At 38.9% G+C, this 437155-nt stretch overlaps 10 protein-coding genes across 20 annotated transcripts; 5 read left to right on the top strand and 5 right to left on the bottom strand.

Moving 5' to 3' along the window:
* The first annotated feature begins 1264 nt into the window (after positions 1–1264).
* Positions 1265–215603, top strand: LOC121641066 (proprotein convertase subtilisin/kexin type 4-like). The gene is made up of 20 exons (XM_041986940.1): positions 1265–1387; positions 2086–2261; positions 20723–20815; positions 34051–34132; positions 40062–40165; positions 44320–44425; positions 112424–112461; positions 113156–113235; positions 114020–114108; positions 118802–118974; positions 119476–119691; positions 120445–120548; positions 138370–138483; positions 177776–177886; positions 180485–180578; positions 184327–184512; positions 200224–200347; positions 206829–206998; positions 212181–212255; positions 212722–215603. The coding sequence occupies exons 2-20, from the start codon at positions 2091–2093 to the stop codon at positions 212857–212859; spliced, it is 2268 nt and encodes a 755-aa protein (XP_041842874.1). The 5' UTR covers positions 1265–1387; positions 2086–2090; the 3' UTR covers positions 212860–215603.
* On the bottom strand, positions 206866–250504 carry fbxl4 (F-box and leucine-rich repeat protein 4). Of its 6 annotated transcripts, XR_006010644.1 has the most exons (13): positions 250389–250504; positions 248049–248684; positions 247204–247540; positions 244608–244852; positions 244215–244428; positions 238012–238083; positions 236291–236415; positions 235863–236050; positions 232954–233264; positions 218971–219217; positions 212840–212929; positions 208063–208200; positions 206866–206934 (listed from the first exon to the last, which is right to left on the bottom strand). XR_006010644.1 is itself a non-coding variant. In XM_041986941.1 (9 exons), exons 2-9 carry the CDS (start codon positions 248543–248545, stop codon positions 233101–233103), a joined length of 1842 nt encoding a protein of 613 aa, XP_041842875.1. In that variant the 5' UTR covers positions 248546–248684; positions 250389–250504; the 3' UTR covers positions 227804–233100. The 6 variants fall into 6 exon arrangements, 1 of the variants encoding a protein (XP_041842875.1); XR_006010646.1 differs by lacking the exon at positions 208063–208200 and having other exon boundaries at positions 206868–206934; XR_006010642.1 differs by lacking the exon at positions 206866–206934 and having other exon boundaries at positions 207079–208200.
* pou3f2b (POU class 3 homeobox 2b) lies at positions 219228–221798 on the top strand. The gene has a single exon (XM_041986942.1). It carries the CDS (start codon positions 219289–219291, stop codon positions 220426–220428), a length of 1140 nt encoding a protein of 379 aa, XP_041842876.1. The 5' UTR covers positions 219228–219288; the 3' UTR covers positions 220429–221798.
* A 24919-nt stretch (positions 250505–275423) lies between the features above and the next one.
* Positions 275424–295552, bottom strand: faxcb (failed axon connections homolog, metaxin like GST domain containing b). Its single transcript, XM_041986795.1, has 6 exons — positions 294982–295552; positions 291152–291287; positions 288253–288449; positions 279261–279478; positions 277618–277734; positions 275424–276906 (listed from the first exon to the last, which is right to left on the bottom strand). The coding sequence occupies exons 1-6, from the start codon at positions 295239–295241 to the stop codon at positions 276584–276586; spliced, it is 1251 nt and encodes a 416-aa protein (XP_041842729.1). The 5' UTR covers positions 295242–295552; the 3' UTR covers positions 275424–276583.
* Positions 295553–297752: 2200 nt separating this feature from the next.
* coq3 (coenzyme Q3 methyltransferase) lies at positions 297753–301837 on the bottom strand. 2 transcript variants are annotated; one of them, XM_041989041.1, is made up of 6 exons: positions 301657–301837; positions 300817–300954; positions 300039–300138; positions 299044–299301; positions 298345–298504; positions 297753–298104 (listed from the first exon to the last, which is right to left on the bottom strand). In XM_041989041.1, exons 1-6 carry the CDS (start codon positions 301773–301775, stop codon positions 297932–297934), a joined length of 948 nt encoding a protein of 315 aa, XP_041844975.1. In that variant the 5' UTR covers positions 301776–301837; the 3' UTR covers positions 297753–297931. The 2 variants fall into 2 exon arrangements, with proteins under 2 accessions (XP_041844975.1, XP_041844974.1); XM_041989040.1 differs by having other exon boundaries at positions 301577–301836.
* Positions 301838–303653: 1816 nt separating this feature from the next.
* pnisr (PNN-interacting serine/arginine-rich protein) lies at positions 303654–314883 on the bottom strand. Of its 3 annotated transcripts, none has more exons than XM_041989034.1 (12): positions 314802–314883; positions 314186–314303; positions 313876–314052; positions 312522–312760; positions 311946–312108; positions 308507–308697; positions 308276–308416; positions 308073–308172; positions 307465–307518; positions 306906–307100; positions 304479–305577; positions 303654–303992 (listed from the first exon to the last, which is right to left on the bottom strand). In XM_041989034.1, the coding sequence occupies exons 2-12, from the start codon at positions 314271–314273 to the stop codon at positions 303959–303961; spliced, it is 2481 nt and encodes an 826-aa protein (XP_041844968.1). In that variant the 5' UTR covers positions 314274–314303; positions 314802–314883; the 3' UTR covers positions 303654–303958. The 3 variants fall into 3 exon arrangements, with proteins under 3 accessions (XP_041844968.1, XP_041844969.1, XP_041844970.1); XM_041989035.1 differs by having other exon boundaries at positions 314186–314294; positions 314802–314870; XM_041989036.1 differs by lacking the exons at positions 303654–303992; positions 304479–305577; positions 306906–307100; ... (1 more) ...; positions 308073–308172; positions 308276–308416 and having other exon boundaries at positions 308558–308697; positions 312586–312760.
* A 5037-nt stretch (positions 314884–319920) lies between these two features.
* Positions 319921–357843, bottom strand: usp45 (ubiquitin specific peptidase 45). Of its 2 annotated transcripts, none has more exons than XM_041989038.1 (18): positions 357558–357843; positions 355840–355950; positions 354824–354993; positions 354034–354134; positions 353590–353690; positions 343899–344050; positions 342666–342761; positions 342189–342319; positions 330891–330978; positions 328323–328404; positions 327852–327943; positions 327442–327498; positions 327198–327329; positions 325890–326550; positions 324917–325014; positions 324683–324769; positions 324265–324409; positions 319921–322232 (listed from the first exon to the last, which is right to left on the bottom strand). In XM_041989038.1, exons 2-18 carry the CDS (start codon positions 355940–355942, stop codon positions 322102–322104), a joined length of 2427 nt encoding a protein of 808 aa, XP_041844972.1. In that variant the 5' UTR covers positions 355943–355950; positions 357558–357843; the 3' UTR covers positions 319921–322101. The 2 variants fall into 2 exon arrangements, with proteins under 2 accessions (XP_041844972.1, XP_041844973.1); XM_041989039.1 differs by having other exon boundaries at positions 343899–344047.
* Positions 357844–358390: 547 nt separating this feature from the next.
* On the top strand, positions 358391–362249 carry tstd3 (thiosulfate sulfurtransferase like domain containing 3). 2 transcript variants are annotated; one of them, XM_041988624.1, is made up of 4 exons: positions 358391–358635; positions 358721–358888; positions 359299–359458; positions 359874–362249. In XM_041988624.1, exons 1-4 carry the CDS (start codon positions 358506–358508, stop codon positions 359929–359931), a joined length of 516 nt encoding a protein of 171 aa, XP_041844558.1. In that variant the 5' UTR covers positions 358391–358505; the 3' UTR covers positions 359932–362249. The 2 variants fall into 2 exon arrangements, with proteins under 2 accessions (XP_041844558.1, XP_041844557.1); XM_041988623.1 differs by having other exon boundaries at positions 358391–358644.
* Positions 362250–365771: 3522 nt separating this feature from the next.
* zgc:172323 (uncharacterized protein LOC564165 homolog) lies at positions 365772–370612 on the top strand. The gene is made up of 13 exons (XM_041988463.1): positions 365772–365995; positions 366125–366284; positions 366389–366538; positions 366943–367062; positions 367148–367243; positions 367328–367462; positions 367583–367693; positions 367781–367891; positions 368014–368138; positions 368224–368573; positions 368892–369233; positions 369432–369684; positions 370376–370612. Exons 1-13 carry the CDS (start codon positions 365772–365774, stop codon positions 370467–370469), a joined length of 2271 nt encoding a protein of 756 aa, XP_041844397.1. The 3' UTR covers positions 370470–370612.
* Positions 370613–376289: 5677 nt separating this feature from the next.
* On the top strand, positions 376290–382034 carry prdm13 (PR domain containing 13). Its single transcript, XM_041988496.1, has 4 exons — positions 376290–376457; positions 377764–377895; positions 378072–378192; positions 380107–382034. The coding sequence occupies exons 1-4, from the start codon at positions 376290–376292 to the stop codon at positions 381588–381590; spliced, it is 1905 nt and encodes a 634-aa protein (XP_041844430.1). The 3' UTR covers positions 381591–382034.
* The last annotated feature ends 55121 nt before the right edge of the window (positions 382035–437155 follow it).

Genomic DNA, 437155 nt, shown 5'->3' with positions numbered 1-437155 from the left:
CTTTGCATAATGAGTTAAATCCTTTTTTTCCGTTGACTATGCTTTCTGAAAGATCTCTGTATTGTGTAGAGAAGAGTGCTAGTCGCTTTTATCTGTAGAAAAAAAAAATCCTCTTGTGGCTATAGTTTGATCAATTAAACTCCTGAAAGAACCCCCTCCCTTTCATTCCTCTGCCTGAGAGGAATATAAAGTTATCAGTCTTCCCAAGCGATAGGAGGACGGAAATAAGTAGTTTGTCTATAAAAATGTCCAGGTACTTTATCAGCGTCCCAGTAGGCCCAGAGGCCCTGACACTGTTCAATGTGGCTCTCCTGTACTGCAGTTTGATGCGCTCCTTCTTTCCCCCTCCCTCTCTGCCTGTCTGCTCCGTCTCTGCCAGAGGCTCAGGACCAGCTGGGTGGGGTGTACGCTGCCGGTCCCCCGCATCTCCACGGGATTGACTGGGGCTTGAGCCCCGAGTGATGTTATTGATTTCAATCAGTGCCTGTGGAGATAGAAGCCTTGTGATGCTTTAGACTTTAAAACAGTGGTTAGCTGCATTGCTTGTTGTTTGGGGTGGTGGGGAATGCTGCAGGAGGAGGCATTTTGCTTTTGACCAGAAATCAGATAAAGATACAAACTGAATTAGAGGGTGATATCTTCATCTCCTGGTTTGGAGTTTAACTGTATTTTAGTAGGTGTGCTTGGATGTAAGAAGACATCAAAAACTTTCTGGATGGCATGCCAGGTTTGTAGCAGGGAGTGAAAAAGCAACATGCACTGAAGTAAAAAAAAAATGTTGAATTTCTTCATATGAGGAAGGACCACAGTTGTTGCTTATAGATAAGATTTAGAGAACTGCTCTTAATATCATTTTTTTTTTAAGAATTTGTGCTTAGCACATATGACAATACTACACATGTCCATCCAACTTTGCGATGGGACAAATCAAAACATTGCTAATTCTTACTTTTTGGCTTCTGACATCCCTGAGAAAGAACAAAAAAACAAATAGTTTCCACATCTGACTGTTTTTGATGATTATATGAATTAAAAAAAGACTTCATTTGCTTCATCTTTGGGTTCTTGTAACAGTCCATTGTGCGCTCTACTACCAGAAGTCATTTTTGTTCCATCATTGTTCACAGGAAAGTAGAACCATAAAGACAGACCGATAAAGTTCCTGTTTTGCTTAAAGAGGGAAGTTGGTTCACAAATTGTGAGCACTGCAGTTTTTCAGCTCTATGAAGCATTTGCATCAAGGCCAGGAGATTAAACGTGTGGGTTGGGAACTGGAGAGTGTGTGTTGTCTCGCTTAGGGGTCCCCACCCCTCGATACCAGAGATCCAGCTTTTCATCGCACAGGGTGAAAGATTTCTGCTGGACGTTTCGGTCTGTGTGGCTACAGGTGGGTGGTTCGCATGCTGGAGGTGGCAGCCACAGCGGATTTCATGCAAAAGTACAGAGGAGGTGGCTGTGGGCAAATTGTTTCACAATTGCCAATGTTCACTGCTCTGCTGAATCCCACACTATATTAACTCATTTGTCCACTTAGATGGCCACTTTAATGCGGTATGGTAATGGTAGGTGTTTGCATTATTCTCTTACAGGTTAAAGTAATCTTGGTGTTTATATTATGACTAGAGTCAATGAAGTGGGGGGGATATTTCTCTTTTAGGGGTGTTTGGTACAGCTGCATGTCAGTTTGTGTCTAATGACATGCATTATTTTATTTTTTTTATAAATGTGTGTCCTTTAAAGCAGTTTTTCATGCAGCAATTGTTAGCTCTGCTTCTCAGATGTTTTTTTTTTCTGTCTGGAATATAAAATCTTTTTTATTGTTAAACAAAATAAAAAAAAATAGATATGAATTTGTGTATGTTTGCTAACATTTATTTGTATACAAATCAGTTATTTGCGCAGATAAACAGCAGTAATAATTAGATCTATACTATTTATGTGTTTTATGAAACACTGTCTCACTTTCTTCTTAAAATGTCATAAAGTAAAGCAGCACCTCTGTCAGCTCTGACAATATATCCTAAACAGGAATAATTTACATCAATAAATTCATTTGTTAAACACCATTTTCACTTCTTGTTAAAGGCTTTATGTTCAGTACATTTGTGCTGGTGTGTGGCTGCCTGCTGCAGAGGAAACTGGTGACCACAGAGGGGCATCGTGGGACCAACCGCCATGTCTTCTATGCCGTTCACATGGACGGAGGCACAAGAGCAGCTGAAGATCTGGCCGCGCAGCATGGGCTGGAGTTCATACAGCGGGTCAGTGCATGTTTAAAACTACTATTACTGCCTCCATTTATACTCCCGCAGTTGCAAAATCCTTTCAGTGAGGGCTTTGTTTTTCCTTTCAAGAGCTGCCAAAAGAGCTGACTTCTATTTCCTACTTGAAGGAAATCTGACTTTCATCAAATTACAGCAGCATTTCTGAATATTTCATATCTGATCAAAGACGCTCGGAGAACGGCGTCCTCAAAGAGTAACACAGACTCCCACACATGAGAAAACGCATGTAGCGCTCCCAGGAAGGACAAACAAACACAAACACACCTATATATATATATATATATATATATATATATATATATATATATATATATATATATATATATATATATATTTCAACTTATCTGCCCTCTGAGAAGTTCTAAGTGTTATTTGCTCCAACTCCATCCCTGACATCTGAGTCTTTAACCATTTACCTTAGTTTTAATCTGTCACGCCGAAATCTTTTCACAAGACTAGATGTGGTTTATCCACATCGATACTCTAAAGGTTACTTTTGCTGTTGATTGGAAAGTGTGTCAGCTCCCCTTTAAAAAGTGTTCTTAGTTTCAGTAAAGATAAATAAATATAAGGGCGTGAAGCTGGTGTTGGTTAGGTGGAGTAAAAGAGATTCCTCTGTAAACGAAAGCTCAAAGAAGGAGTTGAGGAGAACGGGAGATTTTAAAATGAACTTTGTCTGATTCACTTGAATGAGAATCATCTTGAGAAATTTAAAAGAAAAGAGACAACATGATTTTCCGCCCTTTTCTTCTGTGCTCTCTTATATTCAGAAATTCACAAAGGAGTCATTTATTTATTGTATTCCTTTTAAATGAAAAGTACTACAATTACAGATGGTAAAATAACAAGACGCCTGATGTAAAAACAGTGATTGGACTCCATAAAACAGATCAGTTAAGCTTCAAATGGTTTTCATAAATTTTAAAAACCTGAATTCTTAGATTTTATCTTTTTTTTTGTACTGATCCTCCATGTAAATGACTTTTAAGTGGATTTAATGCAGGTTAGAAATCAGAAAAATCTTAAATCACATATTTTAGTTAATTAATTAGTTGGTTAATTAGACTTTATGCTTTCAGGATATAAAGCACATTGTTGTTTATGCAGTCCTCCGATCACTTTTAGATCTGAGCTATTGATATGTGGCACTGGTAGGTGTGTGTGCATTTTGACAGCATTGATGAGTTATTGGGAGGGTCTGCTGGCCTGATACGAGGCTGTGTGCAGCCTTTTCTCTGGGGAGAGGGGACGTAAGCTCATTGCAACCTTGGCCTGCTGCCTCCGCTGTTGCCGCCTGGATCATGAAAAAAACATGTCTTTGACCTTTTATGAGGAGTGTATTGGACAGTCTACCCCGTCTCTGTCTTCCTCTCTTTCTCTCTCTCTCTCTCTCTCTTGTTGTCTCTTAGGTATGACCACAAATGCTTTTTCCACTGTTTTCTCCTACTTGACTTCCCTTTGTCCAGTTATTGTAATAACTAGAACAGCGGGGAGAGTCTTTTCCAATTTTCATAAACTGCACAGTATTTCTGCTTTAAGTTCATATTCTGCTTATCGATATGTTCAGCAACAATGTAGGATTTCATACATGAATGATAGGATGGGGTGGTGTAATCCTCTACTAGCCCATTGTCAAGGATTTGCATTTTACACTAAGTGTGTGTCTGTGTTGTGCTAAGGTGTCCACCCTGGTAATATCATACCCATAGATGAGCCTCACAGCCCCCATTTTCATGATCCCCCAGGTCCAATCTGCTGACTGGCTTCTCTTACCTGCCTGTCGCCAGAGGCTGAAGCTAAATGTCACTGACACTAAATCGCCTTTGTGAAGTCAAACCCATTTTAATTGTGTCACGTGCGATTTGTGCCTTGCATGCTGCAAATATTGTCCATCAAGAAGATACAGAGGCTGCACACTTTGCTGTGATGTATTCTGTAGTTTTGAAAACACTGAAGTGGAATGAAAAGCCTGACAAGCCTGATGCCAGCTTGAGAGGATTGTGATGTCTGCTGGCATTCCTGTGCTAATGCCGCATGAGAGGAATGGGAATCAAATGTCTCCATGCTGGCACTCAACATATTGTTGGTCTCTTTGATTTAGTGTAAAGCATCCAGGAAAATGTCACTGCGTGCCTCCATTGTGCAGACTTGACATATCCATTTTGTTACTGTAAAATACAGAGAAAAAAAAAATGAAGCAAAATACCTGAATTGATGTTTCATGCCACACGGACAGATTTACTATGTCGCTTTGCTGCTGTGTTTTTTGTAGGTGCCTCTTTCTTGTTGATCTTTGTCATTTTAATGGAAATTTTTAAGAAGGGCTTCTAGTTTGTCCTTTAAATTAAATAGTAAATAAACTCATTTCTGATATGATTAAATCCAGTAAAATGTAGTAAAATAGTGTCATCGTGTTGGTGAGCTGCAGACTATGACAGGTGCAGGGTTTCACATACAAAAAAAACCCTGATCATGATCTAAACTGGAGGATTTTCTATTTCGCTTTGTGTCAGCACAGAACAACAGCAGAGCGACTTGATATTAGGTACTTATAAAGCTCGCAGGCATTCACACAATGCAGCCGACCCAGTTTTAAGTTGCATCACACGAAGCCGCATTGTTTACAGGTATTATTTCTTGCTTAGTTAAGAGTTTGCAAATCCGATTAAAGGCAGATTAGGTCTATGTTTTTCTTTGCTTTTATTTCAGATGAAATCACTGTTTCATGAGAATTAAGTTCTCGTGTGTGTGTGTGTGTGCGTGTGTGTGTGTGAGAGAGAGACAGAGAGAGAGAGAGATCTTTGTCTTAACCTCTGACTTCAGGAAGTCCCTGGTCTCCAACCAATGGTGAAAGGCCTCCCCTTCTCTCCAGTGAGGTGGAATACTGCTGGCGGATTACCATAACATTACCATATCATTAGCATGACATTACTGCAGCACAGCTTGGCTCACTGTCTGCGGACGTGCTATCAGCTCATCGAGAGATTCAAACCTCAATCCGCTCCATGCTTCCACCCTCCCCTCTCCTCCCTTCCTATCCCCTCCCCTCCCCTCCCCGCCTCCGTACACTTGAGGTGTGTATTCCATCTGAGTAAAGAAGATGTAATTGAGGTAGAGCACTGGATTTACCAGCTAAATGAAATCACCGAAACGCTTCACGATCAGCCAGGGCTGCTGTCGTACACACTCGGAGGGCCCCTTTTTGAAACCTTGTAGCTTTGCACCTGATTCAGAATTTTTAATGGAGCCTCAGTCAGATGCTAAGCTATGTCAAGCCTTCCTCTGGCTGGATTACTTCAGGCTGTTACATTATGACCAGGTGTGGGTGTGTATTTGTGTGTGTGTGAGCATGTGTTGGGCAAAAGAAAAAAAGGCTGACCTGCCACCATCTTCTCTTTTGCCCCTTCTTCGTTTATTTCTGTACTGTAGGGCAGTCAGGGCTGCCAAAAGGGACACCAATCCTCTAATGGTCGGGATCCAGGGCCCATTCCATTAGTCAGGGGGCCCAGAGTTCATCGCTGCTCCTCAGTGCGAGGAGGGCGAAGGAAGCGAAATGGAAGCAGGTGTTGGCCGGGGGCAAGACAGAGGGCAACGCTGCACCAGCTGCATGCTGGGAAATGCAGCACTTTTTTTTCCCCCTCCCTCATCTCCACTTCTCCTCTGCCTGTTTCCATTTCCTCATGCAAGCAAAGACACACACCTTGTGCACACAGCTTGCACAGCGCACACTCACACACACACACAACTGCCTCCCTATCACCTGCTTTTGTCCCCAATTTCATTCATTCCAGTAAGCTTTTCTCCATTTTCCTTATCTCTTTCTTTCTCTCTTTCAGCCTCAAATGCTCATTCATTCACTCATTCACTCACATATCTCCATCTCTTTCATTTTTCCTCTCCCACCCTTTACTTACTAACCCAGCCCACCCCCCCGACCCACCTCTTGCATCCCCTCGCTCTGTCTTTGCATGTACCTCACTTTCATCCGTAAATGGAGAGAGAGGACTTGATTGTGGAATATGTGGGGAAGATGTGGTTTCCTTCCCAGGTGGTAAACTCTGGTGGGACGTGAAGGTAGAGAGGAAGAAGTAGAGAAGGGTGGTGGGGGTGGGGGGCAGAAATTATACTACCTCTCCCTCTCTCTCTGTGGGCTTAGATGATGTATGGCTGCAAAGGCCACATGTTGGCCGTGTGATGGATTAAAGCACTTTGTAGGAAAATTACTGAGAGCGCCTCAGCACATCCGAGTCTAGCCCTTAATAAAACTCTCTTCAATATTGAAATGGAGAGAGAGGGGGGAATGCAGAGAGATAAAGAAGATAAAGGACAATGGTGGACAAGAGAAGGGACCAGCTTTAAGTGCACAAACACACTTGGACACAATGAGTTTTTATTTAATCTTTAAAAAATTGCAAAATGACTTAAAATCACATGTCACTTTTCTGTACCATAGTTTTGCTTTGAATTGGTTCATTAAAGTAGTCCAGATAATCGGTTTAGTGTTTAGTGTCGGCCAATCCTCAACAAATGAACTTGGTCCTCATCATGTTTTGTTACAAATTAAACTAATTTGACCAAATTGCAAAAAAAAAAAAAAAAAAACAGAACTGAATACATTTTTCATTAAAACTTGACTAAATCTTCAGTAAAAACCCTTAGATTGCTATATTTCCCAGCAAATGATGGACGCTAAAACCCCCTCACACCCCTCCCATTTCCATCATTACATTTCCTGCCAATACTGTAACCAACAAGGCTTAACTACTCACCCCCATTTAGCCCTTAGCACACCCCTCCACAGCCCAGCCCCCTTTCCCTTCTCTGTTTTCTGCTTATCCATACTCGAGCCTGTGGAGTCTGCAGCCCCTGTAGGGCTGTTAGTGAACACACCAGCTGCTGTTTTCTCCATAGGGTGGACTGCCTCATGCAGCTCTCACACACTGCCTCAATGACTCTTGATGTCTGTGTTTGTTTTTGTTTATCCTTCATGCCTTTTCCATCCATCCCTCCCTCCATGCGTGGTTTTCTGTTTGTCCATCGGAGGCCGTCAGCAGCAGCTTGCAGCGCCTGTGTGTGCTTCATTGACAAAGCCCAAAACAAGTTTAAATAAAAAGTTATTTAAGACGGACAGAAAAACTAGTCATATGATAGTTGCTAATTAACACCTATGCTTCAGTAGTCTGCTACTTTTACTCCTTTTACATGTTGTTTTTGTCTCCATCGCAAAATGCTCCTCTGACTTTGTGTCTGTGCTGGGCAGGTGCACAGTTTTGAGTTTATCACAGCTTCTTGCAGAAAACACTGGTATGCTGCTAGCAATGTGAGTCATGCAACTGAACCAAAGCAGTCAAGCTGTAGGATCTAAAATCAAATAAATGTGCTTTAAGAGGCTCTGTTGAGCTGAGGGAACTGGCACACTGGAGTCTTATAGTGTAAACGATGCTGCTTTAGTCATTTAACCATTTGATTGTTTGAAAATATTGACAATAGCTTTACTCTTGTATGTCATTCTCATGATGATGGATAAAAAACAAACACAAAAAAAACACAGTTTGATTTAGATATGCATCTGCATTATACACATATCTGCTCTTTTGCTGCTGTTGTGACTGAAACTTGTTGTGAGCATCATTCCCCAGCTCAGACTAACTCTTCTAAATCTGGTCATGTTTGGCTGTAGATTGATGCACATGAAAACAGATGAAAGCCAAAATCGAGGTGTTAAATTGCATTTGGAAAATAGAACCAAGTGGTAACTAAACCTTTCACCATCAACAATTTATTTTCAATTGTTTGAGATGTTACTGGTCATGTCTGCATAATCGTCTTCGTTCACTTGTGTGTAAACATCAGGGTGAAACTAACAGGACTGGCCTATTTATATAGTAATTATTTTTATTATAATAAATCAACTAAAATTTTATAGTGGTGACCGCCCTGTGGGTGATGTCACGGTGGCTACTTTAACTTCTTGTCCACAGTGTGTACCACAACCTTAGTGCATCAATGCTACGTACAGTGTTGTATGATAATTTAGTTTAGTTTCAGTTTAGTTTATTAAGATCCTCATTAGCTGCCACAGAAAGCTGCAGCTATTCTTGGTCTGAAGCTTGAAGAGAAAAAGCAGGCTTAACTTGGTCAAACAAACTGATTAATAACTGCTCCAGTATCCAAGCAAAAACTTGAAGTGAAGAGAAATCACTGCTTTATTGGGAAACCAGATATGTTATTAAACTCCTGTAAAAATCAATTATTATATTGCATTATATACAATTGAAAAGCCTGATTAGCCACCTTTACATTGAGGTATAACTTGTATGGCTTATGCTTTGGTAGAATGAACAACACAACTAAACGTGTGGGCAGGGCTGGGCGATTTGGCCTAAAAATAAAATCTCAGATTTTTTTCAAACCAAATCGGATTTCTGATTATAATCATGTTTCCTTTTCTTTCTTAAAAACATATTAAACTAAAAAAAACAATATTATACTTAAAGCATTTGCATGCAAAATGTGGTTTTTATTTATATGAATGAATGACAGCAAAAAGAATAAATAACACTTTTTCACTGTATAAACGGTTTCATATCTTACATAGAGATATGCAACATAACTACATCCTTGATCTCTTTCCGTCTGGATCTTTATCATACGGGATCCACTGCGGAAATAATTCCCTGATGTTGCTTGTCCCTTAACGAGAGTTTGTGGGCTGACGTTGTCTTCCTCATCTCAAAGAGAGCAGCATTTCTCACTGCAGTTATATGCACAGCTAAATTCCAGGTGTGAGTGACATCTGCAAGTGCTTTCAAACAAACACCGTTCTGTACGGAGGGATGGCTGAGTCCCCTGCTAACTATGAAAGCCCAAGGATAGCTGTTGCAATGATTATTAAAGAGGGAAAAAAATCTTATTTTTATAAATATAAATCATCACAAACGGAAATTTTGATTTATAAATTTTATTGATTAATCGCCCAGCCCTAGGTGTGGCTAATGACCCATAAAATGTGCCAAAATCCACGGCAGTATTCTGTTGGTAGTATCCACTCTTGTTTTGAACTTTAAGTTGCAAAAGTATGCCTACATCACAAGCTCATAACTGCGATGAAGGGCAGAAAATGGGCTGCTCAGTGAAGTAGGTTTATTGAGTTTGTCTTTACTGAGTAACTTAGAGTGATGCCGGACAGTTGTTGTGTATTCCACTGTTCCAATCAAATTTAATTCATTAATTGAATTTGATTAATCAAACAAATTCATACAATTGAATGAATCAGATAGATAGCATATTTGTCCATTTAAATGTAGCTAATGTTCGCTAATTTGTTCAGCTGTAGAGTTAGTGCATTTATAAGCAGGTCAGTGATGTTTCCACTGAAATGCAGTAAACATGGTGGGTGCCGGTGTATACCTGCGATCGACTTATGCTGACTCCCACTCTGTCTCTCCACTTCCTCTTAATGTCCACAGATAATAGTTCACGTCTTTGGTGTCATCAGACAGACATCTGAAGTGGAAGTATGTCTCTGCTGTATACTTAGTACCAGAGCATCACCTTCTAGTTTGTCCAGACAATCACACAAATCCAGGCTGCTCGCTGGTGTTTCTTCAAAGTTTTGCCTGTTTGCATACCTTCTCACCTAGAGGATCTGTCAAATATACAACAACTGTCTGAAATCTTGATAACTTGATATTTTTATTGTAAAAATGTGAAACGTATCACGTTATAACGTGATAGGTTTATTGTAAAAACGTAATAAGTTTATTGTAAAAACACAAAACATATCACATTATAACGTGATAGTATTTTAGAAAAATTTTAAACGTATCACGTTAACGTGATAAGTTTATTGTAAAAATGTGAAATGTATCACATTATAACGTGACATGTTTATTGTAAAAACACAAAATGTATCACGTTATAGCGTTATAAGTTTATTGTAAAAACACAAAACATATCACATTATAACGTGACAAGTTTATTGTAAAAACACAAAATGTATCACGTTATAACGTTCTAAGTTTATTGTAAAAATATGAAATGTATCACGTTATAAAGTGATAAATTTATTGTAAAAACACAAAACGTATCAGATTATAACGTGATAAGTTTATAATAAAAAACACAAAACGTATCACGTTAATGTGATAAGTTTATTGTAAAAATATGAAACTTATTATTTTATAATGTGATAAGTTTATTGTAAAAACGTGAAACGTATCACATTATAATGTGACAAGTTTATTGTAAAAACGTAATAAGTTTATTGAAAAAGTATTAAATGTATCACGTTATAAAGTGATAAATTTATTGTAAAAACACAAAATGTATCTCATTGTAACGTGATACGTTGTAAAAACGTGAAACGTATCACTTTATAACTTGATAAGTTTATAATAAAAACACAAAATGTATCACTTAACATGATAAGTTTATTGTAAAAACATGAAATGTATTGCATTATAACTTGATAGTATTTTAGAAAAATTTTAAACGTATCATGTTAATGTGATAAGTTTATTGTAAAAACATGAAAATTATTATTTTATAACGTGATAAGTTTATTGTAAAAACATGAAACGTATTGCATTATAACTTGATAGTATTTTAGAAAAATTTTAAACGTATCACGTTAATGTGATAAGTTTATTGTAAAAACACAAAATGTATGACGTTATAACATGATAAGTTTATTGTAAAAACTTGAAAATTATTATTTTATAACGTGATAAGTTTATTGTAAAAACATGAAACGTATCACATTATAATGTGACAAGTTTATTGTAAAAACGTAATAAGTTTATTAAAAAAGTATTAAATGTATCACGTTATAAAGTGATAAATTTATTGTAAAAACACAAAATGTATCTCATTATAACGTGATACGTTGTAAAAACGTGAAACGTATCACTTTATAATGTGATAAGTTTATAATAAAAACACAAAATGTATCACATAACATAAGTTTATTGTAAAAACATGAAATGTATTGCATTATAACTTGATAGTATTTTAGAAAAATTTTAAACGTATCATGTTAATGTGATAAGTTTATTGTAAAAACATGAAAATTATTATTTTATAGCGTGATAAGTTTATTGTAAAAACAGGAAACGTATTGCATTATAACTTGATAGTATTTTAGAAAAATTTTAAACGTATCATGTTAATGTGATAAGTTTATTGTAAAAACATGAAACGTATTGCATTATAACTTGATAGTATTTTAGAAAAATTTTAAACTTATCACGTTAATATGATAAGTTTATTGTAAAAACACAAAATGTATCACGTTATAACGTGATAAGTTTATTGTAAAAACATGAAACTTATTATTTTATAACGTGATAGTATTTTAGAAATATTTTAAACGTATCGCGTTAACGTGATAAGTTTATTGTAAAAACGTGAAACGTATCACATTATAACGTGACAAGTTTATTGTATAAACATGAAACTTAATATGTTATAACGTGATAAGTTTATTGTGAAAACGTGAAACGTATCATGTTATAACGTGATACTTTTATTGTAACAATGTGAAACATATCACGTTAACGTGATAAGGTTATTGTTAAAACACAAAACATATTTCATTTTAACGTGATAAGTTTATTGTAAAAACACAAAACATATTACGCTATAACGTGATAAGTTTGTGAAAACACAAAACTTATCACGTTATAATGTGATAAGTTTATTGTAAAAACGTATCCCATAACGTGATAAGTTTATTGTAAAAACACAAAACATATTTCATTTTAACGTGATAAGTTTATTGTAAAAACACAAAACATATTACGCTATAACGTGATAAGTTTGTGAAAACACAAAACTTATCACGTTATAATGTGATAAGTTTATTGTAAAAACATGGACCATATTTGTCCTTGTAAACTCTGTGCTACGCTCAGAGATATGCCTAATTTTCCAAATGGGATTAAGTTGCACTTCATCGGAGAGACTTGGTGAAGCTTGGAGGACACTGTGATATTGTTGACGTTTAAAGCAGACAGGACTACGTCTTTTTGTCTGCAACTTATTTTTCCCAGTCCCAGCCGTGCATGTAGCCTTTGTAATTTTCAATTTTATTTTCAGAAGACCATCATAGGTGTTATCACTGGTACGTATTGTTAACTAAAAGCAGCGCACACACTCTATGGCAATTCACACACACGCACGCACTGTCTGAGTGTATGCAGGCAGGTGACGTACCGTGTTGCTCATAACTGTCTCACATTTCTGTGTCTACAACAATAAACCAGAGTAGAAAAATTAATCATTTACAAAAATCACCGAAATGTTTCTGCTTGATGAGTATATTTTCCATCAAATGTATTTTGCTCCACTATGGGTCACAACATCTGCGTACAGTACAGGCTACTTTAATTCATGTTCCTACAATAAAATTTTTCACGTTATAACTTGATACATTTCACATTTTTACAATAAAACCATCACGTTACGATTTTTTTTGTGTGTGTGTGACAGTTAAATAAATTGTTGGATAGTTAAAACATTTTATTTATAGACTTACAGTTACAAGTTATAATTTAAACGTATGAGTGTTATGCATTTTTAAGTTGCTATATTTTGTAGCATATTTGTAATATCTTGTATTTCTGTTTCTTGGCACAAGAATAAATGTATATTTTTGAAGAGTAGTTTGATGCTATTTGATTATTCTCGACCGTATTTCCTTTATAGTTTTGGAACTTATTTTGAGTTTCAATTTCTTGTAAAGCTACTTTGATGGACTATAGTGGAAATTAGTGCAGGGAGCAAAGAAGTTCTGTTAGATGGGGTCATAAAGGTGCATCATTATTATTTATTGTCATTTAATATTAACCTTTATTTATACAGACAGTTCCACTGAGACACACAATCTCATTTATAAGAGAGAGCTGTTTACCTAACCTAACATGCATGTCTTTGGATGCCACCTTCTGCCTAATACATTGTTGACATTGCTGGTTGAACATAGAAAAATCTGTAAACAAAATATAGAATATGGACTAATACAGAACAATGCTAGAATTACTATCTTTAGTTTTAATAACATTATTTAACATGGTGAAGGCTCAACCCAGTTGTCATTTTATTAAAGATTTACAGCAGAGAATTTTATATGTTTTGTTTGCATGCGAACCTGTACTTCTTTTTAAACTATGATTCATACATGCACACATAAATTTATAATATAATTAATGCATGGAAAATCTTTTTTAAGGGCAAGACAAACAGAAAAACGACAGATTTATGTCTTCCCGTGTGTTGGTGATGAGCTTAGATTTTGTTATAGTGCCCTGAAACTGGAAACAGAAATAATCTCATTTTCCTGCTGCAGATCACAGGCTGAAATGTTCCTGTGGTGTCTATATGACAGTGTATAAAATTTTCAGCAGATCACTGCAGAGGTTCAGTTAGGCTTAAAGTAAGCTTCCTGTGTGGGTGTTGGATTGGATGATCAAGTCATTTTTTTCTTTACGGTTTTAGCTTACGGGTATTTTACTGATATATTCCGTCTCTGTGGCCATATATTATTGGAAGTTTAATCAGTTGGTAATTGTAGTTTCTTATATCTATAAAGAAAAGAAAATTGTAGGTGAAAAAAAATTATTTCACGTGACATTAAATGTATAGTCTTCTAAGAATAACCATCTATCAATGGCCTTGTCTTTCATTCCCAGAATCAACACAAGCTCAGGTATTATTATTCTTTGAGGGCTTTATAGTCCACTTCATAGAGCCGCGGTGCTGTCAAGCTAATGTCTGCGTCAGAGAGATTCAGTACATTGAAGGAAAACTTGAGAAGAGCTTGTTGAATAGCCCTGCCTGTCAGCGTATACCTTTGTCTAGAGCCTGAAGATCTGGCTGAATGGTGAAGCTGTCCTCAGGGCACGAAGAAGGCAAAATGTTAATGTGATGATTTCTGACAACGATTCGACCTTCCTATGACACTTTACAAAAATCACCAAGAGTTGAATTAAATCATGTTTGTCAGAGTTTGGATTATTGCAGTTTGGCCATTAACAAACATTTAAATAGTAGTAGCTTGTAATTTAAGACAATAACTTAAAGTCTAGAAACAGACTTATCTTTGTTTTTTTAAGAAACAAAAGGAAAAAAAAAAAAAACTAAACACCCGTTTTACTCAACTGTATTAGTCTGTCATTCATTGTTGTGCATCTAGCTAAAAATTAGAAAGTATCTACAAAACCTATAACCCTCACAACAGCTTTTCTTCTAATTTTCAACCCTTCATCTGATGCTTTAAAACCCCATCCTGCCCTTCATTAAGAAAAGAAAACATATGACAGATTTATGTGACATATAAAGTCACCGGCCACTTTATCAGGTCCACCTTGCTAGTACCAGGTCGGAGCCCTTTTGCCTTCTGAACTGTCTTAATTCTTGGTGTCATAGATCTAACAAGGTGTTGGAAACCTTCCTCAGAGGTTTTGCTCCATATTGACATGACAGCATCACACAGTTGCTGCAGGTCTGTTGGATTGAGATCTGGTGGCTGTGGAGGCCGTTGGAGTCCAGTGAACTCATCGTCATGTTCTAGAAAGCAGGTGGAGATGATCTGAGCTTTGTGACATGGTGCATTATCCTGTTGGAAGTAGCATCAGAAGATGCTACACTGTGGTCATGAAGGGATGGACATGGTCAGCAATAATGCTCAGGTAGGTTGTGGTGGTTAAACCAGGCCATGTTGGTACTAAGAGGCCTAAAGTATCCCAAGAAATTATCCCTCTCATCATTACACCTCACCAGCACCAAAAGTCTGAACTGTTGATACAAGGCAGAATGGATTCTAGAAAATCTTGGAAATACACTTAGACCAGCATGCGAAGAGCGAAGTGTGCTTGTGGAATGATGGAGAACAAATAAGGTCTTTTAGATTGGCCGGAACCTGGCCTTTGAGGGCTTTGTGTGAGATTAAAAGGATTTCATAATCCAGTTTGGAGAGGCCAAAACTGGAAACCTTTGAAACACCTAAAGGGATCTCCAGGGAATAGCAACAAAAACTAAAAAAAGTAAAAATGACAAACATAATTTTAAGGGTCGCATATGCTAAATTCCCCCCAATAATTGGTCCAGTTAAAGTTCTGAAAAAGAATCACAGGTGACATTGTGGTATTTTCCTGCCTTCTGCTAATTATGTGCTGCCAAGGTGTCACTGTGACCCCACACAGAAACGTAAAATGGTGAAAGGAATGGAGTAAAAGCAGTCTTGCAACTAAATGCAGAAAAGGCTCATTAAGCCCTTCAGTCCTTTTTAGAAGCATGCTGGTCCCACTGGGGGAGAAAAAAAAGAAAAAAGAAATCAAGGACATATTTGGTTCTAACATCACTAGTCTTTGTCCTGAATTGTATTATGGACGTATCAGATGGCGACATTTTGGCACATTTTCCTCTCCTACAACAGCAGTCTACATTGTCCAGCTAGCAATGATATCCCAATTTATGCCAAGCTTACTTAGTTCATTGTGCAACGATTCAAGCATACAGTGTCTGTGCGTGTGAGGGTGTGTTTGTGTGCGTTTGAACACTCATGATTAGTGTTCTCAGTGACTGGCTGGCTGATCGGGTTGATTTGTCCAACAGTGCTGTGTGTCAGGCGGGCTCAGCGTTCGCACTGGAGAACATGAGTGAAGGAGCAGATAATTGATAGTGACAAGGCGCTCCCAGCCTTAATTGCTGCTGGTGAATTAGATTACCTTTTCAAAGTGCCTTCATTAGCAGAGGGAGAGCCATACCAATGGTCCCCTGATTGGCCTCATATTGTTTTGCTGTGAACCTGTGCTGGCAGGGCACAAGAAACATTTCTCTGTGTGTGTGAGTGTGTTTGTTTTTGGTTGGTTTGAAATTGCTCTCTAATTTTCATCTACAGCTGTATTTTGTCTTTGGATGTGCAGATATTATGCAGATCTAATGTCGATAATTTCAGGTTGACGTGTGACACATTGGCAACCCTTTCCTCAGGAAGTGTCTTGCTGTTTTTATGGCTGGTGGGTTTTTTAAAAGGGTTAGTTTTTCTTTCTACCTATCTTCAACACAGAGGATTTTATTATACCTCTAGCCTTGGCTCGGAAGCGTTACATGCATACATTCATCCGTTCCATTCTGGCAAACAATGGCACTTGTTTCAACTTGGAGTCAAGTATTAAATTATTAGAATTCCATGGTAAACAATGAAGCTTACTTTGATTTTACAAAACACGTTTTTTTGTTTTTTTTGTTTGTTTGTTTTTTTTAAATAAAAGTTACAAATTAATTTACTGATATAAAGATTTTACAGTTATTTTGATCATTAATTGATGAGAGACATGTCAGAGGAAGATGCCCCATCGCCTCACAGCAAGACAGCTGAGGCTTCACTGTGTTGAGATTTTTCTTTTTAATTTGACCTTTATTTAACCAGGAAGGACAATCAGTTCTCATTTTCAATGATGACCTGGGCCAGAAGCAACAGTTAAAACATACACTGGTACAAACATATAGCAGTGACACAAGTTTATATATAATTTAATTAAAGTAAAACATAATTTAAAGTGCAATAAAATAATGATTTCAAAAAGTCTATGAAGCAGTTAATATCAGGAGCAGCAAAATAATAATAATAAAAAAAGACAATTTTTTACAAGTTTGAAAAAAGGAATAAGTTTTAGGCTGTTTTGTAACTGGTTCCTGTAATGTGAAGCTGCATATTGTAATTAGAAATGCCCAAAGGATGTGCCGACTTTTGGGATGAATAGGTTAATGTAGCCAGTGGAGCAAGTTATGGCCACTGTTATGGATAATAAGTAAAGAGCTGAGGTAGGCAGTGGGTTTCACTAGTTAAGGTTTTATAAATACACTGATACCACAGGATCATGTAACAGGAATGAAGCGATGGCAGGTTGACAAGACAAGACAAGAAAGATCTCTGTGATGGGTGTGGAAAGGAGATGTGTTCTTTCTGTGCTTGTTTGGGATTTCTCCAACAGTTCCTAGCTTTTGTCACACTGCTAACCCAAACAGACTATAGACATTTTAGTAAAACAAGAGGGAAGAGTATACATGTCTTTCAGACCAAACACGACTGAGCTCAGCTCCTGTCTCCACATTTGATAACCAAACCCAACTTGTAGTGCTGGGTGGTATGACCAAAATTATATATGGGGCTATAAAAAACAAACAAACAACAATATCATATTACTTTACAATATTACTATTTTTTCCATGCATGACCGGGTGTTAACCACATTTTCCACTGATGGAGAGAAGAAGTCCTGCAGTAGATTGGCTAAGAACAGACTATTCTAGTGTCATGGGAATTGTACATTGCACAAAACAAACCAACAACATTTTAATTTCCACCATGTTTGATCATAGCCTTTAATCCATCTTCCTCTGCAGAACTGTATGCATTGCGATGGGTTGGTTCTCTCAGTCCATCCCCCCAGTATAGGTTCTGGTAGATCCCATGGTAATTTACAGGGCTGAAAATGTGATTAACTATTTCTTAGAACTTTCTGATGACAGCCTTCCCACATGTATGTACAGGAAACCTGCCAGAATGTTTCCATCTCTCCTCAAGCTCAGAGGATCAGCACCATGGAGAGCGCCACAGATCTCAGTCCAGACATTCTGAAGAAAATAATGCTCAGCTTCTCTTCACATTCAGTGCCTCAGTGCTTTTGTAATTGCACTCCTGAAGTGCAATTAACTTCTGCTGAATGCAGAAATCTCTACTGAGGTCAGTTCAGTCCATACAAATGAATAAGTACTGAAAATACAGAAAAACACAACATACGTATCTGCATGGATGAAATAACAAGAATCTAGTAAGACTTTTTATTTTATACCAGTTGCTTATTTATTTATTTATTTATTTATTTATTTTATACAATTTTGGTGTATCTAAACTTTTGAAAAAAAATTATCCATTCATCCATCCATCCATTTTTTTTTTGTACCGGTTAGTCCAATTCAGGGTAGCAGGGAAGCTGGAGACTATCCAGGAATTAGCAGGCGAGAGGCAGGTAACACCCTGGACAGGTCTATCGGAAAGTCTATCGCAGGGCCAACACACAGAAACAAGCAACCATTCACCCTCACACTCACTCCAAAGGAGAATTTAGACCAGTTAACCTAACATGCATGTCTTTGAATGGTGGGAGGAAGCCAGAGTACCCAGAGAGAACCCACACATACGGGGAGACTCCATACAGAAAGGCCACTGTAGGAACCTCCCCCCAGCCGAGGTTCAAACGAGTGACCTACTTGTTGTGAGGCTGCAGTGCTAGCCACCACACCACCGTGCAGCAAAATAAAAATCATTTAAAACTCAAACTTTAGCCTTAATTACTGAGTAAAACTGAAAAAAATCTTGAAATGTCGTTTTAACAGTTTTTTTTTAAATGTGTCATTAAGGTTTCAGTATTATTGTCCAGAATAATTTTTTTCTAAGGGAGACTTTTCAGACTCATATAAAATAATCCTGCACAGTCATCTTATCAGTTGCCAGGAGAGAGATGAGACACTGCCTGTGTCTCCCTAGCTTCTTGTTATTCTTTGTAAGGTAGATTAATCCACCACTCAGACCTGTTCTTTAATTTAAAACTATTGTAGCTGCTTTGTCACACGTTTATGTAAATGTTAAATATAATTGTTGCTAGTAACTACAAAAATAGTAAGACTACATTCTGTCATGTTCGCCCCTCTACAGTAACATTAAAGATCAGTCTTTACTGCTAGAAAGTTGATGTTGTTTTTGATGATTGCATCACCCTGCAGACGCTTAAAAATAAACATGCTAAAGCTAAATTAAACAGATCGAAGGGAGTGTGACTGAGAGGAAACATAGAGAGTGAAAAAGAGTTTTACTCCACGCTGTAATGGTGAACATCTTCCAAAATTTAGTTTTTTGGCAAAACTCCAGAACCTAACCTGCTATTCATCCCCTCCAGCACCAGTTTCAGCTTCAACCGTCCTCCTTCATCCTATTTCCATATCTGTCTTCAGTCACTGCTCCAGCATAAGCCCCCGAAGAACCCCTGTTCCCAAAAAACACACACAGGCATCCTCATCTCCGTCTCATGCTTCATTCCCACCCCAGCCAGCCTAAAGCCCCCCTGCTGAGTTAAATGGAGTGTGCTGGCGTCAGGGGAGTTGTGTGTGCTCAGTTCAGCTCAGCTCAGCTGGGCTGCCTGTGTTATAAACTTGGTGTGTGATTATTGTCAGAGCCAGACTCCTCCACCCAGGATGTCTGCGTGATGGGTACTGTGTCACTGGGTACAGTCAGCCATGGAGGGAGGGATGAGAGAAAGCAAAGGGAGGAATGAAACTAAGGCGAGAGAAGGGCGGGGAGAAGGAAGAGAATTGTTGTTGGTAGGGGAGAAGAATGAAGGTAACAGAGATTGAGGAAGGAAGGAGGGTAAAAAGATAGAGGAAGGAAAGCAAGCTGGAGAAGAGCGAATCATCAAAGGAAAGAAAAAGCCTAGCTGAGCTAGGAAAGACGGATGTACATCTATCGCAGCAGACAACGACAAGGGAAGACGCAGAGGGAGTGATAGAAAGAAATAGAGACAGAAGAATAATATGCTGGGAGTAGAAAGAAAGACAGCAGGGAAATCAGCACTGGAGAGAAAAAGAAAGCGAGACGGGGAAGGTGGATAGTAAGAAAGCAAAGGAAAGAAATTAGAGAGAAATTTTTCAAGCGAGTGATGTGTGCTGTGATTGTTTTCTTTCTCTCTCTCTCTGCCTCGCTCTAAACGGTCGGGATGTGGCCTGTATCTGCCGGCAAGAAGGAACTCAATTTGGGACAATTTACTCGGCAGTCTCAGCCCTGATGCACCTCAGGGACAGAGAATAGAGAGAATGAAAGTGAAGGAAGATAGAATCAGCAAGCCACACACACGCATACACACACACACACACACACACACACACACACACACAACATGTGCCTGGCACACAATTGCTGCCGAGTAGATTTCACTTAGTTAGTTCTAACTCTCCCAGGCGGTCAATACGATTGAGTTTATAAGGCTTGGAAATGAAAAGCCTGGGATAAGGTTAGATAAACTCTGTGCTATTTGATTTTGGCCCACCTCTCTTAGAAAAACCCACACAAGACAGATGGCCAAAGGGGATACGATAAAATCGGGTAGTGCAAAGGGTCATAAGGGTGATTAAGACTGAATACGTTAGGTGTTTTGACCATCTCTCGGAACCTGCAGTAGCATCTCTGTGTTGATGAATGCTAATGCCTCTTCTTGCATTTTTATCATAACCTGAAATAGAGAGGACATATTTTTTCAACAATTTATTTTAAATAAAAAGCAGTCATCTAAGAAACTTTTAGTCAAAGCTTTGTAGCTCTTCGTGCCCTGAGAGTTTGAGGTTTCATAACCTGACAACATATTCTGTTTCCATTCTGGCAGGTTGGCTGTCTGGAGGGTCTGTACACCTTGAGAGACAGCAGGGGGCGCCATGACAGAGCCACCTTTGAGCACAGACTTGCGACTGCATCAGGGGTAAGTGTGCTACTGGTCCAAAAAAAAAAAGAATAAAATAATACAGTAAACACTTTGCAGAAAGGAATAATTCTTCAAATATGAGGATGTGGGGAGGTGGGTCTGATGTGCGCTGTCTGTGAAACGCAGCGGGAAATAGATTTGGAACTACAGCAAATCAGAGTGTTCAGCTACTTAGACGTGACTGTGTGATGCATTTAGCGTGGCCATGTCAAGGAGAATTCATACTCTGGCATCAATTCTGATTTTACCCAGTGTGTATATGCAAATGGAAGTTCATTTGGCGGCGTTGCTGTTTTAATCAGGATTTAGTGTTGATTAATGAGAAGGATGCAAGAATTAAAATAATAATAATAAAAAATTGGAGTCATGTGGTGAGCGATGGCTAAAAGTTGTTCACATTTATTTTGTCCCTCGTGTACCTTTTGTGCCCTCTCCCTTGCCACTTTTAAGCAAACCGTTCTGCATCACCCACTGAGCACACAATGGCGCTTTCTGACCGGGCTTCAGTTGCCAGGGAAACCGTCACCCTCAGAGACATCCCATGACAGCACAGGGTGAAGGAGGCGGGATAAGAGGAAGGCTTTGGAGATGTGGCTTTGGCCCTGTCCATTCTCCAGGGTGCACGGGACCTCTGGCCCTTCCCCAGCACGTCCTCTTCACACACAAAACACACAAAGCAACAGTCCACTTGCACACACACTTAAACACACATGGAAGAAAAATAATAAATGCAGAAAAAAGAAAAGAAAAGAAAAAAGAGCATTCCAGTCTCTGATTTAGAGGTATCACTGAAATCAGTGTGCATGTGATTAATTGAAGTAATTTATTCAGTCTCCAGTGACTCCATGTATGGTTCATGATTTCATTAAACTGTAACTTTAATTACTTTTCTACTTTCGTAACTTTAGCTGGAAATAAATCTACATATTTGAAATGTCTCACATTTGGTAATGAATTGTTCATTTGGTGGGTTGCACAAATAATCTTTGGGGAAAATGAACATTTGAACATTTATGCTGCTGTTACATCCTGAAGCCTCTTCCATTAAAAGCTTTTTGTCACATTTGTTTCATGTAAACGAACACTTTTTAGCTTCAAGGCAAGAACAAAATCATAAAAGCATCACTTACTGTACATCATTTTGGAGATTTTGTCTTAGCCCTTAAACTAATATAGCAAATATTTTTTGTTAAGCTCAAAGCAGTTGATGTTGTTGTAGGTGTATGGAAGACATTTATATTAGGTTATACTCTTTCTACCCACCTCTGACCGGGCTTTTTTCTTTACAAAAGAGTCTGTTCTGCCTCTTTAAATCACACACTGTACTGTGCATCTCATGGCGTGGTTCAGTTTAAATGCTCACCACTTAATGCCTAAATTGGTGGCACTTTGCTTTGTAGAAAAAATTACTCCTATTTATTTTCCTTTTCAAAATTCCATACTTTTTCCACTAAAATTTCCAAATTTAGTACAAATGTCTAAATGTTTATTAAATGGCTTTAAAGTACAAACATATTTATAAGAAACTGTAGCTGTAGGTACCGAAGTTCTTACAGATCAATTACATTAAACCAAACGCAACGTTATGCAACACACAATGCTGAGCGAATGAGCAGCACATGAACAACGAACTATTGGGCACTTTCTGTTCACTTGCTATTTTCACCTAACAAAGCAACGTGAAGACTAGTACCGTGTGAAAAGACATTCTGTGGGTTGAACCACAAACTTTACTATAAGTAAACAGCTGGTTCTTCCACCTTAGCTACATCCAGCCATGGTGCCCATAAACATGAGTTCTTAGTGACTCAAAACAATCAAAAACTAAAACCCCTAACCCCGATGCTTTGAAACGTTAGATAAACGTAAACGTGACATCATGGCTACATCCATTTACATCCTACATCCATGTAGTTTTCACCATTTCTTGTTTGTTCTCTAACATTCGTAAAAATAAAGCTGTATCTTTTCAGTAATAGATGTCCAGGTAACATCCTTTTAAAGCCAGAAGTATTTAATGGGTTTGATTTTGACATTTTATACCAAATTACAAACATTTTCCAATACAAAGAGCATCTAATTTATACTAGATGTCCAACTTATGTGAATATAGAGTAATTTGCTTTACAGTAAATTTTCTTTTGTTTGGTACACAATTCTTATTGAATTACTATGATGCTGTGCTCAATAAAATATAGTCCACAACCCAGAACAATAATTCACTTTACTTTGCAGTAAAAAGGTAAATACTGTGTTAGAAATACTGATAAGAATCATCATTAATGCATCTTTAAAAAGAAAGCCAATTATCACAGTTCAAAAATTTGCTTGTGATTCCACTTGGATGAAAAATTGGAGAAAGACAAGTAGTGTACATCTTTTATAAATTAGCTGGTATAGCTCACAGGAAATGATTGACTAACAACAGTTCATAAAGTTGGACTGAAGTGCACATATTGAGAGCTGTACTATACCTACCAATGGCTTACAGCTTGGAGAAGCACACACACTCTCACAGAATGGAAACCTATTGGGGTTTCTCAGAGGAAGATGAGGAAGTTTTCCCACCTCTTAATCTCAGCTAATGCAGATCCTTTCCAGTAGGGCAGCAGCTGATTTAACCTCACTGCTAATGACATTATTAAGAAAAGCTAGGGTTAAAAGTTTAACATGTTCAGAGAAAATGGATAACATGAGATGCACATATGCACTTTCAAACCTCTGACAAAGTTGGAAACAGTGCAATAAGGTAGCGGTATAATATTGGTTACCATCATTCCTTACAGTTTCTTTCTCAAACACACAAACATGTCTCTGACTTAACTGTGCATTGACCTTTTACAAAATGTCTGAGGTACTAACCCCCTGCCAGCCTCTGACTTACACACATTGGTTCCTGCTGATATATTAGGCATTTAATACACACATGCAGTAAATCTCTGTTTGCAGTATCTGTGACTATTTTTTTATTTGTTTTCCCGTTCTTTTCTGAGGTTTAGTTATATATATATATATATATGTATATATATATATATATATATGTATATATATATATATATATATGTATATATATATATATATGTATGTGTGTATATATGTATATGTATATGTGTGTATATATGTATATGTGTGTATATATATATATGTATATGTATATATATATATATGTATGTATATATATATATATATATATATATGTATATATGTATATATATATATATATGTATATATATATATATATATATATATATATATATATATATATATATATATATATGTATGTATGTATGTATGTATATATATATATATATATGTATATATATATATATATATATATATATATGTATGTATATATATGTATATATATATATATATATATATATATATGTATGTATATATATGTATATATATGTATATATATATATATATATATATATGTATATATATGTATATATATATATATGTATATATATGTATATATATATATATGTATATATATGTATGTATATATATATATATATATATATATATATATATATGTATATATATGTATGTATATATATATATATATATATGTATGTATATGTATATATATATATATGTATGTATGTATGTATGTATGTATGTATGTATGTATGTATGTATGTATGTATGTATGTATGTACGTATGTACGTATGTACGTATGTATGTATGTATGTATGTATGTATGTATGTATGTATGTATGTACGTATGTACGTATGTACGTATGTACGTATGTACGTATGTACGTATGTATGTATGTATGTATGTATGTATGTACAGTTAACACGCCTGAACATTCCAGATTGGCACATTGACAGAAGTTTATCAAGGTGCTCACACTGATGATGATCTGATCAATTAAGTGTTTTTGATTAGCAGCACCTGTCTAATACTCTTCATTTCCATGGAGGCAGTAAGGGTGTACTTAATTTATCACACATTTCTTATGCATTCCATTTTACCCTCTCAGTTTTAAGATGTGGTGTGGACAAGATCATTTTTTATGGTCTAAAATGTCAGAAAGAAAGTGTATTTTCTGCTTTACATAAATGTATACATTATAGAGCATCTAAGTTGAACATATTTATCCTACAATCTACCGACAACTGCAAAGCTGATTTTATTCACATATTACTTTAAAATTACATTTAAATTGTAAAACTGTTGTACGACACCCCACTTCTAAGAAATTTTGCTATATGTTCTAAAGAAAGTTGTGTGGAGGCAAACTAATAAAATGATGAAATTGTACTCTAAATGCATTTCTTGGACGTCCTCTAAAAAGGACAAGAAAAACTGGAAAAACAATAAAACACTAGATTTAATTAATTTATCCCAAATATAAGAGGGCAATGACTCACTTTGGTCAGCCCCCTGAAGGTATTTGATTCAAAACTGTTATTTTACTGGTATATGTCACAGGCCTAGTTTTGATAAAACTTGTCTACTTTCTGTGAACTATCTAAACTAGGTCATCCTCCAATGCATATGTAAATTGAAGCCATCAAGTATATTTTTGTCAGCAGTTTAGTTGATTATCGTAGATAAAACAAGAGGATATTGTGTACCTATAAGCTGTGCCAGTAAGCCAGGCATCCAGCACCCTACAAACTGAAGGAACTAAATGGAATTAAGCCATTATTAAATGTATCATTTACCCGTGTTTATTCTGTTTTGACAAATCTGAATTAATTTAGTGAAAAAGATTGGATGTCACTTCTTAAGTATTTCCCTCAATAATATCCTAATCTACTAAGCTAGGAATCCTCAATCCTGGTCCTCCAACACACCTGATTCAGACTCAAAACTTGTGCAGAGCTTTATGTCTGCTAATCACACATTGATCTTAGTCAGGTGTGTTGCAGCAGGGAAACTTCTAAAACCTGCAGACCACTGGCCCTCAAGTACCAGGACTGAGGATCCCTGTACTGAGCAAAAAGAACCTCTAGCTTATATTTTTCATTAATAAATTTTAGTTAATAGTATAATTGAAGACAGGGGCCTTTATGTTCAATCAGAAAATGTCTGGATGATATGGAAAATACAAATAAAGAAATACTTGGTTAACAATAAAAGATAGGAAATACTGGTTTGTATTACCAGTGGTAAAGAAAATACACAGATTTCACTGTTTTTGTTGCACTGTGGTAATTTACCACAGTGCAACAAAAACATTAAATTCTCTGGCATGTATTTTCTCAGTGAGTCGGTCCACTTTCCTCCTAGCTAGCAACTCTGTGATGTTCCTTCCTAATGGCTTCGAGCCCAGAGATGTTGATGCCAGCTCTGATCAATGTAAACATGAACCTGATTTTTTGTACAGTAAAGTTTTAAGCAGTATTTGTGAATGTAATTACATATTGCAGTACTTGTCTAAAGTTTTCTTTCATAATATTAAAACACATTTGGTTACTTCAGATATTGATAAATGTCAGGAGGTTACTCAATGTAGTAAAAATATACTGCGCATCGTTGCTGTTTGTAAAGCTGAAATATCTCCTCTCATCACTGCGTGTCAGACTGATCTGTGAGCAGTGAGTTAACCACGCTGCTGCTGCAATGCGATTCGACGCTGCGCTTTTCCACACATGCCAGGACACCGGCCCGAAGGTAATGCGGCCCACTGAATATACTTCCGAACCTCTGGATTAGCCGGCATTGCTTTTGATGTGTATTTCAGCCAGAGAAATCGGAGGTTTAGCACGAGAGCATGAGAAGCCACTCAAATGCGCCAACAAATGAGTGTTGGCAGCCCTGTAAAATAAATGCGGCATACCGGCTTGCACAAGTGCTTCACCACGGTCTCGTGCTGCAACATGCTGCTGTCAAGTATGGCACGAGAGAGATCACTCCGCAAGAAACAAGAGCGTTCAGTCGAGAGACTCCACAGTAAAATCTGTTGTCATACACAATCTAAGGTAAAGTAAGATAGAAAGGGGGAAAACAAAAACAAAACCAAAATTATCGCTGCCGGCAAACTTATCGCGCTCATTTTTCCTTACCGTGCAATTAACTGACTTATTGCTTATCGCGACAGGCCTATCCCCACCACTGAGGCATATCTCGATATGCTGTCAGCAATACGATGCATTACTGATACAATGAAGCTTCTTGCCAATATGATGCAATACGATTCACTCCTAATGGTTTTTCAACAATTTGACTTGATACAATGCAGTTTGGTTCAATATGATTCATTATGCAAAACAATTCAAAACAATTCAACACAGTACAAAGAATTTACAAGCACACATCTGGTTTCTTAATAACATCACAATTATTTTCCCTGTGAAGGATGTATTTGACACTTGATCTTTTTCTATAAAGCAAACAAACAAATCCAACTTAAAAAGAAAATGCAATTCAGTTTGATACAGACTGATGATTGTTTTATTCCTTTTAAACACTATAATATAATTTATTTTTCATTACATTTGTTTTTAACTTCATTCTCTGCTTATGCAATACATTTATTTAGGAAATGTCTTTTTGGCCTCTTAATAAAAAATACATAAAAACACACACACACACGGACCATTTACAAACTGTCCTTTTCTCAGGTCCTTTTACAAATAGTGTTCTCAGTCTATAATTATTACCACTGCTGAGGTGGAGATCAGGTATTTGGCAACGTTGGTCTGTCTGTCTGTTAGCAACATAATTTAAAATGTTATGGACTGATTCTAATTCAATTTTCAGGAAATCTCAGAAATGGAATAAAGAGCACCTGATTAGAATTTGGGGGGGATCTGGATTATCTATGAATTTTTAAAAGTTTTATTTACTATGGGGAGATAGAAGCTCTAATGGTAAAATTATCCCTAAATCAAAAATAACCCACAATCATTGGCAAATAAATAAATAAATAAATAAATAAAATAATTTTTTTTTAAAAATTACAATGACTTGGCCGAGGTCTGCACTCTTTGAGTGCTTCTAGTTTCACAATGTTTTACAAAACACTTATAAAACTTAATGCTAAATGCTAAATATCTCCACCTGTTTTCTCGCTTCCCTTCATGTTTTCTGTTTACTATTTCCTGTATCTTTTAATAAAAAAAAAAAAAAATAAAGGCCAAGATAGTGATGATGTGTTCAAGGCCCCTTGAAAACATGCACGGCCAGTTGCACACGTCTAGGCTGGTTGCTGGTGTCTCTGCACAGGAAACCGGTAAAAACACATTCCCTGTTTGTGTGCCTTCTTGCCTTCATGATTTAGACAGTAAAATGCACAATAACTGTCCGGAATCACTCTAATTTTGATAAAGACAGACCCACTGCATATTTCCATGGGATGATTAGCTTTCTGACCGGCAGAAGCAGTTATGAGCATGCGCGAGTAATGTATGCATACGTTACAAAAAGGTGTCAAATGTCAACATGGTTAAAATCTTTCCTTTTTGCTGACATACAGAGATGCCTCTAGCAACTAGCGGCTAAGCTGGAGTGAGAAATTTCAATATTTGTGTTTTTAAACATGGGAGGACAGCATATAGTTTGCGTTTTTATATCTATAATTATATATGTTGGGTTAGCATATAACAGATTTTTTTTTCTTTTAGCTTGTTTTCTAGTTTGCTGGCAAGCTAACAAGCAAACTGGCTAGCAAACCAGAGACTAAGGCTCCAAACGTGCACCCTACTCCCTACATAGTGCCCTATATAGGTCACGCCATTTTGTCGAAGTGTTCGAATGTCCAGAGAGAAAAACAGTAGGGCACTTAAAATTACCCACAATACATCTTGAAAAGTAGTGAGCATTGATGGTCACTAGACGGGTCAATATAGACCACAATGCATTGCGGGCAGAAGCTCAACAAGGTGCAAGTAGGCGGAAAAATTGAGCTGCGCTAAATTACCTATAAGCAAACAAAGAATAAAATACAACATAAGGAATAAAAATATTTACACACAGCTTTGGATTGGATTTGGAATGACATCTTGACGTGGGTTGTGGTTGCCGTGGTGACGGCAGTAGTCATGTGGTTTGCGGCGAGGAAAAAAAAAAAGGCAGCTTCGTGTCCGAATTGTCAAGAGAATGAGTGCACTATGTAGTGCAGTGCTGAACGAGGGGTTAGGGAGTAGGGTGGACATTCAGACACAGCCTAAGACAGGGTTAGAAATACTGATATGAAACAACAGTTAAATGTTTTTTTACACCAATAATAATTTATATTTAGGCTTCATGGATAAGGCAGTTACGTTCATCAGCATGTATCAAATGTACAAGAAAAATAACTCTAGCTAGTTTTGTTATTTGCTAGCAAGCTATAAAGCAAACTGACTAGCAAGCTAGCAAACTGAAAACAAACAGGAAGTGAGAGATTCTTACATTTTTGTTTTTGAATATGTGTAAAGGCCAGAATATAATTTATTTCACTAGTTTTGGCGTCTATAATATTATATGTTGAGGCGCCATGGATGAGGCACTTACAATGATATATGAGATAGTGAGCTATAAGAAAAATTTTAGCTTGTTTTCTCTTGCTCAGTTTTCTTTCTTCCTCCCTCCTATTCCTCCATTTGTACAAGACAGAAAAAAATTTGAATTTCCCCTCAGTGCTTCCTCACTATTGAGGCGTTTGTGTCTTTTTATTTATTTATTTTTTTTTTTATCTTTTTTTTTATTTTTAAGACTCTAGTCACATCCGCAATCCTGCGGCCCTATAAGGAGCTTTCACGCCTTTTGGTTTGCTTTAGATGTTTAATACCCCCTCTCTTTTGTGTCAGGGAGCCGGAGAGGCGTTAAGAAGCGCTGATAAACCCCACTTAGATCCCTTCCTGGCCCGTCACCCTGGCCTGCCGGGCCGCTTTAGCTGGGAACTGATCTGTGACGGCCTGCCACTCAAACTGAGCACTTCTGAAGGCTGACACAATGGAGTGAGCAACACACCAGAGGGCCTGAGGGTGGGTGGGGAGGGAGAAGCAGGGAGGGTGAGGCAAAGGAGGGAGAGAAGGCCAAGAGGTGCCCTAAAAGAAGGCTAGAGGAGGGGCCAGAGTGTATCTGATTGTTATCTATTTCCACTTGCAGTTTATTCAGCTCCCCCCCTCCCTTCTCTTTAGTGCTGTTTACTGTAGAGCTTACATTTCTCTTTCACTGTCTGTTACTCAGCTGTAACACACATACACACACAAACCCTTGCCTCTGTAGTTTTTTTCTGTTTATGGTCAGGGAGGTGGTGGGTGGGAGGGATAAGAAATAGATAGGAATCAGCAGTGTGGTGCTGTATCTTGGTAATGATGGGTCATATTCAGTGCACAATGGGTCCAGCCAGGGCGGGTATCAGGTCTGATCCGACAGAGCGTCAGGATGCAAAGAGCTGAGATTGACAGGCAGAGGGTGGGGTTGGTGAGGAGGTGGTGACGGTGGGGCGAGGTGGCCATTGCCGGCGCCATTGCCATCACTTTCCCATGGGGCTGTGGGTGGGCAGTGAAGCCCAAAATGTCAGTGCCAATATCTGTGCAGCTCGACTCAGCTATCACACCACTGCAGCTGCCTGCCATCCACCGCATCCACTCATTCATACAGAGACACTGGTGTCTTACGTGCACACCCACACACACAGTTTTCTTTTTCTGTTTCCCTTCCACCCTCTTTTTTCATTCACATCAGCTCTATAAAGCCATATTTGTGCACACACATCTTTCACTGGATGTCTTAAAATACACACTCACACGGGCACTTTAACTCTTTCCATTGTTCTGTCTTTCTTCTCCTCCTCCACAAATTCACATTGTGCCTCTGTCAGTTCCACCTCAGCTGTTCAATCATGTAAGTCTTCCACTGCTCTTTTTATTTTCATACTCACCGTTTGAAAAGGCTTTTTCTGAACAATTTAAGCTTCTACAGTCATGGCTTTGTCTTTTCTAAGCCAATCTCAAACTTTGTTCTCTATTTGTTTTTCTCTCTTTCTGTTTTCTAGTTTTTCTGTTTGTTTGATTCGAAGGTTGCACTGACTTGCTTTGTATTGCGACACGTGTTGGGCAAACATTAAAAGAGAGTTCATTCTTTTCACTGATGTCATTTTGGTTACTCATTTATTTTACTTGCATTACATTGTGTGTAGTTTGTGTTGCATTTTTGATGTGTGTGTGTGTGTGTTTGTGTACTTATGTCTGACAGTTGGATGATGAATGCGCTGACAGTGGAGGGGTCGGTGTCACAGACAGTGTGGTCAATTGCACCTTCTCCGCTGAGTCTAACCTTGAGCAACACTCCCTAAAGAGAACTCAATCTGCCATTAAGGCAGACGCAGGCTCACACATACACACGCGCTTATACACACACATTCCCTGTTGAGCATGTGCCATTAGTAGCTGGCAGGGTCTGGTTTGACAGAGAGCGATTAGCTCCCTATCATGTGTATTGATCACCTTGTCCTAGCTGGTTCTCCAGAGGCGGGGCTGGAGGGGTTTTAACAAGACATTTGGGCCAAAATCCTTCAAAGATATATACACACATGCATAATTTACACCCGTATTTTTGTTTTTCTTGTATGTGGATTTCCATGGAAGCTTTATGTTTGTTACATTTTCTCATATGCACACATTAGAATAGATGTTTGGAGATCCAAATAATCCAAAGATGCAATCTAAGCTGGATACCGAGTACAAATGAATACTGATCCGACTCGTGTTATTTTATTAGGAGGTTTATTGAATTTATAAATTAAATAAATTATATTTATTATAGACTTTGATGAATGATATTGTTAGTATCATTCAATAGCATAACACGTTGATAAAAAAATGATAAAACATTAAAAGAGACACACATGCACACACACACATATATATGTGTGTGTATATATATGTATATATATATTAAGCCTGTCAAATTATTACATTTTTTAATCAGATTAATCACAGCTAAGAGTAAACGTCAGATGTCCAAGGATCAGTAAATGCAGCATGTAATGTACTTCTTTACATTGTTCTGCATCATCTCAACCATGTTCTAGATCATAATACAGAATTCATACAGCATCATCTCACCAACATGGTGATAATGTCTGTCATAAAACCACCAGATGTGATGACTGAAGATAAACAGTCAACATTGATGAAGAAACGCTGATAAAACTGATGATCTGGATAAAAACAGGTTTTTCCTTTTATCATTGAAGTGTGAGTGTTTGTAGAACAGTAGCATCACTCAAAGTAAACACCTGTTGATAAACTATATCTTGGCTGTTTGTTTTACAAGATTTTCTTCACTTTTTTTTTAATTACATGATCACTTTAGTTGTAATAATCAGTTCAATATCTCATAAAATACTTTGGGGTAAATATGTGACGATGTGAACCATGAACCGCTAGTTTTCTCCTCCTCGGCGGAACGATAAAAACAAACGCAACAAGAGAGACATGCCAATCAGCTGATCGCCAACAGCTGTCATGATTCACAGAACAACATGAGGGGATGAGGAGGAGAGGGAGGAAGCAGCTGTGCTGCATAAACACAGAGACCACCAGAGAGTCACTAGAGCAGACATGATGGTGCAAAACAGTGGATAAGTAAAAAAAAAAAAAAAAAAAAAAAATGGGAGAAGTGTAGGTGTAGAACCCTCTCACCTGGAAAAGAATGAGTTGTTAAAAACTCTTATTCTCCACGGAGGTGACGTGTATTGGTTGCCTTGTTAATGTTGTGTTTATTCTCAAATCCATCCATAGAGCCAGCCAGCTCTTCTTTTCCACCGTGCTTATCCACGTCCGCCATCGCAACAAATGAAGAACTTTGTCATGCCACACATGTGCTAAAAATATTAACACAGTTAATTACATAAATTTGTTATACATACATATATATATATATATATATATATATATATATATATATATATATATATGCTCACAAATAAAGCTTTAGTACAGGTCTAGTTGTCTTTTATGTAATTTATTATGCCGCAGCAGGAAAACGGGTTCAATAGCATCCAAAAGTTGCGTTTTATTCCACTCAAGGTCTCAGCCCCACATCCCTCTTAGCCAATCCCAGCTAGTGCTGAGCATATGGACAGTGCATGAAAACAATTCTGAGTTAACTAACTCTGATGATAACCTAAACTAACTAACCTGCTGGACTCAGACCAGGTTCTATGGTCTTCAAAAACATACAATATATCTGGTACGACTCTCAGATGAAACTTAACCATAGCATTAATAGGAAGATAAATGTATTTGAAAAATAATGAGATTGTAAATTTCCCTTACAGTAGTATTTGTTTTTGTTTGTTTTATTAAGAAAGTAAACATACTAAAATATAAATGAAAACTAATGACCAGGTTTATGCTGTTGTGTTTAAAGCCATTTAAATAAATGAAATCAGTTTGTGCAAAGTAAAATAAACTGATTTAATTACTTTTACAGATCTGTACACGTATCACTCTGTGTCCCTGTCTTCTACATTCAGTATATGTATGTGGCGTTCTACGCTTTAACAGCTGTCTTCTATGGGCAGTTAAGACCAGCTCCAAGCTTTTGTTAATTGAGTCTAATTGAAGAACATGAAGGGAGAATAAAGGGAGCAGGCTATTAGGACATAAAAGACTGCAGCCGCCTCTCAATAGTATTTATTTTCAACCTCTTCCACTCTGATTTAAGTGTAAAAGGACAATAGTGGCCTGACAGTGATATGTATGCTTGTGTGAGTGTGTGTGCACATGTGTGTCTGTGATCTGTCGTTTGATTTACTGCGCCCACCTTCACAAGGACCAGCCTCTTATCAGATCAAAGCTGCAAGCGGCGGCCTATGAAAGAAAGTGTGTGTGTGTGTGTTGTGTAGTGTAAAGGATAGAAGAGTTTTTGTTGCTTTTAACCTAGGACAATAGCGCTGCAAAGGAGAGAGCAAGCGAGTACTCTTTGAACTAATGAAGAGGAAACCCTTTACTCTTCTCCACAAATATGCCCAACTCCCCCACTGTTATGGATTTTGTCTGCTTTTGACAGTGGAATAAAACTAAAGAGAACAAAATACTTTATTTGCTCCATGCCTGTAACTTTTTCTTTTATCCTGTCAAATCCAATATCACTAACATAAAGCCATACAAGGCAAAGGTGAAACAGAAGTTTATCACAGCGCAGCTGCAGTCTGTGTCTTTTTATTAGAGTAAAATGTGAAATGGTTATAAGTACTTTTTATCATCATAATAAAAAAATGAAGTAATATGTAAATGTCATTTACCAAAGTCATTTATGTGTTGTGATTTCCAGGTTCACTGGGTGCAGAGGCAACACAGTTATTATAGAGAGAAGCGGGCGCCACCGAAGGGATGGGACCACAATATGACAAGCGGTAAGTTTTGACTAAAATAGTTGTGTGATGAATCGTTCTTTTTTTTAACTTAGAAACTTAGTACTTTACTGGCTAATGTGTCACATTGGATCCATTCAGGTTTTATGACCTCGGCATCACTTACGTCATGTTTCACTGGGTGTTCTCTTGTGAAAAAACAGGTTTTCCCCAATGATTTCGTAAATTTATCTGGAAAAATGGTTGGATTTTGGTTAAATGTCCAATTAAAAGTTCAAATAATAAAATATACATTTTCTTTCTATTTAGGTTTTTGAGGCTTTGAGGGGTTACTGCCATCTACAGATTTAGTTTTTGCTGATCTCCAGTGGTTCATTTTAAATTCTTATTATTTGCCGTTGACTTAAATATATAGTGTGACGTCCCAATGAAAGAGTCAGAGATTTCTGAGCAGAGATCCTGTAGTCCTTATTTAAAATACTAGTCCCTGATTGGGAAATGTATTTTTTCTAATCATAAATAATGAAAATGGATATATTTTTCCATGTTTTATGTATATACTCATCACTTAGACATAAACTGAGTTTTAAGCCTTTTCATCTTTGTACACTCCAGTTACAGACCTAATAAAGTTGAATTCCTATCAGCTTTTAATCATTTTAAGGTTCATTTGTGTAATGAGGGAGGCTGTGGCCTGGGCTGATAAATACCTTATATCATGATGTGCATAATTATAAGGCAGGTTTAGTCAAACAGTCAAATGCGTTTTTGAGAGGAGTCAGCAAGGTTGCCAAAAGTGGATTAAAATGAACTGCAGAAGAGAAAAATATACTCTGTAGTTGATGTGTCCAGAAGTAGACGTTTCAGTGTACACAGACATGCAGTCCTCCAAAACGCTAATAACGTATCGTTGAATGTAGCTGGTGGAAGGTGGAAGAAATAGGATAAAGTGCCAGTTATGATACATTGCAAAGAAACAGAGATGAAACCTCAGAAATCAGCTGTACTGGACAGTCGTCATTCTTTTGACACTTATTGGCAGTTTTGCTCCATCACCAGTCAGATCTTTGTCCATTTTAACTTCTTTCTTTTTCACGGGAGAGAAAAGCTAAAGCACCAACAACAGAACTAACACAAGTAAGAGCAGCGCACAGCTCAGATAGCGCCACACATTTCTAACACAAGTGACTGCCACACACTATAACATGTAGACACCCCATTTTTTGACCTGGCTATGTCTTTTAACCTTTTAAAACCATACTGTCCTGCTCACTCTTTACATTGTTCCTGCAGAGGTCTTACACATTTTATCAAAAGGTGATGAAACGTTCTCAGTCTTGGCTCCAAGGCTCTGGAATATCTGGTCAGCTGATCCACTTCTTGCTTTCAAATCTCTTTTTTTTAAAAACATATTTTTATTAGAGAGGATTTCCTGGTTTATTTAAGCTATTATTCACTTCATTATATATTGTCCTTGTTTTATTTTATGCTATTATTTATACACATTATGTTAGAACATAATCAAATGTAGTAGCGTTATGTTTTCAGTGGTTTTTATTTCCTTTTATGGTGCTGGTTTTATACCTTATATTTGTGCTTTATTAAACTTGGTACTGACACATTGTGGTTTTTATTCTGCAAGATTGTAAAATATTTTGTAATTTTTGTTTTGAAAAGTGCTACATAAATAAATATTTTTATTATTAATCAAAAGCCCAACACATAGTGCCTGCAAAATAAAAATAACACATATTCAAAGCTCTAAAACTACCTATGATAAATATTTTGTGATTTTCACAGGTTTTGGATAGCTGCAGACCAAGTGTCACATGAAATCGTGGTTTGCAGCCTTCGACGCAAACACACAAAAATTAGGAGCTTTTCAGCACTTTATATTAAACCTATTTTCATTAATCTTTGATATTTGTTATCTTATTCAAGCAGGAGTAATTTTAATATCATCATGTTAATACTGTACATCTGATAAGACCATACCGTAAGTTATTCTAATCTAGAAAAGGAATCCAGCACTAGAATCAAGTTAATTCTTAATTCATTCTAATTTTACTTTTAAATCAGTCCATCTTATTATCATTTCTGTTTGTTTCTGTAAACAGAAACTGTTTACAAAAAACTGAAATAAGCTAATTACAATAGCCCAACTGTCTGGTAGCAGGAGGGGATAAGAATTGATAAGATTTTATTAATATTGACCCCATTATTGATTCTGCTCATTAATAGAATTCTTAATCAGTTCCCTTATCAATTCTCAACTTTTATTTTTTGGGGAAAAAAGTACATCAACCGGTTTTCATCATCAACATAAAGCCGTTTTACCATTTTCGGAGTTATTAGCATGATGCTAATATATTTATTGAAGGTTAAAGATGTGCTGATCAGTTAGGAAGCAGCAGCATTTGCACTGCACACACACAGCTCTCTTTAAAGTTAATCCCGTGTAAAGTAACTAGATGTTTTAGCACAGTGACTTGTGGTGGGGTTCATGGTTTGTAAGGCACTGACTCCTTTAGAGTCCAATTTACAATTTTAAGAACTCAATATCTATTCAACTGACAGTATATTGACCATTGGAAATGTTTCATAGCTCATCAACATTCCTCTCTCTCATTCACTCACCAACACTAACACACACACAGAACATATCTGGTGTAGAAAGAACCTTTCTCTTATAGCAACAGGACGATGTATGGAGCCAATTTGCTCCCTACATGTGTTCTAAACATTTCATATACATATTAAACAAAGTGTAGAGAGGTGAACACAAATTCAATTTTGACCCTTAGTCAACTTCTTGTGTTTATTTCACATATTCCTTTGGGATCGGGTTGGTGTGTATTTACAGTTACTTAATGTGTGGGTCGCGGGTTATACATCAACGGGTTGGGTCCATATTTCACTGGGAGATATCTGCGGGGGACGGGTCGGGTTTGGTAATTCGAGTTCAGGCGGGTGCGGGTTGGTAAAATTGGACTCGTGCTGGACTGTTACAAAGTGTGTGTTCATTTCAGTACTACTATACAAGTGTTTCCTACTGTACACAGGCTTAAAGAAATGCCCTTGAGGCATTATTGTGACCTTTAAGATGGTAAACCTCTTTGATGGGACTGGTACAACAACTGCAGTGCTTGTTTAAAATTTACATCATACATGTATGTGTGTACCTGTAAGTCCACTCTTACACACGCATGCATAATGTGCAATGGTGCGTGGCATTGGGAAGTGGTGGCTGTGTTTGCAGTAGGATGCACTGGCTCACGTCCTGCTGCAGTATTCTCTGTCTGTTTCTTTGTGTGTAACCATCCTCACAGTGTTGCTCAGCCTCTGCTCTGACAGATGATACAAAAGCAACAGAGAGAGGCAGAAAGATGAAACAACAAGGAGATTGTGGATGAGCACTGCAGCTGGGTGTTTATTCTCATACAGGAAAGAGAGCTATTTAGATTTTGCCACATTTATTGTTTTTCTTAGCAGGATAGAAAATCCTGATTATATGATCTTTACCTCTATTAAAGCAGAGGAGACAAATAAAGATGACACCATTGTTACTGTTGTTGTAATGGTAAAATTGACAGTTTGGGAGGTTTATTATTTGTAATCTGTTATCTTAAAAATGCTAAATAGATGTACATCTATCATATTTATTTTTTCATTCATTAAAGACTGAGGTAGTACAAGGAATTATTTTTAAATAATGTTTTACTCTGTTATTTTTCACTTTGTTGTTTCACCTCACCTTTTAGTTCATATGCTCATTTCCTTGCTTTTGCCATATGACTGGCACACAGACATCCTGTTTAAATCATACCCAGTTTACCTAGTTTTTTATGGTATATTTGCTCTGTGTGTCAGTATGTTTATATCTGTTGTAATCCAGGTGTTTAACATAATCAGATCATATCATACAATACAATTTTATAGGAGGTAAAAGCAGATTTAAATGTAGTGAGAATATAATCTTCTAAATTGTGCATGTAGCAGCTTATTGTTTTATTCTTCATGCAGGAGGTTAGCATGACTTGGAATTTACACTGTCTATATTTTCATGTTTAGTCTTTGATGAATATAAAGAAATTAATCTTTGTTTTATAGACTCATATGGGAGCTGCTTAATGTTAATGTGACTCATCATGATGTTGATGGGACTTTCTGTTCATTTTTAATTCTTCTGTTCAGGATAAATAATCCTTAAATATATTTCATATGAGCCTTTTTATACCTTTAAACTTGTCAAGGTCTTTACATTTTAGCAGTACAAGTTATTACTTACACATTTTGTCATTGTTGCTTTGCTTTACTACAATGTTGTTACTCATACTGATGGCACTCTTATACATCCATGCTTTGATATTATCATTTATGTTTTACATGCTATTAAACATGATGCCTTTTCAGACTGTGACAAAAACGCATCTGTATTTATTTGTTTTAGAAAATAGCTGAACTTGATAATGGATTCTGACTAAATTATTTCTAGTTGCACAGGCTGGAAAACTGGGTTGGACTTTCTGGAGCGGTCCTTAACTGGTTCTGGTCCTATTTAGAAGGCCAGAGTTATTTTGTTACGATCGGCAGCTATGAATCCGAGCGAGTGGCCATGACCTCTGGAGTCCCCCAGGGGTCAGTCCTTGGACATCTTCTGTTCAACTTGTATATGCTCACTTTGGGTCAAATACAACAGAACTTTAGCATTAATTATCAAAGTTATGCAGGTGATACACAACTTTATGCGTCTTTGTCACCAGACAACTGCAGCCAAACAGACTTATTGTGTCAGTGTCTGAAGCAATTAAACACCTGGATGAGGGAGAATTTTCTACAATTAAATGAAGACAAAACTGAGATTATTCTGTTTGGTAACAAAGAGAAGAGGGTCAGCATTGGTAAACACCTGGAGACTCGGGCTCTTAAAATCACCAACCTACCAATCTACCAGAAAGACCAAGAGAAACTCACCTCCAGTAGACTGGATTACTGTAATGGTCTTTTAACAGGACTTCCTAAAAAGAGCATTAAACATCTGCAGCTCATCAAAAACGCTGCTGCTAGAGTTTAAACCAGGACTAAGAGATCTGAACACATCACACCAGTTTTGAAATCTGTACACTGGTTTCCAGTCAGTCACAGAATAGATTTTAAAACCCTTCCGATCGTTTACAAATCCCAGAATGGTTTAGGCCCAGAATACATCTGTGATGTGTTCAGAGAATATAAACCTAGCAGAGCTCTTAGATCCAAACACTCTGGCCAACTAGTCCAGACCAGAGTCTAGACTAAACATGGAGAAGCAGCATTTAGCTTTTTTGCTGCAAACAAGTGGAACAAACTGCTAGTGGAGAAACTTGTACATGCACCTATGCATGAAATCTGTTCGGTAACTTTTTAACTTATCATGCTTTTAATCATTTTAATGTAATTTATGGTTTTGTGAGTCTTGTGATTTGTTGCTGCCTTTTACTATTTCCTAATATCTACAATGCTTTTGTTTTATGTAAAGCAATTTGAATTGTCCTGTACATGAAATGTGCTATACAAATAAACTTCCTTGCCTAATTTTCTGTCTTTGAAATATATTCATTAATAGTTGTTTGAAAAGTTGAAGTTAGCTCAGAAAAGCTTTGAGACATATGGCATGCATGTTGTGAATGGAAGAAAAAATGGCAGTGAATGCAACATGAGGCAATGGTAAAAAGAGAAAGGTGCAGGCCTTGATGAGCTGAAGACACTTCCATCCTCACATGGTGAGCTAAGCTGTGCTACAGTAATGAGATGCTAACAATATGCTAATGATATTGTAATCTGCCAGCAGTATTCTACCTCAGTGGTGAGAAGGGGGATCCGGGACACCCTTTACCATTGGTTGGAGACCCTGGATGTCCTGAAATCAGAGTTGAAGACAAGGAAAGAAAAAACTACATGCACACATACACATGATAAATCTGTGTGCTTGCAGGTTCCCAGAAGATGGAGTCTGCAGCTGACAGCCCGACAGAGAAGAGAATGAGTGACCATTCCCTCACCTTCAACGACCCACTCTGGCCCATGCAGTGGGAACTGGTGGGTGTAATTATGTGTGTGCATGTGTGTGTTGGTGTCGTCATTGGTCTTATCTGGAAGCCTCCCCTCTCTCTTCTTGTCTTCATGTTGAAGGATGTTCCTCTGACAGGCATAAGTCAGGCAGGCTTTCGTGTGTGACTGAGAGAGAGACAGAAGATGAAGAGATAAGGACACCATGGAGAAAGGAGAGGCAGAGAGAGGAGGTGAAGGGGGTTGTCCATGTTGAACTGAGACAGATGTCTGGGATTGATGAGCCTCGGCATAAAACTGACGCACAACTGGGATGCAACAACATGACATGCTCATCCCCTCAGCTGTCTCGTTCACACTGTTTGGCCAAAGTGTGTTTGTGAGGACCAGCAACAGCAGAGCAGCAGTGTGTTTAGATGGTACAAAATTATTTCACTGTCACAAAACAACAGTTTAATCATAGACCGATCATTAGCTGTAAGCTTTTTATTTTCCACAATAATCAGAATTAAACCCAGCCAGGATAAATATGGTTCAATTAGCACTTTATTCCATTTATGTGCTTATGTTATCCAACAACTAAATTACTTAATGTTAATGTTGCTAAAGCCTTTTTGATCTTTACACACGTATTCTTAATTCATAGATCTTTCAGCCTTCAATTTTTTCACCCTCCACCACAAGTCTGAGTTGTACAAGACCTTTGGTTAGTTTCTGGGGTAGATAATAGTCCAGAGTCAGATTCTGGTTGCTAGTTCTCCTGATGAAACTGCTCAAACAAAATTCTTTTGAAAAGTTGAGTTCAAAGGCTCAGAAGAAAGACTGGGATTTACCAGAAACGGGACTTGAATTTAAGCACCAAACAAAACTTAATCTTTTTTTTTTTTTTTTCTTTTGTAATTAGGGGAACAAAATTTGAGTTCGTATATTTGCAATTCTCCTTTTCATATAATAAAAGGCCTCATGATGTGTATGAAGAAATGACAGCAAAGGAATATAATTTATCTTTTAACTGTAAAATAGATGTAGCATTTGGTAACAGAAAACTTTAAACTCTGACGATCACTTTTAAATGTGTTTGATAAAATGTGGTTTATCAAAAAAACACTTGTCAAAAAATTTTTGATCAGTAATTGTACAAAGCTATGTATGTACTTTTCTGGGATTTGGATCATATTTGATGAAGTTTAATATAATTTAGTCTGAAATTAGACAGGTCATGTCAAGTGAAGATGGGCTAAGCTAGTTAGCACCCTTACGGACATATTTTGGTAGGTGCAGAATAAATGTTTAATACACAACACCGAGGCGGCTGTAGCTCAGGACGAGGATCAGTCGCCTTCCAACTGGATTCTAAGCTTTCTGTCCCTACATGTCGAAGTGTCCTCTGGCAAGACACTTAACCCTACGTTGCCTCCGATGTGCCTATTGGGGTGTAAATGTGTGTATGTGAGTGAATGGGTGAATGTGACAGGTAGTGTAAAGCGCATTGAGGGGTCAAGCTGACTGGAAAAGTGCTATATAAGTCCATTTACCATCTAATATTAGTCTTATACTAATGAACCTCTTTTTGATTTTTACAATACTTGTGTCACATTACAGCCAATCTTCGTTAAAACACGAGTAACTATAATACTTTAGTGCCTTTTATATAATTTAAACATCATGTTTGTTTATCTTAAAAGGCTTCAATAATGAATTCTTCCTTATCTGGTTATTTAAGTTGTAATAAATCTCTGTCACAGAATTGCCAAGGATACAAGGGCAAGCAGAGCTCAGCCAATCGACACTGCGGATGTTCTTGACTGACGTGCGAGGGTGTAATCTGGCAGAGTGAGGGGGAGGAGAGGCGGGTTCAAAGATTCACCAAGGCAACTGGCAACAGATTGACTGACACCTCAGCTCTCGGGGCGAGATGGAGGGTTGAGAGTCAGGACGGGGGCGGAAGGTGGTAGAGACAGAAGAAAGGAAGTGAGAGGAGATGATGGGGGAATAATGATGCTGAGGTGGAAGAAAAATCTCTGAGCTTTTTTTTATGAGTCTGATTTGTTGCAAATAGTCAACTTCCCACTTTAGAAATTTTATTTACAAGATTATTTATAAAGTCCAGTATGATATATGTAGTATGCGTCTTTTGGCTGATTGCATAAACAAGACAATGGAAGATAATTATGAGTCGCACAATAATTATGAAAAATGTAAAGTGTTTTTAAGCTTTGGAGCTTTTTCTCTGTTGACCCCTCTCCTCCCCCTCCTGCTTTCACTGTGCTGTGTTTAATCAGCCTCTGGTGGACGTAGATATTGATTGGGGGTCCGTAATCTGCTCAGGGTTGGTAGCCTGCCAGGCCTAGACAACGCATGTGTGTATGTGTGTATGTTCCTTAAAAATAACGTATATGTGATGGTTGAGTAGTAAACACAAACAAGGCAAGTTTAGCCCATTGTACCCTCACTGAGGACAAGTTGAGCTCCTGCAGAGGGGCTCTGCTGAGAACTATAAAGCATCCTGAACACACTTGTGGATGGTGTGTGCTGTTATAAATGAGTTTGCCTGTGTTTTTCACTAAAGGACAGCGAATGCATTGATAAAGTAGGATTTTTGCAGTTGTATTTTTGTTTTGCTCACATTTGTGACTGCTTGCGCACAGATGTGTATGTGCTAGAGGGGAGATATTAAGTTGCAGTGCACCAGAGTGTTGTTATGATTTTCTGTTGTGTGTGAGAAGCTTTGTCATTGGCTTTATGGTGTAAAAAATGTAAAAAAAAAAAATGAATCAACGTTCAAGATTCTTCTTTGTGGACTTATATCCAAGTTGACAAAGGTGTGTGCCATTTTTTGTGAGCATGTGTGTGTTTGTTTTCCTCCCTAGGGCTGGTCCTAGTCCTCTTTGGTGGATGGCAGTCTGCTACTTGCTTCCATTCAGCACTAACAACAAAGCTTTGCTGCTCCCCAGATGCAACCCCTCAAACACACATGCACATTCACACACACCCACACACACATACTACCCCCCTACAGAGACATTTCTTCCATTGTGCTCTTTCTCCTTCGCTTTCTCTTTCTCTCTCTCTTCATAATGATAACAACAGTTGAAGCCTCTCCAAATGCTTGCGTTTTTATGTGTGGTTTTTGTGCTTTTGATGTATGTTTACATTAAAACACAACTTTAACCCATAAGAGCCCGACGTGACATATTTGTCACATACAGTTTCAGAGACATTTTGCTTCAATTTATGGGATAAACTTTTCTCAAAATCCTGTTGAACACAATATGATACTCTTCTTACCAGATACACAGAAGCAAAAAAACATATTTTTAATATATCTTATAGTAATAAATGGTAGACACCCCCTGTTCCTATTAGTATGTCATTGTTTTACCAAAAAAGAAAACTGTTATGATTTTGCTCCTGTAGAATGAGTCCTATAGGCCTATATCTGCTTTATCATAGGTCCACATACATGGCAGCTGTCATATTTGCCAGTTCATGACAAAGTCAGCTTAAGGCACTTTTACAGTCTAGGTCAATCAAATGTTTTCATTTAATTATAATCCAGTTCAAATAACTCAATTTTATGATCCAGATTAGCCAGTTTATAATATAATAAAAAACAACAGTGCATCAGATTATCTCTTCAATTCATTACCCCGTCCTGAGACTGGTTAGGGGTGGGCAGGACTGGAAAGAGGGCTCAACATCCACCATAACTCAAAGCCAGACATACCTGCTAAGACAAACATCTGGCACACATCATGTCAAAACTACCTACCTGACATTGTACAAGTTTCACAGGTGACACCAAAGTTTTAACCGGGTGGCGTATGGACACGGGACATCTGAGAAAGAAATTGGCAGGGATTCTTCAGGCTTAAGCAAAGTTAAAAGGCAGTAATGCAAACTGAGGATTTAACTGGAAACAGCTTTCCTCTGTCCATCCACCAGTTTGATCAACTAAATCCCAAACCCGAATTAAGAACATTTTTCTTCTGACTTATTTTTCCCTCTTTAAGAACAATAGTTTCAGCCTCGTAACCTGACTGTACATAACAACAACAGGTTCCTTGCAACGAACGACGGATGAGTGCACCTCAACAGTGGATGACGGCTACAATGTAAATAACGCAGCATTATTTTTGAAGCTGATGAAATAATGGCGTGTGCATGTGTTTTTGTGTGTTTAGTTTGCACAGGGTGAGTACAACTCCACTGGGTCCGACCTGAACGTGATGCCAGTTTGGAGGAACAACGTCACCGGCAATGGTGTCGTGGTCTGCATCATCGATGATGGTGAGTCTTAACTTCAGGCTAATGCACACAAACAGGAAGAAAAAGACCTAATGGGGAATCTGTGGCAGCTAAGACACTCCTCCCAAAAAAATGATGTTGTGAACCTCAACTCTAGCTTTGTGTGAAGCGGTTGAATGATCCCCCCCTTCCCCACCCCCACCTCCATGCCCCCAGCAGTGCCACCACCTTACCGCCATCATCTTCATCTCAGTCACGCCACAATGAGAATTCATTTCTCTCTGATTGCTGGGATATCTGGCAACAAGGGAAATGAGAGAGCGGCATCTTATGGGCTCATTCATCAAGAACTAATTGAAGCCTCACTAGTCTCAAGTGCTGATAGAGCTGGAGTAGTTGTTGGAGTTTGCTGTTTTGTATGTGTGTGTGTATGTGAGTGTGTGTTAAGGTGTTCACGGGGCACTTTCAGCACTTTCTTTTGGCAGACAAGTGTCTTTGATCTGTCTTGTGTTACTGAAAGTGACAGTGGTCTTGGAAACAAGTGCACTTCTTGTGTGTGTATGTGTGTGTTTTCTCCACGTGTTTTCATGCATGTTTATTGGTTTTCGATGAAAGATGCAGCTGTGGTGAAGATCTTCTCTCTGCTATGCATTTGTCTGCATACAGACAGAGTCTCTATATGTGCATTTTTGTGTGTGTGTGTGGGTGGGAAGGGGGTGTGTGCGTGGTAACGGGTGAAGGGTGGATACAGAATGAGCAAGTGAGAGAGAGAGAGGGAGAAAGGAATTAAACAGAGGAAGGATATAGAGGGAAATGTCAGAAGGCAGGAGCAAAAAGGATTCGAAGAGGGGTGGGTTGTGTATGTGTTAATGCATGTGTGTATGTGCATGTATGAGTGTGTGCATGAGAGAGTATTAGACTTGCACCACTGAATCTCCCCCTCCTCTGAGGCTATTGTACTCCGCTCCACCTCTCTGTATTGATTCCACTGAGCAAGAGCTCCCTCAGTCTTTCTCTTTTGCTTTCTCTCTTCCTTCTTTCTCTTTTCCTCTTCCTTCTTTACTCACTTCCTCTTTGTTAACTAGGAGGTGACTTTTTCCTTATTCCTAACCTTTTTAACCCCCCCCTCCTTTGCACAGTCTGCCCCTCACAACTGAAGGATTATGTCCGTTCTCACCTTTAGCCGCCTTTCAATCGATGCCTATTGATTTTAATATCACAATGAAATAAATTATTTCTCTTTGAGAAAGTGCCGGTGCCTCAGCCCTCTTTTGGTGTCTTTTTCTATGTTCATCTTTTAGCTCAATTCCTTTGTTTTAGATGTAATGCAATCGGCGTCTGAGACCTCTAAAACCATTCAGTCATATTCAGGGTGCCACTTTTACTTTACATTCTTGTCTTTGGGTTTCTGTTCGGTCACAGTTGCACTGTGAAATATCCTTGCATTAATTTTATTTCATTGCTGCAGCTCCTGACGGCTAAAAAAGTTCAAGCCTCAATAAAATCACATGCCTTGTTTATCAGCCCGATGCCAGAGTATCATGTCTAATCAATACCACGTGTCTTGTTTGTGAAACGCACATTAAGAGCTGTGTACAGTTTGATAAATGAGGCCCGCACGGACACTTTTACGGCTAGAATAAAAGACAGCTGTCACATACCATGCATGTCAACATAAGCAGTCCTCATTAGCCCCTCGTCTATGGATTATGACTGGTGAGTGGGTTATAGATTCATCAGAGAAATTGCTTCCACCGCTCACCTACCTGTCCTACCATTGTACTACCGTGTCCCTGTCACACAGCTATCCACACTGGCCTCTGTCCACCAAGACTCCCATTTCAATCTGCGCTCACACCATTGTCATTACATGTCACTGCTACACCAAGAGACAAAGACAAAGTCTTAAAATGGAATTAAAAGGAGGATGGTTGGCTGTATAGATGGGGAAATGAAAAAAAAATGGTGAGGATCTATAAAAAGAAGATGATATAAAAGATAATTTAGGGAGCTGTCGGTCGATGTAAGACTAATTCATATACACATGTACGTGTGTAAGTTATCAGTTTGAACAAATGCTGCACTCGTATCCCTTGTTTGTGTTCATATCTGGGGAATTATGGAGGCTACAGTGAGGCGAAGGTAGGATTTCATAGTAAAGCACCTTGAAGAGCAGCACACTGAGGGACAATGTAAGCCTTACATAAATGCAGAGTTGTATTTATGTTTTCATGATGTCTATCGGTTGTGGAAGGAGGGATGATGAAAGATTTTATGGCTGATTATGAAGGCTAAAGGAAAGATGAAAGAGCTTTCAGCTCTTACATCTGAAAGATGTAGAGCTGTGTTTTTTATATTCTTGCTGATTGGCTTAATGAGGTGTGTCCTTACAGTATGAAATGTATTTACTACAGTTTCGGCTTATGTTGTGTGTCAGTCATAGCAAGTTAGGAAGAATATGCCAGTTTTTGTTTTCAGGATGTAACTGTGCAGCTTAATTTTTCCCTTAGTTTTATTTGCTGGGTTCACTGTAAACCTGAATTTTGTTAGAATAGAAACTTTTTAATTGTGATGAATCATTATTTTATGATTTGAATAAAACAGTGGTTGCCAAACTATTTTTCTTGAAGACCCCCTTCATGCGAATACTAAAAAGTGGTGGACCCCCTGCCCCACACCATGCTGAAACCATGCTGGTTTCATCCTTTTAAAAGTGAGATTCTCACCATAAACAGTGTATTCTGGTTGAATCCTGTCTATACATAAAGCCAACGTTAAAATAATAACACATAGCCTTCCTTTTTTTTAAATAAAGACAATGTGTGGACATTAATCACAACGGTTCTGAATGTTTAAAGCCTCAGGGACCCCTTGTGTCCTAAGGGGACCCCCTCCTGGACCCCAGGTTGGGAACCACTGGTATAAACAGTGTCTGAGTACTAAACCACACAAGTTGTTTTTAATTGTTTTCAACATTGTGCCGTGTGGTAATAATCAGCAAAGATGTGAACATGTTATGTTTCTGTCACAAGGGGTGGGACTATTTTTAAAACTCAGCATATCTGGACCACAAAGGCTCATGGGAGATGCTTATTCAGCAGGATTTCAACCTTTTGTGACTGTTGTGCTAGAAATTTTAGTTGTGTGCTTTACTGCCAGTGTTCCAGTTCTGTACCCCTATTTTATGACATATATATGCAAAGATGCACCTATCAGTTATTATCATTTAAAGGTGTGTTACAAAGTTTAATTTAGATTGATCAAATATTTGTTATGGAACAAGTTGAGTCTTTAAGTTGACTTTTCATGAAACCGAGTCTGTGCTTCAGTCTTCTTGTGAACGAACTAAATAATTTGCATAAATCTGACTTAAGAGAGTTAGTTCAAACCACTAGGTGGTATGAAGAAAGAATAGTTAGGTGAACTGATGTTTTTAATAAAGACCAGTGGTTGCCCATGTTGATACAACTTAACATGTTTAGTTTTAGCATTTGTAAAAACTAAAGTGGTTTTGTGGATCTGGTTTCCTCTCAAATTTCCAGTAAGCTCAACTAATCTGAGATTACAGTGTTATTGAACAATATCTTAAAATTACTCACACAGAACCATACCTCACCACATTTTGTGGTGTCTTCTGAACAGCTGGAATTGATTGCATTTACAAACCAGAATCATCACATTTCTGTAGTTAAATGAAGAGATATAAATATTTTATATAAGTGCTACTTATATAAATAATAGCTATAAATACTTTGCTTGTCTGTGACAATATTTGTAATACTTCATTAGCACACTGTTAGTAATCTTTTCTGTAGTATATCAGTGCAGTGCTTTTATTTGTTGTATTCTGCAGTATCTGATCAAACTTGCGTTTTCCTTCTTAAATGTAAGTAAAACCTGCAATTATTGCCCATTTTTTTTTATTCTATGCTCATAAGCTGTTTGGCTGGTGTCTTTACATCAGTGACTGAAGATACTCACATTAAGGCAAGCTTTTGGCTTAAGGCCAGAAAGTGTCAGAGGCCTGTTTGTGTATGTGCGTATGGCGTGGGGGGGCTGTTTGGTAGAAATGACACTGGCCGGCCATGTAAAAGTGTCTCTGACAGAAAGAGCGACAGAGTCAGCGCTTTTTTCCTCCCTGCTCGCCCCCCGCTGTTCAATCCATCCAGCTGCTGTCACCACAGGGGAGCAGACAATCTATCAAGGCATCGGGATGCATTCTCCTCACCTGCGCCGCGCCTTTAATGAACAGCCAACATGATCCCGGCTGACAAGCAGGAAATGGATGTAATAAAGATTGTTTCTGCATGCTCTTTGCATCCCTGATAAATCACCTCGCTGTGCAACAGATACGGGAGCCACATGGAAATTTGATTTCACACAGCAAGGGGGAGGAAGAAGAGAGCAGTAGGGGGATAAGAGAGCTGCTAGTGGTGGGGTCATTCTATTTTATTCCTCTTTTTATCCAGCGGAGCAGTGAAGCTAAATGTGTGGGGGTTGAATGGATGGGCTCTTTTTATTTATTTTTTATTTATTAGTTTTTGTTTTATGGCTGCGCTTTTTCTTACCCCACCAACAAGTTGTTAAGCATCGAACATACCTCTGTGCCTTCAAGTCCATAAACAATAACAGGTGAAATGTGCAGATGTTCACCTACAGTAGGTGTCAGCCATCCTAAATGGATGTAACGCTAATGTTTGCATGAGGAGGCACCACATTCTAATTACTGAGTATGAAATGTTGATTTAAAACCTTATTTTCATTATTAAGAGAATAAGAGGCCATCTATCCTGGGAGCTGGAGTTTATCCCAGCTGTCAGTGACCAAGAGGCGCTGCTCCATCACAGTGCAAAACAAGTCATTCTGACACATCATCATTATCATCTGTGGGTTTCTTCTGAATATAAAGAAAGTTTGCTGCTGTTCACACTTAAATTTCGTAGCAGGAAATTCTCTGCTGGAGATTAATTCTCACAGCTGGAAATGTTAGAGTGATGTTCGGGGTTTGGGAGGGGGTATGCTTGGAGGCAGGGTATGGTGCAAAAGGTATATTGTGTAAAATACTGCTTTTTATTAACTGCACACAAGGAATGGTGGCTGGCTGCTTTTGTGTTAGTCTATATTAAATATATTCTAATGCACCAGCACAACTACTTGCTTGCCATACATGGATTATTAGCTGATGTATTTGGACATTGATACACCCACTGATGTTCCAGCCACTAACATGTCTGGAGTAGCTGGCAGGGTAATCTTCACAAAACCTCAGGAGCAAATGTTATGGATTCATACATACAGCCCAGTCACATCATTTTCACCTGAAAACTTTCCATTTTTCTAATGATGATTAGAAGCATCCTTTGCAAAAGATGCTTCTGGGCATCTTCCTGCTCTACCATTTTTCTGTTTTTATTATTATTCGATTACTTAATTTTTATTTAGAGTTTATTAGGTGTGTTGGTGCAGGGATACATGAAAAACTTGCTGGATTGCGGCCCTCGTAGGACCGAATTGAGTAGCCCTGGTCTACATGTTAATTTTGTTTCATGACAATTTATTATATTTAAATTTTATTTACCACACAAACAATTGCTTTATATGTGAAATAGGGTTTGGAGTTTTACCAATCCTATGAAAACTGAACTGTTGGTTTAGAGATGAGGCTTTCATGAGGCGTAGAGATTAAATTGAACTCAAAGATGTTTTTCTCTGTAATGTTTCAAAAATTTAAAAACATTTAACTTTGTAGAAGCTAAACATTTCCATTAACCATCATGAATGATAAAAAAAAGTTCAGTATATAATTAGAAAACCTTATTTTATTAAATATTTCCATACGCAATGAAAAAAATTATTATTAACACCCTGGTTAGCAGCCATAACTTTAGGACTACAAGCTGATCTGGTGCCGTGTAGGTGGAGAGCGGATGTCATAAGATCTGCAGTGTAAGCAGGAATTAATGTTTCTTACTCAAGGAAGTTTAGTTTTTATTTTCAGCTGGATTGACAGTTCACATAACATTAGAAAAATACAGAAATAAAGGAAAACAATAGGGCATCTCTTCTGCCATATACAAGAGGCAGACTTTATAAAAGTTGTTTATAAGTAATGTTTATAAAATTGCAGGAAAAGACTGTAAGACATATTTAAAGTTCAAACATGTGAAATTAGCAGTAATTCAAGCACATTTCCCAGAGTCCATACTGCAGCAGTCCTCTTTCAGAAAGGGCATTCATATTGCAGAGTACAGGCACAGTGAGAGGAATGAGGAGGGCAAAGAAAAGGAAATAATGATTAGAGCTGGGGAGAAATAATGGTGGGGGAACGGGAGAAATACATGGCCAATGGAATATAGGAGAATAAAGGGAGAGCGAGATTGAGATAGGGAGAGGGTGGTGGGGGAGAGTGTGATAGGGGTTGAGGAGGGAGGGGATGCAGATATAAGGGTGGGTGGGTAATTTATGATTTAATCTAATGCAGTCTGGACCTGCTGTAAGTCACACAGACCTCAGCTGGGAAAGCGAGGGAGGGAGAGGTGGAGAAACTGAGAGAGAGACATTAACCTTTCCTTGAAGCGAGTGTGGAGCCGTTTTATCTGACCACCATCCACCTCTGTAAAATTTTTCTTCCCAGTCTCCCACTTCCTGCTTCTTTTGATATTACCAGCTACTCTTCCAGGCCTGTTTACTGAAAAAGCTCCAGAGTTAGAGAATATAACACTGGTTTTATACTTTTTTATAACACCACGTGGTAAGAGATTCTAGTCAGTAGCCAACAGGAAGTGAAGCCTACATTTCCTCTGATGTATTTGGATTTAAAATCACAGAAAACATTTGTAAAAATTGTTGTGGAATTTTATTATCAAAGATCACACACTAAGTGAGAATCAAACAGAGTATTTTATTAAGAGCTGATCAGCAATGAGAGTCACACAGTCAAACAGTTTTGGCTGAGCAAATCCGCAGAAACACACATGGGCTTGGTTAATATAGACTCGCATGACGTGATGGCATCAAGGTCGTTGGTTGCAAATCTTCAGTACATTGTCTGCACCTGGTACAATGTTTTCTAAAGACTGTTATCAACATCTGTGATGGGGAGGAGAGCTCACTAAATATTATCTGGGTACAAGTCGCTCTCTTCCTCAGTGAAGCATAAGTCAAGGTTGTTAATAATACAAAAGGTAAATTATAGAGTATAAGGGCTATGTGTATAAATTTTCCATTACAAAATCAAAGAAGGATCAACCAAATAAAGAAAGTCCAAGAAATGTTTTTTCTCAAAAACCATCTTACACCACTCCGCTGGCAAAGGTGGCACAAAAATGGAGACAGAACGAGAAATTACGTATCTGCTGCTAATGCTGCTGGCATCTTAGGCAGGTTATAATACTTGAAACAACACGTGATTATGGTTTGATTATACCGGACCAACTATTGGTGTCACATTTTTTTTCTTAAGATTTTCTGGATTATAAAATGAGCTGGTGTAGCTATTGGTGGCAAGTAATGGTGGCTGATTGTAACTGTGCTCCCAGGGGTGCTTGTTTAATATGATTTTCTTGTATAAAATATCACATAATCATCATTATTAATTATCAGCTGCTTCCACTGACATTAGTGCTGGCATTGTAGATCTTGTGTTGAAGGGAAATCTCATTTCAGTTCTATCACACACACACACACACACAAACACACACACACACAGGGGTAAACAACTGTATGATGATGACTATGGTCATTTTACATAAATAAAATGATAGAAAAAGATCACACCTATTATTACTGCCACATTATGGCATGTTGTGTTATTGTATATGATTGTGCCTTAATTATACTCCACATGTTCTGATAAAGCAACGCTACTTCGGGTATGTTCTGCCTTTGCCTTTAAGCAGCTGCTGTTGTTCCTTCTCATTATTATAAATCTCACCCTGAAATTGTTGTGTTTATGTTCTTTCATAGAGCGAAAGCCAGCAGAAAGCTCTGCATGTAGCTACTGAAAGAGGAGGCTACTGAGTTTTTCTTCTCCTTTGTTCACATTATCTTCACCCTGAGTGACCCGACCATAAGAGATGTGTTGTTTTGTTTTTTTGTCTATAGCCACATTGATGCCTGACTACAGTTTTTTGAGGCATAACATTACAAGGGAGAGTTGTAAGCATAACTTTTCTTGATGGACTTTACCCTTACACAAAGGAATTTGGAAAGTAAACTGAAAATATTGCGATTAAATTTTACGGTAATTAAATTTATGTCAGACATTTTTAGTTGATTTGTCCACACTTCAGTCTGCTAGTTAACAGTAATGCACCTACAAAACTAAATATTTAAAGTTGTTGAAGAAAACGACCTCACAAGCTTTAGGGATGCTTGTAAAAAAAACAATGTTATACTAAATTGTTGTAGTTCTCAAACAAAAAATTTTCTACAATGATTTAAAGTTATAGAAATGAAAAATTCTCTTTTCTACTCCTAAATAAACTTGAAATGTGCAGATCAAACTCCTGTCTTTAAAAGTAAGAAATCAATTTCTCTAAAATTACCAGTAAATGTAGATGGAGAGGATTTATTACCACAACTGCTTGAAGCTACAAATAGAACAGTTACAACTCTGAACAGTGGGAAATAACTATATCAGCTACATCGACAGCCATTAATACAATAACTGCAGTGTTATCGTAGGTATTATCATATAAGTATTGTTACTACAATATCAATATTTATGTCAAATCCCAGTTATTGTCAGTTCTGGTAAACTGCACGAGTCTTAGTGGAGTGATGTGAGTTCACTGGAGGACACCAGGGTAAAACCCCATTTGAGGCACTCTGAGCAGATCTTCTACACAAGATAAAAGGCGATGCGATTTACTCTGGTTACAAACAAAGGAGCCAATCCCTGCTCTCCAAATGAAGCGAACCTGTGGAATCCGCTAATCAGATGCTATGTTCGGTGGCCAGACCAGCGTCTGCTACTGGAGTGCAACTCTTGTGTCTGCATCAATAATCTCTCTCCAGAGAACCATTTTCCTGGATAAATATTAGTTTTTGCGTTGGCCCCTGTAATGGCACCCTGTGCAGGCGACAGGGCCCATAAGTGACTAAGTGACGTTGTCTGTCACGGCGTTGGAAGGCTGGCGTGGGAGTCATTGGCACATTGTGGGGTCTCTCCAACACTCATTTGAATTTGCTAGTCCCCAATCATGCCTCTACACTCGGCAACTACACACTTCCACACTCCACTCACACACTACTCCCACTACCTGTTTGGGCGCTGGCACTCTCATTTGCATGAAATAAGATGGAAATGGAGCCCTTATTTATGCCAACAGAAATGGAGTGTGTTATTAAGGGCACTATTGTGCAAAAGAGACGGTGGCGGTAAGAATACATTACAGAGGCTATTTCTGGAGAGGCTCGAGTCACACAGAGGGTAATGCTTTACAGGTCTCTGATGACTTCTACAGCCTGGGCACCAGCATGGGAGCAATGTGTGTAAGTTTATGTGCACTTTGCATGTGAATATGTGTATGTTTGTTTATGTGTGTGAGCTAGTGTATAATGTCTGTGTTTGATTGTTTGTGGAAGTGTGCATTTATCAACAGTACCTACACCAGTGTGTATTGCTGCATACCTTCTCACACCTGGTGAATTTGGTTCTTGGAGATGATAATTTGTATATAGCCCAATGCAAAAGTTTCCAGTGATTGACAGGTCTCCATTCATACTGGCTTCATTGTAAGTCTGCCTGTGTTGTGTAGGCTGCGCAGGAGTGAGACAGATCTCCATTTCTGTCAGTCAGGCATTGAGACAGCACTTCAAAATGCTCGGGGGGTCATTTTTGTTTTCATAACAGGCTAAAGTGGAAAGAGGCTAAAGATCTGGAGGAAGCTGCAGCACATTAGTTTGTTTCACCTATTTGTACAGTGAAATAAAAGCGGTTGTCTTTGAAGTTTTAAGAAAACAATTTGTCACACAAAGGAAAAAGTAGGCTCATGAGCTGTGTGACATTTATTTTGGGTAATTACTGTGCTTTTTATTGCGTTAAATCTAAGGTTAGATACAAAAACAGATTCTAAACTAATTCTCCATTGAAAAAAAATCAGATTTACACACAGGCGGACACACACCCACACACACACACACACACACACACACAAACGTCTTCTGGGATTTGTTTGCTTCTATGTATTTATGAAGGTTTCCAAACACACCAACCTCTTAATCACTGCTACCCCACACATGCCGTGAATGGGACACAGTTACTATAATAAATAGTTACGGCTTTGGTGATCCCTTTACTTTCTCTTTGTCGAGCACATTGTTGGCCACCCTTTAAATTCAATTCATCTGCTTCAGATGCTCTTACCAAACTCAAACTTTGTGCTGGACTTTGTGTAGGTTATTCAGTGCTACATTTTGCACCACTTTTCAATTCTTATAAAAGTATTTAGTTCATATTAGAATATAGAACACATACCATATGTTGAAAGTAAAATATTTCACTATTTTAAGAAAAATATGAGCTCATCTTGAGTTTGAGGCTGATGGCTATGTCCTGTGATGGGGGTAACAAACTGCTGGAAAAGTAAGTGGTACTAAACAGACAGTTGGATGAATATTTTACAACTAATTAGGTTAATTCTGAACCAGTCAACAACATAATCAAGAACAAAAGAGCACCTTAGTGAGTCAGAGTCTCTCAGAAGTAAAGTCTAGTAGTCTGCAGAACATTTTAGAGTAAGAAAATGTTTAACAAATTTCCAAGTATAATCCACAATTCTAGGTATCATCACAAGATAATATACAATATATTAAAGATGAAAGAGAACATCTGGCTTATTATCTATTCTTAGTTAAAAAGCCTGGATCTCTGATGCTATGAGGGTGCTTTGGTGCCTCTGGAACTGGCAGCTTGTACATTTGGAAAGACACCATCAATATTAAGAGATATATTTCTTTCCTAGAAGTCCATCAGTTTTTCTCCTTAGTTCCCAGACACTTACGGTCTGTTGTTAAAAGAAGAGATGCTAAACTGGTCCTGATACAATGAGATAGAAAAATACCCCTATAACAGGATGATGAAAAAATAAAAGCTGCCCACAGATTGTTCCAAGACGGTTACACACTCACCTTATACACATGTAGGTAGATAATGAGGATAATATGGTTTGTGGTCACCAATAAGTTTAGTTTTACTATGCTTCTAATATCAATGCATAAGCAGTAATACATCGAAATTGTATTATTTACCACCTTACTTCTTTTGTTTTCTAACCCTTCATTAAGGTACAGCCTAATTTTCTTGTCGCATTTCATTAACTGCAGCAGACAGTTCATTCTTCCTCTGACCTGATGTGAACCGTGCTTGCCTTTTTACATCCAGCCCAAACCTAAACCTGCTCTACCACTAAGCCTTGATTAGCCCTGGGTGACCAGTGACCTTAACCTTCTCAGGTTTACCATTCCCAGGCTGTCGCAGTGTAACAAGACCACACTTCAGCCATGCAGCTGGGTGAACCCAGCAAGCTGACATGTCCACAGTTAAGACATGAGCCCTGACTATAAAATACAGTACCAGTCAAATGTTTGGACACCTTTTCCCATTAAATTTAATGGGAAAGTGTGTCCAAGCTTTTGACTGGTGCTGCATGTTATCATTAAGAAAACAGAATTATGGTTTTATTTTCTTTGTTGTTTTTGTTTGCACTGGATGCTTCGTTGCCATGTTTATTAGCATATAAATTTAGTATCTTATTTAGCCTTTTATAGCTAGACTGTCTGGGATGAAGGATTTCTGTCAAGCAGACCCGACTTTCTAATGGAGCGATACCATGCTTCTTTTTGTTGTTGTTGTTGTTTTTTATATGCTTTGTAATGAAGATTATTAGCATGTGAGTAGCAGCTTGGGAGTGTGTCTCATCTGTCCTCCTGAAGGGTGGCCATTTGAGAATGTTAAAATAAGAGAAGGAAAATAAAAAAAAAAACGTTGCCCATTAACTGGAAATCCCCCCTCTCCCAGGGCTAAATTGGTGTAAACAGTATTGTTCCCCTCTCTGTCAAAGATATATGGAATGTTGTTTCGCTGATGGCTTCAGTAAATGCGCCAGCCAGGCAGGCGTATAGATATAACAGATCTGCTCCAACACTGCATCTAACCACTGGGCTGTGTAACTACTGCATTTGTCATATGATATGTGTTTATGTGTGTGTTAGTGTGTGTGTGGACTTGTGAGTTTCTGTGCTTATTCATAAACATTTAGGAGATGAAAACAAAAGGAGAGCAAGCAGAAACGGAACAAAACAAGAAGGAGGGGGGGAGGGAGAAAGGAAGTTGAAATGGAATTAAGAGAGAAAAAAATACAGATGAAATAAGCTAATGTCAAGGCCAGTGTGGTCCCATAACTTCTTCTTCCAACCAGGGGCCAAACTGGGGTCAAGCTCTATTGATTTCCTTCCAGGCTTTAAAGCAGTATTTCTTCCTACTAATAGCAAGTGCAGGCCTTTAGCAGCTTCAGATGCCGTCTCTCTCTGTAACACTACAGTGCAGCACTATTTCTGGATATTAAAGCACAGCAAACATTCAGATAGCTGAAACAGTGTAATATACTAACTAAAAGATAACAGATAAAAATTCGAATGCATGATTTAGTTTGCATCTGTTTATCTCAGTGTATTTGTTGCACGCTCGCAGAGCCATGTGTGTTTTTGCTGCATGTTTGTACGTGTAAAAGCTTATCATTTTGCACTCTTGTTCTCTGCTTGGTGTGTGTGTATACGAGTGCGCGTGCGTGCACCTATATCAGTGCTTTCCTGGCGTGCAGTGATGGATCACAGCAGTTCCCTGTTTACCTAGCCTCATGATTTCCTGTGCGTGCATGTAACAAGTGGAGTTTGGCAGGATTAATGAGCACACAGCTTGCTGAATGGGTGTTTGGCTCGGCAAAGTACTCCATCATGGGCTGATGCTGCTACCATATCCCAACAAACACACACATACAAACACCATCATGCACTCTGCAACTCACCACTTACCCCTGCTCTTAATTACACATGCTTAGCCAAGTCCCATTAAGCAAGCCCCCCTCCCTCAATGCTAAACAGTGTTAAAGCGTCCACATTTCTCATAGTGTTGTGTTTAAATAGAGGCTCTTCTCTGCAATGTGTAGGAGGGAAATTCTTTCGGCTTGTTTGCTCCTGAGATGCAAAGAAGAATACAGTTTAACGTTGGAGTTCTGTGCCAAAAATTGTGTTTATTATTTTCATGTTTTAACAATGCTTATAAATATCTCTAAAGTTTTTAAATTGAGGGGTTTTTGGGGAGAATTTTGTGAAGTTGTGTAAAGTATTTATGAGTGCTAAGTGTGGACATTGATCGGAGTGCTCAGTCGCAGTCAGAGCACTTTAAAGCAACACTACATAACTTTCCAACCACAACACTCCAACAAAGTTATTCTGACTTGTTTTGATGGCACAGTGACATTTATTATGTACAATCCTGGACCCATAATTGACCTGCAGCTTGCCAAGGCTGAGAAACTGGACCTCACAACTTTTTTTCCCAGTGCGGGGCATCGCGTTATAGCAGATCCAGCACTGTGGACGGGACCCAGAAGGCAGGGACCACCCATTCATGAATCATGGCCCTCCCATCCAGGAACTAGCCTTTTATTTTAATTCATGTACTTTTAAATATAATTTTTGATTTATAATTATTTAACATTTATTTTTATACTGATGCTAAATCATCATCATTAGAGTCAGTTTCTGTTTGTGTTTTTTTTTTTTTTTTTTTTTTTTGGTGCTGAGAAAACATATTTTTCGAGATATTTGCAAGTTGTGTGTATGTGTGTGTCTGTATATTCAATCTTTAAGTGTACATAATTACCAAATCTCAAAAAAACTTAAAGAACATAATATCGTGTTTTCACTGTTCAGGTTATTTAATTAACTGATCTTGGCCTTTAGACAGGATGCTATTTAACCCTTTAATGCCTCTGTATCATATTTGATACATACATTCTGTGACCTTTTACATCACTTTATGGTTAAAAACGTGGCTCAAAACTCATTTGTTTTTCATAAATGAAAAGTTCTGTTTTCTGTTAAATCTGTCAGATCACAGCAGTGTCGGCAAGAGTTTTTTTTTTTTCTTTTTTATTATTATTCATTAGTACTACACTTAATCTGTATCCTCATTGACCAAATATTGAATTATTAAACTGGAATTGGTCTTCTGGTGCAGCAAAGAAACCCAAGAGGACATTATTGGAAGAAGAAAGGAAAAGAAAAAGAGAAAGTCACAGAGCAATAGATAAGACAAGAATCAACATCAGACTGACTTTTACTGGCTGGAGAGAGCTCAGAGTAGAGACAGGATGCAAGACGGATGCTGAATTAGGCTTTGTTATGATGCTCCATAGTGTGGAAATCTGACAAAATTCACCAGTGTTGTTTTAACATTCACTACATTGTGTTTTTTTTACCGTCTTCTTTTTTGAAAATCATGGCTGCCCAATGTATTCCCCCACCAATCAGCTGATTCGTTCAAGAATTGTGCCAGACTATTTAGATGTTAAGCCTCGAGTCATGATGACCAAAGCTGAGACACTTTGTTGAATCAATAAAGATGCTTCATACAGACAGAAAGGAGCTAAAAAAGCATTTAATGAAATATGACATGCAGCTCTGGAAACTTGCCACTGGTATGTGGGCTCACACAGAAGAGAGAAGCTGTGGGTGTTTTGCTACATATCATGCTCATTAGTGTGCTAACAGTCAGAATATGTTAGCCATCACTGCATGTTTTTTGACTGTTTTCCTTTCTTAATGGATCTGTTTCTGGCTCAAACTCTTTGGAAACAGGACACGGAAGCATCAACAGTGGTTTTTACTGAAGCTGTAGCTCTCAGTGTGGTGTGGTCCTTCAACACATCCTGACAAGACCTTTTCTAAATCACAGTCAGCTGCATTCACACACACTCATGATAGTTTAAGAGTTTATGGGTAATTATTTCTTGTCCTACTTGTCCTTTAAGTGTTGCAGGGTGTAATGATGTGTATGAGACATAAATGGTCACTGAAAGGCACAACCTGAAATTAAGTATTAAGGTTATCGACAGTACCTACACCAGTGTGTATTGCTGCATACCTTCTCACACCAGGTGAATTTGGTTCTTGGAGATGATAATTTGTATATAGCCCAATGCAAAGGTTTCCAATGACTGACAGGTCTCCATTTATACTGGCTTCATTGTTTTTTCGCTCATTGGGGTCAGTGACTGGCGCCACTGACTCGTTTCTTTATTACAATTCTTTAACGATGTCACTTTGCGGAAAAGTAGCCCCCAGCACTCCTTTTAACCCTTCGAACTTTAAGTGTGTTTTGGCCATTTTTGGCATTCCAATTTTTGTGTAATAAAATCAGATTTTTCAGTGTTTTATTCGCAATTTTCACAGCTACATGAAATGTTCCCTTCTCAAGCTTAATGTGCTCTTCACTGTTCACAGAATGCTGCGTGAATTGTTACACACTGGCTTAACAAGTCAAATGCAAGTGTTTTTGTAATACAAGTGTCTTTGTTTTTGCAACTAAACAACAAAAAGGATATATCTATTGCTATTTGTTTGACCTTTCCATGATGTATCTTTTAAAAAAATCCTGCAAATGCAAAAATGCAAGTTTCAAATGAGTACCTTCCCTTGTTTTGTGTGCAAGATGTCAAAACAAAGCAGAGGGCGGTTTGACAGATGATGACTTCACACAGACTAGTGCAATATTAAATATAAGCAAGTGTTTTCCCTATATAATAGCTTTCATGTTTCATCATTGTGCCATAAATCCATGCTGCTCAGGCTCGAAGGCTTTGAAAGAGGTTCTTAAATCTGAATGCATTGTGGTAAAATGTTTTATGCATGCTGAGGAGCTGCTTTTGGAGAACATTAGTGTAAAGGTTCTTGGTGTTTTACATATTTAATAATATTTGAGCACTGATTTGTAAAAATACAGCACTGATAGAACGTTTATTCCTAGAATGAGACATCTGCACAAAACCATCATTTCTACAGTTTAGTCAATACCCACTGCTACTCAGACAGTACTGTATATCTCTAACACACACACACACAAGCACACTCATGCGCTTTCTCTCATACCGTATACACACACAGGTACGCACTAATGTGCGTGCACTCACACACATGCAGAGGCTTTGATCACACACTTGGCAAAATAAACTTGCTCTGGCAGTGAGGTTGCCTCCCCATCGTCTCTCTATAAAGGAGTGTGTTGCACTCGGGCCTCACACACTGCGCTAAACATAGAGGGAGAGACAAGAGAGAGAAGATGAAACAAAAGCTAAGCCTCAGATGTCATGTCCGCTCATCACTTTGTTTGCTTGTTTGTGCGTTTGTTTGCATCCCTCACAGCGGTGGACAAAAGTGTGTTGGAGCAAACTGTGTGAAGAAATAACAGCAAACAGGGAAAGCGCATGAGTATTAGAAAATTCTGTCTTAATGTGTGTGTGTGTGTGTTTTATTTTATAAGTGAGCTGTGTATTGTGCCCTTTGCTATCTAGGAATGGCAAAGGGAGGGAGATGAGGGGAATTTGGAAAAAGTGATGTTCGTGATGTAAAGAATATCATGTTGTCTCTGACTAGTGATGTTTAAATAGATATGGATAAACCCATCTTTTTTTTCTGTGTGGGATTTATGAGGTACTTGGCTTGTCTACAGATGACAGAGTTCAAGTTGCTCTTAATTCAGAGAATCACGTTTCTTGATAGATGAGCTAAAGCTACTCAGTATTTTTCACCATCTAAAAATAACTTGAACCCCAAAATTGCATAGTGATTTAAGGATCGTCAATAATGCTGATATTTACATGACTATTCTTCAGCAAACACCTTGTGACAACGTAGACCATGTAACTGTCTGAGACAGAAGGAATGTGGTTAAAGCAACTACAACAAAGCTATCTCCGTAAACACCTTGAAACTTTTCGTGTTTGAGATGTTACAGATGGCAAACAGTTCACATTTCTGTAGCCATTTAAGAGTGGCTTTTAGGTGGTAGCTCGGTCCATGGAAAACTATGCTATTCTCTAAACAGAGCGCAATCTGACTGCTGTGTACTGCAGGTAAGGTCTAACTACTCATAATTACTACACAGAACTTTTAAAGAAGCAAATATCCCTCTAAGGTGTTTGCCAGCTGTGAAAAGAGAGCCATTTTAAACTATCTCAAAATTGCATTTTCAAGTCATTGTCATTAAGTCATTTGATGCAATGAATGGCAGCAGTGTGCATATGCTCTATTTCCATTTATTAGTGAAAAGATACAGGTAAAGTCGAAAGCATTGTCATACATGTAGTCTGAACAGATGAATACTGAAGATATACACATATACACAGCCAATCACATATCAGCAACTCAGTGCATTTAGTCATGTAGACATGGTGAAGATGACTTACTGAAGTTCAAACTGAGCATCCGAATGAGGGAGGAAGGATTAAAAAGCCTTTGAACATGGCTGTTGGTCTGAGTATTTACTGGGATTTTCACACACATCTAGCTCTAGGGTTTACAGAGAATGGTCCGAAGAAGAGAAAATATACAGTGAGCAGCAGTTGTCTGGACCAGAATGTCTGGTTGATGCAGAATGGGCAGACTGGTTGGAGATGATAGAAAGGTAACAGGAACTCAAACCACTTGTTCCAACCAAGATCTGCAGAACAGCATCTCTGAACACACATGTCCAACCTTGAAGCAGATGGGCTACAGCAGCAGAAGACCACACCGGGTTCCTCCTGTCAGCTAAGAACAGCAAACTGAGGCTACAATTCACACACACTCACCAACACTGAACAATAGAAGATGGAAAAATGTTTCCTGGTCTGATGAGTCTTCATTTCAGCTCCACACTCAGATGGTAGGCTCAGGATTTGGTGACAACAACATACATTCATCCTGCCTTGTATGAACCGTTGAGCCTGCTGGTGGTTTAAGGGTGCAGGGGATATTTTCTTGGCACACTTTGGCCCCCTTAGTGTGGCATAGTTTAAACTGCTCATGACACGATTTAGCAGTACAATAATACAACATGGTGAAATACATGGTTCTGTGCACTTAAAAGTCAAACAGGCTTGTTTTCATGCAGCATTGTTTCATCCAACATTGTAAAGACCGGCGCACCAGTTGCTAGAAAACCCCCCGCCATGTTGTGACGTCAGTGGGAGAGCTGCTTGCGGCGGGCTGACCATTCTACTAACTGATGGAAGCGGATGAAAACATGGATCAGAATCAGAAATACTTCATTAATTCCAGAGGAAATTTGCTGCATTGAAGTGATTCTTAAAACAGTGACATACATGAGAGAAATGCATGACGGTTCCAGAACGTGAAATCTGGTTTGTGCAGTGGAATCAGCAGCCAATTCCACTTCAGAAGAGTCTGGTGATGCTGAGGAATATAGTGGAGCACCGAACCGTACCGAGCGGACTTTCTGCCCAGCAAGTTAGACTTGGAGGGTGACGGAGGCGAGGCAAACATGCCCGCTGCAGCAGCAATGGCAAACAGACAGCAGGGGAGCACAGATTGGTATCCTGTCTATGAAACAAATTATTTGTTTGCAAATGTAATTTATTTCAACCTGATTTTCAAATAAAATCATAGCAGTGTATTTATATTAAAACTGAAATATTAGCCTACCTGATACTCTGACACGGAAATACTGTTTGAAAATGAAGGCTGACCAAAAAAGTTTGACTTTTACTAAAAAGAAAACTCTGTTTTACTGAAATGAAGGCTGACCAAAGATAGACCAGCCACTAAAATAATGAAATTTGAGATTACTGTAGCCTAATTGTTATAAAATAGACATTAGCTGAATGACTGTACATTTGTTAGTAATCTGACCAGAACTGTTTTCACTAGAACGACCAAGGCTGACATTTTGACAGTTTTGAAATTTGCATAGGCCTATTCAATAACTTGTCAAAGAAAAGCATGATGCGTTGCTAGTCCCTGACTTTTCCTAAAATTACATGACTTTTCATTGATTTTAATATTTAGTATGTATAGAACAGAGGAAATAGGATCATTTCTACCTGTCGGCCAAAGGCGATGATTTAGACACACAGGATTTTATGCTGTTCTATTTTTAGATTTCCGACGTTCTGGATCAGATCATGTGGAAGTATTCTGTAAAGGGTGGTATGCAGAGATGGATCCATGCTGTATATTACACTATACTACACCTTGTTATAATAAATGTCCACGTTATCTTCAAGAAGTGCACTGAAACCCAAACAGCTCACAGAGGTATCTGCAGCCGCTTTCTGTGGAAGAGAAGGCTACAATTGTTGCTTTACACTTCGTTTTGTAAAACATTATTTGAGTAGGATTATAAGCTATTATAATAAGCTACCTATTATTTTAGCTGTATAGTCAGCTATAAACTAAATTAAACTTTAAATGTAGGGGTCAAAATTACTGATGGTGGCCAGTTTAGTAGTCTAGTTATAAAATTTTGACTGTTCTAGTGTTAAAATTATAAGATAGCCTTCTATTTTTCATTTTTGTGGATGTCCGGATCTTCCACGGTGTGTGCGAAATGTGAAAGCATATCCATAACTGTTCATTGGTAAAACTAATAAAGAACTTCAAAACTGTCTGCTACTAAGATGCTGGGCTTACTGTCGACAGAGCTGGCAGGCGTTCTCTTACTGACACCACTTCATGAGCAGCACCACAGTCAGGAGTGACTTTTTGATTTATAAAACATGGCAAAAGAAATGTTAAAATTGCACCTGAATATTGTTGCTGACCATATCCATCCCTTTATGACCACAGTGTAGCATCTTCTGATGGCTGCTTCCAGCAGGATAATGTACCATGTCACAAAGCTAAGATCATCTCCAGATCTCAATCCAGTAGAGCAGCTTTGGGATGTGGTGGAATGAGAGATTCTCATCATGGATCTGCAGCAACTTTGTGATGCTGTTATGTCAATATGGAGCAAAATCTCTAAGGGATGTTTCCAAGACCTTGTTGAATCTATGACACCAAGAATTAAGGCATTTCTAAAGGCAGAAGGGTGTCCAACCTGGTACTAGCAAGGTGGACCTATTATTGTGGCCTGTGTATATAACTATGTATATAACTGTCTATATATTAAATAGGGAAGTTTAGGAAATTTAGATTAAATTAAATTTGGTTCCCTTGGCACTTTATATACCTGAACTTATTGTCATACCTCTATAACTGTTATTAACACACAGCTTCTCCATACATATAAGTAAGTGAGCTCCTATTCCACCAGTTAGTTTTGTCATGCATTGACAGAGCAAGTATCATTAATAAGTGTTTACTTTAAAAAGCTCCAAAGTACAAGTCAGCAGGAGCAACAAGGTGTAAATGGAGTCTTCTAAGTTGTTAAACTCTATTTTGAGGCCAAGATGCAGCAATTGCCTTTTCACTGATCTCTTTTCTTTTATTCATTATTTTTTTGTACCTGAAGGTGTAGCAGGTACACAGTGATCGATATAAATAGCCAGATTATGATCAAATAAGATACTGAACTAATAATAATTACATATTGGTAATGACAACAACAGGACCAGCTATTTATTCATAAAAAGAGTCTCTTTTTCTTTTTGTTACTCCTTTTTTAAGCCGGCAGTTTTAATTTTCTGGCAGCAGTAGATGCCTTTGGGAATTCACAAAGTCAGTGACTAAGTTTGTTAGATGGTAGTAGTTTAGTTGCAGTGAAGATACCAATTACTTTATTTATCTCTCTGCTCACACAATCATTTGTGGAGGCGAGGCAGAAAATGATTTCAGCAATGTTATCTGGGCCCTGGGCTGTAATTTATGACGTGTCTTGCATCTTGTCTCGACAATATCAGCTCTTTCGAATCCACTGTATGTCAACTTTTAGGGCCTATTCCAACCTGTCTATCGTCCCCCGAAGCCCAAGTCAGACCTCTTTAATGCTTTTGCTGATCCCCTGATCCACTTATCCACCGTGTCCCCTAATATAATACTGCTGGGTGATTTCAGTATACGTTTCTAACCATCCTCTTACCAAAAACTTTGCTTCCTGTCTTTATAGTTTTGCTTTCAAACAACTTATACACTTTCCCACGCATGCTAAAGTGTAGTAGTTTGCTGCTCTGGACTGACCCCCCTTTAACTTTAAAGCTGACCACCTGCCTTTCACTGATTACCTCTCTTTTACTGTCATAGTCATTCTCTTTATAACCAAGATTCCTCGCTCAATGTCTTTCCAAAATATTAAGAAAATTAACCCAGACACCATTTCCTCTGCATTTTCTACTCTTCTGAATGTCAACATTCTTTCCACCCCAGATAATCTTGTTTACTTTTAAAACACAACTCTTAATCGTCTTCTTTCCTTTCGACTTTTTCCCTTCAGGGGTCGACACAGGGAATCATCCGCTTCCATCTGACCCGGTATGGAAGTCGTAGGATGTATTTGCACGTTAATTTGGCACGTGCTTTTCGCCGGATGCCCTTCTTGACGCAACCCTCTGTATTTATCCGGGCTTGAGACGAGCCCTCAGAAAACACTGGCTCGTGCCCCCTTTGGGGCTGCAGATTGAACCCGGGATCACATACATTCAAAGCACGTCCTCCACCACTGAGCTACACCCCCCTGAGCCCAGGCTTCTTAAAGCAAAAGGTCGTCAACTTGATCGTCTCTATAGGAAAACCTCAGTTTCCTATAGAGATGATCAAGTTCATGAGGAACTTTCACAGTTCATAAGGAAATGTACAATAATCACATTCTATACTACAAAGAGTGTATTACTCACACCAAGTCCACCTACTACTCTGGTTTAATCTGCACTAACAAATGTAATACCAGGTCACGGTTTTCATTACTCAACTCTTTTGTCAGGCCCCAACTCTCTTCCACCCCACTTCTACTTGTCTCCCTTTAGTAACTCTTAATGTAAATTTTCGCTGAGAAAATGCACAAAATTCACCAGGGTCTGACCCCTGATGTCCCTCCAACACTTCCTCTGTAACCTCTCTGCCATCACATTGTTTCTCTGCCTTTCAGCCCCCCTCTGCCTCTGAAATATCAGATCTCATCTGTAAGTCAAAGCTTATAACTTGCCAGTTAGATCCCATTCCCACAGTATTGATTAAAGCCTGCCTACCCTCTCTACCACTCCTTTTCTCTGCCATTATCCAGTCTTCTCTTACCTCTGGAATTGTTGTCACACCCATAAGAAAAAAAAAAAAAAACTTGCTTTAGACCCTAATGACCAGAAATTATTCATTTGCTATTCCTCTCCAAAATAGTTGTAACACAAATCCATTCCCACGTACGCAATAATAATCTGTATGAACAATCCAGTCTGGTTTCCACCCCCTCCATAGCACTGAAATAGTCTTATAGAAATCAGAACCTAAGAACTAAGAACCTCCTAATGGCAGCTGACCGGTTTATTCACCGTTCTCATCCTCCTTGATCGGAGTGTGGCATTGATGCCATTTCTCACTCCATTCTCCTAAATAGATTAATCTCAACTGGCTTCACACATCCTCCATTAGATTGGTTTAAGTCTTACCTTTCTGGCCATACTCAGTTCATCCAGCTCAAATAATCCCCCCTTCCAGCCCTCCCGTTACCACCGGTGTGTCCCAGGGATCTGTCCTGGGGCCCCTTCTTTTCATCATCTACCTCCTCAGTAGAGTAATATCCTCAGTAAATATAATATTCATTTTCACTGTTATGTAAACATCCAGCTCTATTAGTCCACTAAACCAAATTTGACCTTGGTCCTTGGCACTTTTAAATAAAATGTATTATATAATATTATAAAAATTTTGTGATGATGTTCATGTTGTCGTCACCCTGTCAGCAACTCATCATTATTCTCCCCATCACTTCCAAAGGAGAGGGAAAATGCTGTACAACACACATGACCTCAAAGTAGCCAGAGCTTTTTCCGTCTCATCTATGTTTACTTTTAAAAATAGTTTGTTTGGTTTTAATTATCAGACCTTTTGCACTCTGTTTCACTTTAACATGTTTATGTGTTGATGTATTTGATTTTTTTCTCATTAATTTGCACACAATCTTCTACAATACTAAAACGTGTCAATTTATTGTATATGAAAGAATGGCGTGCCATAAATATTGGTTAAATATTAGCTTTGACGGTTTTAAATCTTCTCTGAAAAGATCGCATATGCTTTCATTTTTCCAAACCAGTGGGGAGGACGTTTCCTGCTGGTTGGATTGAGGAGACTCATAGCGTGTTCTTGTCTTTCCAGATAGACTGTTTTCCGTGTGTTTCATTTGGATAAGGGTCAAATCTCGGGATCCTGAGATGCTGAACTCTGAATATAGTTATTACTTTCAGCAAGCTTTCATATGCATCTCCACCCATGTAAACTCACTTATTTTACCTAAAAGTTTAATTAGAAACCAAAATTACTTCATGTAATAAGTCAGTTAGCAATGGTGGCTCATAAAGTGCAGTTTACATTTAGTAAAAAGCAAAATCCTAAAAGGGAAATAAATTTGCAAGTTACGTTTTTCTAAGTGACAAACCTTACAGGCTTACAGTTTACTCTGGAAGCACAAACAGCTCCTCAGATTTGATTGAAATGTATCTACTCTCAAATGCAGTCACATTTTTTTCTTACAATGTAAATGGAAAAAGCACAGGCAGCTTTACAAGTTTTCTTTGTCTTCATTGACTGCATTCTGTTTTTTATTCATGTAGACAACTTTTTCACTGATTTGATTACAAAGTGAGGAGCTTTCCTTGGCAATCCATTTTTATTCCACTGTTCAGAGAAGTAAATTCATGGAAAGGATATGAGATTGAGAAGTGTATTAAAATGTATAGAAACATAAAATATGCATTCATAAAAACAAAAGCTGTCGCATACATTTTACTGATCCAGGGTCTGCTTTTGGTGAAGAAAGTAATTTCAAGGAAACATAGCAATTAATTAGGGGCAAACTAAATTACTTTTAAAGTATTTTAAGTACTAAAATATTTTTAAATGAGCTAAGTAAACACATGGAAAAATAATTACATCCCTGAATCTCAAGCTGAGATTGAAGGTTGTAAAGCTGTGACAGCTTTGATAGTTTGTCAAACTCAATTAAAACCTGCTATGATGCACAAGGAGAAAAACTGTCAATTAAAAGACCTTCCTCACAAACAGCAAAAGACATCAAGTCTTCTGTTCTCCACGACTAGATTAAAAAAAAAAAAAAAAGGAGCAAACCGAACAGGACAGAAGGGCAAAATCAAATAATGTTAAGACAAAAATGTCACTCTTGATATTTTTATTTACTGTGTTTGTTCTTTGTCTTTGATGTAAAGCTGGATCCAGCATGAGTCGAGATGCATACCGTAAACTGGCTGTCAAATTATAAATGCAGAAGGTTGAAAAGGAAAAAAAAGAGTTTTTGAATATTTTGTTTGTTATTGCTCAACATTTTCTCCAACGTGTCCCACATTGCTTCTTCAATCCATTCATGAACAATATTACAATAAGTAAACTAAAACATTTAAAAACAACTGTATGCTTATATCTTATTCATCTATAACTTTTCTTGCACATATATGTACATATTCATGTTTATTTACACAATAATTATTTATTTAAAAAAGGCAACCTGACAGTCTGTTAATGAGGAAGACTTTAGTGCAGCAAGAGCTGCAGGATGCATGTTAACAGTGTGTGTGCATGTGCACGCCTGTGTTTGTGTGTAGACTGTAGCCAGCTTTTAAATATTAATCTCAAGGTCAAAAGGAGGGAGCTTTTTGATATTCATGCAGGGTGCTGTACCTTGTGCAGCGTGCTGAAGCCCGACCCTCGCTGCTGCCTCTCTCACTGCCTCGCTGGGTCATTATGTCCGCCACTGCCTCTTCTTTTCTTCTTCTGACGTGTTGACGCAATATTGAGTCTGAGTGTGAGCCTGTGTGTGTGCGTGAAGTTAGACACAGATATTTAAAGGTGCTGCTTGTACCATTATATATCATAACCACAGCTAATATTAGTAGTTTTGTGTCTGTATTTTAACAGCGAGAGAGTTATCCTGGGATATCTGATGAGGTTTGCTTTTAGGATTTCAGATTTCCTGCAGAGCAAAAGTAAAGATAAGTCAGTTATGCTTATGTTCATCCTCATGAGATCAGAAAAAAGAAACAAGCAAGGGTTGACCCAAGGGAGAGAGTAGTTATGTAAAGCATATATATCATGCTGAGTGTTGCAGTGCCAGGTGTGTGTTAATAAATACTCCATCTGCAAAGTTCAGCTTTCAGTAATGAAGTGGAAACAGAGAGAATCCAGCACCAGTTTTCTATGGTTACACAAACGAACACTTATAATATCACAATCTGAGAAAAATCTAAACTAACTGTTGATTAGATGATAAAACGTGTGTGACTTTTTAATCTGATTTTAATTTATATTTATTGCAGGGCCGAGGATGTGATGATTTTTATTGATTGATCAACTTTGTGTGTGTGTGTTTTTTTTTAAGGAAAATCCATTTTTTCTTCAACCATGAAATTTATTAAATGCATGTTTTCTTTAAAAACAATGACACATTTTTCACATACATTATTTTATTTCTGAAATAATATTCTATTTATATAATACAGCTATTTTATGAGAGTAAAGCTGTTTCATTTTATTTTCCTATTTATGACATTTATTAATTTGCAAATATACCATCCCACCCATGGATATACTAGAAAATAGCTCTTAAATACGTGTAGTGAACAGTAAGACTTCTCTACAGCTGAGGCAGTTTTTTTGTCTGATCAATGTTTGGTTTGATCAGAGGTAAAATGTATTTTTAAGTCCTAGGTCTCTGAGATCTCTTGAACAAAAATTAGAAATAAATAAAAACAAATTAATAGAATATCTCATCTTCGATTTGAGTTAGCATTTGTCTTGATGGATCAGTCTGATGGATCAGTCTGATGGATCAGTCTGACGGATCCTGGTGGTGAACTGAAATTTTTCTAAGTAGAGTTTTAAAATCTCTAATGTTCATAATGGCTGCCACAGAGACTTTCATCACAACTCATTATTTTGATTTGGTCAATTTTTTCTCTCCTTGGGTTTCAGTGCAGCACTGGTATCCATTCTCAACAAGCTTCTACATTATGGATGGTCTCTCACCTCCATCGAGACTGGTTATATTTGTCTACAGTAAACATACCTAGCCATAACAGCTAATGGTGTCTTGACTGTGTGATGTATACCCTTGAAACCATTTTGTGCTGCTGAACATAGAAAGATATCTGACAAGCATCTGACACTGATTACTGTGGTGCTGTGTTTTATCCATTTTTATGATGACATTCTGTGTATCTGCACACAGAGCTAAACAAATGTATGTTTTTGAGTAGATTGTAAGCTTATAAAACAGGCGATATGTGGGCTGACTTGTGCATCTGTCGAGATCACCGCAGCGGTCCTACGCTGTAGCTAAGTTGAGAGCTCCTGGAAGTCCTCAATATTTCAGCCGTTTATTAAACTGGCTGTTCTGCTCCCCTTGTAGTAGAAAATGCACACACATATGCACACTAAGGCCAGAGACTATGTAATAGTGAATAAGGAAAATGATGATTCAGGCTTCTTCCTTTAGATAAAAAGTCTTAAACCTTCAGTAAACTGAACAAAGAGAAGTAGAAGTGAGCAGTGGACGTTGCAGAAGTAAATCCGATTACTGCACCACCTCTGCACTCCTTCATTTTCCAGCTGCTGTACAGTCATGTTGTGTCATGTAAAGGTTGATAAGGTTCAGTGTGAACATGGCAGGCTATGGATTTAATGAGCTACATGCCTATTTCTTCTTGAGAGAAACTGCTGATACATACAGGACATGATGCTCTCCTCAAACTATGTACTGCTGTATGAATGGTAATTTGGTTAGAGGTTGGATGGTGCTATCATATACAAGCAACAAGCATTCTGTCTTATAATAATATTTTCATGTCTTTAGAAGAACTTTTTTGTTGTCCTGTGTTCCTTAATAGCTATTTGTATAGATTTCTCATCAGTCTAGCTTTTAAAATCATCCATAAAACTTTAAATGAGTTAAAATGTTTATTAGATATGTTTTAAGCAAAGGAAATCTGGGAAAGAGACATTATTCTGTGACTCTGGTACGTTCGTTCATGGGTAAGGTCTGAGAAAAGAAGGACCTTTAAGAGAAGAAGCTGCTGTAGCCATAATCTTTGTCCATTTACAGAAACATTGCAGGGGATTCAGTCAGGTCCTGAGGTAATGTTCTGAAGTATTGCAGTCTGTGGTGCTGTCAGCAAATAAAGATACTTCAGCTTGAATCCAAAACTTTGAAACTCTGCAGCTTTAACTATCACTGTCACATAAGTCTCCAAGTTCTCATTTATTAAGAATAACTAAAAAAAAACATCAAATCATTGACTTCTCTTTAAAGAAAATAAAAATAAAATAAAAAAAAAAAATAGGAAAACGCCATTTCCATTTATATAGATTGGCTCACCCTGTTTGTTTTACCCTGTTTATTGTTTTACTTGTTTATGAATTAACAGCTATCAGTGTGGAGCGAAGACTGAACTTTTATAAGCTTAAATTTTCGTGTGCACTGTTTTTTTGTTTATTCATTGCATGAAGTAAAAGATTAGATCTAGGAGGAAGTTAGCTGGTTTACCAGAAACAAGTAACCATCAGGTAATCTTGCATACTAAAGGACCATTCATGCTCCCTTATGTACATAAATTTTAATCATCATACGTTGTCGTCCTCATACTTCCATGCTTGTTTTCCATTGCCATGGTTGCTAAGTCAGTTCCACCATTAGCAGGCAGTGAAACGTTCAGAGCTCACTCCAGCGAGTCGACGTCAGTTTCAGGAACCGTTTGGAATCGGTAATGCATCGCTATAAAGTTGCCCTAAACATTCACACATAGTCTTTCTTCGAAGGCTTGCAGAATTTTTATATTTGTTGTGCTTCTCTTCATTCTTCTTCCTCTGTTGTTCCTTTCCTGATTCTCTTCTTCTTCTCTGGCTTGTTTTTTCCCTGATCGCAGCACTGCCCTGCGATTTCCGGTGGTATTGCTCCGTCTTCTGCGTCAAGCATCAGATAGCTAAGTATCCTAAAAACAGAGCAAATTATGAGCGTAACCGATGCAGAAGACGGACGAAACTGTCCGTCCATCTGCGTATCCGTCTCCTGCGTTGAGCATAAACAGGGAACATTTACACTCAGGTGTGTGGACCCATACACAGCGGTGTAGAGTGGCATCTATAGATAGGTTTCCAGCATGTGTTCACTGTCAGTAAAGTAAGGAAACAAAGAAAAAAGAATTAAAAAGACAAGTTGCATGAATTCAAACCGGAGTCTAATGCAGCCACAGACGAGCAAGGTTTATTTTTCTTGCAACACCAGCAAGTGTTAAGGAAATTTGAACTGAAAGCTCCAGGTTTGCTTTCTGGCAAGACACTAACGTAAGCTAAGCTAAGCTAATGCTTCAGCTCCCTGCAATATGTACAGTACGTCAAAAGTTTGGGCACGCTTTCCTATTAGATTTAATGGGAAAATGTGTCCACTTTAGGCTGGTACTGCCTAAAATCAAATATTTATGACAAAGAAGGATGAAATGTTCAGGATTTACTAACTAAAAGGTAAAAAGTCAGCAGGATGAATTTAAAGCTGTGAAGCTGCTTCCTTCTAAACACAGAAGGAACAATATGTGATGAATATCAGCATAAGGTGAACAGACAGAAAGCAGGATTAGAATCTCACAGCTTCTAGATGGTGAGGAGAGAGAAATATTCACAATATGCACAATAACTTCCATCCATACACCTTCAGTGTTTCATTATCCAGGTTTCTGGCCTATAATTTCTCTAAACTTTCATTTTCAGCCTCCGCTACCGGGAGTTAAGGGGTTAACATCTCGTTTCCAGGTGTAGCGTCAGGTCTGTAGATGTAACTATAAACATGTGTGGTATCCACAGAAAGTCCAGAATCTCAGCTACCAGCTCAGTAAAACCATTTCTATCACCAACAAACACAATTAAGACAACAAATAATTTAAAGAGCAGCTACACAAAGTCCGAAAAATATGTAAACACAAATGATGTCTCCCCGTGTCCACCCCACCGCATGAACACGAACAAACGACTCCTCTACTGAAAGCTCACATCTCACAGATTCCACAGCAGGAAGTTTCATCTCGCCATGACCAAGATTCCACGAACCAGAGGCAGAAGAAGACCCGATTTATGCTTCACGTTTGTAAAAGTCAGAAAGCATGTCTTACCTTTGCTGTCTTGCATAAATTAAAACCGCATTTATATATACATATATATATATATATATATATATATATATATATGTATAAAAAAAAAAAATGATAATAAAAAAGTTTTCCGTCCAAAAATTACGATGTTCTGTCCATCTGCATGTATTTTGACAAAGAGAAACGTCGGTCCTTTTTTTCTTCTTCCTGTTCCAGACAGAAAACATCTCTTTATTTTAATAAACCCGCTCTCTCCCGATCACGTCAGACGCACCGCTGCAGCAGGGAAATGGCTGGCCAGACCTGCCACAGTTACGCCACTAATCTGTCACGTTTCACCCAAAGAACGGCGAAAAAAACGCTGTTTTGTCTGGCCTGCCATAAAAGCCAGCGGCCAGCAAAAAGAAAAAAAAAAAAAAAAATTTAACGCACGATTAAAAAAATTAATGGCGTTAATTAAGTGTTGCGTTAACTCGCGATTAACGCGTTAACGTGCTCAGCACTAATATATATATATATATATATAAAAAACTAAGGATGCAAGTGGTTCCTTAAGGTGGGGAAAAGTAATAGTTTGATATTCCTTTGTTACAAACACCGACCTGAGAACACCATCTGTTAATCTTCAGTGGATGATCTAAATCGTTATTAACTAGGACATAAAGGGAAATTGTTTACCGAGGAAATACACTGAAAAGATAATTTTTTTATTTTTGTACGTCTGTTTCAAACATCCCTGTCCTCATACTGTCATCTGTCCCTAACATTGTCATGCCTGTGAGACCATACATCCACCAGAGGGCAGGTCAGAGTTCAACGCCAAGTTCCGACGTTAGTTTCAGGCAATAGCAAACACGGCGACCTTAGAGATCATGATAATATACATTCTCAGAATGAGACTTAAAAAGAGGCAATACAGTGGACGGTGGTGGTCTGTGAGGCCATTAAATACATTGCAGCTTCTTCTTTTTTGTTTCTGTTGTGGGTTGCACATCAACTACACTGCTCAACACTGTCTGCGATTTCCGGTGGTACCACTCCGTTTATCACTGAACGCATCTGCAAGGGCACCAAAAACAGACCAAATTAAACACGTAAATGATGCAGAAGACATATTAAATGTTCTGTATCTGTCTTTTGTATAGAGTATAAACTGGCCTTTAGATTTATGTAAAATCAGTCTTTTCAACCTGCTGTTTAGCCTCCTGCTGGTCATTAGGAAAATGCAGGTTAAAGGCAAGCTGTCTCTGTATTACTAGATTCCCTCTTTTAAAGTAAATGGGAGTGATAACATACACAACTGTGTTGGATGGAAGGTAAACATTTCTGCTGGAATTAGCAATTCATAATTTAATACAAAGATCTAGAGCTCAGGTTCACAACCACACTTCCTATGAAATACAGAAATGGCTAAAAGACTTCCTACAAGCTTATTAGATAATTCCCTCCATATGCATTTATACACTATCTGTTCTTATACATGCAAGGCACTGGTGTCACGCTCAGGCTACAGTTGTCTTTTTCCTTTTCTCTTCAAAACATTAGGTCTGTCTGCACGGCCGTGTCAGCAGATGCAGCTGTCTGTCATCACGCTTTAACAGACTAACTCCCAGCTTTCTCCATCAGTGTCAGAGTAACACCCAGCTCTGATCCGAGCTGCACTCAGGTGTGTAACTGACTGCTCTGTTTCCCCATAATTACATTGTGAGCTTGACGCAGTCTCCAATGCCTGAGTGTATGTGTGCACACACGTGTGTGTTTTCACCCCAGGCGGAAACATGTCATTTCCCCTGCTCCTGTCCTTCTGGTAGACAGATACAATATTAAGAGCCACAAATCTGAGTGTGAGTTGAGAGGAGACGTGGAGGTAGCTGTGGGAAGGGGGTGCAGTGTGGTGAGATGACAGTAATGATAGCATATAGACAATAGTCAGGGAAGGAGACAGCGATTGAGTGTATTCATACATGTCATGTCAAAAGAGAGGATGTGCAGACAAAAAAAGATACCAGATATAAATCAATGTTTGAGAAGAGAGAAGTTGAATGCAATCTTGTCACAGTGTCTTATCACAGTGGGAGCATGAATTATCCTGTTTGCTGTTTTTTTCTGCGTGCTCAGTAATCTTTCAAAAACCTGTTATGGTATTTAGGTTTATCCCTACATGATTTTCCATGGATTTCTCTTCAGTTTTCTCATCCTGTTGAACATCAGTGATAGTTTGAAACCAATAAGTCTGTGTTCCCTGCAACACTTCCACTATTATTATCTAAACCTCTATGGTCCATTATGTCATTATCAAATCAGCCGGAACAGTTATTTTAGCTTTATATTCAGGGTTTTATAGTGCATTTAGAAGTTATTGGATAATGTTGTAATAGAATTTCTGGATATTTTTGACTCCAGCTCTGTTTAGTGCCAATATAACTTGTCTTTTTATAACCACAGTGGGCCCACCATATCTGCCTTTTTTAAAGAATTTATCATTTTTCTTCTGTACAGTATCTCCTCATATCTCAAGTTCACAAAATTCAAATAAATTTATTGTAAGATTATTTTATAGAAATTGTGTACCACATTTAAATTACATAAGCTCTTTTACCATTTATACAACATGATACAGCATAGTAGTATAGTATGGTATAGTATATATAGAAGTATATAGTAGTATAATATAGTAGTATATACAGTATAGTTTAATGTCCTCTTGGTGAAATTTTTTTGATAGAGTTTGAAAACATGTTTTCAACATCAAACATATTTGACGTTAGTTAATGAGCGATAAATACACTTACCAGCCACTTTATAAGGTTCACCTTGCTAGTACCGGGATGGACCCCCTTCTGCCTTCAGAACTGCCTTAATTCTTGGTGTCATAGATCCAACAAAGTGTTGGAGACTTTTCTCAGAGACTTTGCTCCGTGTTGACATGATAGCATCACACAATTGCTGTAGATTTGTTGGCTGCATCCACAATGAGAATCTTCTGTTCTACCACATCCCAAAGCTGCTCTGTTCAAGAAAGCAGGTGGAGATTTGAGCTTTGTGACATGGTGCATTATCCTGCTGGAAGTTGCCATCAGAAGATGCTACACTGAAGGGACATAGTAACAATACTCAGGTACTGTTCAGGTATTTTTGAATAAGTTCACCTAGTAAAGTAGCCAGAGTGTATGACATGTAAAGAAATATCTAGCTGTTATTAGATAAATTGATCAAGGTTAGAAAATATTCCATTTTTTTTTTTTTTTTCTTTTGGTGATTCAAAAACATCAAAGCTCTTTTGATTACTACTTAGGATTTCCTATTATTAATACCGAGAAGAGCAGCAAGAGCACTGAAGTGGTGAAATTAAACTTACAAGTAAGTTTGGTGTAAAGAGTCCACATGGGTTAATATTCACAGCTTGGTGTCACACGCCATTTACTGGTGGCAACAACTCAGCTCATAGATTGATGTATCAAACTGTACATTCATTCAACCAATCCATATTTTTCTTTAATTTGTGTGTTTTACTCTTGAATGTTTCGGGTCCTGGAGAGCAGAAAAGAACAATGAAGACGGGTCAGTGACGGGTGCTGTACAGTTTGTTTTCTTCATGCTTCCATGTTGATGTGCTGCTTCAGCAGAACTGACAGTCACATTATAGTTATTCACAGCTGAGGTGTGAAATCCTCAGGATGTGACACCTCACTGTAATTGTATTTATGTTATTTATTTTATTTAGTGATATATGATAAATGTACAACTACAGGTGCAACAGAACTGAGGTTACATGAAGATAACTTTACCATGTCGAATAGGAGATGATGCCAAAGTTATCTTGATGTAACCACAGTTCTGTTGCAGCTGTAGTTGTATCCTGTCTCTTATGTCATGTCTCCTATTCTTAATGTATAAGATACATAAACAGCTTTATGCAACTTACCAGCCCTTGATACAGTATCTCCTCCCCATGGTCCTGACATGTGCTGCTAAATAGAATGATCCATCTGGTCATGGACATATTAAAAATTGGAAGGACTTTTGGAGAGCGACTCAGTCCACCTGTGCTACATCTGCAGAGCCAAAGTCTTGCAGCCCTCCTATCTCTTATACACACAAAGTACCCCTGGCCAACCCCCCCACTGAGCTCTGAGCCAGATTTCTGTTCCATAGGTCACATCAGATGGCTAGCATGCTTGAGCCCTGTTGACAGCTTGTTGTTTACAGTATGTGCAGTCAGCATGGTGCAACTTCTGCCGATCGGAGGCCCTGGTGGGAGGTGGATACACCTGTGTGTGTTTTTGTGTAGGTTCTGGGGGGGGTTGCTGGGAGGAGGCAGAGGTGGTGGAGGTGTGGTGACGTTAGGGGAGTTGGATGTTGGCAGGGGTCCTAGCGTAGGTTGCTTAGCAGGGAGCCCATGGCGTGAGGCCCAGCGGTCTTTGATGCTCTCTAGTTCTAAGAGAGAGGCTGTGCAGGGAGAGAGGGGTGGAGGAGGAAGGGTGGGGAGAGACAGGAAGACAGAGATGAGGAATGAAAGAGAGAAAGGTTACCTGTGGATCAGCCAGCGTTCAGCACAGAAGGGCCGGGGTGAAGGGGGTGCAGGGTTAAGGGGGGGAGTGGGCAACTTTGATCTAAGTCCAGGCTGGAGGAGAGCATTGATCGCTGAGGGAGGCAGCGAGGAGAGGGTGGTGTTGATGAGATGAGAATGGCCAGAACTCAGCTACAGCAACACTTCAACCTTTTTCTGAGGAGAAACCTTGAAGTACCAGCTGAGGATGTTGTAGCCATGATTTGGATCAGGGAAATGTGTGAGTGTGTTAACTGCACGCATGTTGATGGTGAAGCTGCAATTTACTGGATGAAGTTTAAGAGATCCATCTCTCACTGACTCTTGCTGAGGATGTGATAGTCTTTCATCTTCCTCCCTTGTGTTTGCAGCAGGAGCTTCGGGGAATTTTATTCCCTCTATGAGTGTGTGTAAATCTGTCTAGTATGTGTACCAGGATATGTTAATGAGTGGATGCATGCAGACATTGTTCAGAGTGAAATCTCTTTGTGTATTCCAAACCAAAAAAGGAGGGATCCTGCTGGGCTGCTATGTATCAATGGATCAAAGCTGTGTGTTTGTGTTTGTGTGTGAGTGTGTGTGCACCGCTGCCTCTGACACAGTCATCAGGACAACACACAGCCACTACACCCGCTGGTTGTAGCACTCCACACAATACACCCTGGGTTCCACAATGCATCAGTATTTCAAAGCTCTGCATCCCGGGAGACGTTGCTCTAACAGTGAGGTCTCTTCTACCAGGAAGTGACACGCCCTCCTGCTGAGACACAACTCCCACAATGCACTGAGGTGGCTCCCATAGAGATATGCACACAATGTGTTTGCTCATGTCGGAGGCTGCTGCCGAGCATCTGTCTGACAGCAGCTAACAGCGAAAATGTCTCTGTTTTCTTCGTGTCTCATTTACTCCGTTCTCGCCCTCCTCGACTGTAAAAGTGTGGTTTCATTCTTGATCCCACAGTTTAGGGTCAGCAGACTGTGTTCAAGGGGTGACAGCGGGAACAGGAATTCATCTAGTGGCCCTGTGTACATTGAAAAACATTTTTCAGTGACAGGGAATAACCCAAGGCGAAGTTGACACATCATTCAATTTCTTTTTTACAGAGATCTCTGATCCCGTGGCCAGTTTGCAGTGGTTGCAGAAGGGGTTTAAACTAAGTAGACAGCCTGCTGCAGATCCTTTCTGTACCACTCTAAAGAAAGAGGAATTCACAGGAATCTGTCAGCGATGAAGGGAACAAGTGGCTGGAAACTGATGTTAACCCTAATTTAGATGAGCTTTAATGTTCAATTGGTTTTTGCTTCGGCATGCCAACTATGTCAGTGGGTACTAATGAGACAAGCTGATATGCTCATTTCTTCTAAAAGATTTTAATAAGCTGGAATGGATCTGAGAGATGTGGTGGCTCATGTTTGGTTAAACACATATTGTAAAACTGGAAGTATGCTTTCTTTTTAACCTTGCATTTATGTAACCAGTGGGCTCTGTTGTTGGTGTGGTTGTTCACTTCCTTGCCTGTGTGCAACTCCTTTGTATTGGGTTGTTTTGCAGTTGCGGATGTGGATTATTTGGAATCAATGCACAAATATAAAAAAAAACTTTAACTGTTAATTAGTTCAGCACTCTGATAGTGATGACAGACATGATGGTTGAGCATGAAATCCAAATGGTTCAACACCGCCAACCACAGTACTGTTGAGCAATCGCAAAGTTTCCACCCAGCTCTGAAAAAACAAAACAAATCACAAATTCTATTGCATCTGTTTTTGCAAGGGACTTTCGTTCATATGCAGTCACTGAGACCCAGGGTGTCCTGCTCTAGTTTTTTAACTTTCGACCCAATATATTTTCCTGACTGGGTGATTTCCTATACTTTGCAACAAGACCAAAAACAAAGTCATTTAATCAGTAAAGAAAGTGGCTAGGATAGCTCTACCGTTTGATGCATGGACATCCATTGCTACAGAATCTTATGTTACCAATGTTGCACATTTTATCACTGATGAAGGGCAACTAGAGTCCCGTGTGCTCCAAACAAAAGCAGTTTATGAGAGAGACGCTTCAGTTTACTGGAAGAATTCTGCCACAGGCATATTTTCTCTGATGGGTCTTTGCAATGCTTTCATTTTGTTTTATTAATAATAGATATAGGAAGTAAATTCATTGTGGGTTATAAAAATACTTTGCTTGTTAAAGTATGAAGTTAAAAAGATGCATAAACATGCATTGATAATTTATATACATATATATATATATATATATAATTGCATCGCACCCATCTGAATTATAATTGAATTGAAATGCGCATAAAGATTTGCATCCCTTGCATATAGGCTCCCTGTCTGATCACATTTGGCCTCACTTTATCTTTGCCCTGTTTGCCTAACCATTCAAACAAATGCAAGATGCACGCGGCAGCAAATATTTTCTCATCCTAAAAGCTTTAATTATTATCGCTGCCTAAATTACAGCTGCTTTTGCAGCTGTGACAGAACGTGATATCACACCTGGCATTATTCGTGATTTCCCCTCATTTGCTCCATGTAGTCCAGCTTGTAATGTATCGCTGCTGCATTGATCATAGCTGTAAGAGCATATTTTCATAACTTACCTCTCTAGCCAAAAAAAAAAATAAATAAATAAATTAACATTTGAAGATTTTTTTCCTCAAAATGCTGCAAGAACTAAAGTTGTTTTAATCTTAGCATCAGGTATCCTGGCCTGGTCAAATATAGATAATATAGATTTTGCCCTTTTTGTCTACATCTAAACAAATGAGCTCACAAACAAACCCCAAACTTACACCAAAGTTTCCAAACCTCTAGTGCAGTAAATTAAAATAGCACTCTGTTGATTCAGAAAGAAAGAATCCTGTAAGTGTAATTAAAACAGTTCAGTTAGAGATGAATGTAATTTTTGGGATGTAAATGAAAACAGAAGACAGTTGAAATGCAAAGCTCTGGGGTCTGCATCACCTTTACACAAAGGTGGTAAGCCCAAAGTGTACTTTTATTTTTCATTTCTGAATATAAAACATGGCAAGAGTTTAACAACCATGTAACCTAACAGAGTGCATTGACCCTGTCACACATTCACATTGTTTGCTGTCACTGCCGCTGATACATGGTTATAAAAGCAATGTGGACACACGGCCCTCTCAACCAGCCACATTAGTAGTACATGACTCATATTTCTTAAAGACTAATTGATTCCTTATTGCAGAGCTGCCAAGTAAATCAGAAAATTGCATTCAAGGCGTTGAGGTATTTGCCTCGCAGAGTGTTTAAGATGTTTTCAGTGATCGCGCTTTGGCAGAGCTTTCTGCCCTGGAGTGGCTTGTATATAATGGACTGCCATGAAATCATAATTGCGTGTTTATGAACAAACCAGCTGGTAGAGGCAGAGGGTAATTATTTTCTCTGCGTTCTCCTTTCCGTTCACCGCACACTTGCGTCTGATAACGGGCCTGGTGGAAAATAAACGGTGGGGAGAATAGAGGAGCAGTAGTAAAAGGGAAAATAAAAGCTCTGTCATTTTTTTCTGTTGTTGCTGTGTTTACAAATAACAGTTTTTGCTGCTACTTTTTTTTTCTTTAAAATTTTTTTTACCTTCAGAATCCCTGAAATTGTTTCACTTTTTAAGTGAATGCTACAGTAAATTAGAGATTTACTCATTTACTCGCTCCTGGGAACTCCTGGCATCTATAAAAATCCAATTACTTCAGGTTTGTGATGTCTTCTTTATCTTCTGACCACACAGTTACATCTCATGCGTTATTTAGCTGCTGGTCTGTTCATGACATGTTGGCTAGATCAAAGTTTACATGCTTATACTCATTAGAAGATCTCCTTTTCCTGTTAATGTTTAGAGTGGCTTTTTAACTAAAGAAAGAACTTACACTGATTAAAACCCCCAGCTGCAAATAAGTTTATTTAAGAGAACAAAAGAAACTAAGATGACACGTTAAATTCAAAGATAGTAAAGATTTGATATATCTATAAAAAAAAACTTATCTGATACACCTAGAAATGGGGTTAACACCCAGCTGTGTGTGTGAAAAAATACAAAAAAAAAAAAAAAATACAAACCATCAAATTCAACAAAACGCAAATATCAGTCCAAAGTCCAGAAATGGGCTTTTTTCAGTCTAGAAGCTTATTTCATAGCATTTGTAGATATTTCTTTTCTCCATTTGTGTAATTAGATAAACATTTGCTCGCACATATGTTTGTATAGACAAATGATATGGTTTTTAAGTAAAATGCTTAGGGACGTACATGACTAATCGACTGATCGATTAGTCAAAATGGCGCGCAAAGTCAACGTTTTGTTTGAAGGCGTCAGGTCTTAGTTGTGCAGTGATATGATGCTGTTCACAGTGCTGTGTTAAAAGAACAGCATGGCCCCTTAAAGAGCTGGAAAGAAGAGACATACACTGCAGGGGAGTGGAGGGGGAACGTCGGAGCAGAGAAAGTCGCTGTGAGAAACTTCCTGTTTAGTGGCACATATTTTGCTAACAGCTTTATCAATAAACACCACAAAGCTCTTCTAGTTCCACCAGAGTCCTATGGTTGCTTCACCACTGCTCGGTAAAATGAAGAGAGCTAAGCATGAAGCTAGCTGCTGGGTAAAGTGAAGGAAGCTAAGCATGAAGCTAGCTGCTGGGTAAAATGAAGAGAGCTAAGCATGAAGCTAGCTGCTGGGTAAAGTGAAGGAAGCTAAGCATGAAGCTAGCTGCTGGGTAAAGTGAAGGAAGCTAAGCATGAAGCTAGCTGCTGGGTAAAATGAAGAGAGCTAAGCATGAAGCTAGCTGCTGGGTAAAGTGAAGGAAGCTAAGCATGAAGCTAGCTGCTAAGTAAAGTGAAGGAAGCTAACTCTGAAGCTAGCTGCTAAGTAAAGTGAAGGAAGCTAACTCTGAAGCTAGCTGCTGGGTAAAGTGAAGGAAGCTAAGCATGAAGCTAGCTGCTAAGTAAAGTGAAGGAAGCTAACTCTGAAGCTAGCTGCTGGGTAAAGTGAAGGAAGCTAAGCATGAAGCTAGCTGCTAAGTAAAGTGAAGGAAGCTAACTCTGAAGCTAGCTGCTGGGTAAAGGGAGCTAAGACTGAAGCTAGCTGCATCAGGAGCAAAAAGACCAGATGGAAAGACAAGGTAAATAACTGTTTTTGTTGTTGTTGAACACTCCTGTGAATGAGGTGTTTAGCTCACGGAGCATAGCAGGTGACCCTTAACTGTCTGAAGACTAGGGTATAAATTGGCCATTTTTGTATACTTTTAATTTTATGTTTATATTTCACCTTTTAAAAACATCTACCTTGTTTGGTATCATTTTCAGAATAATCTCACCTGTGTAAATTTACAGTTATTTAATTTTGACCTAATGTATTAAAACACTAAACCTAAAATCACACAAAAAACACAAAATCTGAGTGAAAAAAAGTTGGATTTATTAATGTCAAAGCAACAAACATATCTAACGAACCATTTTCATAACTTAAAATGTAAATATAAATGGTAAATAAAAATAGTAATGTACAATTTTGTCAAATATATTATAAACAATTATTTACGTTAAGATTCAGGCAATACCTCAGGCGTTTATTTGGTACAGCTATGTTCAACTATTCACATAGCAATAAAATGTCACTATAAGATGCCTCACAAATTATTTGTGTCAATTCAAAAAACAATTGATTATATATAGACAGTATCTCACAGAAGTAAATACACCCCTCACATTTTTGCACATATTTCATTATATCTTTTCACGGGACAACACTATAGAAATGAAACTTTGATATTCTGTATGTCAAAGTTTAATTTCTATAGTGTTGTCCCATGAAAAGATATATTGAAATATTAGCAAAAATTTTAAGGGGGTACTCATTTCTGTGAGATACTGTGTGTGTATATATATATATATATATATATAATATGTAACTATAACTTATACTTCAAACACTAAATGTGACAAATTTCTCAAAACTCACTACCACAATCGCTGTTTTTTGTTTCACCATCACTCCCACAACTTCCCTCATTCCCCCAGCAGTTAAATGACGTTTATTACCAAATGATTTTTTGATTGGTTGATGTGGTGCTTTTTTTCAGCCAATAGAGAACATTGCTGTTTATAGTACTTGCTAGTTTCTGCTTGCTAGCAAGTTCCTTAGAAAAGCCTGTTTTTACAGTGTCATTCTGCATCAAACGTGCATCAAACATGACGATAATATACATGAAAAATGTGCCATTAATTTTGATCATCACTCAGGTTTTACTTGGTCAAACAACACATTTTAAAACTGGTTTATAGTTTGAAGTCTGCACTGTTGACGGAAGTTGAAATGGATACTTTTTTTGGCTGCGTCTTGTTGCTGGGTCATCTTAAGTCTGATATGGGATTAGGACACACCAGTGTGTTCATCATCCCCAGAGGGTTAAAGCAGTCCCTGTCTTCCTGACCCACTTTCACATCTACATGCTGAACAATAAAGGACACTAGAGCCCACACGATGTTAAATATATAACAATGTAAAATGCACCTGTTTGTGGAACACACACAATATACAAATAACATGTCATACATGTTCTACAATTTCCATTTGAAGATAAAGTATTTTTTTATTTCATTATTGATGACATTACAACTAATCGTTTTTGAAAGGTCTGACTAGTCGACTTCAAAAATCACCTAAAATGCACATTCCCTATTTCTAGTCCTGTCTTTTACCATTAATTTTATTTAAGGTCCCACGGTCATAACAGAGAAATGACGGATGTATGCGGCTTTTCATGCCGCGCATGCATTAATTGGGTAGAATATAAAGTCAAAAGGAGACTCTGATCAAGTCCACTTCAAGTAAAAAATGAATGACCTGGCAACAGAACAAATGTACAGCCCACTACCAAACCCTGAAGGGTATCACCAGTTAGGGTACCAACAAGAATTAACCAAAACAAAGCCAATGCTTTTATGGCAAGGCAGCACAGGCACCCAGTTCAAACTCTTAAGTTTGTTCATTAAGACGTCTGAAGAAAAATTCATATGGTCTTAGAAAAGAACATCCATTCCCCGTCCAACTTCTAGGACGCAGCAGGAAATAAAGCATGATTTGAGTAAAAGAGAATTAAAAATAAATAAATGCACTTAGAAAATGAAAATTTAGAACATTAATGGTGAATTGCAGCAGTATTTTCACAGGTGTAGCCAGTTAAAGCACCAAAGCTCCTCACCAGCCAAAGACAATTTCACTGCCACTACGTGCTTAGCAGAGCTCCAAAAGTGTTAAAGGCTGCAACAGCTTTGGTGAAAAACTCATGCCTAATCCACACTTTCATGGCTGCTTTAACAAACAAAGCCTTTTCTTTGTGTCTGGGCTGCAGTTTTGGAAAATAAACGTTTAGGAAAACGCCCTGCAGTGTCAGACTGGTTCCCACCATCTGTGCATCTGTTATCTTCTTCGTTTGCATGGCAACGTGAATTCTAACCTTGTTAACAGGAGTCTTTACAAGTCTGTATATAAATGTGCCATTATTCAGAACCAACAGATTAATCAGGGGTCGCTACTTCATAATCCAATACAGAACCAGTTGCCCAGATAGCTTGTGTTGGATTGGACTCAAACGGATCTCTTGTTGCTGGGACAAATTTGAGAATAAAGATGTTGCTGTAGAAAAACAAGAGAATTGACTGTTATCTGTAAGAGACAACTATAATGAGCTCACCTGCCAGTGCTGTCAGAAAAGTTGCGTACTGAACTATTTAGCAGGGGAGGGCCAACATGCATTACTGCGAACACTTCTGGATTGTTAAAATGAGAGCTTTGGGAAATTGTACAGCAAGCATGAACCACTTGTTCTGCGTTCAGCTTGTGTTGTTCTGGTTGTGTTTCTGCAGGGTTGGAGATTTTTCTTTTAAATGTTGTGTGGACTATGAGAACAAAGTAGGGAAAAAACAGTCAAAGTACCCATGTATTACATATACTTTTTCATCGTAATTTACTTTGTAGCATAGAATGTAAAGCTGCTGCAAAGAATGGTGGGAATATATCTTTGTAGAGAATCCCTTCCTTTAGTAGAAGCTTTTCCTCTGCAGACACTGTGGACATCACTTTGAAGAACAAAGCAGCCCCAGATACGAGGAGAGTTTGCTGTGTTGGTGCAATGGTAGCCAACTGTTGCCATTTCAGAAACAAAAAGCATGTAATTCAACACAGAGCTAGTCTGACGTGGAACTGGAGGTGGAATATTATCATCAGGGCCAGTGAGAGCTGACCTGCTTAGGATGGAACACAGCACAGTTTTCCTGTCTCATTACCGAAGCCACTGCTCTCACATTTAGCCTCGTTAGCCGCTCTGAATGAACATCCAGCAGCCCGCTGAGGATTCAAGGGTTAATTGTGGCTTGTGTCAGAACTTGGACCTGGCCAGCTCAATAATGGGCTGCAGTTATTGGCTTGCTGGCTGTGTGTATGCGTGTGCGATTTTGGAGCTTGTGTATGCTTGCCTGTCTTTGGGTATTGGCTTTGGTGTTGACCTGGGGCCAGCTCTGCCTCTCCCTGCTGTCTATAATGACAGACGGTAGACTCAAGGGAGGACTTCAAGGTCCGGAGGCCTCCTCGCACAAGAAATACACACCTCCATTGCGTAGAGTGTCCACATCACTGAAGACAGAAACACACACACACACGATTTGCAAACAGTTTTTTTGAGGATGTGCATAAAAAAAGAGACTTACCTATACAATACTACACTGACACACACACTTCACCCCCACCCATCCATCCCCTCCATCGGCATTCATCACCATCAGCCCTTCATCATCAGACCTTTGGGGGGCATCCACCCACATGTGTGTTCTTCTTTCCATCCATCCATCTATTGACTTTGATTAAAGTGACCTAGGACCGATCCGACCTCTTGAGACCACCCATGTCAGCCCTGCCCCTTGTTAACCCCCACACCTCCTTTTTCAACAGCATTATCCGCAACTAGTAAACACCCCATCAACCCCCAACTCATCCATGGATGTTATGCCCAACACAGCTGCTCATACGTGACATGTTGGTGGATATCTGCTGGGCAACCATGTGTGACAGCAAGTCGATTGTTATTTATTTATTTATTTTTTTAATTTGGGAGTGTGCTCAAGGTTTCCTAAATCGGGCTGCAACAAGTCCTCCCACGCTTCACAACCAACATCAGTGCTGTTTGCACGAAATCGCTCATCATCACCTTTTTAAATGAATGTCTAGCCCACACACACAAGTAGTGTATACACATGTTAGCTTAAAGAAAGGTATTGATTAGTGGGAGGTTACGACTACATCCAATGTAAATAAAAATAGGACAAACTACACGATGTAGATACAGATAAACTCAACAACACACTGAGAGGATTTAGTGGATTTGCATTTGTTTACAGTGTAGTGTTACAGGCGATTGTCTCTGTTTTTTGTGGCTCTAATCCTCCACACCAACCTCTGTTGAATTAAAAAAATAATAAAATTACTTGCAGCTCATCACTGAGCTGGGGCTGACTTTTTGTTGCCTTCATGTATATTTACTAAGATATGACAGACCTAAACATTCAGCTACTATGGATTCGTCTTAGAATAAATTAAATTTATAACACATAGTACAATTTCTTTGGTGTTTATTGTCTGTATAACCACATTATCTTATAATATATTATAATATATATATAATATTCTAATTTCTCACTTGCTACATGTGTTAATCAGAAAGTACCATAGATCACTTTATTTGTAGTGTTTATTACTTTTTTTGTCTTGTGTTGTCCAAACTATTGTCTAAAATTAGAATATATCCTATTTATATACATAAGAACCAAAACATATTAGGAATAATATTTCTTTTTATGGCCTGGATCTCTGGAAAAATCTTCACAAAGACAAACAGTGAACAAACACAAGGCCTAACTTTTAACTGAACTTTAATAGTCTAAGTTTATTTATGTATTCATTTATTTTATAATCCATAAACATTTTTACTTTTTGGTAAAAGCAATAACAAAAATGTAAGAAACTTTCCCTTCTCTGTTGTATTTCACTTTTTGAAACTAGATTATTTTTTATGGATTAATTTCTTTACTGATTTAATTATGTTATGTCCTCTAGAAGTTTTAATATCTTATTCTATTACTATTTATCTGCCATCAATGTTTCCTCACATACATTTTTTGTTTTGTTTTTAACTTTTTTATTATTATTATTTGCTTATTTGTTTTCCCAAATGTAACTCTTTTTTTTTTTTTTTTTTTTTTTTTGTTTTTTTTTAAAATTATTTCTTTACCCTTAAATCCTATTTAACATATTAAGAGTTGGGTCAGGGTGGGTTTTGTTGTTTTTTATCTTTGTTTTCAATTGTTTCCTATAGTTTCTGTTTTGTATTTGCGTTTTGTAAAGCAGTTTTTACTGAGTGAAAAGTGTAAATAAAATCTCATTAATTAATTGATAGACCCATTTATTTTGGGCATTATAAAGTGAATTAACCCACCAATTTCACATTTCAGAGGTTTAAACAAGACATTTTTATTCAAAGCAATAATTGGGAGATAATAAGCAGTTGTCTATTCTTTTTTTCTTTTGTAGTTTTAATGATAGAGACATGGAGACAGTCAATAATTTTACTTGACCCACAAATTCCTGTGGTGCCAGAGATCTCTAAATTTTAGTACTGTTTGCTCCAGGTAATAGTTTGTGGTGGAGCATTAAAGTGTCATAGAGAGGAGCTAAATGTTTGTCTTAAACACTGACAACATTTAGCGTCCATCTTCTTTTCAGTCAGGTTTGGTTTCTTTTAATCAGAAAGATCTGAACATTATCTCTCCCTGAACAAAATAGTGTCTGGTGCCTAAACTTTCCACCTTGGCTAAAAGTTTGGTTAATAAAATGCTCTGTGGTGGACATTATGTTTAGTTTTCTTTTGAGTTATTTAAACTTAACCACAGAGATGTCTTTACGTATTTCAAACTAATAAAATGAGGAACTCTCAATTTTGACTAATTTGTTCAACCTCTCCAAGTTCATACTTTAAGATTAGACTATTCTTGAAGTCTCTGCATCACTGCTCTAAACCCTTTCCATACTAACTGTCCTTTTGAGGTTTTGCTTTCATCTAATTCTCACTTCTTGCTTTAGTTGGAGTCTTTTACAGACAAGTCTGTGCATTAGGGTGCAGTATGTGACTCTTGAGCTGTGTTTTGAACAATAGGCCAGGGAGCTGTGCTAGAGAACACAGAAGAGAGCTGCCTGTTTTTAGGACTCTGCTTAAAATACTCAGCAGGCTTTTTACTTTAATGAGAGCTGGGTGCTGCCACGGTGCACTGTAGTGTGTGCTGCATGACACCAGACATGTGTGTGTGTGTCTGTGTGGAGAAGATATGGCCTCATACTGCAGACATATATACAGTATGTGAACATGTGTGTGTTGGAATGAATGAATCACTGCATGTGTGTGTTTCTGGCTCTTTTGGAGTGTCTGTCTGTAGCTTTAAATGCTACTGGCTTCAGTTAAATAAGACGTCTTGGTTCATGTGTGAGACTGTCTATTTGAGTGGATCTGCGTGGGTGTAAAACCATTGTGCATTTTCTTTCCCTCGCTTTCTTACAATATGTTTTCTCAGAATTATCTCTTTTTCTTATCCCACATCCCACCCACACAGACCTACACACACATTCACGCACATACACACACACCACCACCATCTCTGTTGACAGGGTAAATTGTACGAAAAGCTTTTAAGGCAATTAGTGGATTGAGCTGGAGCCTTTCTTCCCATTCGCACTGTTCATTAGCAGCTCCTCCAGTCTGTGATATTACCATCACTCCAAGCTGGCATCAACACTACTCATTTCTTATATGTGTGTGTGCAGATGTGTTTCCTCATGTCTGTTATTTTACACGTCTCCTCGCCGAGGCTCAACTTCAAGGCGTGCAGTTGTCAGAACACGGATCCTCACAGCCCTGAAATTCTGACTATTTTAATCCATTTCAATAAATCCACAAATGAGGACAATCCAATAAAATACACACTCACATACACACTAAAGTCCACTAATGCTTTTCTTGCAAGATTGACTCTTAAACAGCCATTTATTTTTCCTAAAAAATAATGATGATTAAGTTTTCTGTAAGCCTCAATCTTCATCTACATTTTCTCTCAGAAATGAGCTGAGACATCTCTGAAAGGTTCAAATAATAACAAAGCAAAAGGCTGCAGAGTCATGCTTGCGATGCCATGACGCCTTGTCACTGTGTGTTATGCAAACTGTAAACGAGTCAGTCTTACATAACAAAACTTGTTCACATGATATCAGTTTGAGAAAAGTTTGGGGCTTTGTTAAAAGCCTAAATATAGGTTCCTGTTTAAATAAGATCAACACAGTTATTTCATATAGATTTAACATGATCAAAATGCCATGTACTGTGACCATGCATGGATGCATTTAAGGTTTAGACAACTATTGCACAAAGAGGCTCTAAACCTATAAAGTCAGCTTGGCTTAATAAAAAAGGCTCATCTCACTATGCAAAAGGTTGGTGACAGAATAGATTGGTAAACAAATTGTAATATAAATACCTGTGAGATCACTGTAGTGCCTGTAAAATAAAATATAAAAATGAATATTAACTTCATAAACTAAAGCAGTCATGAAAACTTTGTTCGTGATATTATTGCATTATCAAATAAATGAAAAAAATATAAAAGAAAGCATCAGACTAATTTATGACTAAGTTATATTTGTTTAGTTTTTTTGTGTTTTTTATCTCAAGCTAAGTGCTGATGTACTTCAGAAATTGTACAAAAAACATTTGTATTAAACAATGCTCTGATTTTATTAGCTGAGATAAGAGCAATACTCAGGTAAGCTGTGGTGTTTAAACAATCTTCAGTTGGTACTAAAGAACCCAAAATGTGACAAAAAATATCTCCCACACAATAATACCACCAGCAAAAGCCTGAAGTGTTGATACAAGACAGGATGGATCCATGCTTTCATGTTGATTCCTCCAACCCTACCAACTGAATGTGGAGCTGAAATGGAGACTTAGACCAGAGAACATTTCTCCAGCTTCTATTGTCCAGTGTCGGTGAGTGTGTGTGAATTGTAGCCTCATTTTCCTGTTCTTAGCTGACAGGAGGCACCCGGTGTGGTCTTCTGCTGCTGTAGTCCATCTGCTTCAAGGTTGGACTGTTGTGTGTTCAGAGATGCTGTTCTGCATTATTTGGTTGGAACCAGTGCTTATTTGACTTCCTGTTAGCGTTCCATTATCTCCAACCAGTCTGCCCATTCTCCTCTGACATCAACAAGACATTCTGGTCCAGACAACTGCTGCTCTCTGGATATTTTCACTTCTTCAGATCATTCTCTGTAAACCCTAGAGCTGGATGTGTGTGAAAATCCCAGTAGATCCACAGATTCTGAAACACTCAGACCAGCAACCATGCCACACTCAAAGTCACTTAAATCCCTTTTCTTCCTCATTCTGATGCTCAGATTCAACTTCAGTAAGTCGTCTTCAACACTGAGTTTCTGCCATGTGACTGGCTGATTAGCTGTTTATGTTAATAAGCGATTGAACAGGTGTACCTATTAAAGTTATTTTAAAGAATGGTATTAGTATATTACATTTTATAAAGGATCTTTGGTAAATATAATTTTGATTTTCTTTCTTTTGAAGAAGTTAAGCTTAATTTTATGAGCACAGTGTTATCTTTCTATTTGCTGTGCTTAGCAATGGCTGTGTGTGTGTGTGTGTGTGTGTGTGTGTGTGTGTGTGTGTGTGTGTGTGTGTGTGTGAGAGTTGTGTGCGTGTGGGTGGGTGGGTGTGCGCGCTTGATAGAGAGATAATTATGTGGAACACTGGAGCATCACCAGCTTTGAAGAGGGGTGAACCAAGCGCTGTACATTATTGATGAGTGACACACATTGCCAACGTAATCATAAACACAACACATGAGTGTATGTGTATGCTCACACACACATAGAACCCTAAAGTCTGAACATGCATGCATGTGCACACACATGCTTAAAGACATAAATACTGTATAGATCTGGCAGCAATCGTTCCACAGTGGTAAACAGTGCTTGCTGACACACTTACCGTACTGTACTTCTATATGTTAGGCTTCCATCAGCTCCCTCTTTGGTCCATACGGGACTGTCATCAACCCTGTGCACTACATTATTTAACAGACGGCGTATTTGATCCCACAACTAGCTGATCTCAGTCCATCATTAATGCTGGATTTGCCTTCGTTGCTGTATAACTCACACACAGAACTTACACACAGAACTTATGTCCTTATTGTGATCATCTATGTAAGAGTCCCTGCATTAAGTATATTTCACTCTTCAGTCTAGTTGTGCTGCTTTAGTTAGGTTGGGTGTGGCAATGACAGATTCCATTGTTAAAACATGTCATAGGGGACTTTCAGGAAAAGGTGGTGGACACTGTCATCATCGTAATGAAACATCTCTGGTGGAACGTGTCAGCGTTGGCCAATCGCAATCACAATGACAGCATTGCATGGTGGACACTGGTGTGTGTGATGCCAAACACTGGTCCCTGTTCAGATTTCACCAAACAGTAATCATGATTTTTATGCATGCCAGGGAAAAAACTGAAAATGCATTTGGCTTTTTTTTTTCCTCTTTCTTTTCTTTCTGTTTGCTAACTGCTTCTATCACCTGTTCTCATTACCATCTGACCAGAACATTGCTCGTTAGGTTTTAGACAAAGAAACACACAGATTTAGCAACTATTGTCCCCCAGCACTGTTGTACATCTATTGGTTGACAAATTTGAAGTTTTTCCATTACTTTGCTCTTTTCAGTTTTCATGATCTGGATCATTTTCTTTTTACATTCATCAGTTTTCTTTACCAAGGAGTAATGCTGCTGGCAGAAAGAGAACAAATAACTGTGTTTAGTGTGAATGGTGTCACTCAGTGACAAACCCAAAGAGAGTGCTTTTTTCCTCAGCCTGTGCTACACTTACTTTGAGTTCTAAAGGACAAAGCAAATCTCTTAAATTTGGTGGGTGGTCCAGATATGCAGTTATCCAGTAAGGAGCCATGACTCTATATAGTGGCAATGGTCAGTATTTACATTTACATGGACATATATTTTTATCTATTCGACTGAAATCAATCAAATCAGACATTCCAGCTGACACGTTTACACCTGATCAATAGATAAAAGTGATCCGAGCAGTTGTGCTAATACTGATTAAATACAATTGTTACTTTTTTGACATTTTTTTTTATTTTTCTTTTAAACTTTTTGACTGTTAAAATGCTCAATAATTATTTACTTATTGAATTTATAAAAGCTCCAAGTAAACAGACATTGTGTTTACAGCTTTTCTACTTCAAAAAGGGGGAAAAAGAGATTGTATAACACTGTGATTGTATAACATTTATGACATTTTTAAGCAATGACATTTAAAACCATTGATTAGTTAACTGTCCTTTGGTGGCTAACGTTTTGGTGCTACCATTGTCATGTACACATGCTGCTACCTTTCCATTTAGTCCCCACTGTTCAGTAACTGTAGAAACTGTGCTGCTCTGGCCCGGATTTTGTCTGCAGAACAGCTCTGTGCATTTTTCCAGTTGAGTACGTAATGACATGTGACTGTTATTAACGAGTCCATTGTAAGTGCTGTCTGAGTCTGTGGTGAGGGATGCTTGCAGAGTGTTTAGCTTCTTCAAACGGTGCCCGTCAAGAAAAACCATTGTGCTAATGGTTTTTCTTGACAAGCCTGTAAACTCAGACTCAAACTTAGCAAACCTTCAACAGAAGCGATCCGCTATTTGCTCATCACACCTGACACCAAACTTTATCTGGCTACAAGGCTGCCATTGACTGCTGATTTTTAGATGCAGCTTCTGTTGGATGCTTCCCTCTCAAACGGCTGTGCATAGTAGTAGCAGACTGATGATATGTTAGCTTTGCCAGGCAGAGGCTCAACTAGACCTGATTTTTGATTATTTTAAGGAAGGGATTTCACTCAGAACTTTTAGGCTGTGTTGATGTATTTGGCTCTGCATGTTTCTTATTTTTAACTCAATTAACACTGAATCGCACAAACTTTGTACCAGACCCTATCAATAATTGTTTTTCTATTGTTTTCTTTTTGCTGGTGGTTTGTAAACAGCTTCACAAATTGATGCCCCCTTGTGGTGGAAGTAATTTATTACAACCAGGTGCTGGTTAAATATGCCATTTATTGAAACCAAGCGGCAACCTCCGCCTGTAAAATGTGAAGCCTATGCGGAAGTGCAAAAAATTGCAGTTCACCCCTCATCCGCTAAGGGCTGGCTCCAAAACAGAGCAAATCCCCATAGACTCCCATGTTCTCCAATATCCGCGGAAAGAAGGGAGAGTGCAGCACAACCACGGTTTTTAGCCGGCTAACAGCGGGCATTAGCTTTAACCCGCCTATCTCCGTTAGCTGGTTAGCTACCGTTGCTCAGGGTTAGCTCAGTTAGCTCTTAGCTACAGACAGCTTGGAGTTTGATGGTTGTCAATCATCCACCCCCACACTTACAAACCCCTCTCAGCTCAGCTGCACCTTTTTGCCCAATTTTGGATTTTACGGGACTAACAACATGCATGACGCTACCAAGATGGCAACAGTGGGAACGCCCAACGAGCTTCACTTCAGAAACTTACGGGTCACGTCACGGAGGCTTCGTCCATCCTTTATGAACAGTCTATGATTGAGACAGCATTCTCACAAACTCTTCAATTTCTTACTTTTAAATGCCCATTGAAAATGCATGATCCTTAACCATCCCTAATGTGAATACAAGCCCGTTTTTACTGTTTGATTGTTTGTTTTATTGAATATTTTCTAATGCTAGAATCATATGCCTATTTAGTCCCTTATGGTGTTTACAGTATGGTGGAGGAAATTCACAATGCCTTGTTGTTGCACTTTGGGTATTGTTGACCCAGAAATAACACACATTTAAAAACTTGGCCTAGAATCTAAAAAAGGGACTGATTTGATTTCATTTGATGAATGTCACCATCTTATGAATGCCCTGTCTTATACTTTTCCCTTCTAATGTTAGCTTGATATTAGATTATACATTAATTGAATGTGAAATGGGTTTTAACATAGTTAAGTTCTCTGTAAATATTTTGGTGTGTCTTTGTTTTGATAACTATGGTTGCCAATATTCTGCACTGATGATTGAATAAAGTAATATTCATTTCAGTGTTGGAGGTGTTCCAGTTTATAGCTTTGTAAAGATGAACTCCCACCACAGCTCTGCTTAAAGAAAATCATTCTCAGTTTAAGTGTTATCACTTCAGTTTTATTAGTGTTTTATTTCCCAAAAAAGAAGTGATGAGATCACATTATTGCCTCTGTGATACAAAATTTACTGAAATGTTCAGATACCTGGAGATAATGAGCTTAGAAGCGGTAAACAGTCACTCTGTGACATGTTGGACTGTACTGGTGTAGCTTTCTTTTTCCAGTCCAGTAGCTGCTCAGCCACTCAGTGCAGGCAGAGGAACACATTGTTTATTATAGAGGGATTTAATGGTTCTGTTGAGGTCAAAAGTCAGGCACGTATACTCTAGGCTCTAGCTGCAGATCAATACAGTATAGAACAAACTGTGGAGCACAAATATTGATGACTGAATATAAATAAATCTTATGTCACACTACATTTCTCTCAAGCACATGCATGAATCTATTAAGAAAAAAAAATCACTTTCCACACCCACAGCTGTAGCTTGTAGCTGTGATACATGTTTGTCTGTGTGTGTTTATGTGTATCCTTGTATTTGTTGCACCATTTCCCAATTCATGTACAGACAGTTTGATGCTCGGGGATCATACCTGCACTATTGACCTTTTTTTTTTCCTGTAAAAGCCAAAAAGCACTTTACATCAATCCTGCTTCTTTATTATTGCTTCTAATGAAATTTTGAGAAAAACCTCCAAAATCCATAAAAAACAAAGATGTACATGTTGTTGGAAGAACTTTGGTTATTTAGTATTATTCAGTATGTGTTAATAAACCAATAATTTAATGCTGTAGATGCAGTGATGGAGTGCTCACATGAAGATCACAATGTAGGATTAAAAGTGTTAAATGTTAATATAGCCTTTATATTAATACCTTGATGTAATTGCTGTAAACAAGTGAGGCCACATAACAGTTGCTCATGTTCACTTTTTCCACTAGAAGAAATTTGTCAGACTAACTAGTGTTTTACTCTGCAATGCAAAAGATTTTAGTGAGAAAATGAGTGATAAAATCATGTTAATTGGAAACAAGCAGTCAAAGTAAAAAGATATTTCTTCTGGTAAGTGGGGACTTTGGCGTATTGAAGTCTCCATGAAAGAATAATTGCATTATTTTAGTCCAACTTCAGCTCTTACAGCTTTTCAAACCTTGATCATGTTTCATCATCAGAGACTGGACTGGCCTAATTTTGCTGGTTTATTATTCTCTTTAAATACCCAAAAGTTCACCAACTGTCATACGATGTTGCCAATCCTCACATGTTCAAGTGAACTGGAGAATCCAGCCGAGGCAGAGACGCTCTGCTCTGAGACACCCCTGGTGGGACAGGGTGCCACTGGAAAGCTCAGCATAGCTTCACTTTTGCAGCGCAGCGCCCCTTAACAAAAGCTAAATGAACTTCTGCCTTTGTTTTCCAGTCTTGCATCCTTTCTCTGCACTGCGCTCTCTCCAACCAGTGAAAGTCCCTTGATCTGTCCCTTTCTGTCTTTTCCTCCTTGCTTCCTCCAATAATGTCCTCTTGCATTTCTTTGCAGAAAAACAAAACAAAAAAAAAAAAATGGCAAGAGTGTTGATATCCAATTACTAGCATGTGACACCATGCCATAAAGAGAGATGTAGCTGTAAATTTATGCAATGGGATGGAAAAAATTTGTGAAGTTTGGTTTCTCAGCTCAGATATTGCAGGGCAAAGATGGCTCCAGGAATCTATATAATTAATGTCAGTGAGCCATCAAAATGAGTTGGAATCCCACTTTTAAAGTGGGAAAGTTGTGTAGTGCTACAGACATGGACAAAATTGTTGGTACCCTTCGGTTAATGAAAGAAAAACTCACAATGATCACAGAAAAAATTTGAATCTGACAAAAGTAATAATAAATAAAATTTCTATGAAATTTAACCAATGAAAGTCAAATATAGCTTTTTAACCATGTTTCAACAGAATTATGTAAAAAATAAACTCATGAAACAGTTATTTCTGTGACTATTGTGAGTTAATCTTTCATTAACGGAAGCGTACCAACAATTTTGTCCACGACTGTACTTTAAAACAACTTCTACTAAATATTTTATAGTACAATAACATAGATAAAATATATGCTTTTTAAAAAAGCATTTCTGTCATTTCTATCAAATTTCTATCTGTTCTAAATTAGTCTGAAAACAGGTTGCAGTAATGTAATTTTTATTTATGTTTGTAATTTTTACACACCTCTTTGATTTGATCTGATGAAGACTTTGATTTCTAAATAAAACAAAGGGTGACGGAGGTAAAAAGTAAAGCCCAATTCTCTCAGGGGTCTGACACAGATAACAGTGGGCGATAAAGGAAGCTCGCTAAGGCTTAAATGATCCTCTAATCCTTTATGCTGGGCTGTAACCTTTGCCCCTGAACAAGGACAAAAATCCTTCTACCTTATTCTACTCTTCCTCTACATCTGTGATGACATTGTATGTGTGTTTTTGTGTGTTACTTGGTGAGAAAGGAGACTTCTGAAGTCCTCTAAGCTGCTGACCTCTTCACATTGAAAGCTGCTCAGTGGTGGAGACGCCTCTGGATCTTCTCTGTCCATCTCTCTCTACCCTTTTGTTTCAAAAGATGACTGATATCAACACTGTGGAGGATATTTAATGCCCCTCACTCTCCATCTTTGTCTTTTGCTCTTTTTACCACTTCTCTATCTCTCACTCTCTCTGTCACCCATCTCACTAAACCACTGTGACATGACCAGTCCCAGGTTGCTATGGTGACAGTCTTGCTGGTATGGTGGCAGTGGCGCTGGCAATGTTGAACAGGTCTGTGTGTGTGCTCTCGTGGGTGTGAGTTCCCAATACAGTGTGTAGCTGTGTGCATTCAGCTAGTAGTGAACGTGTGCGTAGATACCCATTAGTGTGTATATTTCAGGTTTGTGTGTTCAGGTGAGTTGAGTTGCAGCCTTCTGCAGATGTTCTCAGGCCCCCGGTGCCTCCTGCCAGCTGCTCCGCCCCCAAGAACACACTTGTTCGCATACACTCCTCCTAATTAAGAGGACTGTGCCATGGTAGGCGACTCAACAGGAACACACATCAGACACTCAGCAGAAGTGCTGAGCACAGTGTCTATTAGCAGTTTTTCCTGTGTGGGCCGGCGGATGCAGGGAGATGATCCACTGGCGTTGCCCTTGAAGCCCCGTGGTTGTGATAGTAGTTATGGTGGTGGGTAAACATGCAGCTAATCAGGCCGATGTGTCTAATCCACACACTCCACCAGGCACCACAGGCAGGGATACTGACACCAACAGGCTTTCTCCTTGTGCTCAGTGGGGGATGGAGAGGCATGAAGAAGGAGGTGGAAGAGAAGCAGTCAGGATTTGGCTGAAGATTGGCATAGTAGATATTTTAGATCAGGGGTTTGATATAATCACTATGTGGTGAGCAACGAGGGAGCAATATGTGAGCTTTGGTGTGTAGTTGAGGGCTGCGTTTGATAGGATTTGATCAAATTCAACATTTCTATGCTTCAAGGCTAAGAATAAGCAGGTAAGGGACCAGATTATGGGGTTTGCTTTAAAATGAACATGAAAAAAAGCTGCCTTTTCACAACTTGCTGATGTAGTTACCAATAATTAATGATACGAAGCAACAGTCAGAATCACCTAGAAATCCAAAGCCTGCTAACACTCACAGCATGTTTTCACTTCTGGTTATGCTAATGAAAAATGAATTAAAGGTATAAAAGGTTCAATAAGCAATCTGTTAGCTACAGAGCTTATCAAGTCTGTGCATTTAGCCAGCCTACAGGTGTATCCAGAATTAAAAATCTATTATTCGTAACACTTTGTCTGAACAACTTTCAGCCCAATTTCTTTAAAATACTAATACTCTTTTCCACATTGTGTTTATGTTGCTATGGAGAAGCAATTTCCTTTTACTAAAACTTACTCTGAAGCACAAGCTCACAGTTCATTTACACAAGGCTTTCTATAGACATATCATGGGTCCATATGTCAATGCTAGTCTGATTTAATCTCACAGATTCAACATTAATCTTGAAATGTCGAGTTTATTCTCAGAATTTCTGCTTCAATCTTTAAACTGCATGCCAATTTCATTCTCTATCTTAGCTTATTCATAACATTTTACCAATATCCTCAACAGGTGCTCTTTATTCTTAATAATTTGACTTTATCCCTAAAATTAAAAAAGAAGAGAGAAAATAATCTTATTTTATTTTTTTGCTTTCATGCGGGTCTAATACTCCATCATATCATATGAAAAAGAAAGAAATGAATAAACTTACAGTGGTTGCCAGAAACATCCTGGAAGATGGAGTGAGGTCACAGATTCTGGAGATATGGGATCACCACCTGCTCCAGAATCTCATTCTCCTGTCGGTCTGGTAGCTGCCAGTCAGGTGCCGATCATCTATCACCTGTGTCTGACACACACCTGGCAGCATTTGAATGGCAAAACAAGAGTGGATACTAACAAATGTGTGATATTAACAAGTTATACCTCATAAATACAACTAACCAGGCTTTCTAACATTGTATAATACAGCACCAATTTGCATTATTAAAGATGCACCACAGAACTTTTGCAATTCTACCTGTGCTGTGAGCTCTCTCCAGCCAGCAATACAGTCTTATCTTAACTCTCATTCTGTCTTTTCCTCTTTCTTTTCATTTCTTCTTCCGATAATGTCTTCCTGCCTTTTTTTTTTTTTTTTTTTTTTTTTTTGCTGAATCAGTCACTGTTAGCCTTCAAAACAGCTGGTGTGTTTATATCCATGTTCTAGCATGGGAAGCAAAACTCGGCTGCAACGTAACTGATAAAAAGTTGTATAGTGCTGTTCCTCAGCTTTGAGACACTGCTGGGCAACGACTGCTCCAGATATGCACTGTGCCATCAAACAAGTCTGGAATGCAAAATTTTAAGGTTGGAAAGTTACATAATGCATTGTAAAAAATCCCTCAAATTTGTGCGTTTGTTAAGCCATTTTTCTTCTTGATGAATTTCTGTTCTGTCTCCCAGCATAATTTGGAAATTGTAACTAACTAAATTTCTCCTACACTCCACCTACACCTCCTACACTACGCTTGCTGTGATACATGTAAAAAGTGTGCTGCAGAGCCTGTTTGTATTTTCTTCCTGTGCTATTGTAAGCTTGAGCTTATCCCAGCAATTACAAGGCGAGAGGCAGGTACACCCTAGACAGGTCGCTCGTCCATCACAGGGACAACACAGAGTGACAAACAACCATTCACAAGTACACTCACCTCCAGCGAGAATTTAGAGTGATCAATTAACCTAACATACATGTCTTTAGATGGAGTACCTGGAGAAAACACACACATACTTGGGGACAACATGCAAACTCCACACAGAAAGACCACTGTTCGAACCTCCACCCAGCCGAGGCTTGAACCAGTGACCTTCTTCCAACATCTGTGGTCTGAACTTCCTCCTTTGGCCAGCTTATTATCCCAGCAGGGTATCAGATCACTGGCAGGACATAGCTATTTATTGCCCTTGTTCTAGCCATTGAGCTGACTTCTCAGGACTTGCCTTACTTGTTGCAGATACACACACACACACACACACACACACACACACACACACACACACACATATATATATATATATATATATATATATATATATATATATATATATATATATATATATATATATATATACACACACACACACACACACACAAAAAAAAATTTGCGGGGAAGCTGGAGCCTACCTACCTAACCCTACCCCGGCAATTGGCAGGCAAGAGGCAGGGTAAACCCTGGGCAGAACGTCAGTCAGATTGTAGTGATTAAATACATGTTTGTAAGTACAGATATATAGTAATCTCTGTTACTTACTAAATTTCCTAAACCTGCTGCATCTTCACATTGATATAAATGTCACGGATTCATGTCGATGAGAGAGCACAGCATTTTCTAAGAGGAATTTCTGTAATCCTGACTTCAAATAAATTCTTTGAAATATAAATATTATATATTTATATATTTGGCATCCAGTTTACCTTTGATAGGTTGTGTATTATCTCTCATATTAGGTTAAGAGGTGTGTGTAAATGTATTGCTAATAAATTCATCCTTGTTCTCTTTCCTCTGTTTTACATTGAACCTTTAGTCCCTTGTTTTTAGATTTTGTCTTTGCCTTAACTACATGTACAATCCCTCAGTCCTGCTATTCTTCTTGTTCCTTATTATCTCTTTCTGTTTCCCCCTCTGGTCTTCTTTAACTCATCCCTCTCTCCATTGTCTCTGTTCTTTTACTATTATTGCCCTGTGTGTTTTTTTTCTTCTCTCTCCCTCCACCCTCCACTGCTCTGTCATCTCTTCTCCTTTTCTTCCTAACACCCGGACACGACAGAGCACCACGGATAGTTAATAATTCTCTAATTTCCGCTCTTCACGGTGTGTAGAAGGTGTCGTAGATAACCTGATTTATCAGACGGCTATTAGAATGTGAATCAGGAGTATTAAAGCAATGGACATTAACGTGCACATTGTTTAAACAATGCCATGGGACTAATGGATTTCAAAATGAATTTGTCAACACCGTTCTCACTGAATATAATTAGTCAAATGAGAGCAAAGCAGTGAAGGAGACCAGAGGAGGAGTTGGGAAGCAGTGTAATGGGCAGAAAGGAAAGTTGTATATGCAAACACTGCAGCTATCAGGATGATAGATATGACATATACAGGGATGATAGGGATTACCTGTATGTCATATATTACAAAAATAAATAAATATATGAAGGTCATCCACCTGAATATATCCCTGCAACTGTGCGTTTTAGTTCTGGGTCTAATTTTTGTGGCCTGGTTATGGAGCGCTTTGAAGGTGAGGAGGATTTAAAACTGGATGTGTTGAGGGTTGGGGATATACTGGAGTTTGTTGGGTAGTTTGAAAGATGAACTGTAAAGGATGCTGTTACAATAATAAAGACAAGGTGGCAAATGTGTTGGTCAGGGTTTCTGCAGTGGAGGAGGAGAATGAAGGGGGAATACGAGCAATGTTTTGGGATGGAAGAAGGCGGTTGTGGAGATTTTTGCTAATGTGGTTCTCAAATGTGTAGGTGCACTGCCAAAAATTATTCCACCATTGCAGATGAGGCAGGAGTTTGTGATTCAGTGAGAGGACTCGGTCCAGTTATCAACATGTTGGAGTTCTTGTATTTGACTTGGAGAAAACTGACATGCATGATTTTGTTTGTAAAAGGCAGTTGGTTAGAGTGGAATCGGTTGTGAGGATTATGGATTTGGTCGAGATGCAGATTTAGATTTTTCAGCATAGTAGAGTCTGTGGCTTCAAATGATATGGCCAGAATGGAGAGTATAGAGGAAAGATGCCAGATAGCAGACACATTTGTGTCTAATAAGGGCTACTTTTGGCAGCTGTGGCTCAGTTATGGCACTGACAAGCGTTAAGTGGGCCAGAATTGGTCCAAATATGAGGAACTGGACTGGACATGGGCCATGTGTGGTGGTCATGCAGCTAAGTTTTGGCAGTTGTCTAAAATCTTTGCTATCTGTGGAGGAGATGACCAAACACAGAACACAAGAGAATGCCTTGAGACAAAGGAGCCAGGGAGGCTACATTAATCAACAGCTCACAGGAGCATTAAAATGATAAAAATGATGTCATAATACAAAAAAAGTAGAAGCCTTTACTCTCATGTCTATTGTGGAAGTCACTGTCACACAGTCATGGTATTATCATCCTCAATCCTCAAAAAGACTGAAACCAATAATCCAAACACTTTTTATTAATGTGTGCCATAAATCGGTGGCTCCCAACCCGGGTCCCTGAATCACACATCATCAAGGCAAAGTTGCTCTCCTGGAGGTGCTGGAGTACTCGAGATGTTTCACAGCAAGTTATGTCATTGACCTCTAAACAGAGCGTGCATCGTTATGCTTGGCACAACCATCAGCAATTCTCTGGAAAGAAAGTAAATTCAGTTTTCACAATGTTCATCAATGAAATATGGTGATCCACTCATGAATGTTAGGCCTCTACATTTCCAGCCGCGTAAACACGGAATACCTCACAAGTGATGATGTGCAAGTTCAAAGTCCCGAGGAAATATTTTCAGGAGGATGTGCCCAAAATGTTTTACTGTTTAAAAAAGTTTGATGCTCTCTCTCTGTATATATATATATATATATATATATATATATATATATATATGTATATATATATATATATATATATATGTATATATATATATATGTATGTATGTATGTGTGTGTGTACAGTGTTCACTAGGAACATATTTATTATGCAGCTTGCATTGCCCTGCTTAAAATCACTTTACAGCAAATGTGAAATGTGGAACGTATGTGTGCTTGGTTTTTAAGAGGGTCTTTAAAATGTTTAAATTTGAACTTTCAGGTAACATTTCATCAATAATCTGAATCATTATTATTTATTGAGTGTGTGTATTTCCCTTAATACAAAATCCAAAACAGAACAGAAAATTTGATAAAAAAAAACAAAAAAACAAAACAACTTTTACATTAAAAGTGGTAATAATTACGCCTCTAAATGAGGAAAAGTCAGGATGTTTTTACTTATTTTTATTACAAAATCACAAATATATTTCGTTCTGTTATATATTTAATAGTTTTTTCATTTAAATCCAATGAAACTTCACAGTTTTCATACAAAAGTAGCACAAAGTGCTTTACATAAAAAAAACATTTTTGAATATATTAAAAATAATATAAAAACAGAACCCTCCACACACTCAAGTATAAAAGTTCAAGAACACACATCAGACCGTACTTTCTCTCACACACATCATCGCACATCACACCCACACATCACATAGACAGCCTACAACCCCACCCCTCTCTACGCAAACATCAACTCTGACTTCTAGTTTTTGTTTATATTATTTATATATTTTATATTTCAAATTTTTATATAATTTTCATTCATTCATCCATTCATCCATTCATTCATTCATTTATTCATTCGTTCATTCATTCATTCATTCATTCATTCAATTTATTGTTTTTAAATTAGCTTAGTCAAGAGGAAAAAATGGATGATACTGCAGTAATAAATGCACCTAAAGTGTCATTTGCATAAGGTGGAGAGTCGTACAAGACACCTCTCAAAGCCATCATACATCAGTCTGTTTATGTGACCGGTCGTCCTCCAGCCCATCAGTTGTCATCAAGCATTTTCACTAAAGCAGAGTGTGTTTTTCCTATTTGAGCACAGGATGGCGTCTCGGAAACAGACGTAAGAGCAGATAAATAAAAACTGTGAATTGACACTTTACATCATAACAAGCAAATTTAAACCAAGCCAAAGTTGATTTTAGATTAATATACATGTTTTACCTTAACAGTGTTTGGTGTTTACAAACTTAAAACTCAACATCTGCAGTGGACAGTGCAGGTAAAACTGTTCAAACTTGCTTGTGCCAGCCTTTTATTTACATACCAAATCTGAGTAATGATACGCTCTTGCAGCATGACACATCCTCTTTTCCTTCCTTCACTTTCTTGCCATGGTTTTACACTACATCTACACTCCTGGATCACTGTTTGTGAGCGTGGGAGTGTGGCACTGTTCGGATCCACAGTCATTTGAATAACAAGAAATTTCAAGTTGTTCTCATACACTGATTGACAGATTGTGTTTAAACTTGCAGATAAAATTTACTTCTGAATTTATGGAAAAGAAAACACAGTAAAGAAGCTGAGAGCTGAAGCCCACATGCTCAGGAAAACAAAGATTTCTCTCTAAACAGCAGATCTCTACTGAAACAAGCGTTTCAGGCTTGAACTTAAAGCTGTGTTTTGAGAGCTGGTCGCTGGGCTGACAGGGCAGCTGGGTGAGGCGTGGGTGCGGTAAAAAGGCCGCCGCTTGAATACTAATATTCCACTTTAGAAGTCAACCCTTTTCTCCATCAACGCAGCCCTCTTTTACTCCATCCACACCTCCCTCTGCTTCTTTTTCATCTTTCTTTCCCTCACTCCTCCCAGCGGTCCTTCTTCTCTTTCCCCTCTTGTTTTGCAGCTTGCTTTCTATTCCTCCTCATATCCTCTCCTCCCATCTCTCACCAGCTCCAGGCTTTCCATCACCCACGCTGCCTCTTTCCTCATCTTTGTATCTAACTCTCCATCTTGTAGCCGTCATCAAACTATTCGTCTCCCCAAGATTTGTCTCATTGCCATTCACTTTTTAAAGCTCCACCGCACTCCTGCACACAAACACTTGACAAAGGCAGCTAATTACAAGCGAGTGTCCACTCCAGTCCTTCTTAAATACCGAGCTGATTAATGAGACAGAGGTGTAGGGCCAGAAAGTATCACCCTCGGTGGGCGGTGATACACACCCCTTTCTCGCACATATACTCACTTTTCTTCTCCTCACTCGCTTATGCAAATTACCATCTATATGCAGCCTCTTTACAGAAATATTGATATCAGTGTTACATGTCTTACATCCTCCCACTTCTCCTCCTCCTCCTTAACCTCTCTCTATCTTCACCTTCAAGTCTCTGTGGCAGCCTGTTGACTTGTGCCGCTTTGCTGTACAGTAACTTCCACAGAGGAGCGCTAAGCAGCAAGAGCCGGCCCAAAGGGGGGGGTAGGAGGCGGATCAGGTGTAGCGGGGGCCTCCTCTGATGTGATGTCGGCTCATTTTCTCTGCAGCGGCTTAGGCACGACTCACCGTCGGCTCAAAATGGCCTCCGACACATCTCCATGTCTGATTTGTGTGTGTGTGTTTGACCCTGAGGACCGACGTGAATGCTGCAGGAGCAAAGAGATAGAGTGCAGCTGCTGCCGCTGAACGCTGACACACATGCCGAAAACAAAATAGGCGCACACACACACAGGCGCACAATCACAGTCTCCACTGGGTCAGCCAGGTTCAAAGCATTTGTATTCATAGAAGGCTTTTGCATTGGCTCCACCACCTACAGTGTTCCATCTAACTGTGGGACGTAGCTTTTCACTCTCACACTCAGAAAGACCTTGGACTGTGTCTGAGTGTGTTTATAGCTGTACTTATGGCAGCATGGTGCTACCTGAGTAAACGCACTTGGCTGAATACATTTTCCTACTTGAATCATCCTTGAAAATACTTCAGGTTGTTGTGTTTTGACAACACAAATTGACGGAGTGACAAATCACCCCTCGCTAAGCTGCTGCTGGATGATCCAGCTCTTTGCTCATGTTATGTCATTTTAATCTTTTAATATGAATGTGACAAACAATATTGATATCACTTTGAATTGCCATTTGTAAACAGTTATTATCACCATACCACATCCCCTTCATGTAGATTCAACACACTTCCACTTGTAATAGTGACAGACTCTGGTGGGTTCATCTATAGTTCCACTCATCTTTTCCATCCCTCATTTTCCCACCTGATAAGCTTGAAGTTAATTGCCAAAGATGTCTTCATCACGTCAGCTTTTACATATTAATGTGATTACCTTTGTGCGATGGTTGGACACATGCATGAACAGACAACAAACTATTTCTTGTTTTTTGGCTCCAGTAGACCAGCACTTCCTTATATGTGCAACAACGTTATGCAAATGAAAGCTATTCATTTATAGAATCAAGGTTTATAGATTTTTACATGTTTATGACAGATATTGCAGTAAAATGTGTGAAGTTTAAAGATGCTTTGCTCAAGAGAAAGTTTTGAGGGATTAAGACAAAAATAAGCAGCGTGAGGGGAGATTTAGACATTTGATCGGTGTCTACACTGTAAACAGAATAGTTGAACCAGCTTAAATTAATTGTTTCAATTTGTAAGGATTGATTAAATTAAGTCAATCTAAGTTTAGTTTTTAACTTAGTTCAACTCCACAGTTTTTGAGACAAACTTACTCAAATCATGTAGTTTTTTCTAAATAAAGAATCTGAATCACTCCGACTCAATTTCATGTTAATTCAAGTGGAAAGATTCAAGTTGCTCCAAATGAAATATATGATTTTTCCTAAAGTTGCTTTATATTCACATTATACTTGATAATATTGAATGAAAAAAAAAGTATTTTAACTGCACATGTTTGTGGCTACATTAAATGTTAGCCAACAACTCTATTTCTGCTGCTGGAAAAACTCAGACATGCGAGGTGGTGGTTGGTGTTTCTTTCTGCACGGTCCACTACACTCATGCTTCCAGCTTTAACATTCAAACAGAACAGAACACGCCAACAACATTTTCCTAAAGTAAATATAACAGACAGTAAAACATTCCTCAAATTTGTATAGCTGTAAGTACATAACATTAAATTCCTGCTTAATATCTTCCCATGAGTCATTGCACAAGTGGTACTAAATTATATGAGTCTAACTTAAAGTGTAACTATGCCCCCTACTTTTTGCGTAACTCCACCAACTGCCGAATTTGGTAAATGCCTGAAACAGCCATGGTTAGAGGTGCGGGACGATCAGCGAGCGGAGAGTGGGCGGGTCTGGATGTACAGGCAGAAATGATTGACAGACAGCAGCTCAGCTCACTGGCAAAATGGAAAGTGAGATTCACAAAGCAGCTAGGCCACAGTGTCTTTGAGGTGGAAGACTTTCCCCCTCCTAAATCTCTTCAGCTACACATGAACAAGGCGGTTCCTGAACCGTATCAGTCTGAGCCGTTAGCGCTGCTACGCTGGCCTGTCAGCAGCTCCAGCAGCTCTGGAAAGCTGTGCAGACTCGTAGCAGGTTGTGGCAGCTGCAGGAAGTGCTGCTGGAAGTTGTCACTGCCTTAGATGAGCATCAGCAGGTAAAGAATAAAGTCCAGTGTTACTTTTACACCCCTCAAAACCATCCATCCCACTGCAGGAATATTTCACCAGAAACTAGCAAACCATATAAGTTCGCATCCCTTCATATGTGTTGTTGGGCATGGTTTTCTATGCCTGCTAGACAAGGACCCTTCTGTTTGCATGTGGAGGGAGGGGCTGTGGGGTTTTTAAAATTTTCTTCTGACATAGATAACCTCTCTGTCACGAAAAACATAACCTGGTTTTACCCTGTAGAGGGTGTTATGAGCCATTTTTTTTACCCACAAAATCCCTTTTTTAAAGTAAACTAAAAAATACTAATTTTATCAACAGTGGGTGGGATTTCCATTACAATTAAGTAATTCTGTGTTGTTTACAGCTCAAAAAACACATTTTTGGGTTTGCACTACCCCTTTAACAAATAGACTTGAAAGGGCTTAATTTGATCCCTTGTTACGAATGGAAACAATTTAAGTTAGTTGTATAATTATCTTGATTTTAAGTTAATTGAAACAACAAAGTAAGTGGTTATCACTAATCAAAACAAGTGTGATTAATATGAAATAGTGCTTAGATAATTTACAGCCAAAATACATTTTTAGAGTGTAATTCCATTTGAAGACAGTTGTGGCAATCACTTAAATACACCAAAAACTAGAAACCTGCTGAGCATCATCAGTTGGTTTTATGTTCATTATGGTGAATAATATTGGCTCATGAAAGACAAGTGAAATCTTTTTGTTGCTCCCTTGAGAAAAGCTAAATCTGAGAGAAAAAAACAAGAAAAAAAAACAGAAATAACAAAGAAACACTGTCAACTTGTGTTGTAATTTCTTATTTTTTGCACCCTTCCTACACAGTAGCAGCAGTAACAACAGACATAAATGCAATAGTTTCACAAAATAACCAGAACAATGAATTACAGTGAAGGACTTAAATGACTAATATTTTTTATTTTTTATACTCTTTTAATTGTTTGCATTTTTAATTGATACTCTTTGTTTTGTCTCAGGGACTTGGTCTGCAAATTAGCTGTTAGCAAGATGGCCTGTGGACATGGCATCGGTTGCATTTGAAACTGTAACAATGTTTTCTTGTCTTGTCCCTTTTAAATAAATACATTTAACATTTAGTAATTATTTTTTATTTAATATACCACAATATTTATATTTTTGATTAAATAATTTATTTTAGTTTTAATAACTTTGGTCATTGATCTAAACTTTAAAATGTGATTGAAAAGTTCCAAATTAGGAAACTTTAACACTTAAATTTGTGTTTCCTGTGCATTTAAGGGGTTCCCACCCATTCATCCATTCTCTATACCCATGTAATCCAGAGGGTTTCTAGGGGAGCTAGAGCCCATCCAACCTTCCACTGGGCGAGAGACAAGCTCCAGCATGAACAAATCACACACTCACACACTCCTAACCTCAATTTAGGGTCATCAGTTAATTAAGATGAATGTTTTGGTAGGAAGTCAGAGTACCAAAACAAAAACAAAAAAAAACCCTCACATGCAAACTCCTCACACACAACAAGAAAAAACCAAACAACACACACTCTACAAAGTTTTTGTTCTTTTTTTCATTCATTTAATTTTATTTTTACTGTCATACATTAAACCTTTGACTAAAACCCGCAGTACGTTCAAGCTTGCATCATAAACATTTCAGAAGTTTGACTCCACTTGTTCCCTTCAACATACACAACTGGATTTATAAGGCTTTTGTTTCAAAAGGGGGGAAAATCTATTCATGAAACCATTTATCATGAAAAGAGTAATTAAGAACAGCAGAGGTGTGAATTTGGCATTCAGAAGCAGGGTTAAAGTATGGATAGAAAAATCTGAATGGAAGAAAAAATACTGCCTCAACAAAAGAAACTCGTGAAGCCTAATTGTAAGTGAGAAAGTGTGTTTGAGGCAAACAGATCCAAAGGAAGGGATGGATGAGGAGAATAAAGCGCTAGTGCTCGGATGTAGCAGGATGACCTGGTGTGGCACGGCTCAGTGTGCCACAGTACTGCAGGCTCCAATGAGGCGTCACCCACCCAGGGCTCCATCCTGCCTGAGCTCTACACAATCAGGCCACGGCGGTGAAACCTTCTGCGGGTTACCATGGCAACCCAGAGGCAGTGCCTGCATGGGACAAAGGCAGGCAGGTCCTCGGTGTGTGTGTTTGTGTGTGTGTGATTGAAAGACAGAGAGTGAGTGATGTGCGGCAGAGCAGGCGCGGCCCTCCTGGGGCCCTCATTCGTTTGTCTCTCGCTGAGACCACAGGAGCCCTGCTGCAGCAGAGATGGAGGTGGTGGTTGGAGTTAGGAGGGAGGGGGAGATAGGGATGGTGGGGGGGCGAGGCAAGCCAAAGAAAGGCAACTGATGTGGAAAGAGAGGAGGATGAAAAGATGCCAGAAAGGTGTGGGGTGAAAGAAAAGAATAATAAGTGAAAAGAATGGCAGTACAAATAAAACCAAGGTTGGGGGAGGATTTGGATTATTTTGAACCCATTTGTTCATTCACTCATCTATCAGTCATATCATACCTCAGAGCAGAGCACCGATCTAGACTAAACTTCATTTTAAAAAAATGACTTTGCACTATACTCTGGCAAATTAATTGCACCAATTAGTAGGGCACTCAAAATTCAAAATTTTAATAACCTGTCTACCACACAGCAAGCTCAAATGGCTCAAAACGGCCCTATTTCCATTGCTTCATACAACATAATAACATGACAAGTGCACTTAGAAATTACTAAATGCACAAAACATTTCGAATAAGGCATGCTTTTTTATACATGGTTCTGAGTATCAAATATCCTTTGATTTATTTCTGCAAACACCTTCTCTAAACTATGGCCCTATGATCTTTAACACTTTCTTTTTATTATCACATTGATCATATTAACAGGACTGTCTCACTTGTTGCCCTGCAGGCTTTGAATAAACTGTTTTCCCTCCCGTATGCACACATCAGATTGTATCCTCTGCCCAGATATGCTTTTTATTTACAGGCTGAAATTCATGACATAACAAGGAATGGTTTAAATTTACAGATACAAAAGTGCATAATAGAAATGAATCATGTGAAGTCTTTCGTGTGAGTGTACTATGCAGCATTGGTTTTACTTTCTCATACCATGGTGGAAGGTCAAAAAGGCACATTTCTTATATGAATCCAGAAAACAGGTTTGTGCTCAGAGGTGCAATAAAAACGTATGCTAAACAGAACTGTGCAGAAATTTGAGCCACATTTAATTTCTCTGTTGTCAAGAAAATATTCAAACATAGGAATATAATTTATTCCTATATTTCATAGCCTGAACTCTCCTAGACAATCTTGCTTGGAAATAGTCTTCAGGAACAGTTCTCCCGGCCTCTTAAAGGACATTTCAAACTTTTTCTTTGGATGTTTTTTGCCTTTTGTTCCCAGCTGAAGGTCCACATGCACCTATCAGGTCTTGTGTCAGGTCTTTGTAGGGTTATTTTTATGTTTCCAAAGGACATCACACTTTCAGATACAGTTCATCTGCTGTAGATAGTTTTTCAGGCCCAACACTTCTTTGTCCCCCAATTTTCCAGTTTCCTCATTGTTTTCAAGGACACTCTGCCCACTATGCAGATATGCCACGTTTTCAGTTATTGGTACAAAAATATCATTTCATGGTTGTTAAACTTAACTTTGGCATTTTTATTAGATGGATTTATTTTTCAATTTTTAAATAATTGATGAAACAAGATTAATGCCTCAAAAAATTACCAGAAATGATCATGTCCAAGTACTAGACTGAAAGTGAGTGAAAAAGAAGCTACGGTCCAAGTTTTAAGCCTTTAAAAAGCTGGAGAACTGTTGTTCATACATCTTTAAATGATTACAAGGATGTCTAGTTGCTTAAAAAAAATCAGGCTTTCTTTTTCCAAGAATTTTGCCCAACACTTAATTTCTAATTTGAACAAAAAGTTATTGGCCATGTTTTACAGATCCATCAGCGATTTTGTCATCTCACAGATGTGTTGGTGTTTTAAAGATGAGAAGTTGTTATCCACTGGGTAACAAGGTGTGATCCTGTAAAGACAGGAAGTATAATCTGGATGGAATGACAGCCTTTTCTTTTCTTTTTCAGGTATAGATCACACAAACAAGGACCTGAAGAAAAACTTTGTGAGTAAACTTAAAATTAATTTATGAATTTTAGTGTTATCAGACAGTCGTGAACAGAATTTTGCCTTTTGTTTCACTGCAAAGTTGTTGCTGTTGCTGTTTGCATTACACAAATCCGGATTTTCATTCGCCTGAAATCCATGTATTGACTTACTTTACCTACTACCTCAAACTGAAGACAATAAAGTTTCATAGTGAAATAAAGCTGTTAAGCTGCTGTTATTCTGGCTAGCCATAAAGCATATGTGTAGTGGCAGTTTTGTTTGGTCCTCCCTTGTCATTTATAATCCTATAGGCAGCTGGAAGCTCACAGGCCAACTTGTACTTTGTCAGAGCAGATTGTCTGGCATGGATAAGCCTGGCTGCAGAGAGAGAGACACATAATTGCTCTTGTACAGTGTGCTGCCAAGACATCCTCCTCCTCCCGCCATGGCTATATGCACTGGCAAGTCATTCAAACATGTTCAGTTTTATGAGGCACACACATAAACCGCACAGACAGAGGCATCGCATCTGCGACAGTGATTGCCGTCAGTCAGAGGAAATATGTTGACAGACTAATTCAAGTGCTAGTATCAAGAGTTTTTCCTGGGAATCCTTCATTTCCTGTCATGTCATGTCTTGCTGATGATCTGTGTCGAGAGTTTTGTTGTCTACCAGCGTGCTTCATTTGCTTTCTGTCTGGCTTTCACAGGAGGCCCTCGCCAGTTTTGACCTGCGTGCCTCACACGGTCTGTCGCATGATCCCATGCCTGTCAGAGATGAGGAAAACAGGTAGTGGCTGTTGTCCTTTTGCTGTTCCTTCATGAGACACAGTTTAATCATAGACCATCCAGAACCCAGAATAAGAGTGGAAAAAGTAGATTAATCAGTACATCTGCTCTAATGTCCTCGAAGCAGCTGAACCAATTTATGCACCAAAAAGTGGTTTAGCTGGCTAACACAGGTAAAAGCTGCAATTTTAACTGGAACAGAAATCATTTAGAGAAAAGAAAAAGCTAATAATGAAGTAATAAAGGGCAAAAAAGGAAAAGGGGTGTAAATCACAAGTGTGATGATGATGATACGATATGTCAGTTCAGTGGATATCTGTTTAAATTTTTCCCAGTATCACAAGATCAGCCATGATATATTTTTAATTCAGGCATTATATACCACTATTGCTCCATCTATGTGTTACACCAAGAAATATCTTCTGATTAGGGAGGACTTTCCTAACAAGAAGCCTCAGATTTTCTTTAATCTGTAAAATTGTGAAATATGAATTTTGCTTCTTAAATTATATTAAGCTAATAAATGTGATTTTGCTTTTTTTGAGAGTGAAATCTTTTACAGACGGATTACCTAAGTCTGAGCTGCAGTTCCCAGTACCTTATGTTTTGTCGATGTGTACCAGTCAGGGTGTACCGTACCTAATTATTTGTCTTGGCAAAGTTATGATCTGTGTTAGGTCAAAACATCCAATAAAAAAAGAAAAGAAAGAGCACTCGCGTCCCTGCCTATTTAGTCTCAGTATGTGGCTAACATCCTCTAACGCCACCCCCCCCTCTGGTTTCAGTCATGGTACCCGTTGTGCAGGGGAAGTTGCCATGGAGGCCAACAACTCCTACTGTGGTGTGGGCATCGCCTTCAATGCCAGGATTGGAGGTGAGGAAAACAGTACAGCCTTATGAGACAGTGGGAGGCAGACGCATCAGCCAAGAATATGATATAGCAGAAGAAGCCTTTTCAGTAACACTTAACGTCCAACGGCACATTATTTTTGTTATCAAACTGTGCAGTGTATGTATGTGAAAAAAATACAAAAAGCATTTCATTTTATTTATAGTGTCATTAAGCAACTCTAATCTGGATAGAAAATGTCAAACTTGCACTCACTGGCCACTTTATCAGATCCACCTCGTTAGTACCCGTTTACCTTCAGAACTGCTTTTATTCTTGGCGTCGTAGATCCAACAAGGTGTTGGAAACATTTCTCAAACATTTAGCTCCATATTGACATATTGACACATGGTCAGCAACAATACTCAGGTAGGCTGTGGTAGTTAAACTATGCCACGTTGGTACGAAGAGACCCACACCATTACCTCACCAACATCATGAACTTTTGATACAAGGCAGGATGGATTCATGCTTTCATGATGTCTCCACTAAATCCTGACCCTACCATCTAAATGTGGAGCTGAATGGAGACTCATCAGACCAGGCAATGTTTTTCCATCTTCTGTTGTTTAATTCTGGTGAGTGTATGTGAATTGTAGCCTCAGTTTCTTGTTCTTAGCTGACAGGAGTGGCACCCGGTGTGGTCTTCTGCTGCTGTAGCCCATTAATTCCAAGCTGGACATGATGCGCATTCAGAGATGGTCTTCTGCATACCTTGGCTGGAACCAGCTGTTATTTTAGTTCCTGTGTTCTTTCTATCTGTTCATTCTTCACTGACCTCTGACATCAACAAGACATTTTAGTCTGGATATTTCTCTTCTTCAGACCATTCTCTGTACACCTAGAGATGGTTAAAATCCCAGTAGATCAGCAGTTTCTAAAACACTCAGACCAACAACCACACTACGTTCAAAGTCACTTTAATTCCCCGTCTTCCTCATTCTGATGCTCAGGTTGAACTTTAGCAAGTAGTCTTGACCATGTCTACATGACTAAAAGTATTGAATTGCTGACATGTGATTGGCTAATTAGCTATTTGTGTTAACACGAAGTTAAACTGTTCCTAATAAAGTGGCCAATGAATGTATAATTACCCAGTTTTAAAATAAACATGCATCAAACGCATGATTTAAAATTACAGGGCCTCATTTCTTAAAGTATGAATAAAAATAAATTTAACTAATGAAACAAAACGTTCAGATACAAGTTTACCAGCCTGTGTTCTGTTCTGATCGGTAGTCAGAAAATACAAAACTGCCATGTCCTCCACAGCAGCGACGTGCTCTAGTTGAGATGATTTAAGGAGGTGAAACTTGCATCTTACAGCTTGACTTGACTGTCATTGCATATGATGTCAAATTTGATGCCGTCTTCTGGTTGAATAGAAATTAAAATATAATTCCTTTTTTGTTGGTTTTTGTATTAAGCATCCTCAAGTTTGGAGAAAACAATAAAAGGTTGTGTCATTTTCCCAGTCTTCAAATCCTAACAGCAAATGATGTAAATAACAGCTCTATCCATGAGAAGCCATGTGTCTGTTACAGAATCCTTATTGGCAGAAATCAGAAATATGTCTTGAATAAGAAAGAAAGATTTGCAGATATGTGCGATATATGTGAGTGTATGTCAGGTTCGGTTCATGTGAATACAAAACAGTGACTGGCGGTTATTGAGCCATGCTGACCCCATTTAACAGCTCATCTTTTTTTAGTGGGAGCTTCAGTAATGGCTTTTTTAGTGTTGGTCATGACGTTATTATGGGATGAATGAACCGCATAGATAAGATTTTTACAGGATATACTAAAAGTGGCAAAAAAACAAAATGACAAAACACAGTGTATATGATGTTTGAATAAGATCCCCTGCAGCTATCACATCTTGATGTCTAATTTAATACCATCATGCCGTGAGCATGAAATATGGGAAATGTGAGGAATACCTTGGCTGAACTCTGACATTTGAACTCTGCTCTGTTGTCTTTCTTCCATGACCTTCAATCATTTGTCACAGGCTGATGAGAGCATGTTGCAGAACTGACAGAAAAAGAGAAACAAACAGTTCATGAGGCAAGACCTGGAATCTCTTTTTGCACTTAGTGTCAATTTTACCTTGTTAGGTCATAAACAGAGTGTGCTGCAGAGGAGATGAAGGGGTAAGACCCACATGAAAGATGCTTATTGAACTGCTGGGTGCTGATGACAGCAGCATATTTCCTGACATTCAGCCAAGTTTTTGCCGTCATTTTTCTATGGAAGGTCGTTTGAAATGTGTTATGTAGACTTTATTGTTTTAGATGACTTTTATAGATATGTTGCATTAATTGTAATCTATTTATTTTACTCAAAACATGTCATCTTTTTTTTTTTTTTAATAATTTTCTGGTTTTATTTGTATCCTAAAATAGTACCATGTAACATTCTGACCTTTAAAATCTTCCTGACTCATTTTGATGGCACAGTGACATTAATTATGATTACAGCACATTCCTGGAACCATTGTTGCCCAGTGGCACACTGAGGCTTTTTTTATTTTATCCTGAACGCTGCGTTACATGCCAGCAACTGCATATCAACACACTGGCCATTTTAAACACACACCCTGTGGCTCCTTAAAGAATTGTAAAAAGGACATTAATGGAGGAAGAGATGAAAAGAAAGAGAGAAAGTGACAGAGCAAGAGAAAAGAAAACAGTCAACATTGGACTGATTTTACTGGCTGGAGAGAGCTCAGAAAAGAGACAGGATGCAAAATGGATGCTGAATTAGTCATTGTTAGTGGGTGCCTTCCTTAAAAAATCAGCCAAAATTCAGTAATGCTCATTTGAAAGTATTGTTTATGTTTTTGTGAGCATACAGATTTTTTTAAACATTCTACATTAGATGATGTGCTGTTGAATTTATTTTTGCAGATACTTCTGGTTAACATCTGTAATGTTGCAAAATCATTTGCACTGAGCTTTTCAAAGCCAAAGTAAAGCCTAAAACAAGACCTCAAATCCAGACACATCAGAGAAGAGACACCAAGTTGTAGAGAGGAAGGAGGATGCTAAACCACTTCTCTCCTCTGATTGTTGAGAAGAATCAGTAGTTAAATCACCGACAGATAAAATTAACGAGGTTTAGTACTGACAAGCACACAGAAGGAAACATTTTCCAGATCCCGGCACCTCTGCAGGGCTTTCAGACGCCAAGGCAGAGAGTGAACGGCAAGCATGAAGGAGGAGGGAAAGCAGAGCTTGTTAATAACAGATGGTGTTATGCTGGACTTAATACTGAGAAGGAATATTTCTGCACCCTCTGCTGACAGCTAGTTTTCATTCATGCATGAGAAAGTTCATCAGCTAATGATAAACATGATGCAATCAAGTTAAACTGTTACCAAACTACAAACTCAAATCCACCAGCTGTGTTAGTGTGGCGATAGCATTGCAATGGTGAATTTGTACTATTTGACCTAAGAAGAAATAAACAAATTGAATCATGCTTAATCAGTTGCTGTGCTGTGTGTGCATGCCAACAAGTCAGCCCACAAAGCAGAAAAACTAGAACAAAAAACACCAAACAGTTATGGTGTGATACTATACTAGCTGATCACACTGAAACAACAGTTGTCTTGCAGTTGTGATATTAATGCCAATGAGGGAATTTAGAAAAACGAAAATTTCTTTACATGTTATTGATCTTATTTTGGCTAGCCCTCTCTATTGTGATAGCATGCTAACTTAGGCTGACACCCCACAGACAGGCTTTCTCAAGACACATTAAAGGTGAATCAATAAACAACTGATTCCTCTCTCTGTGTTACTGTAGTTTCTTTGTTGTCCACTGATTTAAAATTGCAACTCTGCATGCTTGCTCAGGCTGCTGATTCCAGGCTCTGCAGGTATTGCATGCAAGTGCTACAGCGTCACAGTAATTTCAAGGTTGTAAATTATGTAGGCCCCATTGAAATTTAACCATACTAATTAGGTTGGTCATTTTTCTTCTTTAAATTCTCTCAAAAATTAACCTGTTTCAGTGAACTTTTGATATTTTTACTCAGGTAACCAGCAGTAATGCAAAGGCAGAGGGATAAAAAATACATCAAGGACATGGAGAATAACTATAAAAGGAGTTTACAGAGGTTTTTTTTATTGATTTATTTTAACCTTTATTTATACAGGTAGTACCATTTTAGACATGCAGTGCCATTTACAAGAGAGACCTGTTTTGGACAGGCAAACCAACATTTAGTTACAATTAGAGACAGCTCTCACAATACAGTATATAACTTAGAGTTAATTTAAAAGGCAAAAAGCAGGTTATATCTAAAAAAAGAAAAAAAGAATAGTGAGTGAGATTGAGTGAGAATATAAATGTGTGTAAGAAGCCTTCAGAAACAGTCTGGGAGGATCAACGAGGAGACAGAGACTGATAAAATAGGACGAAATACCTGCCAACAACAGTGTAACACAGAGCAAGCAGCAGAGCCAGACAGAAGGCAGCAGGAACAGACTCCGCCACAGTCCAGCTGCAGAAGTCTGCTCACATTATGCTGTAACAATATTGCACTTCTGTGTTGCAACACTGTTTTTTTAAACAGAGTCTTTGTGTCTGCATAAATAAAACAAAGTTGTGATTTAGTATTTCCGTAAGTTACTTCCAAATCTAGATTTTTATGACCTTTTGGATCTGTCCAGGTATCCGCTTGTTGGATGGCTCTGTCACTGATGCCATGGAGGCCACAGCTCTGACCTATAACATCCACTTCATTGACATCTACGTCTGCAGTTGGGGCCCGCGGGACGATGGGGCAGAGATGGACGGGCCGCACAGGCTGACAGAGCAGGCCCTCCGGCTAGGAACTCACAAGGCAAAGCTTTCATCTCCACGTTGACGCTGCTGTCTGTCAGATGTGAAGCCGACAGTCACACTGTCAATAGAGCTGAGACAGGAAGGACAAAATGTGGAGGCTCAGATGTCACAGTCAGAGCTGGATTATTTATTTATTATCAGCTGAACTAAATATTTTTTCATAAAGCTAGGTCATTACAGGGAGCATTTAGCATCTATACTACCCCTTTTTTTTTTTTTAAAGAAATACAAATGTACCACTGGCAGAATGGATTTATATAAGAGACTTAAGGATGTTACTGAAATGCCAGTGCTACTTTTTCATAAAACCAACAAATCTTTTTAGGACAAAAATATGTTTTATTTTATTTTTAAGATAAGTTACCAGCAGTAACATTAGCAACCGACAATCACACAACAGCTGAAACATTAACTAATTAATAGAGAAACTGTTTTTAGTAGACTTTTAAAGAATTGTTACATATAATCTTTTCTTTTTCTCTCAATCTGTGTTTTTCAGGGCCGACATGGGAAGGGCAGCATCTTCGTGTGGGCGGCAGGTAATGGTGGAATGCAGCATGACCACTGTGGTGCAGATGGTTATGTCAACTCCATCTACAGCGTTGCTATTGGCGCCGTCACTCAGACTGGGAAGCCGGCCTTCTTTGGTGAGCCCTGCCCTGGAGTCATGGCAGTCACTCTGACAGGGGCCGGTGTGGGTGGCTCACTGCCTTTGGTTAGTATATGGATACCTTTACATATATATATATATATATATATATATATATATATATATATATATACACATTAGTGCTGGGCAATGATTCAAATTTTTAATCGCGATTAATCGCATGACATCCTGCAATTAATTGCATTGTTACGCGCAAAATGTCTAGAAGGATGGATGGATAGATAGATTGTAACATGATCATTTATATATATATATATATATATATACATACATGATACTGTATTTGTGTGTATATAATATGTGAGCCAGCAGCCTGACTCTTTCGCTCCTTAAAGCCGTGAGAAGCCTGTTAAAGAGCAGTCACTGGTGTGATATTTATCGAGGGCTGCCAAATGACCTAGGTGATTGCTGGGCACACACACGAAGACGTGCAGAAATGAGTGTTAATTGGAGGTAAAGCATGGCAGCAGTGGCTAAAAATGGAAGAGGAAGAAGCAGAAGTGTTGATGGTGAAAATAACACTGAAAAACCATGAAGAAACTCCTCTAAGGCTACAGAAACAGAAAGGCCAGTTTTGTACCTGTGATGTCACCCTTGTCTGCTTTAGGTGTCTGCCCAGAGATAGTTAGATCTCCTAATCGTTATTGTGAAATTGTTTTTACATGTACTTGGCATCAGCTGTTTCTGCTGCAACTATGTTGGTTTACTGGCTGAAAAGAAAAGTAATTTTATATATAAAAAGAAAAGAAATTTTTACCATATACTGTATTTTTATCATACATGCTTTTTTTCTTCCAGGTGACTGTAACCAACATTGGTGATGGGTGTGTCACACACTTTCCAGGAACATCTAGTGCTGCTCCAATCGCTGCAGGGATTCTGGCTCTTGCCTTAGAAGTAAAGTGAGTCTGTACCATATGCAGAAACAGGGGTTAATAAGACTGCGGCAGGTCTGCAGACTGCCCTTATTTAACATCCATTCTCTCATTTCATTAAGTCACTGAGTTTGATGAGAGTTATTGTGTCTTCGTTTATATTCACATTGTTTCGCCTGGTAGCTCATTGCTTATAATATTCAACAGGTCAGATTTAGTTTTTCAATACAATTCTTATTTTTCAAATCAAGCAGCACATCAACCCCATGCACTCACGGTGTCACACCTTCACTAATCTCCCAAACAAGGAAATCACATACTGTAACTGTAAACATAAACAGTAGAGAACAGCCCAATATGACAAAACATGCTTAACATTTTAGCTAACATTGCTCCTACAAGCCTGGATTTTCCCCAACAAGCTCACCTGGGAACCCTGGGTATCAGTACTGTCATGTGTCAGACAGGTGGCGCAGATGGCAGGGATATATGGATGTAAGCTAGAAAGAAAACTAAAGGTCAGAAACTGTTTAAATGTGAATCGATCTGCTATTCTGCTTACACAAGTATGCTCTGGCTTTCTTTCTTTTTTTCTTTCTTTTTTTTTGCGAGGGACAATTCACCGTTAGTATGGCAGCTTGTAAACTCACATAGTGTAATTATTAAAAACACTTATTCAAGCAGCATTTCAGTGCATATATATATATATATATATATATATATATATATACATAAAACATTACCTGCCTGTTAAGTCAAAGCCAGTAGATTTCAATATTAGCACATGTTGTGAATTAGCACATTAGAACACCAGCCACATTCATCCCCACCCTTTGCTTACTAAATGCTAGTTAACTAAGCTGGTAAACATGGTACCCATTAGAGAATGTCTCTTCAACATCACAGGTTAAATATTTTAAATAATTTCAGTAATCATAAACGTGTTTTCATGCTAACATTAGCAATAGCCACATGTAGCTTCCAAGTACCAGCATTCAATTCAGTCTAATTCAATATATAATTCACTGGTCCCATTATTGAACCCTCCAATTCCAGAGTATTCCAGAGTATGCATGGGGTTTGCCAACAGTAAAAAAAAAGCTTTAACAGGAAGGAAAAACCTCCAGCAGAGCCGAGCTTAGTAAAGGCAGCCATCTGCCTCGGCTGTAGAATAGCCACACACTGTAAGATCTAACAAGTTGGCTTTACTAAAAATAAATAAAAAAAATAAATATTCAAAGTCAATTCCTCAAAATAAACAAAAGTTTTTTATATTTGAGTGGCTGAGCACAATTAACTGGAACAGTTGGAGTTTGTTCATTTGTTTGAACTTAACTGACCCAAATAAATCTGAATATACTGTAAATACATGTAAGAAACCTGATGTGATCAAATCCATGTATATAAGAAGTGATGTTTCACACTTTTTTTCGTTTTCAACACACACAACGCTGTTAAGTTCATCTTACGTAAAGTCATAGATTTACTCAGATTGTTTTTGCTTTGCAGCAGGAACTTGGATGCTTAGCTAATTTAATGTTATGGTTGTTTTTAAACAAAGAAATACCCATAATGACCATGAAGAACATTTGTAATTAGTTGATGACTTGACGACATGAAGCTAGTAACTTTTAATCATCAAGCAACATTATAACAGGTAAACTTTATTTTTATATCTATAAGATGTCGTCTACACACTGAAACTGTGGTGAACAGCGGGTTATTGCTCATATAAGGTCAATATGGTGACCAAAAAATGTTTTTCTGTCAATTTTGCTGAGAACTGCTTTCAACACATGTGGAGCTTTGAAGATGAAGCTCATCAAGGATGGCATGAAATGGTTTTATTGCATTTTATTCTTTGTGATCTATTCTAACAATGAGAAACAATAAGAAAAACGGAGCAAGAGCTACTTTGAGACATTGTAGTTTATACAGTTGGACGGTAAACATGACATTGTTTTTTTTTACCTCTTACTGAAAGACTTTTTTCTGTTATATGAATTATTAATTAACAATTAAAATAATACTTTAAAAAGGTTTTAAAAATTCCATGTCATCACCAACATCACCATTTTCAGATACTCATCTTACTTAAATTAATTCAACTTAAGCACATTAATTTATTCAACCTTTTGTACTCCAGAGTATATATGACTTATTTAAGATGAGTATGAGTAACAACTCGATTAAAGTTAAGTTGTATTTAGAGGATATAACTTAACAAAAAAAAAAAAAAACTTCAACAGCTTCACATCTTTAAGACACCCTTTGTCCTTTTAAAAAAAAAAATCATAAGGACACATCATGACATGTCTGTGGAGTGTCCACCAAACGTTCTGCAGCCTACAGCCATCACGGTAATAATGGAAATAATGGGATGAATTACTAATAGAAAAATAATCTCTCAGATCGTTCTTATCTTTTATCTCTGAGGGAAAAGTGATGTCTGTGGTTCCAGATTAAAACTCTCTGTTTTCTCTGGACTCACCGTTGCTACATGTGTCTCCCAGTAATTTGTCTGTGTGGCTGCACACACTGACTTACCCAAGCCTGCTGTGACATTTTACTATTCATCGGTCAGTTGTCATCAGTTAAGCTCTGTGGTTGTTTCTTCCCCTAAACCTCCATTTAGATGACGATAGCATCAGTGTGCAGGATTATTCTTTAGCGTTAACTACTAACTGAATTCCGGTCGTAAAACTAATTCTGACTCGAACATATGACGCTGCTTTATCTTGGTATGCACCTGGTCACAACACGGCAACTCTTCTACTCAAACGTTTAATTTATTCTTCAATTTCAAGTGTATCCCTCCGCCTCCTCTCCACTAGCAGCCGCACAATATAGTCCCAACAAATGTGAAACTTATGTTTACCCAAAACAAAAATTAATCTCATCTTACAACAGTAACGTGCTGTCAGTAATGTTTTATCCTCAGTAACGGCGTAATGATAGAAAGAGTAATTAGTTAGATTACCCGTAAAAAAGTAATACTGTTAATTAACTGAGTAACTCCACTCTAAAGTTCCTTGAAACTCTATCTCTCCTTAGCATTTTTTTTTTATTTGTTTTGTTTTTGTTATAGTATAGCCCAGAGATTGGAACTTGACCTCTTTAGAAATGTTAAGGAAAAAAAAATAAAAACCACTGTGTTGAAAATTAAATAAATAAAAGCTGGGTGTGCACATGGCACATGCATTCACTCCTTTTGTTTCAAATCCCTAAATTAAGATCTGGTTGGGTCACTTCATTACCTTCAGTAGTTTAAATACTTTCTATTCTATTCTATTCCATTCTATTCTAGTCATAATTAAGTGGTAGTCAGACTGCTGAGTCCAGTTCCTTTATCAATGCGGAGATGTCAGCAAGGCATGCTGATATTCGCACTGAGACGGTTGTGTTGTCAGGTGAGAAGGAAAGGAAAAGCTGAGTGTTGTCTGCATTGCAGTGGTAGGAGAAGCCATGAGAGCTAATGACTGCACCAGATGAGGAAGTGTATAGTGAAAAGAGAAGAGAGCCAAGCACCGAGCCCTGAGGCACCCCTGTTGCCAGCCCACGTGATCCGGACACTCCTCCACGCCAAGATACCCTAAAGGATCTTCCTGTGAGGTAGGACATGAACCACGAGAGGACAGATCCTGAGATTCCAAGCTCTGAGAGTGTGGAGAGGAGGATTGAGGATTGACCAGCGGATCTGGCAAGCCGTAGGAATTCAGTAACTGACAGGAGAGCAGTTTCAGTAGAGTGGCCCTGCCTAAAGCCAGACTGATATGGATCGAACAGGTAAATATATACTGTTCAATCATAGTATTGCATGATCTAGGGAATCTAGAGTCTGCAACACCAACAAGAAAACGGCTCAACTAAGACCAAAGATTTTAACCAAGTTCTGAAAGACTAGATTTGTCTTGAGTAATGAAGATATTGAAAACTTTGGATATGCCATTAAACAGCCCACAGTGAAGCATGGTGGTGGTAGCATCATGCTGTCAACGTCTTCCTTTTCTTTGTTTTTTAATCATAAGGTTCTGAAAAAATTGGTCAATATTAAAGGATTGGTAAATGGTGGAAAATGTCAATTTTTAAAGAAAACCTCTTTCAGTCTTTCAGAGAATTAAGACCTTTTTACATGCACTCACTTATAATGAAAACCCAAAGTCTCTGGTTTCTTTAGTTGTTTTAAACTCTAGCTCTTTAAAAGTGTAGCTTTTGAAGTGTGAATGCTTGTGTTTTCTCAGTTTTTTTTCTTTCTTTTTGTCAGATTTTTTTTTCATTTGTTTCACATTTATAAATATATTGCACCTTCAAACTGGTAGATGTGCTGTGGTAATGAAATTAAAACCTCACAGACATCCCTTTTAGATGACAAAATCAGAATAATTCTCAATGAATGAATATTTACATGACAAAGTAAATCATAATGTTATACTGAGAGATTTCTGACATAATAATTTCACACCCTACACTTCTGAGTTTCTCCTTCCTTTTTCCCAACATGCACAATTTTCTCCTTCTCTTTCTTTGTCTATATCTGCAAATATGTCTCCTCGATCCCTTTTACTCCTCTCTCTCTCCTTTGTCTCGTCTCTCACTTCCTACTATTTCCTAAGCCTTTCCTTCATCGCTCTTAACACACCAGCTGTCGGTGTGGCCTCAGGCCTGGTGTTTTGTGGTGGAATCAGCAGCATCTACGCCCCCTTCATGTTATGGATAGTACTAAAGGCCAGCTTTACTGCTCCAGCTGTCATGCAGCAGCGTTCTCAGTCTCAGTTGCTTGGCTGTAAAATGGTGCACGGGTCCCCTTGGGTGAGGCGACTCCCAGGACATTACTGTTAAAGGCTTTGTCGTGACCCGCTGCCACTGACTAAACTATATATCAACTCTCTGGCTCAGACCAGCAGCATTCTGCTCACGTCTTTATGGAGCTGGGTTCTCTCACTCTATATCTATGTGGCTTTCAGCCTCTGTCGTTCTTTCCCTCACACTCTCTGTTTCACTTTTCCACACACACAAACACACACAATCATTTCTTCCACCATATCCTTTCACAGCAAACCTGGAGCCCATTCATCAGTAACTGTTTAGCTTGTGAGCAGCATCCACAACCATCTAAGCAGTAAAATACACTCACTGCCCACTTTTTTTAGGTGTTTAATTGTTCGTTAACATGAATACAGTTAATATAGCAGTCACATAGCAGCAGCTCTGTGCATTTAGTCATGTAGCGGTGAAGACAACTGGCTGAAGTTGAAAGTGAGCATCAGAATTAAGAAGAAAGGCCATTGAAGAGGCTTTGAACTTTGCATGGTTATTGTTGCCAGACGAGCTGGTCTGAATAGTGAGCAGCAGTTGTCTGGTTGGTCAGAGGAGTGTGGGCAGACTGGCTGGATATGACAAAAAAGTAAATCAGATAACAACTGGTTACAACCAAGATATGCAGAATACAATCTCTGGGGCACAAGAGTAACTCATCCATCCAAGCCAATGGGTTACAGCAGTAGAAGATCACACAGGTATCACTCCTCCAACACATTTCTAGAACATGACAATGAGTTCATTGGACTCCAATGGCCTCCACAGTCACCAGATCTCAAGATTCTCATCAAGAATGTGCAGCAGACAAATCTGCAGCAACTGTGTGATGCTGTCATGTCAATATGGAGCAAAATCTCTGAGGAATGTTTCCAACACCTTGTTGAATCTATGACACCAAGAAAAAAGCATTTCTTAAGATGAAACAGTGTTTAAGTCAAGAAGAAAACTTGTGATATGAAACCATAAGCTCTAGATATTAATTTTTTTTATGAGATTTTTGAATGAATTAAAGCCTTTTGCCAGTGAATATCGGTAATATCTGCTGACTGCAGACACAGATCTTTAGACTGGACATCCACAATGCTATTGTGATCAGATCGGCTTTTTGTCTCCAGACAGTGCAAAACTATCTGTACTAATGGCATCGGTGTTAGGAACAGTGTGAACTCAATAACAAAAGGTCCTGAGCAGCTTTGTTTACAGGACAGAAGCCTCCTCTCCAAGCGTGTGCCGCACCATTCATAGAGATCAGCATTGATTCTGCTCAGCACTGTAGCAGTGTATGCTGCAAGTGAGTAACACACCTTTAATTCTGTTTTAATTAGCCAGAACATCCAGACTGGGACACATCTGTAGAACTCTGAATTGAATCATATTTCCGAACCACCTTCAAATGCATTTCAGATTTGATTAGCTCGATCTGGACTCTGTATGTTTCTTTTTTATTCTATCTAAAACCAATCTGGATACTATCTGGATATGCCAAAAACTGATTTGAGTCTGCGGTGGGAGCATTGTGTTTTCAGAATAGCTTTCTGTGTGTTCCCACCCGCACAGTGTCAGTGTGTCATTGTCTGTCTCTCTTCTCTGTCCTACAAATTGCTGGCCTGTCTGTCTGTGTTTCCATCTGCCTGCATCCATCCGTCTTGATGTCTGTCCAACGAATCATCAGGGTGAATCAATCCCTCACTCATCCTGTTTGTCGCTCTTTCTCTGACTGTTTGTTTTGTTCACTTTATCACTGTGTCAGCCTCTCTGTCACTTTATCTCTGTTTCTCTTCATCCATTCATCAGTCTGTCTATCTGTTTGCTGGAAAGGAGACAAAACACTTGACTCCGCCGTTATTCCACCTGATGGTTTGCATCTGCAGAAAGTCACATTTCTGTCAGGTCTTTCTTTTATTTGTGAATTCTCTGCTGTTTAACCAAGTCTGTGCTACATTTTTTATAATAATTTCTGTAATAATTTCTCTGTTTCTGCGTGTGTCCATTGACTGAATAAGGAGGATGGTGACTGTAATGGGCTCTGTGGGAAGTTAAAGAGTGATCAGCCAGTATTCTCTTTGGGGCACTTACTGAACATGGAAAAGTGAATCTCCTTGCTCTAATTGCTCTTTACTCAACCACAACTCCACACTTACGCTCAGGGAGTTGTCCTGTGCTCCTCCTTGTCATGGAGGTTGACTGTTAAATATACTGTACATACATGAATACCTTGGGTGGTTTATGTGACTCATTTGCGATAATATAACTATTATATACAGTATGTATGAAAGAAGGTGCACCCTCTGTCAATGATTAGGTTTAATATATCAGCACATAAGCAAAAAAAAAAAAAAATCTAGTATACACCAGATCTTGAAATTCTAAAAATAATTTAACCAAATCATATGCTGTCTTAAACTATGTTATTAATTATTAAACATAAACTAAGCCAAAATGCAGAAGTGGTAATAAGTAAACCCCATGATTCAATAGCTTGTAGAAACCACCTTAATCAGCATGTTAACTTTTGTTTATTAAACATAAATGACTAAATTAAAACCTTGCTGTGAAGCATTATAAGAAACGATGATCTCAGTTCATCCTTGAAATTATGTAAATTATTCAAACACAGAAGTAGACAAGTCATTACAAACCCCTAAAACAAGCCTACCTATACTGTTGGAAAGCCTCCTTATTTCCCTTTAGTTTCCCCTTTGAATGTACATTTGTAAGAAAAATTCATCTATGGAATAGGCAGTGGGTTGTGTCCATGAAACACTTGCCAATGCTTATTCTTTTGTTCTCTTGTTTTGAGCTTCTGGTATCTTTGTTGCTGACAATCTGGTGCTTTATTAGCAGCACCTGTGAGCATGGATCCTGAAACAGAGGGCAGTTGGGACTGTAGGGTCAAAGTGTGGAGAGAACGTTATGCTGATTAATGCACCGATACGGTAACAGCTTTTGGTAGAGGCAGAGGGATTGTGTGGGGCAGCATCTTCCTCACTGATCAAACAAAGCTTGTTATTATTGGAGGCAATCTCACGGCAGAGAGATATCAAGATGAGACTCTGCAACCAGTGGTGATCCCAAATCTCTGTAGTCTGGGACCCAACTCTATCCTCCAAGATGTCCTCCAAGTTTACTCATGGTCACAACCAACATACTCAGCTCTGCTGCTCATCCTACAAATGTTGCTCCGGTTAAAAGGCTTTTCAACCATATTAGATTTATCAGCAAGAAACATTGTTACAATAAAAAGAAACCATTGAAAATGAAATTTGAAATTTGTGTCCTACAAACAAGAAATTTGCACACAAAAATAAGTAAACAAGCATTTTGAATGACAATAATCTCTGGACTCATGGTGTTAGCATAACTTAAGATGAGCAAAAAAAAAACATTATGCGAAATCTATTGGTAAGAAAAGGTTATTGCCACTAGATTTACATATTTACATTCATCCAATGCTTTCTTTACCGAAGGTCTGCATGTCCAATTTCCCTCTTGCTTCCTTCTTTTTTAACAGTAACTGAAGCAGAGACCACTAACAGTCCAGCTTGTTAGCCAGAAGAATATTATGTGCAGGTACAAGACAAGCAGCAGTTTAATCCCCACTGTCTCATCCCAGCTGCATCGCAGCCAAAGCTGAAATGCCTGGGAACTGAAGCACATATGGTACAACTACCTGTTTACTGAGAAGCACAGATCCACCTTTATACAGGAACAAAAATACACAACAGGTACAAAACTGCATGCTGCAATGTATATGTACATATAAACACAATAAGGATCAGCATCTTGATTTCATTACTACACAAAAACACATGTAGATACACACAAAAGGAAGCCTATATTTAAAAGCTGTGCACACAGACATACAGTGTCTCTACCCACTGCAGTACCACTGTCTTCAGTTTGTCTCCATCAATCTCACACTAGCAAGGCGTGGACTGGCAAGAAGCTCTACATTGCTCTGTAATCTTCTCTTAATGTGCTGCACTCTAAGCCTCAGTGAAGCCATTTGGAGTGACTGTGAGTAGACTGAGATTCCTCCCGTGTTATCTGAACAAGTGATACTAATGGGTCTATCAATTAGACAAAGTCCAATAACTGCATGCCTGCAATCAACTTAAAAAACACGGCACCAATGTGGCTGTGATTACTGTTGTTAATGACTACATGGGTGCACCTGCACACATACACGCGTATGCTTGAATGTTTATGTTTTGTAATAGGTGCAACTATGTGGTTCTCTATATGGTTTATGCATATGCTAATATCACAACAATAGATGAGTCCTGTGAGAGCTTAATACGTTATATGTGCTTTTTTTTCTTTTTTTTTCTTCTGAAAACAATTCTTGCACTTAATGACTATTTGCATGTAAATAAATCCAAACAGACAGAGGAAATTTGTGCAAAAAGGGCTGTAAAACATTGCATATTCTTGTATTGCACTATATATATTACATCTTATATTCTAAACAGTCTTTTGACAAAATGTATTGTACTTTTTTGTATATACAGTTAAAAAACATCTGTGTGTATTCATTTCATGGCCATCCTCCCTGATGTGGGTAAATGACGCAGTTTTTTTTGGCATTTTAGATTAATCTTTTAACAAAAATTTAATATTTTGTCATAAAACAGGACTTTGCATCTACCTTAACTGCTGCAAGGTGTTATCTTACAGCAGCTGCAACTTGAATGCGTACACTGTTCATTATTTTGAGTCATATTAGAGGTAAATTTTGCAGTAAAAGGCAGCAGACATTTTTGCTCCTCTGAAGCATTTAGGTGTGTGTTAACACAATGCAACGGAAGACACACATCAGAAACAATCTTAGAGAAACAAATAATGCTGGGACGTGATGTAATGCAAGGTAATTTCCAAACAGTTTTGTACAATTAGCATGTCAGGTTTTAAAGATCGCAACAAAACAAGAAGAAAAAGACTAAAACCACTTCTTTCTAAAAACCAACATGGCAGCAGAGTTTAGGCTTTAAAAGTTGCATCTGAACAAATCACTGGACAACATGAATAATTTTCTTTGGACAAATGAAACCAAAGTGGAAATAATAATAATGCTCAGGTCGTAATGTACAGCACCATATTCAGTAAAAACAAAATACAGCACAACTGCAAAGAAAACCTCATACTAACAGTAAAGCATGGTGGTGGAGGGATAATGATTTGGGCTTGTTTTGTAACACGGGATCTGTATACCTTGCATTAAGAAGTGTTTTAGAGTCAAGCTTGGTTGAAATTGGGTCAGTTAACAGGACACGATCTTTCAATGTAACAAAGTCCAGATGTCATCCCAGTTGAAATGCTGTGGTGGTGGTCATAAACAAATGTCTCAGTGAGCTGAAACTACATATAAAGAAGGCTGATTCATAAGAGAGTGGTAACGCTGTTTAGAATATGGTTTATTCAAGTTGTTGCTACCTAAATGATGTAGTACACTACTTATCTTGGGACTCATGTTGTAAATTGAAAATTTTAAAGCCATGAAATTACAAATACTTTTAAGTTGCCACAAACAGCACAAACAAAATTCAGTTCAACTTTGTCATTACATACAGCACAAGAACATACTTTTTATATTCAAAGGCAGAAAAATAGACAAACTCAACAAAGCAATTTGCATAACATTTAGTTGCTCATTATGAGTTAGTGTGTGTGAAACTCAATTCAGATATTCCTTTGAAACTGACTTGTATTAAAATCAAATTAAGTCATATTCTCACAGATGACTAGATTATATCCAATATTTTTAAAATCTCTTCATTCTTATGCCACATCTTCATTTGTCTTTACACATACAACTTTTAAACATACAATGTAGAAAAAGTAGAGTGAATTGTGTGGCTTGTGCTCCCTGCAGAATTTCATTTTCGATGGTTGTTTACGGGGTGTAATGTGGAGAGTGATACTTCTAAATGATGGAGAGCTGACAGTGTTTTCCTCAGGGTCCCGATCCCTCTGTTTTGTTCACCCCCTCCATCTATCTGTCTCCTTGATTGCCCGTCTTTGGGGTTTTCTCCCCGTGGGCTGGACACTTTGTCCTTATGCTCTCTGTCTCCTTCTCCTCATGCCAGTCCTCCTCCTCCTCCCTCGCCTCCTCTTCTCTGCCTCAACCCAGTGTGAGTGATAAATTATTCGTGGGCATGCTCTGAGGGCCCAGGGCTGCTCATTCCTGCACACAGAGGACTTGCATTGATCCAGCCTGTGGTTCAACTTAATTGGAAACCCAGTTACACCAGCTACCGACACACTCCCACACAGAAACACAAAGCACACACGCTAACACACGCACCAGCATGCACGTCCAGACATGCCATGCACAGTGAAATGGCATTAATACACACATGGTGTACCGCACCCCTGTACAGTATGATAATACGCCAGCGTAGATGAACTACTACAAATGTCAACATAACTACTGAACACACACATAAAATCCCCACATACATTCGTCCATTAAAGCGTTGCAGAATTAAAACCTGCTTATAAATACAAGCTGCACTATTAATTTTAACAGATAATGCATACATATATATACATGTACATGCACAAATTCATGAAAGTGGATTATCTGAAAATACACACATACACACGTCTGGTTAGTATTGATTATGTAGACTCTCCATTGACCCAATCCCTTCCCCAGCCCCTTACCCCAACATTAACCATCATAACAGAATGTCTTCACTAACCGTTACCCTAATCCCTATCTATAACCTAAGCTCCAGTGTTAACCCTAAAAAGATCTTTTTTGTACACAAGGGGAACAAAATTACTGTCCCTACACTCACAGGAAGTCCTTGTAAGCTGGTGTGCAGACACACACTGCAATCATAAGGCTGCATTCTTAGCAGCATTAAAGTGGAGTAACAGTTCACAGTGGAGGAATATGGCTGCCCAGGTTTATTGATCGGACTGAGACACTGACTATCATACAGCTAATAGATTACATCAGACACATCGGAGTGGCCCAGTCAATGAGGCCTGATCCTATTAACTGGGGATTTGTAAACAGTTGTGTGCACGCTGTGATGGTTGTTGTACTGCTTTGCAAGCCTTAGGGAGGCGATGATGGCTCTAAAGGTCTGAAGGATGCTCATATTTGTTTGCATTCATTAGATGCAGGTCACTTACCTGCCAACGTTCAGTTCTGTTCCTCATGTTTTTCCTTTATCTTTTTCCCACAGCAAGATTTAGTCTGTAATCATGACTGTACAGTAATGACAACATCTTCCACAGAAAGAACTAGTTCATGACAGAAAACAAGATTCCTTTGTAACAATTTGTCAGCATTTAAATTTCTTTATTTCATTTTGTGTGGTTTGTCTTTGGTTCATTATTCGTGACGCATGATGAAAGTCAGTCCAGCGTTATTTAATAGACGTTAAAGAGGGAGTGCACCCTAAAATGTGAGCTTTACACAACACAGTCTTATTTAATTTGGATGAAAATCACCTATACTGTTAATAAAATTTGTTATTTTTTTTATTTCTTTAAAAAAACTGAATTTTGTGGTTAAAAAAGGCTCATAACACCCTCTGCAGGGTTAAACCAGGTTTTGTTTTTTGTGATGAGGAGCCATCTCTACGTCTTGAGAAAATTTTAAAAACCTCGCAGCCCCCTCCATCCAGATGCAGATAGACGTGTCCTCGCCTAGCGAACATAGAAAACCACACCCATCAACGCATATGAAGGGATGTGAACATATCTGGTGTAGATTTGCTCGTTTTAGACTTCCATTTTCTTTCACAGTTTCTGATGAAATATTCTTGCAATGCAACGTATCTGTGCTTTTGAGGGGAGTAAAAATAACACTGGACTTTATTCTTTACCTGCTGATCCTCACCTAAGAAGAGACAGCAGCTCAAATCATAGCAGCAGCAACTTACAGCTGCACTTCCTGCAGCTGCCACAACCTGCTGCGAGTCTCCATAGCTTTTCAGAGCTGCTGACAGGCCAGCGTAACAACGCTAACGGCTCAGACTGATACGGTTCACGGACCACCTTGTTCATGTGTAGCTGAGGAGATCAGGAGGGGACAAGTCTTCCACCTCAAATACTGCTCTGTGATGTAGGTGCTTTGTGAACCTCACTTTCCATCTGTCTAGTGAGCTACTGTCTGTCAATTTTTTCTGCCTGTGTGTCTCAAACAAGCGGCAACCTCCGCCTGTAAAATGTGAAGCCTATGCGGAAGTGCAAAAACATTGCCGTTTACCCCTCATCCGCTAGGGGCTGGCTCCAAAACAGAGTCAATCCCCATAGACTCCCATGTTAAAAAGGCCAACTTCACAACAGAAATAAACATGTTTAAAGAATGGTACAAAAATCCATTTTATGATAATTAGGTCACGTTTACCTTCATGACAACTGTTTTTTCTGACTCATCCGTTTGGATGTCATTTGATCTTGAAATTTGGCATAATTAGGAGCGCGTCCTTTTGATTGACAGGTATCCAATATCCGCATAAAGAAGGTTTTTAGCCGGCTAACAGCGTGCCTTAGCTTTAGCCCGCCTACCTCCATTAGCTGGTTAGCTACTGTTGCTCGGGGTTAGCTCAGTTAGCTCTTAACTACAGGCAGCTCGGAATTTGATGGTTGTCAATCATCCACCTCCACCTTCACAGTCCCCCTCTCAGCTCCACCTCTTTGCCCATTTTTGGATGTTCCGGGACTAACGACACGCATCACGCTACCAAGATTTGTACCTATTGATTTGTTTTAATCTTGTGTTTTATCCTGTAAGGTGACCGTGAGTGTCAAGAAAGGCGCCCACAAATAAAATGTATTATTATTATTATTAAGATGGAGTCAGTGGGAATGCCCAACGAGCTTCACTTTTACTCTTCAGAAACCTACGGGTGATGTCACGGAGGCTCCGTCCATCTTTTATATACAGTCTATCGTCCCAACCCGCCCACTCTCCGCTCCTTGATCCCCCCGCACCTCCCACCCCAACCCTTGTAGTTACAGGCACTTTTCTAATTTGGCAGTGGGTGGAGTTATGCAAAAAGTAGGGGATGTAGTTACACTTTAAAGTGAATTCAAGCTTAAAGTCGGACCAGCTTTTTAAAAAAGAAAACACTTGAAATTTTGTTCATTTCAGGGAAATAAGGACATTGCTGTGCCAAAAAGTACCAGATATAGGTATCACATCAATACAATAATTTAATGTCTCTGATGATTGCAACAGTATCTAAACAGCATCTTGTTAACGTGTTTTGTTTATAGTAAAATGATAAGTGGTCAACCATCTAGCTTTTGATAACTTCTGATTTTTCCCTGTTTAGGACTTGTGATGTAATGGAGCAGTGAGGCTCTCCTGTTGGTTATCTCTGAATGAGGAATCTGGAGCTCACAGAGGAGCTCTGGTTGTTGTTCTAAATGTATAGCAGTGTGGGGAAGACTGTAAGGTGGAGTCACCTAGAGAAGATAAACTGCAAGCTAAGCATTGAGTTTATGAATTTAGATAGTCCAGAACAATCCAGTAAAAGGCATAACGCTGTCAGAGACATTGAGCTGGAGAGAAACAAGTGTAGGTTTTTCTACTTGAATGAGTGAGCTCACAGCCAATAATGAGCTGCTACATGCTAATGGTAGCATAAATTTAAGATTGTTCCTGATCAATATTAGCCCTTGTACTAAAAATTGAAATGATCGGTTTTTCAGGTTTGTTCCGTATGAAAGCCTGACTGCATGTCTGTAAGGCCGTCATCAGTGCAATTCATTTACAGGATGTAAATGCTAAATCATGGTGCTAACTTCTTGTTCACTCATCATATGCTGCATATAAACAAGTTCATATGTTGATTTTCGACAGAAGAGACGTTTAAACAAAAAGTGCAGGAAGTTCCCTGCTTATGATTGGAGTATTACCCTACCTTTCTGAGCTTCTGCAGACTTATTCGCCTTCTTGCTCCCTCAGGTCAGCTGATCAGCTGCTTCTGAGGATGCTTAAAACCAAGCGGAAGCTCAGAGAAGATCTGACCTTTCTCTGTTGCAGCACCTAAACCGCAGAATGATCTCCTGCTCCACATTAGCAGGGCCTCTACGTTGCCAGATTTGAAATCTTTTTAAAACCCATCTTTTCCATTTGGCTTTAACATATTGTTATTTATTATTGTTTTAGTTTTTGAATTGATTTAATGATGTTTTATTTTGTGATGTAGGTCTGTTTTAACATATTTTATCGTTTTTTTAATTTACTTATTCTATATCATATGTCTGCTCTTTTGACTTTTCTGTGTGGCTTTTATTTTGATTTTCTGGACAGTTCTGGTCTGCTGCAGATGTTTTATTGTGCTTTATAAATAAAGCTGGACTGGACTGGATATTATCATTAATGTCACTTGTGTTGTGCAACCAGTCTGTAGTAGGGCACACTGCTTCAGGTGCTATGATTTTTGACAGACAGCAGGTGCTGAACTGGCCCGCCAGATGTTTTGTTACCCAAAACTATTTTAGAGTATTTTCAAACAAATGCTTGTAACCAAGTTAAACCAAATTGTCTCTGTTTAAATAAGGCATATATATATATATATATATATATATATATATATATATATATATATGTATGTGCATACATATTTATTGATGATATCAGTCTTTCAATCATCTCTGCACTTTTTGTATGGAGGCACTCAACTATTAGAAGTTGTTGTAATTCCCAGTACAGATTTTGCCTTTTAAAAGTGCATGAATAAGAAAAAAAAACCAACCAAAAAAAAAAAAAAAAAAAACAATATTGCAGCAGCTTCAAACAGATGCACCTCACTTCCCGTCATATTGCATCATCTTAAAAGTTCAGAGCACTTTTCACTCAAATATCTGTCAAGGTACAACTCTGGCAGCTGATATAAAGCAAGGATTGCTCATAGTCACTTCTTAAATGCCTTAACATGTCTTTAAAAATAGATAAATGGTTTATTAAAAAGATATTGATTGCACTACATAACCAAATCATCTTGATGGTTTCTTTTTCTTTGACTTTTACTGTTCAGATAGATACAAAGAGCTTTTGTAGAAAAGAAGAAGCCCTGTGACAGTTAACTGTTTATCTCAATGAAAATGATAATGCTTATTCCAGAATAAGCATTACATCTGTTCAAGCAGCGCTATGGAGGATGCAGGTCGTAGGGTTTTCAGATTAATTTCCTGGTCTAAACCTATTCACATGTCCCTTCAGGGGTTGTGCACCAACGAGGAGTGAAACACTGAACAAAGGGGAGATATTCTCAGCCAACAGTCAGTTTTTAAGGGCAAAACGACTTTTCCAAAATAAATAGATCTGTGTCGCAGACTGCAAGGAGAGAGAAAAGCCCTCGGTTCAATAATTAATTCCCGAGTCGAGGGTTTTGGAGAGCCGCTGATTGGACTGATTTTTTATTTATTTATTTATTTTATTCTGTTATGATACAAAGGAGGCCGTTTGAAGTAATTTGTCCCAGAGAGAGCAGCTTGGAATACCATACATGCTTTGATTTAGCAAAGCAAATTTAATTTTGTTTGCTTTATGCAAACCAGCCGGGGCCGCGGGGCTTTCTCTGATTCCACCAGAGGGGTGATGGTGGTGCTGGTGCTGATGATAGAGGTGGGGGAGTGCACACAACAGCATCACGCTGCTGCTGCTAATATATAACACAGAACGCACACTCATACATCCAGACGCATGCAGTGAGCAGCAACAGTTAAAAACTACAAAGCTTATCCCCCCCCCCCATACACACACACACACACACACTCCAATTCCTTTGAAATCAAAGCTTAAAATAATTGTTTGTGTGTTGTTTTGTTTCTTTCTATCTGTTTATTATTAGTGTTGGTGGTGTTATTCCTATCATGTTGTTTTAGCTGCCTGGTCTCGCTGCTTGCCCCGGTTTTGTTTTATTCTGCTAATGAAAGCTTTTTCTCCTCACTTTTGTTTTGCTTCATTTTTCCTAAAACGTGAATGGAATACCTCTGTTTATATCTGAGTCTGATATTTCCTGAGACAACTAACACCCAACAGCACAATAACCAAGGGTCTGCTTTCTTTTAAATTATTTATTTCCAAAGGCTTTTCTTCGCATTTAAGCACAAACTTAAGCCACTGAGTAAAACTCCTAAAATGCACCTAAAGAAGAAGCTAGATATGATGCTTGATGTGTTGTAGTCGTGCCATTAATGGAGGAAGAATTTAACCTTAACCTTGTAGGATACACATAAAACCTCCATTGTGTTCGTCTGTGATAAAGTCTTAAATGTCTGTGTACAGATGCTGAGGTGGACAGTAGTTGCATTTCTTTTTAGAAACAGAAAAAAGTTGTGCAGAAAGGGTGGCCGTGCAGTTTTCCTGTCCACCACTCAAGTCATTTACTCAGGGAACAATAATGAGTGAATAAAGCAGAAAAAGCTAATTTCCTTTATGCTTTTTATATTCTGGTGAAAAAAACCCTCGCTGACGACCCTTTGGTCTTTTGTTATAGAAAACTGAGCTAATATCCTCCAGCTCTCGGCGTAGTTTAAAGGTCTTAATTGGATTCCATTAGTATATTGCTTGACATGACACTTGAGTCTGCTCTATTAGAATTCCCCTGCCTGGGATTAAAATGAGGTCTTTTTCCACATTTGGCTCGCTAGACTCTTTTGTTCAAATCTCAAATATTCTTTGTTGGATTCACAGTTTTCAGTGACACCATTATTAAAAATGTTGCTTGACTTATAAGGGTTCTTTTATGTGTAGAGGACCTGCTTTTAAAGGCATAACAGTGTCTCATTGGAGCGGTTTATGTATCAATAAAACTTTGCATTAGTACAATATAAGCTTTATGTATGAGTCTGATAAAAAGTCCTGTCAGCCCCATGGAGCGGTCCTCCATTGTCTTTTTACAGAAGACCAGAGCTTTTGCTGAGCTCTCTGCAGGCTTCTTTTTGGAGTATCCTGCAGAGTTGGAGTGTTTCCTCTGTAGTTGCAGTTGTTGTAGAGCACAGACTGGAGGAAGGATGTATTTGATGATATTCTGTTTTATGTCTCTCACCCCAGCCCTGAGCTGACGTGGAGGGATGTTCAGCATCTGATCACCAAGACAGCAAAGATCCCCGACCCCGAAGAGCCTGGCTGGAGCATCAACGCTGCAGGATACCATGTTCACCATAGGTATTGTTAACCGAGCTATTACTGGTTGGTGTTTCTTTATTTCGAACAAATATATCAGTAAATAAATTACACAAATTAACAGAATAGCAAAAAAACAAAAACAAAAAACAAAACAGTTCCTATAAAGTCTGAAGTCTGAGGATGAAGTAAAAGCTTATTTATTCCTGCCCCCTTCTTTATACCTACATTTAAACACATGTCCCCTTTCTATTCATAGTTTATTCTTTCTTACAGTTGTCACAGTAATCACTTAATTGTAAAAAAACAAACAAAAAAACTAAACTGAAACACAAACAAAATAATTTTAGAAGAATATACGCACATGCACATCTGCGTAAACACACACATCCATATATACTAAAACATATATGAAAAATAAACAACTAACGGCAACAGAATTACATCTACCTCTCTATGTAATCATATACCTATATTGTTATACTCATGTACATACCTGCATATGTACCTACATACAGCACACACACACACATATATGTATATATATATATATATATATATATATATATATATATATATATATATATGTATATATATATATGTATATATATATATATATATATATATATATATATATATATATATATGTATACGTGGAAAAAAGTGTTGGTACCCTTTGTTTAATGAAAGAAAAACTCACCCTTCAAACCTGAGACAACTGGAGCAGTTTGCTTATGAGGAGTGGGCCAAAATACCTGCTGAGAGGTGCAGAAGTCTCATTGACAGTTACAGGAATTGTTTGATTGCAGTAATTGCCTAAAAAGGTTAAGCAACAAAATATAAAAGTTGAGATTACCATCATTTTTGTCCGGGCCTGTTTCATGAGTTTATTTTTTAAAATAATTCTGTTTAAGCATGGTTGAAAACAGTGACGTACGGTGAAGTTTATGGTTGGTGAGGCACTGATTTACAATTGTAAGAACTGAAAAGAGCATCTTATTTCAATATTCATTCAACAGCATGCAACTGGTAATGCTTCATATCCTATCAGCGTTACCCTTTCAATTACACTCACACACCTACTGTTACTAACTCTTCAGTGAGAAAAGTAGCTACTGGCTGTCCTAAAAGTCGCTAGAAATCGCTAAATGACATCATCGCTAAATGACATCATCTAATGTGCATAATAGCCTGGTACATGAAGGCTAAAAAGACTAGTTAAAAATATTTAAAAAGGGAAAACTAATAAAAAAAAAAACTAATTATTTGGTTAATATTTTCTTTTATTCTAGTTTAATTTTATTAAGTGTAGGTTGTTTTGTAATTAGGAGGCTGAAACATTTCACAACGTATGTGTTCCTCCACACTCTTCATTAATAAACATTAATATCTGACAGTAAGCCAGCGCAAGATCATCCTGCAGCAGCTTTGAACGTTTCATTTTCAGCCTGGTCATGAAACAGGTGATCATCTCCTGCTCTGAAAGCAGCTGCTGCTGCTGCAAGAAGCCTCTTCTGGTTGCTTTTGGACAGAAGAGGGGCCTGTGCAGCAGCACACACTCCTCATTGAAAAGAATAAACTACTTTCATTTACGTCAGTCTACAGAAGTCTACAATACTGAAAAATTCGCTAGATTTGTCGCTTTTAAAAAAGAAAGAAACAAAAAAAAGGTCGCTAAGTTGGCAACACTCACACTCCGTGTTGGTGTGTGAGTGCGCCCCCTTGAGGTGAGGCAGAGTACTGTTTGCCTCACCTGCTGACTTTTCTCTGCACTTTATTGCACAATAAACGGGAATATTTCTCTCACAAATACATTAAATACATTACACAGACTGTGCACTGCCTCACCTGCCTCCCCTGACCGCACGTCACTGGTTGAAAACCAATGTCTTACTTTTATTGCTTAAATTTCATAGAACTTTTATTTATTATTACTTTTGTCAGATTCAAGTTATTTCTGTGACCATTGTAAGTTTTTTTTCACTAACTGAAGGGTACCAACAATTTTGTCCACGTCTGTATATATATATATATATATAGATATATATTTATACACACACATACATGTACCCATCAACATATGCCAACATTTACATTTACACCTCTACATACTCATACACAACATGCATACTCACACATACCAATATATACACGTCCATTCAAACATATATCTATAAATTCATAGCTCATTGAATGGGTTTATATTTGTTCTCTTTCCTCATACTGCTTGAATAACAGTTCTTTGAATTTTTTTCTTAAACTGAATGATGTTGACATTGTTTGAGTTTTTCCTGAAGATTATTCAATAAATTTACACCATATCCTGTAAGGCACATACTATTCATAGTAGTTCTTACTTTTAAAATCTTCTGAATTAATTTCCCCCTCAGATTATATCCCTCTTCACGATTAAAGAACATCTTTGCTATTTGGTTAGGTAGTAAATTATTTCTAGCTTTATATATTATTCGTGCTGTTTGTTACTCCACCAAATTACTGAATTTTAGTGTTTTTAACTTCCAAAATAGTAGATTTGTATGTTCTCGATATCCCACTTTGCAGAAAACCCTTATTGCTTTTTCCCGTTGTATGTATAATGGTTGCAGAGAACTCTTGTGTTTCCCCAGTGCTCAACACAACAGTTCAAATGTGGCAAAATCAGAGAACAGTAGAGAATATAATTGGGTTTTGAACACAGGAATGCTTATGTATCATTGTCAGGGTTAAATCTAGCTTGTCTGGCTTGTAAAATAAACTGATGTATTTATCAGCATAACTCACTGGGCCAGACGTGTCCTTCTGTCTTCAGTCTTTATGTTTAGCCAAATTACCTATCGGCTTGTGGAAGTCCTGTACATGCTTCCAGAGCAGTTTTCAACTGCAAGCGCATGAACATGGTATGTCACAAGATGCCCGGTGATGGCATATGGACTTTGACAGCAGACCCATTGGGTCCTGATGGTTGCAGGATGTGGCTCAGGTTTTGTCTGTGTTTGTCGTCGTTTGTGTTTTTGTGCATTCCTAATGGATCTTTTGGGATTAGGATGTGACCTGCGCCTGCTTATTGCCTAACTGTAGCTGGGATAGGCACCAGCCTTCTGTGACCCAGTCTTAGATAGCTTAGGGTGCGCTTAAGGTGATCCTCGAAAAAAGCTAATTTTTTGTTTTTTTAGTAGTAGGTAATAGTAAAATATCCATGAAATCAGTAATAAAACACAAAATATTATTAAGAATATTTAAGACTAAGAAAAGTAAAATAAAACACAAGATTGAGTGAAGTAAAACTTAAACTCTTTTTCAAAGAGAAACATTTTGAGCCAAGTCTTAAAGCAGAGACGACGTCAGCGTCAGACAAGAAGCAGCTTCCACACGAGAGAAACCTGACAACAGAAACCCTGCCTCCCATCTTGAACATGGAAATTCTGAGAACCACAAGTAAGCCTGCTGTCTTTTTTTGTTTTGTTTTTTTGCTGTTTCTGTGCCACCTGGTATTTCTTACTATACAGTAAAACCTCAATCCTTTTAAGCACAGTCAACATACAGACGTTATTTTTTCAGGACAGCCTCAGTTGTCAGATTATGAGGTTAAAATTATGTAAAATGAATGTCTCAATAAATGTAACACAATCAAAGCCATCCAAAACAATAAAAATAAATTTATTACCAACTGCACTTTGTGGCAACAACACACAGAACAACAGTGACCAAGCCTTTTCTCATCTGCATATCATTCTCTCAAGTCTTGGCTTTCAGGTGAAAAAAATATTGGCGTTTAAACAAACACACAAAAGAAACTATTTACATATTTAGACTTTTTCCTCCAGGTTTTTTTTTTTTTTATGTTTACAGTTGTTTAAGCAACTATTTAACTGCTACCTTCACAAAACCAACTTCAACTCAGCTTATTTTTGGTCTCATCATGCATCAAAAATGTCTTCTAAGCTTGATTCCAGCCATAAAGGACCATTATTTTTCTTCTTTTTAAATAGACATTTATAACTTTCTTGTACTTGATCTTTGGCTATTTCTGGTTGTATATTAATTTCAACTTAATCTATCTAATTGGTCAAAGTGGTGCCATCATAATTTCTGGGTCAAAATAGAGGTTTCTTAGCAACATAGTAGTGATAGCAAACTTTTTTACAATGTAAAAATGATAAATAATAGCGTGATCATTGATCACTCACTGTGGATTTGCCATATAGAGTTTCTGAAAAAACACTACATTTTGTGGCTGTATTGTAAACCTCCTGAATGAGATGTAAATGCCTGGAAAACTTAATCAGAATCAGAATAACAATGTAAATGTATTTCATGATACTGACCAGAGAAGATGTGTATAGAGTGAACAGAACTGGTCCAAGACCAGAACCCTGTAGAACACCTAAATGAACTGTAACTGCAACAGTAGAGGACATCAATGACATGTACAAAGTAGAATCAGATAAGACTTCAGACAACTTTATTAACCATGTTGGGAAGTTCCCTCTGGGAAATTGAAGCTCCATTACACCCAGCACTGTTATGCTATCAACTTGTTATACTTCAACCAGTACTCAGCAGTACCCACGATCCCAATGTTATTTTAAAATCTTTGTAATAATAATGATGCTTGGGTTGATGGTGTCGAACGCAACACTGAGCTCCAACAGGACGGATACAGAGACAAGATCGTTATCAGATACAACCAGGAGAACATTTCTAACTTTAATTACTGCTGTTTCAGATTCAGTACATTAACTAGTACTTAGGTTATGCTACTTTATCAGAAACAATAAAAATGATGTAAAACTACACCAGTGTTCAGAGGCATGCCAAAGCTCTTAGTTTTTATCTGTGTAAGAATTTCTACATGTGGGAAGTTTTATGGATAGATTAATTAAATGTATTATTACTTAAATTATCCCTCCATCATCTCTGACTTCAGTTTCAGGTACATTAAATTGTATTAACCTCATTTGCACCTGCTTAAACCAGTTTCCAGGTCTCTTGACCACAGCCTCGGAGCATTTTAATATAAAACTGCTAAATTTCTTTCTCAGTGTGGCACTCTGAAAGATTATCCGGTCACGTCTGTGGTGTGGTGGTAACAGCGAATCCAGTTTAATATCACAAGAGCAAAACAAAAAAATTATAGTTTCTTTTTTTAAAGTAGTCAATTAGTGATCGGTTATTTTTCATTGTACTCAGTGAAGCTAAGATCTGAATTCAGATTACATGTATCTCTAGTCTGTGAACAGCAGAGCAGGGCCACGGGGTGAGTTACCTTTGAGAAGTTGGATATGTGCAGTCCATCAGCTCATTATGGTTTTTTTTTCTTGCTTAGTATTATTTCCTATAATAGTCTAAATGGATATAGTGTCAAAAAATGCCAAAACTAACAGCTGTGTTGTTGTATAGACAATCATCAACGAATGATTTGAAATAAATTCTGACAAACACATTTCTGTCTCTAAATCATGATAATATCTAGCAGAGTTTCACTAGTTAAATATTTTTGATAGGTCGTTTTTACAAAAGAACATGTTAAGCTGACATTATCTGTGCCTCAATGCAGCATTATTTACTTGTATAATAGAGAATATGGTTCAGATTCCCATATTCCATATTAAATGGCATATTGTTGCATCATTTATTGTTAATTAATTATTTTTTGTTGACTGTTTATATGAGTCTTCTGTCTGTTTTCAACCCCTTTTAGTGGCTTTGCCAGTAGATGTATTGAATACTAGAAACTTAAACTCAAGGATTTCATCTGTTCACATAAATAAAAATTTTCGACTGGACACAAGAGCCAAAAATACTGTTTGGACTTAGCAAAGAAAAACAAAAAACAAGAACAGTAATACCATAATTAGCATGGACCGAAATACTATTGTTGTTTTTCTTCTTTAAAAGACTAACTGAAGAACTGACAAGCAGAAATCCATGAAGCATTTCTTTCCGAAGCCAAAATGAAGAATCGGATAACAGACCGGTTGGTGCATCATTAAATAAAGAAAAAAAAAAAAAAATGTTTTCCTCTATTCTATTTGAAATATAAAACATAAAAATTCAAATCAGACTGTTTTTGTACTTTTGTTTTGAAGTTAATATTTTGAATGAAGTGAAGTAGAAAAATGACCCATGGACAGAAAATTAAATGCAAGGCTGAAAGGCTTTCAGAATCTTTGTAAACAAGGAGGATATAGTGATTTTCGATTAATTCAGTTCACTGTTGTAACAAGGCACCTCAGTGCCTAAAATCAACTTCTCTCGCTGAGATAATGGCAACTAAAATTTTAATGTGGCACGAATAATAACTTTGTTGTTTATTTGTTAAAATAATGAATACATTAATCCTACAGATTAATCTCTTTGCATTAACACGTTAATTTTGACATCCCCAGTAAAAACCCATATTTTTTTTAAATCTATATATATATATATATATATATATATATATTTTTTACAATGATCTAGCAATCCTTTTAAATAATCTTGGGATCCCCAGTTTGAGAATGGTTAGAAGCTATATAGCTCCCTTGCTTCTCCCAAAACATGCACCTCTTTTGGGGGGGGTGTTGGTCCTTTAGGGAGACAGGTGGTGGGATGCAACGTGGTGAGCCTCCTGATGGAGGCTAGCTGGAAGAAAACGAGCGACCCCAACAACAAAGGCAACAGTGACGGTTTGCAGAAGGAGAATCTGCTGCATCTTTCAGGGTCACGGAAATCCGACAAGTCAAATATTGAAATCAGTTTCTGTCCGCGGGTCGTTTTTCTAGTTTAATTTCTTTTAATCTTAACTTGAAATCAAAAGTGTAACAACATCCTGTTTTCAGGTTAGTTTTGAATAAAGGAATAGTGGAAAACAAGCTAATTATTTATATTCTGATTTTCGATTTTGAGTTAAATATTTAGTGAACAAACGATACACAGACCAGAACGCAATGTTTGCTTTGTTTCACACGTTTTTCAAGAAAATTTATAATTAGTTTGTGTTTGAGATAATGATTTCTGTTCCCTGCAGCAGCCATACATATGGGTGAATTGATAGTTTGTTGGCCAACAAGTTACATCTATGTGTTCTCATTGCTCTTAAACATGAGTCAAAGTTTCAAAGAGTTTAGTTTTCAAAGAATGAAATTTAACTAAACATATGCAGGCGGAACCAGGTGGAACAACCACAGGTGTCTACTCAGTTCTTTGACTTTACATTTGGATTTTACGATAAAAATAAAACTTTTTAGGCTTTTTAGGTTTTACAAAAAGCAAAACCACTACAGTTTCAAAGAGATTTTGATAGAAAGAAATAACAGAACCTAACCATTTTATTTGGAGTTCAACAGATCTTCTAATGTATATTTTATATCAGTGGTACCATATTCAGCATGAGATGTGCTAATCTAGGCTCGCCATGGTTCCAGAGATAAAAACCCCAGTCATTTTTTTTTCCGTATGAATTACTCATTGAGTCACACCTCTGGATGACTTGGATTACTGGAGATCATGCTTGGATCAGCATGATATCTTATCATGAGCTTGAATATCGAACAAATATCTTGTTCTTATGGTGCTTTTCATGGCTGTGAATTACAGGTGGCACCTGAGATTCAACCTTAGTGATGATGCATACTTATTGGTTAAACAAGACTAAATTCTGGGGCTAAATGCATAAAACTGTGTATAGTTTCATGACACATTGTTTTCATGCATGCACAAAGTTGATTTCAATTGTTCTTTTTAGCATTGAGAGGATTTGATTGTTCCCATAAATTTGTCATTCCCATGCTAAGACATCACTTACAGTCCCACCAAGTTGTCCCGATGATAAATACAATGATTAAAAAAAGATGTTTAACTCGATATAAAAGTGAGACACCCAGTGAAACAGAGAAAAAGGAAATCTGTTTAATATAGTGCTATCAGTTGTATAACAATGAACAGCTCAAAACCTGTTGAATTTTAACAGTAATAAATGATCAGCACTGTGAGTTAAGAGCCAACAGCACTACAAAGTTAAAGAAAAAAATGCTTGATTATCAACCAATAGCTAAAACATCCAGCAGATGAACACACAGACTGTAAAGTAAGCAGCCTTGCTTGGAGATGATCAGCAGGGAGACAAAGATGTAAAGATGGATTAAGGTATATTTTCTTAAACAGCTCTACGGAAACCTGTAACTTGTTATTCTGTCAGATAAGAAGTTTCATTACTGATGTTTTCCAAGACTGTCACACAACACATGATGGCAGCAGTTTTTATCTTGAGAAAGCCCCGTGAAATTGTGTGTTTTGCTATATGGTAAATAATGTCACCTCTCTTTTTCGTTTCCACATCATGTCATTAATTTAAAAATGTGTGTATCCATGAGGTTCTCAACACACATTCTCATCACACATCATTTATTCTGCATACACATGGATTATGCATCCAACTCCTGAATTTCTGACTTACAGGAATATATTTTCATACACTCAACTCAAGTTTTGGGACTTTGACCAGGTCTAACCTAAATACACTGTTGGTCCAAAATAAAAAGTCACACACTTTAATGTTTTGTTTGACTGCCTTTAGCTTTGATTATGGCAGGACTCACTGTGGTATAATTTCAGTAAGCTTCTGCAGTGTCAGAACATTTATTTCTGTCCAGAGGTGTATTCATTTTTCGCCAAGATCTTGTATTGATGATGGTATATTTCGACCACTGCACAAAGCCTTCTCCAGCACATCCCAAAGATTCTCAGTGAGGTTCAGGTCTGGACTCTGTGGTTGCCAATCCATATGTGAAAATGATGTCTCCTGTCCCCTGAACAACTTTTTTTCGCAATCTGAGTACAGTGAGTCCTGCTATTGTCATCTTTGGATGTGGACATGTCATCAGGGAAGATGGAATAATATGAAGGTAAAAATGTGCCAAAATGAACAAACTTTCCCATGGTTCCCATGTATAAAATCTACATTCTGTACCATTTGCATTTAGTCATAATTTCACTAGTATACCATGTAAATATTGTATTGCTGTAACACTTGAATTTGCACAAAAGATATCATTACATATGATTATTCTTATTGTTTTGGAGTGCCTGTTGTGGTCTTTTTCACCAGTATAATCACAGCAGGCTGCAGTTGTTTCACTGTTCATATTTTCAAAAACTGTCTAAAGAAAGATCTACTTATGGATGCATTAATGTTCACTTGCGTTCATCTAACAAGCTCACTTGCCACGACCACTTTAGCAGACGCACTGACATAAAAAATAGAAAAGCCGCGTAGCACCACCTCTGGGAACGGGTAAACAGAATTTAAAAGGTTCATGTGAAAATGGACTCGACTGGCTGAATGTTGTAACCTCCCTCCCGCCTTAACGGAACTGAGTACCATTTCGAACGTGGTCTATTAAATCAGTTTGGGAACCATGCAGGGCTAGTTTTTGGTCATTTATAAGTTAGAACTGTTCAGATTTGTTCAGCTAGCCAGCAGTCACCTTTCATACACACCAAAGAGCGCATTCACTTGATCTTAATGTAATTTCTTATACATTTTGTTAGAGCATATGTTCGTTTTCTCCTAAAACACACAATGGGGTAGTCAAAATGATGGTTAATGAAGTAACTTACCCCAGGTTGGTGCGCCATAGCGATAGCTGCCAAGAGGTCCGACAAGAGAAACACTGATTGGCTCAACCATTGATGACCCACGTTGGGCTAACAACCATTCACTCTGATTGGTTAAGATTAAGATTGGTTAGCACTGCCTCCAAAGGCTTGTACAGTAGACACGAGGCATGATGGCTACATCATCTTATCTGTCTCTCTTCTTACCCTGTTGCTTCAATCATTCTGGAACATTGTAAATCTGGACTCATCAGACTACATGACCTTCTTCCATTGTTCCGGTTTCCAATCCTGATGCTCCCTAGCAAACTGAAAACCTTTTTCTCTGCTTAGCCTCACTGATTAGTGGTTTTCTTATGGCTATACAACTGTTCAGTCCCAATCCCAATCATCTCCCTTTATATTGTTGGTGTGGAAATGTTCTTACCTTCGCCAATAAACACAGCCCTGAGTTCTACTGTTGTTTTGATTTTATTAAATGTTTAAGTGATTGCAGATCACCATCATTTTTCCAACCACATTTCTTCTTATAAGACAATGGTTCCCCACTATCCTTCCAGTTTTTAATAATCATTTTGACAGTTTTTAAACCAGTTTTAGTAGTTTCTGCATCTCCTTAAATTCTTTTTTTAAATATAGGCTATTAATTTTACCCTTCTTAAACTGATATAACATCTTTCCATGACCACAGGATGTGTCTTCAGACATAGTTGCTTAAGAAATGAGACTCATTGCATCAGTTAGGGTTCAATAACTTGTTGCCAGCTCAAACATCATCTTCCACACAGTATTAACCCAATAGGAGGCTCTTACCTATGTGTTTAGTTAAATCATCTTTTTCTTCTTCTTCTTTTTTGGGACTAGCAGTGTATTTGTACATCACTGAATTAAAAAGTAAGAGAAAATCGTATTGAGCTCAGATGAACCTAAAATAATGGTTTCATATCTCTGACAATGGGATTTAGCTGTTGCATTAGACACATTTATTCAAGTATGCTAATAAGTTTGGAATAATAAGGCATCTTCCACCCTGCATTCAGTGACACACACCTCATTTAAAAGTGCACACACCTACACACTCCTCATATAAAACAGTTGGACCACAAAAGTCAGCAGTCTGTTTTATGACAGTTAAGACAGGTGATCTTGTTCGGGGAGGAGTGTCATTGTAATTTTCTAATGTTATTATCACACCCACAGCTTGCCTTAGTGTTCGTACCTGTAATGATTTATGCAGGCAGAGGCTGAGGGAACACAGCTTCTACCTCACCCTGTATGAAGTCAGAATCTGAGTGAGAGAGAGCATATGTGCAGTGAGTTAGGCCTGTAATCTTCCAGACGTCGTATAAATGCTTTTACAATGCTTTCACGGTGTCCGCCAGCAATGACACATCCGTAATCAGTCATAGTGTTTGTGATGTTATTTCTCTGCTCTCTGTCTCGCTCACCTAAAAACTCCCTCTTCTCACCTTGACTCTTAACAATCAGCTCTCCTTGTACTGTAGCTTCTTTTCTTAACCTTCTTCTTTCTAGCCTTTTTTCACTCCTGTTCTCTCCATTCCCGTTCATTTCCTCCATCCCCTCTTTCACAGCATGCCGTGTCATAAAATAGATTGTAATTACTGTGTTGCTGTGAGAAGAATGGATTAATTAAAATATAATGATGCCGATCACAGCAGCGGGCGTCTGCTGAAATCTGTCCATTTAGGGGGCTCTGGCAGAGGACTTGTAATGCCCTGATCATACTGCAACGGTCACACTAATTATAAAAAATGGTTTATTGCATGAGCAAGGATGGCTGGACTACAGTGCAATCAGCACCGGGTCACTTCAAGAGATTGTTGCAATATATTAAATCAAATATTGAGGGCTAAAGGATTCAAATGTAAAAAGATGGTGGTCCTGATTTATTTGGTTTTTATTTGTTTGTTTGTTTTTTGTTTTGTTTAGCTTTTTTGCAATCCTGAGTAAATGATGGTTTAAAAAGACTGGATGGAAATTAAGAAAGGGAATCTGTAAGCATAAATTCTTTGAGAGTTGTCTGATTTTTGTAAGTTTGTGGTTTGATCATAACTAGAATATCTACTGTCTCATTAGTTCTTTTTTAATGGGATTTTGGCTGGAAATATGGGGAGAAATACTGTAAATACTAAAATAGGGTTAAATTGCAAGCAGAAAATAGTTGTACAGTTAAAGTATTGAATCTGTAATGATGCAATTATACAGAATTAAGAACATAAAATAATCTAGAATTAATGACGGGGCATAAGTGGAGCAATTTCCTAGAAATAAACTGAAAATACTAAGCAAAGAGAGAGCAAAGGTTTCATAAAAGTTACATAACCAACTTCATTTACTATTATTATATGGTCTAAATTTTTTGTTATCTTTATGGCTAAAAAATTATAGAATATGATCAAAGGTGCTTTTTACATGTCAGACGTCAGATCTTCATCGTTCCTTTCACACCCATAAATATCTTGCATTTAAGCCAGCTTTCATAAAACATTACAGCATGTTTGTGTTTCTCTTTGTTGGTGTTTCTGCCCTAAACTCTACTATACATCCTTTAGCAGAAAATACTCAAACAGCCTGAATAATTGGGGTATTTTTAAATCTAGGTATTAATGATCCTCTAGTCTAACGATGGGAATTAATGGAAGCAGGACAGGGTTTGCAGGATGGACTCAAAAATTCAGAGGTTAAGATAAAAAATGTGTCTTTGAATGAAAAGAATTGAGCTGTAGGGTGTTTCATAGAGAATATATGTGCACTGGGGACAGATGGTTGCAGTGGAAGCAGCAACAGCATGGCTTTCTTAAAGCAGCAGGATAAATGGTTTCTTTAAAATGTTGGGTGACTTGGCATTGATGTCTCAGTGTATATATGTGTGTTTGGGGATTTAAACAGGGCTGCAGAATGGGAAGAAAGGCTTGCCCGCATCCCAAAGTTCCCATCTGTTTGACCTCCATATAGACTGAGAGCTTAAGAGAACTCTGATGTTAGGGAGCGACCTCCTGCCCTCCACCTCTATACCCTCCGTTCCCATTGCCAAGACGACAATAAACATGTCAGACGCCACACGCCAGAGCAATCTGCCATCAGATTTACTGTGCATGAAATATGGTGGTGCTTTTATTGGCCCAAAGACTTGTCACTCATAATTTATAGGCAGTTGCCGGGCCGGCTGTGATGTCAGCCGGCTCCCAGCACCCTCAGGAGAATCAAAAGAGAGAGAGAGAGGGGTGAAGAGATAGAGAAGAGGGGTGATGTTGGGTGGGGGGATTGAGATATAAGAGGACAGAAAAATATGCGTGTGAGTGAGGGAGAGGCGAGAGAAAGGGTGATGAAGAGGGATGGAAAGAGGGAAAAAATAACACACATTCATCCTGTTCCTTTAGTTTATCAGGTTGAAGGAGTGAAAGTGTCAGTTTCTTCCATGGCCTCCAGAAATAGATCTTCATCTACTTTCTGAATGTTGCTCTGTATTCTTTGAACACACCTATCGATCACATGGTCAGCGAAGGAAAGAAAAAAAGTAATCTGTGATTCATATCTCCACTTGAAGCCTCTCTAACCTAGAAATAGAAAGTGGAGAGTCTGGCGTTAGTGGCTTTGCACCAGAGGCATGAAGCGAGGAGAAGGAGCAGAACGTCCAAACAAGCTTAATTTCACTTAATCTCTTCTGATAGCACAGGTGAAACTACAGTAATTATCCTGTGGAAGATTTAGATAGAGAATAACAGTGGTAGAATAGATCAAAGACACACTGGCCTCGCTGCAAAAACAAAGTGAATATCAAGGAGAATGTATGATAGTAAAATGGTATCTTTGGGAGAAAAAAAACTGTTATGGCATTAAAAAATGAGATAAGATTCAATCCCTCTTTTGAAAAATGATACTCAACTCACGGAGAACTATTAGAATGTTTACATTTGCTGCATTTTGTTCCATATCAAAATAATTAATTGCCTCCATTTCCAAATTAAAAATACATTACAACACAATTAAGGATGCAAATGAGTCTGAGCCTGTCGCGAGGAGCCAGGAAAAGCGAAAGAGTGACTGCGTTGATGTATGAGGTTCGCCTGCCTTATTGTGTATTAGGTGGGTTGCACTGGATCATTGTGTTTGTGTATTTGTATTTTTAAATATATATTCAACAAAATGTGTGTTTCTGCCATTAAAGAAGAGGAAGACTCAGTGTTGAAAGTATATCAGTACAGGGACATAAGTCAGAATTCCACAGTTATAAACAACAGAGTAATTAGGTCACTTCAACGGATCGACCAGAGCAGCAGATGCTGTGTTATTCATGTTGTGTGTAAGACCTCTATAGTCAACTTAAACAAATTCACACTGTTATTGTGCATATTTCTTAATCTGTGCCTCCCTTCGGAGAGCTCCCGTCCTCAGCAAGCCTTTTCCCCGAAAGATGTCTACATCGGGCTAGAAACCAGGAACAGTAAAACATCATTTTGTCATAACCTTTCCTCTTTGGAGGGAAAACAGATATAAAAGTATATAGCCTATGGTTTACTGCGACTCCCCCTCGCCCAGCCTGGCAGCAGCACGCAGGGCTGATAGATGCCGGGCATCGGCCGCCTTTTAATTGCTCGTAAATTTTTGATCCAGGGAAAACTCCACGTTCTCCTTGTCCCCTGGCGACATGGGTGACAGAGCCGCTCAGGAGGGAATAAAAGAGCCAGCGTGAGGAAAACTGAGTGGATGTGAGGGAGGGAAATAAAAGACACGCTGACACAGTTTGAAATGTACAGACTCTCAGTGCCACGTGATCCAAATCACAAGATGGAAGGAAGCCCTATGTGAGTGTTGAAGACCTTTATGAAGCATCAGTATAATAATCTTTGATGCTGTAAAAATGTATCACTTATAATGTTCATATCTACAAGTTAACTGATGAATTGTTACTTTATGTTCTCTTTATTAATGATCATGATGCCTTCTCCCTCTACTAGAGTTTTAAATGCTCATAATCAACCTTATCTAACTGCCACTTTGCTAGTACTGGGTTGGCCCCCATTTTCCTTCAGAACTGCCTTAATTCTTGATGTCATAGTTTCAACAAGGTGTTGGACATATTCCTCAGAGGTTTTGCTCCATATTGACATGACAGCAGCACACAGTTGGTTTGGATTTGTCAACTGCACATCCAGGAAGAGAATCTCCCTTTCCACCACGTCCCAAAGCTGCTCTGTTGGATTGAGATCTGGTGGCTGTGGAGGTCGTTGAAGTTCAGTGGACTCATTGTCATGTTCAAGAAACCAGTTGGAGATGATCTGAGCTTTGTGACATGGTGCATTATCCTGCTGGAAGTAGCGATCAGAAGATGCTACTCTGTTGTCATAAAGGCATAGACATGGTGTAATAGGTAGGCTGTGGTGGTTAAACCATGTCATGTTGATACTAAGAGGCCCAAAGTGTGCCAAAAGACCCTGCCATCTGAATGTGGAGCTGAAATGGAGACCAGGCCACGTTTTTTCATCTTCTGTTGTCCAGTGTTGGTGAGTGTGTGTGAATTGTAGCTTCAGTGTCCTGTTCTTAGCTGACAGGAGGCACCCGGTGTGGTCTCTCTAACCTATCTGCTTCAAAGTTGGACGCGTTGTGTGTTCAGAGATGCTATTCTGCACACTTGGAACCAGTGTATATTTGACTTCCTGTTGTCTTTCTATGATCTCCAACCAGTCTTCTTATTCTCATCTGACCTCTGACATTAACAAGAAAGTTCATGTTCTCTTCTTCTTCAGACCATTCTCTGTAAACCCTAAAGATGGTTGTGTGTGAAAATCCCAGTAGATCACCAGTTTCAGAAATACTTAGACCAACAACCACGCCATGTTCAAAGCCACTTAAATCCCCTTTCCTCCTCATTCTGATGCTCAGTTTGAATTTCAGCAAGTTATCTTGACCAAACCTGATACTACAGTGGGAGGGCTGGACATTCACAAGTTCAACCCTCCCATCCAGCCTTTTCATTTTAATTTAGTAGCTTCAATATAATTTCCATTTATAATTATTTAACAGTTATTTTTATGGTGGTATTGAATTATCAAAAGTAGAATTATTTTGCATATGTGCTTTTTTGCATTGAGAAAACTTATCTCTCGACCTATTTGCAAGGTGTGTGTGTGTTTGTATATTTAATCTATGTATGTATGTAATCACCAAATCCCGTGATAACTGTAAACATAATGCATTGTCTGATATTTGTCGCAGACCATAGCCGACTGATACCTTTGGACAATGAACATAAGAAAGCGGTCCAATGATAACATAAAGAAAGGAACATGTCAGGTGTCACACAGCAAGAATCAGCTTCCAGCAGTTTGGATGATTCCAGCAATGTGACGAGAGTTAGCAAGATAGTAACCATAGCAACCACAGGTGCATGTGTCCCGTCTTTCCCTCTTCCTCTGGAGCATCGTCTGAAGCTGGATTAAACTCAGTCTGACTCTTCCTTACTAAGTGTAGTAATTCACAATCACATGTTTGGTATGTCCGGTTTTTCTCTGCTGCAGATGTTTCCTGATGTTTTACAGAGTTGAAGTTGCACAAAATGAACCAGGATTACTTTGGTTGAGCTCTAGTTGCCTTTCTCTAAGAAGAACTCATATAAACTTGATCAGGTTAAATGTTAAATCTATTAAATCTGTCCTGCAAATTGTCCGAATGTATATAACGCTTTATTGTATCTGGAATGATACTCAAAGCGCTTAACATTATACATCGCATTCACCTATACACACACACACAAACACACATTCACACACTGATTGCGGAAGCTGCCATGCAAGGTGCTAACCATGACCCATCAGGGGCAATTAGGGGTTTGGTGTCTTGCCCAAGGACACCTTGACATGAACTTGACTTGGCCGAGGTTCGAACCGGCAACCTTCGGGTTGCAAGACGATCACTCTGCCCCCCCCCATTTTTCTCATGATCTGTGGTCCAGTATTTTTGTTTAGATTCAATCTTTTGTTTTGTTTTATTATTATTATTATTATCATTGCCTCAATCTTTATCTCAGTTAACTTGTTTTTTTTCCTGTTTTTTCCTGTTTTTCCCCTGTATCTTACTATTGGAAGAGACGAAAATGGAACATATCTAAAGAGCTATTTTTGATGGGGGACACCAGAAGTATCACTATCAACATATACAGAGGAAACTCTTATTTTGTTTGTAGACTGGACAGTTAATGAGTGAATAATGTCAGGGTTTTAACAGTGTGCCAACATTTTTCAATAAGAGCAACTGCAGTTGCAAACATGTTTCTTGTCAGTTCAGTAGCCTACACTTGTATCATGATTTTAAATAAACAAGCACATTATAAATAGTGGCAGAAGTCCTGCAGCTTAACTAAGCTGAAGCTAATGAATATAAAAGCCTGAATTTCTCTTATTCTCAGCCAAGGTTGTACATAATAAAAAAGTCAATTTATGATGATTTCAGATATGGAGACCCTTCATTCCTTCAGAGGCACAGTAAGGTCAAAAATATAATTGCTTTTAATTATGCATATGAGTGTAAATCATGGCTGCCTCGTGTATTTAGCGCTGGTTTGAAGTGTTGTTTGTTCTCAAAAGTTGCTGAACACAAGCTGCAATATACAAGGCAAGGCAAGGCAAGGCAGTTTATTTGTATAGCACATTTCATGTACAGGACAATTCAAAGTGCTTTACATAAAACAAAGACATTACAGATATTTAGAATAGTAAAAGGCATCAACACATAATCAACACATAATCACAATAAAATAATAAATTACATTAAAATGATTAAAAGCAAGATAAGTTAAAAAAAAAAAAAAGTTACCGTGCAGATTTCATGCATAGGCGCATGAGAAAAGAAAAGTTTTTAACCTGGATTTAAAAATGTCTACATTTGGGGAAAGTTTAATCTCCACTGGCAGTTTGTTCCATTTGTTTGCAGCATAACAGCTAAATGCTGCTTCTCCATGTTTAGTCTGGACTCTGGCCTGGACTAGTTGACCAGAGTCTTTGGATCTAAGAGCTCTGCTAGGTTTATATTCTCTGAACATATCACAGATGTATTCTGGGCCTAAACCATTCTGGGATTTGTAAATGATCAGAAGGGTTTTAAAATCTATTCTGTGACTGACTGGAAACCAGTGTAAAGATTTTAAAACTGGTGTGATGTGTTCAGATCTCTTAGTCCTGGTTAAAACTCTAGCAGCAGCGTTCTGGATGAGCTGCAGATGTTTAATGCTCTTTTTAGGAAGTCCTGTTAAAAGACCATTACAGTAATCCAGTCTACTGGAGATGAATGCATGGATGAGTTTCTCTTGGTCTTTCTGGGAGACTAAACTTTTAATTCTGTTGATGTTTCTGAGCTGGTAAAAAGCTTCTTAGTGACAGCTTTGATATGGCTGCTGAAAGTCAGATCTGAGTCTATCAACACTCCCAGGTTACGAACTTGGTTGGTAATTTTAAGAGCCCGAGTCTCCAGGTGTTTGCCAATGCTGACCCTCTTCTCTTTGCTACCAAACAGAATAATCTCAGTTTTGTCTTCATTTAATTGTAGGAAATTCTCCCTCATCCAGGTGTTTATTTGCTCCAGACACTGACACATTAAGTCTATTGGACTGCAGTCATCTGGTGACAGAGACACATAAAGTTGTGTATCATCTGCATAACTTTGATAACTAATGCTGTAGTTTTGTAATATTTTACCCAAAGGGAGCATATACAAGTTGAACAGAAGAGGTCCAAGGACTGACCCCTGGGGGACTCCACAAGTCATGGCCACTCGCTCGGATTCATAGCTGCCGATCGTAACAAAATAACTCCGGCCTTCTAAATAGGACCTGAACCAGTTAAGGACCGCTCCAGAAAGTCCAACCCAGTTTTCCAGCCTGTGCAACAGGATTCTGTGATCTACAGTATCAAACGCAGCACTGAGATCCAACAGAACCAGGACTGATACAAGTAACCACTAGGGGCAGTGTAGGACCAGTTTGACCAGGGTCGAAAGCAATAAAAACAATAAAAAGTTTCAAAGACAAGACACAATGTGCTTAGTTCAGTGGCCTCACAAAGCAACTATCATATCACTGCTGTTGTTTTTTACTGCCATGATCTCAAAATTAACCAAATGCTAACCGCATCTATTGTTTACAGCCTAAAAACTTGATAAATCTAGTTCTCTAATGTGCCCCTTATTAAGTTAAGCCTTAAGTTCTCTGGTATCTTGCATAGTACATAAGCAATTCTGTGAATAGTTGTATCAGAACAAGGTTGCAAACACATGGTTAGCATTCGAATAGAACACGAGGGGATGATTTGATATAAATGAAATAATCTTATGGGTATTTTCTGTTTGTACATTTTCTTTCTGTATGTTCTGTAATTGTAAATACAGAACTTTTGACAGAGTCTTTCTAAGGTGAGGTATAGCCACATTTCCATCTTTCTTAGGCATGTTTCATGCTAGAAGTACTTAAATGTTGGTCATACCAACAGCTAACCTCTGTGTTTCTGCAAAGGTCCTTCACTAAGTGGTGGGTTTCATCACATAGAAGCACTTTTTACTACATTATTTCTCTTGAAGTATATTGTACAAATTTCCCATGTCCAGAACTTTTACAGCTGCAGAAATGAGAGAATTTCTTTTTAAATGAAACACTGGGATGAAGAAGTAAGGAGCACAGGTCTGCATGTACATACACTGCTCTTTTTCTCCCATTTTTATTGTGAAACAGTCCTTTATATTTTCTATTCTACAGTCATTTATATATATATATATATATATATATATATATATATATATATATATTATATATATATATATATATTATATATTTATATATATATTTCTGTGCTCTGTGGTGAAATTGAAAAATAGGGTTTTGGATCCATCTCTGCAGACTTGTAACTGTTGCCAAGCCTAACATATGCTCATCTGATCAATTTCTTACCCCGTTTGTCTTCCTCCTGAGATGAAAGTACCAGGAGATAAATGCAGGTTTATCCCACCATTTGCTTGTTCATTGCAGCGGGGTCCGACATCCTGGGGAGGATTTTGATTATTTCCTTCTTCTGTGTCAAGCCCGGCTTTGCATCAGATCTCTATCACTATTTTCTTCGCTTTTATTTTTTTCTGTCCTATTTTTCCTCTCTCATTTTTGTCTCTCCTCCATCCCCCTGCTGTTTGTGTTGTTCCAGGCTCATTTGTTGTATCTTTTCTCACCGGGTTTGGCCTGTTGTGATCTCTTTCCCACTTGCATCGATTCTGCCTGCTCTGGCCCCCCCAGTGGTGGGAAATCAAGACACATGCTGATCATCCATAGGTCACTCTCTGGGATAGAGGCCAGAGGGACCTACTCACCTGTGTCTGTTTCAGAAGCTGATAATAGATATTAGCAGACATGGCTTTTCTATTTCTTTTTATTATTGGGGTTTAACCAGAGTTTTTCTTAACCCGATTCTTTAAAAAATAAGTAAGTAAATAAATAACTAAATAAATATTGTATGTATAACAAATAGATATAATTTATAAATGTATTTAATAGGTTTTCACTTATATTGTTTTTATCTTTTTTAAAGAAATAAACATTTTAATATTCTGTGTTGGTGACACAAATATATAATAATAACTACTAAAACCTGAAGCAGTCTGGAAGTTTACATCATCTTCTCATGGGACCTTAACTTCCAGTACAAAGCTGTATATTTGCATTTTTCAGAGGATTAAAAAAAACAAAAGTATAGAGTCGATTTCCATTACACCTCTGCTGTTTATATTAAGTTTCACACGAACAGCCTGAGCTGGCACATTTAGCCACAATGGTTTCATACAAACCAAATGCCTCATATAAACATGAACCAGAAATTTGTGATCTTTATGAAATGAAGGGCAAAAAAATCCTAGCAATAACCAAAAAAGTCCCAAAGAAGGAGGAAGAATATTTGCCTTGCCACAGGAAAAGTCTTATTTTAGCATATGAAAGTAGTCATCGGGGCCCTCTGATATCACTGTTACAGGGTCTCACAGGCTAACGAAGTTAACTCACAGTTATGCTGCAGGCTGACCGACTCACAGACCCTGAGCTCTCTTCCAGTGGGCACAAAGGGAGAGAGATGGGTGAGCTTGATCAACCCCAGTAGTGTCAACCCAATTACTCATTCTCTTAAAGGGCTATTAAAACATAATTGCCCGGCGATTTACATCCAAGTTAACGTGGCCCCAAGATAATTTATTATTTTCCATAAGCCCTTTCCTTTGTGTGCCGACTGAAAGAGTGTGTGGGGGAGAAAGAGAGGGAGACTGTAATTTCCTGACTCATGAAGAAAAGCATGTTGGCAGTTCAGTGTAATTGTTTAAACCCCACTCTCAGACACCTTCCAGTCACCCCCTTTTAATCCTCGTTATCGCTCTCATTAGCCTGGGGTCAGAGGTCAGTCGGCTCCCTCTAGAAACATAAACACAGCGCTGGGGAGTGGAGGGCATGGATGGTGGGCTTGATGAGAGGCTGGAAGGATGAGGCTGAGGTGATTTTCGCCAGCACTGGACACCATGTCTATAGTTCCCTTGTGCATTTGTTTTTTTGTTTTTTTTAAAGTATGTGTCTGTATACCTGCAAACATGTGAATTAACTAAGTCGTGTGGTTCACTACATTTCCCCAACATACAGTATGTTTCTTTGCTTTATACAGTGTTTGAAAATGTTTGTGTCATGGTATAACATCCTCCTGTCCTCATTTAAACTGTCTGCAGGAATCACAACCTTGTTTTCATCCCCAGTGTCTGTTTCTAAGTGAAGCTAATAAAGATCAATTAAAGTCATTAAAGTGGCTGGCCACTAAATGCATTATCAGGCTTTCTGTCTTTCTCAGTATATACTATTTGTCTTTCTCTTGCCTTATTTCACATGCACAGGGGCTTGTTAGGATCTGTCGGGGTCAAAGCATTTCCAGGGTCACATCAATGAACAGTAGCCCGGCTGACATTTAACCAGTAAATCTGGAACCAACACCAACATGCTCTGTCTATAGATCCTATTCAGTATATTTTTTGGATTATTATGAAGTGAAACTCTAAAGGTTATAAGTGTTTGGATATTTTCTGACTTTTTCTAGATTGCTACCATCAGAGAAAATCTAAAATTCCTCTTATTTAAGTTTGTAGCAGAATACACTAGAAATGACCTCCAGCATTAGATGAGGTGTTTCTAAATTATGCAGATGTTATAGTATTAGGAAAACTTCCATGAAGCCTCAAATTCACTGTGTGACTGGTGTTATCTTGCTTTTTATAGAGTCCAAACAGATCATTTTTGGACAAGAGGTAGGGTGGCCCCGAGGGGTCAAAAGTCACAACACAAAAGTCACCTTAGAAGTTACGCCACAACTTAGTCTGGCACTGTTCAACAATGTTGGATATTTGGAACGTTTACTGGATATTATTTACACTGAATAAACAAATTAAATAACTGGCTGCATTTCCACCTTAAATATGCAATAATGTTTGATGTACAAACACCATGTCATCCAGTTGTACACTGGATTACATGATTAATAGTAACACAATGAGCGGCACTGCTCATTTCAAACAGCATGCACAGACATTAATAAACAATGTCTAGCATCAATGTTCCACTTACTTCTCTAACTTCTTTAACACCTGCTCTTCATCTCTCCATCCAACAAGGACCTGAACACCACTAGTCTCCATTGTATCTGTTATATTCGTGTTGTGACTTTTGTGTGTGCCCACATGCCCAAAGGACATGTGGGCAGCGTGACAGAGGTTTGTCAACATCAACAGATTCTGGATGAACCAGGTTCCTGGGTTAGTCAAAATGAAGAACACAGATCAAGCCGAACTGTTAGAAAAATACATCTGTCAACCTGTCACTTATCACCAGCTCATCTTCCACCATAACTGCAATACTTAAGGGACTGGACTACTGGACTGGACTGGTCTGGACCCAACTTGAAGTAGGATAAAGGAAATATCGACAATAAATGAATTAAATTCTGAATATTTAATCCAGCTCAATATGTGTATATAGACAGAATTTGATATAATATCTTTGTTTTTACTACACATCTGTCTCACAGCCACTGTATCCTATGTGGCCACAGCTGGGGGTCAAAGTGTTGCGGCTTCATCGAACCACTGTGGCACCTTTCTTAGCCCAGACTCAACAGGAAACAAGTGATATGACAGAGTGATAAGAGAAATGGAAAAGATGAAGTGACCCATTCGCGGGACAGCAGGAAGCCTGATGGTACCACCATGAGCTGACAGGACTGTTGTCAGACTTTGTACGTGTGTGTGATTTTGGTATGAGATTAGTGTGTTGGAGTGTGCTTGGTATGTGTGAGACTATGTGGATTGTGCCTGCATGTTATAAAGCCACACCTACTTATTAGATTACTAGTAAGTCTGTGTTTGATTACAGGGCTATCCTAAAACTAAACCTACAATAAATTGTTATACCTCCAGTGCTTATGTTTGATTTTAAGTATTTGTGGAATGAGTTTAGTCATCTCTCAGCTTCAGTACAGTAAGTCTATTGCAGAGAAGAGGCAGGAATACCATCATCATCCCACCCAGGCTCCGTCTTCCCCTCCATATGACCACAGGCAACCTGGGCTGTGGGCATAGACTGTATATAAAAGATGGACCGAGCCACCGTGACGTCACCTGTAGGTTTCTGAAGAGCTGAATTGAAGCTCATTAGGGGGTTCCCACCATCGCCATCTTGGCAGTGTCACACGTGTTGTGATTCCCGGAAAATCAAAAATTAGGCAAAGAGGTGGAGCTGAGAGGGGGGCTGTAAGCATGGGGGTGGATATTTGACACTCATCAAACTCTGAGCTGCCTGTAGCTAAGAGCTAACCAAGCTAACCCTGAGCTAACGGTAGCTAACCAGCTAACGGAAGTAAGCAGGTTAAAGCTAAGGCGCACTGTTAGCTGGCTAAAAACTGCGTTTGTGCTGAGCTCTCCCTTCTTGCCGTGGATATTGGATACCTGTCAATCAAAAGGGCACGCCCCCAATTTAAATAACATTCAAACAGCCCCCTCACAGTTGTCATGAAGGTAAACTTGACTATTAATCCTTTTTTCACACACACACACACACACACACACACACACACACACACACACACACACACACACACACACACACACACCTCACCCCCAGCCCTTCGCGAGTTTTAAATGCAACTGTCGCTTATGTGTAGGAATTAAATGTCCCACCGCTAGCACCAACATGCCATTAAAAGAGCTGCAGCCGTCACTGTAAATCATGTCACTAAAACTCAGCAAGGCTGATGGCTTTTCTTTATTTTTTCTTTTTTTGGTAGTTTTTCAGGGGTAAATAAAAGTAACAACATCATTCCTGTCTCACAAAAATGTGCAAACTTAATACTTTATCTGTTTTGTCATTTATTATAACACAGTTTCTGTATTTGAGTCAGTTTTCTTTTTTTCATCCATCCTTTGCCTTGAGTCATCTCTGAAATGATCTGCAATATAAAAGGCACTTCAGATCATAAAACAAATGGATTTTTGGCATCTACAGTGTTAATATGAGGTCTCATATAAAACTATAACTAAGTAAAGTTAAAACAATAGTAAGTGAGAGAACTGGTGAAAGTTACCAATGATCATGTCATGGCCTCATATAAAGGACTCCTGTCTGTACTTATCCTGTTAAGGTCTCGGTACTGCATTCAACACCATTGATCACAACATTCTGTTACAGACGCTTGAACATGTTATTGGGATTAAAGTAATTGCATTAAGCTGGTTTAGGTCATATTTATCTGATAGATTTCAGTTTGTTAATGTAAATCTTGATTCTTCCTCACACACCAGAGTGAGTAATGGAGTTCCTCAGGGTTTTGTACTTGGACCAATACCTTTCATGTTATACATGCTTCCCTAAGGTAATATCATTAATATCGATTTCTAAGAAGAAGGAGTCAGCTTTGGGAGGCTGGCTCTTGTGTCTGAGATTGTATCTTTACAAGAAAGGGATCCCTTGAAGGACAGTGAACAAATGGAAAAATAACACTCCCCAATAATTCAGTAATCATACAATTATTTATTAAGACAGATGTTTCAAAATGCTTTCAGACTGAGAACCTGTCCATTAATGTACATGTGCATGCACTTATCTTGGCATACATATCAGTGAATTTACAAGTTGTACATTAAAAACAAGACATGTGAATTGCAAGGGCGTTGACATTTAAAGAGAACAAAGACCCTCCAGTTTACATAAGGATGCAGACATCAACTACAGTGAATGAAATTCTAGTGATTTATTTTGATCTGGTGCTTTGCAATTAAATATGCTTTGCATTTTATTAAAACACCTCCTAATACTTAACAAGTTACCAGTTTAACAAGAGGCTTTACTGACATGGAGTCAGTTTTCTCAAGTGGCCATAATGGACACATCAACAAGCAGTATTTGATAATTTAACTTAGAATAAAATATATTAAATGAACAAATCTTTATACTATAAATGAATTCATATATAAAAATGACGGGACCACAATCCATCTGGAAGACTAAACTCTATGCAGTTTTTTTATTTTTTTTTTGCAGCTTTCTAGTAACCATATTGAAATACTTTATGTACACATGATTTGTGTAGTGTTCGTCTCTGTAGTATTTTCTGCAGTTTGCTTCTGTCTCTTCAGATAGCTCATATCAGTCTGTTCACGGAGCTAAGCTTGAGTGGGCTACAGTGTAAATATCCCAGACCTATTATTACTCCAGCAAAATGTTCCGAGCCGTTGTCAAGCCACTAAGTACAAAATGGTGAATTGCAGACACGGAGAAAGATAATTGCCACTCGCACTGGAAATTTGGCAAGCGCCTTCCCCACGAGACCCGGATGAAATGGTGCTTCAACCCCCGAAACTGTCATTCTTAATGAAATGGTAATTACAAACCCAGCGGAACAGCTGAGGGGCCTGCCGAGGCCCATGGAGCCCAACTACAAGAATAAACCTGCTACAACAACCTGCAGAGAAAAGGGAAAGGAGGAGTGGGGGCACAGCAAGACGATATAAAGCAGGAGGGGCATTCAGGTTGGTGCTACCAAAAGGAATCTGAGATTTATTTCAATTGTGAAATGTAATACACACTCCAGGTTGGAGTATGCAGTACATTGGGACCCTCATCAATAACACCAGCTGTGTGGAAGACAGGAGGGGAGGTTGGTTAAAAGCGCCCACACAGCCTAGGTAATTGATTGCTTTGTAAGTGAACGTGTCTTTAACCTTTGGGAGGTCAGGCCCAGTCGGACACCATCAGTCCTGCCTGGGGTTGAACCGCTTCCAGCCGTTTGTCTTCCGCTGCTCCCACATCTCAGGGCCTATTTGTCAAGCATGAGATGTTTGGAGTGTTTAGATTACAGGCGAGATGGGAAAACAAAGGCAAAATGCCACCCCAAACAAAAGGCCTGAGCCTGGATCTCCCACTGATCTGCAAGCTGGGCAGGAGGCCAGCTACCTGGGGTGCTGAAGCTGAGGAAAGAGGTGGTAGGTGGGTGGGGGCGTGGCCTGCTGAAACTGAACCACAGCGAAGCCCCTAAAAAACAACCACCGTGGAGCTGGAAGCAGAGCCAGAATGGAGGCTGAAGAGGAGCCAACGTAAGAATTGAACGACAGCCAGAACGGTGACATGCGATAGAGCCAGAATAGCACCTTGAGACGGAGCCAAAATGGCAGCCAAAAACTCTGGGAGATAGGAGGGAGCTGGAGGGGGGGGGTAACTGTTTTCTTAATGGCAATACTCCTCATCACTGGAGATTTTAAAGTGTCCCTTTGCCACCCTCCCAGGTACTTAGAGCTGTCTGTCTGTCAGGCTGCTGGAGAGTGACTAAAGATGATTTATCTCTGAGATTATCGGGGCCAGTAGGTATGCCATCGCTCATACCATACCTTAGAGGGACAGGTCAGAAACAGACAACATCAGTGAAGACCAACATTTTGACACCTCTTTCATGCTTACAAGAAAGAAAACCATCTATCGCTGACCTGCGCATTTTAACACAACTGCAGAAGAAACTCCCATCTTGTTGAGTGCATGTGTTTTACTTTCAGATGTGATATTTCATAACCGTAGGGTAAAAGCAGCTTGCTTTTGCATACACGTGACACAGTGTTTTTATAACATATGAACAAATATGCACATGTGCAATATAGTGTTGACTTGTATATGTGTGTTTGTGTCAAAGCAAACAGTGCTATGTGGGTCTGCCAGTTCCATCTGCTGCTCTATCACCATAGATGTGATGTACCTGCCACTTTCCTCCTCAGCTGAGGGAGTGTGTTTCTGTGTGTATTCATTCCATTGTTAGATCTGACAGCCACTAACTCAAGCTCGTGTTAAAAAAAAGAGTGTCAGGAAGGAAGGGGAGGCGGTCTCTCGAGTTCGAAATCCCACCCTGAATCTGACAGACAAACTGTCTAAGACTGTGGAAACGCTACTCTCTCCTCTTGCCTTCCACTCCTCACCTCACTCCTACGCCAAGATTCAACTTCTATTTTCAAACCACTCCCCGAAGTGGAGTAAAAACTCAGTATGCTGTCGTCCTCCTGCTTCTACAGAATGTCTTTATTCTGAGACTAACTTGTTTCAGCTTCTCTTCTCATACTAAACTTTTCCTTTACACTAGACTTGCTGTTTCCCTCATAGTTTTGTTCCTTCTCAGAGCACGAAGGTAGGGATAGGTAGGTAGTAGGTGAAGTGTGTGAAATCCCCTCTGCATCACTGATGAAGGCTTCTACATTCATTCAGTTCAGCCTCATTTATGTCTGCATGCCACATTAGGCATTTAGATGATTCTTTGCTCTCCTGCAGACTGATTTACAATGAATGCAAGAGAAACTCAATAAGTAAATCAACAATAATATTTTAGTTATTAGCTTATTCAGCATCTGTGTTGCATCCTTTCTCTTCTCTCCAGCCAGTAAAAGTCAGCCTGATGTCGACTCTTGTCTTATCTCTTGCTTTGTCACATTCTCTCTTTTTCCTCACTTCCTTTCAATAACGTCATCTAAGGTTTTTTTGATGGCTCGGCCATGGTGCTCGTCTAAAGCTACCACTGTGTTCATATCTAGTTGGTGGTGTGTGACAGTGCCATAAAGCAAAATGCTGCTGTAAGGTGACAGTCTGGGACAGAAAAAAAGTTGTGAAGTGTGGTCAGGTTGCTTCAGAATAATTGGCTCCATGATTGAACATAATGAATGTCAATGTGTCTTTGAAACGAGTCAGAAACAGATTTTTTAAGGTTTTGGAAGTTATATGTTGCTTTAAATTTAGAAAAGAGCAGTACCTTGTGTCCACATATGTGAATTCAGGTGCAAGGCCTGATAATATCTCTGGTCATGAATGGATTCCAGGTTATCATTTTATACCTGTGGATTTTGCCTAAAGTATGCTAAGATATTTTTGTTTATGTGAATTATGGGGGAGCTAAGGGGAGCTCCCCTAAAGACATTCAGCTGATACTTTGAGGGGGAGCCCTAAAAATAGTCCACTTTCACGTTACATTTAATTTTTCTAATGTCTTGAGAAGAATAGCATTAATTTGTCAGCTTTGTGTTTTATTTATTTATTTAATTTAATTATTTAAATCGTCCAAATGTGATCTGTGGTCTGTTTCCTTGGGCAGCAGTGTTGTTTGTTTGTAGCGTGCTGTGAGCGGCCATTCAAAAAACACTTGGTTGTTAAAAGAACTTTCTGTCCCTGTTTCTGGTTAAACAAGCTGCATACAGTAGCAGCAGAGTTTTTTTTTTTTTTTTTCGTTTGTACTAACCATATTTTTGACTGCGCTACATGCACTAATGTATATGCACGTGCACATGTTGTGCAAAGTCACGGTGCACGCCCAACAAAGGCTCCCCCAAAAGCTTTGCAGTTCGAGCCTTGAGAGAGACATTGACAGTTATCTGTATAAAAAAAGTAGGAAACAGGTTAGTAGACCACTACTTTGGCTAAACTGATCTCTATATTTTGAATACAATCAAATGAAAATTTCTGCACCATAATTAACTCACGCCAGTATTGAAGTGATGGAAAACTGCATGGAGTATATGTGTTGATGCATATTTGAACACTATCTTGCAGATATTGGTCTACAATGCAGATCAACCTCTTTAACTTACTCTTCCTGTCATGGTAATTTCATAAAAAGGAGCTTTTCCAAACGTTTATCCATCTTGAACACTGGGGAGCATAATGCATACAAGACATAATTATGGGCCAAACACGCATGTATGCAGAAAACAAGTATAATGCTATCTTTTTATAGATCGAGCACCGAGGAGCAACAAAAATTTACCCCCCATTGGTATGTTTCATATCTGAAGAGATAAAATGAGTTCAGGCAAACACTTGAACAGTAAATTTTAGAACAAAGGCATCATTTAAGATTTTATTTTCATATATGAAGAAAGAATAGAGTCAAACAGAGGGACTAAGGCACATTTATTATGACACATTTACCCCTGTAAATAAAAGCTGTTTATTCCTGTATGGAAATGAAAGCATGCTGTTTTACATTTATTTGGTCACTCTTTGAATTGATTGAAGATCAATAACCTCGCAACTCTGTCAGCTCTGTAATTCCAGATGAATGCAGCCAAGTGTGTGCGCGTGCATGTATTTATAGAAATTGTGTATGATGACCAGTATCAGGTTTGATATAACATCATTTTGGGACATTTTGAAACTATATCTCAAATAATATTTTAGGATTAAGATTTAGCCACAGCAGTGATTAAGATTAGTAGAGAATGTGTTAAATTAGTTATCATCATAGAACCACACACAGTTTTTATGTCTGTGGGTGCATGCATGTTAAAAGAGCTTGTGTTTTTATATCAGTGAGCACAAGTGTATGGCCCATGAGATATCCATGTGTGTGTTTGTGTGTGAAATAAGAGTGCACACCTAATGTACTCTAGCAAGTCATTTCCATTTCATGTGAGGCCATAGATCGTCAGAGGGCAGCAGGTCTTTCTCAGTTTGAGTCTAAGTCTCCCTGGTGGGGTTGTAAAACTGGCCTTGCATCTCTGCCCCAACCAGATAGATTAATTAATTATCCAGATTGCCTCTTTTTTCATGGCTGAGCCAATTACTCTGTGACTGAGCTTGTGGTCTATTTGTACCACTATTTAGAAAAAGAAATTATGTGTGTGTGTGTGTGTGTGTGTGTGTGTGTATGCAGGGTAATTAAAGAAATGGCTTAACCAGAGTCTAACAGTCCCACCACCACTTAATACTGAAGTAGCTATGCAGAGATATAGTTTCCTGTGAAAGGAGAGGAGATCTATGTACAGGTAATTGTTGGTTAATTGAGAGGAAGTGCAGGCTGTATGTGTGTGGATGGGTGGATGGGTGGGAAGGAAAGACACAAAGTCTTCATATTGATCAGTTTTGTTATAACCATACTGACAAAAACGGGCAGCCTGGATAAACGACACCTTCCTCAGACCTCTAACTTATTTGTTTATTTCTACATATTTTATTTGGACAAAATGAATGGTTTTATGTTGATAAATTCACTTTTCCTAATTAGATTTCCCTCCTTAAACTATGAAAAAATTTAACTTAGCTGGCAAAAAGTTTCCAAAAGTGTAGAGTCGATTTATCATGGAGCCTAAAGTCATTCTAGTTTTGTCAAAATTGCAACATATTTATGCTGATTGTGTGTGTTTGTATGTGTGCGTTTGATTGATGGGTCAGCAGATAAACTGGGCTGAATGTGCAGAGTGTGTGTTTGTGTGTGTGCCCCCGGGGGACAGGAGAAGCGGAGCGCTGCAACCTCCTGCAGGGGGTGCCGTGTCTCCCGGCAGGGGGATGCAGCAGGCAAACAGAGGGGTGCCTTTGCAGCCCTCCGCCCAAACCATTGCACACAGACACACACATCACCCCTCTGCACCCTACTGAGCTACAAGAAGTGTGGATGGGGGGTTTGGGGGACCCTGCTCTCTTCCAAGCCCCCAATGATGCATAATTCATGTGTAAGTAGCAATTTTGGTATTTTGCTAGAGGCAGCTTGAAGACAAAAAACAAAACAAAACAAAAAAAAAGAAAAGAAATCATAACAAAGTTCCATAACAGCCTCATCATCTCCAACCCAATATTTATTTTAACAACAGTTCTAAAGTGACAATGTAAGCATGTTAGTGTTGCTGATCAGCAGCACTTAGAAGCCGCTCATCGTTTGATTAATCTTAATATCGATGTTGTGGTCGGGGTCCTAATGACCTGAGGCAATTTAAACACAATTTTTAATAAATGATGCTTTAGAAATTTGAAACAGAAAATGATGCATTACTTGTATTTTATCTGTGCAGAGGTGCACATCCTTTAATTAGACATAAGTCGTTTTACCAGAAAGTAAAAAATACTCCAGCATGGATGGAAAGTTACAAATTAAAAGAGTTACATAAGTTTTTTTTAAGATTATGACTCATAATATCATTAGATTATGAAAATTGATTAGTTTTTAACTTTAAGTCTTACAGTTGGTTTAATCTGCATTACAAATGTCTTCACAAATTGCCTCTAAATAGCCAGTTGCTGCACTTGCATTTATATTCTTATGGGGGAATGTTTTGGGTGACCTAATCTCAATAAATAACTAAAGTAACTGTAGTAACCTAAAGCTGTCAGATGAGTGTATTGATGAAAAATGTTGTATTTCCATCCAGCATATTCTGAATTAGAACTGTCATTAAAATAAAAAAGAATCTGAAGGTGCAGTAAATATAAGTACCACCACTGGGTCTGTGTGGCAGTAAAGAGCAAAAGTTACTAAATAATCATTAATTGAATTGATTTATTGCATATTTGTTTTTATGATTTATATCGCTTGATCTGAACTGACTTTTTAACTAAACCAGTGCTGTCCAAGTCCGATGCTCTTTAACTAAAGATTTTATCATCATTTTATCATATGCATGTTGAATTCAGAACTTTTAAACTCCTATAATGAGCTCATACAGCTGCAGATAGTATTCTTTATACAAGGCTGACGAAAGCTCCATGTTGTCGTACTGGGCAGTTTGCTTTGTCCACTGTGACAGCATGGCACTGTGGACCAGGAGAGAATCACTTGCCAAGCATGAAGCACAGAGCTTACTCAGTGCTTTCCCCTCTCTTTGCTCACTCTCATTTCCCCACAAGGGCAGAGACATCCAAAAGGACTGTACCTTGGTGTGCGTCCAACAAAAAGCTCTCTGTCCAATTTCATCTTCCTTTGAATTTGTGTTTGAATAACACTGGAGCTACAAATCAAAACATGTTGGACACTTAGAGTGAGGTCATGGGGTGTAGATCACTGTGGCTTCCAAAGAATTCTCCTTGTGTAAAAAGACGGGGACGGGTGGCTGCTACTTTGACTGATGGCTTTGGAGACTGAGAAGGCCGTTCAGGGCCCTTTTTCCTGAGACTAAGTCCATGTCTGAGCCAAACCCCTCATTTTCCTCCCCGCAATATATTTCATTAAACTTTTAACTCTTCACAAGGTAATTCACTTGACATTTTCAGGCTGCACTGGTGAGTGTTTCTTTCTCTGTAATTTCAGCCCTGAGAAAATGCTCCAAAAACACACATTCAAAGCAGTTAAATGGATAAAATGGCATAAGATCCAAAGTAACAAAGCTGAGCTACGCAGCAAAGCTTTTCATGGTTACAGCAGTGCAGGTCCCAGTGGCGCAGATATAATTAAGACCTCTCCTTAATTACTTAATAAGCCTAATTAGTAACATATCTAAGCTGAAGATTTGGCTGCAAGAGCGATGTAAATCAGAGGAATATTAAGTCCATTTGTTATTTCATTTAAGTTCTAATGTTAATGAAATTAGTGCATTATGATATAATAGAAACAACCCACACTGGGATTGACCAAAGGGCTAATGCAGCCTTTTAAGCTCCTGATAAACTTCCAATTAAGTGGCACAAAAGGAGGAAGCAAAATAGGAGAAAACATAACAAAATCTTGTTTTTTTTTTTGTTTTGTTTTGTTTTGTTTTGCTTGCTGCAGTATTCATATGTCACCTTCTCTGGTGTTTTCTCCTCATTCATTTTTGCATCAGTAAAAGCCCAGATGTGAAGGAAAGGCATGTGAAGCTGACAAATCAGATTCGGCTGTGTTGTTGGAGCTGCTGCAACATTCCAGGCCGCTTAATTAGAAGTTGTTGGTACCACAGAAGGTGTCACCAACCTTTTCAGGCACTGAACAGATGGTGTCCCCCTTTTTTTTTTTTTTTTTTTTTTTTTTTTTTTTTGAGGTCCTGCCAATGCCCACTCTGTGGCTCCTGGGAAAATGACCTAACTCACAGGCAGCTGCTTAGTGCGGCTTGAGTGATTCTTTACAGCCGTTTGTATTGGGGGGGACTTAGCAGGACGTACCACTGCAAACAAGGGGTGAGACCGCCGTAGCTATAGGTCTCTGGGTGGCTACAAAAATCTGTTTTGGTTGCAGCATACCAGTTGTTAAAGCTGTGTTTTCAATGCCATGTGCAAAGACGAAGGAAAGACCTCGACCCCGGAGATCTCGATGCATCAGTTCTGGTTGCGTTTGTGTGCACCTTCCTCCGCGTTTGGCAGATGGTGTGAATATCAACTGAGAAAGGAGCTGGGAAGGCTCACAAAACAAAAAGAGAAAAGAGGTTCCTCAACTGTTACAAAGAGGCCCCATGGAGTGGTGGGGAGGTCTGGGGTGTGGGAGGGGGAGTGCGGGGGGGGGGGTGGCCTCCATCCTTGCAGATAAAAAGAAAGAGGGTGTAGGAGTTTGCAAGGGCATTTGCAGTCGAGGAGTGAAAGTGGATGGAGAAATTGCGAGGGCCACAGATTTGATATCCAAGGCGGGGGGTCGGGGGTTTAACATGTTTCGTGCTGCGTGGACAGAAGATCGGCTGTCACTCTGTAGTCAGCTTGGCTCAGCCTTCCTCCAACCACGCAGGAGGTGGAAAAGGAACAAGTTGAAAATTGGATGACTGTGTTTTCTGACTAATTACTTGATATCTATCACGTTGTGTGGGTTTCAGTCTGAAAGACACTTGCTATTATCACAATTCTTCACTTTCTTAAAAGATATTTTCCAAATTCCATAACTGACCCTGTCTCAAACCAGCTATGACTCTTGATCTTTTTGAAAAATGTCAAGTTTACTCAAAGTGTACTGCCTTCCTCATTTCCTGCCACTGATGATGACATGACTGAAAAGGCCGGGACATCAGCTCAGCTCAGTGATGCCGTTTCATTGACATAGCAGGGAACATAAAATCTGTCGTTTTTATCATGTTCTTTTCGAAGGTAAACCTGTTTCCTGCAGCTTTCACTATCAGATATATGTCTGTGTGGGTTTATGACCGTGGAGCTGGGGCAAGCCCGATCGATCAGCAGGAGCTATAGGATTTAATAGGTGTGCTGCGCTCGCTAGGGGGTACAAGTTGGGGAGAGTATATTCAATCACTAAAAGGACCAAGGTGGCAAGCATCAGCTGCCAGCAGTGGTGTATTGTTTCACTCAACATTTTCTCTAAATCTTCATAAAACAGTAATTCGTAGTAATCATGAGGAAATACTTCTGAAGCTTCCGTGGGCCCTACTTCTACAATTGGTGTGTCAGTTAATGTAACCAGACATATCTAATCTATGCATGCTGGATAGTACAACTCCAATTCCAAAAAAGTTGGGACACTGTTTATTTAATAAAATGCAACGACTAACCAATCTATTTAACAAATATCTTACACACAATAAAAAAAAATCTAAAGAGCAGGTACTTATCAGATGTTGAAGGTGAGACATTTTGCAATTTCATGACAAATATCACCTCATCTAGTCTCATTGTAACAACACATCTCTGCAAAGTTGGAATGGGGGCAACAAAAGGCTGGATAAGTAAGTAGTACTACAAAGAAACAGCTGGAGGAACATCTTGCTACCAGTTATGACAACTGGCAATGGGTCAGTTACATGGTTGGGTATAAAAAGAGGACATTAGAGAGGCAGAGTCTCTCAGAAGAAAAGATGGGCAGAGGTTAAAAAACACAAAAAAGTTTTTCACATCATCTACAGCACAGGACATCAAAATAATAAAATACTCACAATGACACAATGATGATGTGAACTTGAAATGGCACTTCATTAAAACAGATATGATTCTGTCATTAAAATCACTGTATGGGCTCAGGAGCACGTCCAGATATCATCATCAATCACCACACCTTTATAAAATGCAGGTTTGACCTCTGTCATGCAAAAGGAGCCATATGTGGACAAAAAAAACCCTGAACCTAGGTGAACCATCTGGGCCATAGCTCATTTAACGTGGATGGTGGGAACGTTTAGACATATTAAAATTTGAAATGTTTTTTTGGACACCATGTAAATTGTGTCCTCCAGAATAGAGAAGAGCTTCCAGTTTGCTATCATTGTTTAGTCCAAATGTTATGGGAGATATATCAGTGGAATTGGCAAATTACACACTTGGAAAGCCACCTTCAGTGCAGAAAAATACATATTTTAGAGCAACATGTGCTCCTATACAGACAGGGAAGACTGCAGTTCAGCAAGACAACATGTAGTAGAGGCCTCCTCTCCAGACCTTTCACCAAGTGCAAACATTTGATGATTATGAAAAACAAAATGTGATGAAGACCCAGGTGATCACGCATCAGACAAAAATTCTTCTACAGGTTCAGCAGCTTGTCTGCTCAGTACTCAGATATTTACTGTTAAAGTAGGAGGTGATGCTACACCAGTGATGAACACGAACAGGTTCCAACTTTTTAAGATTTTTTTTTTGCTGTCACCCAGTTTAAGATTAGCTAATGTTTTTTTGTTTTTAAGAAATTGTGAAATGTCTCATTTTTAAGATCCAATATGTTTTCTGTGTTCTAATTTACATAAAATATTGGTTAATGAGATTTGAAAATTATTGTATTCTGTATTTCTTATTCAATTATGGGGTGAAATAAAAGAAAGAAAGTAGATGTTAAAGTTTCTCAAGCTGACAGCATGAGTAGGCCACTGAGGCAGAAGCTATGTTTTCAGCTGCGTTGGTTTGTCTGTCTGTTAACAACATTACTCAAAAAGTTATAGATGGAATTCGAAAAATCTTCAGGAAATGTGAGAATTGAAATAAAGGAACAAGTGATTAGAGTTTGGGGTGATCCAGACACCGCCTGGATCCAGGAACTTTTTTAAGGATTCTTTACTACTGGGATAGAGGGATAATTTAGCCATTTCCACTTCTAACTCAACAGATAAAGACAAGATGATACCGTGGTTAAATAAACTAGCGGCTAACCCAGATTGCCCCCTTTAGAGAAAATGCTCATTTTTTCAATAACTTCAAGACTATTACGGCCATTTGTTTCATCTTGGTGTATAAGAGTATGACAGGGGATGTTTTCTGGGTCAAGGATTCTAAATAAGATGTGGCATCTATCTATCTATTACCTTCAAATATTCATAAGAGTGTTGGCATGGGGTTGGTAACTGGGTAGGCTGTTGGGCCTTTTGGGATGTTTCTCAGGCGAGTGACCCTGTGGCTTGGCAGTCTGTGCTGTGTGAGTGCTTCTAGTTTATGACTGTATTTGAACAAAGTGCTAACAGTGTTCGGACAGAACACGGCTGTCCTGGGGCCTCATTTATAAAACTGTGTGTAGCAAAGCAAACTGCAGGTGGCGTCTGCGGTGCAAAAAGCAAATGCTACACACATGTACTTTTAGATTTATAAAAGTGTGCCCATGCACGTCCTACGCCTGTTTCCGTTTAGAATTCAGAATCAACTCTAAAGCGGGCGCACGTGAGGGAACGCCTTCCCACGCCCACATGATGGCTATAAATGGTCAGGTGGACGCTTGTTACACATATTCATCAAATCATTTACATGATGGCTTGGGAGGAGAAAGGTGGAATTTTTCGGGGTGTGACACTGAGATCCTGATGAACCATAAAAATATTTAATTGGTGGGCATGGCGTGGGCATTACTTGTGTCAGAAAGGCAGAATAGTGACAGCAAGTGGCAGATGCTGTCATCACAGTGTCAGAACACAAGACACGCCAGAGGTATCGGAATATGTGGCTGGATATCTCAGTCGGTAGATCAACCGTCTGCCATGCGGGAGGCAGAAGTACGAACTCCACAGGGATGAATAGCTTTGGAGAAAATGACGGTACTGATGTTAGTAATTTAGTCATTTGTTTTATTTATAAAATAAATATGTACAGATACATCTGAGATTGACAGCAGTTCATTTAGTGTTAAATAATATTTCTTTCTAGTTGCTGGGTGCTCCAGCTGGGTGGGTGGTGCAGAGGGACAAAATCACCGCTATTAACCAGGTGGAAATAAAGACTGTCTGGACATAAACTGGGACAACAATTTAAAAACGCATTGTGCAAGAAGAAATAAATAAAAGGAAATCCACCTCTTGTTTTAGTAGCATTGCATCACTTCTAGACCTCCAGCTTCCAGTCTTCGTCTCGCTCTGCTGGAATAAAGGACCAAAGCTACTTTTCACACTGACTGCTACGTGCTGGCAGCAGACTGTCACCTTATTTAGCCGGATGTATTGTATAACATGTAAGTTTTGTTTCACAATGACAGAACATATTTTAGTGGTTGAGGTTCTTATTAATATCATCTCCCTTTTTCTTGAAAAATCCTGTCATAACTCTAACTCTAATCCTGTCTCTTAGGAGAATTAATATGAATGTGCGTCTTTATTCATCTCTGCAAACGGCTTTAATATCTACCATGTGGTGTGAAAGGTAATAATGGATTGTCCACAAGTATCTCACATTTCACATCTTTTCCTCAATTTTATTCTGTACTGTTGGTGTCGCAGTTTCCTGTTTTCCCTGATTTTGTGCGTACGCCTGGGTCAGAGTTGTCGGTGAGGTAGGAACATTTTCCCGGCAAGTTTGGTTTTTATAAATCCCAAAAGTTGACTATATTTGGTGTACGCCGGTTTTTGTTCCTACTCTAGTTTTATAAATAAGGCCCCTGGTCACTAAAATGTGTTTTATCCGTAACTTTGCAGACATAGACATAGACGTGTGACAAAACATGAGATTATTCATCTAAAATGTGGATAAACCCATTTATTTTACACCAATAGTTATATCCAAACCTTTTTCTGGCACAATGTCCCTATGTTAAACTTTGTTTTCTCTTTTATTCTGTGTTCAGTTTGTAATATTACTTGTGTTTTAATTGTGTTTGCTGCACTGAAAGATAAAATGATGTCTACAACTAAAGCTTCTCTGAACAGCTATAAAATACTGTGTTGTGTTTAGTCTCCTAATGATCCTTGAAACTCATTGATCTTGAAATTGAACAAGTCTTACAACATTCTACCATCTGAAATAAAACCTTTATTGAGTGCATAAGAGAGTCTAGAAGTTCCTTAATATCACATTTTGAGTACGTCTTCTGTGTGAACACTTCCCCAAAAAGCTTCTAAAATATGCCTAATTTGTTTCTACTACAAAAGCAACGACTCATAAATCTCTTCTAGTTGACTTCTTCACATACGTATTACTAAAGAAAAAGACTTCCTACTCTACAATTGCTGCCTGCTGTGCCTTGCTGTAGCTCTTCACGCTTTCACACGGCCCTAAACGTCCTTGAACTTCTACCGCTCACTTCCACCCCACATGCCCGTCTACCTAATGCTATTATGTTGGGCCCTACATGCTAAAAGTCATTGGTGGTGATAGTGGCTGATTAGATTGTGTCCATTGATTGCACAGTGTGCTGTTAGGACGGCGTTGGTGTGGGCTGCAGCTCCCACATCTCCTCCTCAGATGCTCTGACAGTCTTAGACAGAGGAGATAAAGCCCCACGCAGGGCAACAGATTGAGTTATTGATCAGTGCTCATCTTTCTCCTGTCTCTGTCTTCTGTCGGCTGCTCCAAAAGACCCCTTCATCAGGATAATGAATTTCACTTATTGCAGATTAACGCCATAAGGTCTGTGTGGTAATAATGGCAGAAATTAGCTGTTTGTTATCCTCTCTGAGTTTCTGAGAGGGAGGGGAAGTGAAGGTTGTTATGGCCCCATTACTCCGTTTGAGTACAGTGATATTAACTAAAGGGAGCTGAAGGAGAGAAAGGGCATGAAAGTGAGTGATTTGAGGGAAAATGAAAGAAACACTTCTAAGTATTGTGATTTCAGCATCACTGAGCTCCAGAGCAAAAATTTTAGTTTGATGAAGGAGAGTAAAGGATATCTTAGAGAGGAAAAGAACGCTGAATACCAAGGTATTTTTGTGGAAAAGATAGGCCAAAGATGGATGAGAGGGGTTGATTTAAAAGTGATGATCAGTGAAGAGGAAATGAGAACATGATAGAAGTGGTCATATGCCACTTAAAGGTCGAACATTGTGTCTCCAGCATCAAAATTAGGGTGGTATTGGGGTGGTAAAGAATGAATAATAAGGCTTGATTGCAGTCGGTGAAATGGAACGTTGTTGTGAATCAATCCCTCCAGACAATTACAGGCAGCATAAACAGCAGCCGAAAGCTGCAGCCCTGACAGCAGGAGGCGATTGCATCGTCTTCGTCAAAGGCTTGTTGCCTCCTTACGTTGGAGCCGTTAGCATTTGTTTGGTTCAAGTGTGGGAGGATAAAAATGCAAAATAATGTTATTTGTGTAAACAAACATATAACAGAGTGCATGTTTGTTTGTTGCAGGTATGGATTTGGATTGTTGGATGCGGGGCTGATGGTGCAGCAGGCTGCACTCTTCCAACATGTTGCTCCACAGAAAATATGCACACAAGAAATCACACTCCATCCAGCCAGGTAAAAATGAACAAAAATAACAAAAAACAACTCTCTGTGACCATGCGATCACCATAACTTTTATGTTTTTATTACTGCCACTCATTATTGTTGCATGTGATGGACTGTTTTTAAAAAACGAATGCTGATTTTTTTCTTTATAACATTTCAATTTGATATTGGAGTGTTGAGCCTACAGTTGGATGCTGGGCTGGTAGAGGGGTAGAAAACCAAGCAGCATATATAGTTTGAGCAGCAGTAGTAATAACTGCATGAAGGAAGCAGCTTATTGTGTCGTGAGGCAGCCGCAGCTGAAAGTATAAGGCAAGACAGGAAGTGTGAAGCTTAAATACACCACCTAGACTGGCTGGGTATGTTTGATATATGGCATGTAGAATATGAGGAAGATAAAGTGCAGCTGGAGCAGGAGTTGTCTTTCTGAGCTAGTTTGCAGGTGTCACTCCATTAATACTGATTTTGCCTAATTCCAGTTTAAAGTACCCCAAATGTGAACTACTGCAAAATCTGCACTATGTGCATCTATTGTTGTTTATATATTATAAATACTATTTGTTATTGCTTGTCATGTTGTTTTTAAATGTTTTAGGACTACGGATGGAAAGTATCTTCTAGCGTAATCTGACATGTTTACACAATGTCATGAAAGTGATCATTAATGTGCATTGTCCTCATCAAATAAACAAAATAAAATACCACATATCCAGGTGGATTCAGATTCAGATTGAAACAACTTTATTTATCCTAAAGGGCAATCCATTTGCAGCTCACCCACATCCACATAACATATCCAATCAGTCAAGAGACTAAAACAATGGAATCCAGCAGATAAAGAGATTATAAGACCAGAATTAAGTAAAAAAAAAAAAACTATAGAGAACTTATAAAATAACAACAATACAATGACAAATGCAAACATAGATGGGTAAAAATCCAAGTTAAAATATTACTTATTTAAAAGACTACTGTCAGTATTCAGTAGCCTGATGGATGAAGGAATAAAAGAATTTGTTTTACTGAAAAGAGCTCAGTAGCGGCAACTTGAAGGCATCATCTCAAACTCACCAGTCATAATGTGATGGGGTTGGCTGATGATAGTGATGACCTTCTTTTTTTACCTGAGTGTGCTGAGTGAATTTAAATCTCTCTGTTTGACTCCAATTATCTTTGAACTGATCCTGACAGTGTTATTCAGATAGTTCCCATCCTTAATAGAAAGTCCATAAAACCAAGAGATAAAGGAAAATGTTGAAAGCATTCAATAAATGAACAACAGAAATTACATCAAAGTGACTTAGGAACTTTAAAAGAGTCCAGCTTCCTCAGTAAATAAATACTCTGTTGACTTCTTTTGTACACAGACTCAGTGTTTACATCAAGTTTCAATTTAGAAACAAAAAGGGTATTTACATGACTCAACAACCTGGACGTCTTCAAAATGCACGAGGCATCTTTGTTTTTGTTGGAGTTGGAAAATCCTGACCAGTCTATGTTGCATCAAAATAAAAATATTTTATTGATTTATTTATCATTCTTTTTATTTTTATTATCATTGTATCCAAGCTGAAAAACTTACAACATCTGACAAATATTTGTGTGTGTGTGTGTTGTCTTTTATTTAAGTACTAGTTACTCTTTCCCTACGCCTTCAGGCAGGCGTCACCTTTCCCGATACATAAGTAAATACCAGTTTTACCACAGAGGTGCACACTTTCTTCTACAAGCATTAAGCTAGATCAATGCAGCAATGCCATCGTTTACTTACAGCAGGGATGTACAGTTCCAGTCCTGGAGGACAGCTGTTTCCTGCTTTAATCAAAATCCAGTCAAACTTTATTAATATATAACTTCAGACAAAAGTAACTGAAAGTGCTTAAAACAAAGCAACAAGATGCAAACGTATTAGAGCAGAGGTAAGAGCATGGCATGGTGCATAAAAGCAGCTTCTCCAGGCAACACAAAAATAAAAGATTAGTTAAACAGTAAAAACACAAGTTTTAAGAAGTGATTTTAAAGAAGCAAGTTCTGTAGGAGCCTATTCCAGATGGAAGCTGCATAAAAACTAAAAGCAGCTTCTCCATCCGATCATGTTCATACTCCAGTTATCAAGTCTCTATTTTCCTTTTTTGTCTGACAAAAGAAGAAAAGAAGATTCTTGTTTGGTCCTAACTCTGCGAATAGAAAGCAAGCCTGCACCCGATGCTTCTGCTACAGACTTGTGCAGAACTTGACAACAAGCTGTTGTGGAGATCCATTTAATTTAAATTAGGTGTGTTGGAGCAGGGAAACATGTAAAAACTGGACATACTGACTTACACTTTTCCTAATCTAAAAACTAGTTTCAAATGCTTTTAAATGAACCGCTTATAAGGTCACATATTACAAGTTAGTGACAAATGTGCATATTACATAGAAGAAGTAGTATGTAGTAGACGTTTTAAACGCATCCATAACCTAATTTACTTTTCCCTCTATCACTAACATCAACAGTTAACTTCTCTTCATCCATCCACGAACAGTTCCTTCATGTGCATTTTCACAATGTGTACAGAAATTCAGATGTTTATTTACATTTTGTTTGTTTATCTTGTAATTGGTTAGAATTTTCTCACCTGGACATGGTGTTAGCATGAACATCCAATCAGAGGCTTGCCAAGGGAGGGTTAACCAGATCAACAGTCTGGAGCATGTGCAGGTAAGGAGGCTGATTTTAAACAAAGTTGGCACAATCTTTTAGACCTTTCTTAGACTTTATTCTTCATTAGCAGCATGACAGGAATGTTTAGAGATTTTTGGGTAAGTACCATGATTGATTTTCATACAAAGCATTAGTTGAGTTGACTGATATCTTTACCCGCCCAATAAATCACAGCCTTAAACCAGAGCTGGAAACCTGCTGCCCTGCTCCAGTGGAGACTACAATAAGTAATGGCTCCTGGCTGTGAATGAGTTCAGGTTTTAGCTCAGATAAGACAAATATGATGTAAAAGGTGAGTCAGTGAACTTTAGAGGGGCAAACAGATGGATTTTGTTTCCTTGGGACAGAGACAGGCTAGTTGTTTTTTCCCCTTCATCTAGCCCCTAAGCTCAGATAAGCTAACCCACTGCTGCTCCGGTGGGCATGATGTGGTGGTAGATAAGATTAAAAAGGAATCCGTCTTTTCATCTAACTTTCAGCAAGAAATTGAATAAGTTTGTTTTCCAAAATGTTGAACTATTCCTCTTAAACACAGAAAAGTGTAAATATCCATCTTTAACTATGATTTTGAAAAGGCAAACTCTTAGATCTCTGTGTCGTTTTGTTGTACATCTGCTCTAACAGTTTTCCCATGTTTCTGTTGCCCTTGAAAACATAGAAATCAAGCAAAAGTGCTTTTAAAACTTAACTCCTGCCAACAGCAGGGGAAGCAAGAAGATGTGATACAAATTGTTTTTGAGTTTCCCTGTCATCTGCTTTATCTGAGAATAGAGGGGATAAAAAAGGATCTTACTGCTCTGTGTAATGTGTCGGCAGTGTCATTTGCAGAAAATGGCAAAGCTGTGTTTTCTTGAGTACAGCCACATAGATGTAAATGTGTTTCTGTTTGACTGTTTGTGCACATTTGAGTCTGAGCGAGTTATCAGTGTTTGTGAGTTTGTGTACTTGTGAAATAGCAGCCAGAGAGAGAGAGAGGGAGTGTGTCAGCATGTAAATTGAAAAGGCTTCATCTTTGCGGCTCTGCTCCCTGGCAGAAAGCGTGGGTCAGGCCATCGCTGCGAGGTGTGATTGATGGACGTGTTGCCGTGGTAACATGCCGTAAACAGGAGCAGGCTGTCAGTCTTTTTGCAGCTTGGCGGCTTTCTGTGCGATGCGCCATTGTCACACCAGATGTGCTGCTTGTGATGAACACGGACAGGGAGGGTGTTTACTGGGTGCTGCTTGTGTGGAGGGGGGGCGGGTATGAGCTATCTAAATCATCTAGCAGATAGTCCCTTCTGCTGCCCTTTTTTAAGTGTCTTCAAATTCTTCTGTTTTCTCTACCTGCTTTTCTTTGGGTGCATCTCTTGGTGCTTATGGAGAGGTCCATCTGTTTGGCATGTGTAGTATTTCCAACTAGACCGGGTAGATTTGGATTTAAATAAGACACACTGTGCAATACTGCACTACTTCACTGTGTTTCCAAATTACTCCAGTTGGCGTCGTCAGGAGTGAACTGAATTGTTGTTTTTCACTCATGTGTCACATGTAGCCCAGATAATCCCACAGATTACTATAGGACAGCAGACTATGGGTTGTAATTGTCCAGACATGTATTAAAAATATAAATTACAAGTTTGATTATGATACAATATTATATTAACTCAGTGGATAACGATTTGATATCACACATTCTGCCATGATTCCATTTCACTTCAATTCAATTCAGGATCCATTGATCATTTCATTCATGGCAAAACCAAAGAATCTTCTAAAATATTCAACTGTAATTTTGTTCCTGACCTGAGGCAGACATTTAAATGAAAAAAAAATTATGTAGATGTAGTTTTCACATCATGCAAAAGAAAAACTGAAAGAAAACATTTTTATTTGTAGAATTAAAAGCAGGATGTAGTGTAAACAGAAATTGCATACTGGATATCTGCATTTTCCTCATCCGTAAAAAAGACATTTTGTTTGTCAAAACAAAACAAATGGAAACAAATCCACATCTTCTTTCTTAAACACGTCCTTTATACAATACAATTATCATTGTATCAATTTTTAAATGATATTTTCAGTTTGAATTTAAAGTATTGGATTGTTAATCATTAAATCATTATTACACCCTGATGTGTGTTAGCTTTTACTTCTGTTCAATATGCAGCCAAGACATGATCAGCTGGGCTGAAGAAAAAGTAAAGTTCACTAATTTGTTTACATTAATCTGTATAAACTTAAATTCAGTTAGATTAAATAGTGAGTTAGTCCTTACACAGGAGCAGTAAGTTATGTTAATTAGGCATGTTTGTTAACAGAGCTAAGCTAGCTGCTTGTCTGAAGCTAACTGGTAATAATTTATAATAAGGGCACAAATCATAAGTAATCTTTTGTTAATGCATGAGTCATGATGATTAAATATAGGAATTCCTGCAGGATATACCAAATAAACAGGTTTCCATTTAAAAAAAAACAAAATAAAAAACATGATGTGTAACATCTAAACTATGACTTTTGGTGATCTTCATTCTTCTGCTCAGCAGGTTATATCGAAACAAGATTTGCCTCTGATGTTGGACTTCTTTCATTGAGAGTGGCTTCATTTTTTTGATAATATCTGATACTGTTTCTCAAAGAAGCTCATCAAATGCATGCAACTGGACATTTTGTGGAAACCAGTTAATTTAGTCCTGTATAATTTAATGTATGAAGTGACAGAGGGTTAAATGATGATCTATTAAATCTAAAGGAATCCTATTGGTCTACGGTGAGTTGATCATTACTTCAAGGTGAGCAACAGGAGTTTATGATTTATCCTATATAAATACATGCATTAAATCATCATGATTAATGTATTAAATAAGGATTACTTAAGTTTATTACTTGTATTTGTAAAGTGTTACCCTAACAGTGGATGAAAACCTCAGTAGCTGGCCGTGAAAAATCTATGTTCACTGTTGGAAATGAACAAAACTCTGGAAGAAGACAAGAGCATGTTCTGCTGTATCTGTGACTTAAAACTTCCAATTAGTCTCTTCTGTAATCGGATGCAGGTACACTGCACTGTGATCTAAAGTTTTCAGTCCCAGATTCAGTCCCATGCTGCCCCCTGTGCAGGGGACTCTATTGAACAAGAAGTTAAACTAAAAAACAAAACAAAAGAAAACAAATTATTATGCCAGTTCCTGTTCTTAGTTAGTCTTGTCACACTGATACACTGTATAGAAACGATGGATGTAGCCACTCAACACTCAGCAGTGTGTAGATTCTTGCCTTGGCTATCACTGTCTTGCTCTTTGAAACCAGACATTATAGCTCTGCATGCTGTGAATTCTCAATCAGATATTTCCCCTTCGCTGAACTAAACTCTGCTTTATTGTCCGTTTTGCTTTAAATTTATAAAATGAACGTAATTGTTTATTAAAGAATAAATAAAACTACTAACTAAGGCCATAAAATTCACTGAGACTTGGAGTCATTTAGTAAAAGCATTGTTGAATGTGAGTTTATTTTTATAATCACACAAGTTGTCTGGTTTTTGTGTATAACTCAGCTCTGAAACATATTTGCATTAACTTAATCTTTTTCATACAATTTATAAAAACACTTATCACAGATCAGGTGAAGGTGTTTATTCTCAATAAAAAAATGACATATTTATATGTCACTGTTTTTGTCTGCCCACTTTCTTCTTTCTCTCCCCCCTTTGCAAACTCTGTGTTCACACCTTTCCATGTTTTATTTTTTGCCACCTGTCTCTCACCAGGTGAGAGTGAGTATTAACGCAGTGTGTCGCGGTGACCTCTCCATAAGCCTGGAGTCTCCAGGTGGCACGGTGTCTCTGCTGTTGGATACGCGACCCAATGACGCCTCCACTGCAGGCCTGAAGAACTGGACCCTGATGACGGTGCACTGCTGGGGAGAGCATCCACAAGGCCTGTGGACCCTACAGGTGCTGCCTTACATGTGCACCAAGTCATTTACAGTGAGCAAGTGTTAGGTAGCTGAACTTAAATAGTGAAGCCTCACAGAGCCACTTCTACATGTATGAACTTTTAGGATATGAGAATTTAATAATAGTGTTATAACACACTTGAAACATTTTTTTTATTTTGCTTTATACTGTATTACTGCCTTTGATATGACTTTGAATTGAGTCAAGATGTTTCTGTGTCTTGTGACAAACTGACAATGGTCACAAAATGTGGTCAAAATTTTCTTGGCATAGCTTTTATACAAATTTTTACCACAGTTCCCTGGAAACCTTATTTCACATACGTTCCCTGATGATATAGAAATGATTTGCTCTGCTTCACATTGTCCTCTTCCAGTTGCTGTGGTGTATAGAAGTTTAAAAATAGCCCAGACCATCACAGCTCAGCTCAGCTTGGTTCAGTTCATTTTGCAATAGCAAAGTGAATCATCCTCTACTTTCATCTCCGAGCTTCAGCCAAGCATGGCAATCTTCATTTTCCTCCCCGCACTCTTCGTTTCCTTTTTTTCTGCTCTCATAGATGTGCTGATGTTTGATATGGAGGAAGGAGCTAAAATGGAAGGGAAATTAAGACTGGAAGGTTAAGTAACCTTGGCCGGGTTTGACAGACACAATGCTGCTGACATCTGATTAGAATCCATGCTCACAGACAGTAGCATGCTGAGGTCATTTAACTGTATATGTGTGGGTGGGTGTTAGCAGTAGAGGTGAGGGTGGAGGGGGTTGTCTTCTCTCTGTGTAGGTATGTGTGTTTGTGTGTGTGCAAATAGGCATCAGTCCTTGTAAACAGTTGGAGGTTTCTAGAGAAAAAGCTGTGAAGATGAAAGACATCCACCCTCTGTCCTCTATCACCTACCTCTTCCTGAAAACTCACAAGCTCGCGCACGCTTTCTCTCTGTCTCTCCCACGTCCTCGTTCAGATTTACTGTCCCCTCTGTGACCAATTACCAGGGCCCAGTGTGTCGCAGGGACGGGGAGGAGGCACAGTGAATCTGAGCCGCATAGCGGCGTCGCTGCTGCTCATTACCGGAGGGCCAAGACGAGTCGCCGTGATGCTCACAAAACGAATTAACGCTCAGATTTGACCTGCTGCATGCCTTAGTGTGGCTCTAATCAGCACATGCACATATGGAAGCACAATATCTTAACATGAACTTGCAGCAGGGTTCAATGAGCACCGCTCAGCTTTTGAATTACCGGCATCGACTTTCACTCTAAACTAAATAGTTACTGAAGATTAAACATAGCTTGATTTGCTAATTTAATGTTGTTTTATACATTTTTTTCTCTTGTTGCTATAAAAAGATTGTCTCTGACAAGCTTCAATGGCAATTAAATCCACTGTGATACAAAAAGAGAAATAGAGGACATGCAGGGCTAATGGAAAAGAGAGAGTGAAGGGTAAACTATAAAGTGGAGGCTCTGGAAATAGACTTTAACTGGACTATCTGCTGGATCAGTGCTTTAAAACTCAAGGGCAACACAGGATGCATGTGGATGGGTGTGTGTGTGTGTGTGGGTGTGTAGGGATGGCATCTGTTGAGAGTCAATATTGATTCGTCATGATGACAATTGTCAAAGAGTGGTGTGGTTCTGTTGGGATGAAAAGCAACTGAAGTGAAAAGGGAGCGAGTGTTGTGGCTCGAGGCTCAGCTGACCTTCCAGCGCTGTGAAGGAGATGGGACCGCAGGGCTGGAAACTCACTCTGCCTCTATTCTTATGTCTGCTTTCCCCCGTGCTGCTTCTACCGCCATCTGCAGCGCCTCAGCTCAGCTCAGAGCTTTTACTGTTGATCAGAGACAACACTGAAAGCAGTCATACAGAGAATAAACACCCAACGAACACACTGCAGGTTGCAGTATGCACTTAAACCAGGCTGATTTGGCAACATATTAAAAATGACAGTATATAATCATTGGTATCCATGACAGCTATAAAGATAGTCCCTCGTTCTCTTCCTTGGTTCTCACTCAGTCACCTGCTCTCACTACATTTTATTTGCCTTTTATTTGCCTTGTATAATGCAGGATGTTGATGTTTCATTTTATTTACAAAAAAAATTCAAAAGATCAAATATGGCCCAACAATCCTTTACTTTGTCATATTTGGAGTTAGGACTCAGTTAATAAGTGTGCTGTTGTGTTTTCTAAACACGACACCCCCATTCCTCTGGTAAAGCTTTAGATAACCAGCCTCGCCGTCCAGTCTGGGCCATATCCGTCTCCAACAAACTAATAGCACAAATTGGTGTTTTTTGTGAGAAGTGTTTATCTTATCAAATTATATCAAAGTTACTTCCTTAAAATTGTCATTGCAATCAGTGGTTACATCATTTATACGCACAACTCCAGATGGAAGCAGAAATAAGAGTAATGGGTGTCCTAACATCTTGGCAGATGTAAGAAAAACTAACTACATTAAAGAGAGGGAAATATGCCTCTTTATTGTTTAGGTAAACCAACCTTTTTTAGTGTGCATGTGTAATGCCCTAACAACTCCCATAATTGGTCACTACTTGCAGCATTTTCTTTGCTTCCTTTGCGCAACACAATAGGTTTTCAAAGAACAAGATGGAGGGCTGTTATTATTGTGCTCCACTTTCACAGAAACCTTGTCCCATATACACACAGAAAAACACACCAAAATTATAAATACACATATATTAGTCTCCCTTCCTTCCCACCAGGCTCCCATACTAACTCACCCACAGGGAGTGTGTGTGTGTGTGTGTGTGTGTGTCTGTGTGCGTGTGTGTGTGTGTGTGTGTGTGTGTGTGTGTGTGTGTGTGTGTGTGTGTGTGTGTGTGTGTGTGTGTGTGTGCATGTGCAGCAGTCTTTGAGCAGTAACGTCTCTGATTCCCAGAGGACTTTAAGACTGAAGCCGACAAGTGCTGCAGGAAAATAATGGCTCTATTTAGCCTGCAGCACTGTGGACACACACACAGACAAACACGTACATGCACAAACAACCATGCTGGCTGGCAGTGAGTGACAGATCATATATTTACCATCGTCATTCCAGGTGCATCCTCGGGAGTCGCTCCACTCTGTCTCGGCAACAGATTGCACAAACAAAACACACACAGTGATTAACTGATAACAGTACAACCTGGAGATGATTAATTATGCAGTTTGACCGATGCACATGGCCCCCAATATAAGTTATTAGCTGTTGTCTCCCACCGGTTTTGATTTGCTCTTTGCTTATTTGGAAAAAATAGCATTTTGGTCCTCTGTAGGAAGATGACAATTTACTGAATAATTCCTTACATGCCTCTTAATGCAAGAGTAAAACATTTATGCTCAAAGAGAAGAAGGTTATGTTGTGGATGTTTAGTCTAGAATGTGTAATAGACCTGATTAATTGCAAAAAAAATGCAAAGAGAAAACCTTAATATATCTTTCGATTCAAACTTTATAAAGACAGTAATGTATTCCTCTGTCATTAAAACAAAAAAAGTCATTTAAAATGAATTAAACGTCAACATGGCCAACAAACCTACAAACTAATGTCCATCACTTTACATTTTCAAATCATTAATTGTGTAAGTTGAGCTCTGTTGTACAGCTTTGTCCACTACTTCATATCAAAAGTGATGTTGGGGCAAAAAGAAATTTGGGAAATATAAAACTATCTGTCACAGGGGCAGATTTAATAATTTGTGACAAAAAAATGAAGGCCAGATCCAGAAAACTCAAAAAAAGATTTGACAAGAATAAAATGACATTGCAGTAATAAAGGATAGTTATATAGATAATGATAAAAAGATATATAAAAATATTTTTAAACAAGATAAAAAGATAGAAAAAGGAGAGATAAAACAATCTCAAAATTAGATTGTGATCAAACTTGCATCGATCTTTATGATAAGCATGAGACATCTACAGAACCAACTGGGTGTCCCTCAGCACACTCCAGTCCAGTAGCTGGTGGTAGCGCACCTCTGAGCTGGTTGCTAACCAGCACGGAAACCCAAAAGGGAGAGAAGAAGTAAATAAGAGAGACTGCAACTAAAATCATGTTTTCCTCTCTAAAGTGCCCAAGTGAAAAAAAAGTCCCACTATGTCAGTAAAATTGAAGATTTATCACAGACACTGCACTTGATTGGTTTTACTCTTATCTTTTAGATAGAATCTTTGCAGTCACCATAGGTAATTTTACGTCCTCCTCTGCCCCTATTGCCTGTGGTGTACCGCAAGGTTTTATTCTAGGTCCCATTTTGTTTTCTATTTATATGCTCCCCCTAGGACACGTTATAGCCCGCCATAACGTGTCCTTCCACTGTTATGCGGACGACACACAGATATACCTCCCGCTAAGACCAGGGGACACTGGAAGCCTAGCTGCTGTGTTAGAGTGTTTCAATGATGTGAACAGTTGGACGGCACAAATCTTTCTACAACTCAACAGTTCTAAATCTGAAATTATCTTAATTAACCCTCCTCACTCCACCTCCCATATTGAAGACAGTCTCGGTCCTCTCTCTTCTAACATCACCCCCTCTGCCAGAAACCTAGGTGTTATATTTGATTCCAATCTTAATTTTCATCTTCACATCAAAAAAGTCACCCAGTCCTGTTTCCTTCACCTCCGCACCATCAGTAAAATCAGACCTGTCCTCTCCAAGGCCCGATTTAGAAAAAGTTATCAATGCACTCATTTTCTCCAGACTCGACTACTGCAACTCCCTCCTCTCCATTCTTGACAACAAAGCCCTCTCTCGCCTCCAACTTGTTCAAAACGCAGCAGCTCAGCTTCTCACTGGTTTTAGCAAAAGACAACATATTACACCTGTTTTAGCCTCGCTGCACTGGCTCCCTGTACCTTTTAGAACTGATTTTAAAGTTTTACTGATTACTTTAAAAGCTCGTTTAAGTCTGGCACCCGGCTACATTACAGAGTTACTGACACCCTACGAGCCTCCCCGCAGCCTTAGATCCTCAGGCAGGTCCCTTTTAGCTGTGCCAGGGTCCAAACTCAAGACCTAAGGGGACTGAGCTTTTTCAGTCCGAGCCCCTCGACTCTGGAACGACCTGCCTGAGGAGATAAGGCTGGCACCATCAGTATCATCTTTTAAGTCACGTCTTAGAAAAATACTTTTATCAACTGGCTTTTTTATAACATTTTTATTTACTTTATTTATTTTCAAAATGTACTTGTGCATGTATCTTTTCATTGTTGATTTTATTACCTTACTTTGCTGTGTGCTGTTCAGCACTTAGTAAACCTTTTAAAAGTTTTTTAAAAGTGCTATACAAATAAAGATTTATTATTATTATTATTATTATTATTATTATTATTATTATTATTATTATTATTAAATGCGCAAACTTTGTCATCAGCTGGTGAACACAAAAATGAGAAATGCAACTAATTTATTTTATCATGTGAAAAGGTGTCATCCAAGAAACTATGCAGAAAGCTTTAAAACATGTGACTCTGTGCACAATCTGCACAAGCAAAAAGAGAAAAGCATCACTTCATCATGTAAAAAGGATTCAAACGAAGCAAAGAACTGATAACAGAAGTTACACCTTTGACAGAGAATAAAACGATGCCTATTGCAGTCATTATTAGGATAGTTTATTAAGTGACAATATTAACAAAATTTCTGTTGTAAGATTGAAATCGATCAATAACGGAAACGATAGTGTGATAATACGTTTTTACCATGACTCAGCCCTAGTGGCCACTTTTATGAGCGCTCTGATCTCGAACACAGTTGCAGGCAAATAATTTCAATAATGACCAAAGAAATCTACCAAGAGCAGAGAAACTTAGCATTCAGTTGCAAACCTTGTTCATGTGTAATTTGTCAATGACAGCCCTTACTTCTTGTACAAATATAATCTGCTTACAACCTGTCAAGGTGATCAAAATATTTAAACTGTGCTTTTTGCTTCTACCAACATACGAGAGTCCTCAAATTTCAGTCCTGTGATTTCTTATTGTTTTCATGGCATCATGTTCAGGACCATGGAGAGCGTGCAAGTGTAGCTTAATGTGCTGTACAGCAAGAATAAAGAAAAGATTTTTAACTGACCCGTAGTAATAACAAGCTATCGCTGCATACGTTTACCCTCTATTTGTGTAACACCTAAACGCTTCCTGTTTGTGGCTTTTTTTCTGCTGTAAATACTCACACAACCTGTTACTATAGGTCAGCTACCAGAAACCTTAATAAATCACACTGCATGATTCATTTAAATGCTCACCTCCTCAAATGTTGCTCTTTTTATGCTGTAAAACATATGCAACAGGGCCACACCTTTCATCCGCGCCCATCTTTAACACATCCTGACAGTACTGCACTTTTTTAAAACAGCAAAACACGGCTTGTGCCACAGAGACCGTGGGTAACTCTGACCCGCAGTCAGGTAATAAAAAGAGATGTCACTCTTCATTTTCAAATCCAGTTTTGTTATTTTGTCAGGTTTTGCTGTTAATTTGATGCACCACCACTAACCTTTTAAACATCTCCACTGCTTTCCACCACAGCAACTTGTGCAGATGCACTGTCAAAGCTTAAAGTGGAAACAGAATCCCTCTCACATTCAAGCAAACACACACAAACACTCTCTCATTCTCTCTGGCCCAAGGTGGATTTCTAGAGGTGCATATATTTGCATATATCTGCATGTTTAATGAGTTTTGGGAGATCAAGCGATCTGAGCGGCCCTTTGTGGGTATTTCTTTTTTTTTTTTTTTTTTTTTTTTTTTGAGCTTGTCTGTATTTATCAGTGTGTGTGTGGAAAGGAGGAGAGGGAGGGGCGCCTCCATGTAAATATCACCCACTGTGTGTTGGCACCCGTCACAGATGGTCGGGGGCGAGGGCACCCTGTGGGCACAAGATACCTATTTCTGTGTATCTGTGTGCTTTGTGTGAGACTGGGAGGCAAAAAGAGTGTGACTCCAAGTGCCTGAACACTTTGCACTGTATGTGTTTGTGTTCTTCGTTAACTGTGTGCGCTTGTGTGCGTGTTGGCTTTTTGCAGATTGTTCGTTCAGATAATCGCATTGCTGTGAGTGCGTGTTTGCAGTTCACTGCACAATTGTGTGTCTGTGTATGTGTAAATGTCAGTATTCATGCAGCCCTGTGTGTGTTTGTTCAGTTGTTTGTGTTTGGGCGTGCCGCAGAGTGCATGCACGCCTGTGCTTGTGTGTCTCCCAGCATGCAGTGGGGCTATGATGGCCCTGTTTTGGATGATTGATGTGTTGGAAGGAGCAGCGAGGAGCCCAGGTTGGGCCAAAGCCTCAGTCTGACACACTGCTGCTTCCCTGCTGCTTTACATATGTAGACACAGCAAGACTCCTCCTCCCCTCCCATCTGACACTGCCTCACTCTCACAACTCAGCCAAGACTCACAGGTTCTTTTTTGGAGGATTTCATTTTGAAGCTTATGTTTATTCCATAAGAACAAACTGAGTCCTCTGCTGCAGTCTACCAACTTCCTGCTTCCTGTTCGACACCAGATACAACCTGGTAACAACCGCAGATGTAACAGCCGTAATCCACTTTTTCTTTCTTACAGTTTTTACTACATATTATCTGGGCTCCAAATGAACTTATTCACCAACCATTGTTACCGGTAGGTTCCAAAAGTCCCCAACCAATCAAAATTTCCATTAGACACATATTTTTCAGGGAAAATAATCCAGTTAATAAATTAAATCTGTTTTTATTGACACTTTTGTCATGAAAATAACATTTTCTCAACGTTTTCTTTTCTATCTGTCTTGGTGGACTTGGTCTTCAGACTGATCAGGTGACTTTATTATTATTATTATTATTATCATTATTATTGTACAGATGTAGCTGTCCTCACAAAATGTTTTTTCTTGGTGAAACACCAGCGACTCACCACCAGAAAGCCATTTTCTATTAAACATTGTCTTTTTTTTCTTTGTCTCACCTCTTTCATCGTCAACATTCTCTTCTAGGTCTTTTCTTTTCTTGTGACCAGCCTTGTTCTTAACACCATCTACATGTTCTACACGTCACTTAGTTTATTTAAATGTTGCTCCTCTTTCAGCTGCACTTTGTTCTGGCAGTATTGTGTAAACAACACCACGTGGCCAATGGATGCATGATAGTGGATAATGTTCATAGGAAACGTAATGACTTTCATCACCTGCCAAATCAGTCAGTAACTTTTCATTAATACCTACAAAGAGGAATTTAAACCCACATGTGGTGGGTTGGCGGTGCATTTATTTAGAGTCCTGGTTGCCACACAGCCATTTTATTTAGTTTTTTTACTGAGTTTTTTTTCTGTTTGTTTGTTTGTTGTTTTAGTGCCACAGTCAATCATTTCGTATACTAGTACATCCGGCATTACCTCAGAAATCTTTAATTACACAGACAATTTAATATTTAGCTTTTAAAATCTAAACAACACAGTGAAGAAACAACGTAGTGTGTTCATATAGAGGCTTCTTCAGGTCCACTGTAACAATAAACGGTACTGGAAGTTATTCTGCCAACAGCTATGGCCCAGCTTACATAACTAGTATTATTTGATATAATGTTAATGAGCAGAAAAACACTTTACAGCATTACAATTTTCCTTCAGAGATAAATTAAATAGTTTTCATCTGAATTTTCGTTTGATTTTCTTTGACATATTATTATTATTATTATTATTGCTTATTTCTCTCTAGATATTGTAAAAAGCATAGCTTAACTATTTTGAGAAAGAATTTAAGATTATTTAGATTTAATTCTGACCTCTATAGAAGCTCTCATCCCCCACCTGCGAACACTGACAGCCCTGCAGAGCTCCTTCAGAGCCAGACTGCTGCATCCAAATCGTGAAGGAGAGCTTGGAGGAGGTCCGTGATTCTCACAGTAGACCACAAACACACTCAATATAATCCAATATAATTTAATAATGTACATACTTAATATATCAGTTTTTTTTTATCATTCTTATATATTAACAAGAAGTAGGTTTCTAAGGGGGGATATTTGTGGAGTTTGTAGGTTCTCTCCCGGCTTCCTCCCACAGTCCAAAGACGTGCATGTAAGGCTGATTTGAGTCTGTAAATTTTCTGTAGGAGTAGCTGCGAGTCTGATTGAATGTTTGCCTCTCTGTGTTGGACCTGGAGCAGCTAAAGCCTCCTCGCAACTCTGTATTTGAATAATCTGTTATGTTGAGAAACCACCGTTTTTTTTTTTTCTAGTCATTTTTTCAAACCTTTTTTTAACGGTGTTAAAAAAAAATACAAACAAACATGCGAGTCTGGCTGCTCTCGGCTTCCATAGACCTCAGATTTAAGTGTTTAAGATCTAGGAAAAATCTTTGAGTGTCCTTGATGTAACATATTAACCATTTTTGGAAGAATAGTCAGAGGTACAGTGCTCTGAAAAGTATTAATCCACCCAGTATTTCTTTATATTTTGTTTCCAAGTTAACAGACTTGTTATCCTATTCAGTAGTTTTCCAGCCTTTAAGTGTTGTAATGTTTTTGGACAATGGATGCTTTTTCATTCATTGCCAATCCTGTTCTTGTGCCTAATATTTTCAGAGTTCAGTTTATTACTTTTTTGTATGTTTCAGCCACTGATCAATGAATTGTTTATGAATTGTTTATGCAGTAAAAGGGCTCCCAGCCCAAAGGATGAGGCACTGCATTAACAAATACCACATGACCTAACAGAGGACGAAGTTTAAACTGCATCTTTGTTACAAGCAGACTATGGCAAGGACACATAATTTGTTTTAATTTCTTTAGTTACATCTATTTAAAAAATAATTTATTTAAAAAAAAAAGCTAATCATGACTGTTTTACAGACAGTAAATAGTATTTTTGCACCAACACAGCTTTTGCCAAAGAGACCAGTTCCTGGCATAGCTCAGCATCGTACTCAGTATGTCAAACAGTAACTAAAAATTATGTCTTTAAGAAAATCCAGACCTGATCCAGGACCCATGAGATGCATGTGGACATTGACTTGGTCCATCAACTGTTCACTGAAGCATCATCAGAAATGCTTTTATTGAAGGGAGAAAAGGCTGAGGTGTGCCAAATTACACAAAAACTGGCCTAAAAATCACTGTGAGATCATCAGAGAAGAGATCAAAAGGCAGCCAACATCCAACGAAGAGCTTTGGAAGGTCCCTCAGTAAGCCTGAAGAACTATTCCTGAAGATTACTTAAAGAAATTACAAGAAAGCTTGTAACTTTCCAATAAATCCCAGCAGATTTTCTTAGTTTTTTTGTTTTTTTTTCTGCAACATATAAAAAATGAGGGGTTGCTTATAAATTGTGCACAGTACCTTTTTACATTTAGGATTTGCAGAGAAAGGGGCAGTGGATGAACAAACATATCCGTAAACACGTGACATTGCCTTAAGTTACACACATGAGTTTATTCAATTAGAAGTATGAGAATGTATGGAAATGGATGGAAATCACAGATGAGTGATTTTAGAGGAAATGCTGTGACGTGTTGTCCCATATCAGCTGTAGTTGAGAGTAGTAGAAGGCTGAGATGACACACAGCAGCTTTCAGACTCGGCTGTAAAAAATGTGGATCAGGCTGACCTGGAACGGAGCCAATCCTTTTTGGGGAACAGCTTTATAAACATGAGGTTGTTTTTCTTTCTGGTCTCTCTCAGCAGTGTCTTTTCCTCTCTTGCTAAACTTATTTCCTCTCTCTGTTTTTGTTCTTTCCATTTTTCTTCTCCCTGTCTGTCTCTGTCCTGTCTTTTTTTTTATCTTTTGTTTGCCCACCTCAGTTTCACTATCTCTTTCTGAACTCCTCTCTCATCTCTGGCTCTTCCCCTATCACTGGGTCTCACTTTCCTCTCTCTGAGACTTGCTCGTTTCCATATCCTGCTATCTCTGCCGTCACTAATCCCCCCCCGCTTCTTTTCTTTCTGTCTCTGTAGATTCTCTCTTCCTTTGAAAATATTTCTTTCTGCCTTCTGTTCATCCGTTTCTGCTAATCCATCTATTTTCTTAGTCTCTCCTTTGTCTAAAAATCAGTCTCTTTTTTCTCTTTTTTTCCAAGCTTGGTTTGTCTCTTCCTGTGGATCTTAATTGCCGTAAAGGTAAATAAATTAATTGATCATGCCTGTGGTATCATAGCTGGTTTGGTTTTTTCTTAAATGTGTGTCATTGCTTTGTAGCCTGGAGCTGATCTTTTATGAAACATCACCACTAAAACATGTCAAAGTGATATTTTTCATTGGTCCTTAAGTCTGGAGAGTAACTTATGTATGAAATGAACTTCAGCTCAATTAAAAAAAAAATAAATAAATAAGCAAGCAATTTAAAATATTGGACTCGTGAGGTCTCCCAGCGACAGCGGGGTTACAGCTTGTCAGGCTGGTAGAGAGGCATGCTGGGAGGCATGCAGGCCTTATTGATCCACCTGTAGCATCCAGCTGTTTGTTTACCAACAACAAATCAATGCAGCTCTCAGCTGGGGGGGTGCCATGCCTGGCCTCTGATCTGCTCAGAGAACTCACACATAAACTCGCAAATAAAACACCTTATAGAAAACACACACACACAGATGATGCTATGGCATATCCTGAGAGCTTATATGGAGTGAAGTCTGTCTTTGAACAACTCTTTACTAAAGATTTAGTCTATTTTTAGATATAACATGATAGTTATGTAATGCTGATCTTTCAGAGTTAATTATTTGTGGGCAGATGTGAAATCTTCTTATCTTGTTTTACATCTTACTTTTTACAAGTTGAGGTACTTGATCCAAGTATTGGAGATCCTGGTTCAGAGTTACATTATTGATTTGATAGAAATAAGAGTAACTGGGAGTTTTACAGATGTCTCTTTACTGTTGAATCTGCTCACATGCAACAGTACATCAAACATCAGACGTTTTCTGAATGCGTTACACAAGCAGTGAGCTGGATTTTACTATTAATGCAGAGCTGACACAGATATGGTATTTGGTCAGGCCAGTGGAGCTGACCAATCAGAGCAGACTGTGACTTTTAGGAGCAACGTTCATTACTTGCATAAAAATAGTGGACTTGACTGACTAGACATTTAAAATCTGTTTATCTAAATTTAAGATATGGATTCAAAACTCCCCCTCTGGGTCGGCACTCCCCAACACAGTTTTTCAGACGTCTGCATGACTGGCTGCTGTCTGATTAAAGTCCATCTTGAAAAGGAAGATCTGTGTTTCTGCACACTATATGACACAATTCCTCATGAGGAACTGTTAAGAAAAGTTGTGTTAAAGAATTTTACAACTATTTTAGTGTAAAGTTTCAATTTGTGATTCAGTCCTGATTCATCTCAACCTCACATGACAGGACTCTCACCTCTGCTGCAACCTAAAGCTAGAATCAGACCACAACATGCATGTCTGTCAGACAGACAGGAGCAGAAATGAGCACCAAGCTTGACACTGTCTATTTTTAACCAGTGTAACTTGTCAGAGAAAGACAAACCATAGCATCTGGGACTTCTCATTCCCATCACAATACTGGAATGGCTCACTTTGTCATGAAGTTGGTGGATAACCCATCCTTTGTAGCTATAGTGATTGGTTTTATTAGGGCTAAGTGCATTATATATCATAGGCTAATCCCACACACGCAACATTTACAGGCTGAAGCAGTTAGCAGTTGCTGTCCTTTGATGGACCTTCAATAAAATTTATTAGACTCGAGAGAAAACAACAAAGCACAATGAAATTACCATTATGTCAGTAACCTTGCTAAACTTTGGTCAGGATCTGATTTATTCGTTATCATGACTCAAGTATCCCCCAAAATTACCCACTGTAACAAAATAATTGTGTATCCTAGTCTGGAAAGAACAATTGTGAGTATTTCTACATTGTAAATTAATGGACTTTTACTAACTCAAATATCAAATGATTTGAACCCATTAAAGAACTTTCCATTACATACTGCACAAACCTAAATATTTACACACAGATTTTTACCTCAATATCACAGATGTGACAACTGTAGAAGAGAACAATGCTTGAATCTGATTAAAGTAGCATGATATGACTTTCTAACTCATTTTCGTGACACAGTGACATTTGTTATGTACATTCCCAGACCCGTCATTGCACTTAACAACTTCTGTTTTTTGGGAAGCTGTGTCACTTTACCGCACCGTGTCACACAGAAACAACTGGATATGGACTGTGGCTGATTCATCAAACAAAAATGTAAAAGGGCCTTAATGGAGGAAGAGTGGTAAAGAAAGAAAGAAAAAGGCAGAGCAAGACATGAGAAGAATAAACACTGGACCAACTTTTACTGACTGGAGAGAGCTCAGGGTAAAGGCAGGATGCAAGATGGATGGATTAGCCGTCATTAGGAGGCGCCCAACTGAGAAAATCTGCCCAAGTTCAGTAGTGCGGCTTTTAAAGCCAAATGACCCAGCTTTTCACCAGTACTTAAACGCACCATGTATTTGTGAAAGTCATGTGTGAAATGAGTCTCAAAGTCCCTCATGCAGTGGCATCAAACTGGTGGGGTAAAGAGTACTATTAACCCAGGGCTCACTGCAGGATGGGGGCCCTTGGAAAGCCTGTAATGAATTTTTTTTTTTGGTGTGTTCTATTTTAAAATGTCTGATTAATTAATATCATGATCAAAGTCAGGTCGCCTGAATGAAGATGCAGAGAGAATGATGGATGTTCTGTGAGGGCCCTTTCACCCCTCTAAAAATGTGCAAAATGGTTTAGTCCACACCTGCACCAGTTTGTTCAACCAAGTTATACACAGAGTGCAGTAGGGCTGGTCAGTACTGCAAATTTTAGTATTGATCCAATACCAAGTAAATCCAAGGCAAGTACTGCCAATACCAATATGATACTGATACTTTTTGCAGGATTTAAAGGATTTTCCTTCAATTATTGACCATGATTATGATCATGTAAAAAAAAAAAAAAAAAAAACTGTAGAGAATTTTTTTTCTTTTTTCAAATAAACCATTTTTTAAATAATAAACTCAGTGGTAGAACTGAGGAATTTAAATTTAAGCTTTTTTTGTAAACAATAAAAAGTAACAAAATCCACAATGTAACAAAATAAAACAACTCTCTTATTCCCTTTTATCACACACAATTGTTTAAGAAAAATTAAGTCAACAGTGTAAATTAGCTAAACAAAAGCAAAAGCTACAATTGGTTGGCTCTCTTTAACATTCTATGGCTTTTTGCCCACAAAGCCCTCTGCAAGAAAAATATCTATCTCATCCGGCTGGTATTGAACAATAGTAATCCTAGTCTTGGTATCGATGCTATCAATATTTGGATCGATCCACCCAGCTATAGAGTAAAACCAGACAGCCAAAGGAGAAAGTCATGTATTTCCCAAAGAAAGTAAAGTCTGGATACCATAAAAGGGGGAGAAAAAACATAGAGTGGGAATATGAAGTGAGGGGCAGCAGCTTGTTTTTAATTTCTTAGAGAAAGAGGTGAGCATCACCTGAGCCGTTATCAGCAGCAGTTGTCCACAACACAGATTCAGTCAGTCACTACGTTTCCAACTCGAATTCATTTAGGGACAACACAGATTGATTACTATCAGGGAATTCATTGAAGTTGTTAGATCAAATCATTTGACTTTTACAGACGTCACGTCAGAGTAGAGTAGAAGAAGTTCATAGTCAGACAGGAAGTACAATACTAAACATGACTCACACATGTTTGTTGGTGTAGCCTAGCAAATGGTTTATTGCATAATAATCACAAATACTGAACCATTCCGTACTACTTCAACATTTTAATATCAGTGTTAGCTTAGATTAGCATCATGAAACACATGGTCCTCAGTTTCAGAAGCAGCAGTAGGTCCATCATGTCCAGATGATCACTGAGGATGTGAGACGAGGTGAAAAAAATTTTGTGCTAAGCCCCTGCCTGCATGCACAACATGCTAGCTTATCCGTGCACAAATGTTATCTGATCTGTGGCATCAGGTGATGCATGCACACACATTTAATAATCTGTATGCAGACAATCCTTTTTGACTCCGAAAATTGTCACATCCTTATGGCCAAAGGTAAAAATGTCCGTGTAAAATAGGAATATTTGTGTCATTTTTGATGCGTGCATATCAGAAGTCATATTACATGCTTAAATTAGTTTGATATTTATGTGTGCATTTGAAAATACAGTTGAAAGCATCCAAAGTCAAACACAAAGTGGTTCACACACGTGTAAATCATATATTATACATTTGTTAAAGTTATTGAGTCTATTTTTTCAACATAGTGTACAGCACAGAGCCAAAACAGAGACAAACATGACCAACTAATGTCAAACTAGACAAAAAAAAATTTTTAACAAGAGCGTGTTCACCTTTAACTCCTACCATGTTCAGCATTGTTTGGTCTTTGGCAAACAATGATCTCTGGAGCCTTTTTTTAATCTCTGGAGCCTTTGGAAATTTTTAATTATGCTGGGAAGTCTATTAAAATGCTATCCCATTTTTATTGTTTGTTTGTTTTATATTAAATTATTGACAAAAGATAACCTTAGTCCACTAAATTATTTTAGTTATTTGTGTAACGTCTCTGCAGTCAAGTGTCTCCAACAACAAAACAATATACTAAGTTTGTGCAACAGGTTAGTTTAGTGATAATAGGCTGATAGACGTTTATCTTCTAATTCTTTATTTAATGGTAAAATATGGCTTTGCTGCTGTGTTTATTTCCAGGTGACTGACCACAAAGGCACAGTGAGGAGCTGCACAAGGCCGAGTGAAGAGGAGGCTGCAGGAGCTTTGCTCAGCGCTACGCTCATCCTCTACGGCACCTTCCACCCACACAAGAACATGCACGGTATGTGAAAGTGTCAGCCAGTCAGCAAACTGAGGTGAGTGCATGCAGGCAAGGCTGTTATAGAAGTGTGACATATGTGCCGAGCGTACTTCAAAACACTGAGAGCCAAATAATCCACCCGAGTTAATTAAAAAGTGAGAAATAAACAAACTAATTGAGAAGTTGAAAGGATATATTTAAAATGTGCTACTCTCATCACATTTCATTTATCACAATTGTGCTAAAACCTCCAAATCCTTCACCCTCACCACCACCTGCCTGCCCCCTGCCATGATGTCTGAAGCTCTGTGGTCAGAGGAAGTCAGTCGACTGACCATAGGGACTGTGATGTGTAATTACAGCGTGACCCCTGGCTGGCCCTCCTCTATGCCACCACTTCCTCCCCAGGTGCACACGACCTCCACACATACCTCGTTAGCCACACAGGCACAAAGCCACAGCAATGTCCTCCATATCCCTGTTGGGGATTTTAGGGTTGTTAGAATTACTGAGGCATGCTGGGAGAGAGACATTTAGCCACATTCTGCTTGTTGATCTCTGTCAACAGGAGTTCCCAGCGGTCATGGAGGTCCTGGAATATCATGGACTCCTGATAGATAGTCAGAGAAAGTCAAAGACCTTAACAAATGTGCTGTTAAAGTTAAAAGATTTTTCACACTTTTTGTTTGTTTTGTTTTTACAATTGTTTTACTTCTACTCTGGTTTACACCCTAATATAAGCCAAACATTGGAAAATGGACATAAAGGAATATTTATTAACAACTCTGTTATTGCCTTTTATCACACACATTAAACATTAAACATATTTCCTGATATTTAATGTTTTCAATAATAAAAGTACTTGAGCTCACAAATGGAAACCTGAAAGTGATGGAAAAGTAATGGAATTTCACCCGAGGGCCACGGTGGGAACCTCCCCTCTGTGTGTGTGAGATTGTGAGAGTGTGTGTTCTGCTCAGTTGCTCCCTCTTCTCTTTCCGTCAAGTTGCTGATCTCTCTGTTGAGAAATCAATGGCTGCCCCCCCCCCCCTCTCCTTCTCTCTCCATCCATCCATGTATCCCTCCCCATGTGCCTGGATCTAACCCAAGTTCAAGCTGTTAGTCAATCTGCTGTCCACACACATACACACACGCACACACACACACACACATACACGCACACACACATACACACACACACACAAACACACACACACATACAACTCATTCATAGGTTCTTACTGCTTTTCCTCTGGTTTCTCCCAGGTGATATTATTCAGTAGTTTGCCACACTGTGTTCTGAACATCACCCACATACAAAACTTTGTAATTATAATTACTTGAAAAGTAGAAAATATATTTGAATGCGTTTTTAGATTATATATCATGACTGTAAAAGAAAGTGTGTGCTTGCTAAATGTATAGCTAAAGCTAGCAGGCTATTAGCTTAGTGTAGCTAAAGAAACAAAAAGATAAAAGGAAACTTTTTTTTAAAAAAACAATTAAAAACCATGCTAATATTTAAACTAGTATGATTTAGAGGTGCTGAATGTTTTTCCCTTTGGTTTTGCTAGTTCTTAAACTGCTCATTTTTTATATGCTATGCTAACTAGCAGCTTCATATGTTAGCATTCAGATAAGAATACTACATAAACGAACTTACCTGGATTTTACTCAGTATTAAATAATAATGTGCTATCTTCTATTATGAGATATGAGCATCCGTGTGTGTTAATAACAAAATAAATTAATGAAATAAAGTAATATTGTTATTATGCCATATAATTATACACAGCTAGTACATGGGCAACTAATATAAAACCTGATATAAATTTTTTTTACCTTATTTCATTGTGTAGCCTTAAGTATCTGTACAACTAAACAGAATATATGGACAGCAAAACAATTACCCTTTTTATTTTAACATCTTGCCTCCACAGCTGTTCATATGTGGCTACGACAACCTTCTTTAGCATGGTAAAGCTTTTGATATTTTAGTTTAATTATTTTATTTTATCGTAATGTTTAAGGTACATCATATGCTGTTTAGCAATTAATTGTTTTTATTTTAACGTGATTTTGCAGGTTCTAGCACTGTGGTCAGCTTTGTTGTTGTACATAAAGTGCATTATAAATAAAGCTGCAGGTTTTTTCAGGTTGATAAGGCCTAGTTCATGCTTTCATTTCAAATATCTTGCATTGGGGTTAAAGTCAGGGCTTTGTGCCGCCCAGTTATACCACATAGAAAAAACATGTAATTTTGGATTAAGCTGTTTTGGGTTTACTGTCCTGTTTCAGATTGACTTTTTGAGTATGATATTTAAACTCAGTTCCAATCACAAACATTCATAATAATATTTTACAAATAGCTGAGTCTTAATTAGGATAATTCCTGCTTATTAACAAAATTGCCAGATGCCCTTAAATCCGTTAAATCAGATTTGCTGTCAAATAGTTTTAGATTCTTAGGATTCTTACCTAAATATTACTAAATAAAGGCTACTGGACAGAAGGTGTGATAGTTGTAAATGTAGGATATACTGTTTCAGACCTGTTTGAAAATATAGTTGCAACATCATGACACAGTAAATAAGTCCCCTTAAATAAACCTCATGTCTGTTGTACAGCAGTTATCCTGGCAAGCTTCACACTCTAGATGTGTATGATGAAGCCACAGCTCCAGCATCCAGCTGTGTTCTCGTATGTGTTTGTAAGTCTTTTTCCACCTCTTTGAGTGCACTTGCCTCCGTATGTGTTTGCTTGGTGAATGTGCAGCTTGTGAAGGTAAATTGCTGTGATTATGTGGCAGTAATTGAACAGGGATGGTGTGTTTAATTGAGTTGTTGTTTCCTGATGTTTCTCTGTACTAGCAGGAGGCACCATGCTGACAGGTACCTCGTCTCACCTCACCAAGATGAGAGTGTTATTTTATTCTTTTTCTATACCATAAGCTTTGTTATGTCTTTTTTAGCTTTTTTCTGAGTGTGTTTGTTTGGCTCAGTGGGACTTATTCCAGCAGTTATAAGAAAGAAATGTCTCTCAGAGCTCTTATGAGTTATAAAAATACTCTTTCAAAGGATTTATAGCTTTTGATGCATGTGCCTACCTATATTTATGTGTATATAGGTATGCAGGCTTTGTTTTGTTTCATGTACAAGTGTTGGCCAGCGAGTACTTCATGTTATTTTTGTGCGTGTATATGTGTTTTATAAGTAATTGTGTGTGTAGAAGTAGTTCTATCTGATCTGCCTCCTGGGCTCCATGGCCCAAATCAAATGGTAGGAAACATCAATTTCACCATTTCATTTCCTCCCTCTCCTTCACCTTCCTCTCCTCCTCTCCTTGTAGAATTTATCCCCGCTCCTTCCCATCCTTCCCTCCAGCTCCTCTCCTCCTTCCCTCCTTCTCCTCCTCGGAGTCTCTCTTCCTCTCTCTGCGGAGGTGTGATTACGTTCCTCCTCTGAGCATCAGTGATCTAAGGGTTCAGTGTGTGTGTGTGTGTGTGTGTGTGTGTGTGTGTGTGTGTGTGTGTGTGTGTGTGTGTGTGTGTTTGGTTGGTGATCTGAGCAGCTTGGCGCTGGGTATTGTGTGCTGCAATTCATGGACGATGTCTCCAGATGAATGCTCCCATTCACAATTACAGCCTCTCCATTAGCTGCAGCCCTCACTGCCTTGTTGTTGTCTTTTCTTCCTCTCTGCAAGGAAAAAAAACGCAATTAAAGCAGGACAAAAACAAGATAGAGGAACACAAGCAGTGTACCTGGAAAAAAAAAGAAAAGAAAAATAAAGCATAGGGATGTGGGAACAAGTGAATGTGTTGGGAGGGATTCACTCTTCACAATATTTCTGTTTTATTTTCAAGAAAAACTTCCTGGATTTACTCGAACACTAACACCTGATAGACTCACAGCAACTCAATGTCAGATATACAGTATATCTCACCTTGATGATGTATCATAAGTTCATCTATTTTATAGTTTCACGTTTAGGAGCAAATTAAAGAAAATAAAAACAATGAATAATAAATTATGTTTCATTCTCAGATAGGACTAGTTTAGGATCAAAACTTTAACTTGGTGTTAAGGTAAAACATGAAGAAGGTTCTTTGAGTCATTTAAAAGTTTTTCCAGCTACAGTGCCACAGTTTATGTGCACATAAGCAACATGAGCATCCAGTTTCAAACAATCTTTGCAGACTGTGTCACTTTACTTAATTTTGATGAAGAATCCCTGTCGATATACATTTTTGTTGGTAAATGTTCCTTTTTTTGTTAAGCTAATATGGAAGATTATGCAAATTAAATATAAATAAAAAAACAACAGAAATAGAAGTCAATCCGAGCAAATCCATTACTCTTTATTACTAAAATCTAACTGTGACAGTTTCAGCAATCAAATACACTGCCTCGCCAAAAAAAAAAAAAGTTGTCAGCAGAATTTAAATAAGTAAATAGGTATAACCCCCCTTTTATATAATTACTGCATGAATGATTATCTTTCAACTGGCAACAAGTTATATAATCCTAGCTGATGCAATGAAAACATCTAAGGCAGGGGTGGCCAACGTCAGTCCTCGAGAGCCACAATCCTGCTGGTTTTCCATGTTTCCCTGCTCCAACACACCTGACTTAAACTAATGACTAATTGTGCAGATCCTTATAGGCTGTTGGATCTATTTAATTTGACTCAGATGTGCTGGAGCAGGGAAACTTGGAAAACCTACAGGATTGTGGCTCTCGACGTTGGCCACCCCTGATCTAAGGTGATAGCAGAAAGTACTAAAACCGGAATAAGAAATGTGCAACACATAATTCAAAACTGGAAGGATAGTGGGGAATCATCATCTTCCAGGATGAAATGTGGTCGGGAAAAAATCCTGAATGATGGTGATCGGCGCGCACTTAAACATTTGATTAAATTAAATGGAAGAAAAACAACAGTAGAACTCAGGGCTGCGTTTAATAGTGAAAGTAAGAACATTTCCGCATGAATAATCTAAAGACAAAAATATCAGTGGGGCTAACAGGAGAAAAAGGCTTCAGTTTGCTAGAGAGCATAAAGATTGGACTCTGGAGCAATGGAAGAAGGTCATATGGTCTGATGAGTCCAGACCACATGACTTACTTGTGGTCTGATGAGTCCAGATTTACCCTGTTCCAGAGTAATGGTGCATCAGGGTGCAAAGTGAGGCTGATGAAGTGATGCAGCCATCATGCCTAGTGTCTACTGTACAAGCCTGTGGGACAGTCTATGATCTGGGATTGCTGCAGTTTATCAGGTCTAGGTTCAGCAAAATTATGAATCCAATGAATGAGGTCAGCTGACTACCTTAATATATTGAACAAGAAGGTACAGCCATATTCCAAGAAGACAATGCCAGGATTCATTGGGCTCAGATTGTGGAAGTGGTTCAGAGCCATCACAGTCCAGACCTGAACCACTGAGAATCTTTGGGATGTGCAGAATAGAAATACAAACTGTTCCTGAACATCTCATCAATCCAACAGCAGTTCACAGTTTATCCTGTGGAGGGAAAAGTTAACCAGCGGGGATAAAACTACGTTATGAGAGGTGGGGTTACACCATCAACAGGTCACTAGTCCATTACAAAGCAAACTCACAGAAACAGACGATGTTCACTGGCAGCTAATCAGCTGATTGAAACCCAGAACTTAATGGTGTGCGGCACGAGAGCTCATCACTGCACCAGATACAGTGTGCATGACATAAAAACAGGATTTAAAGTCATGAATATATATAAAATGTTTAAAACTCATGCAGATATGAACAAGTGTGCACTAAATGAAACGTTTTAAACCCTGTTAATGTGTCCTCATATATTTTTACTTGCTAGAAAACATACAGCAGCATTATTGGAATAAACAGTCAACACTTCTAAGTATTCCAGTGATGGAGCTGAAGTGTACCAATAACAGCATCAAACACATGAATTCAGATTTCATACATGAATAACTCAGGAACTAATCCGTCAACTTACAGGGTGGGACTTGTCATAGCTGCTGATTAGAAATAAAGTTTATCCAATCATGTTATTGATAATTAACATACATCTCACGTACTGGAAAACTGTGCAAAAATGACATTTGACACATCAGGTTGTAGAGGACTCTGTATAATTTGCTCTTCTTCCTCTTTTGGTTTGATTTTGGTTTTAAATCTATATGGCTGTATACAGTAAATTCAATATTACAACTTGATAATATTTAAGTGAGTTTTCAGTATTTGGAAGTAAACAGTTGCAGTAGGAACAGGTAATAATCTCCATACTAATAGATCCAAACTGAGGCACAGGTGGGGCCAAACGTTAAAACCAATTTAAAGGCATGATTTGATTATTTTGATTGAAAAAAACTTTTTTTCGTGATATATAAATTGATATATTAATTCATTAAAAATGTGTTTGAACCTTTAAATATAGTTTGAGAGGCATGCAAAGCCATATAATGTTTTAACTGCATTCCATCCTTTTTATCTTCTTCAGAGGGTCCTCTGCAGAGCATTGTGTCCATGGGGTCACATCATCCGGTCCCTCCTGGCGGGTTGTACCAGAGGGACCGTTTCCCCCCTCTGGATCTGATTCGGTGGATCTACCAAAGGGAAAGAGACAAGAAAGTTCAGGCTGCTGATATCACTATTCCAGCCAAACGCAAGGTACTGAACACAGAAACTGGAACACACACATTTCACACATCATACACACACTGTGATTTACTATACCAATAAATCACTGGTGCCGCCTAATTTCCTATGGATTTCAATTTCCCCCTGGACATATCTGCATTGATCAACTTCAGGTGTAAGGATGTGCCATGCGTCGCTCACTGTGACACTGAGGAATGGCTCTCAGACCTCTGCCATACATCTGCATGTGTGTGTATGTAAAAGTACAACGGTGAGATTTGTGCGCATGCAGCGTTTTCTGTTCAGTTGTCACTGACGAGGCTTTAGGATACAAATCCTCGAGTCTGAGTAATAACATCTGAAAATGTCAAAATCATACAGGCAAAGATAGGGATCAGACGGTGGAATCAGGGACTTGAGATATTGTTATTCTGATCATATCTGCTCATGCATTGAGTCCAGGCTTGATAATGAGGAACAATCAAACATCAGTCTATGTGCTTCAACAATTGTTACAGCAAAAAAAATACCAGGTTTAAACCCTGTGATTCTTTAAGAATTAAAGAATATTTTGTTAATCATTCCTCATCTCAGTGTTTCAGCTGCAACACTTGGACTCAGCATCATCCCCTTACAGTCCTGTAGCCTTTCCTGTCTGTGTGTTATGCTGCATTAGAAGACCAATTACAGCATTGACAAAAGTCTGCAGTTAGGCAGCAGGTAGCTGTTTGTGTGTGTCCCTGGCCAACATGTCCTTGCAGCGGTGTACAGGCCTGTAGATGAGTTTTGAGCTGGTGTTAGGAGGCAACGGCGAGGTCTGACAATGTCTTTACCCCAAGTTCCTCCCCTAGAGGCAGATCTGAATGGATTGTAGAGGCAAGGAGGAGAAATAAATTGGAGAAAAGGATAAATCGATTCTTGGCGGAGAGGCAAACAGACCTTCCAACCCCCGGTCCAGACACCCACACACACATATGAACACATATGTATACACACACACGATCCACAGCATGGCTTTTTTTTTTTTCCTTGGGCTGTATTGGATTGATATGCAGAACCGAGGAGAGATACACTCAGAAAAAGACTTGGCCTACAAATGATGTCCTTTGTTTGATCCATTAGGTTGGGGAGTGGAGGGGGGTTTGTGAGTGGCTGGGCGGGTAGTCCCACAGAGACGGTGGAAAGGCTTGGAAACGGTCTCTCTAAGCTTCTCCCTCTCACCGGCATCTCATCTAAGAGAAGAAAGAGATCCAGGAAAAGCTGCTTGTCACCTGTTTCTGTAGATGAGTGATGGGGAACAGAGATATGCTGCAGGTGTGCATCAGCCATAACATTAAAAGCCCTGACTGCTTATTTTTAAAAGCTGTCATCTACCTAAACATTTTAGCTGTGCAGTCACACCCTACCTACATTACAAAGATACAGCCTTCCCCAGCAGGTGCAGCAGATTCTTCAGAATCTGTTGAGGAAGAGTCTGAGGGGTCAAATTAGACTCCAGACTCCCCATATATGAATCTGGTGAGATCTGCATGGACTGGTTTAATGATCTGACTGATTGCTGGTTGAAACAGGGCTCTAAATTTATTTCTGACAATTTGGCCCCTGAAATTTAAAGATTATTTTTATTATAAGCATTAACAATACAAACAGCTGTCAGAATGCAGTTACATGCCAAAATATTTTATGTGGTCTTTATTTAAAAAAAAAAAGTCAAAATCAGCACATAGAAATCTCAGTGGACACTAATCAGTTTCTTTTACTGAACTAGTGAATACCTATTTATTTATTTATTTATTTATTTCTCCATCACCGTGGTGCATGGTAGGAAAACGCTGTTTTACCAAAGTCAAAACGCAGGAATCATTCAAGAGCGACCACTTAGAGGTGTGCAGATGGCAACAACTAGAGCTGACAGAAATAAGGGGAGGAGTTTACCCTGGAGAGCTTTCTGGATGAACATAAACCAGTGTTGTTGTCTACGAGTGGTCAATGATGTCCAGTCAGTTAGATCAAATGCAACTACCAGAAAATTGTGAACCCCAGAGAACATCAAGCTTACCAGGATAAACATGAATTACTCTAAAACCATAGCGACATGGATGAAAACTGAGTGATTGCACAAGGTGTTGTAAAGTAGCTTTTTTAGTATTGACAAAGGATAGATGTCTTAAAATATTGTTGAATAGCAGATTTTGATGACCCCTGTTTATCAACTTTAAGACCTGGTTTTCAAAGATTACAAATTTCAGGCTCCTAAAATGCCTGTTCCATAAGAAGACAACATCCAAATGATAAAAAAAAAAACTTTTTTGGGTACATCTAAACTCATCTCTCTGTGGATGTGGCCTTAATTTTAACACAGGCTCTGTGCAGTCTTGGGGACCCCCCTGAGGGGTCAGGGACCCCAGGAGGGGAACCGCTGAATTAGATCATAGAGGATGCAGCGATGAGTGAAGAGTTTTGCATTTAAAATGAAACGTAAAGAAGCGTGATACACTGAATCAAGTCTCCTTAAAGTAGAAGAGGCTGCATGCTTGTACAGTGTATCGCCATCATCAATCACACACAAGAACGTGGTTTCCAAGTTTTTTTCTCTGCAGAGAAAAAAAAGGATGATAATGCAATATGAAAAAAAGATATGCTATTGCAGCATAAAGAAAAACAAAACACATAATGATGCAGAGAGCAGGAAAAAAGCATTTAATCTCAGGTTTGTTGTATTTATTGCCATACCAAGCACATGATGCTAGATATAGAAATGTCATTTATACCATAAATGGCCAGTAGCAGTAGCAAATTCGGTAGTTTGGATCATTATCAAATATCTAGGAAATTACACACTCATCAGTCATCAGCATAAGCTGCCAAAACTTCTTGCAAATCCTTCTTACTTGCAATTTAAGCATGGATTTTATCGTACCAATGGTTTTTGCGTGAGGCACCCTGCCGAGTTTATCAGAACAGTTTCACTCTCAAAACACATTCATAAGATGCAATCAATTCTAAACTTCAAGCTCCCTCTAATTATTTATGCATCCACTTTTCTCCATGGCTGCTCACCCAGTGTACACCCCACCACACTGGTTCTATCATTTTTCTGAGACATGCACTATTCTGAGCTGTTCACCAGCAACAGCACACAACGCCATTTATTTTAGCTTTGGGAGCTCTCTTTTCGCTGTGTTTCTTTTTATAGTTTGCTCGTTCATACTGTACTCCCTGCTGCGCTTCTATTTTCATGAATGCTGTGAGAAATAATTGAAAGCGCCGTGTACGGTACCGTCTGTTGCAGCTCTCCCACTTCCTCATGCCTTGTAAATACTGTATCACTAAAACCCCTGCTGTAAGCTGCCGGTTCGGGATTCCTCACAACTCTGAGACGTCAACACGCTCTGAAAAACTTGAGCCAAGATCAAATTGTAAATGGAGTCTGAACGTCGCTCCCGTGGACAGAGATGGGATTTTTATTTATTTTTTTTTTTTTTTTACAGATTTGGAGTTCAGCTGTTTGTTCTTTCTTGTGAAAACAGAGTTGAAAGAGATTTCTCCGAAGAGCTCGTGTCCTTCCCTTTGTGTGTTTTTTAGCCTTATTTTCAACCGTGACTTCCATGAGGAAGGAGAAAAAAATGTCAAAGGAGTCACACCTCATGCTGCAAGTTGTAGTGAAGTGAAACAGATGGAAGGTCTTACGGAATCTTATGAACAAATGTACCACTACTGCTCTAAATAAAAAGTACTGCTCAAATAGTAGCTGAGAAAATAACCCTTGCTGATGTCATAATGACTTTTTAAAGCCACTTTCCTTTATCAGACAGAGAAGGTCTAACAACAACATGTTTTTGGATCCTGTCACCACTGGCGGAGCTAGACTTTTATACATGAGGTGTCCAGAGGTTAGACTTTCTCAGGGGGGAATGTCTAACCACAATGACTTCTGTGGTAAGCTGTTGAGCTCAACAGCTTCATTGGAACAAAATCTCTTCTACAAATGTGAGCCAAATGTTAATATTTTGAAGGATGACAGATTGGGAAACTACTTTAAAATTTACTTCAAACTGATGTAGTGAAACTGGTGATCCGTGTCTGAAAAGACATTTCTGTCGTCTTCCTCCAGTGACCTGTCAATCACTTGAGGTGCCATCCTGGCCACCCCTCTAGCTCCGCCCCTTCCTGTCACACACAGAACGCTAAAACCTCTCTGGTATCTCAACCCCTGCTAAGGGCACATTCCCACCATCCTTTTTCATTCAATTCGAAGTCTGTTTGCTGGAAGAATACACATCGTTTGGGATATTGTGAAATCACAAAAAAAATCTGATTTGAATCAAAGAGGGGGATTCGGTCTGCCTTCAAATGCAGGTCTCGATCCATTTTAAGTAGACCAAATACAGGAAGCAGGCTACAAAACAAAATGCATTGTGAGTTCAGTGCCCAGCATTGTGGTTAAACACAGCCTAAAATTATGTACGTGGGGGACGATCGGCTCCAACTTGGGATCAAAGGTGGAAGATTTTGGCAAAAGCTTTGAAAGAAATCTAAACAACCCAAGACCACTAGGATCTGATGCAGCTCCATGTTTGGTTGTTATGTACTAGAAACCAAAGTTGTTCTGCACTGAAGAAGTTTTCTTCTTTTTTTGTGTGTCTTGTCTTCACCTTCAGAAATTCACTCTTAGGGTGCATTCACACCAGGATAGTCCACTAAGCTCAGTCTAGCTCAGTTCAGTTGGGAGGGGTAAAATTCTTCTGGGCCAAGATTGCGTTTATGCTGCACTACAGAAACGAATCGGACCTTTTGAGTAACATGTTCTACTCTCCACTAGAGGTGGCACTGCACCAAGAATCACTGGAGAAGGCAAGACACACAATGAAGAATAAAACTCGTTCATCTGTTGGTGAATGCAGAACAACTTGGGTTTCTAGTACATAACAGCTGGAGCTGCATCAGAGTGGTCTGGGGTTGATCAGGATTCTCTGACTGGAATCAGAATTCGTTTGGCATTCACAACACCCCAAACGAAGCAGACTTTCTGAGCAAACAGGCTAGGATTTGAATAAAAAAGGCTGATGTGAAATGGCCCTGAATGTACAAGCATGAAAATACAAAACACCACAAAGTGACACCATCCTCTGTACGATCTACAGTTCTGCACCTTGCAGATTCTGTTTTTAATTCTTTGTCTTTAATGTTAAACATTTCTTCCACTAACCAGATGTTGGAAACTCCCGGAGGCAGAATGGCTAACTTAACTCTTATCAAGCCCCTCACATCTAGACTGGCTTTCCAGGTAAGTAAGTTGCAGAACTGGTCCATCTTTGAGAGAGGCTCAGGGAAATTATATAAATTAGATGATGTGTGTTTTCATGCACAGCACTCATGGCTCTAAGCCCATTTGGCCAAACAAATGGCTTTTATTTTCTTAATACAAAATAGTTTTTATACCTGTGAAAATTGCCAGCATTCGCAGTTATTTTGCTGATCATTTAATCAAATGATTCTCTGTTATATCAGCCATACAATAACTGTGGCTTTCAAGCTGTCACTTCTTTTAAGATATGCTCGAATATTTTTGCTTTTAGACTTTTGCCTAAAAACATTGTTTTATAAAAAGTTGTCGGGATTTGAAAATTAATTCATTTTGATGGAAAAAAAATAATAATTTGTGCAAGAAATCCTGAGTTTCATCCTCTTTTTTGTTACTGTATACACTTTTCATGACATTCACTCCTAATGTTTGATGCTACATCCCACAGGTACAACAGACGGATGTTGGACAGTTGTCCTCCCTCAGATCAAGGGCTGCTGCAGGGAGGGAACTTCCTGAAGACAAGCCAGTCAGGAATAAGGTGGATGGAAAGAGAAGGTCCTTACCACTGAGGAAGCTTCCATGATGGCGGTTCAGCTTTCAGACTCTCCAGATCTGGTAGTTGGAGCGGCTGTGAGCAGAGAGGCGAGAGGGAGCTGAGAACACAAACATAAAGCATGGTTAAATAAAGACTGTTGTTCTCCACAGTGCAGCAAAGCCAATTGATCACAAATCAATTTGTGTACTGTATTTCAACTGTGTGGCTTCAGTGTCAGCAGGGATTATTTATTGTGGATTCTTAACTCTGCTTTAAAACTCAATTCCTCTTCAACCTACAGAAACACACACAAACACATAACCACCACCACCCTCAAAAAAACCAAATAGTTTCAGAAACGCTTCTCTCCTTCTCCTCGCTTACCTTTGGAAGTTGAAAAGGTTAGTGAACAATATGTTAGTCTTTTTCCACTTCAGTGAAGGGTGAATTCAGCTCAGTGCAATAAGAAATGGATTACCCATTCATTAAGAGCGCTGCGTCACTCCTCATTGGGTTGGACAAATAACAAATTAATTCTTAGCCGCCTAATTTCTCTCTGTTCTCCGCTGGATTTTCGATAACGTCGAATTACTGATCACAGCCATGTGAGCTCCCTCAACTTTTTATCAATTCATTAAAAATATGCCACAGCGGAGATGCAATGAAGGAAGTGTTCTGTCTTTTTTCTTTTTTTTTTTCCTGTGAGTTTCTTTAGTTTCAACACGGTCTACAAACAGGAAGTGCTACTATTAGGATGGTAAAAATCATTTGCACAGATAATTTTGTATCAAAAACTTTTCATTGAGGTATTTCTATTGAAAGAGAAATATATAAAAGTAATAGTTTTTTTTTCCTTTTTTCTGTCAGTCAAATGCAGGTCTCTCGGTCATGGTGTAGAATAGCAGTAGTGTATTGACAGGGCAGTATTGATGTTTCAATTAGAGCAGAGTTACATAGTGCGGCAGCATGGTAACATGGTGCGTCTCCTGCCATCTGCTCTGCCTCTACGTCTGACGAACGAGGCACGTGGGGCTAATCGAGCCGCACATGAGCGATGGGACTGTGAGATCTAGCTCATGCACACACACACACACACACACACACACATATATATACTATGCACACGTCCTTATGCAGGAAAAAATCCCTGCTGTTTAAACAGCCTACAGAAAAGCCTGTGATTCCTCCCCTTCTCCCTTCACATGTGCCACAGGAGCAGCTAGCAGGTTATTTCTCTAAAGGGAATCAGGCTCGAGCACCAGATGCACGAGATGAAATTCTTCAAAAGCTCACATGATAGAAAGACAAAAAAAGGAAAAGGGCTTCTGCCAGGTTTTCTCGTGCTGGGACGGCCTGAAATAACAGAGTGTATTATGCCTGGCGTTGCTGCCTGCCAAACCACACGAATCAAAGACCTCATTGTGTGGATTACCTCGTTAATCTGCTGATGCCATTGAGCAGTATTGCAGGTGTTAATGTGCCAGGTTTTTTTCTTCTTCTTTTTTTTTCTTGTCTTTTATTGGGGAGGTGTAGCGTCAGATTTGTAATCTGCTTTAAATGCTTTCTGGGGAATGACACACTGAAACTCAGCCAACAGAGCTCTGTGTTAATACAGCACACAGAGGGGACCGACTGACTGAAGCTGGCGTCGATGCCAACGGGGACGAGCCGGTGAGCAACACGCCCCACACCACTTGTTGAAATATATGACTGCATGAATAATGAAAGAGGCCCACGATGACATCCATCATAGAAATGCCTCATTGCTCATCGTCTTCTGTTTCCTCCTGCAAAAACTCCAAAGTTGTCTCTTTTTTGGAGCTTTCTGTACCTGCCTGAGCTGATGGACTGAAGCGCTCAACTCTAAACCAGAAAGAGAGATAAAGAGACAGAAAGAGAGGTAATCCTTGCTTTTTTTCTGTTCCCTGGGGTGGTCTCTTCATCTTGGGCCTCAAAGAGGGACAGAATACACCTCCCTGCTACAATGGAGGGGACCCACAGGGGCTGTTGCTATTTGAGTGTGTATGTGTGTAGTGGGGGTGCAGCTTTAAGCAGGCCTTTGAGTGGCCTAATTGCATTGGAATACAGCAGTCTGAGAGCTGGCTCAGATCGCGGCAGGCTGCTAGAGGGGTTAGCGCCCGCACCTCGACAGCTACACTCAGCAAAAGAGCCCCGGCACAAAGCACACAATTAATGCTCTCCCTCTCGTTAACTCTCTCCCCACTTTTTGTCCTCTCCTACTTTCCTCTCACCCCCCCTTTCTGTATCTCAGTCTCCTCTCCATCTCTTGTCCCTCCCTCACAAGCAACTGGCTCAGTATGTCGTCACTCTGCCTCTGTATTAATCCTCCCATGCAGCCTGTCAATCTCCCCCATCTTTGATACACACAACAATTACAGTAAGTATGAAAGGTGTGGGGCAGCCACCGCTCATTATGTAAGACTAGAAAGAGCAAGAATTATTCACATCTAACAGCTTATATTAAATAAAAACTTGTATTACATGCAAGAAATGATGGATACCACTCCACATACATCATTATAAAACAGTGCATTTAGTTGACACGAGGCTTTGCTTTTGTTTCTGCTCTTACTGGCATCATTTAGTAAGATGTTGTTTTTCATTCAGATATACTCGTATCCATGGAGATAAAAATGCATACATTAGTTAACAGATTGATCTTTTAGGTACTTTTTAAAAATTATTTATAGGTTCAAGATACTTAAATGTGAATGTTTGTTGGTTTTCTGTAATCTCTTTAACTTCTAAATATACCTATTAGGAACTGTAAATAAAAATAAAACAATAATAACAAAGACATTGTTCTGATTAATGTTTTTATTTTTTATGCAAAAAAGTTATCTGTAAAAGTCATATTCTTTCCCACGGAAAAAAATCCCTTTAATATTCAAATATTTAACCCTTTAACAGCCTCTTCTACTATTTAGTAAAGCAACATTTTCAGGGATTATAATGAATTTTATTAAAAATTTGTGTAAATAAACTTGGTTTGAGTATGTATTGATAAAAGTAAATGTTTATCTCATTGCTGTTTCAAGTTTTTACAATTTCACCATTGTTACTATGTTATTGTCATTCCTACCATTTTTTTATCCAAAGAAAGAAATACAAGCATACTAGTTTTTTCTTATTTATTGGTGCAAACTTTAAAGACTTAACCTAAGAGTTGCTTCAAAGTCTTTTTTTCAGTGACATCCGCTGAATTCTTGTCATCATGTTTGTAGAGAGATGTAAACTGTACATCCCTACATAAAGTTGTGTTTCAGTCATCTTTAAATAGCCTCCATGTGTAAAGCTTTGGGATGACTAGTTACTCCATCTTTCCTCTGTAGTAGGCAGTTGATTACATGGGTTAATCATTCGGTATAGTTTGCAGACCGATTACATCCTCTTCCTCCACATTTGAACCCAACTATCCTCACCCTTAAACAGGACTCATTGGGCTGTGCATGCAGAAAAATCAGCAAATTTAAAAACATATCATATTTAACCAGCCATTCCTTTGATTTTCTCTATTACCCAAGCCGTGTCTTAATAAAACCTAATTATTTCCGCTCAAAGGACGCTTTCTGGTGAGAAATTGGCAGAGGGATGTAAGCTGATGTATGAGGAGACAGTCGCCTAATTAGAGCGTTAGAAATTGAATCTTTACAGCACACGGGTCATATAATTATCCTACTGTTAATTTAACGCTTACATTCTCTACTGTTCATTTTTATTCCCTTAAATGTAGTTTGGCAGCAGCCCTCACTGCTCAGCGCTGGCTTTTAGTGTATGAGAGGAGGCAGCATGGCCCCTATCATTGGCCCCTCCGAATGATTCAATAACTGTGGACCCCGCAGTCCAAATAACCAGGCTCGCATCATTTATGCATTGTTAAGCCTTGTAATTGAAACGAGCCATAGTTTGCATATTACACCATTAAAATAATGTGCTTTGCGTTTCTCCCAACACGACTATTTAAGCCTGTGTGGCGATGTGGTAATTCCTTGAATTACAGCCTAATTACCACAATGTTCTTTTGATTTGGCCGATTTCAATGTTACGCCACAATAATGTTCAATATTACCAAAATGAATTACTGAGCCGTGCCTGGAAACTTTTCATGGCATGACTTAAATCCTGGTGGCTCCATGAGCTGTCAGTGCAGCTGGATTCACATCTATTAAGGGTTATTAGCCTATGAAATGAGATCCATTAACGGTCCAATCACTAATACTTTATTGAAGAGCTTGAGTTAAACGTGGAATATGAGCATTTCTGTGTGTTTTTCTCTCTTTATTCTGTGTGCAAGTGTCACTAGGGTAAATAGACCAGCAGAAAACGTGACACTTAATGAGTTTTGTATTTCTTTTCAGTAAAATGTAAGCATCTGGATAAACTATCCTTTGATTTAAATTCACTTTGTGCCTTTAATGGATGAACGTAACAATACGCGCAATTAATATACAATTTAAAGTCTTAGATTAATTCAATTCTTGCAGTTCATTTATTTTTATGCGTTTTTTTTTCTTTTGTTGTTGTTGTTTTGTTTTTTTCCCCCCAACATCTGACATTACAAATGCCCCACTAAAGCAGCATAAAAGCATAAAGAAAAAGTTGTGGCCCAACTTAAATCAGCACATGAAATAAAAATCCAGTGCAGGTCATGGAGAACAGACATTTGGTAATTAGCACCCGTCCTTTGTTACATGCCTCTGCTTTGTTCCCAGACCTCAGTCTGCACACTTGACATGTGTCCCTGTATGAACTTTTTGAATAAATTAACGTAGCTGAAAAAGATTTGTGAGTGAGAATAATTAATGTACAGATTTTGTGTTTTTTTTTTTAACCAAAGCAATTTGAATATTTTTTGTGAAAGTATTTCTTTAATAATTGCTTTTTTTATTGCCTTTTAATTTTACCGCAGGTCCAAGTTATTAAATAATATGTTTAATTACAGTTTCAGTCATTTGCATATGAGAAAGTGTAAATTGTGGATATTGAAGAACTGCATGTGCTGATTTATAGATTTAATTTGTTGCCACTATGTAAATCCAGAGAAGGGAATTCTTGTAGGCCAGACTAACCTATGGGGCTTTTGATTTATGTACAGTAGGAATTATTAATATATTCAAATGTACCAGATGAAAACGCTCCCAAGTTAGAAAGTTGAAACATCCTGCTGCCAACAAAATATTGAAGTGTTGTTTGTAGTTTTTCCCGTCACACAGTTTGAGGAGCAGCTTCGAGGACAGACATAATCTCTCTTATCTTTTTCAGTTCTCCCAGCGTTCTGTCTTCCTCTCAGGGCCCTGCACACTTTACTCCTCCCTCCTTTATCCCTGTGAAGGCTTTGTCCCACAGAGAGCCCCTCTAAATAGAGGCCTTTAGATAGTTCAGAAACAAGGGAGGTGGGGGGGCAGCTGTGGTGACGCGGCTGCTGTTGTTTCATTTACCTCTCCCCATGGCAACCAGCAGCAGTCGACCAGGAATGTCCCCTCTCTGGACAAAGTCCTAGTCCCCGAAGCTGACACTGGGAGGAACGACAGCTGTGATAGGATGGAAACTTGCCCTTCCTGCCCTGAACTGGATGCCTGAGTTCGGACTTAATCCTCCATCACTTCTGTCTGTTTTCTCCTTCAGTTCATGACAAGGAGCCAGAAAAGCTTTTCACACACCATTGCATCTATGATATTTTTCTAGAAGACATGTTAAATATGGTTCATAATGAGAAACAACCATAGAAATTCATATCCCCTCACATAAAACAAAGAACATTGAAAAAACAAAAAACAAAAAAACAGGAAATAATTTGCATGCATCTGCAACAAAATCTTGCAGCTAAACAGTTTTTTAAAATTTCTCAAATATGCAGATTTTATGGATATGACACCTGTTCTATCTACTGACATTAATTAAACATCTCTAATTCAGTCATGCTGGATCACTCAGATTCTTAATTTTGATATTTGATTAATTAAATCTGCACAGATACAGTTAACATTTCCAAAATTTCAGTTCTGAATATTTCTGACTTTCAATTATGAATAAAAAAAAAGAGAGAGAGCTGTAGAGGAAATCCTCAGCTGGAACTAAACTACCTGCAGTCTGAGTCTGGATAAAACACGATTAGCAAATAAATCAACTGTATCTTACAGTTGCACCGCTGATCCCGGCGTTCCGTCTCCCCATGCTGCACTCCATCTATCCGCTTCCACAGGAGCCTCGGCTCGCACCTCTCCAGCAAAGAGGGTAGTGTTTGTGGAGGCTTCCAGGCAGCCAATCGCTACGCCGTTGCCCTTGGTAACCACGTCCATCATGTTTCCAAAGCCAATGGCCGACGAAGGCGGGGCGGAGTCCAGGTGCGCCTCGGTGTCCACTTGGCAGAGCGCCTGGGAGCCGCCTATGGGCAGGAGAGGATCTGTCAAATGCGAGGTTCCTTTAATAAGAGCGATCAGTCCGGCTCCGAGAGTCATGGCGACCGCAGCGTCTAACCACTACAGCATCCTCACCTCCAGCGCATCCATCGTGCACTCGGAGCCCGGCAGCATGCAGCAAGCCACGGCGTACCGGGACGCACAGAGCCTGTTGCAGAGCGACTACCCGCTGCAGAGCAACAGCCACACTCTTAGCCACGCACACCAGTGGATCACGGCGCTGTCCCACGGAGAGGGAGCACCGTGGTCCTCCAGCCCGCTCGGCGCTGAGCAGGACATCAAACCCGCGGTGCAGGGCACGCGGGACGAAATGCACAGCTCCAACAACAACCTGCAGCACCAATCACGGCCGCCCCACCTGGTTCACCAGACGCACGGGAACCACCACGACGGCCGGGCGTGGAGAACCACAACCGCAGCGCACATACCGAGCATGGCGACAACAAACGGCCAAAGCCTTATTTACTCCCAGCCGGGTTTCAGCGTCAACGGGCTGATCCCGGGCAGCGGGCAGGGGATGCACCACCACAACCTCAGAGATACTCATGAGGACCACCACAGCCCGCACCTCAGCGAACACGGCCACCCTCCGTCCCAGCACCAGCACCGGCCACAGAGTCACCACGACCACTCGGACGAGGATACGCCGACCTCGGACGACTTGGAGCAGTTCGCCAAGCAGTTCAAACAGCGGAGGATCAAGTTGGGCTTCACGCAGGCGGATGTGGGACTCGCCCTGGGGACCCTGTACGGAAATGTGTTTTCCCAAACCACCATATGCAGGTTTGAGGCCCTGCAGCTCAGCTTCAAAAACATGTGCAAGCTGAAGCCTCTGTTGAACAAGTGGCTGGAAGAGGCGGACTCCACCTCGGGCAGCCCGACCAGCCTGGACAAAATCGCGGCGCAGGGGAGGAAAAGAAAAAAACGGACTTCAATCGAGGTAAGCGTAAAAGGAGCTTTGGAGAGCCATTTTTTGAAGTGCCCTAAACCGGCAGCGTCGGAAATAATCACACTGGCGGACAGTCTTCACCTGGAGAAAGAAGTGGTGAGGGTTTGGTTTTGTAACAGGAGACAGAAGGAGAAACGCATGACCCCTCCCGGAGGAGCGCTGCCGGGGAGCGAGGATGTGTACGGGGACACGCCGCCGCACCACGGGGTTCAGACCCCGGTCCAATGAACTCTGCTGGACCGCTCCTCCAGGACTTGTTTATCCTTTTTTATTTATCCCTAAGGTTATATATAAATCACTGGACTATGAAACGATCTAGTGAGTGTTTTATGTATAATAGACTGCAGTGAGTACTTGCACAATATCTGCAGCAAATATCTGAGAAATGGAAAATGATTTAGAGAGGGGGGAGGACAGGACATTTTTTTATAGCTCCCCCAGAGCTAAAGGAACAGACGCCTGTTTGTGTTCTCCAAGGATACATGCCCAGCACTGTGACTACAGTCGACGCAGTTTCAAGGTGTAGCCCCCTATTGTGTACTGAAAATTGTACTTAACGAGGAAAAAAAAGAAAAGAAAAAGGGAAAAAAAGAAGGGAGGGGAAAGAGGTTTTTAGAAAAAATAAAAAAATTTAAAAAAGCATAGCAGAATAGTTTCCATTCCCCATTTTGGTTTTCTTTCAAATCCAACATTTTGTTGCTGTGTGTGGAAGAAAAAAGCAAAGCCGTGTTAGTTTTGTAGCTCCAAAATTGTGCGTCAAGCAAGTGAATGGGTGCGCGTGGTGCAGTGAGGGGGTTAAAAGGAGCTACGTTGATGGAGTAAGCTGGAGGCCGGTAAAGGCTGCAGCCCCCTGTCCAGTGGAGTCCAGCTGAGGGTGAGCATCGTCTGAGTCCCATCTGTCAGCCTGACAGGCATCACAGCGCCGCTGGGAACCTGCAGGCCTATTAATATTCTACAACTTTATTATTATTATTATTATTATTATTATTATTATTATTATTATTATTATTATTATTATTACACGTGCAGCATATTAGCTAAACTTTCCATTGATTGGTCTGCGTTCAGTAAATTGGAAAATAAGAGCATGACCTCTACAATCAGCAGTATAAACAGGAAGTCTATTCTGTTCTTTTGTTTTATTATTATTGTTATTATTATTATTATTATATTTTTTGTTTGCTTTTTTTTTTCCACACAAGTGTATCATCTTATCTCCTCCCTCAGAGGGTCTTCCTGCTCCAGGGAGGGCTCCGTGGCGACTATGTGGCACTTTCCCACAACAAGATGGGCTCTAGATATTTCCACAAAGGAATATGATGGCTGACAGCAGCTCATCCACTTCTGTAAATATTGTATAACTTTAAAAGTCATGGCTTCATTCCTTTTAGTTTTTTATTTTCTCCAACTTCACATGGGCACTTTTCTTCTTATTGTTATTAAGGGTTTCAAAAACAAGCAGCTTGAGTTTCAGTCTCATTTTACAGCCTTGTTGTGTTTGTGTGCTGCTCTTTTTGTTGCCGACGTTCAGCTCAGTCGCAGTTTAGCTGTTTTCTGTCGCGATTTCTATTTGTTTTTTGTTTTGTTTTGTTTTGTTTTTTTTTAAATGTTTTTTTGTTTGTTTTTGTTTTTTAATCTTGCGCAAAAGCAGCGTAATTTGTCTAGATTTCCCATGGAATTTGGTTTAGTTTTTTAGCGCATGCTCTGAAATGACAAAAGATTGTTTTTCTCCGTCAATTTGAAGTGCTTTAAATACCAAATTGAATTAGATCGATAAGGAGGAGAAACGTCCACAAACGATTCAGATCCAGGGGCTGACAAACACACATCTTTGTGATGAGTGTTTCAGAGAAACGAGAAAACGGCCTTTGCGTAATTTCCTCCCAAATCACATTGTGACATTCCAAAAAAGAAAAGAAAATAGAAAGAAATGCAGCATATGATCAAAACTATTATTATTATTATTACTATTATTATTATGCTTTTTTTTATTTGTGAGCTCGTTAAATTTCTGCCATTTTGCTTATCAATGTTGCTTCACTTTTTCATAAACAATTTATTTTTATTTTCGTAGTTTTGTTAATGAGATTGTAATTTATTCTGCGATTACTTTTTATAGATGACACACAAGGCAAAAAAATATATACATATATATATATAAATATATATATGAACTGACACTGGAGAGGTTTTGTCTTGTCAGGAAAGGAAAGAGAGATATTTTTGACTTTGCAGCGGGGTTTGCCACAGCCTGGACACTCACAGCTACATGTATATACATCTTTTCTCCGCACAGTAGCCTGCTTTTTGTTTTATGCAAAGACACATATCCAGGGATTTGTTTCTGTTTCCCCCTCTTTCTTTAACCGAAAAAGGCTTTTATTTTTTGTTCCACTTCCCTCTTTATGTTTTCTTTTTTTCTTTTTTTTTTCTCTGCAAAGAACAAGAAGCAGAAACGATTACTGAAATCTTTCTTCGGTAGCTTTAATGAAATTTACTGGAAGTTCAAAGTTGTGGGATGTAGACCTGTAGCAATCCAACGCTGTTTTTTTTTCTTTGTTTGTTTGAATTGCTTGTTTTTGTTTTGTTTGGGGGGTGTAGGATCTGTCTTATTGACCGGATGAACCTGGGGTAGATATAAAGTGATAAACGCCTGCAGGTGTTTCATCATGAACAACGGACTTGCACATTTTTAAATAATTTGGTTGATATTAAACAGCGTTTTTTCCTACTTCCAGACTAATTGGTTTATTTATTTATTTATTATATAAATATATAATTTATTAAATGTGAAGAATGCTGCGGTGAGTTCAGGGTCTGTCTGACAGCTGTGATTCTGTGAATCTGCTTCTTGCTTTGAGAGGAATTAATGGCTGCCAGAAAAGCAGACTTGATGAATGGAAGATTGGGAGCCGATGATGTGTTGTTTCTGCCGCAGGGCTGCTTTTAAATGGACTGACTTTGGCTGGGAAGCTTCCATGTGGGGTTGAATTAGTGGTTCCCAAGATAGGGTCGGTGGACCCAAAAAAAGGACATTTAAATGGTTGAATAAGGCCTTATATGTTTTTTTGGCCGGATTTAAATCAAACTTTTTAAAAAAAATATTTTTAATAGTTGATTTTCTTTGCTAGTTTGAGGTGTTTTTTCCCCTCATATTAAAGATAATTCATTTAATTTTAATTGATTTTTGAAGGCTGTAAGTTTGGTAATATTTTGGGTAATCATGCAGCTTTTTAAACTTGAACACCTCAGACCTATTTTCATTTTAAGAAAAGGACAAATTGTGTGTGTATACACACACACACACACACACACACACACACACACACATATATATATATATATATATATATATATATATATATATATATATATATATATCCTGGATTAATTGATAAAACATGAGAGGAAAAGGAATCCAGTAAAAGCACTTCTGGTGACAGTGATGACCCTGATCATTCCCTCCAGTGTGTCATTTCTCTGAAAAATCCCCATGAAGCTGCAGTGCGATGATGATACAAACAGACCTCTTTAGTTTGAAAAAAACAAAAACATTCAGGTGGTTTCTTATTATACAAGAAATTTTTATTTATCTAAATGTAAATCAGGATCATTGTAGGCCTGACAGGCTGTGGGATGATTGCCATTCCCCTGTGATGTGTAACACAGGCCCTCTCTGCCTCATCATCATTTGACCGGTCGTTTGGACGTCTGACGTGAAATGACACCCGGAAATAAAACTGCCTCTCTCTGATCTGTAAAGTAGACTTTTTGTGGAACCTTGTAATAAAAAAAAGAAAAAGAAAGAAAAAAAAAAAGAAGTTTGCCCTCGTGACCTTCATCCGCTCTCTAGCAGATGCAATTAATAGCGCGTTGCGTTAATTACACCTTCCTTTTTATTTAGGTGACTTGAAATTTCCCATTAGACACAGAGAAGAGAGAGAGGGGGGTAAACTGCGGCTGGATGTGGTTCTGACTGAGCTGTGGAGGACAGAGGCGGACCATAGCTGGAGCTCTAGCGCCATCTAGCGACACCAGCGTGACCAGAGGGTGAGTCCCAGCTTCTAACGGTCTGCTAGGGTTCATACAGGAAGGATTCCCACCTGCTCTGGTTAAACACAGCAGTGTGCTGTCAGACTTTGGTAGCTTGGAGTGGCATTTGGCCTGGACATATTTAGTGAAATGTGAAGAAAATAAAAACAGATTCGTCAAAGTAAACTAATTTTAAAAAGTATTTAACTGAACTGATCAGAAAATCTGCACTGAGTCATTTCTTTTCTACAAAGAAATCATGGAGCTGCTCTACAACTAAAATCATGTGTTTTATTTTAATTGAAATATTTTAAATACTTGAAAAACTTTTTTAGGAAAAATCTTTAACTCATAAATTATTTCTTTATTTTTTTATTCCAACAGTAAACATTTTAACTGTGTGTACAAATATGTACCCAGTTTAGCCAATTTAAGTAAAATAGGTTAAGAAAAATATTATAATAACAAATACTAAGTTTTCAAACTTTGGGATTAAAAGTGCTTTTCTCCTTCCTTTTGACTTTCGACTTTGTTGAGTCATATGTGGCCCAGCTTGCAGCCTCAACCTGAATTTACCAGATTTATTAATTTATTAAAAATAAATAAATAAATAATAAAAAAAATACAGTGAATACCCATCCAGGGATTACTGATAACTTCACCATCAATGAGTACTTCAGCTGAATGATCCCTTTATTCTGTTCAAACCTCTAAAACCATAGTGAATATTAATAAAAATATAACAGATCTCCTCTGCATGCAGACATGCTGTCATTAACATCCTGGATGGAAGCCAGCATCAGTTCAGAGAAACCTGGGTGTTTTTTAACACGAAACAAATCAGATAAGATTTGGTTCAGAGTCCAGGCTCAGCAAATGTCTGACAAAACTCTTAAAAGTACAGGCGTAAACAACAAACTAACAATGTCTGAGAGGAATGATCACACACACCCATGTTGGTTTTACACATTTTCACCAAACTCTAAATATAATTGAAAATGTGCACTCATCATTACAGTGTCCATAAAAAGGCTGCAAACTGATTAATAAGGCTGTTTCAGCCTATTTTCAGGAAAGTTTGCATCATTGCAGATTGATGAAATCACAGCGCATCCTTCAGTCTAAACTACAATTAATGTACTTCCATTTTTATTCATCATTAAAAGAAATGTTTTTATAATTAACTTTATTCACTCTGTCGATGTTCATCTCATGTCTATATACAAAGTCAAAGCTTATATCCATCTCAGCATCAATCACTCATTCAATCTGTACTTCTTTTTCTTATTGCCCACACACACACACACACACACACACACACAGATAACAGTGATATATATCATTGCACCATTTGACATTGTTGTTGTTCAGTCTCACTCAGATGCATCATAGCTAATTATACTTTGCACACTTAAGTACACAAATGCTCGTGTGCGTTCATTTGTAAACGAGTTATTGTTTAATTATAACTTCACGAGAACTTTGCTGATCAGCGGGGTGAATCGTGTCTCCCCTTCAGCGCGTAATTATTCCAGCTATAATTGGTTGGCCTGCGTGTGAAACATGATCGTCTCTGAGCGAGGCCATCAAACAGCAACAGTGTCTGCAGGAACCCCTGTTTGAAGGAGTCTGATCAGTTTACGACAGCAAAAATACAAATGTTAAATCAAAATAATCTCCACATGTATGTACTTGTGGGCTCCAGCTGACAACCATGCCATCAGCACGTTTCTTATATGAATATTATGCATGAACGCTAGAGTAAAATGCATGCAAATTAAATATAAAATCAAACAAAAATCCTTTATGCATAAAGGTTTATTAAAATTATAGTGTGATTATCTTGCATCTCGTGTATGTAATTAACTCTAAATTTTAGTCTAAATACTCCAGATTTACATTCTAGTTGCTCTAATTATCATCATCAACTCCATCATGTGCAAACAAATCTTCTGAAGAAATATTGTAGATGTCCTTAAAGAGCAGTCTTCTTTGTGATCTTTATAACAGGTTACAGTTGGTGGAAAATATGCAGATTGTGTGTGTGTGTGTGTGTGCAAAACAACATAAAATGTGTTTTACCTGTAAACGAGGGTCTTGGAAGGAAAGCTAATCAGTCACAAGGTCCATCGGACTCCAAAGAAACCATCTTAAGGAAAACAAAATTTATTTGTGTATATTTGTGTCCAAAGTGTTTTGTTTTAAGGGCTGATGTCAGCAGATTTCTCCTCACAGTAAAATTGATTCTCTGGAAATCCGCAAACAAAGACCCGTTGTAACAGGATTCACTGGGTTTTATAAGACAAACAATCTTCATCTCAAGAAAGGCTGTTTATCTTTTCAACAGGGATCAGATCAGGTGTCTGAAGAGTCTCTCTGTGGTGTCATTTGTTTACTGTAATTACAAAAGGGTCTCACCGTCGGACAACAGCATGTGCAAAAGTCATCCTCGCGGATGAAGAAACGCTGCCTCACAGAGCTGCCCGTGGATTTAAGGAACTGAGTGCTGACATTCCCAAAATGCTAATCAACATAAAAAGAAATGATAGGTATAGAGAGGACAGTGAGGACTGAAAGGGATGTCTTCATCATTAGAGCTTGAGTTGGGAAACTAGAGAAGGAACAGCAAGCCACATAATGATGGGTGTCACGGTGAGGCCTCCCTCAGGCAGGTCTGAGGCCTGATGGGTGTCAGCCTGAGGAGGGCTCAGAGGAGGCACAACACATGACCGCACACAGGTTTTAATCTAGAGAAGACCATGTTTACAGGGTATACAGCTCAGGCTAACCTTATGCCGCCCCGTAACCCTTCCTATACACGTCCTATATTCCTTTTAATCCAGCTTTGAAACCCTGCATCTGTACGAACTTGTAACACAAACAAAAATAAATAAATAAAACAGCTGAACTAATTGCTGTAGATCCCCCTGGATGTATCAGCCTCATACAGGAGCGTGACAGCGAGAAATCAAGACATGGCGCAGAGCAGAAAGCCTCCATGAATCACGTCTGCATCTCACAAACATCAGCAGAGGAGGCGGCGGTGGTGCTAGTGGCTGAGGAATAATCATTGGGGAGGGAGTCCAAATTAATACTTCAGCTGAGACCGCCTCGTTCTCAGTCATTAGGGCACATTACAGGGCCACAATATACATCATTAAACCAGGCATAAACAATTCATTAAAAGACCGTTAAGAAGACAAGCTAATGTCACTTCCCCCTGTGGTATTAATAGAGTGTAAAATGGCAGAGGGTTAAAGCAAAAAGGATCATTCCACCACAACTATCCAGTCACTCCAGTTGACTAATGGCTAGTTGTGAATCCAGTAGCCGAGTCTTCTTTTCTCCCCAATCACACAACTCCGCTTGTAAAGCTCGGGGATGATACAGTGGAACAATTTACATTTGTTTTGGCTGTGATGGTGTACTGCTCACTGAAGCTGAATGAGAGAAAATGGAATATATGCAAGTTAATGCCTTTCCAAGCCACACAGCCGCTTTGTTCTACGTCTAATATCTGTGTCCCTACAGGATCAAAACAAGATTGTGAGGATTAAAGAAGCCACGCTGCATCAGTCATCAGCCTTCATTTTATTTAAAACCTGCTGAAAGTAAAGCACCAGTTTCATCATGACAGAGGAGCCATCTTTTCACAGAACAGCAGACTTCATGGCAGGATGTCCTACTGGTGCATGCCAGGCTGATCTCATGACCAGAGTGGGAGTAATATTGGTTACAGAAGGAAGCAAATGCAAGTGTACAAGCTAAGAAAAAAAAAGAACAAAAGTGATGGTTAGTTTGTCTTATGAATGCTCATTCATTTAGCATTGTACACTCCTGTCTCATTGTGTTCCTATAATCATTTTATGAACTCGTAATTAAATGGACTTGAAATGACTTCCTCACTTCCAGTGGGCCAGATATAATAAGGTTCAATTCAGCTGCAAATTCAGTAATATTTGCATCATCTGAATGAACAAAGGGAGTTAAACATTTTAAGATTTTCAATCAAACTCCTGATGACATGGTTTGACTTCAGGGTGGCTCAGGACAAAGTCTGGAAGCTGGGAAACGGCAGCCACTGCAGCATTTTAAAGGTACAGAGACAATAAATTACAACTCCGTGTACGTAAAATAAATCAAAAGTTTTAAAGTACTTCAGGTGAGCAAGTGGAAACAAAACTAGACTAAAAGAAAATATATTTTATATTGTTTCTGCATACACCACACAGAACAGTATAAATAATATTATTTGCATATAAATTCACATGGCTGATATACAGTATATTACAGCAGAAACTGGTCAAATCCAGTTGTGAACCTGCCGAACAGCTTACTGAATACTACTTTGGTTGAGGAGCATAAAAAGCAAAGCACTTCACTACAATGTTCACCACTTGGACATCAGCATGTTCAAACAGGAGTATAAGGCACAAATATCCACTGGTAGCATGTGCTTCAAAGAAATTTCAAGTTTTCTCACAAAAAAAAAAAACATTCCAAAGCACTTCCCCTACAATGAGATTGTGGCTTCACCATAAGAAATAATCAGCAACATTAACATGTTTTTTTTATATACACAATCTCACATTTACCACAACATTCAACAATTAAGCTCCATGTTTCATCAGTAACATCAGTACTGACTGGTAACGTCAACGGTGACTCAGTCTGGTGCAACTCGTAGTAAAAATGTCCTTTGTGCTGGTTTTTGGAGTAAAATATACATTTAAAAAAAGTTATACAGCGATAATTATTATGTATGTTTATAGCCCCTGAGTTTGAGGACAAAAACTGAGGTCATTTAATATTTACACTGTCTCATCTTAACATGTTCAGCGGAGAATCACAGGGTTTCCACTCAGCTGTGGAACTGCATTATCATAGTGGAGCTTAGGATGAACAAAAGGATTTCCATAATCCATATGCTGAACACATAACTTTCCCACCTTCAAACAAAACAGCCAAATCAACTAAATTAATGACCTGAGCAAACACACATGATTAGGAGGGCCTTGCATCATGAATACTACTACTACTACTAATAATAATAATAATAACAATAAGGGCCTTTCTCAAGGGCCCACGGTGGCCCACAGAATGCTGGCCTGTCTGATTTTACTGTGGTCAGTGAAGTCTCTCACTAACTTAAATTTTCTTTCATGAAACTTGATTTAAGCAGAATCAGATCTGGAGCAGGTGAGTCAGGTCTGATGAGTTTTCTCTATAACAACCCACCAGAAAGTTGAGTTCAACACATTTTTCATAGTATGTTCAAACAACACCACCTTTAAATCAACCTGCCGCCACAATCTACCACATTAGAAATGTGGTGACACAATGACAGCTGCAACATCTGCAAAATGCTCTGTATAGTTACGGGTTTAAAATCTGAAATTAGTTTGACTTAAATGATCTTGTTGACGATGATGGAAGAGAAACAACCATTTAATGGCAGGTTTGGCTTTTAGACTGTGCAATATTCTTTTTTTTTTTTTATTGTCTTATTAACGGATTGGGGGGGGGGCAAAGAAAACTTATTTTCTCTGTACTGTTGGCAAAACATGGACACATTTGTTAAAGTACCAAATGCCAAATGATGATGAATTTACAACAGACATTTAAACTACCAAAGAAAAAAAAAGATAATAATATTAATAGTCATAATAATAATGAAAGAAATAAATATGATGAGGTATATCTTGCCCTAAGCTTGACCAGTAATGGTTAAGTAATGTTAATGGTCAATGGTGGGTAATGAAGACAGACCACAGTGTGTTGCATGTCTCAAAATATCAGCATTTGACAATATGAAGCTAAAAAAACGTTACACCACCACTTTGGGACTTCTCATCCTGAACAGAAAAAATCCTGTTGATTACTTTAGAAATAAACTACTCAACTCATAAATTGCAGATTTATTTTACTAAAGCAGCATCTGTTTCATTGAAAGTTAAACTCACTTGAAGTAGTTTACAGAGTTTCCTGGTTTACACGCCTCACACTGTAGCAGAGGACTCGATGCGTCCCTGACTGCCGCTGACAAGGTTTTCACTATAATAAAGTAGCAGCCAATAAACTAAAGACTATTTTGTGGCACATATATTTGTAAATATCTTTGTAAGCATTGGGGTGCATGTGATGGCGGGGGGGGGGGGGGGGTGCATTGACGTTATTTTTGTCAATGAAAAGGGAGCCCTGCAGAAAAAGTTTGGAAACCACTGCCATAACTCAAGCCAGACTGGCACCTGACATCTGGTCCACACAACACTTGCCAGTGTCGTAACTGAGCCATAAGTGCCAAAAGTAGCTGAACTCAGCTCAAACACGACTGCAGTCTGGGTGGTCCTGGACTTTAAAGCGACCAAAACAATCAAATCTTTCTGGCATCTCTGCAGATGTGTAGGAGATGCAAACAACCTGTGCAACAGCAGCAGCAGGTGAGGTTTTATTCTTCCACACTTGTCCTTCATCTACTCACTCGATAGATCAGATCAGACTGCTGTGTTAATTCCTCTCCTGCACCTCCCAGAGATTCTCAGTGGGATTAAGGTTCAGTGTTCCTGTATTACTGTGTTTTACCCACCTGGGGCCAATTTAATGCATGATTCATGACAAGAGTGTGTCTAAAAGAGCAGTCTGTGGCCATATTGCACAAGAGGGACAACTAAGTATATAAGGATAAAACCGAGTCAAGTATTTTTACTACAAGTTTGTTGTGTGTGTAAGTGTGAGTGTGCGCTCATTCAGGGGATATTCAGTGCAATTTATATCCAAATTTACGTTTGCATCATAGCGCAAAGCCGATCACAAATGTGTACAAGCAGGTTGGAAAGCTGTGGATCACTCTGACCAAAGCTGTAAACATGGAGTTGACATAGCGCAGTGGTTCTCTCTCTGTGCTATTTTAACCTAAACATGTCACATATGTGTCATTAAAATCTCAGGAAGTAGTGGCAAGTTGTGCAAAAAGAACAAAAATCCACTGGCAAAAATGATGGAATTACCACACCTGGAGAAGGTTCATTCAGCTTTTTCATTTAGTTAAATAATTAAACACATATGCCATAAAATAATTTAATAGCTGATAATTCTGGCTTTTTTTTTTTAAAGAAATATAAACAGAACCATGATGTATTTAGCTTTAAAAGAAAAAAAAAAAACCTGCACAAGTCTAACTATACAAATGAGCCAGCATTTAAAAGAGTCCTTGCAGAGCTTTAGGAGTCGTTCCATTGTGTGGAAACAACAGAAAGGGTTAGAAAATTCCTTCAAAAAGGTCATTTAGCTTTCAGTGTGGCAAAGTTGTTGGTTGTTCCCCGTCAGCTGTGACTAAAACAGGAGGCATGTAAAAAGAAAATGGGAAGGTTGTAAAAGGAAACACAAAGGAAGACGTCACAGCATCAGGACAACAATGTTTGTAACAAGAAAGCAAATTAAAACCATCTGTAAATGGGAGAAATGGCATCAAAAATGTGTATTGAACAAGGAGATAAGACCAGAGCTTTTATGCTTGAATTAGAAAAAAAAAATCCACAGTCATTGATGATATGGGGCTGACGTTAGGTAAAGGGCCAAGAGGTGGCAGTCATTACTTCTACAGCAAACATACAGCTGTCCATTAAAGTTTGGACACTTTTCTCATTCCTTAAACTGAAAAAGTTGATTTGGTGAAATTGATTAATTCTTAGGATAATAACACATCTTGCCAAAGGGAAAAGCATTTCAAAACCTCTTCTTCATTTCAGTGACCGGGCCAGCAAAAAGTCCAGATCCAGTCCAGATCTCAGTCTGACGGAGCGGTGAATCCTGGTGGAAACTGACCCCATCCTGCAAAGTTCATCTGTAAACTCAAACACCAAAAAGTTGAAACCATGAAGGACAATTTCTTTCATTAGTGAAACCCATGTTCAATGAAATCAAGCTATGAAAGCCGGAGGAGGTGCAACAAAATAACAACTGTGACGGTTTTTGTTCACTATTCTATATTTTTACATCTTTTTCTACATGAATGAGTAATTCCATCATTATTTCCTCTACTTTATTGGAAAATAAACATAACAATTTTCTTAAATATTTAAGATTGATGTATTTTTTTTTTAAAAAAGAAATCTGCAAGAACATCACCACATAGCAATTCTGTCATTTTTGCCAGGGGTCTTTTCTAAATCAGACGTTATTTCCCAGCAGAAAATGATCCACAAAAGCTCAAACTGGTGGCCTAAAAATGTTTATGAATGGAAAGAATTAAGTGTTTAAACACATTTGGAGGATCAGATCACAAATCTGAAAAACATCTTAGGTCATCAGAGCGGTACCTTTTTTATATCAGTATGGATATTAAAACAGACTAAATGTTTTACCTTCTGGCAAGGCACTGACCTTAAATTTAATGTCTGACAGTCCTAAAAAGTTAAGTTTTACACTCCCCGTGTCTCTTTTTGTTCTTCTAACAGAATCACTCATCAATACTTATGTCCCTTTCAGTTTCATACCAAGGCATATTTTCTTCTTTGTGTCATGTAATTCAGAATCTGGAAAGCTGTGAAAGTTTTAATGCAACACCCTGATTTCTAGTGTCCAAAACAAAACCTAGGATTTTTTTTTCTTTCAAATTTTACTCGGTGGAGAACAGAAATCTTTAGTTGTTTGTTTTCTGTCTTTAAAAATCCCCAGAGCCTCCTCACACGGCGCCAGTGCATTATTTACTGACCGACTTACTGGCTGCGAAGAGCAGATCTTTCCTGCGATGCTGACAAAGGCAGGTAATCTCTTCCAGCATCTGCCTCGTTCTGGAGCAGCATCTGCTGGCAAGCATTTCCCTCCACTTGCCACCTCTTGGCAGCGAGAAATGAGACGACGCCAGGGTCATTGAGTGAAACTTTTCTTGATAGCCACATTGGGGAAGAGGCCGGAGAGTTCTTGGACAACCCGCATGTCAATCTGGGAACAGAAGGAAACGTCCAGGAGGAGAAGCTGAGGACACGACTGGAGGAGTTTCTTCAGTGAGGCGGCGCTCACCAACCGCGTACCTGTTGGAAGTAAAGAAATTTTATAAAAAGTTGCTGCAAATTAAAATTATTTCTGTTATTTACCTAAAGCATTCACAGCTGATACACAGGCCAGGTCTAGACTAAAATATTATGTTCATCGTTCACCAACCCGCACAAAATTTACTTTCCAACAAACACACACACAAGTGCAAGTACAGAAATGCAGCAAACAGCCAAACAAAGACACGTCAACAAACTGCGCAGTGAAACCCATCAACTTACTGCTGCTACAACTCTGCTTCATGGGTAAGATTTCTTTGCATCACTGTTACACAGATTATTTGGGTTACTGTCTGCAGCTGAGGTGTTTGTGGTTTGTCCTGTAACCAGCTTAATGACTTTTTTAAAGAAAGTGATGCTGTAGATCACAGAATCCTGTTACACAGGCTGGAAAACTGGGTTGGACTTTCTGGAGCGGTCTTTAACTGGCTATTTAGAAGGCCGGAGTTATTTTGTTACGATAGGCAGCTATGAATCCGAGCGAGTGGCCATGACCTCTGGAGTCCCCCAGGGGTCAGTCCTTGGACCTCTTCTGTTCAACTTGTATATGCTCACTTTGGGTCAAATATAACAGAACTTTAGCATTAATTATCAAAGTTATGCAGATGATACACAACTTTATGTGTCTGTCACCAGATGACTGCAGCCCAACAGACTTCTTGCGTCAATGTCTGGAGCAAATAAAAATCTGGATGAGGGGGAATTTTCTACAATTAAATGAAGAAAAACTGAGATTATTCTGTTTGGTAGCAAAGAGAAGACGGTCAGCATTGGTAAACACCTGGAGACTCGGGCTCTTAAAATCATGACCAAGTTCGTAACCTTGGAGTGCTGATAAACTCAAACCTGACTTTCAGCAGCCACATCAAAGCTTCACTAAGAAGCTTTTTACCAGCACAGAAACATCAACACAATTAAAAGTTTAGTCTCCCAGAAAGACCAAGAGAAACTCATCCATACATTCATCTCCAGTAGGCTGGATTACTGTAATGGTCTTTTAACATGACTTCCTAAAAAGAGCATCAAACATCTGCAGCTCATCCAAAACGCTGCTGCTAGAATTTAAACCAGGACTAAGAGATCTGAACACATCACACCAGTTTTGAAATCTGTACACTGGTTTCCAGTCAGTCACAGAATAGATTTTAAAACCCTTCTGATTATTAACAAATCCCATAATGGTTTAGGCCCAGAATACATATGTGATATGTTCAGAGAAAATAAACCTAGCAGAGCTCTTAGATCCAAAGACTCTGGTCAACTAGTCCAGACCAGAGTCCAGACTAAACATGGAGAAGCAGCATTTAGCTGTTATGCTGCAAACAAGTGGAACAAACTGCCAGTGGAGATTAAACTTTCACCAAATGTCTTAAGTTTTTTCATTTTCATTTTAGTCCAATTAAGAGTTGCAGAAAAGCTGGAGCCTATCCCAGCATTAGCAGGCAAGAGACAGGGTACACCCTGGACAGGTCCCCTGTCCATCACAGGGCCAACATAGAAAGACAAACGACTCACTCCTAGGGAGAATTTAGTGACCAATTAACCTAACATGAATGTCTTTGGATGGTGGGAGGAATCCGGAGTATTTGGAGAGATTCACACATACACAGAAAGAACATGCAAACTCCACACAGAAAGGCCACTCTCCCCTGACGCCCAAATCATCATCCACACCAAATTGACTGATCACATCACCCCCCCAGTTTCACTGGTACCCGGTTCAATACCACATCCACTACAAAAACCTCCTTCTCACATACAAAGCTCTAGACCACCTAGCCCCCACTCACCTCAGTGACCTCCTCCAAGGATACAACTCCTCCCACACCCTCCGCTCAACCTCTGCTGAACTACTAACTATCCCCTCATCACGTCTCAGGTCCATGGGTGCCCGAGCCTTCAGCTGCTCAGCACCCAGACTACGGGACTCCCACACATAGGACAGTCAGATTCCATCACATCTCAAACTCACCTGGTCAAACTGGCATACTCACTGACTGGACACTTGTTTTTAGGTTGATGCTTTGTTTTAATATTGTCTGATGATATTTTATGCTTTTATTATCTGTAACCTTGGGTGGCCTAAAAGGTGCCAGCAAATAAAATGTATTACTTTTATTATTTACCTTAAAGCAGGGGTGTCCAGCTCCGGTCCTCAAGGGCCACAATCTTGCAGGTTTTTGATGTATCCCTGCTCCAAAACCACCTGACTCAAATTGATGAGTCATTGTGCAAAACTTAATAGGCTGTTGGTTTTATTTCATTTGAGTCAGGTGTGTTAAAGCAGGAAACATTGGAAAATCTGAAGGACAGCAGCCCTTGAGGACCAACTTTGGGCACCGCTGCCTTAAAGTGATGTTGTCTACAATATTAAGGAAGATTAAGATTGCAGATTAAGGCAGACATTATGCAATAGAGCCATTATACAGGCGTTTGTACATATTTGGAGTCTATTGTGGGTAATGCTCTGCTCAGAACTTATATAAAAAACATCAACAAATTTGATTCAGTAAGCTGAAAATGACCTTCACCAATAAATAATAACTGTGTCCATATATGTGTGAAGTAAGAGTGTACCGAGTATATCGAGATGTTGCAGCGACGGGCAACAGGAAGCCAGTTCTTCTATGTCCGAGTCACAGACAGTGCGGTTGGCGGTGAGGAAGAGCTTTCGCAGTCGTGGCAGGCTCCGGGCGAGCTTCTGGAAGCAACCAGTGCTGCTCTGCAGTGTGGGACACCAACCCAAGTCCAGCTCCTCCAACATCCTGAGTAACCACAGACCATCAGAGAAAATCTCCAGGACTCGAAGCTCAGTCAATCAGTGTATTTTGCACATGATGGTTACTAAAAACACATTATTAAAACATTAGCGTTAAACTATCTGAAATTCTTGAAAGTGTCCTATTTTGATAAGGCTTAAATTATGTTTCACTACTTGACTCTAACATGACGAACATTTTCCTGGCTGTTACCACTAAGGCAGTGAACCTGCTGATATTGCCTACCTGCAGCCTGAGACGAGCTCAGCCAGGCCTCGATCGGTCAGGTTTTTGCAGCGCCACAAGTCCAGAGAGCACAGCGATCGACAGCGAGCAGCCAGCATACTGGCCACGACATCATAGTCTTCAATCTGATGAGGAGACAGGTCATTCTGATGTGTGCAGTATTTGCAGCGATGCTTCCTGGATGACTTCAGCTTAAAAATGGATTATCAAATATTCAGCTCTATGCTGACTCTCTTAAATGTTGCAGCTGATTAAGATGTATTACTATGTCTGATTAAACAAAGTATAAAAATACAAGGTACTCTGTGATCTTCACTTCAGCTGCTATTTTTTAAGCAGAAGTCACAATGGTGTGAGCAGGAATGATCTAAGTTAGTTAATACTCATTTTCCTCGCTCTGACTGTCCATCTCATGTATTATCAAACGTCTTTGGAAATGTTGCAGTGACAAAATAGTAGATTAACAACCTAATTTTCTGTTTTTCAAGAAAGCAAAGGAACAAAGCGCTAACAGAACTTTCAATAGAAGAAATCTGCTATAACATTGTAGATAATGGTGGCCATAATTCATCCTTTTATCCAAAGATGAAAGCAAATAAATGTATTTAACAGTTAAAAAGCCAGCACAGGTACCACAGCAACATAGGGAACATCAGTCAGGTTAGCATCACATGAATAGTCAAGGCTTGGCTTAAAGAGATGTTTGTTTTTGTGTATTTCTAATGCCTTTCATTGCTGATAATGACACATGTGATTTAATGGAGAAAAGGAGAAAACTACTGAAATGTTTCATTTCAACAACAATGAGAAAAGGCAACAAATATCAGTCAGTCATGTGGTTCAGTTACAGAGAAACTGTGTTAAGGAGTGGGCAAATTAAAGTTTTATTACCCCACAATTAGAGCTCATCTGTATTTATTTTATTTAGTTTTTCTTTTAAGGAAGTGCATCCACCAAAAATAATAATTATCCATCATGTCTCTAATCTGCACTTTAGTGCTCCAGGTCAGTTTTTTAGCCAAAAACTGTGTTTACTAAACATATTTCAGGGCTACAGTCATTGTATCACCTCAAGGCGAAGCGCAGAAAGTGAAATTTGATGCATTTATCTGAGTGTCATATTTGAAGCCAATCAATAATCAAATTTACTCCTGAATTATTTGACATGAGACTGAATGTGGATGCAACTTGTGCAACTGAAGACAAAAGCCAGATTTCAGTGGGTGGTCCTGACTTTTTGTTTAGTGTGAAAGAAGTTTGATAAAATGTAGTCGAAAAAAATGCTCAATTATTCTCGTGGTAAATTAAAAAAAAAAGCAGAGTACATTTTTTTTTTCTTAAGGACCAGAAATAACAGAAAGGTCTCATTTTTGCATCATGTGTAATTCAGGACAATGGTTTGTGCTTTTTTTTATATTCTGTGTCTGTACTATTTTAGAATTGCATTATGTTCAAGTTTGATTATCTGTGATGTGACGTCACACTGGTAACAAAAAAAGAAGAGCGAAGTATTAGATTAAACCTTTTTTCTGATTCTTTGTATTGTCTTCAGAGTAAAGACTTGTTTTCACGTATTTGTGTGTACATCCCAGAGAAGTGTTCAGGTTAGATTTAAATTTCTTTGGTTCATTATGACTGTAAGCCATGCAATAATTACTAAAGCTCAATTTACAGCTATCTATATAAATGCTACATTTGTCTCACACTTAATCCATTCTCACCCTCACACAGCTCCCCAGGTTGAGATGTCTCAGCTCTGTGCAGAAGGTGAGGATGCTCAGGATGGATGTTTGCTGTTAAGAAAAGAAGGTGGAGAAAAAAAACACACTGGAGAATCATTTACTTGCTTATATTTTTAGAAAGTGTCATTCAATCCAAAACATTTTTCACAGATAATTTTCAGTTTAAGTAACGTGACTTGTACATAATACTTAATAAGCAGGAAGGTAAACAGTAAAAAAATGGAAATCTTCATTTACATTTGCTTCCAAAAACAATCACCACCCCTTGGATTTTTCCTGTTTTGTAGCCTCACATCCTGAAGTTAAATTAGATATTTGGGATGTTTTAATTAAGATTTACACAGCATGCCAACAACTCTGAGATACAACAGGATACAGCCCCTCCCTGATCCACAGGTTAGGTCCTGATCCACTGACTATCTTTAAGTCTCAACCAACTGGAGGTTTTATGCCATCTGATGCACTCGCTATGTTGAGTGGATGGTATCTTAAAAGGATGGTGGACTCTTTGGACACAGAAGGTCATTTGCTTTACAAATTCTTAAAAATCATAATTTATCCTAGAGTTTACCCCTTCCACCTTTAGCCACTACCACTACACCACAAGGATGTTTGTAGTGACACGCTCATTGGACCAAATTTTACAGACTTGCTATCCAAGTTTAGAAGCTATTAAACGTCTATTTGCACATAAAGCTGCTTTTATAAAATTTGAATTTCACCACGTGTTTATTTTAAACTGTTTCTATCAAATCAGGACAAACAGGTTTCAGTGCATGTCGTAATTATTATTATTTATTTCCATTAATTCATTCCTTTGACATTGTGTTTGTTAATTTTCCTCATCTCTGTCTTACCTCTTTCTCTGACTGCACATGACTCTTTTATAGAGTTTTTTCAGGCATTTATTTGCAAATTAGGGCAAGCTGGCATATCCTTTTAACTAATGAAGAGACTGGGATTCATCACTCCAAGAGGAAAGATACGAACAATTTAGTTGTCTACAAACACATCTTTGAATCTGATGTAGAGTCTTCTCAAGAATAACTTAAGAACGTATTTAAGAAAATTAGTAAGAAAATATTGGTGAATGAGGCTCATTCTCTTACTGGAAGGTGTAACTTAATCATAGTTTCAAATCTCTGGAAGACTAAAACAGGTTTTCCTTGAAAATTTCTCTGTATTTAGCAGCATCCTTTATTACCCCAGTTCTGACCACATTGCCACAGCATGATTCTGTCACCACCGTGCTTCACTGTGGGGATGGTGTTCTTGGGGAGATGAGAAATGTTGGGTTTGCAGCAGACATGAAATTTGCCTTAACTGCTAAAAAGTTCTGGTCCCTCTTCCATAAAGCCTTGCTCTTTGGAGTTTACAGCTTTTTAGGTCCAGACACACCAGTCTGGACTGGTTTCCAACTCCTTTAGGGTTACCTTTGGTCTTTTTGTTGTTTCTCTGATTGATGCCCTTCTTGCCCAGTCTGTTTTGGTGGACACCCTTATCTACGCAGGTTTGATGCACCATTATCCTTAATTTTCTGGTGGTGGATTATTATGCTACATGGAATTCTCAAGGTTTGAATATTGTTTTTATTACCCAGCCTCTTTCCTAGAAAGTATGATTGCATGTGTGTATGTTTCCTAAATTTTTTCTGTAATAAACTTGTGAGTGTGTGATGGCTTGTGGTTTTTACATGAAAAGCACTTTCTGTTACTTGTTAAATGAAAAGTGCTTTATAAATAAAATTTGATTTGATTTCTACTTCTCCATAACTTTTATCCCGGACCCGTTCGGAGAGCTCCTTATTCTTCATGTTGTTGTTTCTTGGTGGTTCGTATTGATTACTGGTGTTTCAGGGTGTGGGGACCTTTCAGAACAGGGGTATATTTAACAAGATCAGGTGACAAATAGTAGGTTCCTGTGAGTTCCACAATGTGGTAAACATGGATGAAATTGTGGAATTTGCCCATGAAACTGAAACCAATTGTAAAACGTTGAATATCGTGTAATTTTTTTCATATTTGAATGATCTATTCTATTCTATTCTCTGATCTGTTATCTCCACCAACTTTTTTCACAGTGACTGACCCAAATGAACATGAAAAGTTAGATGACGGTTTGGCATGTGTTTGAGGTTGTCTGGAAGAAGATCCTTGGGAAAAGCTAAAAACAAATCAGTCATTGTTGATTAAACTACTGATATAAGAAACTTAAATATTAAAAAAAAAATATATAAAAATTAAAATTAATAAATTGGATGTGTCGTTGAGCAGAAATACAGAGGCTACAGCTACTCGATGAGCCCTGTCTAACTGTCCAATAAAGGCCTCAAAAAAAACAAAAAAAAACAGACTGATTTTATTCACGCAGCTAGACTTTATATAGGTAATTATGTGACTTCTGAAAGTAAATAATAGCATCAGATTTTATTTAGGGGGTTCATAGCAAAGGTAATGGATACATATTGCTCACACCGTTTTCCATCTTTTTTCTTTCTTTTTTTTTTTTTTTTAAGAAATTGTGAATCATAACGGTTTATTTTTATTCATTTACTTTTTTCTAATCCCCCCCCCCCGAACTTCGTTTCACCAGTTTGGACCATTTTGCGTGGGTTTGTTACAGAAAAGTAAAAAAAAAAAAAAAAAGCTTAAATTACAGGCTGAAATAAAAGAAAATTGCCCAAAAATGAATACTTTTGCTGGTCACAGTGAGAACCTGCAGCACAGAAGCCACATTTGCAACAAAACCTTAAACCCCTTCATGTTATCTGAGTGTAAATCTACAAAACACGTTAAATTACCAATACATAGATAACAGTAACATGTATAGTCATGCCTTGTGACATTCCTTCTAAGCGATCGGTGGTCTGCACACTCAAACACTTCCAGGATTTAGGAGACTTTAATAACACACAGGATATCATTTTTACATCTCCTTATGGAGTAAAGCAAAGCGAGGACACACTCCTCTTGCGCTGCAGCAAGAATGGAGGTATGGGAATTCAATGCAGCAACTGCCAACACGTGTGGCTCAGTGGCAGGAAAAAGTGTCAGAGATGAAAGTAGAAGCTTTTTGTGTGTATACGTGTGTGTGTGTGTGTGTGTGTGTGTGTGTGTGTGTGTGTGTGTGTGTGTGTGTGTGTGTGTGTGTGTATGCTCAACTCAGCTTGGCACCTTTATAAGCACCCCTCTCTGGCGAGCTACTCATTTAATTAGAGCAGTGACAGGGTAATGACAGCTGAGATGTCAGGAGCCTCCAGACACACTGCTCGCTCTGTCTGTCCAGGTGTAAACAACCTGCAGTATGCTGCCTGGCTCCACCACAGAAACCCTACACGGCCTGTCACACTGCTCTGAAACATGGCAAACACCACAGACATGCTGGGGTGCAATACCAAAAACACAATGCAGCGGTTTTACACGTCAAACGCGCCTCAACCTGAACACATGCACTATGTGTCCATGAAACCCTCTTGACTCGGTTCATCTTAAAAGATGACAACAAAAATGTATGCTCCCAGGCTCCAACATGAACCATCAGGTCAGATGTTTTATCATTTTACATCATGGATGAGGCTCTGAAACGTCTCTTAAACTGAAATCAAACCTTAACCATAGTAGCTAAAGCAGTTTTTGAGCGACCTTAAAGATGTACTACTTAACCTTTGCTGTTTTTCCAGTGACGCGCCCCCAATCAACAGTTAAGATCTTTCATCCTACCTGTACAGCAAGCTCTCCAGACAGTAAAAACAGTTTTATGTTGACTCTTGTCTTATTTCTTACTCTGTCTCTCATCTCTTCCTCAGATAATGTTTTCTAACATTTCTTTGCTAAATCTGCCATGGTGCGCGTTCAAAACAGCCGGTTTATTTACATCTGCTTGCTAGCGTGTGACGCATGTGCAAAGAGAAATTCGGCTGCAACATCACGCAGTGTCCCAGATGAAAAAGTTGCATAGCGCGATTTCTCAGCTGTGGGACGCTGCTGGACCACAAGGGCTTCAGAAATGCACATAATAGAAGTCACTATGCCATCAAACAAGTCAGATGCGAGTTTTATAGTCAAAAAGTTACAGAGTGGGTCTTTAAAAAGATCTACAATCTGAGCGGTCAGGAAATGATTAGCTGGACTGCAGAGACGAGGATGAACAACACAAAAAACTAAATATTTTAGTTTTATTCAAATAGGTCAGTGGTTCTCAAAACGGGGGTGGGGGGGTGGGGGCCTAAGGGGGAGCATGGGATTGGGAAACTGCAGCAGACAAACTAATGTTTTGTCAACTTGGGCTCATGGAAACATTCTGGTCCACACTCCAGACCTCTTGTTGGAAGTAATGCACCAATTAGCTTTTGCCAACCGGCAAAAGATATAAAGGAGAAGAAGAAGAACTGCAGACCACAGATCAGGGCTTCCTGAATGCATCAAAGGGAGAATGAAAGAGGGCAGATATCTTGCTCTTGGTTAATAGTAGATGTGTTTATTAATACATCTTCCTCACATCTGTGATGTTATGAGTATAGTATGAGTAATATATACATACATATATATATATATAAGTTCGCTCATGTTACTCTATTACTAATCCAGCTGCACTGGCTTCCCACTCATCACAGAGTGCATTTTAAAATTTTGAGGTTAACTTATTGAGCCCTACATTACCAAGCACCTGATTATATCGGAGACCTTCTACAGCCCTACGTTCCCAGCAGGTCCCTGAGATCAAGTGATGAAGGTCTGCTTGTTGTTAAGGAAACATGGCTGAAAACCAAAGGTGACAGAGCCTTTGCAGCAGTCCTGCCCTCTGAAACTCGCTTCCTCTCAGCCTGAGATCTGCAGACTTGGTGATCTCTTATAAAAAGCAGCTACAAAACCATCTTTTTAAACTTGCTTTTACTTAGTTTTCTTTTTATGTTCTTTGTATTGTTGTATTATTTTGTGTTTCATTGTTAAGCACTTTCTGATTTTTCTGATTTTTTTTATCTTGAAAGGTGCTATATAAATAAATATTTACTTACTTACCTTGTTTTAAAGGAAAATGACATTTTGCGAGTTACAATGCAATTAAATGCAATTAATCACAAATAAAAATTTTAATCGCTGCCTAGCACTAATACATTTCTTTTTCTTTCTTTTTTTCCTGTCACAGTACAGGCTTTATGGTCACTGGATATCATTGTCTGCCTAGTTAGTAAGCACTGTTTCTTTTTCCTCTGAGCTGAACAAGATCTTCTTAACACAACTACTAATTCACATACACTGTAACACACAAACTTGTTATACACACATATAAAATCATAAAATATTGCACAGAGCAGTAATTGTTAAATGGAATTGTAGAAAAACAAAATCGTTCTTAAGAAAGAGCAGAAGTATAACTCGTTACCAACTGCTGACTGATGCTTTTTGATTATAAAGACATGCCTCATGGAAACGTTCACTCTACAATGACACCAACAAGTGGATAGAGGGTCCCGAATAAAGCATCATGCAGTGGAAGATTCTCTTCATATGCAAATTGGAATATAGAAGTTGGAAAAGAGTGCTCAGCTTAGCATATTAATATACTTCAGGAGGAAATTAAGTCTTGTTTTCCCAGTGATGTCACATACTTATCAAAAGAATCATTAGTGTTGGAGCTGTACATTTCCAGCTAAAAGGATGTGGAAATCCTTAGAAGATTTGCTCCTTCTCCTTTAAAGTGAATCAGCATTAAACATTATATTTTCAGGGTAAGACATAGAAAGTTTAGGAAGGTCAAAAGATACACCCAGACAGAGCAAATACACAGTTTCAGATTATTTTCAGCACAATTTACCTGCCAGAGACGGCCTTTAGCTCTCTTGTAACAATAAAAACAAAAGTCCATAATAGGCTGTCATAGCTGACATTTCATACCTGACCAGAGGTATGCAAGCCCAAGGTGGCTGTTAGTTTGTTATGAAAGGAAACAGAGTGGAGGACTGCTTTTGTGTGGGATGCCAATAATACTTAGGAGATTATTTTTGCAGGTCTGAGTGTGTGTGCCAGTCCAGAATTGGCAGATCACTACAATATTCTATAATGTTCCAGAAGTTTAAATAAAATGAGAAGTATGTAGGTCATCTAGAAAAGGTATAAAGGGTCAGCTGAGATGGTACAGATTTAAGTCCGCAGGTGGAAGCTTTGACAGCTGAACACACCTACCTCTATCTTGGTCCGGTAGAGAACCAGCCTGCGCAGTTGTGTGAGCTTGGAGATGTGCGTGAAGGCGTGTGGGTGAAGGCGGTCACAGGAGGACAGATTGAGCTCCTGCAGAGTTGGACAAGTCTGAGAGATGACCTCCAGACAGGCTTCATTCAGGAAGTGGCAGCACGACATTTCCAGGCAGACCAGGCTGTGACCACAGGCCTTCATAAAACTGAGGAGATAAATCAGTCCCACATCAGCACCTTTTTAAAAGCTGTGTTTATGATGCATTGCACAAGATTGTTTTCTTTGTTTCAGAAGGATCAGCCTTCAAAACTGTGTGTACTTGTGGGTATTTACTACTTCTCCAAGGTCATTGCTATTCTAGCATTGGCCCGCTGATAATCTGACCTGCTGAAGCCCGTCAGGGTGAGAGCTCCACGGTTGCCGGTCCAGGACAGGTTGAGCCTCTGGAGGAGAGTGCAGCGGCTCTGCAGGTGTCCCAGAGAGGCGTCATTCAGCCGGGCCCAGTAGGGTTGCAGACTCAGCTGGGTGTACTGCAGTGGGTCGCAACAGTGCTGGTACAGCAGCTTGCAGCTCTGGGCCAGACGGCAGAGGTCTGGCAGGGTCAGGTGGCTCAGTATCAGCTGGATGAGCTGCGGACGGAAGATGGGGAGAAGGGTCAAGAAAGGAGAGGAGAAAGGGAAGGGTAAGATATGAAGGGGGGGGGGGGGGGGGGGGGTTAACAGAAAGAGCCCAAACAAATGATGACAAAAAGCAGAGCATAATACAGCGAGTAGTGTAACCTAGTAGCAGACGGAAAACAGCTTCAGCAAAGAGCAGGGAATATTAATTTAGTCCCTTTTATCAGGCAGATCTTAATAGTGGTTATCTTTGACACAAAGCATTGAGAACAGGATCAGCAGAGAGGTGAGCCGAGTTGTTTTGCTCTGTTTGTATGCCTCTCAAAGAGAGAGCGACTGCTGGCGTGAGTGTGCGTCAGTGAATTAACAATACGCTGTGTTCAAACTGGTATCAGCTGGCAGATAATAGCTATATTGTGTTTCTGAAACAAACACATGGCAGTTGTGAAGACTGTTGTTAATGGCAGCGGTTTGGAGGGAAGATAAGAGAGCAAAGCGCTGGTGTTTTGAAGCACGCCTCAGACAACATGATACGTGCGGCATGAAAATGACTCGACGTCTGTGAGCACATACGAGATGGGGACCGTGTCAGAACGTGTCCAAGCCACAATGTTCACGTGTGTGTGGAATGCAGGTGCAATATTATGGAAAGAGAAAGTACTCCCTCTTTCAGTGATCAGGTTTTCTGCATCTAGACATAATAATAAAAAAGAAAACAGTAATCTGGTCTGTACCAGTTATTAAAATTGGGTAAAAACAGCCTTAATGAACACCAACACTGACATGTTACACAGTGTCATTCATAGACCAAAAATAATAAGCCAGAATAAACAACTAGTAGGTGAAAACTTTAATTTGAACAATGGTGGGCAGCAGCCAGGTGTGTGTTAAAGCAGGACTACTGAACTATATTGATTTTTTCAATGAGGAGTCCTCTAACGACGGCTAATTCAGCATCCATCTTGCATCCTACCTCCACTCTGAGCTCTCTCCAACCAGTAAATCAGTTCCAAGTTGACTTTTGTCTTATCTCTCGATCTGTTTATTTTTTCCTTTCTTTTCCTTGCTTCCTCAATAATTTCCTCTTGCATTCATCCACAGTGCGCGGTTAAAACAACCAGTGTGTTGATATCCCTGATAGTATGTTGGTGCCGCATGATGCGGTGCCATAAAGTGAAATGCTGCTGTGAAGTAAGGCCTGTCCTGGAAAAAATAGCTTTAAAGTGCAGTTTCTCAGGGATATTGTAGGGGAATGATGGCTCCACAAATGTAAATAATAAACGTCAGTGTACCAATAAAACAAGTCAGAAAAACAGTTAAAAAAGTTACATAGTGATAGTTTAACCTTATGCCAAGGAGGCATATAATCTTAGAGAAGCAACTGTTGCTGCCCATCAATCTGTGAAGGGCTACGAGGTCATATTCAAACCATTCGGAGTCTATCATTCAACAAGAAAAACAAATATAAATAAGTTCAAAACACTCAGATAGATGCCAATCTTCTCCAGAGTGCAAGTTCATCCATAGTTCAGACAATGCAATGTATGAAGAAAAATGGAGGGTTGCAGGATAAATGTTCTTATCTTAAAAAAAAAATAAATAAAAGCACAGCTTTGGTATGCAAAGTCACATCTAAACACACCCAAAGTGGAGATGTTTGCTATAATGAACAGTACTTGATGGCAAAAACTAAACACGGCACACCAGAAAAAAAACCTTTACCAACTGTCAAGCATGGTGGTGGAGGGCTGATAATGTGGGCTTGTTTTGCAGCCACAGGACCCAAATATGTTGCAGTCATTGAGTCAACCATGAACTACATGGTTTACCAAAGCAAACAATTATATAAAGCAGAATAATGATCCAAGCACAGCAGCAAAACAGCAGGAAAGAAAGGATTTAAGGTGCTGTGATGATCCAGCCAAAGTCCAGGCCTCAACTCAACTGAAATACTGTGGTGGGACATTAAAAGAGCACAGCAGAAGCAAAAACCTCAAATAAACTGAAGAAAAAGTGAACCTAAATTCCTCCGTGATTACGTGAGAGAACGATATCAAAGGTGGTTCTATAAGTTATTGAATCATGGGGTGCACTTAGTCTATCACATGCTACTTTTGCATTTTAGCTCAATTTTTGTTCAATAAACAATGACACAATTTAAGATTTCAGGTATTGTTGTTTATCTGAAGCTGTATTTACCTCATTTTAAAACCCTGCAAGGACCAGATGAATATCTATTACATCCTGACTTTTTGTAAAAATTTGAAGAGGTTGTACTTTCTTTTTCACACGACCTGATATGTGGCACACATACACATGGTACAAATAATGTTGTTTATGGTTTACACACAACCTGCCCTCACCTCATACGGCAATTTGTCAAAGTAGCCGTTGCCCGTCCTCTGGTGCTTGCTGTCTCCTCCTAGCCTGAAAGGCCCTCCCAGGTCAGAGAGCTCCTCCTCACTGTCACTCAGATCATTGATGTCAATGAGGGGCATCTTATAGAGAGCTAGCATGGGCATCTCCTTTACCCCGCGCAGGATGACAGCGTCCAGCTCTGTGTAGTAGTCCAGGAGGGAGCTGTTGACCTCAAGGCGCAGCAAATTGGTGGGGAAGTTTATATGCTTGATTTTTGGGGAAAACTGGCGTGCTTGGGGAGTAAGCGCCTTGGTGGGCTCCCCGGACCACAACACTTCCCACCTTGACAACAGAAAGTGTGTTCAGATGTTGTACAATGAATGTTTATTTAAGTTCACTTGTGCTACTGTACACGACATCCTTGGGATCTGTGCAACCATATGTATGACAATTAACACTGTTTGCTGAGAAAGAAATTTACTTAATCATAACAGACTGGCTAATATTTATTTTCAGTGCCTTTCAGGCCTTATTATTAATAATGTAATGCCAGATGCTTAAACAATAATCTAATCAGTGTCATCTAAAACTAATACAAGTGCATGTACATTTACATAATAAAGGATAAGAAAGTTACACTGAAGCTAAATTTAACTAAATCTTATGTCTGGCATAATCTTCTTAAAATGACTGATAAACACTAATAAATCCCAGTACGGCCTTAAATGAAGCCATGATTCAGTCCAAATACAGGGAACTTGGCCTGTACCGGAAGTAGTGCTACTCACTACTGGTCCTGCATAGTTTAGAAGTGTTAATGAACTGAATATCTACACCAGAAGATCATTACCTGACATCAACGGGTGGGTTCTGAGAAAAAGGGTTTTGAGAGCAGGCCAGGATCTGCACGATGGCTCCAGGATAATAGGTCTCAAAAACTTCTACTGCTGTAGGGTAGACAGGCTCCTCAAAGCCCAGCTCAATATAATCCTGGCTGTGGAAGCTGTTAGGTGTGCGACGAAAAGGCAGTGGAGCGCTGGCACACTGTTCCCACCATGTCCCGTAAGCTCTGAACACAGCCGTCTGGGTGAAGTCCCCTGAGCTGGGGTAAACATTCGGTACCCCTGCCAGGTTCCACATGGTGTAGGACATGCTGTTTTCACTGCCATAGTGAGAGCTGAAGTCCAAAACCTCCTTGGCATACTGCTCCACCTCCACACTGACCGGCAGCACCGCTCGCTGGCCGGATTCCACAGCCCGCCGACTGGTCAGAGCCTCGCCTCGAGTCCCACTCCTGGAGCGCCGCCGCAGACATATATAGTAAAACATGCTCAACAGGGTTAACATAGGGAATTCTGGGACTGAAGGGGGCAGAGGGGAGAAATGGAAGCTAGAGGGAGGAAGAACCACCAACTACTGATAGCACATTGTCTCAAGGGCTGGGGATGTACAAAACGCAGATGAGAAGCCCGGCTGCATGCATGACCTGTGGGTTAGGCAGAAACAAACACACCAGTGAGAACAGCAAGACAGCAGGTCTGAGACACACAGTACAACTCAGTTTTTAGATTAAGTTAATCATAATGAATAATTATCTCCATGTATAATACTGGAATATTTTTTGGCTGAGAGAAGTTAGAAGATTTGCAAAATACAGAATTAAATCCACTTCTAAAAACTTCTAAAAAAGAGTTATTTCTGCCAAATTTGAGCACTTTAAAGACAAAAACTCACAAAGTTTGAAGGTAACTCATAGTTTCTAAAGCTTATTGTCAAAAACATGATGTCCTGCCAGAACTGCGGTATTCATTTAGCTAAGTATTACTGTTGGTCACGATGAAACTGCCTTCATGCATTTAGCAAAATGACTGTACTATCAAAAGGTAGTGTAATATCACTGTTTGTGCATCACGTGGATTCCTGATTAGGGTGAGTATTGTTCTTTACAACATGCCGAAGGTAAACTACAGGTGGCAGATCATGACAACTTTTTTATGAAGTCAAAACGCAAACTGAAAAAGGTTTTTTATTAAAAAAAACATGCTAAGCCCTTGTCTGCTAGGCTATAATTAAAAACAGTCTCGGGCAAAATTGGCATTTTATTAATATATAATTAAAACTGAAGATCAGCATGGGAATAACAGCATCTTAGACATGTAAGTGCAGCTCTGTCATATGTAATAAAACCAGCAGAACTATGATTCATCTATTTTTGTGACAAAAGCATCAGGATGGATTTTCAGCCAGTGTGCTGTTCCACAACCTCAAATCAGCTAAATAAGCTCTTGCTTTGTTATGGTTTTTAAAGTCCTCATTGACAACTGCCTTGTTGGTCCTGATGATAGTTACTTGTGTGGTACAGGCAAATCAGGAAGGAATCAGGGTCACAGAAACCTCAGTCTGGTGTCTGGCATCGGCCGACTTAACCCTAACCCATCGACCACGCCAAATAACAAATATAGTGGTAGGCTAAAGCAAACAATGGCAATTATGAAGGCATTAAGGGACAACCTTATCCAGTCTTCAACATCAGATGTATGTAACTACACTGGATATTTCAAAGTTTTATATATCAAATGTTTACAAATAAAGGAATTGCTTTGCAATAGTGTTTTTTTTTTTTTTCCTATCAGCATTTGATATAGAGTTAAATTTTAACTTTTGACCTCGCACACAAATCCTCGACCGCTCAACCTAACCTGCATATTGACCTTATCAAGGCAAAAAGAAAGAGAAATAGGTACACTGTTAATTTAAATAACATTCCCTTTAAGCCCTAAACATGCAACTACAACACTGTAATTGTAAATTCCCTCTGTAATAAATAAAGCATTTTTAATTTAATTTCAAGCCTATCAATTCATGCAAGTTAAATTAACATGCAACCTTGACCGAGTTTAAATATTTCCCAATTGCAAACAGCACGCGTCCAACTGCCTGTCATTCCGTCAACATTAGTACAGAAAAACCACTACAGTGTCAACTGGTGATATAAAATTAGACAGATAGAAGGGCTGTCTACCACAGCTAAAGCTGTCGGTGTTAGCTGATGTAAAAAGCTGGTGTTAGGTAGCCGGGGTTTGCTAGCTAGCCTACAAACAAGCTGAGCTATCAAAACATGAGGAGTTAGCTTCCTATGGGTGGCTGCAAAACCAAACAGTCAAAACGTGGGAAAATCAATTAAATTTACGGTAAACGTAGATCAATAAATCCATTCATGAGGAGCAGTCCGCTTATTTCCTTAAGCTTTAGCCGGATATTTCAGCCCGCAAACAATATTCCTGGCGTTTATCTAGCGGTGCCTTCTGGAACAGTCGGACAGTACAGTAACTAGTTTAAAAACAACTTGTTTGTCATGTACTGTTTTTATATGGACCTTCCTTTGGTGTCTGGAATAAAGCATTACTATTATTATTATTATTATTATTATTATTATTATTATTATTGTTGTTGTTGTTGTTGTTGTTGTTGTTGTTGTTTTTATTGTTGTTGTTCATGTTAATAATAATAATAATAATAATAATAATAATAATGATGATGATAATAATAATAATAATAATAATAATAATAATAATAATAATAATAATAATAATATGGGAATAGTTATGTCGTTATCTCTTATATTTCTGTAATATATTTTTTATGACATATGAAAGAAACAAAGTGCGTTTGTATCATTAGTAGAAGCTGAAAGTGATCTTTTTTAGTACTATTTTGTTTCCTCTCCACCGCCACTAATACCCCGCACGATGACGATGAAAGCTTTTCAAAGACAAACTATAGCATACCAATTTGTAAACGACAATACAAATAAAACACGATTACATTCTTTGAAATCTGAGAGTAAATGGGTGCAGACGCTCGAAGGGGGAAACTACGGTGCACATTGAAAGCAACATCATCACCGTTCAACAAACTGTCAACATCCGGCTAGCATTTTTTTAACGCAAGGGATTGTGGGCTATGTAGTCTTTAAGCTCCAAAATAACAAGATCAAAATCACGTCTTAAATCTTAATTTAATCTTAATTGATTAATTTAATCAGTTCACGTTAAACTTGCTCTTGTTTCTTGCCTTCCTAAAGCTGCATTAGATGCCCTTTTTCTTACTATTGGAGCGTAATGATGTTTTTTATTTTTTTGTTGTCTTTTTTTTCAGCCCAGTACCCTCTAAACCAGGGGTGTCAGTTTACATTTTAGTTATGGGGCCACATTCAGCACAATTTGATCACCAGTGGGCCATACCAGTAAAATAACAACATAATAATTTATAAATAATGATAAATTCACATTTTTCCTTTTGTTTTAGTACAAAGCAACACATGCACATTATCAAGATTTTTACATTTAATGAACTATTGTTTTAGAAAACATGATGAACAACTGGAAATTTCTGGGGAAAATATGTGCAGTTTTAAAAAATAATTTGCCTCAGTTACACATTTACATAACTTTGTTATTTTTTTATTTATATGTTTTATTTTTTATTATTTTATTAGATATTTTATCATAAATATTTTATATCTAAAAACATAAAATATGGAGTCTCTCCAAAGACTCCAAGGGGCCAAGGGGTACGCATATTTGAGAAACACTGAGCTAATTAAACAGCTTGTGGTTAACTTGACAGACGTCTACTAGTGTACATAGCTCTAGAATGAAGTTACATAAAGGCACATACTCAGAAGTTTTCATGAGCGTGCAGAGCATGAACCATGACAACTGAAAAAGTGTTGCTGCCTCTTGTCTCCGGAGGTGCCACCATAGGCTCTGTTGAAATGAATGAAGGAGCCACTAGAAACTGTAGAAACACAACCATGCAACAAAAGGGTCCCCACAGTAAAGTCTGGTTTTAGGTTTGGAACCTGCTCTTTTCTGTCTTTCAGTCTGTAGAAACTATACAATAACTTCCAAACAAACAACAGAAGTTACAGGCATTCTTTAACTTTTTTCCAACTTTCAATTTCTGAACCAGCAGGGTAATATAATAAATTATTCTGTAGCAATTTGCACATTAGTAATGATTTCAAAGCTAATTTAATTTTAAAAATTTAATTGAATTGAAATATTTAATAAAAAAATTTAAAAAACTCGAAATACGAGAGTTTACAACTTTGTCTTGTCTTTGACTCGACTTTTGGTTGTTTATTTAATCTTATTTAATCTCCAAATGAAAACGTAAGTGTGAACAGAATTTTTAAGATTGGAGGATGTTGGCATCCAATGAGCTTAATACCAATATTTTTCAATATTTTTGTGTAATATAACTGTCTCTTATCACACTGTAAATGTATTCATCTTGTTGAACAGATTCTTTACTTCGACTACATAAGTTAGTTAGCTGTTAAACTCATGTTTTTGTTCTCTATGGTAAAGAAGAAATTGGATTGTTTAAAATTTAGCTGAAATATGATATAAAAACAAAATGGTTGTGATTTGTAATGTATGCAATGAGATTCTAGTTCAAGTGAATCTTGTGTTTATGATAATTATTGTAACAAAACACAACTGCCATTATATGAAATATAAAGTATGGTTATAATTATTCCTCTGTTAAGCAGATGTAAAATCCAGCTCCACCCTGATATTTAAGAGTCCAGTAAATCTTATGTGGTGACTTTCTGCCTGTTTGCATAAATAAATGACTTGTGCGATCTCTTCGTTTCTGCTGTGCATCAAGGCACTATTGTCAAAACCAAAAAAGCCCATTGTCTCCACAATACTGTAAGCAACCAGTTAGGAGTCCAGTTCTCATTAGCAGGCATCCATTGAGGGTGACAGGAGGAGAAAATTACCTTGGAGTAAGACCCTTTGCTCTCTTTCCCCCAGTCGCATCAATGCTTGGCCATCACAGAGACTCAGATATTTTTAGAGATGAAAATAGATTCAGTGTAACAAAATTTGCTCCCTTATTTCTGACTTGCAAGCAAGATATTTTGTAATAAGTATTTTCTCAGAATGTTGTATTGCTTTACATTGACGCAAGCCCATTATATCAGCTGCTGCATTGGCATGTTTCTAAAAAGAAAAACAAGCAGATAACTCAGCATGACATGTTTTTAGTAGACCCTGTACCAGCTTTTCATCATTTGTCTTGTTTCATCTTTGAAACAAAGCCATGAAGCTAGGACCACGACACAGTAGCAGATCAGGGGAAAAAGACAAAACCATACACAATCTCTCACTCACACACACACACACACACACAGAGTAAACAGTTTCCGGAAAGATTTAGAGTAACAAGATAGTATAATGTGAATAGGAGGCTACTGAGCATGCTCTGTGATTGACAGGCCACGCTGCTGTCAGCTCCTCCAGGCAAGCATCAGCGAGCAGCAGCCCCGCTTCTGTCAGAGCTCTGTTCTGGTCCACTGTGCCACCCATACATATGCACATGTCCGGGCACACACAAATGCAAATGGGAGTGGACACACACATAAGCTCCTGAACAGAACAACGCACACACACACATAGATTCACACTCCAATTTTTGATTTTTTTGTCTGTGTCACTCACGTGCACATTCATGCACTGATGCACCCTCTGTCCCTCTGCTCTGCCCCAGCTGGCAGAAGCCAGTCTTCTGCTGCTTAACTGTTTATTGCTTCAACAGAACAGTGTATTTGTGCTTTTTTTCTTTCTTCTGCAGTGTGGTCAGCCCACATGGGGAAGCCTCTCATGAGGCTGTGAGAATATCCAGGCACGCCTGCTCATCCCTATTTAGATCAAGGCAGCAATAGGCAGCCTTGCACTTTTGCTAACCCTCTATTTTCATGCACTTCACAGGAATAAAAACACTGTTTCTGAGGCAATATGCACATTAGCATCAGCTGGTGTTGTCCTACTTTATGCTCTCGAAGAGTTAGCCTGATTGAGTGGGTCTTTATGTGTTAAGGTAGTAGAGCGTCTTTTGGTGTTGTCTCTAGTCAATGCCACTTTTAATATGACTTCTAGGTGGATGTAGATATTTAAAGACACAGACAAAATGACTTGCAAAAACAAATAGCATCACCACTCCTGAAGGATTTTTATTTAGCTGTTTAATAAAACAGAAAAACACAGGTATGATGCACAACTATTTAATCAGCAACTTAATTCAGGGATTTAAATTCTAACTTTGTAAAATACCTCACAAACTTATTATGTTAATTGATGAAAAAAAAATGTTTTTGTTTAGATTAAGTAAAGGAAAAAATTACTGAATCAGACTGTGATTTGTATTAAAAAAAATAAATACCTAATGGAAGTTAAAAGAGACTGTTTTTCAGGTTGCTTTTATGTGTATGTTTTATACTAATTTTATATACAAAGTGTCTGATTAGATGGCACTCTTGTTACAATGACAATAAAGATATTCTATTCTATTCGATTCTATTCTATTCTATTCAAAAGCCAAAAAACAAGACCAGTTTGTAGAAAGAAAAGAAACAATGATAAAACTCTTTCATCAAAAGATCTGAGTCTGCTCTATCAAACAGTTTTGAGAAAATAAAAAGATAATAGTTGTAAAAGGGAAACATAAAGGGCAACCATAGAAGACTTCAAAGTGTCAGGGCAGAAAACTCAAAGGAAGAAGCCCCAAAAGAGAAAATGCCCAAACAAAGTGACTGAGAAACAAATGGTGAAGAAAGGAATCAGTATTTGTGACTGAACTGTAAGAAAACAGCTGGAAAAATGCAATGACATACAGAAAAGCCTAAATTTAACCATACTTGACAGTTAAATAGAAGAAACAAAGTTAAAGTGTGTGATAAAAACAGAGGTCAATGACAGACAAATGTAATATATAATTAAAAACTGTGTTTCAATAGTTTTCTAATCACTTTGCTAAAATAACTGTATGGCAGCTGTCATATTTCTTCTATCATTTTCAAAACAGCGTCTCTGAATAGGCAAACAACTCTGTATGAAGTGAGAAACCTAAGTTTTAAAGCTACAATACCTGCTTGGTTTGATAGGTGCTCTAGCACAATTTGGGATTAGTAACATCATAAAAGGACCATATCAGAAGACAGAACACATGTTCATAATGATGAAGTATTTACCTGCAGTGCAGTCATCGCTGCACCTAAGGCCTCTGAGGCTTGCAGTTGAAAACATAGGTCTGGGAGAATTTTGGCCACTGACAGCCACCGTCTAATCACAACTGTGCTTTGTATAGGAAGTCATTTCTATCCCCCTCTTCACCACTAGATGCCAGTAATTCTTACACACTGTACCTTTAAAGCAGATCAAAGAGGACCAGTAATAGACTGTATGTGATTGTATAGAAGTGATGTTCAGTGAAAAATCATGAATCTGCATTGAAGGAGGGGATGATAGAACTTTAGTGCATGTCCAATGCAACATAAAGACAACTGCCCAAAGAAAAGAAGCTAATTTTTACAGTCACTGACGATATGGGGTTAATATCAGGTAAAGAAACAGAGGTGATGCACATTAAAATTTTCAAACACTTTCTCATTCTATTAATCAAAATAAGGTTGGATGAAGTTAAAGTAATTTTTCCAGATAATACATCTACCAAATTACAAAGAATGCTCAAACCTTTCTTCAGGAAAGACATGCTAACTCAGTGATGTGACCAGGAAACAGTGTAGAAATCAATCCAACTGGAAATGGTCCTTCCTGCAAAGCCGGCCTGTAAACTGTTGTACAACAAAATTGTTATGCGATGTAGGAAGATGATTGTTTTTTTCATCAAAGATCCATGTCTCAAAGAATCCACTGTGCTTTGTCATAAACTACTGCACTTTGAGTGGTCAGGCTGACTGTAAAAGCACTGTGTAAGTAAAAATCCATTTACCCTTTTTACCATTAAAGTCAGAGAAGGTTCAAAAAACGAGTTGTACTTCTGACGTTGCAGCACTTGGGGTGCAAGACACTTTGAATGAAATACTAATGTGAGCATGCTAACATTATAATTCTTAAGTAAGTATAGTTATCATTTTCACCATCTTAAGTTAGTGTGTCAGTATGTTTGTTAACAAAGTTTGTTAAAGATATAATACATTAAAATCATGATCTTTCAGTACTTTAGCTTTGGAAAACCTTAAGTATAGGCAAAAGTAAAATTTGGACTTAATTTCTTTCATATTTTTTTGGACAGTAAAACAATCCAATCTGGACCAAAGTGGCTGACAACAGACTTATTTCCCCAAAAGGATGCAAAATGTCAATAAAAAAAGAACACCATTATTCTGCTTTCTGAATATCATGTGCTCATATTTAACTTTTTAAAGAGGTTTTAACATGTCTTTAAAAAAAAAAGTTCAAGGGTGGACATTTGGTTTTTTTGTGATGCCCCGTTAGCTGTAGATCCTTTCAGAGTCGAGCTGCCACATCACATTCAGCCTGCAAAAGGATGATTACAGTCACTATAGTATTATCAATATTTTCAGCTGATTGCAAAACTTCTCAGGCTTTTTTGCCTTAATAACAGAATCTGGAAATATAATTATTGCTGCAAGAAAACGCAGGCGAGATAGCGAAGAGAAGCTGTCAACTGCTATTGTTTCTGGTCCGCGTCCTCCAACTGAACTTCACCGACCGACAGTTTAATTGGTTTCAGGGAATCGAGTGTGAAGAGGAGTCATGACCTTGATCTTTCTCTCTGATAAATGATTTTTTTCTCCCCAACTATACATGCAAATATGCAGACTATGTGTGTCAGAGTACTGAGAGGGAGGTAAACAGATACAGATTGTCTCATTTTATTGTGTGTTTAGTGGCTGATTAGAGGCCTAATTAAATACGGTGTTGGTGAGCTCAGAGGCAAACAGAGGAGACACTGACCCTGCGACTTCCAGTGCACCCCAGGGATCATCTGAACAAAGAGAGTAGATGCACGCAGGCTGATAGAGAACATGCATTCAGGGACTTTGAACAAACAAGCATCATCAGACTTTTATCACCATAACCTGTCCTTAATTCATTCTTCACCTCTCCAAGATAAATATAAATAGCAAGCCAGTGGGAAATCGAGCAAAACTAAACATAAGCTTGTGACAAAACTGGCTTCAATTCTGACCTGTGGGGTCAAAAACACAACACTGCAAACACTCAACATATACTGTAGATGCTGCACAAATGTCACAGCCTTCATATGCTGTATGAGCTCAAAGTGAAACGGAAACCTGTTTATTTCATTTCTGTCATGGACAGTATAGTTTATATGAGAATTAAAAAGTTTTAGCACATGCATTTCATATTTGCACTGTAGTAGCCTGTTGACTCTGCATGTAAAACAGCAAGATTATATACTAAAGATCTTTTACACAGGCTTGTTTCTCTGAACATCACTTTCTTCAAGTATTGTAGCTGTGCAACAGATCCACGCGGCCTGTTGTTCTCTACAGTTTTTACATGCAGGATTTGCAAAATGTTTATTGGTAGAAAATAAAGGATAAAAAAGTCATCTGTCAAACCTTTGCTTGCAGTCTTTGATTTTTAGTCAATGATCTTCTGAACTAATTAAATATGAGAAGTTCATTGGTGGTAACCTCTTTTTTTATTTCATTGGCTTTATTAGCAGCTTATAGGAATCTAAAATGTGACCCTGGCAATAATAAGAAAGAAAAACACAGATTAAAACTGTAAGAATATGCTATATATATAGTAATGTGGAATTAAGGATAATGTAGTATGAAACAGAAAAACTCAAGTAAAGCACAAATATCTCAAATCTGTAAAGTAAACAAACTTAGTACTTAGTAGGTCCAGAACTGAAAGTTTCCTTCTTTTTTTATTTTTTCCTTAAAAAAGCAAAAAAATAACAGAAAAACAAAAACAAAAACAAAAAAACAAAACAGAAATCCTCATAGATTTGGACTGTCTGGTTACCACATCAGCCCAAACTGTTCTGGTAAATCTGGAACATCTGATTCTCCACATTTAAACATTGGTACAAGGTTATGTATATTTTAGGCAACACATTTGGTTTGAAAAAATAAAAACATAAGTTCTCAATTTTGTCACATTTATGACATCAAGTGTCAAATGAGCCTTTAAATCCCTGGTGTCTCAGCCATTGAGAGACAGAAAAAAGTACATCCAACTCCCAATATGATCATGATAAATATGTGGCAGAGCAAACCATGTCATTTGGGAATTATAAGAAAAAACAGTGCAATATATGTGCAGATGAAGTAAAGATGACACCACTACAACAAGAGGCTAAAATATTGTATCATATTTTGAATGAGGGTGAATGAGAAAAAACATGGCATGCAGATGGTATGAAATAAAGCTGTGACCTGCATATTGATGCAATGTCTTTGTCTCACTGGAGAATATAACATTATATAAATGGTGATGTGGAAGAGAGGCAGCTTTGTCTAATAATCAGAGGAGCATTACAGTCTGCAGAGGCAGAGCAGAGTCCATCTCTGCTATATTATCAACAGTAATCTAAAACATGGAAGGAAATTGTTTAAAATGAGCAAAAATATCACTGCAGTGACAAAACCTTTGATTTTCATTTAGCTCATGCTCCCTCTGAGTCTTGTGAGGGCTATTTCACATGCAAGCGCCCCCATCTACTGCTGCGTGTCCCCCCCCCCCCAACTCCCAGTTTTATTCCCCAACCCTGTCATCCCCTCTCCACCCCATTGGCACCAACAATACCCCTCTCACCACACCACCCTGCTCTCAACAGGCTTCTGTGGAATTTATTCAAATATTTTGACATTTTGCCTCCCCTCACTTCCCGAGCAGAAATGATTTGTGACAGCTGGAGATGGGCTCGGTCGGAGGAGCTTCCCCTAACACCCTGCTTCCTTTTTTCCCTCCTGTCCTTCTTTGTAGAAGGGCAGATTTTTCTCTTTCGACTCCTATCTTTTTTTATTCTTCTTTATTCACTGCTGCTCCTCCTGACAGCTGGTGCAGGCCTTGAAAGGTTCTCTCCTCTTATTTTGTGTGATTCCACAGTGTGATAGACAAACTGGGTGATATTCCTCTATTTGTTGACATTTGTATTTGCTGTCTCTTTTGTGCCTTTTGCTCATCGCCCACCTACTATTTGATTCTAGGCTAACACCATGTGTTGACAGCACAGAGGGTAATCCCACCATGTAACACCTTTCATGTGATTCCTCTGAGGAAACAATGCGACAGAATCCTGCTTTATTTTGTTTTTGGAGGAATATTAATTACAAGATCACTTCTATGCAGCATGATCACCTGCAGAAAGCTGCACATACGGGACACTCAGTCAAACAAAATTTTCAGTTTCAAGGCACCTTATTATCCCACATGCATTTCAATTGCTGATAAACCGATAGAACATCAAAACGAGAACGCGGTGCATCATGCAATGCTGCCTGACAGCAGAGAGCGGACCACAGTGCACTACACTGACAACAAAAGACTCCATTTGAATAATACTGCTCATTAGTTTGGGGACAGGGCCTTTTTCTGTTGCTGCCTGTCCCTGGTCACTTTGCACCTCTACGATAGACAAACACACGCTCTCTACACCAAGGTTTTCATCCATCACTGCACTGAAAGAAGGGTTTGAGACACCTAAGACAAATGCATCTATCTTTTTTGTATTTCCTTTCCATTAATAAGACATTTTCTCTTGGGGAGCATTACAGTATCTACCCAAAGATAATAAAGCTCTCTAGTACAGCATTTGGTGCCGCGTGAAGACAGCTACTGAGGGAAAACCCTAGGGGAACTTTTGAAAATCAGCTAAAGAATGATAAACTTCATGACCAGACACAAAAATACTAACCTTACAGCAATTTGGCATCACAGAGGGTGTAAAAAACAGGAGTCAGGTCTCCCAAAATAAAATAAAAAAAACGTTCCACAAACACTGTCTGAAATTTTAGCCTGTTAGATAAAAATATCAATAAATAAGCAAATGCATCACTGAAGTCAGGTGCAAAAGCGTTAAGGCACTACAAGACAATGTTAGGACATTTCCAGCTCTCCTCTTTTGCTCCTTCCAGAAGTGGCTGCATTATACAGTATGTTGGCAAGAGGTACAAAAGGGTTTTCAGTCTCCCAGTGGAGCACCCCAGATGGAGGAATCTGGAGCTCACAGAGATCCTCTAGCAGGAAAAGACTAGGTTCAGGGGGTGGCTCTGATTGGACAATATGACCCTGATCTTAGAGAGTATCCTCTGCTCCAGCATCTTCTACATCAAATCCAGCACAGTCCAGCCACAGGGCCCTCTTTGCGTATGGGTCGGTTCTGCTGGATATTTTCTGGACGGTTCACTGAAAATCGAATTGATGGTGTTTTGATGTATTCGTGACATATTGTAAAGATTATTCTGAGGTTATGCTGTGTACACAGGGACCTTGCATGGCAACTTTCAGGTTCATGTTTTATTATCTACAATGCAAGTAAAAAAAAAAACACACAAAAAAAACTTCAAAACGATACAAAATCTTGAATAGTAAATGTAGCAACTCCTCAGATGTGAACTCCACGAAGCAAGCAGGCAGCCAGTATACCTGAATGTGCTATCCATTTTGTCTTTTTTGTGTGTGTGTGTTTTCTTTAATAGCCTAAATAAGAAAAAGAGGAAGTCGAAGATTTTGGACTGGTTAAAGTTCAATCTTAAGAGCAGTAACAGGCAGTCTTCGGGTGTCATTAGTCATCAATCAATCAATCAATCAATCAATCAATCAATCAATCAATCAATCAATCAATCAATCAATCAATCAGTCAATCAATCAATCAATCAATCAATCAATCAATCAATCAATAAAATATATTTATGAAGCCCTTTTCATACAATAAAATGCAGCACAATATGCTTAACAGATTTTATAAAGCATTAAAAAGAATAGCCCATCGGCCACACCACTATCCCAAAATGAATGGATGGATGATAAAAAAGTATTGTTATTAGTAAAATATAAAATGTATTCAAATAAAATAAAATAAAATGTCCCTAAAAGAATCAGGTTACAAAAAATAAATAAATATCCACACTAAAACAATAAATACTAAGTAAAAGCCAAATTAAAAAGGTGAGTTTTGAGCTTCCCCGTAAAAACATAAACATACTCTGCAGCCCTAAGGTCCCAGGCTGTTCCAGAGGGGGCCGTAATATTGAAAAGATGCCTGACTTTAGGAAGGATTAGAAGACCAGTGCCAGAGGATCACAGGGTCCACAAGGGTTTGTAAGGTAAAAGCTGGTCTCCTTCCCCCCTAGGCGTGTGATGGGTGGGTGACTGGGGTTCATTGGCTGTGGCTGTGTGTGCCCTAGTCGTGGGGGGCGGCTGCTACTGGGATGTTCTGCCCTAGGGTCCTCCTGGGAAGCAGGGGGGCCTACTGCCGCCAGCAGCTCATCCTCTGGAGGGAAGTTTGCTTCCCTCTGGTCTTACATCCCCGGACCCCTCTCCTTCCCCACTCTTTCTCACACACAATTGGCGTCTTGAGAGGTGTGCACATATTACCGATGTATTCTGGGCCTGGTGTCATCAGGAGATATTGGGATATAAAGCTGTGTGTCATCAGCATAACTGTGAAAGTTAATTCCGTGTCTCCTTATGTCACCACCAAGATGGAGCTTATACAAACTGAAAAGAACAGGGCCTAAAACTGAACCCTGAGGCACACTACATGTAATTTCATGTATCTTGGAGGAGCATGTATCCAAACCTACTAGGAATTTTATGTCTGTAAGACAGGACGTGAACCATTTGTGAACAGCACCGGAGAGGCCAGCCAGTGGTTTAAGTCTTCTTAAAAGAATTGTGTGGTCTACTTTGTCAAATGCAGCACTAAGATCTTGTAGCATGAATACTGTTAGTTTCTGTGAATCTGCGTTACACCCATAGACTGTATATAAAAGATGGACAGAGCCTCCATGACGTCAACCGTAGGTTTCTGAAGAGCAAAAGTGAAGCTTGTTTGGCGTTCCTACCTTCACCATCTTGGTAGCGTCACGCATGTTATAAGCCCCAGAAAATACAAAAATGGGCAAAGAGGTTGAGCTGAGAGGGGGACTGTGAAGGTGGGGGTGGATAATTGACAACCATCAAACTCCAAGCTGCCTGTAGCTAAGAGCTAACCAAGCTAACCCAGAGCAACAGTAGCTAACCAGCTAACGGAGGTAGGCAGGTTAAAGCTAAGGCACGCTGTTAGCCGGCTAAAAACCGTGGTTGTGCTGCACTTTCCCTTCTTTCCACAGATATTGAATACCTGGAAAGGACATGCTCCTAATTATGTGGAATTTCAAGATTAAATGACATCCAAAGGGATGAGTTAGAAAAAAATTCATCCCCGTCACAGTTGTCATGAAGGTAAACTTGACCTGTTAATCTTAAAAGGTTTTTTTGTACCAGGCTTCAAACATGTTTATTTCTGCTGTGAAGTTGGTCTTTTTAACATGTGGGGATTTGCTCTGTTTTGGAGCCAAACCCTAGCGGATGAGGGGTGAACTGCAATTTTCTGCACTTCCGCATGGGCTTCACATTTTACAGGCAGAGAGGTTGCCACTTGATTACACTTAAAATTTATAATCTTTAAAAGGTCTGTCTATGTGCTGTGATTTGACTTAAATCCAGACTAAAACTTCTCTAAAACTTTATTGCTATCTAACAATTTATTAAGTTGAATAAGAACAGGTTTTTCTAGTATTTTGCTTAACAGTGGTAGGCTGGATACAGGTGTGTAATTGTTAAAATCATTCCAATCCAGATTGCTCTTCTTCAGCAGGGTTCTCACCACTGCTTTTTTGGAAGCAGCAGGGAAAACCCCAGTCTGAAGAGAGCGATTCAGGATGTTCAAAAGCCCCTCTGAGAGATCCATACAATGTTTTAAAAAGTGCAGTTTGAATGTGATCTAAAGTAAATGTGGTGGTTTTCTAACTTAATCCAAAAACTTAGTTTTCAATGTGAAAGAATCTAAGAAGAGTTCATGAACCAGTGTCGGCATGCAATTCAGACCAGCATCTGGATTTACCTTTTATATGGTTCCTTGTAGGTATGATTCATTTTCTCTTTGTGAGTTACATTACCTTTCTGTTTTCCTGTCTCCATCTTTTCATTTCTATGACCAACTTTTTAACCAAACCAATTGGCAAAGCTAATCACTGGCAGGCAGAGACAAAAGGAGAGTTTTCCTCACAACCCAGATTGTACTTTAGTGCCATTTTGCAACCCAGGTTAGGATGTGTTACCTTTACCTCTAAATAAAACCTTTCTGTCTGTTTAATTTTGTTGTGGTAGGCTTTGTTTTGTTTTGGCATATATCTTGTAATCATAGATCACAACACAATTTATCACAACAGGATACGTCAGTAAGAGACACTCAGACCCTGTTTACACAACTACACTGAGACAGTGGGTCCGCACCATCTACCGCCCAGATGACCCCGCAGCAAGCTGGGTGGGCGAGTTTTCACTCACATCTGCTGATTTTATGATTCTTTTCAGCTACTCTAGGCAGTGAAGTTATATTCCAGTACAAATAATTGTTCTTATATGTTGCCATGCCTCCAGTGGACACTGTTGTACTTTGCAGACTACAACCTAGAAGAAATGCATACAAAACTATGGCTTTATTATTAACATTTTATTATTTTATGAACAATTTCACCACGAAAGATCCATGCCTCTTTTGTTTCGGTAAAGCCCCTTTCCACCAACAAACGCTTTCCTCTTGAATGGCAAACTGCTCCGCCACTTGTCATCACTTTTCCCCGGGTCATCGCTCAGTTGAGGGTAAAGGAGCGAACCCAGTGAAACATTTTGTTAAGTCTTGGTTTCTTGTTTACACAGTAACAGAGTTTAGGGTGGATGAAACTGCCCCAGAGTGAAATTTATCTAAAATGCAAGACAACTCCTGTCTGTGTAAACATCAACTGAAATCTTAAACTTAACTTTTTCTGGCAGCCTGGGGAGCAGTTGGTGGGGTTAAGGATCTTGCTCAGGGCCCACAGTGGTTCACCTCTGCCAGTTTGGGGACTTGAGCCCAAGTTCTCCAGACCCAAGCCCACCTCTGTCACCACTAGGCTACCACTCTTTTGGTGATGGTGAAGTCTGTCAAGTCATCTGGCATTTGTGTACTCAGGCCCCGTTTACACGCGGCACAATAATGGCGGACCTTTGTGTTCTGTTTGTGCTGCTAATAAAATCTTCTAAAGTTATTTGGTTTCTTAAAGCTACATACTTTGTGCAATATGCTCATGAATCACATGGGCTGGATAACCAAGACACCTCTTTACATGCATACTACATCCTTTATAGTCCTATTTGTCTTTTTAGTCTGCATGGAGATAGTTTTCACTCTGGTGTTGTGTAAATGTAGTTTTTTATTTTTCTAATGCGCAAAGGGAAACGTTTGGGGTTTTGCATGGAAACATAGTGTAAAAAGGGCCTTAATTTGGGTGCTGTAGGTGCACATTTTGAAACATAAACAATATGCAGATATTGGGCAAGTTGTGCGTAAGTTAGCGATGCGTGGCCATGTCTTGGTCCCTCATATTAGTAATCCGTGGTCATGACTTAATAATGCGTGGCCAAGAGATGGATCATACCTGAGTAACACATAATTTGTTTTCCATTTATGTCACCAGATGGAATATGTCATTTCTGTAAACTTTTTCTTTAACTTGACTATTTATAAATAGAATGGTGGATAAATACTATATGTATAGAAATGTATACAATGAACCATTCAAGAAATAAAGATAAATGTAAAAGTGCTGTCAATAACAACAATATCAGAAAACTCATCTGCAGAATTTAGTCAGACAGAGGTCAACCCCTCATCAAAATGAAAATGGCAAATTCAAAAAGAGAAAATAAATAATAAATATTCCATCAGAATACAAGAACATTTTAACTGTTTGAGCAGACATGAGGAAAATCCAAGCGTAGCCCTATAAAAGGAGAGAATCAGTCATCTGCCAAGGACAACCGGAGCTAATAAGTGTGTAACATGATAGAAAAGAAAATTAGTTCATAGCTGTCATCTTGTTGATGAAGAGGCAATCAAAATCAAAGTGAATCATTCGGTGAGGAGGATTGTGTTTTGGAATTCAAACGGGCAATGCTTCAATATGACAAATCAGCTGGTGTGGTGCATGTTGATTGATTCTGTCCATGAAAACCTAATAGATTTAGCCCTCTGTGAATTTGGCTCTCATTAACCTCGCAACGTTTTCATACCAGAAAGTATTGGAGCCATTTTATCCACCACTCAAAGGCAATTCAGTGGGTGATAAATCCTTTGGCTTATCTGGCTGCAGGTGACAGCCCAGCAGAGCACTGCAGCTGACGGGGGCACAAACACACACAGAAACCCATGCACATATATTCACATTTCACATAAAAATGCACACACACATTTCTTTTTCTGCAGGGTCGCCATGGTGACCCACACATGGAAAGACCTTGTGATCCAACTGGAACTGAAGACACGCTTCTTGACCCGAGTGGCGAGCCACAGCAGAAAAATCTTCCTCAAGGCTCCCAGAATAGAAGCAGAAGAAGGAGAAAGAAAAAAGAAAAAAAAATCAGAATTCAATTACACAGTCGAAACCCACTCCTTGCCCTCGGGGAGTGATATCAGCACCATTTAAAAGTCTGATTACTCACAAAACCAATAACATTTTGACTCCTTGGTAATGGACCAGTAGATTAGAAAATTTAGATTACATTTAACTGCCTGTAGATTCTCATTAAAACGCCACCAACTAGTTAGAAACAATAGGTAATTAAGAGTGTAATGAAGCGCAGTAGCGTTAGCACACGTCGGCTTTATGCTACTCTTGTGGGACCCAGCCTTACTTTGCACTTATCCTGAAGCAAAGCCATACCAGCGCCTCATTTGGGCATTACGACATATTTAATTAGATTAATGAATTTTGGTGGCGTCTCCGCAGGGCTGGTTGTTCTCCTTGCGCTGACAGTATAACAACAGATTATATATTAGGGGAGGCCCACAAGCTTCAGGCAGGCCGTTGCAGGTTGGTCCCTTGACAGAACTACGTTGTGTGACAGTTTGGGTGGAACCCGTCTCAGGTTTACTCCTGCTAAATAGTCAAATGCAAATAATCATAAACAAGTGTGCTGCACGAGTAAGCACAAACTCTTATCCAAAACTCCAGATTTGATTTATCAAAATGAGGCCTTTTGAATTAAACATGATGGACTGTGACACAGATGGAGCACAAACAGGAGCACGAAAGCTCAGGGTGATGAATTGGTTGGTGCCTATGTTTTGCTTTTAGCTAGCGACTATGGCTCTGGCCAGCCACATGTAAAGGCTGTGACACAAAGTAAAGACTAACTCCAGTACATCTGCTTCCTTCAACACAGTTTTTCATTTATGTAATTTTTTTTTATTGCTGTATTGCTTTTACATTTTAAATTGCAAAAGACCAGTTGAAAGATTTTACACAATATAACATCAGCAAGCCAATTGTGGATTTTAACACTGAAATGTCAGCTTTCTTCATCATCATCTATGCATTTAGGCAGTGTATCATGGTGCCATTCAAACCTATTACACGGTGGAGACAATTCAAAATAATTTCCACAAGTAGGTCACCTATCAGGTCTTTGCGTTTAATTACTAAGTTTGTCTTCTTCCCAAAACTTTCTAGTAGTTCATAGATAAAATGTTTATGGCAGAAGCAAAAAGTCTGGAATACAGTTTTAAATGTGCAGTTTTATACACTGTATGGACACACTTTCCCGTTAATGGGAGAGTGTGTCCAGCCTTTTGACTGGTACAGTATATTAAAGTAACACTATGCGACTTTCCAACCTTAAAAATATGCGTTTCTGACTCATTTTTATGGCACAGTGACTTTTGTTATATATACATTCCTGGAGCTGTCGTTGCCCTGCAGCATCTCGAGCCTGAGAAACAAAACTTCACTTTTACTTCAAGGGTGCTGTGTCAGTTTAAAGCAGAGTTTTGCCTTACACACCACGTTGCATGCTAGTAACTGGATATCAATACCTAGGTTTTGTGAACACACAATGGAGCTGATTCATCACAGAAATGTAAGAGTACATTATTGGAGAAAACAAAAAGTAGAAAAAGAGAAAAGGACAACAGTCAGGATCAGACTGACTTTCACTGACTGGTGAAAACTAAGTTTGATACAAGTATCCGTTGTCAGGGGGTGCCTCATTGAAAAAATCTGGAAAAGTTCAGTAGTGCTTCTTTAAGATTTGGCCATCTTTTATTTATTAGATTTAGAGTGAGTACTTCAGAGCTGAGACATTTGAAGTGAAGGTGCAACTAGAGTTCCACTCTTGTTAGAGGAAAAGCTACTGAAGGGGTACATGTTGGCTGTAACTAGAGATAATTGTATTCTTCAGCTCAATTGTTTTTAAGGGAAGCATGGCTTTCAGGGTTTTTCCTTTTCTTTCAGGGCATTATTAAGCTTTTTTTTAGCTGGGGGGGGGGGGTGTCTTGCCCAAACACATTATGGCATGTAGTCTGGGGAAGGCGGGATCGAGCCACCATTTTTCCAGCTGGTAGATGACTGCTCTTCCTTTGAACTACAGCCACCCCAAATGTTAGTACAGATTGGGCCCACTTTCCCTAACAGCATTGGTTCTAGAGAAGATTTTGTTCTTGTTTTGCATGCAAAAGGTCCAAATAGTGACAAAGTCCAAATCCAAAGTGTGTCTTCTCCTCAACAGAAGACTCTAGAATTTTTAACACATTCGCATAATGCTTTCTAAGTGCCTTGGCTGGCACATTTAAACAATGAGCAGCTGCCTCTCAGCCATTTTTGACCACTTGGCTGATCATTTAGAAGCAGTCTTGGCCTTTAAGCAGGAGGACCATAAAGAGAAAAGACCATGTGCTTCAGACAGAAAGAAACAAAAGGTGCAGATGCAGTGTATGGTATAAGGAAAATAATTTGTAGTTTAAACATAAAATCATGTAAAACCATTCTTGTAGACCTACAAAACAATATCATGAGTTTGTAAATGAACATTTGGTTTGATTTTAAGTGCAGACAAAACACGTGCCTAAAGTACTACTTAGATTTACACCTTGGTGTTCTGTGCTATCTGTGAAATCAACACCTTAGTGTCAGTCGTCTTTTAAAGTAACACACTGCCCTCTACAGGACTTCACTCTAACTGCACTGACCTAATCTACACGGGTGGATTTCACTCCTTTTTCAGCTGTTTTCACATCACTCTACAGATCAATATTTCAACAGAGAGACAACTGCATTTTGATAAAAAGCCTTGCAAAAACATTTTCTTTACCTGAGCGTATTTAGAGTAAACTGTAAATAACTGTTTAACTTTGTTATAGTTGAACTTCTGCAATGATTTTGGTGGCAGACAGATGTTCCACGCCTTGTGTATATAGACAGAGGCTGCATGTGAATCACAAGGGGAGTATGTCTGCAAAATGCACACACCCTCCTACACCTCCAACTTGGCAGTGTGTTTGTGCTTGTAAACACTTGAGCAACTGAGCCACATTCAAACACCTCTGTCTCGCTGAAAGGAGCCATGGAGGAGGAGGAGGAGGAGGAGGATGAAGAAGAGAGAGCAGGGGAGCAGATGGCCCAGTGCAGATAGACTCAGACACCGGGAGCGAGGTGTGTTCTCTGAAGGACGAGGGCTTGTATTGTTGCGGCTGAGACGGCCACTCTGTCGCATCGCGTATCAAGGGTCCCCAAAGAGCCGGGGTCTTATGGTGTCAATGTCCCCCCCTTAGTCCTCATCCCTCAGCCCTGGCCTATTGTGCTTCCTGTTTTTTAATTTCTCAAACGCAATGAAGTGTGACACAAACTGTTTACCTAGCGTGTCTGCCACAACCGGGAAGAGAAAAGGCGGGGAGAGAAAAAAACAGACTCATAAGCCAGGATCTCAGCACAAAATAATCCTCCATAATACCAGAGAGTTTAAAGAGGCTTTGCCAACACCTCCCTGTATCCCCCCTCCGCCTCACTTTGCTCTTATGAAAAAAAGGGAGCGGGAGATAAAGAGGAAAAAGGAAAGGAAAAAACACATCAGAGGAAAGCTGTTAAATTCGCCCCTCAGTCTCATTTGGGATTGCTAATTATTGTTTTTAGAGCACAACAATTGGGGTATTAGGGCATAAGCAGCTGGAGATAACATCCAGAGGAGGGCAAGGGAGGAAAAGGGGAGGGGAGAAAAAAGGTGCACAGGGGAAACAGATAATAGGTTGACAGAAGGGGAGTTATTATAGGGTCTGTTCCATGGCAGTGTCTCTGTCTCTGCATTGCAATACGCCACAATATCAGGAGGCTCACTGACTCATTCTTTCTCTTAGGGTCAGGAAAAGTGAAGCAAAAGTTTCTAATGCCACAGTTTAGGAACCAACAGAGATCAGAGAAAGTAAACAAAAGCTGACATGTATAATAAACACAGCTCAGGAAGTTAATATAACAGGATGCAGTTTGAGAAATGAGTATTTTCAGATTAAAAACACTGATCACTTGTTGGCCACTAGCAGTTTACCCACAGCTCTGTGGAGCTTTGGTCACATTCAGCTCACTGTTTTGGTACAACCTGTCCATACGATGCCATTGTAAATGCTTTCATTGCATTGTTTTTAGCAACAGAGAGCAGCTATAGTCGGAAAAATACTCTGAATCTGGAGACATTAGCAAAAGATCCAGAAATGAATATTTGGAAAATCAAATATAAGGAAAACAGCTAATTTTAAAGGAAAACATCAGCTGGTTTACCAGAACAACACAACTTCAGCATATTAACTCAAATTTAACCAAAACGTGTTCTCACTAATCTTAACCAAAGGCCTTTTTTTGCTTAAGCGTTTTCTGGAATATGGATGCAAAGGCAAGCTTTTGGCACGCCATACCACCGTTTGCCCCTACTGGGTCCTGGTGGCTATTGATAAATGAATGACTTCATTCAAACTTTGTCTTTAAATATAATCCAGCCAGTAGCGATTTTGCCAGCTCAGTATAAATAAGAATACAACTCATTTATATACAGTCATTTGATGCAGAAAGTACATCCTCTATCAGTTGTTTGCTTTTATACATCAGGACGTAATGAAAAGAAACATCTGATCTTGGCCAAGTCCTAAAACTGAGTTAAATGAGCAAGATTTGCTTAGATGAGCAAAATTAGTTGACATTAAACATTGTGTCATCACTTATGTAACAAAAACAAAGAAAAAATGTAACAGTGTGTTAAAAAAAAAAAACTGGAAATTTATTCCAGTATCTAGAAAAACTAGTAGAACCACCTTTAGGGATAATAATGTGAAGTAAATACTGTCTGTACAGTTCTATGAGTCTTAGTTTTGTAGGAGTTTTGGTCCACTCCTCTTTACAAGCTTGACTCAGTTAATCAGGATTTGGGGGAATCATGTATGCACAGCTTTATTGAAGTTCCACCACAATATTTCAGTCAAAATGGAGGCCACTCTGTTGTAGATTTGCTGCTGTGGCATGACCCAATGTGCACCCAGCTTTGGCTATCAGACAGGTAGCCTCATATCTGATTCTAAAATATTTCGGTATACAGAGTCCATGGTTCACTGAATGAATACAAGGTGTCCAGGTAGGTAGAAAAAAACAAGCCCAAACCATCAAACCTTCCCCATTGTGCTTGACAGTTGGTATGCAACATTTATCTGTTTTCCATGTTTCTATGTGCCAGCCAGAGGAAGGATGATGTCAGGGATTTTACACTCATCCTGGATTAACTCACCTGAGTGGGCATGGGTTAGCAGTTAGCCTCGCTGCTTTGGAAGTTGCAGGCTGCAAAACTTCAGAAAAGAAATAATCTGTTTCCAGATTTTCATTTTTTTAATTATTATTATATTAGAGGAAAAGCTTGCATCATGGCATCAAGAAAATAGATGAGCTTAAACTGGAAATTGGGCTTAGACATGAAAACTTCAACATTGCTTCCCTCCTGAATTTTCACTGGGAGTTTGCTTGACGGAAAAATGGCAAGTTTGCCAAAAATCTATACATTTAAAGGTCACGATAAAGCAAGGGGTGTAATGAGATTGAAGAGGCACAAATGAGCCAAGTGGAAGCTTTGAAGACGGACTTGAGCTGGTTGCTAGATATATCAGCATAAAACTTCTTGAATGTTGCCAGGACTCAGGCACTTGTTATTAGGAACAAATAAAGACCTTTGCTGCTGTGACAGGTAGTTCACAGCATTGGTTGCATTGTTTTGGACCAAGTGACATGTACACAAAACAAAGCCCTACATACGTCATCATATACGTTTTGTTACCAGTCTCACAGATGTAACTGTTGCCATAACACAAACTCAAACTGGAACTGAAATATCTCTCAAACAGGATTTGTTTATGTTGCAGTGAAGTAAATATGCTCATGAGCACTTACAAGAAAACAAACAAAAACACTGGAAGGGTAAAAGTATACTGAAAAACAGATCATGTCTTCTGCCCCACAGGACAGAGAAAAAGCAGCCTGGAAAACACACGGTCACACACTCAGACACACACGTTGGCTTTTATCCTGTGAATGAGGAGGCCAGCCAAAGTCATCTGGAAGCTTCCACGTGCCAATGAATAAATAAAGCTGTAATTAGCAAAGAAAACAGCGCCACCTGTTGGTGTCCCAACCCTTTGAACTCAGACTATTATAGGGAGCTGTGGGACACACCTGAGCCTGCAAAGGCTATGAGTGAAAGAGCTGGCACACAAAAACAGTGGGTGTATGTATGAAGTTTTTTCATGTGGGCCACCCATGTAACCATGTGTGTTGCAGTGCTTCCATTTGTAAAGAGGCTTACTGAGCATATGTGCTGCTGTTGTGGGAAGTGTGCGAGTGTATTTGTTTGTGTATATGTGTGTGCATGAAGTGTTCAACTGCATGTCCTGGGGCCCACCTGGCAGTGCTGGGCAGATTCAGGGGTCTGAGCAGCTGGCCTGGGGGCTGGTGGTGGTTTGTGGTTGTATGTGTGTGTTGAGGAGGCGGGGTGTCTTCCATGGCCCCTGTCCCACCAGACCCAAGCAGTAAGAGGCAGATGGACAGGCTGCGTCCACTGCCAGAGGGCCACGGGGGCTACAGGGCTGAGGGAGAGGGCCAGCCAAAACTAAATGAGCTCAAACACAGAAAGAAATTCACACATTAACAAATTAAATCCATGTGAAACACACACACACACACACAAAGATATTGCTGTTATTTTGTGAGCAATAGCACTGAGCAAATAGCTTGCCATGTTGACATTTACAAACTGGCACTTAAATGTTACACAAACAGAATTTGTCTCTGTTTGTCCACATTTTTGGAGAAAAAAACAGACATATAGGATGTGTAAATACGATTTTTAAACAGGATGAGCGACAGGAGAGAAAGCAGACAAGCTACTCTGAATTGGTATCTGAGATTGTAGAAGAGTGCATAAAGTCTAAATCATGAAGTCCTTTTGTAACATCTGCAGCTGCTTCAAAACATGCAAAATACAAAGATCCTGCCCAAAAAACCCAACACAGATGACTGTTTAAAACACTGACAGGGATTTTTTTTGTCAGTGGGTGGGATCAACTCTGAGCCTGGCGTGAACGTGTGCTGGAGGTTGGTGGTGCGGGAGGTAGCCACTGGCTCCAGTAGTCCAGAGAGCCACAGATGCTCTGCTGTTTGTGTGTTGACTCTCTGTAATTTGTTTGCTCTAATTTGTTTTGCCGTGCCAGGGGAGTTTGGATTTTAATTTTGCTCTGTGTGTGTTTACCCCTCTTTGTGGATCGCTGATCTGTTAAGCACAGGGAGAGGGAGACAGTCAGAGAGGAGGCCGGGCTGTTCACAGAGCCAAATTAAAAAAGGAGCAGTGCAGATTGTTTTAAGCTCTGGCAACCCCTTCAGGCCCAAAGGCCTCGCTCGCAGCCTGCACCTGCTCCGTCCCCTGGGAGCCTGGTTCCTGAACCGTGGCCCTCTCGCTTCTTCTCCTCGGGCCCCTAGCCCAGCCGCCTCATCTCTTCCACTTCTGTCCTCTCCACTACAACTTCCTTTTTCTCTCTCTTCCTTTCACTCTCATTTCCTCTCTCTTCTTCCCCAGTGACTCCCCTGAATCCCTCCATTCCCAGTTCTGGCCTTTTCACCCCTTTTCTCCTCTCTACCACCTGCTCCTCTCCTCTTTTTCCTCATCATTCCTTCCCCATTTTGCCTCTGGTTACATTCCTCTTTGCCCCAGCCCAACTTTTGTCTTTTCAACACAATTTTTTCTTTCTTTTCCTTCAAACTTCCCAAGTAGTTTCTCTTTGCAGCTCCTGTCTTCTGCTGCCGTCTCGTCTCTCAGGCCCCCCTCTGTACCTGAAAGATTGTGACTTGTTAGCCTGATTGAATAAAACACAACAAAGTGCATAAAATACAGCAGCATATACAGCACAAGGCCATTACATCAACATCTTTACTAACCTAAAACTTATAAGGATGCAGATTAACTCATAACAACAACAAATTCAAAATTGTCACAGCTAATCTTTATTGATATCTTCCAGTCGCTCCACTTTTTATGACTGCATGTCCATTAGGTAGTTTGATCAGTCAGTCAGCTCTACACATAATTTGGTACACTTTGTCACACAATATTTACATTACACCAGCAGTAATGCTATGACATGGTTCCAGTAACAAGACATGTAGTTTTAATATGGCTTCATTAAAGCAGTCCAACTGTACCGTTTGTGGTGTTGGGCCCAGATGAGGGGACAGCTCAGCCCAGAGCAGGTCTGTTCAGGACGTGACCACAGTACGACATGACGGAAAAACATTCTTTCTCCTCAAAACGCTGCCTTTCTGTCACTTCTTCACCTATTCAAAAAGTTAAATCTACCCAGTCACCTCGAATAGTACACAGACATGCAGATTATTTTGGTTTTGAGGTTACATCCTCTACCTCTACACAATGGAAGTGAATTGAACTCTAATCAGTATTCAAAGCTGCTGTTTTCAGACCAGTTGGGGACACCAGAACGATAATAACACAGCACTGCCTTATGTTGCTGCTGATAAACAGAGATCCAGTATTTACTTTCCATGTGTTTTTGATTTAGTCTCTAACTCCTGCTGGTCTGGTGTACCAGCCAGTCGCTGGCTTAATCTATGATTCACTTGTTTATGAACAGTTTTTAATTTTACTTTGCAGTGTTTTGTTGTTGTATTTTTAGTTAGGCTGAACCAAATCAGAAAAAAAGACTGTGTGTGAAAAACCAAAATAGTGAATTCATAGATGTTAAAACGTTCAGTGAAGCTGAGTAAACAAACGCTCCTACAGCAGATTGATGTTAATTTAAAAAGATGGGAAAATAACTTGGAGTAGTCCTCTAAAAACTTTTCTTTCCATCAAAAGAAAAAAAAACATTAGAATTTGCAGTAAATTTGACAAAATAATCTTAAACACACACGCTGACTCACTTTTTAGCTAACAATCTAATTTCAGGTGTTGTGTTCAAGTAAATTTAAATAACCTTTATCAAATGAAATCAGTCGAAATTATTTTTTTTTTAAGACAGATCCTTTGTAAACCTCTATCTCTTAACAACATTTTATTATTAACCACAGCAGCTGGCAATAACAGATGTTACAATTAATTTTTTGCAGTAAAAAAAATTCAATTTCATCCACTTCTACTGTGTTGAGAAATCCTGGAGAAAAGATCAAATTTAAAACAAAACTCTCTGCATGACTAGAATACACCCAATGTTAGAAATGTTTTCTTTTTGTAATTAATGTGATCTACCTCTTTATCTGAGGCCACATCTAGTCTATATTTACCATACTTATTTTTACATCACTTCTACTAAACTAAATGTGATAGTTCTCTAGACATTTTGGTCCATGTTTCCACTCATGTAGCTCAATTCAGCATCTTTTGATTTGGTATTCTGACTCAGTCTACGGAGACCTTTCCATCGACTGCCTTATGAGTGACATTCAAACCCATTAACATTCACATACACACATCCATCATGAGCAGCACAGTCCCCTTGAAGCATTATCATGATAACACTTGGTCTCTTAGATGTGTACATCTGTGTCTTTCTCTCTTTTGGCCTCTTCTGTGCCTTCATAGCAGACTTATTCTTCTGAAACAAGGTGAAAATAAATTTCCACTAGTGCAAAATAACATCTCTCTCAGAGAGCAATAGAAAAACAAAATAAACAGAATATACATATATATATATATATATATATATATATATATACATATATACATATATATATATATATATATATATATATATATATATATATATATATATATATATATATATATATATATGACACATATAGAAAGCATAATAATCAAATGGCACTGAGAATAAATAAATAACAAAAACTGTCGCAGATTAGTTTTACCTTTAGATAAATACACAGAGCACTAAGGCTGGTGTGTTACTGCACCCAGTTGAAGTATGCAAGTATTCATGCACTTGCACATAACACCTACACACTCTCTGACAGGTCAACTATAAATGTGAGCTATGAAGAAAAATTTTGCAGTGTTAAGCAAAGTGCATGTCCTGTTGGAATAAAAGTTTGTTACAGAACAGGGAGGACATCAAGTTGACTGCTGCCTCCATCTAGTGGTTGAATATGAAAACTACACCTCTGCAATAGCACCACGAGTGCTGAAAATATCATGAAAAACTAAGCATAAAGACAACAAAGTGCAAGCAGATAATTACCCACTGAAGATTAAATAGAGATGATAACTTTAAAATGAAAGAGGCACAAATCTGCTCATCTTTCCTTCTTTTCCTTCTATCTAATGGACCTACATGCCTATGATTCTGACACCACGTTTTGATACAGATTCCCCCCACATACAGAGGCATCAAGGAAATGACACAGGGATCAATGTAGGATATGAAGTGGCACTCAATGTCATCCGTGTTTACTATTCAGCACATGGATGGTAAACAACAGAGACACAGCAGCTGTTCCCTTTTAGCCACATGATCAATCGCCACCTGTTTGAATGGGTTTCCGTGTTATGACACATGGCAGAGTGGTGATTAGTTGCATCATTTCATAGCTAGTGAAGTGCCACCTGTCTTGTCTGCAGCAGTCTTTCTTCTTTGGTGCACTTTTGGCGCAATCAGATGTTTACTTTGTGTTAACCTCATAGCAACTTCTGGATCTGAGGACGAGACAAATAAGGCAAAGAGTAGCCGCCATGAGGACGGTCCTGACAATACAGGAGAAGACAGAACATACCGTAGCATGATGTGTAATTATAAGGGTCATTTTGTTTCCTCTCCATATAAACACCCAGTCGGTCTGTTGTAAAGTTGAAACACGCTGGACATAGATGGTGGAGCCGCTGGAAACATTTCTCCAGATGTGCGAGCCGTTATCTGGACTGGTTGTTTTCAGCCAGATTTAATTAGCAAAATCGCATAGACTATCCCAGGCTCCTGTCAGTGTTTAGCTGTCAGCCAAAGTCAAATCTCTAGGTCTGGCATCATCTCCTCTTTAAGCTGAATGTCATTGTCAGACCCCGTGCCCATGTCCGAGTCAAAGAGCGACTGGTCAGACTCGGGGGAAGGTGTGTGCAAGTGTCCAGTGGAGTGGCTGCTGTTGTCGCTGTCGTCCAGTGTGTCAGTCCTGGAGAAGAGCCCAAAGTCCGGCAGACCTACAGGGGAGCCATCACCACTGCTGCTCTCACTGTCTCCATCGAAATAAAAATCTTCCACCTCCACAAACCACTCGGGCCAGAATTTCCTTCGCATTCGCTCGCAGAACATGGCCAGGTTGATCAACTCTCCTGCAAAGACATCAGCCACAGCAGGTTCATGTGTTGAAGTTCTTACAGATAAAACTTTAACCAGCAGGGAGTCTCACAGCTGCTAGAAAGCAATGAGAGCCTGATACAGTTTTGAATGTTTGTCTTTTCTCTTTCATATGAACACTTTGATAAGAAATCAAGCGTTAAATAAGCATTAATTTTGTTTTCTTAAGAGACAAAAGACAAAGCAAAGCTGCATTACTGTAGAATATCACTGCCATCTAGTGGTGGGAAATGTAAAAAAAAATACTTGTTTGATAGGTTTAACTTTGTCAGACAATTATCCCAAGCATGATGTGCAAAAAAAAATACTTGGAGAAGAAAAAGAAGGATGTAGTGCCATCAGTCATACTATAGCCACCTCAGTCAAGTGATATCAATGCAAGATAACCTGTCTGGTATGAGCAACCACGATCAACAAAAGCAGTTTGTTGCATGCCTTCAATCAGAATATGTGCACACACATTTTCTAAAATAGTGTATGTCAGTCAAATGGACTTTTTTTTTTAACATTTTTGGGTGTTTTTGTAAAAGTAGTAGATCCTGCATGCAGCTAATGGCAGGCATGTCTTCATATAGCAAGGACAGTTTTACAACTCACACCACAAACAAAAACATAATTACATAATGTTTAGCATCTGTCTGTTTTGTAGGTGGTCACTTATGTACAAGTTCAAAACATATGCTGACCTTTGATGAGCTGTTCTGGTCGTGTCCCAGGTAGCGTCCACATAGCCTGAGCAAGATGCCCAAACACTGTTGCATCTAATGTTGACATCTTCGAGCCCATGAAGTATTTGTTATCTCCTACATGACAGAAAAAACAGTTTAATGAGAGAACAGAAAATCTCACAGCACTGAGAAAGTAAGGATGTTAAACAGACAAAAATCATAGACTAGTTGGTGTGAACATACAAATCTTTCATGTAGTCTATTTTCTCATCTCTATATCAAGGCAATAAACCATGGTTTAGACTTGCATCAGATAACAACAAAAAGTAAACATTGCAACGTTACCACCTTTGGAGTGGTAGACAGTGTTTTTTAAAACATATTCTAGTTATATATATCAGCTGCTATATTACTTTACATCTATTATCCCACTCATCAGTTACCGTTAGCTATCAAGCTGAGTCATTTCTTTCTTGTAGTGCTGCATTTCAGCCATCTTAGTCATTACTGTAAGCTATCATATGAATTGCATGCTTTTCAAATATGATTAAGCAGTTTCATTCACTGATTAATTAATTGCCTTATTAAACCATGTATCATTTATATTTAGCTAACCATTTTAGCTAATGTGCTAACTTGCTAACTCACACTGATGTAGTCTTCAGGTATAACACATTGTTGTTAGCTTACTAGTTAGGATCAGATTAGCTGCAATGTTTTATGTGGATAATTTTCCACTTGAATATAAAAATAAACATACTTTTAAATTAAAATTGGCAATAATTATTTAAATGACCAAAATTGCTGCAAGGGAGTTAATCTACTCTAGTATGCAAATTTCTACTCTGTTACACATTACCCACAAACCTTGAAAACGATTATAAAGTTGTTTATGTAACCATTGTTGATAATACAAAACACTATACTGAGGTCATGTATAAACTAGTTTTGTGTGCTCAAGTGCACCTTCATAAAACAAGTTCTCTCATGAACTAATTTTAAAGCTGGAATAGCAGCAACAATAACAGATTTTAGTTGAAAATCTCTGGCACTTGTGCAGCAGACAATAAAAGGATAAGTCATATGACTGTGGTGTGCTGATGCCCTCGCTTTTTGAAATGACTTTCCATTTTACCAGGAGTGGTCATTTGTTAAAAATGCCACAAACAGATCAATACTAAGCTCTTTTCTGTCCTCCACCTGATGATTTGTTTCCACCTGAACACTGATATTCACTTTGGCTGACATCCAGATCTTTACACATATCCATTCATATGTCAGTGCCGCCATAAAATTCTAAAGCAAACAGGAGGGCAAGGATGTTTCTGCACTGGCATATATCATTACCACACATAGAAAATCAATCTTTAGTCTGCTGTCTGTGAGGAACATAAAAGCTACTGTACAGCATGACTTGGCAGAGTACACCAGTCATAAATACTAGCCCACATTAGCCAGGCAATACTTTTCACTATCATTAGGGCCTGGTAATAGTACTGACACCACGTTGGCCTGAAACAAGACCTCACACTGTAGATAAGAGACATTTTTCTCCCTCTCTTACTCACATCTGCATGATTACTTCCAGTGCCACAGTCAACCTTTTTAGGCTGCATCTATCTTGGTTTTTGAAAAAAGCATGAACACAGTCCTCTTCTTACCCAGCAGAGTGGCCAGCGTCCTCATGTCCTTCTCCATCAGCATGTAGACCTCCTCCTTGGAGAAGCGTCCGATGCCGTGGCCATACATCTCCCGACGCACCATGCTGCCATTCAGGTGGCTGAGAAGCCACTTTAGAGTGTCGCTCAGAGGCCCGCTCATCGACAGCAGCTTCTGGGTTTCCTCCAGATTGTCCACCCACTGACAGTAAGCTATTGTCCTGTGGGAAGACACAGAGTGGAAAACCAAATGTTGACATAAGATGTTGACGTCGCCAACTTCTGAAAAACAAAATCAGAACAGCAAACATTTTGTTATTTCAGTTTGATGAAGAAAATTACTGATATCCAACCGTGTAGTGTGATACTATGACGATGTCAGACTGGACGACCTTGGTTATTATAACTATGTTGTAAAAATATTTGGTTTGAGCCTCTGAATAAGAGTGAGGTTTTCACTTTATCCTGCTTAATGTCAACAAATTTTTTTCTTTAAGTTTATTTTTAGGCAAGTTGAGTTTGTATAGCACAATTCAGTGACAGAATGATACAAAGTGCTTTACAGACATTAAAACATCATCACACAGCAGAAAATAATAAGCATAATTTACAATTAAAAACAAAACAAAGAAAGAAGGAAAAACATAGGATACAGACAGTATCTGAAACATTATCAAGTTTAAAAATTCAAGTTTAAAAGAAACATGCAGATTCTGACTTTTAAATAAAAATTATTCAAATGCAGCAGAGAACAGGTGGGTCTTTAACAGCCATGTGTAAAGACTTCAGAGCTGGACTGATGTGATCCACTTTCTTTGTCTTAGTGAGGACTTGAGCAGCAGAGTTCTGAATAAGCTGCAGCTGTCTAACTGATTTCTTATGCAGACCTGTAAAGACAATTATCAAGCCAGCTAAAGATGAAAGCATTGACTAGCTTTTCTAGGTCCTGCTAAGATCAGATCTTTCACCCTGGATATGTTCTTTAAGTGATAGTGAGCTGACTTTGTGATTCTCTTAATGTGTTTAGATCTGAGTCCATCACTATGCCCAGATTTCTGGCCTGGTTGGTGGTTTTTAGGTGTACAGAATAAAGCTCTTTGGTGACCTTTAATCATTCTCCTTCACCTAAGTATTATTTTTGTTTAGTTGAAAAAGATTTAGGCACATCCAGACATTAATCTCTTCAATGTATTTACCAAGAGCATGTACAAGGCCCAACTCTCCTTGTGACATTGTAATATATCTGCATGTCATCTGCATAGTTACGGTAACTAATTTTGTTTTTCTTTATGACCTGCACCAGTGGGAACATGCAGATGTTAAACAGAAAAGGCCCCAGGATGGAACCTTGGGGAACTCCATGTGTAAAGTTACCTATTCAAATCAAATCAAATCAAATCAAATCCAACTGTTTATAAGGCACTTTTCATACATAAGCAGTGCAGTGTTTTATATAATAAAAAACAAGTTGTACATATATATAAAACCTTTACACACTCAAGTAGAAAACATCAAATTTCAATAACACACACCTGATCATACTGTCTTTCTGACACACACATCATCACACCCACACAGCATACTATATATATATATATATATATACAACCTCCACCCCTCTCTGACTTGTAGTTTCTGTCTCTTTAACTGAAACAAAACTGGAGATAAACTTCTGAGGATAAACATCTGGCTTGACTCTGAGGTAAGGAAACGATATTCTGGGGATCCATCCACACTGGGAGCCACCTCATCAAGGACCACAGAAGACATCGCCACAGGAACCGCCCAGATCAGGGCAGGCCGGGACCCTCACCACAGCCAGGGCTGCAGTGCAGGATCCCACCAATCACCCCAACCAGGGCGATCTCCACAGGGAAAACCCGCAGACCGAGTAGGCGATGTGGAGGATACCCATGAGGAAAACACGGGACTTAAAGGAACATTGTGTAACATTTTCTGTTTCTGAATTTTAGATTTGTTCATACATATGCCAGCCATATAAGCCAGTAGGGCAGCACCATGATGGTCTGTCATCCTGAAACTACAGCGGCTGGCAAGGGCTGACATTTTCCTTGCGAGCCAGCGCACAGTGATTGAGATGCGGGAGGAGAAGATAAACAAGCGAGGCTTGCTACCAGGGCATATTGGAAAATCTGTTATATTGTTCACAAAAATACTGGACCATGTATATGCAGCAGCAGCACAGGAGCCGTTTTACCATCGCCAAAAAAAGGAGAAAAGAGGACTTAAAAGGCATCGGGACCAAACTATACATAAAGGACAAATACAATATGGAAAATCGTTGGGTACTCTTCCTCAGGTAGAAGGAGTTCAAGAAGGAGAAAGATTTTAAAAGAGATGGAGTATTATTGCAGGCTTTCTCCTTGACAAGTAAGTCAGCGGAACTGCCATGCACTGTTTTGCTCTAGCTTTGGAGTGTTACTCTTTAGCACCCCCCACAGCCTTGTAGTATGTACTCCAGCGGTGTTGTGGGGGTGTTGAAGCCTTTCTCCTAGTTTTCGCCACCGTTTTCACACCTGAACCGGCTTCGGTGCCATGTGGACATAGCCTAGTCTGAAGCCAGGAACCAAAGTGGATAGGTTTGAGCAGAGCCGACACATTGTAAAATGTGTTGGTGGGTGTTTCCAGTGGCGTGGTGGGCTGTCTGACATCAGACATCATGCATCAGGAGAGCAACACTGGAGGCATGTAAGAACACAGATGACTAGAGCGTCAGTGTCCCAGTTCTTCACCCCCCCAACCATCTCCTGAGACTGATCCGGTGTGGGATATCATATCATTATTGATCCATGAATTTAGAAGTTTTGAAAGTCGAATGAATGATCATTTATTTAATATACAGTTGTATCAGCCATTATAAATATTATATATATGTCCATTTAAAGAAAAAGTCAGACTAATGGATTAACAGTTAATAAATAAATGTTCAGAGAAAACATTTATTTTTAAAATATAACTTAACTTTAACTTTAAAGTTACATTAAGTTCTCAATGTGTTTAGTTTATATTTTATTCACTGTTGCACACTCCACACAAACATTTGCTTTAGTTACTGGTGCTACTGCCACGTGGTAAATTATACAGTATCTCTTTAACTAAGTTAAGTGTGCAATAACTAAGTTGTGTGCATATGGTATTTTGTTGTATATTTTCCTCTTGTATGTTAAATAGGGATGCATGTTATTACAGCTTTATGGAGCCTAACAAACAGCACTTTAGATGTAATCATGTTGCACAATGGTGTCCTAGAGTGTTTTGAACAAGTTAACATGCAATATACCATGACTTAGGGTGTCACATCTACCCAGAAACTTTGCTCATGGCGTGAAGGGGTATGGCCCACTGAAGCTCTGGGTTTTAGTCCTCTGCCATCTGCAGTACGGTGCGGACAGCGAAGCCGCACAAGTAGAAGACATGACGTCAATGTGACGAACACGCGCCAAACACAACAACAATGATGGCGTCGGTAACCAACTGTGTTGTGGTGCTGCTCCAGACAGTCCTGGCTTGTTTACAGCTTTTGCACCAAAATGCGCTGCTGTTACAACACAGTATCGCGCTACTGTACCAGCAACAGCGGGAGCAAGCAGATATGGAGAACAGCATATGTCAGATGTTACGAGGACCACTACGCGCAAGGACAAGAAGAGCAACCAGGAGAAAGTACTGGGTCCGACCGGGAAGATGCAGCACTTGGTGGGATAATTTTGTAAACGGTGTTGTCGTGAACAACGAATGGAGGGAAAACTTTAGAATGTCCAAGCCCTCTGTTGCTGCTTTGACTGAACAACTCTGCCCGTACATCGAACGGCAATCCACGAACATGAGGTCTTCAATCGATCCTATGAAGCGGACTGCAATAACGTTGCACTACTTGAGCAACGAGGGAAGGCTACGGAAGACAGCCAACGCGTTTGGTGTTTCGCGACAGGCTGTGTCTAGTATTGTTCGAGAAACCTGCAAAGCGATCGCCACCCACCTTGGTCCAAAATACATCTCGCTCCCGACCACTGAGCCCGAGGCGGAGGAGCTAGTTATGGGTTTCCAACGAGCCCATGGCATGCCACAGTGTTTTGGTGCAGTAGATGGCACCCACATCGAAATCAAACAGCCACACATGAACCCCATGGACTACATGAACAGAAAGTGTAAATTTTCTCTCAATGTCCAGGCAGTCTGTGATTACAGATATAGATTTCTAAATGTTTGCATAGAGTGGCCCGGTAGTGCTCATGATGCTCGAGTTTTTGCTAATTCTAAGGTGAACTCTTATTTGAAGACTGGAAAAATACCACCAATGAAAAAACAGATTGTGGATGACGAAGAAGGCATCCCGATTTTCCTGCTTGGTGATCCTGCATACCCGCTTCTGCCTTATCTAATGACAGAGTATGCTAACGGTGGTTCCACGCCTCAGGAGCAATACTTCGGACTGACTTTATGCAGGGCTCGTATGGTCATAGAGTGCGCTTTTGGTCGCCTTAAGGCTAGATTTGCGGCCCTTAGAAGGCCTATGGACATAAATTTAAATGATCTGCCCACTGTTATATATGCATGCTTTGTTCTACACAATTTCTGTGAGGCTACAAAAGAGGGTGTGGATGAACTATCTGTTTCTGGAACAATGCAATGTGAAAGGCAGAAACAGCCGTCCACGCAGTCTAATAACTATGTCACTGATTGTAACGAGGCAGAGGGAAGGAGAGTAAGGAGAGTGCTCACAAAGTACCTAGACCCTTAAATATATATATATATATATATATATATGTATATATATATATATATATATATATATATATATATATATATATATATATATATATGTTGCTTTGGCGTTTCAGGTGTGTGTGCATATCGTGCATATTGTGTGTGCAAATGATGGGCTGGTGTACTGTGCTGAGGGGTCATAGGAAAGACATATGTCATATTGAACCAGATTTGTTTTACTCCATCTGCACTCAGCTTTCCATCACTCTTTTTTAATTTTTCACCAGTGTGGAATTTCTCCATGGAGATTTTTTCCTTCCAGAGACACCCTTCACCTTAGTGGGAGCATAATATCCATAACATTTAACATGTTAGCGGTGAATCTAGTGACAAGCTCATTGACTCAACCTCCTGACAGGGCAGGTGGTAAAGAGAAAAAATGGTTAAAGATCTTACTCGTGTTTTTAGTTATACACCGTTTTGTGATTATCTCTGTTAAAACATTTGTGTGCAGGAAAATCTTACTCTCAGAGAAAGCACAGTAATGAACAGAAAGGCCAATGTCCAGACCCTTCAAAATCAGTAAGTCCAGAGTGTGTCCCTTGTGGGCTCTGTTACATGCTGAGTCAGCACAACATTTTACAGACTGTTACTCAAGTCTTTAGTTCCTTTGTCCTGAGGGTTGTCTGCATGGATGTTAAAATCACCAACAATAATTACACAGTCAAAACCAATGCAGCTCAAAGACAGCAGTTCATTAAATTCATCATAAAAGGGTGTGCTCTATTTCGGGGGTAGGGCTATAAAAATTTAGAAACATGACTCTGAAGAAGCCCTTCAGCTATAGAGCAACATATTCAAAAGAAAAAAAACTTCCAGGAGATAACTACTAATATTGAAAAGATCCATTAATTAAAACTGCAACACCACCTGCTCTGTTATTTTGGTCTAACCACGTTTCAGGTAAAATCATAGAACCAAGGTTGTGCTTAGTGATAAAATCATTCATTAAAAATGTTTCCCGGCTAAAGAACTAACATTTAATAAAGCTAACTTGAGCAGTTTAGAATTGTTTGCTCTATGTTGCGGGAACGTTGTGGCTCACAAGGTATGTTTGCATCTCTGTGCTTTCACAGAGCTACATTTTTCCATGTGTTACCTAACAGTACAGAATTTTTTAACCTTCTAATAAACAGGGTCCCAGCTTGTCCTGGGAAAAATTACGATTGCCGTTATCCTGGCACCCTGGACCCTCAACATGTCAGACTGCGGAGACAGAACACGGAGTTGGCGAGGTGGGACAGGAGGAGCTGGACACCCTACCTATGGCTGCTCTGTTGGGGGGTTTATGGGGGACAAAAACATATTGATCTGAGCGGTAGATGTGGGCCCAGCATTGACCCACTACTTCATCTGCTTAGCAAATCTCACATGAGGGGGAAAGGGAGAGTAATGAGGACGATGACCTGTTGGGGGTTTGGTGGGGTGAAGGAGGTCCACCATCCTGGTCCTTACATTACATGAAAATGTTTAGGATGAAATTACAAAATGTGGCACAGTCTATTTTTGTTAAAAGAACACATTGTTTTTCATTTAAATGTCTGACTGAGCTCAAAAATAAAATATTTTTATATTTTAGTTGTTTTTTTTTTGTTATTTGATTTAAATTTTATTATATTCCATTCATATAAAATCACCAAAAAATTGTGATTGTGCTAAATCATCATGTGTTGTATCATATGGATCAATAGCTCCTCAATCAAACTGAATCTACATGGTATCATAGTAGAATTTGTAATATTGGAAAACATCAAATCGTTACCCATTTAAGTCTATATAAAATCATCTTATGATGAAAATTGTGATTTACATGTCTAAGAGATGTGGATTAAACTGATGAGTAGAAATGTCCTCTTCTGGCATCTTTTCTCCTTTGAGGAAATCATGACATCCAATGGTGCTTAGAAGAAAGCACCTCATGGACTCCACTTCCTTTGGGTAACACTTAAAAAAGAAATCCTAAGCAAGTCCATAAACCATCCTGACGTCAAGTAGAGATTTGTCTCAAAGCAGTTTATCATGTCCTGTGTGTTCACTTGCAAACAAGTCTATGTTACAAATCTGCTTCTACTTATCTGCATCTCCTTTGTGAATATTACAGGTTTGATTATATATTTTATTATAAAAAACAAGTATTTTTATGACTTCATCTTTTTATTAAACACAAGTTATCTGGTATCCTTACTGCCATCTGAGCTCTGCTGATGTTTTTCCAGCCTCGTGCGTGTAGACACTTAACGAGATTAAGCTGCTACATCCTTTTACATTCGCAGTTTATCATACTACTTCTTACAAGTACAAACATGATCCTCTCGATTAATCTGAAAACCTAAATATGACTGTAAAGAGGGCCATTCTTCAGTCAGATGTCTTCTGATTCACTGCGTACAACTCAGCAGAAAGTCAAGCTGAAACTAATGAACAGTGACTATTTAAAGACTGAACAGTTACATAAACAGATGTTAGACAGGCACATGTCCAAATTTACAGCACAAATAAGCACATTTTTAGCCCAATTAACATTTTGAGGGTAAATTTCTATGGATGCTGCCTAATTACATTTTATTAAAGCTCAATAGATACTCTGTTGGGGCTGCTACAACTTGAAAAACTTTATATTTACTATTATTATTGCTGTTGTACCTAATGTGCTAGCAAACGGTTTTCTGTTAGCTTCTAGGTAACTGACAATTTTATGTTAGTTAAAATCAGCATTTGGACCTAGTTTTTACAAAGTTTGACCTTTTGCTAGCTACTAACTTTATCAGGCTGTCAAGGCTGGAGAAAACACTGTTTAGGGACAAAAGTTTATGGCAGCAGGTTCAGACACAGCTGACAATCATCGCATCACATGCACAGTATTTCAACTCCAGTCTGGTCACCAGTCTGCCAGACAGCTGTTCTCACCCCTGTGGTAACATCAGGCCCCTGCAGTTTTTGTTGACCCTTTGCTGTTTTCGGTGTAATATCCGCTCTGTCCCTCTCTGTTCGGCTATCCCTTCTGCCAACCCGCCGCTCCAGAATTACAGTTTGCTCCTGCCAACTCGCCTGCCAACTCAAGAGTTGCATCTCTGCCTTTGGGTCCAATTATCAGCTATTACAACACCTCATTTGGCTGATTATTAATATAATGATGCTGACTACTGGCTGACTAATATTAAATATAAAATGTTTTGAAAAAGCAAATTCTCTTGTGATCATCTTTTAAAATATCTAACTTAACAGTCATAGAAATCATCACAGCATTTTATTCTAAATAACCAGCATGGTGACTCAGTGATAACTATATTTTAGTGTTGCTGCTTGCCTCACCAGACAAAGAGCAACTAGCTGCCACACTGCCCTGCTTTGACATAAATAATTCAATCAATAAGGACCTATGTGGGTCTAAACATAGCAAGGTGGATGGAGTAGCAGAGAAAGGAGAGAAGGGAGAAAGTGGGTTCAGTGACCTCTGCGGCTTCAGAAAAACCTTTTGAAAATCCATTTGCATCTCACAGAGTACACATATTGACATTGTACTTTACGAGTCGCATCCACTTTACTGTCTTTTCAAAACTTTTCTTTTAATTTAAATTTTAAGAGTTAAACCCAAGAATTTATTTAAAAATGAGTCCTGACACTGACAAATAGAGGACAACAGGCCACATGGTGCTGGATCAGTCAGGGTTAGATCACTGTATGTGCAGGGAGTGGTGGAAGATAGAGCTTTTAGGTAATGGAAAACACTCTGAGCCTCTTTCTATTAGGGGTGGTGGTGGTGAAAACAATTTCCTAACAGCAGCAGCAGCAGCAGCAGAGCATGTCTGTCCCAGTGGTACTGGAGTGAGTCACCACTGTGAAGGATGACAGATATCACAGCAGGGATTGTGGACTTATTGTCTGGGCTGGAAGGCAGTATGTAATGCTTAAATAAAACTGAAGGAGCAATCATTTCCCCTTTTTTTCCTTTTTTTTAATGGCTTCTAATGTTGTGTTTTTAAAATATGTATGTTTATGTAAATAAAAACAATCTTTCATAACAGAGTTAGCTAATAAGTCAAATTATAATTAATTATGTAAGAGTAAGACTTTACTCCACCTTTAAGATCGCACGAAAATGGATTAAATACTGCATTTTTTTCTATTTATATTTCTCAAAAGGAGTCTAAAGAGACAATTGTAGTTCATTTAACACTGTGTGACAGTTTAAGTGTGAGTCCCTCACCAGTAGAGATGCTCCTCCACCATTTTGGTGACAGCCCGGGACACGGCTCTCTCCTGAGGGGTGAGGTTCTTGTTCAGGTTGACTCCCAGCTTCTCCTCCAGGAAGTCCACAATGAACTCTGACCCTGACACCTGCTCGTGATTGTATTCAATCCATGGCATCTTCCCTTGTGGGGATAGCCTCCCATCAAAGTAGTTCTGCAGAGAGAAAGAGCTTCACATGAATTTTGTAGACAATTTTTTATTTTTTTATTTTATTTTTAATTTTTTTTACAAAACAAAAAGACTTCTGTGTTGTTAAAAAGCAACTAAATGTTAGATTATTTAGATGTCTGCTGCATTTATGTATGCCTTTCATTCTTATACTTTTACTTGTAATAGGACAACAAACTCACGTTGGAGGCCCTGAATTCATTTGTACACATAAAGATGGAAAAATTTCCATCTGCCTATTTATCTTATGAAGTTCCTTTAACCCAAATTAATATCATTGTGTAGGAAATCCATGATGGTGATGCAACCAAAGAAATAGTTATGTCTCCCTAAATGAAAAGTCTGATCTGGTACTTTCTAATAAGCGCAACAGTTTTTTTTTTAACATTTTTAATGTCTATGATTTTAGTGAAGAATTGTCAGTTTTTAGAAATATTGTTTTTTTTATTCTCAGAGCAGTGTTGTTGTCGTAAGAAGCAACGCTGTTAAACTTTTCTCTGGCGTTAAGGAGAGGAAAAGTCCTGGCCCTGATGGCATTGGAGGTTGTGTTGTGTGCTGTCCAGCTGGCAGATACATTTAGTTTTACAAGGTCCCATCCCTCTGGAACGATCCCATCATTGTTCCAGTACGTAAATCTGCATCTCCCAGACCTCCTAAAGACTTTAGACCTATTACACTAACTTCCCTGCTCATTAATTCATTTGAAAAGATTGTTAAGGAATCACTTCTGACCTGTGTCCTGGATAATCTGGACCCACTACAGCTTACCTACAGGTCAGGCAGAGGTGTTGAGGATGCAGTATGAACCCTGCTGAATTTAGTTTAAACCCACCTTGAGGGAGCCAGGTCCTTAGCTCGTCTTTTATTCATTGATATGATTTTAACTGCCTTCAGCTGCACGTTTTAGCAGTAAGATAAAGGGACTCCCACAACATCGATTCTGGTCTTGTAGCCTGACTAGATGACTTTTTATAGGAGTGGCCACAACGTGTATTCTGTCAGACCCTCACCTCTTCCACTGGATGTGGAGGTGTCCTTTCACCTTTATTATTATTTTATATAAAAATGAGGGCCGTAGCCAACATGTAGGTCGTAAAATTGTTAAATTCACAGACCACTCAGTCCTTGGTGAGTAGTGATGTATGTTAAATATTAACATAAACAAAACAAAAGAAATGTGTATCAACTTTCGGAAGAATCCTCCGAACATCTCTCCTGTCAGCACTAAGAAACAAGCAGCAGAGCTGGTTAATAGTTAGAAATACCTGGGCATCCACGTGGATGACAGGCTGTCTTTTGATCTCCATGTCAACACTGTGTGCAGGAAGCTCACCAGCGCATGAATTTTTGTCAGAAGCTTTGTAGTTTTATTGTTGACAGTACTTTTATGTAAATGTTTTACTCTTGTTTTATTGAATCCCTTTTAACTTTCTCTTTAATCTGTTGGTAAGGCTCATTTTTCCTCAACAATTAGAACAGATTGCAGGGGATTGTAAGACTGTGTGGGAGATTGCAGGGATCTCCCTGAATGACCTCTCAGCCCTGCTTCATACTAGAGTCCTAAGCAAGGCCTGTTCAATTCTTGCGGTTCAAAGCCACTCCTTGGTTCATGAGTTCCTGCTGCTTCCATCGGGGTGCAGGTATATCCTGCCAAAACGCAGGACAAACAGACACAAATATTATTTTGTCCCTGCAGCCATTGCCCTGTTGAACCAGTAGCTCTAGTTTCTGTTTTTTATTTATATATCAGTCTTTTGTGATATTTATTGTTGTTTGTGTAATTGTGTACTGACTGTTTTTATTGCTTGCTGCACAGCAAATCCCCCTAACAGGATAATAAAGACTCCTTGAACCGGGAAGATTTAGTGATATTTAGTTCTGAAGTTGCAGATTGCAGCCAAATGGAAACCCCTTATATCAGCCTTGTCTTCCACATGTGCAGGAAAAATTACAGCTGCTATGATGCAGCATTTACTTCATTTTCTCTGAGACAGAGAAAGATGACAGTAGACATGGTAGACTTAGAGGAAGATCAGCCCATGTTTGATATTAATAGCTCATTGTCTACACAGTAGTTCATATTTTCACAGGACTCTATAAACAGCAAACATAATAATACATATTAAACTGTATTTTTACCAACAGTAAACAGTGAGGTGTAAAGGCCGGGCTGGAAACAAAGGAACGGTGGATGCAATCTTCCTGTGGACTTAAAGATTATTATAAACCAGCAGAACCCATCATGCTTGAAGGAGTTGGTTTAGTTTCGAGGAATTGTATCGAACTTATAGAGACATTCCCTAAGAGAGGGGTAGCTGTAATTATCACAAAACAGTACTGACGTTTATGGGAAATACTTCTTTCATAATTAGAAATCCTTTACACATTTAAAGTGGTAGGCATTCTGCTTTGATGCGCATGGTTGAACATCAAAGGGTGGAGGAATTATCCAGGGCTCCTCAGTGAAAACAGCCTTTGTACATTTGTGCATAACACAAAATAAAATGTTTGAATCTTCATCTTTTTCTGTGTCGGGGATTCAAATGTACATCTCCAAAAATGGAGATCATGCTCCTGTGTTTTACAGAAAAATGAACATGTACAATGGCACAAACTCAAGCTTCGCCAGCAGAAATGACCTCTGCAGAAACATCCCAGCAATGAGCATTTTAGCTCTCTGTTGTCACCTGATAAGGCAGATCCACCATGCGCAGGTATGTTTCTATTTTGAGGCAGAAGGGGGAAAGGCTGGGCACGCCATTCTTTGGTCTGGAGAACTGATGGAGGATGATGGCATCTTTAGAGTCCAGCTCCTGCTCCTTCCTACACAGAGAGAGCGCACAGAGAAAAGCAAATATTTAATAAATGAGTCTGTATTTATTTTGTTTTGTTGACTATTATTTTATACAACGCTTAAATAAAATGGCAATATGTGAGTAATATTTGCTTATTTGCCAGCCTGAGTCCTGCTACTGGGTCCTCGCCTCCGCCGCACCGTGACAATCTGGCTGAGAGTGATCAGAGTTCCTGCTTGTTGTCTGACTCAGTGAGTTTGGTGAGATAAAAATCGAACATAACACAGCATCTGAGCAGAAAACAGGGCATACCTGTAGTTTATTATAGCATGATAAGACAGCAGAAAGTCCCTGCATCCCTGAGCTCTGGTATTTTTACACAATGACTATGCCAACAAACTTTCTTTTTTTTTTTTAATTGCAGTGACATGTTTGATATTTTTCATAGAAGTGGTTTGCCTACATTTTGCCTGACTGCATTCAGTGTGATTTGTGATCTTTTTAACTGACATTAATCTGGATTGTTGGGTCTCGTATTGATAATTTGCTCCATGTTTACTACATAGTTTTATTAGGTTTTAATAAACAAAAGCATTTCCAAACAATCTGGAGTCCATCATCTTTCAAAAAGAAAGACTATTCAAAGGTAGGAAATATTCAGCAGTTGGTGGTTTTTGTAAGAGAGGATTTCCTGGCAGATTCACTCCCATGTTAGACTGTGAGACTGTGTAATGCTCCGAGAAGCTGCACAAATCCAGGACCTACAGCTCAGACTCTATGGTCTGCACTTACAGCTACTTTTAATCTTATTTTATGTTCTACGAAGTGCTTTATAATGTGTTTCTAATTCACCTATTTTCACACACACATACACACACACACACACACACTTATACAGTGCCTATTATTATCAGTAGTAGTACATACTCATAATTTAAATCTTAAACCACGACAGTACACAAAGCAAAGGCTAAAGAGAGGTATGGCCTCTGTATGAGAAAGCCACTTCTTTTTTTTAAAAAAAAAAAGAAAGAGAAAAGAAAAGCAAGAAAATGTGGCAGCACGCTTTAGGTTTTCAAAGTTGCATCTGGGTATTCCACAAGACTTCTGGAATAATGTCCTTTGGACACACAAGACAAAAAGGGGAGGTGTTTGGTCATGATAATCACAGTGTATCAGCACAAGCCCCCCACACCACCTGTCAGCCATGATGGAGGAGGACTCAATAATCTTAGTACTTCATATCCTGCTTCTGCATTTTCACTGAGTTTTTGTGTGATTTTTGTTCATCATCATCATCATCATTATTATTATTATTATTATTATTATTATTATTATTATATACATAAAACCTTTGAGATAAAATATATCTTTCCACATACTTGGACACTAAAATGCCAAATCTGTTTCTCAGCAGCTGCTAGGCGCCGTTTTCTGGCCAGACACACTGACCCCGTCTGGTCTGATCTCTCATATCCGTTGCCAGCTGCTCTTCTTTTCATTCATGAATTCATTCCACTAATTTTCATCCACTTGATCCTAAAAATCCAACTTGGTGCTCTGGATGAAGCCATGACACTCTGACTTTGTAAAAAAAATCATGATTTTGAGTCATTTTAAAATCATGTCATTAATCTTTCTGCATTAGGGCTTAAAACTGAAGCTGTCTTACTGTCTTCATTGTTTGTGAAATGTTTCTTTGTCTTTTGATGTTACAGAAACACTTTATTGTATTGTATTGAATTTATTTCTGTCTTCGCCAGCTTCATTAAATGTGCAAACACAAGTTTGAGCCAAAATTAAAGTGTCATTGGTTGTGCTTTATTTTGTTTAATAAGATAAGATGTAAAACTATATCTGAAAAAAAAGCTTTATTTACAATTCTTCTTCATATTGTCTTATTACTGTATGTGACTTTTTCATTTGAACATGCTCAGAAAGTCCAAGCCTAACCTGGCAAGAAAATATTTGAAGGAAGTCATAAATTTGTTCATTATGTCCTGTTGGACTTTTGCAACTCAACTTCTTATGGCCTCTTCACCACTTGCAGTTTGCTCAGAATGCAGCAACTCGTGTGCTGACTGGAAGAAGACAACTGTGTTTACTGCTCTTCACATGCTTCCTGTTAGGTTTAGGAGCCAGTTTAAGATTTTGTTACATGTTTTTAAAGCTTTAATGGTACGGCTACATAGTATTTTTAAAGCTGCTACAACAATGTGTTCCAGATAGAGCTATGGGGTCTTCAACCCAGCTCCTTATTTCATATTCCAGGCTTAAATGCAGGGGTGGCAGAGCCTTTTCAGTCGCTGCTCATAAACTGTGGAATAGAATAGAAATACTTTAGAATAGAAACAGTCTGCTTGTTCACAAAGACGTTCAGACACTTTCAGGTTTCAACTTCATACTTATAACCCACTTATTTGGACTTTTAAAAAAACACACAATTAAGCCTGACAATTATTTCAGCTTGTTATTTAAAAAAATCTGTTTATTATATTATTTATCTATTTTAATTGTTATTTCATTGTACAACACTTCATTGTTGTAAATGTGCTGCATAAAAAAAGACCTGACCTTGGCCTTATTATCATAGTTATTGTAGTATTTAGTAGTAACAGGGGTTGTAAGACACTATGCAATTTTGACTAACCAGACGTTTATTTAGATTAGCTCTGGTGGGTGTTTGTTAATATCAGGGTTGGCTTTCTAATTTGTTGCCTAACTACTGCAGTTGTGTCGCTGTCCATTGTCTGGTAGTGCTGAAACTGTCCTGCACTTATGAAGCGTTGTCCACGCTCACGTGGTGCTGAAAACCATCCAAATCTCTTGTGTTACTGTTATCAAGCCCCGTGTGTGTCTTCCTTTAATTTGGGTCCATTCAGACGTAGTGCTGTCCCCTCCCTGAAGAGCCGTTTAAACATCCCTCAGAACATTAAAGTGTCTTTTCTCTGATGCCACGCTCCAGCAACACATCACATGGCATGAACAGATGATGCCGGCAGGCTGCGGGTCCAGCCTCTGCAGCCTGCACGTGATTTAGCAGCACCAAATGCAAGGTTACGCAGCTTATTGGGGGAGAGGGGGTGGGGAGCAATAAAAGCAGAAACTATGAGGCCACTGTAACAGGATGTACTTACTCTGATGCACTGCCCTGGCCCAAATATAATCCCTACTGACAAGCAGGGGCTCTTTGCTCAAACAATCCTCATGTGTTAATCACTTTTAAATTACGATTCCATCTCGTTTGTCACATTTTGGTACAAGGTACAGCTACAAAACAGCCTGATTCTTATTCCCTCTTGTTTTCTAGCAGCTAGATCTCTCCACAGCAGATTTCATTAAAGGTTGAACTGACTTGAGTCTGCAATGTCAAGAGGAGCGTTTAGTTTACACTCGTGTTGGCACGGGAGCTGGCACTCGAGCGGACTCGTGACTCATTTATTTCATTTTTAATTTTTATTTTTTTACTCCTCTTGATGTCGCGTCCTTGGAAGGAGGAAAACATGGAAAACAAGCCTCACCAATCACCGCGAGATCTACAGAGAAATTGTCTCCCACAATCCAGTATCCGTTTGTGGTTTTATCACAACCCGCTGCTCTGACGCCTTATCAGCCGCCGTCAGCAGGTGGGATTTTACATCTGGCCATTGATCATTGATAAATAATAATAATTAAAAAAGCACTATGATGAACAATCCAAGAATGTCGCTGTGCTTTCCTACCTGATCGCGAGCAGCTCGTGCAGTAGGTAGGCGGCAGCAGCCAGCAGGGCTCCCCCGGTGATGTACAGAGTCTTCTTCCACCAGGAGTCCGAGCCCAAAGCCGACATGATGCCTCCGTAGTCCTGTAAAGGAAAGGCGATGATATAGCCATACAAAGACTGCTGCTGGTCGGAGCCGCACAGCTCGAGCGGGAGGCTGTGATTCCGCCCAAGTTCAACCACACACGGCCGGGAAGAGGCGAAGCCAGCAGCCCAATGCATCCTCCCTCCTTCGGTTACAACCACCCCGCTTCCTCCTTGCTGCGGTCCCTGTTCGGCTTCATCGAAACGTCCCGGCAGGTTATCTACGGCATGGCGGCGGTGATATATGGCTGTTTATCCAGAAAACTGGACGGTGTAAACATTGTGCTTCCTCCTCCTCCTCCCTGGAAAGATGCTCAGCACTCAGCTGGCTTTTTCTATGCAGCTTCTAGAAAGCGTTAAGAACCCAGAAACACAACACCCTAACTTCCGGTTTGTTTCTAAATAAACGTTACCGTTTGGGACTCACAATATTTCTTTCCAATTTAAGTTGACTTCTTTGCTGATTCAGGTCATTTTTTTATTCAGTTACCCTCATAACCAGATAGATCAAAATGTTAAAAAAAATCTAATATTGTAAGTCCTCAAACTTCTGACCATTACAAACTCCTCTAATAAATACCTATTGAGAAAAGCTTATATGCTAATTTTGTTTGACTTTTTTTATTTTTATTTATTATTTATATTTATTTTTGTATAAAAATTGAGAAAATCACATAGAAAATCAATATTGAGAAGCTAGAACCACTGTAAGGTTAGCGTTTTTACATTTATAAAAAGAGAAAAAATCATAATCATGGACAGAACAGCTCAGCATAGATATGATTAACTAAGTTATCGTAGACAAAATCTAATTTTAATTGATCTATTTAAGATAGAGATTTTTGCTTACCTCTGTCCAGTGCCCACAAAACAATTTTGCCATGTTTTGGTTTTTTTTTACTATGCAAGCAGGTTTAAATATTCATGTTCAATTATATTTTAGCATTTAAAGTTGATGTGGCTTTTTTAATCAAGATACGCAGATTTAGAAGAACTCCCACGCCCCATTTTGTTGATGTAACAATGCTCTTTGACAATAAAATTGATGCTGTTGTAAAATCTGTTTGTTTCCATTTAAAAACAAGCCACATTTGTAAAGAAAATGCATTTGTGGGATGAGCAGCAGAGTTCAGTATAGGCTTAACGGGGCTACCTGAAAAGCTTATTCTGTCAATGACAACACAAATTTTGTTAAGTTTTGTGCCACTTTTACATGAAATATTATAGTATACTATTAAATAATTGAGAAATAAAGGCAAAGATGGGTTGATATAACAGCAACAAAATTATGAAATAGTCCATAACTTTATTTTAAAGGCAAATTAATGCAGCTTCCGGTACTGACGTACCAAACTCCTGGGCCTTGACGCAGCTGGCCTATTGTCTCGCTTCAGTGGAGTCACCCCGCCCTGTCGAGCCCCCCGCATCCCAGCGAAGCCAGGGGCTTGCCACGAACAGCGCACGTGACATAATCCCGTCTAATATCAATGCATATTAAACCGGCAGTAACCCGTGAACTGTTACAGTGACCCGGCTTTTCTGCCATAATCTCAGCTGCATTTGAGTTCCTGTAGTAGCTTGAAAGAGCTAGCTAATTACAGGTTTTTGGTGATGTAACTATGTAAAGACACGAAAAAGTTACCAGAGACACAAGACATGAGTTCAAGTCGAGACAGGTAACAACACCTGTAGTTACTATGGGTCAAGTTTATCCAAAATTTGATAGGTAATTAAGTAGTAGTAAAAATATTATGCTATTTTGTCTACTTACTCTGGGACAACTTCTGAAGTACATCAGGACGGTCATGTTGACGACTCAACCCCGCAGCAGGTGTGCTGGAGGTGTGTTTGTCGCGCATGGCGAGAGCAGGTAGGAGCCAACTTCGAGGAAAGAGGATCCCGTAGCTTACCGTTACATCACTGTCGGAGCCGCGGTGATGCCAATAAGCTCCCCGGGCTGTCTGGGTCCAGGTCAGTGACGGAGACTTCGTTTAAAACGAATTGGATGAACTAATGATGCATCTGAACTTAATCTCCTGGCCGGTGATGCGAACCAAAGTCGCTAACCGCGCATGAGCGCACATTTACAGCACGAGCGAACCTTATTGAGACAGCTGGAAATGACAGTATGAGAAGTATTGCTGAGTTATAGACATACAGGATGCGCTGACTATGGACATCAACTTATTCAGTTAATTGTAATCATTTTAGGGGTCTAAATATGTCTTCTCCCCCCAAAAAATATTTAAAGCTGTTACTGGTCTCCTTATGAACATCATAAGCGTGACTTGTTTCCTGCCACAGGGTAAGATCTGTATTACATAATAGTTCCACATGAAACCCATTATAATCCCAGAGGAAGTGGCTGCCCCTTTCTCTGTGCGGGCACAGCTTATATAGGCTTTAGCATCTAAAAATGGAAATCATATAGCCTTATTTAGTTGACACCCAACCCAAATACATTGGATTTATCCTCTGCTACATGCTCAGATTAAATACATGCAAGTAATGAAAGGTCGATTTAGACTAAGAGATGAAAAACTGCTAAATATTCATTCAAAACTGCAAGCTAATGCTAAAAAAGTGATGAAAAAAAAAAACCCACCACACTACTGAGGAATACAATGAAAGGAGGGTATACATGCACCATTTACCAAATACTTCATGTTTATTTAACAACACAGAGCCCATTTCTTCATATCTGGAGGCTGTTTGTCTCTTTCCTTGAATAAACTCAGTCTTGTGTACCGGCCAATGAGACGCCAGGACTCCATCCTTACATCTGAATGAATATTTTGATTTTCTGATATGCTGTGTCTTGGAGTTGCTCAGTTGTGTGTGGCAGTAGCATGGTCCTCTGGATGGAAGATGCTGTCTGAGGCTTCGTCACTCTGTTTGACTGCGTGCAGGGCGTAGTTGATGGCAGTGCTGTTGGTCCAGCTCCAGGCTCCAGACATGGGGTTGTACATCATTCCTTGGACAGACTGAACTGAGAATCCATCTGATAAGGGCATAAAAAGGTGTGATGGCAACACACAAGATGGCATCAGAGGTGCTTGGAAAATACAGAGATATTAAATATTCGTTGTGTGCTTCACATATTTTAATGTCTAGTGAAACAAAGAATTAAAAGCTTACATGAAAAAATATGATTAAACACTCATCCCATTTAATTTTTCACATGAAGGGAAATGTGTCCTGTGTTTGATCTTTCACCTATGTGGGAATCAAAGGGACTTACTGGACTCCAGGAGGCGCTCCAGCTCTTCTGGAGTGATGAACTTTTCCCAGTCATGTGTCCCCCTGGGAACAATGCGAAGCAGCTGCTCAGCCACGACGATGGCCAGAGCGTATGACAGGTTGGTTTTATTTATAGTGGTGATGAAGAGTGAGCCGCCTGGCTGCACATAGAGATGGAAACATTCTTCAGAAATCACGTTTTGGGACATTCCTGCAAGTTTTTGTTACATAAGCAAAGGTTTCCTGCTTTCTTAGTGAAGAGGGTATATATAGATTTAAAGCCCTTAATGGACAGAATCCAGGAAGGAGTGCAAAATCTCAGAGTAAAACTTGGTTGAGATTAAGAGTTTGAACAGAGGGCGAGGTTGTTTTAGTAAAACGGGAGAGAGAAATTTGGGTCAGAGAGAAACAAAAGTCTGAATGTGCTTTTTCAAAAAGTAGAGGCAGTGAAGATTAGTCTCTTATGTTTTTCCTCTCAGCTTCTCTGGCCCACTGACCCAGGAGATTATGATCCTCTGACCGCAGCACTGATGAAGCACACTCCAAATCTCACACACAGCAACTCCCAGAGATGCAAACACAACCAAGTCCCCATATGCACATTAAGAGGTGCTCAGGTGAACACTCAAACACCCATGGCTGTATTCATGCAGAAATATCTGACCTGAGCAAACAGTCAAGGGAACACGATGATACACACCTTCAGCACGCTGTTGCAGCAGAAGGCAAACGTTTCCAAGTCGGCCAGATGTTCCACGACCTCAGATGCCACGATGGCGTCAAACATGCCCCTTCCCTGCTCACCCTCCTCCACACCTGAGAGCTCCTCCAGGGTGCATGCCCGGTAGGACACAGAGTCAGTGAGGTCTGGGTCATGTGATGAATGCAGCTGGGCAATGTTGATGCTGTCTTCTACTGGATCGATACCCAGCACGTTGGCTCCCAGGCGACCCAGTGGCTAAGGGATGATACAAGTCATTGATTTTTTTAATATCCAAAAGAACAATTCAAAAGGAGCATCAATAAGTTGAGGGTCTACAATCGTGGTCTTAAAAAACCTTAAGGTAAAAGGTTATTAGGTTATTTTTAAGTAAAAGCTGATATCTACATTTTAGTTTTGTCTTGTTTTCTTTTTCTTTTTTTTTTTTAGCTTTCTCTTGTGCTGAACAACAGTTGGGTGTGAACTACACCACCCTCTTGTGGAGAAAATCTAAATGTGTTAAACTGTGCTTGGGGGGGGCTGATGTTCATCCTCCCACAGCCGTCCCATTCTGATGGATTCACAGCGACGAGACACAAGGTAACATCCAAAATACGAACGTGGCACTTCTCTGTGTTTTTATGTCTCGATACGACAGTCAGAGCCATCTAACAACAGGACCTGATTTTGTCTTTCCAGATCACATGACACAGCTGGTATGTTCCCAGCTCCAATGGAGGCCGACCATCTATCAACACTAACAAACACATACTGTACAACTGTAAACAACCAACTGTCTGATCCTCCACACTGAGACCAGTCAAACCACAAGATAAAGAGGTGACATCCATGTGGATGTGAAAGGACCGGCGCTAAAACACTCCGACTGTGCACATTTATGGAAAAGAAAACCTCAGTGTGATGAGGAAGACAGTTACTGAAGGTGCACAAATATCATTAAAGCAGGAAGAAGTTTCTTTCAGCACCCGTTTTACCTCTGTGAGCAGACCTCCCCCACATCCAACATCCATGATCCTCAGTCCAGCGAGTGGTTTCCCAAGATGATGCGCTCTGTGCACGTTCAACAAATTATCCCTGTAAGAGATGAAGCAGTCAGATAATGAATGCATGAATATTATATAATAATACATAATATGTGTGTGCATATATATATATATATATACATATATATATAGTCAAACACTTAAACATCACAATCAGGATCAACTGCATCAAACTCTAAATAAAGCTGTGCATCATTGGTGCTGCTGCATCTGATGGATGACGCGGCCTGCAGGCAATCTGAGCCACTCTCAGATGTAAACTGGCAGTATATTTGTCATACTGTCACACCACACACACATCAGCATCACCATCCCCCTCCCCAGTAAGACCACTCTGGGGGAAAGTGAGCATCGGGCTCTTGGCTGGATGGGTGCTGTCACGTTCACAGTGGAGGGTCCCCCTCTCAAAACCCATCTAATCAATCAGATCAACCCCAGTCAGTCCCCCCCTGAATATGCAAACGTGTTTTGCTGGAGCAGCTAAAATGCTGCTGGCTGGAAAGATGCTGATGTTTGGAACAACAGTGTCACTTTCAGTTTCTGTTCCTTCAATGCAACATAAACACAGTCTTTACTGTAAAAACATAAAATCAAATTTATGTCAAATTTCTAACCTTTACTATAAAAGTCAAATTTACTGAGACAAACGTGATGCTTTAGAAGCAAAAAATTGCATTGATTATTGATATTTGTGTACTATAAAACACACCGTACAAAAGGCACCCTGAGGTCGTTCATGGCATGAAGAGCAGCAAAGTCCCCCTGTTCATCCCACCACTTGTTGGCCAGTAACTGGAACCTCCTCAACTCAGCCGGGTCCACTGTGCTTTGGGAGACTGAGCGAGCACTGCACATAAAAACACAGTGGAGAGCAGAAAGTGAACAGTGTTTAACCACAGCCTGTATTCTGTAATTCTGAAGAAGAATGAGGCAGAAAATGTGCCAAAATAGAATAGATTGATCTAAAATGCTTCTAAAAAATGTGGTAATTATAGAAGATATTTATCTATTATTCCACTTTTTACAATAATCTATATACACACACACACACACACATATATATATATATATATATATATAGCAGCTGCTAATTTTTATTTTGTTTATTGGAGACCATGTACAGTAGCATTAATTACTGAGGAAAATATGCTTTGTACCAGATTGTAGCTCTGAGCTAATTTCCATCTGAACTCCCTGAATTTTGTTTATATTCATTTGATTTTTGGGTATAAGGTTTAATGACGTCTGGGGCGTCATTAAACCTTTAAAAAGGCGTTTTCTTTTAAAAAACTGCTTAAATGGCATTTAAATATGTTTTTCCATAGACCCCTCTCACAACTTTGGCTTCAAACAGCTAAATGTATTTTTCCAATGTCTGCTTTACTGTTCACTTAGTATTGCCATCAGCTCCACATACAAACACCGTACATAGCAGGGTCAGGCAGCACCCGCCCGCTTCCACTATCTACCCGGTGTGACGGAGTTCATCGCGACGCTCCATCTGCAGACAAGCACCCCTCCGCATCCACAATGTCCGCTGTTTACACACCGCAGTCCAGCTGAACCCCCTCCGCCCCGCGGCCGTCCACACCGCGGTGCACACAGAGGTCGGTTTAAGGTTAAACTGCCCAAACATGAGGCGGCTAAACTTGTTCGAGTACATGTCATAATACAGCTAAACAGCGTCTTCTTCTTCTGTTCTTATTCTTCTTCGGCTGTCAAGCAAAGAGTAGCTGTCATACTTGAGGCGGACGCTTTGCTGCCATCTTGTGGACTCAGTTAACTCATGCAGGTTTTGCTACCTGCTAACAATCTTGAGGTCTCTTCGCCAATTAACTTGTGCTGCAGTATGATCAGTTTTCCGCACGATTTGTTTTCATATTTCTTGTTTTGGTTGTTTTTTAAGCAGCCCAACTTATTGAAAATTGCATGTCTACTCCTGAGTCCAAGTCACTGCGAATAGTTTAATCAATATTATAACCCTATATGGACTGGATTTTTTTTTACAAATATATAAAACCAAAATACACATTACCAAATAAGAGAAAAACATTAAATGTTAAATAGATTCATAATAAATAAAATAATTAGTAAACACATAAAATTGGTCAAAATAAAATACACTTTTTCTGTTAACATTGTCATGTTTTAGGACAGCTTGTTTAGCTTGCATATCCACTAAAAAATCAAAAGCACATCTAGATGAACTATCTTTGTACCTTCTGTCTTTATGTTTGCTGAGGTGTGCCGATTGAAGACTAGACACGGTGGGGACTGGTACAAACTGCAACCTCTTATTTCATTCCTTTTGACAGAGATCAACTACAGCAGCAAAACGTATACAAGAGTTTATAGATATTTTTAAACAATTAGCATCAAAATCACAGTTTGTGATTACAATGCAAGTCACTGCCTCAGTTTCTGGCACCATCACTTACTGGGATGAAAAACGCTGTGGCACTTCCACTGTCCTCACACGTGATTCAAACTGCTCCTTTTCTTTCTTCTTTGTAAAACTCTGAGCAAAGCTCTGGATCACATTCAGTCCTCCTGGTTCAGTTTTGGTGCTTGTGCATAAACTCTACTGTGAACTGAGGATCTGCATGCTTTGAATGGTGTTTCAAAGATGCAGTGTAACCTCTTCATTCTTTTTAAGATCCCAAAAACTGGATTAAAATGTCCAAAACCTGTTTTTAACAGTAATTTGTAAGTTCCAGCAAACTCTGAACTTTTGTCAGTAAATTAAAACGGACATCACCCTGATAAAATTAAACCATCTCTCACAACATGACTTGCTTTAATGGCCTTTTCAAATAATCATTAATTATAGCTTTTAGGAGGTTTTATGAAGTAACCTCACATCAACTGTAAGTATGATCTTTTATTCATTTATCAGTCATCACTAGTTGTGGAAGTCATGCCCTTAATGAGTAGGGTGTTATGGACTTTTTTCTTACAGGTGAATGAGTTTGATGAAAAATTTATTCAACATTGGAAGATTAGTGTCACATATTTCTAATGATTATGTGAAAAACACATTAAAAGGTAACATGAAACCTATGCAGCAATGGTTGATATTGATTCTGTATGAATGAACAGTGGCAGTCTGGGATTTTTCCCTTTTTGAACTTAATGTTAGAGAAAACGTGTTAAGACAAGCGTACTGAAGAACCAAATAGTTCTGGTAGAGCTTCTCAAACAGCCATGGTTATTAGGGGGTGCTTTCAGTAGCAATTGTAATTTCCCTACTGAGGGACTAATAAAGACTTTCTTATTCTTATTGCTGACAAAGAGGGGAGGGACAAGAAAGGCTATCCAGACTGGGGAAAAATCTATTTTTCTAAACTTGTTTAGAATTAAGTCCACACATCCCATCAGCCCAACACAGACTCCTGCATGTGAACTGATGGAAATGTGACTTTTTAATGGATTGGAGCCTTCTGATCACCTTCCTTATAATCCCCAAAAGCTGAGTCAGGTCTGTGTTGTTTGATTTGATGTTAAGTTGACAATTAAATCATCATCTAAACAGATAGTGAGTCAAAACACGGAACAAACAGTTTTATTGGACATCTTACAATAATGTGTGTGTGGAGGGGGAAATTAATTGTCAATGTTTTAAAATGATACATCTTCAGATTTTAGTGTGAATAAACTTTGCATAATGGAAATTTCCACCATTCAAAATGTCTTGTTCTGCAGTCACACGTTAAAAAAAAACATATTTACATTAAAAGAAATGTATGAGGGGGGTGTTCACCTACACAACTGCCTCTATAATGAGACAAGCCTGCTCAACTCATGGAATTTAAAATGGTACAGTGCACAGATCTGGATGTTAACTGTGCTCCTCAGCGCCTGCTACGACGGGACGGTGATGCTGACCTGAAAGAGAGGCGTGGGAACGACATTAATATCTTATCACACTTTGCAGCAAAGACTACAAAATACAAATTGTCATTAATGCCCCCTTTTCACCAGCCATGTTACCAGAGTATAAAACATTGTGCATAAAACTGCTAAACTAAAAGCAAATCTACCTGCTGAACAAATAAGTTTTGCTTATTCAGCATTGCTAGGACATTTAATCCATCTATAGTACTTAGTATTTGAGGCGGTTAAAGAGACATAAATCTGCTCTAAGACAGCGTCAGAGATTCATTGATGAAAAGTTTGCATTTGACAGATAAAAGCATCATAAAGGGATTAAAACCCTTTATTTGCATTATACTAGGCTTTAGACAAGTGAGCACACATGGTTGCAAGAGACATTTTTGACATTGAACATTTTTCTGTTACTGAAATTAGAAATTGCGGTGAGACAGACTGAACATACAGTAAGTATAAAAGGAGAAAAAAAACGAATACTACCTTGATCGAGACTTAGACTTGTGTTTGCGGCTTGCCTTCTTACCAGACTTGTGAGATTTTTCCGTCGACCTTGAGCGACTACGTTTGGATTTCTTAGATTTCTTTTCCTTGCTAACTTCGGGGGTGGGGGATCTACTAGAGTCGGAGTCTGAGCGCCTCTTGCTAGCTTTGCTGGAGCTCTTCTTGTTGGCTTTGCTATCTAGTCGTGAGCGCTTTTCACTCTGGGAGTCTGTGTATGAGTCAGTCTCTTTCCTTTTCTTTGATTTGCCATCCTCTGCAGTTACAGAGCTTCCTTTTTCCTTCTCCTTCTCTTTGGCCTTTGGCTTTTCTTTCTTTTTGTCGGTCTCTTTTTCTCTATCCTTATCTTTGTCTTTATCCTTCTTTTTCTTGTCTTTGTCATGGCTTCGACTCCTTTCTCTCTTCCTGTCTCTGTCTTTGCTGGAGGCCTTTTGCTTGTGTTTGCTGCTACGACTGTGACTGCTGTCCCTGCGCTCCCGGCTCCTTTTCCTCTCCTTATCCCTCCCTCTGTCTCGGCTGCGACTGCGGCTGTCTCTGGCTCTGCCCCTGCCTCTATCTCGGTCTCTGGATCGGGATCTACTCCTACGACTTCTACGCTCCCTGGAATCGCTGCGATCTTTCTTGTGGCGGCCTGATCGCTCTGCGCTGCTCCGCCTCCTGTCCCTGCTCTTCACGCTACGACGCCTGTGGGAGCTGTGGCTGCGGCTGCGCCGCCGAGCCTTATGGGACGAGGAGCGGCTACGCCTCCTCTTCCTTCGTTGGGAAGAGGACCGAGAAGAACTACGAGAGGATGCTGAGGAGGATGAAGAGGTGGAAGAAGAGCGGGAGCTGCTGCGACTGGAGGAGGAGCGGGAGCTGCTACTGTGTCCGTTGGCCGGGGAGCTGCTGCCACCTCGCCCTGATCGCTCCTTCCCTCGGCCAGAGTGCTTTCCCTCACTGCCCTCTCTCTCACTACGGGATCTACGCCTGTCTGCCAAGGCCTCCGGCTCCCTCTCCTTTACTTCCTGTTTGTGTGAATTTTCTAACTGACCGTCATCATATTCCCCCCTTTCTCTGCTCAATCTCTCCTTCGCCAACTCCTCTGTAAAACAAAAAGCAAAAAACACTGGTTGATAAAAACAAAAAAAAACAAAAAAACAGCTTCACCGGTGCTCTTAAGACTAAGAACACACTACATGCTCCGAATAATGGTTGAAACCATGCATTATATATAGTTAAGATAGGTATAGTGGTTTTTCTTTTAATTAAAAACATTTTAAGTTTTAATGAAAGTTTCTTTATGTTGCAATTTTCCCAGGAGGAATCACAAAGTGCTTCACAGAAAGATAAAACAAAGTAAAAAAGATAAAAGTACTAAGAGACACACATCCACAATTACACAGATAAAAGCCTCTGTGAAAAAAACCCTCATTAAGCTACAAGCCTGTTTAACTAAAGTGTCTTCAGCTGCCTTTAAAAAGAAGTGTAAACATTGCAAAGATAGTTGCAGAGCTTTCCACAGTCTGGGGTCACTGCCTGAAACACACAATCTCCTCTGGTGCTGAATGTGGTGTGAGGGACGACCAGTAAACACTGTCCTGACCATCTGAGGGAACGTAGCAGGCTACAGCAGCCCAGAGATGTACTCAGGAGCTTGACTATGTAAGGCTCTAACAGTGAGAGCAGAACTGAATCCTGGAGGCGAATCCTAAAAGAACTGGGAATCAGTGAATTGCTGCTAAAACTGGGAAGTTGTGTGCTCTTTTCCTGGTTTGAGTTAAACGTCTGCCAGCAGAAATCTGGACAGTCTGGAGGTGCTGGAGTTCCCTCTGACTCTCACAGCGGTCTAAATAACAGATAAATGCGTGAATAATAATTTCCAGCTGTCTTTGACAGAAAGGTTCTAAACTTTGAGATATTACTGAAAAAAGCAAAAGCATCGGATTCATGTTGCTCCAGAGACGTCACTGATTTAAAATAAACACCAAGATTGCAAAAAATGATGAACAAATGAGCTTAGAATACCGACGTGATGTTTAATCACCAGGACCCTTATTTCAGCAGCAATAATACCTGTCTTGTCTAAATTCAGCTGAAGGAAGTTTGCTTAGCCACGGTTTGATGCTAGACAAACAGCTGACCAAAGAAGACAACAGATGTAAATCCAGCTGTATGGGAGCAATACAGCTGAATCTCATTTGCATGCAGATGATGGGACACATTCCTGAACTGGTTAACTATCTTTGAGGGATGATGCACATTAAAGCCAAAGGCGTCCTAAAACTGAACCCTGTGGAACCCCACATGAAAATTGTGCTGTTTCAGAGAAGACCTGACTAGTGAGGTATGATGAAGACCAACACAGGACCAGACAACGCAGCTCTACAAGCCTGGTAAACATTACACTGATCAACAACGCCGAAGTCCTACCTCGTGCAAGCAGAGCCTCTTGGGCCATTTTTTCTTGCAGCTGTTGCATCTCCCGCTCTTTGCGACGGAAAGCGTCCTGCTTCTCCCGGATGCGGTGGCGCAACTCTTCCTCATCTGTGTCGGAAGATTCGGATCCTCTGGCACTGCGTCCATCCTCATCCTCACTTTCATCTGAACCATAGTCACCAAGCCCGCCTGCCACAACAGAGCCCCGGGGTTGTTGAGTGTTGAGATTATGAAACCACTCAATCCCAACTCCAGGTCTCTATTAAAAAGGCACTTAATCCTACACAACTTTATCTTTAACGCTAATAAACATCTTCAAGCAAAGTGTAAACATACAGCCCTTAAACATTTGCACTCACATGCCTGAGCCAAACTAAAAAGAAAAAAAAAAAAAAAAAGGCAAATCAGAGGCCACATTTGCTGTAACTGATAAGCTAAGGCATTTGGGTGTCATTTCTTGTGTCAGTTTTGACCCTGTTCCTGTCAACACTGCACCATAACTTAAAAATATTTCCCCTCCCTCCCTCCCAGTGACAGAAAAGGGGATACTCACTGAGACCAGTCAGAGAAGCCAGTGCACTTGACTGTGCCAGCTGTTTTGCAGGAGCTTTGATTCACATCAACAACAGGAACAACATGTTAAAACACATACTGCCATTGTCTCAAAGGCAAGAGTCGCTAGAGGAGGTCACAGATAAAGCACTATTCACAAGAGCTGGCATTGGTAACAACAGAAAAAAACAAAACAAAAAAAAAAAAATGGAGAAAAGAGAGAGGGTTAAACTTCTGTCACACAATCCAAGTCAAACAGTCGGACAGGAGGGAAAGAATCAATCTGTACTAATGCAGTCACTTCAGTGGAGGAAGTCACTTGCATCTATAAGTGATTGCTGGTCGGAGACTTTAGTCAGACATACAGTCATACAGCAGGACCTTCTATACAAAGATTAACAAGTTTCCGACTAGTGAAAAGTAGTCCTCTGCTCTCTCCGTCTGATGCATTAGCAGAGAATGTTCGAAAATGTATTTCTTACAAATTCCTGCATTTGCTGCTTAATGACCCATCTTTACAGGGCATAATAATATGTTATTATGTACATATCAGATTCTTTCCAGATTAAAACAATAGATGATGCATGAACTGGAAAGACAAGAGCAGACCTCGAGTGGCTTTCCTGTGAGTCTCTCGAGCCACGTTTACAATCTCTTCGTTGGTGACTGCAAGGAGGATCTCTGTCAGAAGAGTTTTTGTGATGCCCATCTAACAGATAAAAAAGAGGGGGAGGGGGGTTAACACATTCATCTGAATAATTTAATTATTCCAACTGAGAATCTAAAGAGCTACTTGAAACAGGCAAACAGACCAGCAGCTCTTCCTTTAACTCTTCAGTCAGTTCAGGTTCGCTGTCATCTGCAGGAGGTGACGGCGTCCGGAGAGAAAATTCTCTTTTAATGGAGATCTTCTCTTCCTCCTCATTGTCGTCGTTTCCTTCATCATCGCTATCCTGATCCAAACGGAGGAAAAGACAAAGTTTCAACCAACAAAACAGAAAAGGCTATCTGTAGAGCTACAAGTGGAGAAATGAGGTGCTTACAAATTTACTCTTGCGGGGAACATGTGGCCCTTCCCCTTCCACATAGGTCTCAAGCTCTTTGCCATCGTCTTGGCCCATGTCAACGCGCTCCTTTTCCATTCGCTCTCTTTCCTGCTTCTTCTGCTTCTCTCGATCCATCTTCTCAAGGCCTTCTCTGATCCACGCTGGAAGCGTTCGTCTTTTCACAGCATCTAGCATAAGTGAGCCACATCCCGTTAAAACGTTTCCAATGTCATTTACAACAGCTGCTTTTCTTCCCAGTGGGTTTTCTGTACAGAACACAGCAATGAAATTGACTCTAAACACAGTTGTGAAATTATACAGAACAAATTCACATTATTTTGTCTTCATTTAATTGCTCAGCTGATAAGACGACAAATACACTGCCAGCCCAAAAATGTTAGTTTGAAAGTCATTAATATTCTGTTGGACCACATTTAGCTGTAGTACGCACAGGTTCATTAATTTCAGTCAGGGTTGCATTCGTTTTTCACATAACCAATTGTTTGAAAATAAAAGGAGATAGATTGGGGGTCTTTAGAGACCCAGTTTACTACTCGAACATATCTGATGATAAAAGCACAGGTTGCAGGAAGAGCTCAGGTACAGACAAGGAGGAACCAACAATGTTGTTGTGGTATGAGAGGAATGCCACGTATAGACTGTTAACTGTGATCTGTCCATTGCAGACATTTTAAGGGCCCATTCACACCAGCATTTGATTCGAATCAGATCCGTTTGCTTGGAAAGTCTGCTTCGTTTGGAGTGTTATGAATGCACAAACAAATTTTGATTTGATTCATAGAAGCGGACTTAAAGCTTCAAGCAGACCAAATACAGGAAGCGGACTACAAAACAAAGTGCACTGTGGGTTCAGTGAACAGCATCGTGGGTAGACACAAACAACAGATATGCGCACATTGGACGATAGGTGGCTCTGGATGGAAGAAATGGCTCACGATCAGACGTGGAAGAATTTGGGAAGATAGAAAAATGATCAACCCAAGACGACTAGGATCTGATGCAGCCCCATATTTAGCTGTTATGTACTAGAAATTAAAGTTCTGTATTAACCAAAAGATGAAAAAGTTTCCTTCTTTGTTGTGCGTCTTGTTTTCTCCCTCAGTAATTCTTAGTGCAGCGCCGCCATGGAGATCTTTTTTTTTTTTTTTAATAAGCGCTTATTTTTGGTAACGTGACCCTACTTTTGTGTGACTTACAGAGGCTCAGCGAGATCTTAGCATTTATTAACACAACTGGTTCCCTGTGTCACCTCTGTCCAAAATCAGCTTCTCTTGCTGAGATGTCACATTTAGATGTTATTCGCCAGTGTGGATTACATTTTGCAGCGCATTACCACTCCTATTAGCAGCCAACGCTTAGACCATGGGCATGACCATGTTCCACAACAGGAAGTGATGTCACCACGCATGTACTTTGAAATAAATCTGACATTTAAAGTCACATTTCCTCTAGAACACATTGAAACATCCTTTTATCAGAAAGTAAAGTCTGATGCTATTTATCTGATTTACATGACGGCATGTCATAGCTACTCTCTGTGTCCACGGCAGTGAGCACACACACAGACACATGGGCGCACACACAGGTTTCCATCAAAGGACAGCGTGCACACGTCAGAAAACACGCCAACCAGCTGAAAATCAGACAAAAATATGAGTTTTCTAAATTCTCTCAGGCAGGTGAAGATGGAAGCATCTTGCTCCAGTGAGGAGCAGATGGGAGTATTTCTCCTGCTCCGGTGTTACCAATAGCGTCGTCACGGAAACGTGCAAAGATGATCAAGCCGAATCTACATCTAGAAATTCTAGAAATTTCTGAGTCGTATTACGGCTTTAAACAGATCCAACATTCTTTGTAGGTTTTATTAACATCAACATGTTATTTGAGATCTGAGCTTTAAGAATATTTAGTGCGACTCCACTGAATGAAACGGTTTTATCAGGACTAGGGCTGCAACCAATGACTATTCTGATAGTCGATTAGTCACCAACTATTAAAACGACTAGTCGAGCGATCAGATTATGTATCTCATGATTATTAAATGGCTCTTATTTCACTTTCACCTTGAAATCTTGCATAAGGTTATTATGAAAGTCTAGGTACGCAAGGTCCGCTTCACAAATCTGACATGTATTTAATTTATTTTGTAGACTTATTTTTCAGACTTTTCATGTCCTCTGCCGCCGCTCTATTCCCCTGGCGGACTTTATTGTGCATGTGCAACTCTCAGCATAGATAGGGAAGAAGACGATGTGTCACTCAGTAGGTTTTTTTTTTTTCCCAACAATAGTCGACAGCTAAATTAGTTGATTATTTTTTATTGTCGACTATTGTCGACTACTCGTTGCAGCCCTAATCAGGACATTTAAAAAGTTTCACTTCACTGTCCTGAGTGGGTTTTTTTTTCCATCATAGCATTTCTGACTGAATCGGGATAAAGACTGTACTGTCATAGTGTTTCAGAAATGCATGTAGATGTATCAAATCAGATTATTACAGTAATCTGATTACTCCTAGATAACTGATTATGATTGTCAAGTAAATGAACTAAGTGTTTTTTAAAAATAGTTATATGAGAATGTCTTTCATATTCAAGAAAAACAGGTGGTGTTACACAATTAGCTGTTAATGAATCAATATTGAATCTACATATCGTCACTGTCCAGTGGAAACCACGTATGTCCACTTTTGACATTTTTAACGGCATGTTCACATTCTTCCCTATCAACTGCTGCCTTGGATATTTATATCACCAATGAGAGGACGTTTTATGAGGCCGTCTGTTTTAAGACGTATCTCCATTGGATGTCATAAGTTTGTGGGGGGAAAAAAAAAAACTTTTTCATGCTCCTGTAAAAACAGAATTTTGGAGATACATGGTTTTCATCAGACAGCGACGATATCCTGTTGTGAATCGAATCAATTCAGGAAATTAGTGACAATACGCAGCCCTACAACCAAGACACGGACTAGCCAGGTATGAATGCACCCTTGAACTTGTCAGTGGGTTGACGCACTTTAAGCTTGAAGCTGCGGTGACAGTAAGAAAAACAAAAACCTTGGGGGAGCAACACACCACATGAACAATGACCACTTCTCACTTCTTCTCAGCAGAGAAATCCTACAGATTTTAGATTTGGCTTAATTTTAAATGGGAAAGACAGCTATTAATGTGAAAAATAATGTGCTTAAGTTAAAGTGACCTGGAGCCACAAAAGACGTAAATAATGGATAACTGGAATAATCTACTAAAATGATTAATCTCTTTAAAACGTACAATGATCAGCACATGGATGTTCTATTAAATAATTAGAAAATTTTTTTTAAAAAAAACAAGAAAATATTTAGAATTCTGAGTCTTTAAAATTAATTTGATGCCCTTTTAAATTTTAAGGCCAGCAGACATCAGACTCACCAAGGGGAACAGGAGCCTCTGGTTTAACAGGGAGCTGGACAGGGGATCTGGGCCGGTCTCTAAAGCCTGGTGGCCGGGTGTCTCGTCTGTTCTGAGGAGGACCCTGCCAGTATGGAGAGTGAAAGCCTGACGGAGCAGGAGTGAAGGATGAAGCAGCTCCATGCTGTGGGGAGACAGCACAAACTGAGAATTAAAGGTGGTTCACAGTACAGAGGGTTCTCCGTTTCTGGCATCACTGAGTTCAGGTTGTTGTTGTCTAAAACATGTTAGAGGATAAGTATCTATCACCTCTACCTGGACTACAGAGCATGTTTAAAGTGAGAACCTAAAGTAATAAAACTGCCTGATTTAAAAGGTAAAAATAAAAGAAAGAAGAGAGAGAGAGGAAAAAAAAGCCAAACCATGCTGAGTCCTCAACAAGCCAAAACTTTCCTCTGCACAACAAAAAAGAAAATGACTGATACACCTAGATGCTTGGATCCGGCACAGTTTCTTTGGATTGCTTCTTCTTCTGTTACTTGGCTGTCACACTAAAACCAAATAGCTTCAACAGTTTCTACTGTAGCATCTGCATACCTGATAATCAAACTGGTTCATGGCCATGGGGGCCATGGCGTAGCTGTCGGGCTGTGCCCCATACCCATGGCTGTTCTGGGGGTAAACCCCGTGGTGGGCTTCAGAGTTGAACTCTGTGCTGTCCTGGCTGTTGCTGTCCTCGCTGGGGGTCACCACATCCATTGGTCCTGAGCCCGGAGGGATCCAGGTCTGGTCTGGGGGTGGAGGAGGAGGAGGGGGCTGACCATGCATTCCCCACTCTGTCAATGAGGCAACAAAAAAAATAAATAAAAAATCAACTCACAAAATACATATTTTTATCCTTCTTTTTTAAATTTCCCAGTGGAGAAAATTCAAAGCATTTCTTCCAACTGCTCTGTTGGAAAAAGTGAGGTTTCTAGCTAAAAAAGTGATGAGCTTGAAGCACCAACACACCTTTTAGACACACATACAGTCTTTCTCAAAAACTCACGCAACTTCCTTTCCTAATTCTGCTTCTTCTTCTCTGGTTTGGTTCTTTCACTGGTCGCATGTCAGCTATTCTGCTCAGCACTGCCCCGTGCTATTGCTCCGTCTTCTGCTTAAAGCCAAGCTATACCAAGCGATAGCTAAGCTCCCTGAAAACATACCAAATTACGTGCGTAACTGAAGCACGTAATTTGGTTGGGCGTTGGGCATAAATGAGCCCTAACGTGTCTATGCTGCTTTAAGACTGTGTGAGCAGATTGTGACAGCAAAGTCAGTAGAAATCTAAAAGGAGGAGGTCCTACAGTGCTCTTCACCTTGGACATTATACAGTAAAGGAAAAAATCTGCACACAGGAAATTAAACTATTAGCTGTGTTATTTTGTAAATATCTTTCAAGAATCAAAACCAAGAAGGTTGATTATGTGCTGGTGACTGATCTGGAGCTGGTTGCACACAAGCTGCTTAACATAATGGACTATTCTTCACAACCTCTATACAGAACACAAAGAAAGTGTTCAGTCAGGTATAATTTCCCCTCTCGAAATTAATTAAGTAGTTTTTACATTATATTATATTACCCAGTGCTTTTAATCCAAAAGACTTTTTACTAGGTAAAAACCAACTGCTTCAGGCCATGGTTGTTTATGCTATAGCCTGATGTCTGTTTGAGGGGCAGATTTCATGCACAGCACATCAAAATACTGTGAAAGGAGGAAATGTGATTAAACTGCACTCAGAAAAATGTGCAGTTTGTCTCTTTCTTACATGGATGTGCTGAGGTGTGTGCTTTAATATAATATTTAGCTATTTGCGCTGGCCATTTTGTTTAGACCTTTGTAAAAATGCATGGAGTTGTGAAAATTGACACTCCAAAGGTTCCTGCAGTCGTAATGCAGCTACTGTTTACCTGGCTGCCACACTCTGCCAAATGCTGGGTCACCCTGGAAGGCTCCATGGTTACTCTGTCCCACGGTTTCCAGGCCTGGGATGTCCTGACCGTTTGGCTGGACGCTGTGCTGTTGTGCTCCTGTGGACTCCTTCTGGGCTATCCATGCCTGTGCCAGAGCAGCCCAGTCCACTTGACCTGAAGAGTCAGAATGACACCCACAGAATGAAATGCACCTGTACAATGTTTCCCATATTTGAGCTGATAATTTTTTTTTTTTTTCCTCCTAAAAATGAATGGCTTTCATGGTGTACGTGCATCATTCACTCACCTGGATCATGCTGGTGTTGAAAAGACTGCATCCACTGCTGCTGGCTCAGAGGCCACTGCGGCCAAGGCTGTCCTCCTTGGTCCCACATCACCCCTCTCCGTAATCACACCTTCAATTTCCGGACAGACAGCATTTATTTTTAGCCGACATCACATGAGGTGCTGCAGTCTATGCGCTATAAAATTACACTCGACTAACGACCAAAAGAGCCAACTTCAGCTTTAAGAGGAGCGCTAATATTACCCCAGGCTCACAAGCTAGCTATATGTTAGCAACTCCGGTGAAATGGAGAACATTTCATCTGGTAATGGTGGATAAAGATGCTCTGCAGTATGTGATCTTTAGTCACACTGAGGTACGACACTGAAATACGTTCTGAGTCGTTATAATGTCATCATTAAGACCACCTCCAGCCATGACTTTGAGGGGTAGGAAAGCTTGCTCAAGCTAACGTAAGCTAATGCTCGATTGAGCTAAGTCTAAAACGATTGTGGGTAGCAGTAAAAATTTTCTAAATGGCGGAACAGATATCCCTTTGCATTTTATATTCCCACTAAATGGGAAAGCATCACTGAAATGAACATCTAAGCTGTGCTTTGAGTCACTTAATTCCCACCTTTTCCAGTCAGTTTCTCTCCCGGCGATGCGGTTCCAAATCAAAATGGCTGCAATAGAGAGCTGCTCGAAGGAAGTGTGAAAGGAAGCTCTGCTGCCTTCACATGCCGTTGGAAATATTACCATTCAAGGCTTTATGTACGTTAAATTGTAAAAACGCTGCCCTTGAACAAGAAATTAATTATGTTTGCAAGGTCATGAAATAGAAACGCTAATATTGTTCCATATAGTCTTTATTTTCTAAGCACAAAAGGGCGTTTGAGTATAAAATATATAAATTACGGATGTACAGGTGTCATTCAGCTCTAGTTGTTTTAGCTTTCACAGTTTCTGATTTATTTGATTCTACTAAACTGTCTTCTTTTTTTGAGTAATGCCTTCAGTGTTAGAAATTTGACCTTTATAAGAAACGTATCAACACATTAATGCAAGGTTAGTACCTAGTTTTTTTTCCATGATAGGGTAAATAAAACGAGGATGTTCTTTTCCTCCACATTTTGCAATTACCTCTACATCCAAGTAGAAATGCGCAAACAGCATTTAAAGGCAACACCTGGAAAGACTCAGATGCTGATGAGACCAATGATACTGGACAGAATGATGCTGAGCTATTTAAAAGAGCAAGAAAGTCAATCATATGAGTGATTTGATTGAGCCACTTATCTGACTGCTGTCATGAGCTAGAATAAATAATAGATGAATGGATAAAAAGACAGCAGAGATTTTTATTTTTAGGTACTTATTCAAGTTAAAGTGAGCACAACATAGTGGGTATATCAAAGCACCAATCATTTCCACAATATAGCCCCCAAGGCCATGCCATCTGAACCAGTAATATGCAGCATAGCACATTGTCTTTCAGTTCTAATGCCAGATGTTTTTGTCTTTTTTATGTTATGTTATCCCATGCAAACACTATGTCTTAAAATCAGGTAAACAAAACCTCAGATGGACAAAAACATACAATATATTACTCTAAGTAATTTTTGTTTGAAAAGTTAAGGTGGTTTGGTGGGCTGAAGCATTCAGGAGTGTGCTCACACAATGCCAACGGAAAGACTTTGTTTTTGAGAAACAATTGCTATAGAAGGGATTATAAGGCCATTTCGAAACCATTATTCTATTATAATCCATTATTCTGTGATGAAAAAGATTATTTGGAAAAATAAAGAAAACCGTTATAGGCAGTTGTCAAATTTTTCCAAGAGTGTATATCCCAGCCATTTCACATCAAGGCCAGGCTATCCAAAGAAACTGTGACAAAAAGCATGAAAAAATCATTCTCAGACGTCAGTTTGCATTTTAAATTTTAAAGTTTATCACAATATAATTAAAGAAAGGACTAAAAAAAAAGAAGTATGACTTGTTTGGAAGGGTTGCCTGGAGAAAGTCTCTTTCTCTCATGGCAGAACATATTAGGTTTGTTAAGGTACAAACACAAAGACTTCTGTTGATCAGATAAGACATAAGTGGTAAAACTTGGCCTGAATACTGCATGACAGTGGATAGGTGGTGGAGATTTGATGGCTTGGACTTGTTTCACAGCCACAGGACCTGGTTTCCTTTGGCTGTATTCCACATTTAGAAATGAAAACACGTGTCCAACAACTAAAGCTTGGCTGAAATTGGGTCTTGGAACAGGACAATGACCTCAAGAACACCAGCAAATCTAGCAGAATGGCTGAAAAGTAAGAGATTCAAAGTGCTACAACGACCTGTCAAAGCCCAGGACCTTAGGAGAGCTGTGTGCAAATACATGTTAATCCAGTGTTGCACTGGAGCTGGAGCCCATCTCAGCTGGTTAAAAGGTGGTCCACATCCTGGACAGGTTGCCAGTCAATGACAGGGATTAAACACAGACAAATGAGACAGACATCCATGCATGCTCACACTCCCTTCAAGGATCCATCTAGAGTCACTTATCAACCTAATGTGCAGGATTTTGGACCAACTCTGGAAAGACAAGAACATGCAAACGCCACACAGACAAGGCTGCAGCCAAGCTCTGAACCAGAAACAAGTGGACTCGGTTTTTTGTTTAATAGTCATCGCATTTGTGATTTTTTTATTTTTTTTATTTTTTGATGATTTCAGTAATTTTTTTGTATAATTTTTCCAAGAAAAAGAAAATAGTCACAACAATGTGCAATAGAAAATAACTGAATATTCACTTTAGGAAGCTGCATAAAGTTACATTAATGTCTTAAAGTGATGTCACTTGAATCAGTGTCAGATGGGCTAAAGACAATGATTTAAAAGTATCAGTCAAAAGTCAGTTTAACAGATGTCTATAATCTAAATATCATGGTGTTTAGATATGCATCTGGCCATTTTACCTGCTTGTTAAACATTAACTTAATGTTCTTCTTGATAATTGAAAGAAACTGGAGTATAGCACAGAGACTTCTTTTTATTAAAATATACACTGCCTGGCAAAAAAAATAAAAAATAAAAAGAAAGTTAAACCGCCTTTAGCTTTGATTACAGCGGCATTCGCTGTGGTTTTGTTTTTTTAATAAGCTTCTGAAATGTCACAAAATTTATTTCCATCCAGTGTTGAATGATTTTTCACTAAAATCTTGTATTGATGATGGGAGAGTCCGACCACTGTGCAAAGCCTTCTCTTGCACATCCAAAGATTCGCAATGGGGTTCTGGTCTGGACTCTGTAGTTGCCAGTCCATGTGTGAAATTGATGTCTCCTGCTTCCTGAACCACCCTTTTACAATCTGAGCCCCATGAATCCTGGCATTGTCATCTTGGAATTTGCTCATGCCATTGAGGAAGAAAACTCCATTGATGGAATAACTTGCTCATTCAGTATATTCAGGCATCAGCTGACCTCATTCTTTGGACACATAATGTTACTGAACCTAGACCTGACCATCTGCAGCAACCTCATATCATAGGCCGCCCTTGCAGGCTTGTAGAGAAGGCACGAGACATGATGGCTGCACCACTTCAAATGTTTCTCTTCTTACTCTGATGCACCATCACTCTGGAAAAGGATAAATCTGGATTCATAATTGGATTCTTGCTCCAGACTCCAATCTTTATGTTCTCTAGCAAACTGAAGCGTTTTTTCATCCTGTCAGCCTCACTGATTAGTGGTTTTCTTATGGCCACACAGCCATTTTTTTATTGAGTCTATTGTGCATTCACATGCATTCATGGGGCCATTTAAATGATATTTTCTCAAAACAATTTGTATACTTCAGATCTCATATCAGACTCCCAGCTCCTCGCTTTTACTGTGGTGGTCCTGGGTGGTTTATGAGGTTTACGACAAATATGGTTCATATGTGACGGAAAAATATTTAAAAAGTCCTCTCAGTTTTGAAAAGCTTTTCTTTAATAGCCCTGTCTGAGCAGTCATGGAGAACAGCAGTGGCCATCCGTTTGTCAGGGCAAGATTTTAAAATTGATGTGATTTCATTAATACAGCCAATGCAGCTTGTTGATGGTGTCTATAGCTCTTGATTTCATCTCTCATCTTGTATCCCGTTTCCATCTTTGTGAAGACATCCATGTTAAGAGTTCCTTCAGCAGCTCTTTTCTATGTGAGGCTGTGATACAGACATGCAGTGACACAATCACACACCTCCCATATGTTCAAAATGGAGAACGCTGGGTATTTTACAATCATGCCCATTCACTGCAGCCAATTCAAAATAGCTCATCCATTTTGGTGTTGGTGTGTCAAATATAATCTATTTTAATTTAATTGTATTATTTGGCTCTCTGAAGAGAAATTAAGTAATTTTGCGACATAAATAATTTAGCATTTATGTGATAGAACTCACTTATGTCAAACATATTAAGTCATGTGTAGATCTGCAGGAGCAGTGAGGAAACTCAATAATTTCCTTCAGTGATGATGGATGGCCAGAGAAATCTGACAGAGGTTGAGCTGCATAATGGGTTAATGATTTCTAAAAGAAGGGGGAAATGTGCCTGACCCATATTCACTGGTTTTTCTTTTTGCTCTGACAGAGTTAAAAGAATTATCAAACAGGTTTAACCAGTTGAAATAGCAAATGACTAAATCCCCACAAAGTATTTCACCCCTGCTCGTTTTGGTAATGCCACCATTTAGTTGCATCTGCTGATGTCCAATTTAATTCCAACTGAAGCATTTTAGATAAACACTTTCAAGCCAGAAACAACAAACATATTCATTTGACTGCTGGTTCTTTGTTAAATAAATATAAATAAATCTTTAAATGGCTTAATATGGGGTGGATTCCTTATGAGTGTCTCGACTTCCTACATATTTTTGCACATACCCAGTTTTAATAAAAGGTTACGTGCAGGTGTTGTTCAATGCTGTCATGTCCTCTGTTGTTGTTAGACGGGAGGGTTGATTTGTATGCACTGAAAGGAGCAGAGCCTGAGGCATGTGCAGTCCAAGTGTGTCCATGTTTGCATGAGAAAACGTGTTGAGTGTGCCGTGTATTGGTGGGTGTGTGTGTGTAGAGTGAGGTGAGGCAAACAGTGACAGCAGCTTGCATGGTGAAAAGGAAAATTTAACCTCTACTGCTGGTAAAAGAGCAGTCCCACAGCACCTTATTAGTTTCTTACAAGTGTCTTGCAGAGGGGGTGTGGAGGGTGACTTTCATTAAGTGAGATTAAATCACATCAAACGCCTCAGAAGCATGTCCCCAAGCCAAGAGCCCTCCACCCCCCTTTTTAAAAATAGACAAATACATTTCAGGAAGGATTTGCTTTTTGTTGGTGGCTGCTTGACAACCGGTTCTAACGTTCCTGCTGTATGACGGGGATGTCACGGCATGCGGGAAAAAAGAGGACGTGTAAGGCGATGTTTTTCGACGTTGCCCTTTTCTTGATTCCACACCCACCTCCTCTTCACCAGCTCGCGACATGTTCTGAAGCAGTGCTGCTTTGCACCCGTCAGGGCCGATAACAGGCGGAGATGGCTTGAATATGGCACCATGGGATCCACGGTGACAGCCGGGGGAGATGCTCCACAACATCTCGCTAACAGTAAAGACAGCATGACATCAATTCCAAGGCAAAAAACAGAAAATCTATTGTGATCCTGCTTCCAGCAGCACTACTGCACAAGAAGTTAAAACAAAAACAAACCAGTCCTGCAACGTGTGAACTCAAAAATCTGATTTATTCTGATACAGTATGTTTTATAATCATTCCAAATGTTTGTTAGAGCATAACAGAATTTAAATATCAATTTCTGGGAACAAAACTCTTCACGCATTAAGCACCAAAAGTTTCTCTTGTTTCTAGTATATACAATAACATATAGTCCATATTATATATATATATATTTTGCTTACAGTAAGCTATACTGTACATAAATTAAGTACACAGATCCCTCTTTACATTGTACTCCACATGTTGTCTTTACCATGCACAGGGTTCTTCATCCTGAAGCTGAGGCACTGAATGCATCCTTGTTTAGAAAAAACAAACTAACAAACCCTCAAGGCTCAAATCCAACTGTTGAATTACTGTTTGGCAACTGTATAGTAAGCAAGAAAAAAAGAAAAAAACTCGATGGAAAACATTTTTATAGAAAAAGATGAAAAAGATGTTTTCTGCAACAGGCAATACATTCAATGGTACATTAACCCCAGCGAATTTTTTTCATCAGGCTTAAAAACTTTAAATTTATTATGTTAGAAATAAAATATTTCTTATTTCCTTCCATCTTGTTGATAGCATTCAGGGTTTAAACATCTGCTGTGGTGTTGATTTTCTGTGTGCACTTACAGAGAAGGCAGACATGGTGCTTTGTTGGTTCGATAAACATTGTTTGTTTGTGTGGATAAACTTTATTATACTGATAACCTCGAAAGAGCGGCAAGTGAAGAAAATCTGAATAAAGTCATTTCTGCCGGGACCTACAGTTGCAAAACCCGTCTTTGGCAAATGCATCTGACTGATAGTCTAACATGAATACATTCTGATGTTAGAAAGAAAAACACACACACACACACACACACACACACTAAGCTGTAAATTCACTGCTGTGCTTCTCTTGAAAGGTGCCATGTGCAGCAGTTTGCAATGATAAACCACAGTTAGCTGTTATTGCTGCGTCTCATTAAATTATTATATAAATAGTTGCTAGTCAAATAAAGCTGTGGAGCTTGGTGATAGTGGAGTTTCTCAAATGTAAGAATAAATAATAATACAAAACAAAACATTCATACAGGCTTTTCAGCTTGTAGTCAGAGCCAACATCTGAATTCATTCCTCTCTCAAAGGCCTTCGATGTTTCTGCCAGTGATACAACCACACAACCAACTCTGATTCAGCATAACACAGTTTATATCCAAGTGTTATTGGACAAAAACTGTCACGGTCAAAAAATGTATTTGATGATTATACTGGAATACTGGAAAAATAGAAATTTAATTGTGTTTTTTGTTCACTTTGTGCTACTAATAAAGTACAAAGTCTGATGATGGATTAATTATCAAAGGTATAAACATCTTTAATAACCACTTTTCTGTTGTAAATTCAACACAATCTCCTCTTCCACAGCTTGGTTTTACAGCTAAACTGGTAGTTAACACCTCCAGAATTACAGCTGTTAGCATCAACTCTTCACTCAGGTGCCATGAAAACACAGCAGAGGGGGACATCCAGATGACAACTTTAAAAAGTGCCAAACAAACCTCAAACTTTGGAAAACAACTTGTATTATACTGATGGGCATGATATACGTGTCCAGCTGCTGATATGAGGGTGATTGGAAATGATGATAAACTTAAATAACTGCAGTTAGCTCATAACTGTAAAAGGTCTAACTGATACACGTAGCACCTTTGAGCTACATTCACCAGTCTTTAACGCTCTCACACTCTCTCTCACACACACACACACACACACAGACGTGACTGACATGAACTAGTCAGTGCTGAATGCGGTTCGACATGCGATTATTCTGCTTGTTTCTAGTTATTTGTAGCAAACTCCATCATGCAGTTTAAATCTTAGACATGACTGGGACTAAGTTAAATTATAAATATTGAAAAGCTAAATTTCAATAACTCTTTTCTATTGACATCTTTTTTAAATGTGGAAACATGAAGGAAAATCTGGGCAATAAATAAGGAAAAAAAGCAAAATTTTAAAATCTCTCTTTTTTTCTTACATGTAGATTTTTCAAAGTATGAATTCATGTATTTAGGTATTTCCCTTGTTTTTTGCCTCTTCTTTTTTTTTTACAGATACAGTGAGAGAAGCAGGAGGTTCTTCACCCAAAAAAAACCCAACAAAACAGATATGTAAGAAAAAAAAAAGTCACTGGTCACATTAGAGAATTTCCTCATAGAAGAGCAGGTATGCCTGAGAGTTGAGTACCCTGGACTCTGGTACTGTCTGAACTGTGGTATCACTGATGTACACCCACTGGCCCTGGGAGCTGCTGCCGGCATCCCTCGCACCTAAAAAACACACAGTGCAAATACTATGAGTCACACAGGGCACTGTAGAGCCAGAAAAACAGCAAGAGCAACAAAAACAATATGTCAGTGCTTAAAACAAAAACAGTACCTTTTATTTTACTTTTATTGACAGCCCCACGGTAAACAGCTGAGGCATTACTTTTAAATTATTACTCCTAAATCTTTCAATAGTCAGCCGTGATAACTCAGGTTTGCTAATGGCAACTCAGCCCAAGGTTCAAATAATTTTTGGGTATGTTTGACATTAACAATTTAAGGTTGGGAAATAATTTCACATTGATGTAAATCAACATTTCAGTATACAGTCATGTGAAAAAGAGAGTACACCCATTCTGAGTGTTCAGAATGCCAAAGAGGAAAGACATCAGCAATGATCTAAAAGAAGCATATCTTATTGGGAAGGGCTATGAGGCCGTTTCCAAACTATTACAAAGAGAAAGATTATTCCCAAGTGGAAAAAATTCAAGGCTGCCAGTTTTCCAGGAGTGGATGTCCCAGCAAGTTCACACCAAAGTCAGACTGAGCTGCAAAAAATTTAGGAGCTAAATCCCAGACACCACAGGCCTCAGTTACACGTTAAAGTTCATCACTCACTACTTTTTTTTTGATAAAATAAATAAATATAGAATAAATATTTTACCCTTTAAACTTACTTTAATGTTTGCTCTCATGTGTTTAAACTGTGCAAAGATCAGATGACGCTCAGCACATACGGGTCATTGCCAGTAATGACATTGTCAGTCATTTATGTACATTGTTATGTGGAACAAAATAAAAAAGCTTGAGTCTTGATGGAGAAATGCTTCTCTCTCTCTCTCTAGAAAAAAAGAGAACACATCTATGCATAATGTACAACACCGTGTTTGGTGAAAACCAAAAACACCACCAGCCAGCTGCTTGTTTTGCAGCCACAGAACGCTGAACCTTGGAGACCTAGAGTCAATCATGAAATCCCAAAGTATTTTACAGGTAAATGTGAGACAGCTAAAGCAAGTAAAGAAAAGTGGGCCAAAACTCCTCCACAGTGGAAATGATGGAAAATAATTACTTCAAGTTACGGTGGCTCTAAGGTACTGAATCATGCAGGAAATCACTCACGTCTTTTGCATTCTGGCATAGTTTTTTTTCTCATAAATAATGTAATGTGTTTAACTACAGCTGTGTTAAGATCAGCTGGTGGTGGTGGTATTAAGGTGGTGCCTGTCTGCATCACTACATGCAGAGTAAAGAAATGTTGGGATTTTTTTTATATGCAGAGATTTCCTCCTAAAGCAAACTGCTTGTACACTTTGGAAATTAAGCTACAAGTTAGCAGTTTTACTCCAACACAAAGCAGATTTTTATACTCTTAAAGCTAAAGCACAAACACAAACAAGAGCAGCGCAAATTTCAAATAGTTGCACAAGTTCCAGAGATTGCTCCAAAAAGGATGTAAAATGCTCAGACACATGGACATGCATTTGCAAAGCCCCAAAGTAGTATGATGGAGAGACATGGTCAAAGCTTTATAAGTCAAAGAAGGTGAACTTTGTTTTTCACAGCTGATATTAAATCAACAATCACAAAAGTTGATATTTGTTAAATTAAACATGTAAAACATTAAACTTAGAAATAATTCAGCCATAGTTAGAGAAACTACAGTAGAGAATAAACATTATGAACGACAGTTATAACAACCTTATCATAACCTTTGTGTAACCAGCTACAGCCTCCAACTGTAATATCTCAAGTCTTACATTAGCTTATTAGTAGCAAGGACAACTAAGTCCTTTAGTTTCCAGCACAAGGAATTATTGTTTAGTACTATTTTGTGAATATGGCCAATCTCCTTGAAAAGAGGAGAAAACAACATGGCTCTATCGAACACAAAGATCTCTTTTCATTCTTACTTCAAGGTTGCAGGGAGTAGATACTCAAGCACTGACCCCTTTTATGAGCCTCACATAATCACAGACACACAAAATGAATACACAGATTGCCTTAAAAGGGCTCGAAAGAGCTGACCCCTGACCTGACAGGTTCTTGTGGTGCTGTTCTGTTTTCCTCTGGGGCGCACGCACTTTAACATATGCAGTGTAGTGGCCTCCACGCATTGAGCCACTGTGCTCAACAATCCCATAAAGGCTGTACAGGACGCGCTCACCGGCTGCCAGGTTCTAATAGAAATCATAATAATAAAAAAAGATTAGCAACCAGTGTAACAACAATACAGAAAGGACTATCATCTAAGACTAGTACTAACGAAGGACTTTCACATGTCAGGGAAAGCAAAAATACAAAACAAAACAAAAAAACTCCACTTAATCAGACATTTGACATAGAATAGATTTGCTAAAGGTAAAGTAAATGGAGCATTTTTCTCCTTGATAGTGACATGTACCTTGGTTTATTTTTGTGATATTGCAGCGGCATGAGCAACAGTGTGATACCTTGTAGGATGCAGAGCAGAACGGAGCCAAATCCAAGATCAGAGGAAAGTCAACATGGCGGTTCACCTTTCGGAGGTTCATCCCTGCCTTAATGTGTGCACACAAACACACAGAGTACAAACAACAGTAAGGACAAACAACACAGTGGAAGTTATTGGGAAACATGATCACATGAGATCACTATAAGTCTAAATAAAAAGGAGGCTTCTGATAAAGAAACATTCGGCTGCCAACCTGGTGGAAGCGTTTTAGATGCAACGTGATGACAGGAGGCAGCAAGGATATCAGCATCTGCTTCCTAGCACTGGTGTAAATCTTCTCCACCTTTTTTTCTAATGAAACACAAAACACTCAAATGTCAAGTTTAACAGTTTAAACAATAAACCTAGCTGAGACAGATGAGAAAAGATTCAGCTAATCACATGATCAACTATCAGAATCATGAACTGAGACAGCAGCGAATCTCTCAGCAATGTTAAATGTTTTGAACATTGTGAGCATTTTTTTTCCAACAGGAGATAATAAATGAGACAATACAGCCTCTTCTGATAACATCTGAAGAGATGTATTTTCCATCACTCACAATTCACCCCCACAGTTCCTTCTGCATTTGTTATTAACATACAGGTGAGACACAGAATTATCTATTTCTCTTCATTGCTGTCGACTTGGCAACTTACTTTGTGTGTTTTTATAAAGCAACTAACATTAAATGTAACAATGGCCTGAACAATCCATGGCTAATTTCCTTTGAAGAACAGCCAGAAGCACCATGAGTATGAATGCTCACTCCTCCTTATCCCATCTTTACCCAACAGCTCTGTGAGCTAAGCACATTAACTTTTATTTTCAAGAGTCATTTTACATCAAAGTGCAACTTAAATAAAAAACACTGATGCTGTCCATGGTGATTATACTGGATGAGGTTACAACTGCAAAAATGGATGTTTGATAGTTTTACCATTTATTTGAGGTTATTCTAACTGCAGCCAACTTGTCACAATCACAGTGAGCTATCACAGTATTCCGGATATTTTTGCATGAAACATGTCAACCTGTGCTCTAATGAGATGAACATCAATCTGACAATAATTCTGAATCTTGCTGGGTTTAGTTTCTGTAATCCATCCTCTGCAAGAGGACACAACTGCCTGAGACGTCATGCTGCTGCAGAGGTTTCTAGATGTTTCCAGATGTTTTATCATACCTGTTGAGGTGCTCTTGCGCAGCTGCTTCTGCCTGCGTTCGGTGCAGCTCTCACAAAGCAGCTTGTTGTTGCCCATCAGCAGTTCCACAGAGGTGAACTGGTGGAGGCAGGACTGGATGGAGCACTCCTTGGAGCTGGGAGTGTAGCTGTGTGACAGAGCCTGGAAGGCTCCCTGGTGGTGTAGGTGGTGGAGGTTTTCTCGGGTGTGAGTTTCTCCCTGCTCCTCTGGAGAACAGTGGGCGGCAGCAGAGTTGTCCCCAGAAGTGAAGCCCAGGTTGACTTTAGAAACCCCAGAAACCAGCTGCTCTACCGCGCCACACTGTCTGGTGGAGGATGACGATGAAGGAGAGGAGGAAGAAACAGGCGTAGGGGATGGAGTGAGTGTGGAAGCAGAGGAGGGAGTGGATGTATGTCCGTGGCTGTGGCTGGAGGCGCGCGGGGCCCACTCGCTCTCGGAGGCCTCGCTGTCAGCGTCATTGCTGCTGTCTTGAGCGCCAGAGTCTCTTTCACTGCCGTCTGATAGGCTGCCAGCAGCCGCCATCTTACAAACCGAGACGCCACGAGCTGATCCGCCAGTGACCCCCTCCTCCTCCGTTCGCTCTGCACCACAGCCGGCTCCCTTCTCCTCCACGGAGCTGGAGGACCTCCTGCTCAGCTGTTTCTGGGGGAGAGAGAATGAGAGCTTTACAAGTTATTTATATTTTCTCTTATGTTTGTTACGCTTATTGTTTCTAAATTCACATTTATTTAATTTTCTCACATTCATACAAATATACTATAAATGTGTTGACTGCAGGGATTTTAAAATCAACATACTGGATTTATGGCAACTTATTTAATGGCTAATAAAATCGCTGGAATCTGACGTTGAAATGTAAACACTGTTCACTCATCCCTAATTTAAGACAAGTTTATGTTAGACTAAGCCACGCTGCAGTATAAAGAATGTGCTATGCTGGTTCAAATACGATCTAAATACGTTTTACATAAATATTTTATATGCAAAACATCAAATTTGAGATGTAACTTTTTACATTTATACATCTGAAGTCACTGAAAATAAATTATTTTTAACATCTGGGCCGAGCATTTTGCATCTGTTAACAGAAGGTCAGCCAGCTTTCAGGCAAAGAATTAAAATGTCATCTTTCATAATACAAAATTACACTTAATTAATAATGATGAATTAAGTTTAATTTAATTTAAATAACAATTGATGTTTTAGGAAAAAAAATTAATAAAACGATCAACAGAAGGTAATTTTCTCACTCAGGGACTTCAGCATACAGTTCACGTGTGCACCCTCACCTGCCCCCTGAGTTTCCGGGTGTTTTTGTTGACAGTGTGTGACGCAGAATGAACCTGCTCATTGTGAACTGTGTTTATGTCCTGCTCACGGCTGCTCTTTACTAGCCGACCAGGGTTGGATGGTTTTGATATCTGAGAACATGCCAAAACAAAACAAAAACAAAAAACAAAAAACAAACATACGTTAAAATGAATAAATCATCATCTACGTTGTTCATTATGACTGCATTGTGCAGCAGCTCACCCTCTCCTCTATGATGGGTAAAGAGATGTCTATGAAGGCTTCTTTTACTGTGGAGATCTGGAAGAGAGATGACACCGAGCATGATGATGTGGCAACACACATATTTTTTTTTAGCATATCTGAGGGGAAGCTGCCGTTTCCCAGGTTTTCCCTCTCCAGCTCAACACCTGGTGCTCTCTTTCCTACAGGGGGGTACATCAATTTGGCACTAGCTGTCTTAAGCACCCTGAGCTCATCCTGTCGACGCCTGCTGTAAACACTAGGTATTGGAGCTGGTCCTTCATGGTCTTTTCTTTTTTGTTATCCTATCTTTTCTATTTCTTCTTAATTTTATTTTGAGGATCATTGTTTTGTTGTGGGTATCAGAGTTGGAAATATTCACACTCGCTTATACTCATCCATGCACTTACATGCTCGCACTCTTCACACATAATTGTGTTGGTAAGCTCGCCTACAAAGATGCGGTCGACAAAGTTCATCTTCACTCCTTCTTTTCCATATGCTGATGAGGGAAAAAAGACAAATAATTCAGCAATTTAAAGTCACAACAGAAATATGTAAACTAAAAATTTTATAATGAAACCATTCATTAATTTCCTGACATAATCTCTTAGACTAAAGCATTTTTTTAATATAAAGTAAGACATTTTTTGTCAATACAGTCTAAAGGAAATCAGGAGGTGAGAAGGTAAATAATAAATAAATGAGTTGGCTTATAACAAAAAACAACTCTAAAGTTTGAAGGTTCATTTCTTACTGAAGAATGTTTTACTCCCTTTATAATTTCATTGTTTGCTGATTGTCTGGTTGTTTTTCAATTAACCACCACAAGGTGGTGCTATTGATCTGGGAAATCTGTGTCATGCTGCATTCATGTGAACCTTTGACTTGGCGTTTGGTTTCCTCATCTGCTGTCTTCTCTGTGGGATTGTTGAAAGCCTTCAAAATGCCAGCTTTCACCCTCTGCACACAAGAAACACAATAGAAGCAAATTATTTACATGAACGATGTAAATACCACTGCAAAGGCAGGATTTTTCTTACCCTTTTTTTTTTAAACCCCCATTAGTGATATATCACAATCTCGCCTGCAGCTGAGTTTGACAGGTACACCCATTATAAGCATCATTAAAGTAAAAAATAATCATTGTGCTTGTCTTAAAATGTTAACATGTAAATCTCTTAATTAACTGTGCATGTTTGTGTGTGTATGTTCTGCACAGAGTCCACTTATTGAAGGTGACGTGGTCAGTGAGTGTGTTGGTGAGAGAGCTGTGAAGAGGCACAGCCACAGTAAAGCACCAATCAATAGATAATTGGCCATAGTCTATGTCTGAGTCGAGACCAATCAGCCCCCATTGTCCCGGGACCCACGCACTGGACTGTCTATTTAGGTCAAAAAGTCCTGTTAATCCCATCCTAGCCAGTCTGCGCCCCACTCAGCCGGCAAAGTCAAACCAGACCGTGGCTCGTCTACTAATTAATTACCAGTAACCCCCATGCTCCCTTTTTCTCCCCAAAGTAACAGCGTGCACTGTCCCACACAGGAAAGGCACCGGGGAGGGGGTGTTGGGGGCTTGAGGAGGGCTGCTGGTACAAGGGTGGAGGCATAGAAACTAAAATTAAGACAAGGCAAAGAAGGCCAGCCCATGCCCTGAGAGAGAAATACCGAACGTCTCAGCTAATTGGTGATAAATGACTGGGCCCAAATTAGCATATTCAGATCTCTGATACTAATGGCCAATCAACACAAACACTTATGGCCTCTAAAAGGTTAATGACACACAGAAAAAGAACCGGTCTCTCACTGACACACACACACAACGCAAGGTTCATATACTTTGTAATGGATTTATGTGTTATTATTCGTTTCACGTCTTTGAGCAGATTGGATTTAATCCAGGTGAGGTCATCATCATTTGTGTGGAAAGTTACGTCTGCACCATCTTTTTCTTATGTTTGAGAAAAAAAAAAAAAATATTTATGGCCTTACACCGTTTATATTGTCTTTGTTAGTAAGTGTGTTATAAAGTAAATAGTCACTTAAAAAATATTTTAAAATGTTGGATTAAAATAAAACTGTATCTGCTGTTAAATTAGTTTCTGAATGAATAGAGACTATACCTCCTCCCTCTCTACCTCCTTGATTGGAGAGAGGCTCATGGCTGTATGTGTTGTGTGTGTGTGAGTCGGAGGGGGCTGTGGGTGACCCTCAAGCACAATGGAACGGCCCTGGAGCTCATTCAGCAGCTGTGGGTTTCCCAAGATCTCACAATGATGCCGGTCGTGCCACTTGCAAGTCCCCTAAGTGGCACAACTGTTAGTGTTCACAAGTCTGAATAGAAGCAGGGGAGCTGAGCCCGTGGCCCCTCCTGGGGCCCGAGGCTGACCACTAAACACACCCGTTAACTTCTCCTCCATGGTTCACATAGTCACTGGTGGGCTCTCCAAAGAGCTGCTGTGGGGTCTCCTAATTGCCCTGTGGAGGGTCTTCGTGGAGAGAGAGAGAGCGAGAAGGGGGGGCTCAGCCTGAAGAACTTTAGAAATACTTAACTGCTAACTTTTCAGTATTACTGCATCTTTAGGTGGAGTGATTTATTAAAAATATGGTGTATATATAAGTGGAAATACTGCATACAGTATAAAACGCAGTATAGGACGATGACCTTTATCTTAAGGGCTCGACTTTCTGTTTTCTGTTGTAGGTAGTTTTATAGACCTCACACATCTTTTATTCTTCTTTCGAGCCGTTTCTTCAAATAATTCACTATAAGAAGTTTTCAGGTAATAGTTCTAAGGGAATCACCTTGCTGCTGCAAAAATACAATTTTAAGTCTGTCAAACCGAGTTAGTTTTGGTATTTTTCAGAGATGCAACTAAAGAAATATGAAAAAAATGGTGCACCTTTGCGAAAGGCTGCTGGTTACCAAAAGATACAATTTAAAATTGGTTCTTCGCGAGTTGCTGTGTGTAAATATAATACTGGCTCATCATTTGAGTTAAGTGTCTTTTTTTATACTTGAATGACTCACATGTCAGAGTTAAGGGGGTTAACAAATTAAAAATATTTCCCTATGAAAACAGTCCAGTTGTATTAAATATCCAAAGTCCAAAAAAAAACTTTGGACAATCTTTAGAAAGACCAGAGAACTGCTATTAAAGACCACTTTAGTGGGATATGAAGAAATGAGAACTAGTTCAAGGCTTTGGAACAGCAGCCTTACCAGCCTTTACCACAAGTAAAGGCTGGTAAGAAACAGCAGTGAGATTTTACTCAATCATGTTCAATTTTTAGAGTGCAGCTTGTTTATAATCAAAAGCAAAACAAAGACTTGAACAACCTTTGAAAGGACGTGACTTGTGATCCTCCAAAAAAATGTGATGCATACCTAGAGAAAATAAAATAGCCACTGTACATGCACGCGCTGTTTATGATGCACGTAGACTTACTTTGGTTTCCTCGACTCGTATAGAGTCCAGTAAGTAGTGCAGAAGCTCCTGACTGTCCTGTTGTTGGTAGCCCTTGAAGCGTGGAGCTCTGCAACAAAACAACAGATTAAAGTCAAGAACACAAAAGGACAAAACCGAACAGGTAAAGCTCATTATCTAATGAAGCCAATGAGAATCCCACCACAAAGAAAGAAATCAACTGTTTTTCTTTATCAAGACCTTATTCCAATTTTTTTTACTGCTGTTTAAGTAAAATCCTAAAATCCCACCTGGCAACATGGCTGTCTAGTTCATACATCATTTACCACTGTGACAATTCTGTCACAAAGTGCAAAGAACAGAAACATAAAAGATGCAAAAATTGACAAGAGAACAAACTATATTTAAGACTGGCTGCAAACACCTAAACTATTCTCAGATAGATGGTGTTTTGTGAAAATATTCAACCTTTTTAATTGGCATTTTCCCAATTCTTGAAGCCTTACAACCTGAAATTAAAATGGATTTTTGTGGGTTTGTATAATTTCATTGCCACAGCATGCCTAACACCTTGACAGTGCAAAGAAGAAACACCACACCAACACACACACAAAAACAAGATAATCTGAACATGGGTAATAAAAAACTGATTAAAAAATTGTGTAAACATATTCACTCCCATAAAATCAATACTTCTGCAGAGCCCTCCTCTAACAATTACAGCTGGGAATCTCGGAACACACATAGCTACTGGGAATTTTATTCTTTCCATGGGTTAAACAGTTTCAGCTCCTTCACGTTGGATAGCTTTGTTTGGTGAACAACAGTCTTCATGTCATATCACAGACTGAATGTGACTTAACTCTGACTGGGTCATTCCCAGAGATTTTAATGTTTGGACCTACTGCTGATAAACATTCCTACAGCATCCTTCACTGCAAGGATGGTGCATTCAGGGTAAAGAGTTTCTGTCACGTGTTCAATGTGAGACTCATCCGAACTAAAATTCCTCTTCATGCTCAGGACGTCTCCCAGCAGAGATTGCACAAGCCAATTTTTCTGTCTATTAAAATGACAAAAAACGTTGGAATTTTTTTCTGAATTTATTATCATTTTAGGTTGTTTTTATTACACTACAGAGACTTCTTTCCAGGTAATTTAGTTTAAAAAAAATTTTTTGGAAGGTTTAGAAACGCTGACAGTTTTTCCTAAATACCTACATGAATACAGCAGTTTTACAGAACATTAAACAATTTACAGAAACTAAACTAAAACTAACACAGTCCATCCTCTGTAGCCTTGCCTGAACTCAAACCATTTTTTCTGGTCTGAATGAACTTTAAGTGGGGGAAGGTTTGTGCCTAATTACATGCATCCAGGAAGACATGACTGCCATTAGGCTGCTCGTATTTGATTCAGCCGACTTCACACAGCTGTTTTGATTTTATTTTTAAAGCTGGATTTGTACTTGTGCGACATCTACGTAATCACCAGTGTAGGCTCCGCGTGAGTCCACAGAGGCTTGACGCGCATGTCTTCCAGACCTGAAGTACTCCCTTGTGATTGGTCAGTTTGTGATTATGTGTTTTTGAATATCTGGAACTTCTCTCTGAATTTGTGTAGTAACCTGAAAAGTTTCAACCACTCCCTACTTAAGCTTATGCTTGAGTGTAAGAGCAAATTTCATCAGCATCAGCTAGGCCATACGAAGACTCTAAGCAAGTCTGAACCCCTGACCTGCAGCGTCACTGGAGGTTGGAATTACTTGGTCTGTTTTTTAACTTTTCTCTCATGAAGGTGATCAGGAGTCCACATGACTCTCTGAAAGGGATTGTAAAAATTTTGTTAGCACTTACTTTCCCGAGAAAAAAATCACCCTCTCTCTCTCTACCGAGGACTCTTGTAATGATCACACATTAGCTGAGGCCTCTAGTCTGTGGCTTTCTAAGATCGTCCATATGATGAGATGAGTTGATGTCCACACAAACCAAAACACCTTCAGCCCCTTTTAGACAGGAAGTCTATAACAGGATGTTTAGCTGAGGTCTGTTGATGTGAATTAAGTGGCTTCACTCCCTTGGTCTAATGTGTAATGCTATAAATGTCTAATACCTTCCAGTGACCTTCAAAAATGTTTTTTTTCTGTGTTTTCTTAAAGTCGTGGTCATGTTTCCACAAAAACCATCTTTGTGGAGTTTACAACTTAGCTGGACAGACACTCCACTCTCTGCTGGGCTTCACAGCTCCTTCAGGGTCTCTTGTATTTTATCTCTGATAAAACCTTTTCTTGCCTGGTCTGTAGGTTTTGGTAAAAAAAAAAATATTGTAGTGCTGTATTTTTTATTATTATTATTTTCTACAAACGGACTCAATGGTACTTTGAGGGATATCCATAGTTTTTATTTGTTGTCGTTTTTCATGACCTACAGACAAATTAAATTACTTTATTAATTCCTGAAGGAAATTGCATATCTTTAAAATGATTAATTATTCCAAATGACTAATCTGTACTTATCCAGAACCTTGTCCCAGACCTGTGATTAAAGCTCCTTGGTCTTCACCATGCTGCTTGTTCAGTCATGTTGCAGACTCCAGGGTCAACAGGTCGATACATACTGAGAACATGCTACAGCTTGCTGTAATCAGTTGGACCGTCATGTGTCTTTTAGAGTTAATTTTTAGTAAAAGACATTAACTCAAAACTTCAAAGGCAATGGGTATAAATATATATGCATGTGATATTTGTAAGTATGTTAAGCTTTTAATCTAATTACATTTTTTCTTACTTCTTTTTTCCATTAATTAAACTTCATCCATTTGGACTATTAACTTTAAAAAATTTTTTTTTCTAATTCCAAGGAAATAAATATGCAATCGTAGATCAGATTTTGCCAAAATGACATAACACTACTTTCTTTAACTGCAGGCCATCTGATCATTTAACATGAATCCAGATTTTATATTATTATTTATTTACAGTGGTTTATCTTTTTTTTACATAATTTATTTTTTTAATCAAATAAACAATACATTTACATTATTTTTGTTGTTCCTAAAGTGATCAACAGCCAAGCCAACCCTCCACCATACAGGCTTCCTGGAAATTTATTTCCTTGAGTCTTTGCTGACCAAAGCAAGGTGAACCTCTGCCACTGTCATTAATGTCAGAGCGGTTAGAGGAGAGGCTCTCCTTAGGTCCCTCCTCTGACCATCCACTGTAAAGCAGATGTGTAGACAGATGCAGGGGCAGATGGGCAGCCAAAGCCAAAGCCTTCACAACCTGTTGGGCCAAGCGGCCACATAACCAAAGGACAGGTTGGTCAGACAGGCTTAACACGCACTGGTTAGAGAAGCCATCAGAGATATGTTGAGAGTGTTTGGAGGTTAGGGGGACGATGATGATGGGTTAAGGTGAATCTTTGCTGACACTTTAAGTATCTATAGTGAAACATGCAGTTTTCCAGTTGAGACAATGTGCCACCCTTGGCATAAAAAAAAAAAAAAAGTGTTTTAATCATGAATAAGCCACCAATTAGAAACACAGTACAAAACATTTTCAAATAATCTGAGTATAGGTACAACCTGATCAAAGTGTCTTCTGGTTTATTTACTTTATGGGAATAATTAAACTAAAACGAATCATCTGCTTGAGACATGCTGACACGCTGGCCTGAAATGGATGTCCATGGCTGGGGGAGAGATGGCTGACCACCTGCCTGCAATACAGATTATAACCAGTAAGTCTGGAGGAGCCCCAAGTCACTCACATGGCCTACATATCACATGGTCCCTGCTTCTTGGCTTCTTTTTGTGTAGACACATGGGAAGGGCTGGGGAGAAGGATTAAAACTGTATAGTACTCACAACTTATTTGTTTGTCCAGAAAATAAAAGAAAAGAAAAAAATAAATTGGTAGAGGAATGTTAAGCAGCATGTGAACATACTGTATAAATATATACAGACAAGGGGGAAAATATAAAGCGCATCAGAGAACAAACAGGTGAAAAATAGACAAGATAGTGAGATAAAGAGAAAACGAAATGCATGGTTGGGATCAGTGGGAATGAGGAGGTCTGGAAGCGCATCCCAGTGGAGAGAGAGGCAGAAGGGCCCTGTAGCGCTGCTCTCAATCTGGCCAATGCAAACAGCTGTGGTGCTAACACAATTAATAGCCGGATGAGTTAGTACCAGACACAAGGCCACACAAGCCCCCGCCCACCCCCGTACACACACATGTATGAAAAACACAATGCAGCCGCACACACTTCACATACTTCATTAATCCTTTACTCACAACCAGAAAATACAGAAATGGGATGCAGTAATACGTTTACAATATTTAAAGACATACCCCCTTTTCCGTTACATACATATATATATATATATATAAAAATTTACTACTTTGTTTACTGGGGAAGTCAGGATACAACCTCACATTGCTCACATTCATATATTGAACTATCTTTAGCATAAATGTTATGTAGAGGCCTGTAGAAAGAAAAGCAGACACCCTTTAAGCCAGAGACTTAAAGAAACTGAACAAGATGTATACAAAGACTGGTTCTGAGCTCCTGGAGCTGATTGTGTAGAGAAGAATGATGCACAAGCTGCTGTACGTAACGAACAATTCTTCACGCCCCTCTATACAACATGGGTGAAACTGAGTGTTTGGTGAAAGGCTTCCTCAAGTACACTGCAAACAGAAATGTGCAGGAGGTCATTCCTGCCAGCATCCATTGCCCTCTGGCACAAGATGTTGTATATCAATTAATTATTAATTAATCCCGACTTAAGGACTGTAAGGTGTCCAGATGACTGTAATCTGCCCTCCACCACTGCTCTTGACATATAGTATGAGGTTTGTGTTGGCATGTTGTTTGATTTTACTAAAAACTGTTCTGGATACAAGCTTACAAGCTTTTGTCTTGGCTGATATTGCTCCCTAAGTTTTGTGGTTTATTTGGATTTAATCTGCAAACCTAGAGAGATTTTCTGTTGCAACTTTCTCAGCCTTTTGTTAATTATACTGTTATAATCTTTAACATTTAAAATGCTAACTGCAGCCCCAATGAAGATGTTGCTCTGGGGTTTTTTGCAGTTTTTCTGTCTGGTCTTGGGGTGACGTTATTGGAACCTCCATTCCTGGAAAGACTGGCTGTTGTTTTCAATGTCCCTAATTGCGAATAATCTTTCTTATTATAGACAAGGCAAGTTTATTTGTATAGCACATTTCATGTACAAGACAATTCAAAGTGCTTTACATAAAACATTAAAAGCATTACAGATGGTGCAAAGAAAGCATTAAAAAGTGGTAAAAAGGCAGCAACAAATAGCAAAAATCCCAATAAAATCATAAATTACATTAAAATGATTTTAGAACAATGGTTAAAAATTGTTTGGAATTAACCCTTCTCTAACTGGTGTATTTTTCCCTTATTAGATAATTGCTGATGTCTTTCCTCTTTGGCATTTTGTTAACACAGCTGAATATGCACTTTTTTAGAGGTACTCATGATGATGATGATCAGATAATCCAATATATTTGCTACTGACCTTTTTGATTCCTATGAAATTGAATGTTTTTCATGCACTAAAATATATATAAATAGTAATAACATAGCAAAATGTGTATGGTGTGTTAATCTGAGGATCAAACTTATCCAATTTCACGAAGCTGTATGGATTTCTTTTTTAATATATCCTGATATGTGGCACCTTAAGAGGTTTAGGGGGGTGTACTGCATTTTAAAGCTCATGCCTAACAAGCAACAAACAAGTGTACCTACACATCTCCCAACTGCAGAGGTTTCTTGTCATTCACCAGCAAAAACTGACAGAGCTGATAATGTTGACCGACAGTGTTTAATCCAGACAAAACAACAGCATCACAATAAACAAACCACTGCTAAACACGAAGAAACAATAAACACCTTTAAAAGGTACAGTATGTAAGAATTACTGACATCTCGTGGTTGATGGCCATAGAAATTACTTCAAATGCCAAGCACAGCTGTGAATGGATGGTGGCCGTCAGTGACCAAAATTCTTCCACACAAACATGTTTTCATCTATGAATGAGATGACTGCACTACAGGTAACTATTATCTTCTTCTATGTGCCTATTAAAGACGAGCTACGTAACTTTCAGACCTACAAACTCAGCGTTCCTGACTTGTTTCATGGCACAGTGACATTTCTTATGCACTTTTCTAGAGCTGTTGCTGCCTAGCAGCATCCTGAGGTCAAGAAACCACACAATACAACTTTTTCTTCCAGGATGTTGCAGCTGAATTTCTTTTACGCATCGTGTCCCACGCTAGAAAGCGGATATAAACACACTGGCCATTTTGCACTATGGAAAAGAAAAGACAGGCATGACATTATTGGAAGAAGAGCGCAAAAGAAAGAGAGAGACGGACAGAGCAAGAGATAAGGCAAGAGTCAAGATAAGACTGTCTTTTACGGGCTAGAAAGAGCTCACAGTACAGGTAGGATGTGAGATGGATGCTGAATTAGCCGTCTACAGGAGGCATGTCACTGAGAAAATCTGCCAATGCTCTGTAGTATGTGTTTAAGGCATTACTAATACCAAATGTTGCTCTTGCACCCATCAACAAAGCAGGTACTGAACTTATAAAGCTTTGAGGGTTCTCACTGTAAACACAGACTTGTTTGTCCATTCAGAGACACCATAGTAAGATAAGATAAGATAAGATAAGATAAGATAAGATAAGATAAGATAAGATAAGATAAGATAAGATAAGATAAGATAAGATAAGATAAGATAAGATAAGATAAGATAAGATAAGATAAGATAAGATAAGATAAGATAAGATAAGATAGTACTGCAGCACAAAGTCAACAATCATCAAAGACAAGACTGCAGTCATACAAAAACAGTCTATAAATATCCATTAAAATATCAGCAACAAGAAACAAAATCCGGATAAAACATACCCCCCAAAAAAATAAAGATAAAAAAATAAAAAAATGGTGGTGCTAATTTGGCACCTGCCATGTGTGTGGAATCATGACAAGTAGATATAAATGGCTTATTCTAAGAGAACAAAAACATTACTGTTATTTCAGTAAAGTGATTAAATACCAATAGAAACAATTTCTAATGATATATAATTTTTTTTCTGTTACTGACCTTTGATCTTGTTACACACTGCACCTTAAAGGTTTCCTACATTTAAATAAAACTCAATAAAAGAGTCTCACCCTTGGCTGCAGCTTACATTTGGGAATACATGAACAAGCCAGTTCTTTGATTATTTCATACCATGTCTGAATATCTGCTTCCTCTAAAAGAAAAAAAAAAGGTGTGCACATTGGTATGTGTGTGAGATCCAGGGATGCCAGCAGTAGATGGCATTCATTGTTATCTTCTACTGTTTCTATCAGTTATGAAAAGCTTCTCACAAGGCTTATTTCTTAACAAATTTTGAAAGATGTGGGTTTGTGAAAATGTATCCACAGTAGATAAAGAAGAGAGCCAGCGTAGTTTTCATGTTTGAAATACAAAACTGTGTCCAGTGGCTATCCTGAAAATCAAATCAGTCCTTGAAAGAAGCAGGTGTAGATGAATGCCTGCGCCTAGATTTTTCATCCAATTTATGTATTATTAAATATATAGGGATGCATCCTGAGACACAGAGTATTAATAACAAGTAAATACTACATCACAAAGCTTTACGCCCTAATATCCATGTACTCAAATGGACAAGGATAAATATTTGAATCTTTAATTACATGGGTTTTCCTCCTGTTTTGCCCCTCACTAATGGCTAGCTGCTGACTAGCTTTGTAGTACAGTGGGGACAAGCTGGGACCCTCCCTGGCACCAGATATAGAGCGTGGTGCTGACTGTCCGACACACACAGCTTGGCATTGGTCCGAGCACAGACCAGAGCTCTTCCACTGGCAAGAGGAAGAGGAGGCAGGCTGTGGGGTACTCAGCTGGTTGATGTCAAATGCAAATGAAAACATGCGCAAATGATCACACACACTCACACAAAACTAAACAGGGCTCCAGTGTTACACATAAATACTCAAACGGTCTCCGATTGCAGTCAGAAAACCGTATTAACCTGCTTGCCAACCTGAACGTTCTGTAAAGAAGAAGAAGAAGAAAAAAAAAGAAACAGTCAAAGAGAAATGGAAGTGAGATGTGAGTCCCCACAGGTCAAGGGCAGACTGAACCCTCTGAGAGTCAAAAGCTTGAAAGATGGAAGCATTCAAAGAGTGTTGTCATCAGAACGGTCATTAAATAGAGAAATATGTCCCAGCAAACAGAGGCATCTCTTGACCTCACTCTTTTCATTTCCAAGCTAAATATATAATAATAAATAAATATTTAAATAACCTTCTGATGAAAACACATAAACAAACAAATAAATAAATACAATAGCTGCTTGTGGTGGGAATAGGAAAGGATACACAAAGTGTATAACTGTCCACTGATCACTAGCTGGAATATAAAATTTTTAAGCCCTAAATGTGAAATACAGAACCCTAAAACCAAAATACAGCCATACATTGACAGTTCACACTGAAACTGACTAGTTTCAGATTGGATAGACATTAGACAGTTCAATAGACAATATGTGATGGTATATGGGTACATTAGTAAACAGGGCAATGTAACTTGCACATATGTAAAGAAAACATTAAATTTGAATGCTACATATAGGAGCAAGATGTGCTGCCAACAAGCATTATGCACTGCTTATTTCAGCAGTAAAATAATAAACCACAATCTGTATGAACTATGATAGAATACCTCCAGTCCAGACTGTCACACCCTGAACAATATTATTTTTTTAAAACAAAAAGACCTGCATTATATAACATGTTAAATCTCTTTTCAAGAAGGATCAGGAGAAACAAATCACAAAAGACTACAGCTTTGCTTAACAACGGGGCGATGTTATGCACTGGTAATCATGGCCCAGGCGCTACCACTTTGTTTCTACCTTTATTGGATTCTGGCATGAAATCCAACATAACGGTTTGTATTTTGTGTAAAAGACACAATAAAACCTGTCAGTTCAGGGTTTGATATCTTGTGTTTCTATGCTTAAAACATTTAAGACACATTCAACATCTCAAAAAGACAAAATCCAACACACTGTCAATCATGATCTTTTTTTCAGACTCACAGAGAAGTTTTTTGTGTGAGAATTTCAATAAATGAACAAGCTTTTTCAATTCTTGCCAACAGAGGAGCAGAGCAGTGTTTTTTTCTTGTTCATGGTACTTTGTCTTGAAAACTTAAATAATTTAAATCAGTCCACAATACGTGCATGCAGTTATGTTTTCATTTGTAATTTCTCAATTTTCTCCTTTCAGAAACACTGGAAACAATTTATGAATGAAGATTAGAATAACTGAATTTCTCCTCTTTCTCTATGGATACACAAAACACAGACTCACTGAAGTTAATTTCAGAGATCATTATATGTAAGTGTTGAGTGTGATTAATGGCTGCTGAAGCTTGAAGTCATGTCTCTATTCAAATGCACATCAGTGGAATAGATTGGCTCTGTTTTACATTACATGTGTATGAGTGCATTAAGGTGTGGGCAATGCTTGATGTTTGAATGCACAATTGCCTGCATGTGTGTTGCAGGCTGAGGTGGTGCCAGGTGAGGTGGCAGTCCACATGCACACACTCACAACAAAAAACACACACACACACAGGCCAAATGGATGACAGCTAGGTACCAGAATTACTATCAAAGCCACACCAGAGATGTATCCAGTCATCCAACATGAAATGCTCTGGTCACCCACCTGCACTATTAAACAGTGCAAAAGCCCCACCCAATACACACAGACAGGGTGGACTCGACCAGCAGTGTACCACTCTCAGACAAGAAGTCATCCAACCAAATATTTATTGTTCACAAAAGGGAACAAAAAAAAGTTCAGTTTACAAAAGTGAGTCTGTTTGCCAGTTTGTTTGACCTTGATCTGGATACGACACAGGTGGCACAGTGCTGTGGCATACAGCAGAAGCCCGCAAATAGATAGCTGCTGACAGATATTTGATAAGGTACAGTGCCTTCACTGTGCTTTGTGTATGTTGGGGTGGGAGTGTGCGAAGGTCACTCAGCTGGGACCAGGTGTTACCTGGGTCTGGCTGGTTAATAGTGTTCATCACTGTAGGAACGGGATGAAAGCAGGAGAAAAGCTGTTCCTCTTGAGTTGTAAACTGCTTTGGTGGTGAAGGAGAATGGCAATACTAACAATTATGGCAGAGTCTGATTACTTCATTAACCCTGAGGTCAAATATCTGCTGGAATCTGAAACCTGAGGTCTGAAGCTTGTGTAGCCTCATGGGTGATTTTACAGCAGGAATTAAACAAGTAAAAATGGCTGCTCTAGCTTTAATAATAAAATATTCTATGATCAATATGGAGTCAGTTGAGGATGAAGTTACTTCCATAGCAGCTATAACAACGCATCTTTTTACTCTGGTACATGTCTCTCACCTGGATCTAACACATGTGCACTAAAGAGCGTGTTGGTGAGGTGGTGGTGGGGTTGATGAAGTCTTCAGTAACACATCAATCTGCATTGATGCATCAATTCAATCATCAACAAGCAAGCAGCATCGATCCAAATCGAAAATATTGTTCAAACAACCATCAGTAATCATTTGTTCTTAAGACGTACTTAAGAACATGTGAAACTGTTTTCATTTGCTTTTTTAACAGCTAAGATTTATTATTCTAATGTGTGGTGTAAGTATAATAAAGTTAGGCTGTATGACCTCAGTTATTATAAGTTTTAAAAATATTTGGTTTGACACTCTAAATATGAGTAAGATTTAAACTATATCTTCCTTTAATGTCTACAAATAGATATTTATTCTATCAGTTTTATTTTACATCATGTAACTTTCTGATCTTAAAAATGTGTGTTTTTGACTAATAATTGTGGTACACTGCCATTCATTATGTAGGTTTCTGGACCCTGCAGCATTCTAAAGGCAGATCTATACTCGCGCGGCATCTGCGTCATCAGCCTCTTCGGACCCGACACGCACCTCTTCCAGACCTGACGTGCACCCCTGCTACGCAGAAGGTTACGCAAAGGTATTCCCTTGTGATTGGTCAGGTTGGGACCACGTGTTGCCGGATAACTGGATCTTCTCGTTGAATTTGTGTGGTAACCACCATTTTTAAAAACAATAACCAGTGGATCAAGTTGATGAGAGGCTGATCGAATTATTTCTTCGTTTTCTTCAGATTTCCACCCTGAGACATCAGTGAGAGGAGGTACCGGCTGATATAAAGGACTAGTGCTTACTTCTGGCAGAGTTGGTTGAAGAGGATTTTTGGATTGATGGGGCCTTTCCCCAGCTCCTTCATGCTCTGCAGGAAGAGGAACATGGCTGCAGTCAGCGGCTCTGGACCAGGCAACGCAATCGTCAGAGGAATCTGGGAGAAATTAACAAATTCAAGGTAAGTGTCGCTCTCAAATTATGTTATAGGTGTAATTCTGTTGGATCATTAAAATAAAACAGCGGAAAACAGGAGTATCTTTCTGAGTTTGTATGTTTATTTATTTATTTGATTTAGAAAAAAATGTTTTTACCCTCTAAAAATTCCAAAAGTTCCAAAAATGAGAATAAAATCAGATTTATTTCTTAAACAATAATAAATATCATTTATTTGGAAGAAAAAAAAGACTGATAATTGAAAGATGTTCAGTAAATGTATCTGCTCTGTTATTTGGCTTGATAAGAATTCATGAAGATGGTGAATAAATTGCAGCTTGCTGTACCAGATTTGTCTCGACAGGTGGACAGATCTTCAGCTTGTAACCTTTCTCCTTCACTTCATGGATGAGGTCAATGAGCATGTGTGTCTGGGACAGGTTCTGTACAAAAAAACAGAATTAATCTATGTCTGTTTTATTTAATTATTCTCCTTTTTTATTCATTTGGAAACGATGCAGTGCTACATTACTCAGTTTTAACCAGCTAAACACAACTGTACCAATCACAAGGCCCAGCAATAATTATGTACACAAGAAAAAACAGAAGATGTAATAACAAATGTGCAATTTGCTTGTGGCCATTTAAAATTGTCACACATGTCCATTTTAGCAGGATTTGGTTATTTGTAAGCTCATAATACTGAAAGAGGCTTTCAAAGTTATTTATGGTCTAGAAGTTTAAAAAATAGAGAAGATCCTTGGTGAGGATCTGGCATGAAGAAACATGTTAGAGAAGCATCTTTTCCTTCCCTTTCAAGAGATATTTGTTTTGTCACATCCTGGTGATAGAGACTGTTGCTATGGAAAACACACAATGGGGCTGGCATTGTGAATGCAGACACAGCTCACCCTTTGACAATTATGTGTTTTCACCCAAAAGATTGCAATTTTCAGGTAGACAATACAAACAGCCAGGAAGAGGGAGGGAAAAGCATGTAAAGCGCGCTGACTCGAATTTCAATCAACGAGGAAGACCCTGAGGGTAATTAACAAAATGGTGGAAAAAAACAGCTTCATTGTTGCAGAGGTATGTCAGTTTGCAGTCACCATGACATGACCAGTGAAAAGCTGAGGAGGCTCTATAGCTGCGCTGTGTTGTCAACATGCTCTGCACCACCTGAGAGCCACTCGTGTTTATGCAGATGAATGTGTCCAAGCCGCCGCTGCATTTACCGCAGCGCTGAAAATACTATATGAGTGACCCATTTCCACTTGGTTATTGGAAGGCTGTGGTCTGGTTGACTAGAGCCCTGGCTCATAAGTGGAGGCACTTGATGAGTGCTAAGGACATACAAATTTGTCACGTCAGAGTGGAAATCCTTGCGATTCATTATAGTAACTCAGGGCCTCTGGCTATACAGCAACAACTTGCTAGAAGGTTGTTTACAGTGAGAAATTCACTTGTTCATGTGATTCCAGATACCTTGTTTATAACACAGTCAAATATACAACATAACACAGTAATGAAGTAATCCTGGTTTATTGTTAGCAGTATGTTGGCGTAATATCAATACCAACCTGCATCACAGCATTGAAGAAGCAGGTGTTACCAAGGTTATTTATTCCTTTAACAGGGACCAAAGTGCTGTTGATGCCTGGACTTTTCCCTTTGTGTGGGTCAGCATAATCTGATGGTTCCTCTCGCAGCTTGATGGTCTTCGGTGATGCTACTAAAACACACACAAAAAAAGTATTTAGTTCAGAAAAAAGATTACAAGCCTATTAGTCACTTTATATGCTATAATGTAAATATTGTAGGTAACATGCAATGTAAAGATTTGAAGTTATATTTTATATTAAGACTGAGCTGCAGTTGAGATGGCGGTTGGTAGGAAGATGGCTTTGCAACAGGGGGAAAAAAATCTCTTTTGGTTTAATTGAGATTCTGGGCGAAAACTGAGGAAGAAAAAAAGGATTCAGCCTTGAAATGAGGCAGGGGCTGGGAGCACGGTGCTGGGATGGCAGCTGGAAGGAGAGCTGGATCATTTGGGAAAGCAGATGACAGCTGTTGACGTTTCTGCTGGTTAGTGAGGGAGGGGTGGGGGCTGGGGTTGGAGAGATGGCTCTCCAGAGCCAGCTGTTACTCCCGATAACCAATGAAAACTAACCTTCAACAGAAACTAAGACACAGATGGTCAGAGACTAACAGTGGCAGACTGCAGGGGACAGACTAGAGTAGGTACTGGAGCTGTCAGAGCTGATGGCGTGCCAGCAGCTAACAAGAAAGTTAACACTGCTATGACTCAACAAAAACATGTGCTGCATACGTTAGTGATTATTGATGCTGATTGGATAAACAATCTAGGTCTTATCACATTAGCAGAAAAAGTGAGAAGTGAGGCAGTGATGACTGTTTGTTGTCATACTCTAAATAATAAACTGAGGCATAATCACATTCACAGCTCTTGGGTGGGTTTAGTTAAATACTGCTTGATGGCTTAAAAATATAACCAAGAGGAACTATTTAAATCAGGCATGTCAAACTGGTCCAGCAAAGGGCCGTGTGGCTGCAGGTTTTTGTTCCAGCCAGCCAAGAGCACACAGTTTGACCAATCAGCTGTCTGAAGACTGAGATCAGTTGATTGAATCAGTCAAATCTGGTGTGCTGCTGCTTGGTTGGAACAAAAACCTGCAGCCACACGGCCCTTTGCTGGACCAGTTTGACATATGTGATTTAAATGAATGATAGTTCATTTAAAAGTAGATTTTATAAATTTCCTCTAATGTTTTGGTCTAAGTTAATCGTGTTTCAAATACAAATTTTCTTTACTTTTCTTTACCACATCAAAGCTTCACTAAGAAGCTTTTTACCAGCTCAGAAACATCAACAGAATTAAAAGTTTAGTCTCCCAGAAAGACCAAGAGAAACTCATCCATGCATTCATCTCCAATAGGCTGGATTACTGTAATGGTCTTTTAACAGGACTTCCTAAAAAGAGCATTAAACATCTGCAGCTCATCCAGAACGCTGCTGCTAGAGTTTTAACCAGGACTAAGAGATCTGAACACATCACACCAGTTTTAAAATCTTTACACTGGTTTCCAGTCAGTCACAGAATAGATTTTAAACCACTTCTGATCGTTTACAAATCCCAGAATGGTTTAGGCCCAGAATACATCTGTGATATGTTCAGAGAATATAAACCTAGCAGAGCTCTTAAATCCAAAGACTCTGGTCAACTAGTCCAGACCAGAGTCCAGAACAGAGTCTAGACTAAACATGGAGAAGCAGCATTTAGCTTTTTTGCTGCAAACAAGTGGAACAAACTGCCAGTGGAGATTAAACTTTTACCAAATGTAGACATTTTTAAATCCAGGTTTAAAACATTTCTTTTCTCATGCGCCTATGCATGAAATCTGCGTGTTAACTGTTTTTTTTTTTAACTTATCTTGCTTTTAATCATTTTAATGTAATTTATTATTTTATTGTGATTATGTGTTGATGACTTTTACTATTTCTAAATATCTGTAATGTCTTTGTTTTATGTAAAGCACTTTGAATTGTCCTGTACATGAAATGTGCTATACAAATAAACTGCCTTGCCTTACTTTTATTCTCTGTAAAGGTTTCATAAATATTTTGGTTTGTATTTTGGCCTTTGATGTAAAAATGGAAATCATGATAATGAGATTTTAAGATTCGGTATTAAAATAAAACTTTGTGTTTTTGCCTTTTTGTCACAGGGACGATTCAATGTACAAAGTTCATAACAAATTGATTTTATAACATGAATGTAGAACATTTAAGTGGAATCATGCAACGTCTCAGTTTATTGAAAGAAAACTAAATAACCGTGGTGGGTATACTACATAAAAAAGTATATGTCTCAATAACTTGTCATGTTTTAGGTGTCATCTTGATCTAATGGTGATCTAATTCATCGTTTTGATACTTAATCTTGTCAAAGAAAAAAATGGAATAAATACTTTAACACTGAAAAGTTTAGAGAAGTCATATTATGTTCACCTGTAAAAGCTAAAGTGGTTTTTAGGTTAATTCTGACATCAAGTTTTTGTAAGTGGTGTATATCTGAGTAGAATAATTTTTCATGATGTGGTAGAATGAGTGGCAGGCATGCTGTATCATTGATTCAGGTTGATTTTAATCTTGTTGGAAACTACTGATGTGAGTAACTCCTCAAAGATCAGATTTTTTTTCCAACTTAAGGATACTAATTACTTTTTCACTTTCTAAACTATTATGAGTAATATGCTGTTAGTCAAATACTTCATTAGTTTAATGGAATTTGCTGACTAACTTGACAAAATCTATAAAATTTAAAAATGATTATTTGTTCATGGAGGAGGCGTGGCAGACATCTGGAAGTCCTCTGATTAGTAGACGACCTCTATAGCAGCCAACAAGCAAATGAGTTTTAATTTACAATCTCTGCAACATTTAGTAATTTAGCCTGGTGCTTAGTAAAAAATGTTCACCTGCTAAGGCCAGGAATAAACAATGACTGTCAAAAGAGTGAATTCTGATGCAAAATATCACATTTTACATCTGTATTAGGCTATGAATAGATTCCAGGTTCACATCAAGAATTAATTAAATTAATTAAACAATCTCAGCTGCAGCCATGACTGCAACTATGTGGACGGCTAGAACTCTGTCATCATAATATCATGACATAAAAAAAATGTTTTAATGTACCATTAAAAATTTTATGTCAATGGCTGAAGAATTCTCATGTTAATGAAAAATAAATACTGTAAAGTTGAACTGATTGAATTCTGAAAAAGTGTTTCCAATGAGCTTTCTACATCACAGAAAATAAAACTAGGAGGTTACACTGGCACTAATAATGAATTTCAGTACAAAAAGGCCAATGTTTGCCTTGTTTAAGAGCTGCAGGCTGTAGAGAAGTCAAAGAAATGCTGGGAAACACAAAAGGAGTTTGGTTCATGAACACTTTACCCACACAAGCCAGTCAAGAGAGCAGGCTGGCAGCAAGGTCCCTAGCTGACCCACTTTTGCCCCATCCAAGGAAAAACTGAACCATAAACCTTTATAAGAACCTGCACCTTCACTCCAACAGCCCTTCTCCTCCTCACACAAATGACCTTGCTGTAGCACATATTCAATTTATAGAAGTACTTCTTGTGCACAACACGTGTATTGAGAGAAAGCTATTCAACCTACAGTGATGGGTAGGCCCACTTCTGGCAGCTACCCAGCAAGCTTTTCATTATTTTTTTCCCCAAGGCCAAGGACATTAACAGAAATGTCCTGGCCACAGTAGCTGGTGTGTGAAACTTGGACATTTTCCTTGTGTCCTGACAATTTACATTTTAGATTAAATTAAGTTCTATATAAAATGTCAAAAAATATGGAAACTTCTCTTTTTAATAGATTTTGTAAGAAAAATCAAGAAAACACACACACACACGGGCATTACTCTGTCTTGTCTGTAAAAAAATGTTGCTTTTACTCTGCATTACTTTCACTGAATCAGGTCCAGAGCCAGTGAAAACTGATCTGCACGTGTTATGGTTTGTCAGGGAGTTTGGGGATTTAAGGCGAAAGAGGTGAGGTTCAGGTTTTTGGGGCGACATGTTGTTGCGGCACTCCACCCAGTGGTGCTAAATGCATCTGGCCCTCTGTGCTGACAACATCTGGAGGCCTGTTTTCCTCTTCAATATGCACCCATAAGGGAGCTCCCATATGTCAACCCACATAATGCATGGAAAACAAGCGGAGAAGGGTAAATACTGTGGCACCAACAAGGAAAAACAAACAATTATTATAGATTTGGTGTGAAAGTGGAGAGATTTAAAAACACATATTTACGTAAGTGTGGAAGAGCAATAGAGAAACTGTGATAAAGTGAGTGTAAATGAGTATGCCAACTTGTTGTGGTGTTTGTGAACAGGAGCACAACATCAACAGCCTTAATGCAACTTGAGTTTAAGAGCTGCGACTGGCACTTGAGCAATGAGAGTGCAGAGGAATGAGGAAACTAAACGGCCGGAACGGGGATGCCGATGGACACACACTGCATCTGGGACCGCCACCCAAGGTAAACAATGTTCAGGGAGCCATCTGGTTGAGACTGGAAGGAGGGAAGAGAAGGGAGGGGGCAGAAGAGGGCAGTGTGGGGGAGAAGAGGGTGAAGGGGAGGGTTGCAATGAGCACAAGCATATGGAAAAGCAGATTTTTCCTCTCCCTGCAGCAGTCAGCAAAGGCAAATGTCAGCATGCGCTGTGTCCACGCTTGACTGTGCTGCACTCGGCACCACCACCTGGCCCTCCTTGCTCAGCCACCGAGTATGGGCAGCAGTGACACTGTGGAGCCTTTCCCCAGGGCAGACAAATGCCCACATGCATGCATGTACACCAACACCTCCTGCCCTCCCTGCTCTTTTTCACACAAGGTATACACAGAGAAACAAGGGACTTTGCTTATTTTTACAGGGAATAGTACATGTTAACGTTATTAAAGTTTCTTAAAACTCCATATAAAAACATCCTTTCATTAAAGAATTCCACTAAGAAAACATACTCATGTTACTTTAAAACCAACATCTGCTACTTTGTGCAACAGACCTGCTATAATAGCATTTTTATATATGACAACCACTCATTGTAAAAAGCTATACTGATAAAATGAAAACAGCAACAAGGATCTGTGAAAAGATATTTTCAGACAGACTTTTCACAGCCTTTTTAATGCTCTTCACAGTTGGGTTGAGAGGCTGTCAAATTGTATGGCCAGTGGGCTTCATCCATGCATCCATGTTTACTTCCAGTGAAGGAGTGTGGAGGGCCAAGGCCAGCTCACTTCATGCAGAGCAGGCAGTCAAGAGGAAGGCCAGGCAACACCAAATGTCTTATTAATTTGCTAATTTGTTGTGACTGCAGGGCATAAAAAGCTTGTTTTCTTTCCATCTGAGGCCAAGAAAACCCACTGACATGTTACTTACAGAAGACACACACACATAAGCAAACAGATTTTGCTACCCACTATTTGCCCTACTTTTATGTGCGGTGGTGGTATTAAAGACAGAATCACTCCTGATTACTTCCATGAAGGCACCACCAGGGAAAACGCATCTGGTCACTGACTCGGCAAAGCTGAAACGACAGTTACTAAAGACTTTTGTTTCCGGGACTAACAACCAGGGCTGTGAACCAGGTAGCTAAATGAGGAGTAATGTGTCGGTTTCAGCCTTTAGCCATGTTATTTAAAAGAACTGCAAGAAAAAGAAAGCTTCAGAGCTCTGATGAAGTGACTCATCAGAGACAAACAGCAAGAAAAACAAAACAAAAAAAATGTACATATTAATCAAACATGCAAATGAAGACAAAAACCTAATCAATACACTATGTTGTAAAATATAGTTTAAGTTTATTAGTTCTGTTCTGGACAATTCAGGTCAAAATTTCACACATCCTGTATGTGTTTACTTCATTTAGTCCACATCTAGTAACAAACCAAGCTGCTTCGTTTTCCACTTTAATTCAAAATCATATTAGCAGGCTGATGCAAACTTAACATGCTGAGCCTTTAAGACGCATGTGAGCATGGAAACTAGCGAGCTAATTGTGGTATGTCAATGTTTAGAAGCATTTTTGAGTTTTAGAAATAAAGGAAATTCAAGGAAGAGAAATGCTGAACAAGACAGCACGGAAGCTGGAAAAGCCCAGATGTGTGATAGACAGTTTTTCACAATGTCTTAAAAAGCATTTTGCCAAAATCCAGCTCCGATTTCTTCACCGTCGATAAGAATATTAAATTTTACTGATATTTAAGTTTAAGTAAATAATATTTTTAAAATATATAAATATATATGGAGCAATATTTAGATGTTTTCATTTTGTCACAGAGCTTTTAACTGAATTATTTTATTTTGTTTAGTCAATTTTATTATTTCTTTGAGTAGTTATTTAATTATGTACTTATCCATTTAAAAACTATGAATTTTTGTAATATTTTTCTATTCATGTTTTTATGTTTGTTTTTTTGGGCACATTATTTTTATGAACTTCTTCATCTTGTTCTTCTTGTTTTTAGGTTTAGTTTGATATTTGTTTTTATTTTTAACCATTTTTAACTACAGTGTTCTCCTCATTGGGATCCTCCACTGCAGGAGCTATGCCTGCTTGGTCTGAGGGTCTTCCTCACAGCAGCGTCAAGCCAGATGTTTATTCTTATATTTATATTTAATTTTGAGAGGCATGTGTACTACGGGTTTGTGTGTGGGTGAGAGAATGAGAGTAGGTGTGTGTTTAAATTGCTATTTTATATTTGTTTTAATAAGCAAACATTGTCATTTTTATTATATAAAGCAATTTGTACTACTCCTTAGGGCTGGGCAATATATCGAGATTTTCAAATATATCAAGACTTTATCAGATGCAATATAGAAGGAGGGAATATCGTTTATATCGAGATAACTTGTTTTGAGTTAAAAGCATCTTTTCGTTTGCATTTTGCACAGCTGTAGTTTTGTTGTGGTCACTGAATAGTATTTTTAATTTATTTTGTTTTAGAAGCATTTAATTTAATATAAAGGTACTGTCATTTCAGTCAGCTGTTTTAATGCACATGTGCTGCTGATCCTTAATAAAAGTATATTTAGCACTGAAGGCTGTAAATTAGAATTAGTCTCTTTGGTTACTTGACTAACTAACTAACTAAATAAATAAATAAATAGAGATATATATCGTATATCGTGATTCAGGTAAAAAAATATCGAGATATAAGATTTAGTTCATATCGCCCAGCCCTACTACTCCTGTATGAAATGTGCTTTATAAATAAAATTTGATTTCATTTCATTTAATTTAATTAAATAACCAAATAGCTATGAAAGTCTCTACCAAGTAGCCGCTTTTAATCTATATAATAAAATAAAATATTGTGGTTAAACTCACTAGTATAACTATAGCATGACACTAGATAATAATTTCTGTTACAAATGCAGCAGAATGATGCCATAAAGCCAATAAAGTTTGCCAGAATATCATAATAATGTGCATATTAGTGCAACACAATCAGAGACATAACAAAAGCAGCTATGAAACACAAAAGAATAGTCAGATTTAAATGTGAAACTAGCTTCAATATCTTTTTGGTACCAACATTTTAATTTCCTTCACAAAGGCTCCCCAGCTGGGTTACAAGCTAATTCCTGGCTCCCTAAGGTCAATTCACTTTTTACCAGGACTGCGGCACTTGAGCTGAAGGCCTTCATGGTGAGAGACCACAGTTAATCGACTTTTTTTTTCCTGAGCTGTTGTTGTTCAAAATTATTATAGAATCAGATATAAATAAATAAATAAATAAACAAAAGTCCTTGCCAGGGCTCCTTTGTGTTTGAGGTCTATAGGAAAAACACAGCACAATAGCTGCTTATTGAGAAAATCTGGCCTTCACACTGAAATGCAATTTCACAAGCTCCTCAACAGGCAACAGCCATCTACTTTGTTGCAACAATGGCTGGTCGGCTCTACACCCATTTGTCTGACCGGTGTGGAACAACTGAGTGACAGGAAAGGTGACAGGTAATGGAAAAAATGTAGAAAACTCCAAGTAGTTCCTTTATAGCAGGAAAGTAACAGGACACATCCTCACTACCTAAAACCAAAGCTTAAATTAATGTGCACCAGTTTAAAAGAAGTGGTACGCATGGACTTGTTCCCAAGAACTGTAAATGGTGATCAAGAAACATTATCTCTGGAAACAAAATAAATCTAAAAAATGATTAAATTGTAGTAATTTGTCAACCAGTTCGTATGAAAACTGTGAATATAAAAGTAACTTGTGCTTCAGAGACAACATGGGCAACAGCATTTCAGCTGGGTTTATCACTGAAGCTTAAAAGCATCTCTAAAAGCTGAGTGTAAAGCACAGACCAGAGGGAAATGGGCTATTTGCTTAAACTAAAAGTTATTTTCAACGCTGTGTGTTATGTCGCTCTCTGCATGTGTATATGTCCACTGAGACTTGGAGCACTCCAGCTGTTAGGATCCAGTCACTCTGACTTGTTGAGGATCCTGGCTCCCACTAGTGCAACACACAGGCCCAGAGGTGGTGAGACATACAGCGGCTCAACAGAGGATGCGAGGGACAGAAACAGATAGCGATGGAAAGACAAAGAACGACAGAGCAGAGCTGGACCCCACGCAGCTGCTCCTGTTCTTCAGGGAACCCAGGCGGGAAGCATCACTCAAGCGCTTAATTCCTTTAATATGTGCAGTCATGCGATGTGCAAGGTGGGGGTGGGGGTGGGGGGGGGTAACTGCGGCAGAGTCAGTTCTGTTACTCTGCAGCTATGGCGGAGATGGGGGACCAGCTTGACTGGGCCAGGGCAACTGGCCTCTGGCCACTGGCAACTAGGCACCGGGCATTGGGCTATGCTGAGATGGCCAGTGAGACCAAGAAGAGATGATGCCCACCACCCTGATCAGCAACAGTCTGTTAGGAGGTCTCTCAGTGTGCCAACACAAAGCAGGGGAGGCAGGAACAGAAGGTGAATGTATGTTTGTATAAGTACAGAGAGGACTGAGGGGGGTGATATTTGTATGGCTGACTGACTGGGTGAAGAGGGCTCAGGTGGCCTGAGTGAGGTGAACAGACATGATGCTGAAAATGGAAAAGCAGGCGGCCCAGTATCAGTATGACTGTCACCAACTGTGGTATTATTTAACTCACTTCAAACTAAAATTCTAAAATTCACAATTTTTATGGTTCAGACAGAAAAAAGAAATATGCATTTTTTTTTCTTTACAGTGACACCACTATTTGGTTGTTATATGTCCTACAGAAGGCAGGGTAAAATGCTCCACGATGTAAGACAATTACTACCACTGGGGGGCGCAAGTGTACTGCAGCTGAGTGCTGGAATGTAGGATTTTTAACTCTTTTAATAACATTAGTTGATTTTATTAATAAGAAGAACCATTTGTTCAGTCGTCATGGATGTATACAATCATACAGTAAATGTGCTGTTAGTTTCAGGCAAATAAAAACAAACAAACTACAGTTCTTACATTATATATCTTGTTCTTATGTTTTCAATATGCATTTTTTAATTAACCACCATAGATTTTATATATGGAAGTAGGCATCACTGACACATGAGCAAAACTGCTAAGCAGAAGTGATGCTGAATGTTGAATTGAGCTGACTTCAAACTACAGTAAAAAGCAATGTTTTGTCTAATCACAACTTCATTTAAATCTCCAGAATATTATGCCTTACCTGATGCTGCCTTGGTAGAGTGCTTTTGAAGAAAATCGAGGGTCTGTGCTAAAGCTTTCTTGTTGCAGTGAGTAGAGAGCTCCTCATTACATTCAAAGCACCTGTTACAGAGAAAGATGGTCAAAGATCAGGACTGTAGAAGTAAACAAGCTGCACGAATCTAATGTTGGCATGAGCCATGTCTACCAGAAATATTTGACTAAAGTGAAAAAATAAAGTAAAAATATTAGCATCAAACACTTAGAAAAGCTTCATTTGTAAGCTTAAAACTAGTTTAAATGATATATGTAGAAAACAGGGGCAGCCAAGAGCAGAAAAGCTCCTGTATCTGTTGTTTCTGCGTCAGCAGAATGCCAACATGCCACTGTGAGCTTACAAACAGTGCACCCCTGCATGCATTCAAGGCCTTTTCATGACAGTTTACAGTTAATCCGGGTTTCTCACCAGGCCTTCCACGTGCTGAGGCTGATAGTAATGCAGTGTGACTCTGTATGTGAAGTCTGGTGATGCCTGACAGCGTGCTGGATCCCTGACTGGTTGCAGCCCTGCAATACAGTTCATTTAAACACCTCTGGTTAAATACAATTATTTTTATGCATAGAAAACATCTGGGCTAAAGCTCACGTGTACAAATTATGTGGCTCTATCTCCCTTTAGTAAAGCTGAATAATATCTTTCACATTTAGGAATTTAAGAAATGTAAAATAAATATCAAAAAAGATTTTCCAACATTTCTGGGTCAGCTCTTAGACATAACATTATTACTCAAAATGCATTAATTCCATTTAGATCATTGTCTGTCTTTCTATTTGTTCTTACACACACACACACACACACACACACACACACACACACACACACACACACACTAACAGCTGTCACAAAGCTGAAAAGTAGCATAATTTATCTGAATTAAGATAACAAAAACAAGATGTGTGCCCATTGAATCTTCCTTTTTTATTATCAATTCCTGTCACATAAATAAAAAATAACTGATAAATGAAATATGGCCTCTATTTAGTACAAAAAATGAAAAATATGCATATTTAAATGCTACAAAATTATAAAAAAAAAATAAATTATTGGTTCAGTGTCTCTCTTATTCAATTTAATGTCCGTCAATGTACTAACATTTTATACAATCAGGTCAAAATATTCACCACACAGTGTTCAGCCCCCCGTTCACCCAGCACACTGTATTTACTCCTTAAAAGCAAAGAAAAACACATCTTACTTGAAAACCACACTTCAGGCACACCAGGATGTCATTGGATGCTGCTGGCTCTCCATCGATCATTGTCCTTTCCTTCAGGCACTCAGAGCACACCAACCACACACTCGAGAGGACCGACTTCTTTACTGAGCTCAGATCCACCGCTTTGTTCACATGTTGGCATGTCAGTCCTGATTAAACATAATGATATTGATCATCTCATATGACTTTAACAGACCATCCATAAACTGCAAGACAAACTGCTAGACATATCCTCTGATGAAACAGGATAAATTAACACTGCATTCATTTTACAAAAGTGAAAAATTAGAAAGAGGCCACTGTTCAGTGAAAGCAATGCAATGTTTCCAAATGCTGGAAGAGGTACGATGAGTATCAGATTTAGTACAAATAAATAAAAGTACATTTTTTCCCTCAAGAAATCCTGATTTTTAGCACAGCTTTGACTTGGTGTGTAGGACTGATCTCCATGACAATAGCACCAGTAAGTATTGGTATGAATGGATCTGTTTGCTATCCATGTCTGCATGGTAAATCTGAAGCATTCGCTGTCAAGTCTGATGTACGGGTATAGTTTTTATTTGAAACTGGCAATGGATGCTAGTACCAAATACCAAGTTTTTTGTTGTTTTTTTTTTTATTGCAATTTAATATTAAACTTTCACCATACTGTAGTTCAAACATGCACATGTATTTAAATTGTCAAAAATCTTTATTTTCTGAAAGATGAAAATACTAACATTAGCAGCAGTGGGTTCATCTATTATTTTTGTGGTTATGGGAATATAATGACACAATCTAGAGCAGAAGCTTGAAGAGACACATGCAACGTCAACTACGACAGATGGACAAATAGCAATTCTTATATGAATTAATCTTTCCCCCAATCCCCTAAAAAAATATGCTTATCAATTTTTGAACATGATATATTGATACCGTTTAGTACCTCATGTTATACAAACCTAAACCATAACAAGACCCACCATTTTTTTTGTAGTTGGGTGCCATGTACTTACCACTGACTTCATCGGAGGACTCCTCATCTCGAGGTTTCCTTGGTTTATTAGTCCGCTTAGTCATATCGGCGGCTTTCAAAGAAAAGGGGTCTTTTAGCCGCATCTGGAGCTCTGAAAAGGTGAATGGAGGAAAAACAAATGTTTTCTTCAAACAAGTAGAGTTTTCCTAACATAAAGTTTGCACAAATCTCTAACTGCCTTTGTGATTTTAATAATGAAACGCAACTGTGTAGTTCACATGTATTTGTACAGTAGCCCATTTGTTAACTATCTTTCTAAAATTAATTATAAACAGTTCATTTGACGAGTTTATAAGGGCTGCTATATTTATTAGAGGGCATTTACATAACCCTAGTTTCTGTTACTCTGGAAGATCACAGCAATAGTACATCCAGAGAAACAGAAACCAAACTCAACCGGAAAATGTATTAATTAAAATTTGGATTTATTGTTTATGTAAGGTATGTCCAAAATTTGGTTTAACATCACAAAAGTAAAGAAAAGAAAGAACTTTATTATGGAGTAAATGTTGAAAAAAATGTTGTTTAAACTGTTTACTAAACGGTAGTGTGCATAAGTGGTTATTTTGTCATTACTGAAATGCCAAAATTCTATGATCTTTACTTTCTAAATATGTTGAACACCAGAGATGTCAAAGTCCAGTCCTCTTGGACCAGTGTTCTGCAGGTTTTAGATGTTTCCCTGCTTCAACACACCTGACTCTGATTATTATGTCATTGTGCAGAATTTGACAACAATCTGTTGGGTCCATTTGGTTTGAATCAGGTGAGTTGGAGCAGAGAAACATCTAAAACCTGCAGGACAGAAGGCCCCAAAAGTGGAGTTTCACATCCTTGAGGCACATTCACTGACTTTTTAGATGAGAACTGAATCATCTGTTTATTGTTATGGTTCAATAATAATAATAATAATAATAATAATAATAATAATAATAATAATAATAAACAAATAACAAACCACGCTTTTCAAAGTCAAACACTGCTGTGACAATTAGATTTGGTAATTCTGAACACCAGGAAAAGAACCACTGGAAGCCAGATCTTGTACAGGCACTGCAATAAGAAACAGGGGGGAAAAAAACAGACTTCCTCCTAACTAGATTACCATGGTGGTCAGGTCAAATTATACAATGGCCACTTTTGTTGACACTAAAAACTCGCCTTAACATACATTTCAATGTGCCTCACTGTATGGCTGCAAAGCTTACTTTTCTGCTTGTTTCATAGTAGTCATTCAAGTCTGTAACCATTGAAACAACTGCTCATGGTTAAGTACTTAATGTTATCAACTGAAACCTTTTACTGTTTGGTCCTCCATACCATTTAAGATGTTTTCCCTCCTGCTCTGGAGTAAAAGAATATTTTTCAAATACTATACATGGTTCACCGAATTTCCAAGGTACTTGAACTTTGAGCTTAAGACACTATGTGCCATGTCTGACTATATATTTAAACTATTTATGAGGGAATAACTGTAACTAAAAACCTTAACATAAATGACAGAAAAAAATAACTGTGTGTTAGTAAACTGGATTTCTGTTCTCTACTAGGGTAAACCATGGTTAAGAGGCCTAAACAGTCATGACATACCAGGTTAAGGTTAAAATAAGGACTTTGCTTACTAAGGCTATTTAAAACATTAAACAAGATCTCTTCCCCCCTTTTTTTAGATTTGGCAAAATTTCTGAATGAACTCACCTCTTTAAGTTAGCTCCTATGCTGCCTGTGTTAGCTGATAGAAAGCCAACGCTGAGATGTCAAGTCTTCCTGGCTAGCAAAAAAGCTAGCTTCATTAGCTTGTCACAGTAAATACCAACATTATTAGGCGAGTTGTATCCCAAAAGTAGGGAGGTGTTAAGGCATTTTGAAGTGTGCAGTAGCGACAACAATAAAATGGTGCCCTCGGCGCCTTTTTGATTTAACCTTTGACTTAAAGAAAATTCGGTAAGCTGTGTGTAGCATTAACTAGCAACCCTAGTCAACATGTGACGCACTACGGCAGCTCAGCTTGGCCGAATGCTGCATTCACTTGCAATTGAAAATATTTTTTTCCAAAGTGTCAGAGGCTTTTTGCTTTATATATATATATATATATATATATACATATATATATAATGAAAACTGTTAAATGTTTGTCACTGGTCTAAGTTTTCCTAATCGGTTTTCCAATCACATTCCTCTTTGCATGAGCCTATGCTAACATTAAACTGAGTGATGAGTCTGTAACGTCAACATACAGAGATGATGCAGCTCGATCCATTAACATAATTCCTGCCCAATCAAAATGAGCCATTTATTCTGTCTAGAGGAGCATTAAAGTTTTTGTTGTTGTTGTTGTTTGTTTGTTTGTTTTTTGTTTTGTTTTGTTTTTGCGTTTTTAAATAACATGAATGCATCGATATATTTGTTTGTGATTATTCTTATATTTATTTATTTAATCTAATTATAATTTATCGTATATTTATGTTCATAAAATAGTGTAGTAATCTGCGTTGGAGTATTTTTGTCCTATAGGGGAATCCGTACTTCGGTGCATGCGCAGACGGAGTTTTAGCCGTGCGATATTGTAGTACTTTGTGTAACAGCTGCTTTGTGTTACAGAAGTGTAAATAAAAAAAAGTATAGTTTGAGATAAAACCAAAACCCATGGCACTTAGAAAATGTTGGAGGATTACTGCTTTTGTCCCACGACTTTTATGGAAAAGTCCCGTCCAGCCCGAGGTTTCTGTGACTGGAGGACGAAGCTCTGTGTCCTACTATGTCAACACTCATCAAGGTTTCAAAAGTGTGTGCTACATGAAGTGAATCGCTGTGTTATGTGTTTTGAAAGCTAGCACCGAATGCTGTTTTTTTGCTTTCAGGCACAGAGTTGCAGCTCCGCAGCTTCAGTTCAGAACCACCCTCCACAGATGTGACTTACGAGCAGCTGAAACAGGTCTTGGCCGACCGGAAAGCTGTAGTAATAGATGTCCGGGAGCCCTGGGAGCTCAGGGAGTACGGCTTCATCCCCGGCGCAGTTAATGTGCCCTGTGAGTGTTGCTCTATTTGATATATACTGGTTGGGTTGAAAAAAACAAAACAAAACAAAAAACATTAGTCACAACTGTATACAAACTCACTGTTGTAGGTGATTGGTAAATTTGGTTTTGATTATGTTATTATTATTATTATTATTATTATTATTATTGTAATAATAAACATTTCCCTAATGCTATATTCTCCACACATGTTTACCTACTGCTCCTCTTATTAATAGTGAAGGGAAAACATACGTCCTAACTTCCCTGATGACATTCCTTAGATGATGTTGAAGTTGTTCAATGGTTACAACAGTGGTTTGATGCTTCTAACAACAGTTCCCCAAAAATCTCAAAGCTATGAGTATTTAATGTTAGTTTAAATTCACATTTCAGCACTTGACCTTTGTTTCATATTACAGTGGGACAAGTGAACACTGCCCTCCAGCTGGATCCAGAGGAGTTCAGAGAGAAGTTCGGTGGTGAAATGCCCCGACAGACAGATAACATCGTGTTCACTTGTCTGGCGGGGATCAGAAGCAAGACTGCACTCGATACAGCCACCTCACTGGGATATAAAGTGTAAGACATGACTCCAATTTCATCATAAAGTCCCCAAACTTTTAATTACTTTCTCATAAGCCCACCCCCTTTAACCTTTGTTATGCAAAAGTTAATCATTTTTCAGTCTGAATAAAGGTTGCTTGATTATAGTTTCACACGGGGCAGTTTTTTTTACAGTTTTACCAACTTGAGTTTATTACCCTTTTGTTGCATAATATCTTATTGTGTAGTGCTCTTTGGAAAGTCTGAAACTTAAAAGTGGAGAATAAAGCTACTTAGACAGTAAACATAAATTTATTCTGTTTTTACCACAAAAATCCATTAAATATATCTATTTTTAAAAGTCTAACGACAAATGTTTTAATCTCATAGATGTGCTTTTGTTTAAGCAACATTTCATTGAGCTATTTCATTTCCCCCTCCTTCATTTTAGCGTTCAGCATTACCCTGGTGGATGGCAAGATTGGGTGAAACGTGAACAAAATAAGTGATCAAGGACTTTGGAACTGAAAAGAGCTGAAACAGACGTGGGACAAATGAAAGAGAAAACCAACATAAGGTATTTGGCAACCACATGCTGCCAAAGTAGCTTCATTGTACCTTGGCATTAGTTCTGCTGAAAGGATGAATCTACATTATTACAAATGATATTTCCTCATTAGATGATGGTGATGGAGAGTGCTGTCCAAAACAGTCAGTTCAAAGTTTCCATTGGTTTAAACCAGGCTGAGACCTTGTGACTTTGAAGTCCTACAGAAATGATTCAGCTTATTTTTATGCTCATCAGAACAATCTGATCCCTTATTTCCTGTTGTTGGGGTTATTAGTCATGTTTTCATCCATTTTGACATTTTTAAGTTTGAACATTTAAAGGAAAACAAAATCTCCAATTTGCAAAGTTTTTGCATGGAAGTGGAAGTTTTGACCGTAAAAAAAAAGAGAAGTGGTACATCTTTGTATTCTCAGTACAGTGCAATACACATTCATGGGTTTTTACATAGGATGTAGTGGGAGCTGCACTCTGTTTCCAAACCCGTTCATGTGTTTAGTTGTTTGTGTGTGCTAAGTAGGGCGCAGCACAAGGTTAGTGTGCCGTCACTGTGCTCTGGGTGGAATTAATATAACTTTGACTTGGACGCAGTACTTTGATTACTCATTAGCACGTCCAGTTGGGAGGAATCTGACAGATCCCAACACCAAACCCAGCTCAGATAAATGACCAGATGTTGTACAGTGATGGCTCTCTTGTTTGTTAGTCTACATGCCTGTTCCTGTGTTTATGAGGATACATGAACCCACCCCACTTAAAATGTCTCAGATGCTGTTTTAGCACTCATCCTCTCACAGTTTGACAGCTCCACCCTTTATCCCAGTCTGAAACAGGTAACTCAACACTTCCTTTACAGGTTTTTGGTGAACTCACCGTCTGCAGCAAACTTGCTGCATGTACTTCTCTTCCCCTGTCCATCTTTACCCCCACCACGAGTGCAGTACATACCACATCCTATGCAAAAGCCCCTTTAACCTGGTGTCTCAGGTGTGCTAGATTCACTGCAGTTTTCTAATTAAGCTGCTTGAGAAAATGGCACCACAACACCGTAGTAACAGCTGAGCAAGAGGTAATACAGGAAGTACAGTGTGCAGAAACAAACTTTACCTTCACAGTTTGAAACTTCTTTAATTTTTTAAAGGGTTTTCTAACTTTTCTACCTTCCTGTAGTTTTGATAGTCATAAAACAGCCATTGAGAATCCTGTCTGACATGAAACACATTACTCACATGGTTGAACTCATGAATGATCTGTTGTTTCTGCTTCTGGAGCGTAAACACAGTCATGGCTTTCAAACAGGAAATAATTTACTCAACATAACCTACTAAAAAGAATCCTTAATTACCTCATATCAGCTTTTTATTCATATATTGCCAAGGTCGCTGAGTTTGTTACTATCTTCTACAAAGATTTCTTTCTTTTCAGTGTGTAATGTTTATTAGAGCCACATGTAATATATCCATATATATATAGCCAATATGCAATAACACTGCACAGCCTTGTCAGTGTGTTCACTTCAAACCAGCCATTTAGTAGAAATTATGCACATTTTCTATGAAGGAACATTTCCAAAGTTTGATTCAAAGTCATTTTCATAGAATTAAGCCACAGAAATGTTTCATTATAACATAAAAGTTGTTGATTTGTCGGGATCTTTTCCCATCAGGATGCAAGAGAACAAAAACAATACCTGAAAAATGGCCCCCAAAGCATCACAAACAGGTCCGATCTCCTCCATGTGGTGGTTGGGGGACCCAGTTTTCATTTAAATTGTCACCTGTTTGTATAGTTGAAAGATCTTTCTTTTTTTTATTACCCGAGACTGGACAGTAGAGGATGTAACAATTGGTTTATTCTATTTGCTTTTTCTTTCTTTTCTTTTTAAGTTGAGATTAAATGTTTAGACTTTCCCAAAGAGAAAAACCAGAGGGCTCAACAAATGTATGTTTGCGACTGAAAACAATATTACTTGAAGTGACTTGTAAATTTCTTTTACCAGAAAACAATAAAACTTTTAGCCATTTTTAAAATATAACCTGCTACATCTGTGTACTAACTTATAGAAACTGCAGGAGATTTTACTTCCACTCAGTCTATGCAAATGAATAAATGTGTTTGTGATTGTGAGATAATGAATCTTCCGCTGCATGATGTGACCCATTTTAGCATCACTGTACTGTAAATACCAAATAGCTTAACAGCATAGTTGTTGCCAAAATAATTTATTAAATAAAGTTATTGTTTTGATTAACAACAAAATGTTTGTGGCTGCTTTTTTTTCTTACTTAAAAAATGTTGGCTAGGTCCAGTAAAATGACCTGAGTGGACATTAATTTGGCTAATGTCAGATATAAATAGGAGGCTTGCTGAGGTGACAGCTGCTGGAACTAAGATGATCTACTGTGTTGAAGGGACGTGTCTAATAGCCGCTGTGTCTCACTATGAATTTGCCACTGACCCTCCAGGGAACATTAACAGGTTCCTTCATCATCTGTGAAGATGAATGTGTTTGTTTTCAGCTGAGAAGAATGCCTCTACTACAGCATGGCAGCCTCCATCGCGGACCTCGTTCCCACTTTCTGAGGTTTTTACAGCTTCAGCTTAAAGTCCGAAGAGGACCAGCATACGATAATCTCAGTCCTGCTCAGCTTGGCCCAGATTACTATCGGTGTTTAACCCAGAACTGAGACAGCTTGTTGGTTCTGAGTCATCATCTGTGAAGGGTATCTGACCTCTAAGTGACTTTTCAGATGCAGGAGTAAAATGATCTGGTTCAGACGTATTGATACTATTTCTGCTCATGTCAAACTGTTTAAAAGGATGGAAGGCTTCCATTCACATGCATTCAGGAGCAAAAGCACGACTGTGGAGGTTAAGCCACACTCTGTCATCCTGTAAGCACACAAAAATAGTCCAAGAGAGCTCATTACTTACTGAATATGAATTTTTTCTCATATTTTCATCTTTCTGATGTTCAGTGAAAGTAAAACAACGTGAGGTAATTCACAAAATTTAAAGAGATTTGATCTGTATGAAGGTATGAAAACATCTTAGGTTTATCTTTGAAAAGTAATCAGGTTTCTAACTTATTACTACAGAAATCTATTAAGTTAAAATTTCCACAAAGTGTTATATTTGCTCGTATCTGTAACTTTACATAAAAATATTTCAATATAGAAGTATACCCAATTATTGATTAGATGAATTCAACATTGACAATAATACATGTTTATTTCACGGCCCATCATAGGGGAGTGTGGACCTGAAAGATAAATATTTTATTTTTTTAAATAATATCTTGATCACTAAGATGACTCAAGCTTTTATAGCTGCACATGTGCAACAAACTAAACTTTAAAATTTGATCTGCTGTATAAAGCTGATTATGATGTGCTGCCTCTATTACAAGCCAAGCACATAACTTCAGTCATGGTGCAACATGCTTTCTTCAACAACAGCAACACGAAGCATGACACTAATGAGCACGTACCAGATCACATCTGTATGCAGTTTACTAACACTGCTGTCCATGGACACGTTGCCTCAAAGCATGCTGGGAAACATCTGCGACCATATTTAATGTTAACTTTCATACAATATTAAAGAGCAATTTAATTTCATATTATATTTAGTCAACTTTTAATCAATTAAAGCATTACTTTTTAATATATATATATATATATATATATATATATATATATATATATATAGCTATACTTCAGTCATCAAATAATTGGATATATTTGCAGTGAGACTTTAAATATTTAGACTTAAAATAGTTGTTTTAAATGATACATAAATATTTTAATTTTTCATACGTCTTAATAATATGAATGCCTGACAGGTAAATACAAAGCTATTTAAAAAATACAGATGAATGTTTTTTCAATCATTTTTAATCATTTCTAAAAATTTTCTTTACTGTACGTATAAAACGCTTGAGCCATTCTTCACAGACTGTACCAGAATTTATAAGTGAATTTAAGTTTCTTCTGCTAAGTAAAAAATGACTTTAATCTTTCTTTTTTTACATGGAAAAAATTTATGTAGATTTCTTTAAAGATTTTATAATAAAGTGCTAGTCTGTGATAATCTTATAAGAACAAATTTTACCATAGATATGTTATTTAATCAAAATATATCAATATTTTTATCCTTTTAAAAATATGAATGAAAAAATCTAGAAAAAAAAAAAAACTAGAAAATTCAAGGTTTTTGTTGCAAAGTGAAGTCAGGTCCACTTTGTGGAAAAGAATTAACAGTGTAGCATAAATCATGTCCACATCCACTGCACTGTGCGTGTCTCTCTTCTATAAAACAGCTGTAAAAACATGCCTATCACTGTTCTGTATGGTATAATATGATTTTTAAAGGGTGTTTGAGTCAAAGAGAAAGGATGTGTTCTTGTCTTATTACATTTTCTCAAATGGTGGCATTTTCTCTTATGTTAAAATTAGCTTTTATATTAAATCAGCTGAATTAAATCCTAATATCTGAGGTAATCTTTTAAGGAAAAAGCGAAGGCAAAGGGAGCTGAAAATGAGGCATGTAAGACAGGAGTGTAAGCGAGCCTCGTAAATGTACTGAAATAGAAAATATCATAATGACGTGCAACATTATTTAGTTGCAAAGTGAAAAAGAGCTGCTCTCATAGAGAGATGATTGTTCACATGACTGAAAGATTCCATCTCTTCCCAAAAGTCCCACACTGCTGCAAGATGTGAAGTCAACAGGAAGAAATAGCTGCTTGCTTAATCCATCGAGACAGGTACACACCAGGAGCAATAAATGGATCTTGTATTTTAAATTATTTAAATACTATTTGTATCAATGGGCTTTTGAGTTTGTTATAACTTTATGTTTTGGTGATATTCTAGGATTTTATGTAAATCTTATTCATTTGAGGTTAGCCCTCAAAAATGTTACTGGTATTCAAATTTCTTGTGAACTGCAGCCTTTCTGACTCCTAGCCTACTGCCCCTGTAGATGTGAGAGAAGAACTGCCATAAACAACCTCACTACTGTTATGTGCCCTCTTATCACTGTGCCATGTCATCCGTAAACTCCAGACAATTACCCCCCTTCCTTTTCATCTACCTCCTATTTTTCCCTGTGAAGCACTTAATTCCATTTTCTTTTTTTCCAGCAGAGTCCAGTTTTAATATGTTGAAAACAGACCAGACTAATAAGTACTAATTTATGTCAAATCTTGCTGGGGCTCCTCTGTTGCTGCAGCCTTATCAGGTCACCCTCTAGCTTCTGCTCAGCATTCAATTAAAGTCCCTCATCCCATCAGAGCAGATCACATCAGAGCTGCACCTACTGGCAGCAGTGGTTGACTGGGTCTGGAGGCCTACTTGTCTTTCTGCTGCCCAGAGCTGGACACAGATGGTGTACATACTGGAAACCCATACCACACACACACACACACACACCAAAAAAAAAAAAAAAAAAAAAGCAGAGATGAAAACAGAGGTTGATGCATGAACCTCAGCCACTTTCCCAGCACTGCTCTGCTCCTCACAAGCTACTGATAGATATTTAGGCAGCCTGCTTTGGTGCAGAGGTTCGAGATTCCACAGGTGTTGCCTCATGTGCTGGGCGGTCTCATACAGCGAAGAAGCCTGACTTGCAATGGGGTGTATAAAACCTGAGATAAGGCTGAGCGGCACGGAGAGCAGAAAAGGACAGCAGGGAAGCAGCAAATTGCAGCAAATCCCAGACAGGCCCAGCCTGAGTGTTTTCTTTCAGACCAGCAGAGAGCACACAATCACAGCTGCGATGAGTCGCAGCCCAGAGAGGATTTCATCCTACCGCCGTCACTTTGAGGACAGCAGCACCTCAACCTACCAGGTCAGGGTGTCTAGCCCATCACCCACCAGGAGAGATGCCCGTAATGCCTCTGCTGGCTACTCCGCCAGAGCCGGGGCTGGAAGAATGTGTGTGGACTCGGTGGGACGAAGGACCGTCTCTGCTGCACGCAGGTCTCGCATGACTGGAGTCGGGTAAGTATGTAAAGATACTAGAAGACAGGATGTCATGTGTTTTTTCTGGATGTGCATCTTCTCTTGTTTTCTCCTCTAATTTTTTGGTGCATGTGGCTCCCAGGTTGATAAGTATGACTGTGTTTCCAGTGTGAGTGCAGGAGCCATGGTATGTGTTGGGCCTAGTGGAGAACCTGCCATGGACCTGGATGCAGCTGCAGCTGAGAACCAGGAATTCCTCAGCACCCGCACAACCGAAAGACAGGAGATGATTGTCCTCAATGATAGGCTGGCTGTTTACATTGACAAGGTTAAATTTGTTGAACATCATAGGCCATATTTTCATCTCCAGAGTTCATGCAAAGGAAGAGTATTGTGCTGCTCTGCTCAGGCAATATTTCTGTGTGCTTGCAGGTTCGATCACTTGAGCAGCAGAACAAGTTAATTGAAGCAGAGATTGAGGCCTACCAGAACCGGTTTGAGAAGCCATCGGGTCTGCGCCTGATATACGAGGAACAGCTGAAGGAGCTGAGAAAGATTGCAGACCAGATGAGAGTTCAGCGGGTGAGGCAGAATATTGTTCTTTCTTCTTTACATTCAGTCACTAAATCAAGCATAAAGTTTCGCACCTCATCTGCGAAAGGTCTACCCATGCAAGGATACAAGACGTCAACTTGGTGTTTTCAAGGTTCTTTACCTGGTAACAGGCTTATTTCTGGCAGGCAAATAGAGAGGTGCCTCACTGTGTTTAGGTGTCGTGGAGCAAAGCTGTCATCAGTAATGTTTTATGTACAGATGAGATGACTATTTATTACTGCTTTTTCAATTACACACACACACACACACACACACAAAGGAATGCAGCAAAAATGCAAGAAAAAGGGGCTGATCTACATTTTCCACACATCCTTGCTCTCACCTTCAAATCTCAAAGACAAGGATATTACTTCTGGTTTCCTGGTTTTCAGGACCTTTCCTTGGCTGCTAAAGAGTCCACAGCTGCTCAACTGGAGGCAATCAAGCTGAAATACGAGGAGGCTGTGGAGCTGAGAAAGAAAGCTGAATTAGACATTGAAGCCTTCCGTCCTGTGGGTACCATTTTATTTGTCTAACATCTATAAGAGAGAGCAAATGAATAATCAGTCCTAAACACACATAATAATGATTTTTCAGGATGTAGACAAAGCCACCTCCTCCCGCATTGTGCTGGAGAAGAAGCTGGAGCATCTGGAGGTTGAAATTGAATTCTTGAAACGGATCCATCAGCAGGTGGTTAACATGGTTGTGCAGGAACTTCATCTTCCGATTGGCTCTGGTTTGGATGATTCCTGAGTATCTCTTCTTCTTGTGTAGGAAATCGATGAGCTCATGAAACAGATCTACTCAGCTCAAGTCTCAGCTCAGAGTACATTCACTCTGCCCGATCTGGCTGCGGCTTTGAAACAAATCCAAACCCAGTATGATGACATTGCTGCTAAAAATCTTCAGGTAAAAAGTAATAATATATAAAAAAAACAAAAACAAAAACAAAAAGGAAACATAAACAGTCATATCTTTTGCATTTGTTACATTAAAGTCTATGACATATTAATATTCCCCCATTATTAGGAAATGGATTCATGGTACAAAAACAAATTTGAAGATTTGACCCAAAAGACGTCAAAGCATGTTGATAAAGTCCGAGGCTTTAGAGACGCAATAGCGGGTGCCAAAAAAGATGTGAGTATCAACACTGGAAATCACTAAATGAAAAAAAAATGTATAAACAATGAGTATAATCACATAATGATGCTAAAATACCACCAGATCCAAAGTAAAGAACGTGACATGGACTCCCTGAGGACAAGGAATGAAGCTCTTGAAGCTCAGATTCGAGAGATGCAAGAAAAGTACAGGAAGGAACTGGAAGACCTGCAGGTAAATGTTGGCTCATGTTGTTCCACGGGGCACACCTGATCACAACAAAGTCAGTCATGGACATGTACTCCTAAATACAGACACAAGGCTGTCACAGTAACAGCTATTTCATGACCTAATAGGCTCGAATCGAAGCCCTGCAGCTTGAGATGAAATCCACCAAGGAGAAAATTGCGCTGCACCTGCGCGAGTACCAGGAACTTCTGAATGTCAAGATGGCTCTGGAGATTGAGATCACGACTTACAGGTAGAGAAACAGCAACCAGAGTTTTGCCATGAATTTAAATAATCTGAAATGAATAAAATAAGCAGTTTGTTGTCTCTCTTTGCAGGAAATTGATTGAAGGGGAAGACCTGCGACTCTCCGGCATGATGCAAACCTTGTCTCTTACCAGCTGTAGCACGAGCGCCATTAGTGCTGGGGTGAGCCTCAGTGGAGGAAGCATGGATGGTGTGAGAGGAATTGGGAGTGGACATTTGGGAGGTAGCGGAGGAGGAGTTGGTGGCATGATGGGTGGTGCAGGAATAGGTGGGGGCATGGCGGCAGGAGGCTTGACAGCAGGTGCTGGTATTCAGGGTTTGGGTGATAGAATAGGGGCTGAAGGAACCAGTGACTGGAAGGGAACTACTGGGAGGGCTGGTGGGGCAGGCATGACTGGTGGTCATGAAATGGGAACTGGGGGTGTAGGTGTTGGAGCAAGTGCTGGGGTCGTGGGAACTGGTGGTGTCAACAGAGCAGCACGTGCTGGAGGAATAAATGGTGTTGGGGTTGGTGGTTTGGGGTTAGGAAGCCTCACCACTGATGCTGGTGTTGGTGGAGTCAGTGTTGGAGGTGTGGGTACTGATGTTGGAGGTTTGGGCACTGATCTTAGAGGTGTGGCTACTGGTCCTGGAGGTTTGGGCTCTGGAGCTGGAGGTGTGGGTACTGGGGTTTTGGGCTCTACAGCTGGAGCTGTAGGTACTGGTCCTGGAGGTTTGGGCTCTGGAGCTGGAAGTTTAGGCATTGGTGCTGGAGGTTTGGGCTCTGGAGCTGGAAGTTTAGGCACTGGTCCTGGAGGTTTGGGCTCTGGAGCTGGAAGTTTAGGCACTGGTCCTGGAGGTTTGGGCTCTGGAGCTGGAAGTTTAGGCACTGGTCCTGGAGGTTTGGGCTCTGGAGTTGGAAGTTTAGGCACTGGTCCTGGAGGTTTGGGCTCTGGAGCTGGAAGTTTAGGCACTGGTCCTGGAGGTTTGGGCTCTGGAGCTGGGAGTTTAGGCATTGGTCCTGGAGGTTTGGGCTCTGGAGCTGGAAGTTTAGGCACTGGTCCTGGAGGTTTGGGCTCTGGAGCTGGAAGTTTAGGCACTGGTCCTGGAGGTTTGGGCTCTGGAGCTGGAAGTTTAGGCACTGGTCCTGGTGGGATGGGAAACTTGGGAATAGCCACTGGAGGCATAGGTGACAGGAGTGTAAGCGGTATTGGAGTGGATGCAGGCGGTGACACCATGGGGTTAGCAGACAGCATGGGTGGAGCTGGCAATGTGTTTGGCAGAGGTAATGGTGGTATAGGTGAAGGGAAGGGCTATGGGGTTGATGGAGGAATAGGTGGAGATGGTAGTAAAGTCCATGGACTTGGTCCTGCTGGAATAGGGGGTGGAATCAGAGGCAGTGCAGGAGGTGAGGGTGTGGGGGGAGATGATGAAGGAAGGGTGGATATGGGTGGTGCCAGGATTGGATATGGATCTGATGGATATGACGGCAACATTGAGGCCTATGCAGAGCAGGCTGTGGAACTGACGGAGAGAAGAACAGTGCTCATTAGGTAAAGGTACCATAAGGTATCTTTTCCATGCTTTTAAATGCAGCTTATTTTAACAGCCTCATACAACCGTAGAAGATAGAATTAAAAATCTGGGACTGAACCCATTGCAGTCTGATGCAACATACAGTATGAGTGTACCCATGTTCATGTTTAGAGGGTGCCTCTGGTCTTAAAGGGTAGAACTGTGTTAACAGCTCTGTGTTAGTTAGGATTAAGATGATGCATGAAAATTGTTTTATATGAAGAATACATCTTTATATGTATATTCCATCTCTCAGCATCAAAGCCAGAATCTTGCACACCATCATCAGCTTTTTTGACATCCAACCCAACACAGAACAAGGGAAATTATTCATTTGAAACATGTACATTTTTGCATTTGCATGATTCTCTTATTAACAAATACATAATAGAAACCTAAATTAAAAATAGATATACCTTTTATATTTTTAATCATAGGAAAATGGGGGGGGGGGGGGGATTAAAACCTTTGAAACCATTTGCATTTGTCATGTTTCAGTCAATGCATACCAATTCACAGATGGTGTGGATGGCAAAGAGCATACAGCTAGTGTTAAGAGCATTTCATTTATAAGGTGCCCTGGAAATGCACAATTTTAACAATGCAAAACTGTCCAAACTGTGCATCCTCGTAGTTCTAAGGGTTAAGCTCTTTCTATTTATGTCCTAGAACGGTGAAAAATGAGGACGATGTTGTGGAGATGGACCACCAAGAACAGACCTACACCATCAGTGGTGCTGCAGATGACTCTGATGTGGATTGAGCAATATGAATTCCACACTGACCCCCTCTTGCCCTTAAACCTCCACGCCCTTCTTCGCTTTGCACTGACCAAACCCCATGTCTGGGCACTGACCTTCGCCCTTTGGCCTGGACAAGAAGGCCCCAAATGACCCTTTGCTACAGACTGAAAGCTTCAGATCATAGAGTTTACGAACGACTCACTAGAAACACTCGCCCTGCTCTCTAAACTTTTGTGTGCCTTACACTCCACCCCCTTTGTTTTTCTATTTACCGCAAATAAAGCTATCAGCATTCAATTACCTTGCTTTATGTCTTTCTGTGGGTTTTGTTAGACATCAGAGAATGCTACACAGTACTGTTTGGTGTTTGCCTCAAAGATATGCTGCTCCATTGTAAAAGAGTAGAAAAAAAGGGAGAGGAAATGGTGAGTGAATAGAGAAACAGAGCCAGAGACACCTGAGGGTGCAATGTTCTTCCTGACACTTTGTGGAAGGCTGAGAGATCAGTCAGTCAAATTCTGTACTACAACAGAGTGACGGCTTGCATCCGTGTCCTGTCCTCATTCCATCCACATCCACACCTTTTTCTCTTGCTGCTGATTGGGAGGGATTGGATCTGGCCAGCAGATGCCAAACATGCTTAGTGTCCTGCTGAGGGGCAGAATATGAAGAAATGCAACAACATGCCAAAGCTCAAAGGCACAACCAGTACTGTTAAGTGAACAGAGGAATAAAAACATGAATTCTACTAGACAAAGAAATGCTTTGACAATTAAATACCTTTCTTGTTGTTTGGGTTTTAATTTTTAATTTATATATATATGAATCTGTTGATGGATCAGAAAGCACGTGCTTTACATCATTATCTCATTGCATGCCCTGAAACTGTAATGCACATAATTTGTAAGATTATTATGCTGGAAATTAAACAATAAATCTTACAACAATATTTCCATCAGGTCATCCCACACGAACTCTGAGGATACAATTAGTTTAAAGCCAGAACTGTCAGTCGCGGATATAATGAGGAGCCGCGGGACGAGATTATATTAGATTAATATTATTATTTTCAAAAGAATTAACAGAGTGCAGTCAAGCTGAAGGATGTATAAATTCAGGTTTCAGTACAAGGAATTGAATGCCAATTTCATGTATTTATCGACATAATTAAAGACGTGTGTGTGTGTGTGTGTGTGTGTGTGTGTGTGTGTGTGTGTGTGTGTGTGTGTGTGTGTAAGAGGAGCTCTCCATGGTGCTTCATCTTCATATTGCCGCAAAGGAACAAAAATAACGTTGACAAAAAGTGCTTTAAAAATGCATTCGCTGACATATAATAACACACACACACACACACACACACACACACACACACACACACACACACACACACACACACACACACACACACAAAACCTTTTCCCTCCTTTTTCTAAAGCGGAACATTTAAGAAAAGCACCGCAAAAACACATTTTATGCAACTATCCTCCGGCATGATGTTATTGATTCTGACTTAAATTTCTTCTACAGTAAAACACACATTTGCAAACCCACACAACCGCTGCATTAACACCGGTGACATCAGCTAAAATATCTCGTCATTTTCAACCGTATAGGAAAAGTCAAAGCTACATGTCTTAAACATGCTCTTTGCCATTAGAGTTGTTTTGCTCACACGTTTAGTGAGCACAGAAACAGCCCACATTTCAAACTGGGTCAGTCACCTTCATCTTGTGAGAAAAAAAATCACTGTTTTTACTAAAAGCCAAAAGAATAATCACCAAGAAGGGCAAAAAGTTGCGACTTTCTTTGAAACCTGCGATTTTCTGTCACTTTGTGCATACGGCTTTGGGTGGCTAAATCCCAATTAGGGTCGGCTGACACGCTGCTCTATTCACGCGCAGCCCTGCCTGCATACATTTGCCTAGGAATGAACTTCTCTAATAGATCTCCTGCTAAATGCGTTGGACAGCAGAGAGAATCGGCCTGACTGACACTTTCTTTCTGAGGCGCTCGAGTGAGAAAAGGTATGAATTTATAAGGTACACCGAAACATATCAATTCACACAACTTCACACGGCTTTATCTGCGTCTCTTCATGCGCGAGGAAGCGAGTTTAAGTGAAGGGAAAAAAAACTTTGTTGAGACTTTGAATACCAAAAAAAAAAAAAAAGAAAGAAAACGGTGCAGCCCAATTCACAGAGGGGAGGGGAGCAGAGAGAAGGCTTTCTGAATGACATCACGCATGAACAGCGTTGAATTGGGTGCCGTTTATTCGTCTCCTCTCTAATGCGATTTTGAATATTAGTCTGGGTTAAAATCCCAATCATGTCATCTGGTGGGAGTCCCATACAAGCATAATTACTATTCAAACGCGTCGCTAATGTCCCACCCGCATCCAGGCAGCTGGTCTGCTCATGGTGCAGCTTGCATCTTTCCCCGGGTTTCTCAGAAAGTGAAACACCTGAAATATGAATGGTTGTGGTTTTTAATTTGAGAAAACAAAAAGGCAAGGACGAGCTTTGTTTCCTCTCTCTTTCTGTTTCTCACTCTCTTTCTCTCTTTTTATGAGAAAGGTCTGAAAGGAATAATATTCTTTCAGGCTGAACCACAAAAAGCACCAAGGTTTAAGTTTTCCCTTTTCTTTTTTAATTGAAAAGAAGTGTGACCGGATAAATGTGAGAGGTAGGACTTACAAGAGGGGAAATAAATGGATTTAGACAAACATCAAGTCATTTCTACAACGTGGGAATCTGTGAGAAATAGCCCTCATTGCTAACTGGGACAATGATTTGGCTCTCTTGAATAGACCCGAGGAAAGTTTATGGGTCGACATAAAAAATGTGTTTTCTTCTGAACTCAGAGGGGTCCTAAATGGTAGGCCATTGAAACCAAACCAGCAGAGGTGGTGGTGAACCTTTGGCACCCCCCTGAAGTATAGCCCAGTCAGGAAGCATGAATGGAGATCCCTGGTGGGGCATTGCTCTCTGTATTTACCGCATTGCTCTGCAGACAGGTTGTTCCTCTATATTCATGGCTCATTAATGGCCAACCAGTTAAATCAAGAGAACCCCACCGTTTAGACAGTTAAAATCCCCCCAAAAGGAGGCTGGCAAGAACCGACAGAGCCGCCCATAAAAACGTCTCCCCCGTCTTCCAAGCAAGGATTCTTCTCAAGTCGTTATTTAAGTTCATGAAATAGATGGAGTTCATTTAAGAGAAGCGCACTAGCTGTTTGACTGACTTCACAATATTGTTCCAGGATAAAGATCCAACCATGTAATTAATGTGTCTTTTTTTTCTTCATTTTTTTAAGGGAGGACGGACAATACCGCCGGTCAGGCCATTTAATTTCATTTAATTTTCCATCCCATTTGCTCCCAACACTGCCTTCACTCTGACACTGAGCCTTTTGACTCCTCTTCAGGCCTTCAGAGCGCACAGTGGAGCGGGAATTTACCCCAGCCACTTCTCCGCAAACAGAAAGGAAACGTCGTCGCCTCCTTTTCTCTTCCATCCACCCCCCTCACCTCCCACCACTCCCCCCTTTTCCTCCAAGAATAATTCATTTCACTGTGAAGAAGTGCGGAACTTAAAAGCATCGCGCGGGGGTGGATGAGATGGGAACCAGTCGCAAATGGTGAGGCGTTAATAAATAACTGCTCCTCTCAACCAGGCGCAAACATTGCGATATATTGATGAGATTGTTCGCGTGTCGTTCGGACTATTTGACAGAGCGCACAAAGGAGGAAGCAAAAACCGGGATTGCCTACATTTTCTATATACATAACACCATCCCTAATAATAATAATAATAATAATAATAATAATAATAATAATAATAATAATAATATGGATGGATAGTGTAACTTAAATAAGAATAAATTTATTTATTTCAAATTAACAGCGGCAACAAACATGTTGTAATTCTTTGTGCTTTCATGATTTTCATTAGTAAAATATATATCAGATAATCTTTAATTTATTCAGGCGGTTTATTCCAGGAGATTGTTGTCTACAACTTGTAAGCTATCATCCATGTTTCTGATTCAGAATTAGAGACAAGACACCACAGTGGACAGGTCAGGGGTCAACATGGTCACGGTCTGGACTGATCGCCCACAGGTTCTTGTTCGTCCTTTCTGGTCTTGCTCAGACATATCAGCACATCATCAAAAGCCTCCAGAGTATTTAAAAAATGCTGCTCAGAACTCCATCATGCATTTATTTTCTATCACAATTTCCAAATGTCAAGGTTCTGAGGGTTTTGTTGTTGGAGGAATCACATGGTCTATTATTCAGATGTAACAACTGGGACATTTTTTTTAACTTTCTATCTATCTATCTATCTATCTATCTATCTATCTATCTATCTATCTATCTATCTATATGTGTGTGTGTGTGTGTGTGTGTGTGTGAGAGAGAGAGAGAGAGAGAGAGAGAGAGAGAGAGAGAGAGAGAGAGAGAGAGAGAGAGAGAGAGAATCAAAATGCTGGAGAGCGGTACATGTTGTTTTTTTTAAAGCAGCCATAATATTTTGTGTTTTTGTTTGTTTTTGTTTTTTTTAGTTTTTCTGTTATTTTTAAATTGCAAACACTGTCAATTATTCGGCCAATAAATGAGTTAGTAGAGCCGCTAAAGCCACTAAGCCAGACAATGAATCAATATATATATATATATATATATATATATATATATATATATATATATATATATATATATATATACAGATTATTTACTTCATTGTTGCTCATGGGGAAAAATATTCAGAAAAATATTTTGAACAATGAGTGTGTGCTTTCTGCTTGTCTTTGTAGGCCTTTAACTAAACTACAGAATAAATCTGTGTTTTATGCACTGCAGGACAAGCAAACTACAAGTGTGTGTAAGTGTGTGAGTGTGTGTGTGTGCGTTGGGAAGATGTTATTTTTCTCGGTGTGTCTCTCCTCCTGCTGGTGGTTCTCCCTTTTCAGTACCTGCCTGATCTCAACCCGGCACACGCCGAGAGTCAATAGAAGTTAACAAGTCCTCTAAACTTTCCTGCTCCTTTTGTTAAACTAAGGGCAAAGAGGAGGAGGGAGAGCGAAGCCCTTTGAAGTACGCAGAGCCTTCAGAATGCCCACCAAATAGATTTAAAGTAGCCACTGATTTCCAAAAACCCTGTGTTGAAAGGGAAGAATGTTGCACGGTGAGGATTTATGGAGAAATTATACAGTGGATTTGTCAGTTAAAATATCGGATCTGTCTGGAGGACAAAGCCACATGCTGAGGATTAATGGCCGCTCTGGACCTTTGATTCCGCACTCTCTTTTCTCTGGCCTTGACAAATTGGATTTCGGGGATGGGAAGGTCGCCTGGCTCTTTGTGTCTCTTGACCGTTTTGGAGCAATTCATTATGCGATGTAGTGAGGGAAAGTCTCCATGTGACCAGGCAGGCCCGTATTCCCTCTCTACACAGCTGCTGGGAGAGCCCAACTCTCTCACACTCTAACACACACACATACACACACCTACTCACTGCTGAAAACTCAGGAGCGCTTCCCCTCCTTTCCTTCCCCTGTAAACCAGCATCACCTCTCTGCAGCACCCTCCCTCTTCTCGCACACTTGCATCCTGAGATAGAGATTGGTGTGTGTGTATGTGCGTGTGTGTGTGTGCGTGTGTGTGGAGGGGCCGTAGGGGGGCTACCTTGTCCTGCTCCGTCACTAGAAAAGCCGGAGAGCATCACACCGCCGCGTCACTTTGAGGGCGGATATCGGCCTGTCCTCATCCTCTTCTATCTTCTTCTTCATCCTCTTCTTCCTTCCCTCTGCGATCACTTACTATCGGTCTCCATCAGGCTTCATGGTTCTGATCTCACCCCACGCCATGCAACCCACCCGGGCGTCCTCCACCGTCAGTGTGTTTGCGGACTGCAGCATCCCGGCCGGGCTCCGGATAGGACCGGTACCTGGCATCTTCAAACTGGGGAAGTACTTATCGGACCGTAAGGAAGTTGGACCGAAGAAAAAGGTAAGCTTAACGAACCAAAGAAATTATCTTCATCAGTTAAATGGTGGATTAAAATGACTGAGGCGGTTGGTTTTTTCGTGGGTTTTGTGATTTTCAGGGGGCAATTTTTACATATTTTCCTATTTTTTCTATATCACATTTTATTTTGATGTTAAGATGTTTATATTTTATGCTTAATTACATAAACAAGTAATAACAAATTAATGAGGTTGGATTCGGATTTTTTTTTCTTTTCTTTTCTTCAAAAAGCGGGACTGTCAAACTTCATTAGGCCTGGAGTAATTAATTGGTTTGGCCTGTCAGGTTAGAAATAATTGAACTCTATTAGTGGTCGACTTGTCAGTCTGTGCTTCTACTTAACCGGCCTAATAGGCGACCCCGGTCCGCTGCATGGGACTGCGCGCCCTCAGCCCTCACATTTCACTGCCTGGCGGGCCTGTTATCCCGATGAGCCGTTTAATGTTAATGTAATTCGGCTACAGAAGGATGCCTGTGAGGTCGGGGCCTAAGCCCCAGAGCCACGGAAAATATTAATAACAAGAAAAATACCTAAAAAGTGAAACCAAACTAACAGAATCCATGTTATTTGGCTGCATCTTCAGTTCGGCTGCAGATTATTGATGAATGAAACTCAGAATTGCAAGACTTTGAAATATATAAATGGAAGTTTTCATAATATATATATATATATATATATATATATATTAGAAACATATTAATGGAATAATAAAATTAAACTTACCAACATTTATTACAACAAGCAAAAGGTGAAGAATTCACTGATGTAAAATTGCAGCCTGTTATTGTTTCAGCTGTCAGCGAAAGTGATTGATGCGTCTAAATGCGTGGCCCGGGGGGCTACAGGGGGATCATCAGGTGCAATCTCTGTGTCAAATGTCACGCTTCGAGCTTTAATGTCCTCGAACAGTTTAGAAACGCTCTGACACTCCTCAAATTCGTTTCCCATATCAAGTCAATTAGGCCTGTGTGTCATTCTCTTTAGGAAATTATCAGCAGAGCGGATAAAGACGCATTATGCGCGCTTCGGCCGTGCGGTGTCCCGCAACACCTCTGCATCTTTGAGGCACAGTAAAGTGGAGAAAATATTTGACACAAAAAATGTTAAACAAAATGTAAATAAACAAATAAATTTATGTGAGTAATATCCTAAATATAATGAGGCAGAATTTAATTTGGGAAGTAGCTGCAGCAGTTGTATTAAAATAATCGGGAAGTCTGTAATAGACTTTGCGTTTGTTCGTTTGTGTCTGAAAGTCTAATCACCACGGTTCTTTCCCCGGTTTAGATCCGCTTGGTACGCGGGGAATTCGTGGACGAGTCCGGTTGTCCCGTGCCAGACTGGATCGGATTCATCCGTGCCGCAAGGAACAACCAAGAGCAAAACCTGGAAGCTGTGTCGGACTTACCTGGCGGCCAGGTGAATTTCCACATCATTATAGTTATACTTATCCAGTAGGCTACTGCACTTTGCAGGCGCAAGGAAATCTTTCTCTGTCCCTTTTCTTGTTATTTAATCAATTTTATGTGAACTCTTCGATTAACACCGCCTTGTTTTTCCCTCTTTTTTTTTTTTTTTTTTTTTTTAATTTGGAGATTTTTTATCGCGTGCTGAGAGAAATCCCAGCTGGAGAGGAGCTCAGTGTCTGGTACTCCAACACTTTGGCCCAGTGGTACGACATCCCGACCACAGCCACTCCCACGCACGACGAAAAAGGTAAATGAATCCGTTCATGATGCTTTAATACACAGGGGAAGTTTGACGGGATGTTGGGAAAAGTGAGTAAATGGATGATATAATGATGCGGATTAGACTGATATAAATAGCATAATAATAATAACGATATATCAAACTTCACCTCGCTTCGGAAGATTTTTTTCTCTCCATGTGATGCAACAAATAGTCGAGCCAACATGTGGAAATATCCATTACCACAATGTCTTTATTGTCCAGAAATGGCAATCAACAGACTTAATCCCCCCCCTCAGTCTATTTAATTATTTTACTCAGTTCTTTCGTTAACAAAATTTCAATTTAAAGAATGATTTAATATTGGAAGAAAATTAACCCAGCAATGGATGGACGAAAAAAAAGATGTTTGTTGATAAAGACAAACGCTGGACAATGACTCACATGAAAAAAAAATCATATTATTTAATTTAAAACAGAAGAAAATATCCAAATAAATCAAACTGACAAAAACACCAAACGTGTTCAGATAATGTATCGAAGCTTAACTTCAACATCAATTAGAGGACATATTACCATCTAATGTGATTATTCCCTTTGTCATCATTCTGTGTTCAGACTTTTAATCCATTTGTTTGGGCTTGTAATGATAAGTCTGCGTTTGCGCTTGGGGATTAATGTCTTAATCTTGTTTAAACAGCAGCTCAGTCGAGGTTAATCCTATTAAAGACAAATATTATCAACAGATACTTTGGTGGAAAAATTCCTTCAATAGGCGGATGATTTTGGATTATGGATATCATTCAATTTCAAAGGGCCTATTAGCTCATTCGTTGAAGTAAAAAACGGCAAAAGCTTCATATGATTTCAGCGGAGGCAACAAAACAAACGAAAAAACAAACAAACAAAAAAAATGTGACAAAGTATAATAACGGTGCTCGAAACACGGAACAAAAAAAGCAATTAAAAGCAGAAATCGACGCGGCTCAGTGAGCACAGAACAAGAGGCCGACGGATTCACTGCGAGATGGAGGTTAACGAATGTCACCGCGTCGTTAATATTCATGTATTCAAAAGCAAATAATTCAAAAAACAAGTGCTTCATGGTGAATTAGGTGGGTGAGTTAAGGTATTGTGGTCTAATGAATGCTAACTTTTATGTGGGGTGTATATTGCCCTGATTCTCCGGCCCAACACACCGTGTGCGCTCCTGGACATACGCTCTCTCTCCTATTATTAGGCGTCAACAGATGGGCCGGCGCCATTGTTTCTGGAGACTTGCGATTTCAAGCAACAGCTGCTGTCACTTCCACGGGAAAGAGCGCAGACAGGGGAAAGAGGCTACACTCAATGAGTCGGTTTCAGAGCGCCAGATTGGGCAGGGCGTTTGCCCTTTTTCGATGGTGATCAGAGACAATGGCCCGTATGAGGATTACAAAATCATTACATCTACATTATCCTCTGAGTGCTCGACTGGGGGCCATTAAGAAGGCCTCCCTTTTTTTTGACCACTTGGCAGTAGATCTTAAAGGGAAATCTTAATCATTTTTGGCTTGAGTGCAGATGACGCACTGATAAAAAATATTGTCTTTTTGTGGTGGCATTTATCCAATTATATACCATCTTTAAAAGAACAGTCTCACAACTATAATCCATTAGGAAATTACGATTATTTTCTGTTCAGTATATTACAGGTTTGCGCATTGATACATGTGATATATGTGTGTATTTGGAAACGCTTTCAGGTCTTTTTTTTACAGGTTACCAAAGCTGTTATTTGAATTTTACACACAGAAATAATTAAATTAAACGAATTGAAATGAAAAAAAAAGAAAAATCCCAAGAAGAAGTAGATCTGAATAGATATTAGAGTTTTACGTTGTGTTGTGTAATTTAACGATTCACATTCCTCTCATCATGAATTTCGTGTTGTCTCTACAGGTGAGGAGCGTTACATCTGCTGGTATTGCTGGAGAATATTCAAATACCCGAACACACTCAAGGCCCACGTCCACTTCCACTGTGCCCTAAGCAACGGGCGGGGGTTTGTGAGCAGCGAACAGGCCAGAGGCACCGAGACTTTCAGTAGGTCACCAAAATCCGGAGACATTCCCAACACTTCCACCTCTCCAAGGAGCAGTAACTCCTCCGTCTCAGATTCCAGCAGGAGAGCGGTGTCCTCCTCGCCGTTCTTAAACAAAACCGGACTCTCAAAGAAAAGCAGCCCTGAGGAGCAGGACAGGGCCCTCGACATGAGCGTGGCCTCAGCCAGAAACCAGGGACACTTCCTCGGTCTGGGTGCCACATCTTCAGTGCTGAGCAGCATGGGCTTCCATCCTGGCGTGCGCTCTGCCTTCAGACCCACCGGCGTCTCCAAAGTCCCGGGCGCGGACGCTTCCAGGGAGGAGACCAGTGGGAAGCTGAGCGGCCTCGGATTCAGCAAACTTATAGGGAACATGAAACCGATCCGCAACATGAACGAGGGTCTTAACGGTGGAGGGAGTCATCCTCCAAAGTGCGCGCCTGCCATCATAGACTCAACATCTTCAATGGTGCCATGCACAAACGCAATCCGGGGTTTTCCGCTGCTGCCTCACATGGAAGAAACGTCAGCTTTTAAGCACGTGGAGAGCAGGATGCACTCCGGCCTGTCCCCATCCCGTTACCCGCAAATGCCCCCTGGACTCCACTTTGAAAGGTTTTCCCTCCCTCACTTTGACGGTGTCAAGACCTACAGCGGAGACTGTAACATCCCTCTGATGCCCTTCACTGTCTACAACGGGGAGCTTTTATACAGCTCACCCTACTATCCCCTCAAATTTCACTTCGGCAACCTCCTCAAGTACCCAGAGTCCATGTCCTACTTTGGCGCGCCATCCCTGAGCCAGGATCTGGGCTCAATCACAAACATTGACCGGGAGATCGCAATGCACACGCAACAGTTGTCTGAGATCTCCGCGGAGAAGAACCGGACGCGGCTGGACTCCATCCCAGCCGGGAGCACCAGCAACACCGGCTCCGGCAAACCCAAAAAGGGACACCTGTGTCTGTACTGCGGCAAGCTGTACTCACGGAAATACGGCCTGAAAATCCACATGAGGACTCATACAGGTTACAAACCGCTCAAGTGCAAGGTGTGTTTTAGGCCTTTCGGGGATCCCAGCAACCTGAACAAACACATCCGGCTTCACGCGGAGGGAAACACGCCGTACAGGTGCGACTTCTGCGGGAAAGTGCTGGTGCGGAGGCGGGACCTGGAGCGGCACGTCAAGTCCAGACATCCCGGACAGACAGTGAAGAAACTGGACCACAAACCGGGTGGCCTGTTTGAGGACGCGGAGCATAAGAGCGACAATGACAGTGAGGTGGATGTTTGCTTCACAGACGACCAGAGCGACCAAGAGTCGAGCAAAAACAACGACTGAGTTGTTCAAATGCCTCCCAAAAAAGACTGTAGACAGAAAAAAATACGTCTTTTTAAATCTTGTATGAAGTCTTGCAATTTATTTAACTCTCATTTTGGTCGTTCACCATAAAATGCGTCTAAAAATACCACCCAGGTGGAGAGGAAGAACCAATCATTTGCACACTAAATATAGCTTTTTTGTCATTTTTTACCCCAATGATAATATTAAGACTTAAAATACGATGCCAACTTAAGACAATTAGTAAAACATAACACAAATTCTGTTTGTTGTTCATGAAAGATACAAATTAAATACCCAAAAATCTGCCTGCTGCAGACATTTCATTCATACCAAAAGCACCATTATCTCATTTCTGTTTTATGCAAACTGAGAAAAAACATCAGATCTGATTTTTTATGCAAGCAAACAAGCTAATCTCCACTATCTTTGTAAAATGTTTCCCCTCGAAAGCATTTATGTTTGTAAAGGCTGTGTAACAACAACAAAAAAATCCTGATCCTTTAAGAAGAGAGAGAGAGAGAGAGAGAGAGAGAGAGAGAGAGAGAGAAAGAGAGAGAGAAAAGGCAGCACTTAGAGCCTCATTCCTCCAGACTGGTTATTCTGAGAAACAATGTGCTTTAAAAGAGTACGATTCCTTTTTATATCCTTTCTGTCATCAATAAGATTTCACAATTTCCTTCTTAACTGCCAGTTGCACTTTATAAAAACAGAAACGGGCATTTCATCTTCACTGAACAGCTGCAAAATGATTATTTTAGTAGATTTTTCCTTCCTCCCTCACTGAAAAGACACTGTACTTAAATTTGCACTTTTTGGCCGAGGTGGGCTGTTCTCCTGGATGCAGCAAACAGCTTCCTGTTTTTATTTAAGGAATTATTAGAAGAGAAAGAAAAATGTATTGACTGCAGTTATGTAAAGAAGCTGTAAAATATGATATTTCACATTTCAGTGGAGAAGTGTTGTATATGTGTTTATAATTGATGTTGTCTAAGAGGACAATATTCTACTTCTGTTAATTAAGTGGTTGGTTTTTGAATAAATTTAATTTAAAATATGGAAAAGTTACTTGGAATTTATTTTTTATACCTCTCATATAAATATTTTTCTTTCTTTCTTTCTTTCTTTCTTTCTTTCTTTCTTTCTTTCTTTCTTTCTTTCTTTCTTTCTTTCTTTCTTAATGAAGTGCATGTGCAGTTAAATGTGTCTTTTTCTAAGCTGGCATGACTTCACTTGTCTTAAAGTGAAATTGGCGACAGTAGAAAATGTGCAGCATAATTTGCCAATAAAATAGAAAATCTCAGAACTTTTACGCACCGTTAATATTATCGGATAACTTTGCAGCCATGGTTGCAGCTGCTGAAGAAGCCTGTTACTGTCTCGATATTTTGAACTCTTTGTGTTAATTATGTAATGTTTATTTAATTAAGCTCATTAAATTCCTGTGCAAATTTTTGTACATAGTCCATTTAAAATATATAAAATACAACCAGCTGTAAAGATGTGAAACCATTATCTAAACGTGATAGACTAAATCTAAAATTTAGGCAAATGCAGGCTACAAATCTAATTTATGATATGTTAAGTTATGTTATGTCTATTTAATAATTATATATATATATAAACTTTTTTAAAAATATATGTTTTTGTTTTATATATTTATTTTTTTTCAGGCTCAAGTGTGCAGGAAGAATCTTATTAAGTTAACTTGTTTTCGTTTTATCGTTTTATTGCATTCTAACAAATCTTTGCAGTTTTTTTTTATTTATTTTTTTATGGTCATTTCAAGGCTTTTTATGCAGCGGAATGGGGTGATGGGGCGAGAAGGATGGTGGGGTGTTTGGTGTTTGTCCGGTTATTTCAGCGGCTTCTTACATCAGTGTCTGCAGGCCAAACCGTCGTCATTTTTGTTTTAGACATTACGCTGTACTGATAGCTGCAGATCTAAAAGGCCAGGCTGGTGCGCTCTCCCCCAAAGATCAGCGAGAAATGAAAAAAAAAAAAAAAAAAAAAGAAAAAATCGGCGCACAGTGGAAGTCTTGTCTAATTTAGCTACTGGTAATAATTTTCTCAAGATATGCACGTAGGTGTGACTTTTTATCACTCCATAATATTTAACAACATAGTGTCACATTATACCAAACGATGTCCTTTCCTCTCTGTTTAACAGAAACGCACCATGAATGCTTCATTTCTCCTTGACTGACTAAGCTGCCATGTGTGGAGACCTTGATAATCTAACATATTCATCATTATCAGTGCACAACTTACACCTGTTTGCTCTAATCAGTAATGATGCATATCTGAGACAGAATATTGCCACATACCGCCATGTTAAAAAAAAAAAATCAAGCTCGGACTTCAGACTCGGATGTAAAAAGATAAAAACAAAACAAAACAAACAAACAAACAAACATAAAAAACAACAACAAAAAAACAAACAATAAAATAAAATAAATAAATAAAATAAAAAATCTAGGAACAGTCTACAGAAACAAAAAGTTATGTAAATGTTGCAAATGTGTTTTAAACTGAAAGAAGACTATGTGAATAGGTGAAAGTGAGGCGATTTCTCTCTGAAACCCAAAATCGCCCTGATTTTATATTTGGCCTGATCTGCATCATGTTTGTTTATGACGTTTGTTTCCAGAATTTTTGCAAAGAAATATTTCTTTAATTCTTTATTTCTTTATTTATTTTGCATTCAGTCTGGATTCTGTTCAAACATAAAACTTCTGTTTTACCAAATATCTATCTATCTATCTATCTATCTATCTATCTATCTATCTATCTATCTATCTATCTATCTATCTATCTATCTATCTATCTATCTATCTATCTATCTATCTATCTATCTATCTATCTATCTATCTATCTATCTATCTATCTATCTATCTATCTATCTATCTATCTATGCATTTTAAGTTAATCAAGGATTTACTGACTGTATGTATTGTGGTTTGTAAAGTATTCACTGCCTTGGTGGTTTTACGTTTTGTATGAAGGTGAAATCCCTGCAAAAAGTCTCTGAAGTTACCTTCAAAAGTCATATAATTTGTTGAAAAAGGTCCACCTATGTGCAAGCAGCACCATGAACACCAAGGAACTCTCCAAACAGGTCAAGGGCTAAATTGTGAAGTACAAGTCATGGTTGGCTTTTAGGAAAATATCTGATCCTTTGAAAATCCCAAAGAGCATGACTCAGTAATCACAAAGCTTAAATAATGTGATACCTGCCTTGAGAAGTTATCCACCAAGACTTAGGAACAGGGAGGGCATCGTGAGACCAAATTAAATTCTGATAGAGCAGAGACTGGTAGACCATTGTGAACTGCACATTAGTACAGAATAAAGAAGAATAAAACTTGATGTAGGTCAACTGCAGATGATTGTAAACAGCCTCCATGAATTCACCTTGTCTCACATCCTCAGTGATCATCTGGACATGATGGACCTGCTGCTGCTTCTGAAACTGAGGACCATGTGGTTAGTGATGCTAATCTTATCGAACAGCACAATGCTAAAGTGGTACTGAATGGTTCAGTATATATGATTGTTATGAAATAAACCATTGGCTAGGTTACTCCAACAAGTCATGTTCATGTGAGTCAAGTTCAGTATTGTACTTCCTGTCTGACTATGAACTTCTTCTACTCTGTATCTTATAACATGCAGGTTCAAAGTTGAGCTGTTTTTTATTGCAACGTCTGTAAAAGTCAAATGATTCGCTGTAACAACTTTGATAAATTCTCTGATAGTAATCAATTTGTGTTGTCCCTAAATGAATCCTATTGTGTTGCAGACAACTGCTGCTGATATTGGCTCAGACTATATGTTAGTTCAGGTGATGCTCACCTCTTTCTCTAAGAAATTAAAAAGAAGCTGCTGCCCCTCACTTCACTTCCCCATTATGTTATTTTCTCCCCCTTATCTTTTATCCAGACTTCTCTTTCTTTGGGAAATACATGACTTTCTCCTGTGGCTGTCTGGCTGCACTCTGTATAATCCTGTTGAACAGACTTTACAGGTGTGGACTAAACCATGTTGCACAATTTTAGAGGGGTGAAAGGGCCCTCGAACAAAAAACACTAACTTTGCACCATTTAATTAATAAGACATGTCTGAGAAATGACACAGTGCAGATGATTCATCCTGGCTATATGTTGGTAATTACCTCAACTTTGTTTTTATAAAAGAGAAAAAGTCAGGCAGAATGAACCGTTTATGGTGAGAAGCAACTAATGACAGCATAAAAACAAGCATGGTTTCAACAAGCGGAGGGGTCCACAGCTTTTTGGTAGTCGCATGAAGGCGGTCCTCAGGGAAAATACGTTGGGAACCATTGCTATAAACCATCATGGCCCATCCAACTTAAAGAAGCTGGAGTAGTTTTGCTCTGAATAATAAGTAAAATCCCATTCCCCCAGCATGATGCTTTTCAAAATTTGACTTTGAGGGGATGAATAATAATATGGACCATATAATGGAATTGTTTTATTGGGATTGTAACCTGACTACAATGAATTGGATTGAATAGGACTCTGTTAAAGTGCTTTAAGATGACCTTGTTGTGAATTAGATCTGTAAAAAAGTTGTATTGAATTGAATTCACTTCTAAGTTTTTAATTAAAATATTATAATAATAATAATTTGGATTCACCAATGTTACTCTTTTTTGCATTTTCTTTTTAAATCTCCATCTCCAACTTTCCTTTTATTTCTAAGGTCCTGGAAAAGGTGGTGGTTACCCAGCTTGAGGGCCACCTGAAGACTAGTGACCTTTACAAAACGTTTTCAGTCCGGCAGCACATAGCACAGAGACAGCCCTGGTCAGCGTGACAAATGATCTTCTGATGGCACCTGACAAGGGTTTTCCATCTCCCCTGGTCCTCCTCGATTGAACAGCAGCTTTTGATACAGTGGACCACCATATACTCCTTCACAGCCTGCAGTATACCATTGGTCTGACTGGAACCGTCCTTGAGTGGTTCCAGTCTTTCCTCACAGGTAGGGTTGAGAATGTGGCCCTGGGGGATGCCAGGTCGAGGCCCCATACTGTCACCTGTGGGATCCCTCAGCGGTCTGTCCATGGCCCTACCTTGTTTGCCATTAGTATGCCCCCCCTGGGTCACATCATCGGCATCGTGGAATTTCTTTCCACTGCTATGCCGATGATACTTAGCTCTACCTGCGGACTGACCCCACCTCACTGACGGCCACCTTATCCACTCTCTCCTCCTGCCTGGAGGAGATAAAGGTGGGATGACAGAAAACTTTCTACAGCTTAATAGCACAAAAACTGAGGCCATCCTCAGTGGCACCCCACATCAAGTCCAATCCTCTCCCATCACAACTATTTCATTTTCCAGCCACTCCATCCCCCTCTCCACCTCTGTGACAAACCTTGGGGTCAGATTTGACCCCAACCTTTCATTTGACCACCACATTCAATATCTCTGTAAAACATCTTTTTTTCATGTTAAAAATATTTCTAAACTCGGCTCCTCCCGTTCCCTTAGTGATTCTGAAAAGCTGGTCCACATCTTTGTCTCCTGCAGGCTGGATTACTGTAATGCTCTCCTCGTCGGGATCCCTGGCAGGAGCTTGAAGAAGCTTTAGCACATCCAGAACTGAGCTACCCGAATCATGATTTGGAGGCACAAATACAACCACATCACCCCTGTTTTGCAGGGCCAGCAAAGGATAGAGTATAAGATCTGCCTGCTCTCCTTCCAGTGTCTGCATGGCAATGCTCCTGGCTACCTGACAGAGCTACGATCTCTACACACCACCATTTGCCACCTCTGGTCCACTGACTCTAACTTCCTTTGCCCAACTAGGACCAGACTAAGAACAATGGTGTATAGGTCCTTTCAGGCTGCTGCTCCACAGCTGTGGAATGCCCTGCCTGAACACCTGAGGCTACCACAGACAGTGGAGTCTTTTAAAAACACCTGAAAACTTTTTTTTATACAGAAAGGCTTTTTATATAATTTAGAGTTTTTATTAGTTTATAAAATTGTGTGTTTTTATGCTTCTTTTGATTTTAACTTGTTGTTTTAACTTGTAGCCATTTTCTCTAAATTTCTCTAAGCTGTAAAGTGTGTTATAAATAAAATTTATTATTATTACTATTAATTAATGCGCAGTTATCTGAACTAGTGACTTCACTATGAGGTCTTAGTATTCTCTTTAGCCCTAACTCTAACAGGTTAGTTTTACAAGGAAATATAGTTTAGATAAGTTGACACAAATGATGTCCAAATAATATTATGTCATGATGAAGTTTCAGAAATGATTAAATGGTTTTTCGTTGCTTGTTGTTTTGTAATGTTCAGGTCATGTAATGCCCATTTGTTAACATGTCATCATATTCAAGCCAAACCACTTGGTTTTTATTCCTGATTGAAACATATTGCTTCCTTAATATCTAAACCTTACCATATATTTTTAAACCTAACCTTGAACAAGTAGAAAAAAGTCCTTTCACAGTCCTGAGTATAATAATAATCAAAGTTGGTTCTTGTGTGTAACACCACCATCTATTCCCTCCAACCTTCTTACAAACATTTTTGACCATGCAGGTGTGCAAGGTCACCTTTGCTACGATGTTACAGATTGCAAAGGAGAACCCTGTGCTCCTTGTTGGAGCCTTGAGAGTCATGCTATCCTTTCTGAACCTGCATGACAGTTTCAAGTGACTGAAAACGATTTTAAAGGAAGACATAGACAAGTACAATCATTTCATTTGCCTAAAAAATGTTGCAGTTTTACCAATTTTGATGTTTTTTTTATTATAAAACCAATTTAACAATTCCTTGTGATGTGAGACACTGAAATATGAGAAGACCCTTAAAAATAAAAACACTGCTCATAGAAACAATCTAAACTCCACTGGATTCCAGCAATACATCAATGCTGAGTTGCTTTCATTATTCAGCTCAGATTTACAAGTTACAGGAATGTTGTTGATTATTGGTTAATAGTTGTGTTGTGTGCTGGTTCTCTAGGTCAGGGATCACCAGCTCTTGTCCTCAAGGGCTGATGTCCTGCAGGTATTGGATGTTTTCCTACTGCAACACCTGATTCAAATAAAATGGATCTCAAACTGCTTTGTTTTTTAATAACTCATTCATTTGAATCAGGTGTGTTGCTGCAGGGAAACATCAAGAACCTGCAGGACACTGGCCTTCTAGGTGCTCCTATTCCTATTAAAATGGTGGCCTCTTCTAGCCAGTCAATGCCTGGAAGTGGCCTCTTACTAAAGGACTGAAGATCTAATCTCTGGGCCTTTTGGCCAATTTCCAGATTGGCCTTATTGCCATTGTGTTTTCTTGTGGGTCACTTTCTCCTGTTTATGTTGAAGTTAGGGTAGTTCACTTGTAGGTTTGTATCCTTTTGTGTTTGTGGCTAGATAAGTTGTCCTTTATTTTTCTAGTTGGGGGTGTTCGGTTTGTTTTGTTAGCTTACCTTGACACTTATGTGCCTTTCTGTGTTTTAACTGGCCTGCTAACATTACTAAACGAACGGTGAACTTAAAAAAAAAAAAGAGTGAAAGATTTTAATTTGTAAAGCAACCATGATATTCATGATTCATTTGCTGTTTGTCAATGGACAGTAAATGTGTGAAAAATATGCAATAATGTTAGCAAACCAGTTAAGGAAAAGCATGTTACTATGACAACCTTATGGATGCTGCTTTTCCCCCAGTTCTACTTCTTGCTTCTATATTCAGATTGTATCACACAGAGCTCTGTATAATCACTTTCTTTTTGTGGCTCGCATGAGCAAGAAAAAGGACAATTTTGAACTCACAATAAATATTTCCACCAGGGTAAATCCAACATGATGGTGCTCATATCAGCAACCAAAGTTCAAGCAGTATCTTCTAGACTTCAGTTGATCTCAGAGAGAAATTTTACTCTCAAAAAAATTTCTCCATGATGTTAACTACAGCTGAAAGTGGAGCTTTGTTAGATTTTCCCATTAGTGATTGGGGCAATGGATGGTGGAGCCGAGTAGGGGTCAGATCCCTGGAAAGGTTAAAAAACAACCGAACAAATGTTGCCTTTGACCTGATGATTAATCTTTGTTCATTTACAGGTAACAAGCTTTGGGTAGTAGTGGAATGAATGTGATTGTAAACCTTCGCACAAGCATTTTCAGAGGAGTTGGGAGTGACTACCCTTTAAATAGCAAAGGTCCCCAAAATGGGTGTCTTTGAGAACAGATGGAGCCAAATTTTGCCAAAAATGAACAATTTGGAGACCTTGTCTAAACTGTCTGCACTAAAACTTCTCTGCAAAGGTCAACTCTGATAAAATGAAGCAGAACAAAATCAAGATAATGTCCACTTATCGTACTTTGGTTTAATAAAGGTTAAGAGCTACAACTGCATCATTTCATAGAGATATTCGTGTTAACCCTGAATGTGTTTGTTCTTTCTAAGCAAGCCTGAAATTTTTTACATATGTGCTATATGCCATCTTTATTTCTTCTTCACTAGTAACACATAGATTGAGAGTTCCACATATTACCAAATCTCACAAATGTTCCTGTACTATGACTCCAAATGTATTCAAATAGACTCTGAAGATGCAGAGATCATTTCATGTATGCAATTTTTAAGCTGAGGCCTAAAAAACATAGGCACAGGGTCCAAAGGGGAGTTCAGTGATTGCAAACCCAAATAAGTTTTGTTTCAATGGGTTATTTTAAAGAGTGGTGGCGCCTTTCTGTTGACGTTAATGTGATCTTGGTTCCTTTGACTGAATCCAATTCCCTGCATATTTATCAGTTTATAACAAGAGGAAAAAGGGCACATGAAAGCATTCAACAGAGTGTTTAGCAAACATGCATTTTTATTATAAATGATCACAAACGCTCACCAGGATTGAACTCACATGAATTATTGTAATTAAGCACACAACTTTTTCACTCTCAGCAGGGCTGTGGCTCAAGAGTGTCAGAACTGAATGTCTCTTTATACATCTGCTCCCTTGTGTTCACTTTACCCCATATTATATCCGCCCCTCAATGTGCCTCGCTCGGGCCTCTCCGCTGTGGGAGCCACCATCAGTCTGGACCAAATCCAGGCTCGCTCATCCCCTCCCACCAGCGTTTTCAATCAATTAGTGCCGTTCATTAATGGGAACATTGTGAGGGAAAAAAAGAGTTTGATTGAGGGAGTTTGACTTGTAGCCTAAAGCGTGGTCCAAAATGCAACTTTACCATCAAGCTAACCACCACACCAGGCCTGACTTGTCTCCAGGCTACCGCTTTGTTACTCCTAAAGCCTTGTGCAGGTATCCTTGATGGCAGGAATTCTTTTCAACTGCTAGCATCCACTGACCAGACAGTAAATAAGACATAATAAAGACAGTAGTTATTTCAGCTTTAGATTTGAGCTCTAAACAACTAAATATGCCATTCATGACAAGTACAGCACAAAGTCCCTGCTTGTCAGTAGGTTTTTCAAGGAATCAGTATGAAATAATTACATGGTCTTACATCACTTCAAAAGGAAATCCTGTTTTCAAGCTGCAGATAAAAATATGCTTTCAAAGCACAAAGGTTGAATACAAAGCTATTCTAAACCTAGGGCCAATCACCATACATAATCCTTTCAATAGTTTTTGGCATGTGCAGAGAATAAAAGAAAAGTATGATTACAGCAAGGACGCCAAAACAGAAATTCTGAGAGAAGAAAGAAGAAAATGTGGACTGGATATAATTATATATTAAAGAGGAGCAAGGACAAAAAGTCACAGGTCAGGGAGGTTGTGCCATTTATTCAGGGCCTCATTCTGGTAAAATTAATAGTACAATAAAATATGAATTGCATTTTTAAATGTGAACTGTAAAGCTGGATGCTATAAAGCTGTACAAAGGAACTTTGAATGAGTTGCTGGAGAATCCGAGTCTTGTGAAGATGAAGTTTTCAGTCAAGTCTTGTAAAACTAAAAAAAAGGAAAAGAAATGAAAATAAGCAGAACATAAAGTTTTGATTTTGAACAAGTTCTTTGACCATCAGGTTGATAGCTTGTGTGAGTTGGTTCATTTGTCTTTCAGAGACCCATCAGTAATGAAGTGAAGAATAAAACAGTGATTTGCCACATGAGTTTTCTTCCACCACATTCACATCTCATTTAAAGGTCTGACTCACTGAATGATGATGAAAGATGAATGATAGAGATTAGTCTATATGCCTGTAGATATATAGACATGGTGTAAATCTATTTAACCTCAGAGAGCACTGAACATAAACATTTTCATCAAGATAAAAACCATTAAATCTATGCCATGTAGCTCAATGTCTCAGTGTGTGTGTTGAGGTCCCAGTGAGGTTCATGTTAACAGATATGCTTGAATTGTGGGTTAAAATGCCCCTTTTCTTATGCAGCTGGAAAATCAGTGTCAATCAGTAAAATTGTCCAATACTCTGTTCAGTGACATTCGTTATAATCACACATTTAACAGCTACTGTGGTATAATCAATCATCAACTTCAAAGCATGTTTATTGGGAACTGACAAGCCCGATTGTCATTTAAAACAACATTATGGAAAGAGTACCCAGAGCTGGACATCTTAGCTGTAGTGTTCTGGTCTCAGAAAGGTAATTTCTTTTGGTGCATGTTTTATTTGCATGGGGGCATCTTATGTGAAACTTGGAAAATCAGCAATGAAAAAGTAAACTGACCATTTAATTTAGAAATAACCTGAGATTTAAAAGGACAACTAGAATTAACTTTTCTAATCCACATACCAGAGCTGAATATTTAATTGTTTTTTAATTGCTCGCTTCAGACATTTCAATTTGATGGTCATCCTCTTGTACATATAATTTTTTTAGGTACACTTGTTCAATTGCTTGTTAACACAAATATCTAATCAACCAATCCCAGCGCAACAACTCTGTATAATTAGACCTGCAGACATGGTGAAGACGACTTGCTGAAGTTCAACCTGAGCATCAGAATGAGGAAGAAAGAGGATTTAAGTGACTTTGAACGTAGCATGGTTGTTGGTAGCAGATACATATCACTGAGGACATATTGTACACAAATACAGTATTGCTGCTGCTGTAGTGATTCTGCTGCTGATGTTTTAAACTAGTGCAATGCACATTTAAAGAGCAGGTTGGAGAACAAAACAGAGTAACAAAAATAGGCCTTTTCCTTTGGGGGCAGAGACAAGAAAGAGGAAAAAGGACGAAAAGGAGAAAAATGCCAAGATAAAAGTTCCCTCAAGCTAGGAACATTTTAATCAAATTGGTTGAAATGAAATTAGCTTTGTAGTTAACAACTAGAGATTTTTCTCTTTTAATTGGGAGTTTACTATTCAAACTAGCATTTTTGTTTGTGGAGTACTGAATCTTAACTACTATCGCAATGACTTCCATTATTCTTGGTCACTTTTTAAATCAAGCATTATTTAAAAAGCAAGAAAGAAAAATGAAAGGTTTTCCTTCTTTTTTTTTTTTTTTTTTTTTAATTATTTTATTGAAATTTTATTGAAAACAGGACTTGCCAAGTTTTCCTAAAAGAAAATTTCCTGCATTAATTTGAATCTTCTTACATAAAAATGTGTTGGAATCAAAGCATTTTTGACATGCAGTGCTAGATGTGTGTTTGCATCACAGCAGATTGGGTTTCATCTTCAGCGTAGTTGGTAAAAATAAAAATGTGTCTCTGAGAAAGAGGCTGTGTGAGCATGTCTGAGCTTCTAAGCTTGTCTTGAGCTTGACAGGCCTGACTGCTCTGCAGATGGCAGCATGCTCTCCTCGAGCAGGTAGACCATGAACTGAATACAGGTTGAGTCAACAAGCACGACTGGTCAGATAGCTTGAAAGAGATGAAATAAATGGGATCATGCACATCCCACATATATGCAACCACATACACACTTTGTTACTGTGCACTCTGTGTCTCTACATTGTGTGATTGACAGGTGATCCTCATGGAGAGGATGGAGTCTGCTGTAATAGATGTAAAGTGATGAGCCTGCAACTGGCATCCTGCTCTCCTGAAGCAGGTAAGCCAGGTAGAGTAAACACACATAGCTGGTTACACAGGCTGAAAAACATGCATGCAAGAAAAAAACTGATGCATGTTGGCATGCATGCAGATAGCTGGGGGGAGTTAGACAGCAAGGGAAGGACATGAGTTGTAATCACAAAGATGGACTGATGTAGAAGAAACAAGAGGAGGAAACGAACTGACAACTTTGGCTCAGATGGACAAACAAGTAGACATGAGTGGAACAAAGTTGTGCGTGGGCTGAGTCCGCTGCCTCAACTTCAGTCAAAGACAGACAATAAGTCCCTGATCCTGGCCCAGCCTGTCAGCTGTGATAGCAGCAGGTAGAGGGTTTGCTCTGTGGCACACCAGCTGTGGCCCGCTGGTGCCTTCTCCTCCTCCATCCCTCCACCATCTCTGCAACACAAACACATGCTAAACAGGCTACTGTCTCCACTGCCTCCTACATTCAACTGCAAATGAGCCATGCTCTCGGCCCAGGCCCCCTTTGATGTCATGAATAATGAGGATGAATTTTCATTTGCGCAGATTTCTGAAAACTATAATGTCCCTTCCTTAGTGTTGTCACAACAAGCAGTCAGGCCTTTGAGCGCAGGAGTTTATCCACAAACATGCTGTTCAAATCCACACATCAATGACAGATTTTTTAAAATGCATGCAGCTTTTGTGGTTATGTGTTATTAAATCTAATAAACAATGGCTTTCTGAGAACTGGTACATTCAATGTCACAACATGGATGGCATCCATTGTGACACATGTTGTTGTCATTGGTCCTCCTGGCGATAAGCATCTGACAAAGTGGATGTGAAGTGGTAGCTACGCTCTCCTGGAACAGGTAAACCATACAGGGTAGACATCTACAAATGATTGCAGAGGAAAATGTAGGAAAAACTGAAAAAGAATGTTATCCCATGGATTTGAATAGACCACATGATGGTATATATATATATATATATATATATATATATATATATATATACATATATATATGTGTGTGTGTATGTGTGTGTGTGTGTGTATGCATTTGTTATTATATGTGCATTTAAAAATTGTGGAAGGTCCAGAGACCTACTTGATCAGCACTTCTGGTGGCCCCAGACTGAAAATGAAACATGCAAAGCTGCTGCTGGCTGATCTGCCTTGGCTTACTGTCAGATATTAATGCATATTAATGAAGAGTGTGGACAAAAACATTTAAAAAGTCAAAAGTATTGTAACATGTTGTAGACTCTCTGCAGCAAAATGTTGCATATCTTCTATAAGTCTGTTGTGGAAAGTGATATCAGCTTTCTGCATCTGCTCGGGCTGCAGCATCAGAGACAGAGACTCAAAGAAACTGAACAAACTAATCAAGAAGGCTGGTTCTGGACTGGCGATAACATCGGAGGCGATGGAGCTGATTGCACAGAAAAGAATGCTTCACATGCTGCTGAAGATAATGGATGATTCTTCACATATACTACTCAATACAGTGAAGAAACAACAACGTGTGTTCAGTGCAGAACACAAAGGTACCGGAGATCATTCCTGCCAGCAGCCATCAACAAGGCACTAAATTCATCTTTTTCTAATGAATTATTATTGTTTTTATGAAAAACAAAAACAAAAAACAACTAAATTAATAAATAAACCAAATCCTACTACAACATTGCAATTTCTCTCTGGGATTAATAAAGTATTTTTCATAAAATTTTTACTTCCTTGTCTCTTAGTCCTTCAACATTAACATAACGAACGTTACCTGTTGTGTCACGTTCAGCTGGGGGGGTAAAACCCAGTGTTTCTTCTTCTTGAGCTGGTTAGATCCAAAAATAATTTCCAGTTTACAAGTGACACTGGTTTCTTTCTCAGAAATTGATCTAACAATTAATTTATCAGTCATATTTGTTAGATAATTTGCCATGTTTTAAACTTTTCTCATATGGTGGGTAACTGATTTTATCAACACTAGTGAGCAACTATTCGGGCATTCGTACAAGTTGACATTAACGTCTTAGTAGTCACACAAAAATACACAGCGGATAACATGTAACTGCAACCAGTAAACTAGTTTAGGGGACATTTCACTAGTAAATATTGTATGTATAACAGCTGTAGCCCTGTGTTGGTAAACTAGAGAGTGATACAGGACAGATGGGGGCAATGGGACCACAGGAATGGAAGGAAAGGAAACACTAGGGAGTCCTGGACCGGGACTGTGACAGATGCTTCATTCATTTACAATTTACTGATGTTCAGGCAAAAAGACACACCAGGACAATGAAGGCAGCATAATGAGGGACATTTATGAAAATGTTAAACTGTTATATAATAGCAGTTAATGTTAATGTGTATGAGACTCTTAGCCTGATATAGTTATCAAATTAAATTAGTTCCAGGATTGAATACAACACAAACCATGAAAAGATGGCAAAAACGGAAGGATTAAAATGTTTAGGGAATAAAGATATGATGGTAAAATTTTATTGACTCAAACTAAATAAAAAATTACTGTAAAAAAACTGTATAAAAGTTTACCAGAATAAGAGAAAGCTAAATCAAAATCCTTTCTCTATGCTAAGATGAGCTAGCTGTACTTGCTGTAGTTACATATATAACCTTTTTATCTTTACTATATAAATAAAAAAAAAGGTTTTTATACAAATATTTTGTCCAATTCAAGTTTGTGAATTGAGCTGAAACACATCTGTCACATTATAGACTACTCTGTGCTTGTAAGTGGAAGCAAACGAACGATAAACAATGTGAGGTATAAAAGTGGCAGGTCTGACACTCATTGACTAAATGGCGGGTAAATAGCTGGGTTTAATTGAAGCCCACAGGCTGCTACAAGCTCAAATCGACCGGCTGCTTATGCCTACAATATTCTACAATAGAATAGCAGCTTCTTAAAACTAATCTTACTTGTTGATATGGGAGAGATGCCACCGGACCAAAGAAATAAAACTTAATTTTATGAGTTTAGAGTATAGTTTGTAACTAATGAGTAGATCTCAAATGCTGTAAAAGCTCTGAAGATTTATTGAATGTGGTTCATTGATTTCCTCATTACCCTCAGCCTACTAAACAACCAGGCGACTGCTAATGCACTGGTCATTACAATTCAGCCTGTTGGACAAGGTCTCTCAAGGCAAAACCTCCCCTTCAGTCCCCAAGGGCATAACCACTTATGTTGTTTTGTGCTGAATATGTCACGAGAAGAATGGCTCTTTGCTTCTATTTATACCTTTCTTAACCTGTTTTTGATTGGAAAAAATATAAATATGTATTGTATGGTGGCCCTGAGAAGTCAACAGAACTGCAGCAATTTTTCTGAGGTCTGCGAATTTTGTTTCCATACAGACACTGTTCAGGTGGACACCAGTTTATTATAGTTATACATGTTACTTGCCGCTTGTTCCATCTAGGGATGTCACGATTGGAGATTTTCTTGGTACAATTATTGTGATTATTGTTTTAATTTCACAACACTACAAATGTGTAAAATTGCATGAACACTTCTTAAAGTTCTTTGATTTTGGTTTATTTCTCTGTTGATGCAAACAGTACAAAATTACATAGAAACAGGGTAAAGTAAATGTATGTATGGAAAAGGCTACAGGACCTCTACCTGGACTTTGGAGGCTTCTTTCTGGAAACTTCATTATAAATATAGTTTTGAACAACTTATTACAGAATTTAGAAACACAGGAAAAAACATCTAGTTAGCTTTTGGCTTCCAGCTGTTGTTTAGCAGAATATCTACTCTTTGACACAGGAACAGCGAAAAACAAGAACATGTCTGAAAATAAATGTTTTTTTCTGCAGAACTCTTCATGCTGACTACTAAAAGGCATCGACCTCATGCAGAGTCGGTTATGTTTGAACAGCAAAACTATGTTAAAAAAAGATGTACTTTGGTTGATCTCATCCGTATGATGAACATTTAGCCAACGCTGCTGAAGGCCTGCCGTTGTGCTGTAAGTCCAACAACCGTAGTACATAACTACAAAATTGCAAATGACAATATTTAATTTCATTGTTACAGTAGATAAACATTAATGTGATTTTAACCAAACTACTGAGCATTTATATATTTAGCATAAAAAGCTGGTGGTTATTCTCCAGGTGGAGAAATGTATAAGATGTTTTCCTTCCTCTCTTGGCAATGTTTTACGTCATACTTTATAAGCTCGCGAGCCGTCATCCATAATGACATCTTGCCCTTTTTTCCCCATTCCTTCACAAAATAAAATAAATAAATAAATAAATAAAAAAAAAGAAATCAGACAAGGATAATTTAATCTGTTTAGAGGGAATAAGTCTTCCTCTGCTGTAAAGAAAACACAAGAGGCAGCACATGGATGCTGTTCTTCGTTTTGTGCAGAAGATACGCTGATCCACTGGTATGGTTCAGACAATCTGTTATGGAAAGTGATGAAGGGGATTTTTGTGATTTACTATTCAAGGCATTCAATACCGTGATTAATTGTGGAATTAAGTAATTGTGAAATACCTACATACATACATACCTACATACCTACATACCTACCTACCTACCTACCTACCTACCTACCTACCTACCTACCTACCTACCTACCTACATACATACATACATACATACATACATACATACATACATACATACATACATACATACATACATACATACATACATACATACATACATACATACATACATACCTACATACCTACATACATACCTACCTACCTACATACCTACCTACCTACCTACCTACCTACCTACCTACCTACATACCTACCTACCTACCTACCTACCTACCTACCTACATACCTACCTACATACATACCTACCTACCTACCTACCTACCTACCTACCTACCTACATACATACCTACCTACCTACCTACCTACCTACCTACCTACCTACCTACCTACCTACCTACCTACCTACATACATACCTACCTACCTACCTACCTACATACCTACCTACCTACCTACCTACCTACCTACCTACATACCTACCTACCTACCTACCTACCTACCTACCTACATACCTACCTACCTACATACATACATACCTACCTACCTACATACCTACCTACCTACCTACCTACATACCTACCTACCTACATACCTACCTACCTACCTACATACATACCTACCTACCTACATACCTACCTACATACCTACCTACATACCTACCTACCTACCTACCTACCTACCTACATACACACATACACACACACACACACACACACACACACACATACACACATACACACATACACACATACACACATACATACATACATACATACATACATACATACATACATACCCACACACACACACTAAAAACAATAGCAGCTAACAAAAGGCTTCCAATTTAGGTCAATAAAAGAAGATCTAAAATATTAAAAAACAGTTTGAATGGAGCTGATATTTCCAGCATTATCCCTTTTAAGATTCAAACTGGAATGTGCATACATCACTAAACCAAAGACATTTTCTGAGGAAGGAATTATGCAATGATTACATCCATATGGAGTTTTCACACATCTGGCAACACACCATTATCTTCGTGGCCACAGTTGCCAGGTGTGCTTATTAGGTGACAGTTGGGATTCTTTTATAAAGATCTGGCAAAACCAATTCCATCAACAGTTGGTGCAGAACATGACGGGTACTGGTGAATAAATGCAGAAATGACTTTAGTTGAAGGAGAAACCTGAGTAATGCTCCATATTTTAAGCAGCTCAGCACTGCATCAGTTGGTGCTCACAAAAAGCAGGACAGCATCATGAATGGCCTGGGACGTGAACCTTGGGAGGTGGAAGAGCATCCCGACCTGGGACCCCCTCGGAGACGTGAACCTCAGGAGGTGGCAACGTGGACCAGGACTGGGACGCTGGTGGTGTGGGATGCTCAAGTGTGGGACACTGAAGCACTGGATGCGACGTTGATCAAACAATCCCTCCCTGGCTTGTTCCTGAAAAGAATCAGATCCAGATGTGCAGTCGACATATCCCTTTGTGGCCTGGTGCATCTCCTCAAAGGCCTCCTCATTCCTGTAGTTGTCCACTGAATCCTGTCACAGAGATGAAGAAGCTGACCCAAAAGCAGACTGAAGAAGGTGTCTACAATGATCCAAGGTAATCCAAGGTTTAATGGAGAGCTGATGACCAACAAGACAAGAGCAGGGGAAAGACAACGATGATCTGGCAAACAGAAACAGCAACCAAGGGGTATATATACTGAGGATAAATAATGAGGAGCAGGTGAAGCGAATGAGATAATTAAACCAGGTGTGTTGAATCAGGAAGGACAGAGCACAGAACATAAAAGGGTGTGATTGAACAGAATGGGACAAGAAACCAAAAAACAGAAGATTTGAGGACAATAGAAACTAAGGAACAGAAAACACTCAAGCAAACCCCATAAACCATGGCAGTTTGAGCCCCTTTCGCATGAATTACTGCCTCAATGTGGCGTGGCATGGATGTTATCAGCCTGTGGCCCTGTTGGGGTGTAATGGAAGATCAGGATACTTCAATAGCAGCTTTCAACTCTTCTGCATTCCTCGGTCTCGTGTCTCATCTTCTTCTTGGCAATGCCCCATAGATTTTCTATGGGGTTCAGGTCAGGAGAGTTTTTTGGCCAATCAAGTACAGTAGTCCCTTGCAAGGTTATAATAGTTTTGGATTTTTTTATTAGTTTTAGTTTTTATTTCGTTTTGACTTTTTCTTTTCAAATTCAGTTAGTTTTAATTAGTTTTAGAGCACATTTTCTAGTTTTTATTAGTTTTCGTTTTTTAAAAATGCTTAGTTTTAGTTTAGTTTTTATTAGTTTTAGTGTTAGTTTTAGTTTTTTGTTTGTTTTTTCTAAATTAGAGTATTTGCCAAGTGCAAAATTCAAAATAATCAGAATAAGCACTGTATAATTTTTAAAAAACTGTATCAGGAGGAAACATGAACAGCCATCGACAAATCAAACACAACAGCCCATAAGACAGTAGCCTTAAGTAAAAAAAAAATGTGTGCAGTGCTGCTTCTGAGACAGTGTGCTAGGTAAAAATCAACATAACCAACATACTAAAGACACACATCAACATAACATGAATCCATTCAAGAGGCAGTTTACAGTTCTTGGCAGCCAGGAGTCTAAAGGAGATAAATCTGACTAATCATGAACAACCTGAAAAACCCAATAAACTCTAGACCAGGGGTTTAATTCGTTCATTGAAACAATTCGCAATTAACTACATAAAGAATTGTACTAAAGGTGCAGCAGCTTTAGTACAAATCACTGCATCTGATTATCAGTACAGGACCTCACATGTTATACTGGACATGATAAAGCAGTGAATATTTTACACACTGAAAGTGAACGTGTCTGGTAGAACACAGAACCAGCAGCTGGTTAAGATACTGATGTATCTCAGCTGGATGCTGATGTGCTTTTCTTTTCAGAATTAAAAGTTTAGTCTCCCAGAAAGACCAAGAGAAACTCATCTCCAGTAGGCTGGATTACTGTACTGGTCTTTTAAACAGGACTTCCTAAAAAGAGCATTAAACATCTGCAGCTCATCCAAAATGCTGCTGCTAGAGTTTTAACCAGGACTAAGAGATCTGAACACATCACACCAGTTTTAAAATCTTTACACTGGTTTCCAGTCAGTCACAGAACAGATTTTAAACCCTTCTGCTTGTTTACAAATCCCAGAATGGTTTAGGCCCAGAATACATCTGTGATATGTTCAGAGAATATAAACCTAGCAGAGCTCTTAGATCCAAAGACTCTGGTCAACTAGTCCAGACCAGAGACCAGACCAGAGTCCAGACCAGAGTCCAGACCAGAGTTCAGACTAAACATGGAGAAGCAGCATTTAGCTGTTATGCTGCAAACAAATGGAACAAACTGCCAGTGGAGATTAAACTTTCACCAAATGTAGACATTTTTAAATCCAGGTTAAAAACATTTCTTTTCTCATGCGCCTATGCATGAAATCTGCACGGAAACTTTTTATCTCATCTTGCTTTTAATCATTTTAATGTAATTTATTATTTTATTGTGATTCTTGCTATGTGTTGCTGTCTTTTATTATTTCTTAATATCTGTAATGCTTTTGTTTTATGTAAAGCACTTTGAATTGTCCTGTACATGAAATGTGCTGTACAAATAAACTGCCTTGCCTTCTATGCTAAACATACATAACCTGCTGTCCAACATTGTAAACAAAAACTAATTTAAGCCTCTCAAATTCAGCTTTTCAAGATTTTGTGTGTGACTGTGTGTGTAGGTCTGTTTGCGCGTGTGTGTGCGTGTGCAAGACTCTGTGCGTGTATAACTCACAGTGTGTCTGTGACTCACGTTCCCTCCCCATGCTGATTGGCCTGGCTGAAGCTTATCAATCCGTGGAGGGGGGCAGAAAGGCTACCTGGTCCAGGGACTCCAGGCTAGCCTTCTTGTGCAGCTTTTCAAATGGACTTTCAGAATCGTGGTTTTTCCGTCCACATATTTTACCACCTGCTTCTTCTACAAGCACTATATCTTTGACATGGTCATAACGAAAGAAATCCCAAACAGGTCTCTCCTCGCTTTCTCCTAACTTTCTCCGTAGCATCACGCTGTTGACACGTGACGTCACGGCGTAAATCCGGCAGAGCGAAGTAAATAGATTTCATATCAACCCCGAGGGTTTATGTATGAAATATATTTACAAAAAACGAAAACGAAGGACATTTTTGCTTTCATTTTAGTTCGTTTTGTAAACACACAATACAGTTTCAGTTAGTTTTCGTTTTTTTAAAAACTCTCGTTTTTATTTTTATTTCAGTTAACGAGAATGTTTTTTTAATTTTAGTTTTTTCGTTAGTTTTCGTTAACTATAATAACCTTGGTCCCTTGGTCATTGAACCAGGTTTTGGTGTGGGCAGGTGCCAAGTCCTGCAGGTCCAGGATCCGTTTGTGTGTGGTGGCTCTCAGAGCACTAACTCCAGCCTCAGTCCACTCCTTGTGAAGCTCCCCCACAGTTTAGAATGGGATTTTCCTGATGATTCTCTCCAGGCTGCGGTCATCCCTGCTGGCTGTTCACCTTTTTCTTTCACACTTCTCTCTTCCTCTCAACTTTTTATTGATGTGCTTTGATGACAAAAATGATACAATCAAACCCCACTTTTATGTTTTGTCATGCCATACTGTCATCCTCAAGTATTTGTTTATTATCTTTCTAATTATACAGATATATTTTCACAAATACAGGGGCAGTAATGTGTTTAAAAGAACAAAATATTTATTCCCACAACCCGTCTTTCATATCCTCAGGAGACAATCATTATAAAGCATCACAAAGGATAACTATTTAAACCCTTGCTCCTATTGAAATCCAAATCCCTCTAACTAAAGATAAGAACTGGAAAAAAAAGAAAATGCAAACAAAAGCAGATATAGACTCTGAGACAACATGTAGAAGAGAAAGAATCGTAAAGACAGAGAGAGCGAGAGACAGAAAGACAGAGAATGATAGAGTGAGATGGAGAGGAGGGGGCTCTTTTGGGGTGCAGTGGGCTGTGAGACAAGTCCATTCATTCTGATCTAAACACTGTGTCCCACTGCGCATCAGCGCTCTCACCCAGGCAGCCAACACTGTGGCCACAGACACAAAGTTAACCAGTCAACTCCATTACAGTGCAGGGGGCGTGTACAGACCTGCCACACCAAAGGGATCACGCCGGCCAGCCAAGAATATTAATTGCTTTTAAATGAAGTGGAAGTCTCTTTATTGGGTGTCTGGTGTTGGTTTGTTATCTGCAGCACTGAAAAGGTCCCACTGCTCTTTGGTCTTGCCGCCTTTGAAAGAGAAACTGATTCTGGATGAGGTCATTGATCAGTGGGGGCTATATACTCCCAGTGGGTTTTTGTGTGTCCTCCCCCTTTAACTACCCCTATTGTACTCTGCCTATTGAATCGTCAGCGAGTTGTAGTTAATAAACATATTTGTTAATGATGCTTCCAGCCCAGCGTGTATTTCTGTGTTGAACAGACAACTTTAAAGTCCAAACAAAGCAAATTCAGACATTTTTCATGGATCTAAGCAATATGTGTTAGATTAGACAGCAGTTGCTTAAAACAAATATTGTAGTATAACCTCCCAGTGGAAACAGTAACAGCTGTGTCTGGAGAAAGGGAGGTGAAATGTGTTAAGATGTCAAGCTGTGCAGATAATTAAAAATGTTTTTGACAGATTTTGTTTTTGACACAGAAATGCCCAGGTTTTGGTAAATTATACCATATTTAATATCAGTGTCAAACATCTAAACATTAATTTGGATCCAAATTCTCACTCAATAACAGCATATTAAGACCATATGGGACCGCATCCAGTACCTTGCCTGAGTGCTGGGTTGCAGAGAAGAAGGTTCATGTCTCAGCTGGGAGATTACAGGAGTAAAAACTAATGTGATCCCATTCAATGCATAACAGCTCCCTAAACAATGCTGCTAAATTCCTATGTGTTATTTTTAAGTTTTTGATGATTAATCCTGCTCATGTGGATTACTTTTAACTTCAGTTTGTTTTAGTAATTCCAGAGGATCATACCTTTAATTTAATCTAAAATGAGATGACGAAATCAGACTCTTCAACTTCTGACTTGTGAAAAATGAACATTTAGAAATTAGATTTCCGATTTTGATGATAAAAGATCACCTATAGCAATCAACTGTATTATATGAAATAATACGTGTGACATTATCCATCCATCCATCCATCCATCCATCCATCCATCCATCCATCCATCCATTATCTATACCGCTTCATCCAATTAAGGGTCGCGGGGAAGCTGGAGCCTATCCCAGCACTTAGCAGGTAAGAGGCAGGGCACACCCTGGACAGGTCACCAGTCCATCGTAGGGCCAACACAGAGAGACAAACAACCATTCACACTCACTCCTAGGAAGAATTTAGAGTAATAATTAATCTAACATGCATGTCTTTGAATGGTGGGAGGAAGCCGGAGAACCTAAAGAGAACCCATGCATACACATGGAAAACATGCAAACTCCAAACAGAAAGGTCACTGTCTGAAACTCCCCTCTAGCTAAGATTTGAACCAGCAACCTTCTTGCTGTTAGGCAAGAAGGTCTAATTAATTAATCATGATTAATCACCACTCGCAAGTAAACCTGAAATTTGCCCGTTTTTACTGTAAGCCATTCAAATATTTAGTGTTTTCATTTTATTTCATTTCATTTATTAAGATCCCCTTTAGCTACTGAGACATCAGTAACTAGCCAATGTTACCTATCTATGCTCTTTCATTATTATGTTTGTTGTGTAAACAAGAAGAGTTTAAGTTTCTTTTGAACACATTTTCTGTTATTTTCCAGTAACAGGAATCCTGGCAGTCCATTCCATGCAACCATGGCCCGATAAAACTCTGCTAGCTGAAACTGATTTGTTCTACTTAGAGGCAGAGCACACCTCGTTCCACTGGTTTGTCTCATGCAATAACTGTGTTGATCAGCAAAAAAACTTCAGGACTTTTTGTTAATATAATATTACGAATAAATGATCATAAAAATACTTTAATCTGCATTTCACAGTTAACCATGCCAAATTACTGTGCATTGTGGTTGTATTAGTTCTGTATGGACAACCAAAACAATTCGTGCTGCTTTATTCTGTACAACTTGCAATTTATATAAATTATTTTCATTAGTACCTGACCAAACAACTGATGCATAATCTATATAAGATAACACCAATGATTGAACTAATCGTTTGGTAAGCAGCTGAGGAATGAATTTCTTGCAATATCTGATCATTCCCATACTCCGACCCATTATTGCAATACATTATTTATATGGCTGTTCCAAGACATTTTACTATCCACAATTACACTCAATAAATTAGCTTCTTCTACTTCTTGGATCACATTCTCTCCTATGGTTAAGTGCAATGTTGGTGAGTCCTTAAGAAAATATTTTGACCCAGCCACCATACATTTTGTTTTTCCTACATTAATAACTAATTTATTCTCAGTCATCCATTGTGTAACTAAATTCAACTCTTTGTTTAACATGATATTAAGCTGATTTATATTTTTTACTTACATCACCATAATGTTGTGTCATCTGCATATATTGCCATGGTTGCATGTTTCAGTACAAGTGGAAAATCATTTGTAAAAACAGAAAATAAAAGTGGACCTAAACAACTACCCTGGGGCACCCCACAACTGATTTTTTCCACCTCAGAATAGCTACCATAAAAATAAACTGTGTACTCACCATTACTAAGATAGCTTTCAATCCATTTAACAGCAGATGGTTCAAATCCATAACAAACTAGCTTTTTTAATAAAATACTATGATCTAAAACATCAAAGGCTACACTTAAGTCCAATAATACTGATCCTACCAGATTCTTCTCCTCAATCTCCTGTAGCCAATGATCAGTAATCTGAGTGCGTGCTGTAGTTGTGGAATGACCCATCTTATAAGCATGTTGATATATTGTGTTTAACCCATTCAACTCAAAATACTCTTGTATTTGATCATACAAAATTTTTTCTATAATTTTACTCACTGCTGGTAACAAACTTATTGCTTACTGCTATTGCCACCTGAAAACTGTTCCTTATTATTTTTAATCAAAGGTATGATTTTTGCTGTAATGAGTCATTGTGTAGAACCTCATTGGCTGTTAGAGCCACCTAATTTGACTCAGGTGTGTTGGTGCAGGGATACATGGAAAACCTGCTGGATTGCGGCCCTCGTAGGACCGAACTGAGTAGTCCTGTTCTAGACCATGATGCAGAATTCATACAGCATCATCTCACCAGCCATCTTCACATGATCACATGGTGATAATATCTGTCATAAAACCACCAGAAGTTCACAAATACAGTTAAACAGCTGATATTGATTAAGCAACTCTGACTGAACTGAGGATCTGTCTAAAAACACAAAGGTCTTATTTGTGACCCCTTTTCCTGGTCAGTACCCCTGCCTGGCCCCCCTTCAGAACTTTTCTAGACCTGCCCCTGCATCCCTGAAGCATAAATCCTTTCTACTACCCGTCAGCTACTGTGTTAGAGAAGGTCCTGCCAAAAACAATAATTTTGGGTAAATATGTGCTGGTATGAACCATGAACCACTATATTCCTCCTTCTCACCTACAAGAGAGAAGGTACTGGTGACAGAAAGGACGATCAGCTGATCACCGACAACCGTCATGATTCATGGAACAACAGGATGCGGAGAGGAGGAGCAGACACAGAGAAGACCAGAGAGCCACTAGACCAGTCATGTGTGTGCACAAGGCAGGAAAAGAAAAAAAAAGTGCGGGTGAGGAACACTCTCAACATGAAACGTGTAGGTGTTAAAACACCATCGTCCTCCATGGGGGCGATGCCCATGTGTTGTTTCATCAATGTTCTTTTATTATCAACAAGCTCATCTTTTCCATCTAGCCTCTAGATGCCCGGCAGTCATAATGGAGAAATGAAGAATGTATTGGGCTTGTTATGCTGTGCATGCATTAGTTGTGTTAAAAATATTAACGCAATTAATTAAATAAATTAGTTATTGCTATTAACGCGTTCTTTTTGACAGCCCTAAAAAAAAAACCCTTATGCACTATGGAGCTCAGATATACAAGTTCAGGGTTGTACTGGTCTCTTAGTACAACTTTACGTTACCACATAGGGCTTGAGTCACCATATACTTTACACTTAAGTATAACTTTATTGAGTGCAAGAATTAGTAGTTGTGCAATAACTGTCATGCACAATTATGCATTATTTTTTTAACTTTCAGTTCTTCAGAGTTTTATGGCATCCATCTTCCACATCTGCATCATGATGCATACCTCATAGTGAGAGTCATGTTCTGCACCAACTTTACTATAATTATTGGACTGCTTCATTGTCACTGAATGCTCACGGGCCCTGTCCAAACCACAATGGCTGCTTTGGGTCAAAACATACATACATTCTGTCCACCTCTCTTCTCCTTACTGAGATATATGTTTAAGGCAAGATGTAGTGGAAGGGGGTGGAGGACATTATCTATAATTATTTTTCCTGTCTCCCTCTTTCTCTAAAGGGGCCCAGACACCAAACAAAGCCTGCTGCTAGACAGCTCTGAAGATGAAGATGAAGTAGCTGTTTCACATCTCCATGAATAAGGTTAGATATTAATCCAGCTAAGAGAAGAAAAAACATGCTACAGGTTGCTTTCTAAGCTTTCTTTGTGGGAGTATTTCTTTGTGTTGCTGCCTGTCTGGCTCTTGAATAGAACCCCCCCCCCCTCACGCACACACACATGCACACAGACGCACACATTCACTCTTCTTTCTAAGTCCATTGTAAAAATTGGCTTCTAAATACAAGCTATTAGAATATTTGTGTAGATGAGTAATAACTTATTAGTTGCAATTACTGGTCATCTATTAGTCTGGTATAATAGGCTGATTAGGCAGTGGGCCTTTTAACTTCAGAAGAAGTAATTTGGAAGGCACCCTACCTTTGAGAAAGCAAAGAAAGGCTGCCTTTATTCAGGCCATATCAGGCTATTGTACTAACAGACATGTTATAATGGGATTACTAGCAACTACCATGGACTGATAAAATCAATGGCGAACGCATCATTTTGTATAATTCACAGGTACTGGAGATGAGAAGAGATCTTGGCTAGTGAGAGGGCACTTCAAACAGGATGAATAGAAAGCAGGATATGCATTGCACAATCTATATTTAATGTAATTTGCTGCATATGGGGGATGGTGGTTGGACCTTTTGGCCTCTAAATGCTTTCTGATGATGACCTTGACACATTTTGGCTTTTGGAGAATTTAGAGCCAGCTTCACCTCACAGTGCCACATTCTGTCCTGTTTGAGGATGGCGTGTGTTTAACCTTGAAGAAATTGCTAGCATAGCCTGCTTTGTACAGGTAGCACTGGTCCTTTGTCAAAGATTATGACAAAAGTTCCATTCGTATTCTGCCCGAGTTTTCCAAGGACACCCCATTGTTGTCAGTCACAATCCTGCCTAAAATCTTGCATTATAAAGAACAATGGCAGCTCTTGTGGTCATGGTGCATGGGCAATTTGTTTTCACCCTGCTTGTTCTTGCCTGCTTTATCTTTGGTCCAAGAAGAAGCTGGTAAAATCCTGACACTGTACTGAACAAACTGTATGACCACATTTTTTTTGCAGGATGAAAAAAAGTGCATCCAGAAATAAGTGCATCAGCGTGATAGAAAACCAGCACCAATATATGTATAGGTGCCCTAAGGTCAAACATCCTAAGGTGAATGTCAGAAAAACATAATTAAAGTTGTCCCTGAACATAGCATGACCACATTCTGCTGATAAAGGCTGTGGTATGGCACACAGATGAGGAGAGGAGGCTCCTTAAACCTCTCCCACCCTTCAGTTACTGGCTCAAGTTGTGTTTCCTGCCTCCTCATTCAGCAGCAGACACAGATGGAGCACAGTGTTGACACTGGGCCAAGGAACCCAGAACAATATCATCTTTCCATTGGTGGCAGACAAGTGTATTGCTGTCTTTCCTACCCACTTGTCCTCCTCTCTTTGTACCTATGCTTCTTCCCTGCCTGTTGTTTATTCTAATGTGGTCCTGATGGAGCAGCTGGTGGTGACATGGGGTTGATTATGCTGTTCCCACAGTGACATATTCAAAGGCGGACGAGGAAGGCACCATTGTTGCCTCTGATCTGTGGATGACAGCCCTGCCTGTTGCACCAGCTTCACGATGATGATCCCATGGTGAGAAGGGAGCATGCCATGCGTGAAGGAAATAGGTAGATCTAAGGCTCTGAAGAGAAAATAGTAATACCAGTATATATGGTTTACCTGCACTGTTTTCTTTATAACTTTACAGCATCATGAAACAGTTTAATTCCAGTGATGGCATGCTGAATTTGAACGTTGTTGTATGGAGATATTTGAAACAGCAAAGGCTTACAGCCTGATGGGAGTCACTACATTTCCAAAGATATATGTCCACTGGCTGTGTAACTTTACTTTATCATGCATGTTGTTGTTTACATGCTGCTGTCTGAACAATGTACAGCTCAATGAGGAGCAACATTTAAACAAAGTAAGTCACTTGTAGAATCAAAAAGAAGAATGTGGTTGGGGGGTGTAAAGAATGATTACTGTAAAAGAGGTAGGGGAGAATGTCAATAACGAAATAGGAGGCGGGACAAAGAGAAAGAGGCTGTTTAATAAAAAATGGCTTTTCGAGTGTTCGAGCAAGGACTGCCACTTATGCACAAAGGAAAATAAAATCATCGTTGGGAGAAATACTTCTGAAGGATACTGTGAAAGACCATGAAACTGACCATGAAAACACATGGACAGCCTAAAGACAAAGACTGCTAAAATTGGGAAAAATGAGAGAATGTTGTTGTTTGGCATTTTTATGAAAATAAGCCACGCTGCCTGATGATCAAAAAAGCTAATTTAGAGCCTTATTTGGCGATAGGTGATAGAAAGTAAATACATGACCTTGTATGATTTAGCATCCTCCTCTTATTTCAAATGTGTGTTGAATTACCTAATAAGGGAATTGGTCATTGCCTAGGATACAAATGTCATCTACTGGCAGGTGAAGTTGTGGGCGGAGCCACATCAGTTCCTTATTCACTAAATGACAAAAAAAAAAGAGTCATTTTTCAAGCTATATTAAGGTCATGAGAGTTTTTTTTTTAATTTATTTTATTTTTACACGATAGTAGAGGTTCTTTTTCACATAATAATTAGTACAGAAAGTACAGAATGACTGGATAATTTTGTAAAGAGGCAAACAGTTGCATAAGTATAATATATGGTAAAAATGTAGGCAAAACAAACAGCCAGTCTTAAAAAGTGTTTCATTTCTGTATGTTGTCTATAAATACTGAAGCGGCCTTTAATGTAATTTGACCTAAAAAGAAATGTAACTGACTGGGTCCTCCCCATTTACCACCTGGGTAACCAGGCAGCAAACCAGATGGGCAGACTTTTCACTCAACCAGCCGGGCATCAGCGGGATGATCCGCTCAGATCCGATGGCTTGTTCGGTTTCGCTTTTAACTATGGAACAAACAAATCAAAATCCGTCTACAGATAACCTTAGAAAATGTTCCAACCTGATAAAGAATGTTGATGTTTGGCCTTTATTTGCTCAGTAGGTAACTCCACATTGTTACGATTCCTTAAACAACTTTTGCTGATTTTATGATTCTTTTCAGTTCCTGTGGCAAAGTAGTGTTTCTTTATGTTAAGAGACCTCCAATGGACACTGTTGCACTTTGCAGACTACAACCTGAAAGAAATGCGTACAAAATTATGGATTTATTATTAACTTTTAGTTATTTTTATTACCAGTTTTGCCCTGAAAGATCCATGCCTCGTTTGCTTTGGTAAAGCCTCTTCCCACCGGAAAATGCTTTCCCTTCTATTTAAAAGGCAAACTCCCCCTCCGCGCTCATCATCACTTCTCCCCAGACCATCGCCCGGCTGAGAGTAAAGGAGTGGACCCACTATCAACTCACAACCAATAACAGGCTAATAAAGAAAATCAGAAAATTGCTGACTCACTGTTAATGTTGATGAATGAGTTGGATTTTGTGGGGTTTTCTATGTGTTTTTTTTTCTGTCCTGCTCCTTCCTTCCTCTTAATATGGCTTGCAGTCGCTGCTTTGATGGCTCATGCAGCTCACCTGGGACAACTGATTGCTGCCTCCTTTTAAGCCTGGATCTACTCTTCAGCTGTGGTCACTTTGTCTACTTACCGGTGGTAGTCTCTTCATTCTGGATTTTGGATGTTCATACCTCCTCAAGCTGGGGGAAATCCTCTATCATCAATCAGTATTCACTCCTCCGTCCTCTGGTCACTCTGCACCGCCACCATCACTGGAAGGTTCTGTAGCAGGAGTGAATGTGTAGTAGGAACCAATGTATGCTGGTGTAGGTAGGACATATGTAGAGGATGGACTGTCTATGTACGGAATGAGCTGAGGAATAAAGAAGTGTAAAAGTTTCTCTTGTCTCCTGTAGATACATGAATTTTCCAAGCACAGAGACCCCAGAGAAAGGAGGTGGTCAGAAATTTGACTCATTTGAACCATTCATGCCCCTTTACGTGCTTAAGTGACATCCATTTCAAACGCTGCAATGCATTGCTGTGCACATACTTCCATGCATGTTTTGCATTGCCATTGCAATTAAGTCAATTCCTCCACTAGTGGGCAGTGCTGAGTTCAGGTTCACACCCACGAGTCGACGTCAGTTTCAGACAGTGTTTGGTGGCGGTAATGCATCACTATAAAGTTGTTTCCAACCACACAACACGCCCTTAACATTCGCATATAGTCTTCATTCTTCTTCTGCTCTTTTTGTCCCCTTCCTGATCCCCTTGTTCTTCTCTGGTTTGTTCTTTTCCAGGTCACATGTCAGCTATTCTGCTCAGCACTGACCCCGTGATTTCTGGTAGTATTGCTCCGTCTTCTGCGTCAAACAATGAATGGCTAAGCTCCTTGAAAATTGTCCAAATTACGTGCGTAACTAATGCAGAAAACGGACGAAACTGTCCATATATGTGTGCATTTGTCTTCTGTGTCAAGCATAAATGAGACTTCAGTTGGGCTGCTAATATATTGAGTTTTGTTGGCCCACTGGGAAAAAGCCCAGAAACCGATGACCAATCCGTCCCTGAATGTTAGACATTTATTTAGCCTCTCTTAATTGGAATTCTTTTGCTTTCTTCAGTGTCTCCATGACATAAAGGCGTGGCCTGTAATTTTTTAAATTTTCAATGACGACAAGACTGAGGTTATGGTTTTTGGTGGTAAACCTGGGTTCTCCCTGTAGATCTGGGTTATTTGGCCCAGTACAACAAGCCAGTCATCAAAAACCTTGGTGTTAAAATGGATTCTGATTTTAGGCTTGATAGTCAAGTAAAGGCAAGTTGTTTTCACTTATGGCAGCTAGCCAAAGTGAAGTTAAGCCAGTTATTCTATGGGTCTTCTATTGTTCACCTTCAAATAGTGCAAAATGCTGCTGCTTATCTTTTAACAGGCACACGTAAATATGAACACATTTCTCTTGTTTTAGCATTAGCTGCCTGTTTATTTTAGGATCCATTTAAAATAATTTTTTTTGTTTTTAAATCTCCCCATGGTCTTGCACCACCCTACCTCACTGAGCTTCTTCATCCTTACGCACCTTCACGCTCTTTAAGATCAGTTGATCAGCTGCTTTTAATGGTACGGAGAACAAAGCGTAAACTCCGAAGAGATCGCGCCTTTGCTGTTGTCCCAGATCCGCCTCTGCATATCAGACAGACGTCCTTGCTTGATTTTTAGTCTCTCATTAAAACTTATATTTTCCTTGACTTTTTACACTCTTGAGATTTTGATATTTTGCTTCTGTTTTTCTATTTTAACTTGTCTTATTTATTTGAGTTTATTATTTTGATAGATTTTATTCTTTGTGAGTTTAGTCTTCTGTACAGCATTTTGGTCATCTGTGCTTTATAAATAAAGTTGGCTTGGACTGGGTTGTTTTTTCCAAACAAAACCTTTGCTGTAGACATGAGTTAGCAAGTGCCAGTCATACTTTCTGCATTAAGTTTGTGTCAAAGTATATTTGTAGTGGAGAATTTACTGTGTTGAATAAACTGTCCCTACCCTGTCTATGTGCACAGTTCAGAAGCATTCACATTAAATAGAGCTCTGCTCTGTTAAAATGCACAGGACAATACACCGCACACTAGAGAAGAAGAATAGTGCAGTCAGTCCACCCTCTTCATCACTAGGCCCAGTTTGGATCATTTGGTTGGTAATTGCTGCCCACAAGTGAGCCACTCCACATGAATGGAAGTGCAGTAAAGCGTCAGCGACCATGATCAGTGTCTGCTTCCAGGTAATAGCCCATTCCCTTCCCCCCTCTCCAGCCCTGTTTCCCCCTCCCAGGCTGCTTCTTCTGTTGAATGAGGGGATAAAAGTAGTGAGGATGAGGCAGTGGGCTCTTGCAGAGAGGGGAGGGACAGGGGTAGCAATATAGGCAATCCATAATTACCTGTAATGAGACTTTTGTCTTGGAGCATTATAGGGATGATCTTGAAGTCGCTCCGGAGGTGGTTTTCAGATGGAGAAAGAGCTGGGCACGCCTCAAGTCCTCTCATGGCCCATCTCATCCATATGTGCAGTAATAAGTAATTACTGAAGTCTCATTGAAGTCCATGTAGAGTATTCTCCCACTCTTTCTCTTGAGGCAGATGAATACCCACCACTCACCTATTACACAAAGTGACACTCCTGAAGATCCAACGTGTCATCTCAATCTTCCTCTTCAATCCTACTTGTGCTTCCTTTCCACCCCCCTCAGTTTGAGAAAACAGCTGGCATCCTTTGATGTCTGACTGGCCTCGTACTGGGTCACTGTCACTGCTGCATCTGACAGGGGATCTATTCATGCTCGTCTTGGGACATCGAAATCATGAACCAAGAAAAAAAGAAAAGTGCTTTTTTTTAGCTCTACTGTGTTGGAGAAAAGAAGCACGAGAGGCATTTAAACTTCGCTCAGGGAGAGCTTTAAGATCATGTGCTTTTATTGTAGATTCAGCTTTGGGTGTGTGGTTGGTGCTCTTCAGACTTTTACCTTTTTATTTTTGTCTAAGACGAAAAATGACCCTTTGGTGACCACACATGCTTAAACTCACACACATGTACACACGCACAAAAATAAAACAGCTGTGCGGGTGAGCCCTTCATTAGTCCTGCTTGTTTTTCTTTTGACTGAGGGAAGTTGCATTGCGGTACAACTCTCAATGCACGTTTTAGAGTGAGCGAGCGTGCCATGTGGATCGGTTCTCAGTGTCCACTTGGCACTAGGACTAATTTGCATTCCTTTGTGCATGAATAAAAGACACCTATTCCGAGGACAGACTTTACCAGCTGCCATCCAGGACTAGTCCTTATTAGAGCCCTGCTGTTCCTCTGAGAACGTCAGCACATGTTCAACACGCGCTGCCGCTCTCACACGGCCACACAGCCCAAACACACACACACACACACATTCAAGGACACAAACACCCCAGTGTCCCAGTCACAATCTATTCATACACAAATGAAAACAATAACATAGAATCACAAAAGTAACAGACGCAAACTTTACATAAAGACTCTTGCAGAGAGTCTAAGTAGTGATTAACAACACCAGTGGTGATACACTGATGTTATCAATGACAGGGCAAAGGTCACCGTCTCACACACGTCACTTTCATTTGATACACTGAAAACTTTCCGTATGTTTACAGTCTGCTCACTCAAATGCATGTGTAGATCTGAAGAACTGTGTAGCCTGCACTTTGACTTTTTAGTTTGCTTTGGAAAAATTCAAACTTAAATGGAGTTATTGGTGTTTATGGAATCAAATCTATATAAAGCAGCAGATTTAGTACTTTTAATTACAGAATTAGGCATTCTGGTTCTTCTTTCAATAAATCTGAAAGAATAACGACAGTGACCAATGTCACCTGGTCAATGTACTAATGTATTAATGTAGTACAGCTGTCAACTTTAATCCACCATACTGTCCTCAGGCAGAGGTTGTCCACTCCACTCCATTCAGTCCAGTTTAGTTTAATTTAGTTCCCTTTATTTATATTTCAAAATTTAAACTAAAGTCAGCCAGTATTCAAAAGGAAATAAGATGGAAAAAAGTAAAGAATTTCATCTGTTGTGTTCATGGTTTTAGAAAAAGGGATAAATAGGAGGAATACATTATCACCTACATTTATTTATTCAGGTGTTGCAAGTTCCATTGAAGAGAGTAAATTTTTTGTCAGTGAAGATCTGATAAAAAAACTTTTTAAATGTGCACACTAAGGACACACACAATAATAATACAAGTTGATAGCTAAAACCAAAGCCTTTACAAATACAGGACTATGAAAGTGTCTTTGTTTATTCATGAAAAAATAAATAAAATAAAGGCTGCTTTGTTTACCGAATAGAAAATTCATCATAATGATGCTGAATCAGAAATCCTTTCATATGCGTTTTCTTTTTGTTTGTAGTAATTATGTTTATCTTACAGCAAAATATATGTTTTTTTCCTTACATAATATTAAGTTTTAATGCTTATATGACTACCAACTTCATGTTACTTTTAAATTTAGGTTAATGGGGGGAATTTTGATAAAGATCTCTCTAATATAAAGTGGTGGATTGGGACTCAGTTACAGTTAAGGGTAACAACTTTTCAAATGGGAACATGTTTACTCAACATATTTACATGCACAGTGAAGTTGTACTAATTCAACCTGGTTATTCACCTGAATCACCGTCCTTGTCCCAGTATACACACACAGTTATGAACCGAAGCATTTTTGTGAGATAACACTGCAGACACAAGATCAGGATTTTATTCAAGCAGAATGAAAGTCTGGAAATGCCTTAGACAACGTAAAGGTAACTCATGAGCTGCTTTTAGCTGTCTAACAAAAGCAACAGAAAATATGCGAGTAAAATCATCTATGTCTGCATTAAAATACACTTACACATTACTGTTTTCTTTTGCATTTAAGCCCTGAATGTGTTTATTCAGGAGCTATTCAACCTCCGACCATATTATCTGTGTGTTGAGACAATGATTTTGTAGGGATTTTTATTGGCCTAACATGTTTATCAGTATAATGGCTTTGGTCAGACTTACACAATGAATGTGTGTCCTATGTTTACAAGAAGAGCTCTCACTACCATGTGGACTGTATAATAAAACTTAGTGTTTACAGCTTTACAGCCACAACAAAATTAATCATTAGGCAGTTACAGCCATTTTTAGACCAGTAACAACACAGTCCAGTCCAATTCACTTTAATATTATAATACAATTACATCAAATTCATTAGAATCCACCTTAATGCCACTTTTTATAATTATCAAGATGAGTTACCATTATTTATTTATTCATATAGCTCTATAACAAAGGTTGACCAAAGAGCTTCACTAAATACAGATACAATAATAAAACAATTAATCATAAAATGAATATGAATATGTCTAATATGAAGGCCAAGAAAAAGAGATGGGTCTTTAGCATTGATCTTAATTGTTCATTTGTTGGAACAGATTTTATTTATTAAGGTGATATTTCCACAGTTTAAAGGCAGCCAACTGTTTTCATACCAGGAAGAGAAAAAGAGAAATCTCTATTTAACCTTTTTTTGATGGCTGTGCTGTAAATTTGAGTTATGTGCTTTAATTCCTGAGTTATGTTAACAATTAGACAATGTTATAAAGTTCTGCCGTCTTTGAATTTTAAACTTGGCACCATTAATGAAAAGGGTAGTACAGGAAAAGAAAGCCACCACCTGTGACTAAATTTGTACATTGCATCATGGGTAAGAAATTATAGTTACTGACACAACCCATTGCCACATTCTCAGTATTACTGATTGTGGTTCTGGTCCTGTAAGTTGGTGTGAATATGCATCTACAATTTATTATTAGATGTATGTCAAACGTCAATTAAAGAACTAAACAGTATGAGTAAATCTCATATAAGAGAATTAGTTCAAGCTATTGGAGGCTTTAAAGAAATTCAGGTAAGTGAACTAATAGGTTTAAGTAAGTTCTAATGGTTGCCCATTGATACAACTTGACATGTTTCAGCATTTGTAAAAACTAGAATGGTTTAAGGCAACAGGTTTCCATGAAACTTTCTAGTAAGCTCAACTAATCCAGGGTTAGAGTGCAGGTAAGTTAACTTCTTTATTTTTATTTTTTTTCATTTATTTATTTTATTTAATCTATGTAATCTGGTGGGCTAGATATTATTGTCAGCCTGCAGGGCGCCAGTTTCCAACGACTGCTTTATGTGCTTTCATGAAGTCAGCTTAGTTGAGGCAGTAGCTGATCACATAGCTCTACCAGAAGCCCAATGAGTTATAATATTACTGACAAATAAGTGTCTACTTTAAAAGTAAAGTGGAAAAGAATAAAATAATTATAATAAGCAAAAAAAAAAAAAAAACAAAAAAACAAACAAAAAAAAAACTGTTAACTAGTTTTGAACCACTGTGTGAAGTATTGTGTGAAGTAAAACAAGCGCACCCTGAAGAAGGCGAGGACTAGTTTCTGATTTATCTTGTATTCTATTGGCTGGAGGAGGTTTGACAGAGAGCTCTTTTAGCAACCCAAGAGAGAGGAAAAAATATCCAAGAGCAGAAGTTTTGAGAGAGCAGAGAAAGTGTCTGAGTGTGAGGAAAAGAGATCAAGTCTGAGCACAGAGTTTTGAAAGAAAGATCAATATATTTGAAAGCAAGAGGCGACTTTCTGAGTGTGAGAGCAGAGTTTTGAGAGAGAGCAAGATGATATTTGAGCGTGAAAACCAGAAATCTTGCTCTCAAAGCAAACAATTATGCTCTTGATTAAAGATAGGAAAATACCCCCATACATCTCCTGTTAAGATAGAGAAAGAGAAACACAAGTTAATGACAGAAATAATGTATAATATTTATGAATGGAGAATAAAGAGAGCAGAGTGCAGAGAAATACTCAGAGCATCATGGGATGCCTCCCAGCAGCTAACAGCAGCGTGATGTGATGGCTTAGAGTACCCAAAAGTGAGTCCTAACTATAAGCTTTTCAATAAAAGGAAAGTTTTAAGTCTAATCTCTAAAGTAGAGAGGCTTCTGCTTTCTGAACCCAAACTTAGAGCTGGTTCCACAGGAAAGCTGTGCCTCCTTTTTACTTTAGAAACTCCAGGAATAACAAGCAGACCTACAGTCTGAGGGCAAAGTGCTCTGTTGGAAAAATAAAGAGCTATGAGAGCTTTCAGATATAATGGAGCTTAGTCATGAAGTTTGGTATGCGAATAAAAGAAATCTGTTCTGGATTTAACAGGCAGCTCATAAAGAGAAGCTAAATGCTGTGATTTCTGCTTCTAACTCTCATCAGAACCCTCAACACAAGACTTTTAAAAAAACAACAATAAGAATAAACAAATATGCCAAAGACATATTTTGCCCTGGTCCTGACCGGTACAATGATGGGTGAGGAAGTGTGTTATTAGCATCTGACAGTATGAAGCCAAACAGGTTACAGCACCACTTGATGACTTCTCATCATGAACATGAAGAACAGTCCAATGGTTACTTCAGAAATAAGCTACTCAGCAGTGGTAAGCAGCAGAGTAATGACACCAAATCACTTTTTTGTTTTGCACCAGCCTGTGCATCCAAAATCTTCACCAGGTCTTGGCAAATGGCTGCGATCTCTCTTTCTATTGCTGTAGAAGTCGAGCTCAAACAAACCCGGATCAGCTCAGATTTTTCCCCCTCACGTCACACACTGTGATAAAACTGTAGAAACCCATCTACAGAAGATGAGCTATAACACAGTGTTTATGGGAAGTCGCTTCACCGCAAACTGCTACTGTGAGGAGATTTAATTGGTCACTTTGTGCTTTTGTTCATGTGTGATGAAGAGCTGCAGTCAGGAGCTCTTTTCCTTTTTTTAATAATATAATAATTATAGGATTAGGGGATGTTCTGGGGTTTAAAAGGAGAAACAAATTGTTCAGTTTATGCTAATTAGTATAAGAGATGTTAATAATATCAGCATGGTCTCAGCCTGAATATCTAATTAGAGAGTTAAAAAAAAAAGATAATCCATCCCTCTGAGCAAAATTATAGTTAGAAATGAACACAGACTCACCATGACTGTATGAGTTTGATTACTTTATACAGCTGATATAACACACATGCAACATACCCCTCCTTTTCCTATTTACATGGCTGCTTATGAATTTCCCAGTTTTTAGTAAAATAGTCACGAGATTGTCACACTAATACTAAAAATGAGACAAAAATATGATAGTGTTCTATTATGTTCTGTCTATTTCTAGCAAAAATATGCAAACCTTTACTTTCTGTCTCTAGCTACATGCTAGAGGTTTTAACTGAACAAAACATTTTTGGTAATTGTTGCCCAATCCTGTACATTAACGTGAGATTTTCATCAGATTTTTTCTGGAAGACAGCATCATCTCTGGGAAGTTGATAGGTTTCCTCTCATGAAAAAAAACACTCCATATCCCTAACAACATTCCTCTTGGATTTGACTTGGGAACTCCAAAAATATTCACTTAATTCTTTCTTAAGTGGAACATCTTGTGCGCACAGTCTTTGTGTTGCTGTGAAAGGTGTTGTAGATTATGATCATTGATAAGCAGGTCATATAACATTAGAGGTTACTCTGGGCTCATGTGAGTTGGAAGAGTTGAAACTTTTTGGAGGTGATTATGGAAAACAATTCCAAATGGACAAGACCATATGAAGTGCAGAAGCATTGTGTAAATAACTAATTACACCCCTTGGTTTAATTTGCAGAACTCTCTTTAGTAGCAGTAACTTAAAGTCATTATCATCTGTAACCTACAGCTGTATTGGTCTTTCAGGTTGTTGTGGAAGAGTTTTGGTCCACTCTTCAATCAGTGTTGCTTCAATTTAATATGCAGCTCTCTTAAAGAAACACTACTGAACAGATTTTAACAATAAGGTGTGCACTAACGATGGCTAATTCGTTACCCATTTTGTTTCCCAGTTGTACTCTGAGCTGTCTGCAGTCAAAGTCTTTTAAAAGCTGACCCATATCTTATCTCTTGCTCTGTCACTTTCTCGTTTTTTTTCCCTCTCTTCTTTAGATAATATCCTTTTTTGTTTCTTTGATGAATCAGCCATGGTGCTCAATCAAAACAGCCAGTTTGGAATCCAGTTGCTGGAGTGTGACGCTGCAAAAAATTAAACTCTGTTGTAATATGATGCAGGATCCCAGAAGTAAAAGTAAAAGGGTTTCTCGGCCTCAGGATGCTACTGGGCAGTGGCAGCTCCAGGAATGTACATAATAAATACCACTGTACCATCAAAATGAGCCAGAAAGGCTTATTTTAAAGACTTATTTAGTTTTCATATAGGCTGCATTTCAGACTTTGTCTGGGCCAGCGTAACTTTTTGATGCATTCTGTTGTAGATTTGCTGCTGTGTTCATGATTCATTGTTCTCTTGCACATCTCAGTTTTAGCCAAGATTTACCGGCAGATGACCTCACATTTGATTGCAGAATACTTTGGTGTATAGAGGAGTTTGTTATCAATATATTATATATATATTATATATATTATCAATTATATTGCACCTTCTTGCTGTGATGCATGTTCACCTCGTGAATGTCTTGCTGCACTTTATTCTATAACAAGAGCTGCTGTAACAAGTGAATTTCTCCACTGTGAGATAATAAAGTCTAATCTAATCTAATCTAATCTAATCTAATCTAATCTAATCTAATCTAATCTAATCTAATCTAATCTAATCAACTCCATGTGTGCAAGACATCCAGGTCCTAAGACTACCAAAAGAGCCCAAATCATCACCCTTCCACCACCATGCAGCACAGTTGTTGTGAGGTGTTTGAGTTGTGTTTGGTGCAGACAAACATAGAGCTCTACATCATGTTTAAACATCTCCACTTTGGTCTTGTCTGTCCGAGAAATGTTGCGGTCTGTTCAGATGCAACGTTGCAAACCTAAACTGTGTTGCCATGAAAACTTTCACTTTAATATGGGATTTCCTTTCACTAATTTTTCCACTTTGCATTAAATGCTTCAATCTTTATGGTTCTCCTGTTTAATACACATCATTAAAGCTGTACAACAGGTGAGGATGGACATTATTTTTTCGTGGCATATCTAAAGCTTTTTCCAATCTTTGAGATTGTAAGTAATGATTGATGAGTAGTACGTGCACTGGGCTGTGTAGTAACAAAAGAAAAGTGAAAAGCTTTCCCAAACTCCTCCAACCTGCAGCACCTCACGCCGTTACCATAGGTCTCCTGCACCACGTCTCCAAAGGTCAAGAGGTCTGTAGCTGTAGAGATTTATCACCTACGGTACCTATGCAGGTAAGAGTAAAGTAGCTAGATGAGAGAAAAGCAAGTTTCTCAACAGTTTCCACACATTTACTTTAATGAAAGTAAAACTTTAGACATTGTGTTACTGAAGGCTTTTGCTCGTACAGTCTTCCTTGTCTGAGTTACAAAGGGGCTCACAGATCATAGAGCAAATGGATACCGGTCATTCAAGTCTCATGTTTGACTGCTAGAAGCTTTTTCTGCATTATCAAACAAAAACCATCAAATAAAAGGCTCAGAATTTCTCTTCATATGACACACTGAGACATATTACCTTGTGATAACACTGATGCTGCAAAAGATTAATTGGATTCCCTTAAGCCACATCCATTTAATTAAAAATGGTCATCAAACCACCAATAAGATGATTGCAAATGAAAGGTAGTCATTGAACCAAAATCCACTTTTCTATTCACAAGCTAAAGGTGGTATGAGACTGCTCGGTAAATAGGCTGTTTGCTCTGCTCCGATTTTTTTTATTCGCCATTACTCCGATTGTGGGATGCTCGTAGTTGAGAAAGGGGCTACGTGATGAAGTATGACCGCTGTCACAATACAGACAACAGAGAGGCTTGGTGAAAAATGTAATTTTCCCTCCTCTGTGAAGCTGCAGCGCAAAGACGGAGGGGTTGGGGGAGGTGGGGGTGCAGAAGATGAACCCGGCAGAATTATTTGCCAGCAACTACTATAGCTTGTGGTAATTACTATAATGATGTCTCCGAGTCAAGGCAGAGCCAGTGCCACGATCACACTGAAGCTGATCAGAAAATAAAAAATTTCAGAGGGCACACAAGGCAGAAACAGTCAACTCATTAAAGCACACTAATAAGAAGAAATGACAGAAAGATGATGTTTGGCCTTCTGCAAAATCAAGTGATAAAAACATCTTTTTTTCTGCTTTCTTTTTCATACATATTGTAATGCAGCCATAATAAATAACAGATATTTATATGCAACAACAGTTTGTGCATTTTCCATTAATTCTTGCACAATTTTGATGAAAGAATTGCAAATATGTACCACTTGCTTTTTAACACATTGCTTAAAGTTTCAAAAAAGTAAAAACACACATTTAAATACTTAAAGGAAATGTGAAAATAGTTTAAACATGGCCATTTTCAAGTAAGAATACATACAACTTAAGTAATTATGTGAAAAAAACAGGATTAATTCTATAATTTTGCCACTGCTTTATCATGCCCATAACATTTTCTCTTTATACTTGAGAGTATAAGTAACTTAATATTAATAAAATAACATAGTAGGTATTTGCTTCAGTGACTGTACTTAATTTGGATTCAAAATAACCTTTTTTTGGTGTGTGTGTGTGTTTGTGTTTGTTTGTTTTAATGTCAGTAGTAGTTTAGTAGCCTAATAAGGAATTACTGATCGATTAAACATGGATTATTAAATATTTTAAGATGTTAAAATGAGGTGGATTTGGTCCAAACCTTATAACCAGATAAGCAGAGATCAGAGGACAATGTGTGTGTCCTTATTTGTATGAGTGGCAGATGTTTAATTTCCTTTACATTTAACAGCAAAGCCATAAAATGACTCCAGTGATCTCTGCATCCAAAAGAAATCCATTGGCTTGCATCTCCTCTAAGTTAAACTAGTGCTCTTTGGATACTGACTTTACCTACTGATTTAATGTTTTGGTCCAAAAGTTATCTGAAAAACTCTTTAGATTTTTTTTCAAAGAGCAGTCTGATAAAAAATCTTTGAGGATAAGTTCAAGGAATTTTACAAGACTTGAGATATTGCCGAAGTAAAACTGTGGAAACTAGCTCTTCTTAAGGAAGACAGTTAAAGAAAGAAGGAAAAAAGAAAAGGCTTCATGACCAAAAGCAATGTCTTTGTGACTTTGCAACTGGCCCGAGAAGACATGGTGGACACGCAGGAACTGTAGGCTGCTGATATGCACAGATGTTCCCCCTCATATCCACAAGCGTGACACCACAGTCACTGGTTCGCCCTCGCCCGGCGCCCGATTACGCATCTTTCCTCTTGGTCCCTCCACATTACACACGGCCTCGTTTGATTCTGATGGGTCCTGAAAGCCAGGAGACATACGTAGCTGTAACAACATCAATGCGCTTCGCCAGGTTTTCAAGTCCAGGACATGCCTTATTATAATTACTACATATATATTATTTATTTTGCTCCAGAGAGACAAATTGTCATGGTGCTTTGCGGACGGTTTTGTGTTTTCCTCTCCTCCCTCCCACCTCACTGTCCTCCTTTCTAGTCCTGGAAGCAGGGAGAAGACAACAGTTTGGGAAGATGGACAGGGTGAGGGCAGGGGGGAGAATGGTGGGGGTAGCAGTGATCTGCAAATCATTTATTTACGTTTGGCATCTGCATAATGAGGCAGGGAGCCAATAGCAGCCCTGGTTGGCTGGAGACAGGGTGGCATGCCTTCAGTTTTAATGGGCACACGGAGGAAACTTCCAATCCTTCTTGACATTTCTCATAGCGAAATAAACGTGCTCTGGGTCAGAGTGTCTATTAGGAAGATAAGAGACGAACAAGTCAATTATACTTCAATGACTGCATAGCCAGGGGACCTCATTAACATGATCAGGGAGGTCCATGCTGCAGAAGCCCTTTCCTGTGTGTAGGCCCTGATTAAGTTGTGGAAGAATGACATGGCCCTTTTTTCCCCTTGCTTTATGCAGAAAAAGAAACAAACTCAAAGACATAAATATATTCAAATATACACAAGCAAGTACAAACACATACATGCACGGACACAGACATACACACAGCGGCACACACAAAGCAGACATCGCCAAGACGTGGTGTCTGGCCAGCCAGCCAGAAATTGTTGACACATTCAAAAAAAGTGAGAGGTCCACTCCATCAGAGGTTTGCAGCGAGGTTTAATCTGCTGATAGGCTCACAGAAGTGGATGCTTTGGGAAAACATTTGTGGCAGGGGGATGTTGCGAACTGTCATGCACAGCCTGGATGCATGGCCTTGGGTTGCAAGTGAAGGGTGGGCGATGGGGATGGTGGAGGGGTGGGGGGGTTGCCGGAGCAGGCGAGGCGGGCGGGGCACGGGCTGAAGCTGAGGCGTGGGTTAAAAAAAGCAGAGCCTGAGGTTTGGTGGGCAGAGTGGTGCATGTTCTTTTCTTTTTTTTTCTCCCCTTTTCCTCTTATTTTTTCAGTGAGGATGCTGTGATCTGTTGACATTGATGGGATGAGTGCAGACAGGGTACAGGGAGAGCGGCTTGTCTTTTCTAGTGCTTGCATAGTGTGCATCATATCAAGCCACTGCTTGGTTTGGACTCTAATTAATTAATTTGAGTGACTATATCTGGACCAGTGAGAATTGATCAGCAGTCATCTTATTAGGAGAAAATGTGCAGCTACTTCTGACTGGAATAAAAATATTCATTCATCCCATAGTTGCACTCTTGTATGTTGACTGCTGTCTCCATCCTGCTTTTTCCATATTACAGCAAGAGAATTTAATTTGAGCCTTTAGTAATATTGGCTAAATTAACAAGGTGAGTGCCTGCTTGGTTTTTAAACTGCACAGAAAGCTGAGGATCAGACATAAAAAAGCTTTAGAAATGACAGAAATGAGACATAATATATAGAAGCAATATAAAGGTGCTAAGCTGAACAGTAGAAGAGTTTAAGTGTCATTTACATCATCGTTTTTTTCCAGTTTTAAATAGATTTTTTTAATGCTACTGTACTTTTTCATGAAATAAGGGTTTAAAACATTCAATGTCTGGTTTGAATGCTTATGTGTGCGACCATGAGAAGAAATGTAACAAGCCTTTGTCCACAGGCACACCAAGCACACACAACGGCATCCCACTAGGAAAGGTCCTGCACATATCTGCTCACATACCTCCATTATTGCTCCCTGAAACATGAATGATTTGATTATTTGATGACAGCTTATTTCTTAAATCTGTTTCGGCACCATATGTGTCTAATATGCGGCTCGCCCGCCATATGAATGCCTTGCCCTGGGGTTTGTAAGAGGCCGGAGCAGTTTTCAAACCTGGAGGGAGGATTGGCATGTGAACTCAGACAGGCATGCTCGCTGTGCAAATGCGCATCGGACTGGATTCAAGTGCATGTTTAAGGAAAAGTCTTCCTATTGCCATGTCCTCTCCAACTCTCTCTTCTTTTGCAGCATTATTATGAATTAATAATGCTGCTCAAGGCTATAAGTGCTTTTTTTTGAATATCTTGGCCTCAGCAAGGCAACCAAATCAAGCAGAACGGAGCCATGTACAGCTTCTCTTTCATTATTTCCATTGCCCTCCTGAGGAAGCTTTCTTGTTATCGTAATTGGCTACCCAGATTTTTTTACCCCCTTGCAGGAAATTTAAAACACGACAATGCTTTTAAATAAGGACTAACATTAACCTGCTTTGCAACCTGTGTCTCATCAGTCTAATTGGCTCTATAGTTGATGTGACTGGAAGACAGCAATGCTCTGATGATGAATCATGGCAGCCTGCCCAAACTATTGGCACACATTACACTTTAACTAAATATCTTCTTATTTCTTTCAGTATCCAATAATGTTAAATATAAAAACAAACAAACAAACAAACAAACAAACAAACAAACAAACAAACAAACAAAACAAACAAACAAAACAAAAAAAAAAAACAACAAGGATACACGAAGAGTTTAATGTTGGGTGCATTTTAACATAAAATTTTAAATATAATAAATAAATATATTTTTCTTTTTATAAAAAGTGTCATTAAATGATCTAAACTTTTTCAGTTATAATATGTACACTCCAGCTACATTAACCTGTTATCAAACTAATTCAACTACTTTAATCTTATCTTTTATTTATTGTTCATTAAGAGAGTGGAGTACAAAAATTATTTATTTGGATAATGTAACCTACATTAATTTAAAAGCTGCTGTTTTTGTTTTTAAAGTCAAGACACGGCAGCTGTAGGAGCCTTCACAGACCACTGGGCCTTTATTAACCAAACAAGTCCCCCTGTTCTCACTCATTCCTAACTTTCTGAAGGGAAATCCCAACAGCACATGAAATTATCGAACAATTTACCAATATAAATATAAAAAATATATGAAAACATTGGCTTCAAAAAATGCAAAGGACCTAATCAGAAATAAGAATTATTAACATCATTAAACTGAACCATAAAGCAAAGTGTGTAGCTGTATGGGCAAATCTTCTTAAGAATTAAGAAACTGTAAAGTGGGCTATAGCTGATTATTTTTCTGCTCTCTCAAAGAACTTTTGCAACCTCTGAAATATGCTGGCCTTGCTAATTCTCCCCCTTTTGAATAAAATCAATTGAAGAGCTATGAGAGAGGTCATACTGTGGTCTTTGGAAACAAGTCTTTCTTTATCTGACAGCAAATAAAGCACACTACCGCTTCAAGGTTTATGTTACAACAGAATTTGCTTAGAGGAAACTACTGCAAGGGCGAATTCAGATACTTTTGACCAGTTCAAATGAATATTTTATGTATAAGCTAAACTGTAAATGAATTTCTCCCAGTCTCTGTGAAAGACTTTAAAAATTAACTTCCATTAAATTTTATTTTAGGCATCATAAATGAGAGAGAAAATGTGAATGATGGGCTGTGCAAGTTTGTGCAAACATGTGCATGTGGTGCAGTGAAGGGTTGGTGAAGGTGTGTGTGTGTGTGTGTGTGTGTGTGTGTGTGTGTGTGTGTGTGTGTGTGTGTGTGTGTGGGGTTGAGGTTTGTTGTGCATGTGGGTGCTGAGATTCTTACTGAGCATGTAGCACAGCTAATAGCCACACTGCCATGCCAAATCAACCTTTTTGCCAAAAATTCTGAACTCCTAATGTCCCCTCAGGGAAAACATAAAGCTCTTTAAATTGATAAGCTGTGTTCCCAGACTTTTAGAGAGGAAGAAAATGTTTAAATGATGTATACAGAAGAACAAAGGCCTACAATGCTGAATGAATGACCTTGTTCTGTTTCGCTGGTGTTAGACTAAGTGTCACTTCAGCTTTAGACACTGAATAAAAACACAAAAAACAGTTATGGTTGACCTCATCTTTCACAGGTATTCATTTTGAGGCAGAAGGAAACAAAATGTATTTACTTTAAAATAGTATTTGGGGTATTTCTTTAGGTGGGTGAAGTTTTTATGAGGGGTCAGTGTATTACAGACAGCAGACAGAGCGTTCTCATTTTGGAGAATCAGTGAGGTTTCCTGATGTGCAAACCAAGCTTATTGCTGTGTTAGCAAAAACTGTACCTGAATTTATTATTTTGTATTATTTAGTATTGGACGATTTTACCAAAAGGTTAGTAAGTTTTATGTAGCATGCAGTAGTTGTAAAGTACCTAGAATGTGTTTGAAAAAATTTGGAAAATTCTCCAGGATGCATCTGACCAGTCTGGGTTGCACACTCTGTCGACACCCCCCACTCTGTAAGATAGATAAATATAACAGCTGAATAAGATGAGCATTTCTTAAATGTCTTCTACCAGAATTAAACAAGCTAAATGCAGCTATGCCATTGTTTTAATTTGACTACTTATAATGTGAGATATTACGTGCTTGAAACAAACTTAGTACATAGTATGCACTGCTTACTGGATACCATGAGTGTAGTAATGGGTAAGGACAACAACTCCTGACTTGTCCCTGCCATTTTCCTTCTCACAGAACAGCTTAGTAATCTGTGTGCTCTCTATCAGCAGCACTGCTGCTACAAGTCCCACCTCATAAACTATTTAAACTGTTCTGATTGGCTCTGCTCTTTGTTTCTGCTAATGTGATTGGCTGTCCCGGCTGTCACTCACTATGTTAAAAGAGCTAGGGCTTCTGGCTAGCTCTAGCTGGGTCCCGAAAGCAGTGGTAACAGTGGTTGTGTCCTCAAAACAGAAAGAAATAAAAGGAGGACATCAGAAGTTACTTTACAGCGGTTCAATGTAAAAGTTTAAGTCACAAATAAATAATTTTGCAACTGTTACTTGGTTAATAATAATGGTGATAATATAGTCACTATATAAAAAAGCATGTTTCATTAGCATTCATCAAGGTGTTATCTTCAGAGAGAGGAAGAGATGCCGAGACAGGTGAGCTTTAGTACTCAGAGTTGTGACTTTGTAAATATTCATTGAAGCCAACAAAATGATATGCAATCTGTTGGTTTCTTTGGGCTATTATTTATTTCTCAATTATCTTGTATAAATACTGATTGGGCCACGATGAATTGGTTTGAATTTCCCCCAGATGACTTTGTTGTGAATTGGTATTATACAAATAAAGATTAATTATATTGAAAAATTGTTAATTGAAATACATAAATGTTTACCTGACCTTTACATAATATTATACAGACTTGAAAAGACATTTTGTGTTTGGTATCTATCCATGCAAAAAACAGAGCATAAAAATGTTCTGACCCCAAGTGGACACATATGTTCTTTATCACAGCTTTTAATAAATGGATAATATAGCTTTTTAGCATTGGTTTATCACTGTGTTTGCAATTCTGTTAAAGGTCGTATTTACTTCAAGATTTTATTAAGTAGGTGAAGTAGTAGATTTTTTGTACTGTGTGATTTAAGTACGTTTCTGTTTATAAAAATAGTTTACACAGTTGTGCAAACTGCTGTCTTGTTTGTAAAATACTGATGTGAAACAAATATGCTAATCAGTGTTTTCACCTCATTAAATCACAGAAATATTAAGTAAAATAATCCTGAATAGATTATAAACGTCTCCTTATTCAGATGTTCTAGCCACTAAATTATACTACAAGTACACATTTATTATGAATCAATTGTCTTCCAGGGGACTCTGTGAACCACAGAAACTAACCACCTGAAAGAGCTTCATACAATCCACATTAAGAAAAACAAACAAACAAAAAAACTTTCCTTTAAATGTGGTAAGTGAATGCAGCACATCATCTCTTGGCTTATTCTTTTGGCATTTGAGGGAAAAGACATTGACAAGAAAAGATGTACAAAAGACCAAAAATCACAATCAGAGTCTAACATTGGCCTTTTTTTTCTTTGAATACAAATTTTGTTTAGGATATTTGGCTTGTCTGTGACTGTTTATTGTTTTTCATTACTGGAAAGAATGGAGTATCCTTCCCTTTAGTAACCTCTGAGCCATACGAGAGCTTCTTTGTCTGGAAAAGAGCACAACACGAGTGCTACTATGCTTTCTCAGGACAGGTTGTTTAACTCATCCTCTCCAGCAAAAATAGATAACACAAATAAGGTGATCTTTAATTAACCAGGTTTAATTATCCAAATAATCTTTTAAAGTGTTGTTTAGAATAACTATTCTGTGTTTTACATCATCTTCCTAATTTTATTTTACCCCTTTAATCTCTGACCCGAAAAATACGAAAATAACAAATAAAAAATTTCTGTTTTGAAATTGCAAATCTTTGTTTGGCCCTTTAACAAAATGTAAAGAACCAAAAAACTAAAGAAAAAAAAAATAAAAACAAATAAATCCTTGCATGTGTTTTTTCATGTGCAATTACACATTACTTTAAGCATTAAAATTTCCTTTGTCTCTCAAGGGACATATTGAGGTATTTGCAGATTACGAACGTGTGTGTGTTTTTTTTTAAAGCTTTCCAATGATGTCTAACATATGAAAATCCCCAAATTTTGGCAGATTATGGGGCTATTTGAATGTTCGCACTCCTCAAAATGGTTGTGTGAGAAAAAAGGCCTCAAAGATTCAACTGCTGGGAATTTCTTCTAAAAGAACCCAAATACAGATACAAAGTTTATGTTTTAAAATAATAAAATAAATAAATAAATAAAAATAAAAATAAAAGTTTTTGTTTACTGGGCTTGTGCCAGGCTAACCTCCTCCTAGGTTTCTGGTGGCTGCTCACATAAATGTAAGGAAATTACTGTGTGATATGTCATAATAATTGTAGTGTAAAAAATATCCAACAGGGCTGGGTTTTATTATAAACAGTTTTTACCAAAATGTCATGCAATAGGTTTCAGAAACGGAATGTATCAACTATAGGGTATTAGCCATTAAAGTAACAATTTAAACAGTAGCTATCTGTTTTCATTATCACACGCCACATCCACCATGTGACAAACATTTATGAAGATTAGTAGTGAATCAGTGGCTTGTTTGCATGTGACCACCCTTAAAAGGGCATGACCCAAATGTTGCTTTTGCACGTGTCCAGAGGATTTCTTTTAAAAATAAATAAATTATCATCTCATGGTTTATTGTTGTTGCCTGGAAATGTAATGTTTAAAATATATTTTACTTGAAGCTTTTACTAGATTTTATACTTCTCACTGCAAACATTCAGATTTTAATTATTAATTTATTGACGTTGACACTTATGTGCATCTACAGTAGCAACGATGATAACCTGTAAACAGATTTGTGGATGGTTTGTGTGTGTGTGTGTGTGTGTGTGTGTGTGTGTGTGCATTCAGCAGTAAAAAGTTGAACCCCTGCAGGCTGTAACAGGTCACTGTGCCAAAAGTCTCTTCTGAAGATCAGGGCCTGATATATGTTTCACACTTCTACATGTGCTGGTTAATTTACCATAATAGCCCAATAAACTGGCCAGTAATTAAATTTTAATTATTCAGTTTTCTTTTCGCTTCCCATCCCTTTAACTGGCCCTTGTATTGTTAGATATAAAGACAAGGCCTGTTTTGAGTGTCACGTTCAATAAAGAGCTGAGACGGGACCCAATTAATAACATGTAGCTGAACGCTCAGATAGAAAAGCAAAGGGAAAAAAGGACATTTCCCAAGGACATAATCGAGTATGATTACATCAGCTTTAATTTGAGCAATGAAGCCTGCAGGGCATAGGTTTGTCTTTAAAGGTTACAACAAGAAAATGCAGGAATTATCACATATTTTCTGAGCTTGTGTACAGTACACTGTACACCTGCCATGAATTTCCTGCTATCTGCAGGAAGGACAGTAAAATACTGTCAGGATCTGCCCAAAAACAAGCTTATTATCTCACTATGTTTTCATTTATTTGCCAAAGGTTTTAAGTCCTCTGACCTCTGCTTTAACAGGCATCCATAAACTATATCAAAACTAAATGAGAATTTAGTATGTGCTAGTAAAGTGTGCCAGCTCTTCAAAACCCAAGTGAAATCAAATTTAATCTTCAAGATACCAGGAGTTTTAACTGGAAAAATGTGATTTTAATGGACGACATGCAATGAAAGATCCAATTTATTCAATAATTTATGATATTACACAGAAAAATGCTTAGACCAGGACTCCACATGTTTCTCTGTGGCAATGGTAGTTTTGCAAAGGCAAAATAGTGCCACTCTTCTTCTACACTTGACAAAACACATTGTTGCACACACAGTGGAGAAAGGCTATACAACTCAAACTCAAACACACAATGTTGCCGTTGCAAATACAGATATTATGCATCACTTCCAAACTACCTCTTCTAAAAGCTCCTCTACTCGCTGGTGGTCTTATGAATATCTCTGCATTCTGGACCTTCAGCTCACGTTACGCAGGGCGAGTCCAGACTCTTGAAACTGTAACCTTATGATCCTCCAGGCTAAACTTAATGGGACACCAGAGTCCCAACCCGCCCCAACCAGCCCACTGGATTAGTGCTACTCGGATCCGATCACATCCAGGTCCATCATAGAGGCCCTTCAGACCGCAGAACTACAAATCTGAGGTGGCACCTCTGGGTCTGAGACCTGCCTGAGTTTACCCATAGCCTCAAGCCATGTTGATCCGCAGACCAGCTTCAGTGGCCTCAGGGAACTCAAACAGCAGCAGCAGAAAGGGGCTGAGAGACTCTGACTGACCCAGAAAGACCAGCAAGCTTAAACACATGATGGTCACATGATGACCACAACTCTGTGGATGAAGATATGGACTAAAAAAACATCTGGAATGCATCCCTACAAGAAAAAGGCCTCTGTGTGACTGAAGTCAGCGGCTTAACAGAGGAAGAGAAGTGGTAAAAAAAAGATGGAGAAACTAAAGAGCACACAGCATGAGAGATATCCACTTTACTAATGTAAGATTTTCTGGTCATGATGGCACCATGACCATCATGACCAAGCGGCTATGTCCACAATCAAGGCTGCTTAAGTATAACAGTTGGTTTTGTATAGTGTACTGTTTTCTTTTTTTTCTGTACTGCCCACACAAAGCAACAACTTTACTTATGGCTTTCGCTTTTGTTTTTCTTTTGTTTTTTTTACTGTTGTTGTTGTTGGTGTGTGTGTGTGTGTGTGTGTGTGGTGTGTGTGTGTGTGTGTGTGTGTGTGTGTGGTGTGGGGGCAAAGATTACAAAAAGTGTAAGCCTAAATATGTAGGGGGAAAAAATTGCTGTGGTATTCAGTCCACTTCTAGTTTCAGTGCTTTAATGTACTGTAAGAAGATCATTTTAAAGTTTTTATTATTGACTAATTATTAACCCCTTAATGCCTAAATTTATTTGAAACTATATAAACACAAGATGAATAAGGAAAATAATCTGGGTAAAAAAACAAGAATAAAAGAAATAAAAATATTGTAATAAAATAAAGTGCAATTTAATATTAAATATATAAAAAAAATGAACAAATAAACATACATAATAGATAAATATTATAAAATAAATATATAAATATAAGTGAATAAAAGAAACTGAAAAATACAATAAATTAGTTGGATTAAAGAAATAAAATGAGCACAGGCCAAAAGTGGCTTGTCGCAAGTTTGCGAGTCTTTCTGTTCAATGTTCGTCCCTTTAAAGCAATAAAGATAATTGTATATAAACAAAGTAAAAGAAGAAACTCATGTCTTTTTTTGAACTGATGTAAGTTTGTTTGTGAGTTCTTTGTAGTTTGACTGTAAATTATATATATATATATATATATATATATATATATATATATATATATGTATATAATTATATGTATATAAGGGATATTCAGATGTAAAACTATAAAACTCCTGAACAGCTTTTTCCTCCAAGCCGTCAAGGCCATCAGTCCTAAACATATACCCCGTCTCAGCTCTTCTTATTAAAGTGTTTATGTTAAACTGGGTATTAAACCCTCTCACTGAGTAAAAATAGCTTTGCATTTCCTACAGGACGAGACATGACATGACATCGATTGTGAAGGAGTGTATGAGCGAGTGGAGGACAGTGAGACAAAATGCAAATCTGAGGTAATTTGAGGCTGAGATAGCACAAAATCCTGGATGATTTAGAAATGCTGGACACGCACTTTTTTGCTCTCACAAAGAGAAAATATCTGGGTAAAGACATATGGTGACCCTAAGTGATCTACTATATCTTTTACCCCTGCAGTGTCTGTTCTTGAAGTAATTTTCCTAACAAACAGAAGAAATCAGCTAGTTAGTGAGCTAGCTGTCATTAGCTCTATGAAGCTGTTAAACAGTCTCTGTCATGGGAACAGAAATCTTCTCAATAAGATTTTGATCAATCATTTGATGTTCACATACATTAGTTGCTATTAAATAGAAGCCCGTTATTACCAGCAAATGTGTAAAAGGTACGTTTGTACAATTATTCAATATGTTGTGATGTCACAATCAGAAGTTTAAAAGTTCAATGACTTTAGTAAAGGTGTTGCTGGACAAATTCCTGATACAATCCTTTGCTCAAAGATGTTCAGTGCGGCAAACGTCTTTATTTTCCACCTTCGTCAACATCTTCCTTCTTAGGGTCTTTGTGATGTATACAGGCTATAGTTTCTCTCTAGTTCATAGAAACATGGATAGTGGATGGGATCATGTATGGCGCTTAAGAGCACATACATTGTAATTCTGCTTGAATAAAACCCAATCAAAAAAAGATGGACCTGTGTTTAACAGTGTGCATTTTACTACTGATTCTTAGCTTCAGGTTCAGTCATTTTCTTGTCTCTGATAGAAAATTTAGTTTGCACATTACATATTACACTGAATGCAACTTTCCAATAAAATCCAAAATAAAAAAAACAAAAATAAAGACAGTCTCGTTATCACTCCACCTTGTGTTATTTATTGTGCTATTTTTTTTTTTCCATTAAAATGATTATATAAAGACCACTGACATTTTTACCTTGTCACACAGAAGAATGGTGAAGCAGAATAAAGGAGGTGCTTTAACAAAAAGGACTGTCACAGTTTTATAAGTAAGTACTGGATTATTATAAACTTGTAAGACTTCCAAAACTTAACTTTATATTAGACAGGTAAATGTTCATGGCCTTAAAACCTCTCATCCTGGGCAAATAGTGCTGATTATATATTTGTTTCAAATATCAGCTGATTACTTCTCACCTTTGCTTCTCTAATTTAATAAGAATAATTATTCATTACAGTGACCTTCAAGACCACTTGTCTCTTAAACTTAATAACTGAGCGGCAGCATCTGTGAGACATGGTGCTACAATAACCAGCCAGTGGCTCAGAATACAGACTGCCTGTACAAACAAGGATAAATCAAACTGTAGAATCCACTAAGAGAGACGAGAGGAAAAAAGATAAGGATGGAGGGGGAGAATGGGACATGGTAAAAAAAATTTTTGCGCATGAGAGAAAAGAGAGGCACATCTCTGAGTCTAATTTTTAAAAATTACATAAAGACAGGGTCCATAGAATTGAGTTGTTGACATCAGGGCTCATGATAATGGGAGCTAGCGGGTTGACAGGGAACTAGTGAATTTGTGGTGGGCATGCAGTGGCTGGAATATCCAGCAAAACTTGTCCTTTATCTGGTTGGATTACTGTTATGTAGTGCGGATGCAATAAAGCGTGTGGAATGCAAATTTCTTTTTTTAGACTTTGGTCTCTCTCATCACATTAGAGATCTGGGTGGGGGTTGGGGGTTGGGGGTTGTGGAGGTGATGGACAGATGTGGACTTAGTGACTTATATAAAGGATATTTCCACATTCTTTGCATTGTCGAGGACAATCTGATTTAGGGATTTTAGGGAAGCGTTGCTCAATGCTGTAGAGAGCTGATACATAACATTATTATATCCAGTTTAATTTATTAACATTAATAAAGTTAGTTGTGTGAATATACTCCCCTCAAAAATAGCATTAATGAAAGCACCTGTGGTTTGAGAACAAATCCAGTATAATCCATATCACTCACCTTTCAACAAATAAAGCTTTTCTGATTAAAAGCCCGCCTCCCTTTTCATCAGCTTTGCCATTGTGATACAATACAATCATGCCGGCCAGATTTGCAATTAGTTACTCGCTGTTTACAGGTATTGTGATCGAGGCTGTCGGGCCAGTGCGGCCTGGCCTCCAGGCCATTGTGCCTACCAACAAAGGATAATTAGCTATCCATCTATATGTAGCCTGCAGAGGATGAACACACTTGTATGATTTTACTAAGACGAGGTATAAACACTCATCCAGTGTTGTCTGCAGTTTTCATTGACTGATCTATTCTGCTTACATTTGTTTGTGTTCATGAAAACATCTGATCTGTGCCACTTTCTCTGAGTGTTTTCATGAGATTTTGGTTCTGCAGTGAGGGATGTCACAGAGAGCGTTCTAGACAAGGTCTAGAGCCTGATCAGGTGCTCTTTACATGCAGGACAGTGAGATATTCAGTAACTTGCACAACAAATGACTATTTTCAACACATTTTGGGGTTTAAAATAATTATTGCAGGATGTATGTTTATAGATTATCTTTGAGGAATTTACTGTTCTGATAATGATGAATCTATGTAATCATTTTAAATGGTTTCCTTTTTTTACACTCTGCAATAATTTTATTAGACCTGTAAGGATGATGAAAACAACAGGTCACACATGCTCTATGAGATATTGGGACTTCCGCTGGAGCCAGCACCAAGTAACTGGTGGCTTGATTGTCCATAGAACCCAGATTGGCTGAACCCAAAATGGTGATGTGAAGGGGCTGTCTGGGCCATTCATGAGGTCAAGAGTAGATCTGTGGCAAATGCTGTCAGGTGTTCATTCTGTCTAAAACATTGTGAATTCACATACACATACGGAAGCTGTGGTCTAAGCCCTTTAATGCCATATGTATCATATCTAACACAGTTTCTGAGACCTTTTGCATCACATTATGTTAAAAAAAAACTTGTCTAAAAACCATATTGTACACAATCTGATACTTGACTTCTGCACCCTGCTAGATACCAAAAAGACTATGCTACAGTCATTTTGACATATCACACAGTAATAAATATTAAATATACACAAGTTATTTTAGTTAGTTTTTGTATTTTTACAATTTGTTAAAAGGCCAAAAAAGACTTCACATAATATATATATATATATATATATATATATATATATATACTACTGTTCAAAAGTTTGGGGTCACTTCTCTATTGAATCCCATGGCAAAGTGACCCTAAACTTTTGAACGGTAGTGTGTGTGTATATATATATATATATATATATATATATATATATATATATATATATATATATATATATATATATATATATATATATATATATATGTGTGTGTGTGTGTGTATAATTTTTTCCCCATTTTTTCTTGGACAGGTTTAAAGGGTTTTTAGTGCCTGTTATGGCAGCAATCCATAGTGAAGGGGTGATATAGGAAG

Source organism: Melanotaenia boesemani, chromosome 6 (genome assembly GCF_017639745.1).
Source record: "Melanotaenia boesemani isolate fMelBoe1 chromosome 6, fMelBoe1.pri, whole genome shotgun sequence".
Lineage (NCBI taxonomy): Eukaryota > Metazoa > Chordata > Actinopteri > Atheriniformes > Melanotaeniidae > Melanotaenia > Melanotaenia boesemani.
The sequence above is the reverse complement of the archived record's forward strand: the minus strand, read 5'-3'. Positions and strand labels throughout refer to the sequence as shown.

Bases quoted from the DNA above. Each gene is read 5' to 3' on its own strand.
- LOC121641066 (XM_041986940.1), top strand. From the start codon at position 2,091: ATGTTCAGTACATTTGTGCTGGTGTGTGGCTGCCTGCTGCAGAGGAAA. The intron at 120,549-138,369 runs GTGAGTCTGTAC...CTCTCACCCCAG, and splicing joins GCTCTTGCCTTAGAAGTAAA to CCCTGAGCTGACGTGGAGGG. The intron at 138,484-177,775 runs GTATTGTTAACC...TGTTTGTTGCAG, and splicing joins GGATACCATGTTCACCATAG to GTATGGATTTGGATTGTTGG.
- faxcb (XM_041986795.1), bottom strand. From the start codon at position 295,241: ATGCATTGGGCTGCTGGCTTCGCCTCTTCCCGGCCGTGTGTGGTTGAA. The intron at 291,288-294,981 runs GTAGGAAAGCAC...CTCTCTGTGTAG, and splicing joins CACGAGCTGCTCGCGATCAG to GAAGGAGCAGGAGCTGGACT. The intron at 279,479-288,252 runs GTGAGGGACTCA...GTCTTCCCACAG, and splicing joins GTGGAGGAGCATCTCTACTG to GACAATAGCTTACTGTCAGT.
- pnisr (XM_041989034.1), bottom strand. From the start codon at position 314,273: ATGTGGGACCAAGGAGGACAGCCTTGGCCGCAGTGGCCTCTGAGCCAG. The intron at 307,519-308,072 runs GTCTGCTCTTGT...TGTGAATCAAAG, and splicing joins TCACAGGAAAGCCACTCGAG to CTCCTGCAAAACAGCTGGCA. The intron at 303,993-304,478 runs GTAGTATTCGTT...CCTCTCTTTCAG, and splicing joins AAGTCTAAGTCTCGATCAAG to GTCAGCATCACCGTCCCGTC.
- fbxl4 (XM_041986941.1), bottom strand. From the start codon at position 248,545: ATGTTAACCCTGTTGAGCATGTTTTACTATATATGTCTGCGGCGGCGC. The intron at 236,416-238,011 runs GTGAGAATGGAT...TCTCCTCATCAG, and splicing joins ACCTGGGGAGCTGTGTGAGG to ATTGAAGACTATGATGTCGT. The intron at 236,051-236,290 runs GTAGGCAATATC...GTGGTTACTCAG, and splicing joins GAGCTCGTCTCAGGCTGCAG to GATGTTGGAGGAGCTGGACT.
- zgc:172323 (XM_041988463.1), top strand. From the start codon at position 365,772: ATGAGTCGCAGCCCAGAGAGGATTTCATCCTACCGCCGTCACTTTGAG. The intron at 367,892-368,013 runs GTAAATGTTGGC...ATGACCTAATAG, and splicing joins AGGAACTGGAAGACCTGCAG to GCTCGAATCGAAGCCCTGCA. The intron at 368,574-368,891 runs GTGTAGGTGTTG...CTGGAAGTTTAG, and splicing joins TCATGAAATGGGAACTGGGG to GCATTGGTGCTGGAGGTTTG.
- coq3 (XM_041989040.1), bottom strand. From the start codon at position 301,770: ATGTACTCGAACAAGTTTAGCCGCCTCATGTTTGGGCAGTTTAACCTT. The intron at 298,505-299,043 runs GTGTGTATCATC...CTCTATGTGCAG, and splicing joins GCTGCAACAGCGTGCTGAAG to CCAGGCGGCTCACTCTTCAT. The intron at 298,105-298,344 runs GTAAGTCCCTTT...TGCCCTTATCAG, and splicing joins GGAGCGCCTCCTGGAGTCCA to ATGGATTCTCAGTTCAGTCT.
- pou3f2b (XM_041986942.1), top strand. From the start codon at position 219,289: ATGGCGACCGCAGCGTCTAACCACTACAGCATCCTCACCTCCAGCGCA.
- tstd3 (XM_041988623.1), top strand. From the start codon at position 358,506: ATGGCACTTAGAAAATGTTGGAGGATTACTGCTTTTGTCCCACGACTT. The intron at 358,645-358,720 runs GTGTGTGCTACA...TTTTGCTTTCAG, and splicing joins CACTCATCAAGGTTTCAAAA to GCACAGAGTTGCAGCTCCGC. The intron at 358,889-359,298 runs GTGAGTGTTGCT...TTCATATTACAG, and splicing joins CGGCGCAGTTAATGTGCCCT to TGGGACAAGTGAACACTGCC.
- prdm13 (XM_041988496.1), top strand. From the start codon at position 376,290: ATGGTTCTGATCTCACCCCACGCCATGCAACCCACCCGGGCGTCCTCC. The intron at 376,458-377,763 runs GTAAGCTTAACG...TCCCCGGTTTAG, and splicing joins AAGTTGGACCGAAGAAAAAG to ATCCGCTTGGTACGCGGGGA. The intron at 378,193-380,106 runs GTAAATGAATCC...TTGTCTCTACAG, and splicing joins TCCCACGCACGACGAAAAAG to GTGAGGAGCGTTACATCTGC.
- usp45 (XM_041989038.1), bottom strand. From the start codon at position 355,942: ATGCGGCTAAAAGACCCCTTTTCTTTGAAAGCCGCCGATATGACTAAG. The intron at 327,499-327,851 runs GTAAGTGCATGG...TCTCTCTTCCAG, and splicing joins TGTGTGAAGAGTGCGAGCAT to ATCTCCACAGTAAAAGAAGC. The intron at 324,770-324,916 runs GTTGGCAGCCGA...GCACACATTAAG, and splicing joins ATCTAAAACGCTTCCACCAG to GCAGGGATGAACCTCCGAAA.